This window comes from Pteronotus mesoamericanus, unplaced genomic scaffold (genome assembly GCF_021234165.1).
Source record: "Pteronotus mesoamericanus isolate MK-2021 breed Mesoamerican mustached bat unplaced genomic scaffold, CSHL_Meso_final contig_82, whole genome shotgun sequence".
NCBI classification, from domain to species: Eukaryota; Metazoa; Chordata; class Mammalia; order Chiroptera; family Mormoopidae; genus Pteronotus; species Pteronotus mesoamericanus.
The window spans coordinates 108,471-685,186 of record NW_026555265.1 but is presented as its reverse complement, the minus strand read 5'-3'; the positions used below and the strand labels follow the sequence as shown (position 1 = coordinate 685,186).

Here is a 576,716-nt window from a genome sequence, read left to right as displayed (position 1 = left end):
CACAGAGAGGCTTCCAAAATGAGGAAACAAAAAAACATGGCCCAAATGAAAGAACAGATCAAAACTAAAAAAAAAGAGCTAAACTAAATGGAGATGAGCAATCTATCAGAGGCAGAGTTCAAAACACTGGTTATAAGGATGCTCAAAGAACTTAGTAATGACCTCAGCAGCATAAGAAAGATACAATCAGAAACAAAGGATACACTAATTGAATTAAAAAACAATTTAAATGGAAACAACAGTAGAGTGGATGAAGCCAACAATCAAATCAATGATGTGGAACATAAGGAAGCAAAAAACAACCAATTAGAACAAGAAGAAGAAAAAAGAATCCAAAACGAGGATAGTGTAAGCAGCCCCTGGACAACTTCAAGCTTCCCAACATTTGCATCATATGGGGTGCCTGAAGGAGAAGAGAAGGGGCAAGAAATTAGAAATCTATTTCAAAAAATCATGAAAGAAAACTTTCCTAATTTGGTGAAGAAAATAGACTTGCAAGTCCAGGAAGACAGAGAGTTCCACACAAGATGGATGCAAAGAGACCCACTCCAAGACTCATCATAATTAAAATGCCAAAGGTTAAAGATAAAGAGAGAATCTTAAAAGCAGCAAGAGAAAAGCAGTTAGTTATCTACAGGGGATTTTCCGTAAGACTGTCAGCTTATTTCTCAAAAGAAACTTTGCTGGCTAGAAGGGATTGGCAAGAAGTATTCAAAGTCATGAAAAGCAGAGACCTACAGCCAAGACTGAAATACCCAGCAAAGATATCATTTAAAATTGAAGGACAGATAAAGAACTTCCAAGATAAGAAAAAACTAAAGGAGTTCATCATCACCAAACCATTTTTATATGAAATGTTAAAGGGACTTATTTAAGAAAAGGAAGAAGATCAGAACTATGAATAAAATGGGAATAAATACATATGTATCAACAATTGAATCTAAATAACAAATAGGCAAAGAAGAAGAACAGAGACAGAGTCATGGATACAGAGGGTATTTTGATGGCTGCCAGATGGGAAGGGAATGAGAGGAACTGGGTGAAGAGGTGAGGGGATTAAGAAGTACAAATAGGTAGTTACAGAATAGCCATGGGGATGTACAGTATAGGAAATAGAGTAGCCAAAGAACTTATACGCAGGACCCATGGACACAAACAGTGGTATGAAGATTGCCTGAGGGAATGGAGGCTACTCTGTGGAGGGGAACAGAGAGGGAAAAATTGGGACAACTGTAATAGCATAATCAAAAAATTTTAAAGACGAAGTTGAAGTACAATTATTCTGTTATAAAAATATGGGCTTTTCTAGGTTGGGTTTTTATTTTTAGAAAAATCATGTTTTTTAAGAAAAATAATTTATTTAAGCCAGAATATAAGAGAAGTTCAATGTATTATGACCCTGTAGCAATTTTTGTCAGAAATACCAGGATAAAGAAATAATATAATGACCTCAATTGTCAATGCATGAAGATTTGGATTTCCTTCACAGTCATCACTGTGTAGTAATTAAAAGCCAATAAAGATTTGGGTTCAAATACTGAGACTACCATTTAGTAGTAAATTATGTAAGTTTAGGGAAACCTGAGTTTCATTTTCTCATTATTAAAATAAGGATAATAATAGGCTCTGCCTATTCATGAAAGTTAAAGTAACACATGTCAAGAGTCTAGCACAATACCTGCATATAGAAGATGCTCAGTAAAGAATACTGGTGGCAGTTTTTGTTTCGTTGCTATTATTCAACAACCACGCACCCTTGTGAATTTTTGAAAAAATTCAACTGTACAGATCCAAGAATAAAAACTACAGAAAAGAATACAACATCTTTATTTCGCTTCTAATAAAGGTTGAACAGATTGTTGCAAGAAAAAAAAAGTATTAGCAACACATCCTTCCAGAAAAAGCTTAACCAAATCATTTCCTTTGGGACGTCGGGGAATACTCTATGAGGTTCTGAAGCAGAGTAGGGGAAATCTTTTCTAGGAAAGACTACTTGACCAAAATCTCCCTTTATAAAAACAAAAGGGAGGAAGGGAGGGAGGAAGGAAGGAAGATGGGAAGGAAGGAAGAGAAAGAAAGAAAGAAAAGAAAGAAAGAAAGTAAGGAAGGAAGGAAGGAAGGAAGGAAGGAAGGAAGGAAGGAAGGAAGGAAGGAAGAAAAAGAAAGAAAGAAAGAAAGAAAGAAAGAAAGAAAGAAAGAAAGAAAGAAAGAAAGAAAGAAAGGAAGGAAGGAAGGAAGGAAGGAAGGAAGGAAGGAAGGAAGAGAAAGAAAGAAAGAAAGAAAGAAAGAAAGAAAGAAAGAAAGAAAGAAAGAGAAAGAAAGAAAGAAAGAAAAAGAGAGAGAGGGAAAGAAGAAAGAAAGGAAGAAAAAGAAAGAAAGAAAGAAAGAAAGAAAGAAAGAAAGAAAGAAAGAAAGAAAGAAAGAAAGAAAGAAAGAAAGAAAGAGAAAGAAAGAGGAAGGGGAAGGGGAAGGGGAAGGGGAAGGGAAGGAAGGAAGCTAAATTTTTCTATGTAAAGATGTAATTTGTACATAATAGCATGAACTAATAGAAAACTATCCTTGTAAGGGAGGAACATGGGTCAGAATTTTCCCACTTCCATATTAGAATATTAATTCTGACTTTCCCTGTTTTCAAAGACTATGGATCCTTAGTCAATGATTTCAATGTTCAACATTCAAATTTCAATATCTAAAGCACCTCAGTGGAGCATTAACTTCAGTGTTCTGTTGTTGTTGTTGTTGCTGCTGTCCAGCTCCTTTTAAATACCTGTCTGAGAAAGTGATTTTTTAGCAACAACTACGGAAAAACATTCTTATATTTATCACTAAAAATCTATCCTTATGTCAAGAAAGAGAGGTCATCAGAAAGCTACATGCTACCTATATATCATTAGCCTAGTATCCCTTAGCAGAATAACTATCATTGAGTTAGTTACATCTTAATATTATGGTTTGCTTTTTTCAAGAATTATTATAAGGAACAGTCATACTGCTTCTGTGTTGTCCATTATCCTGCATGATGTCTCACATGTGAGAAATTCACAGGAAGAACTCATTTTAGAACTTACTACCAGGGAAAAGATTTTTGTTTTTGAAGACTTTTTAGGCATCCACCTTCTAGATGACAACAGTGTAATCCATTGAATTTCCTTTTTTTTTTTTTTTTTTTTGGTCTCTGCTCAGAGCCAACTTTATGCTGAAGTCAATCTATCTATTTATACTTATATCTATATATATGTTATTTTAGCTCTTGAGGTTTACTTAGTATATTTGCTGTTTTATCCTTGTTTTGGATTTGGTTTCCTTTTTGTTAACCTTATTGTATATATACTTCATGATAAGCACTTCAAATCCCTTTTGAAAAAGTAGACTATAAATAAATATCTATACTAAATACATATTTATTAACTTTTTAAAAGATGCTAGTCTCATTTTGGTAAATTCTATAATCATCCTTAATGATAAAATAAAACCTTAAAGGTACACACAATTATAGCAAATTTTGAAGAATATCATGAGTTAAGTGGAGTATTCAATTTTTTAAACCAAAGGATAATAAAACATACAGTCAGCTGGAGAAAAGCAATTGCTTAGAGATTTTTATGCTAGTTAGAGTAAATCTTAATATTAAGCTTAATGAAGTTTTAATTTATTATCCCTGTCAAAAGGATGACTAAAAATGAGGGGTGTAAGAATTCTCCTCTGATCAATAATGAAAATACACTAAAACAAATCAAAAGCAAATGGAGTTCTCAATTAATAAAATATTTAACATTCCAGACATACACTACTCCATAACATACAAATTCTGGCAAGGTAAGATAAACCAAACCTTTGGGAGACTAAAAATAATATCTTGAGTTTATAAAGGCACTTTACATATTGATAGACTAAAAGGAAACTTTATATGTTGTTTTACTTATTCACATAGAATTTGTACTACTCTTTGAGAGGTCATGTAAAAAAAAACAAAACAAAGTTAACCATCTAATTTCTATTCTTCTGATCCTGTTTTAATTTCCCCATTCTTTAGCTAGAGACAACTTGGCATTTCCATTTTATAGTGCAGGCAACATAATTGGAAGGTCAAAACATGGGAATAGTGGACATTTGCCTCTTTTTTTTTCAGTCTGCCCCTGCATCTGTTTTATTTGGGAAGTTGTCTCTCCCCAACTTTCAGTCCCAGTGGTTCAGATGGTGCCAACCTCACCTGAAGCTAGGGCTCCAAGAATGACCATGTGGCACAAGGCTGGCCAACTCCGCTGCTTGGTCATATGATTAGTGAAATGATAGACATGTGACCCAAGCCAGTAAATGAGATTTATCCAAGTAATCACCAGGATGTTTGCTACAACTCTGGGAGGTGGGGAGAGCACGTTCATCTCATCAGGATACTCGGTATAATGTAAGCAGAGAGCTGTCAACCTTGTCCATACATAGGACAGAGGAAGTCAGACCTGAGAGATAAAGAAAAGAAGACAGATTCCTGACAATAGTAACTGAGCACCTAATTTCAATAATGTTTGAAGCTAATTACTCTGCTGGAGCTCCCAATTACATAAGCCAATCAATCCCTTTCCTCCAACTCTCTTTTTGGGGGACTTAAACCAGTTTGATAGAGTCTTATTAACTTTCAGCCAAAAGTGCCCTGTTAACTCAAGGTCATGAACTGACTCTCTTCTGCCATACTCAAGACAGCCCAAGTTATGATCACATTGCTTGTACTCTGAGAGTTCAGTCTCTGACACTAATCATTTCAGTACGCTGGTAGATTGATTTTCAAATTGTTTTCTAACTATCAGATAGTGTTTGTAAATAATTATTGTCTTTGTCATCCTCAAATCTCAACATTCTTAAGACCCAATAACTTTTAATAACAAGCTCTAGCTTTCATATTTTAAAGTCAGTGACTTTTACCTATATGTACCATATGCCAAAAATTGTGCTAAGAGTCCTCTGTACATATCTCATTTAATGCATGCAATGATTTGAGGTAGGTATTTTAATTCCCATTTTAAAATGAGGAATGTGAGACACAAAAAGGCTAAATAATTAGAAGTTACAAAACAAGTGTAAGAAAAAGCAGCAGTCCCTAGAACCTATGCTTTTACTATGCTAGTCTATTTGTAAGAAAAAAGATAATTTAACTGGGAGTCTCACACAAGAAGTATTAAAACAATTGGATGTGTTTTCAGAGATATATGTAAAATCACTGTTTAAAAAGTTACACCTCAGTAATTATTACAGAAGGTCATTGTAAGGGTATGACCTACAGCCTCTGAATAATCCATAGACCTGGCAGCATGGTCTATGATAGTGGTAAGGGCAGTAATAGTCAAATGAAAAAGCATTGTGTTAGAACCTATTTTATAAATTAAATTGTTCAGGACTACCCAGGCAGACTGCATGCGCATGAACTCCAGGAAATAAGGGATACCTGGAACATCATTTTTGATAAAGTCAGAAATTTGACGTATTTGTTTTAAAGAATCAAAGTTGTTATTGTGGGGAAAATAAGGCTTTAACAAACCTCATTATATGTATTATACAATCATCATTGTTGTAATGATTTTGACTGAATGTTTGGGCAAAAGATTTTCTTCAGTGTTTGGGGCCATAAAGGTCTTCATTTAGTTTTGGGTTTTAATACATAATAATCTCAAAAATTTACAAAACAAAAGTCATTGCCTCCTCAGCAGGAGGTACTCCAGATGCCCATCTGGAGGAGCAAGGCGAACTACAAGTATGGCCCTGGGAAGGCAGCTACCTTGGTAAGCCTTTTCAAAGAACTGTTGTCCTAACTTCTCCTTCAACAGAAGCTATTCAACAAAGCCAGTGTTCCTTAAAATGTTAAACATGCACCTACCATACAATGTAGCCACTTCACTTCTAGATAATTTACCCAAAGGGAATGAAAGTATACACCCCCATGAAGACTTGCACACAAATGTTCATAGAAGCTTGATTTGCAAGAGCTCCAAAATGAAAAATACAAGTGAATGAATAAACAGTGGTAAATTCATACAATGGAAATACTCCTCAGCAATAAAAAAGAATGTACTATGGATACATGCTGCAACATTGATGAAAAAGTAATTATATTGAGTGAAAAAAGCCAGATAAAAGAGTATATACTCTATGATTCCATATATAAAAAATACTAGGAAATAAAATCTAACGCACTGTGACAGAAAACATACAATGGTTGCCAGGTAAGGGGGATAGTGGCAGAGAGGGACCCAAAGAAGCTTTTGGAGCGCTGTATACGTTCGTTATCTTGTTATTGGTGATGAGTTCATGGGTGTATACTTACAGCAAAACATATCAAATTATACAGTTTAAATATGTGAAACATTGTATATACATTTCACCTCAATAAAGCTATTTAAAATTGTTTAAAGAACACATGGACAGAGCTAAAACTGTTTTAATGTACTTTAAAATTATTGCATGATGCTTTTTGATATTTTTAAGGTATAAAGAGTAAGCATTACAAATAATAGTTTTCAATGTGAGAACTAGTAAGTAAAACAAATGCATTTCCAACTCTTTGTGTGATATACTTTTTCCATTTTAAGGTAAACAAAAATTTGATAGATTCAAAAGGATGATAAAAAATACAGTCTTTAGTAGACTCTAAAGACATAAAACAGTTGTTAAGGAGGTATTTTTCAAACTGCAGTTGGTACCCATTAGTGGACTATGAAATTGATTTAGTGGGTCATGACCATCATTTAATAAATGAGATAAAATAGAACAGAATAGAAAATAGTATGTCCCTTGTGGTGAGGTTAAGTATATTTTTTCAGGAAACTTGCTATATGTGTGTAGGTAATGGGACACTAAGAAAGCTGTATTTCTTACTGTGGGTTGTGGCACAAAAGTTTTAAAATTCTATAATATATACATTTAACATATATCTTTTCCTTGTTTTTATGTTCTATACTATATATCATGTCTTTTGTGCTAAAATGTCTTCTTTATACAATTGTGCTCTTTTGGAGTTTCAGATATCTAAATTCCAGAAATAATAACTGGGAACAAATCTGCTCCTAGTCATACTTTGTAAACAATCTTGTACTTCACTTTATGATTTGCAAAGTAGCTTAAAATAGAGTAAGTCTTAGCTCCATTTTATATGTGAGAAATTAAAACTCAGGAAGATTGGTGCATCCAATCTACCTCTATGTAAACTCGTAATCTACTGACTCTAGTGTAGTCCCCTCTTATGCATAGGGAATATATTCCAAGACCCCCACTGGATGTCTGAAACCATAGGTGGAACTGAACCTTATGTTTACCATGTTTTCTCCTATACATATATACCTTTTCACTAAAAGCAAGTATTTTATGATTTTTCTTTGGCATTTCTGAATTGCCAGCACCACACTCTTGCATGTTGGAGCCATGACTAAGTAAAATAATGGTTACTTAACACAGGCACAGCAATACTGTGACAGCCAATCTGATAACCCAGATAGCTACCAAGTGATTGATGGGCAGGGAGCATACATGGTGGAGGCACTGGACGAAGGGTTTCTTCATGCCCAGGGCAGGACAGAGAGCTGGGCGGCAAGAGATCTCATCACACTCCTCAGAATGGTGCACAATTTAAAACTAACGAATTGTTTATTTCTGAAACTTTCCCTTTACTATTTTCAGACCATAGTCAACTGCAGGTAACTAAAACCACAGAATGTGAAACTGTGGATAAAGAAAAACTACTGCACTTTTAAATTCTTTTCATTACCCATGACCCTCCCCCCAGTTAAAGACCTGTCTATAATCATCCAGTGAGTACAAATTAAGTGTGAATTGAAAAAGTGACAAAGCAAAGATGAAAAAGCCAGTTCTTTGTATCATGCAGCGTTGGTGAGGTGAATGACTAAACAAAATTGTGAAAATGCTAAATTAGTGAGGTAGGCAGGAATGTTTTACTTGAGGTTGGAGAGCAATACTAGAAGGAAGTTAAGTGACATCTGGAGGTAAGGATATTGTTCCTTGCATAGGACTTCTCTACATAATGCAAAACGTTTAGCACTCCCCATGCCTGTAATAGCTCCAGACTTTGTCATAGGTTATAAAAACAAAAACAAAAACCCTCACAGGCACTTGTCTTCCTAGGAACTAGGGGATTGGGACTGTCCCAGTTTGAGACTTACAGGTTAGGGTGGTGCTCTCTACTGCCCTCTGTTGATATACAGAGAGAAGATCAAACCCTTAACAGAGGGGGGAAAAAAGTATCTTATCCCTTAGGGAATAAATGTAACCTCCTTCAAGAAAAATATACAAACAGCAAAGATGCCTGATATTGAGGCTAAGCAAGAGCTCTGGGAATTTGGGGTAAGGCTGAATAAATTCTGGAAGCCACTCTTCCTGGTCCAGACTATAAACGGCCAGTAGTGGCTGTTTGCTTGTTTTTGGCAAGTTGGCATGTTTGTAAAAGGAATAAAGGCTTGCCTTATACAAACACACCCTGTTGTTAAGCTTCGGTTCTTCCCAGGGCTTGATTAAGTCTTCTTCTTTTTCTTATAGAATGATCTTTTGGGGCTAAGTGGTTATAGTCATATAGTTATAAAAGAAGGTAAACTGGAACTGGAACTGGACCTTGAAGGGGACTGGATATGAGAGAACAAGGACAATTCTTTTGAGGTTGTCTATATCAAGTGTAAAACTGGTAAGGCACATACAATACCTTTCATTCCAGTTTAGGATTATAGTGTACACAGGCAGCAGTTAAAGAACTACAATCCAGAATGGATAATATGTTAAAAGTGAGTCAGTAAACTGTGGCCTGTCTTTAAAATGAGCCCTATGACTATTCTTAAGTAGGTTCATACTATATAAATTCACACTCAGCACTACGTCGGCTCTTTATTATTAACACCAAAAAGGAAACAGAAAGACAGAAACCAAAAATCTCTTGGGGAAAGATCTGTTTCAAAGTTTACTCATAAATATAATTAATTATATGTCCAGAAAGTACACTTAAAACCAGATGATGAGGCCACACTGGAGAGTACTTGGATTTCCATTACATGCAAGCATGCTACCCCCAAATAGGCTAATCCTATCCTTACTAGTAGTAGTAAAACATGGTAGTTTCTATTAGTAGCAACCTGCCCTGAATCAATCAATTTATAATATGTATTTTTAAATTTTACTACTTCATAGGTTCTGATCTAGTCTCCTCAACTGGGTTGAGAATAAAATTTTTACATGTAACATTCACTGAGCAAGCAATATGTAGATAGAGCAAGGAATAAGAGGGAGTATACTGGATATAGTACTTACTTAGATGTCCTGAAAAACCAATATATTAATTAAATAGATGTATGTTATTGAATGACATCTATGTGTTGTGGGGTATGCATGTAGGCACAAATTACAGATCTTGATCTCAGCCCATATCATTAGATAAGAGAAACACAGCATAGAGTAAAAGTTGTTACAGTGAATTGAAATCATAATAGAAGGCATAGTGGTGAAAGCTGGCCCCCGGTATCCAGTCTCCCCTCTTTCCTTTTTGTTACAGAATCCTTACCCCCTCGCTCTGCACTCCCCCCACCCCGCCGTTAGAGTTTTAGGTGGATACATGCCATGCTGCTAAAGACTTTTCTGTTCTCCTGGCTGTAGATGTGACATGTGACTAGGTTGTAGACAATGGGATGTGAACAGATGTGATGTCAGAAACTCCCAGGTCTCCTTGGAAGTGAAGCTGCTTGTCCTGGACTCTCATTCTTCCTTCCATGCTGAGTCAGCTTCTAGCATGCAGGTGATGACCGTACCCCAGGCAATGGCAGAGAAACAAAATAGAAGTAGCCTTGGGCTTTGTCTGTTTTCGAACATCAGAGTTATCAATCTGTCCTGGAATACCTGTGCACTTTGGGCTTGTCTGTGGAGGCTATAATAACATTATTCCCTTTTTGAGCCACCAAGTTTTTTGAGACTCTCTGTTACTGCTGCTTAGTCTGTATCCCAGCTAATATGTCCTGTTAGTAGGTGGTACATGGTTGTTTTCTAAATAAGACAAATAAGCAATATTGTTCCAGACATCCTGAGACTGACTCAGAGAATCAAGGACCTGGGAGAAACCTTAAAATTCAAATCTACTGTCTCCTTTTCTTTATATATGAAGAAACTGAGGTTGAGAGATTTGTCCAGAGTCTTGGAATTTGTGGCAGAGTCAGGAATTGATGCCAGGCCTCCTGCCTGTTTTTGTATGACCTCATCCTGTGTACCTGTGCGATAACAGTGACCACGAACACTGCCTCTTTCTTTTCCTGACACACTCAAGGTTTACTCAGTACTCCCAGGGCACAGAATACTTTTCCTTTTCTAATGGAAAGCCAGCAACAGTTTTTAATATCACATGTTTAGTTTCAAAGGTATCTGCAATCTAACACAAGAGAAAATACCAGCACTACTATATGGTACTATTAAACTAAGGACAACCAAATAAGAACAGACCTAAGCAATTAGAGATCCAATAACCTTTAAGTGGAAGTGGTCATAAAAATATTATAGAAGCAGATGGCTGCCTGATCACAAGTGCTTTGGAAATGCAGAAAATATGATTCAAGGGTACTTGAACCAATTTTTAAGTGCTCTATTGAAATCTAATTCAGCCTACCAGGGCTTGGGAATATACTTTCAATTCTCATCAAATTCCTTCTTTTTGCTTTAGCTTGGAAAGTTTCACTGCTTTTATCTTTTAAAAACCACCCCAAAAGCCTTCAGCCTAGGCATCTCTTCCATATTGGCTAGTCCACAATAGCCATTCTCTAGCAGAAACTTCTCTTCCGAGCTGTACTCTTGTTGAGAGAGGGAGTTAATGCATACCTCGTTGTAAGCCCACAGCCTGCTATACAGCAGGTGAAGAAAGCCCAGTTTTAGGAAGATAGGGAAGGAAAGAATGAGAGGAGAGGGTCACTACGAGGTAGTTAACTCCATTTATTCACCCATAAAACCTGGCTGGCCACTCAGCGTATGCTGGAGTTGAGCTGAGATCTGGTGACAAATACATGGTCCCTGCCTTGAAGAACCATACAGACTAAAACTGGAAACTTTCCTTTCTTAAAATGTGTTCACATATAGACTTTGAGCTGGGATGGAATTAAGGGTGAAAGAATGCTTTAGTTTGCCCCTTCCCTGCCCCAAAGCCTTAATCTCTGGAGTAGGAAAAACCCCTCTAGTTAGACTACCTGCACTTTGTGCCTATATCCTTTTCATTCTGAGGTAATACTAGGAATGGGTAGAAAAGAAAGCCAGTGCTTACAGCTTCATGTTTTTTCCTACAGCCTCTGGTTGCTCATAGTTCAGAACAATCTAGTTTTTCTGCCATCAAAATCATCATTAGCGTTCAGTTGGCCCAAGTAGCAAATGTTCCTCTTTCCCCTCAAAACACACAACCCGTAGGCCTATCTTACAGTCTCCTGGCCAATGGTACATACCATCCACCAGTCATTATAGTTTGAAAACAAAAGCAGGTTTGCTTGACCCTGTTGGGAATGGACTGCAGACAATGTTTATCCAACATTAGGGGGAATGTTATGATCTAAAGACAATTATTACAAAAACTCTTGAGGTATGTATTGGCCCTGAATTTTAAAATTAACACAATGAAGACCCATTGAAGAATACCCGTAATGGAAACTGTGGTCTCAAAAGGCTACATTTTCTTAGCACGTATTTCTGTTAAGTTACTAAAGGCTCTGTATGAAATGGTCCTCACTCAAAAGGCCTCTCCTCTGGACAAGAGGCTGGTGTCTTGAAGTAGCTTTCACTATAAATATAAAATGAGGTAAGGGGGCAAAGTAAAATTCCAGAAAAATACTAAAAACACACTGTAATTAGTGAACATTGCAACATTTGAAAAATAAAATGCATTTTCCCAAGGAGAGTATTTGTTGGCGCTTACTTCCTGGCTGGGCTATAAAATACTCACAATGTTCATGCTGAATTTAGATTTTTGGAGCAGCCTACATCAGAAGCTCTTCACAGTTAAGGCAAGTTGCTTTACGCTATGCCCCAGAAAGGCCTGATTACATCTGAACCAAACGAAAGAATGCTTTCTGCTGCTGCCACCTACTGAACACTTGAAAAATATGCTCGAAAAACTTAAAAGAAAAAGTGTAATACTATTACTGAAGGATAAGTTATAAGCCAGAGAAGTAGACAGATCAATGTCATTATTCTTTATTTGTAACATAATTAAGTTACCAATTATTTCAGAGCCCTGAATGATAATCAGTAAGGTAATGTTGCATAAAGAGTGTAAATATACTATACAGGGCAGTACTAAGTGGCTTTGTCAAGCTACAGTTTGGCATCATTATCATCAGTCACTTTATATATCATACCATAATATCATATATGTCATTTTTTCTCTAGTCTACCTCATGTGCAAAAATCAGTCTATCCTTTGTGTTGAGAAAAACCCAATTCAGAGCTACCAGAAAATGAAATACAAAATATACTTTACTAATTTGAACAACTGTAAGTTCAAAAATTACCAGGGGAGATAAACATACAAATAATGGTGGGGAGAAGTTGGTGAACAAGGAAGTCACATACAGCACAAAAAAAAAAGTAATGGTCAATAAGAAAAATGTTCAAGTTCAGTATCAAAGAAATGCAAATTAAAACACAATGAGACAACAGTTTCTCCTTGCAAAAGTGGCTAAGATTGCTTTATTACATAATAATATAAAGTTTTGGAAAGGGTTTGGGAAAACAGATACTCTTGTACACTGCTGATGGTTCAATAATGATCGCAACTTTTTTGAAGTACATTTGGCAAAAAATACCAGTAGTCTTAAAAATGCGAGCATCCTTTGATCCAAAATTCAACTTAAAAGAATTTACTCTAAACAAATAATCACAAATTTGCACAAAAGGATCTTGCAATAAAGATTTCATCACATAATTATTTAAAACAAAACTAAATGGGAACACTATAATACTCCTAACAGGAGTATTTGTTAAATAAATTATGATAAAACTATTCAATAGACTATTTAAAATATTTATAAATTATACACTAAAATATATAAGAACAGGTAAAAATATTCATGACAAAGTATGAAAAAAGGAAAGTAACGATACTAGGTAACATCTAACACACACATATATATATATAACTAGAAAAATATATGTAATATTAATTATAGTTACCTTTAAATATAGGGATAGTGATGATTTTTATTTTCTTTTCCTTTAATTTTCATCTAAATTTCTTACTATTCATGACGTAAAAATACAGCACTTTTGGAAAAAATAAAGTTTTAAAAGTTGTTAATTTAGTAAATACTCATTGCTATTTTAGCTTATTTAAACTAATTTAACTTAAAGTGTTACCATTTTTTTCTCCCTCTAATTTTAAAGATACATCAAATTTCAAGGCACAGGTGGCCGGGAGATGGCTCTCTAATACACTGTGCTTTGATAGACAATGTGTCTTTTCATTAGAGTGAGGGACGGTCATGGCCAGCATAAGCTTTGAAGAGGTAGGAGGGTTTAGGACTAAAAGTCTTGACCAGAAGGTAGGTAGGGGCGCATGTGTGTGTATTTACTTATTTTGTTTTGCAAGAAAATGTAAAAGTGAGGATGGCAATAAAAGATTATGAGAGAAGTAGAGAGGAAGTAGGTAGAGAAGCCTGATTACAGGGGGCACAGTAAACTGGTGAAAAGGCAATAGAGCTGGGATCATAAGGAACGGAAGAGGTTTGGATAGCTACTGTGGGAAGTGCGAAGAGTAGGAATTAAGGGCCGCCAGTCAGCAGTGAGGGCCCAGTTGAGGAGGCAGAACAAGCAATAGGGTGGCAGAGAACATGATTAGGGAAGTACCACGTGTTAGGCACCGTCAAAGGAGGAAGGGGCCAGAGGTTGTCTAAGGGTGGAGAAAGTAAGACTTGGAGAAAGTGACCGTTGAAATGGCTAATGGTATTTCCAAGCTGGATGGGACAAAAGGGAAAGGGGTCAGAGATATATTCAGTTTGGTTATTATGGCAATTACTGCCATGCATGATACACAGTAGAGCAGCATGATGCATTTTTAAGGGAAAAAAAGCGAGGAGAGACTATGTAAGGAGAGGGGTAAGACAACTAATATAACTGAACACGTACTATGTAACAGATTTATTTGGCACAGATAAATATGTCATCTTCAGTCTTTTCTTATTGGCTGGGCTTTCCGTTGCCTACAAGCATGTCCATGTCTCTCCTTTTCAAAATTTCCCTTCAACTTATCTACTCAGTTTCCCATTCATTACCTCCAAACTACTTGAAAGAACCCTATTACATACCAAGGCAGTACAAAATGCCACACCATGGCAGGTATAGCCAGTATATGCTAGAACTCTTTCCCACTGATACGTACCATAAACATATGTATAAAATTTAACAACATCTAGCAAACAGCCTTGTGTATGGTAAGCATCCAATAGCAATTCACTAGATAAATGAATGCATGCATGTCACATATCAAGGTAGATTTGGGATTTATCACATTTACTGTTGCCCTTCTTATTCTAAGGTCTTACTAAAAAACCTGAATACAATCTACATAGTGTGATTGAAAAAAAAATGATTAAACGTTTTATGTTATATCTATAACCCTGCAGAAATGGGCTCCCTTTATACTACTGGCAAGAGCATCATAGGTTCCTCATATGCAGAAAGTCTTTGCTTAGGGTCAATCGAGCTACTTGCATGCCAACTGTTTCCACTTACAGCGTTTTCCAGCCTGAAGGTATGTTTGGGGGTTAGGTATACCGTTTACCTTTCCTGATTTTTATAATCCCACTTCCATTCCTTTACCTTCTATTCAGCACCCTCCTTGGTGTTGTCCATTTGCAACATAGAGAAGAAAAAAAAAACCCAGAACAACACATTACACTCCCTTTTTAGGTACAGAAATCTTTGGTAAAGCATTAATTCTACCTTGCACAGAGGATTTGCATGATTTCCAAGTACCTTGTGGCAGACATACTCTCAAGGTGGCTCCCATGACCCCCACCTCCTAATGTGCGCACCTTGTGTGATCCCGCCCCTTGAGTGTCAGTGAGGGTCACTCCCAAACAACAGAATACCGTAAAAGGGCTGGGATGTATGTGACATGCACACAATTATGTGACGATGCTATATAAATCCCCAGTGCCTGTCTTGCAGGTGTCTCTCCCTTGCTAGCCCTGAGGAAGCAAGGGGCCATGCTGAGGAATCCCACATGGCAAGGAAGTTTGGGTGGGCTCTGTGAGCTGAGGGTAGCCTTTGGCCAACAGGCAACAACAACCAAGAAACAAAAAAAAATGGATGCTCTTAGTTCTACAACCAGGAGGAACGATACGCTGTCAACAACCACATGAGCTCCCCAGTGAAGTTTCCAGATGAGAATCTAGCCCTGGCCAGTACCTTGTCAAATAACTTGTAAGACCCTCAGTAGAGGGCCCAGCTAGACTGGGTTCAGATTCCTGACCCTCAGAAATTGAGGTAATAAATGTGTGTTGTTTCAAGCCATTAAGTTTGTGATACTATTATTATGAGGCAATAGAACAACCACAGAACTTTACACCATCCGAACTAGAGACAATTTTGTTTATTTTTCTAGAAAGCAACTAAAACTCTTGAGGCACACCAAGTGAAGATTATAATGGCACACTGTAATATTCCTTTTTATATAAATAACAGTGAGTAACATAATAGAACAAACATTCTGCCTGATGACTCAAATAAGCATGGTTTACAAACTTAATTATTTTGTTACTGATAGTCAAAATCAATGGCAATGATCATACACAGTGCTGTGTTAGTAAGGAGAATTACGAAAACTATAGAAGATAGAGCCCTTGCCTTCCAATATCCTTTGTTTCCTAAAAGTCTTGTCCATGTCAGCTAGGAGTTTCATTATACAGAGTATAAAGGTCTCATTTCCCAGTGTGTTTCTAAAATAGCAAAAGCTTGTGACATAGATAAGACACATAGAAAAGACAGAGCAGCTTGCAGGCTCAGGGTCTCTCACGAAGCTGTGGTCAAGCTGTTGACCAGGGACACAGTCATCCGAAAGCTTAACTTCTAAGAGTGGCCACTTACGTAGCTGTTTGCAGGAGGCCGCCGTTCCTTGCCCTGAAAGCCTCTCATCAGGACCATCTGAGCTTCCTCGTGACAAGGCAGCTGGGTTTCCCCAGAGCAAGCTAAAAGCAAGCAAAAACCTGCAGTATGTTTTATGACCTATTTCAGGGATCGGCAGACTTACTTAAAGGGCTAGATAACAAATACTGGCTTTGCGTGTCAATAAAGGCTTGCACGTTACTCACCTCAGTTGTTTTAGTGTAAAAAATGGCCACATACAATACGTAAACAAATGAGCATCGTATGTTCCAGTATAATTTTATCTATAAAAATAGGCAGTCAGCCCACAGACTGCAGTTTGCCAAACCCTGCCTGGTCTCCAAAGCTGCCCGCCGTCTGTTCCCCCTACATTCTATTCACCAGAAGTAAGTCATTACGTCTAGCCTACACTCAAGGGGAGAGGAATCAGTCTCTACCTCTTGAGGGGAAGAATAAAAGAATGTGTAGACATATCTCAAAACCACTACAATGGGCTTAACACATAGAATGCAGAATGTGGTTTAAACATTGCATTAGTTCCCTAGGGCTACTCAAATTATATAACAAATTATATAAACTGGGTGGCTTCATGCAACAGAAATTCACTCTCTCACAGCTCCCCTGTGGGGGACACCCACCACAACACACTACTGTGTTCCCCTCAAAATTCATATTCAGCTTTAACCTCAGAAGGTGATTTTATTTGGAAATAGGGTCTTTGTAGATGTAATTAATATGAAGTCATACTGGATATGGTGGGCTCTAAATCTGATGACTGGTGTCATTATAAGACGAGAAGACACCAATGTAAACTCTGAAATGTGTGAGGGAAGTGCCTTGTAATCCTCAGGACAAAGTGCAAACTCCTTAACCTGGCACATAAAGCCATTTCTGATGTGATCCCACTAAGTTCTCTGTCCTCATTCACTGCCAATCCTCACCCCGGGCTTTAGTCAAGTGAACTGCTTGTTCTCCAGAGCTGCTAGGCTACCTGGCTTTGCTGTTGCCTCTCCCCAGAGTGCCTATCACCTCTTCCCTGCTGCTACTTATCCTTTAAGACTCTGTTCAAATATCCCTTCCTCAGAAGCCCTTGATGACCCCCTTGAATCTGTAGAAGGTCCTTTCTGTATGTTTCCACAGCACCTTGTGCATGTTTCTAACACATCTGTGTAGTAATAACAAGGGTATAAGTTTGTATTCCACATTAAAACCCTAAGCTGCTTGAAGTCAGTAACTGTTATTTTTCATTCCTGTGTCTTCAGCATCTAGCAGAGTACTTGGAGAAATAGGTGTTCAAGAAACATTTGTTGATTGAACAAAGTTACAGAATTTTCTTCTTGTAAATTCTTAAATACAAATAAATCTCTTTGGGCTAGGATAATTTTAACCCAGTCCTGCATGAACACAGGCGGTCGGCTTTGGTATGTCACTAACTACTTGTATGACAGTCTCCCTAGCTTGGGCCATGGCAAAGAAGGGCTGTGGTTCTGCCGCTAGCTCACATCTGCCACACACAGAAGTGCAGGTAAGTTGATGAACATGGTTCTGAATCCCTTCTCCCATTCTCTACCAGCCAGGCAATAGGAACTGTAAAGCAGTGTTGAATAGTCTACTTTTATGATCTATGAATAAAAGTAGCAATCTTGATACTGGACAGGGCCCTTAAGCAACCAAGTTTGGTTACATTATAGCAAGAACATTTTTTTTAATTTGAAATTTCTATTGAGGTCACTGTAGACTCACATATAGTTACAAGAAATAATAGAAAGATCCCTTGTAAACTTTGTCCAGCATTCCCCAATGGTTAACATTTTGTAAATCTATATAATATAATATCACAGTCAGGATAGTGACATTAATATGGTCCACTGGTTTTATTCAGATTTCCCCAGTTTTATTTGTATCATTTGCATATGTATTATATTATATACAATTTTATCATCTGTGTAGATTCATTTATCCACCACCACAGTCAAGATACTGAGGAGTTTTAATATTGCATGTATCCCTCATGTTACCCTAACACAATATAATTCTATTACATCCCTTCTTTTGTATTCTTATTGTCATATTGTTTCTATCAAGTGTTTACATTTTACGTATTAATAAGTAGAATGTGATAATGTAAGGATACATAGTGAACTCTCTAGAGCAAGTATTAAAAAATATAATAAAGATATAGCTAAAGAGTCATTAGAGCAATTAAAATGCAGTACTACAAAATATTTGATAAACTAAAATCAATCAATCATTCAGTCAAAGTGAGGCTGTGGGAAACAAAACCTCAATGGGATAAAGAGAAATAAATGAAAACAGTACACCTAAGTGCAACCATATCAATAAATACATTACATGTAGATGGACTAAAGGATAGAGACCGTGAGACTGAATAAAAAGTAAGACTCAGTTCTATGTAAGAAAAAGAGAGTGGGGCGGGAATGATATACCTTGCAAATACTAAGCATGAGAGAGCTTTCAGTGGCTGTATTATCAGACAAAGTAACTTCAAGACAAAGAGTATTAGCAGAGATAAAGAGGGAGATCTAAGAGCAATAAAACGACCACTTCATCAAGAAGATATAACAGTCTAAATGGATGTATTCAACAACAGAGCTTCAAGGTACAGAGCGGACAGGACTAAAGAGAGAAACAGATAAGTCTACGATCACAGAGATTTTAAAACCTCTTTCTCAGCAGTAGATAGAACTAGACAAAAAAACAAAAACAAAAACAAAAAAACAAACAGTAAGCAGATAGACTTAAACAATAGTATCAACCACCTTGACCTAATTAACACTCAGAACACTGCACTTAACTGCAGAATACATGCAAAATAAGAATTCTTTGTAGAATAAGTGCAAAGTTCACTAATATAGACCTTATTTTAGACCTTAAAATAAATCTCAATAAATTTCAAAAGACTGAAATCTTACTGAGTACACTCATTGATCACATATAAATTAGATTAGACAGCAATATGTATATTTTAAATATGTAAGTAAGGTTTTAAAAAATCCCTGTAATATTTGGATACTAAAAAACACATCTAACAACGCATGGGTGACATAACAAATCACAAGGGGAATTAGAAAAGATTTCCAGCTAAATAAAAATTTTAAAAACCACATATGAAAACTGCAAGACAGAACTAAATAGGGCTTAGAGGAAACTTTATAGCTTTAAATGCGTATTTTAGACGAGAATGATTGAAAAACAATGATTTCTTTAAAAGATTTTATTTATTTACCTTTAGAGAGAAGGGAAGGGAGGGAGAAAGAGAGGGAGAGAAACATCAATGTGTGAGAGATACAGTGATCAGAGGCCTCTTGCACGTCCCCAACTGGCCTGCAACCCTGGCAAGTGCCCTTGACTGGGAAATGAACCAGTGACCTTTCAGCTCTCAGGCCAGCCCTCAATCCACTGAGCCAAACCAGCCAGGGCATGAAAAGCAATCATCTTGTTTCCACTAAAAAAAAAAGCTAGAAAAAGTAGAGCATACAAAACCCAAAATAAGAAGTAGAAAAAGTAGAACAATCTAATCCCAAAGAAAGAAGAGGAAATAATAAAGAACAGAAACCAATGAAATTAAAAACAATATAGAATAAAATCAGTAAAACCTACAGATAATTTAAAAATATTAATAAAACTGTTAATACCTTAGCAAGACTCGTCAGGGTGGGGGGTGGGAAGAGAGAAATACTACTTGCGTCAAGTGAAAAAGCCAATATCAAAGTTTTATATACACATGATTCTAACCATATGACATTCTGGAAAAGGCAAAACTATGGAGACAGTAGAAAGATCAGTGGGTGCCAGGACTCCGGAAGAGAAGGATGAAGAGGCAGAGCACAGGGGATTTGTATGGCAGTGAAACTATTCTGTGTGATACTGTAACGATGAATACATGTCATTATACTTTTTTCAAGACCTGTAGAATCTACAACACAAAGAATGAACCCTAATGTAAACTATGGACTTTAGTTGATAACAGTGTTATCAATATTGGCTCATCAATTCTGAGCAATGTACTATACTACTGCATGATAATAAAATTGGGAAAACTGGGCTGAGGTGACGAGAAATATGGGAACTCCTCATATTTCCTGCTCATTTTTGTATAAACCTAAAACTGCTTAAAATTAATAAGGTCTGTTATTTAAAAAAACAAAATTGAAACATTGCCAATATTAGGAATGAAAGAGGAGATACGATGTCAGATGCAGAAGACACTAAGAATAATACAGATATTATGAATGTTATGCCAATATGTGCAACAGTTTAGATAATACAGACAGACCTTGAAAAATACAAATGACTTAAACTGACTTAAAAAGTCCCCATGTCTATTAAAGAATCCCTAATGAATCAAATTCATAATAAAGATCTCTCAGAAAACTCTCGGTAGAGCAAAGGAAGTCATCAACTAAATGAGAAGTCAACCTACTGAATGAGAGAAAATATTTGCAAATCATGTATCTGATAATGGGTCAATATCCAAAACATATAAGGAACTCAGACAACTCAATAGCAAAAAACTAAACAACTTAATTTAAAAAAGGGCAGATGATCTGAACAGGCATTTTTCCAAAGACATACAAAAGGCCAACAGGTACATGAAAAGATGCTCGGTGTCATTAATCACCAGGAAAATGCAAACCAAAATCACAATGAGCTATCACCTCACACCTGTTAGAAGTGCTATTATCAAAAAGACAAGAAATAACAAGTGTTGGAGAGAACATGGAGAAAAGAGAATCCTTGCGCTCTGTTGGTGGGAATGTAAATTGGCACAGCCACTAAGGAAAACAGTAAGCAGTTTCCTCAAAAAATTAAAAATCAAACAACCATATGTTCCAGCAATTCCACTTCCAGGTATTTATCTAAAGGGAACTAAAACACTAACTCAAAAGAGATTTATATACATCCCTGTTCATCACAACATTATTTTCAATAGCCAAGATATAGAAACAACCGAAGTGTTCAACTACGGATCCATGGATAAAGATGCCATACGCACGCGCACACACACACGCAATGCACACACGCACGCACACTGGAATACTATTCAGCCATAAAAATAATAAAATTTTGCCATTTGTGACAACATGAGTAGACTTTGACAGTATTATGCTAAGTGAAATAAGTGAAAGACAAATACTGTATGATCTCATTTATATGAATTAAGAAAAAAACAACAGCAACAGAAAACCACGCTCATGGCTATAGAGAACAGACTGACGGTAGCCAGATGTTGGGGTTGGGAGCGGGAGAAATGAGTGAATGGGGTCAAAAGGTACAAACTACCATTTTTAAAATAATTAGGTCATGGGGATGTAATGTATAACATGGTGATCATAGTCAATAATACTGTACTGCACATTTGAAAGTTTCTAAGAGAGGTCTTAAAAGTCCTCAGCACAAGAAAATATATTTTGTAACACTGTATGGTGACATATATTAACTAAGGTTATTGTGGTGACCATTTTGCAAATATACACAAATATCAAGTCATTATGTTTTATACCTGAAACTAAGACAAGGTTATGTATCAATTATACTTCAATTAAAAAACGAAAAAAGAAAACTCTGGGCTCACATGGCTTCACCAGGGGTAAGATCAAACACTACCATCACCAGCACCTACTATTACCACTAAATAACACCGATTCTACACAAACTCAGAAAACAGAGGAGGAAGGAACATTTTCTAATTCACTCTAGAATGTCAGCATAACCCTGGTACCAAAACATGACGAAGACATTATAAGAAAAGAAATGTTACAGACCAGCATGTCTCATGGATACCGATATTCCTCACAGCATCCCACGGAGATGCAAAAATGCTTCAGCCAGCACTAGTAAATTGAAACCCATGAAGTTTCAAACAGAGAGTACAATATAACCAAAGTGACATTGATCCCAAAATGCAAAGTTGGCTTAATGTGAGAAAATCAAACAATGTAATATATAAGAGAATAAAAGGGAAGACACTTACGGTCATCTCCACAGATACAGCAAAAGCATTTGATAAAATTCAGAACTCCTTCATGATAAAAATACTTATAAAAATAAGAATATAAGAGAACCTCCTTAAACCAATAAAATGTACCTCAAAAAAACTTACAAAAATATCATACTTAAGATGAAACATGAAATTCTTGTCCCCCTTGGTTGGGGACAAGGCAAGGATGTCCACCCTTACCGCTTCAATTCAACATCCGCATATTCGTGAGATGTTCAGGGTGAGGCCTGACACATAGGGAATGTCCCGCAAACGTTAGTGGCGTCTGGGTCAGCTTTGAGAGCTAGCATCGGTTTCTAATGAGGTTGGTGCTGACTCTTTTTTTTAAATGATGGCGTCTTCTGTTTTTAAAAATTAAAAGAAAATATTAAAATAGTTTCCCACAGCCACCACTGTCAATGTCTTTGCACATTATCTTTCAGTCTTTTTATTGCATGTTTATTCATTATTTAGGGCCATAGTTTTTATGTTCTTCTATATCCTGCTTTGAAACTTTAATATTAAAACATAAGCATTTCCCATGGTACAAAAAGGTATATACATGTGTGATTTTAATAAAATTAGAAACTTTTGTTCTTATTTGCAAAATCTGAAAATCTCTTTTGTAGTCTGTCAAACATTCTTAAACATCATTTATAATTTTAAATAAATCACCTTATTATAAAATTAATATAGTTACTTTTCTTTTTAAAATATTTCCCCAGCTCTACTGAGGTATAATTGACAAATAAAATCATATATACTTAATATATACAATGCGGTGGTTTGATATACATACACATTGTGAAATGCTTACCATAGTCAAGTTAACTATCACTTCCATACCCTCGTATAGTTCCATTTTTGTATGTATGATGAGAACATGTAAGATCTACTCTCTTAGCAAATTTCAACTATATGATATTACTAACTATAACCCCTACGTTGTATATTATATCTCCAGAATTTATTCATCTTGTGACTGAAACTTTGAACCCATTATTATTTTTATTATTATTATTTAATCCTCACCAAGGATATATTTTTATTGATTTTTTTAGAGAGAGAGCAAGAAACATCGATTTGAGAGAGAAAACAGCGATTAGTTACCTCCTGTATGTGCCCCTACTGGAATCAAACCACAGTCTAGATATGTGCCCTGACTGAGGGTCGAACCTACAACCTTTTGGTATACAAGAGGATCCAACCAACTAAGCCATCCAACCAGGGCAATTTGTACCTTTTAAACAACATCTTCCAGCCTGGCTGGTGTGGCTTAGTGTATTAAGCACCGGCCTGAAAACCAAAGGGTTGTTGGTTTGATTCCCAGTACAGGCCATGTGCCTGGGTTGCAGGCCAGGTCCCCAGCAGGAGGCACATGAGGGGCAACCACACATTGGTGTTTCTCTCCTTCTCTTCCTCCCACCTTTTCCCCTTTCTAAAAATAAATATCCTCCAGGTTCATCTATGTTGTCAGAAACGGCAGAATTTTCTTTTTATGGTTGAATAATCTTCTGTTATGTATCTACACCACATTTTCTCTATCTATTCACCCACTAACAGCCATAGAGGTTGTCTCCATATCTTGGCTATTGTGAATAATGCTGCAGTGAACATGGGAGAGCAGACATCTCTTCAGATCCTGATTTCACTTTCTTTGGATACATAGCCAAGATATGTATTCATACCCATTTTCTTTGGATTCATTTTCTTTGGGATTGCTGGATTATACTGTATTTCTACTTTTAATATTTTGAGGATCTCCATACTGTTTTCCATAATGACTGTACCAGCCCTTCTTTTTAGTGATACTGGAAACACCTTCTACTGTTAGGTATAACTCTAGTTTTCATCAGTGAGTATATATTCATTAGAGATATATTGAATGATAATTTACTTGGTAACATGTTTTTTAATCTAATTTGAGGACTACTGTTAAAAATAATTTGAAAATTTTATTGGGTAATAGTTTTGGGGGATAATGTTTTTTGAATTCTATTGTTAAAATACTAAAATGTATCAAATACAAATTTTCTTTTTGAGGAACTTTATGTAGTTTTCCTTTAGCAATGCTAAGGAGGCTTTCCATATAGTTTTAAATTTAATCTCTGGTTTATAATATTTCTAAACATCATGTCATTTATGACAAGTATTTTTATATTTTGTGAAAAGACATTGATTCATTTTAACAATATTGGAGTATGATTTCAATTTTGTTTTTTCTTATGTATACTAATAATATTTGCTGCTAAATATTTTTGAGGAAAATTAATATATAGAGAAAGAAATATACTTATGTGAAATTCTAACTGTTTCTTTGAAAATATGGCATAGATTGTGTGTTTCAAGGATTAGATTTAAGTCAAATATTTCTTTTGATTTTACAATATTTTTGACTTTTTTCCATTTGGTCATGAAATTAGTCTCCCATTATTGTTTTCCTCTTTTTATGTTAGCAGTTTTGGATGTAAATTATCTTAAAATACCTACAATTTATTATTAAGAACTTGTATGTTATAAACCGTGGCTCTGCCACTTTCAAGCTGTATAACCCGGGGCCAGTGACCCAGCATGATCTGTAAAGTGGAGATGATCGACTAATACCTATCCACATGATTATTGTAAAGGTTGAACAAGATAAAGCATGGCAGCCCAAAGCATAGCACCTGGCTCACAAATATTTGCTAATATTTTAATAAGTCCAGTCACCAAATCCAGTTGATCCCATCTAAACATCATTCTAGTTACTCCCTACTCTTGATTCCCAGTCTTTGCCTCGGGTCCTTTTCAACTCTCACCTGTACTGTAACAACAGCCTCTAAACATATCTCCCTTTTTCAAACCTCTTTCTCCTTCCATTCATATGGGAGTGACCTATCTAAAATACAGTGTGATTTTTCATTCCTTGATGAGAATCCTTTGATAGTTTCCCTCACAAGGGGCAGTGCCCTGAACTTCATTCTTTCCCATACCTCCTCCCAAGTGTTCCAAGTGTTTCCACTGCCTACACCTTCTCCCCCGCCTCTCTTCCTGAAGAATTTATATTCATTCCCCATAACTTACTTATTTTATTTGCAATAAGGACATCACCTAATGTGAACAGCAGATTTTATTCCAGATCATTATTTTGTATTTTAAAAAAATCTTCGATTGACATATAATTTACATACATAAAATGCATGGGTCTCAATGAATCAACAGTTCTATAGCTCCATTCAGTGACCACCCAAAACCAGATCTAGAACATTTCTAGAACTCTAGAAAGTTCCCTGATGTCCCTTACCAGTCAATAAAATACCTTCCTTCCCCCCAAAAATGTTGACAGAAATATTTTAAAGGCCATGGAAAATCATAATTTTCCCCCTCGATATTAAAAAGGCTTTGCATGATTTCCACTTGCATGATTTTTGCGGTTCCACAATACTCTGTGAAGTGAGGGCTGTCTGTATTTTTAATATTTCATAACATTTCCATTTGGCATCTTGGCAGTATCTCTGTATGTGTATGTCTGCATGTGCACGTGTGTATTAATGGTTGCTCTAAAGCAGAAGTTGGCAAACTACAGCACATGGGCTGGACCCAGATCATTGCCTGTTTTATAAATAACACTTCATTAGAACACAGCCCCACTGTGTTCTGTGTATTGTCTATGGCTACTTTCAGGCTACAGTGGCAGAGTTAAGTAATTGTTATGGAAACCACATGGCCCACAAAGCCTAAAATATTTATCTGGCCCTTTACAGAGAAAGCTCCCCAACTTTTGAGGAGCTTTTTGAGGAGAAAGCTCCTCAAAAGTGCTGGTTCTTAAATTTCAGCATGCATCAGGATCACAGAAAGATTGCTCTGCCACATCCCCAGGGCTTCTAATTCAGGCAGGTCTGCCGTGGAGCCAGGGAATCCCATCCCTAGCAAGATCCCACGTGTTGCTCTTGCTGCTGCTGCTCAGACCACAATCTGAGGACCACTGTTTTAGAGATTACATTATGTAACTTTAACTTATTAGAGCCTTCCTCATTACATGATACAACTTCATTCCCACCTCTTTTGCTCTTGTTATATATCTTATTCATATGCGTTTAACTCTATTGTGCGTTGTCATTATTTTTGCTTTAGACAGTTAAACTATATGGACTCTTGTACCTGCCACCACAATGACACCCTCTGTAAAATCTAGTAGAAAAGAGGAGTTTCACCAAATGGAGAATTTGACCATAGAGATGGAATGGGTAAAAGATAAATCGAGAGAAGATGCTAGAAATAAAAAAATAAATATATATCGAAATTGAAGAATTCATTTGATGGGCATAAGGGTCACGTTGTTGAGTGAAGTTAACCTCTGTACTGCGTTGTAAGGTTTTTCATGTTTTCTCTTTTTCTTTAGTCAGTGAACCAGGCACTAGTAATATCCACCTTTAAGTTGGTGATTTCCAATTTGCTATTGATTGCTAGAATTCTAGTGCATATCATGTATGATTTCTTAAGTGTATTGTTTGAACACTTTATTATTAAACCTTTCAATAGGAAAAAGTTCTGGCAAAATTATTTTCTCTTTTACAGTTTCTCAGAGCAGATAGACCTATTAGCCACTTTTTCATATCTCTTCCTATGGACTTTATTATCATTTTCTAGATAATAAATTATATGGGCAGCCTTTTCCAATTATACCTGGTTATGGTCTTTCTTTGCTGAGTTCCTTTGCTAGTTTACGATCCCCTAGTTATTTTAGGGAACTTCAGGGAGGAAAGCTCGTAGTTTCTTGGACACTTGGTAGCCAGTGTGCTCCACCCCCATCATCTCATGAAATTCTGAAAGCTGTAAGAACAATGGGAAGGCAATCTAGACGTAGGGTTCAGTAGCTCTTAAACCTTCCGTTCTGATTATAGTAAAGGATCAGGCTGCTTGAAAAGAGATGGAGTGTCTTTCAGCTCCCAGATCCAGGTTAATAAGCAATCGAGTTATACAAGCGTCGATCCATTTAACTCCCACAACCCCTGGTGCCTTCTGTGGTACTTCTCACCCTTCTGTTTATCCTATCTTAATACAGGCTAAACATTGGTTTTCAATTTCTAATGTAAACTTTTTTATTTTCATCTCTCTCGTTACCCTGTCCCTATTTATTTGTCTAAGTATCACTCTTGTCTATTTTCCTTTGGTAAGGTGTGTCATAAAGTACTGTGAAGTGCATGTTTACTTTGTGACATTTATTGAGGAGTAGAAAGAGAGCTGTTCTATACTTCCCAGGTGCCTTTGATGTCTGTGAAACATCCTGTGTAAATTGTTTCTGCTGTTTGCATTGCAAAGGTATTTTGAAATAAACTTTACCAGGATCCATCACACCATTTTGCTATGGAAACATGGTTAGTGTCTCTCAACATGGTATTCATAATTTATTCCTTAAGTTATACAGTAATGTTCGACGTAGTATATTTTATTTTCTGGTTATGATTACGTGTGTGGTCCTGTGAGGAAGGCAGAGTGAGATGTTATCTCACTTTCCAGATGAGAAGGTGAGACACCGACAGAGGTGCTTAAATCGGACAGTGCACGGGAAAGTGTCTCAGACAAGGCCCGGGGTGCATGTGGGTGTCTGTACAGGTACATGTACACATACATAGGTACATGCACACATAATTTTTCTTTGCAGAGGGGAGGGCAATAATTTTTTCTCTTTAGAAGAATATATTTACTTACTATTACAAAGCAAATTAGTGGAAGATCTAAAATCAAAGCTTCTTGTAACATCTAGTCATGTATAGTCCTTGTAGTAAGCTCTATTCAGATGACATTTCTGTATCTGGTTATTAGCTTTTCATATTCATAACAAACTAATATCTATTATAGTAGTTCAATTTTTAAAGTGCAATCCAGAGATAATATAGGGACACTTCCTTAAGCTTTCTTTACATATTTCTACTGTATTTCTACTGGTATTATTTTGACTTCTTCCTAACATTCCTTTCCCTAAACAAGAAAAGCCATGGGCCAAATCCTGGCTTAAGTGAAGTTTGGCTTGGACTTCCTTCCATTTTTTTCTGTTTTTTCCTACTATTTCTCATGTGGCAACTCATATTCCATAAAAATCAGTTCATGGGCAAAAACAATAGGTAGAAGAATCTGATTTGGACAATGAACTATGAGTCAGAGACTGGGAATGCTGGGAACGCCACAGAAAAGAGGCCTTTGAATGCTGGTGCTCCCTGGTATAGCCCAGTTGATTGGAGTTCTATCCTGTAAACCTAAAGGTCATGAGTTCAATTCCTGGTCAGGGCACATACCTGGGGCATGTACAAGAGGCAACTGGTAAATGTTTCTCATGTTTCTCCCCCCTCTCCCCACTTCCTTTCCTCTTTATCTAAAGTTAATAAGCACGCCCTCAGGTAAGGATAAAAAAAACCAAAAAAGGAATTTGAGTAATTAGGAACTGGGAGAATTATGAGAGGAGCAATCTGAGAGAAGGAAGGGGTTAACAACTTAACGAGTTTGACAGGCAAGGAGGGGTTGGGGCAGAGCAGGCCTAACCAGTATCTGGAATCAGCAGCAGGGAACATGCAAAATGCTTTGCACCTTGAATCACTCTCTACTTCTCTTACTATGGTGAATTCCAGCCTAATGTGATACTGGCCTAGGATGCTACCAGTAAGTAATAATTGCAACAGTTGGCAGGCTGACCAGTCAGTCAGGAGTGGGGAGCGATCATGATTCTTTTGGAAGGGTTGGTTTTCTTTCCTCTTGTTGTTGAAATGGATGCAATATCATTAATCCACACTAAGAGGGAGAAACTGGTCATTAACTTATTACATCTCTCAAAAATAGTATGTTTTGAGGAGAAAACCAAAGCAACACTTCTCCAAGTATGGCATACTCATTCCTGCATTTAGCTGAATGCTCCATATGAAAATAGAATTCAAAAGCCAAGCACTCTGGGAAATTCTGCATGGCCCTCTTACTAGAAATATTAACATATTAAAAGTCTTGAGAAGTCTTACAGTAAGTACATAAGCTCATCTGATTTTATTAAGTTAACTTTTATGGTTAGTGCTTAGTGTCCTGCTCAAGAAATCTTTACATACCTCAAGATTACAAAGATATTTTCTTTTTTTCCCCTAACTTTCTGGTCCTGAGTTTTATGTTTAGGTCTATAACCCACATCTATTTGATTTTTTGTGTGAAGAGATGTGAAGGTTCTTTTTTTTCTTCATAAAGAAATCCATTTTTTTTCTAGCAAAATGTTTAAAAAAGGCTTCTTTCCCTATAATTGTTCAGCACTTTGATCAAAAGTCAATTAACCTTATATGTGTGGGTCTATTTCTGGATGCACCATTCTGTTCCATTGACATATTTGTCTATCCTTGGGGCAATACTTGATTATTGTAGCTTTACAGTTAAGTCTTGAAATCACATATTATAAATCATCTACTGTTCCTTTTCAAGATTCTTTTAGCTATTCTATATCTGTTGCATTTCCAGATAAATTCTAGAATCACTTGATAGTTTCTTCAAAACTGCTTTTTGAAATTTTGATAGGGATCGCATTGGAATATAGATTAATTTAGGGAGAACTGGCATCTTAACAGTTTTGAGTTTAATAATCCATGATCTTGGTGCATACACTGTATTTTTTATTTTGGTCCAAGAAATTCTTATTCTCATAGAATTTATGTTTTAGTGGGAAAGACTGTACACATATGGAATAAAAAAATTAAATAATGTCAGGTAGCTATTTTTCTTTTTAAAAAAGAGTATATCAGGGTAAACAAAAAGGAGAAATATAGTGGAAGTGGGGTTGTGGTGTCTCCAAGGAAGAGGCCTTGAGTAGGGATCCGAATGACGGGAAGGAAGGAATACAACGTGGGGAAGCGCTTTCCAGGCAGCGAAGGCCTTGAGGCAGGAACAAGCTTAATGTCTTCCAGAAACAATAACAACAAAAAACCCCACCTATGTACCTGGAGCAAACTGAGTGAGGAAAATAACGCTAGGCAATGATGTTAAGCCAACAGTGAGAAGGGCCCGGGCAAGGGTTTGGATGTTAGAGGCAGCTATTGGAAGTTGGGTTTTTTTTAAAAATCTGAGAGGGTCTTGGTTAAGATTCAGCCAGTAGATACCTGTATGGCCTTCCAGGTTGTAAAAACACTGAAATATTTCAAAAATCCAGTGAGGAGAGAGCTGCCTCCATGGTAGCAGTCTCACCTGCCACAGTGGCTCCTTTCCCAGTGCCCACAGTCTGCCCCATGAACCAACAACTAAGTAAGTAACCCAGCCCAGCAGAGGCTATTGAATTGGGGAAGTTAATCTGCTCAGGAACCTAAAATCATTGAAATTCATCAGTCTGAATGGTGAGTAAAGGTTTCAGGTCATTATAGCCCTTGATGCCCTGCTGGGCAGCTCAGTTGGTTAGAGCATCATCCCCATATGCCAAGGTTGTGGGTTCAATCCCTGGTCAGGGCACATGTAAGAATCAACCAGTAAATGCATAAATAAGTGGAACGACAAACTGATGTTTGCCTCTCTCTCTTCTCCTGCCTCTAAAATCAATAAATTAAAAAACAACAACAACACAGTCCTAGAGCCTGCTTAGGACAGTGTGCCTTGAGCTCCCATGCCATCGAGGGTCAGTGGGGGCCCAATAACATCATCTGGGTTCCCGCTCAGTCCAGCAGAAATAAGAGAAAGGCTAAAGAAACAGACTGAATGTCCCTGAGGTCTGAACTGCAGGCAGAGGAAAGGGGAAATCTAATGTGTTTCTACGTAAACAATTTCTCTCCTCAGAACTTCTTGAGTTGATTTGAAATGTTACTAGCCAACAGACAACCTTTATAATTTTTATATATTAACAACATCAAATTTTGTTTCTATATTCGAAGTCATAAAATTGTGGAGTACCAGGAGGTTTTTTCGTTTTCATTTTTGTTTTTGTTAATACATTGTGGCAAAAGGGAAATAGAAAATACCAACCTCTCAACACCAAATGTAACCTTAACATTCTCAAAGCTGCACTCAATAAAGTCAGTGCTTGTGTAACAATGTGTAGTTCCTAGAATCCTAATCTCAACATAGAAATACAACAGTTGAAATAAAGCAATTCTAATTTCATATATGAAATTTATTTTATACATTATAGTACGAGAAAGTACATATATCAAAATCTTAAAAACAGATTTCTCCAAAGTTGCATGAAATTTCTAAGGTTGCTTTCCATTTCTGTCCATTTCACAAAATTGCTCCTCTTTGATAATACCTTCTGCTGCTCTTAAATCTAGGATCCCAACATCTTATTATTTAGTATTAAAGTTCTACTTTATTCTCATTTATTTCATTTATTTGAACATCAACACCTTCTCAGCTTAATTACCTGAGAGACTAAATATTTGCTAACATAAACATGTAACATGAACCTAAAGGAAAAGCAACTGAAAGAACACAAGGGAGAAAATCTAAGGACTACTTAAAAATAATCAATCTCTGGGCACCAGACATATTATTCACTAACTTTTACTTTCCGACTGTAAACAACTTCACTCAGCCAAAGACAATGTATTAAAAAGCATCTTATGCATGCAGACCCTGTTTTAGAATAACACTTGCTAGAGAAGTCATAGCTTTTTTCTTTTCATTGTTTAACATAAACTACTTGAGAAATGCCAAACTTTCTTTTAAGTAGGTCTAGTGTACAAGATTTAGGGCCAGACAGGGCCTTAATGTAATCTTAGATGGAAATTGTTCCTACAATCCTTTTATATTCAAATACTGTAAATTTTTAAAATCAAAATTACTTACACCACCACAGCCAGCTGAAGTCTGAACAGACAGCATGAAACTACCAGCAAGCCACCTATTTCTTCACAGACTAAACTTTGTTCCCTCGCTGGCTGTTTCTGGATCAGGTTCACACAGATACACATTGACTGTGGCCTTGGGAGCTACCACCCCATGCGGGAGGTGGGAGGGCTTGTTCATTTAACTCCTGCTTGATAACCACTGATCAGCAACTTCTTAAAGGTTCATTTCAATGTGTTCAAAGAGACAAATTTAAGGAAGATTATTGGGAAAGCCTGAAAAAAAATCTCAATAATCTCTAATGGCTGGGCTTTGGTTTCAGAGGGGATTTTGTTCCTATATGTTCCTGGAAGACAAAAAACTGGTAGTCCTCTGAGCTTCAGAAATCTTGCTTTCTTCCTTTGATAAAAGTTTTCCTAATGCCTCAGAATCTGTACATTGTGCGATCACGAGGGGAAAAAAAGCCAGAAAGCTGCTTCTTTCCTGCAGTCTCCTGTCAACCCCGTTATCCCCGACGCTCACTAGTTAGGAAGATAATACAGAGTCCTTATTAAATATAGTGCTTTCTGACATTGAAACCGCCTGCTGATCTAATGGAAAGTGAGAACTTGGATCCCAAATTCTGTTCTTTGCCAGACAAAATGTTACACTGCTTCATCCCCTTTCGCATCCCTAAGCTGCTTTCCCTTCTGAGCTACTTTATGTCTATAATTTGTAGCATTAGCCTTAAAAGCAAAAACCATTTATATTATGTACTTAGTGCACTAATCATTTTATAAACATTATCTCATCCTGTCCGAGGCATGAAATTTTAGGATCATCTTCAATTCTTCTTTGTCTGATTCTCTGGATCCGATTTAGCTCCTTCTCTGTTCCTGGTGATTCTCTGTAGCAAGCACTGACTAGGTAGAATAATGGTCCATTTCTCCCAAAGATGTGCATACTTTTTTCACCAGAATCTGTCAATATGTTACCTCGCAGGGCAAGAGAGACTTTGCAGATGTGATTAAGGGTAAGGATTTTGAGATGGAGAGATTACCCAGATGGGTCCAAAGTAGTCACATGAATCCTCTAAAAGCAGCAAAGCTTTCCCAGCTGTGGTCAGAGGGAGGCCAAGTGAGGACTCGCTTGCTCCTGCAGATGGAGGAAGGAGGCTACTTGAAGCTGGAAAAGGCAAGGAAACAGATTCTCCTCTAGAGCTGCCAGAAGGGGACGCAGCCCTGAGGCACCCTGGTTTTAGCCAGTTAGATCCATGCAGGATTTTTGATCTACAGATTGTTAGATAATAAATTTGTATTGTTTTAACCCATGAATTTGTGATCATTTGTTATGGCAGCAATAGGAAAATAATACAGGTGCTTTAATTTCAAAAATGTCCCTTTGAACTATAATATAGTACCTAGAGCTAAGTATTCTTATTCCAAATGAGGTCTAATGAAGAAAAAAAATAATTGTGGAACTATCAAATTCCTTAATCCGGAGGCTATACTTTTATAAGTGCAACTCAAGATTATTTTATGTATTTTTAAAATGTTTATTTATTGATTTTTAGAGAGAGAGATGAAAAGAAAGAGAGAAACATCCGATATGTTGTTCCACTGATTGATGAATTCACTGGTTGATTCTTGTATGTGCCCTCAGTGGGGATTAAACCCACAACCCTGGTGTATCAGGACGACACTCCAAACAACTGAGCAACCTGAAAGCTCTACATTTCATCTCCAAAATTAGTTGGAAAAAAATTATGGTAGAGCCAGGCACCTTGCTAGTTTGTGTGACCAAAGATGCCTCACTCTACTCTCATTTTTTTCCCCAAATAAATTTGGAGATGGAATGTAGAGCTTTACATTCAATCCTTTTAAAATCTACCTTATTAGTTTTAGACCATCCATCCAAACTATTAGGATAATTTTGAATCATGCCTGTGTACTTTGTCATAGGAAGTATCCTTTTCAGCCTAACTGCATCGACCTAATTCTCATGTATTCACCAAGTTATTAGTAAATAAACACTAAGCAGTCAATATCAAGAAAGAGAAAAAAGGGTTGTGTCATGAGAGACATTCAATTTGACACTGATCCATGTATCGATACTCTTTAGCTATACAAGTTTGATCAGCTACAAAATCACCTCTCAAACAGCTTACATTTTAAAACTTTATCAAACATATCAGGAAAATAAAATGTCTTAATAAATAAAGAGATGTCTATAACTTACCAATCCACTAGAATTCTATTGTTAATGGAAATGTGGTCATTTGATATGAGCAGTTTTTTTTGTAATTCGGTGCTCTTGGTGATTATCATTTTCTTTTTTAAGAGTATACAAACTATCAGTTAATTATTCTCTCTAGAAGTCTATTTGAAATTAAAAGGAAATTTACCCAATTGTAGAAAGTGACAATGACCGTGGTCTCAAAAGAGGAAATGTAAGTGGAGGCGGGGGAAACAAGGGGAACACTGTGAAAGAAGGCACAGCCAAAGGAATGCACATTGCTGCCCTTAGGAGAGTGTAAAACCAGGCTGGTCAGAACAGTAGTATTTGTTGGAAAGTAGTGTGAAACTGGGTTGAAACATATAATACAAAGTCTTGAAACAGGGACTACGATTTTAACTTAATATACCAGAAAATAGGAAGAACTAAAAAACTGTAAAGCAAGAAAATATAAGAAGATAAATGGGCAAAGTATATGGACAGTTCACAAAAGAAATAATATAAATTGCTCTTAAATATATGGAAAGACACTCCACTTGCACTCATTATAAGAGAAATTGAAATTAAAAATACAATGCCATAATTTGGACCTATCAAGTTGGTAAAATTCATGACGTCTCATAAAACACAATGTTGGTGAGGTTATGGGGAAATCATGGAGGATAAATTGGTAGAACCTCTCTGAAGAGAAGCTGGCAGCCACATTGTGAATGCACACAACCTTTCGCCAAGCAATAACTATGAACAAGGACATTCGCTGCAGCATTGTTTGCAGAAGTAAAAGATGTCAATCAGGAGGGATCTGGTCGATCAAATTACAGTAGAGATATCCAATGGGATGCTGGAATAAAACACAAGGTAACTTTGGGTTACTGACAAAGAATGATCATTATATTGTTTTAAAAAATAAAGTGCAGGGCATATATTTAGAATGCAACTACTGTGCGTGTATGTCTGAGTGTGTGTAGGGAGGGAGAGAGGGAGTCTCTCTGGAAGAATATCCAAGAAAGAAGAAACAGTGGGTTGTCTGAAGGAAAGGGACTAGATCGCTGTGGTTCAGAGGGGGGAAGAAGACTTATATATCTTTTTGTCTTTTTTGAATTTTTACCAAAGCTGGCTTACCTACTTAAAAAGAAATATTATATGCTAAATGGCAGTCTGGCAAAAGTACAGTAGTGGAAAATCTAGTGAAAACTGAATAAAGTCTGGATTTTAGTTAATAGTTATGTAGCAATGTCAATTTCTAAATTTTGACAAATGAGCCATGCTTATGTAAGATGTTAATTTAACATCAGGAGAAACTGGGTAAAGGTACTATTTTTGCAACTTCTTTGTAAACCTAAAACTATTCCAAAAATAAAAACCTTATTAAAACAAGAAATAAATAAACATTTATAGTTATTAGAGTAGGCACTCTTTAGCTATACAAGTTTGCCTTGTATAGCTAAATGGTGGAAATAGCTTGAAGAGAAATTTTAGAACCAAAGAGGCCAGAAGGAAAACTAGAAGTAATCTTGGCATGAGGTGACAAGGACCTCAAAAGGGTTAACATCATGAAAATATGATGAAAAGAACTAATGCATATAAAATACATTTCAAAATAAAAAATCAATAAAATATTTGCAATAGCAGAGAGCAGACTTAACAGTAGTGATACCAGTGACAAAAGATGGTAGTTAGAGGAGGAAGCTCATTTAAAGGAGAATGAGATTAATTTAATTCATTTTTTCAATAAATATCTGTTGGTACCCACTATGCCAGGCTCGATGCAAGGCACTGGAGATGTGAGAGTGAGTTTACAAATGCCAAGTGCGAAGTGACCCTACAATGTGCTAGTTGAATTGTCCAAAAGGCACCCGGATATTACACGTGAGAAGACAGAGCTAGGATAGCTGAGAAAGGTGATATAGACTGAAGAAGGAGAGGCTAAAGTGTAAACAGACACAGAGGCACAATCAGTGGGAAAGAGAAGTAGCAAAGAAGACAGGGAAGGAATGGCCAAAGAGTTTTGAAAAGAAACAGGATAGGAAAACCAAGATAAAATAAAGATCAAAGAAGGAGGGTTCCATCAAATGCACTGTCCAAGAAATGATGCACAAAAGACCACAAGACGGTTGAAAAGAGAGAGACCACTGATGGCAGAGGACGTGACTCAAGAGAACCTTTTGTGCTTTCAGTAAACCCTAGGTGGAACCCACACTGCAGCAGTCCAAGTTTTCTTACAAGAAAACATTTCTGATTTAAGGCCTTTGGGAAATAGGATTCCACTTACTATCATGCTTCTCACACTGGGGTATCTGAAGCCACAGGATAAATCTTTATGCAGCATCAGATTCATTTGGGGAAAGAAGAAGAATTGAAACAGAGAGAAGAATGCAAAACTTGCATGAGCTTTTAACATAAATCCTGAAATGCAAGTATAGAATGTCTTTATAGGGGGTCACCTTCCTACTTCTAGGGCTACAAGTTCACTCTCCACTTCTGTAACGGCGTCCTTGGGTGGAAATCACAATGGCCAGCTATGCTGAAATGCGTGCCTGCTATTAAAACTCAGGATACCTATGATTTAAAAAATAACTTATGAACCATGGTCTCACATGGGAAATTACAATAAATATTTCATAAAGAAGTAAAATAATGGACAAAACCTTGAATGTATCATATTTCCCACTATTTACTATTGCTATTTATATAGCAATCTATTATTTATTCTTTATGTCTGTAGCTAGAGCTTAGCTACATACTCAGGGGGAAGTGTCAACTATACTCAGATGCTTGATCAATGCTATTTGAGAATATACTCAAACATATACTAAGTACCAACCAATACTATATACATACATACACATATGTGTATACACACATAGTCCCCCCTTACCTGTAATTTTGCTTTCCGCAGTTTCAGTGACCCAGTTACTCAAGTCAACTATAGTCCAAAAACATTACATGAGAAATTCCACACACAAAGCATGTATAAGTTTGAAGCACGCCATCCTGAGTAGTGTGATAAAATCTTGCACCATCCACTCTGTCCTGCCCAGGGCAAGAATCCTTCCTTCATCCAGCGTATCTTGCTTGCCAGCTGCCTGCCTGTGAGTCCATTAGAAGCCTTTGGGGTTATCAGATCAGCTGTCTCAGCATGGCAGTGCCCATGTTCAAGCAGCCCCTATTTTACTTACTGATGGCTCCAAAGCACAAGAGTGGTGATGCTGGCAATTCAGATATGCCAAAGAGGAGCCCGCAAGCACTTTAAGTGAAAAGGTGCATACACTACAATAACATATTTTGAGGGAGACCACATTCCCATAACTTTTATTACAGTGTATTATTATAATTGTTCTATTTTATTATTAGTTCTTATTGTTAACCTCTTACTGGGCCTAAGTTAAAAATTAAAATTTTATCATAGGTATGCAGGTATAGGAAAAAACAGTATATAGCAGGTCCTTGAATAATATTGTTTCATTCAATGTTGTTTCATTATAATGTTGATGAGATGCCACAGGAACTTAACTCCTGTTCATATCAATTAGGCTATGGTAAAATTAATTTTGTTATACATTGTTTCACTTAAAGTTGCAGAACCTATGGACACCATTAAGTGAGGACTTAATAGGGTTTGGTAATATCTGTGATTTCATGCATCAAGTGGGGGTCTTAGAATGTATTCCCCCATGGATAAGGTGGAGGGAGACTACTGTATACATATGTATATGAATATACATAGTATAAACATAAGTGTTAACACAAGAATTGGTGACTGTGTTTCAAATTCTAATTTATATAAAAACAAGTGAAACCCTGATTTAAGTGTATACCAGTAAGTATACCAGTAAAATGGAAGTGCACTTTTTATATGTAATTTTTTGCCAAGTACAGTAAAATACTACTTTGGCAGTAGGTCTTCATAAACCAAGCTAAGCATAAATTTGAAAGCTTTGCTTTGATATTTTCCATCTAATTTTAAACAGCTTTGGTCTATAAGCCACAAGGCAATACTCCTACCAAGTCCAGATTTCTTTTCTAATCTTTTGTGTGAGAAAGACCATTAGAGCAATAACAGTAATATACAGGAGTTTCTTGAAAATGTCATGGGTAAAATATGTAGAGTTAGTGAATTTTCTAAAATCAATTGTTTAGCATGATGTCATCTGAGTGGAGAATTTATTATCATCATCATGCACTACCCTAATGTTAATTCTGATAGAGGTTTTTACTGTTTAAAGATAATCAATTTTACAAATAGTCAAAACCATCTAGCTTCTTTCCTAAGTGTTTGGGTTTCTACTAAACTAAAAGTTTTACAGCACTAGCTCTCATTAGCCCATCTTGCACACATTGTCTGAAAGTACCCCTCAGGGCTAAGAAACAAAAACTACTGCAACTCTAAGCCTGAGACCGAGTTACAGCTCTCACAAGCATTTCACTCAGCCTAGGGTGTTGGCTCTCACAGTGGTAACAGTTAGTGGGGTGTGTTGTCACTTCTTAACCAGTCTATTGCCTTGTAAATCCCTGCTGCCACGTTTTAAAGGAATTTTGATATTATTGTGTTTTGAGAAAGCAAATCTCAGTTGATATCCTAGAGGATAATAAATTCTATTTTTTCCTAATTGGTCTTCATAATCGTGAGATTGGTAGAATTCTCAATGACTCCCTTTTTGTCTTATGTATTCAGGGAATGTGAATTATTAAATGGAATTACTAAAACCAGCTTGAAATTTGATATTATCTAGAAAAGTTGAAGAAGCATGTTCATAAACCGGTATTTCAACTCCCAGGCACACACCCTAGGAGGGCTCCCCAAATGCTGAGCCACGGTCCCTGAGTGTGCAATAAGTGGGGTATAGGCATGGCCAGCTATGCATCTCCTCAGCCCCCCAGTCAAGCAGGAGCCCCCAGGCCTGTGACACAGCTTCTTAAATGCAATGTATTGTACAAATATTATCTATCATTTTCTATGTGCGCTATGACAAGAAAAGGTTAGGAAACATTGATAGAGAAATTCTTGCATATGTATGGCAGATACATATACAGAGATATATGAATATAGAAGAGCAATGGTTGTGTTAACTACAAACTAGAATATCCCCAAATTCCAGCAATCAATTCATCTGCTAAAAAGTTCTGGAATACTCACACAATGCAATATCATACAGCAGTGAAAACTAATTAGCAACAGCTATATGCATTGACATGAATAAATTTAAGATTGTAACACTGAACAAAAAACCAAGAAGCCCCAGGAAAGTATATACAATAGGATTCCATTTTTATAAAGTTCAAAAGCACATAAAACTAATCAATAAACTGTTTAGGAATATACAGACATGATAAAACCCTTGAAATAATCAAGAAAATTATTAACACAGAATTTAGAACTTTGGTTATCTCTGAGGGAGCAAGAAAAGTTTGGCTCAGAAAGAAGTGCACAAGAGATACTAGAGGTAATGGTGGTACTACTTTTTTTGAACTGGGCTGTAGGTACACATACATTCTTTACATAATTATTCCAATAAGCCCTATAGATATTTTACAAATATTTTCTATCTACTCAATATTTCATCAACATCTTTTATAAAAGCTCTACGTTGTCCAAAGGTAGACAGCAAATGTGTCTGCCATCTCGGCAACAGTGTGAGGTGCATGGAGCGGGAGGGACAGAGAGCACCAAGCTCTACAGGTCCCTGCAGGCTGGACTCGGAGCCTCTCACAGACGCCCTACCGACTCATCCACAACTGCAGCAATAAAAAATTTGAAAGTCATACAGTAATTAAAATTAAAGCTAAAGGCAACATGCTATCATTGTATGAGGCACCATATAGGCCAATTTTAACATTAAATAAAGCATGGTTTTAAAGAATCAGGACTGAATAACGAGCGAGCCTATGGAAGAATAACTCCTCTTGCTACTTCCTAAACAGTCAACATTTCATTGTGCATTCAGACCACACAAAGGACATTTACAGAATGACAATACTTTAATTCATCATGTATATCCAGCAATGTTTTCTTAGTCAAACGCATGTCTGTCTGCCAATGTCATTTAAGGGCAGATTTATAAAGCTTCAAGGGCAATAACTGGGTCTGTTTCAGCCAGTATAACTACCAAGGAAAACACAATGAAATCATTTTTAAGCATTCATGGCTACCCTCTGTCTCCCAATATTTTAATGGTTAGAGCGTGGAAAACCATTTTTCTAAGCATTAGATATTTTGCCAATCTAGAAGAGATATAATAGACCACAAAGATAGAGGCTTAAACTCTAAATTAATTAAATTTACTATTTTTGATTTGAAATATAAAAGAAATCCAGTTGAGCTCTCCTTTTAGTATTAAAAAAAGAGCCACTAAAAAAATCAGATAGTTAATGTTTACACAAAGATAATTTTTTCCCCTTTGTTTCTTTCTTTGAAGTTGTAATGGGTGAGTGACCTTGCTGGAATTCCCCGTGAGCTCTGCAGTATCTATTTGGAAGTTTCAAATAGAAACTACGTTCACATGATACATTAGAATGGCATGCCAAGTGGCAACAGCCTCTGTACTTTGAACTTCCACATCACAGATGAATCAATAAACCTTATAAAATGAAAGGCTTTTTCCTCCCCTTGGCCAAATTTAAATATGTATGATATGTATTTATACGATCAATTATACACAGAAAAACTTCACATATTTATCCAGTTCAAGAAATTTACCTTTGATACAACTTCAAGCTGTCAATGACAAGACAATTTTTAAGTATGTCAGACACTGAATATATCATGCTGAAGTGGTACTTTGAGCCCATAATTAATCCCTGTTACATTATTATGATTACCTTAATATCTAGATGATAGAAAGCACTTTTGGTTTTGCTTTATTTTGGAACTTCTAAAGTATCTATTTCATTGAGAGGAAGTTATTTCAGATTTACTGTGAAAAGACTTATGGGAACCCTGTCCTGTCCATAGTGAGGTGGTTATGAAACTAACTGTAAACCACCAAAAATCAAAGTCATAAGCAACAGTGGGGATGATTTAAAATAGAAATGAAATATTTCCCCAGTCTACGCCACACCTCTAATTTCAGTCTTGGCATTTCTCTCCCTCATTTTCAGAAGGTAAAAGTACAGTAAGTGTTGCCCTGGAATTTTAGCCCAGTCATCTATCTTGCTTTCGGAAGCTGTTCCAGGACAGAAAAAACAATAAAATATTTCACAATCTGAGTTTCCACAGAGTGCACCGGCATTTCAGAAGCTGAGATGGGGGGTAATGAGTGACTGGAAAACAGGAGACTACAGGGAAAGTTCAGCAGAGGGAATATTTCTACACTATCTGTAACAGAGACTGGAAGCTTCTGTGAAACATCAAGGAACCTCAGTGGGCCCTGACGACCTTCCTGGGCTGCCAGGAAAATGCATAAGCATGTCTTTGGGTCTGACAGTGAACACGCGGGATTGCAAGACTGACATTGTCAAAAAAGGGAAGGAGCCAAGGATACTGCTATTTAGAGTAAGGACAGTCCTAGGAAACTCATTCTAAAATCGAGGAAAGTTAAGAAGATATCAGTCTTATCAAGGTACCCCTGGCTGGCGCTCTCTAAAGACAAATAATGTTGAGACAGTTTAACTCAAAGTTAAACTGTTTCAACTTCTAGGAAGTGGTCAAGTTCATACATTCATTCCTCAGCTATATCCTGTCTGATGGTAAGCCTGTCAAAGAAGTTCCTCACCTTGGATGTCATATTGTTCTCTTTCGTGTGCCCATCTGACTCTTTTCATATTCTACATTTCTTTGCTAAAATCCCTCATCTGTTCATGCATATGTCCCACCTTTTCTACTACATTCTTTAATATATTAATCACAATTAAAGTTGCTGTCTGACAGTTCCAACAGGAGTCATCTCTGTGTCTCGGTCATTGATTGTTTTGTCTTTCGAAAATGGGTCGTTTTTTCACACATTTTGTAATCTTAGATTAAATGCCAGACATTGTCTACGGAATGACCATACAAACTGTGAGAAAGAATACTCTTAAAAATGGGCATGCTTATTGTTCTGTTCTGCAGGCAGGTAAACTGAAATTCCAGCGATATTATCTAGTCAGTAGTTGAGCTGTTTATTGTTTTGTTGTTGCTATAGTTACCTTCCGTGTACCTTCCTCCAGCAGTGGGCAGCTGCTACTTTGTGCTTCTTGTAGACCATAGGCTACTTAAGGGATTTACTTAGTGTTCCTACTTCCTCCTCAGCTTTCAGTAGTCGCTACAGGCCTGGGCCACAGAGGAAGTTCTTTCTCCGTATCCTTGCCCCTCCCTAAGTGGTAGACTGCTGATGTTTGTTACTTGGTGCTGTCTTGGCTCTCTTGGTCCAGCCTCAGTCTTAGGCAGGCCTTATGCACCGAGGCCTTTGGGATGGGGCTGTCTGCACCGCCACCCCAACCCTATGGCAGTGAAATGCTACCTGGTATCCATGAGGGAACACAGCAAAAAACTCCAGCAGCCAATATCCCACACTAAAGGGAGGTAGCTGCAGCTCCTGAGCATCTCCCCAGGGGAGAAATCTTTTGCTTTTACCCTACCTCCAGTGAACCTTTGCCTGGACTCTGAAAACAAAGGTTTCCTGTCCCTCCCTGGTGCATTAAGATTTTTCCTTCATATGAGCGAATGACTGGTAAAGTGGCAGGGTTTTCTGTGTATCCTAAAACATTGCTCTCTCCAATCTTCTGTCTTACCCTCGATCTTTTATGACAGCCAGTGGAAGCTGCTCTAAGTGCAATTGCCATCCCCCCCCACCCCTGCCAAAGATAAGCTGAAGTCCTATCCCCTAGTATCTGTGAATGTGACTTTATTTGAAAATAGGCTCTTCACAGGTGTAACCAAGTTGAGATGAGGTCATACAGGAATACGGTGGGCCTAATCCAACATGACTAGAGTCCTTATATAAAGTAGAGAAAACATGATGGCACGGGAAACCCCAAATCTCACTCCCCCATAGAGGGTCAGGAAGATGGCAGAATAGGCAATCCGAGATCTAACTACCGCAAGGGACATTAACTTAACAAAAATACATGGTCTAAAATGCCTTTATATGGCCTCCATATACTAGTTAAGAAGTCACAGTACCCCAGGAAAGCTCAAAGCCAAGAACAGCCACATCGACATGGATAAGAAAGTCATTTCATTTCACCTGTTACAGCCCGTCCCCCAAGCCGGCACAGTTCATTCTGATCAGAGTAAACACCCAACTCACAACTTCTCCATCAGGAGGGAAAGAGAAGAGTAGAATGTATGTGTAATGTTCCAGCCTTTGGGGATACTGGCTGGGAGACTGGTTTCTGCCTTACCCGACTTGGAGTGCTGAGGTAACTGGCATACTTTGGATCCCTAGAGCAGGGAAGAAGAAAGAGCTCAGAGGCTACTGGCAGCACGGAGAAACCTGCAATACCTCAGACCAACACAAGAGGGAGCAAGAGATTACAAACTCCTGAAAAATAACTGGTGAACATCTCTAACTGGGAAGGCATGTACATAATGCAAGTCCAGAGAAGATGTATCTCCATAAATGGTTTGAGAGGCCCCTAGAATCTATAGGAGGGCTGATTGGTGAAGGTATTTCCCTCTTTGAAACCAGTCCATCGAAATGGGAGAGGTGGCTGTTTTGTTTTTGTTTTTCAAATGTGCAATTCCCAGCAAAAAATAAGGCATGTGAGAAGACAGGGGAACATGACCCAATCAAAGAAACAAAATGAATCGCCAAAACTGACCCTAAAGAAATGGAGGTCTATGAATGACCTGACAAAGGATGCAAAATATTTTTTTTAAATCCTCACCCAACGATATGTTTATTGATTTTTAGAAAGAGAGGAATGGGGGAGGAGGGGAGAGAGAAGGTAAGAGAAACACTGATGTGAGAGAGAAATATTGATCAGTTGCCTCCTGTATGTCCCCAGCTGGGGGCTGAACCCACAACGTAGGTATGTGCCGTGATACGCGATTGAACCCATGACCTTTTGATGTACAGACAGTCCTCCAACCAACTGAGCCACCTGGCCAGGGCACAAAAAAAATTCTTAAAGATGCTCAGTGTGCTACAAGAGAACAAAGACAGACAGACAACTAAAGAAAATCAGGAAAATGATGCATGAACAAAATGAGAATATCAGCAAAGCTAGAAAAACTAAGCCCAATTAGCAAAAGGAAGAAAATAACAAAGATCAATGAAATAATAAACAAAAGAGAGAATAGAAAGACATAGGAAAAAAAAAATCAATGAAGCTAAGAGCTGCTTTTTTGAAAAGATCACCAAAAATGACCATTTTTAGCTAGACAAAAGGATAAAAAATGAGAATCAAATAACAAAAATCTGAGATGGAAGAGGAGACATTACAATTGGTACCACAAAAATAAAAAGAAATCAGAAGAGTCTACTGTAAATAATTATACACCAACAAATTGGATAATCTAGAAGAAATGAATAAATTTCTAGAAACATACAAATTACCAAGACTGAATTCTGAAGAGACCTATAACTAGTAAAAATAGTGAATTAGTATTCATAAACTTCCCAGCAGAGAAAAGTCCAGGACCAGATGGCTTTAATAAAGAATTCAACCAAACATTTACAGAAGGATTAATACCATACCTTTTCAAACTATTCCAAAATAAGGAAAAGGAAGGAACACTTCCAAACTTATTTTATGAGGCCAGCATTACCCTAACACTAAAATGAGTAAAAGATACTATAAGAAAAACTACCTACCGATATACCTGATGAATATTGATACAAAAATCCTCAACAAAATACTGGGAAACCAAATTCAACAATACATTAAAAGGATCACATATCATAACCAAGAGGGAGTTATCCTGGAATGCTAGAATGGTTCGATATACAAAACTCAACCAATGTAATACAATAAATTAGCAGAATGAAGAACAAAAATGATATGATACTCTCAATTGATGAAGAGAAAGCATTTGACAAAAATTAATACCCTTTTATAATTAGTGTTCTTCATAACAGAAGAAAACTATCATTAAAAAAAGTTTTTATCATCACCCAAGGATATTTTTCATTGCTTTTAGAGAGAGGAAGGGAGAGAGAGAAACATGGATGCAAGAGAGAAGCACTGACTGGCTGCCTCCCGTATGTGCCCAGACAGGGGATCATACATGCCAGGACTACAGATTGACTCTGCAACTTAGGCATGTGCTGTGCCTGGGAATCTAACCCACAACCTTTCAGTTATGGGACGATGCTCCAACCAACTGAGCCACAATGGCCATGGCAGAAGAAAACTATCTTAATATAATAAAGGCAATACATAAAAAGCCCATACCAAACATCATATTCGGTGGTGAACACCAAAAGCTTTCCCTCTGATATCAGAAACAAGGCAAGGATTCCTACTCTGCCACTTCATTTCAACATAATGCTGGAAGACGTAGTCAGAGCAATTAGAAACAAACAACAACAACAAAACAAAAAAGCAGAAAAACTAAAAGGTATCCAAATTGAAAAAGAAGTAAAATTACCTCTGGTCACAGGTGACATGATCTTACATGTAATGTAAAAACCCAAAAGAGTCCACAAAAGAACCTTAAAGAACAAATAAACAAATTCAGCAAAGTTGCAGGATACAATATCAACATACAAAAATCAGTAGTATTTGTATACACTAACAATGAACAATCTGAAAAGGAAGTTAAGTAAACAATCCCATTCACAGTAGTATCAAAAAGAGTAAACGTTTGGAAATAAAATTAATCAAGAAGATAAATATTTATACATTAAATATTACAAAACATTACTGAAATAAATTAAAGACACAAATAAATGGAAAGACATCCTGAATTCACAGAGAGGAAGGCAACACAGGATTAAGCCAAAGCAGGTTTGCAGCTGTGAGTATGCAAAACATAGAGTTTATTGTGTAATTATTTATTATTGCATTATTTTCCATATGATCAACTGTAGTTTTGCCCCACCTTGTATTGTTAAGATGTCCGTACTACCCATAACAATTTATAGATTAATGCAACCCCCATCAAAATCCCAATGGCACTTTTTGCAGAAATAGAAAAAAAATTCTGAAATTTATATGGAATCTCAAAGGACCCTGATTAGTCAAAATAACATTTTTCTTGTAAAAGAAAAACCAAGCTGGAGGCCTCACACTTCCTGACTTCAAAACCTATTACAAAGCTACAACAATCAAAAGTTTGATACTGGCATAATGACAGACATCTAGGCCAATGGGAAAAGAAAACAAAGAAAACCTGAAAATAAACTCTCACTTGATGGCTAAGTAATTCTCAATGAGAAAGTAAAAGCTACACAATGGGGAAAGGATAATCTCTTCAACAAATAGTATAAGGAAAACTGGATATCCACATGCAAAATAGTGAAGATGAATCCTTCACCTTACACCATAGAAAAATACTAACTCAAAATAAATCAAGTAACTAAACATAAGACCAGAAACTATTAAACTCCTGGAAGAAAACACAGGTGAAAAAGTCATGACATTGATTTGGCAGTGACTTCTTGAATATGACACCAAAAGTACAGGCAACAGAGGCAAATGTAGACAAATGGGACCACGTTAAACTTAAAAAACTTCTATGCAGTAAAGGAAACAATCAACAGACTGAAAAAGAAACCTGCAGAATGGGAGAAAATATTTTGTAAGCCATATATATGATAAGGGGTTAATATCCAGAATATATGAAAAAGTTCTACAACTTAACAACAACAAAGTGTTGGTGAGGATGTAGAGAAAATAAAACTGTTCACTACTGGTAGAAATGTAAAAATCATGGCAGCTGCTCTGAAAAATAGTATGGAAGTTCTTTTAAAATTAAACATGGAATGACCATGTGATCCAGCAATCCCACTTCTGGGTATGTGAGGTCTGTCCAGAAAAAGTCCAACAATTGTTAATATAATGAGAACAGTATACAGTGATATTGATGGAACCTGGCAGTTAACGAGAGTGGACTGGAATGCACACGCATGAACAATGACAACATCACTGTACTAGTCAGTGGGGGCGGTAGATGCTGTTGAGTGAGCATGTGTACTGTGTGGCTGCTGCATTCTGTGTGAGCAGAGCAATGAACTGCATCAAATTTTGTTAAGCTTGAACATTCCTCCGCGGAAACTATTCAGATGAGTCAGAAGGCTGCAGCTATCGGCAACTCGTGATTGGCAGCTTCATCATGACAATACACCCACTTTTGATGAAATATCAAATCACCCCGGTGACTCAGTCCCGCTACAACCCCAGAGTTGGTGCCGTGAGACATCTGGCTATTCCAAAAACTGAAATCACCTTTGAAAGAGAAGAGATTTCAGACCTTCGATAAGACTCAGGAAAATGTAACAGGGCAGCTGATGGCGATTAGAAGTGTGTGAGGTCCCAAGGTGCCTACTTTGAAGGGGACTGGGGTGTTATTGTCCTATGTACAATGTTCCTTGTATCGTGTCTCTCTTTAATAAATGTCTCTTTTTCCACATTACTGGCTGGATACTTTCTGGACAGATCTCCATATAGCCTAAAGAATGAGATATTTGCACTTTCATGTTCATTGCAACATTATTCACATTAGCCAAGATGGGTAAGCAACCTAAATGGCCATCAGTGGATGAATTGATAAGAAAATGTGGTGTATATACATGTAATGGACTATAATACAGCCTTAAGAAAAAGGAAATCCTGTCACAGGCCTCAACATAGAGGGACCTGGAGGACATTATACTAGTGAAAGAAACCAGTCACAAAAAGACAAATGTTGTATAATTCCACTTAAATGGGGTATTGACAGTAGTCAAAATCTTAGAAACAAAGTAGAATGGTGGTTGCCAGGGGCTGAGGGAAAGGGGAAAAAGGAGTTCAATGGGTACAGTTTCAGTTTTGCAAGATGAAAAAGTTATGGAGATCCATTGCACAGTGTGCATATAAATCACACTACTGTATGTATACTAAAAATGGTCAAGATAAGGAGGAAGGAGGGATGGATGGAGAGAGATGCACATAAGGAAGACAGCAATGTGACGACAGGGACAGAGATTAGAGTTATGCGGATTAGTCTCAGAGAGACTAGTCTTCGGAGAGAGGGCATGGCCTACCAACTCTTTGATTTTGGGACTTTTAGCGTCCAGAACTCTGATAGAATAAATTTCTGGGGTTTTAAGTCATTCTTGTTCGTGGTACTTACGTTACAACAATCCTAAGAAACTAGTACAAGCAGCCCAGAGAAAAGAGCTTAAAATGAAAGCAGATTCCCTCGGGCTCCTGGTTATTTTAAACTGTCGCTCTAACCTATAGTCAGACTTTAAGGATTCAGTTCCCATGTCCATCTGTCCTCACAAGGGCTTCCCTCCCACTGGAATTTCAGTTCACCCGCTGCCTTTTGACCTCAGCTCTCCAACAGGCTCAAGGAAAGCTGCCCTTGAGGACTCTCAGGCTTTTTGTCAGTGCGGATGTAGGAGGGATGCTTTCTTCCAACTTTCAACACCCTGAACAGAAGCAATATTCTCTTCCCATTATTTAATATGAACTTCTTTAGATTTGAGAGTTTACTTAATTTTCGCATACAACTATGAATGCTTTTTAATCTAAAACCACATCTTGAAAACACAGTGTTTAATTTACTTGTGGTTTATTAATACAATTTTGGCACAAATTATGTATCTAAAAAAATGTTACCTCATTTTTATATTCCATGTTTATCATTAAACTCTCTAAACAAATTGATTACACAAATTTTCTTTATTTTGTTGTTTCACCATTTGCCTTCATTCTATATATGAATCTACAACACATACAAGTATACTAGTGTTTTTTCCTCTGAATTGGATTCATGCCAATTTTTGATTTATGGATTAGAATTTTGTTTTTGTTTTTCAAAATAACCCTGTTAATACTGATATATCTAATTCTGGTTTTCAGTCCTGCTTCTTATATTTTGATTTGTCTGTACTAATACCACATGGTTATAAGAGCAGTTGCATTATAGCTTATAAAAATTTGGAAGTCAGTCTTTTCTTCACTTGTGCTTTCTTTAGTGATTTTTCCATTTACTGTACTCTTTTATTTTCTCCAGTTAAGTTAGCCACTATTTCCTGCATATCTATTTTTACATGTTTATGGCAAGTTCAGAAAAAGATACTACCACTACATTATGTTTACCTTACTTATAAGCAATTTGTTGATTTCTTACTCATTAAAAGCATTATTTCTAATTACATATTGACAGCATATCTGAAAACAGCAAGTGTTGAATAAACGGTAATTAAATGAATGAAGGAATTCTCAATTTAAATGGGATTTTCCCCATTATCTCAAAACTACCTTGATTTCTATATAGATGTAACCTTTAATTATTTTATAGTCGGCAACATTAAGAAAATGAAACTATTATATTCAGCTAATTAAGGCAATTAAGCAATTCCATAAATGATCAATTCATTCAACAAATACTTATTTAGTATCTTCCATGAACCAGGCCCTGTTCTAGACACTAGGGTTACAGTAGAGAACAATCAAATAAAAAACGGCAAAACAATTCACCCTGCTCTGATGCAGCTTAGGTCCTATTGTAGTCCTGCAATAAAGAAATAAGATAAATAAGGGAAATATATAGAATGTTACATTGTAAGAAGTGCTAAGGAGAAAAAGAAGGCAAGAAAAGTTGTAAGAAGTGTGTGTGTGGTGGAAGGGGAGAGGTTGCGAGTTAGACCTCACTGAGGAAGTGACCTCTGAGTCAAGTCTGGAACTAGGTGAGAGAAAGTGCCACATGGTATCTACAACATTCCGAGCACATAGAACAGTACCAGCAAAGTCCCTACCGGGTGAAGGCTGAGGCAAGAGAACCTAGGGAAAAGAACTGGACCAGATCAAAGAGGTAAAGTGTTTTCATTTGTGAGATAGGAAGCGTTTGGAGTTTTGAGCAGAGTGACTTGATGGGGCTTCTGTTTTAACTGGATCACTTTGGTTACTGTGTTAATAGATTGAAAGGGACAAGGGTAAAAGCAAGAAGATAAATTAGGAGCCAAGTGCCAGGGGTAGCAGTAGAGGTGATTGGATTCTGGTTATATTTTTAGCGTAGAGACAATAGGACTTTCTAAAGGATCAGATTGTAGGGATGAGGGAAAGACGTCAAGGATAACTCCCGGGTTGAGAAACTGGATGGATGGAACTGCCTGCTACTGAGATGGAAAAACTAAACAAACAAAAGTTTGATGAGAGGGAAGACTAGGAATTCAATTTTGAACATGCTAAATGTCAGACAAATACTAGGCATAGAAATGGAAATGTACAATCAGCAGTTTCGAGTTCAGAGGAGAGTCCTAGCTAGAGATAAACATTTTTGATTAGAGTAAAGATGGTATTGAAACCTTGAGACTAGATAAGATCATCAAGAGAAATGAGTTCATGTAGAGAAGTAGGAGGTACACCCAAAGGGGAAGCCAAGTAAAGAAAGTGTTTCTAGGAAAAGGTAAATGATTGTCTTATCAATGCTGTACCAATTATTTAATTATCACACATTCAATTTGGAACATATGTATTAATTTTGGAATAATTTTAATATTTTAACATCTATATTTACTGAGTGTATTGAACAAAAATTATGATAACCAGGATTTATTTACTTAGAGTTTATCAAGTACTATTGTAGATTATACATAATGTATTTGTTTGTATATACAGGGTTCAGCACAAATAATGACTTTTTATTACAAAATCGTAAGTATGTAATTCCTAACAACATCACACTCAAGCACACCATCTGACATTTGAAGTGAAATGTTCAAAGTAAAACTATAAATTATTATACCCATATTATTACCCTACCAACCACACTCAAACAAGTGTTACTTCTGCTGGACCCTGTATTGTAAATATATTTTTAAATCTAGAACAGCATTTCCAGATAGACTACTCCAAGGACTATTAAGATTTCATTAGCAAAAAGTGTTCTGGCCACACATAAGTTTGAAAAATGCTAATTTGCATTATAAATTTCCAGAACAGAATGGAACATTTTCCAAACTTATTACAGAACTCTCTTCATTTAGAGTGTTTTTTAGCTGTGTCAGTATTCTGAATAACACAGTTGGGAAACAGTGAGTTAAAAGCCTGGACATTTTTTTTTTCATCCTCACTATAGCAAAATTTGTGTTAGCAAAGAAGTGGGGACATATTTTCTTTCTGCCATTTCAACACTTTTACTGAAAACAAGATCTTTCTTGTGTTTTCTACAGCACTTATGCTAGAAGCTGTAATGGCCTTTGCATTGTTTTTACACTCATAGATCCGTCTGTTCTCAGGTTTTCTACTGTTACTCATCAAACATCAACACAAAGAGATGCTTGATTTCTTTAAAAATGAACATAAAGTTCCAGTAAACGTGTGAAGCACATTCAATTAATACATTTTAAATTAGTTAGAACAATGTATACTTATAGATTAAATATAACCCAATATGATCATTAATCAGCAACGTGTTACTCATGTTTTTGGTAGAATTACTTTCCCTTCATGAGAATTGTCTACTTTAATGGTTCTGTGGTGTTCTTATGTTTCTTCATATTTTTTCTTTGAAATACGTAGAGCATAAATGATTTTTTTATACATATTTCCATTATTTCTTTAAAAGTCTAATGTTGGTTTAGTTCCCCCCTTTCAACCCTGAAAAATGGAGCAGGACAGAAGATTTGACTTTAAAAAGTACTGTTTATCTCCATGTCAAAGATAGAAAAAAGTTTTAAAAAATAGTAAAAAAAGAAAAAGTCAAGAGCGAGCACATTTTGCCATCAGAATATCACTTTGCTAAATATTCTCATCTTTTGCCTCAAAGTCCCTGCTTTGCTTAAACGGAGTACTGCAGAGCTAACCGAGAGTTCTGCAGCTCTGTCCAGCTGTCTCTCTTGGCCCGCAGGTGGCGCTACAATTCTCAGTTGTAAACATCAAAAAACAAAACAATAAAAAACCAAAATAGTATTAGAAATGTATATATCCCCTGAACAGAAAGACATATAACTCGTATACTGTATAATATCCCATTTAACTTCACACACACACAATGCAGCTCTGATTTTGGCTACTATATTGGTGAAAGATTTCTTGAGGTCTAACTCACCTGTTTTACTCTCAGTCCTCCAACCCAATTCAGTTGATTGTATTAAAACGTTTATTGAGATACAACTGACATATAACCTTGTATTGGTTTTCAATGTTCTGCACCATTATGATTTGATAATGTATAGATTGTAAAACGAAAACCTATTTCAAAGTCACCAACTACCTGCCGCAGAAGGAAGAAAACCATAATCACTGGAATCTCATACTACCTCATGATTAAAGTCAAAGAAACTAGAGTTGTGAATGTGCTGGTTGGTATCTTTGACAGCAGACTTTCAAAAAATATCCAGTTATTAAGTTTGAATCAACCTTGGAAATGTCCTGGACATAATGTAAGCAGAGGCTGGCAGCCACAGCTGTCATCTGTGTGTGCATCTTGTACCAATAGGGAACTTCCTACTACAGAAAGCAAACTTTTTTTAGAAGAGCAATTTCAAAATTTTATAGTTAAATCAAATAGGTTTTCTGGGTTCCTATGTACAACTCAAATGTTCATAACCTGTGCCACAGGAAAAAGAAAAATCATGATTCCAGTCCAGTGACCATTTCTGAGCAAGCTAATTCTTTAAAGAGTCAAATTTACAACTTGTTCTTTGCCACTACAGAGAATGTGCCATACATTAACTTGACCCAGTTTAATGTTACTATTACATTCTTTGTTTTGTTCTCTTTATATGTCTTCATCCTTTTGTGCTATATGTATTTTTGGAAGCCACTTCAAATATTTTTTAGAAGAGAGTAAGATATAAATAAACTTAACTTTTAAAATCACTTAAAATATTAAGTCCCCACAGTTCAGGTTATAGCTTTCATTGTTGCAAATATAAATAAGGTCTAAGTGCCTACCATGTGCCAGGCACTACTCTGGGTATTGGGGGAAACACTGGTAAATAGTGTCAGAGAAAACTACAGTGGAGAAAAATAAAGCAGGAAAGAGGGATGTCATAGGATGGTGGTAAAGCTACAATTTAAAATAAAATGGTCAAAAAGGGTCTTACTGAAGGGACAAATCATGACTTGAAGGATCTGGAGAAAATGAGGGATGAAACCACATACGTAACCAAGGCAAGAGCATTCCAGAGCAAACTCATTATTTAGACCAAAAGTCAAACTGATATTAGCTCTTTTGTTACAGGTAGTATGAAGTGAAAAGAAACAGTCTCCCAGGAACCCAAATGCATAGAAAGGCAGTAGTACTAAAATGATACTCCTAGAAGAGCAACTGCAACTTTAAGGAAAAGATGCATTTTATTTAATAACCACGTACACAAATACACACACACACATAGACAGCTAAAACAGTATTTACTCTTACCAGGTGGGATGCACTGTGAAACTTTCAGGGAATATCAAGTACAAAGTTCCTGAGGCAGAGGAAAGCTTTGCATTTCTGAGGATCAGCTAGGGGAGCAGGGTGGCTGTGGCTGACCGCTAGGAGATGGCAGAGGGGTACGGGGATACTAAGGCAGAGCAGGCAAGGCCTGGGAGGGCATTATAAGGACTTTGGCTTATAACTGGAGACGAGAAACAATTAGAAGTTAAATAACCTAGAAGAATTTACAGTATGGGAAACACCTAAAAGACAAATGGTAGCTGGAGAATCAGTCCACAAATATGTATTGAGTTCATTCTCTTTACTAGGATTTCCCTAAGCACTGGACATACAGAATTAAAAAAACACATATCAGTCCTTGTCCTCGCAAAGCTTTAGTCTTGTTTAAATGACTAAGCAAATAAATCTAACTATACTAGGTGTGAGACGAACTGGGTGATTTATGAAAAAATAATGAGGGAGGACAGTCTACTCTAGGCTAGGCATGGGAGAAGGCCTTGAAGAAAAAAGACATGTACGGTGATATCAGTAACATACGTAGGAGTGAGTTAAGTGAAGAGGTATGAGGGACAAGAGCATTCTGAGCAGAAACTATCTGAAAAAAACCCTGAAGAAAAAAACAAATGGCATCGTCAGGGAACTGGAAGGCCATTGTGGTTGAAGCTAAGTGAGCCAAGAAGGATGAATGAAGATTTGGGGTTGAACTGTAAGGGCAATAAGACACCAAGAGTTTAAAGCAGGAGACCAAAAAGATTAGTTTTTGGTATTTTTAAAATATGACTCTAAAACAATGAGAGTAGAAGAGGTAAGACTGAATTCAGCACACCAGTCAAGAGCTATTGTAGAAGTACAGACAAAGATGGAGGTAGCATAAGCATGATGCACACGAGAACAGAAATCGATGGATAGTTTGAAAGATATTTAGGAGGCAGAAAAGACAGAATTTGATGATGGATTAGTCATGAGGATGAAGAAGGTCAAAGACGGCCAAGGCTGCCTAACTACTTTTCTTGACCTTTTCCATAGAGAAAAAAATACATTATCAATGTGATTCTTTTGGGAGGGAGGAACAAAAAAAGGTTGATCATATGTGACAAATGCCATTGTTGCCAATTGTCATAAAGAGGCTCAATTTGTACAATCAGTTTGTTCTATTTCTACCAATGCATAAAGTTTGACTTTGTTCAAAAGCAAAGCAGTTGGAGTCTACATTTTAAGTCTTCTGATAAATATTCATGTTGCTAGGATTATATACATTTATATAATTTATAGGAGGGAAAACCAATATTTTCTACAATATTCCATCCAAACTTAACTACTCCCAGGGCACCAAATACAATTTCCCAGTACACTAAAGAATTAGTTCTTTGCCAATAAATTGGAAGGTATGACCCTTAGAAGAAAAAGCCATCCCCTATTGTCGTCCATAGGTTCTATAAGACCACAGCTGTTACCAAAAAGAGGATACGTGTTTTTAGAGGAACAGTTGAATAAGTTAATGTCAGTGACTTGTTTATTTTAAACCATTAAAGATAAATTTAGTTATTCCAAGAAAAAAAAATGGCATTTTCTCTTCTAGAGACCATCAGATTCCTTGTCATGTGAACTCTGTTCTCTTAGCCTCTCTTCCAGGGAATCCTCAAACAATGCGAAGTGGGAGTCTTTTGTTTTCTATTAGGCCAGAAAAATAACAGTAAAATTTTTTAAAAGAAAAAAAATTTCATATAATATTTCTACTAGTATGAGGTTGAACCAACCTTAAGTGTTATTAACAGTCTGGCATCAGAGCAAACGGTCTTAGAATGTTAAATAAAATTAGACCTACAGGCTTTCTCTGTACCCTGAAATTTTTAAAAAAACAAAAAACAAAAAAACCTCAACAACTCATTATTTAGACCAAAAGTCAAACTGATATTAACTATTAATTCTTTGTTACAGGTAGTATGAGGTGAAAAGAAACAGCCTCCCAGGAACCCAAATGCATAGGAAGGCATTAGTACTAAAATTTTAGTACTTTAGTAAAATTTAGTAAAGGCATTTTAGTACTAAAATGATACTCCTAGAACAGCAACTTCAACTCTTAGGAAAAAATGCATTTTATTTAATGACCATGTACACAAATACAAACACACATATTCACACACATATTCAGCTAAAACAATATTTACTCTTACCAGGTGGAATGCATTGTGAAATTTTCTGCTCTATGTTCTTTTATTTTTTCTTAAACAACTCACAATTTAGTAATAAATTTTATAAACCACAAAGTTGTAACACATAAGAGCTCTAAAGCATTATCAATGCTAACTTATAATTTTAGGGAAATTTATAGTCTTCCCCCTTTTTAGAACTAACCCACAAGAGTATTCTATGTATTCAGAGAAAATAAAAGTTGATATAGCCTTGTTGCCATATATCCAGCCTGGACTTGGCGCCTGCTTTCATGTGCTTACATCACTATCTTCCCAGGCCCCAAAACTGAGCAAATGACTTGCAGCTAAGTAACAGGACCCTATGTCTGTATGCACTTTTGACCTAAAAATGTCCTTTTTATGTTCGTTATTCATTTTATTCTCACAACATCCCTGTGAGGTAGGCAGGCAAAATATTACCAGATTTACTTTACAGATGAAGTTAAGGTTCAGAGAGATTAAGTGACTGTCCTGGTTATCAAATAACTAGAAAGAGGCAGAGAAAATAAGAACCATTAACTTTTGGGTTGAGGTGCTTCGCTCTAAACCACAGAGCTTCTGAGAGTATAATCTGACCTCAAATATTTTTACCACTTCATCCTCCTTTTCTTACTGTTGACTCAAGTTTTTATAGGATACAACAAAAGATGTGATTCTAAACGTGTCCTCTCAAGTTTATGCTTCTCTACCAATGAAAAGTTATGGCCGCAGGATATAGATTCTTTTAGAAAGCACTGCTTCCTCAGCTCTAGTCTAAAAGAACATAAGCAACAGGAAAGACCCTAAAGGTGAAGGAAATTGAGAGACCAGAGAGGAGGCTATAAAATGGAATGAATTAATGGATTTTAGTCCCTTTAAGCTTTTACTTTTGTGACAGAGTTCAATGGAGAGCTTTAATATAGATGAGACTTGAGGCTTTTGAAGAGGATCTAAGTCTTGATGAAGTTATTCAAACTCAAATCTTGAACGCGTGATGATGGTAGGCCTCGGGGTCTTCAAAAACTTGTACTTGATGCTTTAAAACAAAACAAAGCACACAAAAAAATTCTACTAGCAAAACTGGTAAAACTGTTTAAAGGATTTTGAAAAGCTATAACTCTTTGGCCAGTAATTAAATCAGATCACTATACACCATACTAAAAGAACAAAAGGAGGAAAAGAAAACAAAGAGATTTTTAAGATATACTGTACAGAATAGCTTAATATATTCATTGCCTTATCTCTGATTAATATTCTTCACTTTAAATTGAAACGGAATTTAAAGTTCTTACTAAACCACCTTGGGCAGTAGTAAGATAAAATGATTTAATGATAATTTCCTGAAACTCTTTGATCACTACCCATGACATCGGTTTGTCTTAAAGGGCTTTTGATCTTTGAAAGCGCAGCCAAAATATTTGTTGGAGGAGGTGGCATACAATGAGGTTGATTTCATGGGGTGAAGAAACAAATTGAACTAGGAATATTATGTTTTGAAAATATTTAAACAGGGAAGAAAATGTAACAAAGCCTTAGAATGAAAAAATTCAGACCACTTTGCAGGTTCAAATGAATAACATCATAGATCTTACTGACTAGTTTTGTGCTATTTCTAACTTCCTTCTTTTTAGTTTACGTGCTCCTATAAACCTGCCTCCCCACCCCCCCGCCCAAGGAAATCTTTTGTTTTTAAAAATTAATAATTAATTTAGTAAGTAATATTTACTGAGTCTATACTTTGTGCCAGGCACTGCTCTAAACACTTTAAATAAATTCATTTCGTCCTCAAAGCAATCCCATGAATTAGGTACTACTATTATTCTCAATGTACAGATGAAGAAACAGAGGCACAGAGAAGTGAGAAATTCAGGCAGTTTATTTTACCTAGCCAGGAAACAGCAGAGTCAGGATTTAAACTCAGGTCTTCTGGCTCCAGAACATCAACCTTCACCGAGTACTCTACAAAACTGGGTTTAATACAACAAAATTTACCAGCACAAAGGCTTTCGCAAATCAGCATCTGTCACAATCTTTCACTGCATATTCTGATTAGCATGTGTAGTGACTAACTTAAGTCGCCCAGCTGTAGTAATGCAGACTCAATATGAACAGTCACTTCTCAGAAGTGCCATTCTGCAGGAATGTCAATAGTTTTAAAATAAACCATACCACTAAAATGTTAACAGTAATAGAAGATTATTGGTGGCTTTACTCCTTTTATCTGTTTGGTGTTCTATATAACCTAATATCTCTCTCTCTCTCTCTCTCTCTCTCTCTCCACACACACACACACACACACACACACACACGGGCAAAAGCAGGTTTACAATAATAATGCAAATAAATAATACAGTAATAAAAAAATAAAAGATTAAACTGTTTCATGTGCTCACAACTGTAAACCTACTTTTGCCCATACCTGTGTATATATGTATATATAAAAGTATGTATTTATTTCTATATGCTAATTCTTGTAAGTAGACATAGATTACCTGTACAATGAAAACTTTCAAGGTAGAGTAATATGGCAATAATGAAATAATAATAGCTATTATTTACTTATCACCTAATATAGACAAACCTTTTACATACATTATCTTTACTCTTCAGTAAATTGTTATTCTCCCAGTAAGACTGAAGCTTGAAATGAATAATAAAGTTAATTAATAGAACACCTAGTAGATACTGGAGGCCAGATTAAAACCTGTCTTAACTATTCTAGAATCCATGATCTTTCTACTGAAAAGAGTAAATATAACTTATTAAAGTTCAGGCAAGCTTATCATTTTGAATATCCATTAACATAGAGCTGTTTTCACCTAATCAAATGGGCCCGCATTACTACAGCTTTAGAATTAGTTGATCTGCCTTCTGACTTTCTTCTTGCCCTTGCCTGTCAACATGCCTGCCCCTAATAGGAGCACTTGGCACACTAGCAATCTGCTGCTTCTAGTCCACTGTTAAGTAAGCCTGTTAGAACTACGTCTACAAAAAAGTAAATAAAAGTGAGAAAGGACCTGCAGTGAGCATAGTTTGTGTCTTATATTTTGGAAGCTCAGGTTAATTTTTAAACTTATTTCCTGATTATGGGTGAGTGGAGTTTGGTGGATAAGTAACCAGTAGATAAGTTAGCTATCGTTGTTTAAATACAAGAGATAACAAAACATATACTCATACTATAAAAAGTCATTTTATTATACTGTAAAAAAATTAGGTTTGAAAGGGACTTTCCTATTAACCTAGCACAAGCTCCCATACAATGAGAAATCCTCTCGGCAACATCTCTGCTGTTCAAACCCTGCTTAAGCAACCCTCATGGCCTGGCGTCCAGTGCCTCTAGAAACAATCTGCTCCTTTGTTGACTAGTTCTATACCTTCTCTCAGTTAGAATTAATTTTGGCCTCAACAGAAACAAATGTACTTCCTATGGAGTTTCTCCACCCCTTCCAAAGTCTTCTATTTTCTGAACAAAATAATCCCAGTCCCCTCAATCTAGATCAGCACAATTGTCCTTTCATACAACGTTTCTCAAAAATGATGAAAACAATTCTCTTTTCCTTCAAGGCATGTCTAACAATGAAACCAATTTTTGTACATTCATATTTTGTAGGTGAATAGATCTAGTTAATCCATCTTGGTCATATACGATTAGAATGCTAAGAAAGATTTAGGGACATAGCTCAAATTCAAATTGAACAGCAATAAATTTTTGAGTTCTCCCTTCTTTTTCCCCTCCCCCAAACAATACCACAAAACAGAACCTTAAAAGATACTCTTAACCATGACACATTGCTAGACTTAAGTTTTCTCACTCTCAGGCTTTCGTCTACCTTCCCATCACTTAAATCCTGTAACGGTCCTAAAACAAACAAAAATTCTTTAAGCTACTCTCACAATCATTAATTAGCCTATGACAGGCCCAGCTCTGAGGCCTTAAAATTCTGACTATTTTTTTCTGTTGGATTAACTGAGTATCTTCCTAAAATTTTTTTGTTTTCCAGAAAATTTTGTATATATTATACATATATAATATATATAATATGTACATACACTTTATATACACAATGTACTCTCTCTATATGTGCATAGACACACATGTATGTAGACATACCTATATATGAATCTTCCCCAGTTCTATGTTATCTACATGTAAGTTTTACATTCATGTTCATCTCCTTTCTTGCTATATGTTACCTTTGCCACATTCACCTTGACTTGGGAAAACACAATCAACCCTTGTATGCAATTCATTACTATCCATTCTCTTAGCAAGAATAAGGAGTCCCACTCTAGGCATCCTAGTTGTGATTCAACCCAAGGATCTCAAAAAGCAAAGCATCATTTAATCATAATGACCATAAGCAAAACATTCTGAAGTATGGTATAAAATACCTGACATACTACAACATGGTCGTTTCATTAATCATGATGCAGCCCCTAGATTAGTGGCCTTTTTTTATTTTAAACAGTTACACAATTAGTGGTATCATATGGATATGTATCTTATATAGCTTATTCTCAAGCAGGTCTCAAATAAATTCCTCTACTACTAAAATGAAAATTACTATATCTTTAAATTTCTTGTATAACTCATTTTATTCACCTATTACTATTATTCCAAATTTCCCACAATGGAAGTGCAGAAAGACAAAGATGGCCAGAGAGGTGAAAATCACCTGGAATTTTTGCTGAGTCCCAAGGCAAATATTCAGCCAATTCAATGTAATATCATCAATATAGAATATGACTATCCATATATAACTAAATGATCTTCCTGGTTTACTAAAAACAATCCATTCTTTGAAATGATTTAGGCCAATTCTAAAAATCAAAACAAAGTGAATAACTAAGATTTGTTTAAAATCTAGAGTCCCTAAATAGCAATTCAAATAAAACAAAATCCATCCCATTCAGTAATAATGAGAGGCCAGAAGAACCTTGCCAATGTAGGACAAACCTAGCTTGCAAACCGAAGTATCATCCATGTTACCTCAAGAAGTCAGCCACATGCTATAAACTATATAACAGCATTGAATTTGGCAGCACTAAACACTTAGTTCAGCACAAATTATTAAGCATGATAATCTAATGTCAAAGTTAAAACTATTAAAACATCGTCAAACCTTCCATGCAGCTCTGTAAAGGAACTTAACTCACTGTGCAACCCTGTTCCTCTGACTAGTGCAAGTAATTTATAAGAACAAAAGTTATAAGAAATAGTAAGTATTAGGCCCCCTAATTATGAAGTTAGCCTAAAGCTTTGCTGTTTGTTTCTTAAAAAAAAAAAAAAGGTTTTTTTATCCTCACCTGAAGACATTTTTTCACTGCTTTTAGAGAGAAGGGAAGGTAGAGAGGAAAGGAGAGAGAGAAACAGCAACGTGAGAGAGAAACATCAATGGTCGCCTCCTGTAGGAGCCCAGACTGGGGATCATATGTGCCCAGATTAGGGATCGAACCCACAACCTAGACATGTGCCCTGACTGGGAATTGAACCTGCAACAGTTCAGTTACAGAATGATGCTCCAACTGAGCCACACCAGCCAGGGCTATTTGTTTCTGAGTATTATAAAAATATCATGTTCACAGTTAAAAAAAAAATCCACCAGAAAGAGAATACAAAAAATTATGAGTCTTTTTTGTACTTCAGACCTGTAGTTTCATTCATCAGGAGTACTCCCCGTCTAGACAGATAGATAGATAGATAGATAGATACATACATACATACATACATACATAGGTACATAGATAGATATAGAGATAAATATAACATAATAGTGTATTATATAGATTTGAAAAATTTTGCATGTGTCTATAAATGTATGCTTTTAAAAACAAATGAAAACAGACTATACATATAGTTCTATATTGTTTTTCTCAGTTAACAATGTATCTCACAGAGATTTTTTCATATTTCCACCTATGGACCTGCTTCATTCTTTCTAAGAACTGAAAGAACTGCAAAGTACTACATTGTATGAAGGCATTTATTTATTCAGAACTTGATAGTTGTTTTTTAAATTTAACATAATATGATGATGAGTATCTATACATACAAATTTTTTATAAAAGTTCAAATATACCCAAAAGAGGAAACTCCTAGGACTGTTGTCAGATTTGAGAATGGAACAAATTCTAAATTAGAAGCCAGTGTATCTACAAAGGAGACCAGGAACAACACAAGTTTAATGTTAAGTGATTAAAAAGTTACCAAACATTATCACAAAGTTAGAAGTTAAAGTTTTAAAAATTAACAACCTCCTAAGCTAGGAAGGGTAAAATAGAAAAAGAGAGAAATTTTATCCCCTAGGCTGGAAAGATAAAAGGCCTGGAGAATGAATCATCTAAGAGATTTTTAAAAAGAAGAACAAAGAAGAAAAAAGAAAAACAAAATAGCACTAATAAGGCAGGATATGAAAAAAAAGACATTTTTGGGCCTCTTCTCTTGCTTCAACCTAAGGCATAAAATTGGCCGCAAGATTTGAGACCTGTATTATTACAGAGCCAAAATTGGATATGAGATGATTTAAATGACTATTTGAGGCTTCATTCCTACAGGACAGATTGATAGGTCGATACACTCTACCAGACTTTAAAGTGTTGTAAGGAACTTCTAAAAAAAAAAGGAAGGAAGGAAGGAAGGAAGGAAGGAAGGAAGGAAGGAAGGAAGGAAAGAAAATAGAAGGAAGGGAGGGAGGAAGGGAAGGAGGGAGGGAGGGAAGGAAGGGAGGAAGGAAAGAAGAAAGAAAAAGGGACGGAAGGGAGGGAGGAGAAAGCAGAGTAGTAATCTTCCAGGAATACTATATCTTGTCAATCACTTCTATTTCTGATCAATTTTATGGGTAAATAGTAATGACTGCCTCATAAACACAGAACAAACCTCTCTTTGGAAGGTCCACATTAAAACATAATTTTAAAGAGATTCAGCCTATATTTTCAATCATAATCGTACAATTTCCTAGACCAATCCAGGGCTATTCTCTCATCTAACATAAAACAGAGTCAATAACTTACCTTGCCCAAAGTGCTAGGATTTGAATGCCACAATACAAAATGACTCATGTTTTTGTCCATTAATGGTCCGTGGATTTCTTTAAATGAAGTTCATGTTAGAGTCCATGGATGTCAGTGTTCTGCAAAACTGAAAACCTCAAGAATGTCAATGCACACACCTAAGTTACCACTTGGATTCCAATTTATTACAAATAATAGTTATAATAGTTACTATTATGAATACAGACATTTAGATATGCAAAATAAATGGACATGACATTTAACAGCAGACTGAGGTAGCAAAATTAGACTTTAAGTAAGACATTAAAATTAATGTAAATCTAGAGGATCTCAAAACCTTACTTTCTACCATATTTATACGTATTGTAAAGTTGACACCATAGTAGGAGCATACAGTGATGGAGGTGATTTGGATACCAACACTTTCCAGACACTGGGAAAAGAAGTTTGAAAGGCAGGCAAACTTTTTAAATTTAAATGACCACAAAATTTATTTACATATCTACCTTTGTTATTTCCAACCTATTTTTAGGAACATCTTAGATTTTTTAAATCTAAAAATGTTCACTAGTTTCGTCTTTATTTTTAAAAGGTCATACATTCCAATCTAATGATAAAATTCTAGAACCTCTAAGAAGCTATTATTACTTCATGGGACTAGTGATTCATGTCCAGATCCCATTACACAGCCTGACAACCGAAAACAATGTGGTTACAGTACTAGTTCTTTAGGTCTATTCCCACTCCTTATCATATTTAAGACATCTAAACAAATAGTTTACAAAGGAAACAATTTAATCTTTAGGGATTTATTCTTTTGGAGGCTTCCTACAACTGTTTGGAAGAAGTTAACCTTATGTGAACACACCAGGTGAAAACTTTGTTATGAAATAATTCTCATTTACATCTCAAATGTTAAATACCCCAATATAAGAAAGATAACATTAAGAAAAAGTGAATTCATATTTATGAAAAGAAAGCACTTAGAACAAAGTTTTAGAAGCTCAGTGCTACAAATGCAGCTTATCATTTGATGGCCAACTCCTCCCCCGTATCATTCATCTGGAAGTTCTTTCCAGAAAAGTGAAGGTAGCTGAAAGACGCCAAATGAATCGCCTTATCCTCTCTACCCGCACCGGGGAAAAACATGAAGACACATTTCTAAATTTCAATAACCACAAAACAACAATGTCCTGAATCTCTACTGCACCGGCATCCTCATAAATCACTGGTCGACATACTTAAGCTGGAATCACTTCTCCATTCAGAGGTAGGGACACTGAAATTGGGGAGAAGGCCCCCCCGCCCCCCACCCGAGCTGAGGCAGAACCAGCTTCGTACGTTCATTAGTTCACGTCCGACAGCATCTAAAGAATGCCTAATAGTGTGGCAAAGCACTGTCCTGGATGAAGTCTTGAGGAGACCAAGTCTCTGTCCCCTACGAACCGAGCTGCCCTACGAGGTCAGTGTAGGTGGAATATTAACTCTAGGTCAACTCTTCTCGGTGTCCGGGCTCCATCTCTCCACCCCCGAGCGCCAATGCTCCGGAGCCCATGACCCCCAGCCACGTCCGATTCCTCGACGACTTTGGCCCTCACGACCCCATTCCCAAAGTTCCTCGCATCCCTATCACCCCAGAGAGTCCCACGCCAAGGAGCCTTTCCCCCAGCCACCCCTCTAACGTGAGATCCACCTCCACCGGCCCGCGCGTAAGACCGCGAGCAAAGTCGGCCACCAACCCTAACTCCCACCCTTGCCCGGGTCCAGGTTCGGCCAGCAGGTTACCTGTGTCCGGGATCCGAGGTTCCAGGAGGACCACTGAAGGGGTTCCCCGCCCATTGCGACGCCCTCCACGACCTGGCACCGCCTTCAGGGCGGGACTTCCTGCGCCTCGCATCCGGCCGGTTGCCACCAGAGCCAGAAGCTGCTCAGCGCCCAATCCATCCACTGAAGTCATTTCCGACCTGTACCGCAGTTCCCTCGGGATCCAGGCGGTCTCCAAGCCTTGTTTACCGGTAATAGTTCAGCTGAGGCTTTATCCTTAGAACAAAAAAATTCAAAGAATGTTAAAACTGAAAATAATTTTAGAGATAATCATTTAAGTGGAGTCTCAAAATGCTCACCACCTCCCCCACCTCATACCCCCAAGTGTCTCAAGGTGTTCATAAGGTAAAAAGTCCACCTTGAAGACCTTCACTCTCAAGTAAAAAAAGAGCTAGGAAAATCCCAGCCCACAGCAGACCAGAGCAATTGTAACCTAGGAGATACAACACAATTCTGATGATCATTTTGTTTAAAGTAATATAAATTTAGCCACTTTAAAATGGAGCTGGATTTGCCACCGCAGAGGAACTGCCTTGCACATCTTAGGGCTCAAACCTTTGGAATGTTGAAACAGGGCAAAATAACCTTTGAACTGAGCCTAAATCAACATTATGCCCCAAAGAACTGTTTGCAACCATAACAAGAAAGCAGATATGACTACTGGACTGAAGTGTCACTATGTTAGCTTTTCTGCACCAACAGAAATGCTATCCTTTTATTAATGTAATTTTTCCCCTTTCCTTTTTCTTAAAAATCCCTTGCCTTTGTATTCTAATTGGAACACTATTTGGGTTTCTGCCTGAGTCAGTGATTCCCCCAAAAAGCTATTGTTTTCTATCTCGAATAAATGCTTGTTGCCTTTCACTTAGAAAGGCCTTTGATTTTTTTAGGTTAACAATTTGAACGATCTGGTCTGGTCACTGCTGGGTTCATTTCACAAGCAGTAGCCCCCTCTTCTGTGAGCCCTACCTTCAATTTTAACTGGACAGACAGGAATAAGTTACTGATCCAAGCAGTTCCTGAAGGTAAACATAAAGACTGTGAATGCACTGCCCATGACATGGCACAATTTTATTTAGACTTTTCTATGGGAAGCAATTTCTCTTAAATATACAGCCTTTGTTTTTGGACTATGACAAAGCTAACATAGGTATTAGTAGTAAAATTTTGGTAATGACTCTGTGTTCCAAATAACCAGGTAATCCCGTAGACCTACAGAATAGTTGGCATAAATGAATTTAAGGTTTTTTTCCAACTCTTATAAAAAAAGGCCAATGATATTTTTAATGAGTCTAGGGACCATAGGGATTAAATAATCTGAAAATCACTGAATTAGCCAGGGGCAGTCAGTTTTAGAACCTAAGCCTCCTGACTCCATTCATTCATTTATTTATTCAGCCATTAGAGACACCAGGCCAGGCTTTAGGGATACAAAGATGAATAAGATAATCCTGCCTGTAAGGAGCTTCCTATCTGGTGAGGGAGGCAGACCTTTTAGTGGAAAAATAATTCAATGTCAATGTTATCATAGATTCATCTAGTTCCTTCATTCAACCAATACACTTTCCCCCATGCTCCCAATATACTAAAAGTTGATAAAAATAAATACAAAATATGATGTTCTGAATTAAATTTTAAGTCATTTGAACAGCATTTTTAAGAATTTCAAATAATCATAATTTATACAGCTGTTAGAGTCAGCTTGTTTGGGTTGTATGCCTAGCTCTGCCATTAAATAGCCATATGAACTAAATTACTTCACTTCTGGGCTTCAATTTCCTCTTGCAGGTCCTTTCTAGAGAAGGCCTTGTTCGGCCCAGGAGAAAATGCATGGCACTTCCCACTGTGACCACTAGATGGCCGGCTAACTTTCTCCCACCCTCCCTCCCTTCCTACCTCTTGGCTTTTCTGACCAAAGTCATCATCACCTATCTGAACAGCTTCTTATACGGGTAACAACTGAGTATCCAAAGACTCCCAGAAATGACAGGTCTGAAATGTTTCTTGAAAAATGAAAGAATAGATGGATTCCAGGTCTCATCTGTCTCATACTACTACTACCCCTTTCTCCTATTAAAATACTTCAGTACTTCCTCTTTTTGAAAGCTAAACTGATAAGAAGAGGAAGAAAGGATGAGATAATATGTAGGAATTGGGTTAGGAGCAGAATGCAAGTTGGATTGGGAGGGAAATGCAAAAGCTATTGCATTGCATTGCATTGCATTGCATTTCAAAGTGAACATTAGTACACTTGACTTATGAATGAAATAATGTCTAAGACTTATTTTAAAATCATATGGGAATGTTCAGATGATTAAGACTGGTCATATAATGATATTGTTGAAGCTGGGTATATTGCGTTTCATATTCTTTCTTTGTGTGTGTATGCTTGCAAATTTACACAATACAAATTTAAAAATAAGAGAAACCGTGAGTGCATTTTCCTTGCTCTAGACAAGACCGAATTCATACTATCCCACTGAATCTCAGTTAGGATACCTTTGCCTGACATTACAGAAAACTTGTCACGGGTTGATTTTTTTGAAAGTAGACACCGATACGGAGATGTGGAGAATGATTTTTTTTTTTTTAATTAGGAATGAACAGCAAGCAGAATTGGTCAGAGGAAGAAGCTGAACTACTATTCAGGCCCAAGGAAGCCTCAGCCAACCTGGAAGGGAGCTCTAGAGTAAGTACTAGTCCTCAGAGTATCCTGTGTCAGGCTGAAATGGCCAGTTCTTTATACTGGACACAGTCTGCCTTGGGAACGGTGTGATCTCAGACAAGGACGCTCTCTGTTGCTGAGGGAGATCCTGAAGAAGCTGACAGCTGGGGCTGCCTGGACAGCTCATCTTCGCGTCCTCCGTGAAATGCAACACAAACCTGCTTTAACAATAAGGGGATTTATTGACTTCTGTAACTGGACTGCTATGACAGGCAGCAGGGCTGGTTACTCCAGCACCTTAATGATATCATCCAGAACCCATATTTATTTTCTTCTTTTCCCTCCCTTCAGTGGCATCTGCTTCAGCTTATGAACAGCTTCTCTCAAAGTGACAAATGGCTGTAGCAGTTTGTCTGCACATCTACATGCCGTGTACACTCCCAGAGGGGATGGAACAGAGTCAGTAATTCCAAGGGGATTCTCAGGCTTGAAAAGAGAAAAATACACATTAATTTTTGAACTGGACACTCTGCTCTCTACAACTTTTATCTTGTCAACTTTTTTATAGGGCTTCACATTAGTTATCATTAAATGTCATATTGTCACAAACTCAACCTAGAATTCTGTATCAGCTGGAATATGCAGGGTATACTGCAATATATAAACAAACCCCAAACCTAAATGTCTTTAAAACAAGCCTGATTACTTTCTTACTCAGAGCTACAAGATTACTTTGGGTCTACAAAGGGCTCTTCTCCTTGTAATCACTCAGGAACCCAAGATGATAGAGCAACCACTATTTTGAATACTGCCAGTAGCTAATCCAGAGGAAAAAAGAATCTTGTGAAGTGCCACCACTTCTGCTTACATTTTATTGGCCACAGCAATGTCCCATGACCTCACTTCAGGTGGGCAGGGAAGTGCAATCCTATTATGTGGTAAGAGGGGAGAAAATGAGGATATTCATGAATAGCACCAATGACTCTTACAAAGTCAGCTCTATATTTTAGGCCTTACTGATACAAACTCATCTAGAATTCAACCGTATCAATATGTGGATAAAGTACAAAGCAGCAGAAAAATTCCTAACAGTTTCTCTCTTTTAATTCTATTATATTATGAGCAATTATGTTATGCATGTATATGAAATTGTTCTGACAATTGTTCTGAATCAGAATGTCCCAGAGTGAGTGCCAGATGTGTCTATTTTAAAAATCCATGCTTCCCCCTCCCTCATGAAGATCTAGTGTCCCATAAAACTGTAAAGCAAGCAACCGAGGGCAGGTATCATGTCTATTTTTGCTTGCATTTCAGTAGCTTTGTCTAGTACACATAACTGCTCAATAAAAACATGATCAGTCAAACATTATACATAAAACAAAATTATAAAATAGCTTATATCATATTCACAAGGATTCCATTATTTAACCTTGTTAAATCTCTCTAGGAATCTCAATACAACATTTCTTTTAATTTTCAATGTATTAATCCTCTCAGAAACTGAAATAACATTAATTTTGCATATCTTGTTCTTAGTGAACACCATATATCTTTGGTAATCACAACTTCCTTTTCCCAAACCATTTCCTTAATGAATTATTCCAAAATTTCATAAGGTATTGATTTAAAACTCACCAGTCTACCACATCTTTAATCATCTCTTTGCCTATTCAAAAATCAAAACATTTGCCCATCTTTAGTCTTCTGGTCCCTTTCCTTTTCCTTGGGATTTCTCAAAGCTATAATCATGTTGGAAAATCTTCAGGCTTAAAATCAAAGCATTTTGATGGGAAAACCTAGAAATACATAACAGATGCTAGAATATTTGATGATTCTATTAATGGAGGTATGAGTAATACCTCATGTTTTACTTTGACCTTAACAATCCATGGTGTATTAGTTTGAATCCTATTTGCTATTCAAAGCAGATGGAAATATAATCCCAGAGAAAAGACACAATTTAATTTGTTCCATCTCAAAGGAACATAAAACTAAGAATGGCTAATAACATGACTACTTTTATTGATTGCTTTTCATAAGCCAGACAAATTCTAAATGTGTATTTACTCAAAAAGAAGTAGACCACACTTAGTAACAAAGAAAGATACAATTCATATTTAAGAACAACTGGCCTCATAAGAATTTTTAAAAAATGGAACAGCAAGTATCAACAAGGATGTGAAGAAATTGGAAACCTCATATATTACCTTATGTACTGCATGCCAATGGAGCCAAAAAGTGTAGCAGTTCCTCAAAAAGTTAAATATAGCATTACCACATAACCAAGCAATTTACTTCTAGGTATATACCCAAGAGAATTAAAAACATAGTTTACCCAAAACCATGTGTACGAAGTGTTCATAGCAGCATTATTCATATTGGCCAAAAAATGGAAAGAGCCCAAATATCCATCAATGGATAAATGGATAAACAAAATGTGGTGCATATGTGAAATATTATTTAGTAATAAAAAGGAATGAAGTACTGATACATGCTACAACATGGATGAACCTTAAAAACATTTTGCTAAGTGAAAGAAACCAGATACAAAAGGCCACATATTGTGTGATTCTATTTATATGAAATGTCCAGAATAAGCACATCCAAAGAGATTAGTGTTCTCTATGACAATAGATTAGTAATTGCTAAGGGATAAGGAGGAAGGGGAACGGCCTGTACAGGGGTTTTTTTGAGGTGATTAAAATGTTCTGGAATTAGAGCGTGGTGATGGTGTACAACCTTATGAATACAGTAAAAACCACCAATGTACATTTTAAAAGGGTGAATTGCATAGTATGTAAGTGTCATCTCAATAAAAATTATCCTTTAAAGAAAAGAGCTCATCACTTGACATTTAAAAGGGGAAAAATGTCTAAGGATAAGAAAAAAAGAGTAAACATGAGTTAAGGAAACATGAATATTACCTGATTTGATGACAGGTGCAGAATATAGAGAATAGATGTTACTTAAGGGGCCATTGACAAATACGAAGAGTGTCTTGAACTACAGATACCTTATTGTTGGGAAATGCCCTGTATGCAGGGACTGTAGCCCTGCCGACAGGCCAGAGGGCCCCAAGGCTGGAGCTGAGCAAGGAGGCCTTGGGAAGACAGGCCACTGAGGAGATGAAACCTGTCCTCCTGACAGGGGCGCAGCCCCTGCCTCCCTCACATCACCCTGTTTGGCCCCGGAGGATGGCTGGTTAGTCAATGATGGGTAAGATCCCTTGATGGAAGGGGCAACCTAAGACAGGCACAGCCACATGGGCATCAGGGAAGAACTTGGGGGACACGGAAAAGGGCTAAAAGACCCTCACCCCTTGGCTTTGATATGGCTGGGGTCCTCATTCTTCTGAAAGAAGTCTCCTTATTTCCTGGCTGCCTTGACCTCCCCCTGCCTGGCTCAGGTTTGAAACAGAACTGGAAGTAGCCCTAAACTGGATCTGGTGGTTCCCAGGGGAAATCAGGCCTAGAAGTAAATTCTTTGAAGCATGCTTTGTTTTTCCCTCAAAAGCTATGATAACCAGCTCATGCTGGGAAGGAAATTTACATTACTCACAGACCCTGACCCTAAACTCTTTGGTGCTCTTATGTTTACACTCTCATGTTTACTCGTCTTGTCTCAGACCCATGTAAATGGACCCATGTAAATTGGTGTGTTACTGACATTTGTTTTCCTCAACATCATTTATTCTCTGTGAATATTAACATATTGATGTAATGAGATCACCTGGACATTCCTATTACCTAGCCCCATTGATAACCCTTTCAATAAAAGCCTTTGGACAAAGGGGCTGAGGACTTTCTCCACTAGAGGGAAGAGCCGCCCTGTCTCCTGGCAGACAGAGAAGTGTCTGGAACGATTTATTATTTCCCCCATCTGTGACAACCCCCGGGATGGGCTCTACGGGACTCAGAGTCCATGCTCCCTCCCTCAGCTGGCTCCGGACAGGGACCCTCAGATCCGGAGTCTGGCGTCCCTCTCACACCTTACCATATGGGAAATGGTGATTCCTGAGAAGGGACCTAAATAGAGCAGGCTTAGGATAGACTTGTTAGTATTTTTAACTATTTGATGAAAGACCATACTGTTAAAGGGAGACAATGTATAACAAAAATGGAATCAGGGAATAATTACCTCTGAGATCAAAAGTAGAACCAGGGAGCCCTGAATGGTGTGGCTCAGTTGTCTGGCATCATCCCACAAAGCAAAAGGTTGTGGGTTTGACTCCTGCTCAGAGCACAAACCTGGGTTGCGGGTTCAGTCCTTGGTTGGGGTGTGCACAAGAGGCAACCAATCGATGTTTCTCTCTCACGTTGATGTTTCTCACCCTCTCTCCTTCCCTTTCCCTTTCTCTAAAAATAAATAAATAAAATCTTTTTTAAAAAAGTAGAACCAGGGAGATGAAAGTCCTAGGAATTATTTCAATCAGTGAAGATAATTAAGGTGACTCAGCCATTTTTACCGCAGTAGGATCTTCTTTAGGAATCCTGATAGCTTATCTTCGTCATTAAGATATTGAATATGCAAGTGCATATCTCCAAGGCTCAACACTTGAGCAAGTCAGTTAAAATTACAGAAATTGTCATTACTGCTATTATTGGTATATTGAAAAAATTATTTATATATTCCATCTTTTAACACTTATGTGAGCAGCTTTTCTCTTCAGGTGTCAACCAACTTCACTGTGGAAGAGTGTACTTACCCCTCATTTCTTCACTGTATTTGTTAGCACAGGTTGAAATTCTTTAACATGTAAAATTTCTTTCTCCTGTAAGAGTCGATGGTGGGTCCAGTCAGCGGGGCACCCCTACTCCACAAAATCATTCGGAAAGTCAGGGTTCTATGTCTGGCTCTATTCTCCCCTGGGGCCTGTGTCCATTTGTTTCCCATAGGGAAGTTGGAAAGAAAACATGAGAGATTTTATCACTCTAGCTGGAAAGCAATATTTTCATTTGTTCTGGAAAAACTTGACTGATAGTTCTGATGGCTTCACATCACTATCAAATGAAGTTTCACAACACAAGACCCTGGGTTCCAAGACAAATAGATCACTGATGCAGCAAAAGTTAAGTGTAGGTAGCCACCCCTGTTCTTAGTGTGAGTACATATCTGCATCTTCTATCACAAAATTTCTATATTTACATTCTTTTATTTTTATTTCAAGTTTTAATGAGCCACTTCTGATCAACTGATCTATTTTCATGTGCTGCAATCCAGTGGCAACCAAGAAGACATTTTAACAAGCAAAGCAGCAACATGCAAATCATGTGGAAGTACATTAGCCAAGAGGACCAACATCCTGTTAGGTAGCACTTATTGAGACAAAGTAAATGAGAAGGCAATCTGAGAACAGAACAAGTCATCACAGTGATCAAGAGACTTAACAGTCAAGCAGTCTGTAAGCAGCAGCATGGTAGCATCTGCTCAGTTGGCTTGCCACACTTTCAGACTCGGCTCATAAGAACCCATAATAGACTTAGGCAGTTTATTATTTACACTGACAGCAAAAAAACAAAAGATCAGTATGTTTTCAGCTCCCTGTGTCCCTAGTCCCACTGGGTAACACCAAAAGAGGGCTAGATGACAGAGGACAGGAACCAGTGGATCGTTCTGTTACCGAGGAGCAAGGCAGGGTCAGCACTTGCAGGAACCTAAGTCCTGACTTTAAATTTTAAAGGAATCTTTACATTTTACAGAAATTTGCCTAAGAGCAGGGAGGGAGGTTAGGGATGGGGCCCGCAAAGCAGCAAGTTCTGGGTTCAACGGGAACTTGTATCTGACTTCCCCAAGAGAGGGATGAGAAACTCTCTCAAACAGCTCCCCGCCATCCTCATCTTCCCTTGCTCCAGGAGGAATTTCCGGTCATTCAGGACTGTTCAGACTTGCCTACATGGCCTTTCTGGAGGCATTTAAAGTTGCTAGGATTCCATGGTGGAGTTGTTCCCCTAGAGACCAATGTCTGAAATAGGGAGACAAAGCTGAATTTACTATTTCCTATATAGCAAGGGAAAGCTATGCTGGTCATGCACAGTCTCAGTAAGCAGAGCAAACTGTCGATTTTCCAAGTTTTGGAGCAAGGCAGTGTAAAGGGATTGGCCCGTAGAAGCTATTTGTTGACTGCTGGCACTCAGAGGTGTTTGCACTGGGCTGTTTGTGATTGCCTGGTTGGCTAGGATCCCTTCTGACTGCTACTTGTTTTCTGGGGGTTGGAACCTGTTTCATAAGAAGTAAAAGAATATCTATCAAAATAGTCCTTAACCATTGTTAAAACTTTGTTGCCGTATGAGTGTTCCGTAAATACTTGGTTCACGTTAGTAGGATACCCATTTAGTTGAAATGCATGATGTATGTCTTCTATGTCCCAGGTTTGTGATTGCCAGGACCCCAGCTATCTGTCCCTGTTAAGTGTTACGAAGGTGAAAACTATGATGAGAACAGCTTCACAATTTAGCGAACTCATAATTTGTCAAGAGAAGCCACTCCCTCTGGGCTAGGGGATTGCAAACCTCGAATTGCTAGCAATTCCGCCCATTTTCCATCTTCCTTCCTTATCTACTTAGTGATAGAAGCGGGCAGGAGCCAATGAAGAGAAAGAGGCTGAGCGTTCGCAGAACAGGGCACTGGGGTCTGGGAAAGCGGTAGAACCCAGGCGCAGGGTGGGAGCCTCTGGGAGGCGGGAGGTGGTGCTGGGTTTGCATTGGCCCAGCGGGCGCCCCTCCTCTCGGGGCCTGCCCCGCGCGCAGGGGAGGGTAGCTTCGCCCTGCGCGGGGAGGCGGAGGCGACCTGGGGGCTGAGGAAACATGGCCGAGTATTTGCGGCTGCAGAACTCACTGGCGCTGATTTGCCTCCGAAATCCGCCGGTCAACGCAATCAGGTAACAGTCCCAGGTCGCCGGCCTGCCGTGCAGGCTTTGACTCTCCCCTACTATTTGAGAAAGACCCTGACTCAAATTGAACGATATCTTAAGCCAGGAGCTTTTGCATAGGTTAACTTAGTTAATATCTTTGCAGAAAACTCTCGTTCTCATTTCATTGGAAAAGAAACTGAGACTGAGAGGCAGAGAGCTGTAAAGTAGGGGAGCCGGACTCGAACCTTGTCTCCCTATGTCAACTTCGTGCAGAACCCTCTGCTCGCTTGCAACTTTGACTTAGGCCCTACTTTCTAGTCCAAAGGTCTCAGTGCAATGCTGGCTGGACCTTGATCCCTCACTTTTCAACCTCCAGTCAGGCCACCAAAACATTTAGGAATCCGACAACGTGGCTTCACATTTTACAAAAAATAAAGGTCCCCATTAATGCCAAAGCAGTGAGTAAAGGAGATTGTGCTCTGGACCAGAAATGTAATTCTGTCCTCATCTGTTCTAAACCTCAGTACCTTAGTGCTTCAGTAGAACATCCATGTCAGTGTAAACCCATTAAATTAGCATTTTCTAAAAACTCCTGTGCACTTTATCTTCTTTTATTGCCTCATGAGTACCTTTTTGGTTAAACTCCCTAAGTCAGATTGTCAATGCAGTATTTTTAAAAATGAGATTAATACTGCTTTTATGAAAATTAATGAGGTTGTTATATAGGTTTGATTCTTCCGTGTTTCTGAAAAAGAGTATAGCGACTGACCAGTCTAGGAGAGAGCCTCCCATCCACAGGGAGCAGGGTCAGCAGAAATTACAACTTAGAATGAATATATGAAGTATAGAGAGAAAGACCTTTGCTTATAACGCTGAAATGAGGAGACCCAGTACTTGTAACAGAATTTTGCTCCTGCCATCAGATTTGATTTTATCATTAGTATTAATGTTATAATTCTCATTCTTAATATGAGTTATTGCATTTAGTAATACAAAAGAATTGCAGGAATAAAATCACACAAAGGTGATATGTTCACTTACTTGCCATTCTCAGACAAAAGCAAAATATTTGTTATTTTGGTTTTGATGAAGAAAAACATCAGCAATGTGATTACTTATCAGTTTTGGACTTGTCTGTATTCTAGTTGGAATTATTAGATATTAGGACTGTCTGCCCCCACCTCTGCTCGTAATGGGAAACCATGTCCATCGAGAGCTTGAGGGGGAAAGTTCCACAGTCTAATACCCATAACTAGGAATATTCTCTTATAACTATTTTTAATGTTTATGGATTCAACTGACTGTCACCCTCCTTGCAGTAGAAATGTTAGTATCTGCTTCATAAAATTGTGTGGTTTAAGTTTGCTGTTAAACTGGCATTTAACAGATGTTACCTACTATTATTTCTCTTAATCAGAGGCCTGTTACAAGCTCCTACCTACAGGCGCTGCTGCTCAGATGTCAGCTTCATCACGAATTCGCCTACTTGGGAATAAATACTTCCTGGACTTTTTGTTTGTTTGTTTTTCTATCTGCTTCTGAAGTTCTCTTTTAGGTAGAGTGTATATCCCAACGTATTTATCCAAAAAATTTTTTGTTTTGTATTTTTCTTTCCCTCCTCTTTCCTTCCTTCCTATTTACCTTTCTATTTCTTTTTTTTATGTGGAAAATTATCTCTTCCAAGCCCATTCAGAGATTCTTCTTTCAATATTATTTTGGCCCAAACAAATAGTTTAAATCCTTCTTTGCTAGTTTAGCAAGGCTTGTTCCTTCATTTCAGATGAATGCCAGCCGTCTTGACAAATGTAGGACATGCCTGTTTACTAGGTCTGTCTCCCAATACAATGGCTTTAACATTTTTTATTTTAATTGTAATTCATACAGTAAGAAATCCCATGTTTTACATAGCAACCTGAGCCACACAAGCGTGCAAATATACAACTGAAAGCAAAATTTCGTGAAGCAAACTTATTCTTACTTGTTATATCATTTGATATATTCTATTTTCTATTTCTTTGTTTTAAAAAAAGGTGGTCACAAGCCACAAACTTCATTTGATGACATTCGGTTTTTTTAAAAAAGTCACCAAAAAAGACCTTCTATAGTCATAGAAACTAAAACGTTTTGGTTAACACTCATGAAATATTATCTTTACTGTAGACTTGGTTTCTCCATACCTGACAATATTAAGAGGAGAAAATAATGTCTTAACCTGTGGGATCTTGACATTGCTTCCAGGCTGTGGTCCCTTTCACTTGGTTAGACTCTAGTAAAGCTGTATGTGTTATAGCCATTTTCATTTTTTTTTCCCTGTGTTTGATTTTTGCAAAATTAACAAGAACATAAAAGAAATGAAAGAGTAGCAGTTGGATGCAATGGGAAAAGCCAGCCTCTTCTCATTGGCACTGATTAAGCTCATTCGGGTTAATTTAACGGCCGTCATTTAACCAGAAGGAGCTATGTGCCTTTTGGACTTCTCAGATTGTGGATGGTTCAGAATCTGTTTTTCATTAGATTCTATTTCTAATTAACGGTTGAAGGCAGAAGGTTTTGCTTGATTTCATTGAGGTTAAATGATGAAAAGCAATTAGGCGACAGAGAATTATCATATCAAGGGCAAGTATATCCTTTATTCCCAGAGGTTTTAGCTCATAGTTGCTGGTCTGAAATATCTGTCTTTTATAGACATTTGTTCTTGTGTTTCATTTTGTAGTAAGATTTTTTTTTCACCCTGTATGCTTAAGAACAGACATTTTACCCAGAACACTCAGGGTTCCATGGCAGAACAGATAAGACTCCAGTTCTACCATTTTTTCCTTGAAGCAATTCCTCACCACTTTCCCTCGATTCTCCTCCTTTATCACCGCTTGGCACTTAGACATTCCCTGCTTCTTGACAAATTCTTTTTGCTTGGCCTTTGGTGACTTTGGGCTCCCTTGGTGCTGAATCTCTCTGCTGAGGTGGAGCTTCTGAAACGAGGGTGTACCCAGATCTACTTTGAGCTTTCTTTTCTTTTCCTTTGGCAGACTCATTCAGTTTTGGTTTTAATCATCTTCTCTGTTGATGACTCCCTCGTCTGCTTGGCATTGATCTACCACTTGGCAAAATCTACCACATGTCCTTCTTCCCCAGACCTTGCCTTTTCCTCTTAAATTATATAGTTTAAGATTAGGTTTGGCTGTCAGTGACGGAGAACTCAAAATAGTGGATTACACAAGGAAAAGTTGATTTCTGCCATAGCAGTGTCCTGGAATGTAATGGCTGCTCCACAATCACCAGGGACCCCAATTTTCTCTGTCTCTTTATCTGCCATCTTCAGTATATGGTTCCACCTCTTGGTCCATAAAGGCTGCTCCTGATTTAACCGTCACATCCACGTTCCCACCAGGAGTGGGGAAGAAACTATACCAAGTCCTTTTGCACTCTTCCCAGAAGTTGCAAATGCCAAATCTGCTTCTATCCTATTAGTCAGAACTTAATAATGACCTTACTGCAAAATAGGCTTGGAAATATAGTCTTTATTTTAGGCAGCTGTGCATCCAGCTGAAAACCATAAGTTTAATGTTTTGAGGAAGGTGGGGATGTAGGGATATTTGGGATAACTTGTAGCCCCTGCCACATCTGTTTCTTTTAGAGTATTTCAGTTTTCTTACATTCTGCCAGCATGACAAATTAAAAGTAATCACTTCACCCTCTGAACTTCCACATCACTTTTTTTGTATCTGTTATGGCACTTATCTTAGTGTGATATTTTGTTGTGTGTATTTTGTTCTCCCTAGGGTGTTACAAACTCTTTTTACTGTATCTAGGAGATGTGTAATAGTATTTTAAAATTGACTAGTGCCAATTCTAAGTATTCAGAGTTATAACAGAATGCATAAAAATACCATTTTTTAAAAGTTTATTACGTAATCAGCTCAGTGCTTAATTCACAATAGATACCTATATTATTTGTTGAACGAAGTGAACGCTTATAGTTATCTGAAGTTTTCATCCATTGCAATTGTGTTTAAGTTTTCATTGTTAGAAAAGGAAAAAACTCTGAGATGGTAGAAATGTAATTCTGACTAATTCTTCATTTTTTTTCTTTTAGTGTGGCTGTCTTAAGTGGACTAAAAGAAGGGCTACAGAAAGCTAGAACAGACCCTGCAGTAAAAGCCATTGTGATTTATGGAACAAATGGCAACTTCTCTGCAGGTACCAGTATCCAACCCTCTCCTGTTATTTCTGGAACCCAGCCACGACTCAGACTGATACTGCACTAGCTGTCCCTGCGCATAATACCATAGTGTAGGGAATGGATGGGGGAGACTCGAGTGGAAATGAGAAACTGGAAAAAGAGACTTGATTTCATAAGAGAGACCCAGAGAAGAATTTGACCTTGCTCTCTTTTATATGGGACTGGACCTTTGTAAGGTATTTAGTTGTAGGCTTGAGAGCTGTAATACCTGCTAGTCTATACATACCTGCCCTGTATATATCTTCACCCTATGTGAATGTGAGCGAATTCCTTTAATCTCCTGAACTTCAATTGTATTTATAGAATTGTACACTTGAAACCTGTATAATTTCATTAACCAATTTCACCCCAGTAAATTCTATATAAAAAAATTTAAAAAATCAACTTTTCAGTTTATAAACTAGATACAGTAATATCTATCTTGACTTTTTTTGTGAGGTTAAGTGAAATAATACACCTGAAAGCCTCTAGTGCAGAGCCTACATGCAGAAGATGTGTAATAAATGTTATTTTTGTTTCACACAGTCTTGAAATGGAGTTCATTTTTCTTCTGATAATCACCTATCTCAGAGATCATGCCACTTTTTATTGGGTTATTCTTTAAAGATGCAAAAATATTGACAAAAATATGGTAAAAGTATCTGAAACGGTGATTCAGTCATATTTGTGACACCTCTTCTCTTTTCTCAAATGAGTATATTATACCCTTGACAAAGTCACGTGGTTATGAGGCCTATGTGATCTTACTGTAGCCAGAGGATTTAATGTATGTTGATGGTACCCTGAAAAGAAATAGATATTAGAAACATGACAATAAATATAAAAATGGTAATCATTATAATAATTATCATTTATCTTGCCTGCTATGTACTAGTAATACATAAGTTATTCATTTATTAATAATGAAAATAGTAGTATTTTTACATTTATTATATTTTAATTCTCAAAATCCTATTTTAATTCTACAGTCTCTATTTACAGATGAGAAAGCTGAGCTTGAGAAAGATTAAAATAATATACCAAACATAAACTAGCTATTAAAAGGCTCACTCAACTGTTTGAAAACTTAAGTTTGGGAACCCAAGATGATGACTTGGAGACATGGAGAAACGGATCAGAATTGTGGAGAACTTGATATTTCTTTGTCAGTAAGAAGATATAAGAGAGAATGTAGTTAGAGCTTAGGACAGAAAAAAATTATTCTAGAAAAGCATTAGGAATGAGCAGATTTGACTTAGTGGATTTATATAGAACATTGTACCTACCCAACAATTGCAAAATAATACATTTTTATCAAATCTGCAACATTTAAAAAATTGACCAGATACTGGACCATGAAAGCTTGTCTCGGTAAATTTCACTTAGAATATGTTCTCTGACAATGCAAATAAACTAGAAACCAATAACAAATATATAACGGGAAATTCTCATATGTTTAGAAATGAAATTGATTTCTCTGAACTAAAGCAGAAATCGTAATAGAATTTAGAATGTATTTTGAACTGAATGATAATGAAGACACAACATACATAACTTGACAAAAGCAGCTAAAGAAAAACTTAGCAGAAATTTTATAGCCTTATATAAATCAGGAGAGAAAAAAAGACTGAAAAGTAATGAGCTAAACATCCCTATCAAGGAACTAACAAAAACAGTAAAATAGGTGTATATGAAGTAGAAGGAAGGAAATAATACAGAAGAGAAATTAATGAGACAGAAAACAAATGTGAATCAAGAAGATCAACAATGTCAAAAGTTAGTTCTTTGAAAGACTAATAAAATGGACAAACCTCTGGAGAAATGATCAAGAAAAAAAACAGCAGAACAATGAATATAAGAAATAATAAAAGTGTTCTCACTGCAAATATTGTAGCCGTTAGCAAAGATAATGAAGATATGAACAAGTAGAAGATTATATAGCCCACCAAAATTGACTTGGAAGAAGTAGAAAACCCAAATATTTCTATAACCATTAAAAAACTGAATCAGTAATCAAAAGTCTCACAAAGCCATCCTTGGTTGTCCTTGGCTTGTTTCTGCACCACTCCTTTTCTACCTCTGTCTTCCTGTGGCTACTCTTCTATGTCTAAATTTCCCTGATCATAGACTGATCCACCCTAATCCACTATGACCTCATCTTTACTTTATTACATTTGGTAAGACCCTATTTCTAAAAAAAGATCACATTTCAGAGGTTCGGGGTAGACATCATTCAACCCAGTACACTTCCCAACACATATTGTGAGTCTTACATAAACTTGATACCAACACCTGTCAAGGACAGTAATGAAAAGCAAAATTATAGGTCAATTTCATTCATAAATACAGATATAAAAATCTTAAACAGTACATTATAAAGTTGAGTCTAACAATATAGAAAAATGTAATACATCACTTTTATCCCAGTAGTACCAGAATGGTTAAACCTTAGAAAATCAATGTAATTTATCTTAAAATATTAAAGGAGACACTCATGGTTATTCCAAGAGATGCAGAAAAAGCATTTGATTACATTTGACATGCATTAAAGATAAAAATTCTTAGCAATCTAGGTATAGAAAGGAAATGTCTTAATTAGGCTAAAATATCACATTTAAAAACCTATAGCAAACCTCAAACAGAATAACTTGAAAGCTTTCCTTACTAGAAAGGTAAAAGACAAAGCTGGCTGTTGTCTCCATTTGTAGTTGACATTGTATCCTAGGCCCTGGCCAGCCTGGTGAGGTATAAGGTGTAATTATGGACTGAAAAGGAAGAAACAAACTTCATTATCCAGAAGATATGATAGTGTTTATAGAAAAATTAAAGATAACCTATCAGAAAATTATTAGGATTATTAAAGGAATTTAGCGACTTTGCTGGGTATAAAATCAATATCCAGAAAATTAATTACATTTCTTTATGCCAGAGACAAGCAGTTAAAAAGTGACTGCTGTCCGTACCTTGATTTCTGTACAATTGTGATGATAATCATACTAACCTTGTTCTGCAAGTAAAATAAGGTAGTGTAACATTTGAGAATGTGTGGTATGGTCAAATTATCTGAGTTCAAATCCTTATTTTACCACTTACAAGTCATATGTTTAAATTAGTCACTTAACATCTCAAAGCCTTAACTTTCTTACCTGTATAATGGGGATTGTTATACTACTTAGGTATTAAGAACAACACATGAAATAACTTAGCATTATACCTGTGTACTTATCCATTAAATGATAATTGCTATTATTCCATGAAAAGCCTTTTTTATCTGAAGTTACAGGAATGATAGGCTTGAGATTCAGATTGAAATTCGTCTCTAGAACCAAAGGAAGAATAATAATAATAATAATAATAATAATAATAATAATAATTAGACGAGTGTAAAATATGTTGGGTTAGTGAAAAGAAGCACGATCCCTGAACTGATGTTAGAGGAGGAGCTGGTGGCAGGGAAAAAAAAAAAAAAAAGGTTGAACATGAATAATTGCTTTAACTTTTTAACTTGTACCAAGCTTAATTTTTTCAAAGAATACATAATGTTATAGCTCACTATGTATACCGTTATATGAAAAAAAACTATAAAAAATGATTTTACAGAATGCTCTCAATATTGCTAAGAATCTGTATTATAGTAAACTTTCATTTAATTGTCACATCAGTCATTTAAATAGGTATTGAGACAAAGGTTAAATAACTTACCATTTATATTAAAGCCATTGCTTACAGCCATTTATATTTATGCATTGGGAAAAAAGAATTTACCAAATATTACATTATCTCTATGTGATGATATTAGGGGTTATCTTTAGGTTCTTTATAATTTTGTGCATTTTTCAAATTTCCATAATACATGTTATTTTTATAATTAGAAAAAGCAATAAATGTTGTTACTGTTATTGATTACAAAAAATCTATTCCAAAAGCATAATTCTAAACTGGTTGGTTAATGCGTAACTCACAAATATGTATGCATTTTACCCTGAGATTTTTTATTGTAATAACTCAAGCCCATAACAAAGATACGGCTTGAAATTGCTGTGAATATAATTGGTGAGCAGCATCATGCAAAAAATGGAAAGGAATGACTCAATGTCAGAATAATGGTCAGTACAGGAGAATCTCTATTCCCTTTCTCTGAGCTTTTTAATTTTTCTGAAGGTAGAATTCCTACCTAACATACTGGAAAGATAGAAGAATACCGAATTCCTAATAAAGATTTGAGGATTTTCTCTCATATCAATCTATATTTTTCCAGGCCAGTTTTTTCCTTTACTGTGTCTCCACCCCAAGTATGAAGTGTTTCATTGGTCCAAAGAGGTCTGAGATTCCTTAAGAATTATCTGGTACTTTATTGCTATGTCACAAAGTTTACGTCTTTCTCAACTCTCTTTTCCTTGTATTTGTGTCCTTAGGTGCTGATATCCGTGGTTTCAGTGCTACCATTAATTCTAGGCTTTCACTGGGGTGTGTAGTAGATGAAATGCAGAGAAGCAAGAAGCCCATGGTAGCAGCTATCCAAGGCGTGGCTTTAGGAGGCGGACTGGAGCTGGCCCTGGGTTGTCACTATAGGATTGCCCATGCTGAGGTAACAGCTGAGGCTCCATGTGGGACTTGGTGTGTGGGTTTTTCTTTAGGGCAAACCCTAAATGTAGTTATAAGCATCTGAAGTGATCATTTTAAGTGGTTGGCTTCCTGACTGATAACTCTTAGGCATTTCTAGCACTGGTGCTTAGCTATTATGTACCAGTTCAGTGGTACTGGTTGTTAAAATGTTGAAATACATTAATTCTGGTTGGTAAACAACTGCTATCATGAGCCCTCTGACTGCCCCTTTGCTTCTCCTAACCCTAGCCCTTGAGCCTCCCTAGGATCGATCAATTAAAAGGGAAACTCCTGGGTCAGTGTGGGCCCCCAGGAGTCTATCCAGTACTATGGCCCATGTCAGATTTCACTGAGCCGTGCTCATGCAGTAGGAGGTAGTAAATACTTTGACTATCACCCCTAAGTATGTATACTTATTTAAACATTCATTTCCTGTCTCTAAAATTTCAGTTTTGTGGTCCCTTACAATTATCGGTACCTAAGACGACCCATTCCTATTCAAAAACAGCACAGAACTACTAAACCCATTTATTTCTGAAATTAGATTTAACTTGGGCAACTATGTAGAATGAGGTCTGTGATGCAAGTCTTATAATAGTAACATAGTCTTAAGTGATATAGTTTTCTAATGACAAAGATAGTAGTCATCATTGTAATAGACCAGCAATCACAGGAAAGTATAAAGATATACAGTAAAATCACCATAAACTCATAGTTCAGAAATAACCACTATTAACATTCAGTTTTATTTCCTCCTGTTCTTTTTCCTATGTAGTTTATTTCCTACATTCTTTTCCTTGGCAACCTTTTTTAAAAACTACATTTGAAACTTTATTTTATTTTGTTTGTGCTCTATTTTTATACTAATATGATATTTAACCTATTATTAAATATGCTTTATACATTCTGCCATTTAGAGAATTCAGTTCATTTACATTTAAGGTAATCATGATAAGGAAGGACTTATTTCTGTCATTTTGCTATTTGTTTTCTATGTCTTATGTTTTTTTTTGTTCCTCAATTCTTTCATTAATGCTTTCATTGGTGTTAAATATTTTCTTTTTTATATATTTAAAATTTTTTTAATTGTTTTTCAATTATAGTTGTCCCCATTTTTCCCCCATTGCTCTCCCCCACCCTGCCTACCACCGCCCACATTCAAGTTTCCCCTCTGTTGTCCTTGTCCATGGGTCCTTTTTATATGTTCCCTTACTTGATCCTTCCCCTTCTTTCCTCTGTTATCCACCCCTTCCACCCTTGCATTGTCAGTTTGTTCTTTATTTCCATGTCTCTGATTCTGTTTTGCTCACTTGTTTGTTTTGTTGATTAGGTTCCACTTATAGTGAGATCATATGGTATTTGTCTTTCACTGCCTGCCTTATTTCACTTAGCACAATGCTCTCCAGGTCCATCCATGCTGTCGCGAAGGAGTTCTTCCCATCTGCTGAGTAGTATTCCATTGTGTAAATGTTGTATTAAATAGATGTTTTCTAATACCCCTTTAATTATCTTGCTGTTTCTTTTACTATATTTTTAGTTATTTTCTTAGTGGTAATTTTCCTGGATATTACAATCTATTTCAGATTAATGCCAACTTAATTTTAATAATAGGCAAAAAATTTGCTTCCATACAGTTCTATTACCCACCCACCCCCTTTATGCTATTGCTGTCACAAATTATATCATTATGCATTGTTTGCCCATCAACATAGATTTATAATTATTACTTTATTTAGTGGTTTTTAAAATCAGATAATAAAAAGAGAAATTATAAATAAAAATTACATTAATACTATACTGTCTTTAATATTTACCTATGTATGTTACCTTTTACCATTGTTCTTTATTCCTTCATGTGGATTTGAGTTACTCTCTAGTGTCCTGTCACTTCAGCCTGAACTATTTCTTGTAGGGTAGATCTGTTAGGAACAAATTCAGTTTTGTTTATCTGGGAATGGCTTAATTTGCCTTCATTTTCAAAGGCTAGTTTTACTGAATATAGAATTCCTGTTTTACAGTTTTTTCTCCTTTCAGTACTTAGAATATGTCATCTCACTGCCTTTTGCCCTTCATTGTTTCTGATGAGAAATTTGCTGTTAATCTTATTATAAATATTCTTTCAAAATATAATTTTAAATGGCTATATAATTTTCTTATAGATAGACCATTATTTATTGAACCATTTACCTATGTTGCTTTAATTTTTATGAAAGCTTATAAATAAAGGTATGTTCTAAGTGCCCCTTTTTCTTTGTTTCTCTTACCATGACCTTCTAAACACTGAGTACAGATCTAATATGTGAGCAATAATAAATAAGTTAGGGGGATGGGGGTGAACAGTGGTGGGAAAAGATGGTGACTGGCTGTTAGGAAACCCTCCTGTGAGACAGGCTCAAATATTCCAGGTATTTTGGAGCTATTAGCATCACAGTGTGGGTAAATTGCAGTCTGTATTTAAATACCCTCTCCTCCCATCTTTGTACCTGTAAAATAACTAAGAGCTTTGGCCACTTTTAAATGGCCCAGAGGGGCATAGAATAAGGTCCTGGAGCTCACCCTCTTGTCTGGATTGAGGTTACTGATTTTCTTCTTTTTTTCAAATTTTTCTGTGGGCATGTTTTCATTTCTCCTGGGTACATACTCAGGAGTGGAATTGCTGGGTTATATGGTAACTCTTTGTTTAACCTTTGAAGAACTGGCAAATTGTTTTCCAAAGTGACTGCACCATTTTCTATCCTCACCAGCAATGTACGAGGGTTTTGTGTTCTCCACATCCTCTCTTACAACTTGTTATTGTCTGTCTTTTTTATTGTAGCCATCCTAGTGGGTGTGAAGTAGTATCGTGTGATTTTGATTTGTATTTCCCTGATGGCTGATGATATTGAACATTTTTTCAAGTGCTCATTGGCCATTTGTATCTCTTCTTTGGAGAATGTCTATTCAGATCCTTTGCCCACTTTTCACTGGGTTGTCTTTTTATTATTCACTTGTGAAAGTTCTTTATATATTCTAGATATACAATTTTAAAATGTTGTCTCCCATTCTGTGGGTGTCTTTTTATCATCTTGGCTGACTGAATTTTTCAGGGCTCCATAAAGCTGTTTCTGGATACCATTATTTTTGTTGACAGAGACAGGTCATAATAGAACCAGGAAAAAAAAGGTGTTAAGATGCTAGGGATGTGACTTAACAGAAAGACTTAGGAACAGCACAGCTCTTTTTATTTTGTTAATTAAATGAAATGAGAGGATATATACAATAATTTGCTTTGTAGAAACTCTTTCTAAATTCTGTGAAACAATGTTTTTGAGAGTCTGGAAAATCCAGAGGAATGCTCATCTTTTCTCTATATGTCATCTCATTCGAATGACCTTCATGTCTTTGAACTTTGATAGGCTCAAGTCGGCTTACCAGAAGTCAAATTAGGACTTCTTCCTGGTGCAAGAGGAACCCAGCTTCTTCCCAGGCTCATTGGAGTTCCTGCTGCACTTGATTTAATTACCTCAGGTAAGTATAAACCCTACCAGCAGTTATCTAGATCAAAGTGAGGAATTGGGCTGGGATTTAGAGAAATTCTGGCTTGACCATTCCATACCTATGTGATCTTAAGAAGAGACTTTAACCTCTTTGACTGTCAATATTCTTGCCTGTCAAATGGAAAGAATACTTTCCCTGAGAGCTTCTCAAATGTTACTGTGAAGATCAAATGTGACTATCTTCTAAATGAAAGGTATACGAAGTGATAAATCACATTTAGGAATTTATTGCAGTTTAAGTGTCTGCTCCCAGACACTGGTGTTCACATAGGATGTATTATATTCAGATCTAATTTACAAATTGTAATATAGACAGGAATTAAAATGAGAATTTTCAAGGAAAGATTTTAAGTTTTAGTGTGTAAATGAATGAATTTTTCATTTCTCAAGTATTAATACATTCACTACATATAGAAGTTGTTCTCTTTTAATAGAGAATGTGAACAATGCAACACTAGAAAACAGACACCCTAAATTTACCAAATACCATAAGACATATAAAGACATTTTCAGTTGAGGTAAGGTTGGAAAAAAAGAATATATACGACTATTTACTGTAAGTGGGTATAGATAATTATGAGACCTTAGGTCAGTCCCTTTACCTTTTTATGCTATAGTTTTCTTAGAAATGTGCATAATAGTATAGTGCCTGCCATATACTTCTACAGTGTGGTGAAGATTAGATAAATTAATGCATACAGTATGCTTGGAATGGCCCCAGGCATAGTAATGACTTCATAAATTTTAGCTATATTATTATCCTCATATCTGACAAACCACAATCTTAAAACTAAACCCAAACTTAAAACCTATGAAAATATTGTGACAGAAGAAAAATGAAACAAATGTGAGTCTGCTGAAACAGGTTAAAGAAAACTCACACTATTCTAAATTAGAAAAGAAAATTGTTTATTTATTAAATAGGAACGCCCTGTTTAAAATTAAAACATTAGCCATAATTATTTCTTTTTGAAGCAACAACAAAAAAATTGTGATAGAACACACAACTGAATCAGCAAAATGGAGGATAGAGACACATTTATAGAATCCAGAATAACAACAAAAAGACACATAAATTGTACATGAAGGTAGCAGGCATGGAAGATACTGTATGTTAACAAGCAGCCATTTTCCTGGAAAAACTGATGAGGAGATATCAATGCCTGATGTATTTTGGCAAAGATTTTGAACTTCCAGGAAATAGAGTCATGCAAGCTTCCAAAGGAAAATAACAAAATGCATCAAAGGATACTTTCAAAATAACTAAAATCACCCCGTTCACAAAGTAAATGCCAAATGTGAGGAACATTCATATATTAAGATGGTATGCAGTCTTTAAAATGATCGTCTAAATCAGAAGTCCGTAAAGTGTGATTCAGGGACTGCAGGCTACGCTTAAGAGCACTATGAAGTCAGAACTATTTTCATAATAGGAGAACATTACTTGTCTTTTCCACTCTTATTCTCTCACATGTATATAGGGGAATTTTCCAGAGATTATTGTATCAGAACAAATTGAATGCAGAAGCAGGTATGAGAATCCAGCTGTCTTCTCTTAAGAAGACATGAAAGAAATTTGCAAACATATAAAACAATGACATTCTCCTCACTAAATTTTGAAAAATTTGAACTCATAGTTATTTTGCACAAAATTTTTATATGTTAAAATATAATAAGAATTATATTTTAACATATAAAAATTTTCAAAGTTCTTGGCTTTAGTTTCTAATATAGTAATATTGATAGAGATAACCCATATAAACAAAAGCTCACTGGAGTGCTCCATAATTTTTAAGGATGCAAAGGGGTCCTTAGACTAAAAAGTTTGAGAACTGTTCGTTGAAATTCGTATATTTCGACACAGAAATCACAATATAAAACTATACGAGATCCAAATTGTTACTCCTATAAAGTATGAAAGGGGAATTAGAAAAACTAAAAACATTAAATTTCTTATCAATAAATTAAATTAGAAGTTGTTATAACTTGTGATGGTATAAAAAAGCATACATTTAAGAGTACGAACTATTTTAAGTTCCCATTGTAGAATTTATAAAAGGATGCTTACACTCCAGCATGAGACAGTTTATTGTGCAAAATAAAAAGGAAGCAAAGAAGTGTAAGAATTAGGGGGAAGTTACAATACAGTTGACCTTTGAACAGTGCAGTGTGCTAACTCCCGAGCAGTTGAAAATTTACATGTAACTTTTGACTCCTCCAAAACTTAACTACTAATAACCTACTGTTGACCAGAAGCCTTACCGAGAACATAAACAGTGGATTAACACATATTTTGTGCATTATATGTCTGTATTCTTACAATAAAGTAAGATAGAGAAAAGAAAATGTTAAGAAAATCGTAAGAAAGATAAAAGACATTTATAGTACTGTATGTATTTATTGAAGAAAATCTGCATGTAAGTGGACCCTTGCAGATCAAACCCATGTTGTTGAAGAGTCAGCTGAAGTGTGAAGTGAGTCTGTAAATTCTAAGGTTTACAGAAATTAAAGCATGTGCACCAGCGTTGAGGAATTTTGCAGCCCTGTTTTCAGTATTAATTTGAAAATCAGGAATATCTTGTGGGAAATCCAGAAGAAATCTGGTTTATTTGACAAAAAGAAATGAAATGAACTAGGATTGGCTTTTCCCAAAGTTATACTGCTTTTAGAAATATCACTGTTTTTAACATGATGAGAAGAGGTAGAAACAGTAAGAATATGATGGATTCTGATTTGCATCTGAAAGCCCACAGTGAATTAGAAGAAAGATAACACTAGAATCATACACCTATCTTTTTAAGTAATCTGTACAATTTTAGGGGGACTTTAAAATGACATCTTGAAAGGGTTCCATGTAGAAAAGTTTTTATAAAGGTTGGATAGGAAGCCATGAGGAAAACTGGAGAACATTGAGATCACCTTGCATGTAGAGAAGTCTCAATTTCTGCTGTCCGGGGGGCCGTCCTTGCAGTAGCTCTGGCAGGGCTCTTAGTAGAGCCCGCAGGACATCAAGGGCAGCACAACAAAAAACAAGTTGAAATCTCAGTCTGAGAATTTGGATCCTATACGCAGACCTGGGTCCTTAGGTCCTTGGCACAGAAAAAAAGTATCTGCAATCTCATTGATTCTTTAAGAACAGCTGTGGTACTCCTCTGCTCTTGTGAAATCCAGGCCAGAAGAAATCATTAAAGCCGAAAGAATTTTCAGTTCACTTGTGGGTAGTTCTTGCTCCCCCTGGTTAGTTGCCTTAAAGATCTTTTTAGTACCCAGGTTTCCATCTTCCTTTTTTTTTTTTTTTCCACTTAACCTGGGGAGGCTGAGTCATTCACCCCTCACCCAAGTGATTTTATACACAGAAGGCTTGATGCCTGAAGCCACATTCACCCGCTCTGACCCCTCTCCTCACCCCAGGAGGAAATCTGGAAGCCTGTTTTCAAAGGCACTTCCAGAAAACTGCCCAAACATTGCTGTTACAGAGCGACCCCTGCCAAAAATTATTGAACTGTCTATCTGATCAGAAGACCCATTTGTAGTTCTTTGAAGCACTAATAAGAACCAGGAATGGAAGGTTTGTCTCAGAGAAAGCAACCCGCCACACTCTCTGTAAGAGCTACAAAGACTGTGGAATTGTTCCCGCCAGTACTGATTTGATGATCACTTTTCAGAAGGAAGGTGGTATTGGCAAGAAAGCAAGTAATGTGTCAAACTTCTGTAACCCCCTAGAGCTGCCATTCTATGTTGGAGGCTGCCAGAGCTGACACTAGACACTAGATGCTCCTGGCACTGCCACCAGATACGAGATGTCGCTCTCTGAGAAATGAGATTTAAACTGTTGCTGTTGCTTAGTGTCATGAATTCCAGACTAGAAACCCTTGGCAGAGCCCTCCATTCGCCAGCTTTGGTGTCATGGGACATACCCTAGCTGCCATGGGTCTGACTGGACAATTGCCTAATGATCTCTTTTTCCTTTTCAGCTTCTGTAATAATAAGAGCTAGGTCTCCAAAGCTCAGACAATAGTGATTCCACAGACTAAGGGAGGAGTCAAGATGCTGGGTAGCCAAAAAACTGCTGGAAATCCCCTTGTTTATTTTGTGTAATTTTGATGATAGTTTATATAATGCCAACTTAATTACTTTTTTCTTGTCTACCCAACCGCATTAATCTGTGGGCATTGTCTTTTTTTTTCGGAATCAACAACAGCCCTTGGTACCTATGATATGAGATACTGCTATTTCTTTGCTGCTACTACCTCTATTATTATAACTTAAAATAATCCCCTCTTATGTTTATATAGAGATCTATAGTTTATAAAATACTTCTATAGATATTTATGGAATATAAAGAGAATATGTTATTTTCACTTAGGACTCAGAATTACTAAGGTAAGCATAATTATTCCCATTTATCAACAAGGAAATTGTAGTCCTATACCGCTCTTCAGGGTGACACAAATAATAAAAGGTAGAGCTGGAGCTTGAATCCATATTTTCTGGTTATCTCCTTAGAGATCTTTCTACTACTGCAGTCCATGTGGTGCTGCTTATTGATTTTATTTAATAACATGTTTATATCCAGGTCAGATGCCCTTTGCACTAGAGAGAGTAATGCTTTCGCTTTAATCTCACATTGTCCTTTGACTTGCTTTGTTTTGTTTTGTTTTGTTTTAGGAAAACATATTTTGGCAGATGAAGCACTCAAGCTGGGTATTCTAGATAAAATTGTCAACTCAGACCCAGTTGAAGAAGCAATCAATTTTGCCCAGAGAGTTTTAGGTAAGAAGATAATAAAAATACCCCCAAATCAGAAACAAGCTAAATGTCCATCTTAATAAGAAACTACTTAAATATCTTCTGGTCCATCTGTGGGATGCATTATGACACAGCTTTAAAATGAATGAGAAACTCTATGCATTGATATGATACAAATGCCATGATATATGTATTGAGTGAAAAAAACATCGTTATGTATAGTGTTTCACCAATTGATTAATTAGAAAGAGAGCATAGGATTGGATGTCTCTATGAGGAGAGTGTATATATATAACTGTTTGTGCATAAAATATTTCTACAAGGATTCATAAGAAATGGTTAATGGTTGTCTCTGAGAGTGGGGCTGATCAGCCAGGGACATCATTGGAAGGAGACTTTTTGTTGGTTACTCTCCTGTACCTTTTGAATTTTTATTAAATGAACTCTTTTTCTATTAAGAAATATTATTAAAACTAAAACAAACAAGCAAATGAACATTTCAGCAGATATGAGAACACAAGCTCTATAATGGACCATAATGACCTGTGGTTCTGTTTCAGTGAGCTATTTCCTCTCTCACTGGTTTCTCACTTTATGGAGTCAGGACATTCCTTTAGGAGTTCTTTGGAGTGGCACTTCTATAGTTTTTCTTTTCTTTTTGAACTATTCCTTTTAATTTATGAAAGTTGGCAGCAAGATGGAGAGGGTAAGAGCATGTCAGGAAAAAAAAATAATTGAAAAGAGTACTGGATCATAGGCAAGGCAGGGTGTTCATCTCCCTACTTGGTGGCAGGCAACGGCTCAGTGTCATTCAAAGGCATTCTTTTGAAAAAATCATTCTTTTGTCAACTGTGGTAGGGACAAAACACTTCTCTGAAATAATCTTTCTTTTTGTGGCTCTAGCCAGTTACTGTTTTGGTGCAACAGGAAAAGCTTGAACTGGAGAGGCCAGAGTCTGTGGGGAAAAAATACTGGTGACTCATAAAGAGAATCAGTGTGTCTTTGCCCAAATGAGAATGTTTCCTGCTGTTCCTCTGCCTCCAGACAAACTTTGCGGCCTTTTCATCACTGGCTCATCGACCTCCTGAGAGGGCAAGCTGTTTGTTAGAAGTCACCTGGTTGGCCAATAGCAAAGGCTATTTACATTTGCAGGTCCCTAAATTATTTTTGGCTTGGGCATTCATAGACTATTATCTACACCTATGGTTTTAGTTTATAAAGAACTTGATTTCAATGGGAAGTTCTTTCCTTTCCTGAACTGATTTCCCTAGATTCAGATTTGAGAGTTAAGTTACTTCCAGAGACAGAAGAGGATCATGGTCTATCTAGTACATTTATAAAATTGTCTGTTTTCATTTTTAAAATTTATTTAATTTTAAAATTAGTTCAAATTAAAAATTTTGAACAATATTCTTATTGATTGATTTGAGAGAGATCAATTAGTTCCACTTATTGGTGTATTCATTGGTTGCTTCTTGTATGTGCCCTGACCAGAGATGGAACTAACAACCTTGGCATATTGAGACAACACTCCAACATACTAAACTATCCAGCTAGTAATAAATAAATTAAAATTTTTTTTTATTTATAAAATTTATAAAACAGTCTCCTCAATCTCAGCAACATTACACAGTTTGTCCACCTGGTGGCATCCAAATATTGAGGAGGAATCATCTGCTTTAGAACTTGGTCATTCACCTCTTAACAGTAGGAAATGGTCCTGAGCTTTGGATAATTATGTATAACTATTTTAAATTATAGTCATGAAGAATATGTAGAAATATGTAAAATTATTTGTGTTTAAAAATGTCAAAAATACCAACTTATATATTGTGTAAATAGAACTATATAGAATTTGTATGAATACAGACAAAAATTTAAAGGGAATATACAAAAATGAAAACAAATTAGCTTTATCCCCCCAAACTTCATAAATGGTTTTTGCTTTGTTTTGATTTTTTTCCAGTTTTATTGAGATGTAATTTACACACAAAAAATTCACCCATTTTAAGTATAGAGACTGATGAATTTTTGTAACTGTTTACATTTATGTAGTTACAATCAAGAAGATAGAGTCCTAACACACTAAAAAGTATTCTCATGCATCTAACCAGGAGATTCTCTCCCACAGACAACGACTGACCTGTTCTCTGCTTCATTTTTTAGAATTTCTCCTATATGAAACCACATATATAGTACATAATCTTTTGTGTTTGATTTCTTTCACTTAGCATACTATTTCTGAGATTCACCTATGTTGCATACGTTGTATATTAATATTTTATTCTTTATTACTGAATAGTAATCCATAGCATGTATATACCTCAATTTGTTTATCCATTTATCAGTTGATGTACACTTAGATTGTTTCCACTTTGAGCCTACACAAATCTCTGTAGACATGGTCCCTCTCTCATGGCTAAGTACCTAAGAGTAGTATTGCTGGGTCTTAGAGTAAGTGTATGTTTAATTCTTAAATGCTTTTTAAACTTTATGATTAATAAGAAGCCATTAGTGCTTTGAAACACACTAATTTTTGCCAAGTAAGTTGGAAAAAATAGAAAAGTAAATAAGTTCACTGTACTAGTACAATGATTGTAGTACATCCTATTAGAGGGCAGTTGAGCAGTCATGTATTGGAGCTTATTCATACCTTTTGACTTAATATTTCTATTCTTAGGAACTTATCATAGAGAAATATAATCATAGAAATACACAATATTTATGTACAGTGATACCTACTGAAGCTTTACTTATCATTGTAAAATATTGGAGACAACTCAGATATCTAATTTTAGGGGATTAGTTGTATAAAAGATAATAGATCTCAATGGAGCAACACCATTATGCCATTAAAACTTCCATTTTTAATATGTCTATTGGCCATCTGTATATCCTCTTTGAAAAGTGTCTATTCATGTCCTTTGCCCATTTTTTAATTGGGGTTGGTTTTTTTTTTTGTTTTGGTGTTGACTTTTATAAGTATTTTATAAATTCTGGATATTAACCCTTCATTAGATGTATTGGTGAATATGTTCTCCCATTCTGTGGGTCGTCTTTTTATTTTGTTGATAATTTCCTTTGCTGTGCAAAAACTTTTTAGTAGTAACAAGTATTTATTTTTCTCTTGTTTCCCCTGCCTGGGGAGATACAGCTGATAAAAAATTGCTACGAGCATTACCCGATATTTTGCTGCCAATGTTTCCTTCTAGGATTTTTATGGATTCCTAGACATTAAAGTGGAATAAGCCAGTCAGAGAAAGACAAATACCATATGATTTCACTCATATATGGAATTTAATGAACAAACCGAACTAGCAAGCAAAACAAAGACAGACTCACAGAAGGAGACCAGGTGACAGCTAGTGGCGGTGGAGAGATTAAGCAAAAAGGAAAAAGGACTCATGGACATGGAAACAGTATGGTGATTTGGGGAGAGGGGGGTATAAGGGGACTAAATGGCAATGGGAAAAAATACAGTAAAGATTAAATTTTAAAAATAAATAAATAATTAAATATTTTACTTTCAAAAACTCCCATTTTTAAATAAAGTTGAAAAACTTGGAGAAATGCTTACATGTAATATTTAAGTAGCGAACAGCCAGATAGCAAGTTGCACAAATGTGTGTATATGTGTGTATGTCTTCATATGCATATTTGCATAAGGAAAAAAAATGAACAGTGGTTGTATTTGAGGGTTAGGTAATGAAAAGTCTTGGATTTTTTAAAATAAAAAATGTTTATCTTTTCCTAATATCTCAGCCATTAAATTTACCCAGAGAGAAAACGGGTGCTTGGCTAGTGTGCAGAAGTGCAGTCTGGTAGAGAAAAGAGCTCAGGACTGGAAGTCAGGAGACTTGGGCGCTAGTCTCACCCTTATCTAGATGGACCTGAAATCAGCATTTTGGACTTAATCAATAAAAGGAAAAAGTTCTGCCCTGGCTGGTGTGGCTCAGTGGATTGAGGGCCGGCCTGCAAACCAAAGTCACCAGTTTGATTCCCGGCCAGGGCACATGCCTGCATTGCAGGCCAGGTCCCCAGTGGGGGGCATGCAAGAGCCAACCACACATTGATGTTTCTCTCCCACTCTTTCTCCCTCCCTTCCCCTCTCTCTAAAAATAAATAAAATCTTTAAAAAAATAAAAGGAAAAAGAAAAAGGCTTTTAAAAATCAGTTGATTTTAAATTCTGTTCTGAGACCCCACAGGCCCCAGTGGTTGGGCTCCACCTTTTATGTTCTGGCTACAACCTGGACCCCTGTACTATGTCTCTTTTGAGGTTTAAGACTTAGAATCCCATGGAAAACTCTGGAACTCGTTCTTTCTTCCTTTCCTCCCTCCCTCCCTCCTTTCTTCCTCTCTCTCTCTCTCTCTCTCTCTCTCTCTAATTTCACTGTTTGGAATTCTATGATTTCCTGGTGCAGCTTGAGAAATAGGGTACATCAATGAACTAGATCAGAGAATCTTATCTACATTTGCCATTTATTATCTTATCAGATGTGTAGTTTAGCTATGCATATTTATTCTTTTATTTTTATTTATGGTCCTGTGCTTTTCCCTTCTTTTTTGTTTCCTTGAGTTCCTTTTTTTTTTTTATTGCCTTTAAATATAGCTATTAGTATGTGGTTATTTGGCAGAACAAAATTTATGGGTTGATTTGAAGGGCAGGCTCCACAAAACTCTATTATAAAATATATATACTTATATTTATTTTATAATAGATATTTATAAAATATATTAAGAATAAAATATATCAATAATATAAAATATATTAATACAAATCTATAGTTATGTGAAACTAGTAAAATTGTCTTCATCTAGAGCAATGATTCTCAAACTCGACTGTACATCAGAAGCACTTGGAGGGTCTGTTAAAACAGAAGAACGGAATTTCCAGTGGGTGATGTTGTAATCAGCAGTTTTCGAACCAGTTATGTGTGGGAGGGAATTGTAGGAGGTTAGCATGTATCTAAAAATGTGATTTGGGAAGTCTCTTCAGATTTCTCTACAAAATTAACACGTGTCCTGGAGAGTTAACTGTGAAAGTTAATTAGCTTCATGCATCTTAATATTCTTGTTATATGAAGCTCCTCAGACTACTGCAGTGCAATAGGTTTAGCAGAACAATTCCAAGCCAGATTGCTTCGGCTAAACTGGGGAGGGGAAGGTCCTGTAAAATGCTACTCATTTGGGCTTGCTTTTGGCCAGTAGCCTGCTTTACCCAAACTGAGTAAGAACTCCTTATTATCATGCATATGAATGTGTGTATTACTCAAAGGTGGGCACAGGGGACATCTGACTGGGAGCCTCAACTCAGGAACCCAAAGCTCTGCTTTTGTCTCTGTAATGAACCCTGGTCTTGTTACTGTGACTGCATTGGGCTCTGGGAGCTGTTTTTAACAATTCTAATTCTTCCTGAAGACCTTGGTCTATTTGTTCATTTTGATTTTGTGAGTTTTAAAAAAAATCTTAGTGGTTTCATCTGTCTTTCTCTTCATTTTCTCTTTTGCTCTTTGTAATTTATTTTTACTCTCTGTGAACATGTATATAAACATATTTCGCAAACGCAGAGTGACCCTGCCTTCTTTAGGAGGCCTAAGCATGTCTAAATTTAACTTCCTTTGGACATACTACCTAATTTCTGCAGTTGACCTTCTGCAAGCCTGGAAAAGTACCGTTGTCTGTCTGTTTTTTTCAGAGCTTCTATGACAGACAAAGCTTACTATTTATCAGAATTAGGGAAGAGAGAATCCTTTATGTCTCAGGAAACCGTTTCTATAAATGGCACGTTGTGCCTCTATCCTAGGCAGAGAGAAATCTCTTCCTGTCAGTTTACCAGAAAGGAAAGGGAAAATAATCACTTCCCTTTCTTCCATTAGGAACGTGATTCACTTTTTAAAAAAAATCAAAACTTGAATATTATGCCTTAGAAAACCTTGAAGAATTAAGAGAAAAATGTGAATGAGTCAAGGAAAGAATTCAACCATAAGCATATTTGCATCACGAACTAGTTCTCCTCTTACCCATTTTCCTGTGCATTGAATGCTGGTGCTGAGCTGCTCTTATTGCCTCTCTTATTATGTAGGTACAGCTGAGTGACTTTAAAACTACCAGGACTCTAAAATCACCAAGTATATAACAAATACACGTTGAAAACACCAGACCTGTAGACCCAAAGGAGGAATTCTGAATATATTTTGTAGTAATAAACTGAAATTGTAAGATAATAACATTCTTCAGTTACAGCTACAGCAAGAAAAGGATAGGTAATTGTACAGGGGAAAACCATCTATGACAGTGCCCCGATCTCAAACTCTCCAGTGGACACACTTCGCCTGGCCCAAGGCTGGTCTGGACATGTGCCGTCGGTAGCTCCCTGGATGCCCACCTGCAGCCTGAGAGGTCCTAAGCGTCCCCAAGATAACTGGATTATGCTGATGAGCAGTATTTACTGCATGTCATTAAGCAAGCTTTGCTTTTATTATTTCTTGTCTCTTTTTTTTTCTTTTTTCTTTTCTTCTTTCTTTTTAATCTCTGGCCTAGGGTAAATTTGCCAGAAGCTGTGGCCGTCCTTGAAACAGTGGCTGACATAACACTCTGCTTTTGGACCTCCCAGAAGCTACACCTCAAAATCAATGGCTGAATGTTAAAAAATATTCATGTCATGGCCACATTCTTAAAGACTCTTAACAGAGTCTACGGTGGGGCCTGGGGATCTGAACTTTTTAAACTCCTCAAGTAACTCTTACGTGTGCGGTGGTGGTGCTGAGAAGCTACCGGTTATGCTGGCAACAGCGGCAATGTTACAAGGACAGAGATCCGCTCTCCCAGCCTATGCCTGTACCCCACATCAGCTCCTTTTAGGTCACCACGCTGGCAGCTCAGCCTTCCTCCCTCGTCCACTTGGCCCTCCACTTGATTTCTTACACTTGTCTTCTCCCTCTTCCTCTCCCTTCTGTCCACTCTTGTCTTCCTTTTGGGCCACCAACAATTCAGTCAGGCCTTGGAAAGGTTTCCCTCCTTCTCTGCTGAGCTTGCCTTCTCATAAATTGAGCATTGAGCTAACTCATTGGATAAATGAGCAAATAATTGGTAGCTTGTTGGATAGAGCTCATGTTTTCCGACAAGAGCAAGGTGAACAGAGAGAGACTACAATGCTGCTAACTACCATCTTTCCTTCTGTTCTTGAATCCTATTCTTAACATCATATGGGAAAGTGTCAATTTTAAAATTAATTCTTTTCAATTCTAAATAGTAGTCAAGCATTAATATAGTCTCCCCTCCTAGGTTAAAAAGGTTGATGAAATTATATAATGCTTCACAGATGTACTTCCAAGTGGACATAATTACATCCCAACCTTACTCACTGTCCATTGGACACATAGTAACACAGGGATGCCAGGCATCACATTCGTGTCTTTTTATAGTGAAACTGCTTATGAGGTTTGGTAGGTTTTTTTCCTCTAATTAAGGTATACATTTTTGATACAATGGTTTATTCTTGAAGAGATGGTAGCACTTTTTAGAAAACAGTTTATGGTATACTGTTTTAAAAAACAGTATTGATAGTGTAATTTGTCATATATTTATTCTTTTATGCAAACTTTAAAATCATTCTATTGAGTTTTTAAAAAATAGAATAAGGGTTATGATTAGATATTTACATATAATGTACATATATGGAAATACTTATATTTTCATGCTATTATATATTTATATCCAGGAACATGGTCTCTCTCTCTCTCTCTTTATTAAGGTCTTTGTTTATATTCTTCAATGAAATGTTATATTATCTTCTTAACACCTTTCATGATAAATTTCTTTCTAGAAATTTTTAACAGCTTTAATGAGGTGTAATTTGCCTTATAGAGTTATGTAACCATCTTCATGAATCAGTCTTAGGATTTTCCCACCCCAAAAAATCCCCTCCTGATCTTTTGGGGGCATGAGCTAACCCTCAGCCCTAGCCAACCACAGATCTGTCCATTTTTATACATTTGTCTTTTCTGGACATATACTATAAATGGCATCATACAATAGGTAATCGTTGCATCTGGCTTCTTTCAGTTAGTATAATGTTTTTGAGGTTCATCTGTAGCATCTATCAGTAGTTTGTTCCTTTTATGCTGAGTAGTGTTCCCTTGTATGGCTATACCACATTTTCTTTTTTTGTCAGTTGATGGATATTTGGATTTTTCCAATTTTGAGCCTTACGAATATTCATATATGTTTTATATGGACATACATATTTTCATTTCTCTTGGGTCGGTTGCTAGGAGTGAAATTTCTGGGTTAAACAGTAAGTTTATGTTTTTTTTTTTAAAGAAACTGTCAAACTGATTTCTAAAGTGGATATACTAGTTTACATTGTCCCAAGCAATGTATCAAGGTTCCAGTTTCTCCACATCATCACCAACATTTGATATTGATGTCTTTTTGACTCTAGTCATTTTAGTGGGTATGTATTAATTATATATAATTGCATAACATATTACCCCCAAACAGCTGCTTAAAATCAAACATTTATTAAAATCTTACTATTTCAGTGGGTCAGGAATCTGGTGTGGTTGGCTAAATCCTCTGATTTAGGATTTCACGTAATGTTACATTCAGGGTGTGGAGGGGGCTGTATTCATCTTAAGGCTAGACTGGGAGAGGGTCTGCTTCCCAGGCTAGACTGGGAGAAGCTCACTTGGGCGCTGGAAGGATTTGGTTCCTTATAGTCCATTAAACTGAAGGCCTCAGTTCCTCTGTGGCTGTTGGCCGAAAGCCTCCTTCAGCTCTTTGACACAAGGGCTTCACCAAGGACTGCTCTCACAAGTCAGCTGGCTTCCATCAGAGGGAGGAAGTGAAAGAGCAAGAGCAAGACCGAAGCCAGAGATTTTTCTACTTTAATCTCAGAAATGACGTTGTTTAGAACCTGTGTACATGCTCATTGTGGTTTGAATTCGCATTTCCCTAAGACTAATGATGTGAAACATCTTTTCACATGCTTATTAGCCCTTTGTATATCCTCTTTGGTGAAATAGCCACTCAAATTTTGCCTGTTTAAAAAATTGGGTTGTTTGCCCTCTTATTATTGAGTCATCAGTGTCATACACACACACACACACACACACACACACACACACACACACACAGGATTTTATTTTTTGGGGGGGAGGGAGGGAAATAGGGAGAGAAACATCGATCTGTTGCTTCTTGTATGCATGCCAACTGGGGACCAAATCCACAACCCAGGCGAATGTCCTGACTGGGAACAGAATGGGCAACTTTTTGCTTTGCAGGATGATGTCCAACCAACCGAGCCACGCCAGTCAGGGCAGAGTCCTTTATATATTGTGAATATGAATTCTTTATTATATATTTTATTTTCTATAGCTTTGATAATAAATTACCACAAACTTAGCAGTTTAAATGACACTAATTGATTTTCTTACCTATCTATAGGCCAAAAGTCTGGTAGGGTTCTTAATGGAGTATATGCTGCTTCACTCCTTTCTAAAGGCTATAGGAGAGAATCCACTGTCAGTGGAATTCAGTACCTTGCATTGTAGAACCAAGGTCCTGTGTTCTTGCTGGCTGTAAGCTGAGGGCCGTTCCTAGCGTCTAGAGGCCACGGTGTTTCTTGGTTCTTGGCCCCTTTCCTCCATCGTCAAAGCCACATCGTTACCAACAGGTTGAGTCTTTCCCATGTCGCATCTTTCTGACCCTTCCTCATCAAACCTCTTCTTCACTGTAACCAGGAAATGTTCTCCTCGTTTAAGGACTCATATGATTAGGTTGGGCCAACCTGGATAATCCAGGACAATCTCCACATTTCACATCTCAAGGTCTTTAACCTTAGTCGTATCTGTATATTCCCTTTGCCATGTAAAGTAATAAATTTGTAAGTTCTGGACATTTGGCAGTGAGGGAGCAGTCATCATTCTGGCTACAATGCAAATATTTTCTCAGTCTATGGCTTAATCATTTTTTTTTTTAAATTTTTTATTTATTTTGAGAGGGGAAGGGAGGGAGAAAGAAAGGGAGAGAAACATCAGTGTGCGGTTGCCTCTCACGTACCCCCTACTGGGGACCTGGCCTACAACCCAGGCATGTGCCCTAGACTGGGAATTGAACCGGCAACCCTTTGGTTCGCAGGCTGGTGCTCAGTCCACTGAGCCATACCAACCAGGGCTCATTTTCTTAATGGTGTTCTTTGAAGTACAGAAATTTTTAGTTTTAATAAAGTCTAATCAATTGACTGATTTCTCTTTCATGGGTCGTGCTAAAAACACTTTACCTAACCCAATGTCACAAAGGTTTCTCCTAGATTTAATTCTAGAATTTTTTCTATTTTTAGGTCTTCAATTCAGATTTATGATCCATTTTGAGTTAATTTTTATATATGGTTTTAGATAGGGATCTAAGTTTATTTATTTTTTGCATATGGATATCCAGTTGTCTCAGTGCTATCTGTTGAAAAAAACTCTTCTTTTTTTCTCTTATGAATTGTTTAGACACCTTTGTTGAAAATCAGTTGGCATTAATTATAAGAATTTATTTCTGAGCGCTCACTTCTCTTCCATTGATTTGTATGTCTGTCCTAGTACCAATATCACACTGTCTTCTTTTCTAGGTATTTTTAAGCTTTTGTTACTATTAGGAATTAGGCTAAAATTACTTTGAATCTAAAATATTACTAATTCAGAGCTATTTTCCTTAAACTGACTGACAGATTAATATTTAACCCATTATGAAATTGGAATAATAGGCAAATGCTGCCTTTATGACTGAATTAGGTAACTTGAAATTACATTGAATCTATTAAATTCTTGCAGAACTAAGTTGCAAAGACTTTAGAGACTAAGTTAGAGACTTTGGTATTGGTGTTACATTAAATATCTTGTCGAGTAGCATTTAATTTTGTACTTTGAAGTTGAACAGAGTATTATCCTTGTTATTTACTTATTTTCCTTTAGTAGAGGTAACATTTCCAAAGATCTGATTTTCTTTCCTCTTTCTTTCAGATCAGCCCCTAGAATCCCGTAGACTCTTCATCAAGCCAGTTCAGAGCTTGCCCAACATGGACGCTATTTTCAGTGAAGCCCTTCTGAAGATGCGGAAGCAGCATCCTGGGTGCCTTTCTCAGGAGGCTTGTGTCCGCGCAGTCCAGGCTGCTGTACAGTATCCCTATGAGGTGGGCGCCAAGAAGGAGGAGGAGCTGTTCATGTACCTTCGGCAATCAGGGCAGGCCAGAGCCCTGCAGTATGCTTTCTTTGCTGAAAGGAATGCAAATAGGTGGTCAGTTCCCTCCGGAGCATCCTGGAAAACAGCGTCGGCACGCCCCATCTCCTCAGTGGGCGTTCTTGGTAAGAACATGGGGTAGTTAATGTCATTCTCCAAATCTGCACATGTACAGTGCTACTATCATTTGCTTAGGACCACCAGCTGCCAGGTTCTATGGTAAATACATTACATGTGTTAGCTAACTTAATTTTTAGCCTGGCCCATGAACTATCTTCATTTTTGCCTGTGAGGCCCAGAGACACTAAGCTTCTCAACCAGGAGCTGCACACAAATGGTCTGGGCATTCTTCACTCACCTCAACCTCTTCCCTGTATGAATCTGTCACTCTTGGGTCTCCCAACAATGATTATTATTTGTACCACATTTTTAGGTGTGTCCTGTCACTCTTGTGGGTAAGCATTTGGAATGCTCTGTCTTTCTGGTCCCTAGAACCAGTCACTTCTACTTTGAAACCACTGTCCACAAATCCATCTGAACTTTGAAGCAGGGGCATCTCTACCTTTGACCCCTGGAATTTTCCCAAACAAATGTTTTCATTCCTTAGAAGCTAAATCTCTGATTGCCTTCTTTGAGCCACTTCTTAATCTCCACTTGCTCTTAGTCTTGGCCCAAGAATGGTCTTGTGTGGATTTTAAACCCCATGGAATGAGAGGGATAATGTTATATGTTACAGCTCATGTACAGTCTTTCGGGGGAGCAAGTTCATAGTTTACTAAATGCATCAACTTTATTAACCCCCGCTTGGCCCTTTAGCACCCAACCCAACCTGGAGGGAAAGATATTACTATATGTCTTTCTTAGTTTGTTATCTCAGTCAAGTTTTACTATAAAATAATATGTCTTTTAAAAATACTTTCAATTCCATTTGACATATAATATTAGTTTCAGGCATACATCGTAGTGATTAGCCATTTACATAACTTACGAAGTGATCACCCTGGTAAGTCTAGTACCCATCTGATGCCATAGTGGTACCTGCCATATACAATGGAGCACTATTGAAATCTTTCTGTTTGTGACAACATGAATGGGCCTAGAGGTTATGCCAAGTGAAATAAGTCAGACAGAGAAAGGTAAATATATGATTTACTTATATGTGGAATCTAAAAAACAGAATAAATGAACAAACAAACCAGAAACAAACTCATAGATACTGAGAAAATTTTGATGGGAGGGTATTGGGTGGATTGGTAAAAGGGGAAAGGGCATGAGATGTGCAAATTGCCCGTTAAAAATAGTGTGTCTTTAGTACAAACACATTGAGCTCCTTCCAGCACTGACCATGTTCACTTGTGATTTTTTTTTTTTAAGGAGGTGGATACATAATGTGACAAAGAAATATGAGTGTTCTTTTTTTGGTAGTCTTTCAGCAACACCAATATTTGTTTCTAGTTGTGTACTTACTTGTTTCTTCTTCCTTATATTCCTTCAAGCCAGGAATAATTAATGCAAAATAATAGCCAAACTAAGTTTATCTGTATTGCTTGTTAACCATGGCTTGAGAGTTCCCTATTTCTTCTTTGCAAGCCTTTTTAAAAAGACTTCAGGTTTGTCTGGCATGGAATGTTTACAAGTTTGAAGTTTTTTTTTTTAAGTATACCCCACATTGTTCTGAAAAATATTTGAAAAAAGAAAAAGAAACATTTTAAATATACAAAAGACAATGTGGATAAAAATAAACTGAGTTTGGTTAATTCCCTTTCTTCATGTTTCTCCCCATATTGCTCTGCGTTTTGTCTTTGTGATGTAATCTCCCACTGCACACTGTGCCCTCCCGCACTTGCCTACAGCCTTGTCTGCTTCACTCACCGCTCCTTCCCCTGTCTTCTGCTTGATTCCTGGCTTACCCTGGGCACCTGCTTCCCCTGCAGCCCTCCCAGGACAACGGTACTACCTGTCTTACGCTCCATGGACTTCAGCGTCGCTTTCTAATCCTTTCAGGACAGTCTCCTCTGTGGTCCTGCCATCGGTTCAAGTTTCTCTATCCCTCCTCATTGCTGTTATTGCTCCCTCTTATTTGCTGAAAATTTTGGTACCTGGCTCACAGTTACCAGTTGGGCCTGGATCCTGCTGCCAATCTGATTGTCTTCATTTCTGTGTGGACAGTTCATCGAACCTTGTTGCTTTGGGTTCTTTTGCTTCCTTAGATCCAGTGGCGTTCGCCTTTCTTTACTTCTGTGACCCACATTTATGGCCTCACGGTAGGTCTTTTCCTTACCCGAACATTTCTCTACTTCTGACATTTGACATCTCACCTTTTCACCACAACCTGGTATCTTTTCACACATCTCTTAGCTCGTTATTCTAACTATATCCATTACTTGACCAGAAATGCTTTACTTTTTCTACTATTCAACTTTAATTTCCAGATTTACCACTTCAGCCACCCTCTTGCCAATGTCCTCAAACTGCGCAATTCATTGCCCATCTTCTGTGCCTCCTGACAAAACCCCACCCCTGAGCTTCCGTGAGCCCATGCCCCAGCTTCTCAGCGCAGCTCAGCCGTCAGGAGGGGAGAAGGCTGCAGCTGACCAAAAAGTGCAGAGCCAGGAGATAAAGCGTCCCTTCTTCTTTATTGACTTCTTTCAGTAGAAGAGGTTTCTGACCAAATTTAATTCCATGGCAGGTAAAGACAGTAATCTGGTAGCAGAGCAGGACTCCTTGCCACTGTCTGTGTTTAATGAGGAAAAATTAGTGAACTAAATTCAGTATAAATACAATATGGACCAATGAAAACACAATAACCAACAGTGAAAAGCTTGGTCCTTCAGCCCTTTATCAGACAGTGCTGAATATTTTGAGGTCACAGGCGTGTGAGCAGAGATGTTAGGAGTTAAGGACTTTTTGAAAGAAATATATCTAGTTGACTCTTGAAAAATGCAGGGGTTTGGAGGGGCCAATTCCCTGAGCAACTGAAAATCCATGTGTAACTTTGACTTCCCCAAAACTTTACTACTAATTGCCTACTGTTGACCAGAAGCCTTACTGATAACATAGTTGATGAGCACATATTTTGTATGTCATATGTATTTTATACTGTGTTCTTACAGTAAAGGAAGCTAGAGAAAAAAAATATTAAGAAAATCATGAGGAAGTGAAAATACATTTGCTGTATTTATTGAAAAAATCCACATATAAGGAGGCCTACGCAGTTCAAAGCTGTGTTTTCAGGGGTATCGTGCTTTCATATATGTTTTTATTTCCATGATTAAATGAAAAGTGTGCGTTTATAGAACTAAACTAAAGGAGATCTAAAATGATGGCTAGGACACTTGTAAAAGGCATCGATCTCTTCCGCTGTTGTACTGGGTTGGATTATGGGTTGGTTTGCAGCCCCAGCGACCCCTGGGCAGACCTGCTCTGAGAGGTGAGCCCTGAAGAACTGTACTCTACCTGCACAAGGTGGCTCCCCTTCCCTGCTCTGTTTGCAATTCTAAGGTACCACTTACCTTATGTTACAGTTCACAGAGAACTTTCATGTAACTTCTCACTAATCTTATTGTTATTGTCCCTGTGGGATCATGACTTCTATAATTGTAGACCTTTGGTATGAAAGCTGGGTGCCTGGGGTTTTGAACCCCACACTCTACCCAGGCTAAAGTGTAGGATACAAGTTGCTAGAGCAGTGAGAGCTATTAAGCCTTCTTGTTATTGAGTGAAATGCAGATATTTAGCAGATTTGGAAAACTAAATGTCTTAATAATTTAATATAGTTATTAATTATAAATAATATAAAATAAGTTAATAAAATTTGAAAATTAAGTAACTATATTCCAGAGAAATGAAATCAGAAATGATTATGACTGAAATATTCTATGTTCAAAACCAATCCCTAAAGTTAGTCAACAGGAAGTATGGGAGCATATGATATATATAAATGGCTTTCACAAAGCTGTTTTACCCACAGTGGGTTGGTTAGGTAACAGATAACCTGCTGATGTAACAGGTAACCCAAGGATCTCTATAGCTTAACCCAATAGAGGCTTATTTTCCGTATGCTCTGCTAGGTCATTCTAGGACCCGGCTCTTCCCAACTAGCAGCTCTGTCATCCTCTTGGATGTGGGTCAGCAAACTTTTTCTGTGAAGTACCAGATAGCTAATATTTTAGGCTTTGTGGGTCGTATGGTCTCTGTTGCAACTACCCAACCCTTCCTTTGAGCATAAAACAGCCATAGAGAACACAAAAACAAATTAGCATGGTTGTATTCCAATAAAACTTTCTCTCTAAACACTGAAATTTGAATTTGATATAATTTATTGTGCCATAAAATACTATTTTTTTTTTTTTTTTTTTAGTTTTTCAACTGTTTAAAATGTAAAAACATTTTTAGCTTGCAGGCAATGCAGAAACAGGCTTTGGGCTGGATTTGGTCTTTAAGATCTCTTTCAAGGCCTCCGAGTTTGTTCTCTGCATTTTCTATCTTCAGGCAATAATGAGAGATCTTGTGAGGGATTTTATGGGCCATTTGTAGATCCCACACACACCCTAGCCATTTTATTGCACAGAAATAGTCACAGGCCCTACCAGGATACAAGGGATGTGAAAACACAGTCTCTTATGGGTCCAGGAGGAAAATGAAATGGTATGGGGAAGGAGTAGCAACATTTCTACCAATGAATGCTTTTTCTTCATTTTCTATTCTTCTTGCCTTTGTTCAAAACATTATTTCCTATCCCTTTTCTTTCCCCAGCCTGGATAGTTCCTACTTCACCTGCTTGGGTGTACTTCAGCTACTTCCAGTGATGGAAGTCATCACCCACGCAGTATGATCTTTCTTCAAATATCTTAATTCAAGAAGCTTTTCTCGAATCATTGAACCAAATATAATCTTTCTTTTGAATCATCAAAGACATTTAAACTTCTCACATCACTTAACTTTACCTTTAGCATGGATATTGTGAACTTTTCTTCTTCACACTATTAGATTATGGGCCCTCTGAGAATTGGTACTTTTCATATTTTTAACAGTTTTATTGAGATGTAACTCATATACCATAAAATTCACCATTTTAAAGAGTTCAGTGTAAAATGATATAGCTATTATGGAAAACAGTATGGGAGTTCTTCAAAACATTAAAAATAGAATTACTTTCTGATCCAGCAGTTCCACCTCAGAGTATATACCCAAAAGAATTCAAAGCAGGGACACAAACACAAAATTGTATACTTGTGTGCATAGCAGCATCATTCACAATAGTCTAATGTAGAAACAATCCAAGTGTCCATCACTGAATGAATGAATAAACAAAATGCAGTGTATACATGCAATGGGATATTATTCAGCCTTAAAAAAAGTAGGAAATTCTGACACATAATACAACATAGATGAACCTTGACACTATGCTAAGTGAAACAAGCTAGTCACAAAAGAACAAATTCTACATGATTCCACTTATATATGAGATACCTAGAATAGTCAAAATCATAGAGATAGAGAGTACAATAGTGGTCGCCAGTGGCTGGGGGGAGGGTGAATGGGGAATTATTGTTTAATGGGTACAGAGTTCGAGTTTTCCAAGATGAAAAGAGTTTTTGGAGACGGATGGTGGTGCGGGCTGCACAACAATGTGAATGTACTTAGTGCACTAAACTGCAAACAGGTGTAAATTTTATATGTATTTTACCACAATTGAAAAAAATTTAAATGCATAGTAACAATGTCACCAAAAAAATATACTTCAATGGTATTTAGATACTCACAAAGTTGTGCAACCATTGCCACAATCAATTTTAAGACATTTTCATCATCCTGAAAAGAAACCCTGTACCCACTAACAGTCATTACTCATTGTCCTTTTCTCAGCCCCTGGCAACCACTAACCTGCTGGGGGACAGATTTTATCTCCTCAGTGGCCTGTTTTCCCAAGCCCTCCTTGATTAGCTCCAGCCTTGGGGCCCTCTTGCCTGTCGGCAGGGCTACAGTTCCTGAAACCAAATGGGGCTTTTCCCAACAGTTGAGTAATATTCCACTGTTTGAATATACCACATATTGTTTATTTATTCATCAATTGATGGACATTTGGTTGTTTCCACTTTTTGGCTATTTTGAATAATGATGCTCAGAACATTTATGTACAAGTTTTGTGTGGACATACGTCTTAAATTCTCATACACACACACACACACACACACACACACACACACACACACACACATACACACACACACACACACATATCTGTCTACCTACCTCCATACCTCCCTCCCTAGGAGTGAAATTGTTGTATCATGTGGCAACTCCATATTCAACATTTGAGCAACTTCCAAGCTGTTTTTGCACAGCAGTTGTACCATTTTACAATCTGCCAACAATGTATCAGGGTTCCAATTTCTCCACATCCTTGGGAGAACTTGTTATTGTCATTTTAATTATAGCCAACCTAGTGAGTATAAAGTGGCAGCTCACTGTGGTTTTAAATTGAATTTCCTTAATGACTATTGCTGTCAGGCATCTCTTTATATGCTTATTGGACATTGTATACCTTCTTTGGAAAATTCTTCATTAGACTATGTGCCTAATTTTAAATTGAGGGTTTTTTTATTGTTGAGTTTGAGAGTTCTTTATATATTCTGATACAAATTCCTTATCAGATCATTCTTTTGCATGTGGATATCCAGTTGTCCCAGTATCATTTGTTGAAACCCTTGTCAAAAATCAATTGACCACAAGCATATAAATTTATTTCAAGACTCAATTTTATTCCATTGATACATATGTCTATCCTTATGCCAGTACCACACTGTCTTGAATACTGTAGCTTTGTCATAAGTTTTGAAATTGGGAAGAGTGGGTCCTCCAACTTTGTTCTCATTTTTCAGTATTGTTTTGGTTATTCTGGATTCTTTGTGTTTCTATACACATGTTAGGATTAGCTTGTTAATTTCTGCAAAAAAAAAAAGTTTGATTTTGATAGGGATTGACTGAATTTGCGGGTCATTTTGGGTGGTATTGCCATCTCAGCGATACTAAGCCTTCTGAATAATGAATGTGAGATTCTTTCCATTTTTTTAGGTCTTTAATTTCTTTCAATAATGTTTTCTGGGTTTAGTGTACAGGTTTTGCAATTCTTCGTTAAATTTATTCTGAAGTTTTTTATTCTTCTTAATGCTATTGTAAGCAGAATTGTTTTCTTAATTTCATGTTCAGATTGCTCATTGCTGGGGTGTAGAAATACAATTGATTTTTGTATATTGACCTTGCATCCTGTAACTTCCTGAACTTATTTATTAATTCTAATAGTGTCTGTGTTTGATATACTCTAAAGCACATAACACAGTGGCTAGCCTTAACTAGTATTCAATCCATTTATGTTCCTTGAATTGATCTCTTTAAATGCCACATTGCCACAGAAGTCTTGCATACACTGAGTCATTTTCCAGTTCTCAATACCATTGAATCACTTTTTTCTCCTTTACTCTTATCCACAGGCTTGGGAACAATGGGTCGAGGCATTGTCATTTCTCTTGCAAAGGCCAAGATTCCTGTGATTGCTGTAGAATCAGACAAGAAGCAGCTAGAAACTGCAAACAGGGTTATAACCTCCCTCTTGGAAAAGGAAGGATCCAAAATGCAACAAAGCAGCCACCCTTGGTCAGGACCAAAACCCAGATTAACAACATGTATGAAGGAGCTTAGTGGTGTAGATTTAGTCATTGAAGCAGTGTTTGAGGAAATGAACCTAAAGAAGCAGGTCTTTGCTGAACTGTCAGCCGTGTGCAAGCCAGAAGCGTTTTTGTGTACGAATACGTCAGCCCTGGACATTGATGAGATTGCTTCTTCCACTGATCGGCCTCACTTGGTCATTGGCACCCATTTCTTCTCACCAGCTCATGTCATGAAGTTGTTAGAGGTTATTCCCAGCCGATACTCTTCCCCCACTACTATTGCCACTGTTATGAACTTATCAAAAAAGATTAAAAAATTTGGCGTAGTTGTAGGCAACTGTTTTGGGTTTGTTGGGAATCGAATGTTGTTTCCTTATTACAGTCAGGCGCATTTCTTGTTAGAAGATGGCAGTACACCAGAGGAGATAGATGAGGTGCTGGAAGACTTTGGTTTCAAAATGGGACCTTTTAGAGTGTCTGATCTTGCTGGGTTAGATGTGGGTTGGAGATCTCGAAAGGGGCGAGGTCTTACTGGACCTACGTTGCCTCCAGGGACTCCTGCCCGAAAGCGAGGCAACAGGAGATATTGCCCAATTCCTGATATGCTCTGTGAAGCAGGACGATTTGGCCAGAAGACAGGTAAGGGTTGGTACCAATATGACAAGCCATTAGGTAGGATTCACAAACCTGATCCCTGGATTTCCAAATTTCTGTCACAGTACAGAGAAACCCATCGCATTCAACCACGTGTCATTAGCAAGGAAGAGATCCTCGAGCGCTGCTTATATTCACTCATCAATGAAGCGTTTCGTATCTTGGAAGATGGGATAGCTGCTAGCCCAGACCACATTGATGTTGTGTATTTACATGGGTATGGATGGCCAAGGCACAAGGGTGGGCCCATGTTCTATGCTTCCACAGTTGGTTTGCCCACAGTGCTAGAGAAGTTGCAGAAATATTATAGGCAGGATCCTGATATTCCCCAACTAGAGCCTTGTAACTATCTGAAAAAGTTGGCTTCCCAAGGAAATCCTCCTCTAAGAGAATGGCAGAGCTTGGCAGGACCCCCCAGCAGTAAATTGTGATTCTGCCTTTCAGGTTATGACTCACATGCTGGCAGCAGGTAGTGCTCACTGAATTTCATTGAAATTAAATCTAAAGGTCCAAAGTAAGGTTGCTGCAGACAGAAAGAGACTTGCTTGGGGTGATGGGTGCACAAAGCAGTGTGCAGATGATGTTTTATTGAGCTGTAAACTTGAAACCTATATAGTTTTTGGACCAATGTCACCCCAAAAAATTCAATTAAAAAAAGATTGCTTTGAAATACAAAGCTAAAGAAATAATCAGCTAAACTACCTCTTTGGGTCTTCTGTCTGTTGATTCTAATGGGTCAAATATTCAGTAATGTGCTTCCTATTGCCTTTGAATCTGTCCTTATCAGGTAAACTATTTCAATCCCAATGAATAAACTCATGTTAATACTTTAATAGCTAAGAAGAGAGCCTCAGGAATAAGTTGAGGTTCCCAAATGCTTTTATCATTGGAGAAATATATAATTAATTAATAACTGATAAAAGCTACTAAGTTATAAATTAATTCTGACCCCCTTTAGCCTCACACACATAGCACTGATGGGAAATCTCACGGATCCTTCATTCAACAAACATTCTTTGTGCCTCCCCTGAGCACCTTGCACAGACTTTGGCAGACCTAAAGTTCAGATGGGCATTATTCCAGCATGGATGCCTGTGATCAAGTTCAGTCCATAGTCTCAGAGGTGGAATGGAGAGAGTTGGCAGGGTAGAGTAAGCAGTGAGGTCTCTGTGAGTGAGCAGGAAAAGCTGCCCGAGAGGCAGTATGCAGATGCTGAAGTATCAAAGCCAAAGCAAAGTTGAAGTTGTAGACAAGACACAGTTGGGAAGTACTCTAGACCAGAATGGGGAACTCTGAGTAGCTTGGCAAGTCATGCTCAGTATGTCACTTCTGTCCCGGGCCCCATCACGCACGTGCACAGTTGTGCTTGCTGCTTGCAAGGGGCTTAGTAATATTTGTGGATAATTTCCTCGAGATCAGGGCATGTCCTGGTCTTTCTTTACTCTTCTATTCATTGAGACATAATAGATAGTAGTAAGTTGTTGGCTTAGTGTAAGAAGGGATGTCAGAGAACACCTACCCTCCTCTGAATCTGTGTTCGATTTAGATTCTGTAGTGATGCCAGTTTTCCTGTTGTGATAAGCCTTTGTGATGTTGGGTATGAAAATGATTGAGTCTTGAAAAATCTAAAATTGTTCCAAAATATTTTGTATAATTTTGTTATAAGACTTCTCTTTTAATGCTTTGTGTGGTTAAATCTTGAGGGGTTGGTCAATGCAAAAAACTGGTAAAGAAATGTTTACAGCAGAATTATTCATAATAGCCCAAAATTGGAAACATACTAAATGTCCATCACTGACAGATGGATAAACAAATTGTGGAATAGCCATACAATAGGTTATTTGGCCATAAAAAGAGATGAAGTACTGATACAGGCTGTACCCTAATGGACCTTAAAAATATTTTGCTAAGTGAAAGAACCTAGTCACAAAAGGCCACAAATTATATGAACATTTATATGAAATGTTCAGAATAGGCAAATCTATAGAAACAGAAAGCAGATTAGAGGTTGCCTAAGGCTGGAATGATTGGGGGTGTGGAATGGGGAGTGACTGCAAATGGGTACAGGGTTTCTTTTTGGATTAATGGAAATGTTCTGAAATTATGATGGTTACATAACGGTGAATCTACTGAAGAATACATTGAGCTTCAATGGGTTAATTATATGGTATGTAATTATGACTCAATAAAGTTTTGAATAAATAAATAAATAAGTGGGCTCAAGTTGTTGTCCTTCAGTGTGATGCTTTTCAAAATATTTTCACCTGCGATCCCAAACAAAACTCAAAAGTTCTGATAGAGAAGTCTTGAATGAATAATATATTTTTCATTGTAAAAACAACAAAGAAAAACAGCCCTGTCTATGTGGCTCAGTGGATTGAGCGCCAGACTGCAAGCCAAAAGGTCACCACTCGATTCCCAGTCAGGGCACATGCCTGGGTTGTGGGCCAGGTCCCCAGCTGAGGGTGTGCAAGAGGTAACTCACTGATGTTTCCCTCTGTTCCTCCCTCCCTTCCCCTCTCTCTAAAAAATAAATCAATAAAATCTTTAAAAAAACAAAAAACCAAAACACCCCTAGAGTGTGTCTTCAATTGCAGTTCAATTTAGAATAATTTTAAAGATGTATGTTGCTAGAGTTTATGTAAATTGGTCCTTGAAATTAAAGACATCAATAGAAAAGATCCCTGAAAGTAGTAACTTTGCCTCCAAAGTGACTTCTTTTTAAATTAACATTCAACACACACACACTAACTTTTTTAGACCGTTAGTGGATTTTATTCTGAGTTCTTAAAACTCATTTTCACCCTACACTATCCTCTCAATCGGGGCTTTGAAACTAGAGTGTCTATTAGTAGGTTTTATGAGTCAATAATCCCTGGAATCTTCTGCTAATGTTTGTGGTATATGTATCTGAATGCATTTCTTAGAAGAGATACCATATTGTCATACGTGTTTGTGACTCAATACTTTATATATAAAATGGGAAGAAGAAATATAAATTTATTTATTTTTACTTTATATCAAAGGAGGCAAACCTAATTCTAATTTGTTGGGTCCTGTATAATACAATATGATGAAGTCTTCCCAGGATATGTAATCCCATCCTTAAAAGTGCACTTGCTTAAAAGGTTCTTTTTGTTATTGTGGTTGTTAATAACTTGAAAACTATCTTTTTAAAAATAAAAACAGCTTCTGGATGACATTTTTAAAATGTGTTCTAATGGTAATTGACTCTGATGAGAACGGTGTATTAGAAGCACACTTGAAGTTTTGCCATAATATTCCAGCTTTAAAGATGAGACTAACGACGTTATGTAAATCAGGAAGGGCACTGTGCAGCTGCGGTTGCTACCTACTTACTCATTTCCAGCAGGAACAGGTGTGTGTGAAAGCGATAAAATGAGGGATCCTAAACTCCCTGAGTAATGATGTTACAGAATGGTGTATGCAAATCATACTCTACAGCGCTGTGGGAACCTGGAGTTTCCAGGATCTTAAATTTGTCCTTTAAATGGACCCCTATAAGTTAGAAATATTGCCGGCTCACTAGACTGTTTGAATCCTCTGGTAGCCATTGATAAACTTAAATAAATCAAGTTCTCTGAACTATGTTCAAAAGCAGCTTTCCACAAGAACAGAACAGCCTTTGACTATTCTTGGGACTATCAGTGCCTTCTACTTACCTTGCCAGTTTATACATATATTGAGATTAACGGAGAAGTGACACTGTTTCCTGGCTGGACAGCAGAATTACACAACTCTGAGCGACACCATTTCATACTGTGGTCCAAGGGGCTGCTCCTCATAAAAATAACATGAACCGCACCTCCTAGAGTTGTGCAACTTCCACTATTGTTTCCAAGGCACTTTGTATAGAGATTTCAAGCCAAAAGCTCTTCCCTCTGTTTATTGCTGTATCTGTCTAAACAAAAGTTAGTTGACAAGAACAAAGGGAAAGTCTCCAGTTAGACTGATGTCCCCAATGGGACCAAAATTTTTAAAAGATTATATCTTGTCTGTTCTTAGTATTTTTTTTCCTTAGTACCCTGAGAAAGAACATGAGAAAGATTAACTGGGCTTTTAATTCTTCAAAGGATTTCAGGGCACTTCAGTTGTAATATTTACTTGTCCTCTTTCACCAGACTTAAAATAGCCTGGCAGAAGGAGTACCTGAAAGTATCTGATGAGATGCTACAAGGAGAGCTGATGCAATCTGTCTTGTGTTCATATTTCATAGGGTTTTTCCACCTTCTCTGAGAGGAAGCAGCACGAACAGGAGCAGTTGCTAATTCTAGCCATAAGGTGAGATCCTTAGGATGAGGTAGGACAAAACCTTCTCCAACCAGATCGTAAGTGCGCTGGATTCCTGAAGCCTGCTGGGGCCTAGAGAGTTGTTGATTTGTACATTTTGGCAGAGACTGCTGTCTGTAACCTCACTGTTTCTCTCCTTCTGTAGTGATAAATTTCCAAGTTTTTAGATGAGCATTTGGTTGCTCAAAATATACAATATATTTGTCAGCTTCTCTGGCAACCAGTTGTGAACATGTGACTGAGATCCAGACAATAGGATGTAAGTGGAAGTGCCGCATGGCAGCTTTCAGGAACCTACCTTAAGAATCAGATGACGTGCACCCTTTGCCTGTTTTTTGTTTTTGGTTTTTTTGGTAATGTATCCTCCGTCCTGCTGCCTGGAACACAGATGTGATGGCAGGAGTTTGACCCACTATACTGGACCACAAGGACCAAGGTTATGTCCTAAGTAGGAATAGCAGAATAGAAGGCTGTAAAGAGCTTGGACCCTGAGGACCTCATGAGGCAGAGTTGCCACTCCGCCTTTTCAACAGTCATTTGTGTGACAGAGAGAGACCAATTCCTATCGTGGGTAAGCCAGTGTTACTGTAGGTGTTTAATTACTCACAGATGATCCTAATCCAAATAACAGAGGTCGAGTCAAAAAATTAGTGGGGTTTTTTGTTTTTTGTTTTGTTTTTCTCAGTGTCATAGGTAATTCTGATGTACAGGTTTGAGAATCTAGTCTCATTAAACAGGATTTCTTGTTTGTTTGTTTTTTTAAAAAGCTTTGCAAGTGTGATGTGGTTTTCAGCTCCACGTCGAATTGCTTATAAGTTTTTCTGTTGTTTCACATTTAATTGTTGTTGGCAGTTCATGGAGATACCAGTAAGGGCCTGAGGAGAGTAAATCGACATTTAGTAGGAAACAGTCGTACAGACCTACTTGAACCTCAAATTGATTCCTACTTAGTTATAAAAACTCTCACAAAGATGGTACGTATTATCAGAAGAAAAGGTACAATGGTGCAAAGGAAGAATAATTCGAGAAGCAGTATCTCTCAGCAAGGACCAAAACAGAGGTGGGGGCTGAGTTTGGGGTACACCAACTTTCTGCCCGCTAGATCAGAGGTTTCCAAAATGGGGTGCCCTACCCACGGCAGTGTGAAACATGGCCATAGAGGTGCAGACAGAAAATATTTGGAATGACTATTGCTACCTATTTCTGTCTAACTAATAAGAAATGAGCATTTATGTACATATGATGGTGTTGTCCTCACCAGGTTGCCTCTCAGGCAGCCATGCCAGGAACGAAGAATCCTCAGGGAAGAGGGCGAGTTCCGAAACGCGGAGAGGTAGCTTGACAGCGGCATGCTCCCTTTTGTCTTTGCTTTCACCATATTGAGAAATATCGCAAATTACGCATGCTGGGGTAAGCAGATATTTAGACTAAATAATTTAATTTAATTTAATTAACCTTCACAAAATAATGCAAGCAAAAGTGGACAACAACAACAAAAAAAAGGCAGAACAGGTAGTTCTGGAGCCAGCTTTTAGTCAGACCTGGCAAGAAGTTAACAACCACAACAAAAAAATGGAAATTATCAAGATAATTAAAAAATATTGATTTACCACCTACCATTTATGATGTTAGCATGAAAGCATAATCTATTAGCAAAATGTTTTAAGATATTGTTTATTTCATTACCTCATATTTTATAAATTTCTATTTTATTGTGCTTTATAATATACATATATGTCAATATCATTGTAAGAATGTATACTTTGTAAACATCCTACAGATTAGAGACGTATACTAAAAATTTACGTGATGTACTCTCTAGATCCTCTTTTAGGAATGAAATATTTGTTCCCCCAGCTACTAGGAATGTTGCCAGAAAATGGCCTTCTTTGGGAATCGCCTTGCTCAAGGTCACAGTGTCTTCCAAAGGGAGATCGCATCCAGTGACTATTGAACGCAGGAGTGTAAGATCTGACCCTCTTGCTCCAACTCTGAAGGACTGACAGCTCTGGAGTCCCCAGGGACGTTGTGCTGAGGTACGGCATTGCAGCTCAGCTTCTCCCTCTGCTCATTCCTGCTTCCTTCCCTTCTGTTTCACAGGTGTTGAAAGAGCACCCCCTAAACATTCTGCACCCTCACCTCCATCTCAGAGTCTGCTTCCCTGGGAACTCAAACTACAACAATGGAGGGGCATGATCAAAAATGTTTGGAAACCAGTGATCTATGTGTTATCAACTCTCTGACATGTGTTTAATAGACTTGTTTTGTCTCACATTCATCAATTTTTATAAATATTCTATGAATACTGGAAAAAATTGTGCACTGTTTGATAAACACGGGGTTCTAAGACCAAGCTTGTTAATTAGGTCGGTTATATTTTCTATGTAGCCTCGATGGTGTTCTCACTGCAGTCTTGCCTCCTCCTGTGATCAGGGTCAACTACCCACAGCAGGGAGGTGACTCCTTTCCTTGGCACAAAAAGCCAGGAATGACCAAGTGACACACATAGCTAGCTCTGAAAAGGCTCTTAGTTGTCCCTTGTGGAAGCATTTCCCCTCTAGGAGCCAGGACTTCTAGATCTCAGAGTGTTGGTGGCTGGCACAGGAAGTAAAATTTCCCAAGTAGGCTGCTGGCAGTGATGATAGAAGGGACCACTTCTACTTCCAGTCTTTGGTTCCTATGAGCCTGTATTTTAACCGTTAGGAATATAACATCATATATATAATGGTTATTCACTTAGAGTGTAAACTGTACTCTCACAGGATATCATCTCCAGGCTGGCACCTCCGTGGTGCCTTCAAAGAGATATTCCATTTCTCTGTCAGGAAAGCGAGCAGCTCCTGGGTGGTGCAGTGTGTGATCACAGTAGGGAATTCACGGTCACACGCCCCCCTCGACACTACCTTTGTTTTAAAGTGTGCCCTTTGTTCTGATGCGGTATTATGGAGGCCCTCGTATCCCTGGCTCTGATCTTTTCTAGGTCCTTGGAAAATGAAGCCCTGCAGTCAGGAAAGGAGAACTCACATGTGGAACGTGTGTCAGCTCCAGCCAAGATGAATCACTGGCCTGCTGTAAAGAGTCCTGATGCAGGTGGCTTACCACCCAGCGACTGGCTGGTCTCTTTGAAGGACAGCCCTGCATCTGGGCAAGTTGTACTTTCTGCAACTAGGTCAGCCTTGGAGAGGGGGAAGGAGTTCCTTCTGTTGGGCTCATGCATAGTTTTCATGTCTTCATCCAAGCCTACTGTCTTCCTGGCTAATCATGCCAGTACTAAGGTAGTCGCAGATAATGCCTGGTTGATGTCAGCTAGCCCAGCCACCCTGCGTGCTTGGCTGTTGAATTAATCTGGGGGAGATGTTTTCTGGATGACATTAACATGTGATGTGCACTTCTTCACCTTCTGTGCCTACTTCCATAGGTCCGTCCCTCAATTCTCTAGTTCTTGCTGTCCCCTACCTTCTAATATTTCTCTGTCCAGGCCCTGATCAATCATCCAAACCATTCTTATCTCCAGCCAGATAAGACTTCACTGAGTCTTTTGATTCCTTCTTCCACTATCAGCCATGGAAGTTTTGGCATTTCTACTTTGTGTACCATCTGTTTCTCCAAGCCTCCAAGAGCCATTCTAGTGGTATGTGAGTAATGTGTCCTAGACTCTTTGCCTGGGCATTAAGCCCTGTATCATGAAGAGTGTTTCCACACTGACAGATTCTCCCTACCAAAATTTGTATTCTGCCCCCTTGATCCAGTGCACTCAGGGTCCATCCTCAAACATACTTTCCAGGTTTCTGCTGATACGCATTGGCTACATTCTGTGGCTCCTAAAGGAAATAAACCCTTTTCTCCCTTACTAGTCTCAGTACTTCCCTGAATGGGATATTTTGTGAGTTAACTCTAATTATTGTTCTCAGGGCCAGGAGGAGAAGTATTTCCAAAGCTGAACATGTATCTTCCGAAGCAGAGGCCTCTGAATTGTCTTTGAGCAAATGGAGAGCACAAGTCTTTAGCAAGGAAGGGGTGAACCTTCCTTGCTGAATTCTTCTGCAGGTCCAACACATTCAGGGAAATCTCACAATTTGAGATTTTCAAATTCATTGACTCAGATGTCCTCCTGGTAAGTCCCAGTGTCCCATTTCTTCCCATTCAAGGCCCTGACATTAGCATTACAGAGTTGCCATGAGAATTCCACCCTCTCTGGAACTCCGTTTCCCTTCCCTCACCATTAAGCCCTAGGCCTGAGCCTCTGCTTTTTCTGCCCTGTGACTACAGGTCAGCATCTTACATGCTGCTGGGGAAATTCCCTGATGTTCACAGTCTTCACAGTTCCTCTCCTGTGGGTAATTAGTCACCCTCACACCTTTTATTGTGTTTCTGTAATGCAGCAATAGCCCCCAGCAACAGCCATCTAACTCCATGTAATTACAATTTCCTATAAACCTCTCAAATGCCTGAGATATTGCCCTCATTACCTCCTACAGATATCCCATCTTACCTTCTCCACTGATGGAAGTTTTAGCTTTTGCCCAGTAACAGCATGCTAGGGGTTGTTGACATTCTACTGACCATTAGTGATGCCATTTTCATTGCTGGCTGGCTGGTTCGTGATCCAGCTACAAAGTCCCATTTTAGAGTTTGCTTCCTAGGATCACTTCTGCTAGCAATTGTCATCGATCAGGTTCCCCAGGAAAAAGGCTCTGAATAGGTACTTTCATGCAGGAGATCTAGGGTCAGTGAATTTGGGACTAACGCCTGCAAGGAAGTGAAGAGAGCAAGATTGAGCAGAAGGAGCTGAACTATGAGGCAGATAGAGCAGAAGCTTCAGCAGACGCTCAGGGAGCTCTGAGGCCCAGATAGCCCTTCAGAGGTGGCCTGAACTGAGGCAAGGGAGTTAAGCCTTCCTGTCTCCACCTTCACTTACTTTTGGATATAGGAGGAGTGGAAGGAAGCATGGCTTTGGACAAGGCATCTACCTTAAGACAAGGTCAAAATCCTCTGAGGAACCCAGGTCCTTATCTTCTCCTGGCAAACAATACTCCCAGAAGCTAGAGAAATAAGTGCCTTGGTGCTAAGAAGGGGGTTCTGGGCAGTACATTACAGCATCAGATACACAGCTTCTGCCTTGCAGACCTTCTGTATTGTTCTCATCACACCTTATCCCTGTTTTGATCGTTCACTACAAGAAGCCCAAAACTCCCAGCCGTCTGTCGTCGCCTGGACTCATTGCTGTACATCTCTGTACATCTCCTCATCTGATGCCTTGTATTCCTCAACTTTACAAATCCTTCCCTTGAATCCTCTAGAATTCACAATCTGAATCAGCAAAATCTCACGTTGCAAAATGTTCTCTGAATGTTCCTCTTTCTTCCTGGTCTAAATTCTTCGGGTCCTCAAGGGAGTCTCCAATGAATGGCTTCACCAGCCAGCTTCTGAATAAATTGAGAAGTAAAACAGAAAGTGACTACGGGGGCCAAATATCACCCTTATTAGTGGCAGAGTCCAGGCTGAAGGATGTAGTTTTAGGAACAGTAACTTGGCAGACTTGGTAACACTGCACCTGAGAATTAAACAGACCTTACTACACAGCTGCAGCAGCACTGGACCACATATATATTCCTTATTTTTTTCCGGAAGCCTCTAGTTACGTAGTTTTAAATAATTCTATATTGCATGTAAGTTGTCTCAGACCCTTTTTGGAAGCAGATGAATCATTAGGAAAGAGAGGGTGAGGGGAGAGAGAAGACTCTCAAGACCAGAGAAACGATAATAGAATAAGTGTCACATGCCAAATGACCAAATGAATAATGTAGACTATTAGTACTAGAATGCAGAGAAGGAGATGGTCACTAAAAAATTAATGCCCACTAACTTCAAGGAGGCTATCTGATTACATTTCTCTCATCCATTCATTTCCCCACTCTTCTAGATGACTATTTTCTATCTTTGATTTTTCCAATTTCATCACCTCCTTCTCCATCCTCCTTCTCAGCTGATGTCCTTGCTTCCTTCACAGATAAAATAGAAACAATCAGAAGAGAGCTTCCACAGACACCCACCAACTCATCTACCCACCTCCTGCATCTGTGCTCATTTATCCTGCCTCCCGTCCTAGTTCTGTGAATGAACTGTATCTGTGCCTATCACAACCCAACTCCTCCGCCATGCTCGATACATCCCCTGTTACCCACTCAAACACACTCTCCCAGCAATCCTCTCCTCTTTCTCCTGCTTCATCAACTTCCCTCTGTGGCTTCTTTCCAACCAGCATATAAATAAGCTATAATTTATTCATCTTTAAAAAAAGCTTATTAAAAATATTTTTCCTATTTAAAAAAAAAATCTTGATCCTATCTCCCCTTCCAGCTACCAGTGCCTTTCTCTTCTTTCCTACGGAGCAATACTTCAATATTGATTATTCTTATTGTTTCCAAATGTTTCTGTCTCATTCTCATTCTCTCTTGACTCTACTCCAGTCAGGCTTGTATCCCCACCGCCCCACCAACACTACTTTGCCAAGGTCACCAATGACTCTTTTATTGCTGAATCCAATGGTTAATTCCTGGTTCTTATCCTAATAACTCATCGATCTTCCGTCTTTCTTAAAAAGCTTGCTTCACCTGATTCCGGGATACCCTGACTCTGTCGATTTCCTTCTTCTCACTAGTTTCCTTCTTAAGCCTCCTCTGCTGCTTCTTCATCTCCTTCACCTCTGAATGTTGAAAGGACCCCGGGCCCAGTCTTTAAACCTCTCCTTTTGTTTATGTGCACCTGCTCTTTTGGTGATATCATTTAGCTTCATAGCTTTAAATATTACCTATGCATTAAAAACTCTTGAATTCAAACAGGACCTCTTCCCTGTTTGGCTGTCTACTTGACATTTACGTTTGGGTGTCTAATGGGTATCTAAAACTTAACATTTTAAAAACAGAGCTCTTGATATCTGCCAATCTCCCCACAAACAGGTTTTCTCCTAAAGCTTGCCCCATTCTCAGTAAGTAGCAGTTCCACCCTGCTGCAGGCTCAGGACATGAGCCTTAGTGTCATCCTTGACTCTTCTCTTTACCTCCCTCTCCACATATAATCATCAGCAAACCCTGATAGTTCTACCTGCAAATATAGTCAGAATGCAACTAGTAATCACCACCTTCTCTGCCATCACTGGGTCTAAATTTTCTCTCACCTGAGTCAATAGCATCCTAACTAAAGCATCCCCACTTTAGCCTTGCTTTACTCTGGCCTACTGTGTTGACACAGAGCAGCAGAGTGACTCTTCTATTCAAGACTCTCCAGTGGTTTCCCATCTTATTTAGGATAAAACAAGATTCTTTACAGTGCCATAGGCCTTTGATGGTCTAGCCCCTCTACTTCTCTGACCTCATCTCCTAGTTTTCTGCTTAGATCATTCTGCCCTAGCCAACCTGGCCTACTGGGGGTTCTCTGAATATGTCAAGCAATCTCCCACCCCACAGCCTTTGCCCTTCCTATTCTACCTAAAGTTCATTTCTCTCAGTTATTTGCATAGTGTGCTCCCTCCATTTCCCCCTATGTTTGAAGCAGGGAGTCCAATGTCACCTTGTGAGAAGGCTTTTCTCAGACTACCTATGTACAATAGAAACCACTCCACTCCCCATACTCCTTGACCTTGCATTTTCTCCATAGCACAATTACTATCTGTCATATTATATATTTGTTTATTTCTTATTTTCTATACCCCTTCCCTAAATGTAAGCTCATTGAAAGCAGGCCTTTTGGATGTTTTGTTTGTTGTGTCTGAAAACCAGACCAGTGCCTGGCACATAGAAGATGTTCAATGTGTTCGTTGAAGAAATAAAAATCTTACTCGGGGTGGTGACCCCACAATATAATACATAGGTGATATTATATACCTGATAGAGATAGAATTGTATACCTGAAACCCATATAATTTTATTAACCAATGTCACCTCAATAAAGTCAGTAAATTCAATGGGAAATAAATAAAAATCTTAATTTACCCATTGCCCGAGACTAGGCATTCTAAAATATCACACCTTGTGTTCTGCATGCAGGGGATTATCTCAGGCTATCTTAAAAAGACTTAAGAAAAGCTGTGAAAAGATTGCTCATTCATTGTCTGTTTTAAGTCTATCTAGTACAGCTTAACATAAGGTGGTGTAAAAATTAAATTTCCAGTGGTAACCTAACTTTTGCCTTGTCTGCCCACCACCTCTTACCATAGAACCAATAAAATTACATGATCCAATAAAATTTTTCCTGGTTTGTGATTTACATTAAAAAATACTTTCAAAGAACTAAAAATAAAACTCTATTTGGTTGTATAACTGACAAATCCTATTTATTTAAGACAATAATATTACCTAAAAAGAAATACAGTACTTAAGACTGCTGTATTTATTATTCAAATGCATGAAAATTTGAACTCTGTACTATTGCAGAAAACATCAGTTTTGCTACTTTCTTGTATTTTCAGTTCTACAACTGGTATTCTGTAATAACTCATAATTTAGACTCTATATCTAAAAGTGGATCAAACTTTAAGTAAAATATAAATAAATCCTTCCAAGAACTGGGTAAAATGACAATAGGTTTTTTGCTGCATTCCCCACTAGATGGTGCTGCTAAGAAATTTTCATAAAGATTCCAATTTGGGGATCCACTTTTAACTAAGCAGTGGAATATAATTCTTATGTTTAATTATGGTTCCTTAGTAACATTTGTTTTTATAACTTTAGACGAAATGTTCTGTGGCCTCCTAGAGCTTGTGCATGGATGTGATGTGGGTTCAGTTTCATAGAGAATGAGCGTTCTGAGTAGGCAGAAATTGGAGACAGAATTTCAGCTGCAACAACATTTGAAATTATTAAATTTCCAGTGATCATCGTGTATTTAGCTTCCAATAACCTTTCCCAGACTTAAAAAATTATGTAACATATACATAATTTTCTTATAAATTTTGTTCAATCTATAAGAGTGAGCTACAAATATATACTGTTTTAATTTAAAAAAAAAAACACCCCAATTGCTGACCTTTAAATGGTTCATGAAAGGCCTGCTTTATTAATTCTTTAAAATATGGGCAAGAGTTTTTAAAATAATAATTGAACTGTCAGATTTATGGTCCTTTCTACAAAGGTATTTTGCATATTAAAAAACTCAATTTTATTTTAGTGTATATTATACACTGTATATACCAATGTAATAGTAGGAGCTATTGGTAAAAATAGCATTAGTCCACTTGAACATTTCCTAAGAGCTATTAATTTCAATGGCAAAACAATGGATATAGGTAGTCAGATTCTATAATTTGCTACGGATGTGAGGGTTTTATGAAAATTGGAGGGTCAAAGATTTCATTTCCACTGTGGAAATGGAATCTTGCTGTGAAATAGCCATTACATTTTCTTTTCTAGATTAAAGTTCAGCTCCTTTACCTTTTATACATTGATTCCATTTTCCCTCTTTTAATCATTTTTCCCCCAGCATTCTTGAGATACAATTGACTTTTAACATTGTTTAAGTTCAGGTTGTACACTGTGATGATTTGATGTATATATATGTTGTGAACTGATTAATACAATAAGATTAGTTAACACATCATCGCCTCAATTATCACCACTGTGTGTGTGTACGCGCGTGCGCACGCTGAAAACATTTATGATCCACTCTTAGCAACTTTCAAGTATGTATCCAATATAGCATTGTTAACTACAGTCATGCTATACAATAGATCCTTTGTAGCCTTTGACCTCCTTCACTCATTTCTCCACTCCCTAGGCCCTGGCAACCACCAATCTACTGTTTCTCTAAGTCTGGGTTTTTTACAGTCCACATATGAATGAGATCGCACAGCATTTGTCTTTCCGTGTCTGACTTAATTCACTTAGCATAATATCCTCAAGTTCCCTCCATGTTTTGAATGGCAGGATTCAACCATTATTGTCACTTTCTCCTAATGTTACCAGAACTGGGACGAGAAAAAAAAAAGGCGCTATTTACATAATCATTTGCCTAATCACCTACAGTTATTTGCATAAGTTATAAATCTATCGGAGCAAATGAGAGGCAGACCCAAGGAGAGAGAAGAGGAGCTTGGAGCGGGGGTTGGGACTTTGCTAAGGTCTTCAGGGCCTTCCCTTCAGGAAGAAGGGAACCTGAGACGGCAGCGTCCAAGGAGTCCGGAGAGGCGGAGGAGCAGACCACTGAGCTGGCGGGTATGGAGGCTTCTGGAGGCTATAAATTATGAGGTTGTGAAACAGAAGGAGGAAGAAAAGCAGCCAGCATGAGCAAAACTCAATGCTCTTCTTTCACCTTTTCCTTGCAGCTGATGTTCCCACGTCCTGGTGCCTCAGCCTGGAGATGGCGCAAGCCGAGCTCAGGGGCAGGGGATCAGCAGCTGCCTGGCTGGGCTGCTGGCAGGGAAGCAGCCGCAGCACACAGACCCCTTTCTTCTTCCTTGGAGGGAACGGGAAGCTGCTGTGAGTGTAGCCTTGTTTGTCGGGCTCTCCCTTCCTCCGTTATCAGAAGGAAGGCTCTGTGTAGCAGGCTGTCTCCCATGCCTGGGCAGGGCTGGGCCAGAGGACAACAGAAAGAGAAATAATCCCAGCATATTAGCGCCCTCTTTTAACTCTTGTGGAGTTAGGCAACTTGGCAGCGCCAGCCCCAGATCCCACGGCCTGCCGGAGGCTGGCTCAGCAGAAAGAGGCAACTTGAGGAGGAATCTTGATCTGATGGTCCAGAGTAGCTTGTTTCTTTTTTTCTACAATAGTTAGTAGAATAATTAGAGCAGTAGCTGTCAAACTTTTAAGATCATAACTTTTGGGGGGCGGTAGAAAGAGAGCGAGAGAAAAAGAGAGAGAGAAAGAATGAATGCACCCAGAATATGCCTTAATATATGCATAATAATACTGTGTTTATCATAGAAACAACTTGTACAGCACTTACTATTGCAGACCACTGTTCTAAATATTCTGCATGTGTTAAGTCACTTAATTCTCACAACAACCCTATGTGGTAGGTATTATTATTATCTCAGATTTATAGATGAGGAAACTGAAGAACAGAAAGGATTTCTTTTCCAAGGACATATAGAGACAAACCCAAGATTTTAGCCCAGGCATTCTGACCCCAGAGTCTATGTTCATAACCACTACACCGCGCATTGGGTACCTATTTATAATCACATACATATGCCATTGTAATAACATACCTTATGAAACATAAACACATATAGACATTTTAAAAGGTGAGGATCAAAATAAATAGGAATAGCATTTCTGATATATTCTTCCTTTATCCCAATGGATTGTATATACCAATGTAATAGTATGAGAAAATGGATTTTATAGTCCCTCATTTTAGAGACCACTATGTGGGAATTTTAAGCCCTATAGAAAGAGGAAATATGAGCTCTACGCGCTGTACCAGCAATAAAGTGGGCTCCCAACCCTTCTGAGCACCAGGGGCCTTTTTAATGGAAAAGTTTTTCAAGTGCTCTTGTAAGAGTTGTATGTACCCTCATATTTGTTGATTGAGAAAGGACACGATGATTAAAGCTATAAAGTAAAACTTGTGCTTTTAAATGACTTTATTTTATTAACTACAACAGCATGTATATAATGTGGAAAGCATTCCACACATATGCAATTTTTAGTCTCCCTAAAATCCTTGGATCCTGTTTGGGTTTGCCTGCCTCTTCTGGTAACCCCAGGCCCTGCAGGTGCACAACCTTTATAAGATGTTAAGATCGGCCGGTGTGGTGGAGTCTGGGTTTAGGAGCTGGACGGGATCTGCGTTTTAGCTCCACGTGTGTGACCTGGGATAAGTAACAAACCTTTTGAACCAGAGTTTCCTCATTTGTGAAATGAGGATAACACAACCTTGCTTATTTGTTGAGAGAAGAACTAAATACGCAAAACCTCTGGTGCAGATCGACACAATAAAAGATAGTTATTGGTCTCAGAAGCAGGTCTATCCTGAAGCACTTAAAGCTTAAAATTCAGGCTCTGGTACTTGCACTGGCCCTTTCTAAAACTTTGGGAAGCTCCTAGCAATTTTGTGATTTGTGATTTTGTGTTTCTTTTCTTAAAGAAGCCTCCTAAAATTTTATATATTTCAGGCTCACATTGGTTCATCCCCATTGCTATCAGGCAACCCTTGGACTCTGAAGGGAGTGCCTGAGGGATGAGGTACTATAATGCCAACTGAAGTGCTCCACTCCTCTGGTTAGCAGTAAAGGCAAGCAAGTTATGTGGGCGCCTGTGAATTGCTGAGGCACCGTTCAAAGCCAGCTCCCAGAGTTAAAACAGCTACCCTCTGAGAAGATACGAAAGTGATGATGCTCAGCATTCAGCCTCATGGGGGTGGGGGTGGGAGTGTACAGGGGGAATCACTGAGGGGGAACTGAGATGCTTCCTGACTCTCCTAAGCTCTGCATAGCAACCATATCAGCAGGGGTGCACTTCCCCATCTGCCTAAGTCAGACTCAGAATTAAGATGATCTCTTAGTTGGGCTCGAAATAATATCCCAAACGGATGGTTCTTAATTCTGGCTGCACAGGCAAATCATTCTGGGGGGCTTTGATAAAAGACCGACACTTGGGCCCACCCCAAGATCCTGACTTATTTGGCTTTGGGTGGAGCCTGGGCACTAGTATTTTTACAAGTTCCCTGGAAGATTCCAGTGCAGACGGGGCTGACAACCATTGCCCAAATTAGTATGAGCAGCTTCAGTGGGACCAACAATTATGTAAAACTAGTGGCCCAGAGTGGGATAAACAGCCTCAGATGGCAGAAACTCTTTCTAGGACAACCGTGAGCCTGGCACTGTGCTAGGAACGAAGATACTTAAGAGGTATGACTGTCTCCAGCCCTTAAGGAATAGCAGCCCAGTTGGGGAGGAAAGCACAGGCTGCTATGATGCTTGGAAGAGGGGTGTCACTTCAGATAGGATGCGTCATCGTAGGTTTCCGGGATAGTTATCTGAGTGATAAATGATAAAAATACTATCCAGATGAAGAAGGGGAAAGGAGAGAGTGGTTTGGACAAAGGGAATAGTCTCTGCGCAAAGGCTTGCAGGTATGAACTGCTTTGAGAGGCTGTGATGGTTAATTTTATGTATCTACTTGACTGGGCCGTGGGGTGCCGAGATACTTGATTAACCTTTACCTATGAGTATATCTGTAAGGGTGTTTCCAGATGAGATTAACACCTGTATTGGTAGACTGAGTAGAGCGATTGCTCTTCCCAATGTAGGTGGGCTTTCCCCATGCAAAGCCTGAAAAGGCAGAGGAAGAGACTTTTCTACCTTACTCTATTGGACCTGGGCTATGAGTTTTCTCCTGTCTTCAGACTTGGACACGGGCTGGAAATACACCATCGGTGCTCCTGGATTTAGACTTCTCAGCCTCCATAATTATGTGAGCCAATTCCTTATAAAAATAACTGTATTTTGGTTCTATTTCTCTGAAGATCCCTGACTAATACAGAAAGTACATTGGTTGGAGTTCAGTTATAGGAATGACATGCAATTTGGGATTACTAGAGGAAAAAAAAAAACAAGTCAATGAACATTAATCAGGTGGGGTGAAGGGGTAAAGAGAACATGGGACTGCAGGCAGCTGGCAGGGGCAGCTGGACTGGCCAGAGCCGTACCAGGTGAGCAGCCCCTGTGAACGGAGCGGGACGGCTCAGCTGGCAGCGTGAGCAGGGAGGACCACCAACCCATCTGGCCCACAAGAAGCTCCTCCGGACCACATGCTGAAAGAGGGATCTCAAGGCTCTGGGCAAACCTAACCAAAGGGGATGATAGAACACGGAAAGGGACCACCTTTCCTAAGTTTGAGATCCTATGGGCTCATGTGGAAGGCCCTGGGCACACCCCTGGAAGGGCTCTGGACAAACAGAGAGTGACACTTCCAGCCATCCTGAAATTCGGTCCATCACCCTCCTGGCCTGGCAACATTCTTCCAGAGCTACCTCACTTTGGAGCCCAATAATGTGTTTATTCTCAATAATACATTATGTTTGAAGGTTTTGTTTTGTTTTTGTTTTTGTTTTAAAGTTTTCGTACATCCATCTTGTCTGATAATATCTTTCATGCTCTATGATCAGAAATTTGTTCCTTCTTCATCACTGGGATAAACATGCTTTTCTGTTTATATTTCTAGAACATTTAACCAGTTTGTTCTAGTTTATATTTAACACTCTGACTCATGATAATACTGTTTACTATGTTCCTGGTACTATGCTAAACATTTTATATACAAAATCTAGGATACTCCTCAAAAAATATTCAAGATGGGTATTATGAGTCCCATTCATCAAGAAGAAAAAGGAGACAACAATTTTAAGAAACTTGCCAAAAATACTCCTTGGGGACTTAGGTTTATTTCTGGACTGTTTATTCTGTTCCACTGATCGATGTGTCTGTTCTTATGCGAGTACCAGATTGTTTTGATTATAGTTGCCTTGTAGTATAGTTTGATATTGAGAATTATGATCCCTTCTACCTTGTTCTTCTTTCTTAAGATTGCAGTGGCTATTCAGTGTCTTTTTTGGTTTTAAATAAATTTTTGAAATATTTGTTCTAGATCTGTGAAATATGCATTGGTATTTTACTAGGATTACTTCTATAGATTGTTTTGGGTAGTGTGGACATTTTAATGATGTTAATTCTTCCAATCCAGAAACACAGTATATGCTTCCACTTATTTGTATCTTCCTTAATGTCTTTCTTCAGTGTTCTATAGCTTTCTGAGTACAGGCCTTTTACCTCCTTGGTTACATTTATTCCTAGGTACTTTATTTTTCTTGTTGCTATAGTAAATGGGATTTTCCTCCCTAGTTTCTCTTTCTGATACGTCATTGTTGCTGTACAAAAATGCCATCAATTTCTGAATATTGACTTTGTATCACGCTATTTTGTCAAATTCACTTATTAGGTTGAGTAGTTTTTTGGTGGATACTACAGGGTTTTCTATGTATACTACCATGTCATCTGCAAATAAAGACAATTTTATTTCCTCCTTTCCAATTTGTATGCCTTTCATTATTTTTTTCTTGTCTGATCACTGTGGTTAGAACCTCTAGTACTATGTTGAATAAGGATGGTGAGAACAGACACCCTTGTCTTGTTCCTGATCTTAAGGGGAAAGATTTTAGTTTTTGCCTGTTGATTATAATGTTGGCTATAGGTTTCTCATATATGGCTTTTATTATTTTGAGGTGTTCTCCCTCTATTCACACTTTGCGAAGTGTTTTTACCATAAATGGGTGCTGGATTTTATCAAATGCTTTTTCAGCATCTATTGATATGATCATATAATTTTTGTCCCTCATTTTGTTTATGTGGTGTATTACATTTATTGATTTGCAAATATTGTACCATCCTTGCATCCCTGGGATGAATCCCACTTGATCATGGTGTATGACCTTTTTAATGTATTTCTGAATCCAAATTGCCAGTATTTTGTTGAGGATTTTAGCATCTATGTTCATCAGAGATATTGGCCTATAGTTTTCTTTCTTTGTGGTGTCTTTACTTGGTTTTGAAGTTAGGATGATACTGGCTTTGTAAAAAAGAGTTTGGGAGTCTTCCTACTTCTTGCATTTTTGTAATAGTTTTAGAAGGATAGGAGTTAGTTCTTCCTTCTAGTTTGGTAAAATCCACATGCGAAGCCATCTGGTCTAGGGCTTTTGTGTCCTGGGAGTTTTTTTGATTACTGCTTCAATTTTACTCCTCGTTATTGGTCTGTTCAGGCTTTCTGTTTCTTTTTGATTCAGTTTTGGCAACTTGTGTGTTTCTAGAAATTTGTCCATTTCACCCAGGTTGTCCAATTTTTGGCATATAGTTGTTCATAGTAATTTCTTACAGTCCTTTGTATTTCTGTAGTACTGGTTGTAATTTCTCCTCTTTCATTTCTGATTTTACTTATTTGGGTTGTCTCTCTTTTTTTTCTTGATGAATCTGGTTAAAGGTTTGTCAGTTTTGTTTATCTTTTCAAAGAACCAGCTCCTGATTCTTTGATTCTTTGAATTCAAATCCTTTGAATTGTTCTTTTAGTCTCTTCCTCAACATATTTTTAAAAATATAATGGCATTCTTTTTGTTGCTATACCGGAGGAATTGCACTCTTATTTGTTAGGTACTTTAAATTAACTTGCTGAGGCTTTAATTGGTAAATCTACATATTAACCTTGAAAATAATAATACATTTACTTTCTAAATCAGGAGCAGGTATAGTATAGCACTCAATTTATTAACAACCCTCTCTATAATTTCTCTGAATAAACCTAGCCAGAAGTTAAATCAATCCCCATGTATTTAATCTGTTGGTGTTGTAATGGCAACAATAGAATTAATTTTTATAGAATTTCTTTGTTATATATCAGCATATATAAAATACAATACATATACATACAATATATACCTCTATCATACATACATACATACATACATTTTTTTAGTCAGTCCTGCAGCTAAACTAATTACTTTCAGTAATTTTTAGTTGATTTCCTTAGATTTCTAGGTCTGCAATTATGCCATCTGTAAAATAGATATTTTTATTTCTTCCTTTCTAATGTTTCTGCATAACATTTTCTTTTCTTCTTGAATAGTTACTGACAACATTTTTGGAACAATAAATCCTGATTTGAGAACACTGATGTGTGTTTCTTCTTTAAGAATAAAATCAATGCTTTGTTTTTAATACATACTCCATCATGTTAATACTGGAAATCCAACATAGCTAATGTTGCCTTGGTTTCCTGTTTGAAAGGGCTGAAACGATTGTTCCAACTCCATTTTCCTGGTCTTTGCTAAGGTATTTCATACATGTGAGTCCCTTGAATTCATCTCTTCTTAGATCCTACAATAGATCCCTAGTGGGACAGTTTGTAGACAGGAGGGTCCTTGCCTCAAGGGGCTAATATTTTTCTTGTTACCAATCCTCCTTCTTCCACATTCTTTCTTCAGTAGTAAAGAATATATTCTCATCTAGGAGACATGGGTTTAAACAATGCAGAACAGGAATCTGCCTTTCTGGTGAATCACTGAATTAAATTCCACATGGCAAAAAAACAATCTTTAAATGACCAATATCACCTGATTTTAAGAGTTTTTATCAGGAAGAGAATTATAGCCAATAATTTATGAAAATCTCTTTTGAGAATATATATATATATAATTTCAATTTTCATATTAATGTGATGTAATATATTAGTTTTACTTTGTATTAATTTTGTGTTTTAATATAATTAAGCATAGTGATGAGTACATGTCAAGTATCTTTCTCTCCTTTTGCTAATATACAAATCTTAATGTTTGTGTTCATTAATGAAATTAACCTATAATTTTATTTGTTTCTTATTCAGATTTTGAAATTAATCATTTCACTTAATAAAATGGGTAATATACAATACACACACACAAACATATACACTTAAAGTTTATGTAACATAGAGATTTTTTTTTTCTTTGAACACTTGAAAAATCAGAACCAGGCACTTATATTTTTTTTTCTTGTTATTTGGTCTGTTACAGTGCTTTATATTTTTGTAAGCAAGCACCCATTTGCTTACGTGTTATGTTCTTATTTCTAAATGTGCCAATTTGTATTTTGTTCTTGTTTTGATTAAGACAATAAACATTTATTTTAAAAACACTTTACTTTTTCAATCTACTAACTTAATTTTGTTCTTTATTTTATTTATGTATATTCCTGTATAGTCTCATTTTTTTTCTACTCTGGACTTGCTACATTTTCCCCTCACTCAATATTTTAGGTAAAGTTTAAGTTCATTATGTTCACCTGTTTTTTAATTACTAAAGGTGTTCAGAATGATCTTCCCTACCGTAACTGGTTTGTATGAGGTTTCCTTATATATTAATGCAGTGGAGCATGGGCTCCAGACTCAGGTTGCCTGGGTTCAGTCTCAGCTTTGGAACTTACCGGCTATGCTGCCTTGGACACACTGCTGAACTTCTCTGTGCCTCTAGCTTTCTCATCTGTAAAGTGGGAATGGTTACCAGGACCTACCTTGTAGATTATTTTTGTAAACATTATATGAGAGATTATGAGCACTTAACATAGTGTGACACATTATAAGCTGTTAATAAATGTTAGTATGTCATTTGTCCTTGTTATTATTTTTAATTAGAAAATATGAATTACCTAGTTCTTTCTGTAGGAGTACTCAGAGAGAAGAAGCATTTCTGGGGTAAGATGAAAGAGAAGCCTGTCCTCGAGAGCTGTCCCTGGGGAGGGGCGGAGAGAGATCCGTGATCCACAAGCTGATACTGTGGGTTTACAGATGGAAAATTATGCAAAGTGCTCTTGAGAACTGGACCTTGGCAAAGTATAATACAGCAAAGTTCTAGATAATTATAGCTTCTGTTCTGCTTTTCCTTCCTCCTCTAACTTATCCTTACCAGCTTCTCAACTCCATTTCTCTTCTCCTTCCCCTGCAGCTCAAATCCAATGAATTTCCACTGAAGTATATACATGATTAATAACTTCTACTGCGTTTGAATTTAACAGTTGCTATAGTTTTATGGCAAATTAACTTTCATGTGAAATTTTCAGGCATAATACAATGAAGTGTTAGGTTTTGCTTGTTTTGGTTTGGAAGAAGTTTGAATGGGCAGGGGTCCTTCTTGAGTATCTGCACATGTGCCCTCTTACTCATCAGCCTAGTCCTATCCAGAAATCAAAACCAGACCATTTATTTGAATTTTTGTTAAGGGCCAAAGCAAGGAAGTTACAAAGAGAGTGTAAAGTCTTTAAATCAATATAGGAAAAGGGCGATGGTTCTGTGAAATAAAATTTTAGGCCCTATTTCCAGTCATGCTTATCTCAGATCGCCTTTCTTCCTAGCTCCCCATTCCGTAAGGAAAAGGTTTCTAATCTGAATAGTCAGAGCCCAAGACCTCAGCTGGGCTGCATGACATTGAATTTTCCAAAAGTGCCCTATCTCTCATGCTCTTCTTACAATGTAATATTGACCTGCTTCATCATGAGGTGGGGCAGTCTGCTCTCTCCCTCTGGACCTAGGCAGACTTTTGTAACAGCCTCAACTAAACGAATATAGCGGAAGGGATGCTGCTTGATTTTTGATGCTGGGTCATAAAAGTTAACATGGCTTCCACTTGGCTCTCTTACCTTGTTTAGAGAAAGCCACATAAAGACACCATGTGTGAGTGTTCTGGCTGACTTGCAGCCATCAGACATATGATGGAGTAACAGTAGAGCTCCCTCAGGGGGTCCAGTCCTCAACCTTTGAGTCTTCCGGTGGAGACTCCAGAAACTGCACAACCCTGACCATGTGGTTCCCCTGTTTCTTAAACTTCCTCCTTTATGCATATGGTCCGAGGGCAGAGACATTCCAAGAGAAGACCCCGCTTACTTTTTTAACAGCGGGCTTTACATTAGAGTGTATACACCCAGGTCATCTTAGTAGAGAGGCATAATGTTTCACAATCTATGATTATTTATTGGGCTTAACTTCCTTGGGGCTGAGATTGGAGTGGCAGGCAAGGCTGAGTCCTTGCCTGCAATATCACAGTATCAAACATCACCCTAATAACCAACAGTGGGTAGAGAGGGAAAAGGAGTAATCAAAAGTTAAAATGCATAAAAGCAGAAGCTAATTCCTTTTCACACCTCTAAGGTAGAAGGAAGAGCAGAGGCTTTAGAATCACAAGATATGATTTCTATTTTCTTTTCCACCAGGAATAAATTGCAGAATGAGCGTTTTATGACCTTGGGCAACTTCCCTCATCTGTGATTCCACTTTCCTGAATAATAAAGGGGACGATTTACTTAGCCAATCCTGTCGATCTATGAATCTGCAAGTCTCTCCTCTTAATCACTTTCAAAGCTAATCACACCTTAGCTTCCAAAAAGGAGCATATGCCTTTGGATGGACACCCCTGGGAGATGGGAGGAGGGTGTGGAGCCCCCAGCTCTGTGCCTCCTGGAAATCACAACAGCTGCCACTGGGGCTGAGCTCTCTCTCTGGGAAGTAGTGGATGAACATCCCTGGGGACAGCAGCTCCCTGGGGAAAGCCAGCTGCCTGGGAGGGAGAAGAAGACTTGGTCCCACCCTAGATGGAGTAACAGTGGTGCCCCAGATTTCACACAGGTATATAGGAATGAGTAGGAGTGAGTACCCGAGTAGAAATGAGTAGAGCAGAGAAAGAAAGGAAGCCTTATCCTTGTCCCCTAGAAGCCGGGACAGAGAAGGGGTTCGTTTTCCAAATAGCTGTATAGGGAACCTAAATGCAGCACCATAGACATTGTTTGGAGCTAACCATATTGATGATGCTTTGTACTTGATTCATTGGGTGTGGCAGAGAAAGACAGGGACTCCTGGGAGAAGCTTCGAGTGTGGTCATGTTACACATCATCTTCCTGCAACTAATTTCATGCTGACTTGTTTTAGAGATATAATTAACAGAACATCATATTAGTGTCAGGTATACAGCATAATGATTTGGTATATGTATATACTGTGAAATGATCACCACAGTCGATCTACTTTATATTCATCTCCACACATAGTGACAGATTTTTTTCTTTGAAAGAGAACTTTTAAGATTTACTACTTTAGGAACTTTCAAATAAGCAATACAGTATTATGAACTATAGTCACCATGCAGTACATTGCATCCCATGACTTATTTATTTTATAACTGGAAGTTTTTTAATTAATTAATTCCCCCTCTGCCTCTGGCAACCACGAATCTACGAATCTGTTCTCTGCATCTCTGTGTTTAGGTTTTTTTGGTTTTGTTTTGTTTTGTTTTTACATTCCATATATAGGTGAGATTATAAGGTGTCTTTCTCTGGTTTATTTCACTTAGCATAATGTCCTTATTACTTAAAGTACCTGCAACACAACAGACATTTATTACTTCACAGTTCCTGTGGGTCAGGAATCTGGGTGCAGCTACTGGCTCAGGGTCTCTTTTACAAAGCTGCAGCCAAGGTGTTGGCTAGAGCTGTGGTTTACTCCCAGGATTCACCTGGTAGAATTTGCTTCTAAGCTCACTCATGTGGTTGTTGGTAGGCTTCAGGTCCTTCCTGGCTGTTGGTCCTTCCTGGCAGTTCCTTCCTATGTGACATGTGGGCTTTTCCATAGGGCCACTCGCAGCATGGCAGTCGGCTTTTCTCAGAAAAAGATGAGAGAGAGACAGAGACAGAGAGAGATAGAGAAACAGAGAGACAAAACAGGAGCCTCAGTCTTTGTATCCTAATCTTGGAAGCGACTCCATCACTACTTTTGGAGTTGCTAAGTTCAGTCCATAATTCAAGAAAGGGGACACCGGAAAGTGGCGATCATTGGGGGCCATGCTGGAGGCTGCCTACCACAACCTCCCCCGTCCTGAGCACTGGTTTGGTGCTTGTGGTGTGGGGGCCATAAACAAATGGGGTTCCAGCATTCCCCGACATGTATCAGCCTCAGTGGGAGCGGCTGGGCTTTACCAATCTGTTTCATTTATGCTTTCTGAGAAGTGTTGCCACTGAACAAAGTGTTCTAGCTGAAAATTGTTCAAAAACTACTGGTTTAGAAGAATAAATCTAAACTTTTCAGGGCTTTTCATGATCTAGTCCCTGCCTACCAATTCTGCCTCTTTGTCTGACTACTCCTTCAACCCCCATTACTTTCAAGCAAGACAGACGTACAGGGTGGCACTTTGCCTTTCTTGCCTGTATGCATGTTGTTCCTTCTCCCATAGCACCGCAGCCCGCTTGTCCGCATCTCCAGGACTAACTCATACTTTCTGTGAAATATCTGTGATGGCTCCAGGCAGATTGATCCATTTCTCCCTTATTCTTCTACTGTGCTTTGTTTAAGCCCCTTAATTAAAGTAATTACCTTTTATACTCTTATTGTTGGTTTATGTCTCCCCTCTAAATGATCCCCTGCATCCAGCGCAGGGCCGGGCACATAGAAGACACTCAGTCCTTATTTGTGGAGTGGATAAATGACCCTCAGCACCGCCTTAGAGCTTAGGACCCTGGGTGTGGAAGGAGTGTTGACTGCAGACCAGCATCTTCACAAGTTGCAAATGGTACCTCAGCTTCCTCATTTATAATCCGTGAGTCAGTCATTGTATTCCAGGTTGTTCTTCACTGTCATTTTAGCCTTTAGCTGCTTACTGAAATGAGCCAATTAAAGCTGAATTATTTTAATTACTAATCATCAAGAAGAAAGATTTTTTTTTTTAATGGAAATGGCAGGATGTGTGTTATGCTACCATTAAAAAAAGCCAGAGTGCTCTTGTTTCAAAATTATGATAGGTCTATTGCTTCCAGAAGTTAAGTGTGGACTATTAGGGCGTAAAGAACAGTGTTGTGTGGAGCACAGAATTGACCTAGATCCTGCCTCTATTAGTGCCACAGCAGATCACTCAGCAAAAGTCCAGTGGTTATTGAGCTTGAACGCTTGAGGGTAGGTACTGATGCCCACAGGAGGCCGATTGCTTGGCATGTTAATGACGGGCATTTTCACCCTCCCCTGTTATGTTTCATACTTACTCTGAAAGTCTATTTTTCCACTAATTTTTTCTCAGAGATAAAACTATTTCTCTAGTTGATAAAACAAATTGGCACAAAACTGGCATGCTCCTTTCAAAGAGCAGCTGAGGGATAGAATGATGAATTTTGAAAATCATATTAAGGTGATCCACAAATATCCATCACTTTCATCACTTTAAAAATATTTTTAAAATGTTAATTTAGGTGGGCTCAGGGTCCGTTCGTTTGTTATTTGCCTTTGATGGTGGCACACAACAGGATAGTGGGTGGGAAAGCTGTCCTTTGTGGTGCACAATCAGGGAAGGACCACACATATTTCTCTGTTTAGGGGTCTATTTTTCTTGCAAAGTCTGAAATACCTCTTTGAGCCTGCAGTTGTTGTTCCCTGGATTGCCTTTAGAGGTAAGACATTTGGTAAGATTACAAGTCAGTTTATTGAGGCTTCTTTTTAATTTCAAAAGCCTCAAGGGAATCTTCTAGTTCTATGGGCTGCATTTTTTTATAAACAGATGATTGACCTTTCCATACTGCTTATGAGATTTTAGTCATAAATTTTTTAAGAAAAGATTTTATTTCTTTATTTTAGAGAGGGAAAGGGAGGGAAAAAGAGAAAGAGAGAAACATCGATGTGTGGTTGCATCTCGCATGCCCCCCACCAAGGGGCACACAAACCAGGCATGTGCCCTGACTAGGAATTGAACTGGTGACCCTTTGGTTTGCAGGCTGGCGCTCAATCCACTGAGCTACATCAGCTAGGGCTATTCATAAATATTTTAATGTGTTCCTCCGAAAATATTTGTTGAGTGTCTCCTGCTACCCAATACAATGCCAGGTACTAGAAATACACAGTGCCTGCCTCTCTACTTCTGGTTCCAAGTGGTAGGCACAGCATGTCCTTGGGTATGGAAAAGAGAGTGAACTTCATGTGGCACATGAGTTGGATCTTGAAGAAAAGATAAGATTCCATGTGCATGAAGGGGGTCAGGCACTTCGAGGCAAAGGGAACAGGATGAGGGAAGGCACAGAGACAGGCAGGGGAGAATATTACTAGTCCAGAAAAAAAATAACCCAGAGTAGAGAGTTGGAGACATGTGGAAGAGGTTGGGAAGGCTTTGTATAGCCTGAAAAGAGTTTGAATTTTTTTTCAGTAGGCAATGAGGAGTGTCAAAGGCTTTTAAGGCCAGGTATGATATGATTAGATTTTAGCAAGCTTCCTCCTCAGCATCATAAAGGAAGGATTGGGGCATAGAGACCCTGCATAACAGGAAGGTGTTCAGAGGTGCTGGGAACAGGAGAACTAATATTTATTAAGGATCTGCAATGTGCCAGATACAGGGCTAAGCTCTTCACATGTTATTATATTTAGTGTTCACTGTGTAGAGTAGAAATTATAATTGTCGTTTATGAGATGGGGTTAAATAACTTGCCCAATATCACCCCACTAATTGGTAGTAGAGCTGAGCTTTTATTCTATTCTGATTTTAAAGCTTCTGGTCTTTCCTGTCCACCAAAAGACACAATAAGGGTCTGTTATGCAGTGGCAATGCTATGGAGACATTTTCCCTCCACACAGAAGACTCCTAATTTAGTTGCACCTCATTTGGAAGCTTCTCCATCCACTTCATCATTCTAATTGCTTTAATATGACAAATTGACCAATTACTAGCATGTTATTTATAACTATAGTGGAATTAGTTGCTTGGTTCAATCAAGCAACCAAAAAGTAACTGATTTGTAATGACTCAATTTATCAAAGTGTTCAGAACGGTTGATGTGCATAGACATAACTTACATTAGCATTAGACAAATGTGTGCAATGGAATAGGAAGGGGATAGCTGACTATTCACAAATGACACCTGAACCAGAAGGATCCTAACCTTAGCTCTATCTATGACCCAGTAGACAAGAAATAACTTTGAGTGCTAAAAGATGTTCTGGAAAACCTTCTGTTTTGTTTTACTGGTAAAAAAGTAGAAGCCCAGAAGTCATAAAGATGTTGCCAAGATCTCCTAGCCAGAAAGCAGCAGAGCTTAAACGTGAACCATCTGTATTGTTCTGCTGCCAGGTCCTAGAGAACTTTTCCTGCTATGCCTGCTGCACTGTGACATTGAGCAAGTCATTTAGCCTCTTGAATCCTCATTAACTTTGTCTATAACATGAGAGGATTGGTAGGTGTATCAGTTAGTTTTTACCATGTAAGAAACCACCCAAAACTTAGTAGCTTAATACAATAATCATTTTGTGTAGCTTGTGATTCTATAGTTTGTCCTGGTGGTTGTTCTGGTCAGCAGATCTCTCTCATGCTTCTGTGGTCAGCTGGTGGGTCTAGGAAGGCCAAATATAGCTTCAGTCTTAGTCCTAGTGGTTGATAGACCATTGTCTGGGGATTGGCTGCTCATCAGCTGGGATGCTTCTATTCTCTTCCACAAGGCTAGATTCTTCCATTTCATCCTCCAGCAGGCCTGCTCAGGCTTGTACACCTGGTGGTCTCCGGGTTCCAAGCATAGAAAGGGAGGGCAAACCCCAATGAGCATACTCTTTGGAAGTCTTTACTACGCCATGTTTGCTATTCTCCCATCGGGTAAAGCAAATTACATGATGTGGTAGGTAGCTTCAGAAATGGCTCCCAATGGTTCCTGCCTCCTGATGTTCATGCCCTTGTGTAATCACCTCCTGTTGTGTGAGAACTGGACCTGGTGACTTGTTTCTAATGAATAGAATATGCCAAAGATGATGGGACATCACTTCTGATATTAGGTTATAAAAGAGTATATACTCTCTCTGACTCTTTTCATGTGCTTGCTCTGGTAAAGTGAGCTGCTACGTGTGAATTGCATATGGAGAGGTCCATGTGAAAGGGAACGGAAGGCATCCTCCAGCCGACACCCAGTGAGGAAGGGAGACCCTCAGGCTAACAGTTCTTTGCGGGCTGAATCTACCAGCAACCCATCGGTGTGGGAGCTTGGAAGCAGACCCTTCCCCAGCTGAAACTTTAGGTGGGAATGTAGCCTTGGCCCATCCCTTCATTGCAGCCTTGTGGGAGACTTTGAAGCAGAGGAATTAGCTGAGTCATGCCTCAGTTTCTGACCCACTGCTAACTCAGAGTCAATGTGGGAGGGGAATATCTAAGGATGTGGTCACAGGAAGGGTAATTATAGAAATTATTCACCTGTATTTGCAAACAGATTAACCTTTTCCCAGCCTTTGAAAGTCTGAGATGGAATAATTTTCACTACTTTAGCAATTATTTATATTCTCTGTGTTAAGTACTGGGAACAGGTGATGAGTAAGACAGAGTCTAGGTTCCTGTCCTCCAAGAGCTTATAGTTTGTGGAAGGGGAAGGGAGATGGAGAAAGACATTAGCTCAATAATTCTTTCTTTAATGATTCATTTAACATTGTAAGTGGTATATGAGAATCTGGATTGGTCAGAGAAAGCTTCTTTGAGGAAGCGGGTACACAAGCTGGGGAGGTTGGCATGAGAGAAAGATGGGGAAAGAGCGAAACTCCAGACAGAAGGGATGACATTCTTAAAGGGGAGCTGGAGAGGTTGGCGGCAGTTATGGGACAAATTCATATTTATGATCAAATTATATCCTATTATGTGACAGTGGTATTGTGGGTTATGGTTTTTAGAAGTTTCTTTAGAGATAAATGTTAAAATATTTATGGATGAAATTATATAACATCTGGGGTTTGTTTCAAAAAGAAGCTATAAATGAAACAAGATTTTCCAAATGAGTTAATGTTTATTGAAACCAGGTGATGAATACACGGGGGTTCATTATACTAGACTAATTTTGTATGTGTTTCATTTTCCACAATAAAATTTTAAAAACTTGTATCCTGACTACCCCTCCTGAAGGCTGTGTGTGTATATGTTTGAGGTCATAGCACATTTACCTTCTCCTGCCGCACTGCAGACAGTTCAGGATAATGTCATCTCCTGGGCAAGGGGATGGAATGAGTTTTATGTTATAGCAAATGTAAAGGCCTCTCAGCTTCAAATCATGTGGCTAATATAAAATAGGGTATTTGGGTAGTTTCCCTTGCCTACTGGCTAAGATGCTATATTTCATTATTTTTCATGATCGTTTTTCACTAGCTGAGATGGTATGGTTTCATATATAGTAGAATCTTATAACATGGTTCACCCTAGAGTAAAAGCCAGTGGAAAGATCCTGTTTAAGTGTTAGTTACTGAAATACTGAAAGAATTCTGTTATAAGGCCTTATACAATATGAACAGTATTGGAGTGCGTTTATAGATTAGGGAAGGAGAAAAATAGGGTAGGAGAGATGGGAATCCGTCTTTGAAAAATTCTGAGTTGGCTTGCTACAGTTATAATGTATAATGGATTTCTTCTTTTTTTTCTTTCTTTGGTCTTTTGTGACTGACTTTTTTTTTGTATTATGGATTTATTTGATTAAGTTTTCCTTTTACTGAAGTTATTTTGAGGTGGGTCAGCCTGTGAAGTTAACAGCAGGGATGGGTAGATTTTATGAATCAGGAATGAGACCTTAGACTTTGGACACCTGGGGCTGACGCTGAAGAGATGATGTTTCATGTTTATAATTGTTTCGATGTTAGCCTATTGGGGGAACCATATTTTGACATTTTGATTAAGATCTTTCTTGAAAATACCTTTGCCACCAAATTGAGTCTTTCCCCAGGCCTTAATGAAGACTTCCCTAGAGTTAGATATATGCGAATTACTAATTACATTTCCCTTCTTAAGCCAAGGTTAAATAAAAGGGAAAATTATGAAAGATTGTTTATAGAAGCAAGGACTTTCAGTGTTTAAAGATGAATTTGGTAATTTCAAAACCATGATGAGTCTCCTTGTTAGTGCAAAGCAAGAAAGAACAAAGTAATGAGAGAAAGTGAACCTGGGCATAAACATGTTCTCATACAGCATTTGTGTTAAAAAGCTTTGTTGTTGTTCCCTGAACCTTGGCAATTGTAGGCATTTTCCTCTGCTTTCAAAAGCATTTGGCAAATAAGGAGAGGAGGTCTCCTCATTTTCAGTGTTCTTGCTGGGCTTGGCCTTGTTGCAGGGAAACACTAATTCCCAACCATGCTCCCTGGGAGCAAATGGTTTGTTTTCTCTTCACTGAATCCAGCCCGGGGTGTGCTCTTACAGTCCAGACTGGCATGGAAAGTCTATTTGGAGCAACTTGTCCCCAGAAGGGAAGAAGGCAAGCTGATTGTGTTGGGGAAGCTGCAGCCAGTCACACCCGCTGGCCAGAGCAGGCGTTAGCATACAAAAAAGCACATATAGAGCCCGAGGCAAACATGAGTCCTGTTTGTGTGCCCACACCCCCAAGTACCACACACACAAAGCTCCACCCTATACACCAGGCACACAATCGACATGCCAGGTACACGCCCACACACCCACACACACCACACACATACACATATTCTATATAACAACCATTTCCACCCACATACCATGTACACACAAATACACACATGCAACTCATACACACACTATACACACCACATACAGTCTACTGCACACACCATTCACACTCCACATTGGTCATATACATCCATGCGACAAACACATGTATACGTACACGTCATTACACGCACTCCACAGAACAGTACGTGCGTCACACACACTACACACACTTCACATGTACCAAGTCTACATTGAACAGCCTATCCAACTACACACCTACCCACCACATACTCCATGTAAAACCACATAACCACATACATACGCACCAAACCACACACACAGGCAACACATATTACATACCAGTCCCGTGCACCACACATGCAACACACAGAAATACTCCACATCATCATTATTTTCCCGCACCCAGCTTGGTTATTTTCCCGCTCAGCAAGGCCTGGACTGCTGCCCCAGAAGTCCCGCCAGGCGGGCGCGGGAAGAGATGGGTTATTGCAGGCGGGTGCCGGGAGCCGGCGCGGGATTGATGTTTCCCGCGTGGGGGCGGGGGCTGGTGGCTTTGGCCCCTTACTTGGGCCCGAGGGCCTGCACTCGGGGCGGGAGGTAGGTCCTCGGGGTGCGCGCGAGAGTGGAAGCGCTCGCGCGCCTCTGAGGGGTTCTGTGGCCGGACACCTTGGGAGGTGTGTAAGAGAGAAATGTGAGGCGCGTGTGCGGAGAGGCTGTGTGTGTGCGTGCATGTGTGTGGGGGGGGGCGGAGGCTGAGCGGCCCGGGTGGGCGTGTCCTCGATGCGCCCAACCCTCCGTGAAGTGTGAGTGTGAGTCCTCGGGATGACCCAGCTCGAAGGGAGGTGTGCGTGTGAAAACCAAGCCGCCAAGGCCCTTCATAACGGCCCTTCATCGGGAGGGGGCAGTCTCCGAGGAATGACTGAGTGTGTGGCAGGGACTCGCTGATACCGGAGGGTACGCCTACGAGCGCGGTCCCCAGCGTGGTGTGTGTGAAGAGGCCGGGCCAGCCGAGGAACGCGCGTGGTCTGCCCCGCCGGCCAGCGCGCGCGTGTGTGCGCGTGCGCGTGGGGCGCGGCGCGCGCAGCGGCGGAGGGAGGGAGAGGCGGCGGCGGCAGGCCCAGCCCCCGGTCGCAGAGCCCGGGGCGGCTCCTCGGCGAGCCTGGGACGGCCGCACTCCGGCCGCCGCCACGCGCTGTTGTGACTCCTGGCTCGCGTCGCGCCCTCCGGCTCCTGCAGCTGACTAGGCTTTCTGTCCACCCAGACGCCGCTTCTCCCGGGCTCTCGATCTCGGCTCCGCGGAGGGAGAGGAAATGAGTGCGGCGGCAGCGCCGGCGCCCGAGCGGGGTTGGAAGAGCGAGAAAGTGGACGAGGCTCAGGCCCTGGCGCGGAGTTGTGCTGCCCGCAGACCTGACTTTCAGCCGTGCGACGGGCTCTCCATCTGTGCCACGCACAGCCATGGCAAGTGCTTCAAGCTGCACTGGTGCTGTCACCTAGGATGGTGTCACTGTAAGTCGAGCCGCGTCTTCCCGCCTTGCGCTGCGGTCCTGGACGCCCGCTGGGCCGTCTGGGGTCACCGCTGGGACTGACGCCGCGGGGGGCGGTGGGCTTGGCCGGGGGTTGCTTTGCTTTCAGGCGGGGGCCGCCCTGGTCTCCGGGAGGGCTGCAGCTGCCCTCGCGCCGGACGGCTCGGGTTGGCGCTGCCTTGGCAACGAGATGAAATTCCCGTGGGGAGCCTAGCCTTAGCCACTTCTACGAAAGGGGATCTCCCCGTCCCAGGAAAACTGGAACCTAGTTTTCCTTTTCCTTTTTAAACCGAAATGACCAAGCAGTGTGTTGAGGAATAGTCGAGAGCCGTCGGAGTTGATGACAACTCGAGGGACAGCCTTTTCTAAAGACTGGTGGTTAAATATGCCCCTTTTTCTTTCTCACTTTTATCTTTCCGGGCAGCTATTTAAAAGAAAGAGCTTTTGGAAATCGAATTGTAGCCCATTTATTGCATCCAGTTGAGAAAGCGCTAAAGTGTGAGAAACTGTTTCCAAGAAGTTAATATTAACAGCTTGGAAGGGTGAACTCCTTAAATATCCAGCTGCAGCACATAGAGCCAATATATGAGATTGTTTTGAAATTACAAAGTAAAATCAATGAAAGGAAGCTTAAATAATCTTACCAATTTATAAGAGCCAGGACTAAATGGCGTAGGCCTCTTCTCTGTGTTTATCCTGCATGGAATTTTTGAAAAAGGATTAAACTTAAGTAGTCTTTTAATCCGAATTTCACAATTTGATTAGTTCGTGGTATTTGGCCTGCTATATCATTTCTTATTAGAAATATATTGCAAACTTAGTTTCCGCATACCCTTATAATAAAGTGTTTTGAAATGCTTATTTAGACACAAATTCTCGAAGTGGTCTTAAGTTAAATTTTTTCCATGTTGGTGAGGAAAAAACATGGCTCCCAGCAAGAGATGCAGTAGATAACAAATCCTATTTACATTAATTGAACATAATAGAATATTTTTAAATGAGTTTATACTTAAAAGACAGGTACTTCTTACATTTATTTCATAGTAATAAATTCTTTTTTTACGTTTATTGAATGGTATTGATTTTTTTGGTGTTCTGTGTGCTGATAGGTCAGTCAGTTTCTTCCTATATCTCATTATTCCTCTTGCTCTCAGATCCATTCCCAACTATAAAGCATCACTTTAGTGTGGGGCAGGGTACAAAACTGGAAGAAGCAACTGTAGGGAGCCTGTGATGCTGAAGTACACAAGTAGGGTGAATCTGGTGAGAGTCCATTTCCCTGGGGAAGTGTAGAATCATAGTGTAGAATGTAAGGAACGTTAAAGAGGGTCCAGTTCAGTGCCTGTCTCATTTCAGCAGTCTCCCTTCTAAGTACACCATTAATGGTTAGAACCTTGCATTCTTCTTAGGCAGCTTCTTCCTTCATATAGAGAACTTTGACTGTTAGAATACTGCGCTTCCTTATATGGAGCTGAAGTTGGTTACTTTCTAACTTCCTTCCATTGCTCTTATTTCTACTTTATGAGATAATATAGAACAATCCAGTCCTTTTTAAAAATTCTTACTTATTTTAATTTTTTAAAAAATCTTCACCTGAGGACATATTTTTATTGATTTTAGGGAGAAGAGGAGGTGGGTGGGGATGGAGAGAGAGAGAAACATTGATGTGAGAAACATCGATAGGTTGCCTCCCGTACATGCCCTGACCAGGGGCCAAACCTTCAACCTAGGTATGTGCCCTAACTGGGAAATTTAATCCACATCCTTTTGGTGTATGGGATCATGCTCCAACCAATTGAGCCACCTGGCCAGGGCTCCAGTCCTTTTTTAGAGCACGGCTGTTTCAACTCTTTAAATGCACACACAAATGTCTTGCCAACATAGACTGTCTTCTCTCTGTATCCCCAGCCACCATCAGTGTCTATACTGAAATAGGTTTGAAATTCATGTGTGTTGAATGACTAAATGAAGGTAGCTATCATTTTCCTCCGAATGCATTGTTTTGTCCTGTTTATAAATCTCTGTTTCCTTCTGTCTTTTCTTTTATGGAATAGTGTCCAGGCTTGGAAGCCTCCTGATCTGTTCTGAATATGTGCCAATAAGGTTAAGATCCTTTGAAGGGCATGCAGTATCCTAGTTGAGGTTTGATGAGCCCAGAGGTGAACAGAACTCTTGTCTCCCATGTTTGAGATACTAGTGCTGTAACATGCATCTCATTAGCTTTTATGAAATATCCACATCATATCGAGTTTGCTGCTGTCAGATTGAAATACGCTTGTGGTCAACCAAAGCCATTGTTTATTTGTTTTATGTATATGGCAATTAAGTTACAGTGCTTGCCCATTTCACAGTTATACATAAAGGTTTGGACACAGGTATTAATTGAGCCCTTAGGAATTTTTCCTTATTAGATTTCATTTTATTAGAATGAGCCCATTTTTTTCTGGCTTATCATTGTGTTTCTAGATCCTGGCTCTTTTCATAATATGTATCATGAGCCCCTTAGTTTCATGTCAACTGCACATTGGGTGCCAACAGTAGCATAGTAGTATAGTAACCTTCTCATTCAAGTTATGGATAAAATTGTTGAACAGGAGAAGCACAGAGGGAGTCCTGAAGCTTGCCAGTAGAACTGCCCTTCAGGTGGATAGCAATTCATTAATGAGCACTTGTTATGGTCGTTCAGACAATTACCTAGCTACATAATTGTACTGTTAGCTATCTCATATGGGTATAATGAGAACCTGCTCAAATACCTTGTTGAAATCCTACCTACACACTATTTTTACTGCTTTATGATATATGACCTATGTATAAACAGTCTTAAAAAAAGAAAGGAAATTAGATTAGTATAACTCAGATTGGTTCCACAAATGCTTACCACTTTCTTTTCTAAGTGATTGGAAGTCATTTTTTAATAATCAATTTAGAAAAAGATTGATGTCAAGTATACCAGATTATTTTTGGCAGTTCTTTCTATTAAACAAAAAATCAGACCTACATTTATTTATTCTTTTCCAGTCTTTTGGCACCCTGCTGAGTCTCCATGCTTTTTTCACTGGTTTGATTCAGAGATCACATTCACTATGCATTTTATTTCACTTAGATCACCGAAGTGCTACGTTACAGTCTCCTCACCTATACTGGACATCAATTCTTTCTACTCTTCCCATTTTTTTAAGGCTAATATCACTTTTTCTTGAAAAGAAGCAGAGTTAACATATTTGAGAAGTTCTATTTTCTTTTTGACATTCATAAACATTACATCAATCCTAAGCGGAATTTCTTTAATTCTGTTGAACATCTATTGAGCACCTTCTTTTTTGTGAGAAATTATTATGAACACTAGGAATACATATATGAATACAGCTGGATCCTACTCTTTAAGCAGAATGTAAGGGCATGATTCATGCTGTATTTATTTTTGTATTCCTTTAAAACTACAAATGATATGGGTGAGAAAATCATGAGCTTATTCACCAAATCAGAAAATGCTAAGATGAGACTACCTTGATGCTTAGAAAATTCAGGACAAATAAAGGAAATTCAGTTTTATATGGTTAATGTTAAACTTTTGAAACTCATAACCTTATGAAATAGAAAAGGCTGAACATATATACAAGTTCATAAAAAACATGAAACATATATATAGTCATAGAGTCAGTGCTTGATGTATTATTAAAGGAAATAATTAGTGTGTTTGGGTAATGACAGATTTTAAGGACCATGTCTGGGAGGGAAACTGTAACATGTTTTGTTAGTGTCACTGTCAAAGATCAGTTATTGGGCTGAATAAAGTATGGCCCTGAGTCTGTAACTTTATTTTTCCCCAGTAAGGAGTGACATTGGATTGAATTAGTGAGTGAAGGATTCCAAGAGGAATTTTGAGAGAAAAAAAGACAGCTCGGTCAATGAAAAGGGATGGGAAAGAATAAGTCATATGCAGATATTGTAAAGTAGAGTTTTATGGCTGGAGTACATAGAATATTTAGAAGGAAAAAGAGATTAGATTGTTGAGATGTTTATTGAGGGATAAACAGGAAAGGTGGGGAAGTCTGGAATTTCATTTGATAGAGGCCTTGGTACATAGAAATAACATGGACTGCTGGGGAGTGAAACCTGCAAGGGGGGTTATTTTGGTATTAGAATAAAAAAAAATATTGAAATTCATGCAACAAGATCCATATAATGGAAGTTAGAATAGATTAGATTTGAAGGGAGAGGAAGAGGTTGGCTATGAAGGATAACTTCTCGACTTGTAGAGTTCTGCCTTATGCAACTTAGATGGATGGTGGTACTGTTGATGCACTGGCAACAACAAAATACTGGAGGAAGACTAGGTTTGGTTGGTCACAGATTATGAATCCAGTTTTGGATCATGAATTCAGAAAGATCATGAACCGAGTTTTGGGTCTATTGAGGTTAACCTGCTTGTCATCACACGGTGATATCAGTAGGCAGTTAGCTATAGTGATGTAGAACTCAGAGGTGAGGTCTGCATCAGAGATAATATGTAAGCCACTTACTTATTTATGGATTAATAAGCTTTAATAAGCTGATGAATAAGTTTTTACAGCTTTAGCCATGATGAAGCACACACTCCATCAAGGGAGAGACCATAGTATTAGAAATGAAGAAAATAGGCTTACCCTTTAGAACACTAACATTTAGAATCTGGGTATGGGAGGATGAACTGGCAGTAGAGTCTAAGAAGAAATGGCCAGAGAAGAAAAATCTGAAAGTATCATATTGCAGAAGCCAAGGGAGATGAATGTTTTAAGAGTACGAAGATGAAATCAGTTTTTAGCAAATTATTACTTAGATATTTGTAAAATATACAAATAATAATTTTTTTACTGAAAAAGAGTGTGAAAGGTTTAGTCCTGCAACACTAGCTTCAGGAATATACTTAATTGCAGTATTAGTCAAATCTTTTAAGACAGTGAGTTTTTCAAGATTGGAAGAGGAGAATAGAATGCCAGGAGCTGAGAATTAGGACACAGAGATAATAGTTAATATTTATTAAGTGATTACTTTGTGCCAGAATAAGCTTATTATGCTAAGCACTTAATAGGCAATTATGTCATTATGTCCATTTTATAACATTTTACAGTTGAGGAAAAAGAGAAGTTAAGTAACTTTCTCATGAGCATATAACTAGTGAGGAGGAGAGCCTGGATTTGGATCCAGGCCTCTCTGCTTCTAGGACCTGGACTTTTAATCATCTATAGGCACTATAGAGCAATTTAAAATAGGTGAGCAAAATCAAAAGATTTTGTTCTCTGTTAAAGCCCATGATGGGGTAAGTTTTTAAGAAATGGCTGGCAAATTTTCTGAACTTCAGTAAAGAAATACAAAAGAATGAGAACTATGAAGAGTTCTAAATCTTTATGGGGTTGAGAATGAAATTCAAGTTAAGGAAGTTCAGGGAGTTAAGGAAGATAAGGTGATTAGAAGGTGATGCGGGTGGGTGGGTTGGGGGAGTGCACGTGGTGTGATGTAGGTGCCACAGCAGACTCAGAATTGGCTTAATAAAAATCAGAAAATAGATAAGCTCAGTTTTCTGCAGAAGACACCTTAAGAGATGTCTGTCTCTTTCAAGTTGAAAGCAGGAAGAGTGGGACTTGATGTATGTAGTCTAATTGGTGATATTAACATATCTAAAGAAAGGCTGTCACAGCAGAAGGTAGAGGGGCAGCATGGAAATATAGAAAACTGCAGGTTGGAGAGGCAGGATTGGGAAGTGATTTTGGGGACTGTTCAGAGAAGGTGCTTCACTGCCCAGAGGTTTAAATGTCTGGTCCCCAAGCCTGGACTATCCAAGCAAACATATGGTTATAATTTGGCTTTCTATTTATAGATTTCCTATAGGGAGAGAAGGATCTGACTAGAGAATTTAAGCTTTTGGGACCTTAGGCCAAGTGCACTTTTCTTTGTTAGTTAGTATACTAGCAGTGTGGTTTTTGTGTTATTCTCTTTGTTCTGTTTTCCTGCTTCTACACAGTTCACAAAATCAAGTTCTGACCTCCCCAAGGTAATGCCAGCTGGTTTTTCTAAGGGACATCTCAACCATATCAGTAATAGTAGCTCAGAAAATATATTCAAGAAGTTTGATAGTGAAAACTAGCAAAAAAAAAAAAAAAAAAAGAAGTGGAGTGGTAGTTTGGATGGAGAGGTCAGCTGAAACTCTTTTTATTTTCTTTTAAAGAATGAGAGTTCTTGCCCTGGCTGGTGTGGCTAAGTGGATTGAGTGCTTGCCTGTGAACCAAAAGGTCGCTGGTTTGATTCCCAGTCAGGGCATATGCCTGGGTTACAGGCCAGGTACCCAGTTGGGGCATGCGAGAAGCAGCTGATCGATATCTCTCTCATACATTGATGTTTCTCTCCCTCTCTTTTTCCTTCCCTTCCCCTTTCTCTAAAAATAAATAAATAAAATCTTTAAAAAAAGAATGAGAATTCTTATCATGTGTTGTGTTTAAAAGATACAGATATTAAGAGGACAAGTGTGAGATCAAATTCTGATGAATTTTTCTCAAAGCTTTTCCAATGATAGAGAAAGCTGATGAGTGTCTTTCCATCCAGGTTGTGCTTCAGTTGTGGATGTACGTTAACTTCAACAATTACAGATAACACACAGGAGGCTTATATGCGGGTACGAATGTAGTCTTGCATTGAAACCTCATAACAACCTTGTGAAGCAGGTACAGTTATTATCCTAATTTTTTTAGATTAGGAAAGTTGCAGAAGGTCACATGTAGCTCTGGTCACATATGGTGAACGTGCATCAGAATCTGACAAACCAGCTGGCAACCAGAACTCTGATTGGTCCTTCTTAAGGTTCAGTGAGGATGGTTTCCCCTGTTTTAAATTCTTTTTGGAACAAGCAGAATTTAAGTAAATAAGTAAAATGAGAATGACTTCTTATTTTAACAGAAGGGCAATTATATGCATTATGAACATTTTTTGGAGTGGTTGAGAACTCTATAGAACTACTTTTAAAAAATATTTAGTGATGTTATTTGTATAATATGAAGCTTCAGTCATGTCATATATTCAACTGTTCCCTAATTGGGCAGCCCTTTTTTTGTTAGATTTTTCATACCTACCATTAATTATTATTGGCTTCCAAGCCTGTTGAACTTAGGGACTTGAACTAGATAGTTTTTGAGGGCTTTCTATGATACAATTGTCAACATTATAAACCCCTCACTTTGTTCTCTCATACTATAAAATCTCATCAAATACAAGAGAGAATATTTTCAGAGAAATTGTTTTATTAATTCCAAACAAATATAGAAACACATGTTTAATAACCAAAAGTTGTGTAGTAGATTTGCTTTCTTGAAAAATAAGGAATGGTTTATATATAGAATGTGGAAGGCAGAGAGTAGTCGTAGAAAGGACTTGAACCATGGAATGAGGCACACCTAGTTTTGAATTCTAGTTTTTCCATTTATCGGAAACAGATTACTCAGCCTCTCTCAGCTTTGATGTGCTCTTCTGAAAAATAGGAATAAAAGTTCTACTTCACAGGGTTGTTGTGAAGATTAAATGACACAAGCAAAGTACTTAGTGCAGGTGTTCAGTAAAGGGTAGCATCAGTCCCTCTTCAAAGCAAATGAACAGCGTGGCCCTGGCCTGGGCGGCTCAGTTGGTTGGAGCGTATTCCTGGAGACTGAAGGGCTGAAGGTTCGATTACTGGTCAGGGCAGTTACCTAGGTTGCAGGTTCAGTCCACAGTCAGGGTGTGTACGGGAAGGCAGCTGATCGATGTTGCTCACATTGGTGCTTCTCTCCCTCCCTTCCTCTGTCTACCCAAAATAAGTGAACATGTCCCTTGGTACTAGATAGCATAGTCATCCTGAGGGCAGGCTGTGGAGTTGGACTTTGTGTTTGAATCCTGGCTCTGCACACTTACTAATTATGTGGTTTGTGGGAAGTTAATCTCTGCCTTTCAGTTGTTTATTTAAACACTCAAAAATAACAAAGATCATAAAAAATATACATTTTTGAATATAACATTTAGAAATTGTTGAGCTTTTTACTGCCTTCATTGTTGGAAGGTCTGTTTTGTAAAAGTTACTCTGTGATGAGTTAACTACTTTTTATCATGAAATCTTGTATTGTTCTACAACACCTACTCCCTACTCCATCCTGTTTTCCACCATTGTTAAGCAATGGATAGTTCTTGTTAATCAGATATACCAGTTAATAAAGAACTATTATATATATCAGATATGGGTCAGAAGATTTTAAAGGATCAGACTACTACAGAACTTGCAATATGTTAAAGTGAAACTGAACATAGTTAACTTTAATGATTAAGAAGTCTTGCCAGGATCTTAGATACTTGGCCATCATTTGGATACTGGTAGAGAAAAATGGTAAAAGTGATAGTTAACAGAGCGGTCCTGGTTGCTAGAATGCTGGACACAGTAGACTGAATTGTAGTCTTGGCAAATTACCTAAATTCACAGAATTTTTGTTTTGTCTTTCTCTCATTCTTGTGGGGTCTTAAATTTTCTGACATTTAACAGTATTCTGCAAGCACACTGCCAAAATTATGCAATATCCAGAGTGCCAACAATGCATAATAAATCCCTCCAGCTGTGTTGGCGCAGGGTCCCAAAAACAGTTTATTCAGGACAATTCTTTAACCTCCCTATTGCTTATTTGACAATTAAAAACTAGCTGCTTTGGTGTAATACAGTTATAGTTCTCCAGCTGTATCTCATTTTTACAGACTTTTGGTGAAATAAAAACACTAAGAATGTAAGTTTGATACTTTGTGGAAAATTCTATTAGATTCATTTACTTTTTCCGTTTACACACACATGTACCTTTTTTCTAAACTATTTAAAAAGTAAGTTGCAGACATCATGACACTTCACATTTAAATATTCCAGCATGTCTCTCTTAAGAATGGGGATATTTTCCTATATAACCACAATACTAATCATAACTAAGGTAATTAACACTAATTTAGCAATAACATCTAATACATACTTTCCTTATTTGTCAAAAAATGACTTTTATAGCTGCCTTTTATTTCCAATTCAGGGCCCAGTCAAGATTCATACATCACTTTAGTCTTCTTTAATTATTCTAGAATAATCACATGTTAAATTTTTTGACGAGTCCAGGTTAACGGTCTATGGAATGTCCCATATTTTACTAACTGTTTCATCATGATTAGATTTAGGTTAAACATTTTTGTTGAGTTATTTCATAGGTGACATTGTGTCCTTCTTACATTGTCATATGAGGAGACATGTAATGTCAGGTTGTTAACTACTGCTAATGCTAAGGTGATAACTGCCAAATCTGTGCATTATAAAGATTCCCTTTCCTCTTTGTTATTTCTCTTTTTTAAAAGTATTTTTTGTTTTTAACAAGTAATCTGTGGGGTGGTACTTTGATACTGAGTGATATTCTGTTCCCCAACAGACTTTATCCCAGTGACTGAAGATTCTTGTGTAAATCACTTATTACATAGGGGGTTGCAAAGTAGTGATTTTCTAATTCTGTCCTTCCTCTACCATATGATGGCATTGTTTTATAAAGCAGAGGCTTCTCTTCTCTACCTGCATCTTTTCGTTTTTAGTAATTTACCGTAGATCATTGGATTTTTTCAATATCTTATAATCAAGTATTGTAATTCTTCTTGATGCTCAAATTGTCTTAAATTAGGCCAGTGAGAACCCCTCAAGTTGGCTTGTGTGTCTGTGTTTGATGAATCTTTATCATTTTTTGAACACTTCTCTGCTTTCCCAAAGAATAAGATGTTTCAGGTTTACCTAGTAACTTTCCTGTCCCAGACCAGAAATCAGCTATTTTTCTAAGGAGCCCAGGCTCCTTTTAGTGAAGAATGTTAATGGAAACTATTAGCTGGGCTTTTCATGTGCTTATTTCTACTGGGGTGTTGCTGCATTTTAGGCCCTTTCAGTGGACAGATCGAGGAGGTTTGTGTGTGCTTGCACGTGTGTATCCTTCACCTTTCCCCATTTCCAATACAGGGTGGGGCAAAAGGAGGTTTATAGTTGTGAGTATGGGAGACAGAGAGTTTACTCTTGTATTATTTGTTAATTAATGTATTTCCATATGAACAACTGTTAACCTACTTTTGCCTCATCCTGTATGTACCTCCCTTCTCCCTGAGTAAAAACCCTGGTTTCCAGTACATCATAGTATTTACTTATTTTCTGAAGCCTCATCTACCCACAAGATAGTTTAGGGATTATTACACTAGTATCACTACCAACAGCAAACTTGTGACTAAAATTCAAGATTTTTTGCATGGTCTTTGGACTGTATCTTAGAAAGAATGTGTAGTAATAGCACTGTGTTTAAAAGTTTCTTGAATTAATTTTTTTTCCTGTATGGTTATGTTATCAGGTTAATTATTTCTCATTCTAATCAGTTTTGGGCTTGCTTTTTTCATCTTTTTTAAATTAAACTTTTTATTTTGAGATAATTTGTTGATTTACAGGCCATTGAGAGAAATAATATGGAGATTTTATATATTCTTTATTCAGTTTCCCAGTGGTTGCACCATGTAAAACTAGTACAGCATCACAACCAGAAAATTGACACTGATACAGACAAAATAAAGAATATTTCCATCATTGCAAGGCTTGCATACCACCTGTTGCTCTGTTATAGCCACACTCACTTTTCCCCCTGCCCCACATCCTCATTAATCTGGCATTCACTAATGTGTTCTCTATTTCTGTAATTTTGTCATTTCCAGAATGTTATATAAATGGAATCAAACAGTATGTGACCTTTTGGATTAGCTGCTTTCACTCAGCATAATTCTCTGGAGATTCATCTAGGTTGTTGGGTGCACCAATAGTTTATTCCTTTTTAATGCTGAGTAGTATTCCATGGCATACATGTACCATAGTTTAATAGCTATTGAAGGACATCTAGGTTGTTTTCAGTTTTTAGTAATTACAAATCAACTCACTATAAACATTTGCATATGAGTTTCATTTCTATGGGATAAATGCCCAGGAGTGCAACTGCTGGGCCATGTGTTTGTTGTATGTCTAATTTTTAAAAGAAACTGCTAAATGTAGGGACTATACCATTTTACATTCCCACCAGCAGTGTATGTATGGGTGATCCAGTTTCTGCACCACATTCTTGTCAGCGTTTGGTGTTACTGCTATTTTTATTTTAGCCATTTTGATAAGAGTGTACTTATAACTCATTTTGTTTTTAATTTTCTTTTGCATTTACGTAATGGCTAACGTGCTATTTGCCATTTGTATATCCTCTATGCTGAAATGTTTTATTTTTTTTGAACACTTTTTTTTTTTTTTTTTAACCACAATGAGCTATCACCTCATACCTGTCAGGGTGCTTATCATTAATAAAGCAACAAACACCAAGTGCTCCGAGAATGTGGAAGAGGAACCCTTTTGCACTGTTGGTGGGAATATAGATTGGTACAGCCACTGTGGAAAGCAATATGGAGATACTTCAAAAAATTAAAAATGGAACTGCCTTTTGACCCAGTGATTCTCCTTCTGGGAATTTACCTGGAGAGACCTGAAACACTAATTCGAAAGAATACAAGCACCCCTGCATTTTTGTGGCATTATTTACAATTGCTAAGATATGGAAGCAGCCCAAGTGTCTATCAATAGAAGAGTGGATAAAACAACTATGGTATGTATACACAATGGAATACTATTTGGCTGTAAAAAAGAAGAAAATTTTATCCTTTACAACAGCATGGTGGACCTGGAGAACATTATACTAAGTGAAGTAAGTCAGTCAGAGAAAGATTCCACATGATTTCACTCATATGTGGAATCTAATGAACAAACTGAACTAACAAGCAAAATAGAGACAGACTCATAGAGAGTGGCCTGATGGCCCTGGGGGCGGGGTTAAGGAGGGGAGGGATTGAGGAAAAAGGACTCATGGACATTGGACAACAATGTGATTGTTGCGGGGGAAAGAGTTGGGTATAAGGGGGATAAATGATAATGGAAAAAATACAGTAAAAATAGTAAAAAAATAAAAAAAGTACATTTAATTAATTGTCATAAAAATACTTTTTTTAAAGAGCAGTTTTAGGTTTAAACAAAATTGTGAGGGAGGTACAGAGATTTCCCATCTATTTTGCTCCCACACATGCATAGCCTTCCCTTATTATCAGCATCTCTCACCAGAATGGTGCATTCATCTTAGAGTGCACTCTTGAATTGTACATCCTATGGATTTGGACAAATGTATAATTATATATATTCATCATTACATCATATAGAGTATTTTCATTGCCCTAAAAATCTTTACAATTCCTGTTTATCTCCCTCTTCCCCTCTCAATCCCAATCCCACAGGAAACCACTGATCTTTTTATTGACTTCATAGTTTTGCCTTTTCCAGATTGCCATATAATTGGAATTACACAGTATGTAGCTTTTTTTAGATTGGCTTCTTTTACTTAATAATATACATTTATGTATTTGTCTTGAGAACTTTTTTCTTTGTATTGCTGAATAATAAATATTCCATTGTTGGATGTACGATAGTTTTATTTTTTTTATTGAGGCATAATTGACATAAAATATTATATGGGTTTCTGGTACACAGTATTATTACTTGATATTTGCATATGTTGTGAAATGATCACTACAATGTCTAGTTAACTTTCATCACCACAGGTACAAATTTTTTTCTTGCGATGAGAACTCTTAATATATACTCTCTTAACTTTCAGATATACAATATAGTTAACTATAGTCACCATACTGTACATTACATCCCAGGACCCATTTATTTTAACTAAAAAAACGAACCTTTTGATAACCTTCACCTAATAATTTCTCTCCCTCCCCTAGCCCCTGCCTCTGGCAACACCAATCTGTTCTCTGTATTGATGAGTTTAGGTGTTTTGATTTTTTTTTTAAGATTCCACATGTACGTGAGATCATATGGTATTTATCTGTCTGACTTATTTCACTTAGCATAATCCTCAAGGTCTATCGTATTGTTGCAAATGGCACAATTTCCCTTTTTGTGGCTGAATAGTATTCCATTGTACACATATACCACATTTTCTTTATCCATTTATCTATCTATGGACACTCAGTTTGCTTCTACATCATGTCTATTGTAAATAATGCTCAGTGACCTCAAAATGTGTATCTTTCACCTCAATGTTTTCATTTGCTTTGGATAAATACCCAGAAGTGGAATTGCTGGCTCATCTGGTAGTTTATTTTTAATTTTTTGAGGACTTAATACTGTTTTCCATAGTGGCTACCCCAATATTTAGTCCTACTAACTGTGCTCAGGTGTTCCTTTTTCCCCACATCCTGGCCAACACTGTTATTTCTTGTCTTTTTGATACTTACTAGCCATTCTAACAGGTGAGAGGTGATATCTCACTAGGGTTTTGGTTTGTATTTCCCTGACGAGTAGAGATGTTGAACACATTTTCATGTACTTGTTGGCCATCTGTATGTCTTCTTTGGAAAAATGTTGATTCAGATAATCTGTCCATTTTAAAAGCTGATTGTTTTTGTTGTTGAGTTCAACTTACGGCATTCTGGAAAAGGCAAAACTATGAAGTCAATAAAAAGATCAGTGGTTTCCTGTGGGATTGGGGTTGAGAAGGGAGGAGGGAGATAAATAGGAAGAGCAAAGAGGATTTTTAGGGCAATGAAAATACTCTGTATGATGTAATGATGAATATATATAATTATACATTTGTCCAAATCCATAGGATGTACAATTCAAGAGTGCGCTCTATGATGAATATACCATTCTGGTGAGAGATGCTGATAATAGGGAAGGGGAAGGCTATGCGTGTGTGAGGGCAGAATAGATGGGAAATCTCTATACTTCCTTCACAACTTTGTTTAAACCTAAAACTGCTCTTTAAAAAAAGTATTTATGACAGTTCTTTAAATACACTTTCTTTTTAATTTTTTCAGTATGAGTTGTTTATATATTTTGGGTATTAACTTTTTATTGAATATATGATTTACATATATCTTCTTCCATTTGGCAGATAGCTTTGTCATTTTGTTGACAGCTTCTTTTGCTGTGCAGAAGCTTTTTAATTTGATGTAGTCTATTGCTTATTTTTGCTTTTGTTTCCTTTACTTTTGGTATCAAATCCAAAAAATCAGTGCAAAGACTTATGTCAAGTAGCTTACTGCCTTTTTATCCTAGGAGTTATATGGTTTCAGATTTTACATTCAAGTTTTTAATCCATTTGGAGTTGATTTTGTGTATACTATAAGATGGTGGTCTAGTTTCATTCTTTTGCATTTTTCAGTTCCCCAACATCATTTATTAAAGAGACTCATTTCTTTTCCCATTGTATATTCTTGGCTCCTTTGTCATAAAAAATTTGGCCATATATGTGTGGACTCATTTATGGGCTCTCTATTATGGTCCATTGGTCTTTGTGTCTTTTCTTTTAATGCCAATATCACACTGTTTTGATTACTATAGTTTTGTAATAGGGTTTGAAATCAGGAAGTGTGATGATTCAGCTTTATTCTTCTTTCTCAAGATTGCTTTGGCTGTTTGGGGTTTTTTGTATCACAGTTTATCCATTCATTTACTAAAGGACATCTTAGTTGCCTCCAAATTTTCAGTTATGAATAAACTGCCATAAGCGTCTTTGCACAAGTTTTTGTGTGGATGTAAGTTTTCAACTCCTTTGGGTTAATACGAAGTTGTACAACTGCTGGATCATGTGGCAAGAGTATGTTTGGTTTTATAAAAAACTGCTAAACTCTCTTCCAAAATGACTGTACCATTTTACATGCCCACCAGCAATGTGTGAGAGTTCCTGTTGCTCCATATTCTGGCCGGCATTTGGTGGTGTCAGTGTTCCAGATTTGGCCATTCTTATAGGTGTGCTGTGGTAGCTTGTTATTTCAGTCTGCATTTCCCTGATATTTTGGAGTATATTTTCATGTGCTTATTTGCCATCTGTATATCTTCTTTGTTGAGATGTCTGTTAAGGTCTTTGGCCCATTTTTAAAATTAGGTTGTCTTCCTAATTATTGATTTTTAAGAGGTCTTTGTGTATTTTGGAAAATAGCACTTTTTTGAATGTGACTTTTTCAAATTTTTTTTCCAGTGTGTGACTTGTCTTCTAATTCTCTGGATATTTTTTTCACAGAGCAGAAATTTTAAGTTCTGCTTGTTAATTATTTCTTTCATGGATCATATCTTTGTTGTATCTAAAAAAGGCATCACCATACCCAAAGTCATCCAGGTTTTCTCCTCTGTTTTTTCAACTTTATTATTTTTATTTTTTAAAATATAATCTTTATTATATTTTTTCCATTACCATTTAGTCCCCTTTAACCCCACTCCCTCCTCTGTTTTCTTCTAGTTTTTAGTTTTGCATTTTGCATTTAGTGTTGTGATCCATTTAAAATTAATTTTTTGAAGAGTATATGATTTATGTCTAGTTTTTTTTGCACATGAATAACAAGTTCTAGCACCATTTGTTGAAGATACTTTTATTCTTTCCAACTAGACTTTTTTTAAACTGATGAGCTTTGAGAGTTCTTAATATGTTTTAGGTACCACTCCTTTATCCTTTGTCAGAAGAACAATTTTCAAGTATTTTCTCCTAGTTCTGTAGCTTGTTTTTAAATTCTCTTACAGAGTCTTTTGCAGATCAAAATTTAAAAATTTTGATAAAGTCAGATTTATCAGTTTTTTTCTTTCATGGATGCTGCTTTTGGTGCTTTTAAGAACTCTTCACCTAACTTGGGATCCTGAAAATTTTCTCCTGTATTTTTTAAAAGTGTTTTTGTTTTAAGTTTTACATTTAGATTCATGATCCATTTTGAGTTAATTTTTGAATAAGATATCCATTTTAGATCAAGTTTCTTTTTGCCTACGGATGTCCATGTTGCTTCAGCACTATTTGTTGAAAAAGCTCTTTCCTGCACTGAACCGCTTTTCCAGCTTTGCAAAAAACCATGTTATGTTGGTCTATGTCTGTTCTCTCCTTCTGAGCTACATGTCTGTCTGCCAATACCACACAATGTTGATTAGTATAGCTATATAATTAGTATAGCTATATATAATATATATAATTAGTATAGCTACATAATGAGTTTAAATTGGGTAGACTGATTCTTCCCACTTTATTCTTCTTTTCCAAAATTGTTTTAGCCATTCTTGTTTCTATGCCTCTCCATAGGAATTGAAGAATAATCTTGTCTATATCTATAGAAATCTTGTTGGGATGTTGATGGGAATTGTGGTAAACCTGTGTTACAATTTTGGGACGATTGAAATCTTACCACGTTGAATCTTTACTGTATGTCGAACATGGTATAGTGCTCCATTTATTTAGATCTTTTATTCCTTTCACTAGAATTGTGTAGTTTTTTAGCATAACAGTTCTGCACATAATTTGAGTTACATAGAAGTCTTTACATTTTTGACTGATAGCAAAAGGATTGAATTTTTAATCTTAGTGTCATTGTGTTCATTGCTAGTATATAGTATTCTGTGACCTTGCTGAACTGACTTATTAGTTCTAAGTTTGTTTAAAAAATATTTTCCTTGGCATTATCTACATAGACAGTCATTTCATCTACAAGTAGAGACAGTCTTATTTTTTTTGCTTCCAATCCATTGTGTCTTCCCCCATCACCCTTCTATTGCTTTTGTACTGGTTAGAATTTCCAGAACTATGTTGAATAAGAGCGATGACAGCAAATCTCTGTCTTGTACCCTCATCCTTAGGATGAAAGTATAAAATCTTTCGTCTTTAGGTATAATGTTGGCAGTAGGTTTTCTCTAGATGCTCTTTATCAAGTTGAGGAAATTTCTCTGTATTCCTATTTTTTGAAAACCAAAATTTTTGAATGGGGTATGTTCCCCCTTCCAGAAGCTTGCCCTTGCCTTTCCCTTCCCCCTCCTATTTTCCCACAGGCATGCATCTCCTAAACCCTAGGGCTCCCCACGAGGCTTGCAAACGGGAGCAATGGGCAGTGGCAGCTCATCCTGGGCTGACCCCTAGAACCTGCCTCCAAGGCTCCCTTTTCTCTGACTTCTCAGTGAGCCAGCGCACCCCAGCCCAGTCTCGCTCTCATTGCTGCTTCTATGCTAAGCCATTCCCTGCTTCACTGTCCCTAGCTTTTCTTCAAAAAGATTTTATTAATTTATTTTTAGAGAGAGCGGAAGGCAGGGAGAGAGAGAGGGAGAGAAACATTAATGTGTGAGAGAAACATCGATCAGTTGCCTCTTGCACGTACCCCAGCTGGGACCGGGCCTGCAACCCAGGCATGTGCCCTGACCAGGAGTTGAATTGGCAACCTTTGGTTTTGCGAGACTTCGCCCAGCCAACTGAACCACACTGGTCAGGTCTCACTGTCCCCAGCTTTAATAAACACACTCTAGAAATAAAAAAAATTATGAACAAGTACTAAATTTTGTCAAATGCTTTGATTGATATGATCATGTGATTTTCCCTCATTAGCCTTTTAATATGGTGGATTATATTGATTGATTTTCAAAACTGAACCAGCCTTTTCATCTCTGGAATTAACCCCAGTGGGTTATGGTATATAATTATTTTTAAATATGCTCAGTTTTATTTGCTAGTAGCTTGTTAAGGATTTATATGTTCATATTAATGAGTGGTGTTGGCCTATAGGTTTTTTTTCCCCCCTCTTGTTTTATTTTGATATCAGTTTATTACTAGCTTGGTACAGTGAATTGGGAGGTTTCCTCCCCCTACTATAGTCTGGAAGAGATTTTTTAGAATTGATGTTAATTTTTCTTTGAACATTTGGTGGAGATTTCTTTTTTTGGAGTTTTAAATTAACTCATTCAATTTCCTTAATAGTTTAGAGGCTTTTCAAACAATTACCAATGGATGAGTGTGATAGTTTGTAATTTTTGATGAATTGGTTCATTTTATTCTAAGTTTTTAAATTTTTGTGTGTAGAGTCGTTTGTAGTATTCCCTAATTATACTTTTGATGTTTGCCTGGTCTTTAGTGATAGTCCTGCTTCATTCCTGACTCTGATAATACATGTCTTTTCTCTTTATTCTGTGTCAGTTTTGCTAGAGGTTTGTCAGTTTTATCAAACTTTTCAAAAAACCCAGCTCTTTGTTTCATTTATTTTCTCTCATTTTTCTGTTTTCAATCTCATTGATTTCTGTTCTCATCTTTCTTATGCCTTAACTTCTGCTTGCTTTGGGGTTATTTTGTGCTGCCCCCCCCCCCCCCCCGCTTTTTTTAAGCTTCTTGAGGGTGGGAACTTAAGAGTTTTGATTTGAGACTTTTCTTCTTTTCTCATGTATGCATTTGTTGTTATAAAAATTCCTCTCAGCACTGCTTTAGCTGTGTGCCATAAGTTTTGATATGTTTTATTTTCATTTTTCATTAAGTTCAATGTATGCTTTGATTTCCCTTGAGACATTTTTCTGTTTTATGCATTATTTAGAAGTGTGGTTTAGTTCAAAAGTGGTTGGAGATTTTCCTGTTAAATTTTTGTTAATTGATTTCTAGTTTGATTCCATATGGTCAGAGAACACATTTTGTAGGGTTTTTATTTTTTTCCAATCTGTTAAGGTTTGCTTACTGGCCCAGGATATGGTCCAGGTGATATGGATACTTTAAAAAAAAAATGTTATTCTGCTGTTGTTGGGTGAAATGTCTGTTAGTTCTGTTGATTGGTTGTATTGAGGCTTTCTACATGCTTGCTTATCTCCTGTGTCCTGTCAGTCCTTGGAAGAGGAGTGCTGATGTCTCCCACTAAATTGTGGATTTGTTTCTCTTTTTAAGTCTGACTGTTTTTGCCTCACATATATTTGCAGCTCTGTTGTTTGGTAAATACCCATTTAGAACTGCTGTGTCATCTTATTAGATTTATTCTTTTAGCATTATCCCATGACCCTCTGTATAATAATTTTCTTTGTTCTGTGGTCTGCCTTATCTGATAGTGATACAGCCATATATGCTTCCTTTGATTAATGTTTGCGTGACATATTCCCCCTCCTTTTATTTCCAAAGTGTCTACACTGTTACATTTGTATTGAGTTTTTTATTTTTAATTATATTTTATTGATTATGCTATTACAGCTGTCCCAATTTTTCCCCCTTTGCCCTCCTCTCCCCCTACTCCCTCAGACAGTCCCCCTACTGTTGTTTATGTCCACAGGTCTCGCGTATAAGTTCTTTGGCTACTCCAGTTCCTATACTGTACTTTACATCCCCATGGCTATTCTGTTACTATCTTTTTGTACTTTGTAATCCCCTCACTTCCTCACCCGTCCCCCTACACCCCCGTCGCATCTTCTTTTTCTTAAATAAGTCCCATTAATACTTATATAATAATGGTTTGGTGATGATGGACTCCTTTAGTTTTTTTTTTTTTTTTTTTTGTCTGGGAAGCTCTTTATCTGCCCTCTAATTCTAAATGATATCTTTGCTGGGTAGAGCAATATTGGCTGTAGGTCCTTGCTTTTCATGACTTTGAATATTTCTTGCCAGTCCCTTCTGGCCTGCAAAGTTTCTTTTGAGAAATGAGCTGACAGTCTTATGGGAACTCCCCTGTAGGTAACTAACTCCTATTCTCTTGTTTTTTTTCTTGGAATGGTTTTCGTAGTTTCTTCCCCCCCCCCCCCCCCCCCCCAGTTATTCAATGTTTATTCACAAACATTTACTGAGCACCCACTTAGTGTTCAGGCTAGTGTTGGCTATCATCAGTGGAAAATGAATAATATACTGTGCCCACCATCAAGTTTGGTACAGGAGACAATCATCATTTAAACAAAGAAATATAGCATATATGGCAAGAACTGTGATAAGGACAACTTCATCAAGAAGTAGTATCATGTAGTTGTAATGAGCACAGCTTTAGATCTAAAATGACTGTGTTCGAATCCCAGTGCCACAAACTATTGCTTTCATCTTAGGGAAGTTGCTAAACCTCTTTGTGTTTCAGCTTCCTTATCTGTAAAAGAATAGCATCTACTTCATAGTGTTGTCAGTGAAAATGAGGCCCTTTTCACAGACTTGCAAGGAAAGCATGTATGGGAGAATAAGGTTTAGTGGTAAGGACTATTGTAGAAGCAAATTCAAAGAAGTGTACTGGTTTCAGCTTCAGTGTCTCATCTTTGTTCATCCCATTATGGAAAAAGTCCAGCCTTGTTTTCCTCATGTCCAGAAATAGGGCCAATGTCCAGAAATTTTGTGCCATTGATTTAGTACATGTCTGCCCCTAACTCTCTAGCATAGTCTGTTCCCAGCTATGCTTCCTGGGGCACTGTGCCCAGGTCTGGGCTTGGAGCCTGAGCGTGTGCCAAGCCTCAGGCAGCTGCTAGGCTTACATGGCAGCCTGGTCTCCAGCAAAGGCCAGGAGCAGAGTGGGCTAGAGATGCCCGAGGAGAGACTGGGGAAGGAGGCCCCGGGGAGAGAGCTGAGAGAGTAGCCGGTGGGATCCCAGCACTGACTCATCCCTCATACAGCAGCGGCCATCCTGCTCAGGCAGCTAGTTTCTTTTTCTGATAGCTCTTTGTTGGTGTATAAAAATGTGACCAATTTCTAACATTAATTTTGTATCCTGCTACTTTACTGAGTTCATTTATCAGTTCTAGTAGTTTTTTGATGGAGACTTTAAAGTTTTCTAAATATAGTATCATGTCACCTAGCAATAATGACCATTTAACTAATTCCATTCCTTTCCAATTTGGATTCCTTTTATTTCTTCTTCTTGTCTGATCGCTGTGGCTAGGACTTCCAGTACTCTGTTGAATAAGAGTGGTGAAAACAGACGTTCCTGTCTTGTTCCTGATCTCAAGGGAAATGCTTTCAGTTTTTTCCCATTAAGTATGATGTTGGCTATGGTTTCATTGTATATGACCTTTATTATATTATGTTGAGGTATGTTCCTTTTATCACCACTTTGCTCAGAGTTTTTATTATAAATGGATGCTGGATTTTATCAAATGCTTTTTCAGCATCTATTGATATGCTCATATGATTTTTATCCTTCATTTTGTTTATGTGGTGTATCATGTTTGTTGACTTGCAAATACTGTACCAACTGTGCATTCCCAGAATAAGTCCCACTTGATCATGGTGTATAATCTTTTTAATGCGTTGCTGGGTCTGGTTTGCTAATATTTTGTTGAGGACTTTAGCATCTATGCTCATCAGAAATATTGGCATATACTTTTCTTTCTTTATAGTGTCTTTATCTGATTTTGCAATTAGGAAAATCCTGGCCTGTAAAATGAGCTTGGGAGTAATCCCTCCTCTTAAAATTTTTTTTGGAATAGTTTGAGAATAGGTATTAGTTCTTTGAAGGTTTGGTAAAATTTACCAGCGAAGTCATCTAGTCCAGGGCTTTTGTTTGCTGGGAGGTTTCTGATTATTACTTTGATTTCATTAGTTGTAATTGGTCTATTCAGATTTTCTGATTCTTCCTGATTCGGTTTTGGAAAATTGTATCTTTCTAGGAATGTATTCATTTATTAGTTTCTTTTTCTTTCTTACTCTGGGTTTTGTTATTCTTTTTCTAGTTCTTTTGGGTTTAAGGTTAGATTGTTTATTAGAGATTTTCCTAGCTTCCTGAGGTAGGCCTGTAATGCTATAAATTTCCATTTTAGGACTACTTTCACTGTGTCCCACAGATTTTGGTTTGTTGTGTGTTTATTTTCATTTGTCTCAAGGTAAATTTTGATTCCTTCCTTGATCTCATTGTTGACTCATTTGTTGTTTAGTAACATGTTATTAAACCTCTGTGTTTGTGTGTTTTTTAATTTTTTTGTGAGTAATTTCTAGTTTTATACCATTGTGGTGAGAGAAGATACTTGTTATGATTTCAGTCTTCTTGAATTTATTAAGACTTATTTTGTGCCCTAACATGTGGTCTATCCTAGAGAATGTACTGTATGCATTGAAAAGAATGTATATTTCGCTGCTTTGGGGTGAAATGCTCTGTATATATTTGACCAAATCCATCTGGCCCAGGGTGTTTTTTAAGCTTGCTGTTGCCTTGCTGATTATTTGTCTGAAAGATCTGCCCATTGATGTCAATGGGGTGTTAAAAACCCCTAAAATGACTGTGTTACTGTCACTCTCTCCCTTAATGTCCACAAGATTTTCTTTTAAGGTGCTCTTATGTTGCGTGCATTTATGTTTACAAGAGTTGTATCCTCTTGTTGGGTTGTTTCCTTTAGTAATAAATAATGTCTTTTTGTTGTTGTTGTTGTGGCCTTTGTTTTGAAGTCTATTTTGTCTGATATGTTTTGCTACCCCAGGTGTTTGTTTGTTTGTTTGTTTCCATTTGCAGAATTTTCTTTTTTATTTTTGTTGCTCTGCTTGGGTGTTTTCTGTTATCCTCTAAATCGCTGATTCGATCCTCTGCTTCATTATTAACCTGTTGATTCCCTCTAGTGTATTTTTCATTTCAGATTTTGTATTTCTTGTTTCTGTTTATATTAATGGTTTCTATGTCCTTTTGAATGTTTACTATTTGTTTAAGTTCTCACTGAGATCATCTATTCTCCCCCTAAGGTCCTTGAGGATCTTTATAAGCATTGTTTTAAACTCTGCATCTGGTATCTCGGTTGCTTCCATTTCATTTAAATCTTTTCCTGAGGATTTTTCTTACTCTTTCATTTGGGCCATGTTTCTTTGTCTCCCCATTTTGTCAGCCTTTTTGTGTTTGTCTCTGTGTAGTAGGTAAATCTGCTGTGACTCCCAAACTTGTTAAAGATAGTTTTAAGATGTAGTGTTTTTGTGGGGTTCAGTGGCATAGCCTTCCAGATCACCTGAATTCGGTGCTCCAGGATTGTGTCTAGTATGTATGATGTGTGCCCACCTATTGTAGTTGAGTTTTGAATCCTGTTGGCATGTTCTTGAGTGGAGTTGACCCTCATGTTGGCTGTCGGGACAAACCTCGATCACAGTGTGTAACTGAGCAGGGGCTCCACCCCAAGGCGGAGTTGTGCCTAGCAGGGTCTGGTGCCTGCTGGAATTCTTTGGATGTGCTATTGCTTGTGTGGCTAGTTGGGTCGAGCTCTGGTTGGTCTGAAGCCCGATACTCATTGTGTTGGTTCTGGGTCTACTTGGGTGAGGTTCTGGTGCAGATCAGTGTCAGATGCTGCTTGTAACCAGGTTTAGGCTGCCTGTGTGGAACTACCTTGCTATTCACTGTTTGTGGCTGCCCTACAGAGACTGGGTGTGCATGGGAGGGGCTAAGCTGTGTACAGCGTTAAGCTTCTTCCAGCTCTAAGCCAGGGGCAGATCAATAAAAGTCCAAGGCACCCTGAGGTCCGCCTCTTCCTGTTGGCTACTTTGCCATCCGCTAAAGTCGCTTGGTCTTTCTTCAGAGCCGTCTGAAAAAAGACTGTAGAGTGGGCCCAGGCTGGCCACAAGCACAGACCCTTCTATAAAGCGTGAGCTTGGTAGGGAAGGGCGACCAGGGTCAGGAGGACCCAAACTAGTGTGTCTCCTGCTTAGGGGCAGCACAGTCAGGCACTGAGTGGGCGTGGGGGAGTGGCCCCTACTCCAGAGCCATACCACTCAGTCTCTGCCAGTTTCCAACCCTAGTTCCCCCCGGGAGGAATGACCGGCAGTTTCAGGTTGGGTGCAGCCAGCCAGCTCTCCACTGCAGGAGCAAGCTCAGTGGGGCGGAGTCACCAGTACTCAGGAGAACAGATCAAAACAGTCTCCTCTTGTGGGTGGTGCCACCAAGCCTGCAGTGGGAGACACTTAGGTTGCTTTCTATCTTGGCTATTATAAATAATGCTACAACGAACATAGGGGTGCATATATCTTTTCAAATTAGTGTTTTGGATTTCTTTGGATAAACACCCAGAAATCGAATTGCTGAATTACGTGGTGGTTCTATTTTTATTTTTTTAAGGAAATTTCATTCTGTTTTCCATAGTGGCTGAGCCAATTTACAATCCCACCAACAGTGCACAAAGGTTCCCTTTTCTCTACCTCCTCAACAACACTTACCATTTGTTGATTTATTGATAGTCATTTTGACAAGTGTGAGATGATATTGTGGATTTGATATGCATTTCCCTGATGATTAGTGATGCTGAGCATCTTTTGATATATCTGTTGGCCATCTGTATGTCTTCTTTGGAAAAATGTCTGTTCAGGTCCTCTGTCCATTTTTCATTTGGGTTATTTTATTTTTTTTAATCTTCACCTGAGGATATGTTTTAATACATTTTTTTTCCCCCTGAGAGAGAGAAAGGGAGAAATAAATATCAGTGTGAGAGAGAAACATTGATTGGTTGTCTTCCATATGCACTCCGACCTGGGATTAAACCCACATCCCAGGTATGTGCCCTGACCAAGGATTGAACCTATAACCTTTGTTGTACTGGGTGGCACTCCAACCAACTGAGCCACCCAGCCAGTCTTTTTTTTGGTTTTAAGTTGTATGACTTTCTTATATATTTTGGATATTAATTCCTTCTGGCCTGTAAAGATCTTGTTGAAAAATCAGCTGATGGTCTTATGGGAGCTCCCTTTACATAACTAACTGCTTTTCTCTTGTTACTTTTACAAGTCTCTCTTTGTCTTTAACCTTTGGCATTTGAATTATAATATGTTTTGGTGTCGGTCTCTTTGGGTTCATCCTGTCTGGATCTCGCTGTGCTTCCTGGATATATGTGTCTGTTTCCTTCACAAGGTTAGGGAACCTTTTAGTCGTTATTTCTTCAAACACTTTTTAATCCTTTGGTCTGTCTCTCTCGTCCTTCTGGTACCCCTATGACCTGACCGTTGGTGTGTTTCTTGTCCCAGAGGTTACTTAAAGTATCCTTCTTTTTTTTCCTTTTTTCTTTTTACTGTTTTATTTGGGTGTTTTATGCTACCATGTCTTCCAGATCACTGATTTGACCCTCAGTGTCATCTAATTGATGTTGATTCTCTCTAGTATAGTCTTCATTTCAGTTATTTCTGAATGTCTTTTTTTTATGGTTTTTCTGCTTCTGTTGAGGTTCTCCTTGAGTTCAGCTACTTTTCCCTTAAGTTCAAGGAGCATTTACTATAACTATTTAGACTCTGTTTCTGGTAGATTGCTTGCCTCCTTTTTTTTGTTCTTTTTCTGGAGTTTTGTCCTGTTCTTTCATTTGGAACATGTTTCTTTGTCTCCTCATTTGACTGACTCCCTGTGTTTGTTTCTAGGCAGTAGGTAGATCTGTTTCATCTGTTAATCTTGCCAGAGTGGCTGGATGCAGTAAGTGTCCCAGTGGCACAGTCTCCCTGTTCACTTGAGTTGGGTGCTCCAGGAGGGTCCCATTTGTGGATTGTAAGTGAACCCTCCTGTTGTAGTTGATCACAGTTGGCACATCAGTGGGTGGAGTTGACCCTCAGGTTGACTGACTTTGAGTGGTCACCATGACTGTAGCAGACAAGCTGTTGTGCAGAGCCTGACCCCTTGGAGTGGAGTTGCATTAGTGGGCTCTTGTGCCAACCGAGTCTGCCCTTCAGCTGTGTTGTTTGTGAAGCGGGTTTGGTGGTGCTCTGGTGTGGTCTGAAGCTGGCCACAGGGTGTGTTGGTTCTGGAGCCTCTTGGGAGGGACTTCAGTTCAGGGGAAGGTCAGCCACTGTTTGTGCCTGGCTTGGGGCCACTTGGTGGGAGCTGCAAAGTGCTCTTTGGTTGGTTGCCTCTTGTGCTGGGCTTGGAAGTGCTTGGGAGAGGTTTCCTGTGAACTGAGGTTGGCTGCTGCTAGTGTGGGACTTGGGACCCTATGATGGGCACCGCAGTGTGACCTGAGGCCTGCCACCACTTGTGCTGGTTTTGTGGCCACTTAGTGGAAGCTATTTTTAAGCCAACATTTGCTGAAGCTTATGCAAAGCTTAGGGCCACCTGATGGGAGTTACAGTGCACCTTGAGACCAGTTGCAGCTTGGGCTGGGCATGGGACTTCTTAGCAAGTTGTATGGGGCATGCTGATGCCAACTGCTGCTTGTTTGGGGGCTGTGATCCTTTCAGAGAGTTTAGGAAAGTCTTCAGCGTGAGCTGAGTCATGCCACTTGTGCGGAAAGCTGCATGGAAGTGGCTCAGGCTGGACGCTTGAATGGGGTGGGGCAAGGTCTCAGGGAACCACCCGAGGGGGATGAACAGTGTTAATAGGAGCTCAGATGTGGCACCTGCCTGCACCTGCTGGCTGGATGGGGGAGGGCTGAACAAAGGAGCAAGGAAGCCTGTCAGGGCTTCTGTACTGGAGAGAGCTGCCCTCCAGCTCTTACTCTGAAGCTAGTCAGTTCAGTTCCTCTTTGCATGTGTCTGCTGCTTTTCAGGCTGCTGCCCCTGTGCTGGAGCCTAGGGTGAATGAGTTTGTAAGTGAGTGAGTTCATGTTCGAGCCCTTAAGAAGAATGCCTGGCACTCCACTAGGCCTCCGTTCTCTCACATGGATGCAATCCCTGCTGGAATTTCCCAGCTAGATGTTATGGGGATTCCTATTCCCAGCATTAGTGTCCTGGACTGGGAAGCCAGGTGCGGGGTTGGACCTCTGGATCCTCAAGGGGCACCTTCACAACTGAGATACTCTTCCTGATTCTTAACTGCCATACTGTGGATGTGAGACCTGCTCATTCCATGTTTCTGTCCCTCATATCAGTCTTATTGTGGGGTCTTCCTTGTATCCTTAGTTATAGGACTTCTGTTCAGCTAGTTTTCAGATAGTTTTCAGTGATAGCTGTTCTATAATTTAGTTGTAATTTGGATGTGGCCATAGTAGGAGGTGAGCACAGTGTTTACTCCACCATCTTGAACCGAAGTCCTTCATGATCTTATTTTTTAAAATGTGTTTAGAGGCACTGCTGTTACAAGTACAGTTGTTTGTTAGTTATCCCAGAAATGAAAGGTATAAGTATTGTGAATGATTTGTTTATAACAATATAATTTTAAAATTAACTTCTGATGAGGTTTTAGGAATAAGAATTTTATATCTTTAACTATCATAGATTTGTTGACCGTAAAGGAACAACATCTGGTTTTATGGTAAGTTTCACTTATTACTTGGTTTTATTATTTTACAAAAGCAGTCACTATAGTGTTCAGCGCTGACAGGTTCAAAGGAATCTGTGCCGTAGCAATGAACGGCATTGTCAGGTTTCAAGCAGCAATTAATTGGAGGTATAAACATGAGAGGTTTATATTTAATTTAATTTTTGTTTTTTTGTGATACCATACTAGTAAAAAAAATTGAAACTAATCCTAAAGGGAAAATCTTCTGGGCCATATCATTCTATAATATTACCTTAACTCATAAAAGTTGTTTCTCAGTCTCTCAAGTTTTTAATGCTCGTGTGGACCTACTCTGTATGTTCTTCACATGTTAATTATTTGGACCTTTTGCAGGGGCCAGTTTACTTGGGTTTTTTTAAAAAAGTGTTTTAATAAAGAATAATTTCTAGATCTTCTGAGTTTCTTTTTATGTGTTTATCTTATATACCTTCTCAAGGAATTAGAGATTAAACTTTAAAAGTTGAGATAAAAATTATAAAAAGCCTACATTTCTACAACAGACTTTAGACGTTCAATTTCATTTTCTTATTTATCCCATTTTTAGGTCCACTCTTGAAACTGATTAATTTCCGTCCAGAAGATTTAGCTTATTTTAGTTCTAATGTCAGAGTGAATTAGTTTTTTACTCTTACTTCCTCTGGTTCCAGATAGACAGCACATAATGATCTTCAGGCGCATAGGAGGCGCATCTTACATGCAGTGACGGGAGGGTGTTTGTTATTCCTGGGTATGAGATAAGGGGGATGGGGGATTTCAATAGAATAGATAGATAAGATAAAAGATACCTGGAGACCTTTCCTCAGAGAGTAAAATGGATTTTTAAAAAACTGTAGAATTTCTGGAGATTTGAATGTGAAGATTTTAAATATTGTTTTTATGGTGTAATTTTCAGTGCAGTAAGGGAATGGACAAGAGATGTCTTGCATGTTTATGAATTTGTCAGTGGATCATATCTTCTCCCTGGGGCTGGTTTTGTGTGGCCATGTGACTTGCAGTTGGATAGGCCTCACTCTTAAAGTAGATTTGTGCTCAGTTTAATGATTTGCTGTCATCAGGTTGAAATTCTTAAGTTTTGAACAAGGGCAGGTGCACAGTAATTTATGAGTTGTGGCAGAAGCAGCCACAACTCATAATGCCTATATTGTCTTAATTATGTCCATTAAAGAATTATTGGAAGAACACTTAATGTTTGAAAAGTCTGGAAGGACAGATCATGTGTTAAGAAAAATGAAGTTTCTTTAGCAACTAACTTTCAATATAGGGACCTAGGAGAAATTTACAGAAGTCATTACAACTGTTTGTAAAGGGGTAAAGTCACTTGCAGGGGAATGTTAAAGTTATTTTTTCAATAATGGAAAAACATGGTAGAGAGTGGTTCTTGAAATATTGTTATTTTAAAATGACTGAACAGGGCACAGAGTAAAACATTCAGCTTTTCTGTTTTCCAAAACTGTTTTTTTATTTAAAAAATTCTTTTTAGTTCTGATACTGGTTTTAAGTTTTGTTATTCTTAAATTACACCAAGGGAAATAGTGTAAAAAATTTTTTTAAAAGCTAGCCCGGGTCTGTGTGGCTCAGTTGCTTGAAGCATAGTCCTGGAACCTAAAGGTTGCAGGTTTGATTTCTGGTCAGGACACACACTTAGGTTGCGGGTTCAGTCCCAGGTCTGGGTGTGTATGATCCCCACTCTGGGAGCATAGGAGAGGCAACCATTCTTCTCTCTCACATTGATGTTTCTCTCTCTTCCTCTATCCCTGCCTCTCTTTCTAAAAGTAATGAAAAAAATGTTCTCAGGTGAGGATGAAAAAAAATTCTCAAGCTATTTTGTTAGCTCACAGCCCTTTCTGAAAAACTTTAGTGTAATTTAAATGTTGGGGTATTTATTTCAGGCTTTATTTTATTCTTATAAAGTTTTTACTCAGTGGGTCTTTTAGCAGACATGTGTGAGCCTGTGTAATAAAATGTAGTATATGCACATCTACATATATTCAAACATTTAAATACCCCCTGTGTTAGGCATTTGTGCTACCTTCAGAGCAGGTACAGGTAACAGACACAGCAGTTATTCTGAAGGAGCTCACTGTCCAGTAGGAGAGACCAGGAGAGCTAGACAAGTAATAGGAAATTGTGGTCAAGTGTATATAATATATAACAATATATCCAGGATGCTATGAGAGCACGGAAATGGAGTATCTAACTTGGACTTAGAGGTCAGGGAAGACTTCCAAGATGAAAGATGCTGATCTGAGTTTTAAAGGAAAACAGGGATTGTCCGAAGAAGGAAAGGAGAGTCATTACAGATAGGAAGTAGCACTGTGAAAAGACATAGATATAAAGGAACATTCATTTGTTTGTTTGACAGATATTTATTGAGCATGTATTTCATGTCAGGCATATGTAGTACCCACATTGGGGACATATTGGAGAGTAAAAACTGACACACTTCCTGCTCTATTGGAGTTTAGAGTCTATATGGAGGAGATTAATAAAATAATTACAAATAATTGTAAAAGCTATAATTGGGTTAAAAGCAGTGAAGGAGAGGTCCCAAGGGGCTGTGAGAACATATAATAGAATTGGAGTTGGGGCAGTGTCTCCTGAGGAAATAACACTAGATCTGATAACTGAAGATGGGCTTATAAACAAATATCTCACCCAGTGGTAATGAACACACTTTTACCGTTCTTACAAGGCGCAGGTTCTCGGGTGTCTTTAGAGGTCTTCAGAGAGTGCAGAATGGCTGGAATGTGGGGTGTATGTGGGAGAAGGAGAGGAGATGAGGCTGGAGAGGCAGGCAGGAGCGAAGTCATGGAAGGCCTTGCATACCACTCTAGGAAATTGGGTTTTTATCTTGAAGATGATGGATGTTGTGAACCATTGAAGGATTAGAAGTCAGGCTGAGAGAAACACAATCAGATTTGTGGTTGAGAAAGATCTTCTTGAGAAAGGTTCCTGTGGAGGATACATTGGAGAAAGCAAGACCAAGTTAATATCTACTTGTTCTTTTTTTGTTTTTTGCCAAGTTATATATGATAGTTTCTGTACTTTTAATTAATATTTTAGTTCCTTTGTTTTTGCCACATCAATGGCCATTCTTAAATCTTTATTTATTTATTGTTTTGTGATATACATATGGTGAGAACCATGGTTTTTACCATTGTTAATGCACATGGTTTCTACAGGTTTCCACTGGTCTTACAAGAACAGGAGTTGGAGGAAATATATCACATATTTTAAAATGATGTGTCACAGTTCCAGAAATAATATTGACTAATGTTTTCAGGAAGAAAACACAAGTAGGAGATTCCTAGTTTATGCTTCCATTTGCATTTTTTATTGACAAGGTTGCTGATTTTAAAAGTAAGAGGCTGTGCTTCAATAAATGACTGGTAATAAATATTAATATTTGCATAAGTGCAGTTTCTCATCTAAAAATGCAGAGTGTTGGACTAGCTGAGCTCTAAAGACCTTTCTGGCTGCTGTAATGAATCAGTGTTTGCTTTTTCAACTGGTAGTCAGTCACACTTTTGCTTTCTTGTACTGACATATGAAATTAAGACAGTGGTTTTCAGCAGTGGGTGATTTTGCTACCTATGGAACACTTGGCAATGTCTGGAAGTATTTTTTGTTGTCACAACTAGAAGGTTGCTACTCACAGCTAACAAATAAAGGCCAGGAATGCTGCTCAGCTTCCTAGAATTCAAAAGACAGTCCTCCACAACAAGAATTATTCAGTCCACACTTTTGGGGGTGATGGATATGCTGTGGAATAGATTGTGGTAATGGTTCATGGGTGTATACTTATCTCCTAACTCATTAAGTTGTAAAAATTAAATATGTACAGCTTTTTGGATGTCAGTGATAATGTTGAGAAACCCTGAATTAAGGAAAGATTGATAAGACTTTCTTTGGTTAAAATATAATCCTTGAGTAGATATGACACTGCATCTCTACTATTAGTCACCTTGCAATAAAATTGCAAAAAATATATACTGTAGACTGGGTGGTTTAAACAACAACTATTTCTCTTGGTTCTTGAAGCTAGAAGTCCAAGATCAGGGTGCCAGCAGAGTCATGTTCTGGTATAAGCCTTTTCCCTTGTTTATAGATGGCTGCTTTCTTATATGGTGGAGAGAGAGATCAATTTTCCTGTGTTTCTTCATATATAAGAGCACTAATCCTATTCATTAGGGCCCCATCCTCATGACCTCATTGCTTCCTAAAGGCCCTACCTCCTGATACCATCACATTCAGGGTTAGGATATAAACACATGGGTTTTGGGGGTACACAAACATTCAGTCCATAACAACTATACTATTTATTTGTTCATTTGTTCATTCACTCACTCAGAATATTGCCAAATGACAGTAAGCACATCATCTTTGTATGCTGTGGTATTATCTAATACAGAGTAAGTCTTGTTGAGATACCTGAGGGGACCCATTAAATAGCTTTCCTCTTTTTTCACTGGGTTCCGAACCAGTTGAGAAATAAGACAAGAATGAAAACATTACCCTCTTTCTAATAAAATCTAAATTAGAAGATGTGGCTTATATCTGGCAGGTGGGCGTCCAGATTCTGACCTCAGAATTAGAAGGCTTACCCACCCAGTCCTAGAAGTGCTGGTCTGGGACAAGTCCCAAGGCAGAGACTGTCCTTAGAGAACGAGGTCAGAACTGTGTTCTCTGCGGTTGGTTCATTTTCAAAAGGCAGAAGGAGGAAGCTAAGCCAAGCACGTATAGTTTTTCTTCCAAATTTGCCAACTGATTAGCCATTTTTATTTCTCCTTGCATAGAAGGAGGAAAGGCATAGAGAACCATGAGTTTGATACTAAGGGAGCTCCCTCCATAGAGGAGGACACATCAGAGATGGAGTAGATGACTTTTCCATAACAGGCCTTAATAAGTGCTAAGGGATTGTGGTACAGAATCTACGCACAGCATCAATGTCTGCAAAAGTCATAAAGGGAGCAGTTTTGTTCCTGGATTTATGTACAGTTACTGTGTCTAATCTACCCATTAGTTAACCCAGAGCCAAATAACTGTGGCCAAAATAAGGAAAAATGAATTAGAATTTTAGATGATAAAGGGTACCTTAAACATTATTTAGTCCAGCAGGTCTTGATCTTGGTTTCACATTGGAATCATTTTGGAAAAATTTTAAAAATATTGGTACCAGGGTACCATCCTGATCCCTTTAAAATAAAATCATGGGGGATAGGACCTGCACATTGCTATTTTGTAAAAACCACTCAGAGAATTCTACTGCACAGCAAAGACTGAGAATCACTGCTCTCGTCTAATCCTCTCATTTTATCTATAAAATCTAAATCCCAAATAATTTTGGTGACTTGCCTAAGACTGTAATTAGTGAGAGCTGGAGTAAGAATTTGGCGTTCTGCCTCAGAGAGTCCAGGGCTCCTTATTGAAAACTTTAGTGTGTCTGTTTTTTTCGTCCATAATTTTAGCTCAAAAGAATTTGCAAAAGCAGTAGTCTCTTGTCAGGAAACTTGGATTTTAATCCTGGGTCTGGTGCTGGCTGGCTAAGTCATGCAGCCTCGGCTTCCTTGCTCTTTAAAATTAAGGGTTTGAGTCCATCTCTGTTTTCCTTGTTAGTTCAGTTTGTTCACAGACTCATAGATAAACAGCAGGCTGACCGCTGGGTAGGGCTGAGGGGTGCAGGGATTGAGCAAAAAAGAAAAAAAAGGAGATTTCATGGACACAGCAGTGTTGTTGATTGTTGGGAGGAATGGGGTGGGTGGAGGTTGGAGAGGGTATGGGGGGATAATTGGTGATGGGAAAAAATAAAATAAAAAAGAAATTAACAAATAAAAACATTTAAAAATAAAATACAATCAAAGGGTTATACAAGATCATTTCCAAGGTTTTTTGAGTCAGTAAAACTATTTGCTTCTATAGTTTCAAATATGCATGAGCTTTATTGCTCCTTAAATGGGGGTTAATTGCTGTTGTTTTAACTTTTATTAAGAATCCACTATCTAGCAAGTGCAGTGCTAGGTGCTTTCATAAACATTAACTTAGTTTAGTTGAAATATTTTCGGACAGCCCTGGCAAGTGGTTCAGTTGGTTGGAGCATCATTCCCATTCACTAAAAGGTTTCAGGTTCGATCCCTGGTCCACATACCTACGGTTGGGGTGCCCGCATCCCTTCCTTCCTTCCTCCCTTCCTCTCTCTAAGATCAGTAAAGCATATCCTCAGGTGAGGATTAAAAAAAGAAATATTTTAGGACAGGTTTCTGATGATGAATCTTTAAAGTCCTTGTTAAAATCTAGATATTACCACCATTTAAAATTATAATGCCTTTAATATCTGAGCTTCCTTGTTTCATTAATTTATTGTAGATATATATAGCCTCTAAGGGCACATTTGTGTGGTAGGGAATATCTGGAAAAATGCTGCTGATTTTCCTTGGATATTTCCAAGTCTGGTTATATACAAATATCTGAATAATTACTTGAGACCTTTTAATGTACTCCTAATATTTCTCAATATGTAAATAAAACAGGAGACAAAATCACTTCATCCAGTTATATTTAGTTATTTTTGTGTTCATTTATTTTCTTATAGTAATCAAATTAGGAATTTATTATTTGATATTTAAATTATTTTAAATTTAAATTGTTAATTTAAATTGTTTCAGCTTCTGGCTCTAAGGGCAGAGCTTATTATATTCCAGGGATTAAGCTTTGTACCTCCCCATTCCCTGCCCCATATAGCTCTGCCTCTGGAACTTAAGAAATGCTTAATAAATATTTGTTGGCTTAATTACTGTTTTATACTCTGATAGTAATAGTCCACTGTGTCTTTTTCTGTATATATCACAAATGGAATTTTCCTTTTGGCACTATTTGGTAATGAATAGAAGCTCACTAAGACCAATGAATAGATCATTGCATTAAATGTTTTGAAAGTGTTATTTATGGTCTCTTTTATGCTTGTCCATTATTTTATGACTGGATAAGGTTCTCCTAACTTTTCCTTCCTGAACAAACTGAGGTGAGGCAGGAATCAAGACACTGTATTTTCAGCTATGTTCAAAGAAAAGGAATACTCTCTTTAAATAATCTTGTATTTTTTTAACTTCTATTTTTATAAAAAAAAAAAAAGTATGGCACAGTTAGTCCCTTAGGAGTCTCATTTGTCTTTCATTTTAACTTTCTATATGTTGTAGATCTTTTTTTCTAGTCTAGATAAAAGCTTCTACAGGAAGGGAAATATTAGATTTGCTACTTTATTTTTGCCACAGTTTTCTATAGGATTTCTGTGCATGTCAAATAGTGACTATTATTTTGAAATAAAAATGTTAAAAATTTAACTTATGTTAAGTTACTCAGGTTTGAAATAATGTCATGGAAGTTTTTTTTTCTTTTTCTGAATTTACTGATTCTGTTTTTTTAAAGTACCATGATCATTATTTATTACTGTACAGTGAAAGTTGGTTTGGTGGTATGTAATATACAAAAAAGAAAATATTTTAATTAGACATATAAAATCCAGGGATATAATAAATAATGAGGTAAAAATTAAAGATAGAGGTTACCTATTGCAGTGACGCTATTGGTAGTGACGGGGGGAAGAAGAGGGAAGTGAAACTGGGAATGAACGCACAGAGGCTTCAGTTAATTCTTAGTTTTATTTTTTAAATTAGGTGGTGGGTACATGGGAGCTCATTATGTTTTCCTTTATGCCTTTGTGAAAGACAAATATTTTATAGTAATTATTTTTAAAATGTTTAAAGCATACTGGATGAGAATAGGTTGAATATTCAAACACATAAGTGTAATTTTTCAGCCTGTTGGGATGCTGATATGAATTACTTGTTGTAAATTTCACAGAAGCAAGCTTGATAATAAAATATGAATAGTGGAATTATTTGGTAATAGAAAGCAGTGTTTTAAGTCTAAAAGATAGTATGGAAGAAAACAAGAACAGAGAAAAGGGATGCTTACTGGGAAACAAGGAAATGAGAGTCAGGTGCCAAATGACCATTCACTCAACAAGTTTCTTGTTATAGTCAGAATATTGTCACGAAATGAGCTGCAAGGGACTACCATAGACTCGATACAGAAGTCATCAGTGACACCTGCTAAAAAGTCTTGGGACTGGGAGAAATTCGAGATGAAGGGAAATCAAAAACTAAACTTTTTAAAAGAAGACCTACGTACAGTTAAGTCTTTGGTTTTATTGTTCACAAAAGCTGATTTATCTTCTACAAAAGCATGTTGCTTTGCATTCAAGTCTTAAATCCATACCTTTCACTATCTATGAGATTCCTTATCTTTCTGAAGCAGCAGCGACTCAGAAGCCACGCTGTAAATCTCGCACCCTGTCAGTGCTGACAGAATGTAGGACTGCAGGGCTTTTGAGAAGTCATCCCGACTTTTTATTGCCAGGATTACAGGGACATCCCAATTAAGTACATCTTTTGGGAACTGCACTATCTTCTAAGAAATTGAGTTTAAAATACTTTTAAAAAGCATTTCACTAGTCACAAAAAGCAGATGTATATGTATCTTGTGTGAGAAAATATTTTTGCACAGTTGCCAGTTAGCTTATCTCAAAGTTGATCCTTTTAAAGCTGCCTTCTCAGTCTTCAGCCACTTATTTTGTTCCCTTGTTCCCTTCAGTACTTCCTCCTTTTTCTACTTTTGTTGTCCAGTTCCATCTTTGCCTCTTGACTCCTACATCATAGAGAACAAGAGAATCTGATATTACTAATTTCTAACTGATTGATTATTATTTAGGGTCTCTATTAGGTTGAATGGTGGTTCCAAAAAGATATGTCCACATCCTAACCCCTGGAACCTGTGAATGTGACCTTATTTGGAAAAAAAGGTCTTTGAAGGTAATTCAGTTAAGGTGGTGAGCTCATCCTGTATTATTATCCAGGTGGGGCCTAAATCCAGTGGCAGGTGTCTTATTACAGAATAGGAGAAGACATAGAAGAAGGAAAGGCCATGTAAACACAGAGGCAGAAACTTGGAATTATGTAGCTATAGGCCAAGGAAGCCTGGAGTTACTAGAACCTGGAAGAGGCAAGGAAGGATTCTCCCCTAGAGCCTCTGCAGGGAGGGTGTCCTGTTGACACCTTGATAGTGGACTTGTGGCCTCTAGAAATGTGAAATAATACATTCCTGTTTTTTTGGTTGTTTGTTATTAAAGCCACAGGAAACTAAAACAGATTTCATGAGACTTCTTGTTGGTGTCAAGAAAAGTGGGTATTGATCTTTTACCTTTCTTGGACCTTTGTTTCTTCATCTGTAAAATAGGAAAATTAGATTAGATGACATCTAACGTACCTTCAATTTGTATAAATCCTTTAAAAACGAACCCAGACCTCCAGGAGGGAGCCTTGCTCGCTCTCCTGACAATCTGGTGATGCATTCGCTGTTGCCTTCCTTCACGGTCTTTTACCTAGGAGCACATGGACTTGTGGCCTGCAGCCATGTGGCTGCCACACACAGGCTCTAGGAGGGAGCCTGAACAGGGTAGCAATTGGGAACAAGCTAAGTTACCTGCATGGCCGCTCAGCAGCTGCCTGCAGCTCCAAAGAACGGTGCTTTAAAATGGAGCAGGAACTCTGGACTCTGGCCTTTCCATGGTTTTGCTGAAGAGGTGGGCTTTGAGATGGTAGTCTGCCATTCTCCCACGTCATGCCGCACCTGAATAAAACCTCTTTCCTTTTACACCAGCTTCTGCCTCAAGAGTTTGGCTTTTGAGGTGACAGGCAGCCAAACCTTTTTTTGTTCAGCAACGTGTACACACCTGAAACTGTCACCATAGTCAACGTGATGAACGTGCCCATCACTCCCAAAAGTCTTGTTGTGTCCTTTTGCAATTTCTACCTCTGCAGCGTCCTTGTGCCCCGCTTTTTCTCCACCCCCAGCTGCAACCACCAGTCAGCTTTCTGTCACTATTGATGGATTTAAATTTTCTAGAGAGGGTTTGGCAAGCTATGGTCTGTGACCTAAATCTGGCTGGCTGCCATTTTGTAAATTAAATTTTATTAGAACGCAAAAAGTTCTCCATCATTTATGTATCAGTGGCTGCTTTTGTGTTGTAATGGCAGAGCTGAGTGTTTGTGACAGAAACCTTATGGCTCACAAAGCCTAAGATATTTATTATCTGACCCTCCACAGAAAAAACTTGCTGATAGATGTTCTAGAGTTTTATGAAACTTAAATGACACAGTATGTACTTTTTTTTTTTTGGCCTGGTTTTTTATTCAACATAATTGTTTTGAGGTGTGTCCGTGTTTTGCATTTATCAGTAATCCATTGGTTTTTATTATTGATTAAACTTTGAATGGGTCTACCAGTTTGTTTATGTATTCACATGTTGATGGACATTTGTGTTCTTGCCAGTTTTTGGCTCTTGCAAATACCACTGCAATGAGCATTCATGTACAAATGTTTGTATGGGTATGTGCTTTCTTTATCATGGGGTTAATAAATGCCTGGTGTTAGAATATCTGGATCATGTGGCAGTTGTGTGTTTAAATTAAAAAAGAAACCTGTCAAGCTATTTTCCAAACTGGTTGTAACATTTTACATTCCCTCAAGCAATGTGTGAGTGTTTTAATTCCATCACATCCTTGCTAGCACTTGGTATGGTTTGTCTTTATAATTTGAGCCATTCTAATTAGTAGGTATGTAGTAATATCTCATTGTGCTTTTAATTTGCATTTCCATAGTGACTAATGATGTTGAAGCATGTTTTCATGTTCTTATTTGCTATCTGTATATCTTCTTCAGTGACATGCCTATTCAAATCATTTGCCCATTTTTAATTGGCTTGCTCTCCTTATACATTGAGTTTTGAGAGTACTTTATATATTCAGGATACTAGTCTTTTATTAGGTATATGATTTGCAAATATTTTTTCCAAACTTGCAGCTTGTCTTTTCATTTTCCTAACAGTATTTTTGCAGAGCAGAAGCTTTTAATTTTGATGAAGGCCAGTTTATCTATTTTTTTTTTTTAAATCATGCTTTTAGGTATCATCTAGGAACTTTCCATAACCCAATGTCATAAAGATTTTCTCCTACGTTTTCTTGCAGACATTTCATAGTTTTTTTATTGTTGTTCAGTTACAGTCCCACCTTTTTCCCCGCTGCCCTCCCTGGCTGTGTCCCCCCACGTCCCCCGCACTGCCCGTGCCCATGAGTCCTCTGTTCGTATTCCTTGGCTTGCCCCTTACCCTTCTTAAGTTTTAAATTTATATTTATGATCTATTTTGAGTGGAAGTTAAAATTGAATACATATGATTATATTGCCATGGCAATATCTTATTACCATTGTAGGTAAAATGAGTCCTACTGTGTTAGTGAGGATTCTGCAGAGAAACAGAACCAACAGGATGTCTGTGTATATATAGAAAGGGGTTTATTATAAGCAATTGGCTCACACAATTATGGAGATTGGCAAGTCCAAAATCTGTAGTGTGGGCTGGCAGACTGGAGGCCTAGGAGAGCCAGTGGTACAGATGGAGTCCAAAGTCAGTCTCCTGGAGAATTCCCTCTTGTTCAGAGAGGCTGGTCTTTTTGTTCTATTTCAGGCCTTCAACTGATTGGATGAGACCCACCAACATTATGGAGGACAGTGTGCTTTCCCAGTTTAAGTTCATCAATTTAGATGTTAGTTCCATCCAAAAACCCCCTCTAAGTTGAGACATAAAATTAAGCATCACATACACCAAGCAGTAAAATGAATAGTTTTGAAATTAGTTCCTTAGGCAGTATAATATATAAATGCATCCTTTTTTTCCCTTCCATGGAGTCATAAAATGTTTGCTGTAAAGGAAAATGCTTTCTGCCTTCTCATGATTTTGTAATTCTTTGAGGTTTTTATGGGAAGACTATAGATTTTCTGAATTATTAGCTAATCAATGAACTCTAAGAGATATTTACTTCAAATAGAATGTGGCCTGCTTGTATTCCAGAAAGAAACAATAAAAGCATCATTAATCTTTTTGTTCTAAACCATCAGAAGAGCTCACTTGACATTTTAGGTTCATAGTATGCAAAGGATTCACTGAAATCCTATTTGGTTCTTTATTAGCAACATTTAAAAAAAATTCCACAGTTGGTATGCCTCTTTCAAGTACAGCTGGGGATATCTCTGAGACAGCCATCTGCACAGTCAGACAGTTCCCCAGGAGGGTTTTATTGGCTTAGATTAGCCTGGGCACACCAGAGCAACTGCACCTGGATGTGCTTCGTCCTTGCTGTGGAGCTGGTGTTCCCGGGAGTGTTTTTTAGCGCAGCTTGTCCCCGAAGGCCTGTGGCTTTGTTTCTCTGCAGGGGTCATTCTTGTGCTGGTGTTACCTTTTCTCCTTTATATTTTCAAGTGATAATTAAAAAAAAAGAAACAACTCATCAAACCCATAAAAATCTCATTGGAAATACAGTGTTATTATAATATTACCAAACCTCATTCATAAACCAGTAGGCTAAAACCATACAGGCATCTTCTGTAGTCATAAATTACCGATGTAGCCAAATAGGCATAAAGCTCCTACAGTCCACATCACAGTTCTGAATGTTTTAGGTTTTATTTTACGTGTTGCTCCTATATGCTGCCCCTTGTTTTTTCTAGAACTTCACATGTAATCAAGATTCCTTTTCTGGAATGGTTGATCCTGCCTTTTCTGTTTCACATGCTTTACAGGCATGGGCTCTTCCTCCTGGTCCCTCTGCATTGTTCTCTTCCCAGGCAGTTGTATCCCAGGCTCTAGGAAAAGAGCTGTATTATATTTGCCAGTCACGGAGCTCTGCTCTCATTCATAAAGCTACTACTGAACATTAGTCACAACCTACCCGCTGAATTTTTTCACTCTGGAATTAAGATTAACATACGTTGGTCTGTTATGAGGCCTGGTTCTGAATTTTGTTTCCTGCTTGTTTTTTTGGGGGAAAGCATTTTTAGTTCAATAGTTTCATATATCAGTCTTTTGGACAGTACTCAAGGTAATTCTTAGTTATTTGACATTAATTACCAACATAGAAGTATCCAAGTAGCAAATACATGTTCTTTTTTAAAAATAGATTTTAGAATGCATCCTTCTAAAATCTTCTCCTGCCTTGGCTGGTATGGCTCAGTGGATTGAATGCCAGCCTGTGAACCAAAGGGTCGCCGGTTCAGTTCCCAGTCAAGGCACATACCTGGGTTGCAGGCCAGGCCCCCTGTTGGGGGCATGCAGTAGGCAACAGATTAACATATCTCTCACACATCAGTGTTTCTCTCTCTCTCTCTCTCTCTCTTCTTTCCCCTTTCTCTAAAAATAAATAAAACCTTTAAATAAAATAAAATCCTCTCCTATTAATATTAAATTTAATTCTTTATTAGTTCATCCAACTTTAAACATCTAAATAAAGTATTAATATTTTAGTACCTAACATTTAATATCTATTAGTCTAGGTTCCAAATATATAAACTACATTATTTCTTAATATAATGCTTACATTTTCTCAGTAGACAAATCAGGAAAGTACCACCTACAGGACATCCCACACTTTAACCTTATTGAATCAGTGTGAGTCCATTCAGGAGATGGAAACCACACCGTGGATGACACAGAGAGGATGTTAAATATAAATAACTATTACATTCTAAGACATAAGTACCTATAAAATATAAGGAGACTCTATGTCATTCCCCAGGGCAAAAGAACACCCAGGAAGGTCAAGGATGGAAGGAGATCCCCTCTCCAAGGCTGGGGCTCAGATCTTGTTGGAGAAAGTGTAGTTCAGCTTACGGGATAGCGGAGAAGTTTTCTGCTTTGCCCAGAAGTTTCTTGATAAGCAGGAAGCAGCCTCTGTAGAGCAGCGGAGGCACAGGCAGTCAGCAGTGAAGGGTGTGGTTGTACAGGGAGCCGAGGCGCGGGTGGGCAGGAGGGCAGGAGGGCAGGAGCACAGGATGTAGGTGGGGGGCCCTCAGAAGTCTGGTTTCTATGTAGAGAGGGCCACGGGGCAGTTATCACCAGGCCGGGCCAAGGAATCACATACTCTGGGTGCATGGCTGGGGCAGAGTTCTGACAGATCATACCCCTTTACTCCTCTTATGCGCTCTAAACTGTGGGAGAGGCCCTTTCCTCTGCAGTGTCCCTCTAGTGTCCTCTACTGAGAAAACTTAGCATCATGTTCACTGTAGAGGGGACATGTGTAAAGGAATTCTGTCTGCTATGGCAGAGCGTACATCGCAGGGAAAATTTGCGGTTGAGAGGCAATAAATACATTGATAACTAGCACATTTATAGTCTCATCGTATTCTAGACCCCCTTTTTTCTCTTTACTGTTCCATGTCAACCACCAAGTGACTCCCTCCATATATTTTAAACCCAATAATTGTGACGAAGAGGTAGTAGAAGGACAGAGCCCCATCATCTGAACCTCCTTGTCCCAATTCAGGAGTAGTTAAATGGATAGTTAACTAGAGGTGCTATTTAGCTGTCAATGCTAAATTTGTTACTTCTTACCCCTAATGCATTGGATTTCCCCAGTGACACTAATCTTGAAATTGGATGGCCTACCCACAGGTCCAAGAGAAATGAGAGGCAATGATTACAATTGATTAAATAAAAAAAATAATTTCTTTTATTGGGAAATATAAATTCTTACATATAAATATTAATAATTTGGGTTTAAATCACATCTCATTGATATTTAGAATGTTTTATTACGTCGTGACTGGTTAATAAAAGACTTCCAGAATGCCATATTGGTTTGTATAAACTTGAATATGAGGTTTGTGAAAAGGCATGGTTGCCTGCAAAAATAAGTTTTAACAAAGATACATTTTTAAAAATTCAGTACACACTGACTGAGTCCCCTTCACATGCTTTAATATCTTATTTTGCTCAGATCAGGTTGACTGGCTAGGATCCTTTCCTTGTGAGTTTCTGAACTTTTCATCCCCAGATCAACAGATAAAGGTGACAGATGTCTTATTTTGTTTCCCTTAGCTTTAGTCTGTCAGGAACATATGTCCATTGACTTAATGGCTGCTGATAACTTATTTGGGGTTTGTAGGACTGTACAGCTGCATGCTAGTGGAATGGCAGAAAACTGTCAGAGTTGCCATGGTTCTAGTTTCCATGTGGGCTGCCTCTCATACGGAGTTTCTTTGTTTCAGTTTTTTCTGACTGTAGTTCTAAAGTTTTTTGTCCAGTCTGGTAACAGCCTGTGCAATATTGATTTTTGTAGAGAAAGGCAGGAGGCTGAGATGGTCTCATAAAGTGTCCATTAGATAAGTCAAAGCTTGTTCTAAAGAAATGAAAGGTAATGAGTATCATCATCACCATCACCATCACCTTCACCATCACCATCATCACCATCACCTATCTTTAGATTAAAAGGTGTGGTACTCGTAACAGCTTTCTCTCTCCATAATGATTCATAATCAGCCACTTTCCCTTTATGTCGCTCTCCCTCCATCAGGTTTCTCTCTCGGTGTTTCCCTGTGCTCAGAGCGCAGACACTTTGGACGTACTGGTTGAGTCTCTGTGCTCGTCAGCAGCCATCTTTTTCTTCAACATGTGGCCTTCATGCTTCATCTCACCCTCAGTGACCTGAGAACTCCCTCAGCTGAGCCTTTTCTAACCAATTATTGTATTAAAACCAGCTCTGCAGAAAAGCTCCTAGTGGATAAGTAGACTTTTCAGATTGAGTGAAAGAGGTGGATATATTCACTCATGAAACCCTTTTTTGGCCACTTAAACTGAATCGCAGGCCTGAGAGTTCTCCTTCTCTGCCTTTCCCCCCTCCTTTTCTACTATTGCCTATTTTAGCCAGACTGACTGACCAGGAGGTCTCTGAACTCTCTGGCCCTGAAAAGGGCTTTTTCCCAACTGGAATTGCCTGTGTCTTCAAATTCAAGGAGTTCCATTGTGCCAGTGCATTCTGCAGCGCGGCTCTTGCCCTGCCCCGCCCTGGGGAGGAAGGGTGTGGCTCTCCTTCCAGAGGCTCTGGGTGCTGAGACTGGTCTCGCCATAGGAGAGCGCCCCTGCTGCAGTCAGGCCGGTCACCCCGCCTCCCCTCAGACTCCCCACATTTCGCCCACCTCTGGATTTTCGCTAAAGGGCTGCCACTTTACTTTCTTTTGCCCAAATCCTGGCCCTTTTTCAGTTTACATTCCATGTTTTCTGTGGAGCCTTTCCTGAGTAAGCCCTTCTAGCCCTCTTTTTCTCTGACCTCTTACAGTATATATAGTGTGTACCTCACAGCTTAATATTTATTTTTCCTTTTGTGGTATTTATGATGTTTTGTGGCTGAGACTGGATTGTAAAACAAAGAACTGTAGTTCTTCTCTTTCCCCCTAGTTGTTCACTGGCAGTTACTTCTTAAAATATGTAAGAGTTGTTGCATATATATTTCCCTCAAACCAGAAGATTTGGCTTCAGGTAGAGCTATACATGGTTTTAAAAAGTGCAGAGCCTTCGCTGTATCCCTCTTTAGACTGGCTGCTGTAAATTGGCAAGTGTGGTGAACACCTCTTCTGTCATTGGCTTATGGCACTTTTAGAAATGCTATTTTTATGTCCTGGCTGCCATACCTCAGGTTGTCAAAGCATGGCCTGGAGTCGTGTGGACGGTAGAAGGCTGTTGGTGAAGGGCTTCTGCCGGGCACGGGTTGCTCAGTGGCACTTCCCTCCACCTCCTCCGCTCTGCTCCTGCCTATTTGACTTAAGTCCAGGTACGAATGTGAAATGGGGGCAGGGGTACTGGCATGACTGTTGGAATCTGTATAGTGTTTCAGATTGGATTTATCTGTGCCCACACTGTGAGAGGAACAGACAGAGATGGAAGTAAGTAGGGAAGCCACGCTAGTCATGTCACCTTCCCCCTAAAACTGTGCAGTGTCTTTCTGGTGTGTAAGATTAAACCCCTCATCCTTAACGCGGCCTCTGGGGCCCGGCAGGGTATGGCCTCCTCTAACTCACCTCTTCCTCTTCTCCCTCTCACTCATTGTGCTCTGGCTGCTCTGGCTCCTCCCCTTCTTTGCCTGGGTAACTCGCATGCAGTCCCGAGGCGATATGGGCCACACATCATTGTTTTCTTGGGCTTCATTCCTGACACCTCCCTCCCTGACTCCACCCTGTTGCCCTGTCCGAATCATACAGGCTGTGTAACTTGCAGTCATTGATTTTGTTTTTTCTTCCTCTCACTTTTTGCCTATTGTTCTTTATGGTTTCTAATTATACATTTTTTTGTGTGTGATTATTTGTTCACCTATACAGGATGGGGCAAAAGTAGATTTACAGTGTTTGTATGGAAACTAATACAGTAGTTAATAAATAATAATACAAGAAAAAATTCTGTGTCTCACATACAACTCTAAGCTTGCTGTTGCCCCACCTTGTAGATCCCCTCCCAGAGTATAGAAGGGCACGGACGCGGTCTATCTCTTGCTATTTAAACCCATGTCTATTTAAACTCAGTGTCTGGCACATAATGGAGGCTCCGTAAATATTGGTTGGAAGAGGGATGAAAGCACATGGTAGGATTTGGGGGGTAGGCGATGAAGGGGGGGGTGACAGAGAACTGCGGTCAGAGAGAAGGTGGTGGGCTGTGCTGAAGCAGAAGGCCCGGTGCTCAGGACTCCCAAGGCCTGGGCGTGGCGAGGCCGGCCCGTGGCAATCTGGCGGCCTCCGGGGTGGCTTCGTGGCCTCCAGGCAACTCCAGCCTTGTTCAGGTGGCACCAGCAATAGAACATTTACATTGTACCAACCATTGAATGAATGCTTTAAAAGGTAGCAATCACTAACCACTTTTGCACTGAGGAAATGGAAAACAGGAATATTAACAGTTTGATAAAGGTCAAAGAGCTAACAAATAGCAGAGGTGGGGTTCAAATCCAGTGCATTTGACTCCCTTCTCCTTGCCCTTAACCCTCATTATCTGCCACCTTCCTAGGAGCGTCTCCTTATTCCTTTCCCTGCCCGGCCATGTGACTTTAGATCAGACTATGGTGCTCGAAAATCCTGAATAGCCTCTTCTTAACCCCCCTTTCTTCTCTTTCTAGTCCATCTGCACACCTTTGCCAGACTAAATTCTCTAAAATCCTTGTATCATCACTTGCCTCATCAGAAATCTTTAGTGGTTCTCCATTGTTACTAAAGCCTTGCATTCTAAGGCCCATCCAGCCTTCATCTTCCTGTTAAATCGAACCTCCTTTTTTGCTCTCTTGATTCTTTGAGCCCCAAATGCCAAACTGACACATTCCTGCTCTGAAGCTGGTCTGCTGTGGGTCTGCTTGCTACCCCACAGGTCCATGTCCCTCAGTAGTCATGTAAAATGCTCCAGTGGAGCCTGGAATCCTATTTAATTGCTTGGTGAATGCCCTTGTATATATATTCTTAGTTTTACTCAACTCTTACTTATTTTTACTTTATGTTTTATCTTCTACCCCCAAGTTGACTGGAAGTTCCTTGAAGTATGACTATGCATTGTACTTTTTTTTATTTCCCCGTAGCATCTGATTTAGTAGTATAAACGTGGTAGATATTCAATAAATATTTGTTTGGTAAGTGAGTAAATAAACCATGCTTCTGATTTCTGTCCCATTAGGGTGTTGCTTTACATTAATATGTTCCATTGCACTAAAGAAGTTACACAATTTGAAAAATGACAATTCTAGGATCTTGTACAGATTTCTGATTGGGAACTTCAATATTGGGCAATATATGAACTTTAATGTTCTCATAGATCAAAGTACAAAAATATTGGTATATTGACTGCCAGTGAGGTGGCGGGGAGGATAAGGCCACACAAAATATTGTTTATAATAAATGTATGTTCTTTTGCTTTTAGTTGTGATCTGCTATTCAACTTAGTAAATAATGCACATTGCAGAAACAGCTGAATAAGAATATTTAACATCACTTCTAAAATAATCAATGCCCTTGGGACTAAAATAAACATAATTGTGATTCACTATATAAAATCAACGAACTGAACTGTGGATGCAGTTTCCCTTAGGCCACCCAATTTTATTTCCTGTAGATTTACCTTTCTAATTATATTTTGTATAGGCTAATTTTGAAATCATTTTGCATTCCCTGAGAGTAGTGTACTTTGTATGTCAAGGGGACCCACATTTAACGGTCATAAAACTATCTGTAAAAGCAAAAAGCTCATTTTCCCTCAAAGGATCTTTTTTAAGAATCAAAATGCACAACTGATTCTAAAAACAAATAGTTTAGCAAGTGCATACAGTAACTTAGCCTGGCATATAAATTATTCTCTACATTTGTGTGGGTTCTTTTTCTGTTCTCTTTGTGTCTACAAGCAAAAGAAACTCCTTCAAGGGAATGTATCTGCTGTATATTTATACTGTGTTATAAATTGGAATATTAACTGGAGTTAATGACAGAGAATGTCAGTGTAAGAACATTATCTAAACCTTATTAATTAATTAATGAGTATTCTTGTGAAAAAGAACACAGGCCGTCATAAGGCCCAGGGTCCTAGAACTAACTCCTGTCTTGTTAAATGATCTGGAGAAAGTAATTAACTCTTCTGTTCCTTTTTTTTTTTTTTTTAACTGAAGAACTAGAATGAGAACATAAATCTTTTCTGTGTCTTGCAAGGCATTGTGAAACACCAAAAAGGAAGGACAATCAGAAAAATTATGAACCAGAACATTAAAAGAATAGTAGAAATTATTTATTTAGTAGTTTTGATTGGTCTTTAGTTGAGAAACAGCTGAAAGTGTTGAACTAGGTACCCTGAAAAGAAAGGAGATGCATGAAATGTATTTTTCACTTACTGAACACAATTGGTTTTTGTGATCTTAGTGTTGTATAATCTGTTTCATTATTGAGAAAGTGGCTTCAGCTCCTTTGAAAAAAATTCCAGATAAATTAGTGGGTTTGTAAAGTTTATTTTAAATATTATGTTATTTTAAAAAATGGATGTGAAGTACTGTAATAAGATTGTCTTTATTTTCCTATGGATTAGTTTTGTGAGTGATTGAATGACTCATTAGCAAACTAAGATTCTACTTTACAGGAGTATTTTGAGAACAAGCTTAAGAATGTGTAATTTCTTAAGAAAAGGAACTAGGGATCTTTGAAGAAATGTCAGAGTCCTGGACTGGGGTGGGGGAAAGAAAGTGCGAGATAAGCCAGTAAGTAAGGAAGTCTTAAAAAAAGAAAAAGAAAAAGATGGAGTATGTTGAAAGCGCACATGTGCTAACTTGAAGGAGCTCCCAAGAGCTATATCTGGAACAATTTGAGCATCAGAAATAATGACTGTAACAGATTACAATTTATGGAATAGACTAAATATCTGTGAGTCAGTGTTTATATAAATAAATATTTGAATAAATAAATGAGGGAGAAGGAATAGCTCTTGCTTACCTAGAATTCTAATTAATAAATATGGAAGGAATAACGGAAGTAAAAATATCATTGTTTGGCAAACACTAGAGCAAAGGTTGTGGACCAGACCCCCCTGTGCACGCTAAAATTAGCCGGTGGAAGTATGATAAGAAGCAGAATATTTGCATAGTTTTAAAATATCTCTTCATAAGATACTTAATAATTTCAAAGAGAAAAATACTAACTTTACAGTGGAAATACCACAATAGACAGGTTTTCAAAGTTAACATCGTCTGTAATGAGCTATATCAATAGTATGTTCCTTCTGATAAAATGCTCTGAAAAGGGTGCAAATCATGTCTATGAGTTTTTTCCTCATTGTTTTAAATTATATATTTTATTTTCAAAAAATAAATTCACTTGCAGTTTTTTAATTGAGGTATAATTGATATACAGCATTATATTAGTTTCAGGTATACAACATAATGATTTGATGTTTGTATGTGTTGCAAACTTGTGACCATAATAAGTCTAGTTAACATTTGTCTTCATACATATAGATTTTTGCATGTGATAAGAACTTTTAAGATTTATTTTCTTAGCAATTTTCAAATACACAGTACAATATTATTAACTATAGTCACCATGCTGTACTTTACATTCCATGACTTATTTATTTTATATGTGGAAGTTTGTACCTTTTGACTCCCGTCACCCATTCTATCCACCCCCCACCCTCTGACCCTGGCAACGACCAGACTGTTCTCTGAATGGATGAGCTTTTTTAAAAAAACCAGAAGTGGAATTGATGGGTCATACTCTAGCTAGTTCCTCCTTTCACTCTCCCTCTGCTTTGCTCTTCTCTAAGCCTTGATTCTCTGTAGTGTCTTTTCCATTTACAGATTTAAGTTTTAAAAGTTTTTTCATGCATTTATTTCTTTAAATAATGTAGTATGCCCTTAGTTAAGAAGATTGTTTAGAGACTGGCATATATTAATTACTGAATTTCCAGGCTAGGTGTCCAGAAACCTTTTGTTTCAGTCCTTGCTATTGCAGAAGTGTGTTAGTTCGTTTTAGTCCCTTAGTAAATACTGTAGAGTGGACATAACTGAATCTCTCTGCTAATTCAGGATCTTGTGCTTCCGGGCTGTTGTTGTGGCCAGAGCATAGTGTACACAGGGTGGAAATGATTGGGGATTGGAGCAATGCACTAACCCCTCTGAACTCTTTACAAAACCAAATCCTTGACCTGAATTTGTTTGATTATTTAGGTGTTTATAAGCAAATTAAACAATATAGTATTTATGATAATATTTGAAATATGTTTACTAAACTTTGTTTCTCATCTGGCTATCTTTACTATTCTTTTCCTTCTCTTCCTTCCTTTTTGCGTTCGTATCCCTCATGACCGCATACCAGGCTGTCTCCCCAGCTCTAAGTAAGCACCTCTCATAGGTGTGACTTGTAGATGGGAGCGGAATCTGGAATGCAGTCTTCCTTTTCTTTCCAGCTGCACTTCAAGGAAGAAAAATAGAGCTTTGGGGGGAAGCAGGTTAGAGAAAAAAGTAGAAGAATCAAGAAAAGAGAAAGCAAAGTAATGAATTATGGAGAGGCACAAAGGAGGTGGGTTGGGGGTTAAGAGAGATTAGGTGAGGGTGGTTAGAGACATCCCAAAGTCATGCTTCTCTATTGCTTCCGTCTTTGGACTGAATAAAACCGTGACCCCTCTGGGTCTGAGGATCAATTGCCAGGAACCTCCTGTAGCTGTGTCAAGTAGGTAACTAACCCAGAGGTCACTTGGGCTGGAATGAACTTAATTAGCATTCTGCAGCAAACGTCTCTTGAGTGCCTACCATCTGCAGCCACCTGAATTCAAAAACCATTATTCTAATACTGCTTACAAACAGAAAAGACCAAACCTTCATTCCAGTTGTTTTGTTCACTACTCTCTGGACAGAAGGGAGTAGTCCCCCCATTTCTCCAGGTCCCTTCTCTGTCTCCTGCCTGGACAGTCTTTCTCAGATCCTGGGGCTGGTGGTTGCAGGTCTCCGTCCTTTCCCTTCAGCTGATACGCCTGTCTGTAATGCTTGGAGGGAGAGGGCCTACTGTGCCAAACTGTTAGACCTTTGCCTGACAGGGAGTGACTGGTACCCTGTTTTATAGGTAACAGAGACATGAAGATACCTGGTATATTTTAAACACTGTTTCCCAGGCAGGTATGATAGGTTCATAAATACCTATCTTCTCACATGTATTTTTATCAGCCTGTAGGGTTTGTATGATGTATGGCCAGGCTGAGAAGCGACCTGGAAACCCAAAGCCTTAACATTTTCAATGTACCTTTTCCATGTATTACTCCAGAATCAAGCTGAATATATTCTAAGGTAATTTAGTTACAAAAAAATTGTAGCATTTAAGCGTACCCTTTTTTTTTTTTTTTAAACAGAAGTTAAGAAACAGAAGTAAAAAATACAGCCAGGCTTGACGGATCTATTACTGATGTTGCACTGTTTGTGGCTTAGTTTGCTGCTCACATTTCTGATCTGAAATTGCTCTTCTGCTAATTGATTTATTTAAACAATCTAAGGTAGTTTGCATTCTAAATGCGATTCCTATCCTAGAATTTTCAGTCTGACCAAGAAATAGAACCGGAGGAGCAGGTGTCATACACAGTGAGTGGTTCAGCCTGCATCATGACGATGTCATAAATCAGTGGTTCTCAACCAGGGTGATTTTGCCTCCCAGGGATTATGTGACAATGTCTGGAGACATTTTGATCATCAAGCCTGAGGGGGAAGTACTACTGGTATCTAGTGGGTAGAGGCTAAGGATGCTGGTAAATACGCTACAATGCATAGACAGCTCCTGTACAACAAAGAATTATCTTGTCCAAAATGCCCATAGTGCTTAGGTTTAAAAACTCTGTCATAAATATGCACAGCAGGTATGGTATGGACGGACTGGTAAATCAACTGCATTAGGAAAATCCCAAGGTGATGCCCATAATTGTGGCCAGTGTCTGTGGGTTTTTCTGTTTTATTTTCTTCCAGATTTTTATTTTGAAATCATTTTAGATTCATAACCTGAGTAATTTTCATCTCTATCCCTGTTTCCTTAGCACTTTATACATGGGAGGTTTTACTGAATGTTGAATGAAATCAAAGAGAAGGAGAAAGACCCATCAGGAATAGATCCATTTAGGTCTCACTTTCATGCAGACTGTGAGAATCACCAGGGGTTCAGAGCAGAGGGGATGGTTTGGAGATAAGCTGCTTGGTTTCCTAGAAACTTCCAGCAAGTTACCTACCCCTGCACCTGCCTGTTTCCTTTGCTTCTGCCTTAGGTTGATAAGTGCCAGTGGAGTTGGTGTTATGGAGGATATCTCCTACTTAAGACACTGATGAGCTTTGTCTTGCAAGAGATCATTTCACACCCTACTCCATACCGCAGCCATTGGGAGTGGCGAGCACATTCCTGTAGGCTATCACTTTTAAATGTGTGTATGTATATTCTGATTAAAACAGAGAAACCTAAAGTCAACGTCTTCTGTAATTCTGAAAATAAATTGATATATATTCTTCCAGTTGGTAAATGTATGTATTAACATATAATTATTAACAATAAAAATAGAATTATAATTTTATCATATATGATACTGTTTTACAGCTTGTGTTTTTACTATGTTATATCATGGTCATTCTTTATCTAGTATGAGGGGCAAATCATTTCAAGTTGTCTATAAAATAAAGATTATAGTATCCACCCACCTACTTCAGAGGCATTAGGAAGACTCAAATATAAATTAAGATTTGTAAAGTGTGTTGAGTTTTTTAGATGGAAATACCACGATGTTATATACCATGCTCTATTTTTAATTGATTAAACAATGTGGAATGATTCTATTACTGGTTTTTTTGAGATGATTTTGAAATATTTTTAAGAGCATTCTGAGTCCTTGGAAAGAAACCATTGGGGCTCTGTTACTGCTATTTGAGTAATAATCGTAGATTTCGACTGCCTTCTTTGTGTTCCTCACAGGCAAATACGTGTATCAGCCTATGACCCCCGTGGAACAGCTTCCAAGCACTGAGATTCCTGCGAAGCCTCGGGAACCCACAAACACCATTCAGATCTCAGTCTCTCTCACTGAACACTTTCTGAAATTTGCATCTGTCTTCCAGCCTCCCCTCCCTCCTGACTCACCAAGGTACTGTATGATCTCAGACCTCTTTATTGACAACTATCAGGTTAAATGTATCAATGGGAAGATGTGTTATGTGCAGAAGCAGCCGGCACCACAGTCGCACAAAATGAGCCCTCAGGAGGTCTCTGCACACGATGCCTTAATTTCAAAAGAGAGCAATACACCAAAAATAGATCACTGCTCTTCTCCCTCAAGTTCTGAGGACTCTGGGATCAATGCCATTGGGGCTCACTATGTGGAATCGTGTGATGAGGACACAGAAGAAGGAGCAGAACTGAGTTCAGAGGAAGATTACAGTCCAGAGAGCAGCTGGGAGCCGGACGAGTGCACCCTTCTCTCCCCGTCGCAGTCTGACCTGGAGGTGATTGAAACGATAGAAACCACCGTGTGAGAGTCAGGGCAGGAAGCCGCGTCCTCTGAGCCAAGCTGAGCTTTTGTACTTTCGTTGGCTGGATCATTTTTCCAGTGCAGTTGGTATTTTCTACCCCTAACAACCATAGCAATTCAGTGGTCTGCTGATTAGCCTCCCTCCTAAATTAGTGTTGTAACTATGATATTTGTTTTCTTTTATATCTTGACTTATTTTCTATGTAGCATCTGGTGTCATCAAGTGTGACCCAGCCTTAATTTCACTGGGAACTTTGTACGCGATGAAGTACTGATCACCGAATATGACGGACCAAGTTGAGGAGCTACCTGAGTGAAGGAGACAGTACGTTCTAAATACCCGGTTCTTCACAGAAAAGCTCTTGCCGTTCCTTTCAGCATGCCGATGGGCGCCCCTCCTGGCCCGCCAGTCCCACGTGGGAATTAGCTCCTGGGAAGGGAGCAGTCTGTGCCCTGGTAGATGCCATTCTGTCCCTTTCCCCTTCTCCCCACCATCTGCATGGGTTGGGGCCAGTTGCCTGGCTTCTAGAAGGGTAAGGGGGTCCAGCTTGGCCACAAGTTACGGCCAGTGTCTGCACAACCCGCCATGACCTGGGCTGAGCTAGACCTTCATTTAAGAAGAGATGGCAACTTCAGTTTCATGTTCAGTCCAGCCTTAGCCGAGCGCCTGTGCTCCGTAGTGTGCTGTGGGGAAACAGAATGAGTAAGACCTGACTCCCCACATCAAGGGAATCATAGTCCAATAGTGGAGATACTACTTGCAGGCAACATTACCCAGAATGCTCTGGAAAGCCAGGGGAAGGAGAGATGTACTTGGCTTGTGACTGGGGAATGTGTTGCAGCATTTGGGCTGGTCTCTTGGGTGAGTTTCCTAACATTTCCCTGTTTTTCTTAATTGTTCTTGAAATCAGAGAAAAACTTTTAGGAAGTTATATAAGTATTATATTTAGTAGGCAGCCACATCTGATGTTTTAAGAAAATATCAGTAATAGTTTTAGTTAGCATGGAAATGCTAAAGACAGCAGTCCTTTAGGGATTAGGAATGAATCTAATAGGTTTGATGAATTTGCTTCATTTGGTTGTATGAAGCTTTCGAATGGCTTTAGGTGAGAAATGGTTTAGAATTCAGTATGATGCATGGGTTTTTATGCAAATGCAAAAGCAGTTGAAATACTTCACTGCTAAGTCAGGAGAAAATATTTTGTGTAATATTCATTCACTTTACTACAGTAATATTTATGGTCTGTTGTACATGTTCTGTGTTCTCACACATGCAAAATAGTGAGTAATTCTTTCCTATTTAGCTCTCTTCAGATTCTACTCCTAATCTCCTTTTTCACCAGGTGTTCTTGTGTGAGTTGGTTATCTGACATTTCTCTAAATCTTTTCTCTGTGAGACATAGCTAAGAATCCAGGAAATTTAACATATGGCCTAATGAAACTCAAACTATCAAAGTTGGAGACAGAGAACTAGTCCTTATACCCTAACTATCCATGCGGGTGCTCTTGAGGCCTGGCCTCCTGCTCCGTCAGCATCACGGCGCCTCTCTTCTGTGCTACGTTAGTGTGCATTTTAAAAGCAAGAAGAGGCCTGTTGTGTTCTTCTCTGAAACCTCCACTCAGCTTCTGTCACAAATCACTCTAGGCAGAACCTGCTTTCCTAGTTGTATGTGTAGTTCAAGTGATTGACTAGGACACTCTGTTAGGTTTAAGTGCCCGAAACATCCATAGGGTTTTGAATGCAGAGTGTGCATGTTCCTTTGAGAACAGTGTTAGTTAAAACTATAGTTTCCATGCTAGATGAGAATGCAGAATAAGGTTCCCATTACTGAAATGTGAGGACTCAGCAAGTCAAACCAATAAGGTGGTGAGAACAGCTACAGGCACAGGAGAGGGCAGGGGAGGTGGAGGTGCAGCGAGGGGCTTCCCCACCGCCCGGCCCAGGTGGCTTAGGGACAGACATCTGCTGCGCCCTGCCTGAGGGCCTCAGCGCCTCCGTGATCACGTGGCCAGCTGATCACGTGCAGCGAGCTCGGAAGCGCTGCAGTCAGCCGCCGTGTATTTGAGGGGGTAACGGCAACATCAAGGCCCAGTCTACGTCCCCCGCCCGACTCCATGAGTAAGCTCGTTGGATTCCCCGGTGTGCATACAAAGGGTCTTCCTTCTCTGTACCGTCCCTACCAGTTCTCTGCTCTGGGCCCACATTCCTGTCCGTTAAACTAATTGGAGTCAACCACAAGGTCTTTAAAGCCATGGAAATACATGGTCACAGGGCCACAGTTCTGAAGCTGGCTGCATCAGGGTTGGGCCCTTTATCAATAATATCTATAACTTTTCAAACTCTTGAACTGCCATTCAGAGTAGCCACAATTTTAATGGAATTTTTGGATTTAATAATGGTTGATATCACTTTAAATATTTGCACAATCTCTTTATAATTAAAAACTCACTAAGCTTTACTTACTACTATTTTATAGAATTGGAGATGTTCCATTGGATTCTAAATATTAGATGCTCCTGGATCTCAAAATAACCTTTTCTAAACAAGCACAAGCAAGAATTTCTTTTGTTCTAGCATTGTTAATATTAATAATTCTCTAGAAAATCATATATGATTGAACCAGAATTTTTTTTTATGCTTGCATTCCAAAACAACTGATAATATAAAAATGTATAGTTTCAACTTAAATTCTAGGGCTGTTCTGTTCTATATTATGTAAAAGAATTTCTCTGTAATCCTGATATTATATTGCTCATTTGTATAAGCATATTTATAGGCACTTTAGAAAATGTTTAGATGTGTATTATAGACATCGGACATAGTCATGTTAAATAGCCCTTTGGTTAATGCTTGTATGTTGAGAGATAGGAAAGCTTTAGAATTTGGACCTGGTAGTGTGCTCACTTGGAGCAGAGAGGCTTGGGCTGTGTAGATGGAGAAACTGCTTTCTTGGGCTTTTGTGTAAACCTAGCCCCATTCCTACTTTTTAAAAGTTAGTATAAAGCTGTTAGGTAGAAGTTACAAAATAAGTGCTGTGTGGAATTTAGCTTTCTTATCTACCCAAGATTTACTTTAGAATTTTCAAGTTTCAGATATGCTTAACTTTTCTGAGAAATGACAAAGCAATTAAAATGCTTTGTGGTTGTAGTTAGTTGGTAGATTAACAAATAGGGCTTTACCATCAAATCTAGATATATTTTTTTAACCTTGTAATTTTCAAGATTTGAAAAGAGAATTTGAGGGAAATCCTGAAGAGAAAAGGTTGCTTTCCTGGAAAGGGAGAACTTGTAATTTATGGTAATACTACACAAAATAAAAGACCACTAAAACCAGAACCAAACCAGAAGTTGCCCTGAAGTACCTTTAGGATTTGATCTAGGATTTAATTCTGTCTTGGGGGTGGGGTTTTATTTCTTAACCTCCACTTCCTGGCCTGTTTGAAACATCACACTTCTTTTGGAATGGATCATAACAACTCCTTTTATGCAAATGTCTGTATTTGGGTAATACGATGTAACTAGATAATTTAGAAAGCTGTCAAAAATACCCAGATATGTTCGGTGGTTTAAATGCTACTAGGCAAGAAAAAAGGCAGAAGATAAAGTAACATTTATACAGTTGGCTCTTGATTATTCCATCTTGTTTGCAAAATCTTATTGAAGTATTTTGGCTTTTTAAATGAGGAAAACACAATTTTAAGTCTTTCCTATCTCACTCTTCAAAGGAGCTGTGAAGCAAAATTAAAGAGGTCAGTTGTATTTTGGGTTTTTTAGAAAGTAATATGTGGCTAGTGTCTTGCCCTCGAGGAGCAGAGGAGGAAGTGGGAGTTCTCAGTTTATCAGGGATGCCAGGGATGTCCGTATTTCTCGTATCCAAACATAAGTACAAGGATACGTCTCAAAATTAATTTTGGAATTATTTACCTTTTAAAAATTTTGTATGTCCCTAATCCCTTTCAATATTATGGATAATTGAGAGTTGACTGTATTAGGAAAGGGCCGTGTTTCTGTTAGTGCTTTGAGTTCCCTTTTCTGTTAAGATTGGCACAGTTCTCTCCTACTACTCTGAACAAGTCGGAAAGCGAATCATCACCAGAGGTTTTAATATTGCGCTTCCATATCGTTTTGTTCATACACACTTTTTTAGGCTGTTCATACCTTACAATATTCACTTACTATGCTATTTTTTAAATCTTGTCTATTTTAAAGTTTTAAGCACAATGTTGACCATTCTGTAATTTCCTAAAATTATATTGTTTCCCCACAGACAGCTCAACTTTCCTCTGTGTATAATACTTTAGGAAAATAACTGCCTTGTAAAATAAATGTGATTTTTTTCTTTTGTACTAGCACAAATTTGTTACTTTGGAGTATTCTTTCCCTGAAATCCCCCCTTTCAAGAAGTTCTGAATTAAATAACAACATAATGAGCTAAACAAAACAAAACTCACATTTGTAAAATGTGAAACATTTATACTGCATGCTTATATTGTGCCAGGAAATAAGCAGTTTACATTATTATCCCATTTAAACTTTACAGAAACTTCACGAAGTGCAGGTAAGTGTTGTTACACTATGATATGCCGCTTGTGGTAACTCCCAGAACCCTTTGTAGTGGGAACTTTTTTGTTGGCTACATTAGGTTTATACAAATAACACATTCTCCCACAAACAGTATTTCTTTTACACAAAGAAATACTGCAAGCTTTGTATTTAGTTCATACATGGCATGTAAGACAGTTCAGCCACAGGTTCCTGGTCCAAACTGCAGGCTGGCAGCCCAGGAGCTCAGCTTCTACATTGAGCACGCTCGGAAAAGAACAACTTGTGGAGTTGACTCTTACTGAATAACCTCACTGAGATTGCTAAGTAAGTTCTTTTATTAGTCATAGTAATAATATCATTGTTAGTATTATTAATAATTATAGCTCAACACCTACCTCTTTGTATGAATAATCCTCACAGCAACCCCATTTCACAAGCCAGGAAAAGCCGTTGGGAAGTAAGTATTTTTGCCCCAAGTGGCACAGCTTGTAAATAGTGGAAGACAAGATTTGAACCCCATCTCTCTGACTCTAGAGCTCACGATCTTGGCCCCTGGCCTGTGTGGCCCCGCCGCACCTTCCCGCCCTCAGTGTCCTTCGAGGCTGAGTCAGGCGGGTGCTTGGTGAGCCTGGGAGGAGGGTGGCAGGGCTTCCATTGCTGCCCCTAACCCGGCGACCCCCTTCCCGCAGGCTGGTGGCCCACACCTGCCCCAGGGTGCTGCCTTCCAGGAGGTGTTAGAGAAGCACCCACAGGCTTCCTCCCTCTCTCCCCCTTTTCTGTGCTCCATACAGACCTCCCCGCCTCCACCTTTCTGCAAATATCAGTGCTTTGATTAGGCCATTGCTGCTTCCATGTTTAATCACATCTTGACTGGCATTCAAGGCCAGCTCTTTCCGCCTTCACAAAAGACAGCTTGTCTTTCAAAGTGACTTCTTGCAGACAGCTCATCTCATCTACCGTGTGTGCATTCTACTAATTGAACCCTACATAATTGTATTGCCAAGTTCTAGGAGGCATTTCATTGTAGCCTCTTACAATTGCTGACTACACACACTTTTATTCCGCAATAAACTTTAATTTAGCCTCTCATCCTCATTACAGTTCAATCACTGGGAACTGGTAATGCCTTTAACCCTTGGTGTGCCACCCAGTGCCGAGCTGACACAGGGCTGTGGGGAAGCCAGGAACTGGGGACTCGGGTTCGCCACGGCGGGGTTCAAGCAGAGGCAACTGGAGGCCAAATGAAATTCTTCAGGAACCAGGCAGACAGGGGAATTGGACAGAAATTAAAGTAAAAAGTGAGGCAATGTAAATATGCCCAGATATTAATGGTGCTTTTGTTTGCTTTTTTGAATTTTCCTAGTTTTCTAATATTAATTGATAGTACTTTGTAATGGGAAACAACCGCAGTAAGGCGCGTTGGAGAGGAGTCCTGGGGCAGTTAGTGCGGGCGGAGCCTGGCTTTGCCGGCGTCGGGGATGGAAACCCAGAGCCCGCAGGTGCGGGCAGCAGCTCACCCGCTCATGCACCCGCTGGACCAGAGTAACGGCAGGACTGCGGGCTGTGGGTCCTGGACTGACCGGCCTCCACCGAGGAGCGACTCCATTTCCAGACTTCCAACCACGGCTGGAAAGTTCTTGGGCCATTGGATTGGAGAAAGGAGAGGATTTGTTTCTTACTGTCTCAGTCCCTATCCTGAAGCTCCGCTGGGAATTTGGAGATGGGAGATCAGAAAGCTAGGGCCCTGGTGGGGCATGTTAGTCCTCTGTGACACTGAGCCTGTTACCTAATGCAAACCCCAGATGACTGATCCCAAGAGAAAGATCTGGAGTGTCACTGCAAGACGGTGACAGAAAACACAGGATCAGCAAAGCACCACACGCCTCAATGGGGACTCTCCAAGCATTTCCCCAACTTGCCTGCCATACCCAAGACACTAGGGTAAGCAGAACAGGATAATTTTGGGAGTTCATGGCTGAAGCAACCAAGAGCTAAGCCAACTATTAAAGCGGGTAGGTCAGTCACACATGGCAGGTAAGTAGCAGAGCCAGAGCCAACATACCACTGATTCCCAATCCAGCTGGGGTTGCTTCATCAGCTCGAGCCTGTGCAGTCAAACCCTGCCCTGCTGCTCCTCAGGCCTCCGCCTCCCTCACGTGTCTCTTTCCTCCCCACACCTGAGGCCCGGGGCTCCCTTGCACACGTAGGCCCATCCCAGACTGAGACCAGCCCCGGCAGCGCTATCTGCTCTGGTAGACGTCAGGTCAGTGTTCAGCCCGAGGCGGGGCGGTGGGGGTAGTGTGATGAACAGAAAATTTAAGGGGACCTCTGGGGTGCTGGTCATTTCTATTTGCTTATACAAGTGTGTTCACTTCGTGAATTAGTCCAGCCATACACACGTGGTTTGTGAGCATTTCTGTTCATAAAAAGTTTACTTAAAAAAATAGTGATTTTAAAGAAAATGTGGTGATACCTATAATAGCACTGTGCTGCGGAGTAGAGAGAAGATAATCCTGACCTCGGGAGGGTAGGAGACAGGAAAACATCCACCCGTGGAAATAAGGTGAGTCAAACATTTGCACTTTACTTTGGTAGCTGTGGGAGGCTTCACAGAGCATCGGGGTACAGAGGAGACCAGTGGGCGAATGACGGTCGGGGATGCCCCAGAGGGGGCGCCGCGGGCATGAACCCTAATGCAAGAGGCTGCCCACGGTGGGAGCTCAGCAGTGCTGACTCCCTGGAGCCCTGGAGTTGGCCCTAGGCTGCCAGGGGTGGTGCACCGGGAGGCCTTCCTGCATCTCTGGGCACATCCCAGGCATCCGATTGTGGAGAGGCACCTTTGGAAAAACATTTTCACCAGGCAGAGCTGTGTAGGATTATACAGCTTCTAAAAGGATCCGCAAAGCTCTGAATTATTTATTCACTACAGCATTCATCATTGATGAGGCCCTTGTTGGCTTTCTCTTGCACCAACCCCTTCCTCCCCCTCACCGTGGTAGGCTTTGGTTGGAAATGTTACTTTGTAAAGCATCTTCCCACATGTCACTTGGACTTTGCTATAGATGGAGCAGATCACTTTATTTTTATTTTCAGAAGAGCAAACAGCCTGCCTCAGCTCACATGTGGGTCAGGGGTGAGGCTGTTCCTAGAACCCGTGGCTCCTTCCAACTGCCCATTCTGCCGCTGGTGCACAACTGGGTGCATCTCTGTGCCCCTGGTGGCAGGAGGGAGGAGCAAGTGCAGGCTGTGTGTGTGTGTGGGGGGGGGGTATCCGGCTGAAGCTGGGCGTAACCATGTTTTCACGTCCATTCAGATGTTTGACCAGGTAACGAAGCTGTGACGGACACAGTTGTGTTTGGCCCCCCAGAATCCACGCCCGGAATCCTCTTGTCAGGGCCCTGATTTCCTTTCAGAGGATCATCCCTTCCACCCAGGGGGGTAGCAGGGAGGAAACATTCAGACCAGGCACCTGCCCTCCCCAAATGGTAGCTGAAGGGTCTCTGGAATCTCCCCTCCCCCAGAGCCTTCCTCTCACCACCTGTCACAGTCCAGGGGTGAGCATGTGACTAGAAAAGCAGCTGGAGCTCAGCAGCAGGGCTGGAGTGGGCCCTCGGAGCTGCCAGCTCCTTACAGGGAGCCCCGGCTCCCTCAGTCCTCTCTGTGGCCAAGTCGGCAGAATGGCTGTTGTTGCTGTGTCTAGAGATACTTCCATATCAGTCTTTGCCCCTAAGGAACGGCTTTGAAGCAGGACCCGACATCACTGCAGACTAGAAAATGTGCTCAGTGCCACAAGAGGGACAGGGCCAGTGGCAGGGATTGGGGTGCAGCTCAGGCCTGCACATCTCCAGTGCCCAGCACGTAGAGTTGGCTTCTCATCTGCCCTTCGGTAAGACAAGAAGGCTCTTCAAATGCACTCCCGAGTTTCCGCTTAGGAAGGCATGACCTGCATGTAGAGCCGTTGTAATGCGCTCAGTGGGGCTGTGACTTGAATGACAAGTTAAAGCATTCCTGGGATCTGATAAAACAGACGGGCTGGAGGAGAGTAATTTGTTGGTGTTGACTGGCCCTGATTTGAGCAGGGGTTTCGATGCTCAGTAAAGTGTCTTAGTTCATTTAGACTATAGAGTGAAGGACAATCACCAAGATTGCTTTGAGAATACCAAACTCCTTGGCCTTAATTTTAACCTCATCAAGAGATCTGACCTGTAATTTGGGGAGGTACCATCTTGGCTCTGAGTTCAAATCGCTGCTCTGTCGTTTCTTGAGTGTGTCTCGGTTAACTGCTCAGGTCTGAGCCTCAGCCTTCTCATCCGTAGAATGGGATTGAGACCATCTCCTGTAGCTGCAGCCTGCGCCCAGTGGTGTTCACTTAATGCTCAGCCGCGTCCTCCCATCTGGCCTCTGCCCAGTTCCGGAGGCAGCAGCCTGGGCAGCAGGTTTGGGGGGAGTTACACACCTCAGGGGTATTGCAGGGCTGGTTCCTGAAATAGTGTTGCAATTAAGTAAGTCATCTTTTTGCTGGTGGAAGGTTTTACCTTCAATTTGTAAAGAATATAAAACCTGTGAAGTGCAGGGAAGTACAGTAACGTGGTTATAATCAAAGCTAAGCTGGTATTTCAGGGGTGTTTACATATGCCTGCATTGTTTCACTTTAGTCTTCAAAACAGTTTTATTTTATATGAAATTGAAGCTTAGAGAAATTAAGTGACCTGCTGCCCAGGATCACAGCTAGTATGTGGCCAAAAGCAGGGTCTACTGTCTGTTAAAGGTCAGCAGATCTGCATCTAGTTTGTAAGACTGTTTCCTGTGGGCTTGGTTGGTGTAACTAAGCCAGTCCACACGAGTCTGAGCACCCGCGTGGACTGATGGAAATGGAGCACCCCAGCCTGGGAGGTAGGAGCCTAGTCTCTGTGTGTGGTGACTTCCTGTCGTGGGTTCAATGACAGACGAAGACCCAGGGCCAAGAAATGTAGAAATGCTGCTCTGGCAGCCTAGACCCCGTCACAGCAGCGCCCGGAGGCTGTGCTGCTCTGCGGGAGTCATGATGCAGCTGCTGTGTATTTGAATAAAGGTACTGTTGTCACAATCAAGGTCCTCGACTTTAAGCTAGTAAAATGGAATTGTGGCGATAAGTGTTCTAAATGTCCTTATGGCTTGATAGATTGAGAGGAGGCCAGCCAGCAGGCCTGCGGAACTTAAACAGAGGCATTTATTGTTAGAGAAAATCTTACACTCAAATGGGTTTCCACATAAACATGTCACGGGGAGGGGCCCTCGGCTGCCTGCAGTGCAGCTTTCAGCTCCGCTGCAGCCTGGGGGACCCTGGTTCCCTGTTTCCAACGCCAGCAGAAGCTGAAGTCCCCCCGTGTCACCCACCAGCTGCAGGAGGTAAGTGTGACAGACTCCGGAATGCCATCCGCGTGAGCTGTACCTCTTCTCTAGGCGGCTAAGGAAGCAGGAAACAGTCCCAACAGGCAAAGCACATTTTCTCAAAAAGCTGGATGGAGGCGTGTGACATTCCTTTGCTTATTAACAAGCAAAACGAAACCAACTGGCCTGGTGACCTGATGCTGCGGCAGCATCACGGGAGGACGCAGAGGGGCCTCGCTGGGGGGTGCCGGGCAGGGACCGCCCAGCATGGAGTCCGCCTTGGACCCTCTGCTCAGGAGTGTGGCCGGCAAGGGGGGCCGGGCCAGTGCAGACGTGTCCCTCCCCACGTGCCTTGGGGTCGTCTCCGGTCTTCAGGGCCAGGCCCCAGAGAGGCGTCAGTCCTCGGTCACAGGTGGGGGGACAAGCTGCAGCTGGAAGTTCTCCTTCTGGAAGACGCTGTTGAAAGCAGGGCTGCTCTGGGAGCCACTGAACGGCCGGTAGCTCTCGCTGCCACGGCTCTGGGACAGTTCCGTGAGGAGAGCCAGCTGCAAAGGAGGGGACACGCGTCAACCAGGGCTGTGGGTGCCGAGGACCCGTGGGGACGCTGGGTGTGGAACAGTGCAGGGAGCCCGGATGCCCTGCCTGGAGTACGCGACGGGCAGTGCTGCACTTCGGGAAGGGACTACGAACTGGGTTTGGAATCCAGGTCTGCACCGCACAAGCAAGCCGTGCGACTGTGGACAAGTTCCCTGCGTCTTTTAGGACCTGAATTCCCTCCCTCAGTAAGAGTGGACGGGGCACGTCCTGTAAGCACGGCAAGCTGGGATACCGTGACGGCGGAAAGCCGATTCTGAAGCCTCAGCTCTCTGAGGACGCCTCCCGCGCCGGTGCCCCGCCGGCGGCCTCGCCCTGAGCTGGGGTTCCCCCCTCCCTCTCGGTTGGTTGGTGTCTAGGCGAAGGGCCCTGCGTCGCAAACAGATGCCCCGCTGCTCCCAGGGGAAACTCGACCTTCTAAGAATCCCCCCTGCTCCCAGCTTCCCTATTTCCTCCAGGACACCAGTGAGAACCTCACTGCTGGTGGCTCAGCTTTGCAAGACCTACCTGCCAAGGACAGACTGGCGGGAGGAAAGGCTGACACCAGGCCGCTGGGGAACCAGACTGCACTCAGAGGAGTCAACCCTTTTATCCCAAAGAGGCCTCTGCGAAAGCAGGGAGGCTGCCGGCCTGGCCCTCGAGGTGCCCGATGGTCAGAGAACAGGCGAATTCCACACCCAAGGTCCTGTCCCTGGAGAGGACAGCTGTGAGGCAAGGGCCTCCGCACAGGGTGACGCAGGCAGGGAGCCTGCGGGGACTGCGGACGGCCCCAGGAGACTGTGGTGACTGCCTTTTAGTTGCCAGGCACTATCCTAGGCCTTTATATGTGTGCTATTTCTTAATTTTTTTTTTTAATTTAAGTACAGTTGGTATATAATACTAATTATATTAGTCACAGGTATACAATATAACGATTTGACATTTTATATCTTACAATGGGATCATTCCACTAATTCTAGCACTCCTCCGCCACCGTGCAAACTCACTACAGTATTACTGATTATTGCCTTTTGCCTCTACCACCCGTCCCGCAACGGCCCCCTCTGGCGATCGTCCCTTTGGTCTCTGCTCCTATGCGTCTGTTTTTGGTGTAATTTTGTTTGCTATGCTGTTTTAGATTCCACATATAAGTGAAATCCTACAGTATTTGTCTGTCTAACGTACTTCACTTAACATAATACCCTCTGGGTCCACCCATGTTGTCGCAAATGGTAACACTTCATTTTTTTTTTATTGCCTGATATTCCACTGTATATACTACTTCATTATTTGTTCATGTATCAATAGACACCTAGGTTGCTTCCATATGTTGGCTATTGTAAATAATGCTGCAACGAACATAGGTGTGCATATATCTTTTGAATTAGTATTTTCGTTTTCTTTGGATAAATACCCAGAAGTGAAACTGTTAGGTCATATGGTTTATTTCCAGCTTTTTGAGGAACCTCCATACTGTTTTCCATAGTGACTGCACCAGTTTGCAGTTCCACCGACGGGGTACAAGGGTTTTTCTCCATATCCTTGTTAGCATGTTATGTTGTTGATTTTTGGATGAAAGCCATTCTGACAGGTATCAGGTGGTGTCTCATTGTGGTTTTCATTTGCAATGCCCTGATGATTAGTAATGTTGAGCATCTTTCCATATGTCTGTTTGCCATCTGTACGTCTTCTTTGGAGAAATGTCTTTTTATGTCCTTTGTTTATTTGAGAAGGATAGGTATGAAATCTTTTTTTAATGTTTGGTAGATTTCACCTGTGAAGCCATCTGGTCCTGGGCTTTTGTTCGTTGGGAGTTTTTTGACTCCTGTCTCCATTTCAGTGCTAGCAGTGGTCCATTCAGATTCTCTGTTTCTTCCTGGTTTACTCTTGGAAGGCTGTATCTTCCTAGAAATTTATTCATTTCTTCTAGATTGTCCAATATGTTGTCATAGAAATGTTCACAGTATTCTTTAATGATCCTTTGTATTTCTGTGGTGTCAGTTCTAATTTCTTTTATTTCTGATTTTATATATTTGTGTTCTTATTTGCTTGACAAAGTCTGTTGGAAACTTGTCAATTTTTTTTTTTTAATTTTTACAACGAACCAGCTCTTGATTTCATTAATCTTTTTTTTTTTAATTTTTACAACGAACCAGCTCTTGATTTCATTAATCTCTTCTATTGTTCTTGTATTTTCTATTTCATTTATTCCCTCTCTGATCTTTATTATTGCTTTCCTTCTACTTAGTTTGGGTTTTGTTTGTTCTTTTTAAAAATTTCTTTAGGTATAGCTTTAGACTGTTTATTTGGGTTTTTTCCCCCTGCTTCTTAAGGTAGGCCTGTAATGCTATAAACTTTCCTCTTATAACTGCTTTTGCTGTACGGGTATGTTTTCATCTGTCTCAGGGTTGTTTTTGATTTCCTCTTTAATCCATTGGTTGTTCAGAAGCATGTTGTTTAATCTCTACATATTTGTGTTTTTCCAATTTTTTTCCCTGTAGTTGATTAACTTGTTTTATGCCACTGTGGTCAGAAAACATGCTTGATGTAATTTCAGACTTCTTGAATTTACTGAGGCCTGTTTTTTGGCCTAGTATGTGATCTATCCTGGAAAATGTTCCATGAGTACTTGAAAAAAAGAGTAATTTATAGCTTTTGGATAAAATGCTCTATAAATGTCTATCAAGTCAAACTGGTTCAATGTGGCATTTAAAGCCATTATTTCTTATTAATTTTCTGTCTGGGTGATCAGTCCATTGAGGTAAGTGGAGTATTCAAGTCCCTCACTAAGACAGTATCACTGTTCACTTCTCCCTCTATGTACATTAACAACTGCTTTTTGTACTTGGGTGTTCCTACTAAGATGGGTGCATAGATATTTATCTCTTCTTAGATTTATCCCCTTTAAATTTACTGAAGTCTGTTTTTCCTCATGTCAGTGTTGCTATACCCCAGCTTTCTTTTTGTTTCTAATTGCATGGAATATTTTCGTCTCTTCACTTTCAGCCTGTGTCTTTCAATCTAAAGTGAGCCTTGTTCGCAGCCTATAAGTAGGTGGTGAGTTTTTCTGTTTGTTTGGTTCTGATCCAGTCAGCCACTTCTGTGTCTTTTGTTTGAGCATTTACTCCATTTACCCTTAGAGTAATTATTGATAAGCATGTGCTTACTGCTTTAGTTAACTGTTTTCTGTGGTTTTTGTTGTTCTTCACTGTTCCTTTCTTCTCTTGATTCTTGCCTTTTGATTTCTTGGTTTTTGTCAGTGTTTTGACTGGGTTCCTTTCTGTGCATTTTTTGGTGTATTTTTTGTATGTGTTTGGTTTATGGTTACCATGGGGTGCATATACATACCTCTATAGCTATAGCTCTCTTTTTAAGCTGATAGGTGTTTGAGTTCAGTTGTGTTCTAGAAGTACTACATTATTTCTCCCTTCTCCACTGTTTTTGACATCATGTTTTATATCTTTTTGTTTTGTGTATCCTTTGATTATTTATTGCAATCATTGTTAATTTTCTACTATTGTCTTTTAACCTTCATATTAACTTTTTAAAGTGGTTGATTCACTGTGATTATTGTATTTTCGCCTTTACCAGTGAGATATTTTCTCCTGTATTTTCTTATTTTTGGCTATGACCTTTCTGCATAAAGAAGACCCTTTAACATTTCTTTTAACACCAGTTTAGTGATGGTGAACTCCTGTGATTTTTTCACTGGGAAACTCTCTTTCTCCTTCAATTCTAAATGTTAATCCTCCTGGATATAGTATTCTAGGTTGTACATTCCCTTCTTTGAGCACTTTAAATATCTCCTGCCATTCCCTTCTGGCCTGTAGAGTTGCTTCTGAGAAATTAGCTGATAGCCTGATGGGGTTTCTCTTGTATGAAACCTGATGTCTTATTTTTATTGCCTTTAAGACTGTCTCTTTCTCCTTAACTTTTTTTTTTTTAAATCCTAAAGTCAATGTTTATTGATTTTAGAGTGAGGGGAAGAGAGAGCGGGAAACATTGATCAGTTGCCTCCCTCCTGTACCTGACCAGGGATCAAACCTACAACCTAAGTATGTGCCCTGACTGGGAATTGAACCCACAACTTTTGATGTATGGGATGATGCTCCAACAAACTGAGCCACTCAGCCAGGACTCTCCTTAACTTTTGCCATTTTAATCCAATATGCCTTAGTGTGGGTCTCTTTGAGTTCATTGTGTTTGAAACCCTGTGTTTGGATGCGTGTTTCCTTCCTCAGATTAGGAAAGTTTTGAGACATTATTCAAATATTCTTTCTCCTCCTTTCTCTCCTCCTTCTGGAATTTCTATAATGCAAATGTTAGGGCGCTGATGTTATCCCAGAGATCTCTTACACTATCTTCATTTTAAAAAATCTTTTTTTCACTTTGCTGTTCGTTTTGGGTGATTTCTACTGTTCTGTCTTCCAGGTCACCAACTTATTCTTCTATGTTAACTAATCTGCTGTCGATTCCTTCTAATGTTTTCTTCATTTCAGTCATTGTAAACTTCATTTGTGACTAGTTCTTTATTGAGTTTTTTATTTCTTTTTTTGAAATGCTCTCTGAATTCCTCTACTGTACTCTCAAGTTTGTTGAGCATCCTCATGACAATTTCTTTGAATTCTTTATCAGGCAAATTACTTATTTCCTTTGTCTCAGGGTTTTTCTCTGAAGTTTCTTCCTCTTCTTCTTTTAAGCATATTCTTTCTCTCCATTTTGTTTCACTTTCTGTGTTTGTTCCTATGAGCTGCGCTGAATAACTAACCCTATCAGTCTTGCAAGAGTGATCTGCACACTGTACACTGGTTTTGGCCGGCTAGTTGTAGTCAGGGTGGGCCTGTGCCATGCATTGATGCGTCACCTGACCTAGAGCAGGTTCCAGGTTGGGCAGCCAGGTGTGTGCACACTTCCTTGCCCTTCTAATCTGGGTGGCGCTGACTGACTTAGACAGGGCTGTAAGGTGTGCTCTTGCTGTGCCCTGTTGCTCTAATTGTGATCACAGCAGGGCCTTGCACGCACACCCAACTCACTCCACACAGGGAAGCCCTGCGTGTGGACACCAGTGTCCCAGTGCCTCCACACTTCTTCTGGGCAGGGCAGTCCTGTGTGCAAGTACTGCAGTGCTTTGCTAGCTCTGCACTCTCTAGGGAGGGCAGCACCACATGAGTGCACAGTAGCACCCCAGTATCTCCACACTCTCTGGACAGGGCAGCCCTGCACGTAGGTACGACAATGCTTTGTTAGCTCTGCATTCTCTTCAGGTGGGGAAGCTGCTGGTGTACACAGCCCAGTGGGTGCATGAAGCAGCACAATGCTGTACCTGCTGGGTCTAGCTCAGGACAGGTGGCTGGGAATGCACCCGAGTGCCCTGCAGGTCGGCCACAGGACCGGCCTGCTATCCAGGTTCAGGGGAAACATAAATGAGGGCATTCACTGGTTCTTCCGGTCCTGGGCTGTTCCCTTAGCTCCTGGTTCCCTGGCCTTCTCCATGGGGTCCCTCTTTCTTGCTTGTTGTGTAGAAGCTGTTCAGTTGGCTCGTGGTTCACTCCCACAAGGGGCTGCTCTAAATGCAGGTGTATATTCAATGTGTTCTTGGGAGGGAGTGAGCGCAGTACTCACCTGTTCTGCCATCTTGGACCTGCTTCACATGTCTGTTACCTCTAATCCTCTAAAACAACCCTCCGGGTAAAAAACCTGGAGCCCCGAGAAGGTAAGTAACATGCCCTGAGTCGCCCAGAGGTGAGTGGTGGTGTGGGATTCAGTCTCAGGTCCATGTGGCCATCTGTGCTCAGCTCAGCTGCTCACTGTTCTGCCTTCCCTGGAGATAATGCCTGTCACCTGCCAGAAACTGTCTTCCAGCTGTCCTCTGACTTCTGGCAAGGGGTTCTCTCCACCTGGACAATAATGGCACAGGTTCCTGTGTGTCCATTTGTCGCTTTTGTGGATAACTCACTACCAGTGGTTGTGGTGACTGGGGAGACGTCTTAAGGCCCCTAAATTCCAAGTGCAAGTTTATCTGAAATTACCCAGCCCCAGAGACATGCGTATGGGTCAATTCACAATGGAAAACACTGGCTCTGACTGCAAGTTACTCAGCTGGCCAAGGACAGACAGGAAGTGCACTCGCTTGAGCAGTCCTGCTAGGACTTTACTGCCACTGGAGAGGTTACAGAGGGATGTCCCTTGCTGTGCTTGAGCTCTCCACCTTATGTGACTTCCTGTCTTTTGTAACTCTCTCAGCTGCCATCAGCCTGTGAAGTTCTCCACAAGAACTATCACACACAGCGCTAAGAACAGAGTAAGCGACAGATGGTACATAAATTCCAAATGCTTTCACATTCAGACACTGTGAGGTAGAAAGATCAACCACAAAAAATATTTTCTATTTCCCAGGAAAGAGATATTTTTGTGTACTACTGCTGTAACTTAGTGATCTGGACATTGAGTCCTGAGTAGCGGTTCAACAGTTTGAAGCAGCAGAACTTCCTCAGAAGGCCCAGAACCCCAACTACAGGGGCAGACCTTGGATGAGGCTGGGCGGGGATATAGGTAATGTCAGTTCAGTTAACGCTGCCGGACCACCTTCAGGAGTCCCCTGGAGAAGTCTCCTGGAATAAAACCCTCAGCCCAGACCACCTCTCAAAGAGCGAACGCCATTTTTACTCTGGGCTTCCATGCAGCCCAGCAGGAGTTTGCCTGAGAATGGGGAGTGGGAGAGGGGAGTCCAGGCACAGAAGCAGCACACGGGCAGCCTGCGCAAGCTGAAGTTCAGGATCAAAGCTGGCCCCTCTGAACTAGGTGAGACTTGAGGATTAGATGAAGTGATAAGAGTCTGGACTCCACCTTCCGGTGATGGAGAGCCAGGAAAGCGATTTGAGTAAGTGGGCGGGTGGGCAACATGACACTGGGTTTTGGAAGAGTACCCGGGCAGCAGCATGGAGAAGGGACAGAAGGCCTGCAGTGGCCTCTGGGAGTGACAGTTTGCAGGGGAAGGAGAGAACTACACAGGAGATGAAGAGAAGCCCAGGGTGCTGCCAGGGTTCTGCTTTTGGTAAATGGGTGAGAAAAGACACCACCCAGAGAAAGGCAGCAGGGCAAGGAAGAACATACCGAGAACGTTCATGACTACCTGTCTGAAGTGCTTTCGCGACACCCAGACCGAGGTTATGGCATGACTGCTAGGAGCATTCCAAATCTGTACTCTTCTGTAGGTACAGGATACCAATAGTTTTAGCCAATGGCCTTTTGGGGTAAGGACCAATTTTCTCAGCCTGCAGTGCAGTTAGGTGGTCATGTGTCTTAAGTTCTGGACAATGGGGTAAGTAGTGTACATTTGTAGGAACTTCCCTTAAACAAAGAGCTTCTGCTCTTCCTCCTTTCCTTCCATCTTGCTGGCCAGGAGGCAGGCGGGATGGATGGTGGAGCGACAAGACAGAAGAAATCCAGAGAGAGGTTTATGGAAGGTGCCCTGGGCTGCCTGCATTTACACTTCTGTCTTGGTTAAGCCACTGTAACTTAGCAAATTCCCCCAGTGCAGATGCCCAGCAGGGTCTGAGGCGTGGGGCAGATGTGACCGACATCGGTATAAAGGAAGGCCTCCTGGATGAAGGCTTAGGGAACACCGGCGCCCCTGTGTCCTCACTGCCCCTGGCAAGGAAGGGGCAGGTATCTTTCTACTTCCTTTGCATCTTTTGCCAAATTCTGATTGCTCCCTGGGGCCAGGGCTCCACATGGCCATAAAAGGGTACTTTTAAGAGGACTTGAGGACACTGCATTTCCAAAAGAGTAATTATAAATAAAGATAGAAAAATTTAAACAACCACATGAACATTACCCTGGAACTTCCTCGGTAGAGACGACAAAGATGATCAAATGCTTGGATTTGCTGTGGATCCAGAACAGGCTCTGAGGTTGCCTGAGAAGGAAAAAACAGTAACGTTAGTAATATCCATGGACAGCCTCTGAACTTAGCCAATGGTGAAAGAGGAGGTATTACTTCCTCCATTCCTCTGAAGAAAATCCATGCTACCAGCAATTAGTGAGATATATTAATTACACTGGGCATTAATGAGAAATGGATAGGTCCCTCTAAGGTCCCTTGGTGCCAGCCCCCAGGCTGGCCTCTCTATGGACCCTCTCCCCAGTGTGGTTTCTAATTTCTGGCACTGACCAGCTTCCTTTACAGCTTCTTGATCCCTCTTTGCCTTTACTCTGCAGAGAAATTTAGCTTCATCCATTCTTGCCTTCCTGTATCTGTCACTGAGTATACCCGGCAAAGATGGCCCTTCTTTGTAGTACTAGCGTGGGATCACTTTACAGGAAAAATCACGTCATTTACTTGTCTCAGTACAAAGCTGGTAGCCACCTATGGGGTTGCAGGCTTGGACTACTGCTTTTTAGAAGAGGCGAACTCTAACACTCTATAGCAGTATTGTGGTGGAACATGCCACTACTGTGGCTCTACTCTATGTGGATCTGATCCAATTCATACTGACAGAGAAGAAATGGGATCCTGTGGGATGCAGCTATAGGCTTTGGAGTCAGAAGGAATACCAGTTCTATCACTATCCTGCTGTATGACCGAATTCCCTTGCCTAAAAGTGAGAGAGGATAATGCTCCCTTTCAGAGGTTACTGAAAATGACATTACATGAGATACATATTTAAAACGTCTTTAACTTACCTGGTACCTCACAAGGGCTCAGTATATGCTAGTTTATTCCTACTTTAGAGATATCCTTAGTTAAACATTGATTTCAGAAGTGTTTTTACTTTTATGGATAAGACTAGTAAAAAGATGTCTTTATTTACTCTGTATTTACCATGAATGCTTTTTGGCATGAATAAAAAGTATTACGAAAGGCCTAACGTATCTGAGAGAGGAGGGTGTCACTGAGGGGAGAGTCTGGGTGTCGACACGAGTGCCGCTCGATGAGAAAGTGCTGTCATGTCCATATTTTTTCCCCAAGAAAGATTTGAACTTAAAAAAAAAAGATTTATATAAGAACTTATGTCCCAGATAAGAAAGAGCTAAAGGAGTTCATCACCACTAAACCATTATTACAAGAATTGTTAAAGGGATTCTTTAAAAGATCAATAATATGAATAAGAAAATTTAAGGAAAATATTTTACTGACAAATGCAAACAGTAAAAGCAGTGAGTCAACAAAATCTAAAGCTACTATAAAGGTTAAAAGGCAAAAGTAGGAAGATCATATGTAATTATGAAAGTAAATTAAGAGATACACACAAACATACACACAAAGTAATAAAAGAATAACAAAAACATAAATGTGGAGGAGGTGAGTAAAAACTGTAGTGATTTTAACATGTGTTCGAATTTAAGTGACCACCAACTTAAAATAGGCTGTATAAACATAGTGTGATGCATATGAAGCACACGGTAAGCAGAAACCAAAAACTGACAGGAGATAAACATGAAATAAAGAGGAAGGGAATCCAAAAATAACAGTATAAAAAGTCATCAACATACAAGAGAATAAGGAGCAGAAAAGAGGTATGAAAACAACCAGAAATCAATTAATAAAATGGCAATAACTACATATCTATCAATAATTAATTGTAAATGGATGGACTGTTCATATCAAAAGACACAGGGTGGCTGAATGGATTAAAAAACAAGACCCTTTCACAGGCTGCCTACAGGAGACCTACTTCAAATTGAAAGACACACAGACTGAAAATAAGAGGATGAATATAAGTGGAAATGACAAAACAGCTGGGGTAGCAATACTTAGATAAGACAATATAGACTATAAAACAAGTGTAACAAGAGACAAAGGGCATTTCATAATGATAAAGGGATCAATCCCACACGGGTATATAACTATTGTAATCATCTATGCATCCAATGTAGGAGCATCTAGATATACGTATTAATGGACATAAAGGGGGAGATTGACAATAATACAGCATCAGTAGGGGACGTTAACACTCCATTAACATTAATGGATACATCATCAGGATGGAAAATAAAAAATAGTGGCCCTAAATAACACATTAGACCAGATGGACTTAATTGATAATTTTAGGGCACTTCACCCCAAAGCAGCAGAAAATACATTCTTTTCAAGTGCACACAGGGTATTTTCCAGGATATAGGAAAATGTTAGGCCACAAAACAAGTCTCCATAAATTTAAGAAGATTACAATTTTATCAAATATCTTTTCTGAACACAATGTTATGAATTAGAAATCAATTACAAAAAGAGAACTGAAAAATACAGAAACACATGGAGATTAAATAACATGTTACTAAGAAATGAATGGGTTACCAATGAAATCAAGGAAGAAATCAGAAGATACCTTGATACAGAAGGAAATGAAAACATAATGAACCCAAATCTATGGGATGTGGGCAAAGCAGTTCTAAGAAGAAGATTCTTAGCACTATAGGCCTACCTCAGACAAATTAACCTTATGCCTAAGGGAACTAGAAAAAGAACAAACAAATCCCAAAGTGAGTAGAAGAAAGGAAATAATAAAGATCACAGCAGAAATAAATAAAATAGAGTCTAAAGAAAATATCAATTAAACCAAGCTGGTTCACTGAACAGATAAACAAAATTTATAAACCTTTAGTCAGAATTATCAGGAAAAAAAGAGAGAGAACCCAAGTAACATAAGAAACAAGAGAAGAAATAAAAACCAATACCACAAAAATACAAAGGATTATAAAAAATACTATGAACTATGAAAACAAATTGGACAACCTGGAAGAAATGGATAGAGTCCTAGAAACACACAACCTTGCAAGACTAAACCAGGAAGAAACAGAAAATCTGAACAGACTGATAACTGCTAATGAAATTGAATCAGTAATAAAAAAATTTCCCAAAAAGCAAAAGTCCTGAACCAGGTGGCTTCACAAGTGAATTTTACCACCCTTTCAAAGAATTAACACCTATCCTTATCAAACTATTCCAAAAAAATTGAAGAGGAGGGAAGGCTCCCAAACTCATTTTCTGAGGCCAGCTATCCTATTACCAAAACCAGGTAAAGAAACTACAAAGAAAGAAAATATAGGCCAATAGCCATGATGAATATAAATGCCAAAATCTTCAACATAGTATTAACAAATTGAATTCAGCAATACATTAAAAAGATCATTCAACCTGATCGAGTGGGATTTATTCCAGGGACTCAAGGTCACTCATTATTCTCAAAACAACTTATACACCACATAAACAAAATGAAGGATAAAAATCATATCATCTCAATGGATACAAAGAAAGCATTTGACAAAATCCAATATCCATTTATAATAAAAACTCAGCAGTGGGGATAGAGGAAACATACCTCAACATAATAAAGGCAATATGTGACAAACTGACAGCTAACATCATATTCAATGGTGAAAAACTGAAAGCTTTTTCTTTAAGATCAGGAACAACACAAGGATGTCCACTTTTACCACTTTTATTCAATATAGTATTGGAAGTCCTAGCCACAGCAATGAGACCAGAAAAAGAAATAAAACATTCCCTGACTGGTGTGGCTCAGTCATTTGGGCATCATCCTGCAAACTGAAGGGTCACTTGTTCAAATCTCAGGGCATGTGCCTGGGTTGTGGGTCAGTTCCCTGGTTGGGCATGTGTGAGAAGCAACCAATCAATGTTTCTCTTCCACACTGATGTTTTTCTTCCTCTCTCTGTCTCTCCTTCCTCTTCTCTCTAATAGTAAATAAATGAAGTCTTTTTTTTTTAAAGAAAGAAAACACATCCAAATTTGAAAGGCAGAAGTAGAACTGTCATTATTTGCAGATGACATGACACTGTATATAAAGAACTCTAAAGATTCCCCCCAAAACTATTAGAACTAATCAGTAAAGTAGCGGGATACACAACTAATATTTAGAAACCAATTGCATTTTTGTACACCAATAATGAACTACCAGAAAGAGTAAAGAACAAGTCTATTTTCAATTGCATCAAAAAGAATAAAATGCCTAGGAATAAATATAAGTAAGGTGGTAAAAGACCTGTACTCAGAAAACTATAAGACACTGAAGAAAGAAAGGGAAAGTGATACAAATAAATTGTAAGGATATACTGTGCCCATGGATTGGAAGGATTAATATTTTTAAAATGACTACTATTTACCCAAAGCAATCTACAGATTCAATACAATTCTTATTAAAATACTAATGACATTCTTCTCAGAACTAGAACAAATAATCCTAAAATGTACATGAAACCAGAAAAGACCATGAATAACCAAAGCAATCTTCAGAAAGAAAAGTTGTAGGTATCATGCTGTCTGATATCAAAGTATACTCTAAGGCTATAATATTCAAAACAGCATGGTACTGTCATAAAAGGCAGACACACACATCAATGGAACAGAACAGAGAGCCCAACTAATTTATGATAAAGGAGGCAAGATTATACAATGGGCTAAAGACAGCCTCTTCAATAAATGATGTTGGAAAAACTGTACAGATACAAATAAATGAAACTAGACCACTTGCTTACAACCAATACAAAAATAAACTCAAAATGGATTAAAGACTTAAATATAAAACCTGAAGCCATAAAAGTCCTAGAATGAAATACAGGCAATAAATTCTCTGACATTGCTCTTAGCAATATTTTTTTGGATATGTCTTTGTAAAAAGGTATTTTTGGAAATACTTCCCAGAAAAGGGAAACAAACAAAAAATAAACAAATGAGATTACATTAAACTAAAAAGGTTTTCCACAGTGAAGGAATCCATCAGGAGAACAAAAAAACAGCCTATTGAATGGGAGAAGATATTTGCCAATGACACATCTGATAAATGGATAAATAGTCCAAAATCTATAGATAACTCATACAACTTAATACCAAAAAACCCCCAAACAAACCAATTGGAAAATAGGCAGAGGACCTGAACAGACAGTTCTTCAGAGAGGACATAGAGATGGCTAATAGACATGAAAAGATGCTCAAAATCACTAATCATCAGGAAAATGCAAATTAAAACCACAGTGAGATACCACTTCACTCCTGCCAGAATGGCTATCATCAATAAATTAATATACAAGTGTTGGTGAGGATATGGAGAAAAGGGAAGCCCCGTGCACTGTTGGTGGGATTGTAAAGTGGTGCAACCATGGAAAACAATATGAAGGCTCCTCAAAAAATTAAAAATAGAACTACCATTAGACCAGCAATTCCACTTTGGGGTATTTATTCAAAGCAAATGGACTCTAATTCAAAAAGGTATATGTATCCCTATGTCCACTGCAGCATTATTTACAATAGCCAAGGTCAGGAAGCATCCCAGTGTCCATCAGTGGATCAATGGATAAAGAAGACATGATACGTACATACAATGCAATACTACTCAGCCAAGAAAGAATGAAATCTTACCATTTGGGACAACACGGTTGGACCTAGAGGGTATTATGCTAAGTGAGATACATCAGAGGAAGACAAAAACCATATGATTTCATTTATATGTGGAATCTAAAAAACAAAATAAACAAATAAACAGAAACAAACTCAGAGAACACAAATTGATGGTTACCAAATGGAAGGGGGTTGGGGGACTGGGTGAAAAAGGTGAAGGAATTGAGCAGTACAGATTGGTAGTTCCAAGAGTTGTGGGGCTGTGACGTACAGCGCAGGGAACACAGTCACCAACACGCGGTAACTATGTGTGGTGCCGCGGGGACAAGACTCATCAGGAGGGTCACTTCATAAATGAGCTAAATATCTAACCACTGTGCTGTACACTTGAGACTAATATAAAATAATACTGAATATCAACTGTAATTGAAAAAACCCACTCGTGTAAGAGAGTTTTCCCCTATGTAGTAAAACTAAAAAGCAATAACGATGATATCTGGGGGGAAAAAAAGAGGTTATGTAAATTTAATGTGTTTTCCAGGAAGGACTTTGTTTTTTTTTCCTCGAAGTTTTCACTGTCTCTAGGGGAATAAACCTACAAAGAGCTAAGAGAATGGAAAGCAGTCAGTAGTGCCTGCCTAACGTGAAACGATTTCACAGCTTCATCGCCTGCTTGGAGATCCAGAAAGAAGCTGCCAGCGAGGAGGCTGACGGCTCATGAGCTTCCCGGGCCCCGCAGTAGTGCCCCACAGATAAGGTCAAGGCTCTGGAGACCAGCTCAGGGAGTAGTCACCTCATTTCTTCTGGATGCTCTCAGTGATACGGGGATGTCTGAATGTGGGGGCGGCTCAATGGAAATCCTGAGGCGCGCAGTGTGACCCTAAACAGCAGCCAGAAGAGAGAAGGGCTGGACCCTCAGCTCTGCTTTTCATCCAGTTAGACCCCCATCACCGGCTCTGCCAGATCCGCAGAGAACCGTCCTCTAATCTGGAAATGATTCACGGTGCATTGACACTTAAAAATAGTATTTTTCTCAGTATAATTTTGTAGGAAACATGACCATATTCTTGGAGAGAAAGTCTGGGTAGTATCACATTTCTAAGAGATACTTAGTAAAACAGGATAGATTAAGCTAAAGATGATCTGAAGGTTTGAGAAATACTACAAACCTAACTCAAACAAAGCAAAAAGAGAAAAAAATATAATTACCTTCAAGAGCTTTAACAATGGAAAACACCGTCTTGCCCTCTGGTTTTCCTCATCCCTTTAGTACTCCTGGCACCAGCTAGGGAGTGGGCAGTTTAAGGACTAGGATGATATGTGACTTTCACCGCCATTCAAACCTCAGCTGTGGGGCCGGCCACCCCCACAGTCCATTCGACAGGGGACCAGCCATCCTGATTGCGACTTTTCTTATCCCTGGTTGCTCCGGGATAAGGTTTAACAAGGAAGCCCAAATGGAAATGAGTCAGGAATACACCAAGTGAGGGACTGGGGAGGTGGGGGGCGGGGCAAGGCAGGTTAATTATAAAGGTTATAAAAGCCAAGTTAGCAAATGATAAAGCAGCAAGAGCAAGCGATGGAGGCACTTTTGTGAAACAGCCCTTTGTCTTGATGGGATATTGTAAGAAAAAAAAATCTCATGAACTACCGTACTTCTTACAAAAACGTTAGATGGTACAGGCCACGTATGACGATCCACTAAAAAATTCCCATCAGACCCAGCACAGAGAAAAACTGTATTGGACACTACAGACTAGCAATTTCCAACTGGTGTGCCACAAGAATTTTTAAAACATGCAATACTCAACTATTTAGTCAGAGACACTGACCTCTTTTCCCTTACAACATCAGAAAAAATGACAACAGCCAACATAACAATAGCTGTCTGGTGTAAATGAATCAAAATTATACCTTTTTTTCTGTCAGATTGGCAAAAGATACATTTTTTAGTGTGCCGCAGAATTTTAGTAATTAGTTTATGCATCCCATGAGATGAAAAAGGTTGAAAACCACTACTGTAGACTTGTTACTAATTGTGTTTTCGTTTTTGCGTTTATCACTAGGGAACTCAGGGCTGAATGACTGACTACATTGTACTAGCAACCGCTCAGGACTTGGTGGCAAACATTTATGTGTGCTATTATAACCTGGTTTTAGATTATTTTCCTCAGACATACAGTTATTTTATTTTTTAAAAATTTTATTTATTTTTAGAGAGAGGGGTAGGGAGGGAGAAAAAGAGGGAGAGAAACAGCAGTGTGTGGTTGCCTCTTGTGTGCCCCGCACTGAGGACCTGGCTTGCAGCCCAGGCATGTGCCCTGACTGGGAATTGAACCGGTGACCCTTTGGTTTGCAGGCCCGGGCTCAATCCACTGAGCCACACCAGCCAGGGCGACATACAGTTTTTTTTAAATCTAGATTTCCTCATTTACTTTATCCTATTGGACATATTTTGGAAGTCAACTCAAATCATTAGGGAAAGTGAAGGCCCTGTTAGTTCATAAATAGAAAATGCCACTGTTAAAAATAGATTCACCCTTTCATCCCCTCAGGAAATACAGAGGCCTCAATGATGGTTCAACCCATGCCTTCTGATCCAGGGCTTCTCCAACTTTAATGTGCATAAGAATCACGGAGAGGTCTTGTTATAATGGAGACTGTGGTTAGTAGGTCTGGAGTAGGGTCTAAGACTGCATTTCTAACCTGGTGCTAATCTATACTGCTCGAGCAGCTGCAGGTGGCTGGAGTCTTCTTTGTCCTTATTGATGGTAACAGGACACTCTCAGGTTATGGGTACTTTGCCCCCTCCTGATTCTACTGTACCAAATGAACCAAACAATTAGCACTTCTTTTTTTTCTAAGTTATCCCAGTTAGGCATGTTGCTTTCAACACTCATGGAGTCACATGCAGCTTAGCGGATGCAATAAAATTGAATAAGAAGGTTCCTGCCACATGGTTCTTTAAAAATCTTACTGAATTGTAAGCCCTACTCCTGTGTTACTGAATAAGTAAACAGGATTATATAAATTGAGGAAGAGAAGGCTAGGAGACTCGGCCAATATGAATAGAAAATTTGCAACCAATTAAGCATCATTACTGGGGCCTCTACCTTATAAATCCTAGTCCTGGGAGAAAACCTGGTAGAGCAAAAACAACTGGTATGGGCACATGTACACACACACACACACACACACACACACACACACAATTTCAAGTATGACATGCCCAGGTAGGTGTGCAGGGGTGGCTGACCATGATCTCATTCCTCCTCTCAGTCCTTAAACTCCTTGGAGATACCAAGGGAAGGGGTTTCCAACAACACCACCCTTCAGAAACTGAAAAATGTCCTTGTTCCATGTGTGTGAAATACCTGGAGGTGGCATGCCCTTTCTTATAACACAAGCCATCATCCTGGGCAACCAGACGCCAAATTAAGGAGCCAATGCTGGGGCTGTCCTGGGCGCTTCTGGAAGCCGTCACTGTAGGATGGGGCCCTATTCTTGGCCGGGCCATATGTCCCTGTGGCAAAGTAGCTGAAGACAAGTCAGACGAAGAGGTGAAATGGGAGAGCTATTTGTAGACATGCCAAGGACCTAGTAGGTGCTAACCTGTCTTAAAGTCCTTCTTGGAATAAGTGTTTTTTTTTTAAAGGAAGCACACAGGGAATGGCTACCAAATCTCCAGGTGAGCATTTCTGTGTTCTCCATGGCTCTATGGGCTTGAAAAGCGGGGTGGGGCGGGCATGAGGGGAGGCCAGGGCCAGGGCCCTGGGAAGGCAGCCGGTGCACCAAGGCCCGTTGAGCTGGCTCATGCCCTGTGCGGGCCCCGGGCCTGTCACCTCCAGCATCGGGAACTGGCATTCCAGCTCTGTGGTTCAACAAGTATTTCCAGAGTCCCTACTATATTAGGCCTGGGGTATAAAGGTGAACTCAAGAGGAGTTTACTGTCTCACAAATCCTGGGACATTCAAAGTCCACAAAAAGATCGCACCTTCTTCAATGCTGATGAGCAAAGCTTGAGAAATTACTGAGGTATAATAACCCTATGTTGCGTATTTGCCAAGATGGGCCTTGTTTGAAACATGCTCTCACGTTATCTCCATAAACCATCAAAGGGCCCCCTGAAATTACAGCATTTGGGGTCCAGATTACACTCCTGCACACGATGAGATCTGAGGTCTCAGCTCTGGCCCCCTCCCCAGAATGCTGTCTCTGAGCGCCCCAGTCCTGCCTGTAGATCAGCCTCCACCGCACCCGGGCAAAACTGTACTGCTGCACTCGCTGTGGTACAATGATGTGTTTAGCTGTCTCCCCCTGTTAAGACTGTGCACAATTTGAACAGGTACCGATTCATCTTCCTATTCCCATTGTTCTACACCCTGCAGCAAATTTCAACAGCATTTGCTGGGTAACCCCACACCCTTGTTTATTCTTAACTGTCCATTTTAGGTACAAGAGAAAGCAGCCACTTGCTCTCCTGGTCCAGTGAGGAATCGCTGACAATTCATCTTTCTATTTTCAAGAACCTGGATTATGTAAACATTCTTTGTGATTTACGGCATGTTTGACCTAAATCTCAGTGAAAATATCCATTTTATTTTATTTTACTCACTGTTGGGGGAAGTATTGTTTTTAAAATATCAGAAAACGTAAGTACCAACCCTTTTAAAAAAGGTAGGAAAATTTACCAAAAGAGTGGGACTTGTTACAAGCCTCTTCTGTTGTTGCCCTGATACTTCCTAGCGCAAAGCCCCTCACTCAGCGTGACCAGGGCTGCCGGGGGCTGGGCCTGCCCCCCGGGGGCCTGGGGCACTGCGGCGGTTGGTGGGTTAGGGCCTGTGTGGACCGGCACTGGTCTGAGCCTGTGAGGAGTGCGGCCGGACGGCAGGAGGTGAGCTCGAATGTAACGCACTTGAATCATCCCGAAACCACCGCCTCCCCAAGTCCGTGGAAAAATTGTTTTCCATGAAACAGGTCCCCGGTGCCAAAAAGTTGGGGACCGCTATTCTAGTGCGCACCTGCCCAAGCCCGAACCCTGGAGTCGTCCATCATCCAAAATACAGTCTTATGCAAGTAACCTCCTCTCTCTCAGCTCAGGATACTCTCAGGTTGTTTTTTTGTTTTTAATATGGAGATAGTGATAATAATTGTGCCCTATGAAGTGGCTGAGAAGATTGAGAAGATAATGCGGCTAGAGGAGGCAGAGCTCAGGGTGCTGTAAGGTCTCACTAAGTGTTGCTAACTGGAAGGTACAGGAGGGTCTCGCATGGGACCGTGGCCACATGTTCCTCATCCTAATGTGGCCTCCAAAATGGAAAACGAGGAGACATCAGAGCAAGTGCTGACAAAACTGGTAAACCTGGCGATGAGAGGGATGGGTGGGTGCTGCAGGAGAGAGAGAATGGGGAGAGAAGGGAAAGCTTCATGAAAATGAGAGCAGGACAGGACCCTTGTCTGTCTCCACTCTCTGGCACCCAGCACTGTGCACACGGAGCAACTGCAAAATAACTGCCTGCTGGTCAGATGGATGAAGGGATGGGAAGGGCCAGCAAGCAGATTTTTTACTTCTCACATGTCCGCTGGACTGTTCAGAAACCCTCTGCAGTGCAGTAAGAGCACAGGGCATGGCTTCTGACAGGTTCCACCAGGATCTGCAACACCTAGCTGAGTGGTTCTGGCCAAGTTATTCAGCTTCTCTCAGTCTCAGTTTCTTTATCTGTGAAGCCTACTCTGTAGAACTGTTGTGAGGATTAGAGATAACATAAGGGCCTAGTGCCTATTCGATGTTCAATAAATGGCAGCGCTTACTGGATTCCTGTGACTGTTTTATCTACACTCCCAGGAGAAGTGCCCAGAAGAAAGAACAATGGGCTGAGAATCAGGGAACCAGGCTTTGGTTCCGTCACAGCTCTGTGTACCGCCTGCGTTCACTCCGTCTCCGTTCATATTTATCAAAGGGCAATGCCACCTTGGACCACACTCAACCATTTAGGGAAGATGTGGGCACCGTGAGATGATAGGTATTTTTTTAGCGCATGGAAGTTTCAAGTGAGATGGGACTGTACTGAAGCTGATCATGGCTTTTACTGCATATCTGAACAAACAGACTAGGGCAAGTAACTAGAGGGACTGTCATGAAGACCCATGATAGCTCAGGAGAGAAATAGTAGATTCAGCCTCAGATGCTGAATGAAAAAATTGATTTGCTGAATCAGTGTCATGCACAAAAGTGGGAACAACAAAATTTGAGCATGATCTAGATGGGCAATCTATAAACATAAAGCACCCTTCCCAGTATTCCCAGGCCATCCACCCCACAAGCATAGAATCGATTAGGAGTGATTTTCCAATGGAAAAAAGAAAAACACATTTAATACTATCTGCTAGCACAAATTTATTTCTTCCCATACAATGAAGTCCAGTGATAAGAGCGGAAAATTAAACTGTAGCTGCACATTATGAGGAAGAAACAGTGAGAGCCCTTAAATGACCTTGTAATGCTCTCAGCATTCAAGGATATCTGGTGGAAAATTAGGTCCTGATAATCTAGGAGAGCCCCAGGGAGAAGGACGCTGGGGTAAGAGCACACCAGCACATTTCAGAGCTCAGCGATTCAGACTCGGTGGAAGTGAGAGCTGTAATTACATCTGCTGGAAGGAGGGAAACAAACGAGGGCTTTCAGGGTCCACAGGCTTCGAACCAGCCCATTGAGTCTCGATGTAGCAAAACAGCCACGATCCACTGCCACCCTCAAGGCTGGGCTCCTAGGAATTGAGAGAATACTAGTCCTAGGTGTTACTGGAAAGGGGACCTGGCCCTGAGCAGGTCTGTCTAGGGCCAGCTAGTAGCGTGCAGGTTCTTGACTTTGTGCAGGAAAGATTTCACAACACGAGTCCAGGTGATTTTTGGAGGACATTTATGGCTCACTAAGAAGTTAGAGAAAAGGGGTTTTGGGCACAGGGTTGGGGGGGTGGGCGGGGTAGCCTGGGACAAGCTGCTGTTTGCTGCCCATTGTTACTCAGTTCCAAGTCTTGTGGGGTCCCTTTGGGTTTAGGAGATGCACTCTTGTGGGGGACAAAGAGGGGAAAAGAAAGGTGTGGACACGCTTCTGGGAGGGAGAGCACACAGGGGGACCTTCAATTTGAGCGTTTCCAAGGCTGGGAGTTTAGGGGAGGTCTTGGGGAACATCTCATAGAATATTTATCAGCTTTATGTTGATGTATCAAAATGAGATTTACTCCCTTAATCGCATCTGTCCTTGGGTGTGGTTGGCAAATGGCACTAACTGGATTTCTGCTGTCTATCTCCCTGAGTAGGGTGATTTAAGCTATTTACCTTCTGGTTGGGGAGAAGTGCAAACCATTTACTCTTTTTTTAAAAGTGTATTTTATTGATTATGTCATTATAGTTGTTCCAATTCTCCCCTCTTTGTAACCCTCTGCCCAGTACCCCGCTTCTCTCCAGCAATCCACCCTCTTAGTTCATGTCCGTGGGTCCTGGATGTAAGTTCTTTGGTTTCTCTGTTTTTTATACTATTCTTAACCTCCCTCTGTCTATTTTGTTCCTACCAATTATGCTTTTTAATCCCTGAACCTTTTCCCTAACTCTTCCCCTTCCCCCTCCCAGCTAATAACCTTGTAAATGATCTTCGTACGTATGATTCTATTCCTGTTCTGGTTGTTTGCTTAGTTTGTTTGTTTTTTGGTTCAGTTGTTGATAGTTGTGAATTTGTTGCCTATTTAATGTTCATAGTCTTGATCTTCTTTTTCTTAAATAAGTCTCTTTAACATTTCATGTAATAATGGCTTGGTGATGATCATGGTGATGATCAACTCCTTTAGCTTTACCTTGTCTGGGAAGCACTTTGTCTGCCCTTCAATTCTAAATGATAGCTTTGCTGGTAGAGTAATAGGTTGTAGATCCCTGCTTTTCATCACTTTGAACACTTCTTGCCAGTCCCTTCCAGCCTGCAAAGTTTCTTTTGAGAAATCAGCTCATAGTCTTATGGGAAGCCCTTTATAGGTAACTCTCTGCTTTTCTCTTGCTGTTTTTAAGATTCTCTCCTTATCTTTAACTTTGGCATTTTAATTATGATGTGTCTTGGTGTGGTCTTCTTTGGGTCCAGCTTATTTGGGACTCTGTGCTCCGTAGACTTGTATGTCTATTTCCTCCACCAAATTAGGGGAGTTTTCTTTCATTATTTTTTCAAATAAGTTTTCAATTTCTTGCTCTTTCTCTTCTCCTTCTGGTATCCCTGATTCAGATGCTGGCACATTTGGAGATGTCCCAGAGTTGTCTTATACTATCCTCGTTTCTTTGAATTCTTGTTTCTTTTTTCTGTTCTGGTTAAATGTTTATTTTTTCCTTATGTTCCGACTCATTGATTTGAGTCCCAGCTTCCTTCCCTTCACTGTTGGTCTGCTCTAGATTTTTATTTTACTTAGTGTAACCTTCATTTTTTTCCCTTTATTCTGTTGCCGTACTTGCTGAGTTCTTTGAGCATCTTGATCACTGGTGCTTTGAACTCTGCATCTGATAGGTTGGCTACCTCTGTTTTGTTTAGTTCTTTTTCTGGGGTTTTATTCTGTTCTTTCATTTGGGCCATATCTCTCTGTCTCCTCAATTTGGCAGCTTCTCCGTGCTTGTTTCTGTGTATCAGGTAGAGCTGCTTTGACCTCCTGTAAAAGGCACCCATATATTGTGTGGGGTGGAGTCTTAGGTAATCTTCAGGGTGAGGCAAAACTTCCCAGTTTTGTGCCTCTGTGTGTGGGGAGGGAGCAGAGAGGGGACTGTGCTGCTGCCAGGCTTCTGGGGGTTTGGTCAGCACACACCCCATTTCCAGTCACTTAACCTACTCCCTGTATGCAACTGGGGCCCTTCCAGCTGTTGCCCTGTATTAAGACCATGCAGGACCTTTAGGTGAAGTTTCCTGAAAATCCGACAGTTTCTTCCGCCACCCCAACTCCCACTAGTTTTTACAGTCAGAAGTTATGGGGATTTATCGTCCTGGAGCTGGAACCCTGGGTTATGCAGTCTGGCCTGGGACTGCTTGCTCCCAAGGTATCCTTCCCGATTTTTATCCACCACACGCACATGTGGGACCGCCTGCGCCTGTGCCGCTGCCACCTCTCTACACCGTGATGCTCCTCCTTGCCTCTCCATCCTGTCTCAGAGTCTCCACCGCTCCTAATTGTCTGGGTGATTGTGGCTTCTTTAAATCCACACTAGTACACGAGAAGGTCAAATCTAGCTTGTGAGAGACACGACCTGGGAAACCTGACATAATTCTGCAACGTGATTGGTGTTTTTTTTCTGCTTTCTAGGAGCCTTTTACTAGCATTTCTGGCATTTGCTGGTAGACGGGGGTGGAGGTGGAGTAAGTAGTGTGAGTGGAATGAGAACTATTTTCCTACTTTTCTCCCTGCTTGCCACTGGTCTCGCTTTCAAATCTTTCTCTACATCTGTTATACGCCTCAGTCAGACTTTTGCCACCTTAACCCAAGCTATTTCAAACTAGAGGTCCTTTATATTTAATGCTTTTGCCTAAAGTGAAACTGTGGCTTCAGAGATAAGAGTGAAGCCATACTTCCTCCCCGCCACCCCTGCTGCACACGGAAAACACCTTTCCTAAAATTCCCATCCACTACACAGTCTGCTCTCAGGCAGAACCTGACTTCTCACACGCCCTCAGTTCCCAAGACCTCAAAACTCTCAGTAGATGACAGCTAATAATGAACTAGGTGATGAAATAATTAAAACATCTCTTGGAATTTCACTTAGAGCAGTAATCATAGCTCTAGAATGACCAACTCTAAGTGAAGAGAGTGCTTGAAGTTGGAGAGGGTGAAAGGCCAGACCTTTAATACCACAATTAAAAAGAAGCAACAGTGACTTTTCATAGCAGTAGGAAGAAAATGCTGGTTTTGTAAGACACGAGAAGGAGGGGTAACCGCCACCACCACAGCAGCAAATAATTAACATGTGCTGCTAGCTACTGCTGCATGTCCTATACATGTATTATCTCATTTAATCATCACAAAAAGGCTAGGGCAGTACTTTTGTTCTCCTTATTTTACAAGAGAAGAAACTAAGGTCCTGGGTCCTAGGACATGAATTTGGGCAGTTCATTTCCAGAGGTTTCTTTCATTTGCCATGCTCTTGGTATTAGTCTGGACGGAGCCTCACAGAAAGTCACTTTCAAGACACACAAGAGGCTGTGTCTGGAGCCTACCTGACATAGCTGGGGGTCAAAGTCCCCATGCCATGCGCTTGAAACACTGCTGGCTCCGACCCCCTTCTGGGGATCCTTGTGATTCTACTTTCTAGTTGGAGTAATCATCCGGCTTGTGAAGCCTCAATAAAGGGCCCAGAAGAGAGGGAGCAACTGATGAAAATGAGCTACAGCTATTAGTATTCTGCTTAAAAATGAGTTTCAGAAGCCTGGGCTGACGAAGCCCAGTGAGAGCCAATGATGTTAAGAATATGCTAAGGACAACCTGAGTTCCAGGAGTGGCTGGAAGGTTCTCAGACTTGTGAGCCGGAGGAAGAAAGATGTCTCCCTGCTGTAGGAGTTCCATCTGCCCTTAGCCCCTGAGGAACTGTAGAAAAGTGGAGTGATTCAGCATGTTGTGCATGAGGTCCTGTCCATCACAGGTTAGAGCATTTTGGGCCGCCTTCCAAGCTCAGGGGCCGTTGGCTATACTGGAGCAATTTGGTACTGTCTACAGCATTCTATATCACTTTCGAAGTACAGACTCTGACCTCAAGGAAGATGCCCTGAAATTACTAATAAACGTAGTGTCCTGCCATGTTCAGGAACTTCCAGCTATCCTGGATGATGCAACTTGGAGTGTATAAGATAGACCCAAAGGCCCTCAACATCAATTGCTATGCTCTGATATGCCTCTTGGAATCATGTGAGACCAAGATCAGCCAGACAAGTCTCAGGGACCTAGATCTTGGAGAGGAGGGCAGGAAAGCCTGGACCAAGTCAGCCCATGGCTTTGATGGGGAAGAGGAGAGGCAACCAATTCTCCAGCTTTTTTTTACAGCTGCTCCTGTTGGACCTTCATCGCCTGTGGCACCGCTCAATAATTGAAGAGGACTTTGTCAGTTTGGATACTGGTTGCTGTTACCGCCTTCTGGAGAACCCTACCATTTAGTCACCCGGGAAACCATAACATGCCTGCTTGGTGCAGCCCTGACACATAACCATCTGTTCAGTGCCACTGTGAAGATCATCCAGATGCTGCAGCACTTGGAACACCCGGCACCTGTACTGGTGGTGGCTGTGAGTCAATGGGCTACTGATTAGCCTATTTATGGAGTGAAGAGCATAGTGGGAGAGACTGTGAGAGACACTGTCAGAGGTGTCCCAAGGACCCTTCAGTGGCAAAGGCCATTGTAGCCTTCTTGACAGAACTAGCAGAATGTATCCCAGCCTTCCTGATGTCCAGCATGTGCATTTTTCTAGATCATCTGGATGGACAGAATTACATGACGTGCAATGCAGTGCTTGCGGCCATGGCAGGGGTGGCACTGAAGGGTCCGACTGGTGATCAGCTGGAGGCAGCAGCCCAAGACACTGAGACCAGTTCTCGGACACCCTGCAGGCCCATGGCCACGATGTCAACTCCTTTGTGCGGAGCTCTGTTTTGCAACTCTTCCTCCGAATCTCCCAGCAGAAGGCTCCCTGCTGACCCAGTTCCAGGCAGTGGTGGTCTTAGCAGGGGGCCGTCTGGCAGACAGGTTGTTGCTAGTATGTAAAGATGCTATCCACCTGCTGGCCAGTTTTCTCACCAATAATCCCCTTTCCTGCAAGCTTCATGATACTGACCTTGCTGCACTGCTGTCGAAGGAAACCCAGGAATTACGAGATGAGGGCTGAGAGGCAAACTGCAGCTCCTTTCACAGTGCTGGGCCCAGAGGAGGCGTGGGAAGCCACGCTGCCAGAGCTGAAGTCTATCTTGGAACAGCTGCTACACCTTCCCCACAAGAAGAGACCGCTGAGGAAAGTGTTACTACACTGAAGAGGTGAAAGGGCTCTTCAGTCAGTTGCCTGCCAAAGCTAGTTACAAGTGGGCCATCATCCTCATTCGAGAAGCACTGGGCCCTTCCTGGAATCTGAACCCTTCAGTCATGTGGGCCCAGAGGAGGCAGAGGAGACCTGGTTCCCAAATCTGTTAGGGATGATCGCAAACGGTCCAGCCTCCACACAGGAGAAGACTCCCCAGAGGTCTGCAGGGAACACAGGCCCAGGACAGACTGACTGTAAAGACAAGCCCAATATGTCAGAGCCTGAAAATCCAGGAGAAAGGACAAACTGACAAAGCCAGAGATGCTGGTGCAGTATCTGCAGGACGCCTATAGCTTCTCTCTGAAGATCACAGAGGCCACTGGCATCAGCAGCAAGATGATGCATGAAAACGCAACCACAGCGGCGCAGGAGGCGACTGAATCCTTTGTGACAGCATTCCAATCTGGGCTGCCGCAGGCCCCGTTTGGGGCATGCCGCATGCTGCCTCGTGTTAGTCTAAGGGGTCCTGGTGTCCGGGAAGCTGTGCCTAAGGCCTACCGCCAGCATTACCTCAACCTCAATTCTACCCAGGCCAGAGCAAAGGCCGAGGCCTTGATTCAAAACCTCGTTGCTGTTGGTGGATGCCTCAGCTGGGATCATTCAGTGTCTTGAAGAAATTCTCTGTGAGTGTGCAGAAGGATGAGTTGAAACCAGCAGTGACCTGGCTGCTTTGGGAGCAGGCAATTGAGAAGGTCCTCTGCTCCCTCCTGGAGTGTTGTTCCTCCATGGTGCTTCTTGGAATGATGGCACAAGGAAAAGCAGAAATCGTGGGAAACAGCTGAGACACACTGGTAAGTTCAGGGCTGGATGAAAAGCCTCCGCAGGACTACAGGCTGGCCCAGCAAGTGTGCCATGCCACTGCCGGCATCTCTGACAGGAAAGAAAGGCTTCTCTGTGCAAATATCACCCTCCTTTCCAGCTGCCTCAGGAGCACAGGCTATTTGAGCGACTACAGGAGACAGCTTTGTCCACCCAGACGCACTCGGGATCCCCTTCAGAGGGGTGGCTGTGACGCTCATTTACCAACTGGCAGAGGGCCCCAAGGTGATCTGCGCCCAGATATTGCAGGGGCGTGCGAAGCAGGCCCAGGAGAAGCTAGTGGAGAAGAGCACACCCCAGGTTGACCCGAAAGAGACCCCTGTGCTCTCCACTCTCCTGTTGGTGAACCTGCTGTCCCTGGCGGGGGGTGTGGCTCTGCAGCAGCTGGTACATTTGGAGTACAGAGAGCTCTGTCAGCACCGAGTTCTTCAGGAAGAACAGGCGCATAAAACTAAAGAGCCAAGGGGGAAGAATGCAGGCACTGAGATCCCCAAAGAGGAGATGGGGCTGGTCGGGGCCCCTGCTGATGACACGGAGGCAGAACTAATCCGCAGCATCTGTGAGATGGAACTGCTAGGTGGTGAACAGATACCGGCTGCCTTTGTTCCACTTCTGCTTCAAGTCTGCAACAACCCTGGCCTTTATAGCAATGCAGAGCTCTGTAGAGCTGCGTTGCTTACCCTTGGCAAGTTCTGCATGATCAGTACCACTTTCTATGACTCCCAGCTTTGTCCTCTGTTCGCCATGCTAGAAAAGTCCTCATTCCCCATTCTCCAGTCTAACATCATGATTGCTATGGGGGATCTGGCCATCTGCTTCCCCAATCTGGTGGACCCCTGGACACCTCATCTGTGTGCTCACCTCGGGGACCCAGCTCAGCAAAAGCAGAAAACAGCAGGGCTGGTGACGACCTATCCGATTGTAAAGGATAGGGAGAAGGTGAAAGGACAGGTTAGCAGGGTGGCTGTGTGGCTCACCGACCCTGGGCCTCAGATGGCTGCCTGGCCAAGACCTTCCTCAATGAGCTTTCCCAGAGGGCAGTGCAATCCATAACCTCCTTCCAGAGGTCACCAGCTGCCTGTCAGCCCCTCAGGGAGAGACGGAGGAAGAGCCTTTTCACACCATCGGAAGTACCTGCTCTCCAACATGACCACAGACTAGCAGACTGAAAGCCTGGGGGAGAAGCTGTGCAGGGGTTAGGCACAACCCGAACTGAGCACACAGGATCTGGCCTACTGGATGTCACACCTGCCCCTCACAGGGAGAGGACTCCACAAGATGCTGGAGAACTTTGAATGCTGTGGAGATAAACTGTCAGATGAGCCCATTCAGTGCTCTTTTGTCAGTCGTGGGCAAGCTGTGGTAAGGAGCCAAGCCTGAGGGTAAGGCTATGACAGATGAATTTGAGCAGAAGCTTCAAGCCCATCCCACAAGAGGGTTGGATGTAGTAGAGGAACTTGAGATTGGCCAAGGGGGAGGCCAGGAAATACCACCAGCCAAGAAAAAGTTCTCCATCTCTAGCTTCTGCATCTGGCTTCTGCAGCCTGAGACAATGACTTTGTCATACCTGAGCCTGGCCGCACTGCCTACTGGCATCCAAATGCCCAGCCGTGTGTTAGGAAAAATAAACCCAGAATTGTCTTCTCAAGTGATGAGCCAGAGTGAGGAAAAGCTTTCAGCAGAGATGATGAAAAATGAGACACTAAAGAAAACTACCCCCATCTGCTGAGGGTTTTTCCACAGGCCCAGGTTCTAGGAGGTCAGCTTGCCTGTTCCCATCCCTGCTGTGCAGGGTATCTTGTGCAGTGACATTGAATTCTGTTCCCCTTGTAAAATACTTGTTTGCCTGTCTCCTTGGATTTTTAATACATAAATCACCTTTATAATGTAAGGCATTTCTCTTAAACCAGCCTAACTGAACTGAGCTGAGCTGCTTTCACTAGAATATATGTTTACCAGTCTCCTTGCTTTCTAATGAATAAATGTTCCTATATACTTTAAGATATTTTTTTCTTAAAAAGAGAGAAATAAGCTGAGTCCTGCAGTGAGAGACCTCACACACAATCAGAAGGCGGTTTTGTGCGCACACTAGGTGCTTAGGAATATTGTCTCTGTATCACTGACGAAACTTGGACTTTGCCCCTGACACTGATTAGTGACACTAGTTATGTTGTGTTATACATTTGGTGTGAGATAGTTCATCTAAAAAAGAATCTCTACATAGTCTACCTCAGAAGGCTTTGTGAAGGGGAGGACAGGCAAATGGAGAAAACACGTTTCCTCTTGTCTCTTTGTCTCTGGCCTTACTCTAGCTATTTTAGTATTTAGTGAGTACATTAGCCCAAAGAGGCAGACGTGATAGTCTCCAATTTACATGAGATTCAGACAGGAGGTTCTTACAGTCTGTAAGAGGGTGGCTCCTGATTACAGGTCTGATCCTAAAGCCCAGCCTACCATGTTTGTGACAGACCTACAGTGCTATGGGTATACGTGTGTAAGATATTATGGGCTTCCCAGGGACAGGCTGAGCTGCCCAGTGCACTGGGAGACTGAGTGCCTCTGCCTGCCCGGATCCTTGGTGGGGCCATACATAAGGTCAGTGCCACACAATGCTGTATTATTATACAAAGAAACAGTGCTTTTTCTTGTTTGATTTGTTCGCCCATTTTGCTCCCTCACACACACACAAAATGTCCCCAAATTGGTTTAAAGTCTCTGATACCTTTACACTCTTCCTGTCCATGCCTGGCTACTTCTTGCCTGTCCTGCTTAGAAAGGCAACAACTGCCCTGGCTGGATAGCTCAGTTGGCTAGAGCATTGTCCCAATGTGCCAAGATTGCGAGTTTGATCGCTGGTCAGGGCACGTACAAAGAATTGACCAACGAATGCATAAATAAGTGGAACAACAAATTGATGTTTTTTCTCTCTTTCTCTTTCTGTCTGTTTCCCTTCCTCCCTTGCCCTCCCTTTCTCTCTCAAATTAAAAAAAAAAAAAAAAAAAAAGGGAAGGGCAACCTGGGGAAATCTGTGGTGGCAAAAACTGATGATCTAATTATGCCAAAAAAATGGATTTTTAAAAACTGATTAGGAAACTGCAGGATGTAGTTTGAACTTAAATAACTAATGTAGTTCCTTGGTCAAATTAATTAAAACCTGCTTATCATCTAGACAGGGATTATTATTACAAAGGGTTGGTCATCTTAAACTGTCTCATGGGCATGGGAAGCTCAATCTCTCAAGCAGATTAAAAAATAATTGCTGGATTGTTGCACCGCTAATGCAAGGGTGGCATTATCTAGAGTCAGCATTATCCAGAGATATTAGGACAGAGACTAGGACCATTATAAATAGAAATGAAAAATGACAGTACTGGGAAATGAGATGGATGACAACTAAGTTGTGACCCCCAACCTTTTTCCTTCGTGAGAGCACTGTCCTATGCAAATGTGGATTCTTGCTATATGGTATTCTGTGGTCATTCCAATTTTGCTTTTTCTTTTTTTTCAGGAAAGGAAGATCTAAAACAATTCAGAAACACTTATCTTATGGGAAGTAGAGTTACAAAAAAAGCTTCTTGGTGGGGGAGCATTTTTCTATTGCTAGTCAGAAATCTCCCCTTTCCTTACAATTGGCCTTATTAAAAAAAAAATCAAAACAGGGAAAGCATTCATTTCATATATGTAATTAAGGCTTGCTTGCTACCCTTTGATTATCTGATTGTTGCCTACAAGAAAAAAAGTCAAACAATTATCTTGATGGATGCTGCTGTGGGGTAGCAATTATGACAAAGAGCTCCCCTAAGGGGCAGGGTCATTAATGATTTTTATCAAAGCTGTGACTGCTGAAACATTTTCAGTTCTAGTATTCCTGCCCCCCTGAACTAAATAGACCTAAAAATGATTACCTGATAACAAGAGGGACGTAGCATCAACTGGAAATGCAAATTTCACCCTGAAATTACTAAATCCAATTTAAGTTAACAGTGTAATTACAAACCAAAGGAAAAAGGGTACTGATGCATTGTGGTTATACCCTAGTTATTTCAGACACCAATTTGCTAACTAAAAGTGACAAAAGCTTTCTTTTGTGGAACCTGGTTGTTGGGAGGTGAAGAGTGAGAAGTGAAGTGAGAAGATAGAAAATAAGTGAAATTAATATATTAAACTATTGTTTATTATACCTAAAAGAAAATTAGAAACTTCACATCTTTCCATTATAAAGTAATGGTACTGGTCTAGACTAATTCACCCATCATAAGTAAACATAAAATCAGCCAAAATATATAGAGCAGTTTTCAAACACTGGACGAAAGACCAGGAAGAAGGGGAACACAGAGAGCGAGTCCCGTGACTTTCCTGGAAGACCACCTGGAGGCACACGCTGGACTGCGGCACAGGGAGGCAGAGCCCGGCCACCGCATGGCAGCCTTGCTGGCTGAGAAATCAGAGACAGGAGTTTGAGGCTGGGCAGAGGCAGAATTTGAATAGGAGGAAGCTGAGTTGAGAAGGAGCTTAGAAATCTATATAGGGGTCTCCTTATGTTTTTGCACATATGCAGGCAAGACTCTAGAGGCCTGGCAAGAACAGCTACAGCGGAGCTGCAAGTGAGAGTGCTGGAAGGCATGGGAATAGGACCAACTGTGAAAAGACCTTGATAAACACCCTGGGTATCCAATGAGACCATCAAAAAGTAATGTATTAGGAGAGGGATATTCTAGACTTGCCCAAACAAAGCTTAAAAATAAGCCTCAAAAATGTGCAGCTGAATTAACAGTAAATTACGAGCTTGCCAGAATCAAAACTCAAAAGTTTTTTAAAGAAAGACAACAAAATTCAGTGCTTAACAACATGCATCTACAATGCCCAGCATACAATAAAAAGTTTTTAGATATTCAAAGCAGGAAAATGTAACTTATAACCAGGAACACATTTGAGAGAAACAAACTCAGAGATGACAGTGATACTGGATTAGCAGAAAAGACATTTAAAACATCTATTTTATAAACATATTTAAGGATTTAAAGGAAAGGATGGACTTAACAATTGAATACATGAGGGTACCACAGTAAAGAAATGGAAATTACAAAAACAACTAAATAATGGAAGGTTAGTAAATGACCCTATAGCATTACAAAGATCCTATGCTTATGTTAAGTAGTAAAATGTTAAATCAGACTGAAATATTCTATAGATTCTATAATCCCTAGAGCTACCATTAAAAAATTAATAAAGCAAAGAGATATAACTAAAAAAGCAATAGAAAAATCAAAATAAATATTAAAAAGTGTTCAAAGAATTAAACAAGAAAGTATAGAGGAGCAAAATAAAGATACGTTTTTAAATGTAAAAGACAAATCTAATCATTGCACTGAAATTAAACAGATGAAACTCTTCAGTTGAAATGCAAAGATTCTCAGACTGGATTAAAAAGCAAGCCTCAATTACACATTGTTTTCAAGTGATGTACTTTATATACAAAGACAAAAATAACTTGACAGCTAAAGGATGGAAAAAGATATATAATTAAAACACTAATCATAAGAAAGCTTGAATGGCTATATGACTAGATAATAGACTTTGAGACAAGGAGTATTACTGGAGATTAAGAGGAACATTTTATAATAATAAAAGGATTAATATACCAGGAATATACCTATAACAATAATAAATGTATATGCACCTAATGGTAGAACTTCAAATGCACCAAGGAAAAACTGAAATAATGAAGACAAACAAATCAACAATCACAGGACTTCTGGCCAAGATGGAGGCATAGGCAGATACACTTTGCCTCTTCGCACAACCAAAGGAAGGACAACAACAAATTTAAAAACAAAAGTTAACCAGAACTGCCAGAAAATCAAACTGTATGGAAATCTGACAACCAAGGAGTTAAAGAAGAACCATTCATCCAGACCAGCAGGAGGGGTGGGGATGGGCAGCCAGGGCGGAGAGGATGTGCGGCAACTTGGCAGCTGGCAGATGGGGTGGTCTCACATTTGTGTGCAGATAAACTAGGAGGAATAGCTGGAGAGCAAGACAGAACATGAAATCCGGGGTTCCAATGTGGGAAAAGAAAGCCTCAAAACCTCTGGAGGTAAAAACCTGTGGGGGTTGCAGCAGCAGGAGAAATTCCTAGCCTCACAAAAGAGTCCATTGGAGAGGCCCACGGGGTCCTAGAATGTATACAAACTTATTCATCTGGGAATCAGCACTAGAAGGGCCCAATTTTCTTGTGGGTAGCAGGGGAAGTGACTGAAAGTCAGCCAAGAACTGAGCAAGCAGCATTGTTCCCTCTCAGACCCCACCCCTACTGAGAGCATCACAACACAGCTACTTGGGTTGCCCCGTCCCAGCAAATACCTAAGGCTCTGCCCATTCCAACGATTTCCAAGGTGCACTGAGACAAAGAAATATGGCCCAAATGAAAGAATAGATCAAAGCTCCAAAAACAGAACTACGTGATGAACAGATAGCCAATCTATCAGATGCACAGTTCAAAACACTGGTAATCTGGATGCTCACTGAATTGGTTGAGTATGGTCACAAAATGAAGGAAAAAGTGAAGGCTATGCAAAGTGAAATAAAGAAAAATATATAGGGAACCAACAGTAAAGGGAAGGAAACCAGGACTCAAATCAATGACTGGGAGCAGAAGGAAGGGACAAACAGTCAACCAGAAAAGAATGAAGAAACAAGAATTCAAAAAACTGAGGAGAGGCTTAGGAACCTCCAATACAACTTTAAACAATCCAACGTCCAAATCACAGGGGTGTTGGAAGGAGAAGAAGAAGAGCAAGAAATTGAAAAATTATTTGAAAAAATAATGAAGGAGAACTTCCCCAATCTGGCCAAGGAAATAGACTTCTAGAAGTCCAGGAAGCTCAGAGAGTCCCAAAGAAGATGGACCCAAGGAAGCACACACGAAGGCACATCATAATTACATTAACCAAGATTAAAGATAAGGAGAGAATCTTAAAAACAGAAAGAGAAAAGGGGACAGTTACCTACAAAGGAGTTCCCATAAGACTATCAGCTGATTTCTCAAAAGAAAACTTGCAGGCAAGAAGGGGCTGGTGAAAACTGATCAAAGTCATGAAAAGCAAATATCTACATCCAAGATCACTCTATCTAGCAAAGCTATCACTTAGAATGGAAGGGTAGATAAAGTGCTTCCCAGATAAGGTCAAGTTAAAGGAGTTCATCATCATCAAGGCCTTATTATATGAAATGTTATAGGGACTTATCTAAGAAAAAGATAAAAAACTATGAACAATAAAACAGAGGGGAAGGGGAGGGGAAGAATGGGTAAAAGGTACAGGGAATAAGTAGCATAAATAGCAGGTACAAAATAGACAGGGGGAGGTTAAGAATAGTACAGGAGATGAAGAAGCCAAAGAACTTATATATACAACCCATGGGCATGAATTAAGGGGGTGGGGAATGCTGGGGGGTAGGATGGTACAGGGTGGAGGGGAATAAAAGGGAGGAAAAAATGGGACAACTGTAATAGTATAATCAATAAAATACACACAAAAAAATCATTAAGCATACAGATGATCTTCTCTAAGAACTGCCTTCATTTAACTGACATTTATAGAAAACATACCCCGAAACTTTGGATTATACATTTTTTTGCAAAAATGGACCTGAAGTTTATTTGTTTTTATTTATTTTATTATTGTATTTTTTCCATTACCATTTAGTCCCCCTATCCTCTCTCCGACCTCTTCCCCTACCCCGCAATCACCACACTGTGGTCTGTGTCCCTGAGTTCTTTTTTTCTTTATAGCTTGATCCCTCCATCCCCAAACCCTCCCTCCCTGGATTACATATTTATCAAGTGTACAAATAATGCTTTTTAGATAGACTGTATCCTAGCCCATAAAATGTCTTTTGTGTTTTCTGACCACAAAGGAATTAAATTAGAAATCCATAACAATAGGATATCTAGAGAAGCCCCAAATATTTGGAAATTATAATAATATACTTCTAAATAACCAATAAGTGAAAGAAAAAAATCAAAAAGTAAGTTAGAAAATATTTTAAGATGAATGATAATGAATCAAAATTTGTGGGACACAGCTAAAGTGGTGCTTATAAATTTATAGCTTTAAATTTTTATGATAGTTAAGAAGAAAGGTTTAACATTTATGATCTAAGTTTCCACCTTAAGAAGCTAGAAAAAGAAAAGCAAATTAACCCTAAGTAGAAGATAAAAATAACTGAATAAAAATTGCAAAATTGACAAGTATACCTGCTATGAAAAATTCACTAGGTGATCTGATAGCTGATTTGTACCACAGAAGAAAAGATCAGTGGATTTGAAGACAGAACAATGGAAACTATTTGGTTTGAAGCACAGAGAGAAAATAAAGTAAAAATAATGAAAAAGGCCTCAGAGATCTATGAAACAATATTAAACTGTCTAGTGTACATGTAATTAGAAGCCAAGAAAGAGAGAGATTGGAACAAAATATATTTCAAGAAATAATGGACAAAAGTTTTCCCAATTTAATAAAATCATAAACATATAGATTCAAGAAACTTAATGAATCCTGAGAAAAATAAACAAAAAGCAAGCCACACCTAGGCATATTATTGCTAAAAATCAAAATAAAGAGAAAAAAGTGAAAGCAGCCAGAAGGCAAAAAGGCATTACATACAACATAATAAAAATATAGTAAGTAAGACTTTATATGCAACTGATGTTACCGGTTGGTTTCCTTGGAAAACGGTTCTTAGAGACCTGTGTGCCAGAAATTATTGGTGGGTGTATGGGTGGAAACATGGAGAAATTAAAAAAGCAGAATTTGGGCAAAGGGAGAAGTTAAATTGTGATGCAATCACAACGAAGGATGCAGGTCATCCCAAACTGAGCTCTGGGGCTATAACTAGCCTTAAAAGATCGTCCTTCATGAAGACAAAGTGTTCTGACCTTTATAACCCTTCAATGACTAGTTACTACACGCACACTGCTATCAGGAAGAGGCTGTCACTGTTGGCAAGACAAATCCCTTTAGCTGAGGACCATTTCGGGAGGAGGAGGAGCTGAAAGCCATCAGTTGCTAAAACCCTTAGCAACTGAGGAAATGAGTGTTTCTCATTCTCCTGAAAGATGGGAGAAGTGGGCACCCCAGCATCCATGACACAGGAAAACATTAAGAATTATCACTGATGACTTATTAGAAACAATACAAGTACGTACTATCATCATCATGGACATTTTACGAACATGACAATCAATAAAACTTCTCAAGGGGGAAAATCCTTATAAAGTGTTTCTTTTTTCTGGGAACCAAGGTGAATGTGTGGGATAAAAATTAGGCAGTATAAACATGGGGTTTCATTCTAATAATACAGTAATGATTTATATATTATCTAATTTCAATAAACTGTCCTGTTTTGGATAGTGGAGATTAAAAAGCATTCTCATTCAATATTCCTCCTCTCCAAGCGCTTTTAAGCTATGATTGAATTCTACTCAGGTATATTTTCATTTTTTTCTGACACTCCAATTATTCATTTTTGTCCTTTTCTGTTGTGTGTATATTGCAAGTTGCCTCAAAGTAGTTGAGAAGCCAGGTGGGGATGACACATTTAAAAAGAACAACAAATAAAAAGTTGAAAGTTAGGCCAGGTTCCAAAAACAATAATAGAAGGTAGTGTATGCCAAATGCCAGATGAAGTATGGGTAATAACTGCTAAAAGAATTCAGGGGAAGAGGAGACCAGTTCAAAGACACTTAAATTTATGGTTATGAACTGTGAATGACCCCCATATTTCCTTAGTCTGTCACTATGCTAGATGTCTATTTTGCCTCTTTTCTTCAAACTTCCAACATTTCTTACCTCTTCCATATTCTCAACTGATTTCATTTACTTCTATTTTCTCAGTGAACTAGAAAACAAGGAGGAAGAGAACCTCTAAAAGTGTCTGCTACCACACCTACCGAGCTGCACATGTGGTGCAGTGTTCTCCTTCTTGGTCCAGGTATTCTCCTGCTTCAAGACCCCTGCATTTGCTGTTCTTCTGCCTGGATGCCCTTTTTCTTCATTCTCACATGGGGAACAATGCACTTTCGTTTTTTTCAGGTAAAAAATGTTACTATAACCACTCCAAATAAAACAGCAAACTCCTTTTTTATCTCCCTCATCATGCTTCTTCTCCATAGCCATATCAAAATCTGATATACTATATCTTTATTTGTTTAATATTTGCTCTCTGCCACCAGAATGTGAGCTGTGTGAAGGCAGAGACTTGGTTTTGTCCCCTGCAGTACCCCCTACACCTGGACCCATGCCTGATGCACAGTAGGTGCCAGTAAATATTTTTTGAATGAATGAAGCAGAATTTGAACAGGAGGTTAAAGACAAAGCATCACTTATGAGGGGAGGGAAGGAAGGACATACTAGTTTATAATAACGAATGGGAAGAGCAAAAATATATGGGTATGGAATTGGTTATATTTGGGAAACAATAAGAAATTTTTACAGAAGGAAAGGAAGAGAAGATGAGGATGAAATGTGAGCTGGCAATGCATCAAAAGCCTAGACTATCAATCTAAACCATCTCAGACCTAACTTTGTTAGCAACAGGGGGCCACTGAAGTTCCCTAAGCAGTGGAAGAAGTGGTGGGTAGAGTTCCAGAAGATGGGGGCGGTTAGTGGTGAGACATTTGGAACAGTGAGGCATATACTGATTGGGGAATGACAACATTATTGAAGTGAATGGGAAGTGTAGAGAAGGAGATGATCGGTGTTCATGAAGACTTCTCTGAGCTAAAAATGAAACACTGAGAGAGGTCATTAGAATTAGATGATTTCTTCCTTCTAAAGGTTGCAAAGAAATTTCTATATAATTTCATTTTCTCTTACACATTGCGGTGAAGTTGCCATGGATAGATAGGAAGTAGCCCACTTAGTACCATAAAAAGTAGTCATAATTGACTTAAAAAAGTGACTTAACTATGTAGAGTGGGGTCTCTCCTTTAAGGATATGCTGTATCTGGAATCGTATCTACCATTAGTAGATATTTCACTACAAAACAGAGCTAAAACTTATTCATGTCATAATGGAAGAACCAATGTCAGTCACAAATATAATGCCCCTAAGATATGTGTAGAAAACAACAAAACATGAAAGTCCCAAGGCAATGACTTCAGTCAGAACAGATGGTCCCCTCTTTCATCTTCATCTTCTCTTCATTTCCTTTTGCTTTAACCACAGATTTCTCACTGTTTCTTGAACACACTCAATCCCATGTTCTGATACTAAATGAAAGGAGTATGAGCTTTCAGGAATGGTACACTAATTGGTTTGGGACAGTGATCCAGGCAGAAGTCTATACTCTGCAGTAACCATATATTAGCCACCCAAGAGCAACACATTCATTAGAGCAGCTCCAACTCTGCAAAGCTCTGCTGTTTGGATTCTATGACCTTTAAAATAGGTGCTAATTCAGAACAGTGCAATTAAGAATGACCTACTGAGTTGTTTTCATGAAAAATAACAGGCTGTTAGTTAATCTATCACACATACGGAGAGAAAAAAGATCCCTGTCATGTACTATAAGAAGCTTCATCAGGAAACACTGTCGGGGGTTGGGAGAGGCCTATTTGTAACTTGATAAATACTCTACACTGCAGTAGGGTCCAAAATTCCAAGGAAGTGTTAGATATGATGGCATTAATTGTTCTGATATGGGAGTTCACATCCATATATTAAGAGGGCCGAGATGGAATAAAGAACAATCACTGGCTCTGATATGGCCTTATATACAGCTCTACTGTGAGAGACTCATATGATCTGATTTTGCTCATGAAGGGACGTCATATTATGAAAGCAGAAAATTACACCCATTAACACTTGTTGCCATAATAAATAATGCTACCTAGGTCTCTGGTGATGAGCTGCAGGACTCTATCCTTGATTTTGTTTTATACAAATATTTTATCAATGACTTAAATACAGGCAAGAGGCCGACGTGATGAAAAATGTGATTCCCTACAATTGTAAATGGAAACAATATAAGAAATGTCCTGTACTTGACTCTAGACAATACTATTTACAAGGGATGGGATAAGTAGCATATATGAATATGTGGATGAAAAGGAGGCCACATACTAAACCCGATAAGATCAGGAGAGGCTTGCCTGATGGTCCTTACAAACTCAGAAATCTAAAGTAACCACACAGGACGGTCTGAAATTAAAACTTTCTAGCTAAAAGAAGGCCATGGCAGGTAGTGATGTCCTAGGCTGGTATCTTCCCTGACAAAGATCAATCTTTACCTTAACTGATCCTGTCTATTGTCCTTTTGCATCTAAGAGAGCAGATCTTTGGAACGTCAGGGTCATTTCCTTTTTTCCCCACCAGACCCCTCAGGGCACAACTGCTACACCAGACCAGACATCACAAATAACCTCATTGTTATTGTTACTGTTATTGTTATTGTGTTCCCTGTTGACTGTTAACTATCCTAGACCCACTTTTGTAAAAGAAGAATGTGTCTATTCATTTTACTTTCTATCCAATCCCAGGATAAGTGCAATGAGATCCACAAACACATCATAGTAAAAATGCTGCAAGTCACAGACAAAGAGATAATCTGGAAAGCAACAAGAGAAAAACAACTATTCACTTACAGGGGAAGCCCAATGAGATTAATAGTTGATTTCTCAGCAGAAACAATAGAGGAAGTGGGATAATATATTCAAAGTGTTCCGAGAAAAAAACTATCAACCAATAATCCTATATCCAGCAAAGCTATCTTTCAAAAATGAAGATAAGGGGGAGGCAAGATGGCAGAGGAATGAAAGGAAGTCACATCGACCTCCTCCCAGGACCAATCTGGAATTACAATCAAATTGTGGAGAAATCACCTGGAACAAACAACTGACCAATAGCGAGAGAGGAGCCTTATTACCTCGGACAGATAGAAGAATCAACTTTAGCGCATCTGACTAGTAAGGAATGCAGTGGAGACTCAAGAAGATGGGCTGGGTGCCCATGGGTGGCAGCGCCAGAAGGATATTTAAATGGCCAGTTGGATCCCCCTGAGTAAAGTGGGGTCTAAACCATAAGTGGGGACCACCAGCCTACAGCACCAGAGCCCAAAAAGAACACACACAACAGCCAGCTGCAAAAAGTGACAGGGTTTCTCTCTGCCAGAGACAGGTGGCTGGAGATGCAAAGAGCCTTTTAAAGGGCCAATGCATAGATTTTTATTTGCGGCCAGTTACCCTGGGCTCCTGCAAAGGAGGGGGCACAGGGGGCTAGAGACACTTGAGGAAAGACTGGTGTACAAGGCTTTGGGGAGAGAACTGAGAGAGTAGCAAGCAGGATCCCAGCACTAAGGCATCCCCCTTATGGCAGCAACCATCTTGCTCAGGCAGCATTCCCCCAAGTGGCAGCAGCGTGAGGAGACACAACAGCCGCATCCCCAAGAGGGACTCTGCCCCGCCCTGCGGCACCTAAGCCTGACTGCTGAGAGCAGAGTGACTAGATTAACAACTGAACCAGACAGTCACAGACAGATTCCTGGAATTCGTGAACAGACTGCTTAAGGTCAGATGGGGTCAACATCTGACATCATCAGAGGCAGATCCAGAAAGAAAAAACAGCAGTAAATATTAGAGGCTACTGAGACAAAATCCACTGTGGTCTTCTCCATGATTTGCGATATTTTCTTTACTGTATAGCTTTTTAACGTTCATTTTGGGTGCATCAAGTTTGTGCATATTAGGTCATTAGATTTTATACTAATAGTTTATTTCTTTCCTTTCTTATAATAGTCTTAATCTCTTTACAGCCTTATTAATACTGGTTCTTGCTGCTGTTAGTGGGATTGCGGGGGGGAATTATTTTTGTGGATGTGGGTTTGTTTCCTTGGCTTTGTAGTTTTGTTTTCGCAGCACCTGCACAAAAACAAGATGTAGTGGGCAGAGTGACCCTCAGTCAACAAGCTGGAGGGTAGGACACACCGAAGAATGACCAAACAATCAAAACCCAATTACTCCCAGAGAGTCAACATATATGGCACAAAAGGCATCCAAAGAGCAGCAAGTTCAGGAGATCAAGGAGACTGTACCACTGAATCTCACAGTTCTCTTACCATAGAAGTTCATACCACAAAGTCAGGAAGTCAAGATAGATCAATTTAAGAAGGAGAAGCAAAAAAGAGTCTCACAAATAATGGGAAGACAAAGAAACACCTCCCAAATGAAGAGAAAGGAGGAATCCCCAGAAAGAGAACTAAATGAAATAGAAGCAAGTAAGCTATCAGATATTGAGTTAAAAACAATGGTTCCAAGGAAGCTCAATGAGCTCAGTGAGCTCAGAGAGAATTACAGAAAACTACAGGGAAACTATGAAGAATTACTGCAAACTATATTAGCATGAAAAAGGACATAGAAACTATCAAGAAGAGACAAGAGGAAATGAAGAATACAATTTCTGAATTGAAGAACACAGTAGAAGAAATCAAAAACAGGTTAGATGAAGCAGAGGACCAAATCAGCGAGCTGGAGGACAAGGTAGAAAAAAGCTCCCAGAAAGAGCAAGAAAATGAAAAAAGACTTAGAAAGAATGAAGAGGCATTTAGGGAAATGCAGGACAACCTGAAATGTAATAATATCTACATAATAGGGATACCAGAAGGAGAAGATGAGGAAGGGATAGAGAACCTGTTTGAAAAACTCATGATGGAAAACCTCCCTAATTGGAGGAGAGAAAAAGTCACACAAATCCAGGAAGCCAGATGGTCCCATTCAAGAGGAACCCAATGAGGCTCACTCTAAGACACATCATCATGAAAATGGAAAATATCAAAGACAACCAGAGAATCCTAAAGGCAGTGAGGGAGAAACAGGTAGTAACATATAAGGGAGCCCTGGTATAGCTAGCATGACTTCTCAACAGAAACACTACAAGCTAGAAGGGAATGGCAAGAAATATTCCACGTAATGAAAAGCAAAGGCATGCAACCAAGACTGCTCTACCCAGCAAGGCTCTCAATTAAAAATGGAAGGTGAAATGAAGAGTTTCCCAGACAAAAAAAGGTTAAAAGAATACACCTCCACCAAACCAGCACTGCAAGATATGTTAAAGGGACTGCTTTAAGAAATGAAGAAAAAGAGTGAGAGAGAGGAGCACAGGTACAAAGGGAAAAAAATGAACTAGTACCTATCAATAATAACTTGAAATGTAAATGCTCTAATCAAATGCTCTAATCAAATGCTTAAATGCTCTAATCAAAAGACAGGGTAGCTGAATGGATAAGAAAACATGACCCGCACATATCCTGTCTATAAGAAACCCACCTCAGAACAAAGGACCTACATGGAGTGAAATTAAAGGGATGGAAAAAAATATTCCAAGCAAATGGACAGGAAAAAAAAATAAAGCCAGGCTAGCAATACTTATATCAGACAAAATAGATTTCAAAACAAAGGCCATAAAAAAAAAGACCCAGACAGATACTTCATAATACTCAAAGGAAGAATCAATCAAGAAGACATAAACATAGTAAACCTATATTCACCCAACATAAGAGCACCCAAATATATAAGGAAAATCTTGGAGGACTTCAAGAAAGATATAGACAGAAACACACTAATAGAAGGGGATTTTAATACCTCACTGTCAACAATGGGTAGATCTTACAAACAAAATATCAACAAGGACATTGTGGAACAGAATGATGCATTAGATCAAATAGACTTAATTGACATATATAGAACCTTTCATCCCAGAGAAGCAAAATACACATTCTTTTCAAATGCACATGGAACATTTTCAAAGACAGACCACATGATAGGACACAAAACAAGCCTCAACAAATTCAAGAAACTGAAATCATAACAAGCATCTTTTCAGACCACAAGGGCTTGAAACTAGAAACCAACCTCAAGGAAAAAACTCAAAAACATTCAAACTCATGGAGACTGAATAGCATGCTATTAAACAATGAATGGGTCAATAATGAGATCAAAGAAGAAATTATAAAGTTTCTGGAAACAAATGAAAATGAAGACACAACAGTCCAAACTCTAAGGGACACAGTGAAGGCAGTCCTTAGAGGGAAGTTCATAGCAATACAGGTACCTAAAAAAGACAGAAACATTTCAAATAAACGACCTAACCTTACATCTTCAAGAACTGGAGAAACAACAACAAAGTCCAGAGCGAGTAGAAGGAAGGAAATATTCAAGATCAGAGCAGAACTGAATGACATAGAGACTAAAAGAACAATTCAAAGGATTAACAAATCCAGGAGCTGGATCTTTGAAAAGATAAACAAAACTGACAAGCTGTTAAGCAGACTCATCAAGAAGAAAAGGGAGAGGACCCAAATCAATAATATCAGAAGTGAAAGAGAAGAAATAACAACTGATACCACAGAAATACAAAGGACTGTAAGAAATTAATATGAACAACTATATGCCAAGAAATTTGAAAACCTTGATGAAATGGAGAAATTTATAGAAAAATATAACCTTCCAACACTGAAGGAAGAAGCAGCAGAAAGCCTGAACAGACCAATAACAGCTGGTGAAATTGAAGCAGTAATCAAAAAACTCCCTGCACACCAAAGCCTTGGACCGGACGGTTTCACAGAGAATTTTACAAAACATTTAAGAAAGAACTAACCCCTGTCCTCAGACTATTCCAAAAAATCCAAGAAGAGGGAAGACTCCCAAACTCTTTTTATGAGGCCAGCATCATCCTAATCCCAAAACCAGATAAAGACACAACAAAGAAAGAAATCTATAGGCCAATATCGCTGATGAACATAGATGCTAAAATCTTCAACAAAATATTGGCAAACTGCTTCCAGCAATACACTAAAAAGATCATCCACCATGACCAAGCGGGATTCATTCCAGGGATGCAAGGTTGGTTCAATATTCACAAATCAATAAACATAATACATCACATAAACAAAAGGAAAGATAAAAATCACATGATTATATCAATAGATACGGAAAAAAAACTTGATAAGGTACAGCATTCATTTATGATAAAAACACTCAGCAAAGTGGGAATAAAGAGGGCGTACCAAAACATAATAAAGGCCACATATGAAAAACCTACAGCCAACATCATACTCAACGGCCAAAAACTAAAAGCTTTCCCACTAAGATCAGGATCAATACAAAGATGTCTGCTTTCATCACTTCTATTCAACATAGTACTGGAAGTCCTAGCCACAGCATCAAACAAGAAAAAGAAATATAAGGCATCCAAATTGGAAAGGAGGAAGTAAAACTGTCATTGTTTGCAAATGACATGAGAGTGTACATAGAAAACCCCATAGACTCCACCAAAAAACTACTCAACCTAATAAGTGAGTTTGGCAAAACAGCAGGATACAAAGTCAATATTCAGAAATTGAAGGCATTTTTGTACACCAACAATGAAATATCAGGATCAAAAATCAGGAAAAAAAAATCCCATTTGCTATAGCAACAAGAAAGATAACGTACCTAGTAATAAACTTAATCAAGGAGGTAAAAGACCTAAAACTCAGAAAACTACACAACACTGAAGAAAGAAATTAAGGAAGACACAAATAAATGGAAGCATATACCGTGTTCATGGATTGGAAGAATTAACATCATCAAAATGTCCATACTACCCAAAGGAATTTATAGATTCAATGCAATCCCTATTAAAATACCAATGATGCATTTTACAGATATAGAACAAACATTTCAAAAATTTATATGGAACCACAAACGACCCCGAATAGCTGCAGCAATTTTGAGAAAGAAGAACAAAGTAGGAGGGATCACAATACCTGACATCAAACTCTACTACAAAGCCACTATACTCAAAACAATCTGGTACTGGTACAAGAACAGACCCATAGACCAGTGGAACAGAATAGAAAAGCCCAGAAATAAACTCATGTCTCTATGGTCAATTAATAGTCGACAAAGGGGGGAGAAGCATAAAATGGAGTAAAAATAGCTTCTTCAACAAATGGTGTTGGGAGAGCTGGACAGCTACATGCAAAAATTTGAAATTCGACCATCAACTTACACCATACACAAAAATAAACTCAAGATGGATAAAATACTTAAATATAAGTCACGACACCATAAAAGTCCTAGAGGAGAACATAGGCAGGAAACTCTCAGATATACCATGCAACAATATTTTCACTGATTATGTCCCTTGGAGCAAGGGACATAAAGGAAAGAATAAACAAATGGGACTTCATCAAAATAAGATGCTTCTGCATGGCTAAAGAAAACATCAGCAAAATGAAAAGGGAACCAACCATATGCAAAAATATATTTTCCAATGATACCTTGGACAGGGGTTTGATCTCCAAAATACATAAAGAGCTCACACAACTCCACTGCAGATATACAAGCAATCCAATTAAAAAAATTGGTAAAGGACCTGAACAAACACTTCTCCAAGGAAAACATACACTGGTTCCAGAGACATATGAAAGGATGCTCAGCATTACCAGTCACAAGAGAGATGCAAATTAAAACTACAATGAGATGCCACTTCACATCAATCAGAATGGCCATCATAAACAGGTCAACAAACGAGTGCTGGCGTGGCTGTGGAGAAAAGGGAAACCTAGTACACTCTTGGTGGGAATGCAGACTGGTTCAGCCACTGTGGAAAACAGTTTGGAATTTCCTCAAAAAGCTAAAAATGGAACTGTCTTCTGACCCAGTGATTCCACTGCTGGGATTATACCCTAAGAATCCAGAAACACCAATTCAAAAGAACCTATGCACCCCAATGTTCATAGCAGCACAGTTTATAATAGCCAAGTGTTGGAAGCACCCTAATAAATTAGTAGATCAAAAACCTATGGTACATTTACACAATGGAATACTATGCTACAGAAAGAAAGCAAGCTACTACCCTTTGCGACAACATGGATGGAAATGGAGAGCATTATGCTAAGCGAAATAAGCCAGGCAGTGAAAGACAAATACCATACGATCTTACCTGTAAGTGGAACCTAATCAACAAAACAAGCAAGAAAAATATAACCAGCAACATTGAAGGAAAAAACAAACCGACAGTAAGGATAGGGAAGGAGGGAAGCAGGTATTGGGGAAAAGAAAGGGAAGGGTCAAATCAAGGAACATGTATAGAGGGACTAATGGACAAAGCCAACGTGGGGAAGGATTGAGGGAGGGAGGTGGGGGTTGATGGGGAAGGGGAAAGTGGTGGCAGGAAAATGGAGACAAATGTATTTGAAGAATAAAAATAAATAAATAAAGGAAAATAAAATGCAGATTGTAAGTGCTTGGATTGACACATTTCATAAAAATTTATATTTTAAAGTTAAAAAAAGAATATAAAATATAAAAACTTTCCTAAATAAATAAAAAATAAGAAAAGTTGTTATTAGTGGATCCCCCTTACTAGAATTACTAACGGAAGTCCATCAGTCACTGTTCATAGAATCACCAATGGAAAGCAAGTCTTGACTCTAGAAGATAATTCAAATCCACATTTTAAAAAAACTGGTAAAGGTAATTATGTAATTATACTATACAGTATAGATGCATATATTTTCTCCCTTCTCATCTTCTCATAACTTATTTCAAGAGGCAACTATATGAAATAATATGTATATAATATGTTAGCCTATAACATAGGAATGTAATATATTTGCACAAAGGAAAGAGGAGCAAAGTTTTACTGGGCTACGGAAATGATTACAGATAATTGGTAATAGATGGAGTATGTATAAGAATACCAAAAAAGGGTTAAGGTGATTAGGAATAATATTTCTATACATAATTGGAATTAAACTAGTTTATATGAGAAGCTGAATCAGAAAGTTAAGATGCATATGGGAAACCCTAGAGCACTGCTTAAAAACTCTCAAACATTTAAAAACCTCATCAAAGAAGATATATAGATGGCAAATAAGCACATGAAAAGACACTCAACATCATATGTCATTAGGGAAATGAAAAGTAACATGACACCACTATACACCTATTAGATACAATGGCTAAGATACAAAACACAGATTATACCAAATTCTGACAAGGATGTAGAACAACAGGAACTTTCATTCATTGCTAGTGGGAAAGCAAAATGGTACAGGTGCCTTGGAAGACAGTTTGGTAGTTTCTTACAAAACTGACCCTACCCTTACCATAGGTCCAGCAGTAGCACTCCTTGGTATTTACTCAAATGGGCCAAAAATTTATGTCTATAGAAACACCTGCACGCAAATGTTTACTGTAGCTATAGTGACAATTGCTAAAACTTGGAGGCTACCAAAATGTCCTTTAGTAGGTCAATGGATAAAAAACATACTCTGGTACATCCAGACAGTGGAATATTATTCAACACTAAAAACAAATGCTATTAAGCCACAAGAAGATATGTAGGAAACTTAAATGGATATTATTAAAAGAAGTCAATCTGAAAAGGCTATATATACTTTCTCCCAACATGAATTTTAGAAAAGGCAAAACTATGGAGACAGTAAAAAGATGAGCAGTTGCCACAAGTTTGGCAGGAGGAAGGGAATGATTAAGAGACGGAAGGAGCAGAGGATTTGGGGAGTGGTGAAACCATTCTGTAAATGCTAGACACATTTCATTATATATTTGTCAGAATGTACAGCACAAAGAATAAACTCTAATATAAACCACGTACTTTAGGTAATAATTTGCCGATGCTGGCTCACCAGCTGAAATAAATGTGCCACAGCAATGCAAGATGTTAGTAACAGGGAAAACTGCAGGGGGTGGGGGTGGTATATGGGAATTCTGTACTCTCTGCTTAATTTTTCTGTAGATTTAAAACTGCTCTAAAAAATTAAAAGTATTACTTTTTAAAAATCATTAAATAAATCAAAATGATACATTAGAAAAACATTCACTTAATGCAAAAGAAATGGATGAGGTGTAGATTTGTACATTGGATAAGAACTCTGAGATCCTGTGAAATCCTAAGCTAGTCTCACTTTTCAGACCAGGAGATAGGCACAGTTATCAGTGAGAAGAGGGGGTACCAAAGATGATGGTCACTGCTGTCCCTTTTAGTAACCGCAACTGACATTCTCTCCCTCTACTTGGGGACTAATAAGCAGGTTTCAGAAAAGCCCAGTCCATGGACTCCAGGTCCTGTGGAGGCCAGTAATAAGGAAAGGACATGGCAGCAGCAGTCAGAGCCGTGAGCCTGTTAAATTTCACCTGAGCCTTGAGCTCTCAAAAGCAGCTACAATTAAGAAAAGCCTCTGTTCTGGGGAGCAGCTTATTGCAAAGAACCACTCCTCCCCATAGACTGAGAAGATTCCTGTTGCCACCATATTTATAACTATGACAGCCAGACACAGGCCAACCAAATTCCTGTTCTTTGCCACATAAAAGATTAGCTGAACTGCTTGTCGTCACTGATTGATTGGAATCAAATGCTTGTTAACTGATGACCAAACTTTAGTTAAGCTTCTCTCCTTCCCCCAAGCCTTTGACCCACTGTCAGCCTGAGACAGCATATAACCAACCCCTCCTTGATGGCTCCTTCTGAGAACTGGCTGACCTCTAGAAAAGACATTTCCTGATCAATTGCCCAGTTCTTTCATCTGCCTTCAAATCTGGTTCGTTCTAGCCATGTTTCCCCACCCCTATGAAAGAACTTTCCTTTCTACCTGATCTTTGACACCCTTGCAAGTCTCCCAGTCAAAGCATTCTCCCTATAGCAAAAGCCCCTCCCCCACTCTCAAAATAATTAAAAAAAAAAAATTAAGCCTCTTCTTCTCTAAGTTGAAATTAGTTTTGTCTTGGTAGACAACATACTCTATTAATTCAGGCTGGATGTATGGGTCTAACTAAAATCAATGTGCACCCCAATGAGTTTAATACAACTGCAGACTCATAAGATCTTAACATTCTAAGGGATTTACAAATTAACCAATTCAACATCTCAGCCATGGCAGGGAAACGTCTGCAGCAGTTCTGAGGGTTACGTCCTGCCACTGACCAGACACCTCTGGTAATAGGTAATGCACTATATCACACCAGACACCTCGTTCCACTATTAGAAAATTCCCATACTAAGCTGACATCATCTACATAGCAGCCACCTACAGATACCAGTTCTTTCCTCTGAACTACAAGGAACGGCTATGCCTCCTTCCAAATCGGCGCCCCCCAGATGTCTGAAGGCAACTACACCCCAGCTTTTCCAAATCAGCATAAAAGGGCACCAGGCCTGTGGAGATCGTCCATCCAGCCTATGCAAAAACAAAGACCAAATCATGTCCTCTGTTCCTTTTTTTTTGATTTGTAGAGACATGAAAGTCACACCTCATGTTTGGATACATATTATTGAGACAAATACTGTAAGAAAAAGGCAGTGCACGTCCCATCAGGGTCTTTTACTTGCATCTTTGAAGGAGAGAGTTAAGGGCGAGACATAAAGAAAGGCAAATGAATCTTCATTGAAGCCACTGGCCGATGACAGCTAGAGAATGCTTCATCTACTTCAGTGCTTTCTCCTTTTCATGTTTCCCTCGACTTTTGTGAAACTACCGGCTGGCCATTCTTGGGCCCAGTCAGCTGGGATACTGCAGTCAGCTTTTCCTGTTGTTATGGAAACAATGCCTCTGCGAGGCTTTTTCCCTTAAAAATAAAAAAATTAAACAAAACTAAACCTCACTGTGAGTCAACAAAAATCATGAGCAAATATAGTTGTCTACATTCTTGACATGAGTGGCAAGACTGAAAACTGACTATAAAAATTTTACCTCAACAAAACATGTGGTCAAAAATCAGCTGCAAATTATTTTAACATACTTGAATACTCAAGAAACTGATAACCAATTTCTGGGAGGTATGGCTATTCAATCCTCCAGTTTAGTCACCATTATCTTGTAAATATATTGACAAGAACTATAATTCACTGACTTTTGTCCTTCTAAGGCTTATTGAATATCATCGAATTTACCCAGGACTATTAGAAACGCTTCCTAGTCTGCCATTCCCAGTACCTTGTCCCTAACTGATAGAAGTCACTCTGAGAACGTCAACTGTGGGTTCCACCAGTCTGAGGATGCTTTTCAGCCAGAGCCCCTGGTCCTCCAAGCTTTTTGTAAACATGCTAGCAAAGAAAGCTCACCTAAAACAGAGGATGGTTCAGACTGTAAGCATGCTTTTGTGATTGTGATATAATACAAAACTACTTTCCCTGGTTGTTATGCATATAACAATCCCCACTTTGCTACACAACTTCCTGGTGGGTGTTTCTTTAGCCGCTGAGAAGAGATGCATTGTGGCGGGCTGGTTTTTGATGCTACCTTCAACTACCTCTCAAAACTCCTTTAATCCACCTCAAACACTGTGAACACCTCCAGTTTGGATCTATTCTAGGGAATTTATTGCAATGGACTTTTATGGTAACTTCTCATGGAAATGCTTCTTGATTTTTAAATTTCTGGCCATCCATGATCCAAAAGTGAAAAAGTCCTAGGGAAATGTGTATTTTCCAACTTTGTTGAAGTTACTATTTAGATTCTATTAAGAAGAAATTTTACATACATAAGATCAATGATACACAAATTTTATATGATACATGACAAAATATTTCTACTACAAAGCTTTGTAAAAGAGTATCTAAAATGCAAAATACTTATGTTGCAAAAAGATGTTTTGTGTACATGCTCACAGAATCTGCCAGACTCTGACATGTGACAGCAAAGCACAAGAGTGACAACTAGCTCGGAAGTTAAGCAGAGTTCTACGCAACACAGCTTCTGTGTCCTCAGCACTTGAATCCAGCTCCTGGCTGGGCCAATAATGACAGCAGAGTCACCAAACACTATTTTCAGTTTCTGGTCAACAGAGAATTTTTGGCTTAAATCAAAATATTACTGCTCCTTTGTGTTTCTTACACATGTCACTTTGGCAGTCACTCTATTCCACAGACACTGCTGGTGCTTCCATCTGTCAATACAGCTCTGGGAAGAGAGACTGCAGCTCCAGGATGACAACCTGAATTTACATGCAGATGTTCATACGTATGCACACGCAAACTCAGACCCACAAAAATACATACCCAACTAAGGAAGTAACAATTAGGTGCCAAGTTTCACGTGAATGTCACTCGGGAGTATTGCTGATGATGAGCTCAAACAGTAAGGAACTAACCGTGCGCGGGGACTACAAGCCTGTGACAGCAACAATGCTTCATTTGTTCATTTTCCATCCAGGTCAGAAACACCCCCCCGCGCCGCCCCCCCCGCCCCGCGCCATTAACTTCTCATAAACAACATGAAATCCTGTGGAATCTCTTTCATATCTCTCTCATTCACTCAACTATTGAGTGACTACTTTGTTCTACATGTAGGGCTACAACAGGAAACAAGGCTGAGGTGGTTCCTGCCCTCAAAAGGCATACAGTCTAGCGGGGTATACATGTAAGTAAAAAAGGAAGGTAAGTATGTTGGTTGGACCTAGTTCAGGTGCCGCAAGAGATCAAAAATGGAAAGACATCAAACTCAAACTTAGGGTGTCAGAAAGGATTTTGAAGAGAAACATAACTAATATTTGAATTTATTTTCCCATCTCTTCATTCCTTTACATAGGTTAAGGACCTTTTTTCTTACTTGGACAACTCTCCTTATTCTTCTAATTTGTCTTTTTGCCTCTAAACTCATCTTTGACAGAAACCCTTATCCTCAAGATAAAAAGCAAACGTCACAGACTGGGGCTCTTCGTGATCTGGGCTGCCATTTATTTCACCAGGCTTTGTATGCTCCTACATTTAGGACGTACAGAACCACCCTCATTTCCTGAAGAGTGCTGTATTCACTCATATCTGCCTGGGGTACCTTCTCCCTTGGGTTTCAAGGTTAGATTGAGCTTTACCTCCCTTGGGAAGCCTTCCCTAACCTTTTAGTCTGGGTGAGGCACTTGTTATAATGTATATTTTGAAGATATTCTAGACACCTTAAACAGTGTGATATTAAGAACATGCTATTTAGTTTAGGCTTCAACTCAGGGGTGATCAGTGGCCTTAACCAAGAATCTGTATTTCAGAGATTGCCAGCTACCATGAACTCCTAAAGGCAGCTGTCAAAAGCCCTCCAGCTGTTCAAATATTGACCAACACCTAAGACTGCTCATTAGCTCAAAAATAGGAGTTTTTCTACTGGTAAAATTAATGGCTTGTTAATCAGAATGGTAAATATTAGAAATGGACCTCACTGTTAAAATAAAAGGTATTCAAGATATGAATACTCTGCTTCTATAACATTGCTGTATCTCTGACAGACACCTAAAATGACAGACAGCTAGTACATTATAAAATTTAAAAAACAGGTTGTATGAACCTATTTCTAAGTGAATATGAATTTTAATAAACATCTATAGGTATGGTAAAATTTGCTTTTATTATAATCTAGTAACAAGGTGGTAAGGGGCAGCTAACCATTTCTCAAACTTCTTCTCTAGACTCTTTAGCATAAAGCACATGTGTGTGGTACTAAATGAGCTCAGCCATTTCAAAACAGAGCCTCCCCGCTCCACTGCTGTAGCGCCTGCGTATCTGCTATGACACATGCCAAGCCACATGGAAATCGTCAGTGTAGCTGCCTGTCTGCCGTTCCCTCCAATACTGAGGTCCTTGAGAATAAGGATTGTACTTTTCACCTCTGTAGTCCATTTCTGAGCTTAGTGTCTAGTATAAAGAAATACTTGCTGAGTGACAATAATATATAAGTAGCATAATAAAGATATCTGAGTAGGAGCTTGGAGATGTGTTTTAATACTAGTTCCAACAACAGCCGAGTACTCCATATGTGTCAATAATTTGCTGAGTACTTAATACATGTCAAGCACAGTATTATGGATGTAAATAGTGCCTCATTCAATCTTCAGGACAACTGAGAGAGATAGCACCATCATTTTACAAAGGAAGAAAGGGAGAGTCTGGCTTGCTCAAGATTATTCAGATAAGTAAGTAGAAAAGTCAATCTTTGAACCCGAGTCTGGTTGAATCCAAAGTACATGTTTTTAACCTCTGCTTTAGAAGTGTGTCCCATGGCTAACATTTGAGAGCTTAGGTAAAAAACAAAAATTCCGTTTGGATTCCAATATCCTCATTTATTTACTAAATTACTAAATTACTTAAGCCCTTTCTAGCTCCTCATGTTACCACCTCAGCCTTGCCTGCCTGTCTTGACAAGAGTGAAAGAAATTTTCATGGGCAGCTTGTCATAGAGCTTGTCAGACAACATTTTGTTCTCATTCTTTTTTCTCTCTTTTGAAAATGTCTCAGGGGATTCTGAAGGCAGAGATAAGGGACCCATTGTTGGCACACTGCTCTGAAGCTAGAATCTGCTGTTAGTCAATAGAGGCAGCAAGTTGTCCTAAAACCTTTGATGACATGGATGCTAGCTGAAATTGTGAGGGAAAAAAAGCAAGGAAAGAAAACCTACAATCAGGGATACTTAAACTACTAGAGTAATAAAAATGGTAAAAACAAACAAATAAAAAACAAAAAAACACATAGCGTTCTGACTGGTGTTGCTCAGTGGGTAAGGGTGTTGTCTTGTAAACTGAAAGGTCACAGGTTCAATTCCCCAAAAGTGCACATGCCTGGGTTGCAGGCCAGGTCCCCCGTTGAGGGTGTGTGTACGAGAGGCAATTGATTGATGTTTCTCTCGCATATCAACGTTTCTCTCCCTTTCTTTCTCCCTCCCTTTCCTGCTCTCTAAAAATAAATAAATACAATCTTGAAAAAAAGTAAGAAAACAGCAAAAATGTCAATCTGTTTACCACATTTCAATTGTACTGTTGTAGCTGATAAAGGGAAGGATTTTAGTGGTTCTCTGGACATCACCTCGGGGTTGCTCACACCTTATCTGTGCCACAAAGTTTACAGTCAGGGATTGAAATAACATAGATAGTTCAATCCCACAAGTACTCAATGAGGACTTTATGTGGCATGTGCTGCAACGTTACTATTTCCAACCAGTTTTTTTTTAGGCTCAGCTATCTACACAGCTTTCCTCCTTAGAATAGATTTCATTTGCTACCACTCACTGATACCAGGATATGTACGTGCTAGAGATGATGTGAATTCTAGAAAAAGAAAAAAGTAAGTCCCTAGTTGCCAGGAGACTGATGTTAGGCTCAACCCCCATGTGGCTTCTCTGGAAGAGGTAAGGAGTCCTGGTGATATGTCATTAAGGCAACCAATCAGAAAGAACCTTTGATGGCATTAAGATGATTAAAAATCACAGTCATTTTGAGAAAATTGTTCAACAGGGGAGAATAAACACACAGAAGGAAGTTGTTTTTTGCCTTTAAAACTTACTTTCTTAACAGCAGGATCCCCTTTGGATGGATGACAGGATGGGGACACTTTTACCTGGAAAAAAAGGCAAACATTTTAATATCCTCTAAGTTATAGTCTACTTTTATTTGACCTACACTCAAAATAATTCAACTAGAATTGGTGTAACCGAGATAAAACAGACATTTTCAGAGTAACAATGAAAATATTTTTTTAAGTCCCTTTGAAATATGATTAGGGAAGAAAAGTGGAACAGATGGTCCAGATTGGTTTTAACCAAATGGTGAGAACCAAATAGATAAAGATTTTTGTTGATAATATTAATCAACTGATACAACATGCAATAGTAAGCATTTCTGGTTGAGGCCAAAGCCAAGTACCCTTTGTGATGTAATATCCCTTTTAAGCAAAACATGCATAAAAGAGTTTGATAATAATAATGAAGAATTTATATAAAGTATCAGCCAACCATAGCAAAAGGATGCTCCCCCAGGGAGCAAAGACTCATGGTATAGAAAAATCTTCAAATATTTGAAAGGTGAAAAGAGACTGTCATATGAGGTAAAAGAGCAAAACCCAACTACATGCTGCCTGCAAGAAACATACTTTAAATACAAAAGCACATACATTAAAAGCAAAAAGACTGGAAAGATATACCATAATAGCACTAGATTTCAGAGCAAAGATTATTACTGGGAATAAAGATGATCATTTCATAATAATAAAGGAGTTAAGTCACAATTCTAAACATCTATGCATCTAATAGCTTAAAAGTACATAATACAAAAACTAATGGAACAGCAAGGACAAATAGATTTTATAATCAGAGATTTCCATACCTCTCTTTTAATAAATGAGAAAACAAGTAGGCAGATAACCAGAAAGCATAAACCCAATTAACAAATGAGCAAAGGACCCAAACAGACATTTTCCAAAGACATACAAAATGCCAACATCTGTGCAAAAAGATGCTCAATCAGGGAACTGCAAATCAAATCCACAATGAGATATCGCCTCATACGCGTTAGGATAGTTTTTATAAAACAAACACGAGATAACAAATGTTGGCAAGGATGTGGAGAAAAGGGAATGTATTGGGAAGAGGGATATATTGGTGGGAATGTAAATTTAAGTACTGTCATTATGCAAACAATATGATGGTTCCTCCAAACATTAAAAATTAAACTACTATATGATTCAGCAATCCCACTCCTGGGTATATATCTGAAGGAACAGAAATCAGTATCTTGAAGAGATATCAGAACACCACATTCAGGCAAATGTGCAAATAACCTAAGTGTTCATAATAGCTAAGATATGCAAACTAAATGTTCATCGGTGGATGAATAGAGAAGATATGATATACATATATACAGTGGAATATTATTCAGTCATTAAAAGAAAGAAATCCTACTATTTGTGACAACATGGATGGACCTTGCATGCTAAGTGAGATAAGTCAGACAGAGAAGGACAAATACTACATGATATCACTTACGTGTTGAAGCTAGAAATGCCAAACTCATAAAAACAGAGAGTAGAATGATGGTTACCAGAGGCTGGAAGGTGGGGGACCTGGGGTGATAGTGTGTAAGGGCACAAGCTTTCAACTAGTAAATAATTAAGTTTGGGAGATCTAAGGCAAAACATAGTAACTTACACTGCGTAGTGAACAATACTGTATTATAAACTTCAAAGTTGCTAGGAAACTAGATTTTAACTGTTTTCAATACAAAAAATATAGTTATGTGACATGATGTTAGCTAATGTTACTGTAGTAATCATATTGAAATATATGTGTATCAAACGAACATGTTGCACACCTAAAACTACATAATCATGTCAATTATATCTCAATTAAAAATAAAAAAAGATATAGAAGACTTAAGCAATATAACTACCTTAATCAGATGGACATTTAACAGAACACCTCCCTCCCAATAAAAGTAGAATACATATTCTTTATAGGTACACATGGATCATTTACCAACTTTGACTGTTTTCTGACAATAAAACAATTCTCAATAATTAAAAGAATTCAGTCACACAAAGAATGGTTTCTGACCAAAACAGAAGTAAGTTAGATCAATAACAGGAAGATCTCTGGAAAAATTCCCAAATTATTTAGGGACTAAATAACACACTTCCAAATAACCCATGGATAAAAGAAAATTAGACCCTAGAAACACACAACCTACCAAGACTGAATCATGGAGAAACAAGATACAAACGGGCCAGTAACCAGTAAGGAAACTGGATCAGTTATCAAAAACCTCCCAGCAAAAAAAAGTCCAGGACCAGATAGTTTCATTGTTGAATTCTACCAAACACTTAAAGAAGAATAAATGTCAATCCTTCTTCAACTCTTCTAAAAATTGAAGAGGAGGGAACACTTGCAAACTATTTTAGGAGGTCAGAATGACTCTGATACCAAAGCTGGACAGGATACCACAAGGAAACAAAACTATAGGTCAATATCCCTGATGAACATAGATGCAAAAGTCCTCAATAAAATACTGGCAAACTAAATTCAACAGCACATTAAAAAGATCATCCATCATGATCAAGTGGGATTCATCCCTAAGAGGTGAAGGAGGGCTCAACATACATAAATCAATAAATGTGATACAGCGCATTAACAGAATTAAGGAAGAAACCCACATGATCACTTCAAATGATGCTGAAAAATCTTTCAGCAAAATTTAACACCATCTCATGATAAAAACACTCAACATACTAGGATTAGAAGGAAACTACCTCAACATAATAGAGGCTACACACACACACACACACACACACACACGTGCGCACACGCGACTAATATCATACTCAATGCTATAAGATTGAAAGTTTTTCCTCTAAAATAAGAAGACGTGCCACCTCCATTTAACACAGTATTGTAAGTCCTAGCCAGAGCAATTAGGCAAGAAGAATAAAAGGCATTCAAATTGAAAAGGAAAAAAAGTAAAATTATCTCTATTTTCAGATAACATGATCCTATATGTAGAAAACTTTGAATTTAGATCCCCAAAAATAACCTGTTAGAACTAATAAACAAATTAAGCAAAGTAGCATGATACAAAATCAACACACAAACCTGTTTGTGTTCCTATACACTAACAATGAACAATCTGAAAAGGAAACTGAAAAAATAATTTACCATGCCATCAAAAAGAATAAAATACTTAGAAATAAATTTATCCATGGAGGTTTTGACTTATACACTGAAAACTAAAAACATTGCTAAAAGAAATTAAAGACAAAAATATATAGAAAAACATCCCATGTCCATGTTTTGGACGATTTATGATTATTACAATGTCCATACTACTCTCCAAAGCAGTCTATAGGTTCAATGCAATTCCTATCAAAATCCCGATGGCATTTTTTCTGCATAAATTAAAAAAAAATCCATTCTAAAATTTGTATGGGAACAATCTTGAAAAAGAACAAAGTTAGGGGTTTTACACTTCCTGATTTCTAAACGTCACTACAAAGCTACAGTAATCAAAACAGTGTGCTATTGGTGTAAAGACAGACACACAAACCAAATACAATAGAATACAGAGACTAACAAACTGAATCCAATAGCACATCAAAAGGGCCATACTTTGTGATCAAGTGGGATTCATCATATATATGGTCAAATGATTTTCAACAAGGGTACCAACACCATTTAATGGGGGAAAGGACAGTCTTTTTAAGCAAAACTGATCCACATGTAAAAGAATAAGCTGGACCCTTACCTAACACCATATACGAAAACTCAAAATGGATCAAAGACCTAAATGCAAGAGCTGAAGCAATAAAACTCTTAGAAGAAAACATAGCATGCACACAAAAAAACTCATGACATTGGGTTTAGCAATGATTTCTTGGATATGACACTAAAGGTACAAGCAACAATAATTTAAATATCAGGCAAATTTGACTTCATCAAAAGTAAAAACTTACGTGTACCAAAGGACATTATAGAGTAAAAAGGCAACTCACAAAATAGAAAAAAAAACAAAACTGCAAATGACATAACTGATAAAGAATTAATATCCAGAATATATAGAGAACTAAAACTCAAAAACAAACAATCCAATTAAAAAAATAAGCAAAAGACTTGAATAGACATTTCTTTAAAGAAAACAAAAAGATGGCCAATAAAAACATGAGAAGATCTTTTAATCATTAGTCACTCATGAAACGCAAATTAAAAACACAATGAGATACCACTACACACCTGTTAGAATAGCCGAAACTAAAAAGACTGACTATATGAAGGATGTGGAGGAACTGGAACCATCATATACTGCTGGTGGGAGAGTAAAATGGTGCGACCATTTTGGAAAACAGTTTGGCAGTTTCTTAAAATAATAAACATAATTTTTCATATGAGTCAGCCATTCCATTCCTAGGTATTTACCCAAGGGAAATGAAAGTATACTCCGTACAAAGATTTGTACACAAATCCTCATAACAGCTTTATCTGTAATAGCCAGAAACTAGAAAAGTCCAAATGTCAATCAATAGGTAAAATAATAAATTATGGTATATCTATAACACGAAGCATTATTCAGCAGTAAAAAGGAATGAACTCTTATTACAACAATGTCTATGAATCTCAAATAATTATGCTAAATGAAAGAAGCCATATCAAATATGCTTCAATAAAGCATTTAAAGAAATTTGTTGAATACAGCTAAAATGATGTTTCTAAAGAAATGTATAGCTTTTTGTGCTATACTGGAAAATAAGAAAAGTTTAAAATAAAGGACTTAAGTTTCCAATTTAAGAAGCTAGAAAAAGATCACAGTAAAACCAAAGTAAAAGAAAGGAAGCAATAAGCAGAAATAAAAAAAGAGAGAGAAAATTAACAAGGCTGCCAAGGTTGGTTCTTTGGAAATACCTACAAAATTGGTAAACTGCTATGTAGATTGATGAAGAAAAGGAGAACTCAGTTACCAATATCAGGAATGAAAGAGAATATATTACTATATGTAACATTACTTACAGACATTAAAAAGACAACAAGATCCTAATATGAACAATTTTATGCCAATAAATTTGGCAAATTAGAAGGACACATTCCTTGAAAAACAACTTAAAAATGGACTTAAAATGAAACAGAAAATATGAATAGCGCTATATTTATTAAAGAAATTAAATGTTACCAAATCTGCCCACAAAGAGAATTCCAAGTTCAAATGATTTCAACAGTGAATTCTAGCAAATATTAAGTACGCAGACACTAATACATGAAATCAGAATGTCAACTTATTAATATCAAGGAAAAATGAAATTATTATTAGAAGTAACTTGGTACTAACCACCATTTGTCTAGAATGATGAAAAAGAGGTATAAGTATTAGATAAGCAACTGGACTCAAGTTCTTAAGCCTCTTCCAATTCTAAAAGTCAAATACTAAGAGCCTTCAATAGAGATGATGAAGACATTTCCTATCACTGTGGCATCAAGCTATTCAATTAGGACCACGTTGCAGACTTTTTTTGCCTTTCCCCTCTGACTTTCAGAATAACTTTAGAAAACATACCTCAGCTCAGGGATTGAAACTGCTGGCTGTCCAGGCTGTCCTTTCAGATTTAGCAGATCTGCAAAAATTAGACTTGGCAGTCTTTGCTCTAACATACCATGACATTAATACTCTGGAATTTACTCCAGATGTATGATGTAGCTTGCTAAACATGATCCAATTTTAACTCCTGGTATGCTCTTTTTGAAAAGGGAGAAAATAGATTTTCAAAGCGAAGTAGATATTTAAGCTTAAAAAAAAAAAAGACTCTCATGAAAGAATCCGCAGACTTTTTAAAAACAAGCCAAGAACTAGATGTGGTGCTGGACAATTTATCTGAGAAAGCTGTTCTCTGGAGATTAAGCCAGAGTGTTTGAAGTGGCAACAGAAACGGTTCAGTATTGCTCATGAAAGGTCTTATTTTTCATTTAACAGGATTCTTTTGGAAATGCCTCAGGCAATGTAGCATAAAAGAGACACTTTAAATCCAGGTGTGCAGACCCTAGATCTGGGGAGATGGCTGATATATTAAGCTCTGGCATTAATAATAATGCTGAACTTTGGTAATCTTTGATAATAAAACGATTCCTATATTAGAGAAGCAATCTGACCTGAAGTTTAATAGCAACAGAAAAACCTTATTGCCTGGATTAAAAAAAAAAACAACAAACAAGCCTTGATTTTTTTGATTACAAAAAGAATATATGATTACTAATGGAAATTTAGAAAATACAAAAGATCAAAACAAAACAAATCACAATCCAACTACATTAGCAATAACTACTATTAACATTTGCAATCACACTATTTTGTTATATTTTCATGTTACATGTTGAGAATGTTCATTTCACCATATCAATATTCTTTAATAACATAATCTTTCATTGCTATATAGGAGCCCATTCATTGTATAAACATATCATACTTAATCTAATGAATTATTGGGAGGCTACTGAAACATTTATGTTGTTTTCAACTTTTTATATTATTAAAAATTCTGTCATAAACATCCTTGTATATAACACTTGGCATACATTCTTCATGTATTATTTCCATTGCACAGATCCTTACAGATCTCTGCTTCTCAAGGTGTAGACATTTAAAAATACATACCACCAATTTTTCTTCTGACAAGTAAGATGGATCTACAAACCTTTTCCTATAATTCTGAAATCTAAAATGCTCTAAAACCAAAAGGATTCTTTTTAAAACCTCTTGGCACCAAAAGTCATCTACCTGAGAGCAGCACCTGACCGGAACTTTAGTGAGACTCTTTATGGTCTTTATTTATCCAACATAAGCATTTGGTTATGGGATGCTACACTAGATGCCACTGGGAATGTTATTTAATATACAATATATGCCCCATATTACCTTTATTTTAGCACTTCAAAGATGACATTTTACTATCCTCTGGATTCCCCCATTTTATTAAAATGATAAGTCATCCATCATTATTATTTTCTATCTTTGGCTGCTTTAAAGATTTCCTCTATCTTTGGTTTCAGCAGTTTGACTGACTATGATGTATCTGCGTGTGATTTTCTTTGTATTTATTCTGTCAGTGATTTGCTGAGCTTTTTGGACATGTGGGTTGATTTTTTTTTTTTTTCACCAAATGTGGGAAAATTCCAGGCATTACTAGGTCACCCCATTGCCACTTCTCTCACTCCTTGCTTTCTGGAGCTCCCACAGCATATATGCTGGAATTCTTGATATTGTTTCAGTTAGGATTATTTCTATCAAACTATCTTCAAATTCACCGATAACACTTGTATCAGTGTTAAAATGCTGTTGATATCTAACAAACTTTTCATGTTTTTAGCTCTAGAATTAACATTTCATTTTATTTTACAGTTTCCATTTATCTGCTAAGATTTCCCCATATGTTCACTCATTCTGCTGATCTTTTCCTCTAAATCCTTTAACGTATTTCTAATTTCTATTTTAAAGTGCCTGACTGCCAATTCCAACATGTGGCTCATTCATAGATCTGCTTCTATTGATGCTTTTCCCCTTATTTTGAGTTATATTTTCCCCCTTCTTCCCATTGATCCTATGATAGTGTGAGCTTCGGTTTTGATAGACAGGATTTATTTTGCTTTTGCCTTTAGTCTTGGGGCAGCGCTTAGTCCTAGAGCACAGTCCTTCTACAGTTTCAGTTCAAAATGTGAGACGTTCCAGTTCCCCTATTTGGCAAGACTTGCACTCAAAACAACAATATGCATCTGCTGAAATGAAATCTCTGCTCAAGTCTTGAGTTCTTCTGATGCTACTTTCTGCCTGGTTTCTTGGAGCATTATTGTGTATGTGTAATTTTGAAACTTATAAAAAGATTTGGAGCTCCCTCTTCCCTGGCATCTTGCTTTCAGAGATTTCCCCCTCAATTTGCAGCTTTCAGAGATTTCCCCCTCAATTTGTTTTGGTATTGACCTCTGACCACTGTTTCTTCATCTCAGAACGCTACTTTCTGTTTAAGCTCTTTTCCCCTAGTAGTACTCCAAGGCAAACTGAACAGTGAGCCAAGGAAAAAAGCTGGTTAACTGTTGAGCCCCTCTAGGTTGCTTGCCTTCTTTAAGGTTTGTGTACTCTAAACAATGTTTTCTGTATTTAAAAAAAAATTTTTTGTCTAGAGCAGTGGCCACCAACCTTTTTCAGCACCATGGACCAGTTTCAAGGAAGACGGAGGCGGGGGGTTTTTGTGTGTGGAGGGATGGGGCAAGGGAGGACGAAGGATCTGGAGGTTGGGGATCCCTGTTCTAGAGCTTATCTTGTTATGGACAGAAACACTGTCCAATACAGGCTACCCAGTCATTACTGGAGTTTAAACTCTGTATTACGTTTCTTCAGGGGTTTTTTTTTTTTGTATTATTCTTACCTCTACTTCTTTCAGAATTCCAATTACACACATATTTTGCTACCTGAAGGTGTTTCATAGTTCACTGATTCTTTATTCATTTCTGTTCAGTCTTTTTTCTCTCTGTATTTGATTTCGGATAGTTTCTATTGCTAGATAACCAAGTTCATTAATCATTTTTTCTCCAATATCCATTGTGCTGTTAATCCCATCTAGTGTGCTCTTTATCTCAGCCATTGTAGTTTTAATCTCTAGATGTTCACTTGGGTTTTTATAACTTCTGTATCTATATTTAACAGGTTAAATCTTTCCTCCAGCTTCTAGAACATATGGAGTACAATTATAATAACTATTTTAACATTCTTCTCAACTAATTTTATCATCTATGCTATTTCTTGGTCTGTTTCAACTGATTTTCTTAAAAGACAATTTTTTAGAGTAGTTTTATGAAAGTACAGAGATACTGCATCTATCCCATACTGCCACATATGTGCAGCTTCCTCTCTTATGAAGACCTCCCTTCAGAGTGGTACATTTGTTACAACTGACGACAAATTACACTGATACATCATTATCACCCATAGTCCACAGTTTACATTAGAGTTCACTCGTGGCATTACATTCTTTGGGTTTGGACAAATGTATAATGACATATATACATGACCATAGCATCATATAAAGTATTTTTCACTGCCCTAAAAATCCTCTTGAGTTTCATTTATTCATTCTTCTCTTCCACTATGCCCTGGTAACCAATGATCATTTTACTGTCTCCATAGTTTTGCCTTTTCCAGAATGTCATATAGTTGATTTTTCTCTCCTCTTTATGACTTGCATTTTCCTGCTTTCTGGCATGACTTAAAATTTTTTAACAAATGCCAGACATAGTGATTTTTACCTTGTTGGTAAAATATGTTTCTAAGCCTTAATATATTCTTGAACTTTGTTCTGGGATGTGGCTAACATACTTGGAAATGTGATCTTTTCAGGTTTTGCTTTTAAGCTTTGGTAGGTGGGATAAGAATAGCAGTTAGTCTAGGGTTAATTTTTCTCCTAATACTGAGGTCAAGACCTTACTTAATACTCTCAATGCTGCTCTGTAAATTTTGAAGCTTTCCAGGACGGCATTATTCCTCATCCTATATGAATCTGGAGCATGGCTACTGTTAATCCTTTTGGGTGCTTCTTTTTCTGTCCTTGAGTAGTTTCCTTATGTACATGAGTGGGTTACTATGTAACTTTATACTCAAAGCTGCCTTCAGCACATCTCTGGAGCTTTCTCTGTGCATGGCTCTCTCCTGCCCAATACTCTGTCCTGCGAACTCTAGCTATCTTGCCTTCCCTGGATTCCCAGTTCTGTTGCCTCAACTCAGTGAGACTAAGTTCTGCTTCCATCCCCGCTCCTTGCACCACGGCTTGGAAACTTCCTTCCAGCAGTAATTTGGGGTTACTTCTAGGTTTACATAATTTGTTTCTTATCTCTCCAGAGTCACTCTCCTTTACTATCTGAGGTCTAACGTCTTGAAGACCATTGTTCCGTATAATTTGTCCACTCTTCGCCAGCAAGAAACTTCAAATGCATCCTCTTAGAGATGGAAACCCCTGTAATACTTTTTATAAAAAATTAAAAATATTCTGAATTCTAAAACATATCTGGCTAAAGGGATTTGGATAAGAGATTGTGAACTTTACAAATATGTATTCCCATTAGCGGTGCATTAAAGTGTCCGTACCCTCACATCCCTATCAATATAAATGCATATGTATTCTTAATGTATGGTAGTTTAGTATGTATTTTTAAAAATTTGCCAGTTATTTAATAAGTAAAAAAAAAGGCACCATATTACTGTTTTAACCTGTATAGCTTTGATTACAGATAAAGTTAAACATTTTTTAAAACTTAATTGGATAATGGACTTTTTTTTAATGCCCTTTGCCCATATTTCTATCAAAGCTTTTGTTCTATATAAAGACTGAAAACACTTTCTTGATACTATTGTCATCCTTGGTCTCTTAGACACAAGCCTTGTCTGGACCAAAGGGAAGCGAACAAATTTATAGGATGTTAAGAATCTGATTGCTACATTGCTCTAGCAAAGAGGTGAAGACTTGCCTGGTAACAGAGATGTTACTGTCTATCCATTTTCCACATTTACAATACATCATATCAATCCCTTCTTAAACCCTTCCTGTTTTCACTTTAAGAATACAAGCTAAACTCTGCCAAAGTCTTTTTTTAAAAAAATGATTTTATTTATTTATTTTTAGAGAGAGGGGAAGGGAGGGAGAAAGAGAGGGAGAGAAACATCAATGTGTGGTTGCCTCTTGCCCACCCCCAACTGGGGACCTGGCCTGCAACCCAGGCACGTGCCCTGACTGCAAATCAAACCGGCAACCCTTTGGTTTGCAGGCCAGCACTAAATTCACTGAGCCACGCCAGCCGGGGCTCTGTCAGTTATAGGCTATTCAGGATCTGGCCCTGACTATCTCTTCATCATTCCTTGCCATGTTCCCCTTTAGTCACCGTTCTATCTACTGATCTTTCTTCAGTTCCTTGAACAAGCTCCTCACTTCCCTCCTCAGTACCTTTGTGCTTATAGTTCTTTCCATGGCTGATACCTTCTTATCTTTCAGATCTTAGTTTAAACATCAGCTCTGCAGATAGACATTCCCTACCACCCAATCCAAAGTAGGTTCCCCCTCATGTTATTCTTCCCATAACATTCTCTTCTTTCCCCTATGGCACTCATATACCAATTAAATTTCAAGTTATATATTTGATATATTGTTTGTTTATTGTCTAGCTCTCTTACTAGATTGTAAGCTACATGATGGCGGGAACTATATTTTTTTTGTTCACCAATATATACTTAGTACCAAGAATAGTGTTCAGCCCAAGTTAAATATTGGCTGAAGTAATGAATCACTTAATACTAAAGCATAACAAGATTATTGGAAAATGGGCAAAAGTTTTCTTTTCTCAAATTAATGTTTCTCAAAAACATTAATTTACATTAGAATCATTTATCATCTCTCTGCACTTCTGAGATATATTAATCTTCATTTATTCTGTAAGTTTAATTTAGAACATATTCTTTTGAGAAATGTTGCTATCACCAAAAACTGAAATCTCATTTTTTAGCATTAATTTCAATCTAACATATTTGTAACAGGGAACTAATATTCTTTAAAAATGGACAAATGAGAACAAGGCATTAATACTAGTGTTCCTATTTCATTAAACAGCATGTAAACCAAATCTCCAATTTATAGTGGGAATCCAAAATAAATAAATAAACTATGTAAAATGGTTAATAGGAAATTATTACTGTGAGCATAAATAAATGTCACTTACTGAATAGTTTTCTGGAAGTTTTAAATGCTTCCTTTAACATAAATAATTTTGCCCCAAATTAAAAAAAAATTTTCTTAGACAACTCTAAAAAGAAATAAAAGCCATTCCAAGTACCAGGGAAAATATCAGCTTATTTCATTTAATTAGCTCTTTTTGTGATCATTAAAGGCTGAGCAGGCCTGTATGTTTATTTCTACTCCCTGTCTTCCTCAGATATTTACTGCTCATTGAAAAAAACAAAAAACTCTGATATTTAACTAAAGTACTTGGCTCTCTACTGATAAGGGATGATTTATCCAAATCTGAAATGTAAAGCAATATATTATTTAAAAACTTTCTAATGAGTCTCTAATGCTCTTGTTTCTTGAAGTTTTAAAAGGAATAACAACTTGAATGTTTCTGGTACATGATAATGTGGTAGTTTATTATCAGCTCTCAAGAACTCTAAGCCTTGTTGATACTATTATAATGTTATAGAATCTAGTAAATCTCCAAGGTGTCTTTGAATTTATATCAAGTTGCTTGTAGACCAGGAATTATTATTTTTAAATTGAATAGCAAGTTAATTTCTTTTAATGCTAATCAATAACCATGGTTAGTTGCTACTGTATATTGAATAAAGTAACAATCAAAAGATTAAATTATAGTATAGTACATTATATTATGTTACATTATATTGAAATAATATTTGTTGAGGAAATAGAAAGATGAGTTTGTCAGCGGGAATGAGTCATTCCCATGTATTTCATCTGTGAGTAACATGTAGAGAAAACAAAACAGAGAGATCTATTCTGTGGACCTGTGTTTCAGATTGAATTGCTCTAAAAAACCTGAGAGGGGGGAGAAGAGATAAGCAAAGAATGAAATGAGTCATTTTTTCCTGTTTGTAAAGAAGAAAAGTGCTTATTCCAAAGAAATGCAGGCTTTCTGGGGGAATAACTCCCATCACATCTGTGCAAACCTGTTGGAAGGCACCTAATATGCCAGAGTTATTGGTTATGCATACTAACCAGCTGTGGAAAACAGAAGTGAGAAAAGGAGCAGCAAGAAAAAAGACTTTATCCACCAACATCACAGTTTTGAGGATAACTGTTGCATCCTGTTGAGATGGAGACAGAAACTAAAGAAGTATAAGTCAATCATCATAAGTCCTGGAAAAGGATAATCATAAGTCTTGGAAAAGGATAAAAGAAAAAACTACTTGATAGGAGGATCACATTACAAAGGTAGTGAGAAGCATCAAATGCACTCAGTACCTTCCGGGGATAGCGAGAACAGGTGAAATCTGACTGGCAGTCTCAGCTTGGTTTTAGAGTCACTGGGACCCTCACCTCTGTTCCCCACCACACAAGGGCTAGGAACTTAACCAGAGCTCATAGTCAATAGATTTTCAAAGGAAAATAATCTATGATTATTTTCATAGTCAATAGATTTTCAGCAAAGTACTTTTATGAAATAAAATTTAATAAGAGCTATCATTTTCATTTTATTTTACATTTTTTAATTAAAAATGTGAATGGCTCACACAATGGTAAGAAATTTTAGTTAGTACTGCCAATATGGTATGGATGTATTTTAAAAATCAGCTTTACCATGTTTCAATGCAGCCAGAATGCTAAAAATAGAACAGGTTGGAGGCAGGAACTGCGGGTTAAGATGGTCTTAGAAACTTCAGCTCAAATAGTGGCCATCCCTCTCTGAACTACATACATTTCCTTCCACTGTAAAATAGGGACTATATTACACTTGAAAGTTGTTGTGAATATTAGCATAAACACGTCGCAAGCATATATTTGATAAATTTCATTTCCTCTTTCCTTCTTGTGTTATCAACCTACTACATTTTTTTTTTTACCAAAAACAAGTGAGACAGACAGCTAGAGGAAAATGTAAGAAATCCAAAATAGTTCTCATTTTAGCTTGCTGCATTATTAGGAAGCATCAAACAGAGATTTTCAAGAGGATCTCATCAGTAATGCTACTGGAGTTTCCTAAAGAATGCAAAGGTTGACTCATCTCTCCTGCCCTGGACAATGGGATGGCTTCAGAAATAAAGCTGCCTTTGACATGTACAAACAACTTCAAAATAATTTCCCTTTTCTAGACTTTTTTGAGAGAAAGCAGGAGAAACGACAATGAAATAGATTATTGTCTTTCTTTACTTTATGAAGTGTGGGGACATGGGAACAGGTCAACCAATGTAGTATAAATGGCTTCAAAATTTAACATCAACTCCTGAAAATATTCTCAGCAAAACATGGCATAGAAGGGAACTTCCGCCTATACATAATATAAAGTTCACGCACAAAACACCTACAGTTAATATTATACTCAGTGATAAAAAATTGAACACTTTCCTCAGAAGATCAGCAACAAGACAGGGATGTCTATTTTCACCATTCCTATTCAACACTGTACTGGAGGTCAGCGCAATAATGGAAGAAAAAGAAATAAAAGGCATAAGGTTGGAAAAGAAGAAATAAAAGTCATTATTTGCAGATGATATAATTGTCTATGTAGAAAATAGGAAAGAATCTACAAAAAGTAGTAAAACTAATAAGTAAGCTTAGCAAGGCACTGGTTACTGGATACAAGGTCAATATATAAAAATAAATTGTATTTCTACATTTCAGCAATGAACAATTAGAAATTGAAATATAAAACAGTAAAATATGCAATAGCATCAAAGTCAATAAATACTTAGAAATAAATCTCACAAGACATATATAAATTTATATGCCCAAACTACAAAATACTGATGAAACAAATCATAGAGCTAAATATATTGGGAGATATGTTAATGAACTGGAAGACTCAATATTATTAAGATGTCAATTTCCCCAAATTGATCTATATATTCAACACAATCCCAAAAAAATCCCAGCATGATATTTTGTAGAAATTAACAAAATGATTTTAAAATTTATATGGAAAAGCAAAGGAAGTAGAAGAGTCAAATGTCATAAAGAACAACAAAGTTAGAGGATTCACAGTACCTGATATCCAGATTTACTCTAAAGCTGCACTACTGAAGAAAGGATAGATATATAGAGCAATGAAATAGAATAGGAAGTATAGAAAGAGACCCACACACATACAGTCAATTGATTTTTTGCCAAAGGTACAAGGGCAATTCAATGTATATTCACATGCAAAAGAATGAACTTCAATTCTTATCTCACACCCCAATTAAAAATAAACTCCAAATGGATCAGTGGTTGCCAGGGGTTGAAGGTGTGGGTAAAGGCTGACTATAAAGAACTACAGGGGACTATTAAAGGGCAGGAATTATACTGCTCTAACTGTTGATTGTAAAGGCGGCTGTAAAAACTAGCTGAAAGACAATTTTATTCTTTATAAATTACGTATTAAAACATATAATTACATATATAATATGTATATATGTAATTATATACATATAATATGCAATTGTATTTTTTTACAAAAGGAAAAAATGTCTATTTTAACCTTGCAGGTCTATCTGGGAAAAAAATCTAAATAGTAATATCTAGGCCACAATATGCATGTAATCACAAGTGTTTATGCATAGGATATAACTAAAAGAGGAAAAAAAAACTGAAATGCCCCAAGATGTAATGCCTTAAGTATCTTTATAAATAAAGGTTCCCCATCTGTATTTGGTTTCATCTTGGAAAGATGTTGGAAATCACAAGACCTGTCTTTCCTTCCCTAAATGCAAAGAAGAAAGCATTTTAGATGTATAGTTAACAAAATTTTCAATCTGGAAACCATATTAAACATCTTTACCTTTATGTCCTGCAGACATTCCTAAGCCCAACAGTGAATTCTCTTTTTTGATGTTTGTGCTCATCTTAAACACATCTCAAGTATGTACTCTTTTGTCCATTCCAATTTCTACCATTCTAGAACAAGTTACCACTTCTCTCCTCGAAATTACTTCAATATTCTTGGTCACCCTATTCCATTCCTGCTTCCCTTTCAATTCTGCTGTTTAAAAAAAAAAAACACTACTTAAAAATAAAAAACCTATTATGATCAGATCATACCATTCCTTCTTCAAAACCCTTCAATATCTTCCCTATTTCTTAGGTACAAACATAAAAATAATGTGGTCCCTGTTTTTCTCACTCATTAGCAGTATCTCATACTACTCTCTTTTGTTCACAATATCCAATAATGCTCAATGTCTAGTTCCATGTTCTTTTCTACTTCACAGTAGAGATGCTATGTTTTGTTCCCTCTGCTGGTAACACTCTTCCTCTTGCCTACCCTTGCACTTAAACTTGTCTGGCTTCTTTCTTTCTTTTTCTTCAATGGCAGCTAACATGGCGTTTTTGAGGAAGGCTTCCATAATCTCCCACGTCTACATCAGACATATTGGTTATCTGCTCTTAGAGCATATTCACCTGTAAGTACTTGTGATACAATTTTTAAAAAATTTGGTTTTGTTCCTGGTTCCCGTCACTTAGGTGCTAAATCTCTTGAAATCTAAGTAATAAGAATGTCTTTTGTATGCTAATGAGATTATGGGCATCTGGGGACCCCAACATAGCTTCAGAAGGCAGCTGGTCACCAGAAAGATCAGGCCATGAGAGTTCTACCCTGACCCATCCTCCCCTGCCCCAGCCACCTCTGGGGAGGGGAGGGGAGGGGGGAGAGGGCTAGAGACTGAATTAATCATCAGTGGCCAATATTTAATCAATTATGACTACAATAAAACTTCCATAAAACCCCCTAAATGAGGTTCAAAGAACTTCTGGGCTGGTAAACACATTGGGTACTAAGAAGGCAGTATACGGGGAGAAGGTATAGAAGTGTCCTTTTCCCCCATACCTCACTCTGTGCCTTTGCCCTGCCTGGCTATTTCGGCATTGTATCCTTTATAATAAACAGGTAAATGTAAAGTATATTCTAAGTTCTATGAGTCGTTCCAGTGAACTACTGAATGTGGTCAGGGGATGGGGTGTTGCAGGAATCCCTGCATTTGCCAAGTCGGACCTGAGTGTGGGTACCCTGGACACCTCCTCTGGGACTGGAGGCTAAAGGGTGGGCAGTCTAACGGCAACGAACTCTTGCACCTGGGGTGTCAGACGTTAACTTCTGGCGGTTAGTGTCAGCACTGAATTGACAGAATTGGCGTCAGAAAGAGCTTGGGAACACTTATTCAAAATCTGTTTACAATTTCATTCATTATAAACTCCACAAGGCAAATGTCTTGTCTACTATTGTACAGCTAACACTTACAGTGCCTGACACACTGTTCCATATAGAATGGGGGAATAAATAAATAAGAGTGCTGACCACTGGAGTAAAGGAGTTTTGAACTGTTATCTCTGAGAAACTAGGTAAGGGGGGTTCTGGAGTCTGCCTCTGATACAACACTGAAGGCTGATTAAACAAAGACAGAAAGTCCAACTTTTCACTATGTGTTATTAAGGGTGACCACAGGATAGGGTGGCATACAGAAAACAGCAAATGCGACAGCCCTTCTCACTCTGAAAAGGAAGTAAACTGAGAACAGCACAGTCATGAAGTCATAGCCCTCATAACTCCTCCTCCTCCACACTGAGCCCCTCATGTTGTTAAGTCCTGGTCTCCCAAAAGCTATTAAGCAGTAGAGTTCAAACTCTGTTCCACTGCCTGCTTAAGGAAAAAAAAGGAAGGATGTAAAGTGAGTAAAACTGTATTTAGTACATTGGTCAGATTCCAAAGGCAGTGACAGTTCCTCACATGAACACTACTGCATGAAGTTCTTTGAAGAAAGTTACCCAGCTGAGCAAACCATGCACAGAACACCTGTGTATGTACTCTGTCCATGAGCCCTACTTAAAAGTGATAACTCTGCATGCTTTGGCACATAGGTCCTCATTAGTGCTAGAGCATTTGCACTTGTTGACCTCTTTGTCAAAGGATCTTAAGCAGGCTGATGTGTACGTATCTCTTGGTTCGAATGGATCTTAAGCTTTTTGAAGGGCAGAACATGGCTTCTGTTGCTCTCAAACCTCTGTTTTTCAGTGCTGGACAGAGAGGAGAACCTCTTTTCCTCTAAATAGGACTGAATAGATGTCATACACTAAATACCCAATACGTTAGTTGGTTGAAGCCTATAGGACCTGAAAAAAATGAGGCCAGGCCTACCAGACATTTGTAAGAAAAGACCATTTCCATTTTGCCATGAAAACAACTCTTACCTGTGATGGAGTTATCCTTCCCTTTTTGATTTCTGATGAATTTTCACTTAGTTTTCCTACTTTGTTACTTGAGCTGCATTTGTAGCATGTCCATCTTGTTTGTCCCTCAGTTTCTATGGTGCACTCTTTGTTTTGCAGACAAAATGAGTGATACAAATGGCCACAGCTGCAAAATGAAGGCAAGCAATTTGCACTTTTCATTCTCAGAAAACCCATACACATAAGCTGTTGGAGTGTGTTTGTAAGTGATAAAAGATTTCTGATATGCTGAAATGCACTAACAGTTGTATAGGTTAAGAAATAAGCAAGGGAATAAACTTGCTGCTGTCCTCTCTTTTTTAAAAGCCAGAGTCACATATTTGTATACTTAAGCTGTTAGTAAGAACAGAGTGGCAGTTCTCTGACTACAAGCCACCTGGGGGATGAGTTCAACTTCTGCTCATTTCTCAAACTATAAAATACTTTTAGACAGTTTGAAAAGAAGTCAATTGGAGAAAATCATACTTATATAAGTACTTTGATAATAACACAAGTGGTCTGCCTCATCAAATTCAAGGCAAAAGCTGTGATTTGATTAAGCATTAACAAAAATGTCAGTGCTACAGTATATTCTAACCCCATTCCTATAAAGAAATTCCCTATTGATTACATTAAGTTAACAAATGAGCCCTCCAACATGAGTGGTTGAGCATAACTCTGTCACCTTTTCTGATTCCCCCTCATTTCCCCACCGCGCAATGCTGGACTGCCTCAGACGTTAATCCTTTTCTGTAGTCTTTGTAGTCCTTCTCGTTCTATATATAATCTTCCCCTTCTATCGTCTTTCTCCTCTATAGTCTTCTTTTCTACAGCTGCCCTTTGCTTCTTCAGTGATTCCTTCCAGTTCTATAGTTTTAAAATACCACGTACATTTACCACTGATAAATGCCCAATTTATATCTTCAGCACAGACTTCTCTCCTAAATCCCACCTATGCATCTCCTCAATAACTCTCCTCGGGATATTAATGGACTTAAATTTAACATGTCCAAAATTCTTGATTTTCACCCCATTCCGCCCCCACTGCATGCCCTCATCTAACTTTCCATATCTCAATACGTGGCAACTATATTCTTCTAGTTTCCCAGGCCAAAAACTTTGGAGTCATCCTTGACTATTCTTTCTCTCACATCTCACATCCAATCTAGAAACAAATCTTCCCCTCTCTATCTTCAGAACATATTCAGATTCCTACCACGTTTTACTTCATCATTACTGCCTTGAGCTATCCCTCACTTGGGTTACTGCGATGGCCTAATTGATCATTCAACTTCCACCCTTGTCTTTCTATAGTCCATTCTCAACGCACGAAGTGATCCTTAAGACATGAGTCAGACAGATAATGTCAACCCTACTCTCAAAACCACCCAATGTGTTCTTATCTCAAAGGAAATGTTTAATTCTTTTTTTTCTTTTATCCTTACCCAAGAACATTTTTTCATTGCTTTCAGACAGAGAGAAAGGGAAGGAGTGGGGGGTGGTGAGGAGACAAAGGTCTATCGGTTTGTCTTCTATACATGCATCCTGACCAGGGATTGAATCCACAACCTAGGTGTGTGCTCTGATCGAGAATTGAACCCACATCCTCTTGGTGTATGGGATGATGCTCCAACCAAAGGAGCCAGGGCCAAAAATTTAATTCTTCATAATCACATAGTTCCTACATGATTTGGCCTCTGTTCTCGCTCTGAAGTCAGCTCTTATCAATATTCCTTTCTTTCAGTCTGCTCAGGCAGCACTCACCTACTTATTCACTATGCTTTCAACATGCCCAGACTGCACCTGCCTCCTGCTTTCTGCACTTGTCGACCCTCTGCCTGAGGCATTCTCCCTGATACTGCATGGCTACTTCCTTTAGGTCTCTGATCAAATGTCACTGAAATAGTGACACTTTCCCTAATGACTCTTTATAAATTGGTAGCTCCAAACATTCTCTTTCCTCTATATCATGTTTTATTTAGTTCCCAGGAATTATTAATTACATATTTATTAACAATATTTATATTGTCTGTTCATAAGTCACCTTAACAGTGAGGCTCTCCATGACTACTCTATATAAAATATCTTTCTCCCCTCAAACGCTCTGTATCTCACTGAACATGTTTTCCTTTTTTCCATAGTAGTAACTACCTGGCATTTTACTTGTTTGTCTGCCCTTGACACTGGAATATAAACTCCATGAGAGCAGATCCTTTGTTTCACTAATACTGCACCCTATCCCCTTGAACAGTTCCTGGCATACAGTAGGTGCTTAATAAATATCTGTTGAATAAATGGGCTCTTTTTGTAATGAGAACTACTTCCCTTGCCTCCCACCAAATCTACCACTCCTCCTGTATCTATAATAACAGCAGCTAACACATATATTGTTAACTTACCATATGTTACCAGGATAACAAATGTCTTGTGTGAATTATCTCATTTAATCTTCACAAAACCATGGGAAGAAGTACCATTATTATTCCAGTTTACAGAAGAGAAGACTCAGATATAAAGAGATTAAATTTACTTGTCAAAGTCCCACAGCTAGAAAAGTTAGGATTTGAACTCAAGAAGTTTGGCTACAGAGTTTATCTTATACTGCCTCTATCCATGTACTCTAGGTGAGCAGTCTTAGCTCTTGAGATCAGACTTTTCACTCTAATACTAGATTCCTTCTCTCTTTGCACCGTGGCTTTAAATATCATTTATATGCTGTCAGTTTCTAAATTTATATTTCTAGGACATGTCTCCAGGTTTCTGACCAGAAAAACCGTCTACCTGACACTCCTGCTTGGATGTCTACTAGTCGTCTCAAACCCAACATCTCCAAGACAGAACTCTTGATTTCTCCAGTTTTTCACAACTGTTCTTCACCTTAGACAATGGGACCCTGTTCATCCAGTTGCTCAGGCAACTCACACACTGTATCTAATACATCGGCAAGTTAGCTCTGCCTGTAAAATAAATTCTGAGCCTTCACACTTACCTCTCTCATTGTGCTCAAAATGTCACTTTTTTAGAGATGCTTTTCCTCATTATGTTGTCTTAAAATAGCATTCTCACCCCAAACATTTCATCACTTCATCCTTCCATCCCCTTACCTGTGCTTTATTTTTACTCATAGCTTTTATTACTCTGTATTTATTTACTGTCTGATCACTCTAACACCCATTCCTCCTGACTCCCATGGAGAATGTAAGGTCTGTAAGAGCTCTGACCACTGCTAGAATGATCAGCTGAGGCTGTGTATCTGCATGTATTCCTACCTGGTAAAACCATACATGTACACACATGCACCATACGTGTAATAGTTCCTTCTCTCTCTTACCTAAAGACAATAATTTCATCAGCCATTTCTTGGCGTCTCTTGTACTGCTGCAAACATATAGAACAGTAATCCTGCTTGGGATTCAGTCCTCTGGCGACTGAAGCTCTCAGGTTACACAGTGACCAATGGAGATCCTGGTTTAGAAGGCTAGTAGTTGTTTCCAGCAGGGTCTAGGAAAGACCAAAACAAAAAACAAACAAAAATGGTTTATAAAATGAAACAGACAGAGGGAACGAATAGGAAATCTCAGTTGTTTAGTTTTCAACCACAAACAACCGAAATTAAAATACACTATGAAGGCACAAAATTAAACAGTCATCACAAAACTTCAAATTAAGTGTTTAACTTTAATGTGCAGAGTTAATGACCAGTGCAGATATTAAGATTCTCAAAATAGTTATTAAAAGGCCATTACTGGTTTCTACTGAGACACGTGTGTTTAGCCATTCTGTGGCTTAATTCAGTACTGATGGCTTTCAAATAACTAGATAAACTCAAATCTATTTATTTATTACATATATAAAATAAATTCTCTCTGAATGGCTTGAAGTGTTATAACAAATAATAAAAATATCCCTGATTTTTTAAAAATAAAAACTGCATGATGGCAATATTTCAAGTAACCTTTCACTGGCAAAGCTAATGGCCATTACTCAGTTTTCACCTCCCTTGGGCAGAGAGATCACATTTTCCTGATCAGCATTTACAGGTCATTTGAATCTGCTCAAGACTGTAACACCTGCCATTAGACATTTTCACAGCTATCACAGTAAGTCACTTTAAGGCTCTGTGTTCTTACAAAGTACTGAGTTCGCACTATATCTAACTCTCAACATTCATATATATCCTATCATTTAGATGTACAGTTGAGTTCTTCCCTGTCAATCCCAAAGGGGAAATTATACTGACCATCCTCCTTGCTACATATCCCAGCCCCGTAACTTTATCTGTAATGCAGAACTTTTAGTTTTGTCTAACGGTCTAACTCTTAGAACTAAACTTAATTCGTTCCAATCAACCCCATCTTTTCCTCGTCTTCCAAAGTTCCAAAGTTCACAAAATTTTCTGCTTTGCACTCAGCTTTCCTTCTGCTGACATGCAGTCTCTGCTGCAAGGGTATTTGCTTCATGGGGCCATGCAGAGCAAAACTGCAGTTTTTACAACACCCTAAGAAAAGCTCTGTCACCTAAATGTTTCCTTTTCTCTTCTCTGATTATTAAAAAAGCAGGCATTGTATCCATGATGCCCAAAAGGCACTTTTCCTAGGAGCACAATAAGAAAAATATCTGTACCCCAAGCTGGCTCCTACTGGGAATTAAAGCTATAGGCAGTTTTCAGTGAAGGGAGAAACTGATGATCATTTTTGGTTAGTGGCAATTACCCACTTCAGGATGTTTAAGAGTAATTTTCTATACTAATGCTGACCCTCCTTTTTATGGTTATACTTTGCATTTAATTATTTTTCCAGAAAGTTTTTCATACTTTTGATTTCAAAAGATATTTGTCCCTCTGCCAATAAATCAAAACAATAAAATGAACTCAAATTTGATACATTTCCACACTCTAGAATATATGTGTATGTATAAAATATAAATTAATTAAGGTCAAGAAAAGTTTAAAAAATTTAACATTGAGATTTGACAAGTAACATTTTAATATAGCAAACTTCCACTAAATAGACAGCAATTTTTAAAAGAAAAATTATAGGTGCAAAGACAAATAAATAGATTTTTTCTACTTTAGGACAAGCTTGGAAATAGAGAGTAAGCTTAGTTGTGCCCTGGCCAGTGGCTCAGTTGGTTGGAGCGTCATCCCATATACCGAAAGGTTGCAGGTTCTATTCCCAGTCACAGTACATATGCCTCTGAGAGGCAACCAATTGCTATTTCTCTCTCACATCAGTTTTCCACTCTCCTCTTTCTCCCAGACTTCCCCTCTCTCTAAAATCCATGAGCATGTCCTCAGGTGAGGATAAAAAGAAATTTTTTTAAAGTAGCTTACTTGTTCATAGTTAAAGGTGTCCAACATTCCCAGAATAAGCCCCTGGATTTCTCCAAGTTTTCCTTTTCCATAAACTGGATCCTAATTCAAAAAAAGTTATAAAAATTATACTGCTGTTTTTGGTACTTTAAAATATAAGTTATCTGAAAAAGCCAACTACTCTTAAGTATTTTTCTAGTCACAAAACATTCTTCATGAACCTTCCATTGGAAACGTACATCAGTTTCCCTCTGGCCATCACAAATATTTTGGAAAAATAAATAAAATGTAAATGATCCAAGCCCCTTGCTTAACAATCTTCTTTGCAAGTCTAATTAAATTTCACTCTGGTTTGGTTTCTGCAAGAAGCTTCTTCTCCTTCTTCACATTAAAAACCACCTCTTCCTCTTTAAGCTCTTATTTGCCTGCTATATCAAAACCAATATACTCACAAGTACTCAGAATCTATCTTAACAACTTCTGCAACCCACATTTGGTCATCTTCTAGCCCATACCAACTAAACTGCTTCAGTTCAGGAGACAAGACTTCAATTTAGGAAATCAATTTATGGATCGGTTTTTCAAAGCTTTTTTTTTCAAAAAGTCACTACTAATAAACAACAGGTACCCAGACACCCCATCTTCCCTCCACTTATTTTCATATGAGATTTGTCAAGTAACTTTCTTATTATATACAATTTTGAAAACATTAAAGTATACAAAAATAAACCAAAAAATGAAATCCAACTACCCAGAGATAAACATATTTGATAACATTTTGATGTATATTCTTTCAGTCTTGTTTCTGAGGAAGGAGAAAGAGGGAGAAAGGAATGTATTTCTTAGTGTATAAAATTCAGTATTTCACATAATATTTTTATTTAGTTTTTACTAAACAGCATATTGTGAGCAGTTTCCCATATTGTTAAATATTTCATAATACTACAGAGTATGAATTGTGTACAAATACTGTATGTTATTCAACCATTCTCTGTTGTTGGACATTTATTTCCCTCACCACCACCCACCCCCAAATCCTACCCACTATTATCAAATGGATAGTGGCTGCAAATTTTGGTCTGAATCGCCTTCTTTAGAGAAGATTTCTAGCAAGGGAATTTCTGACTCAAAGAGTATTGTTATTCAATATTGGTATATACTCCCTAATTGCTCTTTCTAAAAGTCGTATTATGCAATTTTTGTCTCCATCAGCATATTTATGTGCACATTTTTCTGCACTTTTGGCTAGGCTGGGAATCATAATAAATTTTTTTGCTAATAAGTCTATTACTTCACTCTGAGGCTACATATGGCATCAATGATTCTTCCATGCTAAACAGGAGAATCCAACTAAACAGTAATGATAAAAATAGCTGCTATTTATTAAGTGGATAGCATATGCAAGTACAGTGCTAAATATTATGTACCATATCACTAAATCCCTTCCAGAACATTTTTAAATGAAGAAATTCAGGCTCAGAGAGGTTAAGTAAAATTCTCTAAGAAACCATTACACAGATAAGCTGGGATTTGAATCTAGGTACTTCAGAAACCATGGTTTTAATTAACACACAGTACTGGTCTCCTAAGTATGGATACATAAACTAATAAAGTAGTGTTTTCTAGATAACATGGGTAACTGATATGGATAACTAAATGACAAACCAATGTTTGCTGGAAAATATAGGTAACATTTCTGGTTACTTCTTAGGGAGTAGAAGTTCTTAAAATCTTGGTGCAATAACAGTAACTGAATTCAGGTGTTTAGAAAGAAAAAGGACAAAAGCAGTAAAGCAGGAAAACTTAGAAGAGGGTTCAGAAATGTGAGAAGAAACTTTGTCTTCCTGCACTTGCACAATACAGTCTTAGGATTTGCTTCTTTTTCTCTTCTCAGATCTGATGATGGCTCTTGGCAGACTGGGGAGTTGCAGTTTCAAAGTAAGATCGGCTTTCAGAATTTTCAGTTGTTCTAGACCAGCACAAGATGGTCTACCATCGGTCTCTGGTCTCTGATGCCAAGTGAGATTGAAGGTAGAGAATAACTATATATCTGTGTGCTAATTAACAAGTTTACAAGTTTGGGCCTGAACAGGTTGCTTCAGCTTAGTGGGGAAATTTTCTGTCTCACAGCTAGAGATTGTATCACTAAGCTAAGATACCTGTCAAACATGTACAGACCATTTAGAAAGGGCAAGACTATAGATATTTCAGATTAATTCTTCACTAGAAAAACAATTCAGGCCATACAACCACCAGATAAATTTTTCTCTTAATTTTCTTTGCATAAAAAGAAAATACATGTTAAAGCTTCTGAACTTACACTCAATTATACTTTTGGTCAAGCTCTTAATAAATACACTTATTTCTCAAAGTATCAATAGACAGTTTAACACCTTATTATAAAAAACCATTATAATATCTACTATAATATGTACATCCAATGCACTCTAACATAGAGAATAAAGAGGTCTTTAAAAGGTTAAATTCTGGTAAAAAGAAGAAATCTTTATAGGTCACGTCTATATTTATATCAGTACATTCACTTTCATATGCATAATTTAAAGGCAAAATCATGAAAATTACCTCATGCTGGGACAACATATAAATTATGGAATGCAAAAGAGAGCTCAGAGCTTAGTGCACAGCAAGCACACGACCCACTAGCTTTTCAAATTATTTCCCAAAGATGTCAGCGAGATTCTTCAGCAATAAATAACTACCGAGGTTTAACATTTTTTGGTAAATTATAAAAGAAGAGCAGACTTGGGTACTTTACATAAACTTTTTTTTTTTTTTTTAAAACACATTAGAAAAAGATGTGATGACCACTTTTTCCCTATTGATTTTTGGACCCATTGTATCATTATGTGGTTTCTTTTAAAATTAAAATTTTTACTAATAAAATACTACTTTAAAACATGAATGTTCTCAGCAGGTTAGCATATAAATCATTTGTTTGCTTTAACTCCCTCAGTAAGACAGCCATAAATAGCTTGTCAGAGCCAGGAATCACTTTTGCCAAAGAGTGAAGATCAATAAAAGCAAGCAGTGAAGACAGAATGTATGTAACATAAATACGGTCTCTTAAAAACACTAACTTATCATCTAATTTTCATGAAAGAAAAATGTACAATTCAAGTGCCAGACATCAGTCTAAATAAACATTTAGAGGTCAAGAAGATCTTTGAGAACCTCTTACCATGTGAACATTTCTTCTGGAAAAAAAAAGAAACAAAAACAAACCCAAACTGCAAATATCTAAGCAATTGTGCATCTAAATAACTGTCACTCCCATTTCTCCCCAAGCCACCTAATAAAGTGAGGTGGGTGTGAAAAACACCAGGGCTGGTGTTAGGGATAAAAGAAAAGATCTGACATTTGGAGTTAGAAAACCTAGGTTAATTTCCCAGCTGCGCCCTCTCAATAACTGAGTAAACTAAGGCACTTTCCTCTTGAGAAACATGAGGATACTGCTACTTTCCTCAGCTTAATGGACACAGAGAACAAAGGAAATACAGTATGTTTATAAACTGCTGAGAACTACTCAAGGATATTAGGTGATTGAGCCACTAATATTTATTGAGTATATACTGTATTTTGCCATGTATAAATGGTGCCCATGTTTCTGGCCCAAACTTTCAGGGGAAAAAAACCCTTTCATTTTAATTCTTTAATCTTTTATTTTACTTAAGATACTTTTTTTAATATTATAAAGGAATTTTAACATTTATTTCTGAACATGCTATGGTATAAGAAATTCTATGTAACAAATAACTACAAAACATAAGGACAGATACAAGATATTACCAATGTATAACGTACATCCTTATTTTCCCTCAAATATTTGGGCAAAAATATTCTCATTTTACACAGCAAAATAAGATATGTTCTAAGCACTGTGCTGAAAAAGGAAATATTCTAGTGGAGCAGATCTAAAGTGGATTAAGTTCTGGGTCTGATAAGAAAGGTGATAAGGGGGAAGACTGAAACTCAAGACAACACACTTAGGTACATAAAAATTCCTGGTTGGAGCATTTGGTAACGTAAATGAAATGCATCAGTTACTTGAAAGACACAATCTACCAAAACTCACACAAAAAGAAATACATAAAAAAAGAAAGAAATAGATCATCTGAATGGATCTGTATCTCTGAACTGAATTCCATCAATAAATAATAACCTTCCAAAACAGAAGGTCCAAGACCCAGATGGTTTTTGCTGGCTTATTCTATAAAATATTTAAAGAAGAAATTGTACAAATACTCTATCGTCTGTTCCAAAAATAGAAGCAAAGGGAACATGTCCTTACTCATTCTATGAAGCCAGCATTGCCCTAATACCAAAAACAGACAAAACGATCTCAAGTAAAATGCCAAGAAGTTACTTTATGGAAAGACAAAAGACCCCAAATAGCCAACATAACATGGAAGAATGACCAAGTCAGAGGACATTACCCGACTTCAAAATGTGCTATGAAGTTACAATAATCACAACAGTGTAGTACTGGCGATAGACTAGACAAATAGTTCAATGAAAAAGAATAGAGCTCCCAGAAATAGACCCCCTTAAAAATAGCCAGTTCAACTGAGCAAAGGCAATTCAATGGAGAAAGGGATAGTGTATTTTCAACAAATGATGTTGCAATAACTGGATATCCACATGCAGAAAATGACTCTAGACACTGGCATTACCTTTTTCACAAAAATTAACTCAAAATGAATCATGGACATAAAGTGAAAAATGCAAAACTTCTAGAAAATAACATGGGAAAAAAATCTAGGTGACCCTGGGTTTGGTTGTGAGTTTTTAGATACAACATGAAGTACACAATCCATGAAAGGAAAAATTGGAAAAGTTGGACCGCATTAAAATTTAAAAACTTCTGCTTTGTGAAAGACATGGTTGAAAGAATGAAAAGACAAGCTGGGAGAAAATATTTCCAAACACGTATCTGATGAAGGACTTGTATGAAAAATATACAAAGAACTCTTAAAACTCAAAAACGAAAAACAAACAACAACCCAACTAAAAAGTGGTCAAAAAACCTAAACAGACATCTTATTAGTGGAGATATACAGATGGCTAATGAGCACATGAAAAGATGTTCAACATCATTATTGAATACTGCAAATAAAACGTGACCACTAACCTATTAGAATAGTTAAAATCTAAAACACTGGATTTATTGTCTTATAGCCCAGAATATGGTCTATCTTGGTAACTGTCCCACATATTCTTGAGAATAATATGTATTCTGCTGCTCTAATTAATATATACATGTCAGCAAGGTCAAAGTGGTTAAAAATGTTCAGCAGGAATCTGCAGTTGCCCTTATTTTTGTTCTTCTGACTCCTTTTTTCCTCTGCCTACTTTTAAGTTTTTCTGTTAATCATTGATTTTGAGCAATTTTGATGTGCTTTGTAGTTTTCATAATGCTTTCTGAGTTTGGAGTTATTTCTCTGTGTACTAACAGTTCTCAAATTTGGAAAATTTTCAGACAATATTTCTTCAAATATTTTTTATGCTCCAACTCCTTTTTCAGGACCCCAAGTACACATATTTTGGACCACCTGAAAGTGTCCAACAGCTGACTGTTACAGAGCTGATACTGTGGTTCATTTTTTTCTGATTCTTTTTACTCTAAAATGTTTCATTTTTGATAGTCTATTATCACTATGTCTTCAAATTCACTAGTCTTTCTTTTTTTGTTTTGGTGTTCTTGTCTGCTAATTCTAATATCCATGTCATACCTGGGTTTCATTTTCCAACTTCTTTGCATACCTTATACATTTTGATTCAATGTTACACACTGCAAATTTTCCATTGTTGGGACCTGAATATTTTTGTATTCCTAAAAGTATTTCTAAGTCTTTTCTGGGATGCAGTTAAATTATATGTGAAAACAGTTCAATCCTTTCTTGTCTTCCTTTTTAAGATATGTAAGGCATAGCTGGAGCTATGTGTAGTCTAGGGCTGTTTCCCACTATTGAGTATATCTGAGCACTCTCCAATGTTCTGTGAATTATAAAGTCTTCTAGGAGTCAATGGTGGGAAAGACCCTGCTGCTGGCCCTCTACGACTCAGAGGGTTTGTTCCTCTATTCCTCTCCAGTGGTTTTCTCCTTGGCTTCGGTAGTTTCCTCAGATCATGTTTGGGGCATCCTTCTGCACATCTCCAAAATTCTCTCTTGATACCTGCCCTGCTAACTCTGGCCATCTTGGTCTCTCTAGACTCTCGGCTTAATCTCCTTAAATCAAAGAGTATGCTGGAAACTGCTTGGGATCCTCTTTCCTGAGCTATTGCCTGAAACTCAAAACATCAAGCTGCAGCAAACGGGCTCACCTTATTTGTTTCCTGTCTCTTAGGAATCACTGTCCTTTATTGCCTGACATATCCAGTTTTTCGAAAACTATTTCATATATTTTTTGGTTGTTTCAAGCAGGAGGGTAAATCCAGTCTGTTACTCCATCTTGGCCAGAAGTGGAATTCTTCCATCCTTGATTTTTACTTACTCTAGAAATATTTATTGAGCAGCCATTATATGCCATGTGCCTCTGGGCTAAGTGATGGTGATATAGTACTAGGCAAAGTATAGTCTTATCTCCAAGGTCCTTCTGTACTAATAGGAAATGAAACTATTCTGATTCTTAGATATTTCCTAGAACTCCATTTTTGGCCTTCTTTTCTCACTAACTTCCTTCCTTCTAAAGTTTTTCAAGTTTGAAGAATTTAACTACTGCTTCTTTGTGGATGATTTCCAAGACCATATATCTATTTCTTACCTCTTTCTATAAACTCAGTCTTGTATTCCCCCTCTGCTCATTGTTAGCCATGTGAAACTGGTATCAGGGGGTAATCTGGGTTCTTGTTATATTACCCTACATCTAAAATGTCGAAAGTCAAGTGGATTCTATTGACTAAGTAATTTCCAAATCTATTTTCTACTATCCATTCTATGTAACTCAGTTTAAAAACTTTGAGTGCCTATTTTATTCTACGTATCTCTATGCCTTCAGCCTTGATCCCTTCCAATTTATCCTTTATAACATAGGCTGAGTGATCTTTTTAAAGAGAAACCTCATTCCATTATTCCTCTGCTTAAAATCCCTAGTCCTTACAGTGGTTTAAAAAGAAATTAAGGACACATTCCCTGCCTGTCTCTCAGATTTTTAGCTCCCTAACTCATCTTTATTCTTGTCCTATGTTCCAAGAATATTGGGTTGGCCAAGAACTTTGTTTGTTTTTTTCCATAAGATGGTTCTAGTAGTGTTTAGTTGTCTTTAACTTCATTTGAAACAATTTTGTTAGACTATATTGTGAGAGCTGTCATATCAGCGTGCATTTAAAAAGTTTTATCGAAATTGGTCAGTTTTTGTGTAGCCATATTAATATTGAAGATGGAAGAAAATATGCAACATTTTTGGCAAATTATGCTTTATTATTTCAAGAAAGGTAAAAAATGCAACTGAAACACACAAAAAAGATTTGTGCAGTGTATGGAGGTGCTGTGACTGACCAACCGTGTCAAAAGTGGTTTGCGACATTTTGTGCTAGAAATTTCTCATTGGACAATGCTCCACAATATGGTAGATTAGTTGAAATTGATGGCAATAAAATTGAGACATTGAGAAAAGTCAATATTATACCACGTGGGAGATAGCTGACATACTTAAAATATCCAAATGAATAAAGTTATTGGTGAAAATGAAAAAAATGCATCTTTCATTTTATGAAAACAACTAAATGGACTTTTTAGCCAACCCAATACTTAGACACAGCTCCTCATATGTATCATGTTTTACCTCAAGTCCTTTGCATATATAGTTCACTCTCCTTAAAAAAGTCCTATTTCCTTTTTACCCCAATTCCTTTAGACTCTTTGAAATTCATTTCAGGCATCTCCTCCAGAAAATCTTTCCAAATTCTCCAGTCTGTTTCAAATATATACTTATATTGGAACTTCTTTGGCAATATATATTCAGAAACCCAATTCGTTCTAACTTACTCAAAGCAGATAATTATTATAAAGGTACTGGGATGTCTAAAGGACCCAAGCAAAAGAATGCAGGTAAGCCTTAAAAGCTACAATGAAGGACTCAAATGCCATGAGGATTTTCTCTCCGTTATCTCCTCTCCCAGTGTCTTAGGTCCTCTTCTTGTGTCTTTTCTCTTCTCCATGTACCTTGTCTATTCTCTTCTTTGTGCATCTGCTCCATTCTTCTCCCTCTCTCTGTAAATTAACTTTTTTTCACTAGTTTAGTTCATATGATGGGAAAGTAGTCATGGTCAGATCCTGAACATTGTACCTTATATAATCCAGAGACCTGAAGAGAGACATTCTTCTTTCTCAAGTTCAGTTCTAAAATTTCCAGTAAGGGACACTGATTGGCCCTGTTTAGGCTGGTTGCCCACCCTGAGTTAATCAGGTGGAGCCAGGGAGCAGGGTCATGCCTTCACGTGGCTGTTCTGTTGTAACCTCATGGGCTGAAAGTGGAGGGATGTAAAAGTGGCAATTACCCTACATGGAGTTCAGTACATAATTCTTAAAGGTGGCCACTACGACTTGATTAAAGCCCTATGGATAGTTGTAGCAGAACATTCTCTATATTTGTCTAATAAGAGGTCTTTAGGGCAAGAACTGTGCCTTTCATCCACATAAATAATGACTAAGCAGGGTAACACGTAATTAATAAACTAAAAATTAACTCTCCAAAAGACCAGGGACTGAAGCTTATATAATATAATGGGAAAGAGCATAAATTAAGAGGTAAGAGGCTATCCTTGAGCTTCATGCTTTGTCAACAGAAATTTTTATAGTAGCCCTACCTACCTCAAGAGGTTGTGAGCTTTAAATGAGATACTAACTGTGAAAGCACCTTGAAAACATAAAAATCTCTATACAAATATAAGGTAGCATTCTTATTACAGTAATCACAAGTGTTCAAATAAAGAATTTAAGAACTAGCATACCTTCTTGATTAGTGGGAGTTAACAACCACTGAAGGCAGAAAATAAGAATACAAATTATAATGACTGCCAGTATAACTCAAAGTGAAGATTTTTCAAATATTAAAAGGCTTCAAAAACATGAATTTTAAAGTACAGGATAAAAAACATATGCTTTTGCCAATGCAAAGTTAGATTTTTATTTATTATAATTTATGTATCAGAAAGTGTGGTTAAAGCTCAACATAAAGCAAAATGCATACACTGAGAGTGAAGCCATTTTTGGCTTTAGGATTTCATTTTTTTTCTAATCTACTTGGTGAACTAAAGTATTCCTGCCTTATGGAGATACTACTTTATATGTGATTAAAAACTTTATGACTAATGTATTTTAAAATGGATGTAAGAGGAGTTGTCCATATCAAAGAATTTTTCAACACATGACAAGGATCAAATGAGATAATTACGTGTAAAGAGACATTCTAAATGATAAGGTGCTATGCAGTGAGAGCTACTGAGTACAACAGTCTTTATCAGCAAAGGCCCAGATGCTCAATACCAGATGGGAAGAAGAGCTTGGAAAGACTTAGAAGAGAGCTGACAGGCACATTATTGATTGGATAAAAGCATTTGAAAATTATAAAGAACAATGGCATCATATTACTGTTTGATTGTGTGTGTGTGTGTGTGTGTGCGCGCGTGTGCGCATGTGTGTGTGCATACTGCATGAAGTAAAGGAAGACAAAATGGAGTCTAAGGATAATTCTTGCTGTTTCCCTAAGTATGTTCACAGATTTTTCTAAAAATATATCTTAATGTATTTTTAGTGTTCTCCTTTTGGTGAAAATGGAAAGATTCAGACCTTTTTATTGAAGAAAACAGGCTGGAATGATGTTTCCTACAAAAGCTTTGGACCCAGAGCCAGCTAGAATCTGGAGTAGGGGATGAGTTTGAGACATAAAATTTTATGATGAGTTAGAAAACATAAGTAACAACCAATGATTAAAAAATGCCTATAGTAACAGAATTTTTAAGTTCTTTTTTTTTTAATCTAAAAAGTATAAGCAACTGGAAATCACTGTAACCCTTTCCCAGTTAGTGCACCAAAAGGAAGCTTGTGTATCTAAACCCATGGATAACTGGACATCTGAGGGCTGCATGCCCTAACTGAAGGTCGCGTATGCATGCCAAGCAAACTCATACCAGTAGATCGCTAAGGAAGAATCAAGATGAGAGCCATAAATTAGATATTTAGCTGATGCCAAAAATTAGCTGCAATGTGCTTGAGAACATATTTAAACATTAGCCCAAATTTGCTGTTAATTTATATATAACTAAATATTAGTTGAACTTGATCAACAGTGAATTTTCCCCCCATTTAACTCACCTGTAAGATTCTTTGCAAGATTGATGGAAGGGCAATAAATGCTGCCATGCTGTTTAGAACTTGCATGGTCAAAGATTTCAGAGCTGTTGTAATAAAATGTTGATACTCAGGTTAGTTTAAAATAAGAGTTTTTGATTTTCCCTGCAAGTCAGTGGAAAATAGTGGATTTATATAGCCTCCTAGAAACTTAGCTAACCAAGGGCAGTTTGGTATTTTAAAGTTGACTATTGCAAAGCTACTAATATTCAAGACAAATAATGTAACTAGTGCCATGGAAAGCATTGAATCTGAAAGATGAAGTCAACACTACAGTATAATTTCATTAAGATATAATAACACTATGACACTAGGAAAAGGTATCACGATGTTAATTGTTAGCAGATAAACATCGGGTGATAGTATAGGTGGACCCTGATGGTCTTACCTTCAGAATGTACGGGAGGTGCAGCTGAACTAGATAGCTTCTGAGGAGCCATCATTGCCTCCAGCAATGGAAACCAGAGTGCCTATAATGCCAGAGCAAACCAAAGGAAAACAAAAGCACTCTGTTATTTTTAAGAATAAGGTACATCAGACTAGTGTTTTACAGGTTGAAATGTACTCCTCACATACGTTTGTTGGTGAAAATCAGAAAAAGATGGAACACTTGACTGAAAAGAGGAAAAATAATAAAAAGCAGGGCCCATAGCTAAAACAGATATCTATCATGCTCCCTGGGAAAGTATGGAAGCTAAAGGTAGGTAAGTTTAGATCTTAGAATTGCAATCTTTGGTGTCTCAGGAGAGGGTAGGTTTAAAGGAGTTAGGGCAGAGCTTCTGCTAGGTTATTATATACTCTGGTATACATGCATCACTGACAAAATCTAAATAACCCTATGTACCACCAAAGAGAGCAGAGAATCCCCCACAGCTAACCTTCCCCCATCTCTCTTCAGCTATGTCAAGCAAGATAAATGAATAAAGCTTATACATTTTTTTCTTTATGTGAAGCAATACTTTGTATCTCCTTAATCATCACAGAACAAAAAGTGGAAGTTTACATTATTTCAATTAACATTTCCAACCACATCACGAGATAAGTTAATAGATCTATCATTTATTTAGTCCCATTATGTTGGGCACTGTATTAAATGCTTTACATACATTTTCTCATTTCAGTCTCATAACAATGCTCCCTTATACAGTGAACATTATCTTCACTTGCAATAAGAAAATGAAGCTTAGAAAATTTAATTTGCCAAAGATCACACTGCCAGTAAATTGGTAGTACGACTGCAAATTCTGTGCTCTTCTTAAACCTTAAGAAATATCTTTATCATCGAAAATCAAACTGATATATTAATAAAATTTCAAACATGTTTTCTAGTTAATGATTTATAACAGTTTTAACTCAGTGTCTTAGGAGGAACCTATTTCTGTGAACATGCAGGAGGCAGAGCAGGACAAGAGTGGTTCTTACGGAAGAGGGCATGTTCTGCGCCCCACAACAGGACATGCAGAGCTTGTGTGGCCACGGACATAAGGGAGCCTGTTCAGGGCACAGGCTGAGGGTCTTAGTGACATTCCTGCCGGCTGACTCCCCACTGAGGAACTCTACTAGGATGCCCTTATCTGCCCCCATTTGAGATTTTCTAAGGCCAGGATTTTATACTGCTGACATTTTATGTATTTCTTCAAGTTCTTAAGATACTGGCTTTAATTATGCTATACCAGCGATTCTTTGTTTTATTGAAATTTTAATGCATTTTATCCAGTACTCATGAACTTTAATCATGTATTTTATTCTTTTCTTTTTTTTTAAATTGAGGCAACACTGGTTAATAACATTATATAAATTTTGCGTACAACTTGAAATTCTAGATCTGTATCCTCTACTCTATGTTCACCATCAAAAATCTAGTTTCCATGTCACCAGAATATTTCACCCTTTACCCATTTTGCACCCATCCTCCTTCCCCTTTGGTAACCTGCAATCTGTTGTCTGTACCTATTGTTTTGTTCGTTCATTTGTTACTTTTTACTTAGCTCGCCTTTTAGGTGCCTATTTTAACTTGTTTTTACAACCACATCATTTCTTTCTATGTATTTTATGGTGTTTTAATTTAATTGTATATGGCATACCTAATTTTTACTTCTTGGTTTTTATATTATATTTAGAATTTTATTTATAAATTCCCTTATTTAATCCAGAAAATTCAGAAGAATTACCATATGAAAAGCTATGTTAGTCTCGATTTATAAATGGCACACCGGGGAAAACATGGCTGTAGCGCTGACAGCCATGGGGTGTGTTCGAACCCTGAATAGAAGAGTTGTTCTGCTTCAGTTACTTCTCCACATTGACTGTAAATACATGGTAAACACCTTTTAAGTATTTTACCTCTTTTGCTCTTTAATACTGGTTCTTAAAATTTTTAACTTGGATAACTAAAAATCAATAGATTAAAATAATCATCCATGAAAGTGACAATACTAATCCCTCTAAGCAACACAACTAAACCTCAATTACTTTCCCCTGTTATATAATAAACAGCTTTTTGTTCAGGGAATTATATTAATAACAAAGCCATATTCTTTGTTATATCTAATTGGTAGACATTAGAGTAGCAGCATAAAGAGACAGACACACAAACATAGGACAGGCAGAAATTCTACTTGGAAAATGACTGTTGACCCAACTTCCTGTGGTCAAACTTTAAGAAAATACTCCATTAACACTAAATTTTCTAAAGAAACTTTTAGAAAGAGATATTATAGACAGTTCGCTATCAAGCTTTTGGATACTTCAACTCTCCTAGTGGCAACAGCTCTTGTTCTCACTCTCTCCAAAACAAAACAGAACAAAAAACAAAACAAAGAGAAACATGGCAAAACAACTATTAAAATCCCCCAAATAAAGTATGTCATTATATAAAAGCAGTCTATATTCTTTCTGACTGGTGTTTTAGGATTCTTAGGATATATTCTCAGAAGTGGGATCATTGGTTCAAATGGCAGTTCCATTTTTAGTTTTTTGAGGAACTCCACACTGTTTTCCACAGAGGCTGCACCAGTCTACATTCCCACCAACAGTGCACAAGGGTTCCCTTTTTTCCCACATGCTTGCCAGCACTGGTTGGTTGTTGATTTACTGATGGTAGCCATTCTGACAGGTGTGAGGTAATAATTCATTGTAGTTTTAATTTGCATCTCTCTGATGATTAGTGAGGTTGAACATTTTTTCCTATCTCTAGTTTGTATGTCTTCTTTGAAGAAGTGTCTATTCAAGTTCTTTGACCATTTTATAATTGGATTGTTTGCCTTCTTGGCGTTGTGTTGTATAAGTGCTTTATATATTTTGGAAATTAATCCCTTATCAGATGTATCATTGGCAAATATGTTCTCCCATACAGTGGGCTCCCTTTTCATTTTGTTGATGGTTTATTTTGCTGTGCAGAAGCTTTTTAGTTTCCTAAAAAATTTCAAAACACCACTCAGAAAGAATGTATGCACCAGTATGTTCATTGTAGCATTATTTACAATAGCCAAGATCTGTAAACAGTCCAAGTGCCCAACAGTAAATGAGTGGACAAAAAATAGCTGTGGTACATTTATACAATGGAATACTACACAGCTGTAAAGAAGAAGGAACTCTTACCCTTTGCGTCGAAGGTGGACCTGGAGAATATCATGCTAAGTGAAATAAGCCAGTCAGAGAAACACAAATACCATATGATTTCACTCATATGTGGAATCTACTGAACAAAAAAACCTGATGAACAAAATAAAACCAGACACATGGATATATGGAACAGACTGACAGATCTCAGAGGGGAGGAGGGTGGAAGGACTGGAAGTGATTAGCTAAAGAACATATATGCATATATGCATGGCCCATGAACACAGACAGCATGGTGAAGGCTGGGGGGAAAAGGAAAGGAAAATGGGGGACATCTGTAATAGTGTCAACAATTAAAAATAAGAAAGATTTTTTAAAAGGAGCAAACAAAAAAACAGCAGTCTCGTAATTTCACAAAAACACTACTTACATAAAAACCAACATTCAAATATTTTTTGTTATTATGGGACTTGTTCAGAAATAAAGCAGAAACCAGTTGTTGTGGATGAAGGAGATAGACAGTGGTGTGAGGTGTGTGTCGAAGATAAGGAGAAACAGAGAGAGTTCCCTTGTAGACATACTTCTTTTACATGCAGCCAGGAAATGGTATAATTATAATCTTAAAGAAGTGAAACTTTCAAAGAATAGGAAGAAGTCTAACATCTAATATCTTTATTAAACAAATTCTAACTCACACTTTTTGACAAAAAAAAAAATTAATTTCCCTTTTGCCACATCAATGAAAGCCTTATTCCTGTCTCTGATTAAGAAATAGATCATATATAGTCAGAATAATCCCTAGAGTTCTGGAGGCATGGATTTCATATATAATTCTACTATTAATATGTGTGAATCTGGACATATGCAGCTTATATGGACCTGAACAGATCTATTCATAAAACAAAATTGTCATTTTTTCTTAAAATTTCCATAAGAGAAGAAGAATATAAAATAGATATTAGAGAGGAGATTGGTTGAAAAGTAAAAAAGGCAAAATAAAAAAGTATCAATTATGTATTGATAATTGAAAATATCAATATGAAAATATAACCATGTCCAAATATAGCCAGTTTACCACAGATATATGAAAATAAAAACTTAGGATGAAAAAGATCATGGCAAAAGGACTGGTGTAAAGCCCACTGTTCATTTGAATAAAGATGAAAAACAATGGGAATTATGGATTCAGAAAAGAATGTGTTATTAACCTCAATAAGGTAAAATAACACAAGTAATTAAAATTGAGATGGCTGGAGAACAGAGATTGGAGGAAGTATGAGTTCATATAAATTTCTTCACTGGCTTTATAATATCCAGTATAAAAACTGAAATATAATAATAAACAATAATTCCAATCTATTACAGTTCAGAATTTTTTAAACTTTAGTGAGATTTATTAAGAGATAGTATGAAGAAATATTTGAAATTCAGTAATTCCTCAGTTTTACATATACTTTTCAAATGAGATTGAGTTCTACATTTATTTTTAAAAACAAACATTAATTGATCTAATTTTTTTCTAAAATTATGTCAACCTAGGCAGATAAAAAATATCTAGAGTGGTATTCACCAAATGATAATGATGGTTATTTCTGGGTGACAGGATGGATACCAGGTAATTTTTTAATTATTATTTTTATCTTCACCCAATGACATGTTTATTAATTTTTAGAGAGGGGGACAGGGAAGAAGGTGGGGGAAGGAGAGAAATAGCGATGTGAGAGAGAAACATCAATCGGTTGTCCTGCATGAGCCTTGACTGGGGACTGAACCTGCAACCTAGGCATGTGCCCTGACGTGGAATCAAATCCACAACCTTTCAATTTATAGGACAATGCTCCAACCAACTGAACCACACCAGCCAGGGCGAGGTAGTTTTTAAAAAACATCCTTCTGTGTAATTTTCTGTATTGCAGATATTTTTTAAAATGATAGGTATGTATCTTTTACACAAAAATGTTTTTTAATAAAGAAAAAATAACATTATGTAAATGTGCTTGTTACACACAATTCATATTCTAAAGGGCTCTCAAAATGTATGACCTTAAGAAATCCTTAACAAAAATGTAAAAAAAAAAATTAGCCATCTCATAAGAACAGAAAACGTACCAAGTTTATTATTTCCATTGTAATATATATGGCTAACTATACATGAAACATTTGCCTGCTTTCCATTTCAGAAAACCAGACAGTGGAGTGAGGCCGGGGGTGCCAAGTCAGAGGCTGCACACGGACTGGAGGGTCAGGCACCAGAGGAGTTAACGCTATATCGTGCTGCCAACTTTACTTCTTAAAACTACTATAGAGTTTAGCTGTTAAGTCACATCTCGTCCCCCAAGTTTCTGCCACACTGCTCTAACTCCCACCTGCACAGGTGCTCAACTCTCCCTCCTTCAGTTCTGTGTTCTCTCATTTGCAGTCTGGAATCTGTTTCAGCAGTGCCTCCAGCCTGGGCTGCACAGTAGAATCACGTGGGAAGCTTTAAAACATATTGGTGACTGGGTCACAGCCACAGAGGCTTTAATTTAATTGATCTGGGATGCAATCTGAGTGCTGGGATTTTTCAAGGCTCCCCAGGTGGATCTAATGTGCAGCCAAGGTTGAGATCGACTCTACCTTAACCTTCTTTGACCTTTCCCAGCTTTCCCTGTATCCCTGCGGGTTTTCCTCCGGTTCTTCACGCTCACTTTCATCCATGGGGAACGGAAGAGATGATAAATGATGACACATCCACAATACCACGAAATGGAATACACAAACTCTCAGTTCAAAGAGAACAAGGACATCTAGTATTCACACACTTACTAAGTTTTGCAACACAGCCAAATCTCAGAATATAAAACCTTCTGTGAGAACAAAGAGGACTGGCACTCCCCCATAGTAACTTCGGGAGTCATACACCTGGCACCGCTAAACAGTGATTAAAATCAGCTGAATGGACCTCATGTAGATGAAAGGCAATGGAAGTAGAATTAATTCCTAGTTTCAGACCAGGACAGACTTTTAAATGATTAAGTAGTCATTTTCCTACCTCTCTTTGCTGCTGGTTCAAATTATGTGAATTTCTTTGGCAAAGGGCAATTGTCTCTAACGTGGTATCTTCAATATCCTTCAACAAGGGATCCCCTTTGGTACCTAGATTCAGAAAAATTGTCAACATCACTTAAGATCATTAGTATACTGATAATCTCAATAGCTTCTGTAAAAAATTAAAATTTTCTCTCTACAACCTTTGTTTCCCTATTATATATCTTTGAGAACTGATACCAAGCTTTAGTACATTAAAAAAAAAAAAAGATGATTCTGTGCCAACAGTTTTTCACATCAATGCTTGACATTCACAGGACATATAAAGCACATCAAACTTAGCATTTCAATATGCTTTCACTATGGAAAATCGCCAAATACCTGTTTGTAGATTAGAAAAATTATCTTTCACCTTTCTGGCTCTATCATTTTTTCCTCTATATCTTCAATGTGGGTATTCCTCCAAGATACTGTTTTAGGCCCTTTTTCATTTTTCAATAATTTCAGCCACTTTTGTAACTGTAACTCTCACATCCTTGTTAATCATTTTCAAATATACAACTCCAGCCCTATTCCTTTCATAATTTGTTCAGTGAATTTTCAACAGACTCTAAAGATATCTATGCCTATATTTATGTCCTGCAATCACCTTGAACTTTATATGTGCAAAACCCAAGCCACTTTTCTCTTTTTAAGTCGACTCTTACTCCTACATTTTCAAACTGTCAATGAAACCATCATCTTTAAGTCAACTAGTTTATAAATCTTTCATCATTTTTGATGCTTCCTTCTTGTTAACCCAGCATTCAAATAGATCGTCAATTTTGTGAATTCTACTTCCATACTCTCACAGGCTCACTACTTTTACCCTGGCAAAGCTCTTCATCACCAAAATCATGGGTACTATTGCAACAGTCTCTTAAACTTCTGACTTAAATCTTGCTCTTACTCCTTTTTATACTGTAACTAAAGTTTTCTTAAGCGCACATACAAACATATCAAAAACCTATCCACAAAAACCAGCAAAGATCTCTAATTTTAAAAATAGAATGTAAGTAAACCTCTGACCGTAAGTAAACAGAGTAAACATTCTGGCTCATCTTTTCACACTTTGTGCTCTTACAGGACTAGATTATTCTTGCTCCCTGAGGCTGCTGGCCAGGCATGTTCATGTTCATGTTTTCCTCAGCCTAGAAATCCCTTTCCTTGCTTTTGGCCTATCAAACTCCTGTACATCATTCCAATCTTAATTACTTTAAAGGTCACGTCTTCCACAAAAGTATCATTGACTCACTAGTTATAAATAGTTCCTTAACTTTCCACAATCCTTTGCCAATCTTACTGTATCTCTTTTATAATACTTGGTTCTACCTGCACTAGAAGTTTTAAATTACATATCTGTCTCCCTCACAATACTTTAGTTCCTTGGGTGAGGACTGTTTTAGCCATCTGTGATAAGCACTAGCAGAATGTACTGCAATTAGAAATCCTCCAAAATTCTTAAGCATACTGTCAATTGAATCTGAAAGTAAATGATAAACATGAGACTACTACTGAGAAATTTATCTTCATGGGAATTCAAGGAGATGGCTTTTCTAGACATATCACCTGCAAATTATTATAGTGATTTGAGGAAATAATTTGCAAAAATTATTCCCATAACACTAAACTGAAAAAAAAATGCATAAATGCAACAAACCTAATGTAGTCAAATTCACACATAAGAACAGTACGAAAATAGTAATTAAATGTTTAGTTGGACCAAATATGGAAAAGTCAACCAAGTGTTTATTGAGGTTCCAAAAATAAATAAACTACATAGGATTAGGGTACCAATATTTAGGGGAACGTGTGGGCCACAGGATCTAAGAAATCTGTTGGTGCATTGGAGAGGCAGGACAATTTAAAAATCACCCATCAAGTGCTTTTTCTTAACTCTAAGAGGGCTATTTTGAGAATGTCAAGTAATAGGAAAACAAATAATCCAATTTAAAAGGGGCGAATGACTTAAAGACTTTTTTTTTCAGAGAAGATATATAAATGGCCAATAAGCACACAGACAAGATGCTCAGCACCACTAATCCAATATGGAATTGCTAATCAAAACCACAATGAAATACCACCTCATACCCATCAGGATGGCTACTATCAAGAAAACAGAAAATAACAATTGTTGGTGAGGATGTGGAGAAATTGAAACCCCTGTGCACTGTTGGTGGAAATGTCAAATGACACAGCCATTATGGAACACACTACGACGGTTCCTCAAAAAATTAAAAATAAGGCTACCATTTCATTCAGCAATCCTACTTCTGGGTATATTTCAGAAGATATGAAAGCAAGGACTTGAAAAGGTATTTATACACCCATGTTCACAGCAGCATCACTTACTGATTAGAAGCTATCTTCCTTTGCTGTTATTCAGCACATTATAGTAATTTTTAATACAACAGCTATGTACCTCATTTATAATAACCAAATCATAAGTACAGAAATATAACAAAACAGTCAATACCAGTGAAGAGTGCCTCATTTCCTGTATACTCAATTCCACTTACAATTAACATCACAAAGCCACATGGTTTATATGCTTTCTTATTATGGGAAAATAAGTTAAAATAAGTTAAAGTGGTTAAACAGTGATTGTGTGGAAAAATGTAATTATTAATAAATGCAGTTTATTATAATAACATCTTTAAAAAACAAAGGGCAAATAAAAAAAATACCAAATTACACTCATGAACTTACTTTCACCTTGATGCATTATCTCTTGAAGTTTGCTTTGTAGTCTCTAGGAAGTAAAAGGAACACTTTAATTTCCAATCCACCAAATAATCCAATTGACATATTTTACAAGAAAAAGCCAAAAAGCAACAGTTATTAGAACGATCCCTGTCATTCAGAAAAGAATTCTGGTTCATGTAGAAAGCGCAGCAGGCAGCACTGGAAGGGACCCACTTCCGCTCTGCTGTGCTCCCCACGCAGCCAGCATGGACATTCCTGAGGCACAGGGATGACGATGAGAATTTGTCCATGTTTTGGACAAGGGAATTAAATTCATACTAGGCTGTGAGAAAAAAAGGACATGACAAGTCTATGCCCACTGCATGGGACACGGCCCTGAACGTGACATCTCCGACATAAATACAGTGGTAGTGTCCACTGCTCTACTGAATTCCATATTCTCAGTTACTGACACTGCAAAGGCTTCTCAATAGGCACTGAAGCTGACTTTAACCTATCACTTCTTTCAAACACTTGCTCCTTTTCTTGAGGTCCCTTATACATAAATGTTACAGGCAAACAAATCACAGAGCCCTCATTAACCACTCCCTGTCATTCACCCTACAGTCAAATGATAAGTTCTGAAATTCACATCCTCTTCTCTCTCCGCCTCCACTGCCACACCCAGCTCTGGTCCTCAAGACATTGTGCTTAGTGTAATAACCTTGAAGACATTCTGCTCAGTTTAAGAAGCTAGACCCACAAGGGCAAGTACCGTATGATTACACTTACGTGAGGTATCTAGGGTAATCAAATTCATAGAGTTTAAAGTAGAATGGTGGTTCCCAGGGGCTGGGCAGTAAGGAGGAACAGGCCGTAGTTGTCTAATGAGTCTGCGAGAAGTCGAAAAAACTCTGGGGATGGACTGTGTTGGTGGTGGTTGAACAGCAAGGTAAATATAATTAATGCCACCGAAATGGTAAATTCTGTGTTATGCATATGGTACAACTAAAAGAATGAAAAACACTTTTTTTTCCCAAAAACTGATAGAACAACAAACTGCTGGTGAGAATCTGGAGCAAACAAAACACTCAGACAGTATAGGTAGGGCATAAAATGCTACAATCACTTTGGAAAGAGGTCTGATAACTTTTTATAAAACTAAACCTATATCTATGTGGTGACCCAGCAATTCACTTCTTGGTATTGACTCCAGGGAAATAAAAATATTTGCATACAAAAGTGATTATAGCAGCTTTATTTGTAATAGCCAAAAAGTAGAATTCACTCAGGTGTTAATCAATACAAGAAAGGATAAACTGTGGTATATTCATACAACTATATATTAACGGACAAATACTGACACATGCGATAACAGATAAATCTCAAAATCATTATGCTGAGGAATTATATAATAATACCTAATGAATGAATGATTCCATTAACATGAATGAATAGAACTAATCCATGGTGGGGGGAAAAAAATCAGAATAGTGGTTTTCTCAGGAGGAGTGGAAGTGGGAACTGCCTAGGAAGGAGCATGAGGGAATTTCTGCTGAAGGTGAGGTTCTCTATCTTGTTAAGGACTAGGGTTACACAGGATGTGCATTTGTCGAAACAAATCAAATGGTACTTTTAAGACTTGTACATTTTGTTGTATGTAAATTTTACCTTAAAAAAGTACCACAAAGAAATAGTGAACTCTAGTCAGTGACATGCATGATAAAAATATTGAGGTAAAATGTAGTATTGCCTGCAACTTACTTTGAAAGATAAGAAATTAAAATGGATTGATGAAAACTTATACAAAGTTATATGTCAATTATATTTAAAAAAAGAGATAGACTAATAAATGGAGGTACAGATAGAAACATGACAAAGCAAATATAGTAAAATGTCACCTTTAGCATTATTAAGAAGGCACCATGAATATCTCCTTTCTTTTCTAATAGATAGGCAGTGACTTCATGAAGTTGATACTTCTGGGTAATCTAGGAAAGAAGAAAAGATAAAGATTTTTGTTTATGAATCTTGTCTGAAATGAGAAGATCCTATTAAGGATGAAAAAACTTACATGATAATAAATAAAGAATTCATACCTTGGTAGTATGTTACTTTATAGTATAATATGCAAATACTTGACTTTTTGGTCTTATAGTGCCCAACTTGGAGTCCGACTAGACAAAGTACATTCATTTTTTTTCCACTTGTTTGTTTAAAAAATTGTTACACACATGAATGAGGTATATCCATTGGAGAAAAAGTAACCATATTATATTATTATATAAATAGTAATACTATAAACCAGAAATTGATAAGTATAATTGTACACAAAATATTTAGTAACAAATGACAATGAAAACACTACATATCAACTTGTGGGATCTAAATAAAAAAAAAACTAATAAACTAGAGTTTCTAATAAGTAAAAAATAAAAACCAATTAGACTTATATAAAAGAAAATATTGCCATAGAAAGAAACAATAGAGAAATAACAGAGAGATTTAACAAGTCCCGAATTAGTCTTTGAAAAGACTAACAAAGTAGAATAAAACTTTCTCAGGAGGAAGAAAAAAGAAAGGTACTAATAACATCTTAACAAGTTAACAGATCAAACAAATAAACAAAAAGTGATCATCTCAATAACTGCAGAAAAACTATTTGATAAAATGCAGTACCCATTCTTGACAAAAACAAAAACAATACAAAACACTCTTAGCCATACTGGAAATGAAACTTTCTTAACTTAATAAAAATTATCTGTCAAAATTTTACAATAAAAATTTTACCACATTTAATGTAAAATGTTACACTGCTTCTATTCAAAATATCCTAGAGCTCCTAGACATCTGATAAGAGAAAGAAAAACATTTAAGACTGGAAAGAAAAAAAAAGCTACCATTATTCCTAGAAAATATTATTGTCATAGAAAAAAGCTAGGAACTATTGAATAAAGAAGGAATTCAGCCTTGTTGCCAGATACAAAATAATGTATAAAAATTAATAACATACAGTAGCAATAATCGATAAAAATGTCATTTTAAAAATTTCCTTTCAAAATGTTAACAAAAATATAAGTACCTAGGAACAAATTATTAAAAATATGTGCAAGAACCTTATGTAAAATATTACATAAAATTATACAACCTTACCAAAAAGCATAAAAGTCATTTTAGAAAGATAACCATGTTTCTGAATGTGAAGACAATGCCATAAGATGTGAACCTTCCCTGAATTAATCTATAAATTCAATGTATTCTTTTCATCAAAATTCCAGAAGAATTTTTTTTTTAAAGGAGCCTGACAATCTGATTCTTTAATTGATGTGGAATAGTAAGAGGCCAATGTAGCCAAAGAATTTTAAAGAAAAAGAATGAGGCAAGAATCTTTTTCAAAGAAGCACTATCTAAACCTATATTAATTAAAGTATATGGTATGGGCATAGAGAACGACTAATAATCAAAGGAAGAGAACAGAATCCACAAACAGATCCATGTACATTTGGAAGTTTGGTGTATGTTACAATGGCATTATAAATCAGTGAGGAAAGGACAATAAAATGCCACATGGACCATTAGCCATCCACATGATAAAAAAAAATATAAATCCCTCTCTTGATCTGTTTACAGAAATAAATTCCAGATGAATTAAGTCTAAATGTAAAAAGCTGACCTATAAAATTCATAAAAGAGGATATCCTTCATGCCTTCAAAATCAAAAGGAAGACTAATACACAAAAAATTAAACATTAAGGGAAAAGACTGATGAATTAAAAAGAAGTCACTAAAAACCAAGTTAAAAGATATGCTATAAGACTGGAAGAAGAAATCAACATATAAAACCAGCCAAGGATTAGAGATCTAGAAACTAAAAAGAACTTCTAGAAATCAGTAAGAGAAGGGCAAAAACTCAGTAGAAAAATGATATGAATAATTCAGAGAAAAGAAAAATCCAAAGGGTCATTAAAATGGAAAGATATTCAATGTCATGTGTAATCAAAGATACCCTTCCCACTGGCAAAAATTAAAAGTCTAAAAATACTAGGAATTAGCAAGGATGTAGAAAAACAGCAAATATCAAACACTGATGATGAAAATAGAAACAAACAGGACATCAGCTTCGCAATATCACTAGAATTAAACTAAACTACTCTGTTGTACAAAGAATTCCACTTCCAGGAATATTACTTAGAAAAACCTGATGGTTAATGTAGCATTGTTTATAAAGGCAAAAGACTGGAAACAATCTGAACATCTATGAATAGGGAAATATATAAACTGTGGCACAGTCATTCAATTATTCATATAGAAAATAATAATAAATAAATAATAATACAAGAATAAACTCTGTGTTTCATATACTCACAACTGTAAACCTACTTTTGCCCCACCTTGTATATAAGAAAAATAAACAACATGGATGGGAAAGATTAACATCCCACCTTCAGTTTGGTGGTGACCTCAGGGAAGAAAGGGGACATGACAAATAAAAGGTGGTTTATTTCTAAAATAAAACAACAACAACAACAAAAAAAACAGCTGAACAACAAATATGTTAAGCCAGTATGGCAAAACATTAACATTTATAAAATTGGCTTGGTGGGTACATATGTATTTGATATTATTTCTGCACATTTCTGTATATTTGAAATACTTCATAATTTAAAAAATTTTAAAGTGTGGGCAGTTCAGGAGGTGGATGCAGAAAATACAGGTTACTGTTTCATGAGTATTGATAGTAAAAGAAAGGAGATATAATGGTAGCTTAGGTTTTAAACAGGGAACATGCTGGCCTCGTAGAGCAGACTAGAATATGTGTGTACGTATATACATTTTCATTTTCATTTGGGAACAAGCGAAAATAAGGGAAGAGAATAAAGGCAATGACTGTGCTAAGGCTATTGAGTCTTACTGAGTCAGTCTTACTGAATAAAAGGACTACATAACCATCAGTGCAAACAAGAACTGGGGTTTTCCCCATTTAATATTTTTACTGTATTCCTTTTTATATGTTTATCAGTTGGTTAAAATGTCTGAGAAGCTTGATTAACAACAATGATGAACACGTGCTGTTTCTGACTGAACTAGAATACAAGTCAGATGAAAGCAGTTTATTGTTACAGCAATGAAAAGCCTGCACTATGGAGTCGGATTGGCAGGATTCAACCTCAGGTGCTACCACTTACTGGCTATGAATTTAGGGAAGTAATTTAATATGTGAGTTGCCCTTTGCTCATTTGTAAAATGGTGAATGATTAGGAAAAGTGTACTCTTGTTATAAAACATGTTATTGGTCTTACCTGGATAGTTTCTTCTAGGCGGTAGCCCTCAAGGACTTGTAATGTCTCTATAACTTGGTTTGGGTTGAACTGACACAACAGCTCAATGAACTGCTCTGTAATACAGGGAGATACCTGCAGCAACTCTTGATTTACATGAATACCTTCCCTGAAAACATAAAAGGCAAAAGAGTAGCATCGTTTAATAACATCTCTAATTAAGGCTATAGAAAGTTCATCATCTTAAAACCAAGGCTACCTTTCAGTCATGAATTAAAAATCTCACTGTTAGTAAGACTATTAGGGTGAACTGTATATTACTTCATAGGTACCCTAAACCAGAGGTCCCCAACCCCCAGGCCTTGCCCAGGTCCCGTGGCCTGTAAGGAACCAGGGCAAGAAGGAAGCTTGTCTGAGCTCCGCCTCCTGTCCCCTCACCCTTCGTGGAAAAAAATAGGTCAACGGTGCCAAAAAGGCTGGGGACCACTGCTCTAAATCACAGTATTTCCCAGTTTACATCGAATAATTAAGGAAATGACATTCAGTGGAGGCTCCAATAAATCATACGGAAAGTTATACTGTTGCTCTAACAAAGACAGATCACCCAATTCAGTTTAAACAATTTGATTCATGTATAAATGTATTTATATGTGTGTGAATATATACATAAATATATAAATATATAACAGAAACACACGCACACACACCCCCTCCCCCATCTCCCAGTCTCAACAGCTGTCTCTCTATCATAGCACCCATCACTCCATGTTGTAATTACTTCTTTATCTGTCTTCTCTAAAAGACTATACACTCTGTGAGGGTAGGTACCAGGTTGTCTTTCTCACTAATGAATTCTCAAAACCTACAACACTGTACTTTTACTGAGCATTGATTTATTATGTGCCAAGACTGTGCTAATTTTGATAGCCATTAAAGTCAGCAGTGGGTATACGGCAAAGCAGGTAGCCGATAGATGACTAACAGAAAGAGCTTTGAGAAATGGATATAACAAATTTTATTTATGGGCAAGAATGATAAGCAACAGTCAGAAATGGATGTAAATTTACTAATGTTACAGTTTACTTATTAAAGTTTTGATTAGGTTGATGTTGCCTAATCATTTCCCAGCAGACACATTATTTCCCTCATAAATAAATGCATCAAAATCTGTTCATTTGGGTGATTTGCTTGGTTTGATGTGTATTCACATCTTCATTATTTGTAGAAGGTTTTGCAAATAAATGTCTGGAAAGAATTAAATACTGTGATTCATCAGCAGATGCTTATGTCTCATCTTAATTTGCTCCACAGCCTTGCATTTATAAGACATATTAACAGAAGTACGATGGAGATAAAATATTAACACTGCCTACAATATGGTGTAAATATCTGAAAAGTACACTGGCTCACTTTAATGTCCAGAAACATTGGCTGGCATTCCCTTTTCTCTTTCATCTAATGTTCTATTGAGCCATAACCTTCATCCTCCCTAGGGAACTACTGCCACGTCCCTAGGTTCATCATGTGCACCTTCTATTTTCTTCATGTAGAGCTTTCTGACAGGATTTATTCCTAGCCATACCTGACTTTGTTGCCCTAGTCCTTGTAATTTTCACCCCCCTATTTTATATATGGTTTCCTCCAGATGAGGGCAGTCCAATTAACTATTTCCAGGCAGCTCAGTTCAGTTCAATGTACATTTACTGAGCATCTATATATTATGTGCCAAGCCTATCCTAATGCTGGGGAAACAATGATGAATTCAACAGTCTTTGCTCTCAAATGTTTATAGCATAGTTGGCCACAAACACTTAATAGATGATTTTCAAGTTATATGATAGGAACACTAAGGTGATGGTTTACATAGCGAATAGTCAGTCACTTAACAAACTCTTGTGTTAAAGACAGTTGTGAAATATTAAAAAAAATTGAAAACTTAATTTTTTAGGATTTATAGCCAATTTGAGAAGATACCGAATTAGCCCATTAGTGAGTATAGGACGCCCCAAACAGCAGAACTTCATCACCCAACTTCTGGTCAAGACAGTATCACAAAGCTCTTAATTTGGGAAAGATTTCCTGTATATAAATATAATTCCTCCTGTAAGTGAAGGCTCTTACTAATAAAAAGAAGTGCCATTTATCATCATTTACAGAAAACAGTAAGTCCTCACTTAAAGAAAAATTCCTTGGCCTGAACTAATCCTTTCTTTTCTTTCAGTAATAACTTTCCTGTCCCATACAATTTGTGCCAATAAAAACCTCCCATTTCGTACAGCTTCATGAGTACCTCTCTATTTACTAGATGGGATGCTCCTGATTCAAAACTGTTTAATAAAGCCAATGAGATCTTTCAATTTACTCAGCTGAAGTTTTGTTCTTTAACAGGGACAAAGACTATAATGACTATTAAGCTATCTACATCTCTCCATGTCCTCTCAACTCCCATTCAGTCACACGCACACACAGTGTGTGTGCACCGAAGGGGTTAAGAATAGGCCTCCCCAAGATATGCTACTTTGGCATGTAGATTATTTTGAGCTGAAGGCAACTGAGACCCTGCAGCCTCAAGAGAAATTTTTACCTTTCCCTTCAAGAATTTAAAGTGGAGCCTTGCCCATGTAAGAGTGATTACCTCATTTCATGGCAGGGCAAATACCTAATTATTGAACATCTGCTCTTCCTGACATCCTGTGAATTACCCTCCTCCCATATGAAGCCCCAGGCGTCTTACTTCATTCCTTAGCTCATAGTGTCACGTAAACTTCATTTCACCTTTCTGTGTCAAACCTGTTGTGCATGTAGGATCTCTGACTCATACATGTAGGGCTCCCATACACACATACACAATTAAATTTGGCTATTTTATCTTGTCAATCTGTCTCATGTAGATTTAATTATTAGACCAGATGAGAGAACCTAGAAGGGTAGAGGAAAATGTCTTCCTCACCAATAAGTGGGTACTATTTAATACTATGTATTTTTGTCAGTTTAGCATTATTTTTAGATTTACATTGCTATGTTTGCCAATATGGTATTTAATTATGCTCATATATCTTAGTGTTTATTTAGCCATCTCTCTCATCCACTTTTTAAAAGTTTTTCTCACTATAGAAATGCTAAAGTTTGTATTTGAGAACTAACTACTTTTTCTTTCACAGTATTTCCTTTAAATGTATTTTCCAAAATGTAATCACTGGATCAAAGCACATGTATAACTTTTATGCTCTCAACACCTGTAGGTAAATGGCTCTCATGGAACTAGGGTGGACAAAGAAAGAAGAAAATATATTTAAGGACAGGAATGACAATGTGTGATGTATCCTATGAACAACAATTGCCTGATTACTTGTCTATTTCCTCCATCAGAATAGAAATTTTATGAAGGGAGGGCTTCATCTTATTCACCATTTTATTTCCTGTGTCTTTCACAGTGCTTAGTACACTGTATTTACTCAGTGAATTGTTCAATGAAATAAATGGGCAGATAATGCCATTTGCTAAGAGAGAAAATAAAGTAGAAAAAACAGGTTTAGATTTAAAAGTGAGAATGAGTTTGATCAATTTCAAACTCTCATAGTAGTTAGCAGATAATAATAGAGTGATAAAGAATTATGAATAAAGAAATGAAATAAATGCATGTAAGCTACTTTCTACCTATCAACCTACCTACCTACCTATCAGGTCTGGAGATTAGGAGATAACGATGCAGTAGAATTTAAAAGATTGAATTTGAGCTGCTGGCAAAATATTGCACTAACCAATATTACCACCAGTATCTGGTGGTAAGCCTGGCTAAACTGATAGGCATTCATTAAAGTATAAATGTTATTTTTATATGTCAAAGCTCATAAACATATATAATGTTCTAATTTTTATTTTTAACTTTGTTATATGTTATTTGAATGCTGTGTCAGTATCTTAAAATGTCTCTTCAAAATTATACATAGAAACATGAACAGATTCAATTTTAATCCAATGTATAACCATTTCCATAATCCGTGTTTTGCTCCTTGGCAAAAACACTCATTCTCTTAGCAATGTTCAATTTTTACTTTATTTTGATTAAAGCCTTAGAAATATAACCCTACATTTTATATGCTCTCTTTTCTACCAAAAAAAAAAAAAAATCATACCATATATTTCAGAGGCTTCCAGGACATTGTTCACAAAGGCTAAATTGACATTACCAAGAAAATCATACTGAGGAAAATACTGTGAATATAAATATACCTGCACACTCTCCTTCTTTCTTATGAAACTTATAGCCTCACAAAAACCATTAGTGTCCTTTCGTATTATCCTTCAAGCATTCTCACTGCACAAAAGACCTGCATCTGGATGTAAATATGTCAGAACTCCTGGGAGAATTTGTGGCTAGCAGGAAGGCACTCAGGGAGTGGGGGTGGGGCGGGGCTTTGTGTAGCATCTGTCCCAAAGAGGGGATTTAGAGGAGGATGCAAATCCTTTCTGTCCTAAACTTTGGCCTCAATTCAGGCAAATAATTTGCTACTGGAGGATTAACTCAAACCTCATCCCCTCAAAACTATCTAATCTTTCCACATACAGATGTCACCAATATCTTTGTAGGTCAATTAATTCTACTGAGGACATTATTTTCATAGCAAGGATAGTTTTAAGAACTTGAATAAAGAAAATAGAAATACAGTATACATAAGAATTCAACTAGATGGTTTATTCCTTTAAAAATGCTGTTGACAAAATAAAAGTCTACCCCCTCAAAAATAACTCAATGAATACATGTAAATGTTAAATCAAAATTGCATAAACTATGTATACACAAGAATGATGATCCTATCAACTCAGGTTTTGGGGCAAGAACAAAAAAAGTAGTATTCTGTTATGACACACCACAGTCCCCATCTCAAAATAACTGTTTTCTTTCATTTTTATCTACTCTCCAGAATGCTTCTATAAGAGTTTCATGGGGAGGATAAACCTGGATGTTTAAAAAAATTCTGTTCACTTAAAAAGAATGAAAAGGGAAGATTGGAAGGCAAAAATAGTCTCAAGTTGTCTGCCAGGGAAAACTGCTAGGCAGGGTCAGTCTATTATTCTTGATGTTCTTTCATCCCTGTTGTGAAAGGAAAGGGGCTTCTGTAATAAATTTGATTAGTTCAAGAGCCTGAAAGTAACCTCACAGGGTGATCTGATCAGAAATTCCTGGGCAGGTCTTGGTGTGTAGTCACGCCCCAGGCCTATAACTTCACATCTTTGAAATGCCACAGTAATCACTCCCAAGGGAGGTGTAACCACCCTCCAGGGAGCACCCAATCTTGTTAAGGATCCTGTAATCCAATCATAGAGATTTCCCCCACCTTGCTTTTTCCCTCTTTCATTTAATCTTCCTTACAGTTTCCTCCTTTATTCCAAAAGCACAGAAAAACATGCACTACCGTCATTCACAGAAGCCTTTGAGATATTGCTTCAAGGCACCTGTCATCAGCTCTGGCTCAAATAAACTCTTATAAAAATTCTCCACAGGTTCGGACATTCTTATATCAACACTAAATGCATTTTTCCATACTGCACTCCCCCTAGTTCCCCACTTCAGTTTTCCCAGTACCTGACAAGATTCGAATCCTTTACTTCAGGTTAATTAACAATCATACCCATTTTTTTTTTTTAAACTGCTGTTCTAACAAGCATACCCATTTTAAAAAGCTAAATTGGGACAAGAAATCAGTCATTCAGAGCCTAATGTAAACTAGCCCACACTACCTGCTTTCTTCTTTCCCTGGAGGTCAATGGGTATTAGAAAGCATTTTTTCATCAGTGAGTACGCTTCATTATATTCATGTTACTTGTGTATTCTCACTGTAAGTGTCATAACAGAGAAATGGACAAAGTAATTTGAGTTTTGATTGGAATTTAAAAAAATCTAGGTATCTAGGAACAATACAACTGAGTATGCTTATGAAGTGGGGAGCCTGAAGAGGTTTGTGTACCCTGCACTCCTTGAAAAGAAGCGAGTAGAGTGGGAGGAGGCGGAGTTTAAAGGACACCAAAGGCAAACTTTCTATAATCAAAACTTTGTCTAAGGCTAGCTCAGGAAGCTACTCTTCCGTACTCCCTCTGCAATCAACCTTCTTAACCTGGGTCCTCTCCCTCAATCCAGAATTCAACGTATCACTAGAGACAGAGTTCAGGACATGCTACCCCAAAATATGGTACCCTGGCATAATGAATATTTTAAACTAAAGGAATTTGAGAAGTGGTGGGTGCAGAAAGGACTCTCTGCCCTTCCTCCTTCACCCCAAAGCAGATATAAAACTTTCATGTGAGTGCTCTCCCTATACCTGGAGGGAAGGAGCACCCTTCTCCATGAAGATGGAGGAGCACTGAGAGGAATCCAAACAGACAGGCCTTGCTCAGTTTCTCCAGTATAACATCCTTAGCTGATATCCTTTGGTCCTGTCACATTTTTCCATGACTTTCTGCTCTTCATGAAACCTAGTAAAACACTTCAGTTTAGCTGCTTCTTCAGGTCTTCATTTCCTTATGTAGGTTCCTGTGTCCTGTAAAACTTTAAGTAAATTTGTATACTTTTCTCTTCTTAATCTGTCTTTTATATAGAGGCCCAGCCAAAAACCTAGATGGGAAGAATGAAAATATATATATTTCCTCCACCCCCTCCTTAACCTTCAATGTAAATATATATAGTATTATATATCTCAATGTAAATATATATAGTATTACATATTTACATTTCAGGTAAAGCAAGCTTTAACGGGTTAATCTGAGAACTAGCATTTAAAATGCTCTTAATAGCCCTGGCAAATGTGGCTCAGTTGGTTGGAGCATTGTCCCGTAACCAAAGGATGGCAGGTTTGATTCCAGGTCAGGGCACAAGCGTCCGTTGCGGGTTCAATCCCTGGTCCAGGCATGTATGGAAAGGCAACCAACTGATGCATTTCTCTCTCCCTTCCTCTCTAAAAGGAATGAAAAAATGTCCTCCAGTGAGGAAGAATGTGTGACAAGTTCATTTACAGTAATTATCCTGGGTTAGGGTTAATTCAGGGAGAGAAAACATACTGAGTAAATGTAAAATTATTTGTGGTTTATTAGCAAACAATTTTTACAGTACTCTTAAAGGGACTTACCTAATTAACATCTTTCAAATCTAGGTGTATGTAATAACAGAGCAAGAGTTTTCATGAGAGACCTCTGAAACTGTTGTGATGTGATGTGTTTATTACCGTGAAGTTTAAGTTAAGGAGTTATTGCAAGATCAGTGCAAATGACTATATACTTATATTACCTAATACTAGTATTTTTTTATTTTAAAAATGTAAGATTTGGTCACTACTGGCTTCTATACTTTGGTTACATGTGAGAAAAGGCCAAGTTCAAAGTTGAACCATTTACATCCTTCCGGCTTGTGTGTCTCCAGGTAAGATGGTCGGGTAAAAGAACTTGGTTAAAATAAATGACCCTAGAAGAGGAGGAGTCAAATCCTAAGAGAATATATCTGACACTGGAGGAAACACAGGGGAGGACACAGAAGGAATTCTGCCATGGGAAAGGGGCACCCAGCCTCCCGAGGAAGGCTGGGAACTGAGGCAGAGTGCTTCCTTCCTCTTCCACTAGCTCAGTTCCCTGGCCTTCTCTCTGTCTCCACCCCAGCTCTTCCCATCATTTTTCCAGCTCTCTTCCTTCCCTCCTAACCATCAACTCCAATTCTACAGTATCTCCACCAGTTAATCCTAAGAGTAGACCAGGCCTCACATCAAACTGGCTCTCAGAGAAATCCAAATGAATAATAGAAACTTTTTTAAAAATTTAATTTCAGTAATATTCTGGGAACAGGGATTTAAAAGATACTTTGAAAAGGTCTTGAACTGGGGTGCAGGAGAAAATGTAGTCAGATTGCTTTTCTAAACATCTGCACATGCACATCTGTATGACTCTAAATTCAAATGTCGCATAGACTCCTTGAGGTTTAAAAGACTGAGATTTCAAAAAAAAATTATTACCACTAACAAAATCACTGACATTTTGATATTTAAAAATAGCACAGAATACTCGACTAACCAAAACTGATATTATAATCACTTAAGTAAATGACTGTTTTCAATGGCTAGTGTACATTATAATACAACTGAAATATTTGCACATCTGATGTGAAAGCTGTTACATCCTGGACTATTACACTTAAGCCAGTGAAGCTTAACTCTAGGTGTACATCGAAAATATCCCCACTCACAGTGACTCTGTGGGCCCAAGCATCTATATATTTCTAAGCTTCTTAATTCTGACACATACACTTCTGGTTAAGAGTAACTGTCTTAGAGGATGTTAAATGTTATTAGCCCTCAACTCCAAATGTACTCCATTTAGTCACAACAAAGTATTAAGATCTCACATCAGAGTTGCTCTGAGTACAAATCCATTACCAATTTCATCATCTTCTTGGGCTAGTTTTCATTGGATGAGTACAATTAAGTAGCACTTGGAAAAAAACATTCAAACTTTCCTTCTTACACTACCAGGAACAGTTATTTAAAATCAAATACTTCAAATGAGAGTTTAAAAGATAAGACACTTAGAAATGGGCTGGGACTAGGTGTACACCTTGAGAAGTAAAACCACTAATCTGCAGCATGGAATAAGGAACAGGAAGGAGTCAAGCTAGGATACAAAGAGGAAGCTACTTTGTTATCAAATCTCTATGAAATATGTCCTTGTGATATGACTTCATTATTTTGTTTGTATTATTTTATTAACTCACCATGTATGCTTATGTTCAAATGAAAAGTATTCCCTCAAGATATAATCTATTTTCAGATTATGTATTTTGTTATAATCTATGTAACTGCTACTCCCACTAATACTAAAAATCAAGAGCTGAGCATACTATTTGGCTATTGTAGGCCAGTTTCTTAACTTCAATTTATTTTCTTTGATTTCTAATCTACGTGTTATGAAAAACTAAAGTTATCAACATACCTTGGGTCAAGAAGACTCCGCAAAAATTTGAAAAGCAAAACCTGGTTCTGGTTAGAAAAACATAAAAAATACAATATTAAAACAAATTCTTCAAACCATGCCATGGTAAAGAATGACTCTAAAATATCCCTTTAAAATGAACATATGCATATGATTATTTCCATTAAACCCTCCATACAGATCTAAGAAATTTTAAGAATCATTTGGAGATCATTTCCTCTCAGAAATTCTAATCACCATCACATATTCATTGCAAAAACAAAAACAAGCAATAACAAAAAAGGCCCTCTTCCGAGACAAACCCCAGTGCAGGTCTAACACAAGGATGCTCGGAATGGCTGCCACTCTGAACTGCTCTGCGGAGAGCGAATTCTGGCGGTACTGACGGGTTTGCACTGCCTCACCTGGTTCTTCCTGTGACAATGGCCTACTGGGAGATAGGTAGGTAGGGTGGGAGCTGGAGGCCCAAATAACAACCACCACCAGAAAAGCTCATGAATTCTCCATTATAATCAACCACAGAAGATATGGCAAACTGCAATATGTTAGCAATTAATATGTAATGAAATCTGAATTCTGTTTCTTCCACTTGTTAGCCATGTGACTTCGTGTAAGTCACTGACTCTTAGCAATTCAGTTTACTTATTTAAAAAAGAACAGCAGTATCTTCTCTGCCTTGTGCCCAGGGCAGAGATGAAAATTAACTAAGATAAACCTTAGAATACTATATAAATATCAATGCTCCTAAGTTCTGAGGAAAGCTAAACAGGAATTATTATAGTTTAGTTTTTCACTTTTTTAACACATTCAAACTTCATCTATAAAAACGATGGGACTCCCAAAATTGAAAAGGATTCGTGTAATTTAGAATATGACATGTTTAATATATTTATCAGTCTTTGATTTTTTAAAATCTTTTCCCTGGTCTATCATTTTGTTTTATTTTACACAACTTTCCTTCTGGTTATAACTTAATATTCTGGCTTATTTGTCATTTCAAGAATTCTGAAAACAATAGGTCAGATGCATATTTCTTGTCATCAAAAGTAAAGGTGCTCTATAAAATGTATGTGGGGTATTCTCTTGCAAAATCAATAAAGCTCTGCAATAAAAAAAAAAAAACAACTTTATTTCTTTAAAAGAAACAGTCCACAATCGAATAGCCATCTTTTTAAAAAAAATCCATGACACTTTCAGCTTTTATATAATTGCCTAATGAATGACATTACATATATTCATTTTACCTGGCTTCCCTGCCTCTAAATATCTTTAGACACTATGGGAAAAAGAAAATCCTGCAATAGATAATCTTACCTTTTAAACAACAATAACAACACTATAGGCGAGATTCACCAGAATAGCTGACTTTCTTTTTTTTAATTTATTGATTTTTTTTTTTTTAAGAGAGAGAAAGAGGGAGAGAGGGAGAGAGGGAGGGAAGGTGTGAGGGGACGGGGAGAAACATCAATTTGCTATTCCCCTTATTTATGCATTCATTGGTTGCTTCTAGTGTGTGCCCTTGACCGAAGGTTGAACCAGAACCTTGGCCTATCAGGATGAAGCTGTAACCAACTGAGTTACCAGGCCAGGGCGGAATTGCTGACTTTTAAAGGGGGTAAGAAGCTTTGTTGGTTGAGAGCAGTTTCAGAACTGCTCTCTTCACTAGAATGGACTGGAGGACCCTCCATGTACTTCCTCAGTCTCCTAGGCAGTGCTCTATTATCATTGAAGTCAATCTATTCTACAATCACCTTCTGGCTTGTCTTCTTCTTTTAACACAGGGATACATTTATAAATTTTTGTACCCTCAGTACTTAATGTTTTTGGCCCACAACAGGCACATAAAAAAAAAAACAACTGTACATAAACTATAGTTCCTACAGTAAAAGAAAATTGGGGGAGGGGTAGGGAACGGATCATCTGTGTATTGCAATTTCTAGAATAGGGATGGATAATAGTTTCAAAAATGTTTCTGTGATGTTAATATTTGTTATGTCCAAAGAGGAACATGTGCATTTCCAGATGCAGAGGTCATTACACAACTGTTCCCAAACATACACGTGTGTGTATAGAAACTACTATTAAATGGCAACTATTACTTGAAGAAATTACTACAATCAAAAGTTCTTAGGTGCATATTCAATACTTGTCTCCCTACTAGATGTTTCTTCCCAATATACATTTGCAATATTTACCTGAAGTTTTTCAATGACTGTTTCAATCTGTTCAGAAAAGTGAGTAGCAACTAGCTCTGCAGCTTTACAAGGCTTCAGAGACACAAGTTCCTACAGCAAAAGAAAAAGATAAAAAATCATTTTGTTAAATCTTGAATGTTAATTTAAACAGAATCCCCACAGATGTGAAGCATGATCACCTGCCTCAATATTTTGGTGAACTTCTACACTGTATTTCAGGAGTCTCTGACGTAAGGCCTCAATTTAAAGGAACATTGTAATTAAGCAAAATTAAAAATGTGCCATGTAAAAAATCAGAACTTGATATAACAGGTAATTCAGAATTCTTAGAAAATGAAAGCACTAAACTCTGGATTTAGGCCATGATATCTGCAAGATGAACAGAAGGAACAAAAGCTCTTCAAATTCCCTGTCTGAATTTTATGCTTGAGATTAAAGTAATAACTTAAAAGAAATTTAAAAAGAAAGGATATCTGCAATTTCTCTGGCTAAGAATTCCAAAACTTCAGATGACTAATAGATTTTGAAACTGTAAGTATCTGAAGAAATCAACTTAAGGTCATTAAGTCTTAAATGAGACTAAGAAGGACCGCTGCTAATTAACCACTGTTAACACCTGTTTCTGTCAAATCTAAGACTTTTCATTTGCCCTCACCTTAAGCTTTCCTAGACACTGCTGGCTATCTTCTTCTTTGAACTCTTTTTTCCCTTGGTTTCAGTGACCTACTATTCCACCCTTTTTACTGCATGTTACATGGCGAAAAGGGAAAGACCAACTACAGATCACATACATAATATACTGTCAAATAAAAATTATGCAAGTTAGTGTGACTGTAATATTCATGATATATCTAATTATTTTGTTAGTATTTGTATACTAATAATAATGAGGTGACACAAATAACTATAGTTTATACTACTTTTATATAACATCCCAAAACAGAGAAGGCAGAACTAATCAATATCACAAATGAAAAAGATGATATTACTACTGATCTGCAGACATTAAATAGATCAGTGATTTGGTAGACTGGGACAGGCAGGTGAAGGGAAAGGATTAAGGATCTATACATAGTGATCTTTAAATAAATGTGAAGTGTTTTACGCCTTAAGCTAGGTTGTTTCTTTACTGTCTATATATGTTTTGATTAATTAAAGAATAAAAAAGAACTAACCTAAAAAAAGAACTTTAAAATTTAGACAAAATAGATAAATTCCTAGAAAAAATATAATTTAATAAACTGACTTAATAGAAAACCTGCATTGAAGAGCCAAAAATCTTTCCATATGGAAACCTCCAGGCTCAAACAGACTCATTTATAACTTCTAGTTAAGTTATTTAAGGAAGAAAAATTCCAATATTAATTAACCTCTTATAGAGAATTAAAAAAAGGAAATTTCTTCAGCTTATTGTATGAGGCTAGCAAAATCTTGATATCTAAACCCAATTTAAGAAAGGAAAGGAGAATTATAGATCTTAATTATGAACATTGATACAGACATCCTAAATAAAAACAAAATTCAACAATATATAAAAAGGATAGTATATCAGGATCAAGTTGCAATTATCCTCAGAATTTAAGGCTGGTTTAATATCCTTAACCAGGATAATGGATATATTATGGGAGGCAGGGGGAACTAGAAAAAGGAAAGGACACATAGGCAGTCTGGGGACCAAAAATAAGTCTATTTTTGATCTGGGCCTCCGATGTTTGCTTTTTAATTTTTTACAAAACTGCACATTTGTCTTACGCACTTTTTGGGATGCTTTTTATACTTCCAAATAAGAAACTATTTTATTTTAACATTTACCACAAAAATTGGATAAAGGAGAAAAGGTGATAAAATTTTTTCATGAAAAAACTATTAATATACTAGAAATAGAAAACTTCCATAAAAATCCTTGCAGTCCATATTGTACTTATATTAGAAGTGAAAAAATAATAGGAGTATTGCTATGCTAAAAATACAAAGTTGTGACAGTAACTCAAAGGATGGAAAATCTCTAGAGAAAATTACAAAACTTCATAGAAAAATTTTGAGTAAAGGGTCATATCATATGGTCATAGATTGAAGATTCAATATTGTGAAGATGTCAATTACATTCAAAATAACTGACAGACTTATTGTAATCCCTGTCAGAATCATAAGATTAAAAAATATTTTTTGGTGGAATGTGACAAGCTGATTCCAAAATATATTTGGAAGTATAAAAGGTCAAGAATAACCAATACTCTTTTAAAGATATCAAGGTTTATTATAAAGCAACAATATTTAAAATGCCTGTGAGGTACTGATGCAGAGACAAGACAATAAACCAAGGAAACAAAGTGGGCCCAGAAAAGCAGACCAAACATACAAATCCTTGAGATACTTATGACAAAGTAGCACAGCTTAGCAATGGGGAAAGGCAACTTTTAAAATAACTGCTGGGAAAATTGGGCACTCATACTTTAACAAATAAACTGGACCCCCACTGCATACCATATACAAAACTGGTTTCAGGTGAACCTAAGATTAACGATGAAGGGAAAAAAAACAAGAAAGCTTTTAGACAAAAATATGGAGGACTGTAGAAGGAAAAAATTATTCTGACTACTTAAAAAAAAAAAAAAAAAAAAAAACTTTTCTTAAAAAGAACCATAGGAAAAAAAGCCATGGAGTGGGAGTACGTATTCACAACACGTACCACTGAAAAATACTACTATGCAAGATACATAAAGAGCTCCTACAAATCATTAAGTACAGGAGACATTCTAATAAAAAAATGGGCAAGACTTGAACTGGCACATTACATAAAGGAAATGTAAATGGCCAATAAACATGAAAAGTCTATCAATCTCATTAGTAACTAAGGATATGTAAATTTAAAACATTAAAATATCATTACACATCCACTAGATCTGCAATATTTTGAAGTTTAGCAAGGATATAGAGCCGATGAAAAATCTCATTCAAAGTTGGCATCTGGTGAAGACTTATATCCTAATTAACTGGCAATTATAAGACCCTATTGCAGAGATTATCAAATGTTACCATGCCTCAAAAGCACCTGGAGGGGTTATTAAAACATACTGCTGGGTCCCACTCCCAGAGTTTATGATCCAGTAGGTCTGAGGTGAAGACTAAACCTGCATTTCTGTCAAGTTCTCAGCTGATGCTATAATGCTGACTGGGGATCAAACTGAGAACCACTGCCCTAGAGCACCGACTAGCAACTGGTGTGCCGCAAGAATTTTTAAAACATGCAGTACCTGACTATTTAGTCAGGGGCACTGACCTCTTTTCCCTTAGACTGTCAAATAAAAAATGACAAGAGCCAATACAACAATAGCTGTGTGGTATGATGAATCAAAATTATGTCTATTTTTTGCCCGATTGGCCAAAAATATCGCATACTTTTGGTGTGCCACAGAACGTTAGTAAATAGTTTGTGGGCATTGAGATGAAAAAGGGTGAAAATTGCTACCCTAGAGAAATGCATGTGGCTGTCCTCAGATGCATATATAAGGGTGATTCAAGGTGGACTATTTTTAATAGTTGAAAACTAGAAAATACTAAAATGTCCACTAACGGTAGAATAGACAAACTACAATATTCTTGTAAAATGAAATATCATATAGCAATAAAAATGAACCACAGCTACATGTAACAAAAAGTATAAACTTCTCAAAATATTGAGGAAAAAAGAAAATACAAAGTATAATTTCATTTGCATAAAGTTCAGAAAAATATAAGCTCTTAGGGATGTGGCATATGCAGTCACAGAATGAAAGAAAGGCAAGAAAATATCAGGGAGCTAAAACCAGGATAATGGATATATTATGGGAGGCAGGGGGAACTAGGATAAAGAAAGGACACATATTCAGTCTGGGGACCAAAAATAAGTCCATTTTTGATCTGGGCCTCAGATGTTTGCTTTTTAATTTTTTACAAAACTGCACATTTGTCTTACGCACTTTTTGGTATGCTTTTTATACTTCCAAATAAGAAACTATTTTATTTTAAAATCTAATGAGCCCTGGTTGGGTGGCTCTGTTTGCTGGAGCATCATCCCATACACCAAAAGGCTGCAGGTTCGACCCTTGGTCTGGGCGCATGGGGGAAGCAATGGATCACTGTTTCACTCTCACACCAATGTTCCTCTCTCTCCCTTCCTCTCTTTCTAAAGTCAATAAAAACCTATCCTCAAGTGAGGACTGAAAAAAACCTAATGAAACATGTTTTGTTCTTATTGGAAAAACCAACTAAACTAAAGATTCTTTACCTGTAATCCATAAACCCAATCTAAAAATCACTTTTAGGAGGTCTGTGGATCCTTGAAATTGCACACAAAATTAGGTATCTGTACACATGCACAGGTCCAAATATTTCATTAGATTCTCAAAAGCGGTCTATAACCTCAGAAGTGTTAAGAACCACTAGTCTATACACTGTATAACATTGTCGGATAACTTTATTATGGGGACTTTTACTTCTACATATTTAATGTTGATTTTATTTATATTACTGAAGCCACATAAGCCATTCAACAAAAATATATATTTGAAATTGTGGCCTTAAGAGATATTAAAAAGTTCAAGGTGTAAAAAATGTGCAGATGTTGGAAAAAGTCAGCAGAAATAATTGTTGTGCAGCAAAAATACTTCTTGCTTCTTCAGTATGAGTTTTCTGCTGAGTAATTTGTTTGCTCATTGATTAGTTCATCACGTTTCATATTATGCAGAGACATAGCTTCATTTTTGGATGTCTGGAGTCCATGTGCTCAAACCACTGCATAATGCAGATTAAGTGAAATAAAGAATGAGCCATAATGTAACTATGGAGACTAAAAGGGGATGATGAAAGGAACAAGAATACAAAATGATTAAAGGAAAAAAGATATAATTCAAAGTAGGAGAAGGTTTTCTTGGGTTCTTTCATCAAGATATATTCATCTTGTTGTTAGCAGGAATATCATAACATTAAATAACATATATATGTTCTCAATCCTATAGATGAAAGTGTGGAAATTACTTCAGACCACACATCTGATGACTGGACGTCTTTCACACCAGATGTTTCACATAAGATGTGTTCACATTTCTGATCTTTCTAAATTTTACAACCATCAGGATGTGAACAAAGTATTCACATCACACGCAATGTTTTTTCAGAGTTTCAGATGTCATCCTTTCTTATCATTTTTTACATGTATAAAAAACTTTAAAACATGTTGACTAATCATATCTTTCACTTCATTTCTAAACCTATCACCCGAAGTTACCTCATTACCTGGTCCATGCCACAAGGAAGAGGAAGACACTTGGTAGATTTAAATGTTATTTGCAAAACTAGGATTGCCTTGGCATCTTTTGTTATTGCTTTTTTTTTCAACAATCAGTGACTCATAAAAAAGAATAAATGTCAACAAACCCGCCAGCTCTGTTGGTTTCTGAGGTATACTCTATGTTATGAACCTAAGGACACTGAAGGGAGGAGGGATTTGTGAGCCCCTTTTCGGAAGGGATTCTGATCCTATGTTCATCACACATTATTAGCCTCTCCATTTATAAGCACATTTTTAAAAAAGAACTTGTTTCAATGTCCACTCTTGCATTCGTGTAAAACAGTATGCATACAGAAAACCAGAACTGTCCTGTTACATAAGGAAGCGAAATATATCAGAGAGAAAAACTCGCTGCAATAATGTTTCTAAAATTGCACTGGATGATTGGGTGAAATGGTTCTTACTGTGTATTAGAGAAAAAGACCAGGAATATTTTCAGAATCATTCTAAGAACATTATAGACCACTAATATTCCAGTTTCTCAACCAGCTGATTGAGCATGGGTTATTTTCAGAAGTCGTGATATAATAAATTGTATGTGACAAAGACTTTATGAATACAAATATGAGATGGAATAAAGATGCTCATTTGCAAGTAAGTCAAGTTAATAATATGACACCTGCCATTGCTTTGTTAGCATAAACTTAATTTGGGAGATAGCCATAAAGTGGGGAGGTTTAAAAGTTTTGCTGAATTAGCACCTCAATGTGATCCATTGCTTTCTGCCATACAGACTGCTTCTCCTCTGCGCTGTGTCCAGGAATGGATAAGATATTGTGAATGTAGTTAAAGACTTCTTCCTGAGGAGCACAAGACAATATAATTTATTCGTCCATCTACTCATTCATTCATTCATTCACTCACTCACTCAAGTAATGTTTACCCACTATTTACTATCTGTACTAGTCTTGGTAAATATCTATTATCTGGATATGAAAAACCATTTGGAGATATTTAACTGATAAAAACCTGACATTAAAGAGAAAGAGTAATTGTTTAAAATTTAGGGTGGACTCTTAAAAGTTGCAGATCTGTTCCAATTAATACTGGCCTCAATTTCATTTACATAATGAGGGAATATCATACTTTCATCTTTGGTGGTCCCTGTCCACATTCCCAATTTCATCTCAAATCACTCTTGCCCTTGTCTATTATGTTCCACTCACACTGATCCTCGCTTCATTTATGCGATCTCTATTCAGTTCCTTGAACACGTCAAAAATTTTCCCCACCTCAGGGCCTTTGCATATGCTTCCCTATCTTGGAACACTTTTCTGTTGGCTGTTTGCTTGACTGGCTTCTTCTCAAATTCCAACACCAGTTTATGTATCACTTCTTCTGAGATTCCTTCCCTGATTGCTGTATGTAAGTTAAGTTTCCCATTATCCACTGAAGTTGCACCTAATTTCTCTTCTCTTGTATACATGAAAATCTGTTATTATATATTTGGTTTCTTACTGTCAGTCTCCATCACTAAACTATAAGTTTTAAAATTGCAAGAAGTATATCTGTTTTAATTATCAATGTATATTTGGTTAATAGCAGGCACTCAATAAAAAGTTACTGAATAAATGAAAACCTGAATCTGCAAACATATGTCCAAATATTTCTACTGAATAGTTATACCTACTGAATAGCTATTTCTACTCATCATGTGGTTGGAAGGAAAATGGTAAGAAAAAAGGGTAAGCAGTCTCTTAACTCACCTCTCTTAGTGGGTCACGTAAGTAACAGTCAATAATTTTGTCATATTGGTGTTCTCGTTCATACATAAACTCACAAATTTGATAGCTAGAACATGAAAGGAAAAAGTTCAGTGTACCAAACAAGCAAGTGATTATTAGCTTATAGTTTCAAGAAGTTTTCTCAGGCACAGAGGTTAGTATTAAGAAAAATAGAGTGAACATTATTTCTACTGTTAAATGAAGTTTTAGTATCTAAGGGAATATTGTCTGCCACTCCACTGAATGTAGGTTTAATATGCTGCTGAATACTATGTTTATAAGAAATTTCAAAACTGGATACAAAATAAGTGTTAAAGCAACATGTGCCAGAAAACAATTAATACATTAGACATCAATATGAAATTTCTCTGTTCAGAATTAAATCTTTCAAGTAAAATATTCAAAAACTGAATAAACAGTAATGCTGATATATTGCATTTTATTTGCTATGTTCAATTCTGCATTATTTATAGTATATAAATAACTATCAAAATCTATAAAATAGCATGGAAACTGTAAGTAAAAAAATAACTAAAATAATAGATCATAAGAATATTATTTCATTTTTATACTAAAACAAATGTACAAACACTTCAAATTTACTCACTGTTAATTTCTTTAAACTTCACTAATTTCTAGACTTAACAAGCACAAACTCACACTTAGATTTTTTGTTATTTGCATAACTTTTCTGAATTTAAAAAAATGACAATGCATCAATAAACTTGACTTCAAGTTATGGAAATGTAATTTAACAGTTGTATTAACAAATATGTGACTTCAAACCACTTACAATTCTGCTTTTTCTGCCATACGGATGAGCCGACCTTCTTCAAATTGAACTATGCCTCCAGCCTGCAGCAATTCTAAAAGGACCTGAGCATTTAAAATAAATGAGCAAAAAAGCTTTGGCATCTACTTTTATTTACTAGCTCTTTTAAGAGTTCATTCGGCCACACAAACCATAATATTTTTCTTTTGTCCTATTACTTGCTGATGTTTTGGCTTGGCTTTCACATATATAATGGGTTAGACTGCCATTATAATGTTGATCATCTTGTATTTAAGTCTCATAAATAGATTAATTGCTCTATTTTTCAAATGTGGAAGGAATGATAGTGTTTCTAAATAAAGCCTTTTTAGAATGCCTAACTGATCCTCCACTTAGCTAAAAATATCCATATATATTCTTTCAAAAAGTGAATTTTCATCTTGAGTTTTTATGTCTTTATAGTTCTTATGGTTCTTTGTGTCTTATGGTCAACAGGTAGTATCCATGTCTACCTGCTATTTTTTCTAATGAAACATTGGTGTTTTTCATAGTAACATTATTCACAAGAGCCAAAGGGTGGAAACAACCCAAACATCCATTAATGGATGAATGGGTAAACAAAATGTGGTATAAACATATAATGGAATATTATTCAGCCCTAAGAAGGAATGAAATTCTGATATATGCTACGATACAGACAAAACCTTAAAAATATTATGTTAAGTGAAATAAGCCAGACACATACACACACACACACACACACAAATATACTGTATGACTTCACTTAAGTGCCTAAAGTAGTCAAATTCACAGAGATAGAAGGAGGGATGGTGGCTGCCAGGGGTAATGGGAAGTTGTTATTTAATGGGTACAGAGCTTCAGTTTGGGAAGATAAAATTTTGGAGACAGATGGTGGCGATGGTTGCACAACAATAATAATAAACTTAATGCGAATTAATTGTATACTTAAAATGGTTAAAATAACAAATTTTATGGTATATATGTTTTACTACAATAAAAAACAAACACTGTGGTTCATATAAATAACTTTACCGCACTAAGTAGCTGAATATAAAAGGTGACTAGGATGTTGTGATAGATTCATCAATATTTGTAAATAAATGTCAAAATACAGTGGAATCACTACATGGTCATTAAGGCAAAATGAGAAAGCTCTCTCTTGTTATTTAAGTTCAAGAGCCAGAGTAACATGACCCTTCTCAGAACTCTCATTTAACAAAGCATTTTTCTAACATAAGAAATTGATTACTTTCATGTTAAAAAAAAAAAAAGTCAGACAAGAAATAAAAGCTATCCAAACTTTACATTTCAGAACCCTAATTTAATCCATTTAGAATGTTATAATGTACTGTTATGTAGAATTATGGAGTCAACTCCATCTGCTGGAAGCCTCAATCTGGAATAACATGATAGAAATGCCATTGCTGGAGCCAGTCTACCAACCCATTAGAACTGAGTGTTACATTTTCAGGCATTTTGCAAGTCAGCTGTTAAACAGGGACATTGTTAAAAATTAAATGATATATACTTAAAATTAGATAAATTAAAAACAAAAGTGATTAATACTCAAAACTCACCACTTACAAATTATTTTACTATGTATGCTCCTGGGATTAGTACTGTAACTGTAGCTGCCTGGGGAACAGTACCTAAGGGTGCTGGACTCTGCATCTCTTCCCAACTCTGTGCTGAGTGACGTGTGGACAGGCCGAAACAGTGGGAGTACTGACACCACGGCAAATTTTGTAAATCAGTGCTTTTTACATTTTTAAAGGGTTGTAAAACAAACAAAGAAGAATATGTGACAGAGACCATATGTGGCCCACAAAGCTTAAATTGTTTACTCTTTGGCTCTTTACAGAAAGTTTGCCAATCCTTGGTTATGAAAGTGACGGAGATAATTAAACTTAAAAGTGTGAATGCCATAGTCATTACACTGTGAATATCACACAAAAATAAGGAAATTTTTTTAGCATTCAAAAACTGTTATCTGATGCAGCAAAGAAGTCACTTTCTTGATGAATGAGTGAAGTTCTGACATGCTTTCATTGTTGCACTTTCATCTTATTTATCTACATTAATGAAAATAGCAACCAACGAATTCCTATTAAAACTACATCTGAGGAGCCAGTTGGTAACTTTTATAAGCATTCCACTGAAAAATACCAAAAAAGGTTGCATAAACAAGTTTTGACATATAACAAATTGTACAAGGGAAAGGGTGCTGGATTAGAAGGGAAGGAATTGCGTTCTAATCATAGTTGTGACCTTGAACAACTTACTTTATCAGTTTTCTATACTTCTAAAATGAATAGAAAAGAGGTTAGATAATCTCCAAGGGCTATTGCCCCAAAATAGAATATTGCTATACAATGATTACTTTTCAAGGTTTGGCTTTGACATTTAGATTTTATTTTTTATTTCTGTTTAATTTAGTTATTTATATAAAAAGATTTTATCAATTTTTATAGCAACATCATGCATAACATGGCCCACTCTTCCTGTCAGTAGAGAAACAGGGGCAAAATGAGGGGTCCACATTACTATTTGTATTCAATATAATTTAAGAGAGAACCAAAACTTCAGCAGCTGTTCTCTTCCCTGAGGCAGTCTTCAGCAGGCACTGGGCCACCGCTGTGCAGAGAAAGGGGTCACTTGCTATCCCATGTCTTTTATCTGAGTCTCAACCTCCAAGCTGTGCACTATTACCATAAAAATTCAGCAAAGCTTTATCAAAGTGCTTCATTTTTATAGCTTACCTCACAAAAGACTGTTGATCAGTTTTAACTAGGTTGACTCTCTTAGTGCTCACAATTACAATGGGTAAACTTTTTAAAGAATCCTATTCTTAGAAGGGACCCAAGAGAAAGTAACTTCAGTAGAAAGAAGTGGTAATCAACAGTTAGCATGTCACAGCAATTAGTGGAAAGACAGATGGATCCTAGTCTCCAGAAAAGGTTGGCCCTGACGCAGTGGGGCTCGAGGGCACTCCCACACGCTGAGTGTTACCACTCAGTCTCCTGTAGTCTTTCTGGGTAAGGCCATAGCAGCTGGGAGTGTTATCACATTAATAACACTAGTGGAAAGTAGGATACAACAGGTGCCAACTGTTGCTGCTTACGGAGAAAGATGAAGTATTCTCTTTGATATCATGTTGAATGTAATACAGGTCCAGTCTGACTAGGAATTTAGTGTGATATAAGCTCCTAATATATGTACTCCTAACAACCACCCACACCATTTTCTGGTTGCCACTACCTAGCTTAGTATTAGGGTTTGGCACAAGTCATTTCCCTCTTATGGCTCATGAGTTCTAGCATAGAAGGGTACTTTCTGGCTTATTCTGTCTTCTTTCCCACTCTTTACCACAAAGAGTTCTGGGATTTCATACCTGCTGTCTTTCAGAGTGTCGGGAATCGTCATCAGGACTACAGAGGAATTCAAGGACCTGGTCAAAGAAAAGGGATTTTTTTTATTGGATACCAGCATGCACGCTATCATATTATCAATGAAAACAGCAACTATCCTTTCTATCTCACCAATTCACTCACACTTGGCCACTAAACAAATACCATAGGTATACGGTATCTTCCCAGCCTAGTTCATGGCACAGGAGGTTCAGGTATGCTATTGTTTAATATGTACCTAACATACATTCCCTTACTGCTTAGAAACCTGACTAGAAGGCAGCAGCATCTTTATACTTTACGTTTAAGATCCCTGACACCATGGGCCAAGGAAAGCATGAACTTTGGAATCAGGCCACTTAAATTTGAATTCTAACCTTATCAACACTTAATAGTAACATATTGCTAATAATAACACTTATTAAATATAACCTTGGATGACTGATTTAACCTCTCCAGGCTTTAGTTTCCTCATCTGCAAAATGGGGTAACAACTACATCAATTTCAGAACTATCAGGAGTACTGAGTTAATAAACACATATAAAAGTTTGGAACAGAGCCTGCCACTAGCAATAAATGCTAGTTATTATTAGCATCTATCTGCAGATTTTAAAAAAAGTATTTTCATTGCCATGGGCAGATACACAGAAGCTATTTAAATAATCTTCCCTCCAGATGATCAACATAATATTCTTACTACCCGTGAGGTGGGTAATTCTTAGATTGGCAAATTCTTGAGCAAAGAAATCTAGGCAATTTGGAGCAACAGAGTAATTGAGAGGACAGAATCTCTATAAATTAATCTCCACAAACCACATTCCCATCATACCAAGCTACTAGGCAAAGTCGTAGAACAAAGGCACACTGACCCAGACACACCATTAAAAAAAAACAGAACTGAATTAGATCCAAAATGAAACCAGAACAGGCTTCTCTCTGCTAAGACACTTATCCAATTGGCTATTATATTTAGCAACTATGTAACCCAGTGAACTTTTCTATTAACAGTAATAGAATAAAAACTATTCTAGCTCTCATTGTTAAAGACACTCACCTGGTCAAAGAGGGTTCTGTTTACAAACAAGGTATTGTCAGGCTTTGCAAGCTGCCGGGCAAGGAATGTAAAGAGGCACCCTACTTGTGAGGGAGTAAAATCTGAATTCTCCACCATAACCTGATGAGCAAAAGAAACCATTTATTCAATACACCATCTAGTCTGACACACAAAATATACAATTAAAGGGGTGTGGGAGTGTCATTACTGACAAATTTGTGGATTACCTCATCCACAAATCAATGAAATGGATGAATTCTCCTTGTCTATAAGCAGTTTCTTTAACAAATGGTTTTGCATAGTGGGCTTTTTACAACCACACACTGTTATCAAATCATAATCATTCCTCTGCTTTAAGTGAGCTCTCCTCTCCTGAGAACGTACTATGTGTAAAATGTTATGGAAGATGTCTTCAAGGAAGTGATAAATGAGAAAGCAATGTGAGACAGGTAAACAATTCTTAAATAAAAGGTGTCATATCATCAGCACTATTATAAAGAAACATGACTACAGAAGCACAGTGGGGAAAAATTGGCTCAAGTGGTTGGAGAGGGAATAGAAAAGAAATAAGTGAAGTCGCTTTTAAATTGCACTTTCAGGTCCATGTATAACTTGTGATGGGAAAAATGTCAGAGAGTGCAATACAATCAGAGAGAACAGTGTGAGCAAGAGCAGAAACACAGTAAAATATAAGATTATTTGGAGAAACTATGTGTTCCATTAGAATGCAGCAGCATGCATGAGGAGGAAGGAGAAATTAGAAAGAAAAGATTTGGCCTCAAATGTCATTCTAAAAAAATCTAGAATTTATTCCATAGAAAACTGGGATGCTACTAAAGGTGATCAACAAGGATAGTTGATTATGATCAATGAAGAAATCAAAGGGGAAATAAAAAAATACCTTGAGACAGATGAAAATGGAAATACAACATTACAAATCTATGGGATGCAGCAGAGCAAAAGCAGTCCCAACAGGGAAGTTCATAGCAATAGAGCCTACGTCAAGAAACAAGAAAAGTCTCAAATAAATAATCTAACTTCACACCTAAAGAAACTGGAAAAAGAACAAAGCCCAAAGTTGGCAGAAGTAATGAAATAAAGATAAGAACAGAAATAAATGAAATAGAGACCAAAAATTTAAGACAAAATAGTCAATGAAACTAAGAGCTGGTTCTTTGAAAACCTTTTTAGCTAGACTCATCAAGAAAAAAAGAGAGGGCTCAAATAAATAAAATCAGAAATGAAAGAGGAGAGGTTAACAATACATACAACAAAAATACAAAGGATCATTACAGGCTAATATGAACAATTGTATGTCAACAAACTGGACAACCTGGAAAAATGGATAAATTCCTAGAAATATACAAACTTTCAAAACTGAATCATGAAGAAATAGAAAACATGAATACACTGATTACTAGCAATGAAATTGAATCAGTAATCAAAAAACTCCCAACAAATATAAGTCCAACATGGCTTCACAGATGAAATCTACCAAACATTTAAAGAAGAGTTATTACCTGTTCTTCTCAAATTATTCCAAAATTATCAAGGATGAAGATATGCTTCTAAACTAATTTTACAAAGCCAGCATTATCCTAACACTAAAACCAGACAACACATTACAAAAAAAAAAAATTACAGGCCAATATCCCTAATAAACACAGACATAAAAACCTTCAAAAAATATGAGCAAACCAAATTCAACGATACATTGTGATCATATACTATGATCAAGTGAGATCTATTCCCAGGATGCAAGGATGGTTCAACATCCACAAATCAATCAATATCACACATCACATTAATAAAACAAAGGATAAAAATAACATCCTTATCTCAATAGATGCAGGTAAAGCATTTGATAAAATTCAATATCCATTTATGATAAACAAACTCTCAATAAAGTGGGTATAGAAGAATATACTTCAACATAATAAAGGGTACATATGACAGATCTACAGCTAACATCATACTCATTGGTTAAAAGCTGAAAATTTTTCCTCTAAGATCAGGAACAAGACAAGCTGCTCACTCTTGCCACTTTTATTCAGCATAATATTGTTAAGTCCTAGCCACAATAACTAGGCAAGAAAATAAAAAGGCACTGAAATCAGAAAAAAAGTAACACTGTCACTATTTATAGATGAAATGATAGCATACATAGAAAATCCTAAAGACTCCATCAAAAAAACCATCAAAACTAATAATTAAATTCAGTGAAGTTGCAGGATAAAAAGTTAATATAGAGAAATCTATTGCATTTACATACACTAATAATATACTATCAGAAAAAAATTAAAAACGATCTCATTTACAATTGCAACAAAAAGAAAAACTACCTAGAAATAAATTTAATCAAGGAGGCGAAAGACCACTACTCTGAAAACAATAAGACACTTATGAAAGAAAGTGAAGACAACACAAAGGGATTGGAAAAATTAATATTGTTAAAGTGGTCATGCTACCCAAAGCAATCTACAGATTCAATGCAACCCCTATCAAAATTCTGAAGGTATTTTCACAGAATAAGAACAAGTAATCCTAAAATTTATCTGGAAACATAAAAGACCCTAAATAGTCATAGCAATCTTGAGAAAGAAGAACAAAACTGGAGGTAACAAATTTTTTATTTCAAAGTACATTACAAAGTTGTAGTAATCAAACATCATGATACTAGCGCAAAAAACCAGACAGACAGATCAATGGAACAGAATAGAGAGACAAATAAAACCATACTTACATGGTCTATCCACAACAAAGGAAACAAGAATATACAATGAAGAAAAGATAATTCCTTCAGTAAATGGTGTTGGGGAAACTAGACAGCTACATGCAAAAGAATGAAACTGGGCCGTATATATAAACAATAAACTCAAAGTCGACTAATATAAGACCGAAATCATACAACTTTTAGTAGAAAACAGGCAGTAAACTCTTTGACACCAGTCTTAGCAATATTTCTTTAGATATCTCCTATCAGGTAAGAGCAACAAAAGCAAAAATACACAAACGAGACTACTTCAAACTAAAAAGCTTTTGCACAGCAAGGGACCATCGACAAAATGAAAAGGCAATCTATGAAAAGAAGATATTTGGAAAAGATATGTTTGATAAAGGGCTAAAATCCAAAATATATAAACAATTCATATGACTTAATATCAAAAAAGGCAAACAATCATATTAAGAAATCTGGGCAGAGGACATGAACAGTTTTCCAAAGCTGACACACTGATAATTCATACAACAGGCACATGAAAAGATGTTTAACGTCACTAATCATCAGGGAAATGAAAATCAAAACCACAATGAGATACCACTTCACACTTGATGGTATAGCTATTTTCAAAAAGATAAGAAATAACAAGTATTGGCAAGGATGTGGAGAAAAGAGAACACTAAGGCACTGTTGGTGGAAATGTGAAATGGTACAGCCACTATGGGAAACAGTATGGAGGGCTCTCAAAAAATTAAAAATGAAGCTATCATACAATCCAGCAATTACACTTCTGAATATTTATCCTAAGAAAACAAAACCACAAATTTGAAAAAGATATGTGTACCACATGTTCATTGCAGCATGATTTATAATAGCCAAGATACAGAAGCAATCCTAAGTGCCCAGGTATAGATATGCAGATACAGAAAACGTGGTGTGTTTACACACAATGGAATATTACTTAGCCATAAAAAAAGAATGAATCTTGCCATTTATGACAACATAGGTATACCTAGAGGGTATTATGGTAAGTGAAATAAGACAGAGAAAGGTGACTACTATATTTCACTTATATGTGGAATCTATTAAAACAAATGAACAAACAAAACAGAAACAGACTATTAGATACAGAGGACAAACTGACGATTGCCAGCACAACAGGGTTTGACGAGTGGAGGGAATAAGCAAAATAGGTGAAAGGGATTAAGAGGTACAAACTTCTAGTTATAAATAAGTCATGAGGATGTAATATACAGCATAGGTAATATAGTCAACAAATACTGTAATAACTTTGTGACAGATGGTAACTAGATTTATCGTGGTAATACTTTTTAATGTAAAAAATACCAAGTCACTACGTTATACACCTGAAACTAATAGAGTATTGTATGTCAACTATAATTAAATTAAATTATCAAAAAAACAAAATCCTCAGTCTCCACCTACAAGATGCTCAAATCCAGGTAGAAAAATATACATGTAAACAATTACCATACAGTGTTCCAAGTGTAGCATGAAATGTTGTATGAACACAGCGAAGGGGCAACTAATCAAAATGGAAGTGTAGGAGAGGAGTCTAAAAGTTTCTCATGGACGATGTACGAGTTATGCATTAGAAAATTGTTAAGAATTGCCAGGCAGAGAAAGGGGAAAAAAAAGGCAAGGCAGGATGAAGGAAAACTCATGCAAAGAACATTGGCCATAAAGATAACACAAATGTTCAGTGAATTCCAATAATTTAATATGGTTGAGAAGTTCATGATACAATGGGGGAGGGCAGAAACCAGGGGGGAGCAGTTATAGAGTAGTAGTCAGGGACCAAAAAATATAGAAGGATCTTGAATGGCATATTAAAAAGTTTAGATGGGTATCACAGAAGATGGTACTTGTGCTCCAACACCTGTCCTTCCCTCTTGACTTAGAACAGAACTCCTTATTTAGCTAAACATAGAGTCACTCAGAACACAGAGTATATTTCTCAGTCTCTATGAGCAGCTAAGGGGTCATATATTTAAGTTCTGATCAACATGATATAAGCAGACTTGCAGTACACAACTTCTAAGAAATTTTTTTAAAGAGAGGGAACACTATCTTCATCTCTTTCTGCATTCAGGCTAGCGGTGATGGCAGGAGCCTGAGCAGCCATTTTGACCCAAAGCAGAAAACATTTACTAAAAATAACAACAGTAAGAAAAGAAGAAATCTGCATCCCTGATAAGTTTGTAAAGCTTATCTACTAGATCAGGTTGTCTACCTTCAAAATTGTATGAGAAAAATAAATTATCATCAAGATAAACTGCTATTTGAATTTTTTCTCATAACAGAACTTAATTACACCTGACCCAATAGGGAGGCATAGAAGAATATTAGGCAGAGGAAAGGCAAGATCACAAATTAGAGGACAAGATTAGGTATAGAGACCATTCAGGGAGGTATTTTGGAAATTCAGGTAAAATCTCCATATTAGCAACCTGGATCAAATTGGCATTTCTTGGGAGCTTACCAATCCTAGTCTCATATTTATCACTGCCTTTCTTACAAGGTCAATAAATAGCTCAAATGACATAATGTATATAAATGTGCTTTGGAAATCATAAGGAACTATTACAAATGTAATGCATTAATGTGATGCATAACCAGAGAACATTTTCATATTGGTCTCTTGTCCAAAATAATCTAAAAGGCACTATGAGGAATAAATCTCCATTTTACAGACAAATGAACAGGACAAAAATTCTAGGCTTTCAATTACAAGAAGAAACGGCCCTGGTTAAAGCTGTACAAATGAAAAGGAAAAGAATCTGTCTCTGCATTCATTCATTCGCAACAGCACGCATCTCAAAATAGCTTTGGACTGACTCCAGTTAGATTTAGACTGGGATGATCATGTCTGTGTGCCGCAGATCTTTCTCAAGTATTACCTATCATCTCAGCAGCATGGTAAAACTATGGTGCTACCTTCAACACAGTGATGTTGGTATGACACAAAAGGAGATTACTCACATTATTTATTTTTTCAAAGCACTCTCAAGTCACTCTCTATTATTGCATGTAATCATACTAACATAGCAATTATCACAATATGCATTTCTTAAGAGTAATACTATGTATCCCAATATATAGTCTAAAGCAGAGATACGCTAATTTTTTGAATTAGTATTTCATTCAGCTTTTGAAGGCAAAGACATAATAAAATTTTAAAATGATTGCAGCATATCGCTTCATTAAACAAAATTATTTTAGAACTTCCTATAAAACAATTCAAGTTTCTTAATAATAACATCAACATAAAGGCATGTATTCTTTGAATACTTACTTTTAACAATATATCCACAATACGCTGTTGGTATTCTACAGCTTGCTTGTCATTTTTAAAATCTTCAAATGTCTAAAAGGGAGAAATTTTTAAAAATAATTATTTGCAAATTTTAGAAGGCAACAGGATATTAAATTCTTAATAATAGTCAGGTAAATTCTCTAATAAGATAACCTCTCCTTCAAGTTTTTCTTTTTTACTTTTAATAGTAAGATATTTTTAGTGAGTTAAGTAGAAAGATATAGCATTTAATATTGCATCATATTCTAAGACTTTAAAATAGATAAAGTGTATAAAAATATAGTAATTATCATACAACCAAAAAGTGATTTGAGAAAGGCAAAGTTTATAGGCAATGAAAAAGAAAGAACACTAATGTCAAGGGTCCACCTTGTAAGCAAGGGTTTGAAAATAATGAAATATATCTTACATTATCAGCCATCACTCCACTTATGTATTTCGAAATAATAAGTGAGATACAGTTCATCAACTGTCACGAAAAATAGCTGTCATGACAACTAAGAAAAAAATGATGTTCGAAGATATTTATAAAAAATTATTATAGCAAAACTGTCACAATGTTAAAATACTTAAGTCTACATACGAGGAATAAGTATCCTATTTTCAAAACACTGCCAAGTACAGCACTTTTTATTTTATGTCTCTGCTCAAGTAGAGCCAAATGTATTTTTCATAGAACATGCACCAAAGTAAATGACGCTTGATTCTGAAAATACCTAGTACCTAGAGGATGCATATATGAAGGAACTGAAATTGTATTCATTCAAAAAGTTTAAATAAAGTTATTTATTGAATAATAGAAATGATGAAAGACTTGAAAATCTTTCCCATGGTTTTCACTTAGCACATGTGGCTCTTGAAATGTTTAAATTCACATAGCAATAATTTACCGCTTATTTTCCTGAAACAAGAAAATAGATTCCATATTGTGCCAATAGAATAAAGAAAAAAAAAAAGGAATTTCATAGCCATGAACTTTCAAGATTACATCATAGTTACATTCAAACCAGAATACTTGCTGTTCTTCAAATGGGCCCCGAATTTCCCTAACTTCTCCAAAGTACCTTTGGCTCCTGCGGGTCTGTTAACATGCCCTTCCTTTCTTTCTCTTGTCTGACACACAGTAAGCACTTTAAAAAAAATTACTGATTTGCTAGTTAATTACAGAAAATATAAAATTGGTTTTTAAAAATCTTTTTCCTCAACTAGACTGCTTTGCTTCCACTTAGTGGAGAAATACTAAAATTATCAAGTTATGAAGATTGCAGGAAATCTTATTTTGGAAAGCTCAAAGAGAAAATATTATGTTGTTTAAGTGGGTTAAATATGATCCTGCCTAAAGACAGAAAAATGGACTAGAAAGACTCTCAGGCCTATCTTCAGGTTTATGAGACTATCAAACATGCACACACTCACACATCCCCCACTCCAGCCTGCCCAAACGCAACTCTGCAGGCACAAATAGAAGTTACTATCTGCTAGTACCAGTTCTACTCAACTAAAATCATGGAGATTTTATACATATAAAATAAAACTACAGCAGTCACAGAAAGTAAAAAATACTTTCCTTATCCATTTTCCTTTTGGCAGAATATATTCACTGCTTTGAAACATATTAAAAGTATACTTCTGTAAACATAATTAAGTGCTGATATACTACATAATGACATTTTGATTGTAATTAATAGCTGCCACCAAAGTGGTACATCATTGTTAAAATATTATCATTCCACAAAGACACTTCTAATTACACAATCCTTATTACGGGACTAACGCAAAGATATCCTAATGGAGTTTGTGAAGCACAAAGGTAGACCTAAAAAACTCAAGTCCAAAGTCATCTGTGAATTTGGTCATAAAAATTTTTCTGTAGTTCCTTAAAAATTATTAGAGTTTTCTATAAAATAATGATAGTTGGCTAAATCCTAATCAAGGTATAAACAAACATTCTCTGTAAAGGGCCAGAGAGAAAATACTGTAGGCTCTGTGGGCTACATGAAATCTCTATGACATATTCTTCTTCTGTTTTCATAACCCTTAAAAATGTAAGGAATATTCTTAGCTCACACAGACCAGAGGCCAAATGGAGCTGGATTTGATCCACAGGCTGAATTTTGTAGACCCTAACCTAATGTCTTCCTGCACCCTCCAGCAAGATCCCTGTATGATTATCACCCACAACACAGGCTAATGGTTAAACTAGAAGGACAACAAATATCACAAACTTCCGTTAATTTGGGAAAATAAACATCCCAAGTTAGCAGAGTTGGCTCTAAAGCCCCTAACACCAAAAAGAAGTCAGGAGCTACTTGGATAGAAGAAAGAAGAGTGTGCCCTGGCTGAGGAGTTCAGCTGGATGAGGTGTTGTCTGGATATGCCAAGGTTGTGACTTTAATCCCTGGTCAAGGGCGCATATAAGAAGCAACCAATGAATGCATAAATGGATGGAACAAAAAACCTGTGTCTCTGTCTCTCAAATCAATTTAAAAAAGAAGAAAGAAAGAAAGAAAGGAGGGTGTGACAAGGTTTCAGTGGTAGCAGAACACCTATAATATCAGAGAGAATCCACCCTGTGTGAGGATATACTGAGACCAGGTCTGAGACCTTATAGGTCAGACCACAGGCTAAGATCAAAGTGGCAAGCATGGATCAGAGGTCTTGCTAAGATACTGATATGGGGCTAGAGGGTGGTACGTTGGAAGGGGGAGACATTCCTTAGGGGCTTATGGTAAGGAAGGAAGTAGCTCTAGGTAAAGAACCTACTAAGACAAAATATTGTCAAATATTGAGAAGACAGATGACCCTCAAAAGACACTTTATTTAAGAAACTGCACATAATGGTAGCAAATGAAGAAGGCATGCTAACTGGGAAAACCAGGAGGTAATTTTCCCCTACCCTCTAACAAGGTCACCTATTGTTAATCCAGAAAAATTCAACACAAAACACGAGAATAAAAACAACAAATAAAGGCACTCTAGAATAGAACAAAATAAAAAGTAGCCACGAAATAGAAGTAAACTATAATATCCTGACATACAAGTATATTTAATATGTTTAAACATACACTTGCAGATTTGAAAAAAAATCACAAACTGGAAATTTAAGAATTCAAAAAAGAAAGAAAAAAGAGCAAGAAGATATAAAATAAAAGATACTTGAACTCAGAAAAAAAACCCCTGAAAAAGAAGACAAATTCAGCTCAGAAATCAAGACAATTACAAGCCATCTAAGAAGGAACAAATATGACCAAAAGCACAGTAAGAGAAAGAGAAAATGAATGAAAAGAGACAAGAAAATAAAACTTAAAGATGGAAATAAAGGATCAGAGAAAACCTGATAAATATAACAGATAAAGAAGATACAACATACACATAACTAGAGTTTCTGAAGATGAAATACAAAACAGCGGAGCAGGAAACATATCTAAATCTATAATTCAAGAAAATGTTCTTGAAATAAAAAGACTCAAATTCACATATTGAAAGGGTCCACAGTATATATTGGGGTGGGCAAAAGCAGGTTAGTAATAATAATAAATAATACAGTAATTAATAAATAAATATAAGAATAAACTGTTTTCATACCCACAACTGTAAACCTACTTTTGCCCAACCTGTATGGTAAAACTGAACCAGAAGAGCCAATTCTAAAAGTGATATCTTAGGACAAAACTATTAGTTTTTAAATATATGAAAAAAAGTATTCTGGTTCTCTAGGGAAAAAAAGACTACAGTACCTGGAAAAGTTAAGAAAAATCAGTTATCTTGATAGCAGTGTACAAAGCAAGATCAGAGGAAGGCAATTTTTATTTTAATTTATCAAAAATTTAAATTCATACAATAGTAGAGAAAACACTACATTGAGTCCTCATCACTCTGAAAACTACAAAAAATTGCTGACAAAAATTAAAGACCTAAGTAAATGGAAAAAAAATAAATGGAACAATATACCTTTTCATGGGTCAGAAAACTCAATATTGCTAAGATGTCAATTCTCCTCAAAATCACTAAACATCAAACACAATCCTAATAAAAATCCCAGCAGGTTTTTGTAGAAATTAACAAGATAATTCTAAAAATTCACAATGAAAAGCAAAAGACAAAGCAATTTTGAAAAAGAACAAAAACATGCGAATGCTAATATAATATGATTTCCATACTCATGATAAAGCTACTGTAATTAAGACAGTGTGGTATTGGAGTCAAGAGAGACAAACAGATGGATGGCACAGATGAGTGTTCAGAAGTAGACCCCACACATACACAGGTGACAGATCTTTGACAAAGTACAAAGACAATTCCGCAGAGAAAGAATGGTCTCCTCATCAAATGGTGCTGTAAGAGTTGGATAGCCATACACGAAAAAAAAAAGAAAGAAAAAAAACCTGGCACCTAAACCTTGCACCACATGCAAAATTCTTTAAAATGAATCACAGATCTAAATGTAAAACCTAAAATCATAAAACTTCTAGAAGAAAACGTGAGAGATAATCTTTGCAACTTTGGGTTAGGAAAGATTTCTTTGACATAACTCCAAAAGCATGATCCATAAAACAAAACAGATAAATTAGACTTGATCAAAATGTAAAGCTTCTGTTATTCAAAAGACATTGAAGATGGACCACACTAAGTGCTGGTGAGAAGATGAAAGAACTAATGCTCTCACATACCACTGGTAGAAACACAAAATGGTAGAACTGTTTCAGAAAACTGTCGGCTTCTAAAGTAAAACAATACACTTAACAAATGACCCAACAGTTCAATTCTTTGGTATCTACACACAAGAAACAAAAATACATGTCCACAGAAAGGTCTATATATAAATGTTCATAATAGCTTTATTTATAAGAACCGAAAACCAAAAACAACCCCAAGGACCATCTACTGGTGAAGGATCAAGAAGCTGTATATCCATAAGATGGAAAATTACACAGCCATAAAAAGGAAAAACCTATTGCTACAAGCAACAACATGAATAAACCTCAAGAACATTATTTTAAGTGAAGGAAGACAGAAAGAAAACTACAAAGTGTATGATTTTATTTAAATGACATTCTAGAAAAGGCAAAACTACAGTCAGAAAGCAGATCAGTAGCTGCCAGGGTCTGGGGCTAGGACTGACTACAAAACTTGAAAATTGACCTTTTGCGGGTGATGGAAAGTTCTATGTCTAGAATGTAGCAGTGATTACAAGATTGCATACATTTGGCAAGCTCTTCTTTTGGAAAATGGGTGAATTATATTTTGTGTAAATAATACCTCAAGAGAGCTAAATTTAAAAACCTTAACTTGAAAAAAAAATTCATAAAGGAAAAGACCTGGGAAAATGTGGTTTAAAAATCTGTCACCTAAATTCTTTTTTTTTAAATTTTATTTTTATTTATTCTGTTACAATATACCTACTTTTCTTCCCTTTCCTTACCTCCTGAATTCTTTTGTGGCTCTCTGAAAATATTCTTTTTATTAAGTTATATTAACTGAATGAGGAAGGTCACGTGATTAATAATTATGACAGACATAATAGGCAGTGAATCCTGGATCACTTAGGTCTTACGGATTTCTCTAGCTATAGTACTTGGGGATGCAGCTAACTCTTGATGCATGCATTGAAGGAAGCCTCACTTGTCTGTCAGGTATTTCAAATTCATTACATTTAAAAGTGAACTAATTACCTAAATGTCCCCCACGCCCCATCTCCTGAGAAGCCTGTTTCCCCTGATTTCCCATGGAATTTGCAAATACCTCACTATACATTCAGTTCACCCAGTCAGAAACCTGGGAATCTTTGATGATTCCCCGTTTGTCTTATCTTTCACATCCAACTGTACAGTAAGTCCTCAATTTTAGGCCAATTTGATTCCTAAAATATCTTCCAAATCCTTTCACATTTTAGTATCCCGACTGTCACTGCTCTAATTCAAGCCACCATTATCTTCCATTTAGATTACTACAAAAATTTGCTAATAACACTTCTTGCCTCCCATCTTTTATTAATCCATTTTTCATACAACAGGCAGAGGGAATTTTTCTAAACTACAAATCATGATATTTCTCTACTTAAAAGGCTTCAGTGGTGATCTACTACTCTAGTACAAGGTCTAAACTTCTTACCATGGATCATAACACTCAGTCTTTATCCACGTCTCTAGATTTGTCTCTCTGTGAAGGCTTCCTTACATTTAAAGGAGCTGCCACACTGATTTTTTCCTAAAATTCTTTGAAACACATATTGCTCTGTCTTGTTTCAAGGCCTTTTCACATATTCTACCCTTCTGCCTACAATATTTTCCCCTAACCTTAACCCAACTAGCTTCTACTCATCCTTTGAGACTCAGCATGGATGTTATTTTACCCAAGAATCTCCCTAAACCTCCATTAGATTTCCCGCCTAAGTGTTTCCACAGCATCTCCAATGGCATGCACCATACTGTGTTGTAATTACGTATAGACAAGCCTGGATCCTCTTCCTCCATAAGGGCAAAGGTTTGTATCCTGTAGGCCCAGGGTGTATCCCTAGTTAGTATAGTATGTGTGATATACTAGGCACTCACATATTTGTTAGGCAAATGAGACTGTATTGTAGCCTTACTATCAATCCTGATACCATAATTCAGACATCAGCATAATTCCAAATGATCTTCAGTAACACCACAGCCCGTATAAAATGAAAATTAGGTAAAATTCCTTGTTGCTCTCTACCCCTCTTTTCAAAGCACCTACCCAACACTCCGTGTGTTTTTCCCCCTATGTGCCAAATACCAAGTTCCCTTGTGTTTTCTGGATGTGTAAGGTCTCCTAAATTAACCAACTAGATCTGACTTTCAGTTCTAAGTTTCTTTTTCCTTCTACCCATGCAATTAAAGTTACTACTTCTGAAGTCAGCTTTTCAAATTAAACTCATTCTAAGTATGACATAATTGGGATGATGATCTTCTCATGGGCACTTATTTTTTTACTTCACACTTTATTATATTATTCAACTTACAAAAATGCTTCATACTTTAATTAGAGAAATTTGCCCCATTTCACAGAAGTAATCACTCTCAAGATTTAGATATACTGGTATTAGTTTTCCAAATATCGTGCATATATATTTGTGTCTTCTTTCTTATCATTTTCTTCAAATATTGTACATAGACAATATTTGTGTTTTATACACTTGTGAGCCTAATGTTCAGTAAACACTGTAATATAAGCACTGTCTGTGTTATCAAAAGCCTTTAAAAACACAACTATAATACTATTTTTTGGAAAGATGAATGATATGTTTTACATAATTATTCCTCTGGGGGCATTTACATAGAAAACCTGGCTTATCCAAAGACGTCTTTAATTAAACATGTATAAGGATTTTTCCTTCAGCAGGAAACATCCATGTTCCGTTTCAGCTATCATCACCACCACATGTCCTTTAGGGCCTTCTTCCGTATTTAGTATGCCAACTAATACAACATATGAAATTAACGGTGCACCCACATTTAACCCTGCTTTCTTCAACTTTTGATAAGAATGTGTTAGAAAAAGACAAAAGTGAGACAGAGAAGAGAAAGAGAGAGGGCGGAAGGGGAAGAGAAGGACGAGGAAAAAAGGGACAGAAGAGGGCGAAAAGAAGGAAGTGAAATAAAGAATTAGAAAATACTGAGTGGCACAACAAAATTAAACATTTGAAACCTTGACTTACTGCTAGGGCATAAAAATAGTACCTGCATAAAGATTATTCTTTGTTTTTCTTTTAAAAAATATTATCACTCTGGCTTTCAAAACACCTGAAAAATTATGTGATCTCTTACCAGTGCCAATACGTTTAGAAATTCTCTTGTGTCAAAATGCAGCAAAGTCCGAACATAGGGATAGATTTCTTCCTCAGGGGAAGCTTCTGCTGAATGCAGGCGGATTAGAAATTCAAAAACCTGCCAAATTGAAAAATAAAAGTTGATTATTTTCTCACCTTGCAAAGTATTTTGCTGAAGCATTGATTCCCAGGGGGATTAAAAAAAAGGCAGGTTGAATTTACTTTAAAGTGCCACTATTTTATAGCTCTCTATTCTATAACCTCTCTCCACTATAAGTATTGGATTCAGTGATGGCGTGTAGGCTTTCTCCTATTATAGCTTATAGGTTGCTCTGCCCCACGTGTAACCCTCAAAACAGTTTGTCTTTAGTGCACCTTAACAAGAGGCGTAGATGGTAAAATGCTGTGAAAATAGCACAAACCTGGTTTTTAACCAAAGGAACAAGATCTTCAGGGATGTCACCAAGGGGATAGGCACGGCCTGCTAGACAACAGCTGGAAGAAAAGGAGGAGAACAGATTTGGTGACTTGTCATGGGCTAACTTCCTAGTTAATACATTGTTTCTCAAACCCAAGACACTAATTTGATTTTTAAGTAGGTTCAATTTTTGTCAGTTAAGTTCAAACCCACATCAAAATGATAGCCAGTTCAGAGAATGTGGGTGACAAGGATGGTGATGAAGTAACACATCTGTGACTAAGTCACATTTCTTATTTTTTAAAGAAAAACCCAAGCTGCACTAAAGGGGCGAGAAGGCATTAGAGACTGTCTAAAAGTCACATTCCCAGCATCTACAAAAAAAAAACCCTATGGCACCATTAAACTATGGGTTTACCTATTTGAAAGCCTGATATTGTCAAAGCCTTTTAAACTAGTGGCTCTAAGAATAGTGATTAAAGATGGGGAATTAGCAATGCTAAGAAATGTCTGGAAAATGTCTGTAATCAGACAAGCTTTCAGGAAGAGTCAGAATCTCATGAGAAATCAATTGTACAGTTTTACCTCCAAATCAGGTCTTCCTTGTGACTAATGACTTAGCTTGTGGGCTGAATTAAAAAAATGCCTTCTGAATATGCCCTCATTTTTTTCTGAATCTTTTTTGGTGGAGTGGAGGTGTGTGAATTTTAAACATCTTTCAACTAGCCATCAATTTCGAGTGTTATATTAGAGACAGCTGGATACTGGCATATTCTAAGAAGTTTAAAGAACGAAATAGGTCTCAAATTTAACTCTGACACTAGATAGCTACGATGATGCTCTGGCAGGTTCAGCCACCTTGCTGCCTGCCTGCCTGCCTGCCACCCTCGCAGCCAGTTAGCTCCCTAAGAGTTCTATCAGGACACAATTCTGAGCCTGCAGTCTATTGCAAAGAACTCTGTTCCAGGAGCAGTTTTACCTCTGTTGTTAACTTTTTCATGACTTAAAACTCTTGCCCTGATATATAACATAGACTACACATATCCCACAGGGTTGTCAGGAGTAAAAGTACTCTTCATCATGGTTTCTCAAGCTCAGTTCTATCGATATTTTGAGAGAGAAAATTCTTTGTTGTGGGGACTACCCTGTATACTGGAGGATGTTTAGCAACGTCCCTGGTCTCTACCCACTAGATGCTAGTAGCGTCTCTCCCTCAGCTCTAGTTGTGACAAACAAAAATGTCTCTAGACATTGCCAAATGATTTGCAGTGGGGTCACAGTGCATAGGGAAGGCAAACTCAGCCACAGTAGAGAAGCACTGCTCTGCATGAAAGAACAACAAAAAAATAAAAAGTACTACATAGATAAGAGATGACAGTACCTCTAAGAATACAGGGGGAAAGTTATAGGAGTGTAACAGAGATAAACAAGTAAAAAATCTCTTACCTAATATACACTAGAAGCTTGTTGCCCATAACAACTTGCTCATCTAAAATAGAAAAAGTACCTTCAGCAATTCTCTCAAAATCTTTTCAGAAATCTAATTATTATACAGAAATAAAGATATAAAATTTAGCATTTAAGGTAAAGTAAATATATCCCCAAACAACAGAAAATTGAGGTAAAACCACTTTATTTATTATTTTTAGAATTCCCATTAGATTCTTTTCACAGACACAAAATTGATGAGTCATTCAAGGGTACATTAAGAAGAAACAGATCTGAGGGTAGAAATCTATGTATTGTTGGCTTAACCAATAGCTTGAGACCAGGGGAAGGTGTAAAGCTGGAGATGAATTGACTAATTATAGATCATGACCAATTAATTAATTAATGTTAAGGCATAACTATAAAGGCTTCTCATTTGTAACAGGATTCTTACCACCTATAGTGCTGTAGGGCTGAGAGGACCATTGTACACAAATGCTTCAGAGATGACTAAATGATCTTTTGGACCCTTTATATTCTAAGGTAGGTCTAAAATGTAGATTCTGTTATCTAGTAATATAAACCTATTTCTTGGTTAAGAGGAATTGGAAATAAGACCAAGTTTTATGTCAAGCACTCATGGGCAAGAGAATACGGTAGAAGTACCAACAGCTGGTAAAATATCAGTAACTCATGTAGTGTGCAGATTATGGGGATTCATGGTTGGTAATAATGATGAGCTGGAGTTTCTATTTTTGATATATGAATATTGGACATAATGCAAATGTACATCTCTTATTTAATCAGTAATCTTTTATACATACTCCGAATCTGTTATTGTTATGAGTGCAAATAAACTTAAATTGCTCAAAATTAAGTGAATTACGTCCTGCTTCAATTCAAAATGTTTCTTAAATTAATAAACTTTATCTTTAGCAAAGTTTAAATTAGTTTTACAACAAAAATGAGAATAAGGTACAAAGATTCTCATAAACCCCTATTCATATCCCCATACCACAATCAGCCCCACTATCAACATCCTGCACCAGAGTGGTGCATTTCTTATAATCATGAACCTACAGTGACACATCTCATCACCGTAAGTCCATAGTTTACATTAGGGTTCACTCTTGGAGGTGTACATTCTATAGGTTTTGATAAATATATAATTACATGTATCCACCTTTATAGTATTGTACAGAATAGTCTCACTGACCTAAAAATCCTGTGCTCTGCCTACTCATCCCTCCCTCCCCACTAATGTCTAGCAAACACTGATCCTTTTACCGTCTCCATAGTTTTGCCTTTTCTGCAATATCATATAACTAGAATGATACAGTATGTAGCCTTTTCGGATTGTCTTCTTTCATTTAGGAATATGCATATGTTTCCCCCATGTCTTTTCATGGCTTGATAGCTCATTTCTTTTTAGTGCTGAATAATATTATTCCTTTGTCTGGATATACCATAGTTTATTCATACATTCATCTACTAAAGAGCATCTTGGTTGCTCACAAATTTTGTTAATTATGAAGAAAGCTGCTATAAACATCTGTGTCCAGGTTTTTGTGCAGACATAAATTTACAAATCATTTGGGTAAATACCAAAGAGAGCAATTGCTGGATCATATGGCAAGAATAAGTTTAGTTTTGTAAGAAATCACCAATCTTCCATATTGGCCATACCATTTTGCATTCTCATCAGCAATAAATGAGAATTTCTGTTGCACCACATCCTAGCCAGCATTTTGTGTTGACAGCGTAGCAGATTTTGGCTGTTCTAATAGGTGTGTGTGTACTGGATCCCATTATTGTTTATACTTGTAGTTCCCTAATGGTGTGTTAACTTGTTCATATTCTTAGCTTCTTTTCTGTAGCTCCCCAACCAGAAAGACTGCTGATTTTCCCATGTGAGCCCCCAGCTGCTGCTGTGCTTGCCACACAGACTGTAGCCAGTCCAAGGCTAAAAGCCACAAGTGATGGTAATGTGCTTGTACATCTCCCTGTCTCCACTTCTCTAAGTCCCTGAACTCTGCACAAGAGCCTGAAATGAACTTATTCTGTTCAAACAACACTATCTTCAGGACGTTTGTCAGAAACAATCAGGGCAGTTCTTTAACTTTACAGGTGCCACAGTCAGTGCTACCAGAAGGGGCTAAAAAGAGACTCACCAAAAAACTTAAAAAGGAGAATGGGAGGACTGCAGGGGGCACCAAAAGCTCCAACACATTTCTGAAATTCTAGAAGCACATGTGCACGTGCAGGGTTGTGCATGCACGTGCCCAGGAAAGACCTGGAAAAACCCTAATCTATAACCTATGGCTGACTCTGAGGTTCTGCACAAGCAGGAAGGGAAGGCTAAGGCAGAATTGTAAACTGCCTGCAGAGGCCTTTAAAATTCCAAAAACAAAAAACAAAAAAAACAAAACAAAACAAAAAACAAATAAACCCACAAAGTAAAAATTGATATACTTAAAGTAAGAAACAGACAATTCAATATTTAGAGACTTTGATACTCCACTCTCAATAATGGATAGACAAATTAGCAGAAGATGAAAAAGAAATAGAAGCCTTGCCCAGAACTAGCCAGCAAGACCTAACAAACATCTATAGAACACTCTAATCAACAATAAAATACATTCAATACATTTTCAAGAGCACACGGAACATTCTCCAGAATAGGCGGTATGTTGAGGCTATAAAACAAGTCTCAATAAATTTAAAAAGAGAGATAGTATACAAAGTACGTTCTCTAACCATGGTGGAATGAAATTAGAAATCAGTATCAGAAGAAAATGTGAGAATTCACAGATATGTGAAAATTAAACAATATACTTCTAAATAACCAACAGCACGTGGGAAATTAGAAAATACTTTGAGATGAATGAAAATGAAGATACAACATACCAAAACTTACAGGATGCAGCTAAGGCACTGCTCAGAGAGCTATTTGTAAAAATCTCTTTAAAAAAAAAAAACAAAAACAGATTTCAAATCAATAATCTTAATTTCCACCTCAAGAAACAAAAAAGAGCAAATTAAACCCAAAGCAAAATAGAGTAAATAAAGATTGAAATAAATGAAAGAGGAAAGAAAAATAAAGAACATCAATAAAATCAAAATTGGTTTTTTGTAAAGACCAACAAAATTGATAAACCTTTAGCTAGACACACCAAGAAAAAGAGAGAAGACTCAAACTACAAAAATCAGTAGTAAGAGATCTCACTACTGACCTTACAAAAATAAATTACAAGAGAATGCCACAAACACGATATACCAGCATATTAGATAACACAGATGAAATGAACAAACTCCTAGAAGTACATAAACTACCAAACTTACTCAAGAAGGAATAGCTAACCTACAGAGACATAACAAGTAGAGACCGAATTAGTAGTTTTAACACTTCCAACAAAGAATATTCCCACATGGCTTTATTAATGAATTCTACCAAACACTGAAAGAATTAACACCAATCCTTCATGAATGCTTCCAAAAAAACTTCCAACCCATTATATGAGGCAAGTATACCAAGATATCAACTATACTTGATACATGATCAGAAAAAAATATGAAAAGAAAATAAAACTACAGAACAATATCCTTTATGAATACAGACATTAAAATAAAAGAAAATACTAGCAAACTCAATATGAGCAATACGTAAAATATATACATATATTTATATAGATACACACCATGACCAAGTGAGATTATCCCAAGAATGTAAGGTTGGCTTAACATACAAAAATCAACTTATCTTATAGAACATATGGATAAAGGACAAAATCCACAAGATTATTCTAATGCAGAAAAAGTATTTCATAAAATCCAACTTTTTCATGTTAAAAACACTTCATAAAGGAAGCTACCTCAAACTGGTAAGGCCATCTCCAAAACACCCACTCTTACTATCACTTTTAAATGTGAAAGACTAAATGCTTTCTTTCCCCCTTAGGTCAGGAAAAAGATAAGGATGTTCACTCTCACTATTTCTGTTCAACACTGTACTAGAAATTCTAGAGAGGCCAATTAGAGAAGGAAAAAATAATAAAAGAAGTGTCTATGAGAAAGGAAGAAGTAAAACTATCTCTACTTACAGATGACATGACCTTATATATATAGAAAATTCTAAAAACTCCATTAAAAATTAGAATAAATGAATTCAGCAAGAATGGAGGGCATAAGATCAATATATCAATTTTATTTTTATACACTAGCAATAAACATTCCCAAACTGAAATTAATAAACCATTTATGATGGCATCAAAATAAATAAAACACTTAGAAACAGATTTAACAAAAGATGTATATAACTTGTCCACTGAAAATTGGAAAACATCATTGAAAGAAATTAAAACAAGACCTTAATAAATGAAAAGATATCCTGTGTTCATTGATAGGAAGGCTTAGTAATGTTAAAACAGCAATACCCCCCAAATTAATCTATCCATTTATTCAAAGCAATCCTTATTAAAATCCCAGCTGCCTTTCTTCAGTTTGAGAAAACAAGCTAATTTTAAATGACCAAAATAGATGGAGAAACATATTATACTCAAAATTAGATGGTTCAGTAGTTTTAAGATTGCAATCCTCCCCAAATTAATCTATAGAGTCAATGCAATCCCAAATTCTAATAAACTTTTTTAAAGAACTAATGAGCTGATTTTAAATTTCACAGTAGCTAAACCAATTTTGAAGAAGAAAAACTAAGTTGGAGAACTTAAGGTATTTGACTTCAACACTCATTTTTAAGCTACAATAATTAAGACAGTATATTATTGGCATAAATATAGACATACAGATCAGTGGAATATAACAGAGAATGCAAACACAGAACAACACTCATACAGTCAATTGATTAAAACATCTATTTTGTTAAAAAATTTTTGACAAAAAGGTGTCAAAGTAATTCAATAGAAACAAGATAATCTTTTCGAAAAGTGGTAAAGGAACAACTGATAGCTCTATGGGAAAAAAGAATCCTTGAACCTGACTTTGCATCGTATATGAAAATGAACTCAAAATGGATTATAGACCTAAATACAAGTACTAAAACAACTAAATTTCTAGAAGAAATAAATAAGAAAATATTCACAACACTGAATTGGACAAAGATTTCTTAAACAGAACACCAAAAGTCTAAACTACATAAGAAAAAATGAACAAGATGGACTTCATGAAGATTAAAAACTTTTGTTCTTTGAAAACATGGTTAAGACAAAGCCAAAGTAGGGAAGGACTGAGGGTGGAAGGTGGGAGTGGGTGGGGGAGGGGAAAGTGGTGGCAGTCAAATAGAGACAAATGTATTTGAAAAAATAAAGTAAAAGTAAAAACGAAAGAGGAAAAAGAGGTGAAAAAAAGAAAAGCATGGTTAAGAAAACAAAAAGGTAAATAGAGTGGGAGGAAATTTTTACAAAACATACCCTGAAAAAGGGTTTGTATCCAAACTACATAAAGAACTTTATAGATTCTGGTGGGAGCTCACTCGTCTGGAACTCTTACAACTCAGTAAAATATGAAGTCAAATAGTGCTTGGAACCTGCCCCTCAAAAAAGTGTTGAAGACTTAAAAAGACAATTCACAAAAGAAGTTATGTGAAGGGGCAATAGCATGTGAAAAGATGCTCAACATCACTACCAGGGAAATAAAGGTAAAAATCACAATGAGATACCATACAACCAGTAGAGTGGCTAAAATTTTTAAGAGATTTAAAATGATTGACATTACTGGCCCTGGTCAGGTTGCTCAGGTGGGTGGAGCATCGTCCTGATTTGTTAAAGTTATGGGTTTGATCTCTGATCATGGCACATACAAGAAATAACCAATGCATGCATAAATAAGTGGAACAACAAATAGATGTTTCTCTCATCAATAAATAAAAATTTTTAAAAAAGATTGTACCAAGTGCTTGCAAGGATATGAAGCAACTCATATATGGAATTCTCAAATATTGATGATGGGAATGAAAAATGGCACAGCCATTTTGAAAAACTATTTAGCAGTACCTTAGAAAATGAAACATGTCTCTGGGCCATCTGTATGTCCTCCTTGGAGAAGTGCCTGTTCAGGTCCCTTTCCCATTTCTTAATTGGATCATTTGTCTTCCTGGAGCAGAGTTGTGTGAGTTCTTTATATATTTTGGAGATCAAAACCTTGTCTGAGGTATCATTGGCAAATGTATTTTCCCATACGGTTGGTTCCCTTTTCATTTTGCTGATGTTTTCAACTGTGCAGAAGCTTTTTATTTTGATGAAGTCCCATTTATTTATTCTTTCCTTTATGTCCCTTCTTCAAGGGGACATATGGTGAAAATATTGCTGCATGGAATATCTGAGATTTTCCTGACTATGTTCTCTTCTAGGATTTGAGTTTATTTTTGTGTATGGTGTAAGTTGGTGGTCGAGTTTCATTTTTTTGCATGTGCGTGGGGCGGGGGAAGAGTGGTGGGGAGAAAATGAAGACAACTGTACTTGAACAACAATTAAAAAAAAAAAACAACGTAAAACAATCTTAGGTAGCTGCCCAAGAAAATGCACGTGCATGCCCACATGAAAATTTATTCGTAGCTAGTGATCAGCAATGGGCAATAGGGCAGAATACAGCATACTTGTGATGATGAAACTGTTCTATATCTTGATTTTATCTACATGAGTATCTGGTTGTGATACTGTGCTTTAGTTTTGCAAATTTTATCACTGGGGAAACTGAGCGAAGAGTAAACAGGATCTATTGTGTCATTTCTTACAACTGCATGTGAATCTCCAATTTCCTCATAATAAGAAGTTTAATTAAAAACAAAACTTATCACAAATGTTGTAGCATTACTTATAATAGCTCCAAACTGGGAGCAACTCAAAAGTCCTTCTACTGGTAAATAGATAAACAAGTGATGGTATATCCAATTCATGAAATACCACTCAGTAGAACAGGGGAATGAAATTAATACATGCAACAACATGGATGAATCTCCAGGACATGCTAAATCAAAGAAACCAAACACCAACAATACTCTATTATTCCACATACATGAAATGTGTGACAGAAGGTAAATCAATGATTGTCTGAAGGTAGGACTGTCAGCAAAGAATACGGAACCAAGGGGCAGGAGGAAACTTTTTAGAGTGAAGGAACTGTATACATAGTTATTTCTGTAATTTGATTATGGTGGTGGTTAGATGTACATACAATTACCAGAATATACACTGTACACATAAAATTGGCAAGTTTTCCAATACTTAAATAATATCTTAAAATACAAGCAAAAAAAGAAAAAAAAAAAAGGCTTAGAAAATACCTGTTAGTGTCTTTCCCGCATTCAGAGGAGGAGCAATGACTTTGAAAAGTTTCTGAATGAAAATGAAATAGGAAAACAATCACCATCATTTTTTTAAAAGAATATTTTTAAAAGATAATAAAGAATCTTATGCTATTAATCACCTTTCTCTGACTGAATTAGAGAGTCTTAGGCTATTAAAAGTATAAAAACTTCTAATGTGGACATAAACTGTTTTAGAAGAATCACTGGGAAACAATCATTGTTGTCATATTCCTCACTCAAAGAAACCATTTAATAAGTATCAGCTCGATCAGGTCTTTGTTGAGATTATAATTTCTGATATAAGATATCCTTAGGTTTCTTAAAAACCGGAAAGCAAGTGAAGGGATTAATAACCCACAAAAATGGCAATGAAGATTACTTTAAACTGAAAACATCTGAACAATCAGCAGCCGCAGAAAGAAACATCATCTCCATTTAAGCAGAGCCTCTGAAAATACAATAAGATTAATGGCAAAACTGGCCTTCCTGAAAGAGAGAGTTCTGTTTCAGAGAAGACTGACCCTTAGTATTAGAAAGTGCAAATGCAGCTGTACATTAGCATCAAACAGCCCAATAAACCATCCATGCTTTTCCATAAAGCTCTGAATTCCTCCCCACTCAATGTTTTGTTAAACTGGTATATACTCTTTTACTTCTGGCTACTGGGTGAATTACTATAACTGTAAACTCCCAGTACACAAGTAAATAAACCTTGTCTTTTCTCCTATTATCAGTTGATTCACAGCCCTCCCCCACCGCTGGGACGACCTAAGTTGATAGAGGAAGTTTTTCCACTCAACACACTACTACCTCAGAAGCAGCCACAACTAGAACTAATGAAAGATTTCAGAGACAATAGTAGTCATCTTGAATGTGAAGACTGTTTTTCATTCCAAAAATTTTTAAAAGACAGGATACCTCCCCTTAATTGAGACCTCTTTAGGTACTAAAATAAGGAAACTTTAAATCCTGAAAAGAGATTTCCTTATAGGCAGAGAAGTATAAGAGAAATCATAGAATGCATCTAACCTCCCACTGTTAAAATCTCCAAATGACTGTTTAATAGCAAATACCAGGCTCCTGCTGAAAGTCATTAAACTTGAAAACTGCTCTTAACAAGGCAATCTCAATGTTCCATCTGAGATGTGCAGGTACAAATGTAAACCAGATTTTGAAGAATAAAAAACCCACACAAAACAAAAACTTCAAAAGCAACAGTAACAGAAAAACAGCAATCATTTTTATCAACATAGAATGCATCAAATTAGAATGTTTTTAGGAATTATTTTGAGAGAGAGAAGGAACTGCATTAATTCTTCCTAATTGTGCTTGAGCAGTGAGACAGGAAGCACTGCTGCCGCACTGAGGCCCTGGCCCTCGCTGACGAGGCAGCTGACAGCTCTTTCTCAGGGAAGCACTGCACCTGGGTGAGGAAGCTGCTGGTAGGTGTTCAAGTGTAAATACTTACCTGACACACTATCAAGGTCAAAAGCAGGGGAATAGAGCTGTGGCTCTCATTGTGTAAAAAAGACCAAGGAAAGAGGTGCACACAAAACTGAAGGAGTTATGAATTAGAGAGATACCCCCCTACCAAGCTAAAAGTGTTTAAGGAAGACTGAACTACCATGGAATTACTGCTGACTTAATAATACAGTATTGAAGAGAGTTTTGGATAGTCATTAAATATGAAAAAAAGTTGACTGGATGCCTTCAGCAAATGCCTGGCTTTTCTGAGCCAGGTGACTAGTCACTGTACCAATGCAATGGGTAGGCAGGACACATTCCATTATCCACAATTCTGTTTTTCAAATACAAGGCAACTAACTAGGTAGATACGTCTTTCTTTGTTTTTTTTTTTTCTTTTTAGGATGCTCTTTAAATACTCCTTTCTAATGGTAAGGAAAATAAGAAATTATTCTTACATAATGAATGCTATAAAATTCTAAACATGGAAACACAAATCAGCAATTAACAAATCATGGCCCCCGAACACTTTCAGGACCGTCCCCCAGCAGAGTATATCTACAAATAGTATTACTCAATAGCATATTTACTATATACGATAACTATAAATAATAAATTTCTAATATCTTTTGGAAAAGCTATTGTAATATCAAAAATTTTTCAAAAAAACTTAAAGTCTAACAGGCACGCATTACTTTTAATTTTATACATTGCTCCCTGGGATTCAAATACCTACTTATGCAGATATAAAAAGCAATGGCATAAAATACGAAATTAAGGACTACTTAATAAATTCCCAAGTGGATGCAGGTCTAATAAATCTACAAGAAATTTTAAAATGATTGCATGAGAACAGAAACAATTCAAAGCAAATACAGAATAGGGAAAAATCATTAGACAACTATTAAATATGTGTCCTAGACAGGGAGTATCTTACCTCCATTGGACTAATAAATTCATTCATGCCTCTGTTGTAAACATAGATCATAGCATCATATAGACGATTTTCCCAACACATGAGAACTACCTGTAAAAAGGAAAAGTTGCTTGGTCCACACAATTCAGTAAGTCTAACCAATTATTACCCTTAAACTTTTAAGAATGGAGAAGATCTTGAATTCTCCTCCCTAATTTTTTTGTTTTCTGCAAAAACTGAAATTGAAGTACTGAAACACAAGACCATGGTAAGAGCTGTTCTGAGTTCAATACTACTTTTCATTGTATAATAAATAGCTACTTTTAAACATCCTTGCTGTCTAACTTTATTTTGTCCCTATTCTTCCCTTTTCCATATTCATTTTACCTTTGGTCAATAGTCCTACGGCTATTTACTAAACACCTACATGCAGGTCCTCTCCTAGGCATTAGGAATAAAGTGATAGATAAGACAAACCCAGAGTGAATCTCTACCCTTACAGAACGTCCGCTCATCTTGGACACTAAAAGAAGGGAGGGACACAAAATAGCATGTGAGCTATGACGTAGGGAAGACACTCAATTATACAAATAATTCATGTACAACTGTGATACGTGTTACAAAAGAACCCGATTTGGTCTGGAATATTCAGAAGGTCAGCCTTGAGGGAGCAATATGTAAGCCAGGACCTAAAGGATGCATGTACGTGAGCCAAGCACAGATGGAAAAGTGGGGACGCTGCAGACAGAGCAGGAAGGAGCTTAAAATGTTTAAGGGTGGAAGAAGAATCAATTTGAGGAAATATTTAGGAAGAGGACTAGAGATGACTGAAGCATAGAGTCCTCCATACTTTGTTCCTGTGAGAGCCACACTATGCTACAGAGAGATGAGGACAAGGCTGGAGTAGGAGAGTTGAGGCTGGCAAGAGAGAATGATAAGGGGCAGCAGAGATAAGAGGAAGAACAAAAATGAGAGGTCATGGGAGAGCCTTTCTAGACAAGGCATGTTCTTGTGCTTCTTCTCTCACTACTCTTCCTCTCAGCGAGGGCCATGATCACACATGTCTTCACTGATGACTAACATATTTACAGCTTCAGCCCTAATCTACCCTCTGAAACATATATCTAATCACTTACTTGCTATCTTTACCTGAGTTTCTAGTAGCTATCTCAAATGGGAAAAGAGAATTCCTGATTTTGTTGCCCAAACTTAGGCCTACCACAGTCTTCCAAACTTCTTCAAGAAATCAATACTTTGTTTCTCAAGCCAAAAACTAGGCATCATCCTTACATTCTCTCCCCCTTAACCCCCCCCCCCCCCCCATCCAATTCATCAGCAAAGCAGTTCTACCTCCAAAACACAGCCAAAATCAGGTTATCTCTCGCACTCTCACTGCTACCATCATGGGCCAGGACCAACTCCTGCACTAGCTCCTAACCAGTCTCCTTGTTTCTTCTGTATTTGGCCCTCACCCCTCATTCCTCATTCTTTCACCCCTAAAGCAAACGAGAGCATTCTCGCTTAAAACTTTTACCTTGTCCTGAAAGATCTACCTCTCTTTTTAAAAGAAGCTCCATGTCTGTCTGCCTTTTATCTCTTACTTTAACACCCAAGACATGCATACAAATATATGCGTGTGTGTACATATACACATTTTCTTTCATTAGCTGTTGCTTTTACCTATAACAATCTTCTCAAAGATCTTTGTATTACTGATTCCTTCTTGTCATTCAGATTCTAGACTCAATGTTACTTCCTCAGAAAGTTTTTCTATAATGAGCCAATTTAAAGTAGACTCATTCTCTCCCTACCAGGTTGCTGTTTGACTTTTGACATAACACTTATTTTTGGATAGTTCTGACTTGTTTACTTATTTATCTGTTTATTGTCAAACTTTTTGCTAAAATGTAGGCCTTATGAGAGGCCAAGACTTATTTATCAGGGTCACTGAAGCATCCTTAGAGCCTGACACTCAATAAATGATTCTTGAATTAATGAATAAATGCAGTCGAAGGAGTAAATATAATTTGAAAAATATGGGTTCATAGAGTGGACATGGAGGTCATTGCTGACTGTGGTGAAAGCAAAGTTGAAGAGTTATTAGAATGTTTTAAAAAATGGAAACAGCTACTTAGACAATGATTTCAAAAAATCTGTGACTGGGAAGAGTGAAATGGGGTAGTAACCTAGGGAAAGAAGGGAAGCAGGACTGATATGGAGGGAAGGGAAACCGAGGGAAAGATTTTTAGAACTATTTTAATATGATAAAGATTATAATTTATTTACATAGTAATGGGAGAAAGCTAAAATGTTGGAAAGAGAAGAAATTAGAAATTTCACCTATATTGATGATAGGTAAATAAAGTTAGGCTGATAACATGCTCTCAAACCATCAGACCTATTATTAGACTGTGAAGACTATGCCACACTACCCATCTAATAATAGAAAAGCACATATAAAAGAGGATCTGGCTCTACTTTGCAAACTTACAGCCTCTCATAAAGGGCTTTCAGAAAAAAACAATAATCATTTATCCAAACCCTTCATTTCTATGTAATTTTGCATATTAAAAGAAACCTTTTGGTCTGGCTAAGATCTTTGTATGTTACCCACGTTTTAGCTCAGTAGGGCTTAGCACCTTTGTACCTCTGTGCTTCTGCAGGAGCATCATATTCATTCTTAGGACTGTGCGGGAATAAAGAGTTAAACTGTGAAATGACTTAGGCCAGAATACATACTGCTCCTCAATTAAGGACTGTAAACTTACTATCTCAGATATACTGTAAATTGTCAAACAATGGGCTGGCTGATCAAAATGAGACATCTTGTAATTTGCTTCTTATACTATTTCAAAACTCAGTGTGTTAAAATGATCAATTCTGGACTCAGAAATTATCTTTTATTTAAAAAATGGTATCATACTCTTAAAAGTAAAAATATTTTATTATTTATGTGAAAGTATTCATAGTTGAAATCCACTTGCAGGATGAAAACTGTGGTAGTGAACAAACAGATAAAGGATCAGTCAATAAAGAACAGTCTTAAGAAACATATTGACAAATACAAGTTTATAAGACTTCTTACCAAAAGTACTCAACAAGTGACTGGGTTGATAGATGGCAGAGTGAGGCCTGATCAGTCAGGTAAATACTAGGTGAGGCAAAAGCATATTCACAACTGTAAACCTACTTTTGTCCTACCCTATATAATCAAAAAAGGAATGATATTAATCTTGTAAGTTAGTAGAATGGCTATAAACTCACCTGCTGAATATCTAAGCTGGTTATATCCATATGTACAATGAGAGCTTCCACATTTTCCATTAACTTTTTATCTTGGAAGTGAACAATCAAGTCTTTCATTACCTGGGGTGTGATCCCCACCAATTTATCACTTAAAATATATGGCTCAAGGCACTCCAAAAACACTCCTTTGGCTACTGAATTTTCACTTAGTTTGTCATACATCTGGCTAAATAAAAGATCTCTATAAGAGAAAAAAAAAAAAAAAACATTTAGTAACATTCCAAACATCCATTAAATCCAGTCTGCTAAGCATACCATCTTTTTTCTATTTCAACTTATAAGATTATTAAAAACAGTGAAAGCCTTTTTATATATATACTATCTTAATTCTCCTAATATTTCTTTTACAAATAAAAAAAGTTGAATAAGTTAAATTATTTGCTGAAAGTCACAGTTAACAAGTGATAGAGTCAGAATTAAAACTCAGCCTTCTGGAACCCTAGTACACTGTTGGTGGGAATGCAGACTGGTGCAGCCACTATGGAAAGCAGTGTGGAATTTCCTCAGAAAGCTGAAAATGGAACTGCCTTTTGATCCAGGGATTCCCCTGCTGGGACTATACCCTAAGAACACCAAAACGCCAATACAAAAGAACCTATGCACCCCAATGTTCATAGCAGCACAATTTACAATAGCCAAGTGTTGGAAGCAACCTAAATGCCCATCAGTAGATGACTGGATCAAAAAACTATGGTACATATACACAATGGAATACTACGCAGCAGAAAGAAAAAAAGAACTACTAAACTTCGCGACAGCATGGATGGAACTGGAGAGCATCATGCTAAGCGAAATAAGCCAGGGGGCGAAAGACAAATACCATATGATCTCACCTATAAGCGGAACCTAACCAACAATGCAAAGATGCAAGGAAAATATGACCAGCAACACTGAAAGGAAAAGAAATCAACAGAGACAAGAGGGAAAGGGGCGGGGGCAGGGGAAGGGAAGGGAAGGGGAAAGTCAAGGAACATATAGCAAGGACTCATGGACAAAACCAAAGGGGAAGAGCTGAGGGAGGGAAGGAGGGAGGGGGCAAGGGAAAGTGGTGGGGGGGGAAGCAGAGACAAATGTATTTAAAAAGTAAATAAATTAAAAAAACAAACAAAACAAAACTCAGCCTTCTGGCCTAAATCCTATATGACTGGCAAAATTAAATGTTTTCTAAGTTTTCATTTATGCATTACATTGCCTTGACTCATTCACTAATTCATTCTTTTTTAAAAAAGAAACCTGTGCTAATTCTAGATACCTGCTGGTATTATTACTATTATTTTTACTAAATGTATAATCTCTTTATATGTGTATCACATCAACTGTGAAAAGTGCTAAATGGTTCATCCACCAGCGTGGCCTTTCATGACAAGTTCCACAAAAAGGTCAAGAAAAATTCTGAAAGGAGCAGGACAAGGTCTTGTCTCATTTGAAGTCCTGAAAAGGGACAGATGATAAACACACTGGCTGCAACTCACCAGAACCAGATGGCATTTTTTGGTAAACAGTATTTGCAATATCCTGGGGGAAAATCCATATCCATTTATTTTTTCTCATACCCACAAATGTAACTTTTGCATGATTTTCCCCCTCTGCTTCATATTTATTGAGTATTTTTCATGTTAGTTTCATTTTAATCAATAATCCATCACATTTTTGTGATTACCAATTACTAATCAAGTAAAAGAAACAGATTAATGAAGGTTTACTGTAAGAAACATAAGGTAAGAGCAACAAAGTAACTGTAATGAATTTAAAGAAAATGTCATATTTGCCAGTGCTTACACTCTCTAATGTGTTGTTAAAAACAACATGCTAGGGAAGATAATTATATATTTTAGTTCAGCACAAAAAGCCCTGGGGAAGAGAATTAAAGAGCTAAATATTCAGTAAACAGAGTATAAAAGTTGACAAACAAGGCACTCCTGGGACACACAGCAGCATGCAATGCTGATAAGATTAATGGCAAAACAGTAAGTTTCTTTCTTAACCAGTCAGAGGCTATAATAAAGAAGCAAGAAAAATAAAACGCAGGAACTCCTGCATTCTACCTTAAAATAAAACAAAATTCTACGACATGTTCTTATCATTCTGGGAGAATATTTGTTAAAGCATCAGGGAAGGAGGGAGAAAAAAGTACATACGAAAAGTTTTTGCTCTTGTATTTCCTTCTGTTTTTAGACATTACATTCCTAGGTGCTGTCTCTCTTTAGAGAAAAGCTAACTTCAAAACCGTCTTAGCCTCCTTAAGAGCCAGTGTAACAGAAAATCCCTTCTTTCTGCATAAGTTCACTTGATGTTAATACTCATATTAAAGATATTATTTGGAGGTTATCATTCATAACTTCAAACTTAAAAAGGGAAATGGCTAAATTCACTTTGTGCATTATCAATTTTACTATTCAAAAAAAAAGTGAAGAACTCAGCTTTGATAATAATTGTGAATTTGTCTGAAAGGAGCAAGAGTATCGATTCTCATGCTTGATGGTCTATACTAAACATATAACAAGAACCAAATAAATAAATCCCTACTAAAAATAACTGGGGGTTAATAAATCTAAAGTTAATTTGGTTTGATCTCTTTATTTATAAAAGTAAAAGCAAAGTTCAAATGAACTTCAAGATATTATGTTCAAAATGTTCTGTTTTCTGATACGAGCATCATAATTTATAAACCTTTCCTTTAAAAAGGCATGGCTTAATTGTGGTGATGACTGCCCATCTCTGTAAACAGGCTGAAAACTACTGAACTGTACACTTTAAAAGGGTGAATTTTAGGGTATGTAAACTATATCTCAATATAAATGTCATAAAATTGAAGGCATGGCACCTCTTCCCCCTAGATTTGATGTTTAAAATTTTTACATGCAGTTATCAAGAAAACAATATCCAAAACATCCAGTTCTTCATACTTGATAATTAGGATATTTCTGTTTCTCAAACAATAATCCTGATGTTGAACAACAAGACTGAAAAAACACCCTGACTATCAAAATACCACTTCAGGTTCACTTTAGATTTAACAGAGATATTTTTATTCATATTTATATATGATTCAAGTTATTTCATGATGGCTTCTTTTTTGGTATCTGCTTGCAGTAATATGAACTCCAAATGGTCAAGATTATATACATACAGCGCCTCTTTTGTTTTGTTTTATACCAGCTTTATTGACATACAATTCAGATATAATAACACAGCATCTATTTTTAGATTTTATTCATTCATTCATTCATACATGCATTCATGCATTCATTCTAAAGAGAGGGGAAAGGAGGGAGAAAGAGGAGAGAAACATTGATATGAGAAACATTGATTGGCTGCCTCTTAGCTGCAACCGAGGCATGTGCCCTGACTTGGAATCAAACTGGTGACCTTTTACATTGTGGGACAACACCCAACCAACTGAGCCATACCTGTCATGGCATATAGCATCTATTTTTAAAAAATGCTCAAAGTTGTAATTATAGTTTAAGTAAGCTCTTGACCCACTATCAGAAAGAACTGAAATTACTACTACTATTGTATAGGCAAAATGACAAATCATTAGATATCTTATAAAAAGCCTTGAGAAATATCTTTTCTAATACTAAAAAAGAAATATACACTACCAAATTGAAATCAAACTGTGGAGCAAAGACCAAATTATGAAAATAAAAGTACAAGTCTTCAAAAACGATTTTTTTTGTCATTTCTGATTTTTAAAAATTCATGAAAAGACTATAAAGCCAAATTTTAACCAAAAAAGATGTCCATAGCACATTGATTGGTATGCCCTACATGGTTCCTGCAACAGTAAAAAGAATTTTATATTAAAGAATTCTTAAGTATAAATGGGAATACATATATATACTAGTTCAATTAATATTACTGCTGAGTATGAAACTCTATGAATTATCATACTGAGGTAACCCTGATTATAATATAATGGTTGTGGTATTGAGTTAAAATTAATTTCAGAATATGTATTATGTTTATAATTTGACCCCCATAAGAAATAGTATAACATGTGAAAAATGAGGACTAACTATAAGAACAATTTACCCAATAAGAAGATATAAATCTTCTTATTGTGATAATCTTAAGTGATAATCTTAGAAGTGAAAGAAGTTACCTGAAATTGGTAGAGTACTAGATTGTATTTTGTAAAATGTATTTGTGATATGCACAATCTGAGCATTCTATAAAATAATTTTAATGTCACAGATACTTTGAAAATTTGGGAATGTAAAAGAGAAGATCCTAGATGCAAATGAAACCAAAAATGTCAAAGAAGCAAGTGACATTGACAAGACAACACAGGTTGTTCCTAACTTTGCTTCCTCTTCACAAGAAAAACTAATAACAATTCAAGAACCAGACACCTCTGAGAGAATCTTGGAACATGAGCGTGAATCTTAATCACCTCCCTGTACCCCAGAGACCAAGGCAAATTGCATTAGAGCAGTAACAAGTGGCTACACATTGACTTCATTTGCCCTTCTCCCAGAACAGGAGAGCACCATGTGGAGAGGTTCTCCCTTGTCTCTGGTTTCTCTAGTATGAAAAGAGAATCCAGGGGGAATGCTAGCATCCACCCCCAGCATTGTGGGTCACTTTGCATAAGTCCCTACTCTGATCTTCCACCACAGAAATTGCAGGGAAATCTGCAAGACTCAACAACTGGGAATCTGTGATGGAGAAATGGGGGGGCTTGCAATCACCAGCATGGAGATCTTGGCAAATAGGTGTCATACTTGCAGAGCCCAAGTAGTAATCCCAACCTGTGGCTTTGCTCATCTACAGAACTAAGTCAGAGGTGTACTCAGACCAGGAGACTTAGCAGAGTGCAGATCTGCCTGATCAAAATCCTCACACGAAGAGGTTTGCTGGCCCTAGAGCCTGGTTTGCTCATGCCCAGGCAAGGAGCTGAATCAGTCTCATTGTGGAGAGTATCTTCTGGACCTATCTGACTAGAAGAGCTGGAGATAACACATGGAAGCTGCGTGGTCCAGTGGAACTTGTGACTGAGAGGCAAGTGGCAGAGCTCATGGAGTGAAGAACAAAATCAGCAGCTCTGTTTGTTCAGGGAACTTGAGGTATGGCTTAGCTTGACTTTAGACAACAGCTTTACTGGCTATAGAGATGCTCCTCCCCCTGTGCCCAGGTATAGGGACTCTAATTCATAGCCCTGTTCATTGCTGAATATAGCCTCCAGCCTGCCTGACCAGGAAATCTAACCAGAGCACATGGGGAATTATACAGACCATTCTTCAGCCCTACGTACAGAGGCACCTGAATAGAGAGCACAGCTAGTGGTATCCCCGGTCTGCAGAACAAAAGTGGTGGCCTCCCCTGACCAGAGAGGTCAATGCATACTCTGGCCTGATTCAGGTCCCCAAGCAATGAGCTGTACAGGCCCCAGGTCTCATCCTGTTTCCTTGCTAGGACAGAGAAACTAATTCATAGTTCTATTCCTACTCAATATAGCATGCCGTCCTGACCATCTAGTAAGCCTGACCAGGGAATACAGGCAATCATGGAGCCCATCCCACAGCTTCACTTGGGTAGGGAACGAAGCCAGCAGTCCTACCCAAATGTTGAGCCAGTGGCAACCCACCCCCATGCCTACCCTCAGAGCTTGAACGGTTGTCTCATCCAAAAACAGATCATTAACAGTAGGCCCACCTGCCTAAGGACATTACCAGCAGACATACCCAGAAACCTGAACTAATTGGTGAAGTATTGTCTCTGCCAAAGCAAACCTGTAAAGTCCGGAAAAGGAACCCAATTATTCAAAGGCACAAATACCAATGTAAGGAATCAAGGATCATTTAAAAAATCAGATGTGACACCACCAAAGAAAACTAATAAAGCTCAATAACTAAATAAATGGAGATCTATAAACTATGAGACAAAAAATTCAGACTAATCCTCTTAAGGAAGTTTAGTGAAATAAAGAAAACCTAGACAACTAAACAAAATTTGGAAAACAATGCATGAACCAAAAGAGAAGTTTGGTAAGAAAATAGCAACTATCCAAAAACAAAAACAAAAACAAAAACAAACAAAAAAAAAAACCCACTAGAAATCCTAAAATTGAAAAATACAATTAACTGAAGAATTCAATAGAAAGTTTCAAAAGTAGACTTGACCACAGAGAGGAAAGAATCAATGACCTGGAGAACAGGATGTTGCAAATGACCAAGACAGAGGAGCAAAGAGAAAAAAAATTTTTTTAATCAAGAAAGCCTATGGAAATTATGGGACACATTAAAAGAAACATTATTTGCATTATGGGAATTCCAGAAGGAAAAGAAAACGAAAATGGAACAGAAGGTATATTTGAAACAATAATGGCTGAAAACTTCCCAAATCTGGGGAGAAAAATGGATACGCAGATTTATTAGGCTCAAAGAACACCAAATAGGTTGAACCTGAATAGGGTTACACCAAGACACATTATAATTAAGCTGTCAAAAGACAACAATGACAAACAAGGAATTTTAAGAGCAGCAAAGAAAATACATAAGTTACATACAAGGGAATATCTGTAATTTCTCAGCAGACACTTTTCAGGCCAGGAGGAAAGGTGATAACACACTCAAAATATTAGGGAAAAATGGTCAAACAAGAATTCATACCCAGCAAAGCTGTCCTTTAGAAACAAAGAAGGGATAAGACTTTTCTGAACAAACAAAAACTGAGTTTGTTACTCCAGGACCTGCTCAACAAGAAATGCTAAAGGGAGTTCTTTGAGTGGAAGTTAAAAAAATGTTAATTAACATCATAAAGAGGTAGATTGAATCTCATTGGTAAAGGTAAATATATAATCAGAGTTAGACTCTGCAATATGGTAATAGTGGTGCATAATTCACTTATAACTCTGGTTAGATAGTTAAAAAAATAAATGCAGTAAAAATAACCATAACTACAATAACCTGTTATTAGTTACACACTATAAAAAAAAATGTAAATTATAACAGCAATAGCCTAAAATGTGAGAAGGAGAAGTAAAAGTGGAAGCTTTACAAATTCTATTGAAATTAAATTATTTTCAGTTTAAACTATAGTGTTTTGAGTTTAAAATATTTTATGTAATCCTCATGGTAACCACAAGGGAAAATCCTGTAGTAATTACACAAAAGAAAATGATAAAGGAGTCAAAGCACACTGATACCAGAAGACATCAAAACACATCAAAAAGGACAGAAGGATAAGTAACAAGGAACAATGAATACACAAAGCCAGAAAACAATGAACAAAAGGGCAATAGTAAGTCCTTACTTATCAGTAATTACTTTAGATACAAACCGATTAAATTCTCTAATTGAAAGATACAGAATGGCTGAATGGATTTAAAAAAGAAAACCAAAATTCAACAATACACTGCCTATAAGAGACTCTAACTTTAGTCTTAAAGATATACATACACTGAGAGTTCAGGGATAAAAAAAAAGACACTTTGAGCAAATGGTAAAAAAAATAGCAAGGGTAGCTATGCTTATATCAGACAAAATAGACTTTAAACTAAAAATGGTAAAGGAGACAAAAGAGATAATTATATAATGATAAAGGGACCACTCCACCAAGAAGATACAATAATTGTAAATATTCACATGCCCAACATTAGAATACCTAAGTATATAAAACAAAAACCAAGAAAGCTAAAAGGAGAAATAAATAATTCAATAGTAGTTGATGACTTTACCACCCCTCTCTCAACAATGAACAGATCATCGAGAGGATCAAAAAGTAAATAGTCAATTTTAGCAACACTATAAATCAAGTGTACCTACCGGACACATACAGAACATTCTATCCAACAATAGCAGAGGACAGATTCTTCTGAGGTACACATGGAATATTTTCTAAGAATAGACCATATGTTAGGCCACAAAACAAGTTTTAGCAAATTCAAGAAAAGTGAAATCAGACCAAGTATCTTCCTTGACCATAATGGAATGAAACCAGAAATCAGCAACAAGAGTAAAACTGAGAAATTCATAAACTCACAGAAATTAAGCAACCCTCTCCTAAACACCAATGGATCAAAGAAGAAATGAAAGGAGAAATAAAAAATTTTCTTGAGACAAAAGAAAATGGAAACACAACAGTACCGACACAACTTGTGGGATACAGCAAAAGCAGCTCTAAGAGGGAGGTTCATACCAACACCTATATCAAGAAGAAAGATCCTAAATAAACAACCTAACTCTATATCTTAAGAAGTAGGAAAAGAACAAGAGCCCCAAATTAGCAGAAAAAAGGAAATAGTTAAGTTTAGAGAATAAATAAAACAGAAAACAGAGAAACAATATAAACGAATACACAAAATTGACAAACCCTTAGCTAGACTAACCAAGTGAGGAAAAAAGAGAACCCATATTAACATTATAAATGAAAAAGAAGACATTACAAGTGATACCACAGAAATCGAAAGGATCATCTGCACCCCCATATTCACAGCAGCATTATTCATAAAAGCCAAGACATGGACACATCTTAAGTGTCCATTGATGGATGAATGGATAATGAAGTTGTAGTATGTACATGTATGTGCATATACAGGTATATAAACTATGTGGAAATCCTGCCATTTGCAACAACATGGGTGAACCTTGACTGCATAATGCTTAGTGAGGTAAGTCAGAAAAGAAAAATAAGATTTGATCTCACTTATATGTGGAATCTAAAACAAAAACCTACAAAAAGAGATCATTCTTGCAGTTATCAGATGTGAGGGTTGGGGAAGAGAGAATTGGAAGAAGATGGTCAATAGATACAAACCTCCAGTTATAAAATAAGTACTAGGAGTGTAACATATAACATGATGACAGTAGCTAACACTGCTATATGACATATAAGAAAGTTGTTAACAGAGTAAGTCTTAAGCGTTCTCATTACAAGGATAATATTTTTTCCTTTTTATTGTATCTATACGATAAGATGGATGTTAGCTGAACCTATTGTAGTAATCATTTCACAGTATATAAAAATCAAACCATCTTGCTTTATGCCTTAAATTTATACAGTGTTATATGTCAATTATTTCTGAATAAAACTGGAGGAGAAATATCAAAGAAGATGGTATAAAGTGTCTAGTTTAGGAAGATAGATACTACACTGAAATGAAGCTACATTTTTTATAAGAACATTTTTGGGACTAGCACAAAATAATTCTGAAAGAATAAATAGATTTTTTTCTTTTTCTCTATATAATGGCCCTACAACTGCTAGGGCCATTTCAATTTTGTGTCACTGAAGTAGTATTCATATATTCAACGAAATAATGATCAAAAGCAACCCAGCAAACCAGGAGGCAGAATTATTTAATTAATTCAACTATTAGGTGCTGAATAGCTTCTTTGCACCATGTACCATTCTAGGTAGACATAACCATTTTATAAAGATATGTCTTTTGCTCTAAACAAAAATTTATTCTTTTAGGTACTTCATTTTATCTCATTTATAAATTATCTCAATCGAAGATTTGGATTGATTCCAGTACTTATTAGTATTAGTATCAATTTCCTTACCTGAAAATAAAGATAAAATGACCTCTCCTACACTGTAATTATATGGATTAAATGAAATGAAATATGTGAAACTGATCCATAAACTATTGACGCTGTTTTAAAAAAAACAAGATAGATAACAAGGAAGTAAGTGTGAAAAGTGGGGTAAAGAGAAAACTAAGTAAAGAAAAGGGAGGGTGAAGTTAGTATATCATGGCTCTTAGCTTTCTAGGAAACAGTAGTTAGCTACACAATTCACTGTCCACCAGGTAAAAGTGAACTAGCTGTATAGAAGGTGCAAAAATATTTCTGTTATTAACACGAAAGAAATTTCTCCCTTAGGCCCACAAAAAGAAGACAATGAGTAACATAAAGCAATGTTCTCAACAATATCCCAAATGTAAACGCAACATATTTCAATGAATGATTACATATAACACTAAAGCTAAAACACTGGAACAAATTTTAGCCCTGAAGAAGCAGATTATACTCTTTGTGACTTAGAAATCTGACAGCAAGTAATTCCCCTCTTGATAACCATCACTGACACTTTCAAAGTATGATCCGACCTTTTATGATTCAGGATACCTGAATATATATAAATTCATAAGTCAAGTCAGTGTTGTATAGGAGTATCTGCATTAGGCCCTCACAGTTGTTCTCTACCACTCAGAAAGTAGTACAAGCTAGTAGTTAAGAACAGAGTCCAGGAGCTCTACCTGTATTAGCCCACCTTTGTTCCTCAAAAGAAGTGTCACTGTGCTTTGGCAAGTTAATTTAATAACTTTCTATGTCTGGAACCACCTATGCAAAATGATACCTATCTCACTGTTACAAAAATTAGACAAATTAATGTAAAAGGGCTTAGGACAATACCTTGCCTGTAGGGAGCTGTTATTGTAAGTGTAGAAAATTTGTGAACCAGTAGAGATTAGTTAAATTACACAGTTACTATGAAACCAACAAAGCCTAATCAAGAACAGGCTGATTGCTGTAAGAGAGGAGAGGGGGAAGGCAGGGACTGACTGAAAGAATGTGAAGGGGTGAGTCAAAGAACATATATAAAGGACCCATGGACATGGACAATGGTGTGGGGACTGACTAAAGAGTGAGGGGTGGGCTGGATGGAGGAGGCAGAGGAGGAAAACTTGGGACAACTGTAGTAGCATAAACAATAAAATATTTTTTTAAAATATTGTGATAACCATGCTTGGTGCCAGGTCGGTACTAGAATTATTGGGGGTATCACTTCATAAATTACATAAATGTCTAACTGCTATGCTGTACAACTGAAACATAAAATAATATTCAATGTTAACTCTAATTGAAAAATAATAAAAACTAATAAAACTGTACACTTTAAATATTATAAATAAGTAAGTAAGTAAATAAATAAATAAAAACATGGTCAGAAAACCAGGAATCTCCTTTGATTGTTCTAAACAAATCTCTTATATCCTTAAACCACAGGGCTTGAGCGTCTGAAAATCAATCAGAATATGATTCTGAAGAGTGCAGAATTACAATTTAACTTTAATTCAGGCTCTTCATGTGAAAGATTGGATATTGATAAGAAAGGCTGGGGCTTAAGAACTGGAATAGGATCACTAAAAAAATAAAAGTTTATTTACACTGTTTTTAAACAAAAAGGCTATACATCAGCACTGCAGAAGTACAATGAATTTTGTCCTTTTTTCAATGGTATGAAATACTCTGTTTTAGTGATGGTTCATAAAAAAGTATATATACAGCACATGAAACATATACTGTTACTTTTCAGATCGTTAAGCAGTATTGCTCTTGTTAGCTATATTCTTCACCTCCACTACCCTGCCATACACACCCACAGCATCTATTTTGGAAAAGTTAACTTTATTAGATAAATGGAGTGAATATTGTAAGAGAATCAAATTTCTATAAATTTAATTTAAAAAAAAAAAAACCCTGTGCAGTTAAATGCATACAATTCATAGCAGTAAATTGTAATATACGCAAGAGGCAACTTGAGTTCAAAATAATTGAATCTGACAGGCAATGTGTACTCACTTTCGCTGCAGCAGAAGGCAGTAATCAACTATGACAGGAACCATATCCTGTAGAGGAACCATAAAGAAAGCATCAGTATCATATCTTTGTCCAGTGGCTCACTGGTCAGACACAACATGAAATGAAAGTGGTCTGTTTAAGACTGTTGGGGAATACAATTTTTTACCATGTTTTTGGTAAACAATTTGGTACTATGTGTCAAAAGTCTTAAAAATGTGAAACCACTTTTACTCTGAAATTCTGTCTGGAAAGGTATTCTAATATTTTTAAGAAAAAACTTATAATGCATTTAAGATATTCACTTCGGCAGACAAGCAGAAGGAGGAGAGGGGCAGGAGGAAGAAATAGCAATAAGATATACTACATGGGAAAATAAGCAAATTTGCTATTTAAATAAAATATGTAGATATTACAAATTTATAAAGACATAAAAGGTTTACAATAACCTCATTATAAATATTAAGCAAAAAAATACATATTCTCACAACTTTGTAAAGAAAATTTGCAAAGAAAAAAAACAGAATAAAATACATCAAATTGTAAAAGGATATAGTTGGTCCTGTTGGTGGCTCAGATGATAAAATTTGCCCATATTTTATCACAATCCTCCAAACCAGCTATTTTAAGTTGATTTAACTTCTCAGTTTCATAATATTTTGGTCGCTTTAAATTCATCATGGATAGACTCATATCAAATGAAGAGCAACCTATAATTTTGGCCCTTATTTAAGAGAAACAGTTTGAGGGAGAAACAGCTTATTATGACTGAAAATTGTCATATTACCAAGCATCAGATTTCAACAGTTACTCTTTCACTTTCTCCTGGCTGCAGGGAAATGGTTTCTTTTTTAAAAAATCCTAAAATGCCTAGGTTACTGGCAGAAAAAAATCCTTCAGGAGGCAGAAGGCACTATGTGAAGAAAATACTGTATGCTAGCACTTGTTTGACAGAAGATCAAAGCTGAGAAATGCTTATAAAACTGAGGAACGCCTATTATTTGAGAGAAATATCAAAAAAGGACCTATAACCCTGAAAGGGGCTATTCCTGACTAATCTGTCTGCTTCCTTTAATTATCAATATTCTTCATGACTACATTTAAAATCTCATTCAGATTCTTCAAAGACAGGAAGTGGAATCATTCATTTGAAAAGTGTTAAAGTTTTATCAAGTTTCAACCCTGAATGAGAATACAGTGGGCCAGATAACCTGAGGGGAAAAAATCTCCCTAGAAATACCAGGGAAATTTTATTAAACATTGTTGAAAATACACAGCTGAGCTCCCACGACCAGAGTCAAAAAGTGAAAAGGGAATTGAAAACCAAGGAGTAAGACTGGAGCTGTCAACTTAGACTGTCCTATAAATTTTTTGGTCATGTAAGAGGTTGTGTTCTAACTCCAAAAAGAAGCTGAGGTCTTAGAATCTTGGCAACATAAGAAACTGAAAAAAATATCCGGCTAAAATCAGATTCTTGAAAAGCTGCATCCTTTGTGAAAGGAAATTAGAAAAAAAAAAATCTGCCTAAAGACAAAGAAAAATGATGGCAAGAAAGGCTGTCTGTCTCAGCCTGGACTCAGTGGAGGTACATTTGTCCTCTTCAAGAGTCCACAATAAACACCTATCCGAAGGTGGGTTTGGGATTTGAATTTACACCATCTCCTTAGTATGGAACAATCAAGACAGGAAAGTAACACAAAAATGATCCTGCCCTAGCTGGTAGCTCAGCTGGTTTGAGCATTGGCCAGATATGTCAAGGGTGCTGGTTTGATCCCCAGTCAGAGCACATAAAAGAATCAATCAATCCATGCATAAATGAGTGAAACAACAAATCAATATTTCTCTGTGCCTCTAAAAAATAAATAAAAATTTTTAAAAAATTTTAAATGATCCTTAAAATGGATACACTCCTGAGGACCTTGAAAAAAGCAAATTCAGAATCTCTCCAGAGACGGTGTTTAACACAAGCAAATTAAGTCCTACTGATAAAGCCCCACTGAAAATGTACTCAAAATAAAAATTTAAACTTCATGAAATAATGCATTGTGAGTATCAGCAGAACTATAAATAGCACGGGTAGATGGCTAAAACTTCAAATACAATTATGAGGTAGAAATTATTAAAGTATATTTTTAAATTATTAAAGACAAAACAAGGAAATATGTGCCTAGTCTGGTACTAAGTACTACGAATATATGATAGGGATAATAGACAGTGAAGCTGTCTGGTGCACACCTTTAGATCACGTTGGTGGTTTTACGCGGAGAGGATCTGGAAAGCCAGGACTGAAGACGGAAGGCTACCACAGTAGTCAAAGAAAGAAACAGGGGACCAAACCAGGGTAGTGATAGTGGGCATAAACAGCAAACAGAATTAAGAAATATTTATAAAAGTAAAACTGTAGATCTTGGTGACAATTTGTGGGTTGCAAAGCATAGGAAAAAGTCTATAACAACTCCTAAATTTCTAATTTAGGTGACGGTTGATTGACGGTGTCATAAAATGTGGTAAGAAATGTGGGAGGTTGTCAGAGGAAGAAGGTAAGTATAGTTTTGGCTATGGTAGGTTTGAGGAACATCTTTACTTAGATGTTGAATAAAAAGAAATTGGATATAGTATTCTGAAACATCTGAGTTAGAATGATAGATTTCTAAGTCATGTGAGGGAAAAAGATATATAAGTAAAATTGACTACAATAAATTGGCATAAAAATCACTGGACAATGGAATAAATAACAAGGAAAACCAGCATTTATGATATAGCCAGAGGATGAAAAATTCAACTCAGTAACAATTAGAGACATGTTAAAAATAAGAAGAACACACAGTCAGAGCCTTCTACAGGATACAGAATATCAAAAGGGAATGATTATCACTGTTTAATATAGCATTATGGATGAGTAAGATATGAAAAGTGTTAATTTGCTTTAGTAATTAAGATACCATTGATATGTTTAGTAAGAAAGTGTTTTATCTTCTTGATTAGATAGTTAAGTATGGTGATGGGAGAGATCCATCTGCAGAAAACTAAGTGGTGAGTGAAGTATTTGTGTGAAGGGAGGAAGTTAGAGAGAGAAAAAGGGAGGAGACTGAAGAGGGAGAGAGAAGATGGAAGGAGAGCGAAAGGAAGGAAAGAGAAAACATCAATATATGCATAACAGGAATCTCTAAATAAGAAAACTAAAACAATAGAACAGAATGAATAGGTCAAGATAATTCAAGAAAATTTCCCTAAAATAAAAAATAGACATAAATCTACACATAGAAAGAACACATCATATGCTGGGGTAGAGCCGGGGGAGGAAGGCTACAATGATTTCATGGGGAGACTCAATGTGGTAAAGTCACTGGATTCCAAAAATTAAGAAACAGCCAGGAAAAGACATCAGTCAATTCTGAAAGGGAAAAAAGAAGTTCCTGTGCTAGCCTCATGTCTCCCCACAGTGGCATTCAATGACAAATTATAGAGCAGTATTTTCAAGATTTTTAAGAAAGCCACACGTTTTTCACTATAAAAGCTAGAGACCAACAATTTGAAGATGCAACAACTCAAAGAATACTGTTTTCATGAGCCTTTTTTGAAGAAACTGCTTCAGCAACCAAGAAATTACTAGGGAAACTATAGCAAAAGCACTGGTGATGAGCATGAACTATATTTAACTATAAATGTAAGCCTAAAACAGACACTCTAACAATGTGGAAAAGATTTACATTAAAGACACATTGGAAGGAGAATGAGAAAAGAAGGTAGAAGATGTTGAAAAGATTCACTGGCTTCATCTGTAAACTGGTAGTTAAAAGATACCCTTTAAAGCTCACAATTAAAATTGGAACTGGAAGCATGTTTACTGTCATAAAAGTAAATACTAAGATAACTGTTAAAATCTAGTAATGGAGGAAGGGTTAAAGAGGAAGAAGGAAAAAGAGACATACTAATTTTTATCATAGCAAGGAAGTATGTCCAAGAAAATAGAGAATATAATAGAAATATAATAGAATATATATAAATAGAATATAACACATAATAGAATATAATAGAAATATTATATACTATATAATGCTATAATTTTAAAGGTATTCATTGGAATTAAATACACATTCCTAAATATCATTAGTACGTGTACAAATAAAAAACAGAGTAAGTGGTAAAAGCCTTTCTTAAAAAAATGAAAATAAAAATATTTGGCTTACTCACTTGAGGTTTTCACACTGAAATCTGAAAAGTATCTGAAATTTTAAAAAGCAAACCCCCAATGCTATTGTGGACAAAAAAAGGGGCTTTGTAATCACTCAACTGAAAGTAAGCTCACAGGGTGATCCTATCATAAATTCCTAACTGGGCAGGTCATGAAGGGTAGTCAATCATGCCTTAAGCCTATAAAAGGTTTATCTTCATCTTAAGCAAGCCCTGTGCTTTATTTTTGTGCATCCAGGTTAACATACCTTTGAAGTGCCTCTTTTTTGAGTATTTTAGAAACACAGCCACCCTCAAGGGAGAGTATAATCTTGTTAACTATCCTATCACCCAGTCACAGAGCTATCCCCACCTTGCTTTCTCCATCTTCACTGAATCTTCTTTCTTCTCTCCTTAATTCCAAATGTAGAAAAGAAACTGTCATTCTCTGTAGCACTTTAGATCTTGCTTCCCAGCATGTCATCAGTTTGGCTAAATAAGCTCTTATAAAATATCTCTATAGGTTGTTACACTATGTTGTAAGTAAAAAGCATACAAAGTGATCCAGAAAGATTGAAAACAGAAGAATAATAGGCAAAAGTATACCACGCAAAGATATACAAGGGATTGTGATCTTCCTATCAGATAGAGTAGAATTCAGGCTAAAGGGGTATTAAATGAACAAATAAGTCATAATAAAAATAAATTTCCTATTTCTATATGCCAAATTTCTATATAGTATATACTAAATTATACAGCACCAACATTCATATAGCAGAAGATGGAAGGGAACATAGAGAAAAGAACATTTAACAGGGCACATCGTTTCTCACAGTCTGTGAGAAATTGGGTAGACAAAAATGGGTAAGAGTTTAGAATATCTAACAATTAATTTTAAAAATCAGACTCATAATGAACTGTTTTCTGTGAAAACACACAAAGCACAGTATTTCAAGTGCTCATGGAACACTGGTGAAAACTGGCCATATATTGAGCCACAAAGAAAATCTAAATAAATTCCAAACAGTAGAATTAGTACACAAAACATAATCTGATCACAATACAAGAAAATCAGAAAGTAATCACATATCATAAGATGCTCTTTGTATGTCAAAAAATAAACACTTTCTCTAAAACTCTTCAGAGAAGGAACACCAATCAAGATCGAAGATTATATACAAAGACAATAATGAAAGTGGTATAGAGTGAATTAATAGTCTTTAAAAAGCCTATAAATTGAAATTTTTTAGAATACTCCATCCAACAGCAACAGGATACACAAACACTTACTAAAATAGACAATATATGTTAAGGCATAAAACAAGTTTTAAACTGAAAAAGATTTGAGTCATGCAATGTATGTCTTCTGACCACAACAGATTTAAATTAGATATTAACTAAAGAATGAAAGAGATGACATAATATAGATTTTTCAGATATAAAAAGTGTAAATGAAAATGTTATGAACAACTTTTTCCCAAAAAACTTGAAAATTTAGATGAAATGTCCAAATTTCTTTAAAAATAGAAACTGTCAAACCTCACTCAAGAAACAAAGAAATAGGTAACATTTTAGAGAAATTGTGTTTGTAGTTAAAAATCTTCCTACAAAAACAAAAAATCAAGGCTTTGATGCTTTCCGTGGTGAATTCTATCAAACATTTAAGGAAGAAATAATACCAATAATACATAAACTTCCAAAAAATTGTAAAGAAGGGAGTAATTCACAACTACTTGTATGAGGATAACATTACTCCAATACCAAAACCACACAAAGATATTATAAGAAAAGGAGACAACAGACCATTATTCCTCATGAACACAAATGTTCACACACACACAAAAAGATAATACATCATAATTAAGTGGGTTTACCCCAAAAATGCAGGGTTGGTTTAAAATTCAAAAAGTCAACTAATATAACTCATCATATCAACAAATGAGGAAGAATAACCATATAATTATCTTTATAGACACGGGAAGAAAAAATCTGACAAAAACTACCATCATTTGCTCTTTAAAAAAAACTCAGGAAATTAAGAATAGAAGAGAAATTCCTCAACCTGATAAAGGGCATCTTTGAAAACCAACAGTGAGCATCATATTTATAAATCAAATATTGAATGCTTTCCCACTAACACTGGGGAGAGACAAGCATGTCAACTCATACCATTTCTATTCATCATCATGCTGGAGACCATACTGGAGCCAATGTAAAAAGGAAAGAAAGAGAACTAAATGGGATCAAGATTGGAAAAGAAGAAATAATTCTGTTTTTATTCACAGATGACATAAATGTTTATATAACAGATCTAATGGAAAAACACAAAAAAACTGCTAGAACTAATAAAGTTTAGCAAGATTGCAGGATAGAAAATCAATACACTAAAATCAATTGTATTTCTCATATCAAACCGAAAATGAAGTTAAAAAGCGTTGTTTACAATAGTATAAAAAAAATAAAGGAATATTATGCAACTACAAAAAAGGCATCCTCAATATTCTCCATTAACCAATAAAGAGATCTCTAAGATATAGTAAGTGGAAAAAAGAGTACAAAATCATACATATAGTTTTCTATCATTTCTGTTAAAGAAAGAGGAATTCTGGTATATGGGTAGGTAAATATATGAATATGTGTTTCTATTTACATAAAGAAAATCTGGAAATATACTTAAAAACAGTAACACTGGTGATAAGCGGATGGGAACTAGGCATATGGCATTGGGGTGTGAGGGAGATCTTTCATCGTATACATTTTTATACTTTTTGATTTGTGAATCATAGGAATGTACAACTGATCCAAAAAAAGTTAATTTAATGTTCTAAAAAGACCAGAAGCCAGAAATACAACTATGTACAGTTGATTTCAATTCTATGGAAATATAACTTCCTGGGACTTATAGACAAGGCTATACACCAAACCACTGGTAAAATTCAACTATATTTATATAAAGCATCTACTATGGACCAGGCACATTGCTAGGTGCTAATGATATGTACTTAACAAAACAGACATATCTTACTGCCTGGTACAAAGACTTTTAAAAAGTAGTAACAATGAAGTATAGAGAAAGTTAAGAGAGGGGAAATATGAAGTGCAGTGGAAACTTGTAGCGAGGAGGCCTAACCTAAGTCTGTCTTCCTGAAAGCGTGACATTTAAGGGGATGCCTGAATGATAGCATTCACCAAACAAATTGCAGGGTAGAATGCTCCAATAAGGGAATAATAGCTGTGGGACAGTCCAGATGTAGAGATGGCACAGAACCTTGAGGGACTGAGAGAGAGAATGTGAGCAGAGCACAGAAAGAGGAAACCGGCCCTGGATGAGGAAGAGCATGCATATGCAGGACTATGAATTTTATTCTAAGGGTAATGGAAAACCACTGAAGGGGTTTTAAGAAAGAGGGGAAGTGAGAGTAAAAATTTAAGGATTGTAGCAGGAATACAAGTGGTTTAGAGTCTTTTTACTTTTGTCACAAAAATAAAAATAAATGCCATTATTATATTAGAATTCACATGCAGACTTTCATTACTTCTTTGCCAATCTCTGCTACTATATGCCACTTGCCAATGCTCATTCCCAATAGCACTTTTAGTTCTCTTGGCGTGAACTCTTTCACCATCCGCAATTCCAAATTTCTGCTCACTTCCTTGTCATTCTTTATCCAGGGGACCAGGGGACCTTGAAATGCCTTGAAAAGAGGACACAGGAGACTTCCACTTCCAAGAAGATGGAGCAGACAAATTTTTCCCTATTCCTCCCAAAGATGCAGCTAAAAACCCTGGGCAGCACATACAACGCAAAGATATGAAGACCCTGAAAGATGCAGAGAAGGGCCCTTCTTCTGCCTGTGTAACTTGTTTTCTGAGCCTCCACAGTCCAGCTGGTTCACTTCCGCTACCTCTGTAACTTTCTAAATAAGCTTTCTCTTATAATTTGGAAAAAAAGACATAAATTTAAAAATTTTTAAAGTAACATAAGAATTCAAGAAAGGAAAAAGAAACAAAAAACTGAGAGAATTAAAAAACAAAAAATGAAATGACAAACTTAAGCACCAACATATTAATTATTTTAAATGTAAATAGTCTAAATACATCAATTAAAAGATAGGTTTGCGAAGTGTATTAAAGAAGTCTGTAAGAAACTCACTTCAAATATAACACTATAGGCAGGCTGAAAGTAAACTGATGGAGAAAGATATACGATGCAAGCATTAACCAAAATAAAGCAGAAGTTGCTATATTGAAATTAGATAAAATAGACTTGGGAACAAAAAAATTGTTACCGACCAACAGGAACATTATGATGATTAAAGGGTCAATCTACCAAAAGGACACAGCAATCCCAAATGTGCATACATCAAACAATGGAGCTGGAAAATACATGAAGTAAAAACTAATAGAACTGAAAGGAGAAATAAATCCAGTTCTATTTAGAGACTGCAACATCCTTTTCATAACAACTGTTAGAACAACTGGACAAAAAATTAGCAAGAATATAAAAGAACTCAGCAACACCATCAACCATCGAAGTATCTAATTGATATTTCTACAACACTCCAATCAACAGCAGCAAATTCTTTCCTAGTGCCCATAGAACATATACCAATATACCAAGATTAACCACATCTAGGACCATAAAACAAACCTCAGCAAAACTGAAAGAACTGAAATAATACAGAGTGTGTTCTCCAACCACAGTGGAATCGAACTAGAAATCGATAACTGGGGGGAAAAAAAACAAAGACAGGAAAATGTGCAAACACTTAGAAACTAACCAATACATTTCTAAATAACCCATGAATCAATGAAAAAGTCACAAGAGAAATTTTAAAATATATTCAACTGAGTGAGAATGAAAAGACAACATATCGAAACTTGTAGGACACACTTAAAGTAGCATTAAGAGAGAACTTAGAAAATAGAAAAAGTTACATATCAATCTATACTCTCAAAGCCTACAAAAAGAAGAAGAAAATAAATCCAAAACAGAAGGACATGATAATGAAACTGAAAACAAAAAATAAAACTGATAAAACAAAGAGCCAGTGCATCAAAAAAATCAGGAAAATTGATGAGCCTCTAGCAAGACTAAGGATAAAGAGTAGACATCAATATTAAGAATAAAGCAGGGGCTATCATCATTGACCCTGCAAAGAGCAAAAGGATAATAAAGGAATACTGTGAACAACTCTACACACATAAATTTGACAGCTTAGAGTAAATGAACCGATTCCTCAAAAAACACAAACTATCACAATTGCAAATACGAAGCACTCTGAGGTATCACCTCACATCTGTTAAAATGGCTATTATCAAAATGACAAGAAAGAACAACCATTGGCAAGGATGTAGAGAAAAGGGAAACACTGTACACTGTTGGTAAGAATGTAAATTGATGATGCCACTAAGGTACAGTATGGAGGTTCCTCAAAAAATTAAAAAATAGAACTATCATATAATCCAGAAATTCCACTTCTGAGTATTTATCTGAAGAAAACAACAACTTAAAAAATATATACACACCCCCATGTTTATTGCAGCATTATTTTCAATAGCCGAAATGGATGAATTGATAAAGAAATTGTTACACACACACACACACACACACACACACACACACACACACACACACACGGATGGGCCTGGAGGGTATAATGTGCTAAGTGAAATAAGTCATATAGAGAAAGACAAATACTATATGTGGAATCTAAAAAGAAGAAAAGAAGAGAGAAGATTAAGAAGAAGAGGAGGAGGAGAGGAAGGAGGGGGGAGGTGAAAGAGAGGAGAGGAGGAGGAGAAGGGGGGAGAAGAGGAAAGAAATCAGGTCTTTACCAATTGTGAACATTTAAAACCATAATCAAAACATTAGTTATAGCCAAATCTATTTCCGTATTTTAAGTCTTCTTTTCTAGAATCTGATTATGAAGAAACAATGTAGACTGTCCAGTGGATAACCACCGATGGCAATCTTCTAGATGCTTGATAATTAGTTAGGTGGTATGGGTAGCTCTCCATCTCCCCAGTGACAAGGGCTACGCTCATGCTCAGCTTCCCACAGGATCTGCAGTCACAGCTGGGCAGCTGACATTCCAACCAGGACTAGTGCATGACCACCTTGAGAAAACTCAGATGACTCCCCTATTTAACCCACTTGGAAGACTGTTCTCACAAGAGCCCTGAAAGAAAGGAAAACGGAAAAGCAAAACCCTCAGTCCATCCAGCTAGACCTGGTTTACACATGCCTCTCCATGGGGTGTTGAGGGACCAAGCCTGCATGCAAATTGCCAGACCTTCTGCCCTTAAGTTCAGCCTGTGCTGTGTGTTACTTGCTGTTATTTGCCTCAAGACTTTCAACACAAACATAATGAGCAATGCCTGCTTTAAGAATATTCCTCTCAGTCTCAAAAGTTTGCATGATGCCCCTGAGAAATGGCTGAATTTTTGGTCTCCAGAATTTAAAAAATAAAAAAAGTAAATATTTCTCTAATCTCTTCTTCAATGCACATCCCTATAATTGGCCAAAGAAGATTATTTCTTTTGTTAGATATTAGTGTATATTTAAGAGTTATTGAAGAAGATCATGTGGATGTGTGAATAAAACACTGAGCTAACAGACAGAAGAGCTAAATTTAAGCCTGTCAATTGTCTGAGTGACTGATAAGATCATTTTATTGCATTGTGACTATCTCACCATCTGCCAACTGAAGGTATAATCTCTGGCTTTCCTTATTTCACAAAAATAATGTGAAAAGAAATGAGATAGTAGATATAGATTCCCTTATTTTCTGAAGCAATGGCATTAATTCTCCACATTTATATTCTAAAAAATCAGGCAATGAAAACTGCATTGTTTAAAAGTGATTCCAATTTTTAGCACAGCCTAGAATATATACAACAAAATAAAGATTCCTAAACACAGATACACAAATAGATACATACATATATAATACATACATACATACATCTCCACAGGCTAGCAGAGCTAGACAACTGGTGTTCCAGTACTAGTATACAAACATCATGAGCAGCTATCTAGATATAGATATCTCTCTGTATGTGTATGTGTGCACATGTATTTCTCCTTTTTTTCCCAGATATGATGATAAAATAATCTAGGAAAACTCTAACTTCCCCAGAACCAGCATTATAAGCAAGCCTTGGGGATGAGACCATGTGCTGGACACCAACACAGTTTTCCCTTCTTCAAAATTTATCTCAGGGAAGCATGAGTTAGATAAGCAAAGTTCCTATTGTCTTACTCTGTTATCAGCTTTAGTCTCTATGCATTCTTCAGCATGAACTCTTAATATACAAACATGCCAACAGCTGCTACAACAATGGCCTAGAATGATCTGCTTCCCATGGGAATATAAATGAAACTGGAAGGAGAGCTCAGTAACCAATGTAAGGCATCATTTTTTTATCTTTTAAAATTATATTATTTTTCAAATCCCTTTAGCTTGACTCATATTAATAAAATGCCTATATATACTTATTTATACTTCTTATTTCATAAACGGGACTGTAGAAAGATAAAATAACTCATATACATGAAACTGCTTCAAATGATTTTGAATCGAATGGTTCACAGACAACATCCTGAGAAATGCCAATAAAGAAATAAAAGTATTGTGAAAATTTTAACATTTACTGTTTATATAGAAGAGGAAGAAAAAATGAACAAAGAAAGTCAATAAGTAACTTTTGGTCAAGATGTAGGCCGTAAATAGACACACTTCATCTCCCTGCACGATCATTAGAAGTATCACAACTAACCTCAAAACAAAAAACACCCAGAACTGCCAGAAAATCAAACTGTATGCAAGTTCAATTTTGAACTGTATGGAACAACAAAGATTTAAAGAAACCTATAAGTATAACCTAATCAACAAAGCAAACAAGCAAGCAAAATATAACCAGAGACATTGAAATAAAGAACAAACTGACAGTAACCAGAGGGGAGGGGAGAGGGGAGTAACAGGGGAAAGAAGGGGAAGAAATGTCAAGGAACGTGTATAAAGGACCCATGGACAAAGCCAAAGAGGGAAAGGATTGAGGGTGGGAGGTGGGGGTGGGTGGGGAGGGGGGGAAGTGGTGGCAGGAAAATGGAGACAACTGTACTTAAACAACAGTAAAAAAAAATTCAAGAAAAATAAGAGTAGCCAGTCGGGGTGGGGGGGAGACCTATTCACCCACATGGGTGCACTAAGACAGGGAATCAAAGAAGCTCCACCTAATACACAGAAACAAACACAGGAAGGCTGCCAAATTGAGGAGAAGAAGAAATTAGCCCCCAAAAAAGAACAGAACAAAACCCCAGAAAAAGAACTAAGCAAAACAGAGATAGCCAGCCTATCAGATGCAGAGTTCAAAACACTGGTGTTCAGGATGCTCAGAGAACTCATTGAATATGGCAAAAGCATAAGGGAAGAAATGAAGGCTACACTAAATGAAATAAAGAAAAATCCAGAGGGAACCAAGAGTGAAGGGGAAGGAAGCCAGGGTTCTAATCAATGATTTAGAACATAAGGAAGTAATAAACATTCAACCAGAACAGAATGAAGAAACAAGAATTCAAAAATATAGGAGAGAATAAGAAGATTCTGGAACATCTCCCGAAGTGCCAACATCCAAATCCTAGGGGTGCCAGAAGGAGAAGAGGAAGAGCGAGAAATTGAAAACTTATTTTAAAAAATAATGAAAGAAAACTGCCCTAATTTGGTGAAAAAATAGACATACAAGTCCAGGAAGCACAGAAAGTCCCAAACAAGTTGGACCAAAGAGGACCACACCAAAACACATCATCAGTAAAATGCCAAAGGTTAAAGATAAAGAGAGAATCTTAAAAGCAATAAGAGAAAGGCAGAGAGTTGCCCGCAAAGGAGTTTCCATAAGCTATCAGCTGATTTCTCAAAAGGAACTTTGCAGGCAAGAAGGGACTGGCAAGAAGTATTCAAAGTGATAAAAAGCAAGGACCTACAACCAAGATTACCCTATCCAGCAAAGCTATCATTTAGAATTGAAAGGCAGATAAAGTGCTTCCCAGATAAGGCATAACTAAAGGAGTACATCATCACCAAGCCCTTATTATGTGAAATGTTAAAGGCATTTATTTAAGAAAAAGTAGAAGATCGAAACTATGAGCATTGAAATAACAACAAACTCACCACTATCAACAACTGAATCTAAAAAAACAAAAACAAAGACAAGCTAAGCAAACAACTAGACCAGGAACAGAATCATAGATATGGCGATCACTTGGAGAGTTATCAGCAGGGAGGGGGAAAGGGAAGAATGGGGGAAAAAGTACAGAGAATAACAAGCATAATTGGTAGGTACAAAATAGACAGGAGGGTGTTAAGAAAAGCATAGGAAATGGAGAAGCCAGAGAACTTATATGCATGACCCATGGACATGAACTAAGGGGGAGGGAATGCTGGAGGGAAGCGGGGGCGTACCAGGCAGAGGGGAGGAAGGGGAGAAAAATTAGGACAACGGTAATAGTATAATCAATAAAATATACTTAAGAAAAAGTCAGTACGTAGTGAGAGAGGTAAGAAAAACAAAACTTGAATTTATGATACCAGAGAAATCCAATGGACAGACTGTTTTAAGACGTCATCAACTGAGCTAGGTGGTATGGGTAGCTCTCCATCTCCCCAGTGACAAGGGCTACGCTCATGCTCAGCTTCCCACAGGATCTGCAGTCACAGCTGGGCAGCTGACATTCCAACCAGGACTAGTGCATGACCACCTTGAGAAAACTCAGATGACTCCCCTATTTAACCCACTTGGAAGACTGTTCTCACAAGAGCCCTGAAAGAAAGGAAAACGGAAAAGCAAAACCCTCAGTCCATCCAGCTAGACCTGGTTTACACATGCCTCTCCATGGGGTGTTGAGGGACCAAGCCTGCATGCAAATTGCCAGCCCTTTTGCCCTTAAGTTCAGCCTGTGCTATTGATCATTAAGATGAGGAGTGAAAGGGTCCACGGAATTTACAGGCATGGAATAAGAGGAAGGTGAGGAAATGGAGACATTAAAAGATGTTTGTCTTTGAAAGAATGTGCAAACAGGAGGCATAAAACTATTGGGGATGGCATGAGGCAAAGAAGGGATTTATTTGCTGTGTTTTACTTTGGGGATAGAAAAGACTTGGTCAGAAGAAAAAGCGAGGTTCAATATGTATGAGACAAAGAATGCTTTAATTCCTTTCAAATCTTCTGGTTATTAAATATATTTTAATTATAGGTTCAAATCTTTCTTGAATAAATAAAAGCCACAGCCTGTCAAAAACATCACAAGGTCCAAAAATTATTTTTTATAGTTAAAACAGGACAAAATGTTGACTTAACTTTGGAGGAAAACAGAAATACTGAATGGCATATATTCTGACTTAAAAGGTGAGGCCCCTCCTCTAAGGTGAAGAATAAAACTGAGGCAGCAGGCATGAGTGCCACCTGCTGGCAAAATACAAATTCTAACTATTTTGACTAATAGAAACCAGTCTTAACTGGATTAGAGGTTATGGGTTTCTAATGAGTTTCTTGGTAATAATACTGAATCTCAAATCTTCCCACTCAGGGAAAAAAAATTCTTTTAAAAACACTCCTGGTAAGTTTGTCATCTCCTTTTATTTCAATACATTCAATAGCATAAATCCAAGAGCTCTTATGTGAGCACTGGGTCATTTTAAACTGAAATACACCTCAGAACTTCTGGAGCTTGTGCCCTGCAGCAGTACAGTAAATCCCGTATGACATCCCTTCATCATCTGAGGGCAGGCATGTCTCCACTTATTTTCTCCTTAGATAAAACAACCCAGTATCCCCCCGCCCCGCCCCACTGTTGTTTTTAAAACCTCCCACTACCCCCCCCCCCGTGTGGGGTATAGCTTAGCCTGTCAACACTCTATAAAATATCTTAAGAGGTTTTCCCTTTTTAACAGGTAGCCCAGGGCTCCTATCACTTTCCTTTATCTGGGCCTTCACAGAGATAACAAGTGTGAATTCACACACCATTGGTTCATACTAAGTTGGTGTCAAATGAAATCCTGTCCAGCTAGATTTTCCCAATCCAGTACTCATGCAATTTAATTATTTCAATCTAATGAAGTCTTGATGTTTATCCCTGTTAAATTTCATCTCATAATGATTTTAATGGCACTTTGTCAAGATCATTCTGGACCTGATTCTTGATGTCATCTAAATTCGACAAGCCACTTAATAAATCTTCATCCAAATCAAAGATAAAAATGTGAATATAAAAGAGCCCTAGGATATAACTAATACTAAACCACCAAACAGTACTCCTTGGGTAGGGATGTTTATCTAGCTGCAAATCTATTTACTACTTACTAATCTATTTCAGCCATGAGAATAATGGGAAATACAGACAAATGTTCTTAATGAAATCAAGATGTTATATAATAGGCATTCTATGAATACACTGTCCACATATTCCTTTCAAAAAGGAAATTTATGAGTTTAATAACATGGACATTTTTACACAAACTCATAAAAAATGTTCACAAACCACACTGGGGTTATCAATAGATAGGTCTTGAAGTTCACTCTTCTTTCCCCGCCCCCCCCCCCCAATTATGCTTTTACAGTCAAACTGTAATTATTTTAGGATTAAATATTTAAGATTAAACACCTAAAACAGTAGCTCTGTGGCCAACTGTGCATGTACTTCACACATCCACATGAGCTAAAGAGCATCTTTTCAGGAGAAAATAGTCCTCCTGAATAAAAATAAATTGTGTTTCCTCTGCTTAGGCATCCATGCTTAATTGAGAATTGAAAATTGATCCAAAGTTACTTACAAATTATTAACAATGACTCAGATCGTTCAAACAGTATTCTGGGTTATAATTCAAAAGGTCTTGAGATTTGAACACTCATAGTGTAACAACATGTCACATATGCTAGGCTTCACTATTGTCTTAAATATTTTTATCTAGACTTTTCCACTTTAAAGGTCATTCACTGTGCTCATGAAAATGAAAGCAAAATAAGAAGTGTTGTTCTATAACAGAGCATAGCTGTCCACAGGCAGATGCAGAAGCCCAGCTGCCTGGATTCTAATCCCAGCTCCAACCTTTACTTGCTACGTAAACTCAAACAGGTTACTTAACCTCTCTGCGCCTCAGTCTCATTTATAAAGGGGTATAATATCAGTATCTACCTTATAGAGTTGTGATAAAAATTAAATGAGTTAATATGTATAAAGGTTTTGTAAGCATGCTTGTCACACAATAAGCATTAAATGGTTTAGATACTTGCTATAATTGTCAATTTTGATCATCTATTAACATCGCCCCTTGTACTTTCCTTGTACTTGTCTGAAATAATAGTATAGTACAATGGTTAGTTAAGGGTTGGGCTTTGAAGTCAGAAAGACCTGGATTTCAGTCTTGGCCTGAACACTTAGCAGCAATTTTACTTTTTGAAGTCACTAAGCTTCTCTCAGCGTAAATTCTCTCATCTCAAAAATGGGGATTAAAATAGTATCTACTTCATGGGGTTGTGGTAAGAATTAAATAAAATGAATGTCACACCCTTTATGTATTACTTGGTATGCCGTGTATACTCAGTGAATCTTTGTCAAAAGGGGTACCCCTGACATTTTGGTAGGCACAATCTGAATCATACTATTCTCCTTCCTGACAGTCTTCATGATGCTTTTGGTTAATATCTTTGGTTACCTGCCTCTTGCCATCTTTCATTGCTGTTCTGTGCTTTGTAGACAAATATTTCTCTCAACATTCTTCCCTGTTTCCTTTCTTTTTGGGTTGTTTGTGGTTATTATGTCAAAAGTTAAGAATTTCCTATTCTTTGTGAATCCATTAGTTTTGAGGAGCCTGTAACAATGAGATTGTGCCCATATTTTTTTCTGATATATTTGCTTTATAAAATACAGAATTCATGGTAAGTATATTTTTCATCATTATTACAATCCTTGAAATAGTGATTGTTTTTCTCTCAAGAGTCTATCCCTTCCACTTCCCCAATCAATGGTAAAGTAAATCTAGAATAGTGTTTCCCACTATTGTTTCCTTTACCTTTTATGAGACTAAATTATTAATAAATCAAAAATTTTACCATATACTTTTGCAGAATAAAATTTCCCACAGAGATCTAGATGGTTAAAGAACACATTCTACTACAGTTTGTTTCTCTGTAAATTTTATAATTTGTATTAGAAATCATCATCTACATTCCCTGTCATGCTGAGAGTCTTTCATATTTTGCCATCAGAATATCACTTTTGTTCTTTTCTTCTTGTATAGCTCTCTACCATGTTCTTCTCCAGCATGGCAGTTTCTATATTCACACATATGCACACACACACCCTACCTTATTAGCCCCTTCTCAGGTTCCCTGTTAGATGTTTCTTTTCAACAAAGAGTACTCTCCAATGGCCAGAGTTCTTTTATGAATATCATCTTCACCACTTCTTAGTAATAGATATTCTCATTAAAATATTGTTTTCTTTACTATGTATACTGCATTGGTATACAAAATAATGTATAATCAATGTATTGTTCTCAAACAGTTTTGTTCCCAAATGCTTTCTTTTCACCTACATTTTCCTCCCAAATTATCTATTTTTATGATTTTATCTGGGCTTATTTTTCTTCTTTACTGATAAATTTAATGAACCTCCAAACAAACAATAATAAAAGTTACAATAATAAAAGTAGTGGAAGCCCACTACTATGGCATTAAAGAGTACAGCTCAGGAAAACAAATCTTCCTCTGATACCTTCCAGATGTTAACTGCTGTATCTATCCTAATCTTCCAAAGTTATGAACATCAAATGGAGATATGAAAAGATATGAACTGTGCCTGTTCTGGAGCTTCAAAAACCCGTTTTTTTTTCTAAATATTTCTGTTAAAGTATACAGGAGTTATTTTGACTAGGCTGCAAACTTCAGGATAGCAAGGATCAAGAATATTTTACTCACCATGGCGCTGTGTCTAGTACATATTTGACCAGGTGTTGCATAATTGGCCTGTGGGACATATCCTGCCCACAGCCTGTTTCTGAATTGCTCCCAGAGCTAAAAGTGGTTTTTACATTTTTAAGAGTTTTGTTTAAAAAAAAAAGTGAGAGAACATACATGCCCTAAATTTTTGTATCTGGCCATTCTGACCCCTACTATCAGGGCTGCAAATATATGGTAAAAGAAGAGGGAGGGGGAGGTGAGAGAGCTCTAGGAATGGGGAAAGATAAACAAGATTTACAACAAATATACTTAAAGAGCACCACAAACAGTAAAACTTGCCTAATAAAAACTGTACAAGCTTTAAATTATTCCTTGACTTCAATTTTCACTGAATTCCAAGGAAAACTAAATATCTTTCATTTGCATATTTTGGAGATCATATTTTTAAGTCACAGGTACTCCAGGGAGAACCAAATTTAAAACTTGGTAGTTTACTTTTTTCTTTAGCTAGCCTTGTTCACCTAAGTGTTAGTCAGTGGCAAGGCGTCAGCCACTATAAGATGTCAATTCACAGATATACCCTCTCCTGCAGGTATGTACATAGAGCCTTTCCTTCCATACGGCACTAAGAGTAGCTCAGCACTTCCCAACATTTTACTCATCTGTTTCCACGTGATCTGTTACTTCAAAATCATATAGAACGTACCACAAGCCCTGAAATAAAGCTTTGAATACTGAAAATTGTTTAACCAAACCATCAAAGTTCTATTCTCAAGTAATATGAAAGAGCAGGTTAGACCTATTCATACCGACGGCTATTCGAAGCACATGCAAAGGTGTACCTGAAAATGCTGCTCCATCACTTGGATTTTTCCCTGGTCTGGGCACTTTTTCAGAGCTCGATCTGCATAATGGAATAGGATTTCTACCATCTGTAAGGAAAACAGCCTTGTATAGAAGTTAAAATACATCTCTAAAGTTTTTCAATACTTAATATATATGATCCTTGTACATAATAGAATCAGGCTTTGTTACTATATTAAAAATATAATGTAAAATTTTAATGGCTTTATTTTCCAATATTTTAAACCCCGGCCTAATTTCTTGTATCCTCAGGACTAGCACTAATTTGCTAATCTTTTTAAAAAATATCTCCAGCTTCTAGACTTTAGTAGTATCTATGATGCTCAGGAAATGAAATGTTGAGGTTAAACTCTTCAGCAATCCTCTGCTGTACGTCTTTCCCTAGAGAACAGAGATAATATACAGAACCTTAAATATTTTAGCAGACACTGAGAAAAATCATTTGTGAGTCTAAAGAGTGACCAATTTCATTTTCTAAATGTTTATACTAACTTGGAATATAATTTTTACTAAGGCACACACTTGCACAATAAAAAGGGAAAGAAATGAGTATAGTAAATGAATTCAGCCAGTCTAGACTACAAAAACAAAGCCAATAATAAACATTGGCATTAATCATATTAATCATATTAATGCTAATTAGTAATAAAACATCAGCCCTCTGTGCTACCTCGGGTAACACACACACTTGCATATATAATATTTCCCATAATTACTCATCAGTTTATAAAAAGTAACAAATGTCAACATTCTATAGGCTATTATTAGGTTGAGAAATACATAATCCAGATCCCAGGCTTCTTCCTTGTTTCTGCTATAAGTGTTAAAATTGTCTATTTTACTACTTTATCATCTTTGTAAGACAGTGAGCAAGAAAAAAAAAAGGAGATAAGAAATTTAAAAAGTATTCGTGGTGACACCAGGGAAATATAATTACCTTTGTTTTTTAACTGCCTCCTTGACAGTAGCCATGTGCCTAATCGTGCCCAAAGATTACTAGTAAATACCCAAAGGAAACCTGTGCTGCACTCTAGTAAAGACCCTATCAAAATACTCACTCGATCTGCAACCACAGCCCTTCGTTTACTGGCATCCCCTGATAATCCTGCAGGGAAGCAAAATCCAAATGAAAACGAAGTTAATCCACCATCTTCTGTTTACAACTTGTGCTAACAATACATACACTTATTACAATCCTTAGGTATCAAAATGCTGGATAATATGTTATAATAGGAACACCTCACATCTATTGAACAAGATAGCATATTGATGTACTTCTCTAATAAACTTTCCTTATGAAATGGCTTTTAAAATTCTATATTCTGTATTAATTATTAACATTTTTCACTGATATCTGTAAGGTTTGGTAACACCTTATTTGTAAAGTTCCTAAACATTAAGCTAAAAAGTGTTCTATGAGTGACTAGTATTATTCATTCTCTCTACCCTAGAAAAATGTCTACTGCACTGGTATTGTTAACTTACCCACTACTGCTTTTGCTTTTCCTTCATGGAATGACCATGCAAGAGCCAAGGCTTCTGTAAGGCAATCCTGTTTCAGGAGATGATCCACTCTCTAAAATGAATAAATGAAAGAAGTTAGATCCCTTTGTCTAACGAATCACAAGTCAGAATTCCTATTCTACGTAATATCTTTCCAGAAGTTGCTGCTTAGTAGCTACAATTATTCTGTTAACCATGTGAATATCTCATTTCCAAGAAAAATAATTTACTAAAGCACTAGATAGTACAGTGACTGTATAAGCTAGTATATTATACTGGCATCCATAAAGCACAAATATAAAAAGAGAAAACAACTAAAATGTCACTGTAACAGAAATGGCTAGTTGTTTAACACAACATCCTTTCACTCTTCCATCCTTAGTAACAAGTCCCAAGTTTATTTGAGACAGCAATAAACCAGCTAAAGGACATTTCTAAGACTCCCTTGTAGCCACTTGGGGCCAGGTCACTAAGTTCTAGCCAATGATATGTAAGAGGAAGTGTCGTTTGGTATTTCTAGGATGTCACCATAAAAGGCAGGGGCCAGAGCTTCTCTTCTCTTTCTTCCTTCTTTCCAGGAATGTGAACCTAACAGTCGGGGCTCCAGCAGCGATACTGAGCTAGACTAGAATGGAGCTCCAACTAGCTATACTGGACTAGAATGCACAACAAGGATGGTGGAGCAGGACAGTCTACTAAAGACATGGAGCTGCCACACTAGCCACGTTCTGCCTACCTCCAGATTACTTTTACATAACAGAGAAAGCTTGAAGCCACCGCCGAAACTGGAATCAACAGTTGAAACCACTACTATTTTAAATTTTTTGCTGTATGTAGCCAAACCTAATTCTAACTTACAGTGAGTTTTATCAAATCAAGTACCTAACAGTTACAATGGTTTTGCTGTATATTTCTGAAATTAAACAGCACAAATCCAAATAATCTTTTTCAGCAAACTCAAAACAAATATTAAGGTGCTTATCAATTCAACAACTCTATCACATAAAAGAACTTTGAACTCACCTCTCTCCAGCTCCTCAGCATCATCACATAAACAGACTGGAAAACAAAGAGAAGGAAATTAAAATGACCAGCTTTAACAAACTTGTTTGGTAGACATTTGTCTCTGTCCCACATTTTATTTTACATTTCTTTAAGAAAAACATTTCATACTATATTTAGAGGAACAGTATCTACTAAAGGGTCTTCAAGGGCCCAAATTAAAAAGTAAATCAAACAAACATTTAAAGGTGATAAGTCTACAGTTTCAAGGAGTTCATACGATGGACTTGAAAATATTTTGAATTTTAATAATGAAAGAATATTTCTTCTCCATGTTGTTTTTTTTTTTAAGCACAGAAAGAAACTGAGATATAAAAAGTTCCTATTCCAATGGCTCTATTCTAAGTAAAATGCCTCAGAGTATTTTAATGTATCATAAGCTGATCTAATAAAGGACAATAAAGTATCTTCCTGGTCACAAAAACATAAATGTGAAGAAAGATTTTAAAAGTGTATCCCTGAATCAAGAAAATAAACATTCTATTAGAATCTAAACAAAAGTATGCTTAATAGTGGAGAAGGTAAATTAAACAATATTCACTTTGTAATGCACGGTACTCATTGTCAGTGACCTCTTTCAGTCCCAACTATCCTGACACAAACAAATGCCAAGTCACAGTGGAAGAGCTTACTTTGGTCCCCAAATAAAAGATCTGACCACCATAGCTACTGATGGATTGATAACAAGCCTTCTCTCCAACCAAAGCCTGTTAAAAAAAAAAAAAAGGTAAAGATTACATGAATTAGAAGTCTCATTAAGTTTTAAAGAATGTCTATTATAGAGACAACATTTTAGGTCAACATGTTTTCACCTCGTAAGTGAGGGGTGGAAAAATGTCAATCAAATGCCAGTCTGTCAGTGGAAGTGGTAGAAAAGACAAAGTGCAAAAAGTGATTCTCTGCTTATATATAGTCCTTATTTTTCAGAATAATGCAGAAATGGGAGGAGCATTCCAGTCCTACAGGAAAACTGTTGCAACTTGCCCATCGTTGGATGTCAGTAGTTACTGCGTCTGGCAAAGAATAGAGCTGATTGAAAATGGTACCTCTAAGTTCTTTGAAATAAAAATCAACATCAAACACAAGAAGAAATGGGAAGACAAAACAGCATAGTATACAGGAGTCCCCACAGCTCAGCAAAGCAGAAATAAAACCCACTGTTTGTAAATCTGGGTTGCAAACTTTAGCAATGTCACTTTCTGGGTGTGACATTAAGTTTCCAACTTCTGACATTGTGTCTTCACATCTTTGAAAACCATGCACAGTTTCTGTGAGGCTTAAATATATTAATATTTATAAATCCTCCCAAAATATATAAGTGGTCAATAACAGATAATCATGATAATTTATCGTAACCTTTCATTATGGAAATTTAAAAATATACACAAAGGTAGAGAGAATAAAAAATAAACCCCATGTAACCATTAACCAGCTTCATCAATTGTCAGCTCCTCACCAATCTTATCTCATCTGTAATCCCACTGACTCCCCTGTAACACAGTATAATTTTGAGGTGAACTTCAGATTTTGAATATTTCATTTACAAAGATTCAGTATGTGCATAACAAATGAATCCTTTTTAATATAACCATAAATTCATTAACATTCTTTTAAAAATTAGCAATCATTCCTCAATATCAAATACCCAATCAGTGTTTGAATTTCAAGTTGTCTCATGTCAAATGCTGTTGATGTTTTTGTTGTATGTTTTGTTTTGTTTTTCCTACATTTTGTTTGAAGAATCAAGATTCATCCAGGGCCACATATTGGAGCTGACTGATGGGTCTCTTAAATCTCTTTTAACCTGTAGGTTTGTCTCCAACCTCTCTGCACCCCTTATTTTCCTTGAAGTTTATTGAAGAAGCTGGAGCACTATTCCTCCAACTGGATTTTGCTGTGTCCTCAATGAATCTTATACCATGTTCCTCTGTCTTCTATATTTTCTCTAGAATAGGTTTGATCAAAATCAGGGGTTTTGGTTTTGGTTTTGGTTTGGTTTTGGCAGTACTACTTTACGTAGGCTATTGGTAGATGCCCTTGATTAACAGGTTGAAGAAATTCCCTTCTACTCCTGCTTTGCTAAGAGTTTTATCAGAACTGGATGTTGAATTTTGTCAAGTTATTTTCTTATATCTTTTGAGATGATACTATGGTTTTTCTTTTACCATTAACTAATATGATGAATTACACTGATTTTTTTTTTTTTAATGTTAAGCCAGGTTTGCACACCATGGATAAACACCATTTGATCACAATTACTCTTTTTTATATACTGCTGGTTTCTACTTGCTAATATATTATGGATTTTCTTTTTTCCTATACTTAGGAGGACATTGGTCTGTAATATTCTTTATTCCAATGTCTTTGTCTGATTTTATTATCAGGGATAAGCTAATCTCATTAAAAAATTCATGTGCTCCCTTTTCCTCCATTTAAAAAAAAAAGATTTCTGTGTAAAATTGGTGTTCTTTTTTTCCCCTAACATGTGACAGACCTCACTAGTGAAGCTATCTGGGCTTGGAGTTTCTTTTCAGAAAATTAATTAATTAATTTAATTGATGTATAGCCACTTAGACTTTTCATTTCTTCTTGAGTCAGTTTTGGTAATTTGCACCTTCCAAAGAATTTTTCCATTTCACCTAAAGTTGTTGAATTTATTATAGATTCTATAGTGACATCCATCACCACTCTCACTCCTGATATTAGTAATTGTGCCTTTTCCCTTGATTAGTCTCACTAAAAGTTTATAAATTTTATTTATCTTTTAAAGAACTGGCTTTTGGTTTCTTTGATTTTCCACTGTTTGTCCATTTTCTGTTTAATTGATTTGTGTTCTTCATTATTTCTTCCTTCAACCTATTTTATTTTGCTCTTCTTTTTTAATTCCTTAATTAATATAGAAGCTTAGATAACTTATTTGAGAATTCTTCTTTTCAATTTAATGCTATAAATTACCCTCAAAAAACTGATTTAATTGTAGACCAAAGATTTTGATATGTTATATTTTCATTTAGTTCAAAATACAGTCTCATTTCCTTTGAGATTTTTTTCCTTTCACTTATGGTTTATTTATAAAAGTGTTATTTAATCTCCAAATATTTCATTATCTCCAGAGTGACCCTGATGATTCCTTCAACAATTTGTTGAAGTTTGTTTTATGGCCTATCATATAATCTATACTGGTAAATGCTCCATGTGCACTTGAAAAAAATCTGTACTTTGCTTCTGTTGGGTGGAATATTCTATAACTGTCAGGTCAAGTTGGTCAATAGCGTTTTTTTAAGTCTTCTATACCCTTAATGACTTTCTGTCTACTAATTTTATTAATTACTGAGAGTTTTAAATTTTAAAACTGTAATTGTGAATTTGTGTCTCCTTTTAATTTTGTTAGTTTTTGTTTCATATCCAGTGTATTTTTCATCTCAAGAACTGTAGTTTTTATCTTTAGAAGTTAAATTTACATCTTTTAATAACTTCCATGTCTCTACTCAACTTTTTGGACATGTGGGCTATAATTATAATAACAGTTATGTCCTTGTCTGTTAATTCTAATATCTGTTTCAGGTTTAAGTCAGTTTTGATGGATTTTCTCTTTAAAAGTTAAGTTTTTCTTCTTCTTTGCATGCCTAAGGTTGGGTGGCAGACATTGTGAATTTTACCTTGTTGGGTCCTGTAAATTTCTGTATTCCTATTAATATTATTATGATTTGGTCTGGGAGGAGTTAAGTTACGTGGAAACAGTTTGCTCCTTTCTGGTCTTGTTTTTAAGATTTGTTAGTGGGGATGAGAGCAGTACTTACTCTAGCCCTAATTATTCCCCACTAGTGAGGCAAGATGCCCCTGAGTACTCTATCCAATGCCCTGTGAATCATGAAGTTTTCCACCTGGCTGGCGTAAACAAGCCTGTGTGAGCGCTGGCTATAGTTCCCTCTAAATCTTACAAATATTTCTTTTCCTGTCTTCGGTAGTTTCCCCACAGGCATCTATCGATTAGTAGTCTGCTGAATACCCAAGAACCCTTTGTATAGTGCATTCTCCTCACCGGTACGCTGGCCTATTCAGCCCACCTCTGTCTTCCTGAGGTCTCAGCTCTGTCTCAACTCACGGAACACTCCAAGCTCCAACTGTGCTGCTCCCCCATGAGCCGCATGGAAATTCTCAAGTGTAGATGCTGAGACACTCACAGGACTCATGTCATTTGTTTCCCATTTGGTCAGGGTTGCTGTCCTTCATTACCTGCTATTTAGCATCTTGAAAACTGTTGTTTCTTTTTCTGAATTTTTTCCCCCAGACAGGAAAGTAAATCCAGTCTCCATGACTCTATCTTAGCCAAAAGTACAAGTTTAAAGTCTGACTTAAAAAAGAATACTTTTATGTAATTTTAATAACCACCTGACACCAAAAAATACCTAAGAGTGAAACAGTAATTATTCTTACTTTAGGGAATTCTATTGCATTGCCATTATTTCTATTCTGGATTTTCTTGGTTTCTAAATTCTGAGGCTGGAAGACCCTTTAATATATAATATGCTCTGAAGATCTACTCTCTCAGGGATATTTGGGCAATGGCTATGTAACGTGCAGCAGACACTCATTAAATATGACCATCATTATTATTTATTTTTTCAAGAAATTACCCCAGGAAGCCTCATAATAGTCTAATTTCCTGCTTACAGAGTACTGGTTTAGGAAACAGGAGATCACAATTTAAAGTAATTTCCCTGTAAACTCTATCTGTGTAAATTACTAAAGGTCATTATTATGGTTGCTTAAAATACAATAAAATTAATACTAAGACCATAATTTGTCTTAAAAATAATACTAAGATCAATACTATGTCTTTCTTTTCTCCAGGCACCAACATTTAATCTATATTCTACTCCTAAGTCACCTTTGCCTTTTAATTCCCACAACCACCATACCTGTTGGTGCCTTTACCAATCACCCAAATATCTCCAAAGCTTCACAGGCTACCTGTCACTAGGAATTTGCCCCTTACATCTTTCAGGCTTATTGCCATCATATTAAACTTTCTAAAATATTTTGCTTTTACAATTTCTTTCTCATAAATTTTCAATTTCATTTTATTATTTAGTATAAGAGTTAAAACTCTTTGGTATTAAATTAGTCACATTTCAGGAATTATTGTTTTAGTTCATATTCCTGAACACTTACAAACATACCCACATCTACTTCAACCTAGTGGCTTTCAAAGAAACACCTCAAGACATAAAGATAACTCCTCAGAGTTTCTATTTCTAGAACAAAACAGCAAGTAATACCAAGTTTTTCAAATCAACACTGAGATAATGGGTCACTCTTACCAGTGCCTGGCTAACATTTCCTCCTGTGGCCAGTGATTTGAAATGGCTGCTATTATAGACCAACTGAACTTCTGAGATCTCCACTGTTTCCAATTCCTCTTGAGTTTGTCGATCAATCACATGCAACTTCTCTGCACTGTCCAAGAGTACAACTGTGCGTGAGTTTATCCACTGCAATTCAAACACACATCAAAAGTGAGGTCTACCTCATGCAATCATTCAGGACAAGAAGAAAGCTTGGCTACTCAGTTACATTACATTGAGGACCTTACCCATTTAATAACACAATCACAGCAAGAACTACTCAGTAAAGAGGCCAGAGAATAATAGGTACACAACATTGTACTGAGTTTGACAGTGCTAAAATAACACTCTCATAGTCTGAAAGAAGGCTAACAAGATCTTTAATAAGTACATTACAGGGTATATTGGTTTTTATAGTTTTTTCAAAAGTACATTGGCACAAGTGACTTAAGCAAAGTAACTAATAAAAAGTGACAAACTCTGCATTTCCAGTTTTTATAACATTAATGAATCAAAAGAAATTAAATGTCATAAACCTAGGTGGTCAAAGGATGACTGTTAAGCATTTAAGTAATACATATTTTAAAACAGAAGCTATTTAAAATATGTATTTCCCTCATAACCTCCCTAAAATTACTGAGAGTTCTTTGTTCTATTTCTCTATATCTTCTGAATTTTCTTTATTAAGAACTATTATAATCTTTAAAATAATTACTAAATAATAATACTAAAAATCTTCTGAAGGATGCCATTTTGATAAATATCTTGGGTTATATATATGAGATGAAATTATATATATATATATATATATATATTTATTTTAAAAATCTCAATGCCTCCCAAGAAGTAATATTTTTAAATCTGCTCAATTAGCATTCTAAATTAGAGGAAACAACTCCCCTGCACATTATTTCTCTGGTATTCATGTTGGTTTATTAAATGATCTATCCTAAGTTATCAAAGGCTGTTTTCATAATGCTCTACCAGTGACAACCAAGCTGAAAACGGATCAATTTTGTTTTGACATATGCTAAAGATATACCCTATCACCATATAGTAGCTACTATAAAGGAAAGGTTTGTTGGTTTGTACCCCCGCCCCGCCCACAACAAAAAATTCTCACTCAGAAACAAGAGTTTGATACTCAAATCTTTTACAAAGAGCTCCCATAAGATGCTCTCTTGATCACTTTACTTTGAAATACAAAGTATCATTTAGGAAAGACACATTTTTTATTAGCCTTATACAACCTCCGTCATTAAGTTTTTAAATGCTTTCCAAAGATAACCTGATTAAAACAAAGAGAGAGAATGACAGAGAAAGAAATGCTTGCAGCTTAGCAATTATTCCTGAGGTTAAACCTTCACAATTACAAGTGTTGATATTGTTGTAAACAAGTCTTTGAAAGATAATTTACAGAGCAATGCAGTTAGTGGTCACATCATGGATAAGCCACAGGACAAATGAAAATACTTGTTGTGGTACTGGTAGGAAAACAGCTACCTGTGGTTGGAAAAAAGTTTTCTGGGGAAAGAATCATGCCAATTTTAAGAATGCTGTATCTCAAACATCTTAAACAGAAGTGATGATGAATTTTAGAAAACTGTGTTAGATGATTTAACAAGGGTTCTGATAATGACAAAGACACTGATGCATGAGGTTAACAAAATGCCCATGAAATATGTACAAGAAAAAGCATTATTTCTAAATCAATAATCTATGTGCAAGATAAAAGGCAATGTGCAAGTAAATATAAATCCTGTATAATAAAGAAAAGATATATTTCATTTATAATTCTAAAAAGTTTCATTTTATCAAATTGAGGGGGTAAAAACTTTTTTTAGCCTTTTTATTGCAAAAATGAGGCACTGTCTGTACTTAGGGTTGCCTATATTCATGTAGCTATAGAGTGTTTCACTGGATACCAGATACTGATATGTTAAAAGCACTAATGATAGAAACCCAGAAATATTATAATTACACTATTACAGAATTAACACACCTTTTAAAAAAGAAAAAAATTGACACAGAAAGAAATAATCTTATTTTTAACACCAAAAAGTCACTTAGGACTGAGATGTGTGGTAGAGAGAGAACTCTGCAAAGTTTTCAGCCACAGAAAAGAATAGATTATATAAGTTCCTGAACAAATTGAGATAAACTCAGAGGGATAAAAAACATGTTTATACAGAAAGTCCAGCAATGAGCCTGAAAAAATCTACCTAAATTGCTCTAAACTCTCCTTTGAGCTAATTAAGACATTAAAGGAAACTTCTGTTTAGCAAGACATAAGGCTTTCAGACAAGAAAAGTAATGTGGTATCACACCAAACTCAGACTCTGTTCGACATAAGCAAGATTTCACTTCTGTCCATATTTTATATAATCCTAAAGGCATGATTCATGGCAGAAATCCTGATAGCTTAAATATATCATGGACTCAAAACAATTACATGCAATAAATGGGGATAGTTAATTTGAATACTCACAGTAAAGTTGATGAGGTCATAGTATAGGTGAAGATGCTTCTGCTTAGTAACGTGTATTGCTCCAGATTCATCTCTCTTAACCTGATGATGGAATAAAACAACCACAACATCAGCTATTGTTTGAGGGACATTTTTAGATACTTAATTATAGTCCACCTAGAACATTATTTCCATTCAGAGTATAGATAAGCAAAAATATTGATAAAGAAACTATTACACAAATGACAGAAATCATCACATCATGATTTGTACCAAAATCCAAGGGATATGTGGTCAGCAGTTCAGCTGTCAGTATTAGCAAATTCTATAATGTAATATCTACTCTGTCATAATTCAGAACAATCTAACTTCGTTACATCAGTGACTGTATTTAGCTAGATTTATAACATAAAACTGGATGGTGACATGGTATGAAAAAGTCAAAAGTTCATTAAAAGAAAGCAAAGCTGCTTCATTGACAAAACTAGACTTTTCTCATAAATAATACTCTATAGCACAAATAACATGAGGTTTTCTCAAAGAAACTCAAGTGTCAATATTTTATTTATATATGTGTACACATATATTCCATGATCTTCAATCATGCTTCTTATGTGCTTTCTGCACTTCTGCTCCAAGGAGATGGAGCAATGAAGAAGAAACACAGAATACAATATGCACCTGACCCGCCTGAAGCTCATGACATTCAATTCAGCCTGAGTTTTCTTGCACACTCCCCCTAGCAGTATTCTAGATGTCTTCCTTTCCCTGAAGTCCCAATTCCTCTTCGCCTTCTAGTCCCATCACTGCAGTGTTGACCTCATCAGATACCTTAACAAGCAACTGAGACCACTTAATGTGGGCCCTTCACAAACTCCCTCTTCACTTCACTATGTTACTTCCCCTGTAAGAAAGGGTGCTCTGCTCTGCTAAAGGAGCATGGTATCTAGAGCCATGGGTTCAAGAATAAGTTCCACTACTACAGCTGTGTGATCAAGGGCAAATCAGTTTTTCTTTCTCAGCTTCCTCATTTGTAAAATTAAAATAAGACAGTACCAAATTGTTCCATATCTTGCATGTGCTACAAGTGTTTCATAATTGAAAAGATCAATGCCAACATTAACTACTCTCCTAAGATTTCCTAAAGTCCTTGCTAAAGGAAATCACTTCACCCGTATACACTCCAAATCCTACCCTCTCCATCACTGTTCAATATTACCCCTCTCTCGATATCATATTCAATCACTCCTCTTTAGGGGCCCTTTTCTTTTGCTATCAAACATGTTACTGACTGTTCCGTCTTCAAATAAAAAACAAAAACCCTTCCTTTGATTTACTTCTTACAGATCTGTAAGCATGTTCTTTCTTCTTGCAACCACTACTATATTTGTGGCAGTTTGCCCTTCGAGATATCCATTTCTTTAACACAGTCTAGTTCTATCTCCATTCCACCGATAAGTAGTTCTCTGAAAAGTTTCTAATGAACTAATTCCTGCAGGCCCAGTGGTCTTATCTGTGGTCTTCTCCCTTATCTCTCTTTGGCATTGTATTCCCCTGGAACCGACACTGCCGGACACCTCTCCTCCTGTCCTCAGTGCGCGGCCTGCTGTGTTGTCTCATCCACCTCCTACCTCTACATGCCTTTATAGGAACCTCCTTCCAGGCTGCCTTTTCTTTTTCCTTTCCCCTGCGTGGGTGTCCACCAAGGTTATGTATGCTCTAGCTTTTTATTTTCAGTTTCAACTACCTTCTCTGTCCTGGAATTCTCGTTTTTACTCCAGACCTGGGTTGCCATCAGCCCAGCGAACATTCCCATATAACACTTGAAAGAGTCCTACCTTCACTTACAACTCAGCACATTCAAACCTTCCCTAACATTAACTCTGAATATCTCATGCTTCTAAAATTCATAAATGTGGTGTTCCATTCATGTCCTTTAGTCTCCAATCCAATAACATGAGAAGCCTTGTCTTACCTTCAAAATGTCATCCCTCTCACTATAACCAACCATCCTTGTCTAAAGACCTCATACCTGCTTTATTACAAGAGCAAAACCTTTCTCTTCCCTCCTACAATCTATTCTTTCTGTTATTTCTATACCAATCTCCCCCAACCCCACAAAATCACCTTAATCACACCTTTATATTTTAATAACTGTGATAGCTCCCCATTACCAATCTAGGCCAATTATATATAATCCAGATCAGGGATTAACAAACTTATTCTGCAAAAGGCCACACAGTAAATACTTTAGGTTCTGCATACCATACATATGGTCTGTGTCACAACTACTCAACTCTGCCACTGCAGTACAAAGGCAGCCATAAATAATACATAACTGAATGGGCATGATTGTGTTCTAACAAAACTTTATTTATAAAAACAAGGAGCCAGCCAGATTTGGCCCACAGGCAATTGTCTGCCAACCCCTAATCAAGATCCATGCCATATATTCAACTTTATTTTCCACAAATAGGTATTCTATAAACATTGATTATACATCTCCTATATATGTGCTCTGTCCTACTGGCTAGAATATAGCAACAGAGTAGGTCTTGAGTTTTATGGAGCTTTCAGTCAATGAGGAAAAAAATATTAGACAAGTTATTTAAAGAGTACTGAATGTTATCAAAGGAGAAAGTTCTACAGGTATATGTAGCAAGAAGCACCAACTTAGTACAGGAGAGCAGGGGAGGCAGTATTAATCATGAGCCAGGATAAAGTGGAAGAGAGCACACAATTTTCCAGGTAGGGGTGATAGCGTATGTAAAGACACCGAAGGCAGTGACTAGATAGGAAATTCCTCCAGAGCCTATGCTAAAAATGTCAGTGGTTTAGGCTAGGGAAGCAGCAATGGGGGAGACATAAAGAGAGTAAATTCAGGAGGTTTTGAAGATAGAGTCAACAGGATGTGGTGATGGAGCAGAAAAGAAGAAGAATAACTAAAAGGCAACTCCTAGTTTTTGGCTGGAGAAACTAGGTGGACAGTGGCGCACTTGCTTAACTGAGCTAGGAAACCCAAGAAGAGATCACACAGGCACACTAGTACCTTCATGACTCAGTTCATCTTATTTCCCCCAATACGCACATCCACCCCTCCTGTAGAATCTGCAGTATATCCTTCATAAAGTCTTCCATGCCCTCCCTTGTCCATATAAATCTCTTCACACTCTAAACATATCAACTTTTAATTCTCATCACATAGTTGAATCCTTAAACTGTCCTCCCTAGTAGTAATGAACGTAGTGATTTTGCCTTTCAAATAACAGTTTAAGCTATGTGAGAGGAGAATTAATGCTTTATACTTCCTTCAATTGTTTCTTGTGTCCATCACAGGGTAGAGAACACAGCAGGTATTCAGAGATATTTGCTGTCTAATAAATACACCACATGTAGATAGCTAAGCATTTATAGAGATATATGTACATTCATATTTATATATACACATATACCATTAATTATTTGTTAGTCAAAAGAGACAGAACTGAGAAATACACCATGAAAGGGCATGGAGCAGAGGCTGATAAGCTGTTTTCCATGTTAACGATTAAAGCCCTAAATAAAAATTAAGTAGATCACTCTCTCGCCAAAGAATTAATAATAATGGCAAAGAATTAAGAATTGACACAATATTAAATCACTGATGAATCAGGAAAAAAAAACACTTTTGGTAAGAGACTTTACAACAGATCTAGCATCATATTAGGACTTACCAAAAGAAAATGAACAACATCTCCTCTGCAGAAAGCAAGCATGGGATTCACATAATTATGCACTGCCACAAAGTGCCAAGCCAGCAGTGGGACACTGGAAGGATCCATCTGAGTGTGGGGAAGGCCAAAATAAGTCATCACGGTTATCAGACAAAAACACAAAGAGGAAATGGATTAAAAACACCATTTGACTTGTGTTCCTTAATAAAACTTCTTCCAATTTCTCCTTAAAATGCAAACGAAGCAGGGACTGATTGGGAAGTGTCAGGAGGAAACTTTCTGGGTTGAAAGTAATGTTCTGCATCTTGACAGAGGTTTGAGTTACAAAAGTATAAACATTTGTCAAAGTTCAGCAAGTGCACGCTCAAGATCTGTGCATTTTATTGTATGTAAATTTTGTAAGAAAGGAAAAACTTAGATAACTATTGAACTTTAGCTAATCACATGCATGCTGAATATTTAGGAAAAAGAATGCTGATTTCAGCAATTGGAAATAAAAAAATAATTTGATGAGTAGATGGAGAGACATATAATAAAGAAAATACAGTAAAATGTTAACTGTAGAATTTAGATAGTAGGTATTCAGATATTTAATGTAAATTTATTTCAACATCTCTATTTGTTTGAAAATGCTCATAATAAAATGTTGGAACAAGTACCAACAGAAACACATGAAGAGATGCAAACACCACCATGGTAAACCTCAATTAGTCAATGAAGCTGACCTAAGAAATGCTAATGGCAATCTAAGCCAGCTTTGCCAGGCTTCCGTGGGGTCCCAGAGATACACATGGTACCAACAAGAAAACACAAGGGTGATCTCCTCAGTGTAAGGGCTATTTTCTGAACTAGTCTTAGTTCTATACTATCATTCTCCATCCCATTCCATCAATACTTCTCCATATACACACTGGAATACTACAATTCTCTGAAAACAACCAAGGAGGAAAGAAAAGGGAAGCTGGGTGCACCTAACATATTCTGGGAGGTATCATTCCCCCAAAGTAAATTACCAGAGGCAGAAGCCAAGGAAAGAGTATGTAGTAGCAATGTATGTTGGGTATTACAGTGGAGTGTTTTCTACAAGTTCAGTACCTAAGCAGCAACTGAAAAACTTAAAGCAATAAAGGTAGAGAAGTTCAGATTTCACAATCACCAGAACACTGCTCCAGTCAACAGCTTATGCCACCTTGGTCACCTCAAGGGAAGTCCAGCCAATACCCTTTGGAATACTGACTTCCATTCTACCTAGTTTTATGACTATCTCACAGAATTTGTCACTAGAAGTCACTTTCCCCAATTTCATGACACAGTCTTTTCACCAATAAGATGGAGAAGCTCACTCACCCGCCCGTAGGGAAACGTCATCCACACTTTCAAGGATGGTTTCAATCCAATGACCAGTATCTTTAGGAGAAAAAATATTTTGCAATATTTATCCTGTAATTTTCAAATTCTTTGGTAGGCAAAGCTTCTAAAAGCTCTGAGTTTTGTCTTCTAAATATACCCACCTTGGTTAAGGATGCCATGGCCAATAAGGAAAACTGAGTGATGGGATGATCCTTCAAGTCAGGCTTGGAATGGAGAGGCTCGATGCAGCACACTTCTCCCTTGGAACCACTGAACAGGCACCTAGATTCGCAGGTTCTCACTCCCATCACTCTCCTGAAAATGTAACCAGAAAAATTCAGAATTGACTCAGCAATGACCCAAGGCACTATCCCCTCTAGCTTGGACTATGATAATAGTCTTCTAACTCCTACTCTTGCCCCCAACGATCCACACTCCGCATGATGTCAGCATGATAAAGTGTAAGTCAGATTGATCACTCTTCTAGAAACACTCCAGTGGCTTGCAACTGTACATAAATTAAAATCCAAACTCTTTACCATGTTTTAAAAGGCCCTATATAAACTGGTGCTGGCCTTTATCCCTTTCCCACTACTGTTATTCCTGACAAAGTCACACTCCAGCCACACTTGTCTTCTTTCCGTTGCTCCAGCAGGCCAAATTTGTGCCCTCCTCATCAAAGCCTTTGTGCTTGAATGTCTCTCTACCTGAAACATTCCTCCCAGATCTTCATATTTGTTGACCAAGTTATCATTCAGGTCTTTGCTCACCTTCTGAGAGAAGCCTTCCTGAATTATCCTCAAGTGCACTCCAGGACACTGACCTGCCTTATTTTCTTCACAGCACTCATAACCATCGAGATTATTTCATTTGTGTGTTGGTTTACTGTCTGTATCCCTCCCCCAACTCCAACAAGAATGTAATTTCAATTAGTGTAGTAACCTTGTCTGGTTCACAGCTGCAACTTTGTTGCCTAGAACAATGGCTATACATAGAGATGTTCACTAAACATTAGTTGAACAAACAGTGTTTTTTAAGCAATTACTTTGAGCTCAGCAATGCTAGGAAGTATAAGAAATACAAGAAATAAACATAGTCTTTACATTAAAGAACTTACGGAAACATAATACACATTAAATAGTATATTCTATTTTTCTAAACTCAGCTTTGTAAGTGTTCTTCCATGTATCTAGCCAGTCTTTGCCTTTATTTAAAGAATAAATAGGGCAATTCCAAGACAATAAAAACCTTCCTACACCTGGCTATTATAGTTTTATAACCAGCTGGGCCTGAGGCCTAAACCAAAATCAGCGAAATACTCCAGAATAATGGTTTCCCAAGCCCAGACAGTGCACTAATGCCTTGGGGAGTAGTTTAGAATCCTAACTCAAACCTGACACAGAAATCAGGGCGGGGGGGGGGGGGGGGAGGGACGGCCGGGCTAGAACACTGTATGTTCTATTCCAACATAAGCCTCCCCAACTGTAATACAGAACCATAACCTATTTTCAAACACACAGGTTTTCCAGACCTCTTCATGTTCAACTTCAAGTCATTAAACAGAGCTTGTCTTTTCATTTGTCAAGAGATATCCATTAGTCTCTTACTTAAATGTCAATTCAAAAACAGAGCCTCCACTGTCGTTGCAAATTGCAAGGGTTGGATCATCTGTAAACTAAACAGAGAAAAAAATTATTTTCTTGTAGATTTTTACATTCAGTCAAGTATTAAGAAGGTAAGCATAAAAAAACTATAATATTTTTTAAATCTCAAACAAACACATTTAGCATTGAAATCACCTTAGCTAGACTTAGCTTAATGTTCTAAACATGCAAACTTAGCCATATTCAGAATAAAAACAGCTCAATATTTTAAAAACCTGTGGTTTTAAAACAAAACTACCTTTAATTAGGATAAAAGAGAAATACAAACTATAAGTCATAGAAGCCCTAAAGTTCTCTACCTGAGTTCTTACATTAACTTTTTCTAACTTGTTGTTCAACTGAATAGGATACTTTGGATACAGTTACAGTTGCCTCATTTTCAAGAATAAAGACACTATAAAAGATATTTGGTATTTTGGGGGAGGTCAGCTTGTCTGAATATGTTTTCTAAATAACTGAAGAGTTAATCCATTATATTTTAAAATAGTTTAACTTTTTATGTAACTGATCCTAAAACGTGCTGCTTCCTTGCTCTTCTTTGACCAAGTGTGTAACTCACTTATTATTAGTTACTGTGAAAAACTCAAAATAATAAATAACATTCACGATGACAGGCTGTCCTAAGAGCTTATGAGGTATGGTAAATGTGGATGTTGTATAATACAAAGTTGAATAACTTACTTTGTATCATATACAGTGACTAGTTCCCCTAGCCCCAATGGTTGGTGAGCCATCCTAAATGCCATGCCTTCATGCTCTTAGCCAGCAACGATTAGGTATAGGAGGCTCCCATAAAATGATTCCTCCCCAACTCCACACACAGGCATAGTAAAGAAGTCCCACATGTTTGCTCTCAAAGCCTAGATGAGCAGTTGCCAAAGTGAGAGGCATATACCCCAGAGTGCAGGAAAAATAACAGGACTCATATTTTTATGTATTAGTTTTCTACTTCTTGTGTCTATGTTTTACAATGTGCTTAAATATTAGTAGAGTAGTATGCTCATATAATTTAAAAATATATAAATAACAATATGCAAGTGCAAACTGTTTCTGATGGGATACAGGGTTAGGTTTGGAGAACAATGAATAAGAGTATTGAAGTGCAAGTAGGTACTCTCAATCTATAACTTCAGAGGTAGGTAATCCGATATGTCTCTTGCCACCCATTTCCCCAATGTCACAGTGTCTGCAGGCACCAGCACCTTTATCACTATTCGCAAGCAACACCATGGCTACAACTACTACGCTTTTAACCTCAGCTGCATTATTCTCTTTTCTCGCTGCCTTTATAGCTTGCTTCCTATTTTTTCCCTGAAAGGGTAGGCTTTTTTTTTTTTTTCCTGCAAAGGGACTGGCCTTTTATAAATACCACCAACTAATTATTCCTTCAACCAAACATCTATTGAGTAGCTACTATGCAAAACACAAAAATAAATGAGAAACAAATTCTAGTTTCAAAGATCTTATCTATTAAAGGAGATAAAACATAAACACAAACAACTATAAAATATTAGGAGTTGGTACATGCCATAGGAAAATAAAGGTCAAGATAAAGTGCCATGATGTTCAGAAAGAAAAGAAATTCTACTTTTACTTCTCTTCATTGTTTTCATTGTTGCTAAATGCTTCAATGCTGCTTTCTCACAAAAGGCTTTTATGTAACTAACCTAGATACAGACACATAAAGTCCAGATGCTTTCAGACTTTAAAAAGCATATGTATGGATAAGAGAGGTCTGCACAGCTAAGCAACCAAATGTGTACCTGATTAAAATCTAGAAAATCTAATTTTAGACTTCCCTAGTTATAGCCCTTTACCTTTTATGCTTCTGAACATGAGCTTGACAGAATACAAAAATCAAGGTTTACTTTATATTTATAAATAAAATCTGTTACCTCAGTTGGTTTATTTTTTTTTAAGCCTGTAAAGAGAAAGCCAAGACTCAAATCTTAATGCTTTTTCTTTAGAGGCCTGAAAGAAAATAAACCAACAGATTCATTTTTAAACATAATGCAAACTTTGGTTCTTTCACAGTTGGTGCCTTGAAACTATCTCAGCAATAAAATCTTGGTGGACTGAACAAAAAGTGCAAAGAACTTTTAAAATCTTCACATGAGTTTTCATCAGGATACTGCCTGTCTTTGCTGCCAACCTCATCTAGGATCACATAAATTTACTCTTTTTCTGCTGTATCTATTAAACATCAATACAACTTGCTGCTGTATGTTACCATGCTAGCCCTTCTCTGGTTTTTCACTTGGGGAGACATCTTGTTGGGCTAGTCAAACAAAAGACAGTTCATTTTCAAGAATTCTGTTTATACAGAAATTTACTTAAAAACAGACACAAAGACATAAAGATAAAAATTATTAGAAAAAGAAAACAAAGATACTACCTTAATATGCAATATTGCTGTTCCTGGAGGATGAGCGTCTGTTATTGATCTGAGAAGTTTTCCGCTGGCCAAATCCCACATAGTAATCTATAAAACAATTAAACGCTTTAAGAAACAAATGTACTGCTCTTTTTTTAGACCTAAGTATCCTATCTTCTGGCTGAAACAATCTATTCCTAGTCTATAAACATTACAGGCAAAGAACTATAAAGTTAAAGCATAACTAAAGGTTGTAGATACGCGTATGGAGCCTTCACCCCATCTTCATCTAACCCTCATCCTACCCAATCTACTCTTTCTTTTAGATTTTAAATGTTTTTATACTCACAGGTCAAAGAAATTTCTTTAATGACTCCATTTCTCTAGGACTGATAAAAATTATAGGAAAGCCCTACTACCAGATGAGAAAAACAATAATTTATTGCCAGTTTCAGAAGTGGAAAGAAATACCCAAATAGTTATCCAAGAGCACAGTAATAAGAATACACAGAGCAGAAAATAGTATAAAGATTTTATTTATTTATATTTAGAGAGAGGGTAAGTGAGTGAGAAAGGGAGGGAGAGAAATATCGATTGGTTGCCTCTCACACAAGCCCCAACGTGGACCAGGCCTGCAACCAACCCAGGCATGTGCTCCAGCCAGGAACCAAACCAGTGAGCTTTCGTTTCGCAGGGCACTGCTCAACCAAATGAGCCACACCAGTCAGGGCTATAGTATGTTTAAAAAGCAGCAACAATTATCTACACTATTGAAATGAAGTAAATTTTCTACAACACCCTGGTTTGTTTATAAAAGCTATTTACTTATACAGATACATGATTTAAGATACTAAAAATCACAGGCTCAAAAGGCTGGGGATTCAAGATAACAGTACAGGGAGATCCTAAACTCACCTCCTCCCATGGGCTTACCATCTACAGATATAGATGGAATAACTCTCCCTGAAAAAGACCTAAAAACTGCTAAACAGCTCCTCCACAACAAGAACTAAAGGGCCACATCAAGATAGGCAGGAGAGGCAGAGATGCAGTCTCGCCATTAACCCACACTGGCACAGGAACCCACAATCAGAAGGATCTCACAAATACAGAGCTTCTCCCTGAGGACTGAGGAATTCATGCTCCACATTAGATACCCCTACTGATGAGGCGTGCACGGGAGAGATGAGCCCCAAAACACCTGGCTTTGAAAGCAATGGGGCTTATGCACAGGAAACACAAAGGGCTTGAGGGAACTGAGATTCTGCCCTTAAAGGGCTTGCATGCAGACGTACTTGCCCAGAAGCCCAGCACCGAAACAGAAGTTTGAAAAGCACCTAAACTCCATTTTAGGAGGAGGTTCGTTTGCTAACCTTAAGATGTCTGCCGAAGAAGCTGGAGCCTGATGGGACTCTGCTGGGGACGGAGGTGCTATTGGGCTCCACCTCTGTGCCCCGCTCTGCCTCGCTAGCACCAGTGCTGACGGGCGGCATTTGTGCACTCCCCCCTACACTGCTATCGCCAGCAGGTGTGTACTCACAAAACACTCCTGCTGCCCCACTAAATCTGGCGGGCGAACCCCAGCCCTGTACTTCCCTGCTCCCCCACTAAGACTGGCAAAAGTGTCCCAGCCCAGGGCTCTTCCACAGCCCCACCAGAACTGGCAGATGAACTCCAGCCCAGCACTGTCCAGTGGCCTCACCAAAGCTGGCAGGTGCTCTCCTGCCCTGAGCGCTCCCTCTGCCTTGCCAAAGCCAGTGGGAGTGTGCAGTTCACACAGGGGCAAGCTTTAGCTTTGTCACACGTTTACAGCCATGGAGGAGCTCTCAAGCAGCACGGGTTCTGGAGCCCCAATTTTTGCAAGTGTTGCCCAAGGGTACACCTGCAGATCACCAGGTCTGGAGGTCAGCAGGGTTTACAATTGCAATCCCAGAGGACTATGTATATTTGCATACTTTAAAAGCTGCTGCTAAAGGGTCTAGTTTCCAAACAGCCTGAAACTGGATGCTAAATGAGATCCCTCCCTTTGTAACACTGACAGGTCATGACAAACCCTCAACAACTGAGACCTATCAAGAATAAATCAGGGGGTGGGGGGTATGAGGGGACTAAATAGTAATGGGAAAAAACACAATAAACATTAAATTAAAAAATAAAGAATAAAGCGGGCTGCTCAAACAATCACAAAAATTTAAGAGACAACCAAGAGTTAGGGCCAGGTTGAACAAAAAGTTTCATCTCCTACACAAGGTGATTCCTTAAAGAATGGGAGAAGTAGCTGCTTCCCCTAATAAAGAGAAGCAAACACAGGGAGTCCTGCAAAATGAGGAAACAAATAAATATAATCCAAACAAAAGAACAGGAAAAAGTACCTGAATGAAATGGAAACAAGTAATTTACCTAATGAGGAGTTCAAAGTAAAGGTAAACACCAAACTTGGCAGAAGAATGAAGGACACAGTGAGAATGTCAACAAAGATGTAGCTACTATAAGAAAGCACCAAATAGAAGTCACAGAGTTGAAGAGTACAATGGTTGAACTTAAAAACAAACAAACAACAAAACAAAACTACTGCAGGGGTTCAGGACAAACTGGGTAATCAGTAATCTGAAGACAGAACAATGGAACTCACTCAAACAAAGCAGCAAAAAGAAAAACAGAATAAAAATAAATAAAGCTAGCTTAGGAAACCTAGGGGGTCAACGTCAAGTGAAATAACATTCACATTACAGGAGTCCCAGAAGAAAAAACAGAGAAGTGGTCACAAAACTTATTTAGAGATATAATTACTGCAAACTTCCCTAACCTAGAAAAGGAAATAGACATCCAGATCCAGGAAACTGAGAGAGTTCCAAGCAAGATAAACACAGTATGATCCACGTCAAGGCACGTTGTAATAAAAATGTCAAAAGGTACTCCTGGCCTCTGCGGCTCAGCCTGGAGCATCGTCCAGCGACCTGAAAGGTCATAAGTTCAATTCCCAGTCAGGGCACATGCCTAGGTTACAGGTTCAGTCCCCGGTTCAGGCACACACTGAACTATCAGTCAGGCAACTGATATCAGTTGCCTGATTGATATTTCTCTCTCCTACGGAGGTTCTCTTATCTCTCTGTCCCTCCCTAACCCTCTCTCTGAAATTAATAAGCCTGTCCTCAGGTCAGGATAAAAAGAAATGTCAAAAGGCAAAGATAAAGAGAGAATTTTAAAAGCGTCCAGAGGAAAAAAAAAACTTGTTACAAACAAGGGAACTACCCCCCACACACATATACCTAAGACTATCAGCACATTTTTCAGCAGAAACTTTGCAGGCCAGAAGGGAATGGCATGATATAGTCAAAGTGCTGAAAGGAAAATACTTCCAGCCAGAATACTCCACTGAGCAAATTATCATTCAGAAGTGAATGAGAGATAGAGTTTCCAGACAAGCAAAAGCTAAAAGAGTTCATCACCACTAAACTGGCCTTACAAGAAATGTTAAGGGACTTCTTTAAGCTGACAAGAAAGGACACTAATTAGTATCAAGAAAACATGAAAATAAAAATCTCACTGGTAAAAGTAAATATATAGGAAAGGTAGTGGATTAATCACCTTACAAAACTAATATGAAGGTTAAAAAACAAAAATAGTATAACTACAATAAATAGTTAAGAGCTACACAAAATAAAAGGATATAAAATGTGGCACTGAAAACATAAAACATGTGGGGAGGGGAGGTAAAAATGTAAAGTTTTAGAATGCATTAAAATTTAACTTGTTATAAACTTATAAGAAAGAAATCTATGCATAACAATAAAGTCATCAAACCACAAGAAGAGAGAGCAAGAGAAAAAAGGAACTACAAAACAGCTAAAAAGCGATCAACAAAATGGCAGCAAGTACGTAGTTATCAATAATTACTTCGTAAATGTAAGTGAACTAAATTCTCCAAACAAAAGACATAGAAGTGGCTGGATGAATTAAAACACAGGATCCGACTATATGGTGAATACGAGAGAATCACCTCAGCTGCAGGAACACACACACACAATAAAGGCGAAAGGATAGAAAAAGATGTTTCATGCAATGAAAATCAAAATAAAGCTGGGGTAGCTGCACTTCTATCAGACAAAATAGACTTTAAAACAAAGTCTGTAATAAAAAACAAAGATGAGACCTAATGATAAAGAGTTCAATGCAACAAGATGAATAACATTTGTAAATGTTTATGAACCCATCATAGGGATACCCAAATATGTAAAGCAACTATTAAGAGACCTAAAGAAAGAAACTGACAGCAATACAATGACAATAGGGGATTCTAATACCCCACTTACATCAATGAATAGATCGTGAGACAGAAAATCAATAAGGAAACATGTGCCTTAAATGACATTTTAGACCATAAGTACTTAATAGATATAGAGAACGTTCGATCCAAAAGCAGCATAGTACACAGTCTTCCCAAATACACATATAACGCTATTAAGGATAATTCACATGTTAGGACACAAAACAAGTCTCAAATTTAAGAAGACTGAAATCATATCAAGCATCTATACTGACCACAATAGTATAAAACTAGAAATTTTAAAATCACAAACATGGAGATTAGATAACATGCTACTGAAGGACCAACTGGTCCATGAAGAAATCAAAGGAGAAATCAAAAAATGCCTTCAGGCAGATGAAAACAGAAATACAACATATTAAAATTTATGAGATGCAACAAAAGCAGTTCTAAAAGAGAGGTTCATAGCAATACAGGCCTATCTCACAAAACAAAAAAACCACAAGTAAATAAATTAAATTTACACCTAAAGGAACCAGAAAATAAGAACAAAGCCCAAAGTTAGTAGAAGGAAAAAAATTATAAAGATCAGAGCAAAAATAAACGCAATAACATTTAAAAAGACAGTAAAAAAGATCAATAAAATTAAGAGCTGGTTCTTTAAAAAGATAAAGAAAATTGACACGTCTTTAGCTAGTATCACTAAGTAAAAAAGAGGGTTCAAATAAAAAAATCAGAAATGAAAGTTACCACTGATACCACAGAAATATAAAGCATTATAAGAGACTACTGTGAACAATTATACACCAACAAATTTGACAACCTAGAAGAAACAGATCAATTCTTAAAAACATAAAATCTTCTAAGACTAAATCATATAGAAATAGAAAATCTGAATAGACTAATTACTAGTAGGGAGATTGAATCAATAATCAAAAATCTCCCCACACACAGAAATCCAGGACCAGAGAACTTTATTGCTGAATTCTACCAAACACTTAAAGACCTATCCTTCTCTAACTCTCCCCAAAAAACTAAAGAGGAGAAAACATTTCTAATCTCACTTTATGAAGCCAATATTATCCTGATATCAAAATCAGGCAAAACCAGAAAATTACAGCCCAGTATCATTGAACACAGATGCAAGAATCATCAACAAGATATTAGCAAACAAATTCAATGAAACATTAAAAGAGTCACAGATCATGATGATGGGATTCATTTCAGGGATGCAAGGATGGTACAATACCCACAACTCAGTCAGCATGATACAACACATTTAAAAAATGAAGAATAAAATCATATGATCATCTTAATTGACACAAAAATCACTTGACAAAATTCAACATCCATTTATGATAAAAACTCAACAAAGTGAGTATAGGGACAGTATACTTCAAACATAATGAAGATCATACATGATAAGCCCACACCTAACATACTTAATAATGAAAAACTGAAATTTTTCCTCTAAAATCAGGAACAAAACAATGATGCCCACTCTTGCCACTTTTATTCAACATAGTGTTAGAAGTCCTAGCAAGAGCAATTGGGGGGAAAATAAAGATACAAAAAGCATCCAAATTGGAAAGGAAGAAGTAAAACTGTCATTATTTATGAACAATATGATTTTACATATAGAAAATGTTGAACACTCCACCAAAAACTGTTAAAATAAACAAATTCAGTAAAGTTGCAGGATAAAAAATCAATATACAAAATTCTGTTGTATTTCTACATAATAATAATGAACTATCAGAAAGAGAAATTAAGAAAATGATCTCAGTTACAACTGCATCAAGAAGAATAAAATACCAAGGATTAAATTTAATTAAGGTGAAAGACATGTACACAAAAAAAGTAAGACACTGGTGTGAAAGAAATTAAAGATGACACAAATAAATGGAAAGATATTCTGAGTTTATGGATTAGAAAAATTAGTGTAGTTAAAATGTCCACAATACCCAAAGCAATCTATAGATTCAATACAATTTTTATCAAAATTCCAATGGGATTTTTCAAAGAAACAGAATGAGCAATCCTAAAATTTGTATGGAACCATCATAAAGACCCAAATAGCCAAAGCAATCTTGAGAAAGAAGAACAAAGCTGGGTATCACATGCCCTGGTTTCAAAATGTATTACAAAGCTATGGTAATCAAAACTATATGGTACTTGCATAAAAACAGATCCATAGATCAATGGAACAGAATAGAGACCGCAAAATAAACCCACACAAATTAATTCATGACAAAGGAGGCAAAAATATACAATGGGGAAAGGAGGGTCTCTTTAATAAGTGGTGTTGGGAAAATTGGACAGCCACATGCAAAAAGAATAAAACTGAACTACTATCTTTCATCATACAAAAAAAAACTAACTCAAAATGGATTATACTTGAAGGTAAGACTGAAACAATAAGACTCCTAGAAGAAAACATGGACAGTAAGTTCCTTGACATCAGTCTTGGTGATAAATTTTTGGATCTAACTCCAAAGCAAAAAAACAAAACAAAAAACAAGTGGGACTACATCAAACTAAAAAGCTTCTGTACAGCTAAGGAAACCATCAACAAAATGAAAAAGCAACATACTGAATGAGAGAAAATGCGCAAATGATATATGTGATAAGGGGGTTAATACACAAAATATATAAAGAACTCATACAACTCAATAGCCAAAACAATTTAAAATTAAAAAATGAGCAGAGAATCTGAATAGCCATTTTTCCAAAGATATACAGATGGTCAACAGGCACATGAAAAGATGCTCAACATCACTAATCACCAGGAAAACACAAGTAAAAACCACAATGTGATGTCACCGCACACACAATTGTTAAGAGTGGCTAGGATTAAAAGACAAAAAATAATAAGTGTGGGAATAATGAAACCCTTGTGTGCTATTGCTGGGAATGTAAATTGGTGCAGCGGCTAGAGTAAACAGCATTGAGGTTCCTCAAAAAATTAAAAATACTGAGGTAGAACTTCCATATGATCCAGCAATTCCACATCTGGGAATTTTGTACCCCCAAAATAAAAATACTAACTCAAAAGGATATCTGCACCCCCATGTTCATTGCAGTATTATTTATAATAGCTAAAATATGGAAACAATCTACGGATTCTTGAGGGTATTATGCTAAGAGAAAGACAAGTAACATGTGATTTCACTTAATGTGGAATCTAAAAAACAAACAAAACGAAACTCGTAGATACAGAAAACGACTGGTGGTTGCCAGAGGGGAGGGGGTTGGGGGTTGGGTGAATGAGTGAAGGGGATCAAGAGGTACACATTTCCAGTTAAAGTAAATCAGTCACGGGGATGTAATGCACAGCATGATGACTACAGTCAATGATATTGTACTGCATATTTGAAAGTTGCTAAGGAAGTAAATCTGTAAAGTTCTCATTACAAGAAAAATAATTAAGTAACTTTTAATAGTGAAGGATGGTAAACAGACTTATTGTGGTGATATTTCAGATGTATACAAATATTGAATCATTATGTTGTACACCTGAAATTAATATAATGTTATATGTGAATTACACCTCCATTTTTTGAAAAAAACATACTCTGGCTCAGTCAGTAACAATTACTTAAAAATCTGAACAAAAGTCAGATTGAGCAATTTCAGGGTTAGCTTTACAGACAAGTCATTTTATAGTACATATTTTGGTCTTCAAAATATTGATCTAGCCCTGGCCAGGGTGGCTCAGTTGGTTGGGCACTGTCCTGTAAACCAAAAGGTCTTGGGTTCGATTCCCAGTCGAGGCAGTTGCCCGGGTTGCAGGTTCCGTCCCTGGTTGGGGCGCCTATGAAAGGCAACCAATCAGTGTTTCTCTCTCACATCACTGTTTCTCTCCCTCTTTTTCTCCCTCCCTTCCCCTCTAGCTGTACAAAAAAAAAAAAAAAAAGAAAAGAAAAGCATATCGATCTAGAGATACTATTTTTAAAAACTGATTTTAAAATTGTCTTATTGGTAACATAAAGTTCATATTTACCTGTCCTTTGGCAAAACCACAGAGAAGTCTTGAGCAGTCATTGTTAATACTGAGGGCAGAGATGGCTCCATACTGGCCTCCAACACTAGTGCTGCCCAGACATAGTCGCAAAGCTTGATTCTGATCTAAAGAAAGCAATTTGTAAAATCAGATGGAAGAAACGAAAGAAGTGAATAAATATATACAGGGTCCAGCACAAATAATGCCCCTTTTTTTTATTACAAAATCATAAGCATGTAATTCTGTAACATAACAGTATCATACTTCAGCATACCATATGACATTTTAGGTGAAATGTTCAAATTAAAACTATAAATTATTACACCCATATTATTATCCTACCAACCACACTCAAGCAGGTGTTACTTCTGCCAGACCCTGAATTTAGTATAGGATTGTTTTCAAAAACTTGGGAGTTAGCAAGAATCAAATAATGGAGTTACATTCATTTTAAATATATGAATTAAGCACCTAGTAGAGGCTGGGCATTGAATTAGACACTAAGAATGCAGGGGGCAGGTAGGGGGAACCTGAATCTATAAGGAAGCGTAATACAAAATTTGCTAATGGTAAGTGAAAAAAACCATAAGAAACCTGTATCTCCTTAAACAAACCATCTTTCATCACCCTCATTTCAGAATCATAGTTCTTTGCTATTTTCAGGATGAAAAGTTACAGCGAATACCATCTTTTAAAATAGCTTTAAAAGTTCAAAAATCAAAATTTACTTATTTAGAGTTTGACTGAAATTTATATTATCCATGAATAAAAGGTTTACTAAGCAAATTAACAGTACTTATTTCAAGCATCAATACTTGATATGCTAAAAACAAATAATTCAAATCTCTAATAGAATGAGTTATTTAGGGGAAAGGAATTTGTCTTAATCACTCTGATATCTACAGGAGGCACTCAAATATTTATTAAACTTTATTATCTAATAATTAAAAAAAAGTTCCTCTAGGGCGTCTCTTAGGCAATGCTTACTTTGTGTAGTGTTCATTATTGTACCCACTTGAAAAACATAAAATAAAAAATTTAAATATAAGAAGGCATGGCTACAAAATTTAACTGTTTAGAGGGAAAAAATAAATAAACCCACCATACTTGCACAATGTGGAATTTTCTCAACTCTCCTGGCAATTGTTTGTGCCTCCCATGACTAGCATTAAAAACAAGAAAACATGCCCAAAATGGGGTCATTTTTGCTAGGCCCCATATGACCAAACTGAGACTCAACACTTAATTCCAGTTTTGGCTTCTCCCAGGAATGGAATCTTAAACCAGTCAGTCGAGAATTGCCTAGTCAGTCCTAGTTAGGTAGTCTGCCGGATGGACCCCCGTGGAAGGTGACCTTGTCACAACCAACGTACTTTTTGCTAGTGTAACTTCCTTGTCCCACTCCCTTCTGCCTACAAAAGTCCTTCATTTTGTAGAGCTTCTTGAAGCTCCTTTATATCTGTTAGATCAGCGATGTTCAACCTTTTTCATCTTATGGCACACACAAATTATTACGATTCTGCAGCACACCAAAAAGTCTATCTTTTGCCAATCTGACAAAAGGTATAATTTTGATTCATTCACACTGGACAGCTATTGTTGTGTTGGTTGTTGTCATTTTTTTAATTGTTGTTCAAGTACAGTTGTCTCCATTCCCCCCCCCACCTCCTCCCCACCCACCACCACCTCCCACCTTAATCCTATCCCCCTTTGGCTTTGTCCATGGGTCCTTTATACATGTTTCTTGTTGTCATTTTTTAAATTTGACAATCTAAGGGAAAAGAGGTCAATGCCCCTGACTAAACAGTCAGGTATAGCATGTTTTAAAAATTCTTGCCGCACACCAGTGTTGAAAATTGCTGTGTCAGGTGCTGCTGCCTGATTCATGAATCACTGAATAAAGCCAGTAAGATCTTTAAAATTTACTCACTTGAATTTTATTTTTTAGCACCATCCACATGCTACTTTTTGGAGGTAAATACGTCTTACTTCCACAATGAGACTAAGATCTCACTAAGGCCAAGGTTCTGAGTGAATTAACACTCCCAGAATACCCAGTATGGTGCCTCGCACTCATAGGCATCTGACAATCACCTGAATAGCTTATACATTTGCAAATCTTCCTTCTACAAGGGTAAGTCTAGTTATCAGACAGAGCCTAAAAACATCCATTCTTAGGTCTAGGGAATAATATAATGGAAGTCCTTTTGCCCATCCAAAGTGAATACTGTAAGAATATTTGCCGTTCATAATAGCAATCTCTACCGTCCCAAGGATTCCAACCCAACTGATGGCTGTATGGTATCTAGGCCACAAAAAATACTTGATGTTACACAGGTCTGATCCACCAAAACTTAGTGATGGTACTACTGTTTTCTAATTTAACAAAGTTCATACTTTAAAATAGACTAAGTATTCTTATAGATCAGAAGAAGTAAGAATAGGAGAAGGTATATGATAAAATAGAAAATCAGGGTATCATTAAGAAAGAGGAAATAGAGAAGAAAAGAGTGAAAGAAAAAGATTTACCTGATTTCTAGGTTAAAAACCCAAACATGACTCTGCTTTCCTGACTGTGGGTCCCATGTACTAAAAACTAACTAAGACAAGAAACTAAATTATCAACCTTGGTCATTTCTGAAAGATGTATTAAGTTTACATCCCATAGGACTGTGGTAAAGAAAATATTCTGGACTTTTTTCTTCATGTTTACAATGTGTTGGGAATGGTCCCGCCTGGTTTCAGGGACTATAGCCTCACCGACTGATGAGAGGGCCCCAAAGCTGGAGCAGAGCAAGGAAGCTTTGGGAAAACAGGCCCCTGAGGAGACAACACCTGTCCCCCTGGCAGGGGCTGCGCCCCTCATCACATCACTCCCTCACATCACTCTGCATCTACTCTCACTGACATCTACTCTCAAGGGCACTCTACGGGGAACAGGGTACTCCCCTCAACAACGTATTCATTATCTTTATAATGTCCCTTTATAAGGTAGCATGACTATAAAGTAATGCACAGTATATAAAGTATAATCTATTTTAACTCCAAAAAATAATTATCAATTCTTATTGCTGTCTTTATACATTCTATTTTTATGGTATCATATTGACAAACTAGCTATTATACAATTTAGACTAACTTCAAAAAATGTAGATTTCTGTAGAAAAAAGAAAGCAGAGTTTTATTGGAGAGGTTTCTTTGCTAGAATAACTAAACATTCTGCAGTCCAGGTCATTCTGGACAATTCTGGGGAAAGGTACTTGATGAAAATAAAAATAAAACCTCTTCTAAACACTTAAACCTTGTAGTTATATAGAAAGAACAACAGGACATGGACAGAAGCAAGAAAGATGAAAATCAGAGCTCTTTCCACATTCTACTCTCAAGGGGGCTCTTGCTCTCATTAATTTAGATGGAAAATTTCTATTCTCCCCCTACTCTCTGAAATCTCCTTTGTCTATTGTTGGCGGGGGGGGGGGGGAGAGTAAATTAGTAGTACATCTAATTTCATTCACAAATTCATATAAAACCACATTTGGTTGGCATTGTCAACTTAATTTTTTTTTTTTAATTGAAGTGGGTCCTTATGAAGCAAATGACTTGGTAAGAAATAGGAAATGAGACTATCATTTTTCCTATAAACTTCACATAATTAGCATATAGCTTGAAAAGAAAATGCCTATAAAAACTTGAAAACTACAAAATGGTACAAATGCAAGAGATGATTATTAACAATAAATAGCTTATGAATTAATTAAAAGAACTTGAAGCCAAAGATATCACAAAAAGCACATCTATTTGACACTACAATGAATTATACCTATTTCTTTTATTAGTGTACCTTCCAAAGTGTACCTTGTTTACGGCAGATCTCCTTAGCATATTCTGGACTGAGGAGTGATGTGCTGAACAGCAAAGAAAAGTCACAAAAAATGCATAAAGCCTGTAATAGCTATACAACTAAATTTGAACACACTTTCAGAATTTCTCTTCTCTCTCCAATTCCAAAATCAACCCAATCCTCTCTTTCTTTACTCCTAATTTGTTTTTAGTTCCTAAAAACTGTGAAGTATTGGGTTGGCCAAAAAGTATGTATGTTTTTTTCCATAAAATAAAAGACGTATTTTTCATTTTCACCAATAACTTTATTGATTTGGATATTTTGAGTATGTCAGCTATCTCCTGCTATCGGCTTCCAGTGGGTATAGGCCAGGTGCTGCTAAACATCTTCCAATGCGTAAGACAGCCCCACCGCAAAGAATTATTTGGCCAAAATGTCAACAGTACCAAGAAACTTCACAAACCATGTTTGACATGTTCAATCAATCACAGCACCTTTTCCATACACTGCACAAATCTTTTTTTGTATTTCAGTTGCATTTTTAGTTTTCTTGAAATAATATAGAATACACTGAAAATGTTGTGTATCTTCTTCCTTCTTTAATATTAAAATGGCTGCAAAAAAATTCATCAATGTTGATAAGTTTTTTTAAATGGAAACTGATAAGACAGCTGTCAGAATACAACCTAACAAAATTGTGTTTTGAATAACATTAAAGAAGGCTAAGCACTACTAGAGCCATCATACCGAAAAAACAAAACAAACTTTTTGGCCAACCCAATAGGAAATACTTAGATCCTAGAAGGAATCAAATTTAATTGTGTGTGTAGAACTCTACTTTTATTGCCAGTATTCATCACTCTTCAGTATTAACTCTTTTCTTATCCTTTGAACATATTAAAATATTCTCTAAGACCAAAGGAGAAGCAAAGAGATATTAAGAAACATTTCTTATCAATGATTATACAGCAACAGAAACACTTTTAGTTCCTGACCTCCATCTAACCAACACACAGAATTAAAGTTCTCATTCTAGCCATGAAGGTTACCTATTGAGGCCCAGGTGACACTGCATCCCCATGGTTAACTAGCCTTTTTCTAGAATGCTGATGTGTACAAAGAGCCATTTGTGTTCGTCCCCAAACCTGTTCATGCCATCCATGCCACTGTGACACTGCTGTACTTTAAAAACTTAATTAACAATATACATACTGATGAAATAGAGTGCAAAAGAAAAGGCTATTGTTTCTACAAAAACTAAATGAATGCTTTAGAAAAATGTGATAAAGATAAATTGCTTCTAAAACTGTCACGAAATAAGGTATGCACAAGGTAACTGTAGAAGATTGAAGAGAAGTTTCCTGAAAATCTAGTTATTTGGGACTCCTTGACTGATTCACAGATGCCTAAAAATGAATAGTGCAAACTTTGTATGACCTACCATTGTTGCAGTTTGTGCCAAAAGAGATGCCGCAGACCTCCATATGGGAGCTACTAACTCAAAGTAAAGGCTTTGGTATATATCAAAAGATTAAGGGGAAAATGAATATTTATATATTTTCAGTTAAAAAAACATTGAAGGTATGCATACATTTATAATTTTTAACAAGTCCCTGCTTTAACCAATCTTTCAATTAAATGCTTTTCTTCCATGAGCATTTCATAAGAGGGCATTGATTGTAATTGATAGCATTCTCTTTCAACATTAAAAAGGTCAAAAGAAAAAAAGTCACTCATGCAAACCAAAATTACAATACCTTTTCCTTTGAATCCATGGAGAAAAGATCAAGAGAGAGAAAGAAGAGATCAGTTCAGAAGTTCAGAGAAAAGACATGTAAAATTTCAAGAGTTTAAGTGACAAATTTTAGTTATCTATAGGAAGGATATTAAATGTGGTTAACTGATGTCTCTAGAGTTTATGATTACATTCAGGTATTGATTATGGGAAAGGAGAAATGGCATAATATTCCAATTACAGAACAATGAGTAAATCCAAGTCTATTAAGTTTGACTTGGATTTACTTATTTACATAAGTAAATTTCAGATGTAATCTACATTTGAAATTTGTATAAAATTTCAAAAATATAATCTACTAAAGTATGCTAACACCTGAAAGGTGAAAAACTAAGGTCCTTGGGATAGAGGAACATCACTATTAAGATTTGAATTCTTGAGATCCTTCACATAGGTAAGAACCAAGGTACACAATAAATACCATATATCTTTAATTCCATAAGAACAGGGAACATACATCAATCTTGATGAAGCCCATAATGATTACTACTTTAACATTTCAGTCACTATTCCAAAGGGGAATCTACTGGTACTTTAACAAGTATAGGTTTTCCTTCTATACTTTTTTCTTTGATCAATGAAGATTTTTAGAAGAGGTCAGATTTAACCCAGATTTCTAATCTAGGCACTTCATAATATTATTATTATTCTGCCATTTGCCCCTAGCTTTCAAGCAAATTTGAATCCATTTGTTAAAACTCATTGTCCAAATATATAATTCCTATAAAAATGCGTAAAAATTTTTAACACATAATTAAAAACCCAAAGCATAACCAGAATACTAAGATTCTTTCTCAAAATGTTCATTTTGGCATACTTTCTTTTCCATGAGACTGTAATCAAAGATTACTATTTCATCAGAAAGTTGATGGGATTTAAATAAAATTAGGAAGCAGGCCTAAGGAAATTAAGGATGCAGTAGAAACAATGTACTCTTCTCCTCTGGTAGTTTTTATTTTAAGTAGTCTTTTTAATTTGTTGCAGTAAGCTCTACAGGAGTTTGGTTACAAGCAGGCACATAGTCTTATAACCTTGTGGTAAGGGAGGAATGGTAAAGCAGGTAGAGCTGAGGAAAAGTAGTGGTAAGTGGGAACAAAGAACATGCGTTCTACTGAACATACGCAGTATATTCTATCCTCATTCGCCTTAGTTCTTTTATTCATGTATCTTGGAACTGGCCTCCCTTTCTTTCAGGACAGTATTGCTCAGAATGGTGGAAATGCACTAATCAAGGGTTCCATATTCCTTGATTCTGACTTTGACTCTGTGCATGTCACCTAACCTGTCTGGATTTCAAGCACCTCATATATAAAATAAGGGGATGGAACTAAAAGACCTTCTAAGTTCCTTTCCCAAAATTTTACCAATTCAGTATCAAGTATGCCCCATAGAAAACCAAGCATTTCTACACCTGATAGTTGATAAAACTTTCTGGAAGGCAATTAGGCAATACACATTAGAAGCGTTTAAATGTTCATACCCTGACCCAAGTTATGACTTAGGACTTTAGGAATTTTTCCTAAGAGAGTAATCATATGTACAAAAATACAGTAACAAAAATGTTCAGCGCTATATTATTTGTTGAGAAATAACCTAAATATCTTAGAGTAGGAAATGATTAAGCAAATTATGGTGAATCCATTTAAAAGAATATAATGTGTAGTCATTAAGAATATTACAGGTGAATATATAATTACATGGAAAGATGTTCGTTATAATGAAAGAGCAGGTTACAAGTTACACGATACCATTTGGGGACAGGTATATGTGTGCGAGCACACGTGTACACACACAGGCACACACACAGAAAAAAGATTATAAGGCTATACAGAAATGCTAGGGACTATCCCTGTGTGGGAGAATTTGGTATTTAGTATCTTCAACCTTTTGTTCATCTATGTTTTCTAAATTTTCTATTATGAACACGTATCAACAATGGAATAAGAAAAATATTATTTAAAGAGTCAATTCTATAGTTCTCTCAAGAAAATTTTATTTTTGTTTCCATTCTTCTCATCTCCAAACAATAAAACTCATATTTATATTGATCATCTTTGAAAAGACTGGGTATGAAAATCACATAATAAATAAGGCTTTTGGCATAATGGACAATTTTATAAATAGGAAGTCAAACTGTTCAAAAACAAGGAAAAATAACTAATATGGTAAGATGTAATGCCAAAAGAGATCAGATTGTGGTTCTTCTATTAAAGCATTCCCCAGTAATCCTTACAGAATATCCTGTAGATTACTTGATGAAATACAGTGTCATCAGGAATTCCACTTAAGAGAGATGAAAAAGACTTAAAATCCAGGGAAGAACACTAAAAGTGACAAAAAAAATTAATAGTTTTTAAATAAAAAAAAATAATGTTCTGCTCATAGTACTGAATTCAAAAGAAAAGAAAAGAAAATGAAATTAGGGTTATTTGGTCTCAGGTTAAAATAAAATGAGAAAATATGTAAGACTAACCTCTATCATAAAAATGAAACTAGTTAACTTGCCTCAACAACAACAAAAAATATGTGATTAGGGGCTAAAAACGTTTTTTCAGTTTAGAGGGATTTACAGTGGAAATTAAAAAAAAAAAACTGTCAGTGAAAGTTACTGTAAATTACTAAGAATTCCTGAGAATCTCTTTCCTGAAGATCTTCTAGAATACCTAGGACTCAGACATAGTTTAAGATCAAAAATCACCCCTACTACCTTCCCCCCGCCATCAACTAAAGGCAGACAAGATGACAACCTAAGGTCCCTTCCAACTTTGTTCTTTTTGTCTAGGTCTGCAGAGTCAATAGATATAATAGCTCATAAATTCATAAAGAAAATAAATTTGCAAGAAGCAACAAAATGAAGCTGAGTTGAGTAATTTTTATCTATAAAAATACTACTTTTCAAGTTTTTATGTTTCTTTCCAAGAAAATAAAGTTCACTGTGTAAATTATGACTAAAAGACATTATAAAATCCAAAGGACACTTAATATTTAAAGTAAAGAAAGTAAGAAAGTTAGAAAATTTACCAAATATTAAAGCCAATCCATGAGATGTACCCACTGCTATCAGACTGGACACTGCCTGAGAACAAAAGGAAAGATTGTATGTTAAGATAGTACACCAAGGATCTTAAGCAGGATTGAATTTGTTGGTCTTCCTTCCTCCAGGCACCAAATAACATACCGACTATTACAAAGGAAGAGACTTTCATCAAGGAGACAAAACAGGACATTTTATTTCTGGGAATCTCTTTAAATTTACTCTAAGAGTAACAATATAAAAACTATCATATATCCAACATTATGGAGAAACACATGACACTTAGCTTCCTCTAACACAAAAAAATCAGGGGCCGAGACAAAGCAAGAGGCAGTTATGTTACCCAACCAAGAACTTCCTATGAGGTGTGGAGAAGGAATTAAGACGCTCTTCTCTAGTTTATTCCCAGGAGCCAAGAGGCACCAGAAATGTTCAAAATTCAGCCGGCTTCCTCACCAATTAACTAATAAGAAAGCTACAGGAGGCAGCTGGAAATAGTCAAGAAAAAGAGGGCACTAGTATGCTTTCAATATGCCCCAGTCTTCTATAATCACTCCACAGATTTACTTGGCAGGACTGGCAATAGAGTTCAGAGCTGTTAAATGTATTATTTACCACAAAGTGATTTTACCAAACACTGTTTTCTACTCCCTATAACCAAAGGAAGGCAAAATTACAGAAGGAGCCAATTTACTTGGGCAGGGCAGAACACCTACAAATGAATCTGGAAAATGCTAATCATTATTCCATCATATGCTTCTCAAACAAAAGCCTGAAGAGTAACATACACTACAAAGAAAACAATCAACGTGGATAAATTTTAAACCTGATTACTGTCAATAAATAACTGGTAAATTTATTGGCATGATAATTTATATAATAACTTTAAACATTAGAAGAATAGCCCAATCAAACAGAAAGCTTACCTTTAAAGAATAATTTAAAGTATACTTACAATTGCTGTAGGTAAGCCAGCATCTACTTTGTCCTAAATGAAATTTAGAGGAAAAACAAGTGCTTCAAAATATATTCTCATTATAAAACAGAAAACGGTATAAGGCCTTCTCTTTACATATACTTCGATCCAAATCAATTCAGAGAAGAGGTAGAACCTTTGTTTTGCCTCTAAGAGACTAAAAAAGTTGAATATACCAACAAAATATAAAGAAGAAGAGAGTAAGATCAGTTTATTTTACTTACTATAACATGCTTCAGGAAAGGTACTGATTATAAATGAAAAGGTAAAGGAAAAGAGAGAGGAAAAAAGTTTCAGTTTCAACAATGTAAATAAAGGATAAGTGCTATGGGTCAAAATAGGAGTATATAAGATTTTAGAAAAAGAAGACATGTGTTAAAGATATTCTTCCTCTAGGTAGGAGCTTCCTATCCAGCAGATTATGCAATAACCCCTGAATAAAACCTGAACAAGGTATATTCAGTCAGTTCTCAAGCATAAGAATATCAAAAATAAAGTGCTGATCTCAACCCCTTACCAATAATTGTATGGCCTTAGGAAAGTCACCAAACCTTTCTGGATATTAGACACCTCATGTGCTCAAGAAATAGCAACTACTGCCCTATGTCAATGAGTTGTCCTGAGAATCAAACTAAATATAAAGAAAGTTTTATATAAACGTAAAGGCAACTATATGATGCTTCTATAGCTTTAAATAATAGTAATAGATTACAATGATTAGCATTGTAATAGCAAAGAGCTTTCATACTATTTGATTCTCAAACCTAGAGAGAGAGATAAAACAGGTAGTAGTATTCTGATTTTCCAGATTAAGAAAGTAAAAGTTTCAAACAGTTTACTTGACTTGCCCAAGATTATTCAGCAAGGGGCAGAGCTGGGCCTCAAACTCAGGGCTTCCAGGTCCCAGCCAGGCTCTTTATATCATCCCACATTTCTTTTCTACAAGTACGTCTGTCCCTATCAATGTGGTCAGCAAGGTATCAAAATCTCTCAGAAGGAAGAATCTATTTTATCCTATTTAGTAGACCTGCCCAAGAACTAAAGAAACTTTCTCCAGTGCATGGGAATATGAGGAAGAACAATCACCAAGACTGCTACGTACAATATCCTAGACAGCAGGATATACACAACTTTGTGTGGAGATGTATATGTAAAGCTTGCCTAACACAATGCTCGGCAATTAAGAAGCAAGCAATAAATACTTGTTTAATGATTGATGTGTGTCCCAGACAGAGTGAAAGAATGAGACAGCAGATGGAGAACATAAACAATATTCAAAATGAAACCTGAATAATGAAATCAGAAGTCAGCTAACTTTAAAAACTAAAAACCACAGATGTAGGAAGCATTTTAGAGGTTACAGAATTTTAGTATTGGTGTTGCAACATCTTAGGGTGATGGTTTTAAAAAGCCAGATGCATTAGAATCCCCTGGGATACCTGCTCAAATGCAGGTCCCTGTGTTATACTGCTAGACATTCCAAGTCAGTAGGTCTGGGGTGGTGCCAGGAATCTGCATTTTAATAAGCACTCCTGGAGATTCTTACACATTAGACATGTTTTGCAAAAACACCGTGCTAAGGTATCGCTTTTATCTTAGGTGATCATTAAAATGATAAATATCTTTTAAAATTTATTTGGAATTAGTTTTCAATAGAGTCACATGTCATATTACTTTGAGGAGGTTTCCAAAATTAAACAACGAAGTTCAAAACTCTGAAAGTTTCATCTCTCCCAAGTGTTCTCCAGGCCTGGGTTACAAAGCCCTGATGATCAAGGCCCTAAGCGGCCCTAATAACATCACTATGCACATGGCTGAAGGCATTATTGAACAACTATTCAGGAGAAAAACCAAAAAATATAACTAGCTTTACATGTTAATAAACCAACCATCACAGAAAAGCATACAATTTAAATTGAGCTGGTAATCTAGAATTATGAAGGCAGAGTATGAAGACCGTCACAGGAAAAGCAGTTCTCATTTTAACATACCAAAGGAGCTCAGCCATAGCAATGAAATAAGAATAGAATGCAAACACTCTGGGATTTATTAGACTTTTTCCCCTCTTCTTCATGAAGGAGAAGAAACCCTTTTAAATAACAGATTTATCTAATCATTGTTCAGTGTCTGAGTTTTAGTTCAGTCTCCATTATTCAAAATATTTTTAAAACTGCACAGGTGGGTCAAATGACTGTTCTGGTTCATCTTGATTTTGAAAGGAATGAATTTCATCACCTACATAAGGATTAAATTCAGAAAACGTCATGGAAATGTAATCCTCAACAGGTGGTTCCCATTCTAGAAAATATGAGTTACTCTCCACCTAAAAGAGGAAGGACAATTGCCCAGGTTTCCTCCATTGCTTGGCTATCTCTCTATTTAAAGTGACTTCATGATATATGATCTGGGTCAGGGTATACCAATTGCCCACAGAGAATACTTTTTTCCTTCTTTTTTTTTTGGTATCTGCAATAAGAGCTTTCTTTAATAAACCTGAAAACTGCAATGTTGTTATGGTATCATAATGCTATTTCTGTATCTATCTCTTACTCTACTGAAAAGTCAAAACTTTGTCCACAATAAACATGACAAATGCCAATTAAACTTCACAAAAGGAACATAACACATCCAAGTTCTTGGGGTATGAATGTATCATCATAATCATCATCATCATCATTATATACAAGATCTGCATATTGACCTCAGAAAACTAAAATTGACAGTCCACATAAAACTATAGGTTTTGGGGTCAAAGGAAAATTTGATAAAATATACCAGAATCAGTGTCTATTGTCTTGATGAACTATTAAATAATTTTGCATTAACCCAGTGCTCTAAATCATTTTTTAAGAAGACCACAGATATTCTCTTCCAGCCATTATCCAATGGACACATTCACTAATACCACCTCCATTTCACAACAAACAAGCTCTAGGCTTGGAGTGCTCCGCTAGCCCCTAACCCAATGATGTAATAAGAAAAGTTAGTATCACCTCTCTAAACCTGTCTTCTCATTTGAAAATAGGACATGGCTTTCCCTACTTTCAAAGTTCTAAGAGTAAATAAAGAATACATGAAAAGAAACTGTGAATTATTAAAAAAAAAAAAAAAAAAAGATCAGTTGTAAAAGATTCTGAACAATCATTTCTCCATATTAGAAGACTAAAAAAACAAGCACTCTACCTCAACCAAATATACAAGATGGCAGCTAAACTGAAAAGGAATTTAAAGAAAAGGCAGATAGTGTTTCCTTTGGGATTGCTGCCATATTTCATTTAGGCACACCCGAGACTCTGAGCAGACCTTTATTTCAGGGCTGCACTAATTTCTATGTCAAGATGTGTAGCCATGTCTTATGAGTCAAAAATAATCACACAAAATCCATGAAAGCCAGATTCTATTTTTCTTAAGCCTCGAGCCAAGAGAAGTGCTGTGCTTTGTTTTATGCTCATTCCTACTTCATTATGCCATTGCAGGTTATAAAGCTAGGGGAAGAGAACAAAATACTTACAGCTGCAGACACTATCTGGGCAGAAATCCCCTTCAAAAGTGAATGTCGCATAACAGATCCATGAAGCGAAAAAGAATCAGGTAATCTCTTCTTCCTTTAAAAAAAAAGAAAAAAAAAGTTTAAGAACAGAAAAAAAAAATTTGAAAAGGCAGGGTCTCAAAACTTTGAAAGAATAAACACACACAAAAACAAGAAAAGTGGAAAAAAAACACTGTATATTATTTGTTAGCTGCGTTTTTCAAAGAGGCATAAAGAGTCTAATAGTCCCACATTAAGATGTTGTACTAAACCCACTTGAACCTCAGAGAAGCCAAGCAGAAATGAATAAAGCCGTCATTTCTTTTTCTCTGATTCAGACTGTTCCTTGTCACCTTAATACAGCAAAAGGTTCTACTACTCACCAGAAGGTTGCCGAGAGAGCATGTCTTCATCACCTCTACCTGCCTTCTACCCTTGCCCACCTTTCTTGCCCTCCTGCTGCCTATAGCCACCCTCTCATTCTTCAGCCAACCACTTCAAATTCCCCACTCATTATTCATTCTGTGCTGCTTCTCCTAACAGCTCCTTTCACTTACCCTACTATCATCATACAAAAAATAATTTTAAATCTTTTACCAAACATTGAGCACCTACTCTGTGTGGCTAAAGAATACTCTAGAGATATAAAAATAATAAAGTCCAGGTTCCTATTCTCATGGACCTCATAGCCTAGCTAGAAGGACTAATAAATAGCTCACTGTTAAAGGATTTAGAAAAGAAAAATGAATAAAGCACTACAGAAATGAGATAAACTAGAGTTTAATCCTGTTTAATAGAGGGATAACAGAAACAGCTATAGAAAAGAGAAGATGTGTTATCTAACCTTGATGGATATCTAGGAGTCTGTCAGGCTATAAAAAAGCATAAGCAGAAATATAAAGATGTAAGTCCTGGCTGGGTTCTCAGCTGATGAGAACATCATCCCTGTACACCAAGGTTGCAGGTTCGATCTCCAGTCAGGGCACAAACAAGAAGCAACCAATGAATGCATAAATAAGTGGAACAACAAATTCTCTCTCTCTCTCTCTCTCTCTCTCTCTCTCTCTCTCTCTCCCCCCCACCCCCTTTCCTCTCTCTAAAAAAAAAAAAAAAATAGTTAAAAAATATGAAGATATAAAGGTACACAGTGTGTGAGGGGAGTGTGAGTAAATAAAAGGCATAAACCAGGAGAATGGGGGTGGGAGTGCTCAGATTAGATAAAAAGGGGAAGCAGGGTCCAGGCTGGTGCCATGCAAGGAAGTTCTGACATCATGCAAGCAAAAAGAGAACACTGTATCTTTTAATTACGTAGTGATCAGATCATCAAAAACATTTAAATTATGGTGGTTCCATACAAAGTTTAGGATTATTCTATTTTTGTGGAAAAATGCAATTGGGATTTTGATAGGGATTGTATTAGATCTATAATGGCTTTGAGTATTTTGAATATTTTAACAATATTAATCTATTAACATGGGATATCTTTCCATTTATTTGTGTCTTCCCAATTTCTTTCATCAGTGTCTTAAAATTTTTGGTATACACCTCTTTTGCCTTCTTGGTTAAATTCATTTCTGAGTACTTTATGGTTTCTGATGCTATTGTAAATGGAATTGTTTTATTACTTTTTCTGACATGTTGATGTTAGCATATAGAAATGCAAATAACCCCAATTAGCCAAAGCAACCTTGAGAAAAAAAGTACAAAGCTAGAGGTATCACACTTCCTGACTTCAAACTATATAACAGAGCTATAGTAATCAAAACAGTAGAGTACTGGCATAAACACAGACACATATTCTGATGGAACAGAATTCAGAGCCCAGAAACTAATATTTGACAAGGGAGCCAAGAATACTCCATGGAGAAAAGAATATGCTCTCCAATAAATGGTGCTGGGAAAACTGGATAATCACATGCAGAAGAATAAAATTATACCCTTAACTTATACCACTCACAAAAATTAAATGGATTAAAGACATAAGCATCAGACCTGAAACCATAAAACTTGTAGGAGAAAACATAGGGGAAAAAGTTTGTTAACATTGGTCTATGCAACAGTATTTTGGGTATGACACCAAAAGCACAAGAAACAAAAGCAAATGTAAGTAAATGTGATTATATCAAATTAAAAAGCTTCTGCATAGCAAAAAGATAACCTATGGAATAAGAGAAAATATTTGAAAACCATATACTGATAAGGGGTTAATATCAAAAATATATAAGGAATGCTTGTAACGCAATATTTAAAAAAAAAGAAACAGCAAAAAACCCAAGTTTAGAAAAAAATGGGCAGAGGACGTGAATAGATGTTTTCCCAAAAAGACATACAGATGGCCAACAGGTACATGAAAAGATGATCAACATTTACTAATCATCAGGGAATGCAAATGAAAACCACAATGAGGTATCACCTCAGACTTGTTAGGATGGTTAAACACATGAGATTAAGTGTTGGTGAGGATCTAGAAAAAAAGGAATCCTTGTGCACTGTTGGTGGAAATGTAAATTGGTACAGCAATTGAGGAAAAAAGTATAAATGTTTCTCAAAAAATTAAAAATTGAACTACCATATGATCCAGCAATCCCATGTGCATTGCAGCATTTTTCACAATAGCCAAGACATGGAAACAACCTAATTGTCCATCTACAGAAAAATAAAGATGTGGCATGTGTGTATACACACACATGCACACACAGTGGAATATTATTTAACACTGAGAAGGAAAGAAATCCTGCCATTTGTGACAACATGGATGGACCTGGAGGGCATTATGCTACGTGAAATAAGCCAGACAGAGACAGACAAGTACTGTATAATCTCATATGTAAAATCTAAAAAAGCCAAACTCACAGAAAGAGAGTGGAATAGAAGTTGCCAGGGGCTGGGGAGTGGGGGAAATGCAGAGATATTGGCCAAGGGGTACAAACTTCCAGTTATAAGATGAATACGTTCTGCAGAATCTAACATACAACATGATGACTACAGCTAACAATCCTATATATATTTGACAGTTTCTAAGAGTACAGATCTTAAATGTTTTCAACCCAGAAAGAAATGGTAATTATGTGAGGTGATGGAGGTGTTAACTAACTCTACTGTGGTAATCATTTTGCAATACATGTATATCAAAGGGTCACACTGTATACCTTATATCTACACAATGTTGTATATCAATTACATCTCAGTAAAGCTGAAAAAAACTAAGTTATCAATGTGTAGGAAATAATGATGAACAGGTTAACATACCCAACAATGGCCCCTATTCCACAAAAGCTGACAACCTAAAGAAGGCAGCACTGATACAGGCAAAATTTAAGATGAGAGCAAAAATACACAGACAACTTTATCAACATTAAAGTTACACATGAATTCAATAAACTATTTACATTATGCTTCCTCCATTTCTCTTTCCTTTTCATGTGCTCTCCAAGAATTTTGAAGGTGAAAAGCAGCCAAAATGAACATATTTAGGGTTAAAAGTCCTTTTTCCAAATCTTTAATCATCTTTGTGACTCTCCTCTGAACCCATTCCAAGAGAATGAAGGAATGCTGGAGCTGACCTTAGAGAGTGGGAAGAAGGGGGTGAGGAGTGCAGGGAACAGAAAGATGGTGAAGTAAACCACACTCAATGTTTCTGCACTGTGCCAGGTTTGATTTGTGCTCTTTTCAAGGGATCTACTGCTTTTGGGAGCCCCAGCTGTTATATTATGGCTTCCTACTATAGGTTTAGGAGATGGTAGTCATAGCGTCCACCATTTTATTCTCTCCCCTCAGCAATACCAAAATCTTTAGGGTCTAATAAGCATATTATTTCTACCCAAGTGAGGCTTCTAATTCCTATGCAGGGATTCAGCAGACTAAATTGTACTATAAAGAGATATTCACAATTTAAATGATCAAGTATTTCAATTACATGCAAGTGTGATTTAAATGAATGCGTACTTACCTTTTTAAGTTGGTCCTGTCACCACTATCTGAGCTTGCCACAGATGAAGTATCATAGGAGTGAGAATCAATAGTATCAATGTTTAACAATGTAGGATCCTCAAGAACAAAAGACTCTTCTTCGTCATCAGTCTAAATTGGAAGAATACGGATCAATAAATTCAAAATTCCAAAAAATCTATAAGTTAGATAGGCATTAATGATTTTCTCCAAAATTCACATGCTTATTTCTGCTCTTCACCTCTTTTGCATGCATTGTTATTGACGAGAGAGGCATAGTACAGAATCAAATTTCAACTCTAGATAGCTATTTTTCTATAAAAAGTTCACTCCAAAAATTTCCTTCTTGTACCAGGAAGAAGTAGGAGTAGTTATGCAGATTATTTTTAGCTGCAGAATATCTCTTAAAATTCAAATTTGAATAGACGCTTTACTAGCTAACAGTGAATGGCTAATTAAAAGGAAACAAATACCACCTGACAATAAATAATGTATGATGAGAAATATGACAGGCAGACACAAGAAAGGCATTCTGGGTTGGGAAGAGCATGTGCAAACACAGAGTTTCATTATATGGATTTTGCCTGTGGAAAAAGTATTAGTCCAAAATGACTGGAGTATATGAGTTGGAATTGGAGGTGATCCTAGAAAGGTCAACTAGAACTGAAATTGTACAAAGCCTTACATTCCATTAAGCTAGGTGACAGCAGAGTCCATGTCTATCTAGTCCAGCACTGAATCCTTAGTGCCTAGTACAATACCTGACACAAACAGTGCTTATTTATTTAATGAATTAGTGTACTATATCGAGTAGGCAAAGGGAAGACAACTAAGTTTTTTGTTTTGTTTTTTAAGACAGGAAGCGGGAGAGGAAGGAAGGGGGCGGGGGGAAGGGAGAGAGGGAGAGAGAGAGAGAGAGAGGGAGAGATCATTGTGAAAAACACTGATCATCTACCTCCTGTACACATCGTACTGGGAATCAAACCTGCAACCCACATTATGTGCCCTGACCGGAAATCAAACCCACAACCTTTTGGTACGCGGGATGGCACTCCAACCAACCAAATCATCTGGCCAGAGCAGCAACTGAGTTTTTTAAGTGGACACAGATGATGGGAACCATCTTTTAAAAAGATAAATAGGGCAGTGTGAAGATGGATAAGGGAAAATGGAGAAACTGAGGCAAGGACTATTAAGAACCAGTAAGAAGGCTACTGCAATGTCAAGGAAAGAGAGTCCAGCCTAGGAATACAACAGAAAAAATCAAGAGAAAGAATAATGAAAGAGACATTACTGAGATAAAATCCTGAGTCCCTGGTTACCATTTAAATGGGAGGAGGGGGTGCTAACAGAGAAGTGAAAGAACATTCCAAGGTTTCCAGCTTGAGCAACTAGGCAAAAGGTGATCCTACTGAGATAAGAAAGCAAGGGAATAGCAGATAAAGCAGAATGAGGAGTTTAGCTTTGAACAAGTGAATTCTGAGCAACAGACTTCAAAGAAAAATGTTCTTATCATAATTTCTCTTTCAGCTGGACTAACTTCTGCCTTAGCATTTCCATCAATGTTCTTAAGAGAGCAGTCCATACTCATTACCTCTACTTTCTCCACCTACTACTAGTAACACAATTACCCTTGCTGAAGCTACTTAGCTTCACTGGCCTCCACTGGCCTCCTTTCAGTTAGTGTGGTCTTGTCCTCTACACATCATTTTTTTAAAGTTGATTTTAGAGAAAGGGAAAGGGGGAGAGAAACATCAATTGGTTGCCTCTTGTACGTGCCCCAACCTGGGATCAAATCCACAACCTTTTGGTGTATGGGACGATGTCCTAACCAACTGAGCCACCCAGCCAGGGCCTCTATGCATCATTTAACACTACTGACCATTTCCCGCTTCTTGAAACTTTCTTTTCCCTTGATTTCTCGTACATTTCTTTGCTGATAGTCCTTCGACATATGTAGCCTCTTCTATTAGTCATGCTCTATATTTTCTCCTTAGCCCAGCCTTTAAATGATGTTGTTCCCCAGGATTATATTCTTAGTTCTCTTCCTATTTCACATACTATATGAACAAGCTAATCCATACCCATGCTAATGGCTTCAAAATCTGTATCTTCCGTATTAACATTTATTTCTCTTGAGGTTTAGGCCCTCAACTTCCAACTTCTTTTCAGATATCTCCACACATAAGTCTGCTAAGAACAGGGTTAGGATTAGCAAGGAAATATTATGTTATTTGAGAACTGTACAAGAGTGGAATAACTGCTGTAGGAAAAGGGAACGGAAATAATTCACAAATAAGAACTGTAGCACAAAAGTCTTAAGAGTCCAATCAGAATCATGTTTGATTTTCTTAAACAGCCTGAAGACATAATTAAGGAAAACCAATCAACTAAATTAACCCAGGGCTGAGAGTTTACAGGATAAGTCAGAAGAAAAAGTGAAGAACTGACAGTATCAATAAGGCTGAATTTAAAATTACTAGTTACACAGTAGATATCAATTCTCCCAATCTGATGTGTAAAATCTACACAATTCTGTTAAATGTAAGCTGGGGTGTGTGTGTAAATTAAAAAACTGATTCTAATACTTACAAAGAAATGCAAAAGACCAAGAATACAGAAGGCAATCTTGAAGAACAACAACAAAACTGGAATACTGAAACTGTTAGATATCAAGACCTATTGTAAAGGTTCAAACATTAGTATGTGATACTGAAGCAATATGGAAAGACCAATGGAATCAGATAGAATATGAATACACACACACACACACATACACGATCACCTCATTTAAAATAAAAGTGACACCACAGAAAAGAATACTCTTTTTCAGTAGATGGTGCTGCCTCTTACCTCACACCATCACACACAAAAACAACAACAAAAAATCCCAATGAATTGTAGCTCTAATTGTGAAAGGTAGAACAATGGAGATTTTTTAAAAAAATAAGATAGCACTATTGTGACCTTGGAATTTGCAAAGTTTTCTTAAACAGGATACACACACAGGAAAACCAACCATAATGGAAAAACCTAATAGGGTGTTTGAACTATATTAACATAATGAACTACATTAACATTAAGAACTTCTGATCATCAAAAGAAATCATTAACAAAGTGAAAAAGTAACCCAGAAAATGGAAGAAGATATTTGCAATATACATATCTAATAAAGGGCTTATATGTGTACCATATAAAGAGCTCCTGTAAGGTTTTTTTAAAAACAGTTCAATAGAAAAGTGGGCAAAATACGTAAAAAGACAATTCACAAAAGAGATATCCAAATGACCAAAATATATGTCAAAATGCCCAGTTTCATCATTGTCCAGGGAAATTCGGATTAAAACTATGATGTGATACCACTACATACTTTTAAGAAGGATTGCTAAGTGAAAAGCAGGAGAAAAATTCAAAAGTTGGTGAGGTTAGGTTAACCAGAACTCCCATATACTGTGCTGGAAGTATAAATTATTACAACTTTGAAAAACCCATGGCAGTACCTACCAAAGCTCAACATACCCATATCTAATAACTCATCAGTTCCATAGTCATATACCCCAGAGATATTTGTGTGATCTATATAAATGTATGAGCTAAAGACATGAATAAGAATATTCATAGCAGCACTTTTCATGGTAGCTAGAAAATGAAAATTACACAAATGTCTATTAACAGTAGAATAAATAAATAATGATATATACATAAAAATTGTATACAGCAATGGGAATGAACAATTACATGCAAAAATATGAATGAGCCCTGTCCGGGTAGCCAAGGTTGCATGTTCAATCCCAGGTCAAGACACATAAAAGAATCAACAAATAGATGCATAAATAAGTGGAACAACAAATCAATGTTTCTCTCTCTCTCTCTCTCTCTCTCTAAAAATCAATCAATATATAAAAAATATTAATGAATCTAAAGCTATACTATTGAAAGAAATAAGTCAGACACCCAACAACACATACTGTATAATTCCATTTATATGAAGTTCAAAGCAGGCAAGCCAATCAATGGTGGTAGAAGTTAGGATAGTAATTATCCTGGGTTTGGGTACTGAAGTGGCACAAAAAGAGCTTCTGGGGTGATCATAATGTTTTATTTCTTTGCTTGGATTCTGGTTACACAGGGCACTCAGTTTGTGGCAACTCACCAAGTGATACACTTATGATTTATACACCTTTCTATATGTATATAATGTTTCAATAAAAAGTGCAAAAAAAATTTCTGACAGCACAATGCAACAGGAGAATTGAAGTGAAGCCAGGGCTACTCTCAGAGACTGGATGACTAGGAAAGATAAAGAGACTTGGTCTTGATGAGGTCAAAGAACAAGTTTAATAGAAGAATATGGAGGGGGTAGGTTGTTATGGTTAGAGAATGGAACTTCAAAATCAAAAACGTCAGAGAGAGTACTGTTTCAAAGGATGGCAAGGCATAGTAACATTATTTCATACCCTAAATTCTAATTTGAGATCTAGGATGTCTTCAGTAATCTCTACCTTTCCATTCTGGAATATATCTTGGATGTCCATTTCTTCCCAGACTCTCTTCAGGTTGCTTTTAATGAACATTATAGAATATTTGCACCCACATATCCTGGAGCAAGTGCCTATTGAAACTTTCTACTGCCCTTTTCATTTTTCTTCTTCTTAAAAATAATTTCCTTTAATATGTTTTCCCCCTTACATTCTTAATAATGTTCTACAAATTAAATTATTTTTACTTTCACTCATCTAACCTTCTGAGCTCCCTTGAGATGTGAAGTCTGGCCAATTTCATTTTTTTAAAAACCTTTAATGAATTTACTGTGATGACACTGGGTAATAAAGTTATATGGGTTTCAGGTGTTCAATTCTATAATACATCATCTGAATATTGTATTATGTGTTCACCACCCCAAGTCAAGTCTCCTTCCATCATCATTTATCCCCTCTTTACCCTCTTCTACCCATCTCCACACTATTTTCCCTCTGGTTAACACTATACTTTTGTCTGTGTCTCTGAGGTATTTTTTCTTTGCTTAATCCCTTTATCTTTTTACCCAGCCCCCAATCCCTCTCCCTTCTGACAGCCATCAGTCTGTTCTCTGTATCTGAGTTTGTTTCTATTTTGTTAGTTTATTTTGTTCATTAGATGCCTCATATAAGTGAAATCATAGGGTAATTATCTTTCTTTGACCAGCTTATTTCACTTAGCATAATACTCTCAAGGCTGTCCATGCTGTCCCTTAAGGTAAGGTTTCCTTCTTTTTATTTTTTTAAATGGCTGAGTAGCATTCCATTATGTAAATGTACCGTGGCCCTTTTATCCACACGTCTACTGATGGACTTTAGGCTGCTTCTAAATCTTGGCTATTGTATATAACACTGCAATGAACATGGGGATGCATATATTCTTTCAAATTGGTGTTTTGAGTTTCTTCAGATATAGTCCCAGAAGTGGAATCACTGGGTCATAAGGCAGTTCCAGTTTTAATTTTTTGAGGTAACTCCATATTGTTTTCCAGTAGCTGCACCAGTCTGCACTCTCACCAACAGTGGACAAGATAATTTTCTCCACATCCTTACCAACACTTGTTTCTTGATATATTGATAACAGGCATTCTGATTAGTGTGAGGTGATATCTCATTGTGGTTTTAATTTGCATTTCTCTGTTGGGGACAACTTTGTGTGGTACTGGGAATTGGAGTCCCACCCGAGCCAGGCCTTGAAAGGGGCCTGTAAGTCTCCACCAGAAAACAGAATGCTGGAGGCAGCATGATCTGTTGCTAACACCAAAGGTTCTGTGGGAAATCAGGCCTAAAGAATACATTGTATCCACTGAGGTTTGCTCTGCTTTGCACTGCCCTGATAGCAAAAACCAGATGTGGAAGCTCCCAGCAGAAGGAGTGAATTCCTAACATCAGAAGCGGTACCTTAATGATCATCCGATCTGACATCACCAAGTCTAGCAGAGCCTGACCTGAGGCAAACCTCTCAGTTCCTTCAATTGTTATCTATGATCTCTATCTGTTTTCTGCAAATATAGCCTTTAGGCATTGACTGATAAGTTTTGCTTGCTTATTGAGTAGTTCTCAATTAAAGCTAGTTCAGAGAAGGGCTCAGGGCCTTCTCCTCTAGAAAGGATCACCTTCCCCTTTTCTTGACAGCACTTGGTGTCTGGAACTACTCGTTATTTCACCCACAGCAAATCGGAGGACTCCGCAGGACGGGGTCCACCACATTTCTCTGATGATTAGTGATGCTGAACATCTTTTTATATGTCTATAGGCTATCTGCATGTACTCTTTGGAGAACTGTCTATTCAGGTCCTTTGCCCATTTTTAAAGTGCATTGTTTGTTTGTTTGGTGTTGAGTTTTATAAGTTCTTTATAATTTTGAATATTAACCCCTTATCAAATGCATCACTGGCAAATATGTTCTCCCATTCAGTGGATTGTCATTTCATTTTGTTGATGGTTTCCTTTGCTGCGCAAAAATTTTAGTTTGATGTAGTCCCAAGTTTGTTTTTTTTGTTTCCCTTACCTGAAAAGACATACCAAAAAAATATTCTTCTGAGAAATGTCCAAGATTGTACTGCCTACATTTTCCTTCAGGGTTTTTATGGTTTTGAGACTAACATTTAAGTTTCCAGTCCGTTTTGAATTTATTCTGGTGAATGGTATAAGGAAGTGGTCTACTTAAACTTTTTTGCATTAAAGAGGTGGTCTACTTTAATTTTTTTGCATGTATCTGTCCAATTTTCCCAACATCATTTATTGAGTAATAGATTATCTTTACCCCATTGTGTATGTTCTTGCCTCTTTTGTAAAATACTATATGACCATAAAGGAATGAATTTATTTCTGGGCTCTCTACTCTGTTCCATTGATCTCTATGTCTGTTTTTATGCCAGTACCATACTGTTTTGATCTATGGCTTTGTAGTATAGCTTGATATCAGGTTGCATGATTCTTCCAACTTTGTTCTTTCTCAAGATTGCTGTGGTTACTCAGGGCCTAGTGGCTCCATATACATTTTAGAAATATTTGTTTCAGTTTTGCAAAAAACACCATGGGTAATCTCGATAGAAATTGCACTGAATCTCTAGATTGCCTTAGGTAGCATGGACATTTTAATGACGTTAATTCTTCCTATCCCTGAACATGATACATGCTTCCACTTATTTGTATCTTCAATTTCTTTCTTCAGGGTCATAATTTTCCAAGAACAGGTCTTTTACCTCCTTGGTTAAATTTATTCCAAAGTTGTTTGGTGGTTTGTTGTTTTGTTTTGTTTTTTTTTTGAAAAGCTGGAAATATTATTGTTTTCTTAGTTTCCCTTTCTGGTAGTTCATTATTGGTGTATAAAAATGCAACTGGTTTCTGGATACTTATTTTGTATCCGGTTATTTTACTGAATTCATTTATCAGTTCTAGTAGTTTTTTGTTGTAATCTTTAGGGTTCTCTACATACCACTGCATCTGCAAATAACAACAGTTTTACTTCTTCCTTTCCAATTTGGATGCCTTTTATTTTTTCTCCTTGTCTGACTGCTGTAGGTAGGACTTCCAGTGCTGTGTTGAATAGTAGTGGTGAAAGCAGGCATCCCCGTCTTGTTCCCAATCTTAAGGGAAACACTTTAGCTTTTGTCCATTGAGGCTGTGGGTTTGTCATAGGTGGCCTTTATTACCTTGAAGTATGCTCACTCTATTCCCATTCTGCTGAGAATTTTTAACATAAATGGGTGCTGAATTTTATCAGATGCTTTCTATGCATCTATTGATATGATGTCATTTTTATCATATTTTGTTTTCATTTTGTTTCTGTGGTGTATCACGTGTATTGACTTGTGGGCATTTTACCAATCTTGCATCCCCAGAACAAATCCCACTTGATCATGGTGTATGATTTTTTTAATGTATTGATAAATCCGGTTTGCTAATATTTTGTTGAGGATTTTGGCAACTATGTTTATCAGAAACATTGTCATATAATTGTCTCTCTTTGCAGTGTCTTTATCTGGTTTTGGAATTAGGATAATGTTGACCTGGTAAAATGACCTTTAGAGTCTTCCTTCCTCTTGAATTTTTTGGACTACATTGAGAAGGACAGATGTTGGTTCTTTTAGGTTTGGGAAATTCTTCTGTGAAGCCATTCAGTCTAGGATTTTATTTGTTGGGAGCTTTTGATTTTGATTTCACTAGTTGTAATCTGTCTATTCAGATTTTCTAATTCTTCCTGATTCAGCTTGAGAAGATTATACGTTTCTAGGAATTTATCCATCTCATTCCAGGTTGTCCAATTTGTTGGCATATATTGTTTGTAATACTTTCTCACAATCCTTTGTATTTCTGTGGAGTCAGTTGTTACTTCTCTTTCACTTCTGATTTTATTTATTTGGGCCCCCTCTCTATTATTCTCTTGATCAGTCTGGTTAAAGGTTTGTCAATCTTGTTTTTCTTTTCAAAAAACTGCTCTCAGTTTTATTGATTTTATATTTTTATATCATATTTTGTTTATTTCTGCTCTGATCTTTATTATCTCATTTCTTCTACTCACTCTGGGTTTTGTTGGTTTTCTTCTAGCTCACTTAAGTGTAAAGTTAGATTGATTATTTGAGATTCTCTTTGCTTCCTGAGGTAGGCCTGTAATGCTATGAATTTCTTTCTTAGGACTGCTTTCTCTGTGTCCCATAGATTTTGGGTTGTTGTGTTCTCGTTTTCATTTGTTTCAAGGTATCTTTTGATTTCTACCTTGATTTCATTGTTAACCCATCCATTGTTTAATAACATGTTATTTAGCCTCCATATCTTTGTGTATTTTTTAGTTTTTTTCTTGTGATTGATTTCTAGTTACACCTCATTGTGGTCAGAGAAAATGCTTGATTTAGTTTCAATCTTCTTAAATTTATTGAGAGTTGTTTTGTGACCTAATATGTAGTCTATCCTAGAAAATGTTCCATGTGTACTTGAAAAGAATGATATTCTGCTGCATTAGGGTGAAATGCTTTGAAGATATCAATTAAATCCATCTGATCTAGTGTGTCATTTAAGGCCACTGTTTCCTTGTTGATTTTCCGTCTGGAAGATGTATCCATTGAAGACAACAGGGTGTTAAAATCTCCTACTACAACAGTATTACTGTTGATCTCTCCTTTTATGTCCATCAAGACTTGCTTTATATTTTTAGATGTCCTCTACTGAGTGCATAAATGTTTACAAGGGTTATATCCTCTTGTTGGATTGTTCCATTTATCATTACATAGTATCCTTCCTGGTCTCTTACTATAGCCTCTGTTTTAAAGTCTATTTTGTCAGATATAAGTATTGCTACCCCACTTTTTTTTCCTTTCCATTTGCATGAAATATCTTCTCCATCCCTTTACTTTTAGTCTCTGTGTACCTTTCATTCTGAGGTGGGTCTCTTGTAGACAGCATACTAATATATATGGGTCCTGTTTTCTTATCCATTCAGCTACTCTATGTATTTTGATTGGAGCACTTTAGCCATTTACATTTAAATTGACTATTGATAGGCATGTATTATGTACTTGCCATTTTATTCTTTATAACTATGTTCCTCTCTCCTTGTTCCCCTTCCTCTTCTTTTCTGTGTTCTTCAAGAAAGCCTTTTACTATTTGTTGTAGTAATGGTTTGGTGGTAACAAACTCCTTTAGCTTTTTCTTGTCTGGGAAGCTCTTTATTTCTCCTTTGATTTTAATTGATAGCTTTGCTGGGTAGTCTTGATTTTAAGTCCTTGCTTTTATCACTTTGACTATTTCATGCCAATTCCTTTGGCCTGAAATGTTTCTGTTGAGAAATCATATGACAATCTTATAGTAGCTCCCTTGTATGTAACTAACTGTCTTTCTCTGGCTGCTTTTCAGATTCTCTCTTTGTCTTTAACCTTTGACATTTTAATTATAATGTGCCTTGGTGTAGGCCTCTTTGAGTTCATCTTGTGTGGGGCTCTCTGCACTTCCTGGACTAGTGTGTCTTTTTCCTTCAGCAGGTTAGGGAAATTTTCAGTCATTATTTCTTCAAATAGATGCTTATTCTCTCTCCTCTACTTCTGTTCTCTCGCCTTGTTCTCTTTCCTCTACTTCTGTTAGCCCTATGATGCGGATGTTGTCATGCTTCATGTTGTCCTAAAGGTCCCTTAAACTATCCTCAATTTTTTTTAATTCTTTTTTCTCTTTGCTGTTTTGATTGGGTGTTTTCTGCTACCTTGTCTTCCAATTCAGATTTGATCTTTGCTTCATCCAACCTATTGTATATTCCCTTTAGTATATTCTTCATTTCAGATGTTGTATTCTTCATTTCTTACTGGTTCTTTTTTATGGTTTCTATGTATTTTTCATGCTGTTGTAGTTCTCACTAATTGACAGCCTTGCTGGGTAGTTCTTTGAGCTCAAGGAATTCAAAGAGGCCTACACCAAGACATATCATAATCAAAATGTCAAAAAGTTTAAAGACAAAGAGAGAATCTGAGAAGCAGCCAGAGAAAGAGAGTTAATTACATATAAGGGAGCTACCATAAGATTGTCATCTGATATCTCGAAACATTTTAGGCCAAAAGGGATTGGCATGAAATAGTCAAAGTGATAAAAGTAAGGATTGACAACCAAGACTACCCAGCAAGGCTATCAATTAGTGAGCATCAATTGATGGCCTTCCTGGGTAGTCCTTTGAGCATCCTTATAACCCCCCCCCCCTTTTTTTAACTCTATAACTGATAATTGCCTCCATTTCATTTAGCTCTTTTTCTGGAGATTTCTCCTGTTTTTCATTTGGGGCGTGTTTCTTTGTCTCCTCATTTTGACTGCCTTTTTGTGTTTGTTTCTATGTATTGGGTAGATCTGCTATGACTCCCAGTCTTGGCAGGGTGGCCTTATGTAGTAAGTGTCCTGTGGGACCCAGAGGCACAGCCTCCTTGATCACTTCCAGGAATGTCTCCTGTGTGTTATGTGAACCCTTCTGTTGTAATTGAGTCTTGACTGCTATCTGTCTATTCATGTGTGGAGTCGGTCCTCAGATTGGCTAATTGTGAGGATCAACTCTGACCAGTCTACAAACTGCTGTGCAAGTGCTGACTACATGAAGTTAAATTTGTCTTAGCTTGGACTGGTACCTGTCAAGATCTCCCATTGATATGACACTTGTGAAGCTAATTGGATCCTGCTCTAATGTTGGCTAAAGCTGGCCACTTAGTGTGTTGGTTCTGGGACCCAATGGGAGAGACTTTGGCGCTGACCAATGTCAGGCGCTGCCTGTGACTGGGCCTGGACAACCTGTTTGGAGCTACAGAGTGATCCACAGTGTGGCTTGGCTTCCTCTGGTGAGCCCAGGTGTGAGCAGAAAGGACCAAGCTCACATCAAGGCTGGCTTTTATCAGCACCAGGCCCAGGGGCAGATCAGCAAAGTCCCAAGGAACCCTGAGATTCATCTTCACCTGCTGTCTTCCTGTTATGTTCAGTCATTGAAAGAGCCCCCGATAGTACTCAAGTTGCATGAGGTAGCTTCTCAGTGAGTCACCAGTTAGAGGTGAATGGTGTATCACCAGATTGATACTGGTTCAAATTTGGTTCCAGTGCTCGTTCTGAGTTCACTCAGCAAATGTCCATGGTATACCAAGTCTAGATGCCATGTGCTGGCTGCTCACACACCTTTGTGATGGGACAGGGTTTTGGGAGTCCTCGGGGTAAGGCCAGCAGAGTTTATCAAGCCCAAACAGACCAAGATTTGGTAGTGTGAGGAGAGGACTCTGCACTGGTCGGGTGTATGAGGAAAAAATGGCCCCTGTCCCAGAGCCACACGACTCAGTCTGCCCCGGTTTCTGCCAGCACGGCAGGACTACAGAGAGTCAGAACAGGGCTAGTGGGTATCCCATGAGAGCACTTATCTGCCCTTCCATTCTAAATGATAGCTTTGCTGAATAGAGTAATCTTGGACGTAGGTCCTTGCCTTTCATGACTTTGAATACTTCTTTCCAGCCCCTTCTTGCCTGCAAGGTTTCTTTTGAGAAATCAGCTGATAGTCTTATGGGAACTCCTTTGTAGGTAACTTTCCCCTTTTCTCTTTCTGTTTTTAAGATTCTCTCCTTTTCTTTAATCTTGGGTAATGTAATTACGATGTGCCTTGATGTGTGCTTCCTTGGGTCCGACTTCTATGGGACTCTCTGAGCTTCTTGGACTTCCTGGAAGTCTATTTCCTTTGCCAGACTGGGGAAATTCTCCTTCATTATTTTTTCAAGTAAGTTTTCAATTTCTTGCTCTTCCTCTTCTTCTTCTGGCACCCCTATAATACAGATGTTGGAACGTTTAATGTTGTCCCTGAGGTTCCTAAGCCTCTCTTTTTTTTTGAGTTCTTGTTTCTTTGTTCTGTTCTGGTTGAATAGTTATTTCTTCCTTCTCTTCCAAATCATTGATTTTAGTCCTGATTTCCGTTCCTTCACTGTTGGCTCCCTGTGTATTTTTCTTTATTTCACTTTGCATAGCCTTCACTCTTTCCTCTATTTTGCAACCATACTCAACCATTTCTGTGAGCATCTTGATTACCAGGGTTTTGAACTCTGCATATGATAGGTTAGCTATCTCCTCATCGCTTAGTTGTATTTTTTGGAGTTTTGATCTGTTCTTTCATCTGGGCCATTTTTTTTGTCTTGGTGTTCCTGTTAAATTGTAAGGGGCAGAGCCTTTGGTATTTGCCGGGGCGGGGTAACCCATGTGGCTGAGTTGTGGTGCTGTATGTGGGGGAGGGGTTAGAGAGGGAACAATGCTGCTTGCTCGGCTCTTGGCTGGGTTTCAGTCACTTGCCCCGCTAACCACAAGAAAATTCGGCCCTCCTGGTGCTGATTCTCAGTGGGTGGGTTTGTGTACATTTTAGGACCTGGTGGCTCTTTCCAACAAACTCTCTTGTGAGGTTGGGAGTTTCTCCCACTGCCAAATCCCCCACAGATTTTTACAGCCAGAAGTTCTGAGACTTTCTTTTCCCACACTGGAACTCTGGATTGCAGGGTATGTCTTGCCCTCCAGTTGTTCCTCCTAGTTTATCTACATACAAATGTGGGACCACCCAGCCCAGCAGCTACCATCTCACCCCACCCTCCAGCTGCTGCCTTGCCATGCATCCTCTTTGCCCCAGCTACCCATCTCTGCCCTTCCTACTAGTCTGGATGAATGTTTCTTCGTTAACTCCTTGGTTGTCGGACTTCCATACAGTTTGATTTTCTGGCAGTTCTGGTTGTTTTTTGTTTTTAAATTTGTTGTTGTCCTTCTTTTGGTTGTGTGAGGGGGCAAAGTGTATCTACCTATGCTTCCATCTGGGCCGGAAGTCCTCTAAGGTTATTTTTATTCACACTTAATAAGATAACTGAAATGAGATGTGATTAAGACCATGTTAACAAAATTAACTAAAATTAATCTCTTCACCTCTAAATGAAAAAGTTCCTCTACATTAAAAAGCAATAAATAAATATCATCCTAACAGGATATTCTTTCATCGACCAAAGCCTTCTTTTTCAAAATTAAAAATGCTTTATACACATCACACATAACATTTCTGAAGTTCAAATATATTCAAAGCAACAGCAACATCAACTAATATAAAAAACAGAATTAAAAATCATACAAGAAAAGTGAAAGATACCATTCATAGAGAAAGTAGCTTGCATGCTATAATAAAGTGTTGGCTATCACCCTAAAAGCAATAGGAAAAGAATAAAGACCGAGGCCCAACTCACTCAGAGAGCTATGAAATCAGTGGGTATTTCTATTGGGGAACCTTTGCATCATTATCCTTTAGAAAACACAACTATGGATCTGAAACAGATTTATACATTAAAAAATGTTTCTCAAACTAGGAGCCAAAACTTTCAAGGGGAATCATAAGCAAGTTTGTTAAAGATCAAGAAGACTGAGTTAAAGAATTGTCACCTGTACAGGGTACATAAAAACCAGCGTATTTCACATATAATTCCACAAAATTCTTTATAAAGCTTTTATGATTGCTAATTCAGAAACAGATAACACCGTTTCAAAACTCTGAAAAACTTTGTAACAGAGATGATATTAATAGGACAAACTATGGAGGTTTTGTTTTCTTTATATAAAAGGGTGATGAGTCACATTGCAAGGTTGCAGATGCTATTCATATCAGTAGATGAGCTTCTGAATTATCACTGGTAGATAAAACATTATCAAAACATAATACAAATCTCAAAAGAGACATGAGTCTAGTATTTCAACTCTATAAAACATTTTTTAAAATCTATTAAGTAAGAGGCATTGTACAGGGCACAGAGATGAACAAGACATGGCTTCTGCCCCTTAAGAAGCTCACAACTTAGATCAGCACTGTCCAACAGAGCTTTCTACAAGCATGGAAAAATTTTGTATCTATGCTGTTCACTATCGTAACCACTAGCCACATGTGGAATATTGAGCACTTAAAATGTGCTTTGTACAACTGAGGAATTTTTCAGTCTTGTTTAACTGTAATTAATGTATAAACTTAAATTGCCACATGTGGCTAGTGGCTCCCATGTTAGTGCAGATCTTGATATGTATACTAAAACTAGCCCAAAAGTACTATAATCAATGCCATAAAATGATCATTAATATATACTTACTTCATTTAGTATGCTTTCCAGTGTTGGAGGAGTATCAACTTGAGGAATATCAAACTCCTTGTCATCAATCTAAATAGAGAAAAGAAATTAATGCTCACACAATGATGCTTTCCCTCATACCATCATGAGGGTGTTTTAACTAATTTAAAACCATTATCAAGTTAAGAGACAAACACACCATAAAACTGATCACACAGAGAGCCACCAACTCAATAAAGATCCATGGTAATAAGGGTCATGTTGAAAAACTGCAGAATCATTTCCTTTCCTATCCACATATTCAGTGATTATCAAAGGCATATATGCACTGACCGCATCATCTTGACAGCCCTTTCCAGAAAGCTCCTCTTGAAGGGCTTTGGCATCTGCTTTCTTAGACATGAAAAAACAGCATGTTTTATAACTGTCCCTAATTTTCTAAATTTAGAAATGTCATATACGCAATATACAAAGGTCTGACACTGCATTTCTTAGTTATTTCATAAATCATGTCAAACGACTTGTCATTAAATATTCTCATGGTCACAAAAAAAATCAATGGGGAAAAAAATCACTGTGTAAGAATTCTAAATCTACCTCTAGCTATGACCTTAAGTCATTTAATATAGCTGCACTTGAATTTCTTCCTTTATAAAATGGATTATCAGCGTACTGTAAAGTTCAAATCAGAACATGTATTAAAGTGTTTTATAAACTAAAATGATCTGTAGAAATGAAGAGTGATATTATCTCATAAAACTGTATACACACTCTCATTAATCCATGTAAAAATGACAGAATTAGAGTCTTTGAGTCATAAAGTACACTCTAACCAACATTTTCATCAAACATCATCACTTGACAAAAGTTGAATTTTTACCAAGTCATTTTTGAACTCCAGTTCCTTGTCCAGATCTATGTAAGAGAATTTTGAAAGCGAAGCTTCTAGATTGAAAGATTTATTCAGTTCTTCTTCAGTAGTCTTGGCACAGAGGCTCTGTTCCACATTTTCATGGTCTGGTTCATTTTCCATATTTACTTTTAAGAACTGTATTCAGTCAATCCAAGCAAGTTTTTGTTTGTTTTGCTTTTTGGCCTTAGATCATGATGACCTGAATGATGATCTCTTTTCAAAAAAGAAAATATGTTGTTTAGATTTCCTTAACTGGACTTTCCGAAGACTGACTTAGACTTTTATGGAAACTCAATCATTTGAACTGAGGCAAAGGGAACTCAACACTAGGGTATGGGATAAAATATGGAGGTAGGGTTTCTATGGGAGAATAAAGAAGGAACATTTAACTCAGGAGTCTAGGAAGTGACCCATCACCTAAAGTCATAAATCTGGTGATAGCGATAAACGTGGGATAAACTCAGCCTCTAGACCTGGTACTAACTAGATTTATGTACCTAAGAGCACAAGAGTAAATTGGTGCCAAAAGCTACAATTAACCCCTTCCTCACATTCCCAAACCTCGGGGTAGACCTCCAGTTCTTCTGTAGGTAAGCATATATACCTAGTTTGTCATTGACATCCATACAGGGCCACAGATTTCTCAGGGAGCCTTGTGTAGCCTCCCTAGCCTCCCATAGCTAGTCATTTAATATGACTCTAGTAAATCTAAGGGTTCAGATCTACAAGCATAGAAAACAATGATGCTGGAATAAAATAATTCCACAACCAACCACAGATTTCTAGAAAGAAAGCTAATCATAGAGAAACATGGATATTTTCAGGGAAAGCTGAAATACTAAAAAAGAAAAAAAGAAATGTGTGCAATACTTGATAGATTTCATAGCTCTAAATAATACAATGCTATATCAAAAAGAAACATAATTTAGTTTACTTGCAAAATTGTCTAGTAAACAATTGTCTGCAAAATTTCTGGAAACTAAAAATATAGTCAGGAAAAAATAAGTTTAATGATTACATTTACTTTTAAATGTTTTTAGTTTATGTTATAGTTAGACTCCAAGTGACCAAACTTTAAAAAGTCCATCACTTTGCTCTATCTGTTTAGAATAAACAAAAATATAAAAACAGAAACAATGCCATAGTAATAATGATAATAAAAACAATAAATCTCTACCATATGAACTTCTCTTACTCCTTAGTGAAGTGAAGGAAAAAAAAAAAAACGCTGACAACCACTGAGCCATTGAAAGAACTAATTTTTAAAAGGGAGTGGAAAATTATTTGTTTTTTAAAAAATTTATAATATACCCAAAACACAAAATTTTATAATATTAGGCTCATTTTTTAGTACTTAGAACTTAATTTTCTTTAATGTTTCAGTTTACCCATACTAAAAAAAATTAGTATCTAGTATATGTGGGACTCATGAAGACTGTTTTTTTTAAGAGCTGAAACTACTTTTTTCTAGCTAGTAGATTTGATGTATTATCAAATACAGACTAATTTCTTTCACATGTTACTGAAGATAGACTCTAATGCTATGCTCTATAAAACATATGCTATTAAATTTATTCCTAGAAGACATAACTGAGGGTACTGTGTATCTGGCAACATTAGGAAGTATCTTTCCAATCTCAGTTATAAATGTACTGCTTCTTTTGCAAAAAGCCAAATATGGTAGCAATATTAGCTTTTACAAGCCTTTCTTCAAAGAAAACTGAGTTGGCTCATGAAAAATTACTTTTTAATAAAGTTCACTCTTATTTGTACCACTTAGCAAAAATGATCACAAGTTGTCAAAGAATGTTTGCAAACATGCACAATCTAATTTACATTCGGTGGTTCCTGAATACAGTTACTGAGATTGATTCATTCATATATATTTAAATAGCAGAAAAGGCCACAGAGAAAACAAAAAAAGAAACTTTTATTTAAATGAGCAATAACCAAATATGTTTTAGTCTCTGCATTTATCTTTCCAAAATAACTCGGAAAGGAAAACAACTTTTTTCTGTCTCTTTTTATGTCTCCTCTCTGGAGTTAGATGTTCTCAAAACAGCTCAGCATCTGTGAACACGAATAAAAGAATGCTGTCCTGTCAAGCTACCCTACTTCCTTTCCAACCTTCACCTCACAGAGCTCCTGTGATTGATGTGATATGGTAGCACAATGGAAAAAACACAAGTCAAAGAGTCAATTAACATCAGATTTGAATCTGGACTTCCACCAGGTCCTACCTATAATCTTAGTCAATTTGTCTACCCTTTCCGAGCCTATTTCTATATCTGTAACATGAACTCCTGTGGCTCTTTGTGTTGTTTACACATAGCAGCACCTCTTGCTCTCAGAAGGGCTTCTTCAAACCATGTGGTTCTTGTGCAGGCTGCCAATCAAAAATCCCCTAGTAATAAGAGATTTCTAGAAGAGCAAGAATCCTTCACCAGAATTCATTAAAATGAAACTGGTGAGTAAGAGCCATTTGCATATTCTCTAATCAATGAGTAATAAGGCTGGGCAGCACCCCCACTCTCTACCTCCCACAACTCACCCTGTTTTGCAAAAAAAGAGTATCATTTATTCAACACATTTCAACCAAACACCTACTATTCCTCTGTTACTGGAGCTCCACCTCTAAGGACAGAATTTACATTCTAAATATAGATTCTCTAGCAAGAATGAAATCAACCCACAAACACAAACAGAAAAGAGGGAAGAGTGGCCTGATATCATTCAAGCCCCAAGTTTCCAATCCTCTATGAAGTTAGCTCTGGCCATAGCTTTCTCGCAGTTTGGCTACATAAGCCAACATGTTGCCCCAATTTTCTTTTTTTGGTCACCTACAATTGAGAGTTCTGGCTCCTAGGAATGCAACTACCTATTTTGCAGTACTACTGTGAGGAATAAGTGATATACTGACTGTAAAAGTAAAGCATTTAAAATAAATGTCTGGATACAGAATAGGTTTTCAAGAAATATTAGCTATCATCATTTAAAATTTCCTCAAAATCTCCAAATTCTTCTAAAGTTAAAGACCCTGAAACAAGATCCAGTATTTTTATAAAGATGTAGCCTATGCTAAACATACCAGAAGAATACCTTATTGGAAGAATATGCTTCTAATATCATACTAGAAGTTTCTTCATGAAATGAATTGTGGGGTTTTGCCTAAGACTGGTACAGCCCCCAGAAAAACAACACACACATTAATAAAAAAATTTAATTATGATAAGCGTCGTATACTACTAATTCATTCTAAAATAACACTTTTACATCAATTTCCTCTTTTGTCATTTACCACCAGTTTTTTCTTTCTTTATGTCAGTCAACAAATCTTTCCAAGCCAAATAGACCTGCTGATTTAAAAGATCACAATGCTCTCTTTTAAAAAAAAAAAAAAAGAAGAATTCACTAGAGCCACTTCTGTAAATTATTTAGAAACTGGGTTATGCCCGAACCTACCTGTGGTAGGCAGAATAATAATGCCCAATTGTGCGCATTCTAATTCCTAGAACCTGTGATTATGTTACCTTACATGTCAAAAAGGATTTAGCAGATGTGATTAAATTAGGATTTTGAGTTGGGAGATTACCCTAAATAATCTAGTGGGCCCAATGTAATCACAAGGGTCTTTAATAGTGGAGGCAGGAAAGAGTGTCAGAGCGAGAGAGGTGACAACAGAAGCAGAGAGATGCTAAATTGCAGGCTTTGAAGAGGAGGGAAAGGTACCAGGAGCCAAGTAATTCAAGCAGTCTTTATAAACTGCAAAAGACAAGTGGATGGATTCTCTCCTAGAGCCTCCAGAAGGACAGCAGCCCTGACACAGCTTGCATTTAGCTTAGTAAGGCTGATGCTGGACTTGTGAACTACAGAACTGTACAATAATAAGTGAGTGTTGTACAGCTGCCACTAAATGCTGTACAAAGCCACCAAATTTGTGGCAATTTGTTATATTAACAATAAGAAAAAGGTATACTGACAAACTTCAATTAGTTTCTAGCAAGATCTCCAAAATTCTGAAATACTAACTCCTCCTTTGTTACTTGGTATTGCCCAAATATTTATTGAGCAAGCTCTTCATTTCAATATGCAGAACAATGATGAAATGCTTAATATATATCACTTAATATTACACGTTTGATGTAGATACTGCCTTCAGATATTACTTAAATGCTCTCCCAGTACAAAGGTTGGCAATGAACTACTGATAATTTCCTCTTGAGATATCTTAAGATACAATTTTACAACCAGTTCTTCATCTAATCATGGGGTGATCTAGTGTTTTTATTGCTCTTAAGGTGATGCCATGCCAGACAGTATCTGCAGACAACACAAAAGGTAACATCAATTATCTTAAGTCTCTCCCAAAATGAAATCAGATTAAAATGACAGGAAATGTATGTCACAGAATCATGATTACCCAGCATGTCGTCCTCTTCTGAGTGCTGATAAACTAATATTTTAACAGTTCTGACTTTATCTAACATCTTGATAGTTCCCAAGGTTGTTCCCTCTTAATTAATAAGCTTATTCTCAACCATAATTAATAATAGATTCAAAGACCTTTAAAAATATGTATGTACCATATAAACAGCAATGGCCCCATTATGACATTGGCCTACAGAATAATAACTCTAGAATGTGACCTAGATTAGGCCAGGTTAATGTGGAACTCTTTCAACAATTTGTTGTTGTCATTTTACTTTGGCAAACATTTCCAACTGTTCTCAAGTTCCAGGGTCCTATTTGATTCACTGACATTCTTTTCCTCCTAAAAGTGACATCTGAGGTACTTTTCACATTACAGCAAAATCAAATCAAGTGTGTGTATGTGTGTTTTAATTTACTACATCCCCAAAGAGATATCACAAAATAATATGGAAATAATTTTACATGCCAACTTTGTTTCTGGCCTTCTCAATACAAGTATTTTTCTTCCATTTCCTTGTTTTATTTTGTTTTCTTGTGGTTTGTTTTGTGGGAAAAAATACAACAGAGGATTAACTTCTATTAGTTTTCTACTGTATTTCTTGGGTAAATGGACTTATGTTTAATAGCTCCCCAGAGCCTACAGGATAAAATTCAAAATTCTAAGCCTATGATTCCAGACATCACATGAGCTGATCCTACTTTCCTTTACAAGTAAATTTACTATCTGTATTCAGTCCTTCAAGAATAGCTTCCACTTTTCCTCCATGTCTGCTCACGCTATTTTACCTTCCTTTTTCTTCTTCATTTCTCTAAGCGCCTTCTTTCCTTCCTTCTGAGCACCTTCCTTCCCCCAAGCATCCTCTGAATTCAGAACGCATATCTTCTTTGGAACAGTGCCATGCCACTTTCCTCATATTGATTCATTAGTTAATTTACCATGTGACTATGTCTTTTCTCCCCAGCTATACAATAAAAATGGGGTCATACTTCTTTGTATACTCCACTCACTGACTTGCGTAGCTACGTAAACATTCAATAAATATTTGCTGATTAACACGGAAACTGGAAGACAGTAATAACACCTATGCAAATTAAACATATCAATTTTATTACCTATAATTGTTGAGCTTCAGAGGATATTGTTTCACAGCACTTAGGAATCTACGCCATAATAAGCCAAGTTACAACTGAGTTCTACCTTTATTTAGTCAGACTTGTCAACTACTGCTGATCATATTCATCTTTCAGATATCAGCTAAAACTTTAATTCCTAAAAAAGCCTTTTCTGTCCTGCTCAACTAGACTAGGTTCCCTGTTAATACAAACCTATAACATCATTCACTTTTATTACACTTAGCATGTTGCAATCATTTTTTGAGTGTCTGAACCACCATTCCCTTCCCTCTACTGGAATGCAGATTCTGGGAGAGCAAAGACCAGATCTGTCTTGTTCAACATTGTATTTCCAGTGCCTAATTACATAGTAGTTAATCAACCCACCAATCCAGCCAGCCAGTCATCCCCTCCCTCCTTCCATAAGTCAACAGCCAAGCAACACTGGCTTCCAGAGCTTCAAAGAGCAGTTCTGGTCACTCAAAGTAAGATGTGGTTAGTCGTGCTACCCAAAAAAAGCCAGCCACCTTGCAAGCTCCATTCTTTACTCTTGGGTGAGATTTTTTTCTTTAATCCATAACACTGATTTTATTTTTTCGTGGTCATTTTGCACATGTGTAACATGACACAAACTCCACAATTTCAGATGTTTCATGTTCTTTTACATTAATTCACCCTATAGACCAAGTTGAAAATAGTGGAAATGTTTCATTGTCCATTCAATTTATAGGAATTCAGCTATTATCTTCAGCAAAGGGAAGGAGTAAAAAAAAGAAAAAAAGATTCACACAGAGTCAAGAACCATGGATACTGTTCCACTCAGTAACTACCTGCTTCAGAGTGAGCCTGGGAAAGGAAATGGATATCTGCTGTCCTTTTGGTCAGTCTGTTTTTGCATGCCACATACACAAGCAATCAATTTCATATGTGCTTAAATAACAAAGAGCATGCTGTTCCAACACGGAACAAAAACTGGATATGTTGGACTTCCTGAGAGATCCTATGTCAGTCTCCAACATGACTCTTTCCCAGGGCATTTTGAAGGTACTCAATTTCACCTTACTCATGGACTTCAGATACAGGCCCCATATTAGATGCACAGCTACTATATACTGAGATGAGCTGCTTACCTGACCCCTGAGTTTCTTTCCAAGAAGAGGCACATTTAGGTAACAGCCCACAGTGCTCAGAGCTGCCACTATGAAAATGCCTAAACTGCTGTATTTTTTTTTCTTCTTGTGGTAAGTGTCTAAATGAGAAGAGTGATAATTTGAAACTTAGGAAGTACATACAGAACAACAAATGTTAAAAAGAAAAATGAAGGAAAAGAAGAGTGCCTGCTATGGAACATTCTCAAGGAATCCATATGTTCGGGCGCAAAACTAGCCTCAACAAATTTAAGAAGATTGAAATCATACCAAGCATATTCTCTGACCACAACACTTTGAAACTGGAAATCAACTTCAAAGAGAAAGCTGGAAAAACCACAAGTATGTGGAGATTAAACAACATGCTACTGACCAACGACTGGATCCAAGAAGTAATAAAAGAAGAGATCAAAAGATACATAGAGACAAATGAGAATGACAATATGACACACTGAAATTTTCTGGATGTAGCAAAAGTGGTTATAAGAGCAAAGTTTACAACATTACAGGCCTACCTCAAGAAACAAGAAAAATCTCAAATAAACAACCTAACATTTCACTTTAAAGAACCAGAAAACAAAGAACAAACAATGCCCAAAGTCGGCAGAAAGAGGGAAATAATAAAAATGAGAGCAGAATTAAAACAAAATAGAGAATACAAAGACATCAGGAAAAATTAATGCAACAAAGATCTGGTTCTTTGAAAAGATAAATAAAATTGAAAAATCTCTGGCTAGATTCACAAAGGAAAACGGAGAAAAGACTCCAACATCAGAAATGAAAAAAGAAAAATTCTAATGGACACTACAGAAATGCAAAGGTCTATACACAAATACCATGAAGATTATATACCACCAAATTTAATAACTTAGAAGAAATAAACAAGTTCCTAGAAATATATAACCTTCCTAGACTGAATCATGAAGAACTGGAAAATATGAATAGACTTTTCAATAGTATCAGTCATCAAAAGCCTCTCCAAGCGTAATGACTATGACCAGATGGCTCCACTAGTGAATTCCACCAAACATTCATAGAAGATTTAACACCTATGCTTCCCCAACTCTTCAAAAAAAGAAAAGGCAATATTTCCTACTCATTACCCTAATACCAAAACCTGGCAAGGACAACACAAAAGCAAATGACAAACCAGTGTCTTTTGTGAATATACTGTATTTTGCCATGTATAATGAGCACTTTTTTGCCCAGAATAGAGGGAAAAATAAGGATGTGCATTATACATGGGTAGTACCTAAAATACCTTGTATCTGTTCTTGTGTTTTGTAATTATTTGTTACATAAAATTTCTTGTACCATAACATGTTCAAAAATAAATGCTAAAACTCCTTTAAACTACAAAAAAGTAGCTAAACATTAATAAATAGAGAAATTGAATTGAAAAATTAAAACAAAATATTTTTTTCCTGAAAGTCTGGGCTAATAACATGGGTATACATGATACAGGGAGATGCATTATACATGGCAAAATAGAGTACATGCAAAAATTCTAAACAGATTACTAGCAAACTGAATTAAAACAACACATTACAAAGATAATTTATCACCATCAAGTGGGGTTCATTCCAGTAGCATGACGATGTTTCAACATATACAAATCAATTAATGTGATACACCACATTAACAAAATAAAGGATAAAATCATATGTTCATATAAATAGTTACAAAATAAGCACCTGACAAAATATATCATTTATGTTTAAAACACTAAAAAAAAAATGGGAATAGTAGAAAAGTACCTCAACATAAAGACCTTATATGACACTCAGTTACTATACTCAATGGTGAAAAACTGAAAGCTTTTCCTCTAAGATCAGAAACAAGACAAGTAGGCCCATTTTCACAACTATTACTCAACATTATACTGAAGCCAGGGCAATCAGGCAAGAGAAAGAAATAAAAGGCATCTGAATTGGGAATACACAAGTAAAACTGTTACTTTCTGTGAATGACATGATTCTCTATATATAAAACCCTAAAGACTTCACCAAAAAACTATTAGAAACAATAAACAAATACAGTAAAGTTGTAGGATACAAAATCAATGTACAAAAATCCCTTGTATTCCTATAACAATGATATTTAAAAACCCACAATTCCATCTGCAATTGCAACAAAAAGAATAAAAAAACTAGGAAGAAACTTAACAAAAGAGTGAAGGACCCATACACTGAAAACTACAAGACATTGTTGAAAGAAACTGAAGGAGACACAAAGAAATGGAAAAATATTCTGTGTTCATGGACTGGAAGAATCAACATAGTTAAATGACCATATTACCTCAAGAAGTATACAGATTTAATGCAATCCCCATCAAAATCCCAATGGCATTTCTCAAAAAAATAGAACAAAAATTATTAAATTTGTATAGCGTCATAAAAGACTCTGAATAGCCAAAGGTATCCCGGGGGGGGAAAAACCCAATATATCAAATTCCCTGACTTCAAATTATACTACAAAGCTACAATAATCAAAACAGTATGATATGTGCAGAAAAACAGACACACAGACCAGTGGAAAAGAATTGAGAGCCCAGAAACAAACCACATGTATATGGACAACTAATTTTTGACAAAGGAGCCAAAAACATACAATGGAAAAAGAAAGCCTCTTCAATAATTGGTGTTGGGAAAAGACTGAAGCTAGGCTGCTATTTGACACCATGCACAAAAATAAACTCAAAATGGATTAAAGACTTAAATATAAGACCTGAAACAATACAAAAAAGAAAATATATGTACTAAAATTTTAGACCTTGGTCTCTGACACTTTATGAATTTGACCCCAAAGGCAAGGGAAGTGAAAGTAAAATCAAAGAAGAAAAAGAAGAAAAGAATGGGACTAAAAAGCTTACAGACAGCAAAAGAAACTTTTTTAAAATTGTATTTTATTATGTTATTACAGTTGTCCTGATTTTTCCCCATTCACCCCGCCTCCACCCAGCACCCCCACTCCCTCAGGCAATACCCTCACAATTATTCATGTCCAGGGGTCATGCATTTAAGTTCCTTAGCTACTCCATTTCCTATAATGTACTTTACACCCTCATGGCTATTCTGTAACTATCTATTTGTACTTAATCTCCTCACCTTTTCACTTATTCTCCTCCTGGCCCGTCATATCTGGCAACCATCAAAACACTCTCTGTATCCATGATTCTGTCTCTGTTCTTCCTGTTTGTTTAGTTTGCTTTTCAGGTTCAACTGTTTATAGATTTGTATTTTTTGCCATTTTATTGTTCATAGCTTTGATCATCTTTTTCTTAAACAAATCCCTTTAACATTTCATATAATAATCATTTGGTGATGATAAACTCCTTTAGTTTTTTCTAGTCTGGGATGCTCTTTATTTGCCCTTCAATCTAAAGGATAGCTTTGCTGTGTAGGGCAATCTTGGCTGTAGGTCCCTGCTTTCCATGACTTTGAATATTTCTTGCCAATCCCTTCCAGCCTGCAAAGTTTCTTTTGAGAACTCAGCTTACAGTCTTATGGGAACTCCCCTGTAGGTAACTAACTGGTTTTCTCTTGCTTTTAAGATTCTCTCTTTAATGTTTGGCATTTTAACTATGATGTGTCTTGAAGAGGGCCTCTTTGCTTCCATCTTGTTTGGGACTCTCTGTGCTTCCTGGACTTCCATGTCTATTTCCTTCACCAAATTAGGGAAGTTTTCTTTCATTATTTTTTCAAATAGATTTCCAATTTTTTGCTCTTTCTCTTCTCCTTCTGGCACCCCTATGATGCAAATGTTGGACCTCTTGAAGTAGCCCCAAGGGCTTCTTATATATGCTCATTTTTTTGGATTCGTTGTTCTTCTTATTGGTTGCTTTTTGCTTCCTTATGTTTCGTATCATTGATTTGAATCCCAGCTTCATCCACTCTATTGTTGCTTCCCTGTAAGTTGTTCTTTATTTCAATTCGTGTACCCTTCATTTCTGACTTGATCTTTTTATGCTGCTGAGGTACTCACTAAATTCCTTAAGCATTCTTATAACCAGTGTTTTGAATTCTGCATATGATAGATCGCTTATCTCCATTTTCTTTAGCTCTTTTTCTGGAGTTTTTATCTGTTCTTTCACATGGGCCATGTTACTTTGTCTCCTCATTTGGCGGCTTCCCTGTATTTGTTTCTATGTAGTAAATAGAGCTGCTTTGACTCCGTGTCTTCATAGTGTGGCTTAATGTAGTAGATGTCCTGTAAGGTCCAGTGGCACAGCCTCCCTTATCACTCTAGCTGGGTATTCCAGGTGTGCCCTTTGTGTGGGTTGAGTGCACCCTCTTATAGTTGAGCCTTGGTTGCTGTTGGCAGATCAATGGGGAGGGATTTACCCAGGCCACTCAGCTACAAGGATTGTCTGTGACCATTCACCACCAACCTCCACCCTCCGCGGAGAATCAGCTGTGCAGGAGCAGGGTAGTGGTGCTCCAACATGGTCTATAGCTGTCCATTGTGTGCACTGGCCCTGGGGTTTCCCAGGTGATGCAGGCTAAGGTCAGCCCCTGCCTATATTTTGCCTGTGGCCACCCAGTCTGAGCTATAAAGCAATCTGAGATGACTGCTACTTGTGCTGGACTTGGAGGTTCTTAGGGGAAGCCAAGTGGTAATTCTAGGCTAGCTGCTGCTAGTGCCAGGCCTGGAGCTCACTAAGGCCAGCTGTAGCTTGTTTGATAGAATTCAGGAAGCTGTGAGCCAAAAGCAGCCATTCATATGGAAAAGCAGCTTGGGTGGGCCTATAAATTGGGTGAGGAAGAGCCTCTGGGGATCTCCAAGGCTGGCCAGTGTTAGCCAGGCTGATGGAGTCTCAGATACGGCACCAGTTTGCCAGCTGTATAGGGGGAGCATTTAGAAAACAGACAATGGCCTCTGCTCGCCTTGATGCCAGACTCTTCAGTTTCTCCCTGTATACCACTGGTGCCTTTCAAGCTGCTACCCCAGTGCTGCAGTTCAGAGGGAGTGGGTCTGAGCAGGTGGGTCCGTGTTGGGTTCTTTACGAGAAACTGCTTGGGGTTCCAGAACTTTGTTCCACTGACTCAATCCCTGCTGGGTTTTTTGCAGCCAGAAGTTCTGGGGACTTATCTTACTGGCACTGGAATCCTGGGCTGGGAGGCCTAGTGTGGGGCTGGGACTCCTCTCTCCCAAGATATCCCTCCTGAATTTTCATCCACCACACATGGGTGAGGGACCAGCCCATTCCACATCTGCACCCCTCCTACCGGCCTGAATGGATGTGGTTCCTTTGATTCTGCAGTTGTTAGAATTACATTCAACTTCCATTCAACTCGATACCTGATGGTTTTGAGTGATGGTTGTTCTGTATTTTAATTGTAATTTTGATGTGGTTGTGCAAAGAGGTGAGCCATGTCAGCCTATGCCAACAGCTTGCCTGGAAGTTTTAAGAAACTTTCAACAAAACTAAATGACAACCAACCAAATGGGAGACAATATATGCATACCACACCTCCTACAAGGGTCTAATATCCAAAATATGTAAAGAACTCATACAACGCAACAATGAAAAAGAAACAATCAAATTAAAATATGAGCAGAGAGCCTGAACAGATACCTTTCCCAACAAGACATACAAACAGCCAGCAGATATATGAAAAGATGTTCAACTTCATTAGCTCTAAGGAAAATGCAAATCAAAATCACAATGAAATACTATCTCACACCCGTTAAAATAGCTATTATCAGTAAGACAAGAAATAACAACTGTTGGAGAGGATATGGAGAAAAAGGAATCCTCATACACTGCTATGAACTGGTACAGCTGCTAAGGAAAATAGTATGGAGAGTCCCCCAAAATTAAAAAGAGCTACCATGTGACTCAGCAATCCCTCTTATGGGTATCTACCCACCCCCCCCAAAAAATTGAAAGCATTTATCCATTAAGATACACATACTCCTATGCTCATTGCAGCATTATACATGGTAGCCAAGACACGGAAACAACCGAAGTGTTGTCCAATGGAAGACAGGACAAAGATGTGGATCTCTCTCTCGCTCGCTCGCTCTCTCTCTCTCTCATACACACACACACACACACACACACCACAATGGAATACTACTCAGCCATAATAAAGGATGAAATATGGCCATTTGTGAAAACATGGATGGATCTTGAGCGTATCATGCTAAGCACAGTAAGTTAGATGAGAAAGTACAAGAACCATATGATTTCAACATGTGAAATATGAAACAGAAAGCTACAAACCAAAAAACAAAACAAACTCAGAGACACAGACAACAGAAAGGTGGTTACTGGAGGAAAAGGGGGAGAAAGAAGATGAAGAGCATAAAGGGGGTCAAATATATGGTGATGGAGGAAGACAACTTTTGGTGGTGAGCACATAATACAATATACAGATGATGTATTATAGAACCGTACACTTGAAACATATAATATTAACCAATGATATCCCAATAAACTTAAAAAAATGACTTTTTTTTTAAAAAAAAAGAGTGCCTAAAACCTGCCTGTGCATGGTTCTAAGTTATTACTATGAAATGTCAGACACAATTCTGATAGCCTCATTCTAGAAGACAAAAATCTAAATCCTCTGTAACAAATACAAAACAAGAACTAAGACTACAAATACCTATATTATGTATAAACCCAAACATTATTCATTCAGCTTTATATAGTATATGTGTGACGCAGTAAGTAAAATGAAAGAGAAAAATTATCACTCCTTCCCAGCTTCTAAGAAGTTCCTCACTATTATAAGAATCTTTATCAAAAACCCACCTCAACCTCAGATAATTCCTCCAGCACATGGGCCTTTTGTAGGTTGAAATATATTCCCTTTTATTCTTCACTGAACTGGCATGGGTAAAAAGTTAAATTCACAGAAGATAGGATTCCACTCAGTTGTAGGCTGAGTAGATGGTGGCCTTCCCGCCCACATTAACTACCAATTAAATTGTTACTTTAATTTGTCTTAGGTGTCAAGGAGGATATAAAGTCACAAGAGATATTTTTTATTTTTTGAAAGAATAAGAGGAAGGTTCTTGCTGAACTGCAGAGGGAAAAAGAAAAAAATCTGATTACATTTAAAACACCCTAGCATCCTCTGGAAAACTGCTCCTCCTCCACTCCAACCATGTAGTTGGCAGTGCTGTCAATCAAATAACCTATCTCCCTAGCCAGAAGAGTAGGCAGAGAACATTCTTGTGTCCAGTTTGGCCAATCAGAGTCCTTCCCTGGGTTTTGTAAATACTGAAGGTAGGAGTTTTCTCTCTTTTTTCTGGGTGCTTAGAAACTTGGAAGATGTAATAATACAGGGGCTATTTTACAGAACGGAAATAATTCAAAGATTAATTCAAAGTTTAGTTCACAACAGTTTAATCTTACAAATATGCACCTGAAGCTGTGGGTCAAAAGATACCATCTAACCTCTGCAAAAAATATTTAAAAATCACAAGTTAAACATACTTCATTGAGTTCAAAAGGCCTTACTTTTGATCCACATACATAACTGACATATGGTGTCTCAATGGTTGAAATGTCTATGAAAAGCGTGAGGTACAGCTAAAAATCATCAAGATTTCCCAATACTCTGAAAGACAGAAAACATCTATCTGCTTAGAAGCTGTAAGAAAAACATCCATCCAAGTACAAAGGAAATATATAAAGGATAATCAACCTTTTAATCTCAGAACCCGGGAAAGAATTTTTTCTCATATAACTAAGTCTCTTTAACATATGAAGCCCAATAGTTCAATCAGAATCCCTGCCACCCAACTTTATTCTGCATTTTATGAAACAGGCCAGCTATTGCCAAAGGATTCAATATCTACTCTCTGCTTAAATTTAGCCATGGGCAAACCCTTATCTTACACAAACATATTTAGGTCCTCCATCCCCATTTGTAATAGACAGACTTCAAAAACACACACCTGACATGTAATTATCTCCCTATCACAGACATCTGTAGGAGAGTTGGTGCCACAAATGAACATCCATGTTTGTTTGGGGTGGGTTTTTGTGGGGGTTTTTTTGGGTAGGGAAGGGAGGGGAGGCTGCTCAAGAGGGTATGATAGAGGGCGGGCAATGCAGAGGACACAAGCCTTCCTGTCCATTCTAATATGGAGGATGTATGCCTATTCGGAGAAGGGTCCCCAGGTGTTCTTGATTCCCATGGCCATGGAGCCTCTCTCACTGATTGTACTTCATTCCACCCTAATCTTCTTTGAAATACACCTAAACACTTTAAGCTACTGATTCCTTCCTTCCCCAGGTACCATACTTGGGAAAACTAACCAGAACAATGAGTGGCCTCGAACATTAGAGATCCACCTGTCCGCTTGCTGCCCTCACTCTGGGGTACACCTTACAGGCAGAGAAAGTGCAACCGGCCTTACAGAGTATGCACGAATCCTAAAAGGTGGACACATCATCAAGTCCCCGGCCTCACACTTGGGGAGCATCCTCATCTCAGTCCTCGAGGGACGGAGGAGCCAGAACCTGAGCCCCAGGTTCGAAAGGCGGGCTATACCGCAGTTCCGTCGAGGGGAGGGGTGTGATCACCGCTCTCCTCTCACAATCAGGAGGAGCGAGTACACCTGTGTCTCAGACTTCCATTTGTTTGCAACCAGCAAGTGGAAATTGCCCGCCTCAGTCCCACGCCAAACAAAGGGCACACCCTTCCGCCCCAGAGTCAACCGCGCCCGGCCGGTGGGCCCCGGTCCAGTAAGCCTGTCAGGAGCTGCTCCGTCAGCTATCCCGAGGCGGCACTACTGTCGCGCGGGGAAAAAGGCAGGGGCTCAGAGACCCGGCACGTATTCTCTTCCCGCGCTGAAGTACAGCCCCTCACTACTGTCCCCACCCCCAGCGGCCCACTCTCGGGAGATTCTTTACCTGCGTTTGCAGTGCTCCAGCCTAGGACCCCTACCCACGTGACCACGCCCCCTGCTCTAGCCTCACGCACGCGCAGTATTTACCACTGCTGGCCACGCTTCCGCTTTCCTCCGTTCACCCAGTACTCTCCTGGGCGGTCCACCCCTCTACGCCACGCCCTCACTTAAGGGGCCAGAAATAAACCGTCTTACCCCGGGAACTTCATGGGTGATTAACATCTACGAGAAATTCAGCGTAGAAGAATAAATGTCAGTCCTTGAGATAAAAAGGGAAACCCTCCTCCATCTTTATGTCAGTGAGTTTATTCCAGCCTTTAAGAAAATGAACTTACTATCTTAAGCGATCCCCGAAGGGCAATTGGTTCCCAGGCTTTTGGAGTTTGCAACCAGTAATTTTTTTTTCTTTCAGTCTTTTTAAAGACAAACAGAATTATCAGCTTTTTGTTTTTCCAAGTAAGGGCAGTAAACACACACACACTAAAAACCAACTCTTCTAATTTATCAACATTGCTCCACAAAAAAAATACATCTTAACACCAAAAAAATATGAGCTACACATTCTCATTTCTAGTAAATATCTTTTAATTGGATAAAAACATATATTGATTTGATTTGTCTCATTCCTCCTGAAAAAGATGAAAGCTTTTTTTTCTTTCTTTTTTTTTTTTAGAGGCACCACTGTAGATAACATTGGCCCCAGAGAACGTCTGTTCAAGAAAATAGAAGGATGAAGAACACCACAACATGCTCCTGGAAGAAGATACAGAAAATACTCGGTTGGGCAGACGTTTGCTGAGCATCAGCCAAGTTCACTACACTTCTGAGTCTTTGAAGGAGCCGAAGGTAGGTAAGACAACCCTGCCCTCCAGGTACTCTTTGTCTAAGAACTCGGTGTACAGACATAGCCACACTAGACAGGCTGTTTTTTTAGGATCCCAGATGAGAGGAAAAGGTCGAACATTTAGAGAGGAGGTGGTGTCTCATTAGGGCCTTGAAGTGTGTCAGTAGACAGAGAGCAGGAAGAATGCGTAGCTGGGGAGCAGGGGTATCAAAGGCATAACGATAGTACTCCCTTTAACCTCTCGGGATAAATACCAAGACCCCCAGTGGATGCCTGATACAAAGATATACTGAACCTTACATAAACTTTGTATGTTTTTTCCATATATGTACATTCTAATGGTAAAGTTTAATTTATAAATTAGTCACAGTAGGAGATTGACAGTAATAACTAATAGTACAATAAAACAATTATAACAATACATTGTAAATGAAAGTTATATAAATGCGGTCTCTCTCAAAATACCTTATTGTACTCTGTTCACCTTTTCACTTAAAGGAAGCACTTTAAGGCTTCTCTTTGGCATGTCCAAGTTGCCAGTATCAGTATTCTTGCATTTCGGGCCATTATTAAGTAAAATAAGGGTTACGAACACAGGCACTGTAATACTGCAACAGTCAATCTGATAACCCGGGTGGGTACTACCTGACTAACAGGCAGTAGTGTGTATAGTGTGAATACTCTGGAGAAAAGGATGATTTACTTTCCAGGCAGGATGGAGCCAGACAGGAGAAGATTTTTATCTCAGTAGTTAGAATAGCATACAACTTAAAATTTATAGTGTTTATTTCTGGAATTTTTCATTTAACATTTTTGGACCACAGTTGACCTCAGGTAACTGAAACTGCAGATAAGGGGGACTACTGTACAAAACAAGATTAGGGACTACCTGCTGGCCTGATGTGGCTGTGGCATGGGTAGTGGCTTTCAAACTTCTTTGATCATCATTCACAGTAACAAATACATTTCAGCTATGTCCTAGTATATATACATACAGTGTGTATGTGTATGTGTATACATTTGAGACAGCAATTGCTTTTAGTATGTGCAGTGCAACTTGGTATTTTGTTTTAATGGTTACTAATTTGATTTCATAGCAATCCATAGTTTGAAAGCATTAGTGTAGAGTAAAGTAGAGGTATACTGGGATATGTGGCCGAAAAGGCTGGGACCAGATTCAGAAGGACATTGAATGCCAACTGGGGGGCTTTACTTGCCTGGTAAGAGCCTTTGGATGTTCTTAAGCAGAGGCGTAGCATGACCGTAGCCATAATAACTGTAGAAAGTAAACATGGGACCTGTGGATATATGTTGTTGGGAAGCGATTTCAACTCACAATAAGGAGGGTTTTAGGGATGGTCTCAGATGATATGCTATGCTTTACAGGGCTGTTTAGATCAATTAAAAATAAAAATATTTTATGCTTATTATAGAAAACCTGGAAAAGTCAGGGAATATGAAAAGTAAGACAAAAATGACCCACATTTCAGAAAAATCATTCATGGTTTTGACTTTGGGTCTTTTACTTTGCATATTTACATTTTTGACATAATAGAACTATATGGAATATATAATCCTATATCCTAATTTTTTCTTTTTGCTCAATGTTATATCTTGAATACTATATACAGTTATTAAAATTGTTCACAAATATTATTTGTAATGGCTGCATAATTGTGGATAATGTAGTTTATTTTATTTTTGGACATTTAAGGGGTTTCCTATTTCTTCACTGTTAACAAGAACATTGCCATCAATCTCCTTATACTAAAATTTTTGCTCACGTTTTAAAATTATTTCCTTAGGATAGAAACCTGTGAGTGAAATTACGGATTCAAAGGCTTTGAAAGCTCTTAAGTCTGTGAATACCTGCTGCCAAATTGCTTTCCAGAAAGGTCAGGCCAGTTTCCGTTCTCACCAGAAGTGCTCGAGGGTGCCCATCACACGCACCCACCGCCTTTATTGTGTCTTTTTAAAAAAGCTTTGCCAGTTGGATAGAGGAAACTGCCTCTCATTTTAATTTGTATTGGGGTGGAATATCTTTATAAATGTATCAACCCCTTATAGTTATTTGGAAATGCAATTTTACTGCCTATGTTTGCATTTGTGACTGGCAAATAGTATTAACTGAATTGTTGCACACTTATGAGGAAAAAAAACAAAGAGGGATTTAAAAAAATAAATGATGTGGTCACACCAATTTATATCCAAATTATATTGCGATGCACTGTGCAAACAAAGCTCAGTGGGAGAACTGAGTCATCACAAGGTATGTAGTTAAAGGTCTGTACCATCGCAGTCAGGGAAATATTCGTGTTGAGAGGAGCAATGTGGTGTCAGCAAAATAATATTTCTTATATTAAATCAACATTGTAAATTTTAGTTTCCTCATTTGGTAGTTTTGTTTGTATTTAATTTAGAAATTTGCTTTGGTTTTATAAGTGCATAAAATCTTTAATAAAGACATCTTTTCCTTTGGTTTGGGTCTATACACACACACACACACACACACACACATTCATATATGTATACAACATTACAAAAAATAATTTAAGCTAACTCTAGAGATCTGTGAGAAATCTTTTTCCCTTATAAGGAAGCTTAATATCATTTAAGTTTAAGAAACATTGCTATAGGAGGTTTCTTAAAATTTCATTTGTAATTATCTAAACATAGGCATTGGGATTTTTTTATTTTTTTACAAAAGTAAAAGTGGTGTCAGCCTACATAGCACTGGAATTTTTCTATACAGAATATTGTTATGATTTTCTTTCCTTTGGATAGAAAACCAAAAGCTATACTATGTGTAGGGTTCAAAGAGCATGTTTGGGTTTAAAATAAACCATTCGTCAAAGTTAACTTGTACAGATCAGTAAGACCTACAGAGAAAAATGTTTGGATTGATAAAACTTGTCTTTTTAAAGTAAGACAAAACATTCGAACGGACAGCAATTAAAATGGAACTTTTGTGAAATGGGTTTAGGAGAAATTTAACTCAGGTGAAAAATGCCACGTGTGCAATATAGGTGCCTTCTGGCCTGGTAACCTTTGAAGGCCCGCTGCTCTGATGGTCAGGAGTTAGACGGGAGCGCTGCCCAAGGACTGCCGCAGTTGGATGATGTCCTGATACCCAGCCCAACTTCTCCAGCTCTCCCAAGACAGGAAGGATGTTCCAGGCGCTGCTGTTAACATTGCATCCGGAGTAAAACACATCTATCCTGAAGGAAAAAATATGTGGTACCTGGGAAAAGGGGGCAGAGACTAGGAGATGGTTGTGTCACTCCTCTTTTGCTTATAATCACAAAATAAATTGGCCTCTTTCCCTTTTTCAAAATAAGAACCTGGTGTACGCCATTTTAATGGAGTAAAAATATCCAAGTTGGCTGGAGAGAAGTGAAATTGTTATCTGTAAGTTGCTCAAACTAGGCCCAATGTCATTCTCAGGTTCCGTGTGCCTGGGATGCTCTTCCCTCTGACAAACAACTGGCTCACTCCGCACCTTACTTGGGGCTTTGCTCAAATGCTGCTGCGTTAGTCAGGGCAATAAATACTAGGCAGGTTGGGGAGGAATACTCTCCTCCATTCAGGTCTCAGAGACCCAGGTTCTTTCCATATGGTGACACTCTGAGCGGAACACATGGCTTCCATGTTCTCCCAGGCAGAGAGATGGAAAAGGCCCACTACCTCTGAACTGCATTGGCCTGACAGGGACATGGACCCCCTTCTGCTCACATTCCATTGGCCAGCGCTAACCACCCTGGCCTGCTTTACTGTAACAGAGGCCAGGAAGTGGGGGGAGCATTCAGAATATCTGGGCAGCATATGCTGCATCTTCCATGGTCACCTCCTTGGGTTCCCCGCAACCACCCCACCTTCCCCCCAGCACGCTCTCACCACCCCACCCTTTTAGGCTTTATTTTTCTCCGTAGTACCTATCATAGTCTAGCACACTATATATTTCACTTCTTTATCTGTTAAGTTTCTGTCGTCTCCATTATTAGTACACAGGCACCATCAGAGCTGAGGCTTTTGTCTGCTTCATTTATGGTTTTATCCCCAGCATCTAGAATAGTAGTTAGCATATGGTAGGAGCTCCATAGTTCTTTTATTAAATACATGAATGAACCCTGCAATGATGGTCTACATTTGTTGCTGGAGGGGGTATCACATACACTGATCTGAGATGCTTCCCAAGGAATAAAGAACCCTACTTAAAGCATACATAAGCATGTATCGAGTGCGTACTGTGTGCCAGGTACCATGGTTGGTGGCAGAAAACCAGTTATAAGAAACAGTTAAAAGAAACAGCATCTGACCCTAGCTAGGAAGAAACAATTAAAAATGCAATACTTGTTAAGGTCTGTAATAAGAATAAATTATTGGAACTCAAATGACCAAGCCTTCCAACCTTTAGCAAGAAGCTGATTTTACGTCCAAACATTACCAGAATAACAACAACAAAGAGAAGCCTTGGGTAGGAGGGTATAGTTAGGGGACTCAGGAATCATAAATTGTTTCCCAAAGTCATAAAAGAAATAACATCTATATTCTCTACCATTTTGTACCCTTGACGACAGGTTACCTTTCACTTTCTTCTCACCCACTCATTCCAGTGTCTTCCCATATCCCTCTTCCTCTGAGCCTTAGTACATAACAGCCCATGTGCACTTAGTTGAGAGAAACTTGGAAGATCTCACTATTTAAAAGCATTTTTCTTCCTGGTAATTTCACAGTTCCAGAAATGATATCATTTAAAATCTGCCTAGAGTATTTTGTCTTCTAGCCTCCCTCCCCCCATATCCTTGCAAATAAGAACAGCATTTACCAGCCTTTTAAACTGAGGACTGGCATCGTGGGAGCCCTGCCAGAACTTAATAGCCAAAGCAGGGTGGAAAGGGAGGTCCAGGCATGGGATCTGAGCAAAAAAGGGGGCCCTAGATAGGCACTGAAGAGGATTAGGCATTAGATAAGGGAAAGCGTAAAGGAGATGCAGGAAAACAAGGACGTCAAAGGCAAATTTGAACTATTTCACCATTTTGCCTTGGGATAGCCTTGCCTATGTAAAAGGACACACACCACATCTTTCACACACACACACACACACACACACACACACACACACAAAGAGTTGGACTCAGCAGAGAATGAGAGAAAATTTAAAATAATAGTGATGTTCCACTGTACCAGGGCCCAGACTCCTGCCTTGTTCCTCTATGGAGAGGGCCTCAATTCCCAAGTCTATCTCATGGTTCAAGACGCTGCTCCAACTATCACATCCACCTTCCAACTGGCAAGGAAGGAAAGAGGAAAGAAGGTATGTTAGTCATGTATTATTGTGTAATTACTCTCAAAATTAGAGGCTTAAAACTGAAACATGTACTATCTTACGGTTTCTGTGGGTCAGGAATCCAAGTGGGGCTTAGTAGGGTCCTTTGGCTCAGCGTCTCTCATAAATCTGCAACCAAGGTGCTGGCCCAGGCTGCAGACATCTCAAGGCTCAGACTGGGTCGTGCTGGCGTCCAATATCATTCACATGGTTATTGGCAGGACTTGCTTCCCTGCAGGCTTTTGGACTGAGGGCCTCAGTTCCTCACTGGTTGTCGGCCAGATTCCCAGATTCCCTCAAATTCCCTGTCACACAGGCTTCTCCATACGGCAGTTCACAACATGGTAGCTTGCTTTATCCAAGCAGGCAAGCAAAAAGGGCTGTCAAGAATGTAAGCAAGATGGAAGTCACAGTGTTTTGTAAGCTGATCTTAGAAGTGACTTTCCATCATTTGTAGCTACATTCTACTTATTAGATGCACAACCTCCAGCCCACACTCAATGAGAGGGGATTACACAGAGTGCAATTTCTAGGAAGTGGTATCACTGGGGTTCTTTTAGAAGCTGCCAACAAAGAAGGTTCTCGTCCACTCCCCTCAAAGGTTCTTTCCTGAAATTGCCTACACCAGTCATGCCCACATCTAGCTGCAAGGGAAGCTGGGAAATGTATCTTATTTCTGGGTGACCATCAGGCCAGCTAAATATTACGGATTCAATCCTGAAGAGGAAGTACAGAATTTTGGAGAATAGATAGCTTGTCTGTTTCAGCCCCAGGCATTAAGGAGGTGGAGAAATATGGAGGCGTAGAGTTACAGAATCTGAGTTCATATCCTACCTCTGCAACACCTTATGCTGAATGAATTATTTAACCTCATTGAGTCTCATTCATATGCTAAGACTAAATGAAATGGCCTGTGTGAAACACCTTACACATGGTAGGTTCTCAGTAAAAATATGCTAAGTCTGTTTCAGAAGCAGCTTAACATCCCAGAAACTTTGAAACTGGTCTCTGACAGCCGACCAGCTTGCTGTGTGACTCCGTGCCATTCACCTCACCTCTTTGGGCACCAGTTTCTTGTCGGCAAAAGTCAATAACAACACCTGCCCTACATATCTTATCAGGTTGCTGTAGAGATAACACATGCTAACTTTTCAATTTTTTTTTTTTTTTTTTTTCATTTTAAATGTCATGGAAACAATGTGGTATTAGTGGCCACCAGGTGGCAGTGGGAGGCAATGGGTTTGGGTTATGGCCCATGGCCACCAGATGGTGCTGGCATTCAGCAGATAACAGCCTGGCTTTGCTGGGAGCCTTTGAGAGAGTGCTGAAGGGCTCTTAGAGATGGCCAGTGCCACCCCTCATGCTACAGATGAGGGAAATGGGATGAAGGGAGGGTGTGGGCAGGGCTCTCACTCAGCAGTGAGGAGGGGAGCCCAGGCTCCTAACTGTCAGCCTAGGGTGGCTCTGATCCCTACACAGTATTGATGCTCTCACATTCTGTCTATACCTGTGCTGGAGACTGAAGGTGCCCTGACTTCTTCATAGATTTACCAAATTTTAAAAGCCTGAAAAATGTCCACAAATATCATCTGTCTCTCTGGCTGTGAAGTACAGTTGTTAAGAACATGATTTCAGAGTCAGACAGACCTTAATTTATATCTGTGTAACATGCTCCTCACTGCAAAGTTAGGATAATTCTACCTGGTAGTGTTGGTATGAAGTTAAACAAGATAAAGTATGTGAAAATTATAGGTACCATTAACTATAACACACTCACCTAAGAAGTTTACATGTATTTAATTTTATTTAATTCTTACCATCACTTTTGTGATATCTACTACTACTAAGTCCATTTTACAGAGGAAGAAATTGAAGCATAGAAAAGTTATAACTTGCTCACATTCATAACAAGTACATGCAAGAGTTCAGATTTGAACCTGTCTGTAGATTTTCTGCCCTTAACCATACTTATTAATAATTGTTTGACAGAGACTAAGTGCCCAATAAATGATAGGTATGGACCCACAGGGCCCATGCTGAAGATTCCCGCTTGAGCAACAAGGATTTGGAATTAGCAATATAATCATAATGCACCTATACATTCACAGTGCTGGGAGAAGCACACAAGTGGAAGAAAAATGTACCCAGATTAATAATAAAACAGAAACTAACAAAATTAAAAAATATATATATGTATATATATATAACTGAGACACCACATCTGGGCTTTATACTTGACAGAAGGAGAGAACAAGGTTTGGGTTCTGTTCCTGTTTCTTGCTAGACCTTGGGCAAGTTGTTTAACATCTTGGTGCATCAGCTTCCTTATCTAAAAATTGAAGCTAATATTCTACCTCACAGAATTATTGTGAGTGTTGGAAGCCAATGCAGTTAAAAATGCACATTTTAAAAATGTACACAGGTCCTGGCTGGATAGCTCAGTTGGTAAGAGCATTGTCTCAATATGCCAAGGTTGCCAACTTGATCCCTGGGGAGGATACGTACAAGAATAAGCCAATGGGTGCAATGAATGGGTGGAGCAGCAAATCTCTGTCTCTTTTTTCTCTCCCTTTCTCTCTTTCTCTAAAATCAATTTTAAAAAGGTACACAGTAGGGCAGATACATGAGTATTACAATTCTTATTATTCAACAAATATATATTGAATTGGTTGAAAGAGATTTAAGATGTAAAGGTACTGTTCCTTCCCTCAAGGAACTTATGCAGGTGAGGTGATGGAGGTACACGCCATTTGGTAGGCAGTGTCTTAGAAGAAGTGAACCAGATAATGGACATTAGAGGAGGGCAATATTTTTTCCTAGCAGTGACAACTGGAGAAGTGTTCATGAATATGATCATTAGGGTTAGCTTTGAAGGATGCAAAGAAGAGAGGAAGAGCATTCCATAAACTTTATTAGCAAAGGTAAAGGGTCCAGAAAGAGCCTGTTTAGGAAATAGTAAGAAGTCCAGCTGGAAATGTGAGTCAGGCTTAAGAGTGTGGCAGCAGAGCAAGAAGGGAATTTCTGGCTAGACTTGGCACATTAAACATATGCATTTGACTCTGTTCCTAAAATGACAGTAAAGTAATAAAGTGTAAACACACAAGGACTCTTAAGAACAAGAGAAAAGACTATAGCTTGTAGAGGATGTCAAAAACATTTTAGAAGGTAAAGAGTAGTTGGGTGAGTATTAACTGACTTAGTAAAGAAAAGAAAACTGCCTCCAAGGCAGACAGTGGGTGGAGAAGTTTTCAAGAAGGAAGCCAATTTGATATGAAAAACAGAAGGAAAAAGAAGGAAAAGTTTAGAAATTAGAGGTTCCAGGTAACTCTGAAGCTGAAAAAAATACGAGGATGAGTTGAAAGTGTGAGTCCTTGTTTCCAGCCCTTGTAGCCAGGTGGCTTTCTCTACCCGCTCAGCAAAATACCAGCAAGATATTTAGAGCATCAGCCTTCTTATCTAAAAATTGAAGCTGATACTCTACCTCGCAGAATTACTGTGTTACAAGCCAATGTGGTTAAAATGCATATTTTCTGGTAAGTCAGTTAATACTTCCTTAAAAGTCACAGAATACAGGAGGTATTCTCAGGAGAGGGTGAAGGAGAGAGTCTCTGGACTTGGGGAACACACCAGGCAAAGTGGATGGAAGTGGTAAGGCACCATATGGAAAACAGGGATGAAGAGAAAGTCTCCGTCCTGAACAATGTGATGAACTGCCCCTTCCCCTGTGGGGCTCCCAGAATGCTGGGTGGAAAGAAGTTGGGGAGGTGTCTGCTGGGTAGGTCAACTGATTGAAGAGAAAGAGCTACTGACACTTCCTATCAGATAATCCTCAGGCATGGTCCAGCATCAGCCAGCCCTGAGCACAGATATAGAGGTTTCAATGAGCTCAAGAGAAACAGACAATTCAAGGAGAAAAAAAGTATTTTTAACAACATAATATCCTCAGAGGGAAAGGAAACCATTGCACCCATGAAACAAGGTCAGGGGGCCATAGGAAAAAAGAAACTTTGGAGGTAAGAAAAGAGTGCTTGAAAATAAAAATAGCTCAAATTTTAGAAGTATATAGTTTTGAAGAAAAAAAATTGAGGAAATCTCCCAAAAGTAAAACATTAAAGATTGTTTAAAAAAAGAATAAAAGAAATAAAAATAACATTAAAAAATTATTATTACAGAAGACTCAATACTAGGATAACAGGAAGTCCAGAGAGAAGATACTGAGAAAAGTTTGGAGAATAATTGCCAAAGAAATAATTTAAAAACTTTCCAGGACAGTTTTTAAAATCATGTTAAGGCATGCCACTGTAATATTCAGACATCGGAAATAAAAAGCAGATCCTCAAAGCTTCTAGAGAAAAAAATTGGGCCACATACAAAGAATTGGGATTCAAAATGCATCACACTTCTCAAAAGCAATGATGAATGGGCATGAGGGATTTTATTGGGGTGATGAAAAGGTTCTAAAAACTGTTTTGTGATGATGGTTGTACAACTTGGTAAATTTAGGAAAAATCACTGAATTGTACACTTGAAATGAGTGAATTTTATAAGTTCAAAAATACACCTCAATAATGTTGAAAAAAGAATTCGTAAAATTTTAAAAAAACTGTGGAATTACAATATAAACATTTCAAATACAAAAGTGTGTAAACATATCATCAAACAGCTAGTAAAACAGGCCATGTATAAATATTGAACATATTTTTCAAATAAATAACTACATAAAGAAAAACAAAAGCAATGCTAGATGGAAGCTAGACAATAGAACAATTTCTTCCACATTCTGAAAGAAAATTATTTTATACCTGGAATTCTCTAGCCAAACTGTCAATAAAACATGAACACAGAAATTTGCAGACATGCCAGTTTTCAAAAAATTTGTCTCTCCATGTTCCCATTCTCCTGTAGCTACTAAAGGATGTAATGAGGAATAAACCAGGAAAGAAGACATGGGACCCACCAAAAAAGGCAAGACTTCAATTCAGGAGAAAGGCTAAAGAACTTTCTAGAAAGATGATGAAGGAAGTCCCAGGATCACAGTTGTGTAGCAAACCAGGGAAGAAACAAATCCAGGCTGGTGGAAGAAAACCTCAAGCTTCAGGAGTGAAATTTCCAAGAAATTAATGAAACATATATATAGATAACCTGATGTATTTAACTCTATAGAGAGAATTCTAGCTATAACAGAGTTTGGGGATTAGTGATAAAGTGTGTAGAAGACAAACAAAGAAAAAAAGAAGCAATTATTAGCTTACGGGAAAAATGTTATTTAAAAAAGAAATGTAATTATAGTTTATTATGTCACTCAACTGTGAACAATATTGACATAGTCATAATAATGTAAATGATGAATGTTGATTTAACTAAAACCATGCTTCAACAATGGTGAGAGAATGGGTGTGTGTGTGTGTGTGTGTGTGTGTGTGTGTGTTCTGGGAAAGGGACTGTAAGAGAGATAAATGCTCATCTTTCTATGGAAATTGCTTAGTTTGGATTTCCAGAGACAGACCCTGAGACAAGGATTTGCTGGCAAGTACAGCTTATTTGAGAAGTGCTGGGGACGGTGGGAGAGAAGTGGGAAAATGATAACAAGGGGAAAACAGTCAGAAATGTGGGATTACACCAGACAACACTGTGGATAATTGTAGCTTAATTCCACTAGGAAAACTCTGGAGAATGAGGCAAAACACGAGCTTCAGAATTATTCCACCCGGGAGGGAGGCAGCTGAGGTATTCATACACCAACTCCTGAGAGCCATTAGTTGAGGAGTGCTGGGGCTGGGGGTATGGCGTATTCTTTTGCTGGAATGCCAGCCTGCTGTGTTTGAGGGCAGAGCCCTAAAGCCTCAGGTACAGAGATGCAGCCTCTGGCAGCCGGAAGTGAGCGAAGGAAAGAGATTCAGGTGGGGCACTGACAGCATCTGAGAAAGAAATCAATAGATAACGTCTTAAATATAAAAATCTAAAATTACAATGCAAGCATTTACCTCCACAAAATGGAGGTATACACTAGAAGAAATAGCAAAAAAAAATAAATAAATTTTTAAAAAGGTGAAAGCAATTACCTCTGAGAAGTAGGAATCAGAGGTGGGAGAAATGAAGCAAGCAATTTGTTTTTCTTTATATATTTAGTAGGACTACTTAGCCTTTAAACTTTATATGTATTTATTTAATAAAACTTAAAAATATATTTACCAAACAAGAAACAGGCCAGTGCGAAGGAAGATGGGGTCGTGATCCAGGAGAGGAGAGACCAGACCCCAGCCTCGGTCCTGACTTCAGAACGGTTCTTCACTGGGGTTTCTGGGAGCACCGGGTGGCAGGAGGAGGGTGCCATCCCGGGACACGGGCCCATGGGTGGTCTGCAGGAGGAGCCTGACACGGTCTAGGGGACAGGGGAATGGTGCTGCCACCGACAGGCACTGTGAGAGCAGGTTTGGGAGGAGAAGGAGGTGAGGCCGCTTTGGGGCATGTTGATGTAGGGTAGCTCGGAAGACCCCTGGGGGACAAAACCATAGCTCAGGAGGAAGAAGAGGGCCTCCAGTAGTTTCTAGAAATTATCAGCCAGATAATAGCAGGGGATCAGTGGAGCTCATGAGTGACAGTCAAGTGAGGGAATTCTGAGGCAGAATGATGGTGACACATTCGAAGGCGAGACAGAGGAGATAGTGAGTAGATAAGAAGACTCGGTGATGGAAGTGTGAAGGGAAGTGCGAGGTCAGGGATCAAATTGCAAGAGCGGCAGTCGCCAGCGTTCCAGGCTGCTGCCCCGTCCTCCGGAGGAGGAGATGCAAACCAAAGCCCTTATGTTGAGCCTGCGCTCCAGGGTGGTAGTAAAACTCTGCCCCAGGAGTCAGGGGACCTAACTTCTGGTCCTTTCTTTCCCTGGACAAGTTACTTATCTCCCTGGACCTCAGTTCACAGCTCAGCATAACTGGATTGATAATCACAGTCGACTATAACTCTGGTACAGTTCTACGTTTGAAACACAGAAATGCTTCCAGATTGCTTGGTAAAAAGCCACTTCCCCAAATCCTTCAAATCTGCCCCTTCTCTGCTCCCTCCTGCCTGGTCCGGGCTCTGGGACTGCCCCTGCCCCAGGACCTTGCCCCGCTGACTGAGGGACGGCGCTTCCAGGGCCATCTCCCAGCCCGGTAGACTGCATCCACTCCCACTGGTTGGGCGCGTAGCATGTTGGTTGTTAAATATTTTGACTATCACCCCAGCTAATAATACCTTCCTTGCCTACCTGACAGCGACCTGGCAAGGATCAAATGAAATAACAGATGTGAAAGGCCTCTGCAAAGGCTCCGCGTGCTGTCATATAATGGGTGAAATATTGTTTTAACATCAAAATGCAAAAGTAGTGCTGCAGAGAGACACGGTCACAGAGGGCATGGACACCGAGCTGTGATGGATTGCAGGGCTGGAGACGGTGTGGGGGAGGGGAAAGGAGGGAGCAGCGGGGCAGAAAAGGGACAGAGGAGGGGAGAGGCTGAAACCAGGCTGATTGTGCAGCCTTCCTCCCTAAGTCACCATGACAGTGTAAGCAGGGCACAGGAGATTTGGATCCCTTATGGCCTGCTCCAACCCGAGGCCAAATCCATCTCAGATCACGTGCTGGGATTGTACCCTTATACCAACGTGTGTGTGCGCCCGTGTGTGTAGGAAGGCGGGGGCGGGCAGGGGATGAAGTCCTTACACATATGTTTTTGCTCATGCAGCTTAATGCAGCCTGTGTCATTGGTAAGAGCCCCAGGGTGGCAGGAACCCCAGCTAAATGGGGCTTTATGCCACCTCTAGGTGTCTGACATCCCCAGAGCCAAGCCCTTCGTCGGGGGCAGGGGCCTTGCTGTAAGATCAATCCCAGGAATCTTCTACTCTCCCTAGGACCTCCATCATCTACAAACACCTTCAAATACCTTTCTTCATTCAATGCTCAGAACCGCTCTGCAAATTAGGTAGTGGTATCCCTGCTTTACAATCGAGGAAACTGAGACTTAGAGAAGTTAACTGACTTGCCAAAGCTGCAGGGAGCAAATGGCAAAACAGGGACTTGGACCTGGGTTTGTGTTTATTTTCTCCTTCACTAAACAGACAGAACATACTACAGAGGTGGTGGTAACCATGTTCAAAAGAAGGAGCACTTTTCTTTATTCAGGCCCTCTGACCCTAAGTCTAGCGCCCATAGCAGTGACCCTCCTGGAAAACCTGCCACTTCAGCTACAAGACGAATTCTCCAGGAGAATCCATGGGTGCCCTTGTACCTGATAATTACAACATTGCCTCCATCTCTCTCCCATCCACCCTGTCTTTTGCACTCATCTGATCATGTGAGCCTCTGTTTAATAAGCTTTAAAGACTCCTGATTGCTTTTAGGATAAAATGTAAAGTTCTGGCATGGCACACCAGGCCCTTCACAACATAATCTGAGCATCCATCCCAAGGGTTGCAAACTCAAAGGCCCAGAGGAGCCAGGTAGCATAGATAAATACATGGGTAAAGCAGGCAGGTGCTGGGAGTAAGAGGGAGTGGCAGGAAGCACATGCCCAGCTTATGCTTCTCAGTTCTCAACAAAAGTGGCCATGTGGGAACACAGGCCTAGGGTTACCTGGGGTTATCTTCTGGTTTTTGAAGAAAAGCCAAAAGTCCAGAATTTTATGTGAAATCACCCAATTTTTAAATGTTGGGACAATTAAATATATGTGCGTACATATCGTACTCACATCTTCAGGTTGAATTTGGGGGGTAAGCTTCCATTTTGTGATCTGTTTTGAGTGATCTGACCCACTTGTTAATCTTCAGACACACCGTATATTGCCCTAGCTGGTGTGGTTCAGTGGCTTGAGCTCAGGCCTGCAAACCAAAGGGTCGCTGGTTCAATTCCCAGTGTAGGGCACATACCTCGGTTGCAGACCAGGTCCCCAGCAGAGGGTGCTTGAGATGCAACCACACATTGATGTTTCTCTCCCTCTCTTTCTCCTTCCCTTCCCCTCTCTAAAAATAAATAAAGAAAATCTTTTAAAAAAACCCCACAAAACAACACCATATATTGTTCAAGTCTCTGAATCTTTTCCCCCAAGCTCTTCCCTCCACCTAGAAGCCTGTTTCCTCCCTCCCCTAATCTTGTCCCTTTGACCAGTCTCTTCTTGCCTTTGAACCCACGTCAACTGTCACCTTCTTTCTATGACTGTTCATGACTCCTCTGGCCACAACCCAATTTCAGGTGGAATTAACTGCTCACTCATCTGGTTCCCAACACACTTCACACTAATGCCTAAGAGTGTATCTAATGCCCTTATCACCTGGGATCTTCACCAGCTTGTGAGGGGACCAAGTGTACTGCTTCCGTAGCCTGACTCTGGTTCAAACTGCCTGGTTTAAATCTTGGCTCCACCCTTAGTCAAGCACTTAACCTTTCAATGCCTCCATTTTCTCTTATATAAAATAGAAATAAAATAGCCTTCCTTCCAGACTATAGTGGAGTAAATGTGTACATAAAGTACCTTCTATAGTCATTGCAGGATAGCAAGTACTTGCTTGTATTTTAGCCATAAAAAGAAATTCCACGAACACTTGCTGAGTACCTACTGTGCAGCAGGTTTTGGGTAGGAGCATAGGGTACATTGATTTCCGTGCTCCCTGTGAGAAAAGTGGTTTATCTGACTGATTTTGAGAAAGAGACTGGAGTACACAAAGCTCAATCCCTTCCTCTCTCTCTCTCTCTCTCTCTCTCTCCCCCTTGGAGCAAGTCTGCCAGCAGGACACCTGTATCAGGGTCACTTGTCCAGGTGAAGGTACTAGGAAGAGGTCCTCACTGTCCAAGTTCTGCCAGCTCAGCCGGGGACCAACATCAGGAAGCCCATTGTGGCTGCGCATTCAAACCTCATCTTCCACCCCAAGTTTATCAAAGATAAAGCTGGGTTGTTTTTTTGTTTTTGTTTTTGTTTTTAATCAGCATATCTGTCTCTCAGCAGGTCCCAGAATCAAGTTGAGAGGAGGGTTGTTTACAGGTTCCTTCAATCAAATCGCAACACTGGGGATACAGAGGTGAAAGAGATACAGCTTCGGAGCATGATTTAGTTTCTGTCTGGTCCCTTGGTGAGTGAGGAATTCTCTGAGATAATGTGCTTTGGGACAAAGAGCACAGGCGTTGGAGTCACACAGATCTGTTTGAATCCTAATTCTGTCACTTATTAGCTGGGCAAGATTTAAGCCAGTTATTCTGGCCTCTAGTTTTGTCCTCTGTAATTTGGGACTGTTGCAAGGGTCAGGGCCTATCACAGGAGGGGGCCATTTTGCACATTCACATTAGTGCTCAAATTAAAAATTTTGACATTATGCCCAATTACGTTGCTTCCCGCAGCCTTCTCTTTCTCGGTAAATGGCTATTCTTCCATTGCTCAGATCAGAAACTTTGAAGTCATTCTTTTTTCATACCCCACGTCCAATCCATCAGCAAACTCTGTTGGCTTCCCCAAATATCTTCAGAATCTGATCGCTTCTCTTCACTTCCGCTGCTGCCTCTCTAGTCTGAGCTGCCATCACCTCTTACCTTGGTCATTGCAGTAGCTTCCTCAGGGGTCCCCAGCTTCCACTCTTTCCTCCTGTAACTGTCGTTTTAACCGGGCAGCCAGATGGAGCTCATTAAAAAGTCAGTCAAATTATGTCTCCCTCCCCATCCCCACTCAAAATCCTTCAAAGTTTTCCCATGTCACTCAGAGTGAAAGCCGAAGTCCTTACAATGGCCTACGCAGCAGTATCTTCCCCGCCACAACCCAGCTGCCTTTCTAATCCAGTGTCCTGCTCTTTTCCCCTTTACCCTCCTCGCTCCCCGAGGCCCCCTTGCCACTCCTCAAATATGCCAAGCATGCTCCAATCTCAAGCCTTCGCACCGTCTGTTCCCTCTGCCTAGGAATGCTCTTCCCCCAGAGAGTCACCTGGCTTGCTTACTCATCCCTGCAGTTCTTTCTTCAAAGGACGTTTTTTTCATTGAGGCTTTCTCATTTTTTAAGCTGCAACACCCCTTTGCCTTTACCGCTTGTCTCTCTTACCTTGTTTCATTTTTCTTCACCAAGCAGTTGGCATCCTATACAGGGCTGCCATGCAAAGTGGTGCAGGTTGGATGCCCAGCTGAAGGAGCAAGAACCCAGGCTCTGCTTGCCAAGCTCTTGGGTTGCCTCAGCCCAGAGGACTGGACTTTCCCTAATTTGTATGATGGTGTATAAAATAGTTGATACCCAAATATTATATATTTGATTTCTTTTTTGGTGTATCACTTGTCTCCCCACCTTACCTCACCAGAAGGTAAGCTCCACAGGCAGGAATGCAGGGATGTTTGTCTGTTTTATTTACTGCTATATTGCCAGCTCTTACGACGGTACTTGGCACACAGTAGGTGTTTAATGAATGTTGAATCAATGAATATAATGACTGTTCAACACATTTCATTGTACTGAATTAAAAGTTGACACTAAAAATAAGACAGTGCCTTTATTGAATTCTCTCTTCAAATCACTTAAGAGTCCCCACTGTCTGTGGAGTGAATATTCTGAGCATCCATTACCACCTTTACTCCATCCTCTTTGATCACTTTCTGCTGTGTCTAACAGAGTCTGGGTTTGCTGCCATCCAATACTGACTTCATTTCTTCTGCATTAATCACGCTCAGCCTTGCCAGCTCCAGATTCCATCGTCTAATGTTTCTTGTCATTGTGCTCCCAGTGAGGAACTGTCTGCAGGATGGGGCAGAGAAGATGGAACGGTGGCCAGCAGCCATCCAGATCCGTGTATCTAATTGCCTGCTGCTCGCTGCGTTCTTGGGAGTCCCTCAGGCACCCCCAAAGCAGTGCGGCCAAAACTGAACTCACGGACTCCCTGTCCTCACCCTCACAAACCTGCTCTTTCTACCCTGACTAGTGACCATAGCAGTTTTCAAGTCAGAAACCTAGGGCTTGGCCTCCTCCCCTCTGACTTCTTTACCCTCCACTCTCAGTCAACCGCTAAGGTCTGTTGAGTCAATTTTCCAAAAAAATTTTCAAAACGATGTTCCCTTTCACTGCCTTAGTTCGGTTCCTCGTTGTCTCATTTGTTCACTATTACAATGACCTAGTAACTGTTCTTCTGCTCCCACTACCCCGATTCATCCCCGTAGCCAGAGTGCTCTTTTAAAAAAGTGTATCTGACTCTCTGACTCTCCCTCTACGAACCCTTCAAGTGGGTGACAAGAGGGTGACGTCTAAGCTCTCAGACTCCACAGGGCCCCTTCCTGCTCTCCCTGCCTCACACCTCACTGCATCCTCCTCTTACACTTTGTGTTCCTATAAAAGGGAGCTACGTATCATTCCTGGGACATGCCGTGTGACCTCAGGCTTTGTGTGTTCTCTTCCCTCCACCGCTAATGCTTTTTACCTTCTCTCCCAGATGAATTCCAATTTTGTTTAATATCTTAGAAGGTGATTTGAATGTAGTGGCACTGAGTTCTGCTTTCCCACTTACTATCTATATAAATTTGGGTCAATTTCCTTGAACCTTCTGTGCCTTGGTTTCCTCTTCCGTAAAATGAGAATAACAACAGAACCTCCTTCATTGGTCTTTTCTGATAATTAAGGGAGTTCACGGATGGGAGGCTCTAGCACTGTGTCTGAGACATAATAAAAGTTTGCTGGGGTTTTTTAAAAATTATTTATTTATTCCTCAAAAAAAAAATTCCTCCTTCTCCTATGTCATTTCTGTACCTGGTTCAAAAATCTGTCATGCATTTAACTCAGTACGAGAGGACTAGTTCCCTCATCTGTTCTTCAGACTCAACTCACTGGACTGGGAGCTCCTTGAGGGCCAGTCTTTAAATGTGGGCTCAATAAATATTGATTCCATTTAATGGACCAAATGACATAAAGACAAACCTTCAGTAAGACAGTCAGAATGGCTGCACCGACCGAGAATGCTGCAAACTTTTTGCCTCCGTCCGTGGCTCTCCTGCACTCTTTATGCTCCAAGGTGGCCTGGCAGCCCCTCTGCCTGAGGGTGCACCAGCTCAGACTTCCACACTGCCACTGGCTGTCCTCGCACTGTGGTGCCCAGGGGAGTATGGGCAGGGGGCCTCCCTTCCAAGCAAAAGGTGAAAGGCAACATTCCAGAGCCTGGTGCTGACATCCGAGCTCACCATCTATGCTATGTAACACTAATCAGAAATCTCTGATGAACCTGCTTAGGGAGCTGGAAGCGGGGCTTGGGGGGGCCCGGGTCCAAGCCGGCTGCCCACAGACAGCTCTGCCCTCCTCATGCTCTGAGCAGTGTCAGCATGGGCGGCAGCTTGATGTTTCCTTAGCTCTGGGCTTGCCTGCCAGCCTCCCAAAAGACATGCTGGGTTTCTTCCTGCAGTGAGCCTCACCCCTCTGATACACAAAAGGTGCCTTTTGTCTCAGTAGTAGAAATCAGAGCGCTATCAGCTTTTCATAGCCGCTGGGAAATGCAGGCTGCATGTGAACAAAAACCCTTCCTCAACCAAATCTAGAATTGCCATAGTCGTTGCGGAATATCCATAAGAAACTTGCTTCTAAACATTTGCTGCCAATTCTTCTCTTGACGAGAAAAGGCTCCATCCAGCGCTATGCCCCGGCCGCTTCTGTCTCTCTGCCAGCTCCTCTCTCAGAAACCACCCCGGTCAGGGCCACGGTCGCATCTCAGTGGATCTGCTGAATAACTGCCCAGGGCACTGGAACCCTATTTTTGAGACGCAAAGAGCCCCACCACTTTGTTTGCATTTTGCAGACCCTAATAGTCCCCATCTGTCTCATATTTATACTTAAATATCACAAATGCTCTGTTTGGCCTGGCTGCTGAAATGAAGGCGAGGGGCATACCCAGAGTAACACTGGGTGGGGAAGGAAGCAAGCAGTTTGAGTTTGCCAAGTACTTTACAGAGAGTAATGCAATAAAGAAGTCGGAAACTACATAGTGGTGTGTGTCTGCGTCCTGCTTTATACAGAAAGAAGCAGATTCGGGATAAGAACAGATAACTCAACTAAATCACTCTTAGCTTGGTTCGTCAGAGTGGCTGGGGACAGAGACCTCCTTCCATGCTATTCCTGGCACTCTTTCTCTTGTTGACCTCTTCCCACATGCCTCATTTCTTGCTCCCCTCCCCCCCTTTCTTTCTAAGATCCCTAATTCGCTCTCCCAAAGCTTCATTGCCAGCCCCGGCTGCTCCCTGTACCCTGCCCCCACCCCCGCCCCCAGCTCCCTGTCCACCTCAGCTTGCCTTTCCCTAGGGGCCATGTCTCTTCTTTGTCTGACCCTTGAGTCCACCCCCTCCTGGTGGGCTTTCTTCTCTTCTCTCTGTGCTCTCTCCCCTGTCCCAGTCATGCCTGCGTTTACCCTCCTCCCCCTGTGGCTTCTTAGCCCTTCCCCACCAACCGGAAGTTCCACAGTGAGACCACCATAGAAATGGTCCCTCCCCAAGAATCTTCTCCTCACAGAGGCCTGCGTCCCTTGGGGGCGACTGCCTGAGGAAGGTAGAGCAAACCCACCATTGTTCCGGGCAATTAGCTGCCATGGACTAGAGCCATTGAAGGGTTGCCCATGAGTGGGAGGCTCTTGGCTACAAAAGCCCCATTCATTATGGAACATTTTACAGACACCCCAGAGGGCTATGAGAACCTCTACCCAGACATCCCACTTCACCAGAGAGACAATCCCTGTCAGCTCTAAAGAAAACAGATTTAATTCCCTCTGATTAACCACAAATTTAGAATATCCCATATGCAAATGAGCATTCTGAAGCCTCTCAGTAGAACAGATCTTCTTCCATGAAGGCCAGAAGGGGAACCTTAGGAAAAGTGTGTTTCAGCTTTCTCCTGTGTCTAATTACCGAGCTCTTTTCTTTCTAATCATGCTTATTTTAATGTAAGAATATGGTAAATGTCAGAATGTCATGAAATGAATGTATGATCTAATTTATTTTTGCAGGGAAAAAATAAAATGGGAGCTGAGACACCTATTTAAGTCAGGTGTTCTGAGAATGATTAAATAAGAGGAATAAGAGGAGGACCCAAGTGTAATGTACAGCTCAAGAGGCCTAGTGCCACAGATTCAACCTGCTTATTACACTCTACGATGTGAATAATTTATCACATTTTACCCTGCATTAAGTACTGTTGAGGATTAATCTTCAGTTTATTTGCAGACCATATTAACCCCTACCTACCTCAACCTGCTGTTTGGTTGGAGGCGGGCCTTGTGGAAAATCTTTCTGCTGCTCTTGTGCTCAAATTACCAGGGCCTGGACAGCAGTAGGTAACCTAACTCACTAGCCCCCTCCTGGGAATTTGTCTGGGAACATAAAATACACATGTTACCTTCTGCTGGTGCATTTTTCTCCTCCTAATATTTAAACCCCACTCTTGGGCTATCCCCTCCCCGCCCCTACTGTCCTGTTCTTTTCCATTTCACTTATTAGTTATTCTTTCATTTCTATATCATACATGCTAATCCAGGCCTTTGCTTCTCCTGCTGGACTCAGAACCAAAGCCCCTCTACTAACTTCCCTGGCCAGGCCCCACCCTCCAGTTTATTCTATATACAGCAAATACTCCTAAAATCTGATGTTCACTGCAGCTTTCCCGGGCTCAGGAGCCTTCCATGGAGGGTCCTGCTCAAGAACACAGACCAGCCTCCTTCACCCAGCACTCAAGACCTCCTCGGACCTTGCACTACTCTCTCCAGCAGCATCTCCTACTTCAATTCACCTTTCCAGATGCCCTCCCTTCTGACAGACAAACCCCTACACCTCCCTAAACTGCCAGACTCTCTCCCACTGCCATTTTTTTTTTTTTTTAAATCCTCACCTCCTCAGGTGAGGATATTTTACTGCTTTTAGGGAGAGAGGAAGGGTGGGGAAAGAGAGAGTGAGAGAGAAACACTGATCAGCTGCCTCCCAAACGTGCCCCAACTGGGGATCAAACACGCAACCCAGGTATGCTCCCCCACCGAGAATCAAACCCGCAGCCTCTTGGCATATGGGATGACGCTCCAACCAACTGAACCACCCGGCCAGGGCCCGGCCTCCATCTTTGACTGTGCCTTCTGCACAGAGGAAGTGCGCCCCTGCCTTCCCTGCATGCAGTGTGGCTGAAATCCCCGCTCTGCCATGAACTCATTCCTCAGGCCCCCGGCCCACTCTGAGCAGCTCCATCTGCAGGTGGTCCTCACTGGTACAACGCCAGGTGTCCCTGCAGTGGGGATGCTGGGCTCTCTGCCTGGGAGAGATTGAGAAACAGCAGTCTGGCTGGAAACAGGAATGAGGACTTACCTCAAAGCTGTGGTGGGAATTCATCTGGTTCTTTACAGATCAAGAAAAATAGCAAGTTTTCTGAAGGAGCTTCAAGTCACATTTAACATAAGATTAAGAAGACATCAACCGCCCATGCCAAAAACCAGGCTGCGCAAGGCTCCTCTGCCTCAGTTCCTTCCCTCCTCACCTGGCTTTACAGGGCCCACCCTCCTGTTTGCTTCCTTTACTCCCACTGGAGACAATGCCAGACCATATCTTACATGGTAGGATCCCCAAATCATTGTCCCTTTGTCCGTTTTCCAGCTGGGTCTCTTGCCTCAAATCCCTTTTAGAATAAGATAGGAAATGGACCACCAGCACCAGTCTTATCCATTGTGGCCTTTTGTAGACACTGTACCAAATCGGCCTTGCAGTTGGAGGGGGCAGGGAGGTCATGTGACCCACCCCCCCTTACACAGCTAGAAGTGTATTACCCTTTTCCAGGGATTTTTAGGTCACCTGGAGCTCCCATGCTTCCGATTGTCCAGGCTCCAAGTTGAAGTTTACGCTCTCTCACAGTAAATGACCTTCACTAGTACTAACCTACATACCTGCCTGAAGGACAGAACGGGGGCAGGTTTATGAGCCCAAACAGGATGGGTGGCAGCTTTCAAGCAGTTCCTCTCCATGGTGAGTAGCTCAGCCTCTGCGTCTGGAATGTGTCAGAGAACTGCTTTCTGGTCCTCTCCTCAGATGGAGGCCTCATCAGCTTCCTAGTCACACAGGTCATTTCCCTGTTCTCTCCCTGCCCAGACTCATTTCCAGCTGCAGCCTCAACCCATGAGCCCTGCAGGCAATTGGGAAACAGCTGCAGGTGACCCAGCTGGTTTGCCATCAAGGCCGGCAGGTCCAGCATTCAAGGAACAACTCGTGGAACCCAAAGACAGTTGCAGGAGCTCTCATCCACCAGCTGACCAGGGACACAGGCATGTGGTCAGCTACCCTTGAGCCATGGCTGGGTCTTGGAAACAAAACGGTCAGCAACCAGACAGACCCAGGGACACCGTATTTCAAGAGTGGCATTTCAATCTGCACTTGGATGAGGTTATTAGTGCACACGGGCACCCTGGCCTCACTGCTCAGTGGCTTAATTCGGCATCCGAACAGTTGGAGTCGTACATAGACTAAGAAGAATTATTCATCATCGAGAAAGCAAATTCGAAGGAATCTAGAAATCTTAATGAATTCTCTGCACTGAAAGAAAGGATTAAAATCTAAGCGAGGTAAAGGACTGCAAAGGGAAAAACCTCTCAAGTGTGGCAAGAGAAACTATAATTAAAACAGCAAATTGCAATTTCAGGGGAGTTGGAGGGGGGAGGGCAGAAGGGGATAGATGAGTGTAAAGACCAAGGGACATCCAGTGAAGCATCTGACAGAATGATTCCCAGGGATGTTCTGCGGGGAAAAATCCATCTGGAAACAGAGAAAAGGAAATGAAACAAGAATTTGCTGCATTATTTAAAGCTTTCCATGGTGGGGGTGGGGGTTGGGGACATTCAGGAGAGAGGAGGTTAGGAGAGAAGAGAATGGAATCGTTCTACCAAAGGGGATTAAAGGAATCATAAGGGCTTTTTAAAATGACTCAAGCAAAAAAAAAAAAAGAGAGAGAGAGAGATGCAAATAATTGTAGGCGGTGAAATTAATGGTGGCCAAGGTTCTTAGTTCATTCTTTAAATCTGCTTAACAGGAAAAATGAAGGAGAGACATTTGTATGCTTGGGGAGTGATGGAGTCCTTGAAAATTCAGTCCCACAGAGCACTGACAGAACCAAATGCATGGCAGAGAGTCTGTGTCCCGGGACAGGGCAGCGCTGTCAGGGACTCAGACTCCAGGCAGAGGCGATCCGCTTACATAAAAATACCCGACGCCCCCTCCCTTGATGTTTGGCTTCCTGAATATTTGACTTTTTCATGGAATTCTCCACATCTGTCCATAAATTAGCAACGTCAAAAATTGCTCTGGTAACAACCCACATTGAAATCAGGAGACCTGGGTTTGAATCTCAGTGGTGTCATGTACTGGCTTTGTGACCTTGGGCCGGTTACTTAACCTCTCTGAGTTTTGTCACCTTATAGGAATACGTTGATGATTAAATAGAACTAAATATGAGCAAGTACTTATCACAGTGTTGAGTCCACAGTAGGCTGTCAGGGAAGGTTCATTGATTCTAAAGTCTCCACCCCTTGCCAATTTCTTTTGTCCGAAAGACCTCCTTTATTGAACCTTGCCCTTGGAACACATGGCTTCCTGGGATCTCCATTTTAGTTTTCTAGAAAACACGTAGCCCTAGATTCCTGAGGAAGGCAGAAGACACTGAGCCCCAGCAGAGTCTTCGCATGGTCTCTCACCTAAACGCTGACACACACAGTAATGCAGAAGCCCACCCTGCTGGTCCACCAGGCTGCTGCACACAGCCTCTCTTGCTGAAGCCCCTCTTGGTGATGGACCTCAGCTGGAGCTCTCTTCATCCCAGCTCTTTCCCTTCAGCCTTTTCCAGCCCCTTCCTAGAGGCAGCCCCTTCCTTGAGGCAGCCCCCACCCCCAGGAGATGCCCGTCACCCTGAGGTCCAGACCCACACTGGGGGTGCCGGCAGATGAGATTGAGGGCACTGGCCCTGCCATGTCAAGGGAGGCCAAGGGAGGCAGAGTTGGGAAACAACGTGGATTTCCAAGCAAAGAGTGATGGGGCTGGGGCCCTGGGGCAGCTGCAGGTTTGCCCAGACATTCTGGGAAGGTGTCAGCAAGACCCCTCGATGAACTAGTTCTAGGGCACGAGGATGAGGAGGAGCCTAGATGGATCCATACCGCCCCCCTTCGCCAGGAATGCAAGGTCTCTCTCTCCGGGGCTGACAGTGGTAGATGATTTCCCAGATGCTGCCTGGGATGTGCCCTACTGCTGGGGGCACTTTGCTCCACTTGTTTTTAAATAGCTGCACCAGATTTTTCATTCTTCTTTAACAGGAAGTCCATTGGGACCTGCAGCTTGTGCTTGGCAGTGGACAGGGCAGTGAAAGATGAGGCTCCTGTTAGAATTCTGCTCCCCCACCCAGAAGCCAGTCCCCCCACTGTGGCTCCGAGGGCCCCATCTAGCAAGGGCCTTTCACTGCCACATTGGGCTCTGAAGCTCTGATCTAACCACATGCCTGACACCAATTACCGTATTTTGCTGTGTCTAATGAGTACTTTGTTGCCCAAATTTTTGAGGGAAAACAATGATGCACATTATACACAGCAAAATATGGTAAATGTCCCTCTCTCATGTCCCTCATTGCTAGGCTTGTGATGAGACTGTGCCATAGTTCCCAGGCCCAGGACTCTCCAGTTTGCCTTTGCCCTAGACATCACTCTGCGGCTCGAGGAGAAGAGAACTCTTCTCTGTGAGGGATGGGAGACAGCTGCTTAGTTGTTTTAACACGTAATTTACCAACCTTTTTGTGGCAGAGGTGGATAACCCACGCTTGCAACCCTTGCCTGGTGTAGCCACCTCCCCATGGGCTGTCTGGTCCAGCTGGAGTAGCTCGGAAACTGTAGTAATCAGTAAGAGCCAATTACAAGAATGTGACTTGGAGCAAATCACTTAGCCTCTCTGAGCCTCAGTGTCTTCATCTATAAAATAGAGACATTTAGGTGTAAGTTGTGGGATATTGGTAGGATCAACTAGAAAATGCCAGTGCAATATTTTGATAAACTGTAAACTCCTAGACAAATGAATGTTAATTATTGATTGCTTATGCATAGCTCTAAAAGCATGTCAGCCCATACCCCTTGAAGAGTCTTTCTTAGTCTCTTTGCCTAGAAGATGGGATGACACTGCCCTCCCCTCCCTTCTTTTTTAGGCTTTGTTGTACCCTAAACTTACCTTCCTAATAGTTAGAATCAACCTGCATTGTAATTGTTACTTTGCATGTCAATTTCCTACCTCTACAGACCAGTCCTTTCCCTGGCCCACAGCAGGGGCTTGATACAAATTTGATGAATGAAAGGACTGAAGATTTGGGGAGCTGGGGCCAAAGATGCCAGGCATGGCCACCAGGGGGAAATCAAGCACTTCCTTCAAGCAGGTCGACTTCAGTCATTGTGGAGGCCCTTCTTAAAAGGGAGAGAGCTCGTAAGAATCGCTCTGTTGGGTGAAGGCCAGAGCGTAGGGCCTGGGCTGCGAATTCTCTCTTTGTGTCTGACTCCAGCTCTGTGCAAAGACAGGACCATATCACCCATGGTGTTCTGAGTCCCAGTATAAGCCTGGAACCTGAGCGTCCAAGATGGCCCTGGAGGGGAGAATCAGGTTGTGCTGATGTCCTCTGCTGACAGGGTCTGAGGGTCAGTTCCATGTTGTGTGCACACATGTGTGTGAATCCATGAATGGGCATGTTAATTAGAGCTCTTGGCCTGTCCATGGAGATTTGGTCACTCACCTGTCCTCATAAACAGCATAGCAGAAAAGCACCAGAGAGCACTGGGGCTTTGGGGTGTAGGATGTGTCTGTCCTCAGACTGTTGCCTAAGCAGGTAGCTTCCCCTTCATAAGCCTCAGTTTCCTCATCTGGGAAATGAGAGCACTGGGGTAGGAGGGCCTCTCCATAGGAGGCTTTGTAGCTCTGACATTCATCCTTTGTATTTCTGAGGTGTGGGCTGATTCACGTTCAAGAGCTCTGGGTAGCCTTGGGGATTCTCAGACTGCCTTAGAGCCAGAATCCTCGAGATGGATCTCTGCTACCTCTGACTTCTTGCCAGGACAAAACCCAGACTCACTCACTGAATTCTACCCTGGACTCTGAGGCAAAGGCTCTCAAATACCTGTGGGGACGCTGTCACTTGCCTTTCTGTCTGTGAAGATTTCCCAGGTGAGGCAGCATCAGTGGATGCCTCCTTGCCCTGTAATTTCCCCAGTCCCTTCCTCTCCTTCTCAAACCACTAAGGGTCCCTTCTGTTGATGTTTCTATCAGGGAAGGTGAGAACTGGTGATAGACCCAGTGGTCTGGGATACGGGCAGCAAGCAGAGCCTAGAGCCTTGGTCACTTGGGGCCTCTTCTCTCTGGGACCCCACCCCAACCCCCTCCTTTTACTGCCAAGCCGAGCGGGCCAGACAAATGAGAATCTACCCAAGCACAAGCTGCTTTTGAAATAAAGGCTGAGATGTTTCTTTATAATTTTCCTCTTGAAATAAACCCAGACTTAAGAACAACAGAAACACGCAAAATGTGTTTTTAGTGGAACCCAGATGGAGGGCTGGAAGCCCAGCGGGCTGTCTCCATAGAGGGTTCTTGTCTCTGGAATTCTATCCTTTCCTCCCCACCCCGCTCAGGAACATCCCCACCCCACCCCCTGGCCCCCAGGTTTGGACTCTCCATCCTCAGGCCGCCTCCCTCAGGCCGTCTCCTCCAGGCCGTTTCCGGGCAGGCAGAACGCTCCCCCAGCCGTCACCCCCTGGACATATGACTGAGTTAGGCGGCCAGGGAGATCCGTCGTTTCAGAGGTTTGGGGGAGGGGAAAGGGGACCAGGACCAACTCAATCCAAACACCTGGATCTGCCGAAATACAACAAAGAGAGTGAATTAAGACATCTGAAAAAAATACTCTGAGGAATTCCGCTCACCCACATGGCCCACTGCTTCTCATTAAATAGCTCCAGTTCTCCCGATTAACATATGCAAATCCAGTGCTGTGCACGATGACTTAGGACACAAAGACGAGTCCTGGTAGCCCTTCCACCCCCGAAAGGGTCAAAGGAGCTCCCTGTGGGATAAAGAAATCTCACTGGTTCCATTCAGATTCGACAAAAACAACCGTCCTGAGAGCTGTAGTCATGGTATGGCCTTTTCTTGAGGGGAAACAGATGAGAGGTGTCTTAGGGAAAAACCAGGGAAACTGATCCTGTAAAAGCTGCCTCTTCTATGAAGTGGCACTGCTCATTGTCAACAAACACTCCTGGATGTCCACCATGAACCAGGGGTGGTGCTGGGCACGGGGGGACACAGGGGTAATCAAGACATGGGGACTAGCCTCGAATTGCTCATGGTCTAGTAGAGGAGAAGGAAGTCAGAATTATCATTGAACAGCTAATGGAAAGCAGTGAGTTTGGTCATGGATGGTTAGTTTGCTTTGGGACCTCCAGGTAGATAGTTGAATATAGTGGATCTGACACTCAAAAGTGAAGTCTGGGCAAGAAATAGAGACTTTGAAGATACCAGTGCACATGTGGTAGACAAGATGCTTGGAGAACAGAGTGGCAGAGGGCAGAGAGCCATTAATGGACGATGAGGGTGATCTGGGTTTCCCAAGTCACTTCTACAGCCCGGTTTTCTATTTTACTTCCCCGTGAGATCGTTTCTGACTATGAGTCTTCCTCTGGCAACCTCTTCTCTCTCATTTCCCCTCTCTTTTTCCTGTTTGCTTGTTTGTGTTTTCCTGTGGGTTGATCAGAATTGAACAGCAGCAGGAAGGAGTGCCACAGGACAGTGACCCTCTTGTCCTCCAGCTCCTAGCTCCCTGACCAGCACACAGTGGGGCTTCAGTCTGGAGGCCCTCAGTATTGGTTGCCTGAATAAAGGAAGAGAGGAGAAGCCAGGCTAGAGTGTTTTTTTTGTTTTTGTTTTTTGTTTTTCTTTTTCTCCCTTCAGGCCTATGCAGGGCCTCACTCCTGCTTGGAAAGGGAAGAGAGCACTGGAGAATGAAGCGTACAAGGCCACGGGCGGCGCGAAGGCTGGCGTCCTGTCTGAGCTTCACCTCCTATTTTCAGTTGTGACACTTGGACTGAGTGAAGCCGTTTGCCCTCCCCTGGGACTCTCCAGTATGAGCCCTGCTCCATATGCATTGAGGAGCAGGCCAAGAGTGGAAGGAAGTGCCCAGACAGAGGGAGACAGAGTATTAAAATTCCACTGCCAAGTGCATGGGAAGGAGTTTACAGTTCCTAACTGACCGTAAACCCTTTCTCCTGACAGCTCTTGGAATACATCACTCTGGGCTCTCCCGGAGCAGCTGACACATTGCAGTAACGCTTCTCCAGAAGTCAGGGTCTGCTGATTCCAGCCGGAATGGGGAGGCAAGCAGGGAGCAGCTGAAATGGCCCCTGTCTCCTCCGACTTCTGAGACCCGGGGCAGACGGCCGGCTCGATGGAGGCCCATCGAAAGGGCTGTCAAGTGCAGTGCTGTGATCCCAGCCCGAGCAGAGAAGGTGGTTTGTTAACTGTCTAACTGTCTGCTTCTGGGTGGAATCCGATTCACCTGGTGGGGAAACTCTTTTTCTCTCAACTGAAAGCTCTGAGCGGCATGGTGCATATGTCTTTTATTAATAAAAACGAGAAAATGGAGTCATTATTACTGCATAATCGCAGTTCATTTGCTAGGCCAAATCTTTCAAAGCCCAGGTGCTGGGGGTGGGGCGGGGGGAGAAAATAAAAGGGAACCTTGACATGAACCACTTGGGAACCACCTGTGCAGGAGGCACCTCTGGAGAGCCTCTCAAACGGCCATGCGTACAGGGCCTTATGAGACTCGGAGCAAATGTGGGCAGAGAACACATACCTCTGAGGGCTGTGAGACTGCAGCTCAGCCCTGGCGCCAGCTCAGGGATCAGGTGACCTTAAGCAAAGCCCTACCCTCCTGGAGGCTTCCTTCCTTCCTTCGTTCCTTCCTTCCTTCCTTCCTTCCTTCCTTCCTTCCTTCCTTCCTTCCTTCCTTCCTTCCTCAAAGCTCATATTTCTACCTTGTTTGATTACTGAGAATCAAATGGCATCCATCTGCCCAGGTTATGTTATGGACCAGACATTGTGCTGGGCAATGGGACCCAAACAGAAATAAAATGCAAACCCTGCCTTCAAGGAGCTCGCAGTTGAGTGGGGACCACACAAAAGAGAGATGAGAGGAATACTATAAATTCGGTGTGGGGGACCCTAGGTGTCCATGGTGCTTTGGAAAGTCAGAGGAAAGGTACCCCACTTGCCTGGTATGGAGAGGGCTTCAGGACGGGTGTGGCTAATAGGTGAACAGAAAATTGGAAATATATCCCATCATTTCTAAAATGTCAACACGACTATGGTGTGTGTGACCTTAAAGGCAGACCATGATGCTCCAGTCTGAATATAGTTACTGCTGCGTGCATCTTATGACCACCACTGCCCAATGAAGCTGTAAAAAAAAGGACATGGGGCTCAAAGGGACTTTTGCCAGGCTGCTTTGCCCCACGCGGAGGACAGCATCCCAGCTGTCCTCTTAAGTCATTTACACAACCCCCAGGCTGTTTCAGAGCTACCTTCGTAGAAAATTTCACACATACAATACAATATTATTAACCATAGTCACCATGATGTACATTACATCTCATGACATTTATTGTATAACTGGAAGTTTGTACCTTTTGGCCTCCTTCACCCAGTTCAGTTTTTGGGTTTTTTTTTTTTAGATTCCACATATAAGTGACATCATATGGTATTTGCCTGCCTCTGTCTGACTTGTTTCACTTAGCATAATGCCCTCAGGGTCCCCCTATGTTGTTGTAAATGGCAAATTTCCTTCTTTTTATGGCTGAATAATATTCCATTGTATATACACCACTTCTTTATCCATTCATCCATTAATGGACACAGGTTGTTTCCATGTCTTGGCTATTGTAAATAATGCGACAATAAACTTTGAAGTGCATGTATCTTTTTGAGTTAGTGTTTTCATTTCTTTCAGATAAATAACCAGCAGTGGAATTGCTAGATCATATGGTAGTTTAATTTTTAATTTTTGGTGGAACCTCCATACTGTTTTCAAAGTAAGGTTATTTTTTAAGATGCCAAGCTGACCCAGCTCTAGAGAACTTGGAAGGAGTAATCTTATGCTCTTAGAAGCCAGGATGGTGGTGACAACAAAAATCAGAGGGAGAAACACCTCTTTCTCTCCCAAGAAAGATAGTGCTCAGGGCATCCAAGTTCAGGCCGCGTTGCCAGCCATCACTCCCAGCTGGAGTTTCCTCTGGGATTTTTCTGTGTTTCTTTTCATAGAGAAGACATTTCACCTACGATGCCTGTAAGAAACTAGGACCAAGACTGAACACTGAAAACGTCCATCTTCCGACAGGAGGAAGAAGTCCTTGGAAAATGGCCTGGGACCCACGGCTGGGACTTTCGTAAGTTGTGGCCCTCTGGACGCTGGGTTCATCTGTCCGCCAGCACTGCCAGGGGTCCTCCTGCAGAGGTGGGTGGCCAGGCAGGATACACACACAAGATGGGGTCTGTTTCCTGGCTGAACGAGAGAGAAATGTTTATCCCTCACCTCTGGGCCCCTAATGAATTCCGATTCAAGCCACACAGGCCTAGGAATCGATAGTTTTAATCATTTCAAAAACTAGCCCCACTCTGGGTAAAATTACAATGCGGCAAGAAGCTCAATGGAGCTTAAAGGCCACAACCTCATTATCATTTCATTAGACTCACATTTCAGCAAGATGGAAAGAAATGTTCTCACACACCACCCCCTCCCACAGCTCCCCTCTCCTCCCCCAGCCCTGTGGAATGACTGTGGAGGACAGCGATGGTTTACAACAGCTGTCAGCTACAAGAGCCACTGGCCCATTCCCATCATGCACTCTGCCCAAGGAGGAAGCTCGGCGCAGTCGCTGGAGACCTCCGCGCAAATCAGCGCAAATGCCTCCCCAAATCAAGTTTGCAATCCTGGGAAGTTTAGTAAAAACAACCCTGCTGTCAGTTTGGTTTCTCACAGCTGGAGGGGTCAAGTCATCAACACAGTATAAACCCAGGCCAGCAGAACCTTGTCCTGCCCAGGGCCCCAGACGCCCTCTGGGAAGCAAAGGGTTTGAAAATGTCTTAAACTTTTCCAGTTTGTTTATTTTCCAGTGTTTAATGATATTGTCCATGCAAGGAGCAGAACCCCAGCTCCTGCTAACAATTAAAGAGGTTTTCTAATTTAGGAGAAAATGTGATTTAAAAAGAAAGAGAGAGAGTGAAAGGACTTGCTCAGGAAGCAAAGCAAATAATTCGCATTGAGAACATGTATGCAGGAAAGCCTTGAGTTGAGAAGACCCTGATTGTATGGTGAGCTCATGCACGGAGTTAAGTCTCTTCATGGGGACTGACCTAACTGGGGTGAATTTCAGAGAAGGCTGGCAAATGTCTGCTTCTTTGGTAAAGCCCTGTCGTACCTCGCCACACCAGTGCCACTACCAGACAGTTTCATTATTGCGGATAAAATCCGTGGCCCATGTGTCCCCAGACCTCACCATCCCATAAGTCCAGGTAGGTTCCCATCAATGAAATCACCAGATTTCATGCTATTTGCCCCCATCTACCATAGGCTCACTCTGATCTGGGGGGCCCTCGGGAGCGTCCCACATATGCTCATGAAGAAGACCACCAGTGAGAGGGGATGCAGTGTCTCACCAAAGCTTCCCTCTCCCCACCCTGTTTGTTCTCCGATGCCGGCATGCCCTTTAAGAATGCTGCTGGACCAAGCCCGGGGCATTGTCTTGAAGCTTCCCAAAAGGACCCACTGCTCACCTGGTGTCATCGGTGCACTGGAATCTCATGGTGTCCTGTGCCCCTCCCCCAATTTGTCACACACTATCACCTGGACACCAAACAGTACTGACCTGAGTCTTATAGATCCCTTAAGAAAATAGCCCCTTCGACCTCTCTGTCCCCAAGACTCAGCCGCTGGGGGAGTGGGCAGGCTGCAGTGTTCTTCCCTCCACCGTTTCCCTTGCCTTCCTCTCACCGCCAACAGATGCCTATGCCCCACACCTCCCCAAATCCAGGAGAAACATCTGAATCCCATGGCTAGAACAGTTCAGGTTGAAGTTGGAAATCCTATTCTATCTCCTCAGACCTTGACTGCGTATTAGAATTACCTGGGGAGCTTTCTCAAATTCTATTGGCAACACCCCACCCCAAACCAAGAAATCAGAATCCCTGGCCAATCGGTAATTGTTGAACCTCCCTAGGTGATTCCAGTGTGCAGTCGACATTGAGAACCACTGCCTTAGAAGAAGAAAGGAAGAGGCAGGAGAGGAGCAATGGTAGAAGGGTGGGCAGGGCCATAATCGGGAGCCCTTTTCCTGAGATGGAGGGGAGCCAAAGCAAGCCAGACCTGGCGCCACGCCCCGAGACGCACACCGAGAAAACGCAACGATTCTTTTGCCAAACCTGCCAGTGACTCGTGCTGCTGTTGTCAGTATCTCTTTCAGCTGAGTCAACATATTGGGAGAGTCAAAGGAGACAAGTGCAGTTCACACTGGTGGCATCTGAAGTGCCCGGAGGGAGGAGGCCGCGTGTTAGTGGCTGTGGTGGAGACAGAATCCCGCAATGGCTAGGACATCAGGAGAGCTCTAATCTGGCCCTGTGTAAGTTTCCACTCTGAACCAGGAAAGATGGCTATCTGCTCCAAGAGTGGGTATGACCAGGGACAGGCCTGTGTTAGCTTGGTGCACCAAAGAGATAATTCATTCATTGATTCATTCAGTCAGTTGCTCATCAGTCATTTGTCCATTTGTCCATTCGTCCATTCGTCCATTTGCTCACTCATATTCATACATGTCAGAGCTGTGTGTAAGGGACTCAGTATCTCATATGCAGCCTGGTGGTTCCCAGGCTTTGTTTTTAGCTGAGGAATGCTGGTTTAAGTGAAACCAAATGGAGGCATAAACAAATACAAGGGGAGTTGCTTTGGTTAAAGTGGCATAGGAGGCCCTGGGCCCAGCCCACTCACCTCCCTTCTCCTAAGGGGCCTTCACCAGATTCTCCTGTTTCAAGGAGAAACAGGGTTTGGAAACCTTTCATCTTATAAATGAAGACACTGAGGTACAGAGCAGGGTGGTGCCTTGCCTAGAGTCACACAGATTTCATGTAACACATTTTACTGTGCTGGGTATAGAAGGTTACAGAGCTGAGTAAGACACGGTCCTTGCAAAATGGAGAAGCTTACAGAATAAAGTACTACTACCTCCACCTTAGATGTTGAACAAAATGCCCAGTTTAACCAGGAAAACTGCCTCTCTCAGCTTTGTTTTCTGAAGAAAGCCTTTCTGGGCTTCTTACACAGCACATGGCACTCTGGGGAAACGCATCCTTTTTCTCCAGAGCCCACCAGATCTAATTCACGTTCAGCTGGGATGCAGAATGTCAGCACTCACTCTGACTGTCTTGAGTGTTTTCCTGGTTGTTAAATATTTTGAATATCACACTTGTATTCCACCATCAAAGTTTCCACAGTGCGAGTAAGAATTAGACAATAACAGAAAGCATCAGTAACTAGCTCAGCAATACCCGCCTTTTCACTATTATTTGACATCAAATCCACAGAGATCTTTCAGGAAAAGGAGATCATTCTTTTCATGGGGTGATTTCCATGGGGGCTTTCTGCCTAAAGATGCCTCTTGGGTGCAGGGTAACCACGCTGACTTCTGAGATGAAATGAAAACCATATGGTATCTCAGGACAGAGACAGGCCCGAGGTCAACACCCAATCCTTCCACCTGCGTGCTGGGCAGCACATCTCAGATCCTGAGTTCTATGTGTACTGGGTGCTGTCCCTCCCCAGGAATTGTCCTTGGCTGAAGGAAGCTGTCTTGCTTAAGTTATGCCCCTTCCCGGGGGGTCCAATGACTCAGCTCCTTGCCTGGCTGGGGGAACTCTTTTGAAGGGCCACCCAAGCTTCAGTGTGCCCCATGGAACAGCCAAGGCCTCGTGACAACCCCACTGCCATACAAGCACTCCCTCCGCCCTTCCTGCTTCCATGACTCTCTGACTATGGTTGTTCCATGAACGTCCCCAGTTAACCTTCTGTGCCTGGGGCCTTCCTCTCAGAGTCTGTTTCCTGAGGAACCTGACCCTCAGCAGAGTGGGGGCAATAATCCCTACCTGTCAGAGCTATAGTGAGGGTTTAGGAAGCTCAGTGTTCATGTGAGATTTCCTCTCTAACATAGTGCCTGGAAAAGAACAAATGAGCAATACACACTCATTCACATCCTCTGTCTCTCTAGTCTTTCTTCCTCCAACTGTGTTTCTAGACTTGATAGTGAATGTTTTCTCTCCTCTGAGGGAGACGGCTGGCTCCCCGGCCATTGGCAGAGCAAAAGTAATTGACACATTCTAAACCCAATAAATGTCCAATCCCCTCTTTGTGTTGAGGTATTCTACATAGCCATATTCATCTCTCTCTCTCTCTCTCTCTCTCTCTCTCTCTCACACACACACACACACACACACACACACACGCTCATGGTATTGCAGAATTCTGCAATCTTTGTAACTTTGCAAATGTCCAAAGCTTTACACTATCACCACAACACACAGAGAACTGCTTGTATAAAGACCTATATATGAGATGAGACATCCCAGAAGGGAAAGCTCACTTCCCTGGTGGTGGAATCAAGGAGGTCATGAGGATGAAGGAGAGCATATTTGTCATAGGTTTTGAAGGATGGACCGAAATCCAGCAGGCAGAGAGGTGGGAGTGGCTTTCCTGGCCAGGGGAACGATGTGACAGTCAACGGTGCAATTAGGAAAAGACAAAGCACGTCCAGGCAAGTTCTACAGTCTTGGCTGAAGATGGTGTTTTGTAGAGGAGGATGAGGGAGAGGAGCCAAGGCTCGAAAGATAGCCTGGGACCTGATTGGGTGGGGCCTTGAACGCCAAGCTGAGGCTGGAGGTAATGAGAATCCACTGATTTGCGAGAGTGGGGAGAGCTTCAAGATCAGCCATGGAGAGGATTGAATGGGAGGGGTAACACAGGTCAGGAAACCATTGCAGAGGTTGTGGTAACAGACGTGGAGAGCCACGACCCAACCCCCGGCTGGGGGATGAGCGGGTTAGGAGGGGAGTCCAAGGGTAGAAGTGCCGACTGCTTTTTCAGATCACCGCTACTACTGCAACCCTCAGGGGTGACTGTGCAGATACCCGCAGCTCCTGATCTGAGACTAGGCAGCAAGTGAGCTCACTCCCCCACAGCTGGTTGGGGAAGTGAAAGAGGAAAATGACCTCAATGGAAGGGTGCCTTACTCATTGTTTCTGAGTGACCTTGTGCAGGAAAACTCTCTGAGCCTGCTGCCAGTCACCTCCTCTGTCCACACCTTGCCTCATAGGAATGTAGACACCAAAACAGAGTCCCTTGCATGAAACACCTAGAGAAACCTCGAGAAACAGAACAGACCCACCCCTACTTCCTCACTCTCTTGTTGTAAGGTCTTGAGCAAATCAACACCTCTCTGAGCCTCAGTTTCCTCATCTATAAAATGGTAATAATAACTATCACCACCCATTTGTGGGACTTTTATGAGTTCAAATAGCCTAATAAACCAGAAGGTGCCTAAAGCTCTTTGGAAGCGGGTGCTAAATAAATACATGATGTAATCGTCAATGTTGTTATGTAATTGAGTATTACTATTGCCACCACTCCTATAGCGCTGTTCATGGGGAACTTTTTTCATGAATAATTGTCAAATGCCTCCTCTTGTTTAGATGTGAGCTTTACGCAAGAAGGCTCCACAGATACTGCCTAATGGACCTTAAGTCAGATCCTACGAAAGCCTGGAGGGAGGCCTGGCTGAGAGCAGCGTGACACTAGGGAGTGATTCACCACTGCTCAGTGGGGAGACTTCTGGTGTCTAGCCCAGGGAAAGGCAGGTGACTCAAGGTGAGACTTTCTGGGCACAGAGAAACTGTGATCACCCATCCCTCCAATCCCTCCATCTCTTCAGCTACATGAGCCCAGGTCCCCTCTCCCTCCCCCTCTCCGTCCTCAGCTACCAGAACCTTCTGCCTAGAAATCTAACTAACAGTGAGGTTGATGTGACTCAATAACCATTGGGACCTAATTTTCCTCATCTGTGAAATGGGTCTAATAATCTCTGAGCTGCCTGCGTTACAAGGCTGATTTGAAGAGTGTCCCATAGGATGAGGAGGCGAGGATGCTTAGTGACTCTAGGATATTGCACCAAGATAAGAGGTAGTTTGAGGGGATGTTTCAAGGATATGTTTTTAGATGATTTCCTGCCCAGGCGAGGGGTGCGGAGAGGAGGCTGGAGGCCACTCTGCAGTAGCTGTAAGAGAGTTGGAGGGGGATCCCAGAATGCCAGTTCCCTCCAGGCTTGGAGTTCCAAAGCTGGGTAGAAAGTATTTCTTGAACACGGGTGTTCGAGAAAACATCTCTCGGTGTTCTGATACAAAGCACCGCTCTTAAAACAAAACAAAACAAAACAAAACAATACAAAACAAAAAAACATTAAAACTATAAGACCTTATCTTGGCTGGTGTGGCTCAGCTGGTTGGAGCATTGTTCCATGGACCAAAACTTTGCAGGTTTGATTCCTGGTCAGGGTACATACCCAGGTTGCAGGTTCAATCCCCAGTTGCATACGTGAAGGCAGCCAATTGATGTTTCTCTTTCACATTGATGTTTCTCTCTCTCTCTTTCTCCCTTTCTCTCCCTTCTAAAAACAATGAAAAAATGTCCTCAGGTGAGGATTAAAAAAACCCAACAACTATGAGACCAGGACAGTGTGTGGGAGCTGCCCTCTACCATCAGCCCAAGGCTTGGCTGTGGCACCCTTCCCAAGTGTCTATGGACTGTCTGGACAGAAGCATGGACTGGCCTAAGTTGTGACACCCACCCGCCCAGACTCAAAGGAGCGTGGCTGGGAGGTGGCAGCCTCCCACTAGCAAGGGAACAGTCAGAACTGAGCTACCAAGAGGCTGAAAGTCCTCTTCTCGGGAGGGCCTGCCCTGAATGGAGACAGGAAGGAGACCGCAGAGGGAGTGATGTGCCCAATCCCCCAGGGCATCAGGTGTCCAGCAGGAACAAGAGCAAGGCCGGGGACAGGGCCCACTTATCACTTGCTGTCCTCTGGCTTGGATTCTTTGCCCCCAGGTGAGGTAGGGGGGAGGAGAGGAAGTAGGTTAGAGCTCTTCCGGGGAAGAAGCCCAGGGGTAACCCACATTGTTATAGCCTTTGGAGCATCCCTCATGGGGACTGGGATAGGCTCGATGAACCCCAAAGTCCCTGAAGCAAAGACAAGTTTTCCACGTGCACAGAGAAGGTTTCGAACATCAGAGACTGGGGCCTTGTACTCCCCCCTCATAAGTGCCCCCCAGCCTCAGATGATTTCCTAACTCCTCAGCCTGAGTTTAAGTCTTTTCTCTACCTTAACCCCTCCTGTCCCTCCAGCCAAGTCCAGATCACACTCCCACACTCAGCCTGCCAGTCTGGCTTAGGGCGACTCCCCCACGTGGAGGGCACTGCTAGCCACATTCTCCCTCCTTGGTATGAGCACAGACTGTGAAAGCAGAGTCTGCGCTCACGGCCATTAATCAGCCCTGTGACCTTGGCACCTACGCAGCCTTTGTGGGCCTCCATTTCTCCTTCAGTATTTGGGGATCACAGGAGGAGCCACTGCATAGCCTTGTTGTAAGAGTTAAATGTTTTTCACCCAGCCCTTTAGATTCCACATTTAAGTGAAATCATATGGTGTTTGTCTTTCTCTAGCTTATTTCGCTGAGCATTATATCCTCCAGGTCCATCCATGCTGTCGCAAATGGTAAGATTTCACTGTTTTATGGCCGAGTAATATTCCACTGTATATATGTAGCACAGCTTTCTTAATCCAGGTATCTATTAATGGACACTTGTGCTGCTTCCGTATCTTGGCAATTGTAAATAATGCTGCTGTCAACATAGGGGTGCATATATTCTTTCAAATTAAGTGTTTTTGGGTTTCTTTACCTATATATCCAGAAGTGGACGAAGAAAGGTGAAGGGATTAAGAACCACAAATTGGTAGTCACAAAACAGTCCTGGGGATGTGAAGTAGAGCATAAAGAATATAGTCAATAATATTGTAATAACTATGTAGAGTGCCAGGTGGATATTTGAAATATCGGGGGAGCCACTTTGTAAAGTATATAATTGCCCAACCATTATGTTGTACACCTGAAACTAATACACAATAATATTGAATATAAACTGTAATTGAAAGACAAAATTTGTTTAAAGCATTAAACATGCTGACAGGCAAGCACCCAACAAGCCCTGTATCTGCGTTGGCTCCTTTTAAAAATCCTGCCCAGCGCCTTTCCACGAGGGAGCTTCAGATCCATTTCTGAAGGCCTTCCTTGGCCGCTGTCTGCTCTGCGCCTTCCTCCACAGCCGCGCCACCCACGCCTGTCGTAGTGGTTCTCCCCTTGCCTCCTGGTCACAGAGTAGCTTATGGAATCTCATGGGATAAGCTAGCCAACACTCAGCCTTCTTGGGAACCCTTAGCCCTCCACCTGCCTAGATTTGAGATCCTTCTCTACAAAGCCACGTACCTCTCATCTTTCAAAACTCTGCCCCAAACTCATGTCCTTTGTGAAACATGGCACAGTGGGAGAGGCATAAACCCTGGGCCCAGAAAAACCTGGGTTTGAATCCCAGCTTAACCCATACCAGCTGTGTAACCTTGGGCAAATTACCTAACCTCTCTTACTCTCAATTTCCTGACACGTCAAATGATGGAAGTACCCCTCTCTCACAGGAGGAAGTGAAATAATGATCCCCAGATGCCTGGTGCAATGATGGGTCAGTGCTGGCACACAGTAGGTGCTCAGTAAATGTGTCCCTCCTCTCCATCCTGCTCTGATAGCACAGTCTCTCCCCTGTAATCTAACCCTTAACAGTTTTTATAGCCACAACTAGCTTACTCTGTGTTCTTGAATAGTTACCATGCACTGGTTACTCTTTCATTCCTTCACCATTTATTAGACTGTTACTATTTGTCTGATGCTGTGCTAGTGGGCCCTGGTGTTGAATGCAACCAAATCCTGACTGAGCCCACCCTATATGTGTGGGCTCATATATGCCAGGCATGGTGCTAGGCACAGGGGGTTCAGGATGAAGGAGACTGCCTCTATCCTCAAGTAGTACAGCCTCCAGTAGGGAAGACAGACAAGAGGATACAAGGATTACATCTCATGGACAGTGCCTGTGTGCCCAGGGTGCTGACATTCAAGAGGGAGACAGCTAAGTGATGGGGGAAAGGAAGACTTCCTGAAGAAGGTGCCATCTAAGACTCAAAGAACAAACAGGAATGAGCTAAACAAAGGCGGGAGGGATGGAAGGTCCATCTAGGTAGAGGAAACAGCCTGTTCAAAGTCCTGGAGGAGTAAGGCTTAGTGGAGGGCTCAGGAAATATGTCATTCTGTATGGTTGGATGCAGATGCATTGGTCAGACCCTCTCAGACCAGCTCCAACTCCCCCTTTTCCCAGAGGGTCTCTCTGATGTCCTAGCTAAGGGACAGGAAAACTTGGGAAGGGAAAAAAGGAGGGGACTCCCTTGGTGGGCGCTCAGGCTGGGCCGGAAGGAGGAAAGCTGGCCCCCACCGCCCATCGCGCCGCCCATTCAGGGAACTGACCGACAGCCAGGGTTAGCCTGGGGCTGTGCTTAGTCCCCGGGAACAGCTGCTGGACGTCAGGAAAGAACCTGCTTCCTCAGCTGAAGCCTTTTTACCCCCAGCCCCTTTGCCTCCTTACTCAGGCCCCTGCTCCTGCCATATCAGTTCCCACTAGTTTGATCAAAATGAAGGTCACCTCACCTTCCTGGAGTTTTCCATGCAGCCAGCAGGCTGCAGACACCCCCAGAACATCCTATATCTGCAGAGAGACATGCACGTGTAGTCACCAAGCTCACGTCCACGTGAGCACACTCACATGTGCACACACTCCTCCTCTACTACTCACACTCACACACAGACTCACACCACTGACCCATGCATCTGCTCACAGACACACACACTCGCACACCAGGAGGCCCAGTTCCTTAAGTTCCCTGTGGGGAGGATCAGCCCCTTTGGAAGGTTCTGGGCCTTTGGTGAACCCCAGTGAGAGGGTACCAAAGGGTTAAAGAGAGAACACTTCCAGGGAGTTTGCCTCTTAATCAACACAGTTAATTCTTTTCCTTTTACAAACATAAATTCTTGGCAGTCAGTAACCAAGAAAGAAAGGGGTAAGAAAAAAACCTTAACCCAACATTAGTCAAATCTTTGCCTCTTCCTATTTTTTTTCCAAGTTCAAACCCAGGGGAATTCAAAGCAATGAGAGAAATCCCAGCCCAGATGGAATGTTTTTGCTAATATACGTCTGCAAGTTATTTAAATGTATGTTTAAGTACATATGTGCGTATGTGCGTATGTGTGTGTGTGAGAGAGAGAGAGCGCGCGCAAGCAAAGCTGAGGGGTGTGTGTGTGTGTGTGTGTGTGTGTGTGTGTGTGTGCGCGCGCGCGTGCGCGTGCGGGCGCGTGCGCGCACATGTGAGATTACAGCAGACGGCAGAGCAGAGGAACCATCACAGTCTCTGCCTGAGCCCCATCTGTCCTCCGGCCTCCATTCTCCTGTCTAGACCTGAAGAAGCGAAAGGATATTACCCAGGACTCTCTGTCCTGCAACCTAGGGTCTCCTGGGACAATAGCCGCTGTCCCTCCAGCTCAGGATGGTCTCGATAACACATTCTGCTAGCAGTAACCCCCCCACCATACACTTTTTTGTCTTTCTTTCTTGTTTAGCCAGAAGATACCAGGCTGGAGTTTCTGGGCCCAGAGGGAAGGGTTAGTTGAGGAGACCAATCCCCCTCACAGAGCCACCCCTCCAACGGCCCTGCCAGGGCTGGAAATCTGGGTTAGGCTCCATTCCTGGCCTCTCGCTATTCCTCCTCAGAGCTCTCCCATGGTCTTCAGACCTCCTTGCTATTCTATCTTTGACCCTCACTCCCTCAGAATCCCCCTTAGATAACAGGCCTGACACTCACCTAGGGACTCCACCTCAGCAGGTTTCCTACCTCTACTCCCAGAACCCCCCCTAGCCAGGATCAGGGGGCAGGGTCTTCACAGACAACCCCGTCAGCCCCCGACCTGCACCTCGCTCCGTCTCATCTGCTCTGCTCCCTCTTGAGCCAACGTTCTTTTCATCTTTCCTCTGAAATTGCTCCTCTGGTCCCATAATCAGCTGTCTGGGTTTCAACTTCCTGATTTCCAGGGGGAGAGTAAGCAGCTTTCTTCATCTAAAGACACTTTCGATGCCTGGGCCACCCCATGGGCTGGCTAGACCCCTCTCTGGCACGGGGCCTGCTCTCACTCTTCCGAGCCCCAGCCCACCCTGAGTCCTGGGCCTTCCGCACAGAACTTCCCATGCCCCTACCCTGCCCTGGCCCCCCAGAGATTCCAGCCTTCCCACCATTACCCTTTCACACAGAGGCCTCTCAGGGTCTCCAGGCAGGCCCAGAGCCTAGAGTTCACAACCTCCTCTATCACCAGCTCCTGGGAAAGGAGAAGTGGGGGTGGGGTGGGGTAGGATAAATCTTCAGAGAGAATCCTTGTTCTGGTTGCTCCCCCCCCGCCCCCCCCCATTCCTGTTCTCTGGCTTCTCTGCTCCTCCCATACACTCTCACTCTCAGAAGCTCTTTTTCTGAGAACATGACTATCCATGGTCTCCCCAGGCTGGTGAGGGAACAAGGCTTAACCAACTTTCAGCTCTTTGAGAGTATATTGTCTACTCTGCTCATCTCCTGGATCCACCTCAGGATCTGGTGCTCAGCTGAGCCCTGGCTTGAGATAGAACAACAAGTCAAGGTCATGGACCTAGTGGTTGGGTGCTATTGGAGAGGGGGAGGGGAGGGGGGAGGGGGGAGAGAGAGAATGAGATCATAAGGGAAAGTAGAAATGAGTTTTGGATTATGTGACATATGAGCTTGCCTCGATATGTAGCTAGTGAATAAGTTTTATCTTAGATCAGACTTTCAACGTGGAAGAATGAGGTGCCTTGCCCTGGCCAGGGTGGCTCAGTTGGTTTGAGCATAGTCCCATATACCAGAAGGTTGCAAGTTTGATTCCCTAGTCAGGGCACATTCCTAGCTTGTGGGTTTGGTCCCCGGTCGAGGCATGTACAGGAGGCAGCAGATTGATGTTTCTCTCTCTCTCCTCCCCTTCCTTTCTCTCTAAAATCAATTTTTAAAAAGAAATAGCTGCCTAGAAAGAAGTATCTGAGATAGAGATAAGGACAGAAGATATCGTATGGGAAGTATTCTGGAATGCCACCTTGTCAGGGCTACAGTTTGCCTCTGAAGTTGGTGGGGTCCTGGGGCATCCAAAATGGACACTGGTTTCCTAAGTCCTGAAGGTGTCAAGAGCCTCTGTGGTCTATCTTGTTCTGAGAGTTTCAGAGAGTCCAGGAATCTCCAGACAGCGAATGCAAAACCTTGTGGATATAGACATTATTGTAGGGAGAACGTCAATGGCCTTAATCATGTTCTCAAAAGAATCTCTCACCCCAAGAGGTAAACAAAACAGAACAAAACACAGAATTAGAGATTAACATGAAGGTGACACTTCAGGCTGGCCAGAGTCACTCAGAGAACCAGGCCAGAATGGAGTTGGATGACCTCTGGCTGAAACAAGTAGACTAGGTCAAGGTCAGGCAGTAAGGTGAGTCTGAGGAAGTGAACCTCACTTCTAGGTGTGTTTGTGAGGTGAGGGAGGGCGGTCCCCAGAGAGGATCTGGGTTCCTAGAGACCCCATCTGAAAGCAGATCTCTGCCAGGTGAAACTCTACGGCTGACACGACACTCCTTCATTGGGCTGAGCTGGGGGTTCGCTTTGTCTGCTGGAGCACTGGCAGGTACCAGCTGGTGAGATGGTAAAGGCGACTCATGCTGAGCTCTAGGCATTCGCGGGGCATCAGTGAAAAATGCACAGAAGGGTCTGTGCCCTCACTTCCAAAGTATGTGTGAAGTTCATCTGTCTCTTACTTGTGGGCAAGTCAGAGGAATCACAGAAAAAGAGGGGAAAGGTCATCAATGCCAAGGGGCAATTTGGAAGAAATGATAGTTCCTTAGTGAACCGTCCCTTATCCTAACTCTACGCTGACCAAGCTATTGGACCTTTCTGGGTTGCAGTTCCCTCTCCCATGGAATGATGAGGTTGGGCTGTTGGGTCTCTGAGGGGACTTTCAAAACTGCCACCTTAGGTTTTAAGAAATGCCCCCTCCTGTCTGTCCCCTCCGAGGAGCTCTTGTGTGGGGGAAGAGGAGATTATCTAAAAGTCACCAGAAGCTTTCCCAGCCTTCTCTCCTGCACTCCGAGACCACCCACCCAGGGCCTATGCTGGGCTCCCTCCTTCCACAAAGTCAATTTCCCTGCAAAAGAGGCTGTGGGAACAAGAGGGGTTTTCCTCTTTCTTTTTTGACTTGTCTCCTTGCTTGCTTTTGTGTTCCGATTGAGCACATCCAAAGGACAGAGCCTGGGGAGGCTGGCTCGGGCAGGTGTGCCACGAGCATCCTGGCACCAGAGGTGTGGGCTGTTAAAGGGGCTGGGGCCAGCGGGGAGGGAAGAGACAACCTTTTTCCCTTCATGCTGTCCAAGATAACCCCTCAAGCTTACTTTCTAGACCCTGATAGCTCTAGAATGCTTTCTTCTCCCAAGTGTGTGCCTGCGTGGTTTATATATGCGCGTGTCCAGAGTTAAGCGTGTGTATAAGTATAGATGGATGGAAACAATCAAGGGGATAAGAGGTGGCGGCGATGTTCCCTGCCTGTGGCAGCCAAGCTGCTACCAGAGCTTCTAAGGGGGTGGTTCTTGGGTCTCTTCTCACAGGTCTCTCCAGTCACTTCCACCTGTCACTCCTTTTCTCAACTCCCCAACATCAAGCTGTCATTGTCACCAGCTCCTCCTCACTTTTCCTCCCCACAGCCAGGCTGTTGCTAGATCTTCATTTCTTCCTCCACAGCAACTCTGAAATCTGTTCCTTTCTTGGTCTCCACCCCCTCCATCAGCACCCCCCTCCTGTGTCCCCATCTCTCCTGTCTCCTGTCTCTGCTTCTCTTTGCTTTTCAACCCCTCTGACTCTGTGCTGTCTCTGTCTGCTCTCTCTCCAATTGTCTGTCCCTTTCTGCCCGTGCTTGCTTTTTGTGCAGCCCTGTCTCCCTCCTGGCCCCCTCTGAATCCACCTCTCTCTCCCTGTGTTTTGTTGTCTCCATGGTCTCTGTGTTTCTCACAAGTAACTCAGCCAGAAACTCCTTGGGGAAGCATCGTTTCCAGCCTCCTCCTTCCTTCTCACCTCACGGTCTGGGCGGCTTCTCACCTGGCCTGGGCTCCGCGAGGAGCAGAGGCAGCACCGGGTGATGGACCTGCTGCGTGAGGGGAACCAGTGCGCTGTGGGAAGAAGAGCTGGGCTGGAGGAACCAGTGCCGCTGCACTCCTCCGTACTAAAACAAGTGGTAGGCCTGGCTCATTTGCATGTCAGGTCTCTTTTACATAAATCTGCATGTCAAGCTGGAGGCCCTGGAGCCAGGTAATGCAAAATGATGCAAAATAAGTTAATCAGTGTTCCCTGCTGCAGGTGTAAGTCAGCCCTGTCTTCCAACCGACAGAGCAGTCCCAGATGGCTGGTGTCCTTACTGGGTGGAGGTGGGTCGTCGGGGAGGACACGGTGCTGGCCTGGAGCTGTTCCACTGCAGGCTAGAGGAGGCCTGAGGGGCAGCCTGGTGCCAGAGCGGCCCTGATGGCTGGAAAGGGCTGTGACGAGCCAGTCTGGACCAGTCTATCCAGGCCCTGGAGACTTGAATGCAGTGCTTACTTCATCCAGTGAGGAAACTGAGGTACAGGGAATAGGGAAGGGACTTTCCCAAGGTGACCCAGCCCTCTAGGGTAGGGTCTGGATCAGAAGCTTGCGCGTTGGCTGTCGGCAAAGTAATCTCCGTGGTCGTTATCACTCCTCACCAGTGGGTGAATTTCACTGCTTCCTTTGAGGGTCTCTGGTGACTTTGGGGGAGCAGAGATGACACTCTCCCCTTCTCCTCCCCTTCAGGGGCACTGCCCCGCTCTAGCCACTTGGAGTGCCCTCCAGGCCTCCCTGCCCCAGCCATAGGACCCCGCTCCCTCCTTAGAAACAGGCACCATGTTGAGAGTCTAGTGGCCATTCCCCCTCTGTGTTCTCCAGCCTCCGGGAAGTGTGACTTCTTGGCTCCCCTCTGGATTGGGGAGTGTTTCCTGGAGCCCCAAATCTCCCGAGAGGCCCCTTCATGTGAGAGGTGGGATGGAGAGCAGGGTCACTGGCACCAGAGCCTGCCTCAGACCCAGCTCCATTTCTCCCCTCACAGCAAAGGTGGGCCGGCCACACAGACTAAACCTCCCACAGGCTTCACGCCCTGTCCAGACACAACCTGCAATTTGTTTGAAGGGGACCCACAGCCAGTCATGTTTGTACCAGCTGTGGCTGCTCTCGTCCTCCTCCGCTGCAGGAAGCTGGCCAGGAGGGCTCCGTCCTGCTGCTGGAGAGTGCACGCTAGCTGTGCCATGCTGGCCATCTCAGGAGGCAGGGGGCCCTGTAGTTAAAAATAGGGGTGTTGGGATGAGCCACACCTCCGCCTGGGTCCTGGTGCTACCACTGACCAGTGCTGTGATCCAAGGCAAGACACCTGTCCTCTGTGAGCCTAGTTTTTTCATCTATAAAATAAGGGTGGTATTAGTTCCTACCTCACACGGTTATGAGGTTTCAACGAGACAAAGCATGCATACCACCCCACACAGCGCCTGACACAAAGGAAGCTTCTAGAAATGGCAGCCATTATTATTACTCTCACAAATATAGCTGTCATAACCAGGCCGGCCTAGGTCAGGGGAAGGGGGTGGGGGGCAGGTGCAAATCCACTTGGAGTCTTCTCCCCCTGCCCTTCCTCCTCCCCTCACTTCCTCCTGTCCCGATCCCTCCATTTTTCTCTCCACATTTGCACCAGAGGGAACATTCTAAAACAGAAATATTGTCATGCCACTTATTTGCTTGAAATCCTTTCCAACTCCCTGTTGCTCCTAGGATAAGCCCAAGCTCCAATACTTGGTTTTACAGGGCTTTTTGTGATCTGGTTCCTCTTTATCTCGCAATTCCCATCCCTCAGCCCTTTGTAACCTAAGCTCTGGGCTTCGTGCTCACCTCTAGCCTTCTGCACCAGCTGCTTCCTGACCCCAGCTACCCGCCGCTCTCCTCTGAGCTTAGAAGTTGCTCCCTCCAGAACATTCCTACCCTCATGGCTAAAGATTGAAAGAGAAAGGCTTAAGGGGCTCCTCATCCCAGGAGATTTGGCCAGAGCAATCCAAGCAGTATGCCTTTCTAAGATCATCTGTTTTGACTGCACCTTTGGCAAAGGAGAAACCCAGACCTGCAGAGGGAGGGGCCTTTCTCCAGTTTTCACCCACGCCCTCTCCAGATGAACACCAAAGGCAATCAGTGACCCCGCCACTGGCACCAAGAGCCTCTTGTTCTTTTCTTTTTTAAAGATTTTATTTATTTATTTTCAGAGACAGGGGAAGAAGGGAGAAAGAGAGGGAGAGAAACATTGATGTGCGAGAGATACATCAATCGGCTGCCTCTTGCACACCCCCAACTGGGGACCTGGCCTGCAACCCAGGCATGTGTCCTGACTGGGAACTGAACTAGCAGCCCTGCGGTTCACAGGCCAGCACTCAATCCACTGAGCCACACCAGCCAGGGCAAGCCTCTCATTCTAATACAATTGCATTTAATCTTTTAATTACCTCTCCCAGGAGGAACAGATAAACAGAAAAGAATTGGGGACCCAAAGGAATGAATTCCAAGTCCTAGTAGAAATCATAGGGATGTATATCACGGTAAGGGCTGTCTTAGAGCACCCCTCAGCCATCCCTGTCGGGGTCTCTGTCTCCTTTACCCCTTCTTGTTGCTGGTTGGCCTCATCTGCCAAGGGATCAGGGCCTGCGTGTGACTGGGGCACCAAGGGCAGAGCAGGGGGGCTTCCAGGGAAGTTGCTTCTTTAAAGGATAGCTGAGTGAGCAGAGAGCCAGCCAAGGCCACTGTCGGTGTGTGGAAAGCACACAGGTTCTGAAATCAGTAAACTTGCATTCAGGTTCTATTTGCTAACTATGTAAAAGGGCACTTAACCTCTCTGCTCTTCAGCCTCCCCAACTGTAAAATGGGGGTAATAATAGCTCTGTCCTCGCCAGGCTGTTGGCAGGGTTATGTGAGGTGAGAGATGTCAAAGTGTCTCCTAAACAGCTCAGCACTCACCATGAATCCTCCTTATTGAGACCAGAGGAGCCCAGGAAGGTTCTGATAAAAAATCAGGCCCCAGTGACCAAGGTTGATTGCTAACTCACCCCTCTGCTCCTGCTTACATTCTGTGCCTAATCTGTTAGGGACTGAAAGGTGTTGGCTTATAAATATTTGTTCCTTATGGCCAGACTTTCCTGAGTTTTATCAGCCTGGATGATAAGATAATCTGCCCTGTGGGGTGAGCTCTGGCACCTGGCGCTCTGTATCGCAGGTGACCCCCAGACCTGACTTTTTAATACCTGGCAAGTCAATACATGGGCTCTCCACTTACAGGCCAGAGGGGGAGGGGCCGTCCAAGGGGGCCTCCGAAATTAATTCTCTTTGTTTGTGAATCTGATGTCTAGAGTGGAAGGGAGACTCGGAGTTCACACCTTTCATGCCAGATGGTGACTAGGTCTCCACTGGCTCCACTAAGCTCAGAACCAAAACGGTTTTGAAAAGACTTGAAGTGAGCACCCTTCTCCTTTAATTAAGTGTGAAATCTCCATATCTATTTCAGCCTTTGAAAAGTGAAACCCAGGAAGGCAGGTTCCCCAGGCAGAGAGGAGAGTGTGTGGAATTAATATTCCATCTCTATTTTTCCTGTGTAATTTAATAAGTTGACTAAGCTTATCAGGGGCACCTGGGCTGCATTTAACCACTGGGCGAGCCGGGCTCCCGCTGTCACCTTGCTTTTCCAGTCCGACAAAGCTCACATTAGGAGCAGTTGACCGGCCAGGTGAGGTCAGGAGGTTAAGGTGAAGCGCTGGGACCCATCTCACTTTGCTCCATCACACACGGTACCAACTGGCAACAGGCCCCTCCCCTGTCAATTGTTCTAGCCACATGCTCACAGGGTTCTGGGCGCAGCCAGAACCACACCTCCCCCCTGGGCTCTGAGCCTTGGGCCTGGGCTGAGTCTCAACCCCCAGCAGACCGTCCTCTTCACAACCCCCCACCTCCTTTCCTTCCCTCCTCTGCTTTTCCCTGGAGCTGAGGACCCTCAGGGAATCTGTTTCACAAAAATTAAATTCTCATAGAAAGTTCCAAATCCCTGGGAAGAAATCCTTGGAACCCAGTGTGGGAAACATGACTCTGGATGTTCATCTCTGTTTGAACATCTACTGAGCTTCTGCTTAACTCCACAAGTAACACTTGGGAGGGCAAAGAAAACAAACAAAGATTTTTTTCCCCCCAGAATAATAGAACTCTAGAGTTGGAAGGGATTTCAGAGATCAAATAATCATACACACACACACTCTTTTTTTACAGATGCATAGACTGAGGTTCAAGGAGAAAAAAATAGTCCAAGGGGTTCTAATAACTAAGGCAGGGCCAGCGGGGCTTCAGCTTGGGGCTCACGAGTCGGGGTGGTGTGTCATAGTCAGGGGTTAGGATCAGGGGCTCTGGAGTCAGACAGACCTGAGTTCAAGTCTTGACTTTACTGTGAGATTCAGCCAAGTTATTAAAGCTTCTCCGTGTCTCAGTTTCAGTGTTTGTAGAATGGGATAACAGAAACCACCTCATGGGGTTTGTAAATGAGATAACTACGTATGTTACATACCTCACATGTCTAACGTTAGCACAAGCCCTTCGTAGGCAAGGGCTTGGTTTCATTTATTGCCGTATCCTCAGAGCCTAGAACACACCCTGCCCAGAGCAGCAGTCAGTAAATGTATATTGAAAGGATACAGGTAGCATATGGTTCTTACTATTGTTATTCTTGCGCAGAGTAGTTTCTTGTTCAACTTCAACCACCTTTTCTTATCCTGGACTCTTTTTTCTGTTTATGCCTTAATTCAGTGCATACACTCCTGTGTGCACGTGTGCACACACGTTCATACCTGCATGTCCCTAAACTGCTCTGCTCCATCTCTCCCTGTGTCTCTTCTCACCTGCAGGGGGAGAGGGAGAACCATGAGGCTGAATCCAAAGCCTTGCTTTCCTACCCAACCCCCAGCTTTCAAACTACTTCCCTTTATACTGTATCTAAAATCCTGGCCACCTTCCTCTAACATACTTTGTGCTGCCTAATAAGTCAGGGATGGTTAAAAAAAAAAATCTCACCACTACTTTTTCCTTTTCAAGGAGGGCTGTCCACTTATTTTTGTTTTGTCTGACTCAAAACTGACTGATGCAATTCCCTTCTGCTTTGACAAATAGGGACCCTCAGCAAAGAAGGAAACAGAGCCAAAGTGAAAGGAGAAAGGGTCGGAGGCTTTCTGGAGATTTATGAAGTTCCCATTCTAGGACAGGCAGCTGGACAGTTCTATTTTCTGTTCGGGCCTTGAAGTTGCAGGAAAACAAGAAGACTCTGAGACGCACTTTCATTTGAGTCATTTGGGTGGAGCTGGTGTTTTTATCGGTGTTTTTATCGGTGTTATCTTCCCATTTCCCTCTCTTTCTAGCTGAGAGCTGTGAGCTGTGAATGGGAATGCCAGCTTCTTCCCCCTTTGGGGTCTAGGACCCTGGGGCAGAATACAAAGAGATAATCGTTCTGTTCTCAAATCCCATTCTCCCCTTTTTCTCCCCCTATCCCTGGGTTTAGGGTTTTAGTTCATTTTGAATTAGTGCTCATCTTGAGGGGAAAATGTATAGGAAATTGATAGACCAGATTGTAACACAACATAAATAACTCAACCCTCCAAATTAACACAGGCCCACAAGCCTAGACCTGAAAGAATCAGACCACAGGCAAAAGAATTTGGCTAGTAATAGAAAATAATAATAATAAATCAGACTTAATGGTTTGCCAAAGACTGGATTGATGTGACTGAAAGGTAAATTGTAAAGCAAAATACTAACCCAGGTAAACTGTAGGTGTTTGTGTGTTCCCTTAACGTATAGGACTAAAAAACAGATTCCATTTACTTTTATCTTCTTTGTAATGATTTCACTGAACAACGGTCTTAATTTATTAAATTAATGGAAATGTTGGCTCTGTGCAGATAAGTCGTTTCTATCCTTTTGTGGTTGGCCTCCCCTTGTTTGTCTAAGCTCAGATCTAACTGGGCACAGTGCCTCGCCCCCATCCCCAACCAAGCAGGGAGGCCCGTTGGGTTGGTCTACCTAGTAGGGCTCCAATGAGCTGAGGCAGGTGACAGGCCCTTTGAGTGGAAGAGATATACCTACAAAGCTGAAAGTAGCTGTGCATATCAAGTTCATCAAACTGACAAAGCAAGCACGTCTGTTATACACTGAATATTTGTGCTCCCCCCGCCCCGCCGCCGCCCCAATTCATATGTTGAAGTAATCTCCAATGTGATGGTATCAGGAGGTGTGGCTTTGGGGAGGTGATTTGATCATGAAGGTGGAGCCCTCATGAATGGGATTAGTGCCCTTATAAAAGAGACCCCAGAGAGCTCCCTTACCCCTTCTGCCATGTAAGGACACAGTAAAAAGACTACCATCTATGAACTAGGAAGTGGGACCTCACGAGGCACTGTATCAGCTGGTGCTTTGATCTCAGACTTCCCAGTCTCCAGAACCAGGAGCAATAAATGTTTGTTGCTTAAGCCACCCAGTCTATGTATTTTTGTTATAGCAGCCCTAACAGGCTAAGACAGGGTCCCAGTACTTTTTGGGAAGTAGACGGAGTCTTCCTGGGTGTCAGGGCTGGGGTATGAAGCAGGGAGTCACAGAGCCTGGAATGTCCTTCCCTAATCCCAAGAAGCATGCTTCTGCCTGGGCTGCAGGAGCCACATAAAAACCCTGCCTGCCCCCCAGTTCAGTGTCCCCTACTGTGTTCTGCCCCAGACATTGGCTCTCAGCTGGTCTCAGGTCCTCTCCCATTTCAGTCTTCCTGACTTGTTCCACCTGGACTAGGCAACCTGGTTCCATATCTGCTTCATGACTATTGGAAACCCCATAGTCTTAGCCACCAAGAATTACCCTCCAGGCACCAAAATCTGCCTCAGTCTCTGCAGCTCCCTCCAACTCAGGTGCCTGGGACACCACAGCATGCCAGACTCCTGGTCAGCACGGGGAGGGCATGTGGGGAGAAGGAATGGGGACTAGAGAATAAAAAAAGTAGGTTAAAATGGACAAGGGGGAGAATAATTTGGGTGAATAGTAGAAAGAGAGTAAAAAATATACTCCTCTGGTGCATGGCATTAGTGGGCTGGATTCCTGAAAGGGCCAATGGTAGCCAGACTAGGGCATTATATTGATTTCTAGGACCCTTTGGCAAAAAAACAGAGATCCTTTGCTGTGAATCCCAATGATGTAGCCTCAGTCTGATTATTTTGGCTTATAGGTGTGACCTTTGAGGAATGACAGACGGGAATGGTTATTTGAGCTGAGGAAAAGTTATTCTAACTCCATGTGGCATGCTACAACTAATTTTTTCTCTCTCTCTCTTTCTCTCTCTCTCTCTCTCTGTTCCAAGAATAGACATAACTTCTGGAGGTCTTAATGCTTACAGTGATCACCTTGCTCTTTCTGCTCTGGGAATCATATTTGGGGGTCTAGCTTCTGTTCCATAACATCTTCCATCTCAACTTTCAGTACTTGTCGGCAGAGGTATAAGGGAAACAATCAGATGTTTGAACCAAGCTATCAATATTTGCCTTCCTGCCTCGTCATGGGTCACAGGCTCTGACGCAGAAGTGATGCTATACAAGTCTTTACCTGATTGCCCAGCCACTCACAGCCCCAGAAAGTGCACTGCATTAGTCATTCATGTTGATCCAAGCAAAACGTCCCCATGGAATCACTCCAGCTTTGCCTCATCTTCCTCCGCAAAGCCAACCTCAGAAAATTTCCTATCCAGCTTAAGAAAAAAAAAATTAATGACAACCTGAATGGGGACACAGATAGCGTATTTATCAAAATTTCAGATGCTACAAAATCAATTAAGGAATCACTAAACAGAATAAAAGAGTAAGATTCCAAGTCAACCTTGATAGGTTGGAACAAGGAACTGAGTTTATCATGATAAAGTTTACTAGTGGGAAATGTAAAGTCCCACCCTTGGGCTCAGAAAAACAAAAAGCACAGCTGTATAATTTCAGAATTTGGAAGATGGACCTAAAAGAGCTACCCACTGATTGCAAGCTCAGGGTGAGTCAAGGGTTTAATGTGACTCTCAAAAAACCTAAGGCGAGCTTAGGCTACATGGTTGAAAACAGAGCACAAAAGAAGGAGGTGAAGGAGGTGATGATCCTGTTCTTCTCAGCACTGCTGGATCACACTGATGTGTCGTGTTTCCTTCTGACAACACTCCAGGATGAGCACTGACAAACTTTCGTGCATCAGAGGGGTGGCAACAGGAAGACGGAGAATCTGGGAATTATAACAAGAGAGGATCATGAAAGAACTAAGGGAGTTTAACCCCACAGAGGAAAAAAGATTTAAGAGGACATGAAAGCTATTTTCAAGTGCTTTAAGGGCTATCCTATACAAAAAGGATAAAGCTCTCCCCACCAACTCTAGAAGACAAAAGTAGGTCCATGAGAATAAGTTACAGGAAGCTAAATTTCAACCCATCCTTTCTTTTCTAACAGTGAGACCTGTGCAAAGATAGCATGGTCTGCCAGGTGAGGTAATGAGTTCCCTGTCACTAGAAGAGTTCAGGCAAAAACTAGAGGGAGCACATATGAGGGATGCTGCTGAGAGAATTCTTGTATTCAGCATGGGATTAGATCAGATTACCTTTAAGGATCCTTTCAACTCAGAAGTTCTATGATCCTGGGGATTGCTATTATAATTTATCATAGTACCCCCTACATGAAAATATCTAATTCCCTTTCATAGAGCAATAAAGCTGCTGAATTTTGGAAATATTTCCTAGTTCTTTCCAGGCTTGGTTTTTAAATTTCAGATAAATCCCTGGCTGGTGTGGCTCAGTGGGTTGAGTGCTGGCCTATGAACCAAAGGGTCTCTGGTTGGATTTCCAGTCAGGGCACATGCCTGGGTTGTGGCCCAGGTTCCCTGGTTGGGGGCCTGTGAGAGGCAACCAATAGACATATCTCTTGTACATCGATGTTTCTCTCCTTCTCTTTCTGCCTTCCTTCTTCTCTCTCTAAAAATAAATAAGTAAAATATTTTTTAAAAGATTTCAGATAAAGATAACTAACTCTGGAGACAACTGCCTGCGTTCAAACCTGGCTCTGTTACTTATTAGCTCTATGAACTTGGGCAAGTCATTTAATCTCTCTGGACCTTAATTTCCTCATCTATGAAATGGTAATTATAGTATCTACCTCATAGGGATGCTATGAAGATTAAATAAATTAGTATTTGAAAAGTATTCAGAACAGTGCCAGCATATAATAAGTATTGAAAATGTTTGATAAATTAAAAATAATGTAAAATGGCTGAAAATAAAGAATGGGAATGGTCTCCAATTTAACAAATGGTTCAAGAATGGCTTCCTCCTTTATCAACTCATCACCTGCAGCTCCTGCTGTAAAATAGCCAAGAGCCCAGAGGTGGCCCCTCCCCCCCCCAAAATGCAAAAATCACACAGGCTCCCTAAGCTCTCAGGGGGGAGGAGGAAAAGCTTCCTGCTATTGGTTTACAGTAACCCCTGAAAAGACCTGTGTGTTTAATGACACCAGCTTATCCTTACCTCCCCCAACCCTCCACTCTCTTCTTGGGGTTGCTAGGAGGCCAGGGGTATGGCGCATTGTAATAAAGCAGCTTGTAGGGAGGGAGTGGGCAGAGCAGTTAGATATACAGGACCTGTCAGCGGGAGCTTAATATCCTCTTACTGGAATAACTATTGTCCCAGCTTCTCAACAAATACCCACCATCATTAATAAAAGGACTAATAAAAGCATTTATTGAACTCAGGCAATGGCCTCGTTTTCTCTAGCTCCAGGGCCTTGGCAGAGGCAGCTGTTGAGGGTGAGGGCTGGAAAAGTGAGACTCCCTCTGCAGCTAGGAGATCAGCCGGTGCCCCGGCCCCGGCCCAGCACCCTTCCCAAGAGCAGGGCAGCGAGAACAGTGGGGACTGGAGCAGGAAGACAGTGCATCTCTAAGGCAACAGCCTGCTGGGTCATTTTTAATAGTAAATATGGGGTGGTGATGCTTTAAAATTTGTTTGATTATGACTTCCTTTCAAGAAGTTTAAAGCACATCATCTTGCAAGATTTTTACCCCCTTTTATTGAGGGGAAAAATAAAGGCAGGGGGGATTGAGGGGCTCGCTCAGTCATATGATGTGTGGCATCCTTGCCAGAGCTAAGACTAGAATCCAACATTTTGGACTCCCAAGTTTGGGACCATTTTGAAATTAAAAAATAGCAAGGCTGTATCTATCATGTCCAGCCCCCAATGGGGGATCAGTGAAGGCTGTGATCATCATCATTGCTTTTTCTAAATTATTATTGTTGTTATTATAATAACTAGTGGGTAGAGTTGAGTGGGTGGTGAATACTAGATAATTACTAAGACCCCAAAATTAAAGCGTTGAGTCTACTTTTCCACAGCTGCTCAAAGATGAAAATGAAAGCTGGCCTCCAGAAAGCCCTGGGAAGAGCCCTAATCTTTAGATAGAGTAAGTCCAGGAGGGGAAGGCAATGAAAAGAAAAAGGCCGGGTTCAAAGACCTAGGAAGCTAGCCTTGGAGATCTTGAGATTCTTGACTGTGAATAGCATAGGTGGGCAGGAGTGTGAGAAGGAACAGACACACTAACCAGGCTCAAATCCTGGCCCTGCCACTCCTTTGCTATGTGTCCAGGAGAAAATTACCTCACCTCCCTGAACTTCAGGTTTCTCATCTGCAAAATGGGGAAAATATTTATCTTTACCCCCTAGGGCTATTGTAAGGAAGGATTGACTAGAGGATAGGCTGTGACAACTAAAAAAAACATAGGGGTTCTTTCTGCCTCTGAGCTTAGAGCTGTGCCAGTGAGGACTGCTGATTGTGGGTTCGTGTGACTCTCCTGACATCAGCATGACATGAGCAGACAGAGGAGTCTTTTCTCAGGATTACCCGGTTCAGTGGAGGATAACTTTGGCCTCAGTTTCCCCTGTATTTAAGACAGGACAACAAAACCTCTGCATTCAGCTCCTCCCTGCCCCAGAGGGTTGTCAGATGGATGGAGGAGATACCATCCTGGGAGGAAAGGTGGGTGTTAGTAACAGCACCCTGGATCTCTATTATTATTGTCATTATTCTGGCTCTGTCCAGTAAGCAGCAGGGACCCAGGTGACTCACTGTCTGCTCGCTGCAGCCCTGGTCCACCTGTTGGGACTTGCCCGCCTGCCAGAGTTCTTTCACATGAGAGGCTGCCACCTCCTTCCCAGCTCCTGAATGCAGCACTCCATCGCTGCATGCGAAGGGGCCATGAAGGGAACGTTTGGAAACAGAGCGCCAAGCTCAGAGGGGCTGGGGCTCCTGCACCATTGCTCGCAGCCCTAACGCAGCACCGGCAGCCACAAGTGAGCCCAGCGTGGGGGCGGGTGGAAGCTGGGGCCCCTGGAGATTGTGAGGTTCAGACCACCCACTTCTAGAGAGAGATTTTGACTCCTCTGGAGTTGTCCTGGGGATGGCAGGGACCAGGCAGAGAGCTGCTCTGGGCGCCAGAGGCCTGGCACAAGGAGCCACCTAGAAGCTGGGCAGCATCAGGGGATGGTTCTTAAACCCTGTAACCCAAATACCTGGGTCCTAAAATTTCAGCAACTGCTGCGGGTAGGGAAAAGGAACTGGGGTGCTTCCGACAGCCCCCTCCCTGCCACCAGGCACCCCCTCCCTGCCTTACACGCACTCTATAAATGTGATCTGAACAGCTGTGACTCACCCGCACACACCCCTGCAGTTTTGTGGTGAGGACACAGCTAATCATAGCTGGTGTTTGGGGAGGAAGAGAGATTTTGCCACAAGCTCCATGACAGACTGTCTCCCTCCTTCTCCAGGATGGCAAAGTGGGTATGACTGGCCTTGAGTTTAGCAAGGGGTTGTTTCTGCCTCCCTGAGGGTTGGTCCTGCCTGAGAAAGGAGCGCACACCCCAGGGAGGGCCGGTAAGGTCACAGATAGTTCACTGCTTTCTAATCAGAAGACCAGAACTGGAATCCCCAAGGTCTACCAGTGATGCCTTGTTTTGATCAGAGCTGAAAGGGACCCAATGATAAGACATCTAGTTGTGTCTCTCACTCTAAATGAGGAAACTGAGGTCTAAAGAGGCTGAAGTGGCTTCTCCAAAGTCGCACAGGGTCTTACAGGCAGAGCCACAGCCCTGCCTCCAGATTCAGTGTTCTTTCTATGGACTCTTCTAGGTCTATTTTGAGTCCCGGAGAAACAGCAACAACATCAGCTGCCATTCATTGAGCATCTAACATATGCCAGTTAGAAGATTAGGTGGTTTATGTACATCACATCAGGTTGGGAATACAGATGAGGGGTTCAAGCATCAGAGAGGTGGCTGATTGGGATAAATTGTATGTTTTCTTCCAGATCTGAGGCACAACGATACATCCATCCAGGCTGCATTGCTTTATTAATTGAGCACTTCCTATATAACAGCTGTCTGGGTCCTGGGAACCCAGAGATAAAATAGGGCAGGATCTCTGAGAGTACACTAGCATCAGTGATTTCCTAGAGTTATAGACAAAGGGTCAGGAACACAGAAAAAGGTGTTCTGGGGAAATGAAGAAGGCTCCCAGATACATTGAAGCAGGGTTTTAAAGGGCGAGGAAGAGTTTGCCAGGTGGGGCTATGAGTGGGAGAGATGAAGCGCATGCAGAGAAAATAGCATGTGGAAAAGCTTTGGAGTAAAAGTGCTGTGGGTGTTCGGAAACAGCGACCATTGGACACAGAAGGTGGAGGGATGAAGGGGCGGGTGCGAAATGACGCGCGGAGGAGAGCGAGGACAGCCCGAGGAAGGCCTTACTGCACGCGGCGGAGGGCACCACTCCAGCGTTTTCGTCTGGGATGACTCCTTTGGACGGACTCTGAGCTTCCCATTCCTAGCTTGTGTACATGCACTCCACTTCTGATTTGGCCACCCCACATACACACGCTCCCCACTGGCCTGGGCACCTGTGAATGTGTTTGTCCACCTGGAGTGCTAATTAGGCCCTTCTGGGTGTCTGCCACCAGCCACCAGCTGTGGTCACAACCTCAGCTATTTGCCTCTGCACAGGACTTTCCCGGCGTTCCTCTGGTGCTCCCCCTCATCACCGGGTGTTAGTGGAGCTTTTACCCCATGGCATTCTGCTGGGTCAGGCGTTGTCAGATGGCCCGTTCCGTGGGGCACATGTGGAAACCCCAGCTGGACTGTGAATCCACAACAAACCTTTCCCTGTTCCTGTTCCAGGCCCAGCTCCTGGCCCACCTCAGACCAAGCTCTGCCCCCGTCAGAACTATCCAACCCTGCCTCCCCCAGCTTCTACCCTGGGGTGCTTTCAACCTTCCCTTTAGAACAACATGCCTTCTTCTGCTTCCTCCCTGCCCACCCTGCTCTGGATACCTGGAACACAGTGGCGATCTTTGTTCTAAAGTTGAACAAAGGAGACTGGCACCCCCACGTACATTTTCGTTTTTAAACTCAAGATAATGATCCCAAAAGATGTTTCCGGGAAGAGAAGACAGAAGATGAATTTTGGAGCTGACAGGCTTGAACCCTGGCTGTGTGACCTTTGGCAAATCATTTCAGTCCTCTGAGCTCCAGCTTCCTCATCTGTAAAATGGGGACATCAGCCCTCACTGTGCAGAGATTAAAAGAGATAGTTCTCAGGATGCCGATCAAGGAAGGGCTGAGTTCAGCTGAAAGAATTGAGCAGGAAGGGACACATTCCTTTGCGTCCTCTTAGAATGAGTCCCTTTAGGTTCTCGGACCATAAATAAATACATCACATACATAAATAAATACATAAATAAACAAACAAACAAAGCAAAACAAAGTGTATTCAGTCAGCGCTTCAAGTTATTACAAGTGACTCAGTGGTGAAAGGGGATGGCGCCCACCCTCCAAAGGGCTCCTCTGCCCTCTGCCAGGAGAGGAAGATGCATCCTTCCTGTTCCAAAGGGAATGAGGGCTGGAGCCAAAGCCACCCTCCAAAGCCAGCAGACAGGTGGCTCTCAGGCCGACCTCTGCCAGGCCCAGTAAGCCCTGCAGTTTCATTGTTCCACCCGAGCTGTGGAGCTGGTTGGGGGAGTTAGCTTAGAGAAGGATATTTTGTATTTGGCTTTTGGAATGACTAATGAATGAGCTGTCTCCACTGCAGGAGAATTATGCCACTTAAGCAAAACCTAGCTGGGCTGGTCGGCGCAGAGATAGCTAATAGGAAATGCCTGTCAGAACACTGACGCTTCAAAGCCAAATATATTCTCACTGTGTTCTCTGTTTGCTAAGTTTACTTTATGCAAAATATAACTCAGCTGAAAATATGTAGATGGCAGAGAGCTTGCTCCTTCCCTCTGGAAGCAACGGGAATGAGGAGGGGGAGGGGAGTTAACCCAACTGGTCCTGCCAGGCTGAGGAAGAGCCAGGCCCTTTGATTGGCGGAACAGTGCAGACCTCTGTGCCGCTGATAGGCTCATAGCCACTATAGTCCTCAAAATAGAGGCAACTGCCCTCCTACCTGGCTTCCGGTGGGAACAGAGAGAAAGTGGGCAACGGTGAGCACAGCGGCCTTGCCAGTCACTTTGTCAAGTGTTCCAGGGCCAAAAAGGGCCCACGTGGGCACATTTAAAATTTTGCACTTTAGTGGTCTTACCTCCCAGTACCCTCTCCCCACAGGTGAGGCACAAAGTCCTCCAACCAAGAAGCAACCAAGAAATGTCAGTGAGCTCCAGGAACCTGAACTAGGTGGCAACGCCTCATAAGTGAGTTGCCGATGAAGCAACATAATCGGTGGGAAGAGCCCCAGATGGAGAGTCAGGTTGTTTCTGCCTCTTCTTCCTGTAACACTTCCTCTCTTCAGTCCTTGGCGTCACCATCTATGAAGGGAGAAATCAAGCCAGCTCAGCAATTCCTAGGGTCACGCTGACCTAACACTGTCCGTATACAAGAGAACGGAGGCAGACGTGTGGTAGTAGGACCAACTCAATTTGCCGACCCTCTCCCACTTCCCCTTTCTCAAGCACTGCCATGGGTTGCTATGAGGAGTTCAGGATAAAGACAGCATCATCTTTATGGAGATACCTGAGATTTCTCAATACCTGAAATAGGAAAGACCCCTGAGGCCATGACCAGGGACATTAGTATGTGGAGATGCCCCACTGAGGAGGAACAAAGAGTTAGGGACTCCGACAGCCCTTGACCTGGAAACGCCCCACTCCCACTGGGCCACAGTCGCCAAACTGCTTGGTATACACTCAGCCCCATTTCCCAAAAAGCCTCCCCAGAGAAGAGGTCTGGACTTACTTGGGGAAGACATGTGGTTGACTCCTTTTGGACGGAAGTGGGAGCTAGGCTTAAGGAGCTTTGGGCTTCCCAGAAGGACCTGGACAATAGGTAGCTCAGAGCCCCCACAGTGTGCCAGCCTGGCGGGGACAGAGAGGAATCAGAAACAGCTCTGCTCTTCAAGAGCTCCCAGTTTATTGCAAGATGGGCAGACACGGAGGAAATGAAGATGGCATCGGGTTAATCACAGGACACCTTGGCCAAGCTACTGAATGTCTCTGAGCCTTGGTCTTCGTCTGCAAAATGGGGATAATGATTACCTGTCTTAGAGGACCAGAGATGTATATAAATGCCTGGTACATTTTAATTACTGGATAAAATGGAGCTATCACTATTTTTATTGCCATGGCTTAGGGGAGAGCGCCTCAACAGAATGGCTTCCAGGTGAGCAGAGACTGACCTATCCCTTTAACCCTTGGGGCCAAGCCAGGGGTGTCTGAACCTCCAGGCTGGCTCTTCCTAGGCTGCCAGCCATCTACTTACTCCAGTTGGCCTCTCTTTGTGCTCAATGACTCTTGAAAAGTCCAGCTGACAGTCCTCAGAGCAGCTTCGGAGCAAAGGAGGCTTTGGCGGGGTGGGAACAGGGGAGGGACCCTGCTGCAGTACTGAGAATCGAGGAGGCCAGCAAAATCCAGGCACGAAGGCTGCGTGACAGGGGTCTGGGGAGAGGGGGCAGCTGGGGGGTCTCAGTGTCCCCAAACAATGTCTTGTACATGGGCCCCCAGCACAAATTATTATTAGTTGAGTGTTGGTTCTGCTCTAAGTGAAGCAGAGTCTAAGTTGGGAGACGTCGAGAAAGAAAGGCTGGATACTGTCCCACCGAGTGGGGTGAGAGAGGTGACTGGGCAAGCATTTTGAGGCAGGACTGCTCAGGGGTTGGAGGACACAAAGGGCAAGGGTTAACGCGGATAGACACAGGCAGGAACCCGACGGCAGAACCGGGCAGAGGAGGGCATGCGGGAGGGCAGCCGGGAGCCGGGAGCCAGCAAGGGGCATCGCCACAATGCTCACGAAGTCCTGAGCCAGGCTCGGCCAAGCACAGGGACTGGCTCCAGAATGTAGGGGTCCCGAGACCATGGGGAAGAGGTTGTTGCTGGTGGATAGAAGCAGAGGAGCTACATGACACCCAGGAAGCCAGAGAGAGGAGCTGAGACTCACTTAGGACACCTTAGAAAGCCACGCAGAGACAAGAGCAGGGTACCATAGCCCATCAAGCTGGTGGGGTGGGGTGCAGTGGGGTGGGTGGTGAAAATCGCCGAGGGACCTCCGTGCACAGGCCAGGGCAGGAGCTGGGATGTGGAGGAACTTACTTGGCTGTCAGGGTGGCCAGCAGTGCCAAGCCCAGCAACCAGAGGGGCAGGAGAACATTGCTCAGGTCAAGTCAACCTGCAAGGTTAGTTCATCAGGCAGGTGGGGGAGAGCAGCAGAAGCCCAGGGGATGGAGGGCAGTGCCGGCTTGGCTTTGGGTGGTTGGGCCTCAGCTGCAAGTGGGGTGCAGGGAGAGGAGTAGAGGGCTGTCAGGGTAGCTCCCAGTCAGCTGGCTTTTGCAAGACTAGTAAAAAACATGAACTTTGCACTCAGCCTGGTTTTAATCTCAGCTCCCTTATCTGAGGAACTATGATACTGAAGGTGATGCCTAATGTCTCTCAGTTTCCTTATCTGTAAAGTGGTGAAAATCATAGCACCTCTTCATCAGGGTGAAGATTAAATAAAGCCATTTGTGGAGATTCTGGTATGTATAGATGTCCACAAAATTGTAACTGCTCTTACTATGGTTATTAGCCCTTGAAATTGCCAGGTTCCCAGAAAATGAATTAGAGGGATTTAGAGATTTGATGGGTAGAACATGGCAGAAGCCCAGCCCCTATGGGAAAGGGCAGGGAAGGAAAAATCACAAAGGCTTGGAGCACAGAGAAACTTCTGCTCCCATCCCTCCTCCACCTCTGCCCATCTGCGAGTCCTTTAGCAAGCCTCAGTTTCCTCATCAGTAAAACTGAGATACTAATATGTAACTTTTGAGGTTTTTATCAATTAAATGTGATAATGTATGTCACACGCCCAACCCAATAGGTGCTTGGTCAATGGCTACTCTATGGACGATGCTGAAATGCGAGGGAGGTGAGGCAGATGGTAGCCCAGGGGCAAAGCTGGGGGTGAGGAATCACCCTACACCACAGGTCCTGGCTCTATCTCAGAAATACTTTCCCCTGAGGAAGCAGAAGCAGCCAGAGCTGTGGGAGCTCCACAGGCACGTACCCTGTGAACACCCTCTCATACTCTCATAGGATTCCACCTGCCTGGACAGGATCGGCTCAGGAACCAGGGAAGCCATGTCTGGTGATGGAGGGGAGGAGTGGCTCCAGCTGGGAGGGACCCAAGAAGAAAGAAGGAGGGGAAGGCAGGCGGAGGAAGAAGATACTTTTCATCGATCCACTAAGCATATAAGTAAGCACTTACTGTGCACTCTCTGTGGGCTGCATTATGACCACCATGGCGAACAAGAGAGCTATGGTCACTGCGCCCCCAAAACGGACCCCAAGCGGGGGCAATGAAAGGGAGCCTTCGGAAGACCATTCAGTGGCTACCTGCTGGCTGGGATGAAGCAGGAAGGAGATGGGGTGCAGGGCCTGTGCTGGAGGGTGTGACCCAGGAAGGGGGACGAGAGCTGGGCTGGTGGAAAGGCTGTGCGGCGCGCATCGCACGGACCCAGCTCTGCCTCTTACCGGCTGTTTCACTCTGGGCCAATAAACGTCTTGCGTGTTTGGTTCCCTTCTCTATAAGATGAGCATAATAGTATCTGCCTCACAAGGGTTTTGGTGACTACTAAACTAGGTGAGACACAGAACTTCTGGCTCTCAATAAGTGTTCAATAAATGGGGGCTGGTGTTCATAAGAACATTAATAGTAAGGTGAGGCTAGGAGATACTCTGAAGGAATAAGTGACAAGACTTGGTGACTGAGTGTGGGAAGTAGTTTAGTTGACACTTGGGCTGCTATAATGTGCTTATCTTCTGTGGGTCAGAATTGGAATTCTCTGCTGGAAAAGGAGGCCTGGCCTGGGGAGGAGCGGCCAGCCCGTCCCCCACTGAAGGAGAATTCTGAAGTTGTCTCAAGCCAGGGTGTACAGTTCAGTTTAGGAAAAAAAGTGCTCGAGTTCAGTCTCTGGGTTAAATGTTTCCACCTTTACTTTCTCCTAGATCTCCTCAGACAGTAGTTGGAAGGGGTCCCTCAAAGCCGCAGAGCGAAAGCCAGCTGCGGGCTCCCCGGGTCCTCGGGCCAGGTCAAACTCTGGGAGAACGATCCTGGACCAAAACTGTCGTGTGGAATGAAATGGTTTCTCCATGAATGTCTTTCCTCCCGTAGAGAGAACAAAACCTCAATAAATATGTTACCTTTTTTTTCTTAAGTGGCAGTCCCATTGTAAAAAAGGGACTTACAGGACAAGGCCCCAGCTAGGAACAAAGAGAACACTCCCACCACCTCTCTTGCCAAGAAAGAGCTGAAATTCTCTGAGAAATCTTTGAGCCAAAATTCTCAGGGAGAAGTCCCAGAAGACTGTCCATCAGGTGAGAAAATATACGCAACATGTAATGTGTAAAATGATGAACCAGAAAATCAGCCAGCAAGCCTGCACCCAGCTATGTCTTAATGAGGCAAACTCCAAAGAAGCTTTTCCTTTAATCTGGCATTTGAAATGAAATGCTGCTAAGAAGCCCCCCACCTCACCCACCCCACCCTCATGTGTTGCCATGACTACCCAACTTCTTAGAACATGAAAGAACTGCTGAGGCAGTTCCCTCTAAAACAAAAGAAAATTATTCCAGGTTTCTGGGCAGAGAACTCCAAGGAATGGGACCTGTTACTGGATAGCAGGTTCTTCAGAGTTGCTAGTGATGAAATATGAGCCTATGGGGACAGATGGGGCCTTCAGAAAAGCAAGGGAAGGAAACTGGGGATGACAGGACCCAGCGCCCGCCCCAGCTTGCGGAGCCCGTACTCTGCCGTCATTGCTGGCTCTCTCCCCTTAGCCGGGCCTCGTTTGCCCCTGCAATGAAGCACTTTAAAAGAAAACACACCCTCGCTCCATATGGGAAGGGGCAGAGGTTTGGAGGGGAGCAGGTCCCAGCTTAGGAGACCCCAGAGTGGTGCAAAAGGTGACTTCTCCTGCCCTCTAGTCTGGTTTGCTCTTGGAATAGCCGGGGCGAGGCTACCCTGCAGCATGAAGCCTAAGGTCCTGACAATAAGGGACAACCTAAGTCTTCTCTAGAACCCAGGAAGCAAAGCTGGCGAGGCGAGAGCTAGACCCGCTCCCTCCATGCTCCCTCCCCTGCCCGAGCTGCAAGCCAGACCCAGGGCATTGCCCTGGACACCTCCCTCGCCCTCGTTTCCCCAATATTTCATCACATTTTGAGTCTCATTCCTAAACGTTTCTCAAATCCACCTACTTCTTTCTGTCTCCACTGTCAACTGTCTTGATTGAGGCCTTGCCATCTCTGGTCTGAAAAGACAGCTCTAGACCACCTGCACACCAGCATGAGAGTGGCCATTTTGAAACACAAACCTGATCACGTCACCTTTGGCCTAAAATCCTTCCGTGCATCCCTTACCTTTAGGATAAATTTTCAAATTCCCCAGCAAGGCATGAGAGGCCTTTCATGATGGACAACTCTCACCCCTGCTCCCTCCCAGCTCCAGCCATAAAGAATGCATTTCCCCAACTTACCACACTCTCCCATACTTCCTGGCCTTCACAAGCAGTTCTTCATTTGGGAAGGCCTCCCCTGACCCAGGGTGCTGGGTAGATCCGTTTGCCCTTCCAGAGCCACTCTCTGCCCTGCCCTGTGCTCCAGAGGCTGCCCCATATGGATCACGCAACCAAACTCCAGGGCCCTCTGGCTGCTGGTTGGGTTTGGCCAATCGGGAGCACAAGTAGAGATTGTAGGATAAGAGAGGACAAGGCCAGGGTATTTATTCATTCCCTGTAGGTTGTATCAGGCTGGCTGGTGCCAGAGAGAAGGTTATTCCTTCTGCCAAGGCTACACATGCTCTCCTTCCAGAGTGCAGGAGCACCCTCCCGTCTCCGGCCTATGGATGGTGACAGCTCTGCCACCGCCCCTGGTTTCTGTAATGACACGGGACACTTCCCCGCGCCCTGCCTACATCTTTGCAAATAACCTGTTTGTCTGTAAACCCTCCTCAAATTATCCTAACTTGTCTGTCCTATCATTCCCTGTTGGGACCCTGACTAACATAGTCATCTGCTGTCTCTGATAAATCATAAGCTGTCCTTGGGATTAAACTCAGCCCACACCTCCTCCAGGAAGGCTTCCCTCTTCTCTCCAGTCTGGATCAGTGACCCCCCCAGGACTCCCACAGACTCTGTATCTTCCTTTGGCACAGCTCTTTCTGCACTTAACTGCAAAAGCCGGTCTTCTGTCCTAAATCTGAGTCTCAGGAGGGTGGGGCCGTGTATTGTCGCTCATGCCCACACCCCAGTATCTGGCACAAAGCAAGGCCTCCGAAAATATTTGCTGAATGAAAGAAGATCCAGTAGCTCAGAGTGAGACTCTGCCAAGGATCTGTAGGAAACACAGTGTTGCCCTTTGCCTGTTGACTACTGGAGAGCTGCTGTCCCCTGGGCCAGAGTCAGTTAGATCATAGACCAAAGGGCACAAAGAAAGTCTGCTTTTTCGAAAACACCCCCACCTCCAGGACCTGGGCCCCATGTCGATGAGCATGAGGAAAGAATGAGAGAGATGTGCTGGTTCCAGTTTCAACAGCTGTGCTTCCTGGGGGAAAAAAAGAGTGGCCAGCCTCCCTCAGCCCCAGGGAGACAATGGAAGTGTCCATCCCTGAGCTGGAAGTCCTGTGAACCTGGTGTCACCCCCGGAGAAACCCATGTCCATTCACTGAAGCCAATTACTAAAAGTCCACAGGCTGCTCTGAAGGACCCAGCACCACTCTCCCCCAACACTACCAAATCGTTCGTTTCATTCATTCCACCAACAAAGTCTATTGGGGGGCCTGTCTGCTCCATGCAAAGCACTTCTCTTTGATTCATTCAACTGAAATTCTATCCAAAAAGGAAAAGTCACTTTTCTTCTACTTGGAGACCCTACTGAACCCTGTAAGAGGCCTGGGCCAGAGGATGGGCTTCCAGGTAGAAAGGCCCTGGGCAACCTGGATATCATGGCAGATGGGACAGACATAATGGGTAGAAAGCAGAATGTAGTGAGAAGACTGTAGAATCCTGGCTTCCCCCTTTCTAGCTATGTGACCTTAAGCAGGTTATCTCATATCTCTCTGACTCAGTTTCCTCCTGTGCAAAACAGTGATCATAATAGGACCTAGGTCATGGAGCTACTGTGAAAATTAGATGAAACAAAACACCCTCCAGGAGTTTGCCCAGAGCAATGGATCCTAATCCTATCAGACCCAATGTTCCCTTTTTATAGCAAATATTTTGTAATACCACCTTTACTATTCTCAAATGAAAATTATAGATAATGTAACTTGCTTATTACACATAAGTGTTTTACAGAATCAATATATTGCCCTAACTCCAGAATAAAGAACTAAAAGAAAGTAATTTAGAGTAAAATATGCATTTTAATCTATAAATGTTTGAGCATAACTACACTAGAAAATATAAGACAATTGTACCTACTTATAATGAATAAGTTTGAATTTAAAAGAAATAAAATAATAGACTAGAACATTATAGGTACTTCTTAATATTTGATGTTCTGAAGCAAGACTAAATAAGTACTATATATTCATAGAGATATGTACACATGCAGATGAATAGAGGTGTGTTATTTTGGCAACTCAAATACCATGAGCGTTTTGCTGTTGTTATTGTGGTTTTCTGAAATGGTGAGCAATTCCTGGTAAAGAAAAAATACAGTATTCTCTTTATTTATATGATGATGATAGCATTCATGAAAATTTCAGAGTATATTAAAACTGTGCAAAAAGTGCTTTGTATTACACATAAAATGGAATTAGGTTCTAGGCTCAGACCATAGGCTCAATAGAAAGAGATTTTCTACTTACGTGAATGTCTGGCAGGGTATACAATGTCACATGAAGTGCAGGACAAAACTGCCCATCCTAAAGCAAGAAATCTGATCTCCTCCTCCTCCAAGTAGTGCCCCTGCTACCAATGTAACGACACAAATACACCACACATTTCCAAAATGCCTCTAGGGGCAGCACTGACTCCACTGAGGGTCAGTGGGCCACAGTTTAGGAGGTTATCCAACTGATAAGGAACACAGGATGGTAGTTACACAACCTCCAGATTGTATAGACCAGACAGATAGCATTAGGGAAATCTATCAGCACGTCACATCCTGACCACCATGTTTTGTTGTGTCCTGTTATGTTCTTACATGATTGGAGCCATAGGGTAAGGCCATTTCCTGATGCATATGGGTGAGGTCTCTTGAAGAGGGTGAAAAACAAATCAGCATCAAAATAGGCTGAGCTATGTCACATAGGCTTCCAGGTAGAGAAAAAGTCTCAGCAAGCTGCAGACCCTTGTAGTTTTCTCTTCCTGGACAACTACTGGGACCTCTTTGAAAAATACCTCCTCAGCATTCCATAAATAAACCCTTGGATGGCTCACCTATGGCTCCGTCACAATTCAGTATCAAAGAGTACTTCACTACATTATGACATTTTGCCTCTTGATTGAACATATCTAAAGAAAAACCACTGTCTTTTAAAAAATTTCTTAATTTTTATTTTTGATTTTAGAGAGGGGAAGGGAGAGGGGAAAATTAGAGGGAGAGAAACATCCATGCGAGAGGGAAGGGTCAACCAGTTGCCTTCCCCACATGCACCGACTGGGGACGAGCCCGTGCAGGCATGTGCCCCAACTGGGAATCAAACCAGCGACAACGCCCAACTAGCTGAGCCACACCGGCCAGGCAAACCATTGTCTTTTGTGGATGTATACTGCACTTCTAGCAAGACCAGTCAAGCACTGAGGTGAGCTGATGTGTGCCCACCTCCTTCCTTCCCGTGTGCAGCATTAACGATCAACAAAATCTTACTTGAATCCAAGGTCCTTTTTCCTACAAAAAGGAGCAATCATTTTAATCATCCCCAGGAGAAGCAGCTTCTCAAACAGAAAACTGAATTCAGATGATGGCACCAGAGAGAACGGGAACTCTCATCTCCTTCTCGACTTCACTCTTTCAGTGGATCCTTCTAAACTCTCAAGAAGGCAATTGTCCAGGTTTCTGCCCTGAGGCTGGGGCTGCTGTGATGATTCTGACCACACAAGGCAGCCTCCACACTAGAATAAGGCAAGCCCTGAGCCCTTACAATCAAGTCACATCTTGTAAATGAGATTATATGGAGTCATGTTACTCTCTCTGTTTATCCTTTTTTTGTTAGCTCCAACCTGCTGTGAAGGTTGGTCTGAAGGACCTGGTCTCAGCTCTGTGTGTGTGTGTGTGTGTGTGTGTGTGTGTGTGTGTGTTGGGAGCGGGGTGTATAATGTGTGTGTTGGAGGGTGGGGACACTAGTGAATGTCAATGATGAGAAAACCCAAGGGAAAATTCCAGTCACCTCTTTCCACAGAGATTCTCCCTTCATTGCTAAGCTTGGAGGCGTTGGTTTTAATTCATTAGAAAAGATGGTAACTCTTCCCCACAGGGTCTCATGGAATCAGGGAGTCCTTACTTTTAGATGAACCAGGTAAAACACCTAGAAGGAGACTCAAGTTCATGGGCTAAGCCCACAGTACCAGAGACTTAATGTTGGGACCCATCCTGTGGTTGTATAGAGCATACTTGTATCTATTTTGCCAGGTGATAAAGTGGGTCCGCCAATAATTGGTGGCAGCGAGCCTGCCTTTTGAAGTGCTCCATCCCTGGCGAGAATGGATGCCCCAAAACTGGGAACGAATAAGCCTTGACATGTATCACCTACATGCATTTTGGAGGACAGAGAAGGGGCCAAGAAAAAAAAAAGAGAACAAATATACAAATAAACAAAACAGGAATATAAAGTAAAGGTATTTCCTCAAGGTTTGTTTCTCATCACCTCCTGTTCTCCTCAAAGCCATGGTGGTCCCAGGAAGCCCGTAGAGGCTAGAGGCAGGGGGCGTGCCTGGGAGCAGACTGGGATAGCTCTGTCTTTTGAAGAGGAACTGCCAAAGTCATTTCCAAATGTCCAGAGTAATGTGACCTACAAGGCGACAGAGACCTGAGACTTGGAGCTACTCTCCAGCAAGCCCAGCAGCCTCCTGAGCAGCCCTGACATCTTTACCACCTGGCCTTCTGCTCCCTGAGCAATCCCCCCAACCTGGGGCACATTTTGAGAGAACCAGAGGTGGAGACCAACTGCTAAGCATGAATACAGATCTCACAAAGCCAGTGCACTCACTCAATCAATGGTTCTCAGCCCTGCATGCATGTTAGAATCACCTGCAGGGCTTAAACACACCCAGGCCCGCTCCCCCGCCCTGCCAGAGATTCTGATTTAATTGGTCTGGGATAGGACCCAGGAGTGGATACGCTTTATAAACTCCCCAGGTGATTCTAATGTGCAGCCAGAGTTGGGAACTACTACATTATACAACAGGAGAGGCCCTCAGGACCTCACTTAGATCCCAGTTACTCTTAATTTATATATACTTCTAACAATCCAGTTGTCTGGTTTCCTAGCTGGTACACATTAAAAGTAACATATGTAAAAGGGGGAGAGAAAGGCTACTAATGAAAAGGCACTAAAAGCAGCAAGACATAACAAATGAGAGTCTGATCACAAGTGTAAAGATAGAAAACCTATAAAAAGCGATCACAGCACTCAACCCCTCCCCTCGCCAGCATATGCTATTTATAGTAAGGGCCGAGGAGGCTCACTAGATGCCGGGTGTGAAAGGGCTGCAGTGCGAAGGGCAAGTGATCACATTAACTAAGTGTCCATGATACTAAGGCATATTTTGACAGTTTCTAAAAACATTATCTCATTTAATTCTCATCACAGTGCTAAGAGATCGGTATTATTGCCCCATTTTACAGAAGGAAAAACCAAGACTCAAGGGCTCGCTCAAAGTTGCACAAGCTTTGAGCTGCAATGCTGGGATTTGAATGTCAAAGGTCAGTGGATTTGACCCAAAAGCCCACGTATGTTGAGAAATGCCGTGTCTGCCCTTTGTATTACTATAACGGATACTTCTAATGATGACCCAAAGTCTAAAGCTGGGTTACCCCTCAGCATCTAGCTATATAAGTTGTTGATTTTAGGAATAGTTACACACACACGTGCGCACACACTTTTTAACAGTGATGAAAGAACAAGGTATCCATTTGGAAAATAAATAAATAATAAATACAAGTTATTTCCCAGCTCACACCATTCATCAAAATGAATACCAGATGGATAAAGATGGAAATGAAACCATAAAGGTACTAGAAGAAAATATAAGTGAATATTTTATAATCTTAAGATGGGGGAGAACTTTCTAAACATGTCAACAAAAGCAGAAACCATAGAGGAAAAGATTGATAGATTTGACTACATAAAAAATTAAAAACTTCTGTACATCAAAAAACCACCATAAATTGAAAAAATATTCAACCTCACTAGCATTCAAAGAAAGGCAAATTAAAACAGCAATGAGAGACCACTTTTTTTGTTGTTGATCAGATTGGCAATGATTAAAAAGAATGATAATACTGGGAGTTGGCATGGGTGAGGGGAAATCAGCACTCATAAATGCTCTCGGAGGGAGTGTAAATTGGTACAATCTTTCTGGAAGGCATTTTGGCAATATGTATGAAGAAAAAGCCTAAGAAGGCACATACCTTTTGACCCAGTAATTCTGTGTATAAAAATTTTTATCCAAAGGAAAGAATTGATCCACTACACATGCATGTGCATGTAAAATATGTGCAAGGTTTTTATTCACTGAGGCATTCTTTGGAATATTGAAAAATTGGAAGCAACTTAGATGTTTAACAAAAGTGAATCAGTCAAATAAATTATGCTATATGCATAAGAAGCAATATTATGCAGCTACCAAAAATGATGCAGTGCAGATAAACAGGTCAATAGAATAGAATAAAGCCCAGAAACAGACCCTAACATATGTGAGAATTTGGTATAGGATAAATATCAAATCAGTGAGGCAAAGACAGACTTTTTAATAAATAGTGTCCAGTTAACTGGGAAAGGATAGAGGCTAGACCCATATTTCACGTAGTACACCAAGATAAACATCAACTGAATCAAAAATTTAAATTCACAAAACAAAATAATAAAATTACCAGAAGAATAATAGAACTTCTTTATAATCTTGGAGTAGTGATGACCTTTCTAAATGATTCAAAATCCAGAAGTCATGTATATCGTATGCCAACTTCTATGTAGGAAATGACAGGGCAGACTGCGGGTCAAGATGGCAGTACAGGCAGACATGGCTCGCCTCTTCGCACAACCACATCAAAATTACAATTACAGTATGGAACAACCATCACTCAGAGTCATCAGAAATTGAGTTGAATGAAAGTCTGACAACTACGGAATTAAAGAAACCACATCCACCCAGAGAGGTAGGAGGGGCGCAGATGAGGAAGGGGCTAGTCTCTTACATTCATGTGGTGGATGAAAATTCAGGAGGGATGTCTCAGGAGCAGGGAGTCCCAGCCCCATACCAGGCCCCCCAGACCAGGGTTCCAGTCTCAGGAAGGTAAGTCCCCACAACTTCTGGCTGCAAGAGCCAGCAGGGTTTGAGTTGATGGAAGAAACTTCTGGGGTCCTAAGCAGTTCCTCTTAACGAACCCACACAGGGACTCAACTACTCAGACTCACTCCCTCTGAGATCCAGCATGATGAGAGCAGCTTGAAAGGCACCAGTGGCATAAAGGGAGGAACTGAAGTGTAAGGCATCAAAGATGCACAGGCCATTGTCCCTTTCTAAATCCTCTCCCCACAGTGCTGGCAAGCTGGTGCCATATCTGAGACACCATCAACCTGGCTAACTCTGTTTGACCCACCTTGGAGACTCACAGAGACTCAGCCCGACCCAACTTACGGGCCCACCCAAACTGTTAATGAGGACTTTCCCATATGAATGGCTGGTCTTAGCTCATGCTTCAGTTTCCTGAATCTTATCAAACAAGCAACAGCTAAGTGGTCCCAGGCCCAGCACTACTAGCAGCCAGCCTAGAGTCACAGCTTGGCTTCACCTGGGAATCTCCAAGCCCAGCACACATAGCAGCCATCTCAGATTTCTTTATAGCTCAGGCAGGGTGGCCCAGTGAAAAACACAGGTGATGGCTGACCTTGGCCTGCACCACCCAGGAACCCCAGGGCCAACGCACCCAGTGGACAGCTAAAGATCGCGTTGGAGCACCACCACCTTCCCCGGGCACAGCTGATCCTCCTTGGAAGGCAGAGGTTGGCGGTCACTGGTCACAGCCAGTCCTTGCGGCTGACTGGCCTGGGTAAATCCCACCCCCAATGACCTGCCAAGAGCAACCAAGTCTCAACTACAAGAGGAGGGTGTGCTTGGCCCACACGAAGAGTGTACCTCAAGTACTCCGTTTGGGTGACAGGGAAAGCTGTGCCACTGGACCCTATAGGACACCTACCACACTAGCCTTGCTACCAAGGCAGGGAGTCATAGCGGCTCTACCTGATACATAGAAACAAACACAGGGAGGCTGCCAAAATGAGGACACAAAGAAACATGGCCCAAATGAAAGAACAGATCAAAACTCCACAGAGAGGGCTACACGCAACGGAGATCGGCAATCTATCAGAGCAGAGTTCAGAGTACCAGTTATTAGCATGCTCAAGGAACTTAGTGAGGACCTCAGCAGCATAAAAAAAGATCCAGCCAGAAATGAAGTATATGCTAACTGAAATAAAGACCAATTTACAGAGAAACAACAGTACGGTGGATAAAGCTGAGAATCAAGTCAAGGATCTGGAACACAAGGAAGCAAAAAACAACCAAGCAGAACAGCAGAAAGAAAAAAGAATCTGAACAAACACGCAGAGAGTAAGGAGCCTCTGGGTCAACTTCAAGCATTCCAACATTCGCATCATAGCGGCGCCAGGAGAAGAGAAAGAGCAAAACACTGGAAATCTATTTGAAAGAATAAAGAGGAAAACTTCCCTAATTTGGTGACGACATAGACATGCAAGTCCAGGAAGCACAGAGAGTCCCAAACGAGATGGAGGCAAAGAGGCCCACTCCCAGACACGTCACCATCAAAACGCCAACGTTTAAAGCTGAAGAGAGACTCTTAAAAGCAGCAAGAGAAAAGAAGTCAGTTACCTACGGGGGAGTTCCCATAAGACTGTCAGCTGATTTCTCAAAAGACACTTTGCAGGCTAGAAGGGACTGGCAAGAAATATTCAGTCATGGAAAGCAGGGACCAATGGCCAAGTTTGCTCTACCCAGCAAACCTATCGTTTAGATCGAAGGGCAGATAAAGAGCTTCCCAGACAAGAGAAAACTAAAGGAGTTCACCATCACCAAACCATTAATAGAGACAGAATCCTAGATACAGAGAGTGTTTTGACGGTTGCCAGATGGGAGGGGCTGTGGGGGAATGGGTGAAGGGGTGAGGGGATTAAGTACAAATAGGTAGTTACAGAATAGCCATGGGATGTAAAGTACAGTATAGGAAATGGAGTAGCCAAAGAACTTATATGCATGACCCATGGACATGAACAATGGTGGGGAGATTGCCTGGGTGGTGGGTGCTGGGGGAATAAGGGGGAAATCAGGACAATTCTAGTAGCATAATCAATAAAATATAATTTTAAAAATAAATAAAAATTAAAAAGAAATGACAGGGTATATGTAGTTGCATTTGCTTGTATTTTCAAAAAGAAGCACTGTAGCTCTTAAAAGCAGTGACCTATGGAAGGAAAAATTAGAAAACCAGTTGAAGGGAGACATGGGCGGAAGCAAGAATTCTCAATGTATACTTTATGTACTGTTTTGATTTTTGAACTATGTGAAAATATTGTCTATTTTTAAAAGAAAATTATTTTACTACATGATGGTACAGTCTCATTTGTGTTGACATGAAAGATTTTCAAAATGGATTTACTGCATAAAGTAGGTCACAGAAATATATAGGCAATAATCTAAATTTTGTTTTATAAAAGCATATCTCTATAATCATATTCCTATATATAGGGAAATAGGAAAATCTAGAAAGACACCTTCTAAAATATTAATAATGGTTATCTCCAGTTGGGGAGGATTTAGGGTTATTTTAATTATTTTTATTTTAATCTCTACTTTCTAACTTTTATACGATGATCACGTTTTTTTCCACAAATATAAAATAAGGAAAAAAAAATTACCTTAAACAAGGCTCAAGGAAAAATAATTAGCCAGGGGAGATTTGCAACATGACAAAGAATTTAATATCCTTAATATTTAAAGAACTCTTGCAAGAAAATAACAAAAAGAATGCTCCAGGAAAAACTCAAAGGAATAACAATAGGATAAATAAATGTTTATACACTTGTACAATGTATTATTAGAAGGTAATAAAATAATATAGTACACTGTTTAATGACAAGGACAGTTGCATATAATATGAAGAAAAAGAGTGTTGGCAAATATTCTCATTTTTATAAAATTGTACCTATACCAAACTTACAGACTTTATTTGGTTCATGTGTTTGTATATGGATATAAATATATGCACAGAATAAAATCTGTAAGAATAGACTTTGAAAGATAAATAAATGATTTCTGGATGGTAGAAATACAGGTGCTTAATTTTTTTCTTTTCTTAACCTCTATTTTTCTGCAATAAAATTGTTATTTTGTAACACATAAAAGGAAATATTATTTGTAATACTGCTTTGTGAAATATTTAGCCACAAGTAAGTTTCTTACTTGTGTTTAATAATGAAAAACTGAAAACCTAAATATATAATAATAGACATTAAAGATGGCATGAAGTCTGTGGAATATTTTCAATCACAAATAATTATATTATAGAAAAATATTAGTATAAAAGATTCACAGTATGTGAAGAAATATATTATGCATATATAAGCAGTATACACAAGATAACTCCATTAAAAAAATAAAAACGTATATGCTTAGAAAAATTGGGGAAGGATACACATCAAGATATTTTTTAACTACGTTTATCCCTGAATGGTAGAATTAAGGGCATTTAGGTTTTGGGGTTTTTTTTCCTGATAGTCAGGATTTTCTCAATGCTCTACAACAAACAATCCCTTCTAAAAAGAAAAAACAAAGCATTATGGAATGTTTTAATGTTTTAAAAAAGATTATGCTTCAAGAGACAATTCTAAACTTTTTTTTTTTTTTAAATCATCCATCCAAAAGACGAGTCCTGTTAACTAAGGTGGGCTATCTCCACCTACTGATGATTAAGAAGTAAAGCTCAGCCTTGGTCCTAAGCTCAGTTGCCTATTCCCTCCGTTCTCCCTTTAAATCTCTCAACCATAAAGCCTCTGTTGGCCACCATGATGGGTTCAACAGCACTGCCTGCCAATATGAGATGACAGGGTGTTACTAGGCAGGACCTCTCTCCCTCATGAGAATCTTTGGTCCAGCCACTTGCCTTCGGATAGGTAAGCTAATGAACCTGCTGGGCTTGAAGGTACTAGGCAGGCAGCAGGCAGCAGGCAGCAGGGTAGGTGAGGTGGCCGGGGCACGAAGGTTCTCTGGGAGGACCCCTTTCCAGCCCAGGCTCAGGCCCTCCCTTGGCTGCTTCTGCTACAGCCTTCCTGGATATCCTAGCCTAATCCTAGTCCTTCCTTAAAAGGAAGGAGCGGCTTCCGGACAGGGCATCTGTCTGGTGGCCCCCTTCAAAAAGGCCAGGGCAAAGAGGTGGGTTCTGAGGCCCAGGCAGCCCCCTGGGCCCTTCGGGTCTCCTGAGTTCATTGCAATAGTCTCTTACCGGTTTCCTGCCCTCAGTCCCTGCCCTGTCCCACCCATCTTCCAAGCCCCTGACACACTTCTTGAAACACACTAGAGTATTTTATACCGGGGATCAAAATCTTTTATTAAAAAATCAGTACTTCTCAAACTTTCCTACTGAAATACACCAACAGCAGACAAAAGAAATGCCTTCGGTTCCCCCCGAGGGACTGTGTAGCCTGAAGCTCCTGCCAGCACACCCAAGCTCTCTTTGAAGTCTTCTGTTTTCTCTTAAAAATTCATGAGAACTTTACATGATATATCTGAATTTCTTTTAATATAAAGAAGTTTAAAATTATTCACCTGAAGGAAAATTGATGCTCCTGAAAGAAATATTGTGTTTATCCAGAGGTTCAACTGTCCTCCTTTATACCACAGTATAAAATCAAAACTCCTGACAAGCAAGGCCCTTTACAATGTGGCCCTCGCAGACCTTCTGCCTTCCTCCCACTACTCCTCACATTCTCCAGCCGCTGGGCCACCTGGGCTCTTGTCATTTCCTTCTATGCCAGGTTGTTCCCAGACCCTGTGGACCCCACGCTCTACCTGCTGACAACCTACTGTCCCTAAAGGCCTCAAGGGGATTCAAACACCACCTTCCACATTAAACTCCCTCCGATGGCCCCTGACTGAGGAGAAGTGAGAGGTAGCATGATGCCGTGAAAACAGCCTGTGCTTTGGAATCAGAAGGCTGGCGTTTAAATCCTGACTCCAACTGTCGATACTGGACCAATTACCCAACTTCTCTCAGCTATTATCTGTAAAATGGGGAATAATTATGCTTTTCTCACCGGCCTGTTATCAGGATTAAATGAGATTCAAGAGACAGCATAGTGCCCGGCACTTGCTCCCCTCCACACCTCCAAACTCCTTTTGCACTTTATTTATACCACCCTCAAGACCATATGTTTACATAGTTGTTCTTTTTTTATAATAGCTTATTTCCCCCAAATAGATCAATGGTTCCCAATGTCCCAAAGAAGCTTCTTGAATTAACCCATATGATCCCATGGCTTGAAAGATTTTGGTTATTAAATCACACACATTTATGAAATAGCACCCTGCTTTTCTCAGTTCTCTATCCTATTGAGCGTTTTTGAATACTGAGAGCTGTCCCAGCTTCTCCTCTGCTGCCTAACGTTAGGAACTTAGGAGTTGGGAGCCACCCACAGAGACCATAAACACCTTGAGACTACAGCTCTGTCTTCACACTTCCCATAGCACCTTACTCAGCGTCCTGCACTTAGAACACACCTAGTAACTGCTTGTGGCATAAACAAAAAGTTTCACACAGAGGACAGAGGGGAAAAGCCCTTTCTAAATTAGCCAGTTTGTGTACAGAAAGGGGTCATTGTTATGGGAGGCAAGGCTAGAGGCAAGCCCTTCTCCCCCCACTTGCTGGAGCAGCACCCCCAATTACACCAGCTGGCCTCCAACTTCAATGTGTGAGCGGATTAAAAAGCACCCTCTCTTCAGTGTCTGGAAACTCCTGCGAGGAAAGTTTGCTACCCAAAGTTGGCTTTTGACTAGAGTCTTAATAAGAGGCCTCTGCAGGCTGTGGCTAGAGAGACAATGTCACTTAGAGGAGCAGCTTGAAGCAGCAGTTAGGAGAAGAATTATTTTAATGAATACATTTCCTTTCAATTGTATGGGAATATCAAGATCCCATTAGAATAGGGAAGCAATTAGAACTAATAGAGATGAATGCACAGTGCTCAGTGTGTATGGAATAACAAGCAGTCAACAAAGGGACTCCGGAGAGCCTGCTTTAATCCAAGTGAACTGGCAGCCCACGGAGGAGAAATGGCTCTGTTCAGCTGCTCAAAGCCCCTGTCCCAGGCATTCTGATCACGGCCGGCGAATGGTGTGAGTTGGGCCTCTGAGGTGGGGGTGGTGGGCCCCTCACCTCGGCCCTGGCCCAGCCTCACGGGTATAGAGATGGGCTGTTGGCAGCCCCTTGGTGACAGCCATTCAGACCAGGGCCCTGGATCCAGGCCAGCCTTGCGCCTGCCCCTCGCACTGGGCCTCATTGTGTCCAGGTGGCAAATGCCTTCTCGCCAACTCTCCTTCGAGGTTTGGGGTGGGGGGGAGGACAGTGCAGGAGCGTAAAGGAGGCCCTGTGCCCCCTACATCTCTCCCCTCCCCCGCCGGCCAGGCTCTGCTTCTCCTCTGCGTTGGGTGTTATGTTACAGACACTAGTGGGTCACAGGCAGCCCAACACAGAAGTACTGTTGCTTACACAATTGCTCTTCAAACAATAACAAACAATTTTCACCACCCAAGCCAGATCAAATCATCTGCCCAGCCATCTTGCCTCAGTACCAGCCACACATACAGGACCCAAGGCCTCATGCTCTGCCCATTCTGCTGTAACAGTACTGGGCTTCATTTTGCCCCTGGCCCAGGACAGTGCTCTTCCTCTGAATCCTTCTTTGAGCTGGACCAGCTGCATGGCTGTCAAGACTGTCAGGGAAATAGGAAAGACACAGCATCTGTACAGTTTGGGGCTCACTCCGATCTGGGGTGCAACATTACTCAGCATCTGTGTGAAGAAGGCACTCAAGAGTTTGGAGGACTCTATTGCCAAGTTTAGAAGGAATCCAACAAGATAACTCTGGCTCCCCACCAAAGCATTCACTGGCCTTAGATGGAGTGTCAGGACTTGACATTTCTTTATTTAATCTTTTTTGGCCAGACGGTTTTTTCAACTAGGAATGTGTAAGCTCATTCCAAAATGTCTGCATGAGAGGCCAGTTACACTCATTACTGAGATTTTTCTACCACTTTTCTTTAAAGAAAAAAAAAGTCTATAACATTTTATATTTGTTTCTTAATGGTAAAGCACTTTAAAAGTATGTTTGTATTGTACTTAAACCTCAACATAACTCTGTGGGGATGGGCAAAACAAGGGTTGTCGGGCCTTAAAGATGAGGGAACAGTGGCCCAGAGAGGTTAAGCCTCCTGCACAAGTGGGTAAGGAGGAATGCCAGAACCCAGGTCTTCTGACTTAGTTTAGTGCTTTGTTCAAGGACATACCATTTCTATGCCCTCAGTGCTGGACATTTCCAAGACAATTCGTCCTATAGTTCTGCTTTTTCAGTGTAACTCCCACTGTGGACTTTCAAAGACTCTAGTCTATGCTACAAGGATCATCCTTCAAGAAGGTTTCAGCCTTGGCCTTTTGGCTTGGTTGGTCAGTGTTGTCTACACCAAAAGGCTGTGGGTTGGATCCCTGGTCAGGGCACATACCTAGGTTGCAGGTTCGATCCCCAGTTGGGGAACGTATGGGAGGCAACCAATTAATGCTTCTTTCTCATATCTATGTTTTTCTCAATCTCTCCCCTACTCTAAAATCAGTAAACATATCCTTGGGTGAGGATTTAAGAAGAAAAGGTTTCAATCTAATAGTCATCAAAGTGTTTGTTTTGTTGTTCTCCCCCTCAACCCCACCCATGCCAAAGAGATATATATTTCCTCCCTTTTAATAGCCTAGGTAAGAACCGGCTTTTTTTTTTTTAACCATGTCCTATCCTTTTTTTCTTTTAATCCTCATCCAAGGCCATGTTTTTATTGATTTTAGAGAGAGAAGAAGGATAAGAGAAAGAAAGGAACATCAATGTGAGAGAAACATCAATTGGATGCCTCCCATACATGCTCTGACCAGCGATTGAACCCACAACCTTTTAGTGTATGGGATGACTCTTCAACCAACTGACCAACCAGGGCAGGACTGCTTTTAAAAAATTAAATTTATTGGGGTGACATTGGTTAATAACACATAATATTCAGATGTACATTATAATTCAACATCTATACATCCTACTGAGTACTCACCATCCAAAGCCTAGTTTCCTTCCCTTGCCATATATTTGACCCCCTTTACCCACCAGGTCTGCCTGTCCAGTACAACATAACCACAATAAAAACTGGAACAATGATTGTCTAGATCCCTTCCAGTGTAACACTGTAGCATCCAGGAATAGGCAAGTGGTAAAGCAGTCCAAGTCAAGGCAGCACAGGTAAACATGGTTTGCCCCATTGACAACCACATCAAAATTACCACTAAAATATAGAGCATCCATCACTCAGGACCATAAGAAACTGAGTTGAATGGAAGTCTGACAACTATGGAATTAAAGAAACCACATCTTTCCAGACAGGTAGAATAGGCAGAGACACAGAACAGGCTGGTCCCACACACACCTGTAGTGAATAATAATTTGAAAGGGATATCTCAGGAGCGAGGAGTCCCAGCCCAACACCAGGCCCCCCAGACCAGGGTTCCAGTGCCAGGAAGATAAGTCCTCATAACTTCTGGCTGCAAAAACCAGCAGGGATTGAGATGATGGAAGAAGTCCTAAGAAGAAGTTCTGGAGTCCTAAGGATTTCCTCTTAAAGAACCCACACACAGACTTACACAGATGCACTCCCTCTGAGCTCCAGCATCACTGGGGTAGCAGCTTGAAAGATATCAGTCTGGCATCAAGGCAGAAGCTTGGGGACAGCTTTATCCCAGACATAAAGGCAGAGGCCACTGTCACTTTTCTGAACCTTCCCCCAACAGAGCCATAGAGCCAGCAGGCAGGATTCATATCTGAGACTCCATCAACCTGGCTAACACTGTTTGCCCTGCCCTGGAGATCCTGAGACTCCATCCTACCCAATTTATGGGCCCACCCAAACTGTTAACGAGGACGGTCCCATATGAATGGCTGGTCTTGGCTCATGCTTCAGTTTCCTGAATCTTATCAAACAAGCAACAGCTAAGTGGTCCCAGGCCCAGCACTACTAGCAGCCAGCCTAGAGTCACAGCTTGGCTTCACCTGGGAATCTCCAAGCCCAGCACACATAGCAGCCATCTCAGATTTCTTTATAGCTCAGGCAGGGTGGCCCAGTGAGAAACACAGGTGATGGCTGACCTTGGCCTGCACCACCCAGGAACCCCAGGGCCAACGCACCCAGTGGACAGCTAAAGATCGCGTTGGAGCACCACCACCTTCCCCGGGCACAGCTGATCCTCCTTGGAAGGCAGAGGTTGGCGGTCACTGGTCACAGCCAGTCCTTGCGGCTGACTGGCCTGGGTAAATCCCACCCCCAGTGACCTGCCAAGAGCAATCAAGTCTCAACTACAAGAGGAGGGTGTGCTCAGCCCACACGAAGAGTGTACCTCGAGTGCTCCGTTTGGGTGACAGGGAAAGCTGTGCCACTGGACCCTATAGGACACCTACCACACTAGCCTTGCTACCAAGGCAGGGAGTCATAGCGGCTCTACCTGATACATAGAAACAAACACAGGGAGGCTGCCAAAATGAGGACACAAAGAAACATGGCCCAAATGAAAGAACAGATCAAAACTCCACAGAGAGGGCTACACGCAACGGAGATCGGCAATCTATCAGAGCAGAGTTCAGAGTACCAGTTATTAGCATGCTCAAGGAACTTAGTGAGGACCTCAGCAGCATAAAAAAAGATCCAGCCAGAAATGAAGTATATGCTAACTGAAATAAAGACCAATTTACAGAGAAACAACAGTACGGTGGATAAAGCTGAGGATCAAGTCAAGGATCTGGAACACAAGGAAGCAAAAAACAACCAAGCAGAACAACAGGAAGAAAAAAGAATCCGAACAAACACGCAGAGAGTAAGGAGCCTCTGGGTCAACTTCAAGCATTCCAACATTCGCATCATAGCGGCGCCAGGAGAAGAGAAAGAGCAAAACACTGGAAATCTATTTGAAAGAATAAAGAGGAAAATTTCCCTAATTTGGTGACGACATAGACATGCAAGTCCAGGAAGCACAGAGAGTCCCAAACGAGATGGAGGCAAAGAGGCCCACTCCCAGACACGTCACCATCAAAACGCCAACGTTTAAAGCTGAAGAGAGACTCTTAAAAGCAGCAAGAGAAAAGAAGTCAGTTACCTACGGGGGAGTTCCCATAAGACTGTCAGCTGATTTCTCAAAAGACACTTTGCAGGCTAGAAGGGATTGGCAAGAAATATTCGGTCATGGAAAGCAGGGACCAATGGCCAAGTTTGCTCTACCCAGCAAACCTATCGTTTAGATCGAAGGGCAGATAAAGAGCTTCCCAGACAAGAGAAAACTAAAGGAGTTCATCATCACCAAACCATTAATATATGAATGTTAAAGGGGCCTATTTAAGAAAAAGAAGATCATAACTATGAACAATAAAATGGCAAAAAATACATAATCTATCAACAGTTGAATGTGAAAAACAAATAAGCAAACAAGAAAAACAGAGACAGAATCCTGGATACAGAGAGTGTTTTGACGGTTGCCAGATGGGAGGGGCTGTGGGGGAATGGGTGAAGGGGTGAGGGGATTAAGTACAAATAGGTAGTTACAGAATAGCCATGGGATGTAAAGTACAGTATAGGAGATGGAGTAGCCAAAGAACTATGTGCATGACCCATGGACATGAACAATGGTGGGGAGATTGCCTGAGGGAGTGGGGGTGCTGGGTGGAGGGTGGCAAAAGGGACAAAATTGAGACAACTGTAATAGCATAATCAATAAAATATAATTTTAAAAAATTAAAAGAAGACTAAAGTTTCTCTTAAAAGAAAAGGCTGGATTTGTGATCGTGACATTGGCTCTGGATGTTCAAGGTCTTTATGATACTATTAGCCTAAGGTGCTCTTCTGCTCCTTATTCTGTATCCCTTATGCCTGGTAAGCCTATTGTGTGTCTTATGAATTTCAGCGACAATCTGAACCTGAAAGCCACCTCAAAGGTTTTATAACTATTATGAGATTTGCAGTTAAAAACATTTGGCCCTGGCCAGTGTAGCTCAGCTGTTTGGTCCCATAGACTGAAAGGTCGTGGGTCTGATTCCTAGTCAGGGCACATACCAAGGTTGCAGGTTTGATCCTTGGTCAGGGCATGTATGAAAATGTTTCTCTCTCACACTGATGTTTCACTTTCTATCTCCCCGTCCCCTAGGTCTTCCCTCCCGCCTTCTTCTCTTTCTAAAAGCAATGAAAAATTGTCCTTGGGGTGAGGATAAAAATAAAAAAATCTGGACTGGGTTTGGCATTTCCATTTATTTATTCACTGGGTAACTTTAGGCAAGTTAATTTCCCTCAGCCTCAGATTCCTCTTCTATAAAATAAGAACAAAAATACATACCTCCGGGTCTGATCACAAGAAAATAAGTAATTGTGTATCCATGTATGGTAACAGATGTTAAGCCAGACTTACGGTGGTGATCACTTCACAATATATACAAATATAGAATCATTATGCTATATGCCTGCAACTAATATTATGTCAATTATACCTCAATAAAAAACTTTTGTTTGTATGATTTTGAAGTACATTTATATACTGTGAGGTGCATATATATTAAGGATACAGTTTGATAAGTTTTGACAAATGTGTACCTACCCCCAAACCAAAATACAGAATATTCTCATCACCCTCAGAAAGTTCACGCAAATCTCTTCCCAGGCAACCCCAGTCGCCCGTTATAATGCATACACCACAGATTAGTTTAAACTATCTTGAACATTAGATTAAATGTAATCACATCGTATGTAACCTTTTGTATCTCTCTTCTTTTGCTTGACATAATGACTCATCCCTATTTTATCAGTAGTGCTCCCTTTTTGGATGCGTGGTGGTACATTATTCATTCAGTTTTTAAAATTGTCTTATTACTGCTAATCTGTCCCTCAGAATCCTTTCCATTCAATGTATCTCCTGCATGGTCCTTTCTATGCCTATATCTTCTGCATATCTCCTTGGCAATGCTTGATATGAGAATGATATGTTAAGTGGACTATTTTTATGTCTAGTGCTATCCTTTTAGGAAGGAGTGGCTCTCTCTACCTTCAGAAGAAACAGATAACCAGGCAATCCAGCATGGCAGTCATGAGTAGTCTTCAAAATAGATCTAGGTTCCCATTTCCGATCTAGCACTTAACAGATGGGTGGTTTGGGACAGGTGATTTTAACCTCTCTGTGACTGTTTTCCCATTTGTAAAGTGAAGATAATAATACCTTCCTAATAGGGATCTGCGAGGCCTAAATTATACTGTACATAAAATGTTTGGCACAATAGAAACTAATAACAGCCTCAAGCTTACCTATAATAAACATCTTCCTGCTTCATTCACAAAGTTTCAGATTTTGTAAGTCATTCAGTATAAATGAGTATATATTTTCAGAAGTTTTTAAAATGAAGTTCATAATTATATCTAGAAAAGTCTAATCATCAGATATTTACTGAAAATAAATGTTATTTCTTATGTAAAATGTAAAGCCTCCCATCATTCGCACAGTGACAATTACATACTGAGTGCCAGCTCTGAGGGGCTTTTCAAAAAAGTTAAAGACACAGCCCTAGCTTTTAGGATGTTTGGTTTTGGTAAAAAGATAAGCTCAAAAGTAATTACAATACATAGCATGGTCATCAATAATAATTAACATATATTAATATTGTGTTAAGTCTCTGGAATTATACTATATGGTTGAAATCTCAATCATATTATGCTGGGAAAGTTATGTAACCTTTTTCTGTGTTATTTCACAGGTAAAATGGGAATAATAACACCACTTACCTACCAGGGCTGTTACGAGGAATAGACAAGTTAATACATGTAAATACTTAGCACAGTATCAGCACATTAAAAATGCAATAAATAGTAGTTAACATTTATTTGAACATTCAATATTTTCCAAGCACTCTGTTAAATGCTTAATATGCATAACTTCACATAATCTCCACAATGTTGTTTCTAATATTATGGCCATTTTACTGATAAGGTAACTGAAGAGCAGGGAGTTTAGGTAACTTGCCCAAGGTTACATAGCTAGTAAATAACAAATGCCATAGGAAAGACATATCTATAAAATAGGGAAGATGATCATAGTATTTACCTTAATGGGAATTAAACAAATTAATATTTGAAAAGCGGTTACAACAGAGCCTAGCACATAATAAGGTCTATATAAGTGGATGCTAAATAAATACAAATTGTTATGGTGATTCACAGATGGCAATAAATAACTTCAATACATGGCATGGGGACTAAGGAAGACTTTGGAACAGTGACATTTAAGCTGAATCCTGGAGAGGGGTTGGGGAGAGAAGAGAGGGTGAAAGAGAGAGAAGAGAGAGTGGAAGTGGGGAGGAGAGGGGAGAAGAAAGAGGCGGGAAGTGGAAGAAAGCTCTCAGTAGGGTATACAAAAAGAAAAAATTGAAGTAGTTAGATTTAGGTTAAAAAATCTCCCCTTTCCAGCCAGGGGTGTCCAACTTGTAGCCTGCGGACTGCATGTTGCTCAGGATGGCTATGAATTCAACCCAACACAAAATTGTAAATTTACTTAAAGCATTATGAGATATTTTTGTGATTATGTGTTGCAATGTAGTTAACCTGCGACCCAAGACAATTCTTCTTCCAATGTGGCCCAGAGACTCCAAAAGGTTGGACACCCCTGCTTCTGCCAGCTGTACATCAATATATTATCTCATCATTTTCCTTCCATCCCATAGAATCTGCCGCCCTTACCCCTTCATCATCTGTTTTACAGTATTTTTGGAGTGCCTCAACATACTGTTCTAGGAGCTAAGGATACACCAATGAACAAGACAGGCCAAATTCCAGTTCCTGTTTTGCACTGTAATAATACTCGGAACTGGATTCCCAGCTTTTGGTCCACCCTACTCCAATCCATCCTCCGCACTGCCAAGAGGGAGACTGTGAAATACATACGGGTCCGGATATTTTCCTAGCGTGCTCAGAATTAAGTTTCAGTCTCCCTAGCATCCTGTTCAAGACCCTTCACTAATTAGCAGGACAGCCTTATTTCCCAGCTTTCACCTCCATGCACTCCGCACTTGGGCCAGAGTAAATCACTCAAAATCCTAGATACACACACTTCTAAATAAGCACCTGCTGAGAGACATGGCTAGAACCCCATCCCTATTGCATCCTTGTACATTGAAACATCCCCCATTCCGCAAGCCTCGGCTGTGAAAACACTGGTATCGCCCCTCCAGCGCTCCAGCCTAAAAAACAGCAAAGAGAGGACACTCCCCCCCGCCCCGCCCCCGAGGCCCAACCGCCAGAGAAGCCGATGGGCACCCCACCATCCACAGGGGCCCGGCGGGGGAGGGGTTTCCCGCGGCCCCGGGGCCAACCATCTTGCCCGAGGTGGCCGGAAGTAGCCCCGCGAGCCGGCGCGCGGGCGCGGACTGAGACTGCGCAGTGGCCGCGCCGCAGGTTTCGGGCACAGGCAGCGTTGCAGTCACGGGTCCGAGTTCTCTGCGGTGCTGCCCACACAGTGCATTGTGTCATCTCTCCTAGACCTCCTCCCGCCGCCCCAGCCTCTGTCCAGCCCCTCCGCAGGGTTTGTGCAGCGGACTGAACATCCCTCGGCCCTCGTACGCGCTCTGCACCTGGCTGCTCGAAAACGCGTTGCAGAAACCGTAGAGCGGGGATCTCCCAGTCCCTCAGGCTGAGGAGCAGGAGGATGGTGGTTAATGACGGTGCGACTCCGACCACCTTGCATGAGAAGGCCCCGATCCCCCACCTGCGGAGAGCCCCAAGGCGGACCTTGGCGCCTTGAGGGGAGAGGGGCTGCGCAGCCCGCCCGGCGCAGGGCCTGCAGCCGCCCAGAACGGACGGTGACGGCGTTGGTTCAGTTCCCGCTCCCATCTCTCACTCCGAGATGGTGAAGTACATTATGGGAGACTTAAAGGATCTTTTCCCTGAGATCATGGCTAGGGCCTCAGAACACCTGCGGTATATCTTTGGTTTTGAGCTGAAACATCTTGGCCATAAGCACCACACATACCCTGATCAACAAACTGAAACCTCTGGAGGAGGAGGATCTGGGAGCAGTTGGTACACAAGGTAATAGCGTCACAGAGGCAAAGGTCTAGGAGATGCTGAGTCGGTTGGGGGTGTGTCCCTCCACGTATCACTACCTCTTTGAGGGCCCGAGGAGGGTTATTATGGAAGGTGTCCTGCAGCAGTGATAACCTCAGTTGCAGGCGGTGCGTCACACCAATCCACTCGAACGTGAATTCCCTTAGGGTCCCTGAAGCAACCTGGAAACCAGCAAGATGAAAATCCTGGAGTTCGTGGCCAAGCTCCATAAAAAGGAATCCCAGCACAGGCCAGTGCAGGACTGTGAAACCCTGGCAGAGGAAGCCAGTATGAGGATTAGGGTTAGGGCCAGCGCTAATGCTTGGGCGGGCATCGGCTCCTGGTGAGGGCTGAGAAAAAGGTGGTCAGGGAGGGATGGGGCGGTCACGGGTATGGAAGCTGCTGTTGGATTCTTAAGTAGTATGAGGGGACAGGAATGTTATTGCCATAGTTGTATTTGTGTAACTAGAATTTAAGTTTGTGTCTTGCTATGTTTTGTTACATTTAATATACTGCAAAATTAATGTTTAAATGAAATTGGTCTACTTTTTGTTGTAGGATTTATTTATTTTTTTGCCGAGTTTTGCTGGTTTTGTAAAATGGTTTGAAAAACTTTGTATTTTATTCTACGATCTTAAACAAATTACGCAGCCTTGTAGTGCTGTACTTTAATGGTTTGTAGGAGCTCTGCAGTATGATGATCTGGTACCAAGGAAAAAAAGAGCTGATTGGTGTCTAGCTTCCCAACACTCATTGTCTGTTGTAGAAAGAAAAAAAAAGAACGACATGTACCTCTATTTGCTAAGCTATTGTAGTATCTAGAGGAATTAAAATGCACTAAGTTAGAAATTTAGTATACTAAATAAATATTTGCTGAGCATCAACTTTATTGTGGTGCACTATTTGGGGTATTTTGGGGATAGAATGTTGATTAAGATAAAGGGCATACTTTTCAAAACTGGACAGTAAGTAAATAAACCAGAAATTACAGTGCACTGAGTTGAAGTCTACAGAGGGACACCTAACCCACCAAGAGTGATTGGGTGAGGCTTTAGTCAGGCTTTGGGAAGAGAGGGGAAAGATGGGATGGGGAAGGAAAAAAAGGCAGAAAACTTTGGGGGTGGGAAATGGCATTTAAAATGACTTAGGATCACAGATGTCCCTCAGGAACATGAGAAGAAGTCTTGATACGTGGCAGATCTGGAAAACACTCTACCTTTGCCCATGCTGTGGTTCCAGGGCCATTATCACAGTGCACAACCAACGGTGGTGACTCTTAGTATTTTGGTCTTTTCCATCTCTTACCTTTACAAGGTTCCCTGTTCTTCGAAAGCTCTCAGAAACCAAATATTGTAACAATTCCAGAATAGTATGTACTATGGGTGGGAAGGGTACATATGGTATTTCCATAAGTATCCCCATACTACCAAGAAATTCCACTTCAAGATCTCTCCCCTGGTACCAGGAAGCCCAGTCCCCTTATCCATGTTTCTGTCACTTTCCATCTGCCACTTCCCATTTGGAGGAGACTTGTAAGTTGTCCCTCACATTCTTAACTACTCATGAAGGGTCATCTACATAAGTAGGTCAGGCCTCTGCAATGCCTGCCACCTTCACTCTGGGGATAAATTCCATGGAATGGGTACATAGTATAATAGGGAACATAGAGGAATGGTAACCAGACCAGAGACGGGTGTTAGGTTACTTGTGAAACTGTTTATAGCTGCCATAGACAAAAGAGCTGCTTTCTACTTTCTTTAAAGCGAGTTTTTTTCTTGCTTTTAGTTGTGTCCAGATAACATTTCTGTGTATGTTAAGGTTAGCATGGAATAAAATACTTTGGGACATAGGCCCAGGGATCAAAAAAGTCAGACTGAAACCAAAAGCTATAAACATATGGGCAAAAAAAGTGAACTAATGTTTAAAAATACAACTTCTGGGCAGTTTTATAATTCATTAAACAAGCAGAAATACAGAGTCCCCACTATATGCCAAGGACTTTGCTGGGTTCTAAAGATTAAAGGGGAAAACTGGCCTTACCCTCGAGGAATGGTAACGATGATAATTCCTCACATTTGTGTTTCTCACAGCTGCTGAGAGGTCACCACTGTGTGCACCTAAAGGTCAGATTACTTGGTCATTTGCTTATGGTCAGCAAAAGAGCACCAAGACTAGAACTCAAGTCCCTTATCCCCCAATCCAGGGTGTTTCATTCTAGCACATTGTTCCCCATTCCTGGCTTCCAATATGTTGTATGTGATTTTATTTGTCACAACTCCAAAAACCAAGCAAGGCCTGTGTAATTATCTCCAGCTGCCACTGCAGTCCTTATGGGAGTGAGGTAGAGTAGAAATACTCCCTCCCCATTTTACCAGTGGCAGAGGTGACTGCTGAAGGTCAGAGGTATAGTACCTGGCAAAGACAGAACCAACGACAATACCATTGATTAAACATGTACAGGCCAAAGGCATTTTCCTTCCTGCTTTTCACAACCACATTACAAAGTAGGTAGTACTAAATATCTCCCTTTTACAGATGTTAATAATAGTGATACTTGCCATTTATTCAATACCTAAGATGAGCCAGCTGTTATATGCTTTACATATGTTTTAATGACTTTAATAACAATCTTACAGGACAGATATTTGTTCCATTTTGCACTAAGCAAACTGAGGCTTGGATAAGGTATAAAAGTCTCACAGACAGTGTATAACAAAACAAGGATTGGAACTGAAGTCTGAGTCAAAAGCCTGCACTTTTTACTATTTTACATTTCCTTCATCTTGGGATTCCTTCCAGACTTGGGTCATCTGTCTCCGGACTCGTGTTCTTTCTTCAAAGACTGCTGTCTCTCTGGAGATACAAACAAGGATCCTGTAGCCAAGGTAATTATGTCAAGACGCTGGCCTGTAGGAGGGTAAAAAGGGGGCTAAAATAAAGTTGGAGAATTATCTGTGAACACTGATCCCAGCTCTGCCTACTCTCTCCCCAGTGTTTACAAAGTGCTGACTACATGTAGAATGTGTATTTTTGCTCAAACTCAGCATGTTCTGCCGCTATAGGCCACATTGTCTCAGTCTTTAGTCTGCTCTCTCTCTCCTGAGCCTCAAATTAAGTCTTTCATGCCATGGGACAATCAAATAACATTTGTGGACCTGCAGATACGATCCCCAGCATGTTTTCAGGGCTGGCAGAACATGTACCCTTGCCTCAGGATGAAAGAACTCCCCCGTCACAGAGGCCATCATTAGCTCCTTAGAAGTACTCAAAGTATGGCCTCTTGCCCATGTGTAGAGCAGACATTGGCCATGGTGAGGGCCATGTTCTCCTGTTGTATGTGGTCATTCACGTGAGGGAGAAGGGAGGCCTGGATCTGCCATCTTCTTCCCTTTCAGCCACAGACAGAACTAGATCTTCCTGAGTCAAACACCGAGTCAGGAGAGCAGGACGTTGCTATTCGAGGAGTGGTGGCAGATGGATTGCTCCAAACCCTATTTAGGATATTACGGCTAGAAAGCAAAGAGAGTAAAGGAAATCCCTGGAAAACTATGAATCATGTCTTGGACAACAGGAAGGTCTCAGTGCAGCCACAGACTCTGCAGGGATCTTGACACTCACCAGAGTCAGGATTTTGGACCCGCTGGAACGTGGAGAATGAGTGTTTGGAAACAGGCTGAGGTTGATTACAGCCCCACCATCTAGCAGGCACGTAATGCTCTGGAGGTGGCAGCTCATTTTAGCCCCTGCAAATCAGGCTTCAATTCCAGGCTCAATCACAGTTTCCACTAGAGATAATTATGCTCCATGCCCTGGTCATGGTGGCAATTGATGCTTGTACAAATTATTCCCCAAATTGTGCAACCCAACAGAGATGGCAACAATTACCTCCCAGCAGAAACATAGTGTACTGACTAAGGAGGTTAGGTACACTGAAAAGTGTCCTAATCAAGGTCTTTTTAAAGTCATGACTGTGATCTTTAACAAAGAATAAAGCCGGATAAATGAAGCTCTAGGAGAGTTTAGTGAGTGACTGGAGTGATGGTCAGCTACAATCCATAGCCCACACCTCATCCTTCCAGCTGCTTGCAGACCCTGCTGCCCAGTTTCTGGCCAGTTATGACCAATAACAACAGCAGCCAGCATTTATTAAGTCTCAGGTGTCAGGTATGGGCCAAGTATGGTAACTGCATTGACTTATGCATCTGTCTTATCAGGCAGGTTCCACATTTGCTGACATTATAATACTATAGGGCAACTACAGGGAAAGAATAATTCTGTTAGCTCATGACATAGCTAGTGAGCAGCAGATCTAGAACTTGAACCTAAAACTTCTGGGTTCTTGCTCATGTTCCATCCTAATGGCCTTCAAAAGTTTCTTAGGGAGCAACCAATCTTCCTTTAGGAAAATGGGTGAGATAGAAGGGGAAAAAAACAACAACAACAAACCTTTGTACTGCTGATTCACACCATAACCTAGAGCACCCAGGCTAGAGAGTAAAGGTAGTAATAAGGGGGAGGGGCAAGTTGGCTTTTCTGATTGGAGGATCATGGGTCTTTTGTCTCAGAAGAGACCTGAGTTGGAAGAGGAGCCCATTTTTGAGGACTGAGACCTGTGAGAAGTAGCTCTGTGGTCTCTGAAGTGAGGGAATATGCACAAGGGAAGCAGCAGCCCCAGCCTGGGCTTCCGCAGGCGGCCTGCTGGACGCTGAGCCCAACGAGAGACAACCTCATTGCCCCAACCACAGGGCAGAGGAGGCCTCCTGACACAGAAGCCCCTGGCCCCTGAAGCAAACATTCCACTCTCTGCTATGCAGTAGCATGTGGCTTCAGCTCAGTTACCTGACCTCTCCGAGCTTTGGCTTCCGCATCTTCAGAGATATTGCTACCTTCACAAAACACTCTGAAAACTGAATGAAGGAATTACTAAGCATCTGTCCCAGTGTCTATAGCTATACCTATTGTTATTATGTAATGTACGAGGAGGACCCCCAAAAATAGAATTTATGAATAAAAAATTGTGTATTTATTCTTACATGTTTATACTTCAGTCACCTTCAAAGTACTCTGCATTTGATGCAATACACCTATCAAGGCATTTTTTCCATTGCTCAAAACAGTTCTTCAACTTGTCGATTTTGCTGCCTTTTAGTATTTCCGCCATTTTTTGTCTCACCTCTTCCACATGGGCAAAACGTTTCCCTTTGAGGACTTTTTTTATTGGGAAAACGAAAAGATGTCACCTAGGGCAAGATCAGGGTAATAGGGAGGGTGGAGCATGGGGGTCATGTTGTTTTTGGTCAAAACCTTCTGAACGCAGTGCGGTGTAGGCAGGTGTACTCATAAGTCACCCATCATGAAATGGGTGAACATATTGAAAGAGTCTTCCAAAAAAAAAATTCACTGAAGCCGAACACAACCTCTCACAACAACACTGTCTGATATACTGATAAAGATGGATTCGTAGAACACTCACCTAGTTGGGGAAGCCTGTACTACCAGGGGTCTGCCCTCTAGAAGATAATTCTGGGTTTTTTTGGGTCCCCCCTCTTACTCATTCAACAAATATTTATTGAGCATATTCTATGCACACTAGGCATACATACTAGGTAGTATGATTACAGCAGAGAACAAAATAGACAAAGATCCTTTGGTAGGGCTTACATACAAGCGTAAGGATATAAATAATGAAGTATAATACATTGTATGTCAGATGGAGATCTACGTCACAGGGAGAAATCAAGTAGGAAAAGGGGGAAAGAGCACCGGGACGGTGTGCAACCGCAAACAGCCTGGTCAGGGAAAGCCTCTCTGAGAAGTGACATTTGAGTCAAAACTGAAGGAGATAAGCAGAGAGGCTGCGAGCTGTCTGGGTGATGGGGGAGGAGAGGGTGCTGGCAGATGAAGCAGCAAGTACGAAGGCCCAGGGGGGGAGCAGGCGGGGCAGGCTCTCAGAAATAGCCTCTGAACGCAGAGTGAGTGCAGAGGGAGGGCACGAGAAGGAGACGAGCCCCTTATCCTGAACAAGCTCACAGAGTTGGCACAAGCACCTAAAACAAGGAATAAACACGGATCTGCACCCAAGAGTTACTGTAGGAGTTCAGCAGGGGAAGAAACCACAGGGGCCTTAGGTAGTGCCAAGGCTTCCGCTGGGCCCCAGAAGGGGAAGGAAAAAGAAAATATCTTTTTATTCATAGCTTTTGTTTTTCTAATTACAAATGCTTATAGTGGAAAATTTGAAAAGTTCCATAGATATATAAAGAAGCAAGTGTACTATCTAGCATACTAGCACCCAGAGGCAACTGTGATTAATAGCGTAGTGTGTATTTAGTCTTCACCTGCCCAGGGTATAAATGATTTGTTGCTACTTGGGGACCCTGAACCTTACTCCATACAATATTTCCCCCAAATATTTCTGGGAGCTCCCAATGGGTCATCTCAAATGATGTCACATATTCATCTATTCACAGCAGTCACCATGTGGGACTCATGGAGGGAGGCCTCTGCTGGAGGTTCTCCTTGTGGGGTCCCCAGCATCTATGCCTGCTGCCTCCTCTATGCCCCCGGGATTCTGGATATATACTGTGTTTCGTACAGAGTTGGACAGAGTGTCCTTCTCCCCAGCTCCGTGCCAAGATATATCAGCCGCGTCCCAAAGCAGGCCCTCTCCAACATCCTCAAGAAGGTTGTATTTCTTGCAAGCAACTCTCCAGACTTCAGCTGAAGACAGTCACCTCCAGAAGGACCAGCCCAGGCTCCCTGCCCTCACAGTTCCTCTCCACACACCCGAGGTTAAAAGGAACAGAAAAGGCAGCTCCTTCCTTCCGAGGCACAGCTATTTACAGTGCTGAGCCAGGACAGCGAGCATCAGCATCCAGGCTGACAGTGACTACACAGTTTTAGGTTTGTGTTGATTTTCCCAAAACGAAGCATAAGCCTGCCCCAAGTTGAACTAAATTCTCTACCTCTAGCGAACTGTTAGCAACTATTTCTCCCTTCCCCCTACTTTCTCCACTTCTCCTCATCATTTTTTCAAAACGTTAGGGTGTTATGTACAGTGGCTAGAATTCAGTCAAAAGGTCGGAATGGGAGAAAGGAGTCCAGGCGAGCAAGGGCAACAACTCCAGCAAAGGCAACAACTCCAGCAAAGGCAGGGTAGCAGGGATGCACATAGCGTGCTGGGAACCACAAGGGGACCCATTAGGTTAGGGCAGAGAGTATTGGTCGGCGTGGAGAGGGTGCTGTGGGTGGAGGAAGCAATTACGGGTAGTGGCTGAGGGAGAGCAATGAGTCCATAGGGACACTTGAGGAGATGGACTGGCTGGTGAGGGGCAGGCTGGAGGCCAAATAGGAGTCTGGGGCAGCCTGACCAGGGGAGTGGTGGCAGCAGCAGTGTAGGCGGGAAAGGACTGGCTGGGGAAATCAGTTGAAATGATTAGGTAACTGATTAGCTGTGGGAAATGAAGCAGAGGGACTCGTGAGGGATGACTCAGCAACTCCAAGCTGGAGCGCCCGGCAGAATGCTGGGGGCCTTCATCGGAGCCGCCGGGTGCCCGGTGGGGCTGCTTGGTGTCAAGAAGATGGACAGCACTTCAGTCACCTTGAGTCTCAGTGGCTCCATCGGACATCCAATGGACACTAAGAGCAGAGGAGGGCGCGAGTCCGGAGGTAGACACTCTGAGTCATCTTCTCCGAGGACATAGGCAAAACCATGGACTTTCTCCTTGGGAGAGTTCAGAGGGAGGAAGAAGGAACTTAACCCATCTATCTCTCTTCTTGCTGTGTGGGAGAAAGCAAGGATCCTGGAAGTTCCAACAGATTACCAAGAAATGCCGCCCTGCACCCACAGCTGCCTCTGGGGCTTGGTCTGTGTCCATGTTCTAGAGTCACTTCTACAAACGTTCTGGGGGATGAGAGGAAAGTCTCAGAAAGGAGCGGCATGGCCAGGGAGTCATGAAACTGGGAAAAGAAAAGCTACACATTGTTGTAGGTGGGTATCAGCTAAGGGGTGACCAAGAGTTGTGTTCACTAAAACCAGAACTGCGAACAACTGGGTTACACTGCACCAAATGGACTCATGATAGACCTAAGCCAAGGCTTACATGGGCCAACTCACGGGATTCCAGACTCAGCAGATTTTCTCTTCCTCACTGTATGGCATACCTTGTGGCTTGGAACAGAACTTTCCAGGCAACACCATCACCTTTGATTGGCCCTGAGGTATCTCCACAACACAAGATGCATCCTGAAGAAGGAAGATTCTCACTCAGGGAGAACCCATTCAGATCGCAGGCACGTGGGGCACCTCACCCAGGCGCAGACACATGCTTGGTATATACATGTAGAAATACCTCCTCCACTGTACAGGAGACTTGAAGAAGTAATATCATTTGGCAACTATCACATACCAGGTACTTTACTTGGAGCTTTCCTAGTCTTTTCACGCTTAGTCTCACAACAATTATGAAAGAACAGATTATTTTTCTATTTTATAAAAAATTGAGGCTCAGAAAAGTTAAATATCTTGCTCAGAATCATGCCTAGAAACTGGCAGATGGTTTCTGACCCTGGTTGCCTGTGCGCTCACCTTCATTCTTCACATATGTGTGCAGAACAGATCATACATGCACATATCCATCCCCAGTAGACACAAAAAATCCCTATATAAGCTTCTTGAGGGTAGGAATCTTCATTTCGTTCACTGATGTATCCCAGGCATCTAGAACAGTGCCTGTTGCATAGCACACACTCAGTAAATATTTTATGGTTGTTGTTAAATAAATTGAATGAATGTATATGCATACAGTACTCACCTGTGCACATACACACCTACACACACAGTCACTTGTTCACTGAGTCACTCATTCACATTCACGTACACTTACAGACACTTCAAATTCACCACCTGAAAGGAGATCTCAAGTGAGGAGGACCCCGTTCCCAGAGCTGCCTCACCAGCCTGGTTCTGGAGGGGTAACCTCCACATCACAGGCTGAACTTCTGGTTCCCAGTCTCTCCCTGAAGCAGGCAACTAGCCCTGTCTTCAGCCTCAAAAAAGCCCACTCCCCTCTTCCCTTAGCTCAGTCAAAACAAAGATTTTTTTCTAAAAGATCTTAAAGAGAAATAGCTGAGAAAAATAAATCAAGAAACTACAAGCTCTTGAGGGGATGAGTTGAGAGAGCTGGATTCCTAGCCTCAGCCACGCCCTGGAGTCTGGCCGCAGCCTGGCTCACTGGTCCATGGACCTGCTCATGGAGCCCAGGCCCTGCTTGGAGGCTCCACCAGCAGCTCAGATGCCCAGGCTGAGGGAGGAGGGGGTTGGCACACAGCTGCTAAACCAGGGGTATTCTCACTTCCTCCAGATTCTGCTGCTTCTGCTTTCCGGGCATAGACCCTTCTGCCACTCTGGTCTTGAGCTAACTGCATTTTTACACCCTCCGTGGCATCTGCTCCACCTCGGGCTTGTACGCCAAGCTGGGCCAACCCAAATCACTCCACTGGACTGTGTCAATCCCTTGCTTAACACCCCTATAATTTTAATTCCTTTTTTAGAGCCTCAAGGCTCGGCCTGGGGTGGTTCTTGCCCACCTCTTTGCCTCATCCCACTCCACCCCTTCATCTTGTCTCTGGCTACATTTGCAAGGCAGTTGTAATTGATATACCCGAGACCACGATTTCAAGGATCTATTCACCCAAATGACACCTCAAATGACTCCAGATCAGCTCCTGGACCACCATCAGCCTTACCAGAGCCTCCAGATTAAAATAAATTCCCGAGCCCACCCAAGACTTGCTGAATTAGCATCTGCAGGTAAGACCCAGAAACTAGCACCTTTAACAAGCTTCCCGGGCAACTCTCACACTCCGAAGTCCAACAAGCACCACTTTACCCAAATTTACTAAATTCCATATATATCCTCATGCATATATAATAATAAAGCTGAAACATTTATTGAGCACTTACTATGTGCCAGGAAGTAGTTTCATGTAGTAACTCAGCTCACCTTATCAACAATGTTGTGAGCGAGACATGTTACCACCCCCGCTGTACAGTCACTTGCCCAAGTTCACACAGCCATTGGTGGTAAAGCCAAGAATTGAACCCAGGCGCTGTGACTTCTGAGCCTGCATGTAAACACCGTACTCTCCAGCACACAGGAGTGCACTCCCACACCCCCACACCAACCGTGTACAGGACCCCCACCCCGGCAGAACCACTGGCAAAAGAGGAGACAGAAGGCCAGAGTATTTTTGAAGACTCCTTGTTTTTCTCACCCCAAGCCTGGCATACACAGACCTGAGCCGAGAGAGCCAGCAGCCACAGCCAGCAGGACCAGGGAGCTGGCGAGCTGCGGCTCCAGGACTTTGGCAGCACCCACGAGCCCTGAGGCTCAGCCCTGCATGCTGCAGTGAGCGTGCCCACTATGGGTCTCAGCTGCCAGGGGCCCTGCACCCTGCCTGCCGGCCGCCGCCGCCCAGCGTGCCCTGGCTCCCTGGGACCGGAGCCCCTGACAGGGCCCTCCCGGAATGCTGCAGCCAGAGAGCAGATGTGCTTACAGCTCTCTTCAAAAACTTGTCTTCTTAGGAATCCTGCCAAGGGGAAAGGCAGGGGGGGTGGAGGGAGGGATTGGAAAAACAACTGAAATAGCATAACACAGAAAAGTGATCCAAATAAAAAGCAGCGACTGTGTATCTGGAAGGAATAAACTGAGGAGGAGAGGCGTGGAGTTGCGCAGCGTGGCCGTGAGGCTGCCAACCTTGGCAGCCTGGGCAGCAGCCGCCGACCGGCCACAGGGCTGCTCTGGCCAGGGCCTGGGCTGTGGGAAGAGCAGAGTCTGGGCTGCCTCAGGGACATGAGGAGAGGGTCTCCACGAGTAGCACCCTCCTTCCCAGGGCTCCAGGCACTGTGCTCTTCAGCTCCCAGAAGCCCCAGCACCCCAAGACCTACCTGGAGGGTTCTTCTCATCCTTCTCCACCTGAAGGGTCTGCTTGGGACCATGGAAAGAGCCAGAATTATGCGCAGACTCACTGGCATTCTGAACATGGGGAGAGAGGTCTTGGGAGAGGGATGGGACACTCTGACAGTGGAGGAAAAGAGGAGGTAGAGTTATTCTGAGGGCCCCAGAATGCAGAATCCAAACAAGTTCTCACCCAGCTCCCTCCTGACGCTCAGCGTGACCTTGGTCAACCCACTTATCCTCACTGTGCCCAAATCTCCTCACTGTAAAATGGGCTAAATCGAGCTTCCTCTCTGCACCTCCGGGCCAAACAGGAGCCGTAGGGTAAACAGGTTATCAAAGCCTTGGGCTCAAAACAGAAAGTGGAATGGTGTTATGTCACGGCATATGGAATGGAAGAATTGGTTTTGAGACATACTTATTAGCCACATGGCCTTGGAAAAGATACTTCTGCATGCTCAAGAGAGCCAAAGTCCAGACAGTGAAGAGATTTTGAAAGGCTTTTATAAGCATTAGCTTCCACTTTCTAAGCTGTGTACTAGGTACAGAACAGAACATTTTTCACATAGTATGTATGTATTTCTGCAAGGTAGATATTATTATTCCCATTTTACAGATGGAAAAATAAGGCTCAGGGAAGTTAAGGAGCTTTTGAAAACTGGCAGGTGCAGGAGTTGAACCAGATCTGTGTGACTATGGGGACTGTGCGCTCTCTCCTATTGAAGTCCAATGGGCGGGGATGGACAGTGTCCCAGAGGGTGAGCTGAGGGGAGAGATGAGGTCCTGGCAGAGGAGACTGGCTGGCGATACCTGGTGGCAGGGGGCAGGGACTCTGGGCTCAGCCTGTGCAGGAGGCTTGGTGGAGTGAGGTCTGCCCAGACCTAGAGGAAATGAAGCCCCCAGTGCCCCATGACAACCTGGAGTCCAGGTGCCCAGGGGTGCCAAGGCTCTATAACCCATCACTAGGGAGATGTCCATGCAGGGCCTCGGGGAATACAATCGCCGCCAAGTAGGTCAGCAGAGCATCCAACTGTTAAGCGAGATAGGTGAGGAGCTGGAACAAGCTGGACTGTTAACAAGGCAGCCACAGATAAAAGCAGGCCCAGACAGGTCACCCGATGGCTCAGAAATAAACTCCATAGCCATTGCTGAGGCCTCCCTTTTCATCAAACTCTCTCTGAGGCCACAGGGGCTTCTGGATGAACAGGTTATCAAGGCCTGGGTTTGAGCATAGAAAGCAGTGGTATGTTACAGGATATAGAACTGCAGAATCGGGTTTGAGACCTACTTATTGGTCGCATGACCTTGAAGTAGACCCTTGACCTCTCTGTGCTCAAGAGAGCCAACGCCTGTAAAAGAGCACAGCAAAAATGGTTTCCCCCCAGGTCTGCTCTCCAGCCCCTCCCTCCAAGCCCCCTTATGGCATGAGTGAGCCATTCCTGTACTAGCGCCCTGTGGCTCCTGCGCATGCCTCACTTGTGCATCTCTGACAGTTGTGATCACTCCCTGTACTGACCAGCATGTATGTCTGTCACCCTACCAGGACTGTGGGCTCCTCAAGGGCACACGGTGATGATGCCGAAGAGGGAAGCTGGTAAGTGTTTAAGTGAAGGAGGGACTAAGTGAACAAAAATTCATCATGGGGCTTCCCAAAGCAGGTAGTGGTCAATCTGAGTCTTAAAGGAGTTGGTATATTCGGATAGTACTTTTTCTTCAAAGAAATCAAAGCCCTTCTTGGCTTATAATACTCATTAGCTATACCAGGCCCCAAATGATAGAACTCTTTCACCAGTGTTTATTCATTCATTCCACAAGCATTTCCTGAGCATAAACTATGCGCCTGGCTAAAAAGTAAAAGTGAAGAAGATATAGTTGGCGTCTGTCCTGAAAGGTATACCTGTGAAGTAGCCAGGAATAGGGTGCAGATAATTATAATAATTATAACCTGACCATCTAGAGGATTTACAGAAGCCCGTTAAAGAGATACCCAATCCATCCAGGAGGCAGCAAAGAAAGACAGGGTTGCCATGTGTGGCTCTGCAGGTCATGGACCACACAAGCCAGGACACTCCCTGGAGATGGACAGGGGCCCAGTCCTTCCAGGCCAGCAGTATCTGAATCCCTGTGGCCACCTCACTCCAATCCTCAAACCCTAGTCCATCAGCCTGGTCCCAGTGGGCCTTTCTCCTCCTCTGCCTCTTCTCCTGTTAGAGAATTCCTTTGCCCAGCTTTCCAGAGGTTTCTTCAGGAAAACTCCCCAAGAACCCCTGCTATTCCCTCCCTCCTGCCAACTCTGTAAAGCAAGCCGGCTCCGCTCAGAGAATTAGATTTTTGGGAAGTGTGATTCATGGGGAAAGAACTCTTTCCACAGCTTTCTAACCTTTGATGTGACCCCAAAAAACCTGTGGCTAATACAGAATGATCTAAATCTCACAAAGCTCATAAACACAAGAGCCGCACTGCACTGGGCCATGAAAAAGGCCTCTGGCTAGCCAGCTCCTGCCACCAGCCGAAGGAATGTTGCCCTTTTCCACCCTGCACCAACAGCTCTCCCCACAAACCCTCTACTCTGCTGGCAGCTCCTGCAGGGGCAGCATCCCAGGGCCCAGCGGTTGGGACGGGGGCTTGCCAAGCGCCCCCTGCAAAACGGCCCACCAGAACTGTCTGTCCGGTTCTGATAGGAAAGACCTTAGTTGTTGAGCAAGGTGGAGAAAGACATTGAAAACAGCCTCTTTGATGGGAAGAACAGCTGGGACCAGGGAAATGTGAATTATAGGGGACATGTCTGCCGAGGTCGTGCCCACTGTGGACACCAGCAGCTATGGGCCTGGCTCAGACTGAGGTTTCTGGAAGTTTTCCTGCAAAGTGAAACAGCAGGAATGAAGTCTTATTTTCTCCATGCAAATGATGTTTTGGGGGACTAATCTATCCGCAACAAATTTAATGAACTAGAAACCATGTACATGTTCTCTACATAGTATTCCTCTTTCTGAAGCAGGATCTAGAAGCAGCAGGACAAGCTGGTAACTAATGAGGTAATTAAATGAAATGCCTCGCCCAGTGCCTGACTTATGGTAGGAGATCAAGAAATGGCCATTGTTATTATAATGTCTTATTTTATTATTTGAGGAATCCCTGAGAGAGGCACTGAGCAGAGCACAGAGAGGGGCCATAAAGTTTCCAGGAACTCATTTGAGGCCCTGCCTGCTCGCCCCCCTCCACCCCGCCTGCCCCCGCCCGCTGGGGAGGCCCTGGGACCTCCAGGCTAGGGTTTCACTTTGGGAAGCTGGCTGATGGAGCACAAGGACATTTGTGCTCCTGCCGCTCGTGCTGAAAATAGTACCACCACACAGCTGGCCACAAAGGCAGAGGGACAGGCAACAGCCACACTAAACTGACAGTTGGCTTCAGGACACTTTGTTCAGGACTTCCCTTCCTCCCTCCTCCCCCATAGCACCCCACAGCAATTTGTAAGCCAAAGGTTCTTGAAACAAGTTTTTGTCACTGGGTTTGAGCCTCACAGGTTGTGGAAACCCAGGCCACCACACTCCCTCTGCAGACAGACAGAAGGGAAGTGGAGGTTGGCGGGCTGCCAGCAGCTCCCTCCTGGTCTTAGCAAGCCTGTACCCATCCCTCCCATCCTAGCAGGTAGGTGACATGGGCACTTGATCCAGACACAGGACAAGTGGGAGAAGGGCTTCCTTTCCTGCCCGCTGAGCACTGTAGGCGGTCTTGCTCACTGGAAAGCCTTCCCAGAGATTTCTTATCCCCTCATTCCAGGGGTACCAGAAAGGAGAATTTAGTTCTCCTTCTCAAAGTCGTGGCTCCATGTGGGAAGGACTGGGCCGTATGCTGGTGGGGACCACCTAAAAGACTCAAGATGTGGAACCAGATAGCCCTCCTACCCTTGAAGCAGCACCCGTGGCACTGAGACACCTGCCTTATCATCTTGGTCATTTCACACCTACCTCTCCCTGAGGAAATGACCTCCCCTCCCAATCTGTTTTCCCCACCTCTGTTTTTGTCAGATTCCCACTTTCTCTACTGAAAGGCCAAGAGAAAGGACCTCCTTTGGGTGTGTGCAGGGGCCCAAAACAAAGGAAGAGAGAGCCCCCAGGAGACTTGCCACTGAGCCTATGTTTACTGTCCAGGATTTGCAGTCAGGAGACATCACTTTGTCACTTTCCTGTGGTCATTTATTCTTTTGAGCCTCAGTGGCCTCATTTGTGAAAAACAGAAATAATAACAATATCCTCCCACATGGTTGTTTGCTGAGAGGAGTAAATATGCTCAAGTATGAAAAGGCGCTTTGCAAACTGCGAAGTGCTAAATAATAACAACAACAATACATATTATTATTACAGTGCTGCAAGTACTCTGAAACAGCTCCGTCCCTCAGAAATACCCCGAAGTCTCTGTATGATTTCTAGGGGAATACCGCCAGCACAGTCTAGACTGGAGTCTCTGTCTCCCGAAGGATCTTGAAGTGGGGCACAGCCAGGGTGGGAGGGTCAGGGTGAGGTCAGCCCTCTCACCACCACCATCCAGCCCCCAACAAGGAGACAGTGATTACACCCCCTCCCACACACACAAGGAAGAGTGGGGTTCTCTGCCCAGGGATTACCTTACTCTTCCAGAACCAAGCAGACAGAGCGAAAGGGAGAAGTAGGGATGGCAAGGTGGCCAGCCTGAAGTCACGTGACTGTCCGAGAGACAGCCTCAGAGGCAAGGTCAGAAGAGCAAAGCACTAAAAGGGGCTGATCCCTAAAGTCAAACCCAGGGTCCTTGCCCAGCCCCCAGAGCCTGGTTCAGGAGGGGCCGTGGAGACAGAAGCACCAATAACAGCTGCTGTTTGTTGAGCCTGTGCTAGGTGCTTTCTGCCAATCTTCTCTCATTTGACCCTAATCACCGCACCTGCCAAACAAGTGTTATTACGCCATTTTTCAGATGAGGTTCTGACGGCATGTCACTTTTCTGAGGTTGCTCATTTAGAGGCAAAACTGGACAAAATTTGACCTAGAACCTGATTGGGTCCAAAGCTCAGAACTATTCTACACACTGTCTGCTTGTCAGTGGGCTGGCTCACAATGGCAAGGTGGGCTGGGCTAGCTTCTGGGTGGGGTCCCCTGCCTCAGGAGGGAGAGGAGAGATCCTAAGAGGAAAGGGAAAGTCATTTCCTCCCAGGAACTGCACTTCTGCATACACCAGACTAAGACTGCAGGGCTGCTGTGCCTGGCTAGCACAAATATAAAGGGCGCCTGCTCCAGCGCTTGGCTCCAAACCTGGGAAAGGCATCGGGATACACAGAAAGAAGGCTCCCCACTTCCCATTCTGCTCCCTGCAGAGCAACAGGGTCCTAATTACAGAGGCCTAAGGACCCTGCTCCTGGAGAGAAAGATGAAGCCCTTCAGTCTGCCACTCCCAGATTGGCTGTGGGGAAATTGCCTGAGTCCCCCCCGCCCGCCCCCGCACCACCACCCCCCGCCCCCGCCCCCCCCCCCCCGCCGCCGGGGCAGGGGCTGGCTGGCTCCAGGGCACCCTGCTGAGCTTTCCCTTTCTGTTTTTGTCAAGGTGGGGTGGGCACAAGTTGGCCTGGATGGAGGCAAAGGAGGAAGGAGTGCAGATCGAATCTTAGGGTTTTTGTTGGAATGGATTACCTCAAAGGATTTCTTTTTCCCAATTTGATCTAATGGTCATATAGACGCATTGCAGAAGATTTGGCAAATAGAAGAAAAAAGAAATATCTGTGATTTTCCCACCATAACACAACGACTGGTAACATTCTCATGTCATTCCTTCCCAGCTCTCCCACCTGTTTTTTACTTTTAAAATGTTTTAAAATAATTTTAACTGTACCATTTCCAGAATGTGGATCCAGATTTTCCCACCCCTTCTCATGACACTATAATCATATTTCCCTGTCACTGTGCAGTTCACTGTCCGTTTGGATGGCGGCAGGTGAGGCCATCATGTGGATGGAAGACAAGGTTTTCACCCCTTGACTTAAGAATGTTTGTATTTGAAGTCTTACAAAAGTAGAAACCTTGAATCGCAGTTAGTCACGTCTTCAATAAACCACCTATTTTTAAAAGGTATTTATCAAGACGGGGCTACTCAATGCATAGCCTGAGTCCTGTTGTAACCAGAGAGAAATCGTCCCTGGAAGCTTATATTCTAGTTACTGAAGAATTTAAAATGAAGGCAGTGTGGCCTGGTGGTCAATGGCTTGCACTCTAGAGTCAGACTTAGCTGGGTTGAGTGATTCCCTCTGTCTCCCCTCCGCTTATTGAACAAATAAGTTACTTTAACCTTTCTAAGCCCCAGCTTCCTCATCTGCAGAACAGTGTTAATCTAATTCACCTTGCAGAGTTGTGGTAAGGATTAAAGGCAATACATGTAAAGTGCCAGACATTTGGTAGGCTTTCAGAAATGTTGGTTATAATTAAAGTAGCACAAAACACATGTAAAATGCTAAAAGGACACCATGTAAAGCCAGGGGGTCAGAGCATGAAGGGGTGACGGAGCGAACAGTTCTTGGAGAGCAGGGTTTCTCAACCCTGGCCAGGCATGAGAATCAGCAGGGAGCTTTGAAATGCTGCTCATGCCCAGGCCCCACTCAGACCACTCAACCCAGAGCAGGACCCAGGCCTGAGCATATTTTTAAAAAGCTGCCCAGGTGAATCCAGGTGCATCCCAAAATGAGAACCACTGCTCTCGGAGGTGTTTGAACTGTGATTTGGAAAGGAACCCAACACGTATTAATTTGTGTATGCTGGGTGCTTTCACAACGGTTAGCTCATCTAAGTTCTCCCAACAGTCATCTGAAGCAGATACTTTTAATCCTATTTGAGATGAAAGGAAGCAGAGATTTCTAAAGGTCACTGAAATCTGCCCACCACCCAACCCAGACGCTATTTTACTGCTTGATGTTTTAGGGCAGTGCTGTCCAATGGAAACATAATGTGAGCATAAATGGAAGTCATAGGCGTAACTTCAAATTTTCTAGTAGCCACATTAAAACATTTAAAAGAAACAGATGATGTTAATTTTTAAAATATATTTTTATTTAACCCAATACACCCATAATATTATTTCAACATGCACTTAATATAAAAATTATTAATGAGATATGTTACATTACTTTTTTCATACCGAGTCTTTAAAATCTGGTATGTGTTTAAAGCACATCTCAATTCAGACTGGCCACAAGTGCTCAACAGCCACAAGGCTAGTGGCTATGGGATTGGATGGGCTAAAGCACAGTTGGCCTGGAGTCCTGCTGGGCATATAGTAAGGGGGGGGGGGTCCATGGATGGGGGTGAGGAGTTTCAGGATTACCCAAAAGATTCTCAAGTGACCTGTGACCTGGCGCCCAAGACAGCAGCACTCTGAGGGCTGGAGAGTTTGGAGCCCACCCACAAGGCAGAACAAGTAGCCCCACTGGAGAGACATATGCAAAAGAAGTACACTGGACACACGTCTTACACCATAAACAAAAACCAACTGAAAATATATTAACAACTTAAACATAAGAGCTGAATACTAAAACCCCCAGAAGAAAATAGAGAGGAAAAGCTCCTTGACATTGGTCTTGGCATTTATCTTTTGGATCTGACACCAAAAGCAAAAATAAACAGATGAGACTACATCAAACTAAAAAGTTTCTGCTCAGCCAAAGGAAAGAAATGAAAGGAATGAAATGAAAACGCAATTTATGGAACAAGTGAAAATATTTGCAAACGTATATCCAAAATGAGTTAATGTCGAAAATATGTAAGGAACTCTTATAATTCAATGGCAAAACACCAAATAACCCGATTTTAAAAATGGGCAAAGGACCTGACATACAAATGGCCAGCAGGTCCATGAAAAGGTGCTCAACATCACTAATCGTCAGGAAATGAAAATCAAAACCACAAGGAGCTATCATTCCACACCTGTTATGATGGCTATTATTAAAAATATAAGAGATAGCAGGTGTTGGTGAGGACGTGGCGAAAAGGAACCTTTCCTTCTGCACTGTTGGTAGGAATGTAAATTGGTATAGTCATTATGGAAAATAGTATGACTGTTCCTCAAAAAATTAAAAATAGAACTACCACTTGACCTGACAACATCACTTCTGGCTGTATTTCTCATATAGCCAAAGGAAATGAAATGGCTATGTTGAAGAGATGTCTGCATTCCTATGTTTGTTGCAGCATTATTCACAATAGCCAAGATATGGAAACAACGTAAGCACCTATCAACAGATGAATGGCTAAAGAATATGTCACACACACACACACGTATATAAACATGCAATGAAATATTATTCGGCCATAAAACAGAAAGAAACCCTGTCATTCATTACAACATGAATGAAACTGGAGGGCACTATGCAAGGAGAAATATATCAGACAGAGAAAGACATATACTATATGATATCACTTAGAGGTGGAATCTAAAGACAAAGTTGAACTCCGAAAAAGCCAGGGGCTGAGAGGTGAGAGAAATAGAGAGATGGTCAAAGGGTACAAACTTTCAGTTATAAGATGAATAAGTTCTGAGGACCTAATGTTCAGCATGGTGACTGTCACTAATAACACTGTATCCTATACTTGAAATTTGCTAAGATGGTATATCTTATGTATTCCCACCAAAAAAAAAAGGTTACTGTATGAGGTCATGAATGTGTTAATTAGCTTATTTGTGGTAATCATTTCACAATTTATATGTATATCAAATCACTGCATTGTATGTACACTTAAAATATATACAATACCATTTGTCAATTGCACCTCAATAAAGCTGGAGGAGAAAGAGTCCAAAGAAAATGAGGGGCTAATAAGAGATGGAAGAAAAAATATCCAGCAAGGGATCAGCCCCGTAAGTTGGACGGGGAGCCTTGGCACCTGCCCTCACCCCTGCTGGAGACCACAGCCGGGCCCCAGTGTGATTTACCGGGTTGGGAAAGCGCCGTTTTACAGTTCCTTTGGCTCCCCATTCACGGAAGCAGCCTTGCACCAGATCTCTCCCCGCCTGCTCCCCCCACCACCCCTGTAGCCCATAAAGGGTAATGGAGCTGAAGTTAAAATAGTCACATGAAACCCACCTCATTTGAAAGGGCACCTGCTTTAAAGGCCAAATTTCCTGAGCCCAGGTTTATACATTAAGCTACAGAAAGACCTAATTAATTCAGACCCCACTCACTCTGAATTTGGGATAAATTCTGCCTCAGGCTGGTCTGAAGTCCTTCCTTTGCACTATCTATGAAGAAACGGTTTGCTAAGCAAATAAATAGTGCAGGACAGATTACAGAAACAGGTCTGACTTACTTAAAACCATTTTAAAGAACTTTAAAAATCGCCTTAGCAGACCCATTCGCAGAAAGTTAATGAGATCATTACAGCTGGTCCTTATCTATTTCAACATTTCAGTTTTCCGAGCACCTTCATACACATTTTCTGACGTGGCCCCTGGGTGGAAGTTCCTGTTAACTTCTCAGTCTCCATCCAGCAACTGACTCAAGGCCTGGCACACAGTAGGTACTTCATAGTTGCCAAATGGATGGAGGTTGGCATGGCAAATACTATTAGTCCCATATTACAGGTGGGAAACTGAGACTGTCTCAGAATTGAATATAATGCATCTTGGGGTGTTGCTACGGCTACAGCAGCCGCATGGCTAGTAACTGGTGAAACAGGGCTTTCTTTGCACCATTTATCGCTCTCTGGGATCTTTCCACTCTGTTATACTGTTATCAGGACTGTGGCCTGACAACAGTTTATTAGCTGAGTTTGAGGAATAGTCTTTCCCTAGAAGCAACAATAACAACAAAGCCCAATTTTTCTTTTGTAAAGAGCCTTTCTCTCAGGTACAGGTTAGTGAGTTCCGGAACGTGTGTCTCCCCACCACCCAGCCACAGTCCCCTTTGCGGAGGAGCAGGGCAGCCATTCTGAGCAGGGCTGACTCTGACTCAGCTCAGGGCCCGCATACCTGTGTTGCCTTCCTAGGGGGGAAAGAGCTGGAAGAATGGGAGGCTGCTCCAAACTGACTTGGGCCCCGCTCCTCCAGGGATTGCCCCCAAAGCAGGGGCCTCTCCGAGAAGGACGGTCTCTGTCCACTGGGTCTCCCCTGCCCAGACAGGGCGGGGGTTAGGAGGGGCAGTGAAGGACGGAAGATGGTCGCTGTCTCTCCCTGGCCTTTGTTCTGGAGGCTCTGCCGGCTTGGAACACTGCACAGGGAAAATTCCCTGACCGTGAGATCTGCAGGCTGCAGGGTCCCCGGGGAAGGCTGGGCCTGGGGCTCTTTCGTGCTGCAGCTGGAAAGAGGGGTTGGGTTTCAGCAAGCAGGGCTGGGGGAAGGTAGCCTGCTTTCCCGGCGGGGAGGGAGCCGGCCCTGCGAGCCAATGGTGCCGACAGCTTCCTGTCGAGAGCTGGGGGCCCACTTGACTGCTCCCCACTCAGTGGATTAGGGGGTGAAAGGCCCAAGGGGGAGGGAGAGCAGGAGGGGCGCCCGGGCGCTATCTGGCCTGGCTCGGGGAGAAGGAGGCAGAGCACCAAATCCTTTTTTGCTAAAGAATTCTGCTGGCTCTTTGTCACACGGTCCAGCAAGCGGCCTGTCTGGGGAGGGGGATACGCT

At 39.2% G+C, this 576,716-nt stretch overlaps 4 protein-coding genes and 1 long non-coding RNA gene across 5 annotated transcripts; 3 read left to right on the top strand and 2 right to left on the bottom strand.

The window, feature by feature from the left end:
- Positions 1-55,651: 55,651 nt before the first annotated feature.
- LOC129079968 (uncharacterized) lies at positions 55,652-64,584 on the bottom strand. The gene is made up of 4 exons (XR_008530118.1): positions 64,523-64,584; positions 62,738-62,864; positions 57,611-57,693; positions 55,652-56,762 (listed from the first exon to the last, which is right to left on the bottom strand). It is a non-coding gene; the product is annotated as an uncharacterized LOC129079968 (long non-coding RNA).
- A 9,395-nt stretch (positions 64,585-73,979) lies between these two features.
- EHHADH (enoyl-CoA hydratase and 3-hydroxyacyl CoA dehydrogenase) lies at positions 73,980-112,949 on the top strand. Its single transcript, XM_054585067.1, has 7 exons — positions 73,980-74,103; positions 78,170-78,273; positions 82,711-82,883; positions 86,296-86,407; positions 91,105-91,209; positions 102,196-102,537; positions 109,906-112,949. Exons 1-7 carry the CDS (start codon positions 74,030-74,032, stop codon positions 111,165-111,167), a joined length of 2,172 nt encoding a protein of 723 aa, XP_054441042.1. The 5' UTR covers positions 73,980-74,029; the 3' UTR covers positions 111,168-112,949.
- A 30,931-nt stretch (positions 112,950-143,880) lies between these two features.
- On the top strand, positions 143,881-200,793 carry CUNH3orf70 (chromosome unknown C3orf70 homolog). The gene is made up of 3 exons (XM_054585066.1): positions 143,881-143,964; positions 144,272-144,516; positions 195,933-200,793. Exons 2-3 carry the CDS (start codon positions 144,321-144,323, stop codon positions 196,487-196,489), a joined length of 753 nt encoding a protein of 250 aa, XP_054441041.1. The 5' UTR covers positions 143,881-143,964; positions 144,272-144,320; the 3' UTR covers positions 196,490-200,793.
- Positions 200,794-206,305: 5,512 nt separating this feature from the next.
- Positions 206,306-467,434, bottom strand: VPS8 (VPS8 subunit of CORVET complex). Its single transcript, XM_054585065.1, has 47 exons — positions 467,377-467,434; positions 451,777-452,022; positions 450,918-450,986; positions 436,305-436,435; positions 432,338-432,431; positions 428,806-428,838; positions 427,838-427,892; positions 419,181-419,305; positions 410,932-411,018; positions 408,480-408,547; positions 407,034-407,187; positions 406,870-406,929; positions 405,523-405,630; positions 401,831-401,911; positions 399,319-399,489; positions 394,627-394,701; positions 393,956-393,991; positions 392,915-393,005; positions 392,488-392,534; positions 391,408-391,497; positions 372,437-372,483; positions 360,858-361,080; positions 357,615-357,704; positions 355,190-355,241; positions 347,911-347,953; positions 346,469-346,541; positions 346,045-346,164; positions 338,234-338,305; positions 332,199-332,318; positions 331,128-331,184; positions 327,737-327,819; positions 326,926-327,010; positions 325,921-326,019; positions 319,891-319,980; positions 317,696-317,742; positions 308,747-308,894; positions 305,348-305,437; positions 303,471-303,513; positions 300,727-300,830; positions 294,523-294,604; positions 294,099-294,181; positions 283,787-283,867; positions 281,786-281,955; positions 278,437-278,602; positions 260,551-260,604; positions 214,811-214,891; positions 206,306-206,945 (listed from the first exon to the last, which is right to left on the bottom strand). Exons 2-47 carry the CDS (start codon positions 451,927-451,929, stop codon positions 206,796-206,798), a joined length of 4,281 nt encoding a protein of 1,426 aa, XP_054441040.1. The 5' UTR covers positions 451,930-452,022; positions 467,377-467,434; the 3' UTR covers positions 206,306-206,795.
- Positions 467,435-554,750: 87,316 nt separating this feature from the next.
- MAGEF1 (MAGE family member F1) lies at positions 554,751-555,485 on the top strand. Its single transcript, XM_054585047.1, is given in 3 exon segments — positions 554,751-554,756; positions 554,870-555,063; positions 555,065-555,485. Coding segments are annotated over 3 exon segments (621 nt in total).
- Positions 555,486-576,716: the final 21,231 nt, after the last annotated feature.

Coding starts and splice junctions, on each gene's coding strand:
- EHHADH (XM_054585067.1), top strand. CDS start 74,030: ATGGCCGAGTATTTGCGGCTGCAGAACTCACTGGCGCTGATTTGCCTC. Junction 86,408..91,104: donor ACTTGATTTAATTACCTCAG/GTAAGTATAAAC, acceptor GTTTTGTTTTAG/GAAAACATATTTTGGCAGAT. Junction 102,538..109,905: donor CTCCTCAGTGGGCGTTCTTG/GTAAGAACATGG, acceptor TCTTATCCACAG/GCTTGGGAACAATGGGTCGA.
- CUNH3orf70 (XM_054585066.1), top strand. CDS start 144,321: ATGAGTGCGGCGGCAGCGCCGGCGCCCGAGCGGGGTTGGAAGAGCGAG. Junction 144,517..195,932: donor TCACCTAGGATGGTGTCACT/GTAAGTCGAGCC, acceptor TGTTCCTCACAG/GCAAATACGTGTATCAGCCT.
- VPS8 (XM_054585065.1), bottom strand. CDS start 451,929: ATGGAAAATGAACCAGACCATGAAAATGTGGAACAGAGCCTCTGTGCC. Junction 346,542..347,910: donor AAGCTTCTAGTGTATATTAG/GTAAGAGATTTT, acceptor CTTTTCTTCCAG/CTGTTGTCTAGCAGGCCGTG. Junction 331,185..332,198: donor ACAGAACCCTCTTTGACCAG/GTGAGTGTCTTT, acceptor TTCTTTGACCAG/GTCCTTGAATTCCTCTGTAG.